Source organism: Tachyglossus aculeatus, chromosome 10 (genome assembly GCF_015852505.1).
Source record: "Tachyglossus aculeatus isolate mTacAcu1 chromosome 10, mTacAcu1.pri, whole genome shotgun sequence".
In the NCBI taxonomy this organism is placed as follows: domain Eukaryota; kingdom Metazoa; phylum Chordata; class Mammalia; order Monotremata; family Tachyglossidae; genus Tachyglossus; species Tachyglossus aculeatus.
The window spans coordinates 7,699,183-8,275,898 of NC_052075.1; the positions used below are offsets into that span (position 1 = coordinate 7,699,183).

At 41.0% G+C, this 576,716-nt stretch overlaps 3 protein-coding genes across 11 annotated transcripts in view; 2 read left to right on the forward strand and 1 right to left on the reverse strand.

The window, feature by feature from the left end:
- Nucleotides 1-62,416: 62,416 nt before the first annotated feature.
- SLIT2 (slit guidance ligand 2) lies at nucleotides 62,417-383,121 on the forward strand. The gene is made up of 40 exons (XM_038751941.1): nucleotides 62,417-62,604; nucleotides 74,389-74,547; nucleotides 77,678-77,749; nucleotides 79,012-79,083; nucleotides 89,437-89,508; nucleotides 238,841-238,912; nucleotides 257,405-257,476; nucleotides 264,027-264,098; nucleotides 266,556-266,719; nucleotides 267,213-267,224; nucleotides 268,224-268,362; nucleotides 295,055-295,126; nucleotides 295,626-295,697; nucleotides 297,648-297,719; nucleotides 299,743-299,886; nucleotides 300,015-300,178; nucleotides 301,144-301,167; nucleotides 304,737-304,887; nucleotides 305,577-305,651; nucleotides 312,798-312,941; nucleotides 316,127-316,270; nucleotides 320,359-320,525; nucleotides 321,547-321,679; nucleotides 324,370-324,438; nucleotides 325,752-325,823; nucleotides 326,056-326,127; nucleotides 326,767-326,838; nucleotides 328,196-328,359; nucleotides 337,001-337,125; nucleotides 337,288-337,385; nucleotides 338,679-338,818; nucleotides 344,474-344,500; nucleotides 358,864-358,957; nucleotides 361,790-361,927; nucleotides 362,029-362,269; nucleotides 364,364-364,494; nucleotides 374,457-374,611; nucleotides 376,455-376,743; nucleotides 378,184-378,395; nucleotides 381,313-383,121. The coding sequence occupies exons 1-40, from the start codon at nucleotides 62,417-62,419 to the stop codon at nucleotides 381,552-381,554; spliced, it is 4,797 nt and encodes a 1,598-aa protein (XP_038607869.1). The 3' UTR covers nucleotides 381,555-383,121.
- A 37,705-nt stretch (nucleotides 383,122-420,826) lies between these two features.
- On the forward strand, nucleotides 420,827-444,074 carry PACRGL (parkin coregulated like). Of its 2 annotated transcripts, XM_038752180.1 has the most exons (11): nucleotides 420,827-420,861; nucleotides 427,074-427,144; nucleotides 428,707-428,855; nucleotides 430,856-430,923; nucleotides 432,728-432,818; nucleotides 433,955-434,089; nucleotides 434,597-434,704; nucleotides 435,600-435,680; nucleotides 437,943-438,923; nucleotides 441,460-441,527; nucleotides 443,548-444,074. In XM_038752180.1, exons 2-9 carry the CDS (start codon nucleotides 427,093-427,095, stop codon nucleotides 437,997-437,999), a joined length of 741 nt encoding a protein of 246 aa, XP_038608108.1. In that variant the 5' UTR covers nucleotides 420,827-420,861; nucleotides 427,074-427,092; the 3' UTR covers nucleotides 438,000-438,923; nucleotides 441,460-441,527; nucleotides 443,548-444,074. The 2 variants fall into 2 exon arrangements, with proteins under 2 accessions (XP_038608108.1, XP_038608109.1); XM_038752181.1 differs by lacking the exon at nucleotides 437,943-438,923.
- Nucleotides 438,621-576,716, reverse strand: part of KCNIP4 (potassium voltage-gated channel interacting protein 4) — a 696,461-nt gene continuing 558,365 nt past the window's right edge. For 5 of the 8 annotated variants that reach the window (XM_038752174.1, XM_038752179.1, XM_038752173.1 and 2 more), the window contains exons 2-8: nucleotides 479,020-479,144; nucleotides 450,851-450,920; nucleotides 445,052-445,122; nucleotides 441,958-442,065; nucleotides 441,477-441,581; nucleotides 440,977-441,039; nucleotides 438,621-439,792 (exon numbers count right to left, since the gene is read on the reverse strand). In XM_038752174.1, coding sequence (XP_038608102.1) covers nucleotides 439,745-439,792; nucleotides 440,977-441,039; nucleotides 441,477-441,581; nucleotides 441,958-442,065; nucleotides 445,052-445,122; nucleotides 450,851-450,920; nucleotides 479,020-479,144 — 590 coding nt within the window. In that variant the 3' untranslated portion in view covers nucleotides 438,621-439,744. Of the gene's footprint in view, nucleotides 439,793-440,976; nucleotides 441,040-441,476; nucleotides 441,582-441,957; nucleotides 442,066-445,051; nucleotides 445,123-450,850; nucleotides 450,921-479,019; nucleotides 479,145-490,906; nucleotides 491,009-547,724; nucleotides 548,011-576,716 lie in introns of those variants that run through there. The other 3 variants (XM_038752171.1, XM_038752172.1, XM_038752175.1) reach the window with 3 other exon arrangements.

Consider the following 576,716-nt stretch of genomic DNA (forward strand, 5'->3'; position numbering starts at 1 on the left):
AATTTGCATGGTTCTGTCGGTTGCATAATTTAAAGGTGTCCTTGGGCCACCTTAAATTATACATGTATTTCTGATCAGCTATCATATTTTTTACCAGGAGAAAAGTAGGCTAGTTCGCTACTGCATCTTTTTCGATATAACCTTTCTGAAAAAGAATGTTCCTTTTGCACTGTGATAGATTTTGGATAGTAACTATGTTTCAGCATGCTTAGCCTTTTAATTTGGTATTTAATATTAGAGTCAACTAGTAAAGCATTAATGCATTTACTACTCAATATTCTACCTCAAAATAGTCTCAAGATCAATGCAAATGTTCCTTAATTGCCCACAGTTCTCTCCTGTGGAAGCCACTCCCACATTCAGGAGGTAAGTGGCAGGAAAGGGTGAAAGGAAAATGACTGAAGAAACCCACAAAAGTTGTTTGGGTTCTTTTTTTAAGGGCCTGACTTTTTGGAAAATAGTATGGTAGGTTAAGAATTCTCGAACCTCACTGAAGGATTCCTAGGGACAGGCAGGTCATTGAAACAATCTTATCAGTTTCAAATTCAACACCACATTCTCACGAGAGTTTAATTTGATGATCTATTAGAAGCTCCAAGCCTCATATTTCACCTCCAATCTCCCAACACTCACAATTCATTACAATTTTCACAGTGAACTGTTAAGTATCTAAGACCATGAGAAATGGCAGGCATTCAGGTAAGTGACACTTCCAAGTATTGCTTCTCTTATATGCTGGTTCATAACTTGGTTTCTTCAATAAGCATGAACATAAATTATTCCAATCACTTCTCAAATTAATATGCAAGGTCTTCATCTAAACCCATATTTTCACTTCAAATTTATGTTTGTGCCATTGACGGATTTGGTGAGTTTCTTCAGATGCGGCCAATAGGAAATGATCAGATCCAGTTGGGATGTGGTTTCCTTGATGCTTTTTTTCCTTCTTCTTGTGAGTTACCATCTGGGGATGATACGCAAACGGGCTCATTGCCACTACGAAGTCCCTCGCACACACTATCTGCATAATAATAATGTCAGCCAGGTTCTACTAACTTAAGTTCTATTTGGTTAATTAAATTTGTTTCCTTAATTACACTGGCAGGTACCAATACCATGGCTGTTTCAAGCAGGGATAGCCTAGCCCACCAGGGTAGAGAGATGTTCCTGGTTAATCAGTAATCAGGTTGGCTGCGCTCTGTACGGTCTGGTTCCAATTAGCTCCTTACTTAGAGAAGCAGCATGGCTCAGTGGAAAGAGCACTGGCTTTGGAGTCAGAGGTCATGGGTTCAAATCCTAACTCCGCCAATTGTCAGCTGTGTGACTTTGGGCAAGTCACTTAACTTCTCTGGGCCTCAGTTACCTCATCTGTAAAATGGAGATTAAGACTGTGAGCCCCCTGTGGGACAACCTGATCACCTTGTAACCGCCCCAGTGCTTACAACAGTGCTTTGCACATAGTAAGTGCTTAATAAATGTCATCATTATAATTATTAGAGAGGAAAAGCATGGTGTAGTGGATCGAGCATGGGCTGGGAGTCAGAAGTTCATGGGGTCATCCTGCAGCAAGCATTCATAAGTTCCTGAAACAGCTCCGCATCTACACTTGCCAGCTGTGTGACTTTGGGTAAGTCGGTTCACTTCTCTGTGCCACAGTTATCTCTTTTGTAAAACGGGGTTAAGAATTTGAGCCCTGTGTGGGAGAGGAACTGTAACCGACCCGATTGTCTCCTAAGCGCTTAACAAATACCACAGTCTATTTCATCAGTCTGTACAGAGCCCTGCCTTAAGAACTTGGAGAGGGAAGCGTCCAGGTAACCGTACCTAAAAGGAGCAGATACCGTGTGCACCCCAGCCTAGAAATTTCTCTAGAAAGACCAGGCTTCAGCCAAAACAGGGAAGCAAAGGATCTCCAAAGACAATGGAAGATGGACAAGAGAGATACTACCTGTTTACCCAGGCAAACAACAGAAACAACAGAACTGAAATCCCCTCCTTCTTCTCTCCCTCTCCCCCTTCCCATCCCCCTCCTTACCTCCCCCCTCCCCACAGCACCTGTATATATGTATATATGTTTGTACATATGTATTACTCTATTTATTTTACTTGTACATATTTATTCTATTTATTTTATTTTGTTAATATGTTTTGTTTTGTTGTCTGTCTCCCCCTTCTAGACTGTGAGCCCGCTGTTGGGTAGGGACCGTCTCTATACGTTGCCAACTTGGACTTCCCAAGCACTTAGTACAGTGCTCTGCATGCAGTAAGAGCTCAATAAATATGATTGAATGAATGAATGCCACTTGGGTGAGTCACTTCCCTTCTCTGTTTCCTCAGTGACCTCATCTGTAAAATGGGGGTTGAGACTGTGAGCCCCATGTGGGACAGGGACTGTGTCCAACCTGATTTGCTTGTATCCACCCCAGGCTTAGTACAGTGCCTGGCACATAGGAAGTGCTTAACAAATGCCGCAATTATTGTCATTATTATATTAGAGAAAGGAAAGGTCAGTCCGGAGATATCTTGGAGGTCAGCGGAGCGGCAGGTTTCCCTTCCCTCCCCATAGTCTCCGGCATTAATGTTGGGAGATTTCCCATTTTAGTTTTCAGAGGTAATGCCGTCATGACCAGAAAATATATCATTTTCATTGTGATCGATCGAGTAAGCAAAGAATTACTTTGGAATCCATCGAATCAATCAGAGGTATTTTTTTTGAACTCTTACTGTGCACAGAGTGCTATACTAAGTGCATTGAAGTGAATGAATCATCATTATCTCTTATTCAGGCATACTGTGTAAATTGAGGGAGGTTCCCCAAACAGGGGGCTCTACCCTTACTATGGTTTTCACCTCTTGCTTGCTGTGTGACCTTGGTTAAGTGATCCTGTGCCTAGGTTTCCTCAACTACAGTACCGGTTCTTCCTGGTACTTAGACTGTGAGCCCCATGTGGAGAGGGACTGAATTTTATTATGGTATTTATAACATGCTTACTATGTGTCAGGCACTGTACTAAGCACTGGGGTAGATGCAAGCTAATCAGGTTGAACATAGCCCCTGTCTAACATGGGGCTCACAGTCTTAATCCCCATTTTACAGGTGAGGTAACTGAGTCTCAGACAAGTGAAGTGACTTCCCCAAGATCATACAACAGACAAGTAGCAGAGCTGGCATTGGAACAGTGCTTGGCTCATAGTAAGCGCTTAACAAACACCATCATTATTTTCCTTCTTATTCTAGGCCATGCTGCTGCTCTATCTGTATCAGGCCTAATTAACTTGTATCTACCCCAGCATATAGAACAATGCTTAACACTTAATAAGTGCTTAATACCATAAATATATATATAATTTATATTTATTATTTATATATATAAATATATATATGTATATATATAATTATATATATAATTCATATTCATCACATGTGCACACACTTGCGTTTTGAAGCCTCCCTCTAGAGTAAAAAGAAAGGCTACAAACTAAATGAGTAAAAGCCTCATGTCTCAAATAAATTTCTATCATTGTTTCCTCCTGATAATGAATGATCTTGGGGTTCACTAGGTTTCATTGTACTATAATACCATTCTGTAAAGCATGGACTCCTTGTTTATTTTCCGCAATCAGTTCCTAAGTAAAACAGTGAAATATTTTTTGATTACCTATATGAAGAGTCTTAGATGTTTTTCTGTGTGGAATTGTTTCGGTCAGTTTCTGCTTGGTGGGAAGTGGGTGAACTAGTTGAATAGAAATATTCATTCAACCATTCATTCATCCAATCATATTTATTGGGTGCTTACTGTGTGCAGAGCACTGGACTAAGCGCTTGAAAAGTGCAGTTCAGCAACATATAGGGACAGTCCCTACCCAACGAAGGGCTCACAGTCTAGAAGGGGGTGACAGACAGCAAAACAAAACAAGTAGACAGGTGTGAATACCATCAAAATAAATAGAATTATAAAAATATGCACATCATTAATAAAATAGAGTAATTAATATGTATAAATATACACAAGTGCTGTGGGGAGGGGAAAGGAGTAGAGCAGAGGGAGGGAGTTGGGGCGATGGGGAGGGGAGGAGGAGCAGAGGATAAGGGGTGGCTCAGTCTGGGAACTTGTACTTCCCAAGCACTTAGTACAGTGCTCTGCACACAGTAAGCACTCAATAAATACGATTAAATGAATGAATGAATGAGGAGGTAAGCTCTCAGCAGGGCTTTGAAGAGAGTAACTAGCATGGCTTAGTGGATAGAGCACAGACCTGAAAGTTAGAAGGACCTGAGTTCTAATCCCTACCCTTCTGCATACCTGCTGTGTGACCTTGGGCAAGTCACTTCACTTCTCTGTGCCTCAGTTACCTCATCTGAAAAATGGGGATAAGAGTAGGAACCTCATGTGGGACCTTGACTATGTTCAACCTGATTAACTTGTATCTACCCCAGCACTTAGAACAGTGCTTGGCACATAGTAAGCACTTAACAAGTACCATCATTATTATTATTAAGGGTTCTCTGTAGGTCTTGGCATGAAGGAGAATATTTGAGACTAGTCTTCACAGGCATAAATTAAACAAGGTATTTTTATGCATCCTTAAAGTCTCTATTTGTGCTCATATATGCCTTACCCTCATTGAACTTCTGAAAGATATTGAGGGCTTGGAAGAAGTCTTAAGTGTTGACTATGTGCCATCACTCTAGGCATGAAGTAGATTCAAGATAATTAAATAGGACACAGTCCTTGTCCCACATGGGGCTCACAATCTAAATCCCAGATGGGCAAACAGAGGCCCAGAGAAGTGAAGTGACTTGTCCAAGGTCACAAAGCAGACAAGTGGCAGAGCCAGGATTAGAACCCAGGTCCTCTGACTCCTGGGCCCGTGCTCCTTCCACAAGGCCACCCTGCTTCTCTTTGTACCGCATACATATCTGTCAGCTAACTCGGATTGCAATTACATTCACTATTGTCAAAGTATGACCTGAATACGATCCCAAAGAGAGGTGAGATGGAAATTCTGAAAAAACAAAAAAAAACCCAAAATTAAAATCTCCTGATAAAATTCCTCTCACATCTTCATTCACCATCAAAACCATTCCTCAATGCAACCTTTTGCATGATGAACATCAGGGATAGAAAGCAAAGCATGCAACACATTTCATGTTCGTGGGGCACATGCTTATGCTTTTAAATTTTAGGAAACCATGATAAATGTTCAGTGACAAATAGCATTTCCTTGGGGCTAAATTTAAGGAAAAGAATCTTGATCTGGTTTCCTCTCCAGGAAGTTGTTTTCTTTTTCTCTCTCTCTTTTTAAAGTCATCGGCCTGTTATGGCATGCGTAGCTTTGAAACAATTTCCACGATGGAGAAGAAGGTTAGTGTATGTACTGTTCTTTGTCAGTGCTCAGCAACATTTTTGGAAGATGTGTAGCTAGAAATTCTAATGGTTTTTAATGTCATGTGAGCTATCTGCATCTCAATTGCTCTCATCCAAATGAAGTGAAATGTTAACTGGATTTGGGGGAAAAAAATAAAGCTCTGTCAATCTCTTTACTGAGCTCCATATAAGCGTTGATTGGGTTGTGGGGGTGGGGGGTTTAAGTAAATTTTTTCTTTCCCCTGAAATTTGGAAAATGAGCAAAATTGGGACTGGAAATTCATAGGAAAATGTTGCACCTGTTTTCAACTAATTTGGTTTTTCATGTTACATTACATATTTCATGTATTTAAATATTGGTCCTTCAGCTGGAGCCAAAAAGAGCCCCTCTGGAAATGACATAGTACATCTCCACGGGATAGATTTCCTGCATTGAAAAACATACAATAAAAAGTAACTCCATGATGTCTGTGTTATATCAGTGATAGTCTATTTTATAATTACAGCACATGCACAATCTTGGGTTTTTGCTTTTTTTCATTTCTGTCCCTGAATACATCCTCCATTAGCTCTCTTTTTAGGTGGATTTATCTTTTATTTTCATTTCATTTATACTTGTCAATTTCTGGGGGACGGTTGTTTACCTATCAAAACACAGGAAATAAAGATATGCCTATTAACTGCTAAGCATTTCCTTTACCAGAAATTTGGTCAAGGCAGAAGTAAAAACTAGATGATTCTTTTCTTAAATTTTCAAACATCTTTAGTGTGCCTGGCATAGGCAAGAGAAAGAAAAAAAACAAAAACAAAGATGAATCATTGGTAATAATAAGTTAACTAAGCAAGCATGTTAAATTATTAAATTTGGAGAATACATTGTGCTTATTATGTTACTTACCCTTGCAGTGAAGTAGAAAATGAATGTGGTCATTCCAGACTGGTTAAATTGGAAATATACTTTATACAGATGTGTCTAATGTAGTTTCCTGGCAGAGGAGTAATGCACACAACTTATATTTATAAGTTTACAAATCTGGTTTTATATTACAGTGCACCATTGTACAATCAGATCTCCCTCAGCTTCTTAGTTTTCACTTTCAGTACATTTATTTTCTTCCTTTTGTCCATTTAAAATATCTTTAATAATACATTACTTTTTTTCCCAAACCCTCTAGGGTTTTTTTGGAGTAAACAAAGTGCAGTTCATTCAAAACTACGACTCATCCTTTTTAATTAGCACTAAGATGATTATTACAAATTATCTCATTTTTGCTTGCATCTTATTTGAATTGGTTCCTTCACCCCGCCCCCCAAAAAGTGTTAACTAATTGAGCTTCCATCTGTTATGATATTTGGGCAGTATTAAGTTTCCACTCCTGTTCCTATGGCAATTTAAATTGGATCATCTCATCACGCCGGACAATGGACCACCTAATGTGACTATAAACAACATTTATGCCTCAGACTTCATAGTGCACAATAGGAGCATATCATATGCGCAATAGGTGTCTGCCTATCATTTGCACTTTTTTCCTGAATTGTTATAATGGGTTTATGATGGAAAAAATACAGTTGTGGCATTTGTTTTTGTTGATAGAAACATTAGCATCATTTCAGGGTACAAATGATTTCTGGGAATGTAGATGTACAATTTATAATATCTGTGACGGCTATTCGATCATAAAAGTGAAAACAAAAAAGGAGTAAAGTCATTCTAACAAATAGCATGCAAAAGGAACATTGTACTGATAAAGAAACTAACTAGGAGATAGAATCGTTTTCCCTTTCCAAAATATCTGTATAAATTAATTAACTGTGTGCTAAAACCAGGGCTCAGACTAGATGGTTGCCAGATTTCTACTGGCAGTTGCTTTTTTTATCTTGGAAAACAGGAAGAAGACAGAGTAAATCCATTTTCCTTTATGCCCCACCTTGGCTAACTTCCTGAATTGACACCTTTCCGGCAATGATGAAAGTAATTTCAAAATAGTTACCTTCGATTTAATTCTGGCAGTGAGGAAAGTTATAGAATCTAAAATTAGGAGCTGAGCAACTAGCCTGGGTAATCATGTAGTGTCTTCAAGAAACCACTGTCTCCATTTCCTGTGCCAATCATTTCATACATACACTCAATCATTTCATACCCACACAAGTGCGCCAAAAGAGAAAAGGTTAGATCTCAAGGGAAGGCCCCAAACCCAATTTAATGACTTGTTCCATGAACTATTATTTGTTCAAATAATCAGTTACTCATTCTGGTCAGTACTGTATTTTACAGGCTATACTGGGCCACAAATATTATCTGGATCTCCGGCTTAAAGAGCTAAATCTCCCAATCAAAAGTTTCCCATGGAACGATTTCAAATAGCAACTTTGGGTACAATGGGCAACTCAGTGATTTGACATCAGATTTCCTGTAAATTTGAAAGTACTAAAAAGCATCTGACTTCAAAGAGCTTAACACAAGCTCCCTTGGAACAACCCAAAATGAAACTGGGACCTGACCAGTGGAATCATAAACCTAACCTGAGAACAGCAATGAGCACAGATGATCTCTCCAGCCTCCTCCTGAGTGTGTGAAGCCAAGATTCAAACAATGCCCAATGATCAGCCTTCCAGAACAATGCAGCAAGACCATCTGAGCTCTGTTAATTATGGCATTCATTAAGTATTCACTGTGTGCCAAGCATTATGTGCTAAGTACAAGATAATCAGAATTGGACACAGTCCTTGGCACGCAGTGGCTAAAAGGTTGGGCGATCGGATATCCTATCCCCATTTTACAGTTGAGGAAACAGCCGCAGAAAGGTTAACTGGCCCAAGTTCACATGGCAATCAAGTGGTAGAGCCAGACTTAAAACTCTCTCCTTCTAGACCTTAAGCTTGTTGTGGGCAAGGAATGTGTCTGTTACATTGTTATGTTATTCTCTCCACAGCGCTTAGTACTGTGCTCTGCACACAGGAAGCGTTCAGTAAATATGATTGACTGAATGACTCCCCCCTCATTCCCTGCTTTTTCCGCTAGCTCACGTCACCTCCAAGAGCACTGGGAAACAAGGGAAGAGAGATTATAACAATTTCTAGCAAGGAGCCGAGAGGCCTTATCTATGAGGAGTTTGTCCTTGGTGAACTCAAAGGAGGCTTGCAACTGAATAGGAATTGAAATATATCTGTGCTTTGGCCCTCTAAAATAGATCAGCGAATCAGCCGTGATTAAGTTTAAAAGGTTTGTTATAATAGCAGACTCTACAGCACTTTCTGCCTCCTTTCTGGGTGGCGTTTGAGCATAAGCAACAATATCACTGAGATCAATCAGTAGGTTTTATTAACAAGTACACATGAGTGCTAAGTTGGAAAAGTGTTGGCGGATGTCTCTTAAGGAGGGTTTGGATGATTGGGAGGGCCTTGGTTTGATGAATTTGGAGTGAGTTTGTGGTTCCATGCAGGGTCAAAATCATTGCAATGGTGAGCGAGGCACAGATACAACATTAGCCTGGGATGAGTGAAGCTAACGGCTAGCGGGAGATCAGCATGGATGAATTAGAGCTGAACTCATCTTCTTTCCCAGTTCCTTGCCTCCACCTAACTTTCCCAACACAGTTGACAACTCCACCACCCTCCCTGCCATAACCTTGGCATTATCCATGACTCTTCCTTTTTCAACCCTTCTTCTGTCTATCATCAAATCCTAGTGCTTCTTCCTCTACAACATTTCCATGATCAGCTCCTTCCTCTAACCAAACAGCCACCATGCAGGACTTAACAAAACAGGATTGGAGGCAGGGTGAACAGCGAAGAAGCTGATGCAATATTCACATCAGAATATGATACTTACGTCACCCTGCTGCTCAGATCATTCTTCTGAAACATTGTTCTGCCCAGTCTCCCCACTCTTCGAAAACCTAGAATGGTTGCCCATTACTCTCCACATCAAGCGGAGATTTCTAACCAATTGGTTTGTCTTAGTTTTCTCTTTCCTTCTTAGTCATTCTCTTCTCCCACTACAACCCAGCTTTCATTCTTCTCAAGGCAACCTACTCATTGTACCTCATTCTCATCTCTCCTACTGCTTAGAACTCATGCTTCGTTGTGATATCTGAAGGTAAGTTTACTGGCAATGAGATCCATGTCTGCAGGGGTGGTTGAAAGAATCCAGGCACCATAATCTATTCTACATTGAGAGTACTTAAAAATACTTATTTACTGTGCTGATGTGGCTGGCCCATGGAATATTTATTTATATTAATGTCTGTCTCTCCCTCTAGACTGTTAACTCGTTGTAGGCGGGGAATGTATCTGTTATATTTTATATTGTACTCTCCCAAGCACTTAATACAATGCTCTGTACACAAGAAGCGCTCAGTAAATATGATTGACTGATTGACGATTGGAATACTGGTTTCCCAATCTTTTGGAAGTGTCTACTTGCATGTCAGACTAGTCTGTGAACTGCTACCGGCTACAGTGTCCAGGGAAACTTTCTAATAATATTTATGAAACTAATCCCATCTAAACACATTTGAAAGACATTTCTACAAACTATACATTCTCAAGAAATACTCATCTGCAGTCAGACTTCCAAGAGTCCATCTCCACGCACATTGTGGAAGCAGCATGGCGTAGTCTGCTGTGTGACCTTGGGCAAGTCATTTTACTTCTTCTGGGCCTCAGTTCCCTCATCTGTAAAATGGGGACCCAGACTGTGAGCCCCATATGGGATAGCAACTGTGTCCAACCCAATTTGCTTGTATCCACCCCAGCGATTAGTACAGTGCCTGGCACATAGTAAGCTCTTAACACATATCATCATCATTATTATTATTATTATTATCCTTTCCACTATGTCCACACAAGCACTCGCATGTGAAAATTTATGTTGTGTATGAGGCAATGCAGCAGGGATATGTCGGTGAGGTTCCTGGCTATTTTGCCTTTTGTATTATTTGATGCTAAAATTGCACTTTTCAAGAGGCTGAGGTACTATGGCAACAGGTTTCTATAACACCTAAACAGCTAGCTATTTCCTGAGCTCTTGTGTAAACACCTAGATTTTTTTTAAGACACATACTTGCTACTGCATACGCTGGAAGGTTGTGCAATGTAGCACCATTTTGTATCACAGACATTCCTCCTGTTCACTGTTTTCTATTTGTTTTTAAATGCTTATGGCTTCCCTAATCAGTGATTTTGGAATTTCACTTCAAGCATTTTAAGGTCATTTCTGGAGGGTCCTCACTGATCTGGCCAGCAGAGATTAATTTAGAGAGAGAGGTGAGGAGAATTGTACTGCTGGCGCCCAGGGAGGCTGCCCACTCAACTCTCTGGGAATGTTGGCCTAAATCCCATCTGTTTGGCATCCAGAGTGTGGCATAAATTGGGAGGAGCCCTGCGTGCTATTTTCCATACCTTACTGGTCCGATCAGGAGGGTACTCAGATGAGAACATAGGATGCTGACGTGTACCATCACCTGTGCTTCCTCTCCTAGTGTGTGGGAAGGGGCATGTCACAAGTCTTTTGAACTTTCTGATGATGCATGACAGACTTGTTTTACCTGTTGCCCCCCTCTGTCACCTATGTAAGCTTTTTAGTTGATTTAATTTCATCTTCTTGCTTGCCCTCCAACCATCCTATTTTCTCCCCATCCCTGATCACCTCACAACTGTGACTTGCTTAACATTGCATCTCTGCAACTCCCAAGCCTACCTTTCTGCTCCCTGCCCCAACCCTGTTGCTATCTTTCTAGTTGAGCCCCCATCCTTCATCCTTGCTGCTTATTTTTAACAACACTGGAGAGTTGGAAGAGTCAATCAGTCAAGTTCCTCCTGTGTGTGCAGTTTTGTTCTAAGCACTTGGGAGAGTACAATGAAATTAGAAGACATGGCCCCTGCCCTCAAGGAGTCTACAGTGTAATGGGGATGACAGGCAGTCATAAAGAACAAAATTATACCAGGTAGGCGCAATGGTATTGGATAGAAAGAAAATGAATAAATATGTAGTGTGCATAGAATAATATACCACTGATCTACATCCTAGTAGATGCATAAGTGCTGAGATGAATGCAAATACAAAGTTAAGTCTAGCTGTTAGATTGACTCCATTTGGGGAAGTGAGAGTTAATCTAAGAAGGCTTCATGGTGGAGGTGGGATTTGGGGAGGTCTCTGTAGGTTGGGAGACCTGTGGTCTGGCAGATTTGCATGAAGATTGGGAGTCCGAAGCTGCAAGGTGTACTTGAACAAGGAGATAAAGGCAAGAGTGAGGTACAGTTGGGTGATCATGAGCAGAGCAAAGATGTGAAGCAAAGTTGAGAAGGAGCATAGCTCAGTGAAAAGAGCCCGGGCTTTGGAGTCTGAGGTCATGGGTTCAAATCCCACCTCTGCCAATTGTCAGCTGTGTGACTCTGGGCAAGTCACTTAACTTCTCTGTGCCTCAGTTCCCTCATCTGTAAAATGGGGATTAAGACTGTGAGCCCCACGTGGGATAAACTGATCACCTTGTATACCCCTAATGCTTAGAACAGTGCTTTGCACATAGTAAGCGCTTAATAAATACCATTGTTATTATTATTATTATGTGAATTGGGGTGTAGTGGGTGAAGAAAACCATGCCTGATTTTGAGAAGTCTAGACTGGCAGTAATATCCACTGTGCCAGGGAAACACTTAGCTATAGCAGTCACTGTTGATAGCATCAAAGATGTTGGTCTCAGTAAGAAGATGGGAATGTGCACAAGCCTCTGTGTGTGTGTGTGTGTGTGTGTGTGTACATGTGTGTGTATTTGTGTGTGTGTGTCTGTCTGTCTGAAGGAGTCTGTGACTGACCCGGTGAGTGAGTATATCTGCTCTTTAGCACTTACTATGTGCGTCATACTGAAGTAAGCACTGGAAGAGACACTATAATCAGGTTGGACACAGTCAATGTCCTATATGGGGAGCATAGTCTTAATCCATATTTTAGAGATGAGGTAACTGAGGCACAGAGAAGTGAAGTGACATGCCCTAGGTCATACGGCAGGAAAATGGCAGAGCTGGGGTTAGACTTCCAGGACCATGTTCTTTCCATTAGGCCATGTTTTCTTCAATATATTTGCCTCTGATTCTCTCATGATGACGCAAATCATGACTCTTTTTATTTGGAAATGAATCTGCTTTAAATAACTATAGTTTCCATCCTGTAAAAGAGAGACATGAAGATTGTCAGGTGCTCACATTAACTAGCACTGTGGGCAAGAGACCAGCAAATTGCACAGGAGGAGGATGTGATCTGAAACTTCTCCAAGGGAACGACCATTTCAAGTCATCTTTCTTAATCTTCTCTCACCATGAGAATTTTCAAGAAAGTCTCAAGATTTTTTTCAGTGAGGGAAAGAGCCCTTGATCAAGCAAAAGAAGTATGCTAAATGGAGCCAAGAATGAAATATGTTTCCTTGAGCATTGGGATATTGTTTCCGTGCTCAAGACTCCTATTGACTTTACCTGAGTACACACAGAAGGATGGCCAACTAGGCCTACTAAATTCCAACCCTCTAAGACACAGGAAATGACAAAATATTTTTCGGTTATGGAACAAAAAAACAAACATTTCAACTCGTGGTCACTCACTACGGGCTCTGGTTTCTTGGAACAAAGCTGCTCAACCAGAAGAGGGCCTGCTGATTTCTCAGAGTGCACCATTTAAGGACAAGGAATTCCCCCTGGGGAACATAGAGCTTTGAAAAATAATCTAACTACGGGGGTTCCTTTACACCAAAGCTTCCACAGAGAGCAGAAGTAGCAGCTGAACTTCATATTCCAGGACCATTCACCCTACCCCATAAAAAGTGAGGGCTTAATACCCCTCAGTTGAGACCACGAAAATAATCTTTACTTAATTACATTAGGAGCAGATGTGAAAAGAATTATGAAATAAGCTAGCAAACACTCAAATGTTTTCAGAAGCTCAAAAGGTCACCCTGTGTGCTCTTTTTCCTTCTCCACCTAAGTACATCAAAAGAAATGACTCTATTACTTCTAGATTTCACTGCTTTTCAGCAGCGGCAGAAGTTGAATCGGTTCCTCCTCTTGCTGTCTTTTCTTCAGGATGACTGTTGAGGAATTTTAAAAGAACAACTTCCGAAATGGGGAAAAAACAAAACACATTTATTTTCACCGACACTTGTTCTCAGTCCTGCAGGAAATTAAAGTACATCCAGGTTTCAGAGATTCTTTATCCAACTAAAAATGTTCCCTTTCCTGACTAGGGCAGAGGCAAAATCCAGGAAATGGCCTATTGCTTTATTTCCACATTTAATGCCTCCAATTTTCTCCTGTGCTTACAAAATGAAATTATAGTCATTTCTTATTTCCTTTGCAACTGTAAAAGTAGAAACCAGAAAACAAATCTGAATTACCGTGTTCCTCCATTTACTGACAAGGTGAAATTTAGACAGAGTAGTAACATTTGAAGGCTTAAAACATGGTACCTGTGATTTTAGATATTATAAATTAAGACACCCCCACCACCCCGACCCCTCTTCTTCACAACCCACATCAGAGAGGGGATACTTTAGGCCATTTCTTTCTTTTTTCTTTTTCTGTCAAATGCAGGCTATTAAGGCCATCTTTTTTTGAGGCAAACAATCACTGCATGCCCTTATCAATCACAGCTTGAAGACCCTTGACTTTTCTTTCCTGTAGTCAACATAAGCCTTAAGCTTTCAGAATTTCTTTTCAACAGAAATGACTGCATCTATTACCAACTTAAAGGATGAGGGGACTAATCGACAATTTCTATAATATAGCAATGACTCCTAAAAGTTTTTAGAGGTTTATGATTCATGGTTATTATGGGGCATGGAAAAGGATCCTTTGATAAATCTCAACTTTCAGGAAGTGTGTGTTTATTTAAATGGCCTAGCTCTGGATCCAAAATTGAAGGTAGTTAAAATTAATCAGTGTAACCGTTTACATTTTTTTAAGGAAAATTTTAGGTAAATTAAATCTTTTTTGTGACCAGTAGTAGGGTGTCCCTTGCAAAAATTTCCTTCCTCGTTTTTTCATTTTTGTATTTGCTCACTATAAAGCTATTCCATGTGTTCCCTATATTGATTTCTAATCATTCATTTTTTCCCCCTTAGAAATGATATTTCAAACGTGTATGTCGCAAATTTGAGGGAAAAATGAGAAATGCCATACTATGTTAGCACTTAGAACAGTGCTAGGCACATTAAGTGCTTAACAAATACCATCATTATGATTATTAGCCAAATGGTATTCTAACCAATGTCTTCTGACTCCAATGATAGGATCAGAAGGTGGGCAGGGAATATTACTGTCTATTGGCGTGTTGTACTTTCCCAAGGACCTAGTACAGTGCTCTGCGTATGGTAAGCATTCAATAAATATGACTGAATGAATGAATGATTAGATGCATAATGGGTTGATTGCTTCTCATAACTATCTTTATGATTTTAGATTTTCTCTCAAGTACCTCCAACATCTCTCATGCCCATCTGGACTAAGGATTGGAGAATTTCTTGCGCTTCCGAACTTTACCCTCGGACATGGTTCATTTTCCTCTAAAATACCATCATAGATCTATGTCCCTCATAGAGCTATGTCTATCTACTTAAAGCCTTCAGGAGCATGCTCACCTTTGTAACTTTTTTCTCAAATGCCTCAAATCATCAATCGTTTTTATTGAACGCTTACTATGTGCAGAGCACTGTACTAAGCGCTTGGGAAGTACAAATTGGCAACATATAGAGACAGTCCCTACCCAACAGTGGGCTCACAGTCTAAAATAGTTCCTTCTAGTTAGTCACCCTTTATGAACCGCTCATCTAGGAAGGTATCCAAAGCCTGTGATATATTCTACCTTCACAGCTCCCTTTGTTAAATTCCCTATTTGTACTATGTTTGTACTGTATTTGTACTGCTTCCTGGGTAACTTTTCCTTATCTTTGTCTTGAATTTGCCACCTCCAAATATAGTTTTTCACCTCGTAGTCGCAGTGGGATTGGATTAGAGAAGCAGCATGGCTTAGCGAAAAGAGCACGGGTTTGGGAGCAGAGGTCATGGGTTCTAATCCCGGCTCTGCCAATTGTCAGCTGTGTGACTTCGGTCAAGTCATTTAACTTCTCTGTGCCTCAGTTCCCTCATCTGTAAAATGGGGATTAAGATTGTGAGCCCCACATGGGACAACCTCATTACCTTGTATCAACCCCAGTGCTTAGAACAGTGTTTGGCACATAGTAAGCACTTAACAAATACCATCATTATTATTATTATCATTTGGGGGGCAAAATTTGTGTGTCCACCATTTCTTCACTCTTCATGACTTTTTAAATTTCTGTCTTGCCCACTCTAACTCTTTGTCTTTCCAAACTGAAGAATCTTAATCCTTGCCATCTATGCTAGGAAGGAAACTTCAGTACAGCATATTGCTAAAGGATTAAGTTAGAAAAATTAGGCTCAAGAAGAGGTTTGATATATTCATAGGCAATCATATCTTTTAGAATTGATGTCTAATCTCAGGTAGAAAGGAAACACATCCAGAAAATGACTATGCAGTAGAATTCCTTTTTCTGATTAGTTTTTCAAACCAGAAATTTGTCCTGAGAATTATGAGACGTTGACATAGTTTAAAAGTCTGCTACATGAAAAGCATCCAAAAATACTACTGTTCCCTCTTGGCGTGTGCTTGGTACTCTCGAAACATCTCATTTTATTCTCACTAAAGACTTACTATCTGCATTTTCCAGGTCAGATTGTTAAGAATTTGTAGAGGATCTCCAGCAATAGTTTGGAGAATATAGAAAGTGATAGAGGAAATGTGTAGTTGTAATTTGCTGAAGAGATTTTATTTATCCTTCCCTGAATAACTTCTATGTTCCAACAGAGAGAAACATTATTCTAGGAGAAATGAGCTGACATTCAAGTCTCTGTCTCTGAACTTCCTAACCAAAAAGTTTTTGATTAATGCATATTATGTGACCTATGGGCCCAGTGGAAATAGGCTCTCATGTTCAGTTTGCTGCATTTATGGTTTTAAACCAAGTATTTCTGAAAAATGGATCTTACATTTATTGAACACAGCCAAGAAATGTATTTTTAATAACTATACTACAGATGGGCTACCATCTGTCAGCATATGGCATGGGTTCCAAAAGTAGTGTTTACATCTGGGGGATATGACTTGTATTTGAGAGAAGAGGAATTATTGGATTAAAAGAGTGAAGATGAGTGATTTTTAGATTCATAAATTGTATGCATTTTCTAAGGATGGCATCAACATGCTTATATTTACCCAGGTTGCAATACATTTTTATCAACATGCTTATATTTACCCAGGTTGCAGTACATTTTTCCCAAGCCTGGATTTGTGGAGATAAAAGAAAAAAGTGTGTATGACAAATGCTTTGAGAGAGTAGGAAACAATCACAATCAAAATGTTTTTATTCTTATTATGTAAAAATATTTGTCAGAATAGCAGATCACCAAGTTAAGGTTTCTTATCATTTTTTTACCTAAGAACAGCTGCTGTTCTTAGCAATGATATTTCAGTTTGCTGAGGTAGTGAATTTATGTTTCATCTTAACCAAAAAAGAACAAATACAAGATGCATATCCTTTTAGTACCTTGAGCTACAGTATTTTTCAAATCGTTTTCATTGACTATAATCTCATCTGTAAAACCAAGCATCATTTCTTCTGTTCTAATCCATATACACTTTTTGAAACATGTATCCTAACTTCTGATTACCCTACTTAGAGTTCAAAAAGGGTGCTTTTTATTGGAGGCTGTAAGGTTTTTGAATTTGGTTTTTAACCTTTCTTGGCCTATTTTAATGAGAATAAAAAAAAATAAACTCTGAAAATCTGCATTCAGTTCAAATATCTGCACCATGATTTCAGTGGGTTCTTTATTTGGTAGAAACCATTTCTTCAAGTTGGATTTCAAATTAATCTTATTTGGAATTCATATAAAATGTTGACTTCTAGGAAAAATTTAAGAATTTTTAGGGAATAAATTACGAGAAAAGAGAGGAAAACAAGAAATAGCCGACTAGTTTCCCATCATATGCAGCTGTGAGAAAGCTATGGTTTCTTCAGAAAACCATAGCTACTGATTCTCATTTTGCTTTATGCAATTGTGTATATCTCTCTATGTAAACCCATCCTTTGTTTTCAAAGGTAGTAACAGTAACAAGATCTATCCATGTTTGTGAGTGTAGCTGAAAGGATAGTAATAATGATAGTAATGGCAGTAGTTAGCAAGTGATTAATATGTGCTAAGCACTATGGTGGGGTCAATACAAGATAATCAGAGCAGACATACTCCCTGTCCTACGTGGGACTCACAGTCCTGGGGGGAGGGAGATCACTGATCTTATGTCCACTTTACAGATGAGGAAACTGAGGCACAGGGTAAGTGACTTGCCCAAGGTTACCCAGCAAGAAAATGGCAGAGCCGGATTTTCTTTTTCCCTGGTCGGTCTGTGATTTTTCCACTAATTGATGAGAATCAGTGAATGAATCAATTGTATTTATTGAGCATTTACTGTGTGCAGAACATTGTACTAAGCCCTTGGAAGAGAACAAATGTAACAGATGGTTGACACATTCCCTGCCCAAAGTGAGCTCACTATCTAGAGGAGGATACAGGTATTAATATAATTATAATATATTTGTTAAGTGCTTACTATGTGCCAAGCACTGTTCTAAGCACTGGGGTAGATACAGGGTAATCAGGCGGTCCCTGTGGGGCACAGTTTTAATCCCCATTTTAGAGATGAAGTAACTGAGACACAGAGAAGTTAAGTGATTTACCCAAAGTCACACAGCTGGTAAGTGGAAGAGCCGAGATTAGAACTCATGACCTCTGACTCCCAAGCCCGTGCTTTTCCCACTAAGCCACGCTGCTTCTCTAATAATAATAATTATGGCATTTGATAAGCTCTTCCTATGTGCCAAGCACTATCCTAAGCACTGGGGTAGATACGAGGTAATCAGGTTGTCTCAGGTGGGGCTCACAATTTTAAGCGCCATTTGACAGCTGAGGTGACAGGCACAGAGAAGTTAAGGGGCTTGCTCAAGGTCACACAGCAGATAAGTGGCAGAGCTGGGATTAGAACCCATGTCCTCTGACTCCCAAACCCGTGCTCTTTCCACTAACCCACGCTGATTCTCATTAAGCCGTGCCGCTTCTCGGCGGAGAGAGTAATTGTCCATCAGATATGAAGAGGGAGGGCTTTCCAGGCCAGAGGCAGGAAGTGAGCAACAGGTCAGAGGTGAGATAGATAAGATTAAGGAAAAGTGTGGAGGTCAGCATTAAAGGAGTGAATCAATCAATCAATCGTATTTATTGAGCGCTTACTGTGTGCAGAGCACCGTACTAAGCACTTGGGAAATACAAGTTGGCAACATATAGAGACGGTCCCTACCCAACAGTGGGCTCATAGTCTAGAAGGGGGAGACAGAGAACAAAACATATTAACAAAATAAAATAAATAGAATAGATATGTACAAGTAAAATAAATAAGTAGAGTAATAAATACGTACAAACATATATACATATATACAGGTGCTGTGGGGAAGGGAAGGAGGTAAGGCGATGGGGTGGAGAGGGGGAGGAGGGGGAAAGGAAGGAGGGGGCTCAGTCTGGGAAGGCCTCTTGGAGGAGGTGAGCTCTCAGTAGGGCCTTGAAGTACAGCTGAGTTGCAATAGGAGAGCAGCAGGGTGAGGTAAGAGGGAGCAAGGTGACTGAGTTCTTCAGAGCCAGTGGTAAGGAGTTTGTATGATGTGGAGGCAGATGGCAAACACTGGAGGGTCTTGAGGTGTGGGGAAACATGATCTGAACTTTTCTGTAGAAAAATGATCCAGGCAGCAGAGTAAAGTGTGGATTGGAATGGGGAAAGGCAGAAGACAGGGAGGTCAGTAAGGAGGCTGATAAATTAATCAAGGTGGGATGGGATAAATGCTTGGATTAACGTGGTAGCAGTTTGGGTAGAGAGAAAAGGGCAGATTTTAGCAATATCGCGAAGGGTGAACAGATGGGATTTAGCGATAGATTGAATGTGTGCGTCGAATGAGAGAAATGAGTCAAGGATAACGCTGTTATGGGCTTGTGAGACAGGAAGAATGGTGGTGCTGTCTTCAGTGATGGGAAAATCACAGGGAAGACAGGGTTAGGTTGGGAAGATAAGGAGCTCTGTTTTAGACATGTTAAGTTAGAGAAGATGACAGGACATCCAAGTAGGGATGTCTTGAAGGCAGGAAGAAATGAGAGACTGCAGACAGGGAGAGAGATCAGGGCTGGAGATGTAGATTTGAGAATCATAGGCATAGAAGTGGTAATTGAAGCAATGGGAACAAATGAGTTTTCCAAGGGAGTGGGTGTGTTTGGAGATGAGAAGGGGATCCAGAATGAGCTTTGAGGAACTCCCATAATTAGAGAATGGGAGGCAGAGGAAGAGTCTGTGAAAGAGACCAAGAATGAGCAACCAGAGAGATAGGACATCCAGGTGAAGGCAGTGTCAGTGAAGCCAAAGTTGGATGATGTTCCCAGGAGAAGGGGGTGGTTCCCAGTGTCGAAGATAGTTGAGGGGTGGAGGAAGATGAGGATGGGAATCTCTCTCCCCTCCCTGAAACTCTGGTCCCAGTCTCCAACTCAGAAAACCCTGGCTCTACTTTAAGAAATCAGGAAGGGGAGAGAGCCCCTCAGACCTATAGGGAGAGAAACTGGGGTAGGATCGCTTTCTCATCTGTCTTGGACTCCCCTTCCCCTCCCCCAAAACCTTGGTTGAAGGAAGATGATGGGACTGAGCCACAATGTAGCCCAAGAAAACACCTGCCCAGGGCCAAAATATTAATGACATTATTAGCAGTAACAAAACCCCATCAATTAGCAAGTGGTAATTGAAGAGGGATTAGAGATTTTTAGTGGGACCAACATCCTGCTCATTACCAGAGAGTAACCAGGGGTCAGGGCCAGCTAGCATGGCCTAGAGGAGAATCCACTGGTTTGGGAGTTAGAAGGTCATGGGTTCTAATCCCAGCTCTGCCACTTGACTGCTGTGTGACCTGAGGCAAATCACTTCACTTCTCTGGGCCTCAGTTATCTCATCTGTAAAATGGAGATTGAGGCTGTGAGCCCCACATGGGATAGGGACTGTGTCTAACCCAACAGAACATGTTGCCAACTGGTACTTCCCAAGCGCTTAGTACAGTGCTCTGCACACGATAAGTGCTCAATAAATATGACTGAATCAATGATTAAAGAATCTGATTTGTTGTATCCTCCCCAGTGCTTAGTACAGTGCTTGGAACATGGTAAGCACTTAACAAATGCCGCTATTATTATTATTATTATTAGGGCTCAAATTAGTTAAGCAGGGGAGACCACTCCAATAATATCATATGCAGCATGATGTAATCTGTAATTTTATTTATATTAATGTCTGTCTTACCCTCTAGCCTGTAAGATGGTTATGGGCAGGGAGAGTGTCTGTTATATTGTTGTATTGTACTCTCCCAAGCTCATAGTACACTGCTCTTTGCACAGTAAGCGCTCAATAAATATGATTGACAGGCTGACTGATTAATAATCATAATAATAAGACTGAGTCCCCTTCTTCCTCTCCCCCTCCTCCCCCATCCCCCCGCCTTACCTCCTTCCCCTCCCACAGCACCTGTATATATGTATATAAGTTTGTACATATTTATTACTCTACAGATACATCCCCTGCCCACAAATAAATAAATATTTATTTATTTATTTCACTTGAACATATTTGTTCTATTTATTTTATTTTGTTAATATGTTTTGTTTTGTTGTCTGTCTCCCCCTTCTAGACTGTGAACCCCCTGTTGGGTAGGGACTGTCTCTATATGTTGCCAACTTGTATTGCCCAAGCACTTAGTACAGTGCTCTGCACACAGTAAGCGCTCAATAAATACGATTGAATGAATGATTGAATGAATGTTAAGCGCTCACTATGTGCCAAGCACTGTTCTAAGAGCTGGGTAGATACAAGGTAATCAAGTTGTCCCACATGGTGCTCACCCTCTTAATCCTCATTTTACAGATGAGGTAACTCAGACATAGAGAAGTTAAGTGACTTACCTGAAGTCACACAGCTGATAAGTGGTGGAGCTGGGATTAGAATCAATGTCCACTGACTCCCGAGTGAGTGCTCCTTCCACTTTGCCAGGCTGCTTCTCATGTGGAAGTCCTCTCTGCAAAACCCATTAGCCCCGGGCTAGGCAAATAGTGGTGTTAACATGGCCCTGTGTGAGGTTTCTGGTAGTAGAGTAGACACGGGAAACCTGCACACTACCAGACTCTACATATTTCTGCAGTACCCACAGCAAAATTTCTTGTAGAGTTGGACAATTAGCATTAGGATGCAAGTAAGAGTCAGATGGGGGTTATTTACTATTCTATTTATTTTATTCTGTTAATATGTTTTGTTTTGTTGTCTGTCTCCCCTGTCTAGACTGTGAGCCTGCTGTTGGGTAGGGACCGTCTCTATCTGTTGCCAACTTATACTTCCCAAGCGCTTAGTACAGTGCTCTGCACACAGTAAGCGCTCAATAAATACGATTGAATGAATGAATGAATATAGGTAAATTTCATCTTGCTGAATAAGCGAATAAGTAGCCACCACCACCACTACCTTTCATTCATTCATTCAGTTGCATTTATTGAGCACTACAATAATGAATGGACACATTCCCTGCCCACAAGAAGCTTACAGTTTAGCTGGAGAGACAGACACTATATCTAAATAAATAAATAAATAAATTACAGCTATGAACACAGGTGCTGTGGGGCTGGGAGAAGGGATGACACTGGTCCCTAAGCATCTGCCAAGATGGTTAGGGCAAACCACGACCAGGTTTGCACTGCCATTCCTTTGGAGGCCACCCAGCCCTTCCCCCTTGTGACCTTGGGTATGTCACTTAACTTCTGGATTAGTAGAAAGAGCATAGGCTTGGGAGTCTGTATATATGTATATATGGTTGTACATATTTATTACTCTATTTATATATTTATTTATTTATTTTACTTGTACATTTCTATCCTATTTATTTTATTTTGTTGGTATGTTTGGTTCTGTTCTCTGTCTCCCCCTTTTAGACTGTGAGCCCACTGTTGGGTAGGGACTGTCTCCATGTGTTGCCAATTTGTACTTCCCAAGCGCTTAGTACAGTGCTCTGCACATAGTAAGTGCTCAATAAATACGATTGATTGATTGATTGATTGAGTCAGAGGCCGTGGGTTCGAATCAGCTGTGTGACTTTGGGCAAGACACTTAACTTCTCTGTGCCTCAGTTAGCCTCATCTGTAAAATGGGGATTAAGACTGTGAGCCCCATGTGGGACAACTTGATTACTTTGTATCTACCCCAGCGCTTAGAACAGTGCTTGGCACATAGTAAGCGCTTAATAGCACCATTGTTATTATTATTGTTATTCTCTGTGCCTCAGTTACCTCCTCTGTAAAATGGGGATTATGACCGTGAGCCCCAAGTGGAACAGGGACTGTGTCCAATCTAATGAGCTTCTACCTACCCCAGTGTTTACACCAGTGCTTAACACATAGTAAGCACTTACCAAATACCATCATTATTATTCCCTTCCTCTCGTGGTTCCCCTCTTTCAGTCTCTGCCTTGTCCCATACCACTCTGCCCCCAGGGACAGGGAGAGAACATAAGTAGCTACCTGTCTTAAATGCAAACCAATAGTAGTATTTTTTCAATTGAGTGTGGCCTGAGTGTGAACGTGGATAAGGAAAGAAGAAATCATTGGGCAGATTATGATTTCGTTACTCAAATCCAACACGTTTCACACAGCTTTAATTATGGAATTGTGAGAATGCTTTGAGGCTTTGTCCAAGGTTGCAGGAAAATTACCCAATTCAAAATTCTCTTGACTCTTAACAGATTTATAACGGTTTCAACATGCTGGTTGAAAATGTATACATTTTCACCTTTTCTTCTTTTAGGGTCCAGCTTTATGTGTTTTTAATTTGTCTCCAGAATGGCATCTTGGCTTTGATTCCTTTGCATCTGAGCGACACCTTCAACAGGTTATCTCTGAAAAGAGCATTCTACTTAAAATTTTAATAGGAAATATTTGATCTAAAAAACAACAAATCAACCCAACAGCTGCACTGCCACTAGTCATCATAACTACCATATGAGGTAGCCACTGGAGAAAAAAGTCCTAAAGTGTCTCTTTGAATTATTCAAAGTTTCTATTGTGACTAATTAATTTAGAGCGCATTACAAAAACGAGGCAGTGAAAATAAAGTACTGAAAAAGAATAGAAATACAGATGCTTAAAGTCTTCCCATTCTCCTTGACTCCAGGCTTTATTATTTGTACGAAAATAAACAGAAGCTTAATGAGCTAAATGCATTCACTTTTAATAGCTGCTTTATAGCAGAATTGTATTCAGAGTGAAGAACAGATATAAATTCAGCTGCAGTTTTCTAGCGTATGTAACTCTGAATTTGGAAGCGCTTAATTCCACTAAGCGGGAAAGGGCATTGAAATAAGCAGGGTGCATTCAGTTGATAACCCTGTCTTACTTGGTTTTCCCTGGGTTGGCAGTGATTAATCTGACCATCCAATTCTGGGATTCTTGGTTAGATCTCTGATTTTCCAAAGTATCACCAAGAGGAGAAATGATTAAGCATAGCAGTGAATAGAGCATGGGGCTAGGAGTCAGAAGATCATGAGTTCTAATCCCAGCTCTGCCACTTGTCTGCTCTGTGACCTTGGGCAGGTTACTTAACTTCTCTGTGCCTCAGTTACCTCATCTGGAAAATGGGGATTGAGACTGTGAGCCCCACGTGGGACAGGGACTGCGTCCAACCTGATTTGCTTGTATCCACCCCAGCGTTTAGCACAATGCCTGGCACATGATAAGCCCTTAACAAATACCATTATTATTATAATAAAAGCATAACATAATAGAAAACATGGGCATACCAAATCAGACTTGCTAAAATGTCAAATCGCAGTAATAATAATAATAATTGTGGTATTTGTTAAGCATTTACTATGTGCCAGGCATTGTACTAAGCGCTGGGGTGAATGAAAGCAAATCAGGTTGATATAGTGCCTGTCCCACATGGGGTTAGAAATCTTAATCCTCATTTTACAGATGAGGGAATTGAGGCCCAGAATAGTAAAGTGACTTGCCCAAGGTCACACAGCAGACAAGTGGCAGCGTGGGATTAGAACCCATGACCTTCTGACTCCCGAGCCCTTACTCTATCCTCTACAACGTGCTGCTTCTCAACGCTGGCTGGATTCCTTTACCTCCCTCTCTTTTCTATGCCTCTTCCACACTTGAAGCAGAGTTCTCCTCAGTTCAATGCAGCAGAAAAAGAGGCTTTCAAAGGTGGCAAACTGAAACCTCAGCATTGCTGCTTAATTCACCGTGTGACTTTGGGAAACTGTTCTGAGTCTCAGCAACTTTGTCTATTAAATGAGATTTACAATTCAATACTAACCTTCCTCCCAACTTTACTGAAAGAGAGAACATCAGTTGCAAGGCATTTTGGAAGAAAGATGCTGAGGCTTCTTGGCTAAATTGATACAAATGGTAAAACTGAGCAACACAGTGCTGGCTCAAGGAAGGAATTCCTCTGTGGGTTGGAATTTTTTCATAGGATGCCAAAAAACAATCTTCACCACATCTTCGCAAAAAGGACCTGGTTACCTGAGTATGTAGAATAAAGCTCAGGACTGAGTTTTGGGCCTAGCTGTGGTTGCAAGGATGTTTAGACATTTTCAGGAACTGGCCAGGAAACCTTTCAAGTCTATTAGTTTTCAGAATAGTGCAGAACAGATCGTTGTCCATTCTCACCTTAAGGATCTTGAAAAATGACACCACAAGCTCGCTTGATAATCCATCTAAATGTTTTGATAACCCTAATCAAGAAGGTCTTCTTTATAGCCAACCACAATATCTTCCGCTTTGATTTAAGATCACAGCAGGCAGCAAGGAACTGGATGGGGGAGAAGCACATTGCCAAGTGTATGTGCCACCTTTGTCCATGTTGTCTAGTTCCAGACAGAACCAAGTCTAAAACCCAGTGTTCAGTCAGTCAGTTGTATTTATCAATCAATCAATAGTATTTATTGAGCACTTACTGTGTGCAGAGCACTGTACTAAGCGCTTGGGAAGTACAAGTTGGCAACATATAGAGACGGTCCCTACCCAACACTGGGCTCACAGTCTAGAAGAACGCTTATCGAACGCTTCTTGTGTGCAGAGCACAGTACTAAGCGCAGGGGAGAGTACAATCCAACAATAAATAGACTCATTCCCTGCGCACAATGAGTTTACAGTCTAGAGGGTTCTCGTAATTCCCAGAGCTTTGTGTTCTTTCCTATGGACCACCAGCAAGGCCGGGGAGATGCAGAAAATACCACCCAGTGACAAAAACAAAAAACTTGGGAGTTGAAGCCAAGATGTAGGTAAGAGAGGATTTTTCTGAATATTCTGGTAAATACCATTCTGTATGTAATGCTAATGCAGTAGTTATGTTATTACCTCAGATTCCATTATTGTGGTGGTCATATGTTTATTATAATAAACTGTCATCACGGTTTTCATCAGTTGTGGCCGAAAACTTTTTAAAAATGCAGCCCCCTTCCAAGTTCTTATATTCTAGAAGAGATTGAGATTTCCAGCCAAAACTCATGTAAGTTGATTTAAGAGCAGTTAATAAGTTGACTGATCTGTTAATAAACCTATTAAATTCATTCTGTCATCCTCTCTCTTTATATATTAAAGTTAAAAGTGAGATATATATATATATATACATACACATACCTCAGATTAAAAATTGGTGGGCTGAATTTGATAAGGTGGGATTTTATTCTACTGAATTTCTAATATAGCTTATGGCTTAGTGGACAGGGGACAGGCCTGAGAGCCAGAAGGACCTGGGTTCTAATCCTGGCTCTGCCACATGTTTGCTGTGTGACCTCGGACAAATCACTTAACTTCTGTGGGCCTCATTTACCTCATCTGTAAAATGGGGATTAAGACTGGAGACCCCATGTGGGACAAGAACTGTGTCCAACCTGATTAACTTGTATCTACCCCAGTGCTTAGAACAGTGCTTGACACATAGTAAGCACTTCACAAGTGCCATTATCATTATTATTGATAAACAGAATTTGCATGCCAAAAATTGAGGTGATGATCATTTTAATGAACATTTTTGCAGCCACCTAATAGAGCAATGGAAACACTAATCGTCTAAATGGCTTTTCCAGTCTAATATTTTGGAAGGCAGAAACTAAATTTAAGTTACCTTGATTTTAGCAAGACTTTTATTTCTCTCATTGGACTTCTAATCAAAAAGTTAGGTAAACAAGGTTATAATGGGTCAGAAGGTTTTATCCATTCAGGATGAACCAATGGGTATAGAGAATAGTGTGGAGAAACCGGTGGTATTTGGAGAAGCAAGTAATCAACCTGGCTGGGGCTAATAGATATTTTCATCCATTAGTTGCTTAAACAGCATGTTCTATGAATGGCTAATCGATAAAGGATCAGGAAGAAAATCTTAATAAGACAGTGTGTCCTAATGGCAAGAACATGGTGCTGTGAGCCACGAGGCCCAGGTTCTGGGTCCAGTTCTGCCATTCACCTGCTTGTATAATAATAATGAAAGCATTTATTAAGTGCTTACAATGTGCAAAGCACTGTTCTAAGTTCTGGGGAGGTTACAAGGTGATCAAGTTGTCCCACAGGGGGCACGCAGTCTTAATCCCCATTTTACAGATGAGGTAACTGAGGCACAGAGAAGTTAAGTGACTTAGCTGGAAATTGGCAGAGCCAGGATTTGAACCCATGACCTCTGACTCCAAAGCCCGTGCTTTTTCCACTGAGCCATGCTGCCTCTTGGGAAAGTCATTTAACCTCTCTGGGACTCATTTTCCTCCTCTGTTAAATGAAGATGAAATACCGGTTCCTCATAGATAGCGAGCTGCATGTAGGTCAGGGACTATATCTGATCTGATTGCCTTGTGTCTACTTCTGTGCTTAGCACAGGGATTGGCACATAGGAGGTGCAGAATAAATGGCTTTATCATGATTATTTAAGGCAAGACGAGGGAGGATGGATGTTCAAGTTGAGCTAATTCTCAATTTACTGACTTGAGGGACATGGAGAGAATGAATAACATCTATCCAGTCCTCAAAAATCCTTTCCTCATCAAGCAGAAACTCCAGATCATTGGCTTTAAGGCACCCAGTCAGCCTTTTCCCACTACTTATCCTAATTCCTCTCCTACTACTACCTGGCTCATACTCCTTTGCTTTTTCAGGCCAACTTACTCATGGTGCTTTATTTTTGTCTTTCTCTCCATCAGCCTTTTCCTCATGCTCTCCCTCCTGGCTAGTACTCTTTGACCCTTCATATCAATCAGTCATATTTCCTGAGCACTTACTGTGTGCAGAACACTGTACTTCACATCTCACAGATCAATCAATGGTATTTATTGAGCGCTTAGTATGTGCAGAGCACTGTACTAAGCTTTCAGCGCTGTACTAAGATCACTGCTTGCCCCGTCTTCAAAGCTGCCCAACTTCAGTTCCCCTCATTCGGAATTCGCTCATAAGACTTGATGCTGGCTCTTCATAGAGACAAGGAGCTGGATTAGATAACCTCTCACAGCAAATATTCTACATAGAAAATACTTCAAGTATATGTATTCCAAAAGCTTTAATTAAGAAAACATAACACATTTTGGAAGCCTATAAAAAAAACCCTACAATTTATTTCCTGAAAGAAATCTGCTTTCCATGAAATGCCAGATGAACAATTTGAACCATTTTTAAAAAGCGGAGTGCTTCCAAATTTGGACTTGGACACAGATGTACAGCACCTCTGTTGCGTGATCTTAAAAACTTAATATTAACTTGGTTTGGGTAAAGCAGCTCAGTTTTAAACCTTAGAAAATGACTCAAAACCAGACCTACCTTGTTGATTCCCATTATTTGAGAAGGTGTAGTTTTGATTGCCTTGAGATGAAAGAATCAAGAGAGCAAAATGAAGATCTAACATATATGAAAAGCTGCCCTTGAGAAACTTTACAATCCAATCTGACTAGCAGCTCTTGTTGACTGTAACAAAGTCGGTACTTGGTATTAGATGAAGATCTTGACACCAGGTCTTTATGAGTTTCCAAAATAAGATATGACTTCCTGGGCCTGTCATCCATTTGACACTGACAAAATGGTGCGTGGCTTTTTGAAGAAATAAGCAGAAATAAAATTGCACATGCTTTCAAAGAAGCTCCAAAGGCCTCTTGGACATTAGACGATGCTTGTGAAACACTTGGATGAGTTGAATGTAAGAGAATCAGAAACATACGGATTAAATTTCCCTTGAAATCCACTTGAGTTATAAAATGAAGGGAACCGTGATTGGCAAAAAACATTTGGAGATTTTGAAAGATGTTTTGCTGAACTTAAGACATGCCAGATTCTTCCATGAGAAAGAGGAAGGTGAGGGGAGTGGAAAGGGAAAGGAGGGAGATAGGGAAAGGAGGAAGATGGGAGGAAAGAGGGTGATAGAAAACGGTGAGTCAGGGAGGAAACAGAACAGAAGTCTGGGGTTTTTCCTATAATGGGTTATTTTTGCTTGAAAATGATTTTCACCACATGACTGGTCTCCACTTTGTATGCAATTCCTATAACTAATAAAGGGAATGATGATAATCATGAAATCATGCATTTTATAATATTTTCCACCAATTGGTCAATTTAATACATGAAATGAAAGAACACTGCATGAAGAAAACATATAAAACTTCAAAGTTTCCACCGCTAATGGTGTCTGTGCATGAAACCTAGCAGCTAAACAATCCTAAAAATAGGAGATCGATGGTAGATTCAGAACTTTACTGCAGATCTAAATACTTCTGTCCAAATAGCATCATTACAAGTTGGCTTGGCTTAGCCAATTTGAGGCAGTAAGACCAATCGTATGGTTTACATAAATGATCTTTTTGAAAAAAAAAAATCACAATTTCACAGATGGGCCTGCCATTTTTGCATCCAAGTTTTAAGAAATATCACCGACTTAAAAAATGGAACCGAAAAGTGCTAGGTTGAGATTGTATTGTAAACCTGAAACCATACTGTTATGCCATGGGTTGAGCTGTCACCAGGAACACTTTCTTTAGCACTTCCAAGTTCTACATCATCTTATCACAGTTTAGAAGTAAGAGTAGAGCTATGGTGTTAGTTCAAATCTCCTATATGTCACACCATTATGTGGGCTATGAACCATGCATTTTAAATAGAAGTCTGTTGTTTTGTATGATGTGGTAACACAGTGTCAGGCCGTACTGTACATAACCATATGGGTGTCTCTTTGCAGGACATATGTTGTATGTCCTTAGGCATTAAAGCAATTAACAGGCGATTGTAGTGTAAATGTGAACTTCTATGAAAAGATCCAGGATGAGAGTTTTGAGTTCTAAAATAATTTCGTTAATTTATACTGTAAAAGAGTTTGACAATATGTCATGTAATAGGATGGGAAATGAGAGCCATGTGAAATATAGCTGCTTTTCTATGGCTTCCTCCAGATTATCAGGGTATTACAGGGAGAAGGAAAAAGACATAGAATGCTGAAGTGCCAGACATTATGAGAATGACCATAGGAAATGGGGAAACAAAGAGAAAATTTGAGCCTATTTTGGTGGTAAAAATAATCAATGGCTTGTTTTGGGACATTACTATGGCTTTGTTTTCCCTTTCTCTGATTTCTTAGTGTTATCATTTTACAAAGTTAGAAAACTGGGCTTCTATCTGAGAAGCAGTGTGGCTCAGTGGAAAAGAGCCCGGGCTTTGGAGTCAGAGGTAATGGGTTCAAATCCCGACTCCACCAATTGTCAGCTGTGTGACTTTGGGCAAGTCACTTCACTTCTCTGTGCCTCAGTTACCTCACCTGTAAAATGGGGATTAAGACTGTGAGCTCATAGTCTTAATCTCCCCGTGGGACAACCTGATCACCTTGTAACCTCCCCAACACTTAGGACAGTGCTCTGCACATAGTAAGCGCTTAATAAATGCCATTATTATTATTATTATTATTATCTTACAAGCTATGTGATCACAACACTACCATTGTCATGTCTTTTTTCTCACCCTTTACTAAAATAGTTGTTTCTTGGGAAGTTTAAATCTACGCATAAGTTTAAAGTAGCATGGCTTAGTGGAAAGAGCACGGGCTTGGGAGTCAGAGGTCGTGGGTTCTAATCCCGGCTCTGCCACTTGTCAACTGTGTGACTTTGGGCAAGTCACTTAACTTCTCTGAGCCTCGGTTACCTCATCTCTAAAATGGGGATTCAGACTGTGAGTCCCATGTGGGACAACCTGATCACCTTATATCCCTCCCAGTGCTTAGAACAGTGCTTTGCACATAGTAAGTGCTTAACAAATTCATTCATTCATTCAATCGTATTTACTGAGTGCTTACTGTGTGCAGAGCACTGTACTAAGCGCTTGGGAAGAACAAGTTGGCAACACATAGGGATAGTCCCTACCCAACAACATCATCATCAAAAGGGAACTAATAATCCTCAGCTCTCTCATTCTATCACTCTATCTCTTTTGAGATATTTTATATATATGTACATATATATATACACGTGAAAACACACCCACCCTGTGTGTATATATAGGTGAGTATGTATATGCATGTAAAACATATGTGTGCATAAAACATATGTGTACATGTGTGCATATGCATATGTGTGTGTATATCTTTATGTATATATGTGTGTATACATATATCTATCTTGTCCAAAATGCTACTATAAACAGACTTTATCCAGGGTTATACAGGTGAGGCAAATAGCCCTTTCGAATCTATCTATACTTTTGCATTTGGTCTATTCAGTGTCTGATGCTATTTTTTGAATCTTTCTTTCAGTATCCAGATCTTTCTGAAGCTTCTGCTTTTAAAAGGGTGACCTCACTTCTGATTCCAGATGGATTAATCAGTGGTATTTATTGAACACCTGCTATGTGCAGATGTCTGTACCTTGGGATAGCATGATACAATAGAATTAAGAGACATGTTCCCTGCCTAAAACAAATTTACAGGCTCGAGTCATCTAGGTAGATGATACTACATTTTCTTTTCCAAGCAATCCTCTGTTTTGCCACATCATTTCAGATTATACTGTTTTGTATCTGTCCAGTAGAGTCAGTCAATTATATGCACTCAATTCTTCCATAATGTGTGTTTTCAGTTGTTATTGTGCGTGAGAATTATGTTAGGGAGTTTGGGAATATTTTTCCTTTAGATTTAAACTGAGCTGCAGTGTCCGAGAAAACGGTTGTGCCCATGCTGTTGGCCAAGATATGCACATCCATAAAGTGTCTCTTTCTTAATACAAGATTGGTCAAGAATATAACTGCCACAATTTGGTTGAACTGCATGTTTTCATTTGCGAGATCTAAAGAATAAATTGTCTGTCTTTACCTCTTCCATTCATTCACTGTCAGTTGTATTTATTGAGTGCTTACTGTGTGCAAAGCACTGTATTAAGCACGTGGGAGAGTACAATATCACAATGAACAGACACATCCCCTGCCCACAACGAGCTTATGGAGAGAGAGAGAGAGTATGGATAACAACAGCGACTCTGGACCTCTCTTCTTCCCCCCCAACAATCTTTTCTCAGGGATAGCATTTGGACATTCTCAGTCCCCAAAACATCACTTGTCATGTACCAGGAGAGATCGGGGGGCTGACAATCAGCAAGTGGCACCCTTTCTGTTGCCAAGTAAGTCTTCACTTGGTTGAAACACTTTAAGAGCCAGGTGGGAGAAGAGGAGGGTTTGAAGAACAGAAATTCCACTGCTTCTATTCTCCATGTTTCTTCCTTTAGTGTCTGATGGCTTCTCACACCTATCCATAGGTGGAATCCCCACTCTCCCATATCATACTGCGTCTCTGCCCAAAGAAGCCTCTGGGACTCTTTACAAAGGTGTTAGGGCTTCAGAATATGTCCTTTACCTCTGGCCACTGGTCCGCAAAGCCCCATCCAAGATGCTTGACCGTGGAACCTCTGCCCCCAAACCCAAAGCCTAGCCCTGTGCCACATTACAATATCCTGACACAATAAAGCAAAACAAACAAAAAGAAACCTTTCTTCAGCAGCAGGTGGTAAACATATGGAATTCGTTACCCCAGGAAGTTATGTAGCTTGAAAACATTCACAGGGCCAAGAGGAGTTTGGATAAGTTCATGGAGTAGAGGTCCGAAATGGGTTGCTAGAGGGAAAGTTGAACATTAAGAAAGTTACCTAAAAAATGGGGCTATTAAAAGGTCCATCCTAAACTTGTACGATGGATGTCATAGAGTCCACCATCACAGAATCCTTCCAAACATCTTGCTCGTTCATTCATCTAATTGTATTTTTTAACTGCTTACTGTGTGCAAACCACTGTATTAGCACTTGGGAGAGTACATGGTTGAAGGCTGAAGACTGGACTGAGCAGATGATTGTTCTGATCCAGTAATAGCCTTTCTTATGTTCTTATAGTAGCACATTCTACATTCAGGCATCGATCCAAAAACTGGAAATGCTAAGGAGAGATTAAACATCACATATGAGTTGGCTAATGCTGAGTCTTGTCCAGATTTTCTTCAGATCCATTTCTTCTGCTAAATATCTGAGTCATGCCCAGCATTCTCTGGCACCAACATGTATTTGATATTCCTCAGAGGGGCAAATATTTTATGGAAATTCAAACCATCTTTGAAATCTCCAGATAAAAAGAACTTCGAGAAGTATAGCTGCCATTTTTGCCAAGAGATAGGTCCCGATTTTCCAGACTGAAAATGTTATTTTTAAAATGTTTCCATTGTTTTCAGGCATTTACTACTCAGGTCAAATATTTATTCTTACACATCGGTAATTCTTATATGCAGTTGACCATTATAAACTTCATGTCTTTGTACTGAGCTTTCTATGATGGTCTGGATCTCTGAGTCTAACCGCGGAGTTAATAATTATTATGAAATTTGTTAAGTACTACCATGTGAGTACTACAGAAGCAGCGTGGCTCAGTGGAACAAGCCCGGGCTTTGGAGTCAGAGGTCATGGGTTCAAATTCCGCTCTGTCAATTGCCAGCTGTGTGACTTTGGGCAAGTCACTTCACTTCTCTGGGCCTCAGTTCCCTCATCTGTGAAATGGGGATTAAGACTGTGAGCCCCCCGTGGGACAACCTGATCACCTTCCCCAGCGCTTAGAACAGTGCTTTGCACATAGTAAGTGCATAATAAATGCTATTAAAAAAAAGGGGGCAGAATTGAAGTTAGAACCCAGTCCTCTGACTCCTACACCTGGACTCTTTCCACTAGGCCATGCCACTTCTCAAATCTGGAACAAGGATATCGAGATTCCACCAGGAAAATAAATAGCAAGGATTTTCAAAGTGAGTGCTATCGTCCAGAGTGGCAGCAAAGTGAAAATGGGAAAAACGGAAAAGGAGGCATGTCTTCAAAGGTTAGACAGGCAAGTTTTCTCAGTGTGTGTGGCTGTGAGCAGGTAGGAAAGGAATGATTTAACCTCACGAAGAACAAGCCCTGGGCTCTCTCCATTTCAGAACTGTGATGACAGTTGAGCAGGATAGGGTTGTGGAGGCTCTCCGGATAACTTGGGACTAGAAAGCCTGCCAAGACTCATTCAAATAGAGCTTCTGTCACCGGGTTGGAGAACAAAACGGCCTCCCAGGATAGTGGAAGGGAGTTCATGGGAGGAGCCCTTAGAGAAATCTTGTCTGGGCAAGGTTCAGGCAAGTGATAACTTTCAGCTGTTGACCACGTTCAAACCAAATTCTCACCCTCTTGGTTTTCTCATGACTTTAAAATATATTTTCAACAGACTACCATAAAACTGGGGAAAAGCGGTTACAATCTGGGTTAAAGAAGTCTAATTTTGATTGTTATGGTCCCTTGTCAATTATACTCAAAAACTAGGGCACAGTTATTTTATATTGCCAACAACCTTTCACACTTGCATGATTCTCTTGGCAGAATAATGAATGTAACTATTCATAGATTGCCCATCCTGCTCAGTAACTGTGGCGGACTCCATAAGCACATATCAAAAGACATTTGAACATTGCCTCATGTTTTCATGCATCAGTAAGGCCTTGTTTTAAACAGTCCCCAATCCTTAAACTAGTAGTTTCCTTTTAAAGGCATTTTGTTGCTAACTTTTGTATGCGAATGTAACACCAAAATCACTTTGATCAGCACTATATTTGTTTTTAATTACACAATAAAATTGTTTAACTTCCTCCATATTTTGGCAGCATTCAACTATTTCAAGCAGCCATCATTCTGTGGAAAAAAAATGCCACTATTTTCTCCAAAGTAAAAACAGGTTTCCATGTGGGTGTTCCAGTATCTTTGTGGGTTTTCAGCTCGAGAATCCATTGGCTTTAGGTTCTGCTATTTGACCTTTATGAGAATTTGAAATAGTTAATATGTTTCAGAATTGTTTCTCAACATCTATGAGTATTGCTTCCTCAAAGGAATTTCTTTAAGTGCATTAGAAACTTTATGTAGTTTCTCAAAGTTTATTTTGAAAACCATCTTTTGGGTATGAAATATTCACCCCTAGCACCTCTGAATATGTGGGGCTCTTTTACTGTTTTCTTGTACTCTATGTAGAAGAATAATTGAGATCTAGGAACTGGGGGTAAAATCTTTCCATTTTCAAAGGTCTTTTCAGTTGAAAGGCATATTTGGAAACTAGAGCTCTTGAAATGGATAAGGGGTGAGCAAAGCATACCTTTGAAAAACTGACCAAGTCACATCGTCTACAATTCTACGATTTTCTTTCCCCAATTTATTCACCTGTGTCCTAATTAAGTCACTAACCTCTACAAATCTGAGATAGTTGTATTAGAATTTACCCTTCACAGCATCACACCTTATCCGGGAGGATACAGTATTGGATGATATTGATATGAACAGGAGAAACCAAAACGAGCCCCAGTTCGTAGATTTGATTTTAGTAGGCATGTAATAGAATAGTTGGAACAGCTGTTTCAGAACATGAAAATGTAGGCACCTGGAAAGACTCTGACCTAATTGAGAGAAGATTTAGCCATTTGGGATTGCTGTTTATAGTCCATAGAGTTAGCACAGTATTTCCACACCTCAAGAAGATCTTTCAAGGGAGTTGCAGTTGGTAAACTGCATTACAATCCATGGAGAGAGAAAGGATGATTGTTCTCAAGTTAAAAAGAGATGTTGGGGGCCTCTCACTAATCACTAAAAGCAAGGCTAGAACTAAAAATAGCAGCCCAAACAATTGTACTCAAAGTAATTGCACTTTAGAGTCATGGCAGCTGAGGTCAATTTGTACCCTCCTACCGGTAGACTTCTTTCTCACTCTCCCCTTTCCTAGCTAGCATGGTGAGGACAGAAAGTGCTGGAAGAAGAGGAAGAGCAAGGTTGGGGGTCTATTTTTGATTGGATCTCTGTCCCAAATTTTATCTTGTCCAATGTCTTTGCCTCTTTGTTTCATCTTCTATTTGCTTTTTTTGATGTAGGTTTATAGCTCCTCTCCTTAATTTTTCCCATGATAAGTCTCTACCTGCCTTCCTCTCTGGAATCTCCCCAGTTCAGGTCTGTGGGGGCTATGGAGTGTGACAGCTGACTGTGGGACCAGTGGGTAAATGAACAGCTGTGTTTGCCAATCAATGGTATATATTGCACACTTACTGTGTACCCAGCACTGTATTAAGTACTTGGGAGAGGACAGTATAACAGATTTGAGGATCACATTCCCTGCAAGTGCATAGTACAATCAATCAATCGTATTTATTGAGCGCTTACTATGTGCAGAGCACTGTACTAAGCGCTTGGGAAGTACAAATTGGCATCACATAGAGACAGTCCCTACCCAACAGTGGGCTCACAGTCTAAAAGAATATGTGGGGCTCTTTTACTGTTTCTTGTACTCTATGTAGAAGAATAATTGAGATCTAGGAACTGGGGGTAAAATATTTCCATTTTTCCATCTTTCCATCTTTCCGAGCACATAGTACAGTGCTCGGCACACAGTAAGTGCTCAATAAATATGATTGAATGAATGTATGCCCACAGTGAGTTTATGTATGTGTGTGAAACTCTGTGAATTACTAGGAATCCTCATTGATGGTGGCAATGGAAGATGTAGGGATTGGGTGAGGTGTGGAAATTTGGTGGATAAAGAGAAGGGGAGAGAGGGTGTTTCTTTTTATAGAAGTCAGAATAAAACAGCTTAGAGAGTCCTCCTCCTGATCCCCACTGCCCTGAGAGAGTAATAGTATTGTTCATTCTCTGATTTGGACAGTCAATCATATTTGAGTGTTTACTGTGGTGTGCAGAGCACTGCATTCAGCATAGGGGAGAATACAATATAACAGTGAACAAACAGTGTGTTCTAGTGAGTAGAGCACGGGTCTGCTAGTCAGAAGGACCTGGGTTCTAATCCCAGCTCCACCACTTGTCTGCTGTGTGACCTTGGGCAAATCACTTGACTTCCTCTGTGTGTCTGTTACTTCATCCATAAAATGGGGATTAAGATGGTGAGCCCCACATGGGAAAGGGACTGTGTCTAACCCGATTTATTTGTATTCACTCCAGCACTTAGTACAGTGCCTGCACATAGTAAGTGCTAACAAATTCCACAATTATTATTATTATCCCCTACCCAAAATGAGGTAGTGGGCATCACCTCTTGGGGTGGGGGGAGGGTGTCTTCTTCTGTCTTCAGTACTCTTTTTGTCCCCAGCACTTTTTTTCTAACAACAGTGCTGGAAGCACCAGGGAAAGAGGGTGCAAGGTTGTAGTACAAGTAGTAGTAATAATAATTATGGTATTTAAGTGTTTGTTATGTGCTGCACATATATATATATATACTTCACACTGCTGCCTAGATCATCTTTATGCACAAACACTCTGGGCATGTTACTCCCCTCCTCAAAAATCTCCAGTGGCTGCCTGTCAACCTACGAATCAAGCAGAAACTCCTCACTCTCAGCTTCAAGGCTGTCCATCACCTCTCCCCCTCCTACCTCACCTCCCTTCTCTCCTTCTTCAGCCCAGCCCGCACCCTCCGCTCCTCTGCCGCTAACCTCCTCATTGTGCCTCGTTCTCACCTGTCCCACCGTCGACTCCCGGCCCACATCTTCCCCCGGCCTGGAATGCCCTCCCTCCCCACATCCGCCAAGCTAGCTCTCTTCCTCCCTTCAAAGCCCTACTGAGAGCTCACCTCCTCCAGGAGGCCTTCCCACACTGAGCCCCCTCCTTCCTCTCTCCCTCCTCCCCCTCCCCCTCCCCCCGCCTTACCTCCTTCCCCTTCCCACAGCACCTATATATATGTATATATGTTTGTACATATTTATTACTCTATTTTACTTGTACATATGTATTCTATTTTTTTTGTTAATATGTTTTGTTGTCTGTCTCCCCCTTCTAGACTGAGCCCACTGTTGGGTAGGGACTGTCTCTATATGTTGCCGACTTGTACTTCCCAAGCGCTTAGTACAGTGCTCTGCATGCAGTAAGTGCTCAATAAATGCGGTTGAATTGAATGCTGCCAAGCACTGCACTAACAGCTGGGCTAGATACAAGATAATCAGGTCAGACCCAGCCTTTCTCCCATATAGGGCTCTAGTCTTAAGAAGGAGGGAGCAGGATTTAATCCCCACTCTGCAATTGAGGAAATAATAATAATTGTGGTATTTGTTAAGCACTTACTATGTAAATGCTGTGCTGAATACAAGCCAGTCAGGTTGGACACAGTCCCTGTCTCACTTGGGGGCTCACAATCTCAATCCCCATTTTATAGATGAGGTAACTGAGGTACAGAGAAGTGAAGTGACTTGCCCAAGGTCACACAGCAGACACGTGGCAGAGCAGGGATAAGAACCCATGACCTATGGACTCTCAGTCCTGTGCCCTATCTACTATGCCATGCTTCTTCTCAGTGGAGCTGAGAATAGTAACAGAAACAGTATTTATATATTGATCACCCACTGGGTACAATGCACTGTACTAAGCATTTAAGTGGAAAAGAAGAGAAATTCATTCATTCAATTGTATTTATTGAGTGCTTACTGTGTGCAGAGCACTGTACAAAGCATTTGGGAAGTACAAGTCGGCAACATATAGAGATGGTCCCTGCCCACAAGGAACAAACACTCTATTGGAAGAGGCAGACATAAAAATATTGCCAAAAAGACTAATGAAAATAAATATTTAAATGTGTTCCAGAAGATGTGTGGATCAATGACACAGATGTGTGGAAGTTCAGAGTTGTTCCACACCCTCCACACAAGCTGCTCCCTCTAGTCTTCTCAGCAGAAGAAATTCGGCCCACCAGTAAATTGGTTCACCATTTCTAATCTAGATGATTTGAACTAAATGGGACAAATGTTTAGAAGGTAATCCATCGTTTTTCTTTTTGTCCATTTCCAAGTCTGAATTTGTTGTCGTGGTAATGTGTAGATTTTTTTTTTATGATGGATTATACTCTTTACTCCCATAGTTTTGTGCTGCAAAAGTTATGTGACTTAGTTCAGCCTTGCTTAAGATGGAATCTGTTTTGTGATTTGGAAACAGTATGCACTGATCATGTTAATTAATACACGTTACTGAAAGTGAATGTGTAGGAAGAAAGAAATGGATTGGTCAGGGCACCAGAACTTATAGTTTCTTATTTGGAAAAAGAACAGATGCTTAATTCTCCAAAGCCAAACTTCTAAACCTGAATTATAACAAACTTCTTCCTCACAACCCTTTGTCATACGGAGTTCAGTGATCTACCTCTCTTTCATACTGATCCCCAGCACTTTCTTGGGAAGGATTTGTGATTTTAATTACCACCCAGGCCTGAACCTAAAGTACAAAGTTAAACTTGCTTTCAGAAGTGTGGACACTTGCACAGAGCTTTTCGCTGGCTATGTGGAAGAGTTGTGTTTTCAGAAAGGCTCTTTTAAGTCAACAGTCTTCTAAAGCAATATAACCCCACTGAAAGACTTCAATAACATAAGCAAACAGCATGTTTAAATAAAAAGAAAAAAAAAAACACAGCCACGACACCGTATGAGCTGCTCAGGGCCAACACTTAGGACAGGGCTGAAAGCTGATCCTGAAGATTTATTTATAAATATACTATTTGTTTTCTAAAGGAAGAACGGTAGTAGCACAGATGAAACCACCTAGTGACAGCAAGAAAGGCTTTCGCTAGGGCCTAAACTGCCGGACTGTGGATTTTCAGTAGCCCAGTCAGGTCAGGACAACACGGGAATGGTTTTTACAACACACATGCTTCACACTCCCAGATGTAAAAAGCCAAGTCTTGTGTCAATAGAAGTTTTGTCTAGTGGGTTTTGAAAGAGGGGGTGCTTGGATGGCGGGTGCTGGGTCTCATAGAAACTCCAGAAAACAAGAGAGAATAAGACCAGATTGTATGGATCCCTTTTTAAACATTTCCATTTTTTTTTTAAAGTAGTCTCAAAGACCCTCTTCCCAGCCGCTCCTAGGGAAAACCTGTGAGGGCAAATAATCCTCTTAGTTCACAGTTGGGTTACGCCTCTGAATGCACAATATTGCCACTGCCCAACAGCCCATTTTTTTCATTGTGTTGATGTCCTCAATGGGAAAAAGGAAAAAAAAAATACTCATTGGCAACCTGGAATGTCAGCCTCAGGCCGGGCTACCCCTGGCCCAACCCTTCTGACTCAAGAGCTTGCTAAGGATGGAGAGGTTTGATACTGATTTTCGCCCTGATTCTGGGCCCCCATATGGGCCTCCCAACTGGCCTGGAAGTTCTCCAATTTCAGCTTCCGCCTATGAGGCTGACTTGTGCTCCGTCATCATCATTGATGATATTTATTGAGCTCCTACTTTGTGGGAAATCTCAAATGGTTTACAACCTAGTGGGGGAGACAAGGACCAAACACACATACATCCTTAACTTTCCTCCCCTTCCTGAGGTTCCCAGCATTCCCATTTCCCCACCCGGCATCAGCTTCACCCTTCTTTCCTGACCGCCTCAGAGATTTAATCTGAACTGGCATAGGCCCTGGGCATAGACAAAGTACATTTCTCAAGTCTCAGTTTCCAAGGTGGAAACGGGACACAGATGTGACCTCGGATGATATTTTGCTCTGCACTCAGAGTAAATCGTTGATTTTTGGGATTCATGTAGGGGAGCTATGCCAAAGAACACTTAAATTGGATTTCTTTAAGTATGGAAGGGGCCTAGTTTGTTCTATAACCACCCCCAAATCTCCCCACCAGATACTTAGTCTGTCATGCAAATTGAGGAAGTTAGCATGCAATAATAATGTTAACGACATTTTTTAAGCACTTACTATGTGCGAAGCACTGTTCTAAGTTCTGGGGAGGATACAAGGAGATCAGGTTGTCCCACATGGGGCTCACAGTCTTAATCCCCATTTTACCAATGAGGGAACTGAGGCACAGAGAAGTTAAGTGACTTGCCCAAAGTCACACAGCTGACAAGTGGCAAAGCCGGGATTTGAACCCATGACCCCAAACTCCCAAGCCCGTGCTCTTTCCAGTGAGCCACGTGGCATGTGTGGTCACTTAATGAGTGACTTTTCCCAGTTTGTAAGTTTTCTGTTGGTACCCTCGACCTCTTGGGAAGTTGCCTTAACTCTTTGAGGCCACTAGTGTAGCGTTTAGTAAGTTGTTCCTTCAGTATATATTAAAGATTCTGTCTTGACAATGAGGTTTTCCCTTGTCTGTTGGACCACCAGGGGCATAAATTAATTTCAGGCAAAAGCCACAATTGCTTAGAACTATTTTGTGTCTGTAGAGCCAAGAGAGTTCTGTGAACCTGGGTGGCTTAAGTAATTGAAAAATTCCAAAAAGACAGTTCTAATTGCTGCTCCATTCCTGGGATCAGGGATGGTCACTTAGCCTCTTTACTAGTCTGATTCTTTATCCATAAATGAAGCCCAATTGCAAATATAATGTCCCTTGAAAATCTAATACCGTCTGGAGAGAGAGAAAATCCAGCTTCCAAGGCTACCTAATTTACTACCAGAGAGTAGCTTACAGCCTGCGAGAATTCGGTTAAACGGTTCATATTTTAAAGTCAGGAATTTTCTGTGACAGTATTTTGACAATGAGCAAAATTACTGCTGTATGTGTTTCACAGTTGGGCAACTGATGGTGAGTCACCAGGGGCCTTGGCTTCCCAGGGCTATGGATAGTGTCTTAGAGTCCCTGGTGGTGGCAGTTTTCACCTTCTCAGAGGGAGAATTGAGATCAAGGAACTGGAGGAGAAGTAGGATGCTTGTTCTTGCAGAACTAGCTATCTTGGAATTAGACTTCTAAGAAGCCAAAGACCTACTTTCTCCAGAAACATTAGGGAATAAGGAGATCATTAGCGAGGTGGGCGGAGGCTTCAGGCAAGGGAATAAAACCTGTCGTAAGTGTGCAAATTTCTTTCCTCTCCCTGTTTTTCTCTCTCATCCTTTCCTCTCCTCCCCCTCCCTAAAGCTCTCCTGGAAACCCACCTCTCTGTGGCCCTGCCCCAATTAATTCCCCACTTCACAAGTCATGTAAACCCACCCTATGTACCTATAACTTCTTATACCCATTCTCAGCTCTTCAAGTCTTTATGTTTTTTCAGTTGGACATTCAAATGTTCTCTTTAATCTATGAAGACTTTTTGGTTTGTATCCTCTATTAGAAGGTAAGCTCCTTGTGGGCAGGGAATGTGTCTCTTGCTTGTTTTGGACTTTCCAAGAATTTAGTACAATACATTGCACCCAGGGGACACTCCAGGGGACATTCAGTAAGTACTACTACCACGTTTCCAATGAGGTGTTTTTATTTTGAAAGGAACAAGTGTAACGATATGTGTCAACTAACATCAACACACAGTAAGCACTCAATTAACACAATTGAATGAATAAATCAACAGAGATTGCTCTGTGCTGGGAAGGTGAATGGTTTTGGAGCCATACACCACTGTTCAGTCCATTAGTAGTATTTATTGAGCACCTGCTGTGTACAGAGCACTATAGTAGGCACTTGGGGGAATATAATAAAGTTAGTAGACTTTCATAGTAGTAGTGGTTAGTCAGTAGTGGTTCCCTGTCCGCCTTCTAACCCATTCAAGAATCTTGACTTTATCGTATCTTCCTGATTCATAGATTTAAGGCTAGTCTTGCTACCAACTCTGTTGTGTTGTACTCTCCCAAGCACTTAGTACAGTGCTCTGTACACAGTAAGTACTCAATAAATACCATTGATTGATTGATTCCCACAGTGTTGCTTCTCTCAGAATAGTGCCTGGAGTCCAGGCAAGTCAGCAACAATGGGAGAGGAGGCATTGAAAAGTCACCAGAACATCCAGGCAACAACTGTAGAAGCAGAAAGAGCATAGGTTTGGGAGTCAGAGGTCATGGGTTCTAATCCCAGCTCCACCACTTCTCAGCTGTGTGACTTCGGGCAAGTCACTTCACTTCTCGGTGCTTCAGTTACCTCATCTTTAAAACGGGGATTAAGACCGTGAGCCCCACGTGGTACAGCCTGATAACCTTGTATCTACCCCAGAGCCTGGAACAGTGCTTGGCACATAGTAAGCACTTAACAAATGGCATTATTATTATTATATAGAGCCTGTGAGTCAGAAGAATCTGTGTTCCAGTCCAGGGCATAAAATTGGGGAACATACAATAGAAGTAAAAAATGCAATCCTTGTCTTCAATGAACTTGTGATGTAATAAAAGAGCTTACAATCTAATTGTGTTTTCTGCTTAACTGAATTTAGATTTTGAAGATCTCTGGAGAGGAAAGTCTATAAGAATCTTGGTATTTCTATGTAGGCTTTAAAAAATTATGAAGCATGAATCTTTTAATATTGAAAACAGGCCCTTATCTAAATCAGAATAAGTGAAGAATTTGTTAAATGACCCATCTTCTTGACTGTAATGTGAACTTACAGTGTAAGACGGCTGTCTTCATTTTAAATAGAAACAAGATGCTTAAGCAGTGTATTAAATGACACTGATGGATTGAGAGAGATCAGTACTCTTTCCTAATCTAGTATTTTGGGTGTGTGAGCTAGGTAGAAATCTCAGTCATCCTGATTCACCCCTGTGGGTAGAGTAGGTGGTTGGAAAACCTGCAGAGTAGCTGTTGGACAGTCCTTTCTTGTCCATCCCCCAGGCAAGTCATGCCTGGCCAAAGGAGGAATGGCTAAGGCAGGCTGGAGCTGACAGCCACATGCCAGTAATTCAGTCCCTCATGCAGAGATAAAGTCTGTTCAGTCAGTCAATCATATTTATTGAGTGCTTACCATTGTGCAAACCACTGTACTAAGCGCTTGGGAGAGTACAATAATACACTGCTTTGCACACCATAAGTGCTTCATAAATACGATTGAATGAATGCATATAACAGATCCAATCCCTGCCCACAACGAGCTTACAGTCTGTAAGGGGAAACAGAAATTTATATAAATTACAGATATGTACCTAAGTCCTGTGAGGCCGAGGTGGGGACTGAATAAAGGGAGCGAGTCGTGGCAATGCAGAGGGAATGGAAAAGAAAAAAGGAGAGCTTAATCAGGGCTTAGTCTGTTCTGGATTCTCTCCGGATAGTTGAGTTTCTGCTCCAGAGGACGATGTACAAAGGAAAAGGGCACTGATTTCCCGAGAGCACTATTTTCCCAGCATGAAAGGTAAACTTGGGCCCAATTTATTTCTGGCTTACATGCTGGGCTTTTGTTATAAAGTGGCCATTTATTTCAGGGGCTAAAATCCTAGAGCATGCTTGAATCTTGAGAGGCCCCACTCCAGGCAAGCCCTAAATTCTTCATCACATAACCTTGAAGAAAATTTAATTTGAAAGGACGAAAATGTTTGGAGTCGCATAGTTTTTCCTCTGGAGTATGGAACGAGGAATCCGGAGACCAAAGTTCTAATTAGCTCTGTCACTCATCTGCTGTGGGACCTTGGGCAGGTCGCTGTGCCTCAGGTTCTTCGTCTGTAAAATAGGATAAGATTGTTGCCTCTTCCTACTTTAAAGAATTCACACCCCATGTGGGATAGGAACTGTGTCTGATCTGATCACTTTGCATCTGTCCCACTGCTTAGCACCGTGTTTGGCACACATTAATTGCTTAACAAATGTAATTATTTCAGGAGTTGGTTTTGAAAATGTTCTTTTGTTAATTTCCAATTTTACAGCAATTCAAGACGCATACAGTGTAATACTTACATTTTAGGGAATGGGAACCACCAAAATGGAATTATGACGCATTTCTGAAAGAGTAAAGTATTTCCCCACTTCAGTGTTAAAAGGTAAGGCAAGATCACAAACATTAGATTGGAATGAAGTCAATCTTTTAGCACTGAAGATATGCTCACCTTAACACAAGTTGTGCTGGGTAAGGCATGTGAGGGCAATGGACTACAGTATGGTAGCCATACAGGTGTGTGGTGTAAGTTGCAATCGCAAAACTGACAGCAAAAAGGACCAAAAGACATTTTAAAGATGCAGTGAACAAACCCTCCGACGATGCTTTATCCCAGCTAAAAAATGGGACTCAGTGGCCACAGATAAGCCAACCTGGCACACTGCAGTCAAGAAAGGAGCGACTCTTCAAGCAGAAACTGTATAAGAAGCCTGAGAGAGAAAACAGTGCCAGTCGTTGCAAATACCAACCATGACAATGTTGCAAGTGATGGTCTTTTTTTGTGAACAGTGTAGTTGGGACTGAGGATCCCGCATTGGCCTTCTCAGCCATCCATGCATCCCTGAGTGATTTCTGAGTGTGAACCAGAGACTCACTTTTACACTTTGGCCCCATTTAAGACTGCAGCAGGTGTTGGATTCTCCTCAAACATCCTGCCGTTCTTTACTAATATCAAGCACTTTGGCAATTCACTGAACTTTTTTTTGAAAGTATTGCTTTTTGGAAGCAATTCACACTGTATTCAGATAAGATACATATTGTCAAGTAACATTCACTGCTGCAGTATACAAGTCTCTCATCCTGACAAAATAATCAACTGTTAATTTGCTTTACTTAATGGATTTAAAGGTTGAAGTATAATAAAATGATTTCCTTAAAAGGAATGTCACTTAAAAAGTTCAGACAGTCTAATTAGTGGACTAGATTCCACATTTGGATTGAATTTAGACTACCAGCTTCCCAAAGAATGCAAAGGCAGGGATCATGTATTTTGTACATCCTGTTTGACTCAGCAATGTCTGGCACATTATGTGTGTTCGGAAAGAGGTAATTGATGATGATGATGATGATGACATTTGAGTAATTACAGTACGGAAGAGCCCAGAATACTGCCACATATAATTGTGCTCCAAACTGGCTGTACCCACACTGTATTGAGACCACCAATATTATAAAAAGGGGTAATTAAAGTATTTCAACTGTAGATAGAAAATACAGAAATCATTATCTACTTTATTTCAAGTGCAATCGATCCGTGACATTGAGCGCTTACTGTGTGCAGAGCACTTGGGAGAGTACAATACACCAGAGTTGATAGACCTGTTCCCTGCCCACAAGGAACTTAGTCTAGCTGGGGAGGCAGAAATCAATTACGGATATGTATATAAGTGCTGTGAGGATGAGGGTGAGGTGAATAACAAGTGCATAAACGGTACTATCCAAGCGCATAGGCGATGCAGAAAGGAGGAAAGGGCGATGCAGAAAGCCCTACTGAGAGCTCACCTCCTCCAAGAGGCCTTCCTGGACTGAGCTCCCTTTTTCCTCTCCTCCTCCCCATCCCCTCAACCTACCTCCTTCCCCTCCCCACAGCAACTGCATATGTTTGTACAGATTTATTACTCTATTTTACTTGTACATATTTACTATTCTATTAATTTTGTTAATGATGTGCATTTAGCTCTAATTCTCTTTGTTTTAACGACTTGACACCTGTCCACATGTTTTGTTTTGTTGTCTGTCTCCCCCTTCTAGACTGTGAGCCCGTTGTTGGGTAGGGACCGTCTCTATCTGTTGCCAACTCGTACTTCCCAAGTGCTTAGTACAGTGCTGTGCAAACAAACGCTCAATAAACACGATTGAATGAATGAATGAGGAGTACAGGAAAGGAAAGCTTAGTTGGGAAAGGCCTCTTTGACAAGGTGTGATTTTTATTAAGGCTTTGAAGATGTGATGAGTTGTGGTCTGTCACATAGGAGGGGGAGGGAGTTCCAAGCCAGAGGAAGGATGTATGCCAGGGGTAGGCGACAAGGTAGACTGAGTCTGTGCTAGGTAATTACTGCAGAAATTTGAGCAGCCTATCTTTGAGCTTTAGAGATATGTTTCAGAAACAATCGGCAATTCCTTAATGATGTCTGGCATAATCTAAGTGTTATCGTTCAGTGGTATTTGAGCATTCATCCTGCGCAGAACACTCTACCAAGTGCTTGGGAAAGTACAATGCTTGGCACATAATAAGCCTTTAACAAATACCATCATCATTATTATTATTATTATTATTATTACAATACTTAGGCTGTGAGACCCACAGAGACCAGTGCCTGTGTCCAATCTGATTTGCTTGTCCTTCCCAGTGCTTAATACAGTGCCTGGCACATAGTAAGCACCTAACAAGTACCATAATCATTATTATTATTGTAATTATAATGTACACATCCTTATCCTCCAGAATTGTCCCTATCTGAAATTCATTTTAATGTCCCTCTGCCCCTGTAGAGAACGTAAACTCCTTGTGGAAGGGATCGTGCCTATTTCAGTACCCCTATTGTTCTTTCCCAATAACTTAGTGCTCTACACATAGTAAGTGTAACAAAAATACTACTGATTGGTTGATTAGAGGGCCTGCCTTGGGGTCTCCAATTCTCACAGTGGCTCTGCCTTCTCCAACGTCCCCTTGTCTAAAACTCTTTGTCTCTGTCTCAGTTTCCCCTTCTTACTTTTTTCCTCTCTCTTTCATTCCTCCCTCCCCTGCCTATGCAGGATGCTCAGACTATTGGCCCCTCTCTCTTTTCCCACCTTGGCCTCACTCATAGCTGGGCCCAAGTACTAACAGGTGGTGGAAATAGGGTTGGCTATCTCTGGAGCTTCCCATTTTGTCAGACTTCCAGCATGGAAGACCACTGTGAGTGTGGATACTGCAGACACACTCACTGCCCATACTAGAAACAGACGTATGAAATTGAAGAATACAAGTCTATTACAGAAAGATGAGAAACACACCTTTTTGTCTTGAAATGGTCTACAAGTGGTTCTCAAGCAGAAAGGAAGAAATTGATTTAATTACCAATCAATCTGGAAACAAGTAGAAAAAGATGGGTTATCTGGAAATCTGAGCCTTTAACTGATAGCATACTCAGAAATGTGCAGTCAGACTTAAGTGGCTTTCATTGAATAAGATGAAAAGGGTTAAAATTCCTGGAAGAAGGTTGGTTAGCTGGAAAAAAAAAATGCATCAGCTAGGATTCCAGTTTCATTCATAAACCATAGAGGGACAAGAAATATTATTCATTTTTCTTAAAATAGAAATTACAGCCCTGGAAAGAGTTATAGTTTCCAAAAACATGGACATGGGAAGAAAAATGTAAGTATAGTAAAATGATCCCAATGTTGATCCACCAATCTAGTTCTGGGGGTTATCAAAATCTAAATCAGTACTTTGGTGATAGATTTTAGAGGAACATATGTTTAGAAATGGTACCAAAAGTCTTTGGTTTATTTGTTTTTGCTCCGACTTGGTAGGACTGCTACAAGGCTTTGTGATGTAAAGTTGATCCAGGATGATTTGGCACTTATTGCCGTGCACTGAGCAGGCCCCTTTGAGGATCAGTTCTCATTCTAAAGTTTCCTTGTTCCGATTTAAAGCCTGATTCTCTGTCAGGGGTAGGAATGCTGGAACTCTGACTAGTTCACTGTAAAGTCCAGTAACTTCAGTTCTTACTCAGTGTTTTTTTCTGTTTATCAGTAATCAGTGGTATTGATTGAGGATTTAACTATGTGCAGAGAACTGTACTAAGCCCCTGGAAGAGTACAATACAATAGAAGCATATATGACACATAAGAGAAAGTTTTAACTCAAACGAGGCCTCGAGGTCCTTAGAATTTGGAACTCTCTCAGGTCCCCTCTGAAAACAATTCCCTGACACAGCCTCAGCAACTTAGTATTCATTCAGTGATTCATTCAATCGTATTTATTGAGCACTTACTGTGTGCAGAGCACTGTACTAAGCACTTGGAAAGTACAATACAGCAATAAAGAGAGACAATCCCTGGTCACAACGGGCTCAAAGTGTAGAGTCTTAGTAGTTTATTGACCTTCTCCCCCAGCCCTCTATACTTCTTTCTTCTTCTTCACTCTAAAATTACTAATCTTTTTGGCTTACCCTCAAATGGAAATTCTTCTATCCCCAAGATCAGATCAAGCGGTTGACATTTTAGGATCTCTAGTTCCCTTATGTCCTCCCTGATAGTACCCATCCTGTTGTTGACTTTTTCGACTACCTCCACACCTAAATATAATAATCACGGTATTTGTTTAGCACTTACTACGTTCCAGGTGCTGGGGAAGAGACACTATAAGCCCTGCCCCACCAACGGGACTCCCAGCCAAAGAGGGAGAACATGTACTTAAAATCCCCATCATATGAGATGAGGAAACTGAGGCACAGAGAAGTCAAGTGACTTGCCCCAAGTCACACAGCAGACAAGTGGCCTACCTGGGATTAAAACCTAGGTCCTTTGACTCCAAGATCCGTTATTCTTTCCACCAGGCCACATTGCTTCTAGGGAATAGTCTGTGAAATTTAGTGTTTTTCCAGGATCGTGTCTGATAGCATAGAGCCCATCATCATGAGTTATAGTATGCATTTATGCATTCTTTCTCCTTGGCTCAATCAATCAGTAGTATTTATTGAGCGCTCACTATGTGCGGAACACTGTACTAAGCGCTTAGGCGAGTACAACAGAGTTAGCCGACACATTCCCTTCTCTTAAAGATCACTTTGCACTTTTTTGCCCACTCAACCATTTGGGTGAGAGATCTTCCCACAGTTATTCCCAACAGCTGAAATCCACCCTCCCATGACTAGTCATGACCGAACCCCAGGAGAGGGATCCCCAGGGGGAATGTCTTTGGGACGCCATTCAATCCACTTCCATTTTCCTCAGCCTGTGAAACACGGGACTCCCCACTCCCTGTATGTCCCCAGAATGAGTAAGTGTTACCCTGATAATCAGGTAAAACCAACAGTCAACACAATTCTCAGGTTAATTTCTAAATATTAGACAATTAATCGGGGTCACTCTGTAAAAGCGCCCTATTCATTCATTCATTCAATCACATTTATTGAGTGCTTACTGTGTGCAGAGCACTGTACTAAGCACTTGGGAAGTACAAGTTGGCAACATAGAGAGACAGTCCCTACCCAACAACGGGCTCACAGCCCTAAGCACCATCTTGTTCTTCAGTAAATGCCTCTACATCTTAAAGCCATTTAATACCGATGGAATTTATTATGAGCCTGTCCTCACAGGGATCAAAGTCTAGAAAGGGAAGGGGAATAGGTATTTCACCCCCATTTTGCCACTGCAGAAACTTAGGAAACAGAGAAGTTAAGTGACTTACCTAAAGTCACACAGCAGGCAAGTGGAAAAGCCAGGACTAGAACCTGAGTCTTCTGATCCTCCTAGGACTTATCACAAAGCAGACAGCAGGTCACTCCAATCTGTAAATTTAGAAATGTTTCTGTATCTGTGCACCTGAATCCCTTTATAGAAGCTTACCTGAACTAGCTTATGGATTGTTCCAAAGTGCAGTCGCTTTCTTGTTTTCTAAATGTGAATGCAATCGGAGTCCTGTCTAGCTAGATCGACACTCCTCTGTGGAATTCTCACAATGCTTCCACGCTAAAGCCACAGAGCATGTCCTTGATACTATTGACAGGTGGAGATCCCCTTCAGTAGCTATGAATTCCCCATTCAATTAAAGGGGGTGTACTTATTGCTATTTGGTGAATTTGTATGCTCAACAGCTCTGGTCAGATCTATATTAATTTATAGATTTCCTTGTAAAGTGTCAAACTTGAGTCTTTAAGTAATGAATGCTTCTGGGTTTTGATGGAAATATTTTAAGGCTGAGAACAGCCTCGAGAGCAACAGCTCGCACAGTTTAGCCAGTCAGTAGCTGAATTATCATGCAATGAAAATACCTTTCAGGGCATAGGGCCTCAAGTGCATCTGTAAATACTTGGCTAGGTTAAAAAAAAAAGTGAAATGGGTTTTGTCTTTGAGCAGATTATATTGAAGATCTTGAATCTTATCACCAAAAGGGACCTCGAAGGGTCATTTGGATCAGTTCCCTGCCTCCAAGAATCGAAATGTTAAAACTAATTTCAGTTTCATAGTCCAGAAGTTTTTCTTTATGAAGAACACAAACCACCCTTACTGCAACTTAGTAGTAGTAATAACAAGGGTGTTGCAGCAATGCATTGTACTAAAGTGCCTGAGAAAGTGCATCACAACCACGAGACACATTCTCTGCCACAAACAGCTTATGCTTTTAAATCAGTTTTCTCTTTTTAGGGCTTTGAGAAACATGGCAATACCTGATCAGTATCCTCTCCTACCCGAAAGCAATTAATCACCCACCAGATTTGCCTACAAACATTTGGGGATTCACATGGCTTATTCTTTTTCTTCACGGTAGTGATGTTCTACCTAATCATTTTTGTTTTTCTTCCCTAGACTCTCCATCATTCATTCATGCTTTTATTTCTTTTTCTACAGCAACCCAAAATGAGACCCTCTGTCCTAACAGGAGTTTGACCTCAGCAGACTGTGATAAAAGGAGAACTTATAGCTTCTGCATGCTGTGTCCTTATTAAAGCATCCCACTATCACACATGGCTTTGTAGTAATAATGGGACATTGCTGAGTCATTCCTTTTGTGGTTGTCTTTTTCTACTGTACTGGGATCCAAGCAGCTTTCCCCATCCTATGTTTGTTTTTTGTCTCTAAGTGTCTTACCTTATGTTTGGATTGAATTTCATGCTGGGTCTGCAGGATTGCTTTTCTAATTTGTCCTAGTCACTTTAAGTTCTATTTCTCCTTCTACAGTATTAGTCGCTTTGCCTCATTTAGTGCCCTTTGTTCACATTTGCTAATCAGAAGTGGGACCAAAATATTAAGTATCACTAACAGTCTTTAGTTATCAGTTTTCTTCAGCATAATGCGCAAGTGATTAGGAACTTAGGAATTTCCTTCCTTCCTGGAAAAGCAAAAAAGGCAATGATCAATTCACTCTGGTTTTCTGTCTCTAATAATAGCTAATGGCAGATGGCAAAAATATGATCTATCCTCCCCGCCCCCAAATTAATGTATCAAGTTGGGCTACAACACACTCAAGAGGGGGAAAAGTATTCTTGAGGCTACTTGGTAAATGAGCTTTTCTACACACTGACCCATGAAAATTGAGATCACTTGTAATTTTTCACTAATTAGGAAGCAAGAGCATGGAGAACTTTAACAGAATCCCCGTTTTCAACAAAACCTCAATTTCTTTGATGATTTGAAATGACTAGCATGGAATGGCCGTCAAGTCAGACAGAAACCAGATTTGCCTACAAATATTTGGGGGTTCACATGGCTTTGAAGTTCTTTCATTTGCCACAGTAGAGAACAAGAGTCACCCTTGACATTTATTAGATATGAATGCATCCGTTTGACAAGTAAAACTAGAAAACGTGTTACCCTTTCAAAGTCTTTGTCCTTAACAAGCTGCTTGCCAGCTGGAAATGAATTTAGGGTGTCTAGCATTTCCAATTCCGGTCTATTTGTGACGTGAAGTATACTGAATGGCTATTGTATCTTTCCTCATGCAGTCAGTCAATCACGGGCCCGTTGATCTCAGAGGCGTAGTATTAAAAGAGAGATTTAGGGTGTGTATTAAGGAATATGCAGTCCCTGCCCTCCAGGGACTTCCATTACAATAACGGTGGACCAACCCGAAAACATACATGTAACTTATTTAAGTGTTTTAACTAGATGTATAAGAATGAATGTGAGAGAAATAATGGATCACAGATTGTCCCAGCAGTTAGGATATTGGGAAGAGAGTATTCACTGGATATCAGACCTGGTCAGCCCCCACCCTGTAGAGTATTTGTCATTTATGTCTAAATAATTCCTAATCAGGAAGGAAAGTAAACCCTACTGCTGATGAGTAATAACAAATTCATTCATATTTGACTTTGAAATTTTAGCTGCTAGTTGTTCATTGTCGATGTCAAGAGGCAACTTTTTCAATGCACCACTCACATAACTCATCCAAAGATGAGATTCTCTGACTGCATATGTCCCAGGTCAGTTAACCCTGTGAATGTCGTGATGCCCAATGACCAGGAAGATCTCCCAGGACATTCAAGTCCAAAAGCAAACTCATTTAATACTTACTTGAGCCCGCTAGGGAATATTAGGTTCTTGAGAAACATGTTAAAGAACTGATATGGTCCTTGCTTTCAAAAAAACCTTCCAATCCAACAGGGGATGTAAGACCAGGACACAACAAAAAGGTCTCTCTTGTGCTACCTAATACCTAATACTCTTTGTGTGAGGGTGTGTGTATGTGTGTGTGTTTGTGAGAGAGAGAGAGACAGAGAGAAAGAGGAAGAAGAAGAAGAAGAAACAAGTAGGTCTCAGTCTGATGACCTCAGGAATGGATTGTACAAAGTTGTAACGGTCAGAGTTGGTGCAGCGTAACTCACACCTTTTCTCTCCTACCTGTCGGGTTCCCAGGGGACCTAGGGCAAAGAGTAATAATAATAATTGTGATATTTTAGTGCTTACTATGTTTCAAGTTCTGTGCTGAGGTAGATAGAAATCAAATACTGCCCCTGCACCACCTGGAACTCACAGTGTAAGTAGGAGTGTAAGAAGAAAGTAACAGGGCTATGGAAGTTTGCAGCCTTATCTGAGACTGGAAATGGAGCAAGTTGTCAGACATCCTACATAGGTTTGAGAAGACTTACAATTTTTGTCAATTTTATTTATTATTTATTACATATTTATTACTCTATTTATTTTACTTTTGCATATCTATTCTATTTATTTTATTAGTATGTTTGGTTTTGTTTATTATTTATTATTATTATTTATTACTATTATTATTATTATTTATTGTATTATTATATTATTATTTTGTAATTATTTATTATTTATTACATATTTATTACTCTATTTCTTTATTTTACTTGTACATATCTATTCTATTTATTTTATTTTGTTAGTATGTTTGGTTTTGTTCTCTGTCCTCCCCTTTTAGACTGTGAACCCACTGTTGGGTAGGAACTGTCTCTATATGTTGCCAACTTGTACTTCCCAAGCACTTAGTACAGTGCTCTGCACACAGTAAGCACTCAATAAATACGATTGATTGATTGAGGGAGGTGTATATATAGGTGTATATATAGATATATAGGTGTACATAGCCACAGGGGGCTCACAGTCTTCATCCCCCTTTTACAGATGAGGGAATTGAGGCTTAGGGAAGTTAAGTGACTTGCCCAGAGTCACACAGCTGACAAGTGGCAGAGCTGGGATTTGAACCCATGACCTCTGACTCCAAAACCTGGGCTCTTTCCACTGAGCCACGCTGCTGTGAGCCCCCCGTGGGACAACCTGATCACCTTGTAACCTCCCCAGCGTTTAGAACAGTGCTTTGTACATAGTAAGCGCTTAATAAATGCCATTATTATTACTATTATTATTATTCCCATTTTACAGATGAGGAAACTGAGGTACAGAGAAGTTAAGTGACTTGCCCAAGGTCACATAGTAGGAAGTGGTAGAGTCGGGATTAGAACCCAGGCCTCCTGACTCCCAGCAGGCTGGGGTTCAGCATTCTGCAGAATGTTTGCGATGTTTTGTTAGTATTATTCATTTTTTTTACATGCAGGGCCCAATCATGCCTGAAGTCACTACAATACAATGCGGCTGCTACCTAGATGTAGCACCACTGATCCAGCAGGTGGTCGCCTTAGTAACCATTAAGACTTCTATTATCCATTTTATTAAGTACACCTTAGGACTCTTTCTGGGCCTGTCCACCTGACGGAATGGTCTTGGGAGACTCTAAATCGTAAGCTCATCATGTGCAGGAAATGCACACAGTAAGCGCTCAATAAATACGATTGAATGAATGAATAGTTATTTGATCAGAAACCCTCAACACTGCTGAAATAGCCCCAGCATGCAGTAATGAGGTTAGAACCATACTCTTTCCACTGTGGGTCATGGGTCGTTGGAGAATGGATGTTATTTTGTTAGGGATTTTGGACTAGAAGCGAGGTCAAAACACAGGGATAAAAGAAGAGTTATGAATAAATGGCATATTAATGTATTTGATAGAGGATGCAGAAGATGGCCTGCAGTTGTGGAACAGTGATGCCTTTTTTTCGGAATATAGAAGATAAGTGCTTGTTGGAAAGCAACAGACAGAGGCTGAAGTGAGAGATTAATGAAGGGGGCTATCAATCAAGTGAAAGATCTGTGGTGCAAAAGAGTTGACGGTGAACAAGAGGAGCTGAATTATTGGAGGTGCTTGCTTTGAGTACCTTAGAGGGCGTAGAATTTGAATGGCAGGGGTGAAACTGCCAGTTGTTCTACGAGAACCACTTGCACGATCGATCATCAGTGGAATCAAGCAGCGGATCTCAGTCCTGAAATGTCAGGATTCATGTTCACCCATCATTTTTGATAGGGGATTCCATCACGTATTCAGGAGGACTGAGAACACGGATGTAACCAGAAAAAGAAAAGGGTATGAAGCAAAACGATAAAGGGTCTAGTCTGAAAAGGCTTTGGGGAAAGAACCATGTTTAAACTAGTGTAAGATTTGGCACAGAGGAAGGGGAAGGGCATTAGTAGTAATAGTATTTATTAAGTATTTACTATGTGCCACACACTGGGCTAATTACTAGGTAAACAGATTAGACCTGCCCCCGTTCCACTCTGGGCTCACAATCTAAATGAGGATAAACAGACACAGAGAATAGTAATCATGGAAAACAAAGCAACAGTAAATTAGGAAATCAGCAGTGAAAGCCTAAGGATGTAAAACATTCATTAAACACAGTGAGAGGCATCGTGGCTCAGTGGAAAGAGCCCGGGCTTTGGAGTCAGAAGTCATGGGTTCAAATCCTGGCCCCACCAATTGTCAGTTTTGTGACTTTGGGCAAGTCACTTAACTTCTCTGGGCCTCAGTTACCTCATCTTTAAAATGGGGATTAAGACTGTGAGCCCCCTGTGGGACAACCTGATCACCTTGTAACCTCCCCAGGGCTCAGAACAGTGCTTCGCACATAGAGTAAGCACTTAAAAAATGTCATTATTATTATTATTATTATTGAACACAGTGCTTGGAGGGAAGAGTCTGCACTGCTCCAGGTTCAGTCCTTGATTACCAAGAAGGACCTGGGTTCTAATTCTAACTCTCTCACTTGTCTGCAGTTTGACCTAAGTCAGCATCATCATCATCATCAATCGTATTTATTGAGCGCTTATTATGTGCAGAGCACTGTACTAAGCGCTTGGGAAGTACAAATTGGCAACATATAGAGACAGTCCCTACCTTCTCTGTGCCCCAGTTACCTCATCTGTAAAATGGGGATTAAGACTGTGACATGGACTGTGTCCACCCCGATTAGCTTAAAACAGTGCTCGGCACATAGTAAGTTCTTAACAAATACCAGCATTATTATTATTATTATTAAACCAGCGCTTAGTACAGTGCCTGGCACATAATAAGTGCTTAACAAATATCATTTAAAAAGCCTGAAAACCAGAAGCTGTGCCAGCATAACAACAGGTGTAGAAGTTCCTGCAGGACAAGGTGGGCTATTGCAACCTGGTTATCTGGCAGGGACCCTGGAGCTCCTGGTCTGAGAAGGGCCCTGGTGAAACTTCCCTTCAGTATGGTGTAGTGGCTACAGCCCTGGCCTGGAGTCAGAAGGTCATTAGGGTCTAATCCTGGCTCTGCCACTTGTCTGCCCTGTGGCCTTGGGCGGGTCACTTCACTTCTCTGTGCCTCAGTTAACTTATCTGTAAAATGGGGATTGAGACTTTGAGCCCCACATGGGACAGGGACTGTATCCACCCCAGTGCTCAGTACAGTGCATGGCGCCTAGGATGCGCTTAATAAATACCAAAACTTTTATTATTATTGACCTGTTCCTGACCCAGTTACTAATCTGCCTCAGCATCACTGAATCCTTTTTTTTTTTTTGTATTTTTCTGGAAACACCACCAGTACGATTGCAGATGGAGGTGGGGCATTCTGGAAGAGAGGTGTCCGTGGCGTCACTATGGGTCAGAGACGACTCAACAGCATAAAACAAGATAATCCTTCTGGACAGTCTAGAGGACAGCATGATGTGGTGGCTAGGAAGGGGAGAGATGAGTGGGTAGCAAACAGGCTTCTCTATATGTTGCCAATTTGTACTTCCCAAGCGCTTAGTACAGTGCTCTGCACATAGTGAGTGCTCAATAAATATGATTGACTGATTGATTGATTCACCATTTCAATCAGCCAATAGTATTTACTGAGCATCTCCTGTGAGCTGAAAATATACTAAACGTTTGATGGAGTACAGTAGGATTAGACACAGAATCTGCCCTCAAGGATCTTATACATTAGTGGAGGAGACAGACAATAAAATACAATGCAGACAGGAGGAAGCAGGGGAATATGTACGTGAATTCCTGTTTAGGAAAAGGGGCATGAAAGATGTGTGTAGGCGTTTAAAGGAAGAGGTTGAAAGTAAGTGCCTAGGTATTGAAGAAATGCTGAAGTGGGAGCTGGGGAGATTAGAAATTAATCAGGAATATCCTTCTGGAATAAGATTTCAGAAAGACACTGAAGGTGGGGAAGAACTGTGGATTGTTGGAGATAAAAGGGCAGGAACTTCTAGACGGGGAGGAGGTTTTAAGTAAGCAGTCAGCAGCAGGAGAGATGAGAATTGAGGTACAGTGTGTAGTTAAGCTTGAGAGGAGTGAAGTGACCTGGAATGTAGTGGGAGAATAGATAAATGGAAGAGAAAAAGGAGGTTGAGTTCCTAAAACCCAACGATCAGGAGTTTCTGCTTGATGTACCGAGGAATGGACAACTATTGGAGGTCTTTGAAGAGCAGGGAAGACATGTGCAGAACAACATTTTAGAAGAATAATCCGGCAGTTGAGTGAAGAAGATACTGGAGGCAAGGCAAAAGCAAAGAAGCAGTAGACAAGTTGACAAGTGAATAGATCGGCATGGTGGCTGTTTGAGTAGAGAGAAAGGGGTGAATTCTGGAAATGTGGGGGAGAAAATCTGCAGGATTTGGAGACAGACTGAGGGAGAGGCGTCAAGCAAGTTTACGGGCAAGGTTTGGGGCTTCAGAGATGGGGAGGATGATGGTGATGTCAACTGTGATGGGAAGTTAGCTGGGAGAGAATCTGGGAAAGAAACAGGAGTTCAGTTTCCGATGGGACCCCATCCTGATTGAGAGAGATAGTGACTGACTGAAAAGCAGGAAGAATTTTTTTTTAATCTGAAATGCCGACTCGAGTTGCCATTAGATCTTGATGGATGGATCTGATGGTTTGAGTTCAGACCCAGGAGAAAGGCCTTCTAGTTTTTGTTCTCCTTCAAATAGATTAAAATTTAAACCTTGAAGGTTTTCAAGATAGTTGTATTCATTACTAGAGATACAATGACAGCTGAAATCTTCCCCCAGGATACTTGACAATTCTGTTAAATTGTCTGGTTGCTATATCAAAACAGCTGGGTTTTAATTCTGATAATATAGGTGGGTGGTTGTGCCCTACTGGTTTTTATTGTAAATTTAGCAGGCCCTAAGTTATGAATTCATTTCTTTTATGATTAAGATGAAATTTTTTAAATATAAATTTGTCCCCATTCCAATGCTTTTGCAGAGTATGGGTCAATAGGCTCCCCTCTACAGCGTGAGAATGATAGAAATCACATCATTTATGTGTAAGTGAATAAAGTCAAGCAGCGCGGCTCAGTGGAAAGAGCATGAGTTTGGGAGTCAAAAGTCATGGGTTCTAATCTCAGCTCCCCCACCTGTCTGCTGTGTGACCTTGGGCAAGTCACTTAACTTCTCTGAGTCTCAGTTCCCTCATCTGTAAAATGGGGATTAAGACCGTGAGCCCCACGTGGGACAACCTGATCACCTTGTATCCCCCCCAGTGCTTAGAACAGTACTTTGCACATAGTAAGCGCTTAACAAATGCCATCATTATTATTACTATTATTATTATGTGTAATCAAGGCTCATATCTTTGCAGATTTGCTGGAAATCTTGGAAGCCAAGCTTACATTTGTATTAATACAGTGCTATTCATCAGCCTTAGTGAGAAAATCCTAAGAATTCATTCATTCAATCGTATTTATTGAGTGCTTACTGTGTGCAGAGCACTGTACTAAGCACTTGGGAAGTACAAGTTGGCAACATATAAGAAAAGGGTGAGAACGTCCCTTAATGTCAATTTAGTAAATGAAGAAAATCACAGGAGCCCAGATTTCTGAATGTTATTTTTAAAATGAATTTTTTGTGGTACTTAAGCACTCACTATGCTTCAAACACTGTTTTAAGCGCTGGGGTAGGTACAAGTTAATTAGGTCGGACACAGTCCCTATCCCACATAGGGCTCCCAGTCTAAGAGGGGGAATAGGTATTAAATCTCCATTTTACAGTTGAGGGAACTGAGGCACAGGGAAATTAAGTGACTTACCCAATGTCACCCCGCAAGCAATTTGGCAGAGCCTTGATGAAAAGCCAGGTCCTCTGACTCCCAGGCATATATGCTCTTTCCACTTGGCCAGGCTGCTTCTCCTACAATTCACAGTGAAGCAAGAACCAAATTTAAAGTAGCCTGAAGAGGAAGAAAAATCTACTGGACTGATTCCCCCCAACCCCAAGCCCATATTGTTAAGAACATCCAGTCCCTTAGATTGTGAGCACCAAGTAGGACCGACACTACTGCTGAGAAGCAGTGTGGCTCAGTGGAAAGAGCCCGGGCTTGGGTCAGAGGTCATGGGTTCTAATCCCAGCTCCACCACTTGTCAGCTGTGTGACTTTGGGCAAGTCACTTCACTTCTCTGGGCCTCAGTTACCTCATCTGTAAAATGAGGATTAAGACTGTGAACCCCATGTGGGACAACCTGATCACCTTATATCCCCCCTAACAGTGCTTTGCACATAGTAAGCGCTTAACAAATACCATCATTATTATTATTACATCCAACCTGATCAATCAATCAATCAATTGTATTTATTGAGTGCTTACTGTGTGCAGAGCACTGCACTAAGCGCTTGGGAAGTACAAGTTGGCAATATATAGAGATAGTCCCTACCCAACAGTGGGCTCACAGTCTAAAAGGGGGAGATAGAGAACAAAACCAAACAGACTAACAAAATAAAATAAATAGAATAGATATGTACAAGTAAAATAAATAAATAGAGTAATAAATATGTACAAACATATATACATGATAAACTTATATCTACCCCAGTGCTTAGAACAGGATATGACACTCAGTGGTTAACAAATACCATTATCATTATTATTATAATCATTGTTATCCTTATCTAACCTAAGCCACTTCTGGCTGTGAGAGAGCCTCATTGTTACTAGATGTAAAAGGAAAAGAATCAATATTTACCTGTAGAATGGACTGATTTCTTAGCTCTATTCTCCCTTGCTAATGCAGGAGAGCATTAGATGTGATTCTTTCTAGGATTAGTGAAAAGACAAGTCATACATTGTATTCCTCTCCCCAAACTTCTTGACCCTTAGAATTCTCCCCTCCAAGCGTGGTTGGCTGCTAGAGCTGTCACAAAAATCCCCGCTTCTGCTCCTGCTAAGCAAGCTACCGCAGCAATGGGATGAATATCTGGCTTGCCTTTTACAGGGTTTTCTCTCTCCTGGACTCCTTCTGAGTATGAAAGCCAGATAGGAGTTTTCTAGACAGTGAGCCTGCTGTTGGGTTGGGACCGTCTCTATATGTTGCCAACTTGTACTTCCCAAGCGCTTAGTACAGTGCTCTGCACACAGTAAGCGCTCAATAAATACGATTGAATGAATAATTGATATCAGTCAATCACATTGAGCACTTACTGTGTGCAGAGTACTGTACTAAGCTCTTGAGAGGATACAGTATAACGGAGTTGGTAGGCCCATTCCCTCTCCACAAGGCGTTTACAGTCTAGAAGGGGAGACAGGCATGAACATCAGTAAATAAATAGATTCCGACTATGTACGGAAGTGCTTTGGGGTTAAGGTGAATAAGGGTACAAATCCAAGTACAAGGGTGATGTAGAAGGGAGTGGGAGAAAAGAAAATGAAGTCTTAGTTGTGAAAGTCCTCTTGGGGGAGACGTGATTTTTTGTGCCCTATTGGAAAGAACCTGGCTCTTCAAGTCAGAGGATCTGAATTCTAGCCCCGACTTCACCACTTGTCTGCTGTGTGACCTTGGGCAAGTCGCTTAACTTCTCTGTGCCTGTTACCCTATCTGTAAAATGGGGATTAAGATGGGGAGCCCCATAAGGGACATGGACAACCTGATTAGCTTGTATCTACCCCAGCGCTTAGTACAGTGCCTGGCACTCAGTAAGTGCATAGTGAGTACCATTAAAAAAAAATAAGGCTTTGAAGGAGGAGAGAATGATTGTCTGTTGCATATGAAGGGGGAGGGAGTTCCAGGCCAGAGTCAGGACATGGGAAAGGGGTCAGTGTTGGGATAAATGAGATCTTCTAGACTGTGAGCATGCTGTTGGGTAGGGACCGTCTCTATATGTTGCTAACTTCTACTTCCCAAGCGCTTAGTACAGTGCTCTGCACACAGTAAGTGCTCAATAAATACGATTGAATGAATGAATCAAGCTACAGTGAGGAGGTTGGTGTTAGAGGAGCTGATTGTGCTGGCTGGGAAATCAGAGAGGTGAGGTAGGAGGGGGTGTGGTGATGGAATACTTTAAGGTCAATGGTAATCAATCAATCATATTTATTGAGCGCTTACTGTGTGCAGAGCACTGTACTAAGCGCTTGGGCAGTACAAGTTGGCAACATAGGTAAGGCTATGAAAGTACTTTGAAATCTTTAGAAGTGGTGTAAGTCAAAGACAGCGTTTCCAGTTGAAAATGATCATGAAGTAGATACGCACTTGAGAGTGATTTACCTTCTGCTATTCATTTTATGCACCTTCTCTCCGTTTCTTCCTTTCCAAATCTGCTTTAAAAAATCAAAAAAAAAAAAAAAGAAGAAAAGCTTTGAGGTAGGGATGTGCGTATGCCTGCATGTTACGGTATGTGTGGAGTGTACGTAGTCACTGGATCTGTTCCCAGGAAAATATTGGAGATTTATGTAGACTGTGGCCCGTTCCGTGTGGGCTAATCCAGGTCAGGATTTATGGAGACCTCATGTGGTGACAATAGGCACCACAGACTGTGTGGCCTTGCTGGGTGTTAAAAATCAAACAGAAACTCTGAAATTTCATTTTGCGGTGCCGCCCTGCGGACTGAATTATGCGTAAGAAGAGACTATAGCCATAGAGGTCACTACCTCCTATGGGCTCCAATACCATGAAATTTAATACTAAATATAACAGAACTTTAAAAGCTCCAAATAACTGGATTAGACTCTGCAGTGACACAAAGTAACTCTATGCCATTCATTCGATCGTATTTATTGAGCGCTTACTGTGTGCAGGGCACTGTACTAAGCGCTTGGGAAGTACAAGTCGGCAACATATAGAGACAGTCCCTACCCAACAGCAGGCTGACAATCTAGAAGGGGGAGACAGACAACAAAACAAAACATTTTAACAAAATAAAATAAATAGAATAAATATGTACAAATAAAATAGAGTAATAAATACGTACAAACATATATACATATATACAGGTGCTGTGGGGAGGGGAAGGAGGTAAGGCGGGGGGATGCGCTTTCATCATTTATGGGTTTGGTCCATTTTGCTAATGAAGCCCAACTTTACAAAAGAAGAGCAGAAGGCTAAAGTTAATGTCACAGGAGCATTCGCTGCATTTTTAATTTGTTTAGATAAGAACGCCAGCATTGGGAAGCCGGATTTTTACTGCAGATTGGAAACCAGCCCCAGCCAGAAAAAGTGAATCTCAACTAGTGGCTGTGGCCTTTCTCTGACCATAATGTAAATGGATAAATGGAATGGTAATACAGAAGTTCGCATGTAGCCAAACGTGGATATTTGGCTTGTAGCTCACTGTGGGTAGAGAACATGCCTGCCAACTCTGTCTATAATAATAATAATAATAAGAAGAATGATGGTATTTGTTAAGCACTTACTATCTGCCAAGCACTGTTCTAAGCGCTGGGGTAGATACAAGGTCATCAGGTTGTCCTACGTGGGACTCACAGTCTTAATCCCCATTTTACAGATGAGGTAACTGAGGCACAGAGAAGTGAAGCGACTTGCCTAAAGTCACCCAGCTGACAAGTGGCAGAGCAGGAATTAGAACCCACAACCTCTGACTCCCAAGCCCGTGTTCTCTCTACTAAGCCACGCTGCTTCTCTGCTCTATCAAGTGCTTAGTACATTGCTCTGTACCTGGTAAGCTCTCAATAAATACCACTGATTGCTAGAATTAAATGTAAACTCCTTCTGGTTAGGGGTCCTACCAACTATATTATTTTGGACTTCCCTAAGCCCTGAATTTAGTGTGCTGCACACAGAGTACTCAAAAGATTTATCGATAGAATAGTAGCCTTTTTTGTTGTCATCAACCATCACAGTTGTGAAAACAATTTCATTAAAACAATATTTGAAAACGGAATTTGGAATGTTCAGAATGGAGAGTGATTTTCACTAAAGGCCAAGGCTAAAGAAAATGAAAAAAAAATTCACACAGGCATCTACGACTCGTTTCTTTTGTCATCAGTGGGTTGTATTGAAAGGCAGGGATTTCAGGGACTTAAGGGAAGTCTGAGTTTAGTTGGACCTGGTGAGTGAAATAATATTTTGTTGGTGTGGGCAATCTTGGCAACTCCGTCAGAGACATCACTGGGAGAAAATAATCAGTCGGGAACTCAGGTGGGGGCCTGGTGTCTTGGAGGGAGATGGCAGTAAAGCAGGGAGGGGAGAGGAAAGGGAAACCCTAATGGGTAGGGTTTGGTTTTGAAGTCAGAGAGGAATAAATTCAATTGGTGTCACAATAAATCCGTGGTACCTTGGGCCACTTGCAGAGCACTGGGAGGATTTGGCTCTAAGACTGCACAGCTTTAGGGAAGGGAGCACACAGGAAAACTAGTTTTCCATGTGTCAAAAAAAATCCATAATGACCACTGCCTTCATGGGAGCTATATGACTGGTGTATAGATAGGGAATGATTGAACCCCTCACCCCCCCAAACACACACTTTTCCTCCCCTCAAACTGCAAAAAGTCGCACACATGTATGAGCTTTTTTATGGAGCATTCGCCACAAAGGTGAGAACCAAGAGAGGGTGAACGGAAAATCGGGGACCAGGCTGAGGGGGAGATGGCACTGCGTCATTTTAAAACTTTTTAAATCCCAAAGTTTTAGCTTTCTGTAGTATATGTGTGTGTGTGTGTGTGTGTGTGAGAGAGAGAGAGAGAGAGAGACAGAGAGAGACATCAGGGTCCTGTGGCTTTCCTCAGTGTCAATGGTATTTATTGAGCACCTACTATGTGCAAAGCACTGTAATAATAATAATAATGATGACATTTTTTAAGCACTTACTATGTGCAAAGCATTGTTCTGAGCACTGGGGAGGTTACATCGTGATCAGGTTGTCCCACGTGGGGCTCACAGTCTTAATCCCCATTTTCCAGATGAGGTAACTGAGGCCCAGAGAAGTTAAGTGACTAGCCCAAAGTCACACAGCTGACAAGTGGCGGAGCTGGGATTTGAGCCGATGACCTCTGACTCCAAAGCCCGGGCTCATTCCACTGAGCCATGCTGCTATTCAATAAATACGATTGAATATAGCTTTAATTCTGTTTGTTCTGAGGATTTTGACACCTGTCTACATGTGTTGTTTTGTTGTCTGTCTTCCCCTTCTAGACTGTGAGCCCGTTGTTGGGTGGGGACCGTCTCTGTATGTTGCCGACCTGTACTTCCCAAGCGCTTAGTACAGTGTTCTGCAAACAGTAAGCGTTCAATAAATACGATTGAATGAATGAATGAACATAGAGAGATGGCCCTTACCCATCAACGGGCTCACAGTCTAGAAGGGGGAGGCAGACAAAAAAAACAACACATGTAGACAGGTGTCAAAATCGTCAGAACAAATAGAATTAAAGCTATATAATAATAATAATAGTATTTGTTAAGCGCTTACTATGTGCAAAGCACTGTTCTAAGCACTGGGGGGATACAAGGTGATCAGGTTGTCCCATGTGGGGCTCACAGTCTTAATCCCCATTTTACAGATGAGGTAACAGGCACAGAGAAGTCAAGTGACTTGACAATTGACAATTGACCATTGGCGGTGCTGGGATTTGAACCCATGACCTCTGACTCCAAAACCCGGGCTCTTTCCACTGAGCCACGCTGCTTCTCTATATGCACATCATTAACAAAATGAAAGAATAGTAAATATGAACAAGTAAAATAATAATAATAATAATAATAATAATGGCATTTATTAAGCGCTTACTACGTGCAAAGCACTGTTCTAAGCACGGGGGGGATACAAGGTGATCAGGTTGTCCCACGTGGGGCTCACAGTCTTAATCCCCATTTTACAGATGAGGTAACTGAGGCTTAGAGAAGTTAAGTGACTTGCCTCAGGTCACACAGCAGACGTGGCGGAGCTGGGATTTGAACCCATGACCTCTGACTCCAAAGCCTGGGCTCTTTCCACTGAGCCACGCTGCTTCTCTAAGCATAATAAATAATAAAGCTGTACAAATACAGATACAAGTGCTGTGGGGAGGTGAAGGAGGAGAGGAAAAAGGGGGGGGAAAAAGGAGGGGGGCTTGTTACCGACTTGTACTTTCCAAGCGCTTCCAGCGCTTAGAACAGTGCTTTGCACATAGTAAGCGCTTAACAAATACCATTATTATTATTACAGTGCTCTGCACACAGTAAGCGCTCAATAAATACGAATGAATGAATAAATGAATAAATAATAAGCGATTAACAAAGACCTTTGTTGTTATACTCTATTACTCTATTTTACTTGTACGTATTTACTATTCTATTTATTTTGTTAATGATGTGTATCTAACTTTATTCTTTTTTATTCTGGTGATGAGAAGCAGCGTGGCTCAGTGGAAAAAGCCCAGGTTTTGGAGTCAGAAGTCACGGGTTCAGATCCCGGCTCCCGCCACTTGTCAGCTGCGTGACTCTGGGCAAGTCGCTTAACTTCTCTGGGCTTCAGTTCCTTCATCTGTAAAATGGGGGTTAAGACTGTGAGCCCCTCCGTGGGACAACCTGATCACCTTGTAGTCTCTCCAGCGCTTAGAACAGTGCTGTGCACATAGTAAGTGCTTAATAAAATGCCATTGCTATTATTATTATATTGACACCTGTCCACATGTTTTGTTTTGTTGTCTGTCTCCCTCTTCTAGACTGTGAGCCAACGGGGTAGGGACCGTCTCTATATGTTGCCAACTTGTACTTCCCAAGCGCTTAGTCCAGTGCTCTGCACACAGTAGGCTCTCAATCGACCCCCGGCCCACGTCTTTCCCCTGGCCCACAACGCCCTCCCTCCACACATCTGCCAAGCTAGCTCTCTTCCTCCCTTCAAAGCCCTCCTGAGAACTCACCTCCTCCAGGAGGCCTTCCCAGACTGAGCCCCCTTTTTCCTCTCCTCCTCCCCATCCCCCCCCGCCCTACCTCCTTCCCCTCCCCACAGCACCTGTATATATGTCTGTACAGCTTTATTACTCCATTCACTTGTACATATTTACTATTCTATTTATTTTATTTTGTTAATATGTGTTGTTTTGTTCTCTGTCTCCCCCTTCTAGACTGTGAGCCCGCTGTTGGGTAGGGACCGTCTCTATATGTTGCCAACTTATATTTCCCAAGCGCTTAGTCCAGTGCTCTGCACACAGTAAGCGTGGCTTAGTGGAAAGAGCCTGGGCTTTGGAGTCCATATAGAGACGGTCCCCACCCAACAGCGGGCTCACAGTCTAGAAGGGGGAGACAGACAACAAAACAAAACATATTAACAAAATAAAATAAATAGAATAAATATGTACAAGTAAAATAAATAGAGTAATAAATATGTACAAACATATGTACCTGTATACAGGTGCTGTGGGGAGGGGAAGGCAGGGGGGATGAGGAGGGGGAGAGGAAGGAGGGGGCTCAGTCTGGGAAGGCCTAGCACTGTTCTAAGCACTGGGGTTCATACCAGGTAATCAGGTTGTCCCTCGTGGGGTTCACCATCTTCATTCCCATTTTTCAGATGAGGTCACTGAGGCACAGAGAATAATCTTGGTATTTGTTAAGCGCTCACTATGTTCCAAGCACTGTTCTAAGCTCTGGAGTGGGCGGCCGCTACAAGGTAATCAGGTTGTCCTAGGTTGGGCTCCCAGTCTTCATCCCCATTTTCCAGATGAGGTCACTGAGGCCCAGAGGAGTGAAGCGGCTTGCCCAAGGTCACACAGCAGACAACTGGCAGAGTCGGAATTAGAACCCATGACCTCTGACTCGCAAGCCCCGGCTCTTTCCATGCCGTTTTTGCATGGAAACACTTTCCACTTAAGCAGCGTGAGAAGCAGCGTGGCTCAGTGGCAACAACCCGGGCTTGGGAGTCAGAGGTCATGAGTTCTAATCCTGACTCCTCTGCTTGTAGGCTGGGTGACTTTGGGCAAGTCACTTAACTTCTCTGGGCCTCAGTTCCCTCATCTGGAAAATGGGAATGAAGACTGTGAGCCCCACGTAGGACAACCTGATTACCTTGTATCCACCCCAGCGCTTAGAACAGTGCTTGGCACATCGCACTTAACAAATACCATCCATATTATTATTATTATTGAATCACACTGCTTCTCTATTATTATTATTAATCTCTATGAATACTATTATTATCACTCTCTATGAATAATAATATTATTAACCTCTATTGACAATATGATTAATCTCTATTAATATTATTGCTCTCTATTAATATTATTATCAATCTCTACTACAAATAGTATTATTAATCTCTATTAATATTATTGTCAATGTCTACTAAGAATATTTATATCAATATATACTAATAATATGGTTATTGATGTATATTAATAATATTGTTGTCAATCTCTACTAAATATTATTAATCTCTGTTATTAACATTACTAATCTCTATGAATATTGCTATTAATCTCTACTAATAATATTGTCATCATTATCTATTAATAACATTGTTACTAATGCATTAGTAATATTTTTATCAATTTCTACTAATAATGTTATGATTCATCTCTATTACTAATATTAGTACTCATCTCTATGAATATCATTATTAATCTCTCCTAAGAAGAGTATTATCAATATCAATAATATTGTTATTAATGTCTCTAAATAATATTATCAATCTCTACTAATAATGTTATTATTCATCTCTATTACTACTATTAGTACTAATATCTATTAATATTATTAATCTATGTTCAGAATAGCATTATCAATATCTATTAATAATATTGTTATTAATATCTTTTAACAATATTATTATCAAGCTCTACTAATGTTATTATTCATCTCTTACTACTATTAGTACTAATCTCTATTAATATTATCATTAATCTATACTCAGAATAGCATTATCAATATATATTGATACTATTATTGATGTCTATTAACAATGTTATTATCAATCTCTACTAATGTTATTATTCATCTCTTGCTACTATTAATACTAATCTCTATTAATATTATTATTAATCTCTACTAAGACTATCATTATCAATATATACCAAAAATATTGTTATTGATGTCTATTAACAAAGTTATCAATCTCTACTAATAATGTTATTATTAATCTGTATTAAGAATACTACTTTTAATCTCTATTAACATTATTCAACTCTACTAGAGAAGCAGCGTGGCTCAGTGGAAAGGGCAATGTTGCCAACTTGTACTTCCCAAGTGCTTAGTACAGTGCTCTGCACACAGTAAGCGCTCAATAAATACAATTGACTGATTGATTGATTGATTTGGAGTCAGAGGTCATGGGTTCAAATCCCAGCTCCTAGTTGTCAGCTGTGTGACTTTGGGCAAGTCACTTCACTTCTCTGGGCCTCAGTTCCCTCATCTGTAAAATGGGGATGAAGACTGTGAGCCCCTCGTGGGACAACCTGATTACCTTGTATCTACCCCAGCGCTTAGAACAGTGCTTTGCACATAGTAAGCGCTTAACAAATACCAACATTATTATTATTATTACTCTATTTTACTTGTACATATTTACTATTCTATTTATTTTATTTTGTTAATATGTTTTGTTTTGTTGTCCGTCTCCCCCTTCTAGACTGTGAGCCCGCTGTTGGGTAGGGGCCGTCTCTATATGTTGCCAACTTGGACTTCCCAAGCGCTTAGTACAGTGCTCCGCACACAGGAAGCGCTCAATAAATACGATTGAATGAATATTGTGTCACCAAATTCTCCCGGTTCGCAGCGTCGCTCAATGGAAAGAGCTCAGGCTTTGGAGTCAGAGGTCATGGGTTCGAATCCCTACTCCGCCTGTCTGCTGTGTGACCTTGGGCGAGTCACTTCACTTCCCTTCCTCACAGCACCTGTATATATGTATATATGTTTGTACATATTTATTACTCTATTTATTTATTTATTTATTTTACTTGTACATATCTATTCTATTTATTTTATTTTGTTAGTACGTTTGGTTTTGTTCTCTGTCTCCCCCTTTTAGACTGTGAGCCCACTGTTGGGTAGGGACTGTCTCTATATGTTGCCAACTTGCACTTCCCAAGCGCTTAGTACAGTGCTCTGCACATAGTAAGCGCTCAATAAATACGATTGATGATGATGATGGTGATTACCCTATTTATTTATTTATTTTACTTGTACATATCTATTCTATTGATTTTATTTTGTTAGTATGTTTGGTTTTGTTCTCTGTCTCCCCCTTTTAGACTGTGAGCCCACTGTTGGGTAGGGACCGTCTCTATATGTTGCCAATTTGGACTTCCCAAGTGCTTAGTACAGTGCTCTGCACACAATAAGCGCTCAATAAATATGATTGATTGATTGATTCTCTGATCCTCAGTGACCTCATCTGTAAAATGGGGATGAAGACTGTGAGCCCCCCCGTGGGACAACTTGATCACCTTGTGATCAAGAACAAAGATCAAGGAACAGTGCTTTGCACATAGTAAGCGCTTAATAAATGCCATCATTATTATTATTATTATCTCTATCAACTGTTACTGTTCATCTCTCTAAACATTAGTGCTGTCTATCAACGATATCGTTATCGATCTCTATTAATGATATTATGATTAATGTCTATGAATAACATTATTAATCTCTGTTAAGATTATTATTATCATTATTAGGGTTGTTTGGGGGAGGAGTTGGTGTCGGCCTGCCGTTGATAGGATGGGGCTAATAGCCCTTCCCCTCCCCCCCTCGTCGATATCCTTATCGATCTCTATTAATGATATTCATTCATTCATTCAATCGTATTTATTGAGCGCCTCCTGGGTGCAGAGCACTGTACTAAGCGCTTGGGAAGTCCAAGTCGGCTACAGATAGAGACGGTCCCTACCCAACAGCGGGCTCACCGGCTGGAAGGGGGAGACAGACGACAAAACAACACATATTAACAAAATAAAAGAAATAGAATAGTACATAGTCATTCATTCATTGAATCGTATTTATTGAACGCTTCCTGTGTGCGGAGCACTGGACTAAGCGCTTGGAAAGTTCAAGTTGGCAGCATCTAGAGACAGGCTAGAAGGGGGAGACAGGGAACAAAACACAGTAACAAAATAAAATAAATAGGATAACTATGGACAAGTAAAATAAATAAATAGAGTAATAAATACGTACAAACATGTGTAATGTCTGTGAATAACATTATTAATCTCCGTTAAGATCATTATTATCATTATTAGGATTGTTGTCCTTTTGGGGAGGGGTCGGTGTGGGCTGGCTGTGGGTGGAGTGGGCCTAATAGCCCCTCCCCCCCGCCGATACCGTTATCGATCTCTATTAATCATCAATCGTATTTATTGAGCTCTTACTATGTGCAGAGCACTGTACTAAGCGCTTATAATAACGGCATTTGTTAAGCACTAAGTGCAAAGCACTGTTCTAAGCGCTGGGGAGGTTACAAGGTGATCAGTTTGTCCCACGTGGGGCTCACAGTCTTCACCCCCAGTTTACAGATGAGGTAACTGGGGCACAGAGAAGTTGTGACTATATTAATGATTAATAATAATAATAATGGCATTTATTAAGCGCTTACTATGCGCAAGGCACTGTTCTAAGCGCTGGGGCGGTTACACGGTGATCAGGTTGTCCCACGTGGGGCTCTCAAGCTTCATCCCCATTTTACAGTTGAGGTAGCTGAGGCCCAGAGAAGTGAAGTGACTCGCCCAAAGTCACCCAGCTGACATATGAAATATATACAAACATATATATATATATATATAAAATGTCTATGAATAATATTATTAATCTCTAAGATAGCGCTTAGAACAGTGCTTAGCACATAGTAAGCGCCTAATAAATGCCATTATTATTATTATTATCATTATTAAGGTTGTTGTCCTTTTGGGGAGGGGTCGGTGTGGGCTGGTTGTGGGTGGAGTGGGCCTAATAGCCCCTCCCCTCCCCCCCGCCGATATCGTTATCGATCTCTATTAATCATCAATCGTATTTATTGAGCGCTTACTATGTGCAGAGCACTGTACTAAGCGCTTATAATAACGGCATTTGTTAAGCACTTACTAAGTGCAAAGCACTGTTCTAAGCGCTGGGGAGGTTACAGGGTGATCAGTTTGTCCCACGTGGGGCTCACAGTCTTCATCCCCAGTTTACAGATGAGGTAACTGGGGCACAGAGAAGTTAAGTGACTATATTAATGATATAATAATAATAATAATAATAATGACATTTATTAAGCGCTTACTATGCGCAAGGCACTGCTCTAAGCGCTGGGGCGGTTGCAAGGTGATCAGGTTGTCCCACGTGGGGCTCTCAAGCTTCATCCCCATTTTACAGATGAGGTAGCTGAGGCCCAGAGAAGGGAAGTGACTCGCCCAAAGTCACCCAGCTGACATATGAAATATGTACAAACATATATATAATGTATATGAATAATATTATTAATTTCTTTTAAATTTAGCGCTTAGAACAGTGCTTAGCACATAGTAAGCGCCTAATAAATGCCAGTATTATTATTATTATCATTATTAGGGTTGTTGTCCTTTTGGGGAGGGGTCGGTGTGGGCTGGCTGTGGGTGGGGTGGGCCTAATAGCCCTCTCCCCCCTCGCCGATATCGTTATCGATCTCTATTAATGATGATATTGTGATTGTCTAGGAATAACATTATTAATCTCTGTTAAAATCATTATTCTCATGATTAGGGTTGTTGTCCTTTTGGGGAGGGGTCGGTGTGGGCCGGCTGTGGGTGGGGTGGGCCTAATAGCCCTCTCCCCCCTCGCCGATATCGTTATCGATCTCTATTAATGATGATATTGCGATTGTGTATGAATAATATTATTGATCTCTGTTAAGATGATTATTCTCATGATTAGGGTTGCTGTGCTTTTGGAGAGGGGTCGGTGTGGGCCGGCTGTGGGTGAAGTGGGCCTAATAGCCCCTCTCCCCCCTCGCCAATATCGTTATCGATCTCTATTAATTATGATATTGCGATTGTGCTCTACAGTGCTCTGCACATAGTAAGCGCTCAATAAATACGATTGATTGATTGATTGATTGATTGTGTATGAATAATATTATTGATCTCTGTTAAGATGATTATTCTCATGATTAGGGTTGCTGTCCTTTTGGGGTGGGGTCGGTGTGGGCTGGGGCTAATAGCCCCTCTCCCCCCTCGCCGATATCGTTATCGATCTCTATTAATGATGATATTGCGATTGTGTATGAATGACATTATTAATGTCTGTTAAGATGATTATTCTCATGATTAGGGTTGCCGTCCTTTTGGGAAGGAGTCGGTGTGGGCCGGCTGTTGGTGGGGAGGGGCTACTAGCCCCTCTCGCCGATATCATTATCGATCTCTAGTAATGATGATATCGCGATTGTGTATGAATGACATTATTAATGTCTGTTAAGATGATTATTCTCATGATTAGGGTTGCCGTCCTTTTGGGAAGGGGTCGGTGTGGGCCGGCTGTTGGTGGGGAGGGGCTACTAGCCCCTCTTGCCGATATCATTATCGATCTCTATTAATGATGATATTGCGATGGTGTATGAATGACATTATTAATGTCTGTTAAGATGATTATTCTCATGATTAGGGTTGCCGTCCTTTTGGGAAGGGGTCGGTGTGGGCCGGCTGTTGGTGGGGAGGGGCTACTAGCCCCTCTCGCCGATATCATTATCGATCTCTATTAATGATGATATTGCGATGGTGCATGAATGACATTATTAATGTCTGTTAAGATGATTATTCTCATGATTAGGGTTGCCGTCCTTTTGGGAAGGGGTCGGTGTGGGCCGGCTGTTGGTGGGGCGGGGCTACTAGCCCCTCTCCCCTCTCGCCGATCAATCAATCAATCAATCGTATTTATTGAGCGCTTACTATGTGCAGAGCACTGTACTAAGCGCTTGGGAAGTACAAATTGGCTTGGGAAGTACAAATTGACGATATCATTATCGATCTCTATTAATGACGATATCGCGATTGTGTATGAATGACATTATTAATGTCTGTTAGGATGATTATTGTCATGATTAGGGTTGCCGTCCTTTTGGGAAGGGGTCGGTGTGGGCCGGCTGTTGGTGGGGAGGGGCTACTAGCCCCTCTCGCCGATATCATTATCGATCTCTAGTAATGATGATATCGCAATTGTGTATGAATGACATTATTAATGTCTGTTAGGATGATTATTCTCATGATTAGGGTTGCCGTCCTTTTGGGGAGGGGTCGGTGTGGGCCGGCTGTTGGCGGGGAGGGGCTACTAGCCCCTCTCCCCCCTCGCCGATATCGTTATCGATCTCTATTAATGATGTCGCGGTGGTGTATGAATGACATTATTAATGCCTGTTAGGGTGATTATTGTCATGATTAGGGTTGCCGTCCCTTTGGGGCGGGGTCGGCGTGGGGCGGCCGCTGGGGGGGTGGGGCTAGCAGCCCCTCCCCCGGGCCCCTGGTCCCCTCCCCGCGGCGTGTCCCCGCCCCCGGCCCCTCCCCCCGTATAAAGCACCGGGGCGGCCCGCTCCGCCCGCACACACACACAGGCACACACGGGCACACACTCACAGACACACACAGACACACACAGACACACACACACACAGACAGACGGACCCCCTGCTCCGGGGGGCGCACACAATCCCGCCCACGGGCATCCCTCCCCCCCCCCCCCCACCCGGGTACCACTCCCCCGGGGCCCTGCCCCATCCATCCATCCATCCATCCATCCATCCATCCATCCATCCTCCCCGTCCGTGCCCCCCCGCGGCCCTAAAGGCGGACCCCGCAGACCTTGGCGACGGGGAGGACGGACGCCCCCCCCCCCCCCCAAATTTCCTGCCTTCATTTTCACTTCTCCTCCTCCTCCCCCCCTTTTTCGGGGCCGGCGCCTCGCCCGGATTTTTGCTCTTGGGGGGAGTGGGGGGCGGCGATCCTAGCGGGCTCGCTGGAGGAGGCGAGAGAAGAGGACGAGGAGGAGGAGGAGGAGGAAGAGGAGGAAGATGTTTGGCGGTGGTGGTGGCGGTGGCTGTGGGGGCCCGGGGGTCCCGGGGGTCCCGGGGAGCCCGTCCCTGCGGCTGGGGCTGCTGGCGCTGGCGCTGCTGGGCGAGGTGGCCCCGCAGGCTTGCCCGGCGCAGTGCTCCTGCTCCGGCAGCACGGTGGACTGCCACGGGCTGGCCCTCAGGGGGGTCCCCAGGAACATCCCCCGAAACACCGAGAGGCTGTAAGTACCACCCACCCACTCACCCACCCACCCATCCTGCCCTGCCACCTGCGCATCCCTCCCTGCTGCTGCTGCTGCTGCTGCTGCTGCATCCTGGCCTGGGGGGCAACCCCCAGCCCTTTCCCCTCCTGGCTCTCTCCTGCCCTCCCCCTCCCCCCCCGGTGTCCCCCTTCCATCAGGCCTTGGGGGGCTCCGGGGGGATCCCCCCCTTCTCCCCCCCCCCTCGGAGCCCCGAGAGGGGGCCCCGGGCACAGGCTGCCCTCCTGGCGGGCATCACCCACCGGGGGGCGAGGAGGGCAGGAGACACGGAAGGACCCACTTTTGGCTCCGACGCTTGCTGTTTCCCCCTGGAGGGGAGGCAGGGGGCTGGAAGGGCCCGCTTACCCCAAGGAGGGGGCGATGGGGGGGTCCAGGGGGCTGGCAGGGCCCGCTAACCCCAAGGAGGGGGCGATGAGGGGGCACAGGGGGCTGGCAGGGCCCGCTTACCCCAAGGAGGGGGCGATGAGGGGGCACAGGGGGCTGGCAGGGCCCGCTTACCCCAAGGAGGGGGCGATGAGGGGGCACAGGGGGCTGGCAGGGCCCTCTTACCCCAAGGAGGGGGTGATGAGGGGGCCCAGGGGGCTGGCAGGGCCCTCTTACCCCAAGGAGGGGGCGATGAGGGGGCACAGGGGGCCCAGGGGGCTGGCAGGGCCCGCTTACCCCAAGGAGGGGGCGATGGGGTGCCAGGGGGCACAGGGGACGCAGGATCTGGGGGGCAACTCCTCCCCCCCCACAAACGTCCCCGCCCCCGCCTTCTCATCGAGGACGGGGTGGGCATCGGGGCCGGGCAACCCAGGGGGCGAGGGCCAGCGGGGGAGGAAGACTGGGAAGCCTCCTGGCCACATACTGAGATGGGGATGGCATTGGCCACGGCGAAAACCCAAGTGGGGGAGAATTGGGGGAGACGGGGGGAAGGAAAGCCCCCCAAGGCCCGCCCCCTCCCACCCCCCGAATGATCCGGATGGTTTGAAGACCCTTTGCTGAGTTTGCCAGGGTATATGCCCACCTCCTGCCCTGCCCTTCCGGGTCTTCCCTCTGCTGCAAACCGTCTCCTGGACCGCATCAGAAACTGCACTTTCCACCGCTTTTTCTGGGCGCAAAAAAAAATCCTTCCCTTGCCCATGAGCCGGGGGAAAGTTCCCAGGGCGCGCACCCAGATAAAAACCCAGACAGTCTTCGGTGGGTGTTTACTTAAGCACGTGGGAACACTTTTACAACCATTAAATTCTTCTCCTCCCCCCCACCGCCAAAACCCCCAACTACTTTTCTGCCCTTGAAATGTTTTCAGAGGCCGTGTTTCACTCATTCCTTCCTTGGGATCTCATGGTTTGACTCTCCCCTCCTTCTCAGATCCCTCTCCCTGCCTTCTCAGATCCCTCTCCCTTTCTCTCCCGCAACCTTAAATTCATCCTTTCTCCCCCAACCTGAAATTCATCCTTCCTCCCCCCCAACCTTAAATTCACCCTTTCTCTCCCCACCCCGCCACCTTAAATTCACCCTTTCTCACCCTCCACCCCAAACACATAACGTTACTTCTCCTCCGAACTGCGCTTTTCAGTAGTGGTGGCCCCTAACTGGGTTTTTCTGGTCCAAGTGGGGGGATCCGCTCCATTCTCGTGGGTGAAATTCACGTGAAGTGAACTTCATGTTATCCTTGAGACTGTCCCCCCCTCCATCCCCTGGGAAAGACGGGTAGATTTTGGAAAAAAATCAACTTTGTGATGCTGGGAGTGGGGAGAAAAGAGGAGAACAGATACAGGAGTCTTCTTTCTTTAATAATAATTATAATAATGTCATTTATTAAGCGCTTACTATGTGCAAAGCACTGTTCTCCCCCCCTCCCCCCACGTGCCATTTCATGCTGTTAGAACCGTTTAAAGGTTTAAGTAACAAACCCGTCTTACTCAACAAAGAGTGACGGCACGCAGGAAAAAAAGAGTCCCGAACGGCAGCAGGGATCGTGATTTTTTTTTTTTCTTTCCTTGTGTGGCTCTAGCCCGTAATTCGGGAGAAAAATTCACCTTCGGCTCTTAAAACCCTTGAAAGTTCGTAGGTTTCACATGGGGATGATGGCTCTAGCCCGTAATTCGGGAGAAAAATTCACCTTCGGCTCTTAAAACCCTTGAAAGTTCGTAGGTTTCACATGGGGATGATGGCCCTGATCTCGAATTCTAAGGAAATGTCAGCAAAATACCGTTTCTCACAGGGAGGATATTCAAAACCACAGCCAAGCCTGGTTTTACTTGCATTGATTGGAACCAGGGAAAGTTTAGATCTTGACCTGAGATGCCAGAGAAAGGGAGGAGGGGGTTAGTAAGTGCAGAAGGAATAGTGCTGAAATCCGAACAAAAATGTCAAGGCCCGAATACTCTTTCCATTATTGCTTCCGCAAGGAGTTTGCGTTTTACAGTCACAGTGGGGTTTCCTGGGCGGCAAATAAAGACTTGAGGTGTTCATACAAACATATGATTGTTGGAAGGTGAATGCTCGTAAATGCGAAATCTTTGAAGTTCAGTTCTTTTGATGGGACGGTCGAACTTCGTGTTTGTTGTGTGGCCAGTCCAGACCTGGTTTCAATGGATTTATCTTGAGGAAACTTGCAAAAATTGTCACTTAAATTGCTCAATCGCGGTGCCTTAATTTCTTGATTTATCAGAAATGCAATCTAGTGTGCGTACGCCTGTTTGTGTTAGTAAGGAAACAAGAAGTGAACTACTGTTTCGGTATCAGGGAGTTATAATTCTACCCAATGCTGACATTTTTACAAGAACATTAAGATCCCTCGGAAAATAAGCACTGCTTCAAAGATATCAATTCTTTTCTACTTCAAGTGGACCATTTCATGCCAAACTGAATTGATTTTACGAGGGTGCTCATTAAAAAAGTTAAGAACTATGCTGTGGAAAATATATCCCTCCCGCCCCGATTAAACCCCCTTTTGTTATCAGTTTCCTCTTGAACTCACCAGGTTGAGTACTAAGGATCGATCTGTAGGAGGGTGGAGAGTTCTTGCTGAGGATTTGTAGAAAAGATAAACCAAAGTGAAGTAAAATTGGCCTTTCACCTGACTGTTCATTATGTTCCCTTTTAGGGATTTGAATGGAAATAATATCACGAGAGTTACCAAGACTGATTTTGCTGGCCTCAGACACCTAAGAGTTCTGTAAGTGTGTGTTTCTCTGCCTTTCTTGAGATTTATTTGTAGGTTGTCTGTGGTGGTGTGTCGGCGTATATTTAAAAGGCCGGAGTGGTTTCTGTTGGTGTCTTAGAGTTCCTCGATGTCATCTGAACCTCAGAAAATGCATGCAGATTGTGATATCATTACATTAAGATAATATTTTAAAAGAAACAACCGGATGACTGCCACAGAAACACTGTCATTAAATATACTCATTTTCCCTTCTTTGTACCCCTAGTCCATAAATTGTAAATGTAACGGAAGGCATTATGGGAAAAGGGTTGTTTTTTTTCCACCTTATAAAGGGGCGTCACCATTCAAAATATTGCCTGTTAGCAAGTTTAAAGGAAATGATTTGAATAGAGCTGGAGTTTAATGCTACTTAGATAAACCGTAAATCAAAGTGCAGTGATTTACTTGAAAAGAATTTAGAATCGCAGATATAATTTTTGTTGTTCACCTAGCAAACCTCTTGAATTAAAATTCTATAGGGAGGTATAAAATAGATTAGTCTCTTTTTACTTGGCCTATCAAGTACGTTAAAATGATGAAGGTAGTTTTTCGTTTTTAACTTCATTGTGGCTACTTTTTAAAACATGATGGAGTGTGATTTAGGAAAGGTATAAGCGTTGAATATTCCAGGGAAGTCCAGTAACTTCAATGGACAGACAGCAAACACGTAATAATAAACTCTTCTAACCACAGAAGAGTCGTCCCTACGTTAGTCGATGCTGTCCCTTTGATCAACTGTAACTATTCGATGTGTTCATTTTGTAACACATACATTTTAACTATTGCTGAATGTAGTTTTGAAAGTACAGCTAGTAGTAAAGTTTGTGGTATGTGTACAATAAATTACTGTATTTTTCTCTAAGGAACAAAGGTAAATTGGTTTTGCCATGTTAAAAAAAAATCCATGAAACTCACAATTTAATTCATTGCTCTTAAGAGTTCACCAGTTTTTGCCCTGGAAAACTCTTGAGCAACTCTGAGAAGTGACTTTTCTCTTTTCCGTGATGTTGACATGTGGTATGGGGCTGGTTTTACATCTTGTTTACAACTATTCCCAAATAATCTTATGAGGGAAGTTTGCAAAATCGTGAAACTTCTCTTTTCAGAATGGATTAGCAACAGTGAATTTGGTAAAGGTGAAATGAATGTAAGATACCAAGTTCTGCAGTTGGCAGGTATTGCTGGTTGAATAATTACCGGTTGCACTAAGACAAGTGTTATATTTTACATTTTAGTCAGCTCATGGAGAACAAGATTAGCACTATTGAAAGAGGAGCATTCCAAGATTTAAAAGAACTGGAGAGACTGTAAGTATTTTAAATTCTCCATTAAATGACGGCAAGCTTAATTTCTGTTTCTCCCCCCTCATCCCCTTGAATTTCCAGCCACTGGGTCTCTGATTCTGTGTTTGGACTCTCGAAATGGACACTTTCCAGGATGGAAATACTAGATACTGCTAATACTAAATAGTAATCCTGATTCAAAGGGCAGATTGTTGCTTTCTTAATAACTAATCTGGTTGAACAACCAGGTTCCACACTGAATTTTAAGAAACCAACTTGCGTATTTCTTTTGGGGTAACAGTGAACTCCCAAGTTTATTTTTACATTTCTTTTTTTTTTTAAACTATCTGCCTCGAATTCAAAGTGCAATTTTTTAATGTTGTAATTACTTTAAAGTATGTTTTAAGAAAGAAAAAAACCAAACTTATATGTGTTCTTAGGCCGTCAGGCTGTGCCCTGTGCAGTCTCTTATAGTCAATAGGGAGAAATGTTTTGTCTGTGCTTTCTGTTGAAAATTAACATTTGGTGAAAAAAATGTTTTCAGCTACTCACATTTTAGTTTATCAGATTGTATAAGGATCCTATTCAAGAACTGGAAAGTGAAGCGAGGGTTTTCATGGCTGTCAAAATACAGTAGCTTCACATTTTGGAGGGCAGATAGGACAAAAAACCAGGATGCCAACTATTTTATCCAACTGGTCCCAGGGAATTTATGAAACAAATATTTATATTGTATCTATCATGGGACTGAATCAATATACATTTGAATCCTGCACCCTAAATTAAAATTAAACCTGTTCTTTTTTCTGTTGATAGAAATCAATTTCAGCTTGGTTTTGAAATAATTTAAACTTTTTAATTGAAATTCTACCTTCCAATCACTTTTGAATTGGAGCGTTATATTTTTATGTCAGTTTCAAATAAAATCAGCAATCAAATCTCACTTTTCTATTAGTAAATTTGCAATCTTCTTCATAAGGCGATTGTCATAAGAACAGAAGTATGTGTCAACCGAGCACATTAAAATGTACCATTTAGACTAACTGCAGGAAATATCTGGGTTCATTGGACCTCAAGGCAAAACCTTATTTCCTGTACTTCTTAGAATGTGGGGAAAATGACTTAAATTTTGTATTTCCTCAACTAATTGGTTATAACAGTTGAGTAAAAACTTTAAACTTGTTTAGACCAAACTTTTCATTGGCCTACAGTTAAGCATTAAAGTACAGAGTGCCTAAAACTTGACTTGAATGTCTTCGGTGAACTTTTGTATAATAAGGGTATTAACATATAACCATATATTTAAAATGATTTAAATCTGGCTTTCACAAAATGTAAAATAACACAGCTGGTGACTCTATTTCCCAAGTAAAGGTCGGTGAATATTGAAAAGATCACAGAATGGGTTTTTGTGCATTAGCCGCCTATGTATGGTTTGTCAGTTACCTGATGTCTGTTGAATTTGTACTTTCAGCCAGTCATTTTAAACCTCTACACTCAGGAAAGATAAAAGAGAATTCAATTTTCCTGAAATAACTTTTTCTTACGTTTGGGCATTTGGGTACAAATGCCATATATATATATAGAGAGATTTAACTATAATGATGCAGCATTTATAACTATATATAAAAATATATATTTGTATATATATATATATATATATAGTTATCTATATATAGTTATAAATGCTGCATCATTATAGTCAAATCTCTCATCCATAATAAACACTGATGTAGGGAAATAAACTTTAAACATTCATTTAGAATAGCTGTTTAATACTTCTGGAATACAAGTGCAAGTAGTTTTTTTTTTCTTTTTTTTCCTTTAATATAATTTGAAAGTATTAGGGTAACCCAATTTTTTTTTTACAAATTATGCATGGCTATATTCTTAAAAATATTATATTCTTGAAAGCAAGTAAATAATTGACCTGAAACTTAAACTTCCAATTTAGGTACTGCTTTTTTAAATTTTCCTGGGAATTTCACATCATCCCAGAACAATTTTCCATTATACTAAGCCTCAGTCAGATGTTTCAGAGTGGAAGGAGGATTTGTAATTTTGAATGAAAACTAATATATATGCAGGACCTCTTTAAATCACCCCAGCTGTTGGCTAAGAGCAAATATTTCATATTTGTGAGGAAAAGCTGAGAAAATTCCTTTTGTTTACAACTGCCAAGTCCATCTGATGGAGGCACATTGTTATCTGACAGCCAATTCATCTCCTTGGGACTCTGGAATTCAAAACCATTTCTTAGGAAACTTGTGGATACACTTTTCAAATATTTCTCTTTTTAAGTACGAAAGAGAGAGGCATTTGGACTAGAGATGCATGCATTTCTCAGACCTATTCAAACTACTGTGAAGCAGTTCACGACAGTGTGGCAGTTTTATCAGTTCTCAGAAAAGATTCTCGGATGCAAAGAGTGTGCTGTAGTTAGAGGAGACCTCTTTTCATATTGATTCTTTAAAGGGCATTTTACTACTGAACATGCAGATGTCATGGCAAGGAACAAAATTGAATTAGCCATAACAAAAACACGTAATCTGTGTCTTTGGTACTGAGGAGAAAACTCATTTCTAATGACTTTCAAGTGATGATATTTTATGACTCTGCTTCATTTTTACCTTGTGTCATACCTTTTGAATGGTAGTATTTTCTTTATTTTTTAATTGTATTTATTTTATTTTTGATTGGAATAATTGAGACTAGTAATTTTATAGATGAGAACCCAAGTAATTCAAAATAGTTTTAAATACATTTCAAGTTGATAGATTTGATTTTTTTTTCCATGTTGCTTAGCAGAGCAAGCAAAGTACCCACACAAATTTCCAGCTTTTGTGGTATTCCTTGTTGCAACTGCAAGTAGAAAACTTCCAGTTTTAAGCTGAGTGCTGCATTTAGTGTGAAGTTGCAGTTGGCAAAATATGTGAATTGTTTACAACCCAAATAGTGCTGAGAACAGTGCTCAGCGCCTAGAACAGTGTTTGACACATAGTAAGCGCTTAACAAATACCATCATTATTACTAGTGAAATGAAAGTGATATCTTCAAGATAAAAGTGTATAAGTGATTAGCATCCTGATAAGATTGATACCAGTGAGAACATACCAGCCAAAATTTGAGGGAATGCCATGTCAAAAAATATCTTGTAAAATAGATGGGGAATATTATTTACCATAAAGTACACCATCTTGGATTACGTGGGTTCATCGTCAGTGAATGCGCAGAGGCATCCAACAAAGAGGTCAATTTTAATCTCTCGGAGACCCACGAGCAGTAACAGATTTTTCAGGATATATGGCATGTGGCTAGTGGTACCTGCTTATCTAAGATCAGAATGAAGCCATAAAAATGTGGTACATGTGGACTGTATTAGCACTTCTAAAGTTGTGCAGGCAGAATGTTCAAATAAAGCCTTAACTCTAATGAATTGAAATAAAAAAATCAGTTCAACCAATAGAAATGTTATGAAAAGGATTATCTAAAATACAATAAAACCACATGCACTCTTAAAAAAATAGTTTCCTAATATCGGAATTAAGAGCATGACAAGCGAAAATGGTAATTTCTGATCCCTGGTGGAATATTATACCTTTAAAAAAACAATTTTCATATGATGCTTAGACAGAAAATAACTTGTTTATTGACCTCTCTCACTTTCCAAAAACTGCTCACAAGTGGGAAGAAGAATTATTTGGGGTCATAGAAAGCATTGTTGTTCATTTACAGCTCTATGGGGTGAAATTATAGTTTGTGAGCCCCATTATATGACCTTTTAAGGGGATTGTGTCCCTTAGGGGTTTCTCAGTAGAAAAAGTCTATCTTCCTTTTTACTCTTTAGCTAAACTGAAAATGTGTGGGTCACATTGAAGGGTATGGGAATGCTTTCAGAAATGTTTCAGGGGTGGCATTTTGTTGGCAACGTCTGGCTATTATATTGTTTATCTGGGTAACTGCAATATGAAATATTTGCATTACTATCAGGTTTTCTTCATGGAAACGATATAGCGCTATAAAAAATTGTAAATATTAGACTTTGGTTTATATTAAAATAGTGGACTACAGTAAAAATAAGGTAGCTTGTTCAAGAGAGATCAAGGCAGAAGCTTGTACCATGGACCTCTTATTGCTTCGAAGCACGTAAACATATTTTGTGAATAAATGACCACTGATTCTAATTCTTTGTCATCTTCTACCATGCTTTTATGGAACTGGGCTTGTCATGATGTATTTCTTACACTTTTCCCTTTCCACGGAAATCCCTTTTTCATTTCTTTCCTTTATATTCCTTCATGCAGTTTTCTACAACTTCCTTCTGTCTGTCTCCAAGGCCTTGCCCATCTCATCGGTTTTCCCATATTTCCCAAACTTTTCTCTCTTTTCCTATTCTGCCAACATATCCCAGCCATGTTATCCATCAGTTGTCTCGGTGGATGGATGTTCAGTCTCTTCTCTGTTGCCTTCATTTTCGTATATGTATATCCTATAGATCGATGAATAGTAGCTAGCATACTGAGTGTTTGGGAAAAGTAGACTGGAAATGGAAGACCCAATACTTGCCCTCAAGGAGTTTACAGTCTAGTGAGATTGACAGTTTTCTTCATTGTCCTTCTGAGGTACCTCATTTCTTATGTCCCTGACTAGCATTGCTCAATTTTCCCTTACTCATAGGACAGTTGACACTAATATATAATTAATTTCATTCCAAATTATTTGAAATTCACACTTCTTCCTACCTAGCTTTAAGTATATTATCCTTTTTGTTAAAGAAAGTGACCTAGATGGTGGTAAGGTGATCAATCTGAAGCTTCATATCCTGGACAAGTATGAAAGGTTACTTTGGGGAAATGTAGGTTAACTATTTACCGAGCGCTTGCTCTGTGAAAACATTGTACTAAGCTCTTGGGTGAGTACACGAGCCCCACCTTTGCACATGGGAAAGATCTCAATGTCAGTAGCATCTTTTTTGAATAGGAAAGCCAAAGATCATCTGCATATTCTACATTAATATGTTCATGTGTTTGCAAATATATGCATGCATCTTGCTTTTCACGTCAAACACACTGTACCCCATTTTACAATAGACAGTCAGGGCATGGTGTTCAGATGATTCTTTTGAATTTTGAAATCCTTATGAGATTCAACCTGATGGTAACATCCAGTCTACTTACATTGTAGAGTTGGGTGAGAAAATAATTTCATTAAACGCTGCCTTCATTACATGTCAGTCTTACTATCTCATAGCGTATTGGAGGCCTTCTGCCTCTTTCAAGTTGGCACTCAATGCATACCCCACATCCGTCTGAGTGTTTATTCGGGTGATGATTATTTTCCGGGATTTCTATCTGTAGCTCACAGCGTATGAGCTCAGGGGTAGAGTATGCAGTGGAACAGGCCTGAAGGAAACCAGTTATTCCTTGTTAATTAAGGATATGGAGAATCCCTCTTCTCTAGCTAATCCCTCATAGTTTAAAGGCAACTCATAACACATTCCTTTTCTTGGACTTGGGAGAAGCCTGTGGTGTTAATCTCCTTGCAAAAGAATGCAAGCTACATCTCGCAAACCTTGTGTTTCAGCACCTGTACACCTGGGTTTAAAACCAACTCTCAGTTGCTTTCCTGCTTAGGGGTTCTTCGGCAAATCATTGTTCATCCATTCTAAGAGTAGGAAGGTAGACAGTCTAAGAACTGCAACGTTTAAAGGTTTACTTCACAACTGAATCTTTTGAGTGTATGATCTTTTTAAGGGTAGTTATCTTTCACGGCCCGAGACTTAAAAGGCCAGCGACCACATCTCGAGAGCTGAAGAAAACTCTGTCCTTGAGAAACCGCGGAAATCCTTCCTCCGTATCTTTTCGGCATTTCTAGCAGTATATTTTGTTCATCTTAGAGACCGGTTTCTCATGGGACACTCTTTATGGGCCTCGAAGTTAAATTGTGGTGAGAAGTCCTGTTTGCTCTTTGCAGACCTTTTTATAAATTCCAAAGCAGCAAGGCTGTTTATTTTTCCCACATCTGTTTTGTGCTCCTCCTTTGTGACAGTGTTTGCTGGATGCTCCCCTTTCTACTGTGAAATGAGTAGTTGAGTTTGCACTGTTACAATATATTTGTGGAGGCAGAAATTGTTAAACATCTTGCATTTAATTTTGTGTTTCATTAATTTTGGATATCTTTCATCTTCAAATATTGTTGGGTGGAATTATGCCTCCTAGACTTAATTTCACAACTTTAAAACTTAATGGGACTCTTTGCTGCCGAGTATTGCTTGGTCTCGATTTTATTATAGTTTCAACAAGCAAGTCTTCATCTGCCATTTTGGCATTTAAAAATTAACGTTGCTAGTAGTAAGGGACTCTTACCCCAGGGGCTTCCTAGGAAACAGGAAAACAGGCTCATTTTCACATTAAAATGAAATTTTCCTGTTGTAATAAAATACACATAGGCCTGACCAAATCAATGCAATGTAGTAGCCTTTACGAAAAATTGAAGTTGTTTGTTCACCCAGTTAATTGTACATTTCTGAAAGAGTTAACAGTTACATGTAACATCATCATCCATGTAAATACATATTTATTCGAGATGATTTTGGTGCTTTTTGGGGAGTGGGCAAATGGCCGTATTACTTTGTGAATTTTTGAACTTCTTCAGGGAAGCTTTTTTTTTTTAAAAAAAAAATTCTCCCTTATTTTTGGGGAGGCAGCTCATAAAAGTTTGAGTATTTTAATATTTCGTGGTGGTTGGTCTGTGAATTGCATTACTCTTCTTGGTGCCAATTCATGGAACACTTTAATACATATATGTTTTGGATATGTATTTTATAGTTTGTGGAAGCAAAAGTGCATTAAATGCGTATGATAATAAGCTTGGTCCTTAGGTGGCTAGACACCTTTTTTTTTTTAGGATACTGTCCATTTCTGAAAAACAGGGGTAACAACTTTCAAGGGTGTGACTGGGTTTTATTTTCTATTTAATCTGATCTGCAGAAATACAAATCGGAGAGTGACACTTGCATGGAGAAACTTATGTTCCGTGAAAAGCCAAATGGATAATATCCCCTCCATCCATTTATCCGTCCAGCTGGGAAAAAGATAAAACTTTTGTCTGAAATTGGTTATTTCTAGGGGAAGCTTTTAAAATTGAGTTGATTGATAAATCCCAGTATTATGATGATCGCATCAAGTAAAGGTAAAAGGTCTGCAGGGTTTTAAATTATTAAAGATGAATGAGTAGACATTCCCGTTCCCATAAACATCACCACAGGGATCTTGTCTCATTTCCTTCAAGAGTCTGAAAAGTGAATGGGAACATTGCTCTTTTGCCTGTACTGGGGAGGGGGGTGGGGGAAGGGGAAGATCTAGAAAAACACATGGTTTATCCCCTCCCAGAAGCCATGAATAACCATCACAAGGGTTATGCATCAATCATCAAGTGGTATGATGGTGTGGCTGGACAGTTAAGATGGCATAACCACATTGCCTCTGTGCATGATGACATAATTTCATGACAGTCGTTGGTGGGGAATGTCAGAATGTCATCTTACATCTTTGTCTAATTCCAATTCTGCATAATTGAATATCAGTGCTCTGAACAATGGATAATTGACCCACCTAGTCTGTTTAAATGGGAGGCCTCTGGCTAATTTATGTGTGTCTACATAAATCCTCCGTCGTCGAAGACCATGGTTCGAGTTTGTTCCAGGACAGCTGGCTAGATTTTTAACTTCCGTGATTCACTTAAAGGTACTCAAGTTCTTAGGGTTACAGTTATCAGGGCTTTGTATTGGCATATTTACTGCTAGAGATAATGTTGCAATTAAGAGGATAATGCCACCAGCTTAATAATAGCCATGTCCTTTCTGTGGAAATAAATCTACCAAGATAAAAAAGAATGGAATCGGACTTTTTACCTGCTGTCCGTTAGCATACGTATTTTATTCCATGGAACCTTCCGTCTTTAGTGATTATTTTGGCTTATTTTATTGTTCCATAGCCAAGGTGGTGGTAGGTAGTGACTCTAAAAGAATATCTGCTATTAAGATTTCATTAAACATTACCTGGAGCTTAGAGTTTTCAGTTACTTTTTTTCTTTTAAATGGTGTTTTTTAAGCACTTACTATGTGCCAGGCACTCTTCAATTGTATTTATTGAGTGCTTACTGTGTGCAGGGCACTGTACTGAGCTTTTGGGAGAGTACGGCAGAGCGTGGGTTAGATACAAGTTAGAGGCAACAGTGCTGGGGTAGCTACAGGCTAATCAGGTTGGACACAGTCCAGGTCCCACACGGTGTTCACAGTTTTAATCCTCACTTTACAGATGAGGTAATTGAGACATCATAAAGTCAAGTGACTTGCCCAGGGTCACACAGAAGGCAAGTAACAGAGTCGGATTTAGAACCTAGGTCTTTCTGAATCCTAGGGCTGTGCTCTATCTAATAGGCCACGCTGTTTCCCAATGCTGGAATTTTGTGCAGTGGTCTAATTATACCTCATAGAAATTGTGAAAATTTTTGAGCTATTTACATTTTCATGTCACAATTTCAGGAATTAGGTTTATGTTGAAATGAAATGTTGGGTCTCAGCCATAGAAGTAAAATTACTGTACTTTAAACATCACAAAATGCCGGAGACTTACCAGCAAACTATCACAATTGTTTAAAAGCTTGTTTTCCTGTAAATATTTTGGGTTTCTTATCCTTCTCTCTGGTATTAATGAACTAGTGTTCCCCTATTTTGAGAAAAGGAATTGCACACTTTTTGGTTGAGTGAAAGGAGAGTCACTTTCTTGCAGTATTGAACTGTAGATTTCTTAAATATGAACTATTTTTTGTCACCCTGAATTTGACCTTATAATTTAGTTTTCTGCTGTTTTGCATATTATATAAAAAAATCAATAGACTCTAAGCTCGTAGTGGGCAAGGAACATGTCTGTTTATTGTATTGTACTCTCCCAGGTACTTAATACAGTGCTCTGCACACAGTAAGTGCCCAACAAATATGATTGATTGAATAGGTAGACTGTGACTGTGAGCCCGTTGTTGGGTAGGGACCGTCTCTATATGTTGCCAAGTTGTACTTCCCAAGCACTTAGTACAGTGCTCTGCACAGAGTAAGTGCTCAATAAATATGATTGAATGAATGAATGAATATGTAGCCATGCTGTTTATTACTTTGCTTGATGGTAGTGAAATTTGATGTTGGCAAAATCATTCAAAGTACTTATTACTATATCTAAGTGGGAGAACTGGGGACATGATGACAGTGAAATCTAGAAAACCCAACCATTTTCCACCCAAGGGGATGGTGATGACAAGTTGCCGGGACGAGGGGCAGGGAGCGATAATAGTGATAGGGCATTTTCTCTCGGGGTTGGTAGCTGATACCTGGGAGGTTGGGAGCGCTGAGGTCGTGGTTGTGGGGAAACTCAAGAAAATGTTCTCAAGGAAGTGCACAGGAAGGGTGAGGTTCTGCTTTTTTCGTTTCTGCCATTGGTACCTGTTTTTCAGAACTATAGGCCCATAGAGTGTTTACCCAGTGGTAATCAGTGGGTAAATCAATCAGTGGTAGTTATGGAGTGCTTACTATGTGCAGAGCACGCTACTGAGTACTTGGGAGAGTTTGAAACAACAGAATAGCGATGTGCAAAGTTCATTTTCTCTGTGGAAAAGAGAGGATGTGGATAATTTCATCAAGTCGTATAACAGTGGCTTGCTTTTAATTTTTCCTCTCAAGTGGGAAACTAATAATAGAGAGTCGAGGAAGAAGAATCCACTTCGGAGCCCAAAGTCACCCTTGTGAGAGGCTCAGGAGTATGATAGAAGCAGGAAGTCTTCCAGGGCATCATTGGTACCCTGCAGAGTAATAAAGCTGACTTTTATATTGAAATTTCAGGAATTCAGACTTATTGATGGTTAATTATGAGAGCCCGGGCTTTGGAGTCAGAGGTCATGGGTTCAAACCCCTGCTCCACCAATTGTCAGCTGTGTGACTATGGGCAAGTCACTTAACTTCTCTGGGCCTCAGTTACCTCATCTGTCAAATGGGGATGAAGACTGTGAGCCCCCCCGTGGGACAACCTGATCACCTTGTAAGCTCCCCAGCATTTAGAACAGTGCTTTGCACATAGTAAGTGCTTAATAAATGCCATTGTTATTATTATTATGTATAAGCATGGGTTTACATAATGGAAAATAGTTGAAACAAGTCTGAAACAAAGGTGTTACCAACTTCTAACTGATAATGCTTGAGTTCTCTTGGGTAACCTGGATACTTCTTTGTCCCCCAAATGTACAGGGTGAGTCAAGTCAGTGCCTTGTTACTGTTTCATTGTTGATGTCTTTGTAACGTAGACTTTTGTTTTTGTTTTTTCTCAAAAGCCGTTTAAACAGAAATAACCTTCAGCTGTTTCCTGAGTTGCTGTTCCTTGGGACTTCAAAACTCTACAGACTGTAAGTAGATACAAATAGTTATTGTTGCTTTGAGTAATACCTCATTTTCTATTAAATGTATTTTGAATCTGTTGCTTTGTGCTTTCCTGGAATCTATCCACCAATAGATTTCTGGATTGAGTGTTTTTTGATTTCCTTTTTTTACTTTAGAAACTATTCGAGAGCTTTTATGGGTTTCAGTTTTTCATTTTTCTCTGGGTAGACTCTGCTAATGGTAACTTAGATACACTCATTTAATTCTGTGATAACCCAAGGACTTTTTTTGGTTCACTCATCAGCTGCTTGAAAGGTATAAACTGAGTTCTAATTGGAAGAATGGGTATTTCCTCTTGAGTGTTTTTTCTTTCTTGGAAGCTTAGTAGCTTAGGAGGAAGTTGGCCTGGTTATCCTGCACGGTTGGGGGTTCATAATTAGGTTCTGAGATATTGTTCTGCGCTTGAATAGTGGAATTTGTTGGTTTGAAAATGTTATTACATGCACAGAAATGGTTTGAATTTAATCTAGCGGGTTGTTTTTCTTTTTTTTTTTCCTCTTGGTCTTGAAACAAGCCAGCTAAGCCTGTGTGCACAAATTAATGTAGGCTCACTTTTCACGAAAAGCATTTATTACTTACTTTAAAAGAACATACCCAGTTCTTTTAAAAAGCCATAATTTTATGTTGGGTAGATTTCTCCCCACCTACAAATATATTGTCGTGAAAGAGAGCACGGTAAACTTTTTTTTTGCCCCCTTCCATTTTCAGGACATAGTGTATGTTACATCTGTATTAAATATGGAGGTGATGTTAAGAGGACTGAGGCATGTTAAGTTGATTTTAAAGATACTTATTGGATTCACAGAGGGCATAAATTAGACACATAAAATTATCCACCACCCTCTGCGCATTTTGGCGGGCACCTGAGACAAGTATAGCTGCAATGTGGTCCTAGAAGTTGAAAGGTGGGATTGTTTTTTTTTCTCCAAGAGCTAAAAATTGCTGTTTCTCGGGGTCTCTGTGCCAAGCACTATACCAAGCATTTGCGAAAACACAGCAGTAGTAAAGGGTACAGACCTTGTCTTTAAAGAGTTTACAATCTACTGGGGGAGAGGGACACAAGCAGCAGTACTCGTCTAAATATCAATACATATGTAAAATCTGAGGATGGAATTAGATATGTTATAGGTAAAAGTGGTTAAAGTATACCTAAGTGCTGAGAGGGAGATGAACATGATGAATGTCCTCCTCTAGACTGTAAGCTCATTGTGGGCAGGGAACATGGATTGTACTCTCTCACGTGCTTACTACAGTACACAGTAAGCACTCAGTAAATATTGTTGATGATGATGCTCAACTGTCAGCCTGCCATTTCCTCTTTGGTGGTCTGCAAGTCTCAGATGGTTATACTTAAGTATCAGGATGGACCACAGTTCCCAAAGAAGGAATTCACTCTGCTCTAGCCATGGAGGAATCTTGGCAGACCATTCCCAAAGTCATTAAGCCTAGATGAGCTCTTCTACGATTCTATATCTCCATCAACTTGAGGGATTGATTTTTTTTCTGGGAATTCTAGCTCCTTTAATTTTCTTCACCCTTCCCTAGTTATTCCAGAGTCTTGCTTCTAATAAATGACAATGTGAATTCTTAGAGCCCACTGTCCATTACCTGGCCCTAGGAGCCAAGTTGATTCTATCCTGATTAATTGGGTTAGGCCAGAGTCAGAATATTTTCTGGCCCCTGGAAAGGGTAACTGACTGACAGTCATTTGACAGGTGGCTGCTTCTGGATCCTCCTTGGGTAAAGAACTAGGAAGGAGATGTCTACCAAGGGGCTGTAGGGAATGAGCAGTTGGTTTGCTACTGTGCGAGAGGACGGGTTGTTCTTAATCTACGTGAAATTTTGTGGAAAACTAGTTTAAACCATAATTGTAATAGACAAAGCAGAGAAAACATTTTTCATTTATTATTAGTCATTAAATATTGATCATTAGCTCTGAAATGAAGAAAGTGAATGACGTTTAATCCAACAGTTGTACACGGACTTTCGTGGTTCAGCAGGTGGGAAAAACCATTGCTGGAATCCTTACAGAAGTGTTAAATCATTTATAAATTACCTCCTCTCTGACATTTACTGCTCTACAGAGTGTACCAAATAGTTATGAGAGACTTTATTTGTGTTGTTTTTGTTGGCTGGGGTAACTGGGGTGGAGCTTCTCTGTGAAAATATGTCATATGAAAATGCATAGGAAAAGTGGCATTTGAGAAAATTTAAGAAAATAATTGAAAAAGCATTGGTTTTCCTAACAGATAAAGACATGGGATCATTTGCTTCTCAATAAAATAAAGAACATCCGAGAGGGGAGACCTAGAAACTGGTTTTATAAGCACCAATGGCTCCCCAATACAGTTCGATGCCTATTCTCCGTTTCTTTCTCAGATTCATGTTTGGGTTCCCTCGTGGTCATTTCTTCCTTTGTATTTCCCACCTAAAATGGACAGTTTGAAAAGAACTGTGGGCAGTTCTAACCCGAAATTATAGAGCTGACTTCAAGGGTGTTTTTTCTGAACTTTTATAACACAGAATTAGACTAAATCATTTTTTTGAAATCGAAGAGCTGTCAGTGCTACTTGGATGAAAGTGAACTTCCAGCTCTACTCAGTAGGAGAACTTTGCATCCTAAATGTAAGCCCGAGTTAGAACAGGGTTGGGAGAGTGGAGGAGGATCTCCATAAAACTTAATCACCAGAAAGAAGGAAGAGAGTCTGAAGATGAGTGTAAAACAGATTTATTTGTCCTGAAATAATCAGACAATAGTTTTTATGTCTCTGTGTGTGTGTTGTTTGTTTATGGTATTCGTTGAGTGTTTACTATGTGCTAGGCACTGTACTAAGTGATGAGTAGATGCAAATTAATCAGGTTGGACACAGTCCCTTCCCCACAAGGGGCTCAATTTCCATTCTGCAGATGAGGTAACTGAAGCACAGAGAAGTTAAGTGATCTACCCAAGGTCACATAGCAGACGAATGGCAGAGCTGGGATTAGAACCCAGGCCCTTCTGATTCCCAGGCCTTTGCTTGGCTTGACACCTGTCCACATGTTTTGTTTTGTTGTCTGTCTCCCCCTTCTAGGCCCATTGTTGGGTAGGGACCGTCCCCACATGTTGCCAACTTGTACTTCCCAAGCGCTTAGTACAGTGCTCTGCACACAGTAAGCACTCAATAAATACGATTGAATGAATGTGCTCTATCCACTAGACCGTGCTTCTCTCCCCCGGCCCGTGAGTGGCCCCTGCCTATCACTCATTACATCACTTGCAGTTGTGTCCCCTTTGTAATTTTCCATCCCTATTATCTCGGTGATATACTAGTGTAGACCTGGCCTATTTGTTAAGCACTATCATTATTATTTTTAATGCATATGCAATAGCCAGTCCCACACATGGTCTGATCAACAATAACCCTGGGGCAGAATAAATTTAATTCCGTTGAGACAAGCTTCTGCTTTCCTCCAGACATACTCTATGATTTAACGTGTCATCTACCATTCTGATGGAAGAGTGATTAAATTTTAAACAAAAATCTGAGGACACGGTAGACACATCTGCGTGTGATTATTGAGTGCACTTTTTTCGTAGGTTATAATTTTGGTTTCAGACAAATTTGCACTTTTGCCTGAAATATCTGAATAATTGAGGTCAGAGTGCATTTTTATGGCTTCAATTTTCCACATTATTTTCTCGCTGAGTCCCTGTGTAGTATAAGGCAGTCAGAGATCAAAAAGTAAAAGTGCAAGACAGTAATTTGTTTTGAGCTAAGGTTTACTCTAGGCAGTAGGCGTTCCTTTTGGGTAGCTAGAAAAAAAAATGTCTATTGTAGCAATGGTATTTTCAACTGGCGTGACCGGTGAAAAAGCTACTCAATAAATATTGGGTTCTTGGGTGTTTTGAGTGTAGATTTTTTTTTTTTGGGGGGGGGGGGGCAGGAGGGAACCACTAACCAATCTTATGGGCATGTCCTGTATTTTTTCTTATCACTTTTGAGAATAATCCGTTTGATGCTCGGCTGTGTATGAGATGCCAGGTGAAGAAGCTCACATGCTTGTTGTGTAGCCTAAATGCAGTATAAAGGAAAGTGGGTGCACTGCATATGAATTATGATTAGATACGGTTGATTGCTGCCAGCGACCAACTATGCTTTCCCTTTGCTGTCTGCTCCAATTTCTCTCTGGACGGGTTGAGAGAGCACTACATGTTCAGGTCAAGATATTTGCTCAGAAATAGTAGTACAGTGGCAGCTGTGTTTGTTGGAGCAGGAGACTAGTTTAAATAGCATTACCATTTATCCAGTCCATTAACAGAACTCGGTAAAATAATACCAACTCTGCATAAACTACAGGACAGTGTAATAAAATTACAAGCACTTGTTGACAGATGGAAAATGTAAGTAAAGGAAAGTGATAGGGTGGGGAGTTTAAAAGCGACAGTGCATAATTTTCTCAGCTGAGATATGTACTCTTTCTCCATCCAAGAAGGCTAGCTTTTCCATTTTTATTACAGGCCAGAGAGTGAGGAAATGAATGTTCAAAAAGTCGTGGAGCTAGTTAATTGTAATGAAGACTCATTGTGCAGCATGGGTTAATACTAGTTGGTTTGAATTGTACTGTTGTAGAAGGTGGAAATCAGCTGTACAGGGAGGATTTGCAGAAACTTAAGTTGGTTAACTAATAGGAAATTCACCCTTAAATAGCTGAGACTTTAAATTCAGATTCCAGCTCTTTATAGAGAGGCATTTCATTGAGTGGTTTTGTGGGAAGGAATTGGGCTCTCAATATCTGTTTTATGGTTTGGTTCAGGTTTCTTAGAATTTTTCTTACCAGATTATCAAAATTGAAACTTGTGTATCAGAATATACAATCATCACATGAGTATTGCTCACATATTTCTTTAGCATCTCCTCATTTTTTTAAGTATCGTTCCCAGGGATTTATGTATCTACTAACCCTAACTTGTCAAACATCAGCAATAGTACCTTTAAGGTAGAAAACTGCTCTGGTCCATTGACTGCTTATGTGAGACAAACAGATTGTGACTGCTTAATTTAGCTGGTTAGATCACACTTCATTGATTGCCATTTGCTGCAGGATATCAAGTGTTTCTTGATATAAATTTTTGTAGTTAAACGGTATATGTCAAGAGTGCTGAATTTTAGATGTGCAAAAATATACCTCATTTAAAAAACCCAAAAAAAACCACTAAGCAGGAAAACAAATGACATAGCTCAGCAGCCTTTATTTCTTAACTGTTCCACTTTCAAGGTATGAAGCTTGAATGATAAACTCACAGATCTAGAAATGCAATGTGAATTGAGGTGAATAACATTTAAGCAAAATAGGTGTCCAGATTTAATCTTTTTCTTGGATTTCTTGCCAGAGCTGTGCTTTTAATAGACAAGTATTCATTTCCCGTATAAATGTCTTAATGTAACTTAATTGCAGAAAAACAGGGAAACCTCCATATAGTTCCGTGAAGTCCGTGTAATCAAGAATAAAAGCAGAACACTACATGGGGAGCCCTTGCTAGAATTCCTCTTGAATTAATTTCTGCCAGCTATGATTAAAGTGCGTGGTACTAGATGTGTCAGATACCATAGTTCCCTGCTTCATTTTACTCTTGGCCTGTTTGGCCCCTGCCACAATAAATCCAGCAATGGTTACGCAGGAATTGCAGGTTACAGTTGCCAAGGTTACCGTTGTCCAGTCAGATCGACATCATTACTCATCCAGTGAGCTGCCATGATAGCTACCGCTGATTTCCATTGCTGGGAACACTGAAGATCTTTCACGCACTGAGGATGAAAGTTCTTCGGATAGCTGTCATATCTTTTTAAAATTGCCAGAAGATAACTTGCTATTTACAGTATTAATATTCCTTTTCAAAAGAGCCGTCACTTGTTAGTTTTGTTCATTGTCTAAAATAAAGAACCAGGGGGGTGAGACCCAGAAAGGTGTTTCATGTAAGTGACTGAAGCACCTATTTTATTTTTTTTTATATATCAGTCTGAGGGTTTTTCTTTTTCATTACCAACATAACACTGTGGTGCCTATTTCTTTTTTTTTTAATTCAAATTAACAGTATTCATAATGATTTTGAGGTTTCATCAGAAAAATGCTAATGCTAAATAGCCAGAGGGTTATATTGAAGTATGTAGATAAAAGGCTTTGATATTTGCCTATTTGATCATCACTTCACAAAAGCGATCAGGAACTGCTTTGCCACAAGAGAGAGACCTTATTAAATTATCCCAAGCTTCTGAGCACTTGCATTCAAATCAGAAGTTCAAACAGGTGGTTTTGAGGTTAGAAATCCCATGAAGAGTGAGACTGTATTCCAGATTGTGCCAGGCATGGATGGTGAATGTTTTTTCTTTCATAGTTTGTTAGTAGAAGACTGCTGCTAAGTAAAATGCAGTAATTGGCTGGTTTCAGCTGTTGCAAATCCTGAAGTGCCTCTTTTTAGGAGTAGCAACCCTTTTGAGAGACTACATTTGTTTTAGATGATTATACATCTTTCCAACAAATTGTAAATTACTCCGATGTTTCTTAAAGCAGAACTCCTTTCACAGTGGTTTCCTTGCTCTTCCTGATGTCACCAATTTGGTCATCATTTTAAGTGGGATCAAATTAAGTGGAACCGGAAATATATTGTAGTATAAAGTAAGCATTAACAACAAAGTAGCTAAAGGCCCCTTTGGTTTGTTAAAAATAGCAAAAGAACAAAAAACTAGGATTTTTGTGTTTAAATGGGGCATAGGTACCACAATTATTTATCAGAATGAAAGGTTAATGTGAGATGCATTTCGACTGTGAAAAATAAACTAGAAATCACTCGTCATCACTTATTTAATTAGTCAAATACAGAGGAAACTAATTTCTGTGAGTGGAGGTAAGGCTTTATTTGCATTTTCAGTGCCTTCATACCTTCTTTTTTCCTTAAGTGAGAGGTTTTTACGTATTCTCACAGCTCCATTCTGGGAAACCCACTGTTCCTTTTAGGCAAACTGTGCACCTTTTCTTACAGAGATTTGTGCTCATTCAGACTGCTTAAATTTGAAGCTGCAAAAAAATTCTGTATACCCAGTTCTATCACACATTTTCAGTACTGAATTTATATATAACATGATAGAAAACTTAGGGAATCCTTGTCCCCCAACACGAGCCTGTTGTGGATATAACCCGCTCAACAAGTTGGAAGAAATAGATCTGGGGTATGAAGAAATGATTTTGTGTATGTGTGTGGTATTTGCCAAGGAATGGTGCTGCCATGCTTCCTAGCCTCTGCCACGTAGCTGCAGTAATTTATTCTATATACTTTTGCAACCTTATAATATTTAATACAGTAAAATAGGAATGAGTGAGTAAAGCATTCGGTAAATAGTGGACAAAAAAATAATTTAGCAATTTGTCATGCCGGTATCGTTGAATCATTGAACCCCAGCCTGTTGATTTCCAGTGAATCAATGGTTACTCTAATACAATTTTCTCGTAACATGAAATAGTTCAAAACTCAACCCTCACAGTATAGGAGAATTCCCTGGACTTCAAAAATGGCAACCACAAATGAGTCGGAGTGAGGACCCGCCAACTATAACTCAAGGTTTATTCTGTGTTCAGCTTACAGCTGTAAAAAGGTGTGACTGCAAATATAATCATTTGTTGACATTGAAACAAATGGGCTTTCAGGTTAGAATGATGTTGAGTAAGGGTCTCCATTGAGCACACAAAATACAATAGCTGTCATGTCCATATATGAAGACACATAGATTTTGAAGGATTTTCTTTTTCAATTTTGTCTGGGGGGGCGGGGGACCCCTTAACTGTGCCTTAATTCTCAAAAATGGTCGGGTTTTTTTACATTTGGATGGAAAAATGATTTGTTCGTAAAAGGGGTAAGTATCCACTTTCTTATCTCTGTTTGGATGGAAAGCATCCTGTTTCAAGAAGGGATTACCCCTTTTGGGGCATTTTTTTTTTTGTCATCTCCTTCATTTTTCTTCTAGAATATCTTGCAAATTGCCAGGCTGTAAGTGATAAGTTTAATTGTGACTGTTCAGTAATGAACAATACAGTATCATCAATAGAAAATATTAAACACAGGCAGGTATCACTGACCTATTTGGTTGGGTGAATTGAAATGCCAGGATATTTTACTCATAGTGCTTTTATCTGCACAGGTTTAATTGCTAACATATTTACTATGATCCATTAATTTGGACTATTTTTCTTTAATTTTATTTGTTTTAATCAACACGTGCAGCCACCACAAACCAATTTTTCAAAAAGTCTTTTAGATAAAATATGAATGGGAAACTTTATTGTGACATAAAAAATGAACCTTATTTATAATTAGGGGAATAATTTTTCCAGGGAATCTATATTAGAGTGGAGTAGTATAAAATTCAAGGAGCCACACTAGCATGAGTTTGTAAATGATTGAGAAAAATTCTACTGACTCTAGCTGCTTATTAGTTTATTACATTTTGAAATTGGATACTTGGTGAAATTATTTTCCTTATATTAAGGGCAAACCAAACTATTATTGAACTACTTCTATCCTGGGTTAAATATGCATTAATTAATGGCATTTTCCAACAGTTTGCACTGAGAACAGGAAGCTCACCCATTTTTGTGAACCTGAAACGTAATACCTTGGAGTTGGGGCTAAATGGAATCAGCTGTGGTTGTAAATTGCATATGTCAGAGTGCCTAATCACATCAAGTAGTATTTTGTCTTGTAACTAACCATTTGACGATGCTAAAATTGGTGAGGGAAGAATGTCTGTTTTGGGGATTGTGCTTTTTCATAGTAAAAATACTACCTCATAAAATTCCTCAGCTATGAAGCTAGAACAATGTGCTTCCACTTCCTCTTGGTCTCTTCTAATTGGATGTTAATTGTCAAGGTGATTCAGTTACTGGGTTTTTCCTAGACGTTTAATCTGGAAAGCATAAATAAACTGGAATAGAGGAAACCATAAGTCAGCATAAAGAGGAAACTAAATCCAAGAAAAGGAAGTAATGAAAAGTTAAAAATAGTATTACCACTAGCCAAGGCTCAAAAAGATGGTGTGAAATGTTGAGAACATCTGTGCTTCTCACAACTCTCACCAAATGGATGTTGTCTTGATCTAAGAGTAAGAAATAAAGAAAAGCAGTATAAACAAGTCCGGAAAGGGGATGAAAAAAGACAGCCTTGCCCCATCACGATAGGTTTCTTCTACTAGTGGAAGATTAAAGCTCCAAGTAACTGAATAGCCAAGAAAAGCCCAGAGAAAGGTTGATTGCTTCCCCTCCAACAGTTCCAATTGATTGAAAAAAGCCTAATTTAAAGTTCTGTTTGTTCTATGTCTTAAACCATCAGAATTCTCTTTTAGAACTGGAGGAATTGCTCTAGAGGAAAAGAATCCAAGGATAAAAAGTCATTGCGGGCCAACAATTGTTCTTAATCCTCACAAAATGCTGGAGAAATTAAATTTATTCTTTATTGCGCAAAGTGTTACCTAGGTCACTGGGCGATGGGAAAATTGAACTGGAAGTCGAGTAGGCACAATCTTTGTTTTGTGTCTAGATGCTTAACCTTAGACACGACAAGGCATCTTAGAGTGTTGTGGGAATTTGGTTCAGAGAATTAACACCAGGACTTTTATTACCCTGGATTTATAATGGGCTATGCTGTCAGTAGATGAAAATGTTGGTGTTTGCATTTTAGTGTTAAATGATCATTTAATTAACACCTAAAGAAAAAAAAAACTTGTGAAATTCTTAGCTGCTTTTATTGTTTCCTGGGAGGCTCCACTATCTAAATTGCTTTGTATTTTCTGTTTTATAGGACAGGTTCAAAAGACATTTATAAACTTAGAGAAACAGTTTAGCCCCCCTTGACCCTTTATCTAAAATGTTAATTTATATTGCATTTCAAATTTGGTGTTTTGATTTGATCGTCTTTCTGGACAAAAATGGCTGAGGCTTTTTAACTGAAGAAACCACTCCTATGGAAAGTCCTTTGCAGGGATTTAATTACTGTTTAAACTTTAATGTGCACAAAGAGCACATACCTTAAAATATTCAAAATTATATACTAAGTAAGCTCGGTAATTGGAATTTATGATATTTTAGTGCTGTTGGAAGTAAAGCTTGTCACAAAAAAACTATATTTAAACTCTAGTTTAAAATAGGTGATCAACTATGGAAAATATTTTTTGATATGTACGCTAATTCCTGCCTTGATGGTGGTAGTTAAGACATGTTTCGAGAGGTGATAGCGACACATTTGTGCGGAGGCAGTGGTATTAAAGAAATGTATCCCAATTTAATCCAAGAAATGGGAGTCATTAAAAGCAGATAATGAGAGAAAGTCTAGACTGTCAAAATCTCTCTTTGCAAGAAAGTACATAGGAACTAGGCAGATTCCAAATAGTATTTAGATCTATTGTTAAAACTTTACTAATGCCCTCTATGTTACTAAGAAGAGAGTACATCCCTGGTTCTGCTTTCTGCATTTAAGAATGTTTAACGGACATGATCTCTTTCTGTCTTTCTCTCTCTTTGCCCCTCTCTCTCCCAAAAGAAGCTGCAGAAGCAGTGATAGCCTGGGAGTCAAGTCTTGGATTCTGATCCTGGCTCCACCACTTTCTGCTGTGTGACCTTGGGCAAGTCACTTAACTTCTCTGTGTCTCAATTCCCACATCTGTAAAATGGGGATTAAGACTGTGAGCCCCATATGGGCTCCCAGTGTCCAACTGTGACCAACCTGATAATTTTGTATCTACCCTGGGGCATAGCACAGTGCCTGGCACATAATAAGCAATTTAACAAATACTATTTATAAAAAAAGTAAATCAAATTCTATTAAAATATTTCTAATGAAACCTTGAAAATCATATCAGAAATATTAAACTTTCCAAAATTTTTACCAAGCCAGTTGAGGTTTGGTTAAAATCTCTTGATTTTTCTCAGAGTGGTTCAAATATCTGCATTGGAGTTTTTATACTTGGGATGGCCCTTTGTACTCTAAATTATGAGGGAAGTGACTTTTTATGTTTCAGAAAGTTAATTGCATATATCTCACTCTCCTTCATGTAGAAGATAACTTTTGGCAATTTATGGCATTGGGGAAAGTGGGAGTTCAGAGAACACAAAATTGAAGTCCATGGACAATCCAAAACTTCATTTGGGTTAATATTAATGCATGCCACAAACCTTCAGAAAGACCTTTTACGGTAGAAAAATGACCAGTGTTTTTTTTTTTTTCTATTGTCCTTATGTAATGACACAGCACTAAATCAGTCCATGGAGGAGACATAAAGGATGAGCTAAGAAGCAGGTAATTGGCCTCTAAATAATAAAATAGTTTGAATGCTCAGATTATCCAGACAGTTGTGTGTAAACTCTCGGTGATCAGAGGAGACAGTGAAAGATTCCATTTCCTGGAGGCAAGTGCTGTGACAATATATTGGAAAAGACAATTTAAAGTTCAAATGCACACCGATGATGAATTCCAGCTGGATCTTTTCAAGAAAAGAATCTAGAAACTATTTTGGCCATTTATTGAAGGAGCCTGCTCAAAGAAAAGCACCTGTCAGAAGGGAAGAGGCTGTCTGACTTTTATAAACTTGTACATCTGCTGTTTGCAGTCATGGGATTGCACACATTTAGGTCTCTCCCTTCCAGAAGGATTCATGTGGAAAGGAAAAGAAGAAAAGAACGTGAGCTCATTAATGTATAGGCAGTATTAAAGATGGAGATTTCTGGTTCCGAGGGAGGAGGAGCCTGAAATAGTTACCTCAGTTATTTGGAACTGAGATGTGCTACTTAGTCCTATAGATCTGTGTTACCAATCTCTGTGACAATAACAGAGGAACTTCTAATCAACTCTTTCCCCCTGTGATGTTTTTCTTGTTTTGGATTCAGAGTGGTCATAAGAAATTAGATCTAATCCGTTTTGGCTGTTATCCTCCGATACAGGGTTCAGCACAGGAACTAGGAAGACCATCCCCTGAGTGATATTCTGTCTTTTAGGAGTTGTTGTGGAAAGTGGTTCCACCGTACATGTGAATAATAATAATTATGGTATTAAGCGCTTACTATGTGCCGAGCACTGTTCTAAGCACTGGGGTAAATACATGGTAATTGGGTTGTCCTTTGTGGGGCTCACAGCCTTAATCCCCATATTACAGATGAGGTAACTGAGGCACAGAAAAGTTAAGTGACTTGCCCAGAGTCACACAGTTGACAAGTGGTGGAGCTGGGATTAGAAACCATAATCTGTGATTCCCAAGCCTGTGCTCTTTTCATTAAACCACACTGCTTCTATAGTTTAAGTCCTTTGGTTGCCTTGCAGTCATCCATCATCCTATAAGGGCCCTGCATCCACTGAAAGCTTTTGGGACAAGTGTGATGGTCTTATTAAGGCACCTAGGGAAGAGGGATTACCAGGATCCTGAAACTAGGAGTCCTTTTGGTTTGCTCCCCTTCCTTTGCAGATGAATTCATTTGGGGCTGTGTCTCTAGAAAAACCTCTAGTTTCTTTTAGGATGCATTATATTACTACCCCTGAATTTGGAATTTTGAAGGATTGTGTAATTAGAGGAAAATGATTGGGGATCTGGTGTCATGGGTGGTGGTGTGTTCTGGGGAAGTCCACTGCACAAAATGAAAATACAAGTTCAGGATTGTCAACCAAGAGTAATTTCTAGCATGCCTAGAGCTACAAAATAATGACACAGTGTTGAACAATTAAAGTTGGTAAGTGTATACCTACATTGTTCTCCTCTACTGTAGGGATTAAATTCCTGATGAACTTGCATTAAAGGAAAACTTGTGGTCTAGCATATATACCCACCGTAACCGGTGGCATGTTCCTGGTGTCACCACTTTCTCCTGGCATTAGACACATTTTATCTACATAGGTGCATGTTGGAAGAAAAATCTCTAATTTTCTAATTATATTGTCTCCAAAATGCCTAGGAAAAAAATGACATGTAAAAACTGGTTGAACTCTTCTAGGCTGTGAGCCCATTGTTGGGTAGGGATTGTGTCTATTTGTTGCCAAACTGTATGTTCCAAGCTCTTAGTACAGTGCTCTGCACACAGAAGCACTCAAATATGGTTGAATGAATGAATGAATGACCTCTCTTTGTCTCTAGTCATTCAGTCATATTTATTGAGCTCTTACTGTGTGCTGAGCACTGTACTAAGCTCTGGTTGTTATTCTGTACCACCTCTTTTATATTGTAATCTCCATGAGGACAGACCCTAATCATTAGAAGCAGTGCTTGGGAGTCAGAAGGACCTGGGTCTAATTCCAGCTCAACCATTTGTCTGCTGTGTAACCTTGGGAAAAATCACTTAACTACTGTGCCTCAGTTTCCTCATCTATAAAATAGGGGGATTAAGACTGTGAACCTTATTGTGGGTTAGGGACTGTGTCCAACCCAGTTATCTTGTATCTGCCCCAGCATGTAGAACAGTGCCTGGCACATAGTGCTTAACAAATACCATTATTATTATTATTATCTTCCCCTTTAAAATGTCCAAGCAACAACTCTGTACACAGAAATGCTCAATAAAGTGTTGAGTACCAGTGAATCATTAAAGTGAAGAGAATGAAGAATGTCCTGTGTAGAGCCTGAGGGAAAGTAAAATCGAGAACAGATTTGGAAAAGGGATTTTCCTCAGATAATGGTTTTTTTTTTCTTTTAGTGGATAGAAAAGAATGCAGGGAGGAGAAGCAAATTCCACCATAATGAATAGTGCCAGGAAAAGTTGTTAATCAGGTGCTTCTAGTGACCATCCTTCATTCTTCTTTGATGAAACAAGATATGATGGAATTGGAAGGTTACAGTGTTGTGATAAAAGGAAATCCCTTTTTACCCCTCTCCCCACCCACCTTGTCATCTTGTAGCATTCAATTGATGGAGGAAATTATCGAAGACAGTAGTTAATGGAAGATTCAAAAATGAAATTCTATGAACAAAAATAACATTCGTAGTTACATTAGTGGAGTTTAAAAATTACAAGGTGTTTCAGTCATCACACTTCAGAGATATGCTTTTTACCTTTGAGGGCCTGGAGGGAACTTTCTTCTCTCTAATCTTAAAGTATAATATTGTGCAATTGGCTGGTTTTGTGGTGGTTATTATTTTCATTATTGCTTTGCCTTTGTATGAATCACCAGGTATCAGTCACTGCCAAAGATTGGATACTTGATTAAAAAGTAAGATAAACAAGCTTTTCCAATAAATTGCTAGAATTTTTAGCAAAGTGTCTATTTGGAGGCTTCTCTGAATTAAATTGAACCAGACTCACATCTATATTCACTGTTAGTTAATGTCATTAAGGGCAAATGACAGGTCAGGTGGCAAAAAGCTTAAAAGGAGTTCAGACCCATAATAGAACTTCTTTTGGGAGAGGAAATTTTAACCGGATGGTCAGACTTCCCTTTGTTGTGGAATTCTGCTTGAGATCAATTTGTAGTGTGGTTACTGAATCCTGGACAGTGAGCCCGTGGTTGGGTAGGGATTGTCTCTATCTGTTGCCGAATTGTACTTTCCAAGTGCTTAGTACAGTTTCTGCACACAGTAAGTGCTCAATAAATGCGATTGAATGAATGATGTTCAAGAAACAGCTATCAGTAATGTCGATTTGTAAGCGATTCTTGAATATGTTTGCCAATGAAGAAAGTATGACTTTCCTCCTCCCAATCATTTGGGGTCCGTTAGTTTTTGTTTGCCAGCCTCCCCCTTCACTGCTGTACCAGGATCTGTCCCCAGGATTGGGGAGGAAAATGGACATAGAGCAAAATCTCACCAGTCCAAGAGGCAGTCATTTCTCTGTAGTTTAAATTAGGGAGAAGATTTTGAAATCCTATAAAGCCTCTCTGTTAACAGTTCTCCCATAGTCATGTCTGTATTGAAGTAAAGGTTTGCTAGGAAAATAATTTTATCTATCAGAATAATGTCAATGTTTGTTGTTAACATGATCTCTGCCCTCAAGGAGCTTACAGCCTTGTGGAAAAATTTACCTGGTACTAGTCTTTAGTGCAGTAATAATAATGATGGTATTTGTTAAGCGCTTACTATGTGCAAAGCACTGTTCTAAGCACTGGGGGGGATACAAGTTGATCAGGTTGTCTCACGTGGGGCTCACAGTCTTTATCCCCTTTTTACAGATGAGGGAACTGAGACCCAGAGAAGTTAATTGCCTTGCCAAAAGTCATACAGCTGACAATTGGCAGATCTGGGATTTGAACCCATGACCTCTGACTCCAAAGCCTGTGCTCTTTCCACTGAGCCACACTGCTTCTCTGCACACAGTTAATGCTTAATAAGTACGATTACTACTCCTCATAATCTGTAATGTATTTATTATATCTGTTTATATTAATGTCTATCTTCCCCACCCAACATAGACTGTAAACTCATTGTGGGTAGGGAATGTGTCTGTTTATTGTATTGAACTCTCCAAGTACTTAGTATAGTGCTCTGCACACAGTAAGCACTCAGTAAATCCGATTGAATGAATGACTGTATTCATATACATCCCTCATGATTAATTACTACAACACAAATGGCTAAAGAGTGATAATGAATGGTTTTTCCCTTATTTCGAAAGGCACTTAAGTTCAGGTACTGAGGGTTTTGGTGGACATAAGTTTTGTAACCAAGAACAAAATCACTTGATTTTTGCCTGTGATTTCAGTGCTTTTGCCCCACAAAGAGCTGATTTCAATGCCCCTTTTGAAACATGGGAAGGTCAAAGGTATTTTTGGTGTCTTCCAGGGTACTGGTCTAGTAAAACTTTCATAGCAACTTATGGTCTGGGCAATATATTCAGCTTTCTTAGCAATGCCTAATAATCTGTGGGCAATAGGGGGCTGTTAAGTGTTGACCATTTCTTGGCTATATAAATCAAGCATTCCACCCATTTGGAGGTTTGGTAGCTCTCATGCCTTTATAAGGATTTAGTACACTGAGTAGAAGATACATACTTCCTTAGTGGAAACAGTAACAGATATTAGTCTGGTCCAAATCAGATTAGAAATGAATGAGAGCCCCTAAAACAGCAAGATAAAACTTAACAGGAAATGAGTCTTCTTCTGTCTCAATTATGTTTAAACTAAATCTTGTTTTACCTCTTTGTTCCCGGCTGCACTGAGCACTGATAGGGGGAGAAGGCTTGTGGATGTGAAACTTTATTTTTCCTCAAAACATAAAATGTGGACTGAGTGACAAACTTTAACTAAGTCTATCTCCAACTCATTTAAAAATGAGGTTTCTGAATGTGGATAGTCAAATTTTTTTCAAAACAATCAGTCAAGCAGTTTAATTTTGAATAATTGATGTTGGACCTGCAACACAGATAACATGATTTATAAATTATTTTGAGAAGCAAGTGAATATTTTTAAAATATTAAATGGGTAGACAATGCATGATTCATGATCTGTATGGGCCTCAATATCACTCCACAGCATAGCATCAGCACTATGCCACAGTCACTTTGGTTGTTAGTAGGTTTTGTTAAAAAAAAAAGGAATAATGGTATTTAAATACTTTGTGCCAGACACTGTAGTAAAGCAATGGGGTAGATACTGAAAATTAGGTTGGACACACTCCCTGTCCTACAAGGGGCTCACAGTCTTAATTCCCATTTTACAAGTGAGGTAACTGAGGCACAGTAAAGTGAAGTGACTTGCCCAAGGTCATATAGCAGACATGTGTTGAGGTTGTCATTAGTTCCCAGGTCCTTTTGATTCTCAGGCCAGTGCTTTATGTACTGGGTAATATCTCTCTTTTATGGTGTTTATGAAGTGTTTACTATGTGTCAAACATTGTTCTAAGCTATGGGGTAGATAAGAGTTAATGAGACCAGATACAGTCCGTGTACCACAGGGGGCTCACAGTCCAAGTAGGAGGGAGAACAGGCATTGAATCCCCATTTTGCAGTTGAGGAAACTGAGGCACAGAGAAGTTACATGACTTCCCCAAGGTCACACAGCAGGCATATAGGCCTGTGATTTATCCAGTAGGCCATGGTGCTTCCTTTGCACTCTGTCCTAGAGGGAAGCCAACTGGCAGGAATGAGAGTTTGTGAGGGGCCCTGGGCAAACCACTACACTCTAGCCCAGTGGAAAGGGCATGAGACCAGAAATCAGGAGGCTTGACTTCTAGGCTCTGGCTCTACCACTTTGTCTGCTGAGTAACCTGAGATTAGTCACTTAAGTTCACTGGGTCTCAGTTTCCTGTAAAATGGGATAAAATACCAATTCTTCAATCCTGTTGGACTATGTGAAAGCCCTGGGTGGGATAGGGTCTGTGGCCTATATGAAGGTAATGCAACTGTTTTGGCACTTAACGTCATCCTGGGCACAGGCTAAGCACTACGTAAATGTTATTACCATTGTGATTATTATTATTGTTTTTATTATTTTTATTGTTAATGATAACCCATTCCTTTGCCCCAGTTTTCAGTGCCAAGGTCTTTGTGACTGGGACTTACTTGTCGTTTATACCAGGATACTCCTTTACTTTATCCTTTCCCGTTTCTGGGGGATGAAGTGATTCGGGAAAAGACATTATGTATTTCTCAAATTTGAAAATGAAAGAGTAAATTCATCATCAAAAAGCGTGTGGCAATGTGCGGTGCTGTTCTAGGTCCTGTACTGATCTCTCTGGGACTACGCTCCTCTAAGACTGATTTTTGGAAATCTCTCCACTTCAGCTGCAATAGTAGGACTAAATTCCATGCCTTGCAGATCAAGCAGTTCCAGCCTAGCATACTGTGTCCGGGAAATAGCATACTAGTGGGTGCCTACTGCCTCTGCAAATTCCTCCATGGGGAAGTGAGGGCTTCACTGCCATATCGGCTCAGAGAGGGATGCCTTTCAACCTTTTTCACTAGATAGTTTAGGAATCTCACTGGACTGTGAGAGATTGGAAATGTCAGGTTTGCAGCTGATGAAATCTACGTCCCTGCCTCTTACCTTCTTGGCTGTCTCAACTAGCAACAGGAAAAACGAGGAACCAAAAAATTAAAAAAAAAAACAAACCTCTTGGGCTATTGGGAAAAGGGCTGGAGTTCAAAAGTGGAATAGCATTTTAGTATTATCGACTCTTGGGTAATTTGCTTTAGGGCACAGCATTCTGGACTCCAGAGAGATGGATGAGTTGAGGGTTATTGCTAGCCCAGGCCCATTCTGCACCCAGAGATGTTGGGTACTCTAAGGATGCCTCATTTCTTCCTAATTGAAGCGTGGTTGTACAGAAAAGTGTCCGGACCTCATGCCAGAATAAGGAAAAATATTAAGAAAATTCTGGGGTATCACCACTTCCTAGCTGAAGCTTTCCTGTTGAAGGAGTGAAAACACAACTCCCATCACCTCCTTGCACTCTGTGCAGCCCACCTGACTTGCAAAACAGGAGAGTTCCTCTTGTCTCTTCTGTACAGTTGGTTATTTTAGTATGTATTTCTGAATGTATCTCCTCATTGACATACTTCTGTCACCACTAGGTAATAGTAATAATAGCAGTAGTAATGGCATTAAGTGCTTACCAAGTGCCAAGCAATGTATTAAGCAGCATTCATTCATTCCAGTCATCTGAACATCTGATTGTGGGTAAAATCAGCAATATCTCATCTAAGCTCCATTGGCTCAGAATTGGGATTTTGGATGGAGGCTTGGGGCTGGTCAACCTTAATTCTTCCTGCCTCCCTCAGGAAGGCAGAGAGGATTGGAAGGAGGATTATCTATTACTGGTTTTCCTCTATTCCAGAACGTCATATAGACTATCATACTGTGAGTTGCAGAATGGTGGCTGAGGCCCCCAGGGAGAGGCAACGGAGGGAAGGGACTGACCCTGGGCTGTGAGCCACAGAAAAGCCACTCAAGAGTTGTTCACAGGGCTTAGATCTTCAGTTTGGCCGCCCTAGCTCTGGGATTCTTTAATTTAAGAAAAGAAAATGGTGATTGCCATCCTCTGGCTGAAAGGACACTTAGGAAAAGGAAGTCAAGTGAGAAAACAGTTTAGAATTGTTTAAAATGGCAATGATGTGCATGTCATTGGCTCTTCATAGAAAGAGGAGTCATTTTGCTCAGACTGATCTTTTTCAAAGTCTGCAGAAAACTACATAATGCATTATTCAGGTTGCCTGCATTCTTCAGAGTTCCTGAAGTTTCCTTTGGGGAGGGGAATTTACTGAAGCTGTGACAAGTTTAGGGTGGTCAACTACTAGAAGTTTCCTCTTAAGTAGAATCCATAGTTCCTCTTTCTTTACGCTTATGAATGAAAGCAGTGTATTGGATAGATCTGGGAGTCAGAAGGAGCTGGGTTCTAAGCCCGGCTCTGCCACTTGTCTGCTCTGTGACCTCAGATAAATCCCTTAACTTCTTTGGCCTCAGTTACCTCACTTGTAAAATGGGATAGAGACTGTGAACCACATATACAGGGACAATGTCCAACCCAATTTCCTTGTGTCCACCCCAGCACTTTGTACCGTGCATAGTCCCTAGTAAGCACTTAACAAATAGCACAGTTATTATTATTATTAGGTATGGCCATAGTCTACTGAAGAGGGTTGACAACCTATGTTCTATAGTGAAGGGTGCAGGTACTCATCTTTTCTCTGGTTTGAAACAAAAGACCTGGACTAATTGAAAGTTACATTCCCAAATGGTAATCTGAACTGGAAGTGTATTCTGAACGGGTCATTTTCCAGTTGCACAAAAGTTGCCATGACATTACTTTTCCTTTTGTGCAGGTTGGTGGCTTTAATTTAATAGTTTTGGATAATGTGCCGATCACTGTGTTTGAAAATTCTAATTACCGCAATTGGTGAAGCCCTTAGCAAGTACAGGGGGTGTTTGTAGAGAGCTGTGGAGACTGACAAGTGATTGACAGGGTAAACAGCCCCACTGTGTGCTGATATTCCATGCTGTGATGCAATGCTAGAAGATACTACATAAGTCTCAGGAAGTAGCCACAATCCAATTTTTATTAACTGCTCAGTGCCAATGAATGTCGACTTTACTGTTAATGAGCTGTTAAGATGGGTTCCTGCCTCCACACCACTCCCAAACCCTAAAGTGAAAGCTCTGGGGAAAGAAAAATAAAGTACAGGAGCTTATCAGTGTCATTTAGAATCTGCATGAGATTGTCCTTTCAGGCTGCAGTTTCTTCTTCATAATGTAGTTCTCATGAATTACCTTTCTATTCCTGTCAAATCAGAGTCAGGGAGCCCAGGGTGTGTACACACTGCAGGAAGTTTAGTGGAATAAATAGCTGTTCTATATTGATTTTCACCCCGGGAGTTGGCAACTTTTCTTAAAGGAAGAAAAAGTTGGCCTGGTCCCCTCTCTGCAAATCTGCTTTTCTGATGGTGTGTGACTTTACTTGAAAATGAGAAGATAAAATTCTACCTCACGATTAATATGGCTTATTTCTTTCTGATTTTCTGCTCAATTTCAGAAATAGTCTGTAAAGTCATTTGACAAAATAATTATCATTATAGGGTGTTAAATTCCCATTACGGTGTGCAAAAATTAGTATAGAGCCCATTTTTCTGGTATAAAATTGGATTTTTTTGAGGGGGGGATCTTATTTTATCCATAAACTATTTGGGAAACCTAATCTGGATAACAATGTAGTGAACCTATTTTCTTCTTTACTCTTTGTTCTGTTGCATCCTGGAGCGGCATGAGCATTTTGGCCCCTGGAGTCGCTAAAATTCTGCTTTTTTAATGTTTATGATTTAAAACACTTTCTTGGGAACAAAGCATTTGGGTGAGTTAATATGCTGCCAGCTGTTTGGTTTTGGACTCGTGAAGCCAAGTTCATACGCTCTTTCCTCTAGACTTTGAGCTCCTTCTGCACAGGGAACATTTCTACCAACTCTGCTGTAATACACTCTCCCAAGTGCTTAGTACAGTGCTCTGAACACAGTAAGTGCTCAATAAATGCCACTGATTGATTGGTGGAAAAGAATGTTCCTATCGGAAATACAGTAATTTCCAGAAATATTGGAAAAGCATGAGACCTTAGAAAAATTCTTGGCACATAATAAGCGCTTAACAAATACCATTATTATTATTATTATGCTTATATATGCAGCATATCATTTGCCTTCAGTGGCACCTAGCTGTATTTCACCATTTGCTTTCTATTTATATGGTGGACTGAGGTGATGTTTTAAATTTCTTAGAGTCTCAAATGAATGCTATTGTTTAATATGGATTGCTAGACTTTTCTTATTAAGGAGAAATCCAGTAATAAATTTTACTTTTTGGAACCCAAACTCTTAGCTCTAAAATTGACATGGTACTACCTGACACCTCACAGCTGTGAGGATTCATTCAATCGTATTTATTGAGCGCTTACTGTGTGCAGAGCACCGTACTAAGTGCTTAGGATGTTCATGAAGGAGTGTTTGCAAAGGATTGGGAGTTCTTGCATTGCACCTCCTGCTACACAAATGAAATCTTTTAATATTCTCCATGTTTTGTTTAAAAATAGTTCTAAAATTTAAATTAAAAGCGATTCCAAACTCATTTATTCTTATTTGATTTTTTTAAAAAGATACTGCAAAAAGGCTTTTAGTCTCTTCTTCGTGCAGATTATATGTTGTACTTTAAAATCAAAATTATTCATAAACTAAAATTAAAATTGTGATGCAATAAGAATTCAAATAGGCTTATATTAACATCTAAGAAAAAATGTGGGTTTTTTTGAATAAATGAATGGGGAGAAATGTTACTATTTGTCTAAGTCTTTTATCAACTGTATCCATGGTGTAGTGTGGATAGAGCATGGGCCTAGGAGTCAGAAGGTCATGGGTTCTAATCCTGCCACTCGTCTGGCTTTAGGCAAATCACTTCACTTCTCTGGGCCTCAGTTACCTCATCTGGAAAATGGGGATTAGGACTGTGAGCCCCACATTGGTCAGGGACTCTATCCAACCCGATTTGCTTGTATTCACCCCAGCACTTAGTACAATGCCTGGAACATTGTAAGTACTTAACAAATACCAGTATTAGTATTATTGCTATTATGATTATCATCAATCAGTCAATCAATCAATCGTATTTATTGAGCACTTACTGTGTGCAGAGCACTGTACTAAGCGCTTGGGAAGTACAAGTTGGCAACATATAGAGACAGTCCCTACCCAACAGTGGGCTCAAAGTCTAAAAGGGGGAGACAGAGAACAAAACCAAACATACGAACAAAATAAAATAAGTAGAATAGATATGTACAAGTAAAATAAATAAATAAATAAATAGAGTAATAAATATGTACAAACATATACATATATACAGGTGCTGTGGGGAAGGGAAGGAGATAAGATGGGGGGATGGAGAGGGGGACGAGGGGGAGAGGAAGGAAGGGGCTCAGTCTGGGAAGGCCTCCTGGAGGAGGTGAGCTCTCAGTAGGACCTTGAAGGGAGGAAGAGAGCTAGCTTGGCGGATGTTGGGAGGGAGGGCATTCCAGGCCAGGGGGAGGACATGGGCCAGGGGTCGACGGCGGGACAGGCGAGAACGAGGCACGGTGAGGAGATTAGCGGCAGAGGAGAGGCGGGTGCGGGCTGGGCTGGAGAAGGAGAGAAGGGAGGTGAGGTAGGAGGGGGCTGAGTTACTTTTCTTAAATACTCAAATTTTCTGCCTAGGAAGATTTAAGAGTATGTTCTCAAATTATCCACTTGATAATAATTTTTAAGTGCTTTCTATTTGCTAAGTACTCTCCTAACTGTTAGGTTAGATTCAAGATGATAATATTGGGGACAGTCCCTGTCCCACATGGAGATCACAATCTAAGAGGGAAGGAGAACAGGTGTTTTATCCCCATTTTACAGATGAGGGCACCAAAGCACTGAGAAGTGAAGTGTCTTGCCCAAGGTCACACACATCAAATCAGAGGCAGAGCTGGGACTAGAGCCCAGGTCTCCTGAGTCCCAGACCCATGCTGTTCCCACTGGGCCATGCTGTCATGCTTCACCTAAACATGAGTCAGTATATAGGGGAGCCAGTATATCTAGGAGCCTAAGAGATTACAGAAAGGAGGCCCATCTCTCCTCCCCCCCATCACCCCTTCCTCCCTTTCCCCTTTACACATCATGCAAATCAGTCATTTGTATTCGAGCACTTACTCTGTGCAGAGCACTGTACTAAGCAGTTGGTAGAGTACAATATAGCATGTAACAGACACATTCCCTGCCCATAGCAAGCTTGCAGTCTAGAGCGGGCGAATGATAAGCAATGTAGGCCAAATGAGTTTGGGTTAAAGATAGCAAAATGAATATGAAGGGCATGCCTGTCCTATTTGCACGGGGTAAGCAACTTTAAAGCATTTTGTATAAAATGAGAGAATTAATTAAATATAGTTGCTCATAGCAAGTGTAAGATGAGCACGTTAGCACATCTAAACATTAGTCCTGCAATAGACATTTAAATCTAATCCAACTAAGAACAGAATAATAATTGTGTTTTTCTAAATCATGGTGGCCTTAGTGCCAACTCTTTAGGATAAATTAAGCTGAGTAGGCATATTCCAAGCATTTTTTACCTGAGTGAAGAGAATTCTTTAGGTTTACTTGACTACGAAGTCTGTAGTCACCATTTTTTTGGACTGCTTTCAGTTTAATGCTCTTCTCCTAGCTGTATGTGTTACTGTCTGTGCTTTAAGTAAAATTAGTCTGCTGTGATGCTAAGTCCTGGATTTCTTGTGGAAACCCTACTCGATTGCTTGAATGAAGAGAAGCCTTGGACATAAATATGGATATTTTTTCACCAACAGGGGGCGCCAGGCCCACAGAATTCTGTTTTTCTGCTGAGTCTTCCAGAATTCCCCAGCTTCCCATTTTTCCAGGTCAAACCTAAACCTTGTCCACAGCTGTATCCCAGCACACGGCCGTACTTAGTTTCCCATCGAACAGCGGACAGAATCATTCTGTTTTGCAAAAGGTGTTTTCCTTGAGTCTTATTGGAATGATCATTTACTGCCTGGGAGTCACACAAGAATCTGAAACAGAGTGGGGTTAGTTTGTTATCGCTTTCCAATGTATGCTAGTGCACTTGAGTTGGACTTTACCTAATGAATTTAGGAAGTTTGCAAAATAAGGTAGAAAGAATATTTCAAACTTGTTAAAGCTTGAGCTTAAGACAGTTTCCCATCTTCCCCACCCCATCACAAAAAGGCAGCTGCACATTGTACTGAAGTCAAAAAAATCTTAATATTCCCAAATTAATAGTTTTAGTTTTACTTAAAAAAAATTGAAAATGGGCATAGGACAACATTCAAATTTTATCCCTTGCTCGCATCATCATTATCTTTTCCTGCTAGTTTTTATGTTAAAAGCTTTCTTTTTAAATTGTTTGTCACTGCTGAGTATGCGTGGGGCAAAACTAATGGTCACTTGGAAAAACAAGAAAAAAATAACTTCCAAGTTTCTTAATAGCCAAACATCAAGAGTTATATCTTTGATCTAGTGAGTGGGGAATTGGTGAAGTTATTTTTGTTCAAAAGCTTTTTTGTTTATTTGTTTTAATGGTATTTAAATGATATTTAAGGGACTGCTAGCCAGCTTGTGCACTTCTGCTTATCCTATTGCCAGATTGTCTGCTCTGGGGACAAACAAGGGAGGGGAGCATTGGGTGAGGGGCTGGACTATCTGTTCAAAGTGCGAATGTCCACATCCTTAAGATGTGCTGTAGCTGCAGGCTGACACTCCTCAAACATCACTCGCACTTTCAGGTTCGTTGGTTCATTCGGTCTTGTTTATTGAATGCTTAATGGGTGCAGAGAACTGTATTAAGTGCTTGGGAGCATCTAGTATAACACTAAGCAGACACATTCCCTGCCCACAACGACTTTACAGTCTAGAGAGGGAGACAGACATTAATATAAATAAATTACAGATATGGACATAAGTGCTGTGGGGCTGGGAGGTGGGATGAATAAAGGGAGCAAGTCAGGGCGCTGCAGAAGGGATGGGAGAAGAGGAAAGGCGGGTTCTTAATCAGGGAAGGCCTCTTGGAGAAGATGAGCCTTCAGTAAGGTTTGTAAGTGGGGGAGAGTAATTGTTGGGGCATTCTCCCTCAACCATTGCCTTGGTTCTAGACTTTGAGATTTGCGCTTCATCCTAAATGGATATGTCTAATGAAAAATGATCTTAAATACGTCTGTCCCTCTGCAGACTTGTCCACCATGGACAAGAACTTTGGCTTCCCATATCTTTCTAGTTTTGCGGCCTTGGGCTCTTTGTTAAATGAGGGAAAACGTTCTTCCATCCAGTACCCAATTACCCAATTTTCTGTAGCGTTCTATAACTCATATAACTCATTAAGCCAGTTGTGAGGAGCTGAAGAATAATTGTGTCACACTAAGAAGTATATAAGTTAAGCAGAACACCTAAGCCATTGTGCTTTTCTTTTCACAGGACATGAAATTACACAGAGCCAGATTAATTGTGTCTTTTCTGAAATGTATAATTCAGTCTATGGAATTGTTTGGCTAAATCTGAGAGGCATTTTCATTTTGTTTTTAAAAATGATTTTATGAGGGGCTCACAATCCCTATTGCTTCCCATTTTGCTGAACTCCATTCTGACTTGATATTCAAATAGAATTAAATTGCTTCCAAAGATGGAGGTAAATTATTGCATTGGTATTAAAAATGGAAATCTCTTTATTCCCCAAAATGCAAAATGTAAATATATGACTATATCTGGCATGATCTTTACCCCTAGTCTTACTCCAAAATATGTAATTACTTCAAATGAACTCTAAATCTAAAACGTACCTCACAAAATCTGAATTTAAACCCAAACTTTTAGGTACTGAGAACAAGGTTTTGCAAATGTAATAAGTATATGGCTATTTAGGAGGGGTTTTTTGAGCCACCATAACATTTCAGAAAAACCTATGAATTTAAGACTATTTCACTCCTCTTACTAAGAATGCTGTATGAAGAATGTTTTATTATTTTCACCTTTCATTTTTGACCTATTGAGATCAGTTATCTTGACTTAGGTCAAGGTACACTTAAGGAATTTGCATCTGATGGTACCATGAAAGCAAAGCTGAGACTTCCCATGAAAGTGAACTAGAGTTTTACTCGTAGATAGCACTACTTTTTTCATGTTAAGTCTAGTTCAGCATTTTATTTTTTAACAGTTAGCTGTTCTTCTATCATGGGGTTATATATACTTATTAAATTTCTGCCAAAAAAGCATGTTTTTCATTATCACACAGAAACTCCTTACTGTCAGCTTTAGACCACTCAATCAGCCTTCCTCCTCCTTCTTGACCTGACTGATTTCCTACTGCTGCCACACACTTCACCCCTCTATTGCCAGCTTTCTCACTGTACCCTGATCTTATCTATCAACCTGCTGCCCCCTTTCCTCAATCCTCCTCCCTCTGGCCTGAAACTCGTTCCCTCTCCCTATATTCCAGATCACGACTCTCCCCATCTTTAAAACCTTATTAAAATTACATCTCCTCCAAGAGGCCTTCCCTGATTAAGTCCTCATTTCTCCGAGACCCTCCCACTTCTGGGTCATCTATGCACCCTTTAGGCACCTGATATTCACCCCACCCTTAGCCCCACAGAACCTATGTCTATATCTGTAACCTATTCATTGATATTAAAGTAAGCTTGTTTTGGGTAGGGATTGTGTTTGTTGCTAGACTGTGAGCCCGTTGTTGAGTAGGGACCGTCTCTATATGTTGCCAACTTGTACTTCCCAAGCCCTTAGTACAGTGCTCTGCACACAGTAAGCGCTCAATAAATATGATCGAATGACTGAATGAATAATGAGAAGCAACATGGCTTAGTGGAAAGAACACGGGCTCGGGAGTCAGAGGTTGTGGGTTCTAATCCCGGCTCTGCCGTTTGTCAGCTGTGTGACTTTGGGAAAGTCACTTCACTTCTCTATGCCTCAGTTACCTCATCTGTAAAATGGGGATTAAGACTGTGAGCCCCATGTAGGACAGCCTGATAACGTTGTATCTGTCCCAGCTCTTAGAACAGTGCTCGGGAAATAGTAAGCGCTTAACAAATGCAATAATTATTATTATTAACTCTGCTGTATTGTACTCTCCTAAGTGCTCAGTATAGTGCTCTGAATATAGTAGATGCTTAATAAATATCATTGATTGACTAGACTGTGCTGGACGCAACATGGTCTAATGGATAGAACACGTGCCTGAGAATCAGAAGGACCTGGGTTCTAATCCCAGATCTACCACTTGTCTGTTCTGTGACCTTAGGCAAGTCACCTGATAATAGTCATTGGGTTTGTGGCTGTTTTGCCACTTTTTGCAGAAGGTAGTGTTTTCAAAATTATTTCTTAAGATTCATATTCTGCCATCACTCCATTTCTGATGTTCCAAAAGTTAAACTTGCCAAAAGAATGGTGGGGAGGAATTCAGAGTTGCTAGAAAAAGATTTTCATTTAGTCTATTTGGAGCCCATTGAACATAGCTCAATAAAAGCTTATTTGATTCTGAACAGAAGAACTCTTTGGATGGTCCCTTGGTTTTAGTGAACAATTCTTCCCACTCAAATACTGTCCTGTCTGTGTCTTTCCTGTCACTGTAGGTAGGACCACCTCCCTGCCTCCCAAACCCATAATCTTAGCATTATTCTCAAATCGTTTCTCTCATCTATCTTTTACCAAGTCCTGTCATTTCTACCTATACGATATCGCTAAAATCTTCCCTTTCCTCTCCATCCAAACTGCTACTATGCTGATCCAAGCACTTATCCTATCTCACCTAGACTACTGCATCAGCTTCCTTGCTGACTTCCCTGCCTCCTGTCTCTCCCCACTCCAGTCTATAGTTCACTCTGCTGTGCAGATAATTTTTCTAAAAAAAATTCAGTCCATCTCTCTACTCCCCAAGAACCTCCAGTAGTTGCTCATCCCACCTCTGCATCAAACAGAAAGTACTTACCATTGGCCTTAAAGCTCTGTCGCCTTTCCCTCTATCTTATCTTGCTGATTTCCAACTACAGCTGAACCTGCTCACTTCACTCCACTGTACCCACTGTATCTCAATCTCATCTATCTCACAGCCAGTCCCTTGCCTATGTCCTCCTATTGACCTGGAACTCCCTCCCACTCCATTTTTGACAGACCACCATTCTCCCCACCTTCAAAACCGATTAAAATCATATCACATCACCTCCAAGAGGTCTTTCCCAACTAAGCCCTCCACAACTCTCTCTCCCTTCTGCGTCATCCTTGCGTTTTTATCTGTACACTTTATTCACATCACCTTCAATCAATCAATCAATCAATCGTATTTATTGAGCGCTTACTATGTGCAGAGCACCTTCAACCCCACAGCACTTAGGTACATATCTATAATTTATTTTAGCGACTGTCTTCCCCTCTAGACTGTAATTTCCTTGTGGGCAGGGAACATGTTTGGGAACTTTGTTGTATTGTACCCTCCGAAGCTTACTGTGCTGTGCACAAAGTGCTCAATAAATTTGAGTGATTAATTGGAACACTAACCCAGTTCTGAAGCCTGAAACTTTAATGATAATATAGTTCTCACAGCAATTATTACATTTTTCATGGGATTTTTGAAATATGGATTTTTTGTGTACCTGGAACCTCTTCTCCTCCATTATATCTTTTTATACTCCTCTTTCTCCATGATTTCCTCCATCACCATCTCTGTGATCCCTCCCCGACTTAAATCAGTGATATGTTTACGATTAGGGCAACTGGTTTGTAGAGGTTTTAGAAAGAGGTAACCATTTTGTGTTGTGGAAGAAATTATGACTATCATTTGGATGAATATTTCAATTCCCAGAGATATTGCCCATCTTTTAGTTCTCTTCAGTACAGTACTCTGTGCAATATAAGTGCTCAGCAGATACCATTGATTGAGTCTCTTTAGAATTGGGCTTCCCTAAACTTACACTGGTGGTAAGAATTTTAGTTCATTTCCTGTTTTATTTCTGTTCTCACATATTTTATTAGACCATTTTTGAAGAGAATTATGGGGGGTGTCTGTGTTAAACAATTTGGGAAGATTTCCAAATATAGCAAGGTTTTAATAAAGTGTTCATTATAATACACAGCATCCATTTCCATATGTTGTAATAAATGTTTGTTTTGGGAAAAATAAGTTTTCTCTCAGCATTGAATTGAATTACAGTTTCTCATTCTTACGAGTTAAGCAAGAGCCACAAAGTAATGGTAAACGGTGATTCTGTGACTCAGAAGTAAAAAAAGTTTTGAAAGGAAACAGAATTGACAATTTAAGCATTACGTTTTAGAGTCTTCATTCCAGTTCATTCCCAGTGGCATCAGATTAGTACGGACAGCTTTCTCTGTCTTGCAGAGAGTAATGGTTGTTGTGGGGGTGTGGGGGGAGAATTCAGCAGTCAGATACCACCGCTTTGGGTACAGCTTGTTCAAAAAGCAACAGTAGTCATCTGGGAATTTCATTGTGCTCCTCTACAAGAGTGAGTTTGCATCATCCTATTTTTCCTACTTGTAGTAATATTTTTGTTGCTTACTGAATCTCCCAACTGTTTATTTTATAATTTCCTCAAAAGTACTCTACCAGTTGTCTTTTCATTGTATACCTTTCCTCGATTTCTTCATTAAATCATAAAAATTAGCCTTAAGGAAGAAAAATAAAGGCCTAAGGAGGATGTCTTCATCATCATGACTGACTTTTGCACAGTCAGAAGTCTCCCTTATTTATTGCACAAATCTCCCTTATTTGAAAACAAAATAATTTTTTTTAGAAATAACACTAGTAGCATTCTAGTTGGGTTGAAGATTTGTGGATCCCCTGAATTACTGAATTATGTTATTGTTTAATACTGAATATGTGAGATTTAGTGGCTGGGTACCATCCATCATATATTCTGTGATAGATTTACGTGCTAGGCAGCATGCTGTTCAGATAATCTGATCTGTTGAAATATCATGACTGCATGTGAAGTTCAGTTTGAGAAATATTTTGTCATTAATGTAAATATCATTCCCTTTGAAAAGTGTAGCAGAATTATTTTCCTGATGATTTTCTAAGTTAGAGTAAGTCTTACTGGAGTGGAACAATTTAGTCCTGTGACATAGTGGGCTTGCATTTAATAACAGTTCACTGTTTGTTATAATAAAAGGGTAGAGCTTGATGGAGGGTTTTCAACTGCCAGATTGATTAAGAGCACCCTTTCCCTGTGACTGCAGTTGGAAGTCAGCCATTTTACTTCTTACAAGGATGTATTTACTACCATGAGTTGGGTCAAGGAATAGGGGCCATTATATTATGTGGCAACTCAGATGACATTTATCATAAAGAAAGTGTGGTTGTGCTTGGTGGGGGCCAGTGGTGGGGGGGGTGTTCAGTGTCGGAGCTACTTTCTTCAATCATTTAGCTTACTGGCCTTTATTCTGAAGAGCTGCCAACGACTCTGCAATACTGTATGCAATGCCAGTGAAACCCTGCAATTGTAGGTAGCTGCAAACATATGAGAGTGAGTGGAATGGAGAATTTTCATGACAACAGGCTTAATGCATGATCCTTATGAAAGAGAATTATCTGAAGATCTTTAATGTCCTTATCAATAGAGTTCTTACATCTTGTGAAACAGCATGGCCCAGAGGATAGAGCCCGGGCTTGGGAGTCAGAATGACCTGGGTTCTAATCCCAGATCTGCCACTTCTCTGCTGTGTGACCTTGGACAAGTCAATTAACTTCTCTGTACCTTAGTTCTCTCATCCATAAAATGAGGATTACTGCTGTGAGCCCCTTGTGGGGCATGGACTGTGTCCAGTCTGATTAGTGTGTGTCTATCCCAGTGCTTAGTACAGTACCTGGTACATATAAAGAGCTTAAGAAATACCATAAATAAAATTCTGTTATTTATTCATCCCCCTCCAGACTGTAAGCCCATTATGTGCAGGGAACATGTCAGCTAATTCTGTTCCGTACCTTCCCAAGTACTCTGGCCATAGTAAGCACTCAATAAATACCATTGATTGATCTCAAACTGAAAGGAATTTTGGACCAATTGCACGATTCTCAAAGATACGATCGGCATGTTCCAACAGAGGGCACACAAGGTTCAATATTAAGGATTCGTGAAATTGCAGCCAAAGTCACACACGTAGAAATGTCACCATCAGTGATGTCATCTTCGACTATGAAGAGCAGCGTGCGTACACACAATCTCCTTCTGCCTTCTTGTTATCCCCTGCTCCAGGAGAAGGGCCTACAGACAGTGGACCCAGCCTTCATAGCCAGAGCTGTAAGCAAGAGTCATCCCCGTCTCCTCTTTTCCAACCTAAAACAATGCCCCCGTACAACTCCACTGATCTCATTTCTGCGCAAGAGCTTTATGGATTGAGTCTTTATCTTTGTCTCTTTTTCTCTTTATTTCCCCACCCTTCCCAATTTACTAGAAATATACATGCAAAACACAATGAGTAAGTTCTTCCCTTGGGAGCTCCACAACAATGCGTCCTCTGGGTCTCCGAAGGAAGACGAGCTTCCCTCCGCTGTTCTCTCCTAGACACGCCAGCTGCAGCCAAACTCCCGGTCAGCCCCAGAGTGGGAACGCTTGGGTGGCTGCCCGAATCTGCACTCCCCACTTCATGGCTCCAGGCACAGCTGTCAACCCTTCTATCTACAGGGAGAGCTTCATTCCACAGAACAGAGAAGCAATGAGCCTGCCACTGGGAAGTTCTCCCACTGATTGCTGCCCCCCGCCACCCACCCCCAAGTTGTGCTTCTGAGCCAAGCTCTCTGCAGAAATGTAGAGTGTGTTCATTCAATTCATTCGTATTTATCGAGCGCTGACTGTGTGCGGGGCACTCTACTAAACTCTTGGGAGAGTACAATATGAAAATAAGCAGACGTGTTCCCCGCCCACCAACAGTTTATAGTCTAGAGGGGGAGGCAGAGATTAATATGAATAAATAAATGGCAGATATGTACAAAAGTGCTGTGGGGCTGGGAGCGGGTGATGAATAAAGGGAGTAAGTCAGGGCAAGGCAAAAGGGAGGGGGGAAAAGAGGAAAGGAGGGCTTACTCAGGGAAGGCCACTTGGAGGAGATATTGAGGAAACATTTTCAAGTTAGCAAATACACTAGAATCTTAAGTAGTAGCCCGATAAAGTGATACAAAGTTTAATGAGAGCTGTTGAGGGTGAAATTAAGTTTTTCCGGGTATTCCATCAGGTCTCTGTGTGGCCTCAGATATCCTTCAGGCGCAAGAGTTTCCCACAACAGTAGCCCCAGATTCTTTGATTTCCAAATTTTCAGAGACCAAGGGACTCCAATTCCTAGAGGTGCTCACAGGCATCGTCCACCTCTTCTCCACTTTGAACTCTCACCTGCTGAACTAGGGATGCACAGGCAGGCAAAGTGTCAGGGCTGGGCTGCAGGGATTGTTGAGTTTTATTCTGTTTTTATGTTCACCTTATTTGTGTATACACAGATTTGGGCGACCCTGGCTTTATCACCAAAATGCAGTGAAGTCTTGGTGAATTCCCAAAGGTCTGCACTTAATTCCCAGCAGGGCAGATCATGCATTCTACTTGTGTGGTTACATTTCTTTATCCACCTGCAAAAATGGCCCCAGCCCTTAAATTTAACAAATATCATAAAGATGGTGAAACCAAATCCTATGGGCACCAGTAAGTTGTAAAATCAGGTACTCGAATATCAGGGTTGAGTTGTGTGTTCTTTTTAGTTTTATTAGCATTTTTATTTGTTTTTGATTAGATTTGGGGGCATCTTGGGCTTCTCTTTATGTTAAGAAATTACATTTACAATGCAGTTGCCTATCTTGGGCTGCCAACATCTACGGCCTAATGTACCTTTTTAGTTTGCTAATCATTACGAAATATTCTATAAAGCCATTACTTAATCTTACCTTCATCCTACCATTTGGGATCAACTATATTGAATTTTTCATGGCAATCCTGCAAGGACTTTAGATTTGCTTGTATAAGAAATATAATTTGAACTGTTCACTCTTGGAAATCTCAGTTATTTTCAGGTTTATTAGAATAATAGCATTTGACTTAATGGTATATTTATTTTAAAATGCATACTATATTTTAGGAATAACATTACCGAAGAGCATAATTACATTTTATGACCATGAAAGTTTGGGTGTGCAACTTGAGAAGTTATTATTTTCAGTCACAGTTTCTCAGAATGTTATTTTAAAGAAAGTGAAACTCTTTCTTACATTATCAGAGATCATGTTTCCCCTAAATGTAGAAAATGCATAGTTTCAAGTTACTGAGTAGAACTTATTTGTCATTTTAGTGTAAACTGAAGTAAATCTAATGTTGAAATTATTCCCAAATTGCCCTAAAAATTCATTGGCATGTTTGCAAATTCATCAGGTAAGATTCTGACAGTTACTTCATGTGCAATGTTGTTTAAGCCCATAATATTCCTTTAACGCAAGTCAGAATATTGTATTGGATTGGAGCACACACCATTTTCAGATTGCCACAACACATCACACATCTCTAGGAACTCAGTAAAGACTAAACAGCAGTTGACAAACCCTGGTTGAACAAAACCGAAAGAGATCGACTCTTGATTAGGGTGCCAGGTAACCCGATCTTTGAACAGTCCCAAATTAGGGGGACTGCCACCTTCAATTTTGGATTCCTCCACCCACGTCCCCCAAAACGAAAGAAAAATCAATCATCTGGGACACTTACACAGCTCGACTGATGGGAGGGGAGTGAAATGGAGAGGAAGATGTATGGCAAAAGCCAAAATGCTATTGCCTGTTTGGAGAGACAGAGAGGCGACTGGGGTCTCCCATCAAGCTCTGGACTTTTTTTTTTTCCAAGGCCCTGGGAGAGTCCTAGCTTAAAATGCTCCAGTTGGCCTGGAGCCCAGAAGTGTCACTATCACAGATGAGCAATAGCCACGGTTCTGGCCCTAGGTGAATAGGGGCCTCCCTGAGACATGGCCTAGCTCCCTGGGCAGAAATTCTGCCGAGGATGCAAAGGCAAGGATGCAAGAGAATCCTGTCCTCCTTCCCCTCCTTCCTCATCCTGCCCTTCTTCACCCCCCATTTTATTACTCTCCCTCCCTTTCTTCCCTTTACCTCTCTGCCACTTCCCTCACCTCTCCCCCTTCGGGCCATTTGCATCCATCTCCCTTCCTTCCTCTCCCCCTCGTCCCCCTCTCCATCCCCCCCATCTTACCCCCTTCCCTTCCCCACAGCACCTGTATATATGTATATATGTTTGTACATATTTATTACTCTATTTATTTATATATTTTACTTGTACATATCTATTCTATTTATTTTATTTTGTTGGTAAGTTTGGTTTTGTTCTGTGTCTCCCCCTTTTAGACTGTGAGCCCACTGTTGGGTAAGGACTGTCTCTATATGTCGCCAATTTGTACTTCCCAAGTGCTTAGTACAGTGCTCTGCACATAGTAAGCGCTCAATAAATACGATTGATGATGATGATAATCTCCCACCTCGTCCTACCCTTCCTCCCATCTCTTTGCCCGTATATTCCCTATCTTTCTTTTCTCCTCTTCCCTGAATATGTGCTGTCCCTCATACCTTGTTTCTTTCTTTTTTTTTCCTTTCTCTCCTTTCCTCTGCTCACCTCTGTTTACCCTTCTTCCTTCCCTCTCCATTGGCCCCTTCCACATCTGTCTTGAGGAATGAAAATAAAACATTAGTGGGCCAATTGAGTCTAGATTTGGTGGACACTGGTAGGTTCATGGGCAACTGTCATTACTTGGAAACAGCAAGACAGATTTTCTTTAAATCAGAAATGCGTTCTTTGATAAAAAGTATTTATACAACTTCAAATAGAAAAAAACATTAGAAAATATCCTCAGAAACATCTATAAACAGCTCAAATGGGATCGATTGTCATTTTAATGCTGTACTGAATCAATGCTGTCACGTAAGCATGACAATGGAAATCCCTAAAATAAAACTTTTAGATGAATTTAAGGAATCGGTTGTACTGGAAGAGGGATGGGTGATTCAGTTAGTTAAAACCGTATTATGAGAACTTCATTTGTATTTATATCTCACTCACTGCATTTGCCTGTGGCTCATATGTGGACTTCATGAAGCACATCTGTTGAAGCATTCCCTACCGAGTTCATGCCGAATGCCTATTTTTATCCATGTAGGTGGAAATTTCTACAAGTTTTATAGTGAGAATGTTTTCTAGCCTTTCACTTTGAAATACTATTTTAGCAAGTACTCATAAAAGCGATTACTATGACAAGTCTGTTTACTGAAGCCACATAAAATAGAAAGCGGCCGTGTAATTAAAACTACCATATAATTAGAATAAATCTATGATTAATATTCCCATACCTCTCAACAATTGAAACTAATGGGACTTCTTTTTTTCATATTTGAGGAATTTTTCAGGGTTCGCTTGTTAAAATATTTCTCTTAAGGTTTTATTCTGAGAGTACAGACTCTGTTCTGTCATTGCTTCAATATTAGTAGTTATCAGTGCTGTAACTTGGAGGCCTTTGAAATGATTATTCTGATTGTAAAGAATTTATTTGGTCACGGTTATTTGATCACTGTAAAACTAAGTTTTTTTTGGCTCCAGAGAAATATTCGTTAACATAGAAGGTTTATTGAAAAGAACAGAAGAACTGGATTGTAGCTCTGAATAGGAGCATAATACCAAAGGTTTTGAATTGCCACAGGAAAATTGTGGCTGTTGATAGGAGGGCTTTTCATTTAGCAGTGTCATACAAGTGATTCTATTATAGTTTTTGTATCATGGAAATGATGATGTGTGTCAGTCTCTTATTGTGAAACAAAGCTGATATTAACTATTGGTATTCTCTACAGTGCTTCATTATAGCTGTGTGTGCATTTCCTTTATAAATCTCTTATTCATTCATTCATTCAATCGTATTTATTGAGCACTTACTGTGTGCAGAGCATTGTAGTAAGCACTTGGAAAGTACAATTTGGCAACAAATAGAGATGGTCCCTACCCAACAATGGGCTCACAGTCTAGAAGGGGGAGGCAGACAACAAAACCAAACAAGTAGACAGGTGTCAATACCATCAGAATTAACAGAGTTATTAGCGTTATCTATGAGATTTGTGATTTTTGATTGGGATGAAACTTTTAAATTTTGGATGCGGAGTTGAAAATATAATCACTATTTGACATTGTTTTGGGGGTAAGCCCCTTTTCTCTTTCTCAAAAATACTGGTGAATCCACCTCAGGTAATAGGGAGTAAGGAGCTTTACACTCACAAAAGTTGAGGTAGGAAAAACTACATGTTTTTGATTATACACAATAAGGTAAAACATAGGTGTGAAGGGATTCTTTAAAAATAATTATGAATTTTAGTGCTTATGTTATGAAAATTTCAATAGCAAATACCACACAAGATTATGATAAATGCCACTGTACTAAGCCACAACATTTGGGTCTGTAATGGAGTTTGATGAAACCACCTATCTGGATTCTGTTCTGGGCAGTTTCTAATCCCCTCCCTTCCCACCTCATAGCTTTCAAGTAAACTGGGAGCTGAGGCAGGCTCATTAACTCTTTCCAGACCCTTTTTAGAGGCTTGGCAGAATGCCCACCTTATTTACCAAGTAGTGACTTAGGCATCAGTGAGAGGCCCTCATTACTCCCCTAGTTGATTTTTCCAGCTCAAACGACAATTGTGCTGGCACCCACAGTCTCTTAAATAATCGTTTCAATTTTATATTCATTCATTCATTCAATCATATTTATTGAGCGCTTACTGTGTGCAGAGCACTATACTAAGCACTTGGGAAGTTCAAGTCGGCAGCATAATATTAAATCTGATGTCTAAAGATTAAAACTTTATCCAAGGTGTTTTCAAATCATCATCATCATCATCAATCGTATTTATTGAGCGCTTACTATGTGCAGAGCACTGTACTAAGCGCTTGGGAAGTACAAATTGGTAACACATAGAGACAGTCCCTACCCAACAGTGGGCTCACAGTCTAAAAGGGGGAGGCAGGTATTATGGCAGGTATTATGCGTTTGTATGTTTCTTGTTCTAATAGGTCACCAAATTACTGACTTTAAAGCAACAGTAGAGGTGAGGCTGAAATACAAGGAGATAAAGCGTGGAGTAGTGGAAAAAGTATAGAACTGGGAGATAGGAGACCCAGGTTCTGCCACTGGCCCACTGTGTGATCTTGGAAAAGTCACTTAACCTCTCTGTACCTCAGTTTCTTTATAAAATAGGCATGAGATTGACTGTGAGCCACATGTGGGGCAGAGACAGTGTCCAATCTCATATATTTGTGTATACCCCAGGATCTAGCAATTAGTATTTAATAATTGCCATAATTATTATCATTACTGTTATAGGTAATACTCCCTATTATTATAGTATTATTATCTTCACCTCCAAAGCCTTCTGTAATGCAAGTTTTCCTCTTTCAAAGACTATTTCTACCCTTGCCAGTGTTATTGTTCTATTAGGCAGTCTGTCATAGTCCTCTACATCCTCTGGCAGCAGCTCAAGGAATTCGGTGGTCTTGAGGCCTCGGAGTAGCCAGAACTAAGGGGCCCCACTGACTAGTTGTATTTTGGCTAGGTAAAAATCAGATTTGGTGGTTAGTGTTATAAGTTGCCAGAATAAGGTTCAAATACTCAAATCTTGTGGTTCAGATCACTTCCTTAATTCGCAGACAATATTTCTTGCGCCCATCTGATTTTAGCTTTAGGGTGAGGAAGATAGGAAAGAAGTAGAGGAAGAATATATAAAAAGGTGATAAGATTAGAGGAAGATCTCACGAGGATTTGGAAAGTCATAAATTAGAATGTCCTATGTACAAATATAAGGACTGGGGAGACAATGATCAATGTTTTCTTAAAAGATGATTGACTTGAGTGGTAGCCTTTTTGGAAGCAATGGAACAAAGGAAACATAAAAGGAGGACAGAAAGAAGGAAATGAAAACAGTAATAAGACATGGAGATCATAAACTGAGTTTTAACAAGCATGATGCCAATACCGCCTCAGCAGCCATAATTGCAATTTTAGCTCCAGGTCTGTATGTGTGGAATGAGTGTGTTTAATAACCATGGAAGCCCTAACGGTGGCAAAATTACCTGTAATTAAGCTCTCAATATCAAATCTCAACCTTACCAAGAGTTTATTCAGGTAAAATAAAACTCTAGAATTCTTTTGTTCTAGATCTGTTTCATTGAATTCCACAATTGTTTTCCTCATCTAGGATATAATAAATACTTCATATTGGCAGCTTTAACTTTATATGATCTAAGTTAAACCTGTTTGCTTAATAATTTAGCATATAGATTGACTCAGTCTGAGTCCTGGGGTTTTTAAGAAGTGGTGAAAATTGCAGTTCATGATGTAGTCTAGTTTATGCTGCTTTAAAATATTTTCCATTTCTAATACCGATAAGAGCATAGCAAGAGGTAATATTTAATCAAAATATTCCCCATTAGTACGGATCAAAGCAAACCTCTAGTAGATAATCAAAATACGATATGCATTTTTCATTTAAATTAAATAATCCTTAGGTAACTAGATGTTTCAATTCACACTTGGATAGCAAATTGACATTATGAAAGAAAGGTTAATTGAAAAATCTGTCCAAATCCATTTCTAATATACTACTTCCCTATTGCAGGATTGTATCCTTTGAGGGCATTATTTCATTTACATTAAAAGCCAAGAGTATCTTGTTTATAGTTAAAATAAGGTAGTAGGAAGATAGCCCTCAAAACAGTGAAACAAAGCACCACAGCATGGTAGCAAAAGAGAAAGAAAAATCTCCTTAGTGGTTTTTCGATTACCCGTGGCTTGCTGAATTTTTTTTGGTCTTTTCTCTAACTTGCTGATCTTGTCAGAAGTTCTTGATGAGCGCTTTGGGGCGACTGTTTGTCCATTTCCGTGCAATGCAGCATAGCTCTGCGAATGAGAGTCTGCATGAAAAGCGTGTAGTGTTTGCCTTGTTCTTACATCAGAAGAATTTTTCCTTTTGTCCATTTTCTGCTTGTTTCCAAAGGCTTAAAATGAAAGCTTTGTTTCTGCAATAATGGCTTAGTGTAGGCTTACATTGTTGATCCCCTCAGAAGATGCAATGTAATCCACTTTGGTAATGTGAATTTTTAAACAATCACCAGCCTTTGCTTTTAACCCTTCTGTACTAATGGTAATACTCTACAAAAACTACAAAGGAATGTATTACCCAAGCTTAGACTTACAGCACACTTACCCAAATTTGCATTCCTTATTTTAGTAGAAGTGAATTGCCCAGCATATGTTGAACTTGGTCAATACCAAAAGTAGAATGGCTGATTACGAAACTAATGCTCAAGTACTTTTATTCAAACACAAGCATGGAAATCTGGGAGATAATAATGATGAAGCCAGTCAAAAGTTCACTCTAAATCAAAATTCCCCTTGAAGTTTTTACTACCGCATCCCCCTTTCCCTCACCTCCCTCCCACCATTTAATATTTCACCTTGACCTGGGGTGTGCCTTAGTTCATGATGTACAAATGTCTCATCCTAAAGCTGATCATGAGTCATTTTTTGCCTCAATTCAGGGACCAGCTTGTATCTAACATGAGCTGAGGAGTTTACAGGATTGCAAACTTTATAAAACTAAGTCAGTTGATTATATTTGCATTTTGCTAGAGCATTGTAACTTCATCAACTGGATTGAGATAAGCTTCTATGCTGCTGATCCATAATCGATATATGGTGAGCTGCTAAGTTATGTGTTCTTTGGTTATAAGTAGAGAGTCGAAGTTTACCTTAGACCGGGAAAGATGGAAACTCTTTTTTGCAGTCAGAGTACTGTATACCTTCAAGTTAACAAAAGATCTGTCACTGTGTTTGACTCTTAGTAGAAGGTAGTGATAATTGTATGTTTTAAAAGGGATAGAGTCTTGTTGTTTAGCATTTGTTGGGTGCCAACATTATGCTACGTGCCGTATCTAACAAGGAATTAGGCTCGGTCCTTGCTCAGTAGGCTAAGTATATAAATTAAAAGCAATCTAAATATTTTCTTGATGTTGTTGCTGTGTTTTCAAATTCATTGCACAATGCACGGTGCAGATTGTATATAGATGTGAGGTAGAAAGCCACACGTTTCTTTTTCAAAGACGTTATTAAGGTGTTAGGCTAGAAGTAGTATATTCTAGATCTGGTTGGGTAATCGTTCTTTTCAATAATCCTATGTGCACATAGCTATGAGGAAAAGCATCTTGGCATTTTAAGGTCAGTAATGTGTAGAGACGTGTATAAAACCACCTGGTGGCTAGCAATTAGAAAGGGGATAACTTTCTTGGAATAGAAGCATTAGGAGGATCATGACACCAAAAAGGAGAAAATGAAATAGTGTTCGACCCTGCGGGCAACATGCAAAGGTGCTTCAAAGGGAAGTTTTTACACGGATGCTAGATTCAATAGAGTGTTGTTGAGTCATTGATTTCATTAGTAATATCTGTGCACACTGATTAACATTCTCACAGCCATTCTTCTTTGAATCTGTGTGCATCTATACCTATTCTCCGTTGAGTTGAATAAGCTGCTGTATGCAACACTTGTTTGCTCACAGAGGGCCTCGGGCACAGCACCAGAAGAGGTCATTGTACCCATGCCTCTAGTTAGAGCAACATTGGCTGCCCCAGGAGAGCTGGTGGGACTAAACTCTTCTGGCCAGAGAGAGGAAATAATACATCAATCAATGTTGCTACTTGGAAGCAGCTCTGAAAACCGTTTGGTGAACGACACATTTACAAATAGAGACCAGAATGCATTCTCAGTCCACCAGTTAGCTACGCTCTCCCTATTCTGTGTGGCCATTGATAAGGAGAATTAGCCAGAGCTAAGCGTGTGTGAAAAGGAAAGGGGAAGAGAAAAAGAACTGACAACTAAAGGTAAAGCAGAACAGAGCCTGTCTGGGACACTTGCCCTTCCCTTGAGAGTCTCCCAGTGATTTATTTTGTGGTTGAACTACACTCCTCCAGCTCCCGACTAGATGGTCTCTGCCAGTTCAGGGGTTGAATGGAAGGCATAATCCATCGTCTCCTTTCAGGCTGCCTCCCTTGTGACCCAAGGCCAGATGAGCTACCCATAGGTGGCTTCCTGCTCTGAATCTTCCTACCCTACAATCCTGGATTTCAGTCCTAAAATTTTGCCTGTTTTCATTGAGTGGGTCAATGGGCTAATATTTACTAGGCTATTTATTTTATTTTGTTAATATGTTTTGTTTTGTTGTCTGTCTCCCCCTTCTAGACTGTGGGCCCACTGTTAGGTAGGGACCGTCTTTATATGTTGCCAACTTGTACTTCCCAAGCGCTTAGTACAGTGCTCTGCACACAGTAAGCGCTCAATAAATATGATTGAATGAATGAATAAGGTGGGATGGTCTGGGAAAGGGCTCTGAGAAAGGGAATATAATAATAATAATAATAATAATAATAATAATAATAATAATAATAGCATTTGTTAAGCGCTTCCTGTGTGCCAAGCACTTTTCTAAGCACTGGGGGGATACAAGGTAATCAGGTTGTCCCACACATGGCTCACAGTCTTAATCCTCATTTTACAGATGAGGCTCAGAGAAGTTAAGTGACTTGCCCAAAGTCACACAGCTGACAAGTGGCAGAGCTGGGATTAGAACCCGTGACCTCTGACTCCCAAGCCTATGCTCTTTCCACTGAGCCATGCTGCTTCTCTATGTCCCCTTTCCTCCAGAGAACTTTCACTCACTCAGCCACTTTGCAGCCAGGATTCAACTTGTTGAGGGCAGGGAATATCTACCATTTCTGCTATGATCGTTCAGTCCTATATATGGAGAGTTTCCTGTGTGCAGAGCACTGTAGTAAGCACTTGGGAGAGTACAATATAACAATAAACAGACACATTCCTTGCCCCTAATGAACTTACAGTACTTGCCCAAGCATTCAGTACAGTACTTTGCATACAGTAAGTCATAAATTCCACTGATTGACTGACTTATTACTCCATTTATTTATTTTACTTGTACATATTTATTCTATTTATTTTATTTCGTTAATATGTTGTGTTTTGTTGTCTGCCTCCCCGTTCTAGACTGTGAGCCCGCTGCTGGGTAGGGACTGTCTCTATATGTTGCCAACTAGTACTTCCCAAGCGCTTAGTACAGTGCTCTGAACACAGTAAGCGCTCAATAAATACGATTGAATGAATGAATGAATAATTATTCCTCTCTGCTATCTGACATCACTGGTCATGCTAAGTGGTTTAGCAAGCTCTAGCATTCCTCAACCCTAATGAATCAAATGGCAGGAAAACTATCTAGTGATACTAAAAATGTCTAATAATTCCATTGAACTGTCCCATGTTTACAGTGTTCTGCACACAGGTGCTTAAATGCTATTGATTTATTGATCGAATAAATCAAGAGAAGCAGCATTGATCAGTGGAAAGAACATGGGCTTTGGAGTCAGAGGTCATGGGTTCAAATCCCGGCTCCGCCACTTTAATGCTGTGTGACTTTGGGCAAGTCACTTAACTTCTCTGGGCCTCAGTTCCCTCATCTGTAAAATGGGGATGAAGATTGTGAACCCGCCATGGGACAACCTGATCACCTTGTATCCTCCCCAGCACTTAGAACTGTGCCTTGCACATAGTAAGCGCTTAATAAATACCATAATTATTACTATTATCGAATGCAACATCATATTAATAAGTGGGCTATTTATTGGGACTCCCCCCTGCATTCCTTTAGTTTGAAAAAATATTGAAATTTGAAGGCAAAATAATTTTTGCACATTCAGCCACCCAGGTTTCTGGTAGCGCTTTTACATTTTGTAAAACCAGGATTGTGGAAAGAAGTGTGGAAGTTAGCATTCCAACAATGGAACTTGCTGAACTAGCTCATTCTAACAGATGAAATGAGCCTTGACTGTATTGCCCCATTCTGCTTATTGCAGAAATTCCTAACAGTCAACTTGAGACAAGGAAATGGAAAGGACTTATGGGTTGAACATGCTAATAGGAATAAAGTAAAAAGAAATCCGCCATCATCAACTTGTAATTGAGTTGGACAATCCCATGTAGGAAACCAGAGACTAAATCCGATATTAATATTTTGCCTCGTTCTCCTGGGGTTATTAAGGTTGAGAAACCATAGTGTCAGAGATTGAAAGCATCTGTATTAAGTACTAGGCAGATTCACAAAATCAGATCAATAATATTTATCGAGCACATATTGTGTGCAGAGCACTGTATTATGCACTTGGAAGATTGCATTAATTAGAAGACATGGTCTCTGCCCTCATGGAGTTTATGGGAGATGCATGAAATGTGATTTCTGCCCTCAAGATACTTAGAAATACATAAATGTATTGCTCAGTAAATTAGACATTTTTAAACATTTACACTTATTTTTTTCTCTCCAGTGCCCATTTCAGTTTCATTTTTGCCTGCTGGTATAGCTATGTCTCCATAGTGGTCTTTTCCATAGATTGTAAACTCCTCATGGGTAGCTATTGTTTAATATTTTCTTTGTAATTTTCCAGGAAGTCTGTTGGAGGTCTCTGCACCTCTTAACTACTGACTGACCAACTGATTAGTTTTTTATACTCTGATGGATGAGAATTTTGTCCTTAAGCCATGGATATCTATCCATCAAGCTTTCTGCTAATGAATGGCTATATATGACTTGAAGTATATCGCCAAGAGAATTGGTAATTGTACCAGTGAAGAAATATTAAAATAGATGGAAGAGGGTGGAGGAAAGGGATAATGAATTGAAGGAAAATACCTTGACTAATGGTAGGTATTTCAAATCCGCGGGACATATGCTTTTACTCTGTATAGAACTTTTTTTTTTTCCCCAGTTCAGCTGACCACTGTTAGCAGGGTTGTTTATGACCCTTGACTCTCCCACAGTCGAAATCAGAAGCTTGGCTCCTGCTCTCAAGGAGTTCATAGTAGACTGTGAGCTCCTTCTGGTCAGGGAATCTGTCTATGTACTTTATTGTAGCATACTCTCCCAAGTGCTTAGTAGAGTGTCCTGTGCATGGTAAAACTCAATATCATTGATTAATAGTATTAAATGATTATTGGGTCCTGAGCACTATACTTAGCACTGGGAAAGAATACACAGGTAGGAATTAGACATGGTCCCTATCTCCCAGGAGGATCACAATCTAAAAATACCCACCTCTACTTGCTAGGTAAATGGAATTTCAGACTTGCCTTTTCTCCAATCCAGCCTTTCCCCTCACATGCTCTGGGAAGAATTAAGCCTGAAATACTCTTATTTTGACTGTGTCCTCCTGAGTACCAGTGCAGTGCTCTATAACCAGTATGCATTCGGTAGATGCTTTTGATGAAGATAAATGTCTCCTGGACTTACTAAGAAATGGACACAGAATGTGTCCATTCCCTAACATTTTTCTGAGACTCTCAGGGCTGCCAGTTCTTTCATAGAAAATATCCTGTTTCAAATCCTTTTGAAATCCCAGTTTCCTTGATGGCCCATAGAAATCAGACCCACTGATTCTCCAAGCACCAATCCTGAAAACTGTGGAGTCTCATTTGATTCCCCCTGCCCCCGAATCTTTTCTTGCCACATTGAAACAATCGCCCTCTTCTTTTGAAGTGGAATGTTTAGTTTTCCCAACTTCGCTAAGTATTTCTTTATAATTTTTACATAATTTTCTTACTCTGTTATCATTAGCCTAAAATTGCCAGATGTCCCATTATGAACAAGATTGGTCCTTTGTATGTTTCTGGAAGGGGGTCTGTCGGGAGATGTCCTGTGTAAGGGTGGCACTAGTCCTGTATTTCCACAGGAGCACAGAGAGTTAAACCAACTTGAAGCAGGTGTCCCATATTTTCATAGCTAAATTCTCAACTCCAAATTTGGCCAAAATGTGATATCTAATCCTCCTTCATTCATCATTTTTTGTTTTCAATTGTATCTGTCCTTTTCTGTTTTTTTTTTTTTCTATTTAGGTTTGTCCATTCAAAAAAACCTCACTCCTTTTTGCCGTCCTTCAATTGTTCTCATCTAGTGTCCTCTCATTCCCAGCTTTCACAACGCAGGCCCATAAATTTAGCTGAGTGATTGGCTTATTTTGTGATACTGCTCTCTTCATCAGCTAGAGTATAGATTTTTCTTTTCAAGTTGAATAGAGTAAATCAATACTCCAGGAGACAGAGCACAACTCAAACAGTTGTAGTATATGGCTCTATCAAACTACACCACTACATTGAAATTGAGGTGGGTTAGGCCTGACTAGGTCACTGGTAATGTAAATATAACTGTCTCTAATATAACTGAAGATGAAAATTAAATCTCTGCACGATTATGATGTAGGTGGAGGATGAGTCCCAAATTTTGTTTGCACTTGAAGTGCATCTTGTTCCGATTTTGAACAGATTGCCTCCCCTCTCCCTCCCCCCGCCCCCCACTTGGGTAAACACATACACACACACACACACACACACACACACACACACACACGTGCACACAACAGGCTTGCAACAAATGCCATTGATTGGCTAATCAATTGATTTGAAAGATTGCCCTAATAAATGATTTTAAAATATTGTGAAAATAAGTTTTCCTTTGACAGTACTTGTGGAATATATGCAAATGACATTCCTTAATGCAGATTGGTAAACCAAAATCTCACTGTGGTTTGCCCTTTACCTAGAGTACTTTCTGTCGCAATTTAGCACAGAAAGGTTGAAAAACGAAGGTTATGCCTAAGTAGATGCAGTGTTTCCGGAGACTGTATTCTTGTGAGTGATTGACTATTGAATTTGTTAACCGCTTGCTATGTGTGGAGCACCTGTGTAGATACTTATAAACAATTAGACTCAATCCCTGTCCCTCAGGAGGCTCACATTCTAAGAGGTCAGGGTGAGATGGTCAGGGAGCGGTGCCAAGAATGGGTAATAATAATAATTGTGGTATTTAAGTGCTTACTATGCTTATTCATTCAATCATATTTATTGAACGCTTACTCTGTGCAAGGCATTGTACTACATGCTTGGGAGAGTACAATATAACAATAAACTGACACATTCCCTGCCCACAGTGAGTTTACTGTTCTAAGTGCTGAGGTAGACACAAGCAAAGCAGGTTGGACACAGTCCCTGCCCCTCATAGGGCTCACAGTCTTAATCCCCATTTTTACAGTTGAGGGAACGGAGACAGAGACGTTAAATGTCTTGCCCAAGGCCACACAGCAGACAAGTGACTGAGCTGGGATTAGAACCCAGGTCCTTCTACCTCCCGGGCCTGTGCTCTATCCATTAGGCCAGGCTGCTGGGGAGTCTCACCGCCGTAAGCCACGGTTCTTGATTCCCAAATGGCTCCACCTTCCCAACTCCGTAGCAGTTGGAAGGGCAGGCTTCTGAAGCACGTGAGCGTTGGAGTGCCAGGGGTGCGTTTGGGAGGACTGAATGCTCCAGACATCTTGGCAGCCCTTGACGGGTGCTGGAGCTCTCTGTGATGTAGATGTCTGCTTAGAGGGTGGCTGCACTCAGGGTCGGGGAGCGGGACTTGTCTCACAGTGGCATTTGGGGATAGGGAGGAAAGGGCTGCTCCAGACCTCTCGATTGGATTAGAAATTCCCCTGATTGATAGGTGTTTGGGGGCTGATGACTGCTCCTCCTTCCCATTGCCCCATCACTAGCCTGGCTCGGGTTGTCTATCCTGAAGCATCCAAGACTGGCAGCAAGTGTGGAGATGGCCTGATGCATCTCAGTCTGAAACTTCCCCGTCAATCAGGTAGACATATGATTAACACCAGGCTCCAGCAGCTGGCTGGGAAGCAGAAGCATTTATCCTTGTCTGCTCAGCACATTGCCTTCTCTTATAAGAATGGTGCTGGATGTATATTTGCCCAGGATCAGTCAGGAGAAGCAAGTTTTTCTACCCAAAAAATTGTACTGAAAAAAACCCACAATTGTCCATTGATTTCAGAGCAAATGCTTACCAGAAGTACAAGTACAATGTGGGTCTTATTGCTTTTTCATTTAGGTCCACGGAGTGATGTATTTTATTAGGACATGCTAAAGGACTCTAATTATAGGTTTTTCTCTACATATTGGACAAAATTACTGTAAACATAGAATGTGGCATACTTGTGTTTTCTCAGTGGGAGTTTGCTGAATGCCATTGCCATCTATGTATGTATTCCTTCTTCTGGACTTTGTATGGGCTAAATGCAATTCTTTGGGTAGTGGAGATTTAATATGTACCACTGCTTTGAATTGTGGGAGTGAATGCAGCTGGGCTGTGGGAAATAGCTAATTTTTAATCTTTGAATAGCCAGTGACCACCTTTGTAAAGGCCACTGAAATGATCCATCACCGTGAACAAGTTGAACTAGGGGCCTGCTGTTGAGCAGGTGGAGCACTGTGCCAGTGAAAAAGTTTTCCAAAACGTCCTGGTCTCATGATACACGAACTCTGTGTATGGCTGCTGAAAAAGAATAGAAAGGTCAGAATAGTGGTGGTCCCATGGACTGTAATTTTCCCTTTAAATATCACGGACATTAACAATGGTCAATTTGGTGTTTAATTTTAGAAATATTTAACTTGATTTGCAATTCCTTAAAGCATTAATATAGTTAACCTTTTCAACTCTCTTTTGAATATATATCCTTTGGATCAGAAGATTTGAAATCCTTAAACAGAGGATGTTGACAGAGCATCTTTTTAATTTCTCATTTTGATTTCAGTGTTCACTAAGGCTGCAGAGAAGAAAAAAAGAACCTTGAATATCATTAAACTTAATTTGAATGCTGTCAAACTAGAATTCTGAAAGCAAATTCTTTATGTATTTAAAATGAGAGAATGTAATGCTGAGAACTTGGGTCATGAGGTCTGAATCCTACAAATATGCACGAAGAAAAGTTGCACAGAGAGAAGTATGTGAAGATGTCATTTTCTTTCAAAAGCACTAACTCTGTTCAGGGACCAAAGAAATCAATGACTAAGCACACAGCATGACCTCTTTTGGGAAAGATGTGTAATGAGACAAGACCCTTTCAGTTTTTTTCATATTTTCACAAGACGATGCTGAAACCTTAAAACTTTGCGGGGGGGAAAAGGAAATCTTGGAAGCATTAATTAGATGATATATTGTAGCATTATAATGCATAATACATAATGAATTATAAAGAAAAACATAATTTGAAGAATCCCAAATGGACTTATTATGACGTATGCCTCTGGAATGAAGGAGTAACACTTTAAATTTCCATGCAATTATGATCTGTATGCCCATGTAAGGATTATATTTCTGTATTTATTTAGGGATAATGTATCCATAATGTTAATCTATTGCCTAGGAAGCTATTTCATCATACAGACTTCAATTTTGATCTAGCTGAACTATTTTAATTTAAAAAATGGGAGCTAAGCTTACTAATTTTGAGAAGATTAGGAAAAAAAGAGTTCTGCCACTTCCAGGCAATATGAATTTGGTTTCTAATTTTCTTGTAAACTTGATGCAGAGTATGTAAATTATTCAAAGGGACAGTGATGCCTTGTTGGAGAGGTTTCCCTTGTCTGAATTTTGTCACTGTCATTTTCATACCCATTGGTTTTTTGCAGTAATGAAATTTACCATGATTATGAGGAGGATCCATTTATCTTTCAGGATAAGTTTGTTTTGGAAGAGTCTTCATTTCATTATATTACATTGGATTTTATCCATAATTTTTCCTGCAGAAGAAAGTTTGGAAGTGGAAAAAAGTGAACTATAACATTCAAGATGAAATTACATCCAAATCCCAGGAAATTTTCCACATTTGAAGGAGCAGAGCTGTAAGGAACTGTGGAATTTTTCTTAGTTTGATTATACACTTTGGAAAGCAATTTTCAATTTGCACAGTTCATTTTTTAAATTTGTGGAGTCTTGATAATCTTTTGGGGTATGTAATATGTGGACTTAAGGTACACCCCTTTTAAATGGATTTACAAAGGATGCTGCCTGTAACTATTTCAATTTTTTAAAATACCTAATTTAGGATGTTGAAAATTGACCAGAAAACCTGTTTTGAGTTGTGTTCTCTAAACTGAACTCTTCACACGTTTCTCGGTGTCAGCAAACTATTTATGGTTGACCGTAAGGGTTTCCTTAGCTGGAATAAACTTGAGGATGGAATGCAGTATCTCACTCACTAAACCAGCATGTGCCTCTAAATCAATTAAGCTGTTAAACACCCCTTCTTCTAAATCATCCTGTGATAGCTTGCAGCGATGTTGTCTACATGCTTTACACCTTTTTTCCTCCTCTGAGAACAGATTGAATTTTGGAACAGTCCCAACTTGCACCATTGCATTCCATCAGCTGAGAACAGTTCTTGATCTCTTTTGTCCAATCTACATCTGACCCACTTGGAGTTATTTTACAAACTAAATCAGAAGCTTGGCCAGTGATCCTGTTTGAGAAATGAGTGAATTGATGGACACTTCCTTACTAGCACTCTCCTGTGTGAGGAAGGGACAGGTACCAAAAAGTGCCCTGATAGGAGCAGGGAGAGCAATTTCAACAACTTGTAAAGAATGTGTGGCAGGACATTTCAATTACCAAGTATTTTGGAAAATCATTGCTGGTACAATCAGGGGAATCCAGGCTTGATTTCATATTTTGCAACTATGTGTGTATGTATGTGTGCGTGTGCGAGAGAGAGAGAGAGAGAGACTAGTTGCTGATAGTGTATAAAGTAGTGAGAGACATTTTGAAGAAGGGAAACAAAATTCTTATCCGAAGATTTTACAGTGAGGTCCTGGAAATGCTACCAATCTATAATGACAGGGTAGTTATCTGCTGCAGTGTGTTGGTCACGGTCGACTTAACGGTTAGTGTCTCTTAATTGGCGTTTTGCTATTTCTTATGGTAGTTCAGAGTGATTGGGTTGATAAAGGGAGATGATAGTAAGCTATTTGCAGATTGTAGGTTCTTCATGTTTCATCTTTTCACCAAACTAGAGAAAAGGAAAGTGTCAAACTTTCAACTTGCTCTTATTCTGAAGATTTCTTACTGAGAGATCCCTAGAGAAGCTATTTACCATAGATATCTGAGAGGAGTTTTGTATGTGTAGGAATTCATTCTCTGATGAGCAACTCAATCATGGCTGGCACTTTTAAAGGGCTGCATCAACATGGGGGTATCTGGTTCCTTTGAAAAGTTTAAAAGTGCTTGGAAGCATTTTTAGAACTGGATTCGTATAGAGGAGCAACATGGCATAGTGGCTAAAGCACGGGTTTGGGAGTCAGTAGGTCATGGGTTCTAATTCTGGATCTGCTACTTGTCTGCTGTGTGACCTTGGGCAAGTCACTTCTCTGAGCCTCAGTTACCTCATCTATAAAATGGGGATGGAGACTGTGAGCCCCATGTGGGACAGGGACTATGTCCACCCATCTTATTTGTGTCTATCCCAGTGCTTAGTATAGTGCCTGGCACAAAGTAAGCACTTAACAAATACCACAATTATTATTATTATTAGTAGTAGTATTAGTATTATTATAATGCTGATGGCATTTAAGTGCTTACTACGTGCAAAGCACTCTTCTAAGCTCTGGGACTGTGAGCCCATTGTTTGGTAGGGACTGTATCTATATGTTGCCAACTGGTACTTCTCAAGCACTTAGTACAGTGCTCTGCACACAGTAAGCACTCAATAAATACAATTGAATGAATGAATGAATGGGGGGATACAAGGTGATCAGGTTGTCCCACGTGGAGCTCACAGTCTTAATCCCTATTTTACAGATGAGGTAACTGAGGCTCAGAGAAGTTAAGTGACTTGCCCAAGGTCACACAGCAGACATGTGGTGGAGCCAGAATTCGAACCCATGACCTTTGGCTCCAAAGCCCGTGTTCTTTCCACTGAGCCACACTGCTTCGTGCAACTCTTATCTTGGGTGCAACTCTGTACATTGTCAAGCATTGGCACTGGGGCACACCCAGTGCTTTCAGGAATTTTACTTATCTTCTCTTTTACTGTCACACATGAAACCTTCCCAACTAATAGTTACCTCTGTAATGCCCTGTCCTACAGTGTTTGTCTTTGAGCTCTGCCCTTTGGCTTGCTCTTTGATTTTACGTTACCCATACAGCACTAGTACTGTGGCTAGTTCCAGCTGCCACCAATCCCAGCCAAAAATGGAAGGACCGTCGCATGAATTATGCTAGACGGGAAGCAAAGGGTGATGATGCCGCTTATGCCATTTTGTGGAAGTAGGCTACTTCATGCATTCTTCAAGCACTTCTCCAAAAACGAACCCTGGGACCTCCGACTTCTCACCTTTTCCAGAGCCTTTGTGTTTACTGTCCAGGTTGTATGAGGTCTGCCACTATCTCTGCATCTTGATGGAAGGAGGCTTGTCGATAGACAAAAAGGACAAATGCACCCGATACCATATTAGTAATGGTCAGGGGACAGACCAGCCAAAACAGAACTGTCTGTTGAAAAACCAGACAACAGGCCATCCAACCTACCTGAGCTATCAGCCAGTCGGAAAGTCACTAGAGGCAATAGTTCAAATCCAACCCAAAACACTTTTTAGACTGGTTGATTAGCCACTAATTTATCATTTGGGCTGGGAACCTCACTTTGCTGCCACAGACTAACCTAATTCTAAGCATTCTGATGGTTTGTTTGGAGGTAATCAAGCTTAGTTAAATTACCACTCATTCCTTAGTGCTCTGATCTTCCTTTCTCAAAGTAACAGTTTGTCATCTTGTAGAGATGGGGTCTATGTAGATGCCTCATCAGTGCTTAGTACAGTGCCTGGCACATAATTAAGTGCTTAACAAATACTATTATTATTATTATTATTATTATTATTATTATTATTATTATTATTGAAAAATTGTTAGTGCCTGGCCTGGTCTGATGTCTGGAAAATATTTATTAAAGACATGCTTTCTGATGAACAATTTAATAAGGTCATTTATTGTTAAAACTTCCAGTAAATTTCATACATTTCATTTCAGGTGCAGTAGCTATTTCCATACATAGGGATAGCATATTTCTAGCTCTACCCAGAAAAGATATATTTCATGTAGATGTTTATCTGCAGGCAACCTTATTAATAGCTATATAAATATAGCTACATAGATTTATTTATACTAGCATTAACTGAAAATAAAATAATTCTTCTAAAAAGTCCTGGCAGACCAGGAGATGGCTAAGACTACCAGAGAGATCTATAATTCTGATATTACTATCTGATGGTGTCAGAAAATTCAATTATCTTTGGATTGATATAGGGGCTTTAACCTAATTTACTTTTAAAAACTCAAATCAAAGCATTTATACTTTCTCCTTCATACCCTTTTCTGTTTTCAATAACCACATAGTACAGGCTCGCGTATCATTAGAAAGCCATTGTTGAGGAGATGGAGGGTGGTTCCACTAACTATTGAAGATGAATTGCTTGCAAACATCGTCTTCCTTTTTAGAAGCCTGTTTCTGAAAGAATTGCTACTTGCGGCACTTTGGAATGTGTTTTATGTAGGCTATGATATTTTCATAGGAATGGCCTTTACCCCATTTTTGATTGGCCACGGTTGTAAAATTCTTTTATGATTTGTAAAACATATTAAAGCTTTAAATTTAAGTAGTGTGCATTGGTATAGCAAGAACAAGATGTAGTCTATGTCTCGATGCGTGTGTTTCACAAAATTTGAATTTTTTAAATTGAAAACATGTTTGGTGGTTTCACCTTTCGTTAAGGCCGTATTTGAAGATTGCTTCAGTACGATACTCCTTTTTAAAGATTTTTCTTTTCAAACTGTTACTTTGCAAAGTCATTGTTGGAGAAATGTTTTTGAAGAGATTGAGTTTCAGCTCTCTGGAAGTAGCTTTCTTCAAGAGAGCTATTTTACCACATTCTTGCCATGGGGCACATTGGTCACAACTTCTGTTATTTCTGGTTTGTTTCATTATTCTCATTTGTACGTGTCAAAGAACAGTTAGGGTCTTAAACCTTTTAGGACCACTGATCAGATCAGATCTTGATCTAGTGTCAACAAATAGGGTACACTTACTGGGAAATTCTTTATATTGTAACCTTAGATAGCAATAGGTACAGATTTCTGCCTGATTTTCGTCTTCCTCTAAACCTTTCTCCCACCTCTACCACTTCCTTTTTTGCGAGTGTCCAGTTTCTTATCATGAAGTTTTGGGTTTTTTGATGAAATACGTAGGATCTCCTCATCTTCTCTGAATAGGAACAGTTTGAAAGTTCAACTCACCCCCTGAAAAGGTTGAATACAAATGAACTAAATTGCATATACAATGTTGGGAAGTGGCTTGCTACTTTAAAAAATATAATTATAGACTAAAAAATGCTCTATTTAAGATGACAAATTACAGCTATATGTCACTAGAATTATAACATTTGAGTGCAGTTTAATGGATGTTTTTCATCACTCCTAACTTCCATGTGTAGTTTTCGTTTCATATTTCATTTCTTATTCATTTCGAGTTTTTAAAGTATGCTTGCTAAGGCTTAGAAGTAGATACCAAGTTTTCATTTGATCACTATCTCAATTCTGACCCTGACCGTTGCAGAGATGTAACATTACACTTCCACTGCTTTTAAAAGTGTATGTTGAGTTCTGTGGAACGGAGTCATTTAAAGGTGTTGTAAATTCATGCAAAACACTTGGCCTCCAGATCCCCCTCTTAAAATTTGCATATCCGTGAAAAATTTGAGATCAGACTTTCAAATTCATAAAAAAAATGAATGCTTTCAGTCTTTTAACCCTGGCTTTTGAAGTTCCTAAGAATTTACTCCCCCGTAAGCAAGTGGTAGTTACGCATCCCAATTCTGCTTAAATTGTGGAGCATTTGTTTTTTAAAATTAACATCAGTTTTCAGGTGCGACACATGCTAATATTTATTACATTGGTAAAGGTTTGTGCAAAGGGCTGTACTTTGGCTGGGGCACAAGGAAATAGTATTTCATATCTGTTTCCTGGCCACGGGGGGCTCACAATTTTAAAAAGTTGGGAAGAGGAACTGACAAGAGACGCAGTAAAAAATAACATGCTAAAGTCTGGACACTATATGGGGAACAACAGTAACAAGAAACGCTGGAATACGTTGAAAGAAACTGTGGTAGAACTTCTCCAGTCTTCCCACTGTAGGAGGGAATACTTATAGAGCTGGACTTAACCCTGATGGGGGCTGGATGAGCCTCAGGACTCTGATGGAGGAGGAGCTCTGTGCTGCAGAGCTTCAGGTCCAGCTTCAAATGAGATTGGCCACAAGAAACTTAGAAACCGTGTAGCCACAAGTCGGTACTCCTATACTGCAAGTTGGATGGAGCTCTACAGACAGATCTGGGGACATTCATCGAACAACAGTTACTTATTTAGACAAATCTAGTTGCAAGCTTGTTTTTTTTATTTCAATCAGTAGTACTTATTAAAGTACTACTGTTGTTCCGAGCACTGTACTAAGTACTTGAGAGGGTACAGTACAATAGAGTTGGTAGATGTGATCTGTTGTCAAGGAACACTCTTACAGTCTGCAGTGTATTGTTTGGCTCTCCTACTAAAGTGTAAACTCTTCGTAGATAGGGAACGTGACACGTCCCTATCCTGTACTTCCCAAGCATCTAAGTACACTATACTGCACCAGGTGGGTGTTAAATATACGCTACTACTGCTGTTACTACAGTTTGGTATTATAAAAAGCATTTGTGCACGTACACACAATGCCAAGCAAGGTGTAAGGACTACACTGCAAATTTTCCTCAACCTGGGGTATGTCAACGTCATGATACCTGCATGTCGAAAAACTGACTATTTTACTCAAGTACAAAATATAATATTAAAGCCAGGGTGATGTCAGAGTTAAGGAATGCCTGCATATGATTTGACTCTGTCTATGAGAAGTGCTCAGTATCAAACGAAGTCGTTAAGTAGTAAGTCTTTGTTGCAACTTTTAGCCTCCCCAGCAACAGCATAGATGTGTGCATTGCTCTATCACATTAAAGTTTAGCTGATTAGATATCACAGGTGTCTCAAGTTAGTAAATCATCCTCTTCCACTGTACCTAATGTTCACCTTTCCCTTAGAACCATTCATTTGTAACTTGGGTATTATGAACAAAAAACGAATTGCTGAGATTCCTACTGAACTGTCAATCTAGTGAGAGTCTTGGAAAATTTACCTAGTCAAATGGAGTGTGTGTATTGAATTTTGCAAGGTTCGGTTGATGTGCGTTTACCAGATCCTATGGTGATCTTTTCACCTCCCAGCCTGATTAGTTGGCCTAACAAGAGTCCAGTCAACTACTTTCTATTGCCTATTCAAAATTTTTGACATCTAATTCCATCCCTTCATGAGTTTGAGTGGGGTTAGATGTGCTCAGAGGAGTGGCAGGGTGAGGTGAAATTTTTGCTGTTATAGAGAACAATTTTCCGAGGCCGTACCAGCCTTTCCCCCACTCAGCAGCATGCTGGAGAATTTCATCCAGACCAAGTTATCTGGGATTCCCTGGGGCTTTCTATAACTCCCCTTAAGGGTAAGAGTACAATCTCACCACCTAAGAATCCTCGAGTGGGAAGATCTAGACCTAGGGTTGATTTCCTGAGACAAATGCAGGATTAAGCTGACCTTGTGGCTCCCCAGACACTACCTGCCCCGGGATTCCCAAATCTACAGTTCAATCCAGAATCCATCTGGGGCTAAAGGTCAGGAAACCCCGTGGCTACAGGACTCCTTTTGACCTAGGCACACCATCTTGACAAACCTGGTCAACTATTTAAATTGCACCTGACCCATGTCTCCCTCCTTGACACTAACTATAGCAAATTCATTCATTCATTCAATCTTATTTATTGAGCACTTCCTGTGTGCAGAACACTGTTCTAAGCACTTGGAAAGTACAATTCAGTAGTACAGTCCCTGACCACACCTGATGTATGAGGGTAGCGTAACTACCATTGAATCCAGGCTGTTTGATCTCCACTTACTGCTAATTAATAATGGTAGACGTTTCTTAACATGTAACGAAACCATTTTTAGCAGAACTTTCCATCCTTTCAGCCTAGAAGGATCTAAAAATCTGATTGGGGTCATTAGAAGCTTTCAAAGAACAGGGCACCATTACATTTTCAAATAACTCAGTATTAAATGAAACTCAAAACGAGTAGAGCCCATTTGGAACTCTGCTTAACAAATAAATTGCAAAATTAGGGAAGGGAAGGCTAGCCTGCCAGTTCTCCCTTGTTTGGAGAGAAATTATCATTCTGCATAAATTATTAGGTCATTTTTAAGCATATTGCTCACAGTGAAGGATGTTTAAATGATTCATTTTAAATCTGATAAAGTTGTAAGTTGTGCTCATTCAAATTGTCACAGTTTGACATGCTACTTAGGGAGTTGTTTTCTTTCTTAAAAAGCAAGCTTTGGAATTACAGGGAATAAAAGTATTTCAAAATGTATGTCTCCTAGCAGGGGTGGTTGCTACTCTGGGTACAGTTGTGATGTTTTATTCCATTAAAACTGTACTATCCAAGATGCTACTGGCTTCCTTTTGATGAAGAACATTTCAGAAAACACAAAGGAAATAGACTCCTTTTGGAATCTTTAATGTCAATTTTGGAGCATGATACTTTCAGCCTCAAGTATCTGGAAAAATCAGGATCGTTTGGGTTCATGCTTTTTTGTCCATCCAATTCAGAATCCTCTCCTCTCTCTGCTCTTTCTCTCTCTCCTTTTCTCTCTCTCTTTATCCTCATCTCTCTCCCTCCCCTCCTCTCTTCTCCTCATCCTCAACCGTTTGAGAAATGACACGGTGAATAGCAGAAATTGCAAAAGGAGCTATTATGTCAACTTATAAAAGAAATAGCCGTTTGGGTTAGTGAGCAACTATGTTTAGGGACATTGAACATATGACTCAGCTTGTTTTGATTTTTGGAACTTTCCTTGCAGGAGAATGGACACCAGGTCCATATGGTTAAGAAGCTAGTAGGTTAGCCTTTTTCAGAATGGTTGCTGTTTCTTATGAGACCACTGTCCCCTCAGTCAAGAGTTAACGGAATGATTGTTTGGCCTAACCTAGCCACAGTAAGAAAGCTGAATTCAGGTACTTTTTGCTGGTTCTTGAGCTGATTTATCCAGACTGACCCTTTGAAAACGCTGCAGACAATTCAGTGACCCAAACTGGCACTAATTGCATACATTTATGATCATTCAATCTTAATTGCACTGAGCAGGGGGACCCGACACAGGGGGAGGATCTAACCTGTTCCTTCCCCTCCTCCAGCCCCCAAATCTAGTTGTGAGCAGAACTAGTTCTGTTGTGAGCTATCGTATGTCCTCTATTCAAGAGATAGAGGAGAATGAGTCTGTCAGTGGATCTTTTGCTAAGGATGGAAGGAGGAAGGACTGATTGTTCTTAATAAGGAGACAAGCTAGGTGGTGCAGCATTGGAAAGGAACAGAAAGGATAAAAAGCCTCTTGGAGGAGATATGATTTTAGTAGGCTTTTGAAGATGGGGAGAGTGACGGACTGTTGGGTAGGAAGAGGGAGGGAGATCCAGGCCTAAAGGAAGACAAGGACAAGGGGTCGATGGTGACAGATGAGATTGAGATGTGGTTTGCTTTTGCGGAGTGAAGTGTGTGGGCTGGGTTGTCGTAGGGTATTGGCAAGGTAAGGTAGGAGGGGGGGATCTGATTGAGTGCCATAAAGCCACTGGTAAGTAGTTTTTGTTCAATGTGGAGCTGGATGGGCCACCATTAGAGGTTTTTACAAAATGTGGAGACATGCACAGAGCATTTTTTTAAGTTAAATGATTCAGGCAGCAGAGTGAAGTATGGATAGGAGAAGGGCAGAGACAGGATCCAGGGAGAAGGCTGATACAGAAGTCCAGGTAGGATGTGATAAGTGCTCGAATTCATTGATTGATGTTGGAAGCATATCAGCACCTAATCACTTAGCAGATTTTCTCTGTGGTTTTACCCTATTCTGATTTGCAAGCTTCAGATGAGAGTAAGTCATTGGAGGGAGTGTCTCCTCCCCTTTCCCTCTGGTGGCTCTGTAGAGCCCTCTGAGGTAATCCCCTGCAGCCTTCATATACAGCCAGCACAGTCCTTGTGGTAACTGTCAGAGAACACCATCTTGTCTCTTACCAATCATGTCTGCCAACTCTGTTATATTGTCCTCTTCTAAGCACTTAGTACAGTTTTCTACACACAGCAAACGCTCAATAAATACATTTGAAATAGTGAACAATTTCCACGGCGGAGATCATGCCAGGAGTCAGTTCCTGTTATTTCCTGGGCGATAATGATGATAATAATAATAACAACGACAATAGTAATAATAATTATGGCATTTGTTAAAGTGCTTACTATGTGCCAGGTACTGTACTAAGCACTGGGGTAGGCGCAAGGCAATGGGGTTGGACACAGTCCTTGTCCCACAATGGGCTCATAGTCTTAATCCCCATTTTACAGAGGAGGTAACTGAGGCGCAGAGAAGTGAAGTGACTTACCCAAGGTCACACGGCAGACAAGTGATGAAGCTGGGATTAGAACCTAAGTCCTTCTGGCTCTTGGGTCCATGGTCTATCCACTAGGCCAGGTCTAACGTGAACTGGTGGCCATCCTGACTGGACTCTGGCACCTTTGTCCTTCCTAGGTTACACCTTACTTGCTGACCAATTAGTATCCCAAGAAATTTGAAAATTCACAGCATCATAAACTGCTGATTTTTGGCTTGCACTTGACGCATGACGTTTCCAAAGCAAGCTGATGAAAGTTTCACTTCTGATTGTTGTTTTTTTCTTAAAATTCAAACTTTTCGATAACAACACCCCCTTCTCTTTCCCAGTGACAGTTGCTGAAGAAGAATGTGCTCACATTTCCGGTCTTTTTGTTAGCTTGTATTATAACCTTTAATGTTACATAGACATATTTTCATAAGCTAATTTTTAATGGACTTGTTTTCAAACCCTTTTACAGAAAAAAGTCTTTTTGGTATTTGACGTTCATTATTTTGACATAAATCAGCAGCAGTGGAGTTGAGAGTGGATAAAATGAACCTTTTTCATTCAGCCTGGAAGTTTAATCTAGCGGAATGCCACTGATTGCATTCATTTGACAGGAGTAGTAATTATATTTAGGAGAGGCATATTGTTTCTTTCTACCACTTTGCAACAGTCGTCAACAAACCGTATTTTATGGTGGAGATTCTGCACTTTGTAAGTTGTTTGGGTCTAAAAATACGACAGATTCCATTAGGAATTTAATACTAACTTGGTTGGGAACCATAACATTTTAAGCAACTGACAACCCCTAGATCACTCCATTTGTGCATCAGATAAGATATTCTAAGTTGGGTTTTTTTTCCATCTCAGTCAGATTTCTTCCGTTGTTTGGTGTCTTTTGCTTTCGAATCTCTGTTTAATGATTCATGGGAACCTATTTCAGACTTCATTGTGGAAAGTATTTACCGTCTGGACTGTTTAATTTTAGTACACAATAATGTATCGGTTGGCCAACCTACTTTATTTTTTGGCATCTGCCTTTATTTCCTGAAATCAAAACCCAAGAAGAATTCATCACCCATGAAAGTACTCCAGAAAGAGTTGTCACCATCAACAAGCATGTCTCACTTGATGCCATTGGTAATAGAGAAGCATTGCTGGGCTGTTTTTTCAAAGTCACCGAGTGGTTAAATTATGAGTCTCATTTACATAGAATTATAGGGTTTTTTTCCCCTGAAAGATTCTACTCATCTGGAATTGTGTATCTGCCCCCCTTCTTATCCCCTCAACAAATTGTTCTTGTTGATCATCTGTGCACAGATGTGTAAATTCTTGAGAGCACTCTTTTCTGATAACTTAAAAGAGAGGAATTTTTTAGAAATTGGATAAGCATGCTGGATCTCTCAGGCAGGAGAGCAAATGAATAATTACTAGCAATACAACAATACTGAGCCAAAGGGAAGCCAGAAACTGAGGCATTTATCTGATTAACTTAGGACAAAATCCTACTACTCAGTGATCCGGAAAAGAATCCTAGGATCTTAAAAATTTTCTTTTAAGCAGCATGGTTTAGAGGAAAGAACATGCACCTGGGAATCAGGAGACTCACCTGCTCTGTGACCTTAGGCAAGTCAAATAAACACTTTGCCTTAGTTTCTTTATCAGTAAAATGGGGATGAAATATCTATTTGTTCATACTTCCTAGATTACAAAAGTATGTTCTGTCCTCATCTGTAAAATGAGGATTAAGACTGTGAACCCCACGTGGGACAACCTGATTACCTTATAGACTGTACCTTTTTAGACTGTGAGCCCACTGTTGGGTAGGGACTGTCTCTATACGTTGCCAACTTGTACTTCCCAAGCGCTTAGTACAGTGCTCTGCACACAGTAAGCGCTCAATGAATACGATTGATTGAATGATTGATTATATCCCCCGAGAGCTTAGAACAGTGCTTGGCATACGTAAGCACTTAACAAATGTCATTATTATTATTAGTAGTAGTATTAGCTTCTGTCTACTGCAGGGTCTAGAAGCCTATTTGGCACTTAGTAAATGCTTAATGAATACCATCACAAAATTATACCTTAATTCTCCTTTCGCCTTGTATCAGAAAAGTATTTTGCAAGCACTGTAATAATTGTAGTTAGCAGTCCTGTATCATAGGTAATGATTATCTATTTACACTTGAGTACATTCTGGCATCAAGTAGTTATACAGCTGCCTGTAAACAAAGAAGGTTTTTTTGGTCTGAGCCCAGGCACTCACAGTTTATCACGTAATTAGCCATCATGTCACAGAGGCTGCTGGGCAAGAAGGACCAGTAGCTCTCCTTGTTTGAAAAGCTCTTTCTGGCTGCTTCCAATTTCCTAGAGAATATTGGGAGATGGAGTCCTTGCACATCTTGGGGAAAAACAGGAGTGGTATTTATTGAGCTGATTACCCTGCACTAATTAATAATAATAATAATAATAATAATGACATTTATTAAGTGCTTACTATGTGCAAAGCACTGTTCTAACTGCTGGGGAGGTTACAAGGTGATCAGGTTGTCCCACATGGGGCTCACAGTCTCAATCCCCATTTTGCAGATGAGATAACTGAGGCACAGAGAAGTTAAGTGACTTGCCCAAAGTCACACAGCTGTCAGGTAGTGGGTCTGGGATTAGAATCCATGACCTCTGGCTCCCAAGCCCGTGGGCTTTCCACTGAGGCACACTGCTTCTAAGTGTATAACAGAAGCATGGAGCATGTTGCCTGCCCACAAAGAATTTAAATTCTGTTTTTAGGGAGGAGGGTTGCAGGATTCAGCTGCCCTCTCCTCTTCCCAGCCCCCTTCCCAATTTTATTTACTGTTCCATATCCAGCGGGGGCCTGAGTGCTTCTTGAACAGACTTAAGCCAGCATTGGGAGCTTCACTTTAGGTTTCAAAACTACCGAGTTTCTCTGGGTGATGAGTTTGGTTAGGAATTACATGGTTTTTTTTTTTTGCTAGGCAAGGGGGCAGAGAGGGTTCAATCTACATAACTTTTCCCAAACGTGTTTTTCTGTGAACTGTGCCCTGAATTTTCAGGGTTCTTAGGATGTTAGATTCATAGGATAGCTTTGTGTAATGGGCAAGTAAGATTAGGCTATGGACAAAAGAACTGTCACTTTAAGCTATTCCAGATGTGGATTTTTTGTGTGTGTGTGTCGCATCCATAGAGTTACAGTAGTCAATAGTTTGACTCTCTAAGAACTGCGCACTGTGGGTATATGAAATTATGCCAGCACAATTTATCAGGACAATGTCTGAGAGACTGTAAAACTCATTTTTTATTACTGGGGCAATTTCCCTTTATGATTAATTGATGCTCTTCTATTTAGTGTTTAAAACTCAAAATGGTAACCCCCAAGGTCACTCCAAGTGTGTGAAAGCTGCCCATTTGTGAAAGCGTATTACTGTCCACTTTTGAAGCTGTAACTTTCCTATGCATGCTCAGAGCAATCCATGTAGGAACCTATTCTCCAGCTAGTGGCTGAACAGAACGCTGTGTTTCAGTTCAAAGAAAGGAACCCATTCAGCATCTTGACTCAAACCTTCAAGCATAGGTGCCAACTTTGCATTTTTAGAACAAGGATGAGAAGTGGGCAGGCTTTTTTTTTTTGAGGGACAGTAGGTGGAAATTCAAGAAATATCAAACAAATAAATTTTGAAGATTTTTGTGACGGCAAGGTGTAGAAGGGAAATGGCAGAATGAAAGGGTACTTGATGCTTATTATTATTATTATTAATAATAATAATAATAATTGTGGTATTTGTTAAGCGCTTACTCCGTGCCAGGCACTGTACTAAGTGCTGGGGTGGATACAAGCAAATCGGGTTGACACAGTCCCTGTTCCACATGGGGATCACAGTGTCAATCCCCATTTTATAGATGAGGTAACTGAGGCTTAAAAGTTGAAAGATTGCATGATCTGAAAGATTGCAAGATTGAAAGATTCTACATACCCCATAGATATCAGCAAACCAGAGTCCAACTAGATTATCACCTATAGCTCAAGTCTAATACCTTCTGTCCTGGACCCAAACTGGTCAATCAATGATATTTATTGAGCACTTTATGCAGAGTACTACACTGAGTGCTTGGGAGAATGCGATACAATAGAGTTGGTAGACATGATACCTGTCCTCAAGGAGCTTACAGCCTAGTTGAGTTCATTCATCTTGACCACTCTGCTCCCAAGATCATCACAGCTGATGCTCTGGTTGCCACTGGTTACCAGAAGGAAACCGGGGAGAGAGAGAGTTGGAGGGTGTCGATTGCTCTTACAGTTGCTAATACCAACCCATGAACAGCACTGCCATCACTGTTGCTTCTTGACTGGTTGTTCCCAGCATGCCCAGGTGATGGGCCAGAAGTCTACACTATTTTTCCAGTAGGGATCATCATCATCATCAATCGTATTTATTGAGCGCTTACTATGTACAGAGCACTGTACTATGCGCTTGGGAAGTACAAATTGGCAACATATAGAGACAGTCCCTACCCAACAGTGGGCTCACAGTCTAAAAGGGGGAGACAGAGAACAAAACCAAACATACTAACAAAATAAAATAAATTTTGGTTGCTGCCATCATCACGGAAGCTTATGCCGCTCCTTGTGGGTTTCTCTGGATTTTAGTTCTACAGGAGGCTTTTCCTCCTTTCAGTACACTTTGGGGTGATGAAGAGTCACTAATAACATTGAAGTTTCAGGAGGAGGAATTTCAAAACAGCACTTGACATCAAGATTACGGGACTGGTAAGCACTACGGGTCTTGGAGGCTCCTGGTTTAAGGACAGGTTAACCCTAATCTCCGACCAGAGTAATAATAATGATAATAATACTAAGCCCTGGGGTGGATACAAGTAAATCAGGTTGGACACGGTCCCTGTCCCATATGGCTCACAGTGTCAATCCCCATTTTACAGATGAGGTAACTGAGGCACAGTGAAGTGAAGTGACTTACCCAAGAGCTGAGTACACATTAGGGGAGGTGGCCAGAGGCTCCCAAGAGGCTCAGTAGGACAAGTTGGGACCGAAAGGCAAAACTGTGTAGGGGGATCTATTTTGGAGGTATTTGGATCCATCCACACCTCACTTGGAGCCATTCAAAGGCTGGAAGTTGTGCAAGTGAAAATAGTTTCATTCCTGCTGCCAAATTCCCATGAGGAATATTGCTCCCACTCTCTGCATGGATTTGGGTCTTCAGTCAAAGAAGTGATGGAGTTATTCTTCTAGACTAAGCTTGTTGTGGACAGGAAATTTTTTTACCAACTGTTATATTTTTATACTGTACTTTCCCAAGAGCTTACTAAAGTGTTCTGCATGCAGCAGTGTTCAATAAATTCGATTGGAGTTTACAAAGAACAGAGTTTTCCCTTCCTTTTTATGTAAATGAACTGCTGAACTTCGCATAAGATGAGAATTTGAGCTGAGGAATCAAGATGTAGTGGTAGTAGTAATGGCATTTATTGACATCCTACTAAATGCAGTGCACTGTACTAAGCACTTGGGAAGTTGAATGGAAATATGAGGTGTTCCCTGTCTACCAGCATTTAACTCTAATGGGGAAGGTCTCTTAGGGAGGAGATGGAGTCACCACTTTTCATCATTTTTTCCTGAGCTAAACAATCCTTGGTGACCCCAAATTCTTTCTTGTTTTTCTTGGTATTTATTAAATATTTACTGCATTCATATGGTAGTAAGAGCTCGAGTCAAGAAAATCAGGATGGACACAGTTTCACCCAACATTTTTCTACATTTTCCTATTTAAACAGATTTTTTGCTTTTGAGAAGTTGAAGTAGTTTACCACTCCCTGCAAAGCAAAATTCTTAGTTTTAAAGGCAGAATTTGATTTGTCAAGAAAGAAGTCAGAGTATGTATATAATCCTGGATTTGTAATAGTGTCAAAATTAATTGCATTATATTTTGAGATGATTCTTATTTTTCTGACACAAATTTTACATTGGAGATTCAAATTATCTTCAAAATGATGTTACCATATATTTTAAGAGAACAAGAGCAGAAAACAAATACAATTCAGTCTCCCGTAAAACATATGTTTATTTCACGTTTTTGATAGAACACTCTTGGGAAATTAGGGAACATTTTTCTGACAGTATGCACCTCTCTGGACTAGAATGGGATGTGATATTGTAAGAAATGGTTTAGGCATGTCTGCCTTCAAGGCTTATAAAATACAGCTCAAATTTTCCTTAAAATGTCACTGCAGAGAAAGTAACCTTCACTTTTCTGGAGAACTGATTTTTTTTTGCTTCATAGTGGATTTTCTCTCATAGAATAAGTATCAGCCTCACTTATTCTTAAATATATTTAATATCAATTTACTGGTCTCAGATATTTTAACTGCTCAGAAAATAAAATCACCTGTCTGCAAAAAGTGGGGATTTAATTCTATTTCATAACCTTACCAACTGGAATATAAAATCTCTGAATCAATTATCAGTATTACCAATATCTCTGAAAAATTACCTACAATTGGATGGGTGAGTCTCCTTGAAGTCAGAACACAAAGGATTTTAAGTCTTTCAAATTGTTTTCAAATCAAGTGAACAGAGAACTCTGTTTGAATATATTAATTTTTTTTCAGAAGTATACATCCAACTTTACTGACATTGTTTTTAGCTCTCACAATCCAGTCATTTGTTTGGGCAAGTTTGGGATTTTGGGAGATAGTTGAAAATTTCTGAAACTTCTTTTGGTTTCTTAGTCAATGAATTTTAACATTCATTCATTAATTCAATCATATTTATTGAACACTTACTGTGTGCAGATCACTGGACTAACGGCTTGGAAAGTACAATACAGCAATAGTCCACAGTGGGCTTACAAAACGTGCTTTAATAATGGATATTGTTCAGACATACAGACTCTCCCTATAGATGTTAAGTTCCAGGTGGTCAGGGAACATGTCTACAAACTCCATTATATTGTACTCCCCTTAGTGCTTAGTAATAATAATAATAATAATAATGGCATTTATTAAGCGCTTACTATGTGCAAAGCACTGTTCTAAGTGCTGGGGAGGTTACAAGGTGATCAGGTTGTCCCACAGGGTGCTCACAGTTTTAATCCCCATTTTCCAGATGAGGTAACTGAGGCCCAGAGAAATTAAGTGACTTGCCCAAAATCACACAGCTGACTAGTGGTGGAGCGGGATTTGAACCCATGACCTCTGACTCCAAAGCCCGGGCTCTTTCCACTAAGCCACACTGCTTCCCCTTGCGTACTTGAGGAGCGCGTGGGTTAGTGGAAAGAGCCCAGGCTTGGGAGTCTGAAGATGTGAATTCTAATCCCACACCTCCACTTGTCTGCTGTGTGACCTTGAGCAGGCCGCTTAACTTCTCTGTGCCTCAGTTACCTCATCCATAAAGTAGGGATTAAGACTGTGAGCCCCACGTGGGCAACCTGATTACCTTGTATCTGCCCCAGCGCTTAGAACAGTGCTTGGCACATAGTAAGTGCTTAACAAATACCGTAATTATTCATTATTATTACAGTGCCTTGTGCACAGTAAGCATTCAGTCAGTACCACTGATTGATATACCATTACATTGTATAAACAGTAATGCTTTAATATGGTATTTTACTTTACCGAGTTTACATGGTTAGCATCATATGTCAGCAGTGACAGTGTTTTTTTATTATTCTTATCAGGATATTAGCCTAGACTTTTTTAGTAGTTATCTCCACCTTGTTAAAAAGTGTCATGTACCAGTTTCATTCCTTGACTGTGTTTTTGTTTTTTAATCACACAGATCTTTACAGGCCGGAAAGGACGCGAGCTTCTTGTTGAATAGTCTTTCTGTTAATGCTGGCAAAATGTCAATGCTCTATGCCGATACATGTATATATTTTTTTCTTTTCTGCAGTCATTTTTCTTGCATCTATCCAATGATTGATTGAACCACTGTGTTAAAGTGATACTTACCGTGTCATTTACTGAACTTCAAATCATCACTGCAGCTCATTTTATAGCACTGTTCATCATCCAGCTAACCCGTCAGATTACTGCTCATTGTGTTGAATGAAAGCCACTCTTCTCTTGTCTTTTCTTAGAATAACAGGCCCACTTAATACCTTTTTAATTCATGTTTATAGCTGGCATTTTGCTATCTTTTCTGTGTGTTTAGTCAGGACTTAACTTTTCACTCAGATAATGGAAGACAAAAAGGGTTAGTGCTTTTCTTTAATGCAGGAAGAATATTAATAACTGAGTCTGGAGATTGTGGATAATAAATGTGTCAAATTGGGTAAACAGTACTTATAAAATATTCTTGCTGTACTAGAAATATGAATTTAACCCATTCATATCTATTACTGTAGGAGATATATGTTGATCTTAGATCAACTTCTATTAGCATCAACCTATTTCGGGAATTTTGTTATTTAGGGACAAAATCTAAGAAAGCAGGTGGAAAATACTTGTTTATTGAGTCAGCTGGTTTTGCGTCGCTCTGGTACAGGTGCTAAAGTTGATCAGTTTTCGCACTGGATTAATCAGTCACCCAGTAAATCGTATTTATTAAGCACTTAGTGTCCAGAGCACTGTACTTAGCATCTGGGAGAGCACAGTATAACAAATACATTCCCTGCCCACCCCAATCTTGTATTCCAGAGAACTACCTTTTTCCTTTCTTGTCCAAAGCCAATAGCAATAAGATCTTTATATATATATATATTTTTAATTTGTGATATTTAGCAGAGTCTGGAGGGAAGCCAAGAAAGATGGTAAAGGCAGGTCAAGGTAATACACTTGCTTTCTCAATCTCTTGATAAGTAATTTCTCAGTGATTCAAATGATTAATAAATACAATTTGAAAAAGTAGTGACAAGAAAATCTGGGGTGACTGCTCCTATAATTTCAGACATAGTTATCCAAATTGCAGCACAATGCAGTCTCATATTTTGTGATAATAATAATAATGATGACATTTGTTAAGCGCTTACTATGTGCAAAACACTGTTCGGGGTTGACTACTCCTATAATTTCAGACATAGTTATCCAAATTGCAGCACAGTGCAGTCTCATATTTTGTGATAATAATGATGACATTTGTTAAGCGCTTACTATGTGCAAAGCACTGTTCGGGGTTGACCACTATAATTTCAGACATAGTTATCCAAATTGCGGCACAATGCAGTCTCATATTTTGTGATAATAATAATAATGGTGGCATTTGTTAAGTGCTTACTATGTGCAAAGCACTGTTCTAAGTGCTGGGGGGGATACAAGGTGATCAGGTTGTCCCATGTGGGGCTCACAGTCTTAACCCCCATTTCACAGATGAGGTAACTGAGGCTCAGAGAAGCTAAGTGACTTGCCCAAGGTCACACAGCAGACATGTGGCGGAGCCGGGATTAGAACCCATGACCGCTGACTCCCAAGCCTGTGCTCTTTCCACTGAGCTATGCTGTTTCTCTGAGCTACGCTGCTTCTCTGATGGAAAATAATAATAATAGTACTAATAATTGTGACATTTGCTAAGCGCTTACTCTGTGCGAAGCATTGTACTGACCACTGAGTTGCATACAAACAAATCAAGTTGGACCCAGTTCCTGTCCCATTTGGGCTCACAGTCTCCAATTCCAATTTTACACATGAGGTAACTGGCCCAGACAAGTGAAGTGACTTCCTCAAGGTCACACAACAGACAAGTTAGTAACTGAGTCTGGAGATTGTGAATAATAAATGTGTCAAACTGGGTAAACAATACCATTAACATATTCTCTCTGTACTAGAAATATGAATTTAATCCATTAATATCTATTCTATAGGAGATATGATAAAATTGATTGAAGATTGGGATAGGAACCCCTGACTTCCAGTCTCCCAAGCCCATGCTCTATCTATGCCATGCTGTTTCTCAAAAGTATAGGTGCTCTTTCTGAGCCATGACAGAAGGAGGATTGGTTTTGAAAGCAAAAATACCATATGTACAGGTTTCCAGTGCTAAGTCTGCATCGAACAGGGAACAGGCCAGCTGACATCTGGACTGTCCAGTATGAAAACAGATGACTGGCTACTCTGCTGACTTTCCCAAGGGAAACATTCTGATGGGCTATTAAAAATAAACCTTTTTTAAAGAGTTACAACTTATCGATAAAGAATAAGCAAAAAGATTTCGTGGACACAGTGTTTGGCTTTCATTTCCGAAGATTTTTGAAACAACAAAAGTAATGCACCTGCAGCACAGTTTTAATTAAATTAAAATCAAAATGACCTTTTTCTTGTTCTGTAGAAAAGCAATTGAACCAAAACTTTGTTGTTGCTTTTTCAAAACTTCCAATTCAGTGTTCCCAAGAACAATGTTTTCCTGTATGCTGAGAAGTTCATTTTAAATGCTTTTAGGTTTGAAAATGAATGCTCCTGATTGCAGATTATTATCATGATGGATTATAGAGTGCCGGCAGTGATTTCCATATTTAGATACTATAGTCTATCTTTATTGTAGAATAAATCATCCCAATGTTTGGCTCTTCCCTGTCTTTTATATGCAAATTGATCAAATTCCAAGCTAAGTGGAGTAAATATTCAGCTAAAACAGCAACAATAACAGCATAGAGGGACCTACAATAAAACCTCTTGAAGAGCCCAGACTAGATCTCACTGAGTTGCATAGTGCATAAAGTGCAGGCCCGAGAGCCAGAGGTCATGGGTTCTAATCCCGGCTCAGCCATTTGTGTGCTGTGTGACCTTGTGCGAGTCACTTTTCTTCTCTGTGCCTCAAGTCCCTCATCTATAAAATGGGAATTGAAACTGTGAGCCCCATATGGCACAGAAACTGTGTCCAGCCCTATTTGATTGTATCCATCCTAGCACTCAGTACAGTGCCTGACAACATAGTAAGTGCTTAACAAATATCACAATTATTACAGTAGCAAGTTGGACAGAGGACAGACAAAGTCCCCTGGAAGCAAAGTAGAGACAGTGACGGCCACTACAGTATCCAGGATGGGGTGTCCATTCTGAGCCCCAGTCTAATAAAAGAAAAAACAGAACAGACACATGTCAACCTTGTAACTCATATTTTTCTCTGTTTCAGTCACTGACTCTTGTGTTAGGGTTTGTTACTGCCTCTCTCTCTCCCTTGATTGTATTTTTTGTCTTTGATTCTCACCCTCAATTCTTTGTGTCCCTTTTTAATCACTATTTTTCTCATTCATTCTTCACCTCTATTCCCAGAAATCTATAGCATCTACTGAGCCTTTAAGAATGTTCACGCTCTGCGATGACTTTTACACCTTGCAACATGTATAAACTTGGAGGATAAGTCATAGTGCAAAGAATCAGACATCAACAATGCCCAAGTTTTGCTTAAAATAAATACATCTCATTCACGTCCTCCATAATGATTATGCTAGTAATAATAATTATGGCATTTGTTCAGTGCTTACTACAGAGTACCATAATTATTATTATTGCTGTTCTTAGAATTGGAATAGATAAAGATTATCGGGTTGGACCCAATTCCTGTCCTGCAAGGGCTCACAATCTAAGTATGAGGGAGAACAGATCTTGAATCCCCATTTTTCAGATGAGACACCTGAGGCACAGAGAAGTTAAGTGACACGTGCAAGGTCACAGAGTAGGCAAGTTGTGGAGTCAGAATTAGAACCCAGGTCTTTTGATTACCAGGCCCATCCTCTTTCCGTTAAACTACTTCCTGCTATTGCTACTTCCTAATAGATTCAGTCAGTGGTATTTAGTGAGCATGTACTGTGTGCAGAGCACTGTACTAAGCACTTGGGAGAGTACAGTACAACAAACAGTATTGCCCCTAAGGAGATTACAGTCTAGCATGCTTAAAATAAGTAGACGTTCCCTTATATTTGGATACTCAAGTAAGACCTCCTCAAACTCCTCAAATAGAGAAACAGCATGGCTTAGTGGAAAGAGCCCGGGCTTTAGAGCCAGAGGTCATGGGTTCAAATCCTGGCTCTGCCAATAGTCAGCCGTGTGACTTTGGGCTAGTCACTTCACTTCTCTGGGCCTCAGATACCTCATCTATAAAATGGGGATTAAGACTGTGAGTTCCCTGTGGGACAACCTGATCACCTTGTAACCTCCCCAGTGCTTAGAACAGTGCTTTGCACATAGTAAGTTCTTAGTAAATGCCAACATTATTGTTATTATACTGAAAGACCTAAATGCAGCTGCAAATACAGTCACTTAAAGGATGTGATACAGCTGCTTTCCTTGTATTTTCCCTGCCAGGCAAGGAAGTGGCGTTCCTCAGAGAAGAGGATTAGTACTTAACCTCCTAAAAGAGGAAAACTAGAACCAGATTTCTTTTGGTACTGAAGGCCTCATTGCTGTGTTATAGAGGAAAACTATTAGATTGAAGCTTGGATAAAATCAAAATCTTGGTGTAAGGGCTGTGGTCAAATGGCATCAGTGGTGTTTAAGAAGGACATAAAAATGGACAAAAATAACCACATTCGCCATGACTTCATCTTAATGAATCAAACTAATTATACCTAAAAACTCTGACTTTCATATGTGCATATCTGTATGTTAATGTATGTATATGTAGGAACAACGCAATCAACTAAGGCCCGATTTTCCAAGAAGTATAGAAAAATAGTTTTGTATATATTAATAAAGTTTTATTTTTTCCCCCCAACTCCTGACCCACTGACCATGAAGCACACATGGTAGATACTCTGTGGCCATTTTTATATTTTCGGTGACAGCATTTAACTTCAACAGGAAAAGTAGTTTTACCTTCTGTTTCTGGAAAAAAAATCAAATCAACGTTTATCAACTGCTTCCCATGGGACTCGTTCTCTCTAGAAAGTAATTTGTGGTCTATTACTCTCTCTAGAAAGTAATGAGGAGCAGCATGGCTCAGTGGAAAGAGCACGGGCTTTGGAGTCAGAGGTCATGGGTTCAAATCCCGGCTCTGCCATTTGTTAGCTCAAGTCACTTAACTTCTCTGGGCCTCAGTAACCTCATCTGGAAAATGGGGATTAAGACTGTGAGCTTCTCCCCCCACCCCCCACCCAGTGGGACAACCTGATCATCACGTAACCTCCCCAGTGCTTAGAACAGTGCTTTGTGCATAGTAAACACATAATAAATGCCATTATTATTATAATTATCATTATTATTATTATTATTATGATCAGTGGAACCCAGCAGGGAAGTCCCTTGTCCTGCAGATGGTTGTGGCATTTGAGTAAAGCTTGGAGGATTAAAGGCAGGCTTGTGAGCCCTCAAAACCCCCAATTTTGACAGTCCTAATCTGGGTTTGGGAGCCACTGGCTATCGCTACTGACGTGCAAAGGCCCACCTAACTATCCAGTAGCTAGGTAGAGTTGTTTTTAATACCCTCCAAATGTTTCAATCGTAGGAGTTCGATGGTCACAATATGGAAAACCTTTCTCTTCGTGTTCTACATGCAGACATTCCTAATTATGAATCATGGCAGTGTTCTTTTTTAAGCTAACCAGGGTTTTGCCTGAATAAGCACAGCAGGATGCAAATGTCTTCACTCTTTTTTTTTTAAATAGGGTTTGCAAACAATCTAAATGGTTAAATGATGGCAAAGCTATAGAAATTGATCTTAGTGAGCTAAGCCTAGCAAATCTAATTATACATTATCACCATCTGCTGAAATATGATAACAGTAAATACAAGCAATTTTAGCTCTGGAAAGGAAAAAAACCTCATGATTTTGTATCATTTGTAGGAATGGAAGAATAAATATTTATAGGCACAGTTCTCTCAATTGTTTTTCTTAAATAGCATTTCTAAAAGTCTGAAATATTTTCAATGTTCCTTTGTGATTGGATTAGTTAAAAAGTAGTTTTGTTCAACATGGTTTGTTTTGGCTTGGAGTTTCAAGTTTATCTATGGCACCTTTTAAAATTGCTATGGCAACAGGTGAGGTATCAGCATTATGCATGTCTTCAGTCTAATGCACTTCTGGCTGAATAAAATTTTAATTATACTACTTAACATCTCTTCTGCTGGTAAATAGAAAATTCTTCAGTCTTGGCCTGTAAATTGATCTGACTTCTTTAGATTGCTTTTATGGCAGATCAACTGACTAGGTGATGTGTGTCTTTCATGTGTTTTCTTAGTTTATCTGGGCATGACAGAAAATCTAATTTTATTTTATATAGAGAAAAAAATTGATGTGTTTAATTACATCCCATTTTTTGTTTGGTTTTGGAGCTCATTTGAGGAGCACGTATGTACGTTACCGCTTATGGATTCTGGTGTTATAGCAGGTGTATTTTTGTGGCAAATGACACCTGAAAAGTTGCCTGAAGAAGATGCAGTATCCTAAATATTTTTTCTAATAACTTCCATAGTATTTTAAACATGGGATAATATGCTGTGAGTTATTTGAACACACACACAGACACGTATCTGTAATAATCTCTTCAGTGATTTAAAAAATGGTGTTCCCATTACATATTTGTTCCATTAATTATTTTTCAAATTTTGCCAATTAATAGGTCTTTCTATTCTGGGCAACCGTGGGGTCAGTTTTTGTTTTCAAGCATCAAGGTGTAACTGAAATGTTTTTGATTTATCTGAACACCAAATTGTAGTCTTTACAATTAGTGAATTAACCTTAGCAATTCAAAGCCAAAGTGGAAGACATGGGAGCCAAAAAAGGTGGTTATAGTTTACTTGATTGAAGGACCAACTCCAGCAGTTTTTCTAATGAGAACTGAAGTTTATTAGTGATGTCTCAAAGCAAAGAAATCCACTGCTTAGAATATAAAAAAAAAAATCTTAACTTGAAAATAGAAACCACTTACAAAAGAAACATGCTGCGGTGACTAGACAAACTGTGTGGTTTCTTTGGGGACAATTCTGTTTATATACTGGGAATTTCACAGTAATGCAGATTTAAACTGTTGAATGCCAGAGTCAGAAAACCATCCCATGAAACTGTAATGAAAACTTTGTGCAGTAGTCATCCAGTAGTTTTGAGTGATTGAAGACACAAGTTTGATTCAAGTGCCTGATTAAGGCTAGGCAGTGTCTGACCTCCACTAAGTGTCACATAAAAGCCATCCCCTTTAATTTTAATACTGGCATCATTTTCAGATAGGTAGGCCAGGAGCACTTGACCCAAGAGTGTCAGGGATGCAGAGTCCTCCCCTTTGGCTAAATGTCTGAGCTTTGTCAAGTGAAGTCCAACGCATTTTCTCGTTAATAAAGATTTGCAAGGAAAAGGACAAAGCTTTATTCATCTGTAGCTCCCTCCTTCCTAGAAACAATTGTGCATTTCAGCAAAGCAGATTAAAAAAAAAAAAAACGGAATGGGAATGTGCTCCCTTCCTTGGATTTTGTATTTTTTTTGTATTTTTTTCCCTCCTCCACCACTTGTTCAGCCTAGCCTGCGTGTAAGCTTCTGGTAGTAAAAGCGATGTGAGACTGCAGGATTTCTTTTAATGGGTCACTGCCAGTGTCTGCCATTGTTCTAGTTGCTCGTGGCTGCTCAACTGTGTAAGGTTGCCTAGAGACCCTCTTTCTGCAGAGTAAACATCTCCAGTCACTTTCTGCACCTCCTATCCAATAGTGCTTTAAAGATCCAGGAAATCGCAGCCAGCACAGTTGCATTTGGGGCTTTTCTTTGGATCTTGTAAATGCAGCTAGACATGTTGTTGGGTGTGCTAATTACACACACAAACACACACACAATAAAAATTCTGAAGGAATTTTTCATTGGATTCCAGCTTGAAACGATCAAGGAATTACACTCCGTTCGCCTGCAACCTGGGGATTACATACTTGATGAACTCCGAGTTAAGGAAGATTTGCTCCTTAGCGCATACACTTTGACTAATGCTGTGGTCTCATTCTTCTCTTCCAACATTGCTACACAATCCATCCCGACAGGCTAGCATTGTGGTAAAAACATTCCCCAATTCCCAAGCAGCATTATGAGAGAACTGTGTACATTCTGTATTTCAAGAGCCTGACTTCTACTTTTTTATGGTATTTGTTAAGTGCTTACTATGTGTCAAATACTGTTCTAAGCACTGAGGTAGGTACTAGTTAAATGGTACAAGTTAAATTGAACGTAGTCCCCGTCCTGCATGGGGCTCACAGTCTAAGTAGGAGGGAGAGCAGGTATTTGGTCCCCATTTTACAGTTGAGGAAACTGAGGCATAAAGAATGATAATGATAACTGTGGTATTTGTTAAGCACTTAGTATGTGCCAAACACTGTTCTAAATGCTGGGTAGGTAAATCGGGTTGGACGCAGTCCCCTGTCCCACATGAGGCTCACAGTCTTAATCCCCATTTTACAGATGAGGTAACTGAGGCCCAGAGAAGTGAAGTGACTTGCCCAGGGTCACACAGCAGACAAGTGATAGAGCCAGGATTAGAACTCACACCTCTGCCTCCCAAGCTCGTGCTCTTGAAGTGAAGTGATTTACTCAAGGTCACACTGAAAGCAATTGGTGGAGCCAGGATTAGAACCCAGATCCTCTGACTTCCAGGCTGCTGCTCTTTTCACTATGCCAAGCTGCATGGCTCAGTGGAAAGAGCATGGGATTTGGAGGCCGTGGTCATGTGTTCATATCCTGGCTCTGCCGATTGCCAGCTGTGAGGCTTTGGGCAAGTCACTTAACTTCTCTGTGCCTCAGTTACCTCATCTGTAAAATGGGGATTAAGACTGTGAGCCCCATGTGGGACAACCTGATCATCTTGTAACCTCCCCAGCGCTTAGAACAGTGTTTTGCACATAGTAACTGCTTAATAAATCCCATCGTTACTGTTACCTAAATTGTCTGGAGGACTGTCCTTGTAGGAAATAGGAAGCTTTGCATTTTGGAGTATTCATTAGCATTTATTAAACATTTACTTTGTGTTAAGTATGGGGTAGACAGAAGGTGGCAGATCTGACACATCCTTGCTTCATATGGGACTCACAGTCTATCTCATCCCCATTTTACAGCTGAGGAAACTGAGGCCCAGAGAGACCAAGTGACTTGCTAAAGGTCACATAGCCGGGCAGTGGAGGAGCTGGAACTAGACCCCAACCTCCTAGGAGCACGTGCTGCTTGGGAAGGAATACTTTCCTCTAACTCCTGCAGTTCTCCATGGTTCCATAAAGGGAATTGGGGGTTGTGGGGGAATCTCAACAGCAGCTGCTGGCAAAGACAGGGAGAGAGACAGCTGGGAGGGGCATATATGGGAAGGTTAGAGTAGGAGAGTTAAAGGGGCCAAGAAGAGCCAGGGGAATTAGGCTGAGCTCGAACTATTCTTGGGTCCCCAGCAAGCCGGGCAAAAAGTACGAGCTGAGGTCTAATGGGAAATAGGAATGAATAAACTGTAAAGAGCATGGGCCTAGGAAGCAGAGGACCTGGATTTTTATCCCGGCTCCATCACTTGCTTGTCGTGTGACCTGGGGCAACTTGCTTACCCTTTCTGTGTCTCAGTGTAAAATAAAGATTTGAGAAAAAAAATAAGGATTTGAGACCCATTTTCCCATCTTAGACTGTGAGCCCCGTGTGGAACAAGAGATGAGAAGCAGTGTGGCTCAGTGAAAAGAGCACGGGCTTTGGAGTCAGAGGTCATGGGTTCAAATCCCAGCTCTGCCAGTTGTCAGCTGTGTGACTTTGGGCAAGTCGCCTAACTTCTCTGTGCCTCAGTTAACTCATCTGTAAAATGGGGATTAAGACTGTGAGCCCCACGCGTGGGACAACCTGATCACCTTGTAACCTCCCCAGTGCTTAGAATAGCGCTTTGCACATAGTAAGTGCTTAATAAGTGCCTTCATTATCATTATTATTATTATTATTATTATTAATTAACTTTTGCACCTACCCCAGCGTCTGATACAGCACTCGGCACATTATAAGTCCTTAACAAATGCCATCACCGCTATTATATGAGCTCATCCACTAGACTGTGAACTCACTGCGGGAAGGAAATATCTACCAATTCTGTTATAGTATACTCTACCAAGTGTTTAGTACAGTGCCCTGCTCACAGTAAGCGCTCAATTAATAGATTCAGTGATTATTCAAGTGCTGATTAAACACCTTAAATGCACTGTAAATGCCTCTCTAGATTGCAGCTTCCTTGTGGGTGGGGATCGCTTCTACCATCTGAATTATATTGCACTCTCTCCATTGTTTGATTGAAATGCCTGGAATTTCTGCTTGATGTGGATAATCAATTGTAGCCCTTAGGGATTTTGAAGGAGTGGGAAGACTTATTTACAATGCTTAATTTTATCCCCAAATATTAGTTGTTGTCCAGGCACAATGTGGTTGAAAACCAGGATAACTTTAGGGCACTGAAATATTTTTGTTTATGAAAAAGAAAACTTAAAGAAACTTCTGCCTGTCTCGTAATGATTTGTGGAAATTGTCCCCTTAACGATTACTCTGTGAGCACAGTGTTTTAAAAAGCATCATTTGTGGCTTTATCACCCTCACAAGATTTTATTTCTAGTTTGAATTATTTTATTATATGCATTTAAAAATATTTAAAATGTTAGAACTGCATAATTTTATACAAAGATGTATTTTAGACTTTATATTACGGAAAACTCTTTAAGATAGATGAAGAATATTTGATGAGAGATCATTAAATTACCATATGGACAAAGACAAACATTAGTTTAAGTTGTGACAACACACAGTGCATTTATTTCATTTATTTTATTTTGTTTATTTTTTCCTATCCTTCCTGAGGGTATTATATGCCACTGGTATGCGGAGAAAGAAAATGCCAGTGAACTAGCCTTATCTTCTGTAAGAAATACTTTTTAAGTGGTAGTGTGATTAGCATAAACCCCCTCCTCTCCATTCTCCAACTGGCCTCTTGAGATGATATTTTCCTTTAGATAGGGAGAGAGCACACAGAACTAGCTCTCTAAGTGAGATAATGAGAACAGAACAAAGTGTATATTGACCTGCCCTTCATTTGGTCATACACATCCACTATTAAGAGGGTGCTGGATGTATTTTATCTATTATTATTTAATTCTAATCAGAAATCTTAATTGACATGTTTTTCTGGGTCCTTGCTTGGCTATTTCAGATCTTATAGATCATGCTAAATCCTCTTGTTTTTCAAGTGTGCTAGGGTATGTGTCAACTGCGTTAAAATAGAAGATTATAACCTAGGTTCTTCTAGACAGCTTGATGTAAAAAACAAATCCAACCCTACCTAATAGACCATTTGCTATAAAGGTGTTCTTTTGAAAATATCATGTTTGCCAAGTACTGATTCCGTAATTTTACAGGAGAAATGCATTTTAACATTCATTCAGAGGCTTCCTGCATGAAGAAACCAGAAGTTTCCAGTCTGTTCTGTATTGTGGCAAAACGGCCTGTTCAAAATAGGCAGTGTTTTAAAAAATGTTTTGGTTCTTTTATGAGAAATAAAAATCCTTCAGACAATTTAACTCTGAAGATTGGTGAAATTCACCCTCATTCCTGAAGCATACGGCAAGCAGGAATGACAGCTGTAGGTCGTCATCATCATCATCATCATCATCATCAATCATATTTATTGAGCGCTTACTGTGTGCAGAGCACTGTACTAAGCACTTGGGAAGTCCAAGTTGGCAACATATAGAGACAGTCCCTACCCAACAGTGGGCTCACAGTCTAAAAGGGGGAGACAGAGAACAAAACGAAACATACTAACAAAATAAAATAAATAGAATAGATATGTACAAGTAAAATAAATAAATAGAGTAACAAATATGTACAAACATATATACATATATACAGGAGCAGTGGGGAAGGGAAGGAGGTAAGATGGGGGGGGATGGACTGGGGGAGGTTAACAAAAAGCATGAAGTATTGTCCCTGTGTGTTGCCGACTTGTACTTCCCAAGTGCTTAGTACAGTGCTCTGCACACAGTAAGCACTCAGTAAATATGATTGAATGAATAAATGGAATTAAAAAGTTCCATTTCTCAAATTAGGAGAAAGTTGTTTTCCCATTTTGAGATGAAATAATGAAAGCTGAGAACCCCCAGCCTGATGCTTTTCTTTCCTTCCTTCCTTCATTCATGCAATCAATCAATCGCATTTATTGAGCGCTTGCTGAGTGCAGAGCATTGTACTAAGCGCTTGGGAAGTACAAGTCGGCAACATATAGAGACGGTTCCTACCCAACAACGGGCTCACAGTCTAGAAGGGGGAGACAGACAACAAAACAAAACATGTTGGCAGGTGCCAAAATCGCCAGAACAAATAGAAGTAAAGCTAGGTGCATATCATTAGCAAAATAAAAAGAATAGTAAACATGTACTAAACGTTTTCCAATGGCTGTTAACACTGTCCAAATATTTGCTAACATAGTGTTGTGATGACCCAGCCAAGAGGAAAAATTCTCAATTGTATTTTCAACACAGTCTTATAGATGTCTCTTAAATATCTGATGCAGAAAGAAATATTTGATACCACCAGCATCTGAATCGTCCTTGTCCCATAGCAGAGCATTGGAGAATTTCATTGTTTGGAGTCTTTCCTTGAAGATAGTCCAGAAACAGAGAAGAGAGAGAATATGGAAACAGGGATATTTTAAGCTTCCCAGAGAATTCTAGAGCAGGCAAAATATATCAGTGGCTTTAAGATGCTCCGAACTTACATTGACAACTACTTAGAGCCTTGCATGAAAACTCTCAAGCTGACAAGAAAATCACATTGAAACCAATTAAATTTGGGGGGGAGGGGTTTGGGGGGTCTGGGGGATAATCAATCAATCAATCAATCAATCGTATTTATTGAGCGCTTACTATGTGCAGAGCACTGTACTAAGCGCTTGGGAAGTACAAATTGGCATCACATAGAGACAGTCCCTACCCGATAGTGGGCTCACAGTCTAAAAGGGGGAGACAGAGAACAGAACCAAACATACCAACAAAATAAAATAAGTAGGATAGAAATGTACAAGTAAAATAAATAAATAAATAAATAAACAGAGTAATAAATATGTACAACCATATATACATATATACAGGTGCTGTGGGGAGGGGAAGGCGGTAAGGCGGGGGGATGGAGAGGGGGACGAGGGGGAGAGGAAAGAAGGGGCTCAATCTGGGAAGGCCTCCTGGAGGAGGTGAGCTCTCAGCAGGGCCTTGAAGGGAGGAAGAGAGCTAGCTTGGCGGATGGGCAGAGGGAGGGCATTCCAGGCCCGGGGGATGACGTGGGCCGGGGGTCGATGGCGGGACAGGCGAGAGCGAGGTACAGTGAGGAGATTAGTGGTGGAGGAGCGGAGGGTGCGGGCTGGGCAGTAGAAGGAGAGAAGGGAGGTGAGGTAGGAGGGGGCGAGGTGATGGAGAGCCTTGAAGCCCAGGGTGAGGAGTCTCTGCCTGATGCGCAGATTGATCGGTAGCCATTGGAGGTTTTTGAGGAGGGGAGTGATATGTCCAGAGCGTTTCTGGACAAAGATAATCCGGGCAGCAGCATGAAGTATGGATTGAAGTGGAGAGAGACACGAGGATGGGAGATCAGAGAGAAGGCTAGTGCAGTAGTCCAGACGGGATAGGATGAGAGCTTGAATGAGCAGGGTAGCGGTTTGGATGGAGAGGAAAGGGCGGATCTTGGCAATGTTGCGGAGCTGAGACCGGCAGGTTTTGGTGACGGCTTGGATGTGAGGGGTGAATGAGAGAGCGGAGTCGAGGATGACACCAAGGTTGCGGGCTTGTGAGACGGGAAGGATGGTAGTGCCGTCAACAGAGATGGGAAAGTCAGGGAGAGGACAAGGTTTGGGAGGGAAGACAAGGAGCTCAGTCTTCGACATGTTGAGCTTTAGGTGGCGGGCGGACATCCAGATGGAGATGTCCTGAAGGCAGGAGGAGATGCGAGCCTGGAGGGAGGGGGAGAGAGCAGGGGCAGAGATGTAGATCTGGGTGTCATCAGCGTAGAGGTGATAGTTGAAGCCGTGGGAGCGAATGAGGTCACCAAGGGAGTGAGTGTAGATTGAGAACAGAAGGGGACCAAGCACTGAACCTTGGGGAACTCCCACAGTAAGAGGATGGGAGGGGGAGGAGGAGCCTGCAAAAGAGACTGATAAGAATAAGAAGATAAGAAGCTCTCTTACCTGTACCTTGGTACACATTTGGTTTATTTCAGAATCGGTGATGCCAGATTCTGGAAGATCATCCTTTCTGTTTGCTTCTGTTAATGTCTTGAAAATCCCGTTGTAATAACAATAATAATAATGATGGTATTTGTTAAGAACTTACTATGTGCCAAGTCGCTGTTCTAAGCGCTGGGGGAGATACAAGGTAATTAGGTTGTCCTACGTGGGGCTTACAGTCTTGATCCCCATTTTGCAGATGAGGTAACTGAGGCACAGAGAAGTTAAGTGACTTGCCCAAGGTACACAGCTGACAAGTGGCGGAGCAGGGATTAGAACCCATGACCTCTGACTCCCAAGCGCGGGCTCTTTCCACTGAGCCATGCTGCTTTTGTGCTGTACACAAAAGGTTAAGAGATTTCCCCTCTTGGGTTTATGCATGACAGTTTTACTGTTTCCTTTGTCTGAACCAGCTTATTAAAGAATTCTAATTGGTTTACAGCTCTAGCCTCATATCTAGACCATCAGTGTTTGGGCTGGCAAGAGAAAGAATTTTGTAGTGGTGATTGACTCTTTGTTACAGCCTCACCTAGTCATTATCACTCCAGAAAGCAGGTCAATTCTGTCAGTGAAAACCTTACAGAGACTAGATACATTCATCTCATTCTTTTACACTTCTTAAAGTGGTAATAGGCCCAGGAGCCTATTTCATAGGAGCCTGCATTAGAAGAGTTTTCAGCTCCTTTTTCTTTGAAGACTGATTGGTTTGGGAAGGAAGATAACACTTTGTGTAGGAACTCGATATTCTTGCACATTGAGAGGCCTTAAAAAAAAAAAAGTGTTTCTTGGCTCATACTGTCTGTACCTCTAAACCTGAGGTGAAGGCTCAGGAACTTTATAATAATGAAATCCTCAGCTAAACTGATATAGTACAAAAATAACTCTTTCAGGTTACTTTATTGTCTTTTTGAAGTGGTGAGATGAAGGAAAAGGAGTCGGGTATTAGAAAACTCCTGCAACTGACTACAGAACTAAGATGAAGGTTTTTCTGTTTAGCACCTTGGAGAGGCATCCAGTTGTAAGGGGAGAAAGTGTATCTTTTTCGAGAATTAAAAAAAAAACAAAAACAAGCAAATGCTTTTTTTAGATGCAGAAAATTTTGCTTGGTGACCTTCTGGCTGACTCCTATCCTCTCCTATTTGGAACCAGTGCTGTAGCTGGATCCTTGACAGGCAGGCCTGATGTTTCTGGGCAGATAAGCATTCAGCCCCGATCTTGCTGTGGAGACTTTATGAACAAGAGCCAGACAATCCCAAGCGGGGATGTGGATGCGAGTTAGGGATCTTTGGGAGGAAGACAGAGAAGAAGCATGCTTAGTGCAAAGAGCACGGTCCTGGGACACAAAGTAACTGGGTTCTAATCCCAGCTCATTCACTTGGACAATTCACTTAATTTCTCCATATCTCAGTTAATAATAATAACAATGATGATGGCATTTATTAAGCACTTACTATGTGCAAAGCACTGTTCTAAGCACTGGGGAGGTTACAAGGTGATCAGGTTGTCCCCCTCACAGTCTTAATCCCCATTTTACAGATGAGGTAACAGGCACAGAGAAGTTAAGTGACTTGCCCAGTCACACAGCTGACAATTGGTGGAGCCGGGATTTGAACCCATGACCTCTGACTCCCAAGCCCATGCTCTTTCCACTGAGCCACGCTGCTTCTCAGCTGTTTACAGTTAACTCATCTGTAAAATGGGAATTAAGATTGTAAACTCAGTATGGGACAGGGACTGCGTCCAACCCCGTTATCTTGTATCTATCCCAGCACTTAGTACAGTACCTGGCACACAGTAAGCCCTTAACAAATACCATAAAAAAAAGAAAAAGAGATAAGGACCAAGATCAAGGTTGGCAAGAGAAAACAAATATTAGGAAGAGGTGACAGTGATAGAAAAGGGAAGTTTGTTGTGGGGGGCGGGACTCTGGGGTGGACTTCAAGCAGCTGATGACCATTCATTCATTCATTCAACCGTATTTATTGAGCGCTTACTGTGTGCAGAGCACTGTACTAAGCACTTGGGAAGTACAAACTGGCAACATATAGAGACGGTCCCTACCCAGCAGCGGGCTCACAGACCAGAAAACCTAGGTTCCAAATCTGGGAAAGTCATGTGGGAGAGCGAGCCAAAAAAAAATTTTCTAACTGCTCCTGCTCCTCATAATTAAATAAAATAATTTACTTTTATAGGCCTCCTACCATGTCACGATACAGAACCATTTTACCTTTCTTTATCATATAGTATTCCAAAGGGTAGAGAAACAAAATTGTTATTTTCTTGTCCTCCTCTCCACTTTCTCAAGTAGCACTGATGTTGCCCTGCTTCTACACCTGTTTTGGGGGGTCATTTTATACAGACAGTCTGATTTTCAGTTTGTCCATCCCCCAATCCAGGAAGAATACATTGTTGGATCTTATTTTAAACTCCCAGCCTTCATTTTCCTCAGCTCCTGCCACCAAATCCTGTGACTTGGAGAGTCTCTTATATGTTTTGGCATCTGAGAGAGAAACACAGTTGCTATAATGCAAGGAAGGTGGTCGGGGTTTGTCCCAGCAACTCGGTCTATGGTTTGGCAGATTTCCACAAGGAACCTTTTTTGGTGTCTTTATGATGCCATTGCATTGTGCTTTGGAACCACAATATACATCTTCAGCTTCCATTTTGGCAAAGAAGTGACTGGTATTCTCCATTGGCACCTCCCCTTCTTCCAGCCACTTGCCCTGTCGGTTGTCCTGCTTCCCTGACTTTGCAGCCAGACTTTCCTCATGATCCATATCTGCTGCTCTTCTCTTTCCCAGTTGGCTGATAGCTCCAGGTTGTTAGGCTTTATCCCTTCTCATCTGCACCCTGACACTCTCTTTTTCAGTCAATTAGTGGTATTTAGTGAATGTTTACTGTGTGGAGAGCACTGTACTGAACGCTTGGGAGGGCACAAATTCACAGAGTTGGTAGACATGAACCCTTACTCACAGGGACCTTCCAGTCTAGAAGGGAAGAAAGACAGTAAAATAAAATCACAGGTAGGAGAATAAGTATCTTCATACTTAGAAGTGTAACAGCCTTATTATTGAGAAGCAGCGTAACTCAGTGGAAAGAGCGTGGGCTTAGGAGTCAGAGGTCATGGGTTCAAATCCTGGCTTCGTCCCTTAGCTGTGTGACTTTGGGCAAGTCACTTCACTTCTCTGGGCCTAAGTTACCTCATCTGTAAAATGGGGATTAAGACTGTGAGCCCCATGTGGGGCAACGCTGATTACCTTGTAACCTCCCCAGTGCTTAGAACAGTGCTTGGCACATAGTAAGCGCTTAACAAATACCAACATTATTATTATTATTATTATTATTCTCCAGGTCCGTCACTTCTGTCAATCAGTGCATCCCTCTCTATAATCAAGTGCATCTATTGAGTGCTTAATTTGTGCAGAGCACTGCACTAAGCACGTGGGAGAGTACAATATAGTGGAGTTAGGAGAAACATTCCCTGCCCATCTCTGATCCCTTCTTTCCCTACAGCTATGTGCTGTTCGGCATTTTATGTTGAGATCGGGTTTAGCAGATTTCTGAGAGGGGGAAGGAGGTGTTGATGTTAAAAATGAGGAAGCTCTTCAAACTTGTCTCTATTCAGTTTGAGCACCCAAAGCAGACCTGTGAAAATGTCGCATTATCAGCTCTGTCACTGACTTATCCCCTGTGTTCTTCAGGTTCTCTGCCTGACAAAAGTGAATAGTGTTTGGTGATGTTTTTCCTACCACAAGGATGTTGGAGCAATTAATGCAACGAGCACTTCTGAGCTCTCTGGGAGAAAAGTTTAAAGTTGTGTCAGGCTATATTATTGTTCTCTTAATTTGAATGTTTGCTTCTGTCGATTTGTAGTGAAACAAATTGGTCTAGAAAATTATAATAGAGATATTTTCCATGTGATGCCATTCAAAAGGAATTAATGTGACATTTGGGACTTGTTGAACATAGACTGTAAGCTCATTCTGGGCAGGGAATGTGTCTGTTTATTGTTCTATTTTACTCTCCCAAGCACTTAGTGCAGTGTTTTGCACACAGTAAGCACTCAATAAATACAATTGAGTGAATTAATGAATGAACATAATTTCATCACCACCTGCCTTTCTCCACCTTCTTTGCACTAAGGGACTTACTATACTTTTTCATCCTGTTCTCCGTTCTCCAAACCTGCCTTTGAAGTATGTGTGGTGGGGGGGGAGGGCGGTGGCGGGCGGGGAGTCTGGCCTCCTTGTGTCCCAATGGCAGGGCTGTGGGCCAGTGGAGTCACTATCAGTCTCCACTAAACTCTAGAGAAGTTCAGCAGCAAGTTTACCATCTCCTGCACTTGGGAGTCCCATGGGTATCTTAGAGAAGCCTCAGTGCTCTGGTAAAACCACTACTGGGTTCTGGTATGACTGTCCCCCTGTTTTAGCTAATTGCACAGGTCCTCATCCCCCAACACCCACCCCACCTTTATCCTTTCCCTAAACCCCCTCAAAAAGAACAACTCAGAAGCACTCCTCTGGCCTTGACCTGCCCAAGAACATCTAGATGATGCCGCAATCTAGATATAATAATCATTCAATATATTTATTGAGAACTTACAGAACACTGTACTCAAAACTTGGGAGAATACAATAGATTAGGTAGACCTGAATCCAACCCCTAAGGAGCTTACGGTATGATGAGGGTCATAGGGTGTTGTACTGACCTCTGCTTTGCTCTGGAGACTCGTGACCCTGTGCCAGGCTATTTAAATCCTGCCCCCCCACTGATGCTCCAAGGTTGAGCTTGTGTAGACAGAGAATCACTTTATGTTCTCCCTCCCAAATGGGATCTGAACCAATGGGACAGGTTAAATGCCCACCGTGTTAGAACAGCTGACTTTTCTTAGACCTGACATTTGGAATTTTGACAACAAGACTTTCATTTTAAAGAGAGTCATTTCCTTTGAAGGGCAAGTAGCCATCGGGAACCTCTATGAGCAGAAGACACCACATATGTGTATGTTCATGGTTAGGTTGGGAAGGATTGGAGAATCTCTCCCTTTCCCAAACTCCTCTCACCCTTCTTCCCACCCTCCAGAGCACTGCCCGCTTAACACTGCTTAAATTGCTAGAGGGAAGCCTCTGAGCATGTAAGCGCCTCTCTTCTCTTCCCTCTGCTGGGGGAGAATAAGTGTCATTGTGAGTCACTTCCTGGCATGCTGTTAGTGTCATTAAATGTTACATCATAATTTGGCACAACAATTTTTGCCAATACTATTTTAAAGGACTTCATTCACTCCTTCTGACTTATGTATGTGAGGAAGGTCCAGTGGTTAGCTGCAAGCAACAACCTGTTGTGGCACTCATCAGACAGTTATGGTGAGAGAAGACACACTAGTGGGGAATTTTCTAACTCTTACAATTGGCAATTTTTTCATTTCAATGGAATGGCTTGCTATTAGGAAATTCAAAGCCATTTCCACTTCTTTAATTTGAAAGAAAGCCAGTTTTAGAGTTTGGACTTGGTGGGGGTTTCTTGTTTGTTTGTTTGGTTGGTTTTTTTTTGCTTTTTGTTTAATGTTTCCGGGTCCTAGACTCCAGGAACTGTGCTTCTGAACTCCTCCGGCAACATGGATATGTTAGTCGCATCACCAACCTGATTTCTAAAGGATCAGTTTGTGTTATCTTTATCTTTTTGTAGTGATTTCCTAAGAAGGATTATGACATGGTTCAGTAATCACAGTAGGTTTTTTCTTTGTGCAATTTGTTATAGCAGTAGATAGGAGAAGGTTACTGTCTTGGCTCCATCTGGGTCCTTTAAAGAATAACAGAATTGTGGTTGTGCACTGATGTGCAGTGATATGGAACATGAGTTGGGTTTGGAATGGTAGCATTGCCATCTCTGAACAGAGTGTACACACACATCAGATATAGCATGCCATTACTGCCCTTATGACACTAATTTTCATTCATGATCATATAATGATTAATTAACAAATAACCTTGATAAGGTCAGAAATAATTTTGTTCATTGTTCTGAAACTTTAGGCTGCTTGAATTATACTGTATTCCCTTTCTTGAATTTTTTGAGTAGTTGATGACTAAGTTGTTTTTTAGTCACATCATGTGTTCAAAATTAAACTGTCTCAATAAAAGAATGAGTAAAATTTAATTTTGTGAAACTTAGAGAGAGCATTATATTACATCGATGGAATTTTGGGAGGCTGCTGGGCAAAGAATGCTCATAGTGTTCATTATACAATTCTTATAACTGACCATTTCATAAATGTATAATATATGACAAGAATGAAAACTACAACCCAATACATCATACTAATAATAATCCATCGGTAATTCTGTGAACTTTAATCAACATTGTCTTGGCAGAGAATTATAATTTGATCCCAATTGTGTACAAAAGGAATCCCCCTGCTGATTTATTCACTTGCTGCATTCTGTGGCAGGAATGAGAAAATGCCATTGCTGCTACACCATTCCAACATTCAATGAATTATGTACCTATCTCAAATCCATTTATATTGTCTGTTTCCTCCTCTAGACTGTCAGCTCATTGTGGGCAGGTAATGTGTCTACCTACTCTGTTATGTTGTACCCTCCCAAGCTCTTAGTGCAGTGCTCTACCCAAAAGTAAGAGCTCAAATATGAGTGATTGATATGTGTATTCAATATGATATATTCAACTATGAGTGAACTCAAATATGAGTTCAATCTCTCATCTTATCCCAACTGGATTACTGCATCAGCCTCCTCTCTGATCTCCCATCCTTCTGTCTCTCCCCACTTCAGTCTATATTTCACGCTGCTGCCCAGATCATCTTTATGCAGAAATGCTCTGGGCATGTTACTCCCCTCATCAAAAATCTCCTGTGGCTACCAGTCAACCTACGCATCAGGCAAAAACTCCTCACTCTCGGGTTCAAGGCTGTCCATCACCTCGTCCCCTCCTACTTCACCTCCCTTCTCTCCTAATAATGCCCAGACCACACCCTCGGCTCCTCTGCAGCTGACCTCCTCACTGTGCCTCATTCTCGCCTGTCCCGCCATGAACCCCCGGCCCACGTCCTCCCCCTGGCCTGGAATGCCCTCCCTCTACACATCTGCCAAGCTAGCTCTCTTCCTCCCTTCAAAGCCCTACTGAGAGCTCACCTCCTCCAGGAGGCCTTCCCAGACTGAGCCCCCTTTTCCCTCTCCTCCTCCCCATCCCCCTGCCCTACCTCCTTCCCCTCCCCACAGCACCTGTATATATGTTTGTACAGATTTATTACTCTGTTTTTACCTGTACATATTTACTATTCTATTTATTTTGTTAATGATGTGCATTTAGCTTTAGTTCTGTTTGTTCTGATGACTTGACACCTGTCCACATGTTTTGTTTTGTTGTCTGTCTCCCCCGCTTCTAGACTGTGAACCCACTGTTGACTAGGGACCGTCTCTATATGTTGCCAACTTGTACTTCCCAAGCACTTAGTACAGTGCTCTGCACACAGTAAGCGCTCAATAAGTACGATTGAATGAATGAATGAATGAATGATTGAAGCCCCTCCTAGCCAGTGACAGATGGTGGGGGAGGTGGTTTGAGGGATACTTTAACCTTGGCCCCACCCAATGAATGTGTCCCCACCTCTGCTGCATATAGCCCTTGATAATACAGGATATACTTTAGGGGAATATGAGCTCTCACGAGCCACTAGCAGACTGCTTAGTGCATTGCCACAGTGCCTGCCCAGTATATGCAGCAAATATTAGTCACTTTCCTAAAGGTACGAGTCAGCGATCCTCCCAAAATGCTGAAGGCACTGCCAGGAAGTAAAAGGCAGTGGTAGAATTGGACTCTCTAAATTTTAAACCTTCAGAGTAATCAAACACGAGTCCCTTCTACAAATCTGTCCTTCTGATGGACAAAGGGAGCAAAGATAGAATATTACAAACTCGTCTTAAAGAACACTTTTGGCAAAGACCGTTAGCCTAATCTTGCTCTTCTTGCTAAAGAGAGGATAATGAAAGATAAAGTAAAATGCTACCACCTTGCTACTGACCTAGAAAATCACACTAATCGATCTACTCATTCGAAATCTCTGAGTACTTTCAAATGAAATTTCAGGCCGACTGGGAGGTTACAATGGGCCGTTCCTAACTTTACCAGATCCCACCTGTATCGGTACAGAACGCGCCATTGCTACCCCGAGAGGCGGAGACTTAAGCATTACTTGTTAAGTAACCTTCTCTAGGCTAGATGCCCTAGAGAAGAGGCTATTACTAGCATTTTCACATCTTCACTAAAACTCAAGAATATGTAGGTTAGCATCCAGTAGAACTGCTCTGGCAGTCAAAATTTGCAAAGTAGGATCCTGTTGCACTTAACAGCACCAATTATTACACACACAGGCTGAAATGCCATGCATATCCAATAACAGGATATCAATCTGTTTAGAAACTATGCTTTTCACTAGTGCCACTGAAGTAGGTATGCATTTTCAGGAAGCTTTACTTCAATTTAGTCAGTTGTCAGAATTTGAATCTAATCCTCCCAAATACCACAACACCACATGGGATAGTTTGGCTAAACTGAAACATACATTCCACCACATAATTCCAAAAATTTGGACTCCAATATCAAAACTCCCTCCATTTAATACCAGAGGAACTTAACTTGTTGACATTGGCATACCTTAGGTTTTTGTTTTGTTTTTTTGTTTTGTTTTATGTGAGTGTGTGAGTATGGGTGTGTCTGTGTTTGACTTAAGGAGATGTTTCTCCTGAACCTCAAGAATATGTTCTTAAACTGACAGCACTGAGGCGGATTTACCTCAAGCCAAGAATGTCGAAACACAGTTCATGCTGATTGTTAATATATAATGGTGTATTGCTGCATTAAGGTATGATGATTGTTCTTCTCCCATCCACATTGTGTCCTCCAGAAACCCATCCATTCTCAGGGGAACCCTGGTAAAAGTAGATTTCCAAATCTTTGAATTCAGAATTTTTCAGGGTACATTATTCTACTCAGATATTCCTTATAATATATTTATGGCAGAAATATATTTTCTAGTAGAATTCTACTAGATTAGACTGTATGATGCGATAACTAAAGGTTATACCAAATTTTAAAAGTTTAATATGTAATTCTGTACTCTTGCCAGAATAACAGCAATAATGCAGAAACACAGCCATTCACCATGAAGAAATGAATAGGATATTGTTTTCTCTGGGTTTATTTTAAGGAAAATAACTTTGTGACTTCTAAGGTTTATAGTGGTGCCGTTTCTGAGACTTGGTCGGGAAATGACTACCTTGACCTGAAAAGAATTTCTGATCGGGGGCAGATTCTTAAAATATAGCTGTGTCGGTTGAAAACAATCTGCAGTTAGCCTGGCTTCAACCAAGTTACATAGCACAAGCTGAAACCCCCCAAGAAATTGTCAGGGAGCATCAATATCTCGACCTGCTTTCAAACCAACCCTGAAACCCTTGGTTTCTTTGTTTGAGAGAGAGAGAGAGAGAGAGAGAGAGAGAGAGAGAGAGAGAGAGAGAGTGTTTCCATCCAGCCTTTTCCCCCATTCACTGTCCACTTCTCCAACTCCTTGGTGATCTCTCCCCTCTGGCTTTCCCATTCCCTCTTCTTGTCTTCCTCCTTTGCTTCTTTTCCTCAGACCAGAGGCTTCAGATGAGAACCACTCAGTTAAGGGTCTTTCTTCTCAGCCTTCCTCCCCACTCCTTTAAGCACCCTTGGTAGACTCAGTTGTGTCTCACTGTTTTCTGTCCCTTTCCTTCTCTCTGTGACAAGTGTGGTGGCAGGAGGAGTCCTTATCACTTAGATTCAGAGCACATACTTGTGGCAATGGCAAAATGCCTTTTATCGGCGTAAGTGTCCTTCCTAAACCTGGTGTTTTAAAATAAACAATTAGGTAAGGCCATCTAAACTAACTGGGTCTTTAAGGTGAATATAAGCCACTGGTCTCTAAAAACTGAAATAGCATATTTAGATAAAAAAAAACAGAGTGAGGATCCTGTGGAATATTAAGGTGCAAGCTGCATTTCCTTTGATATCCACTGATGGAGGGGGTTCCTCGACATGGATTGAGTTCCTGAAACCACCTGTTATATTGAGTTGAAAAGCCTTTTGAAAACTACATCACAAAGTTACTATGGCACTGCAGGGCTGCTTCTGCAGTGAAGAAAAGAACTGGTTTAGAGTTCTCTTTGGCAGTTCCTCACTCTCAAGAACTTCTGTGTTGTAAGGACATTTTTAACGCCTGGAAGGTGTGGCTTAAAGTTAAAAAAATTTCATCGGTTCAAAAATATTGGCATTTTCAAACTCTTGATAATAAGTAGTTATGCAGGAAAAGGCCTCTGTGGAAAGGTAACTCGTGAGTAAAATGGAGGAAGAGAGTTCAAAAGCATAACAAAACTAAACTACATCTAAACCATTTTTAAATGTTCTGAATCATATTTTAGCATTTGTTTATGTGACAAGTTAAAAATATTTTTCCTTCTCCATGTGAGCGGAGTACCTGATATGATTATGCCATTGATTTGAGGATTAAGAAAGGCCTTAGTTAAATTTCTAAGTAACGGGGTGGGGAGGAGAGGAGGAATATGGATTTTCACATTCATAATCTTATCAATTTTGCCTATTTGATTGCCTTTTTATTTCTTTCCTAAAGTTCCTGATAGTTAAATTTAGAATGGAATATATATATATATATATATATATATGTATGTATGTATAGGTATATATATATATGTATAGGTATATACACATAATTATGAATGTATGTGCATATATTCCATCCTAAATACATATTGATTATTCATTTTTAGTTGTATATTAATATATAATCTCAGTATGGACATTAGACAGGCAGGTTTCTGGAATGAAATAATTCCATTTTGTTCTTTAGCCTAAAAACCTTTTTGGAAAAATACTAGCTTTGGAATGAGTCATTGGTGCAGTACAAAACAGGCTCCAGAGTGCTGATGATTAGAGTTCATTTGAAAAAGTGTATTCCATGCGCTTCTTATTGACAATGCCTTGGTGGTTGTTTAAAGTGCATCTGTCACAATACGCCAACTCATCCAAGAACCATCACAATCTCCCTGATGCATGAAATGACTGCTTTGAACAATAGAGAGAGTCTGTGAGATGGAGATGTAACCAACAGAAAAGCAGACAAGAGCTGAGATCACCCACAGAAGTGCCAAGGGGCATGATTACTTCCAGCATCTTTTCAAACAGGAGAAAAATGATCCAATTTGGCATCCGGTATGTTTTCTTTGCTGAAGCAGATTGCATTGATACATAGATAAGCTAGCCTTTGTGGTTTGTATGTGTGTGGTTGAAGGTGGGGCCTCTCCAAAAGAGGCATTCATGGAATATTTAGCCTTTTGAGTTAGAGAATCAGCATAAGAACACAACTATAGACTTTTTTGGTCCCATTTTTCAGTAGTTGGTTCGGTCTCGTTTAGCAACCATAGTTATTGTATGGCATAACTGGACAATCGTTTTTTGAATGCTGAATGAGAAGTGGGGTAGTTAAGCAGTCTTATTAGTTGTACCAGGAAGCATGAGTGGGTTGTAGGGGCTGCAGTGTGTTCCTTTCTGGACCCTCAGACGTGATACAGCGAAGCCTCAGTAGTTCATTCCCATTATGGGGACCGGAACCAATCCAGAGCTACCTGGGGTTGCCTCAATAACCAGGTGGAGCCAGAAGATCAGGGTTTTTCCAAAGAGACGGGTTGAGTTTGGGAGTGTCTGGAATTCTCAAAATGTGTAAAGGGCTTTTAAGTTAAGGTTTCTGAAAACCCAAGTGAGGGGAGTTAACTTTATCCCTGATCTGTTTGAATGTCTGCCTTCCCTGTAGACTGCAAGCTCCTTGTCGACAGTGATCGGGTCTGCCAATTCTATTGCACTGTAGTTGTCCAAGCATTTAATAAATACAGGGCACTGCACACAGGTAACAATGAATATCATTGATTGTTTGAGTGGATGTAGCATTTGATGAGGGGATGGATTTGGGGAAGGGGGCAGAGAGGAAAGGAGAGCCAGGATTTGGAGATGTTGAGAGGGCGGTAAATTGGGAAAGGAACATGTGTAATAACAATAAAAATAATAACAATTATGGTATTTGTTGAGTACTTACTATGTGCCAAGCACTGTTCTAAGTACTGGGGTAGATACGAGATTATCAGGTTGTCCCACGTGGGTCTTAATCCCCATTTTACAGATGAGGGACCTGAGGCCCAGAGAAGTGAAGTGATTTGCCCTAAGTAATACAGCTGATAAGTGGAGGAGCCGGGATTAGAACCCATGACTTCTGACCCCCAAGCCCGTGCTCTTTCCACTGAGCTACATTTCGCATAGCGGGGGAATGGGGAAAAGACAAAGTAGAAGGGACAGTACACTCCTCTGCCTCAGCTGCCATCATCCGGGAAGCAGCAATGTTATCCTTAGCGGTCAGTCCAGAACAGTCCTTTTGAACTGGAGCAGATTCTGGGGCTTATTCCACTTCCTCCTGAATGGTATCATTGGGCAGTTAATTGATGTGTTTTCAGCGCTTCCTGTAGGCTAAGCACTGTACTAAGCATGGAGTAGATACAAGATAATCAGGTGGAACCCTGTCAGTGTCCCCACATGGGGCTCCCACTTTAAGTAATAATAATAATAATGGCATTTATTAAGCACTTACTATGTGCAAAGCACTGTTCTAAGCGCTGGGGAGGTTACAAGGTGATCAGGTTGTCCCACGGGGGACTCATAGTCCTAATCCCCATCTTACAGATGAGGTAACTGAGGCACCGAGAAGTTAAGTGGCTTGCCCAAAGTCACACAGCTGACAATTGGCAGAGCTGGGATTTGAACCCCTGACCTCTGACTCCAAAGCCCTTGCTCTTTCCACTGAGCCACACTGCTTCCCCAGTAGGATGGAGAACAAGGTATTGAACACCCTTTTTACAAATGAGGAAACTGAGGTCCAGAGAAACAAAGTGACTTTCCCAAAGTCACTCAGCAGGCAGGTGATGGAGTCAGTATTAGAACCTAAGTCCTCTGACACCCAGGCCCCAGTCCTTTCTCCTAGGCCACATGGCTTCTCTGACGGCCCTGTTTCAACTGGCCCACTGCCAATCAATGAATGGGAGTTTCCAGCTCAACCAGGTACACAGAATCTCAGTCCAGATGGGACACACTTCATGTATTACCTCAGAGTGGCCCTAGTAAAGCCACAGTGACATAGCAGTCATGGCTGCTGCTGCGATTGAGGAGAGCGAGGAGGAAAAAGAGGTTGTGCAGCCTCTGCCACACCCTTCCTCCTCCTCCTGTTTTCCCATTTTGCTTCCATCACCGTCACTCCTGAGGGGGTCCTTTTACCATTCTGGCCAGAGGCAGGACCTAACATGCCTCCTCTTAGACCATTCTGGTGGTGGAACAGTGTGCCAAAATTGGTGACCCTCTCACCTATCACAGGATGTATTGAGCACATTAGTTTGTGAAGTCTACATTGCTCCTCTCTTTCACTTTCCTCTACAAAACTCCTGGTCAGACAGGAATCTTGGAGTTGGAAGGAGGGTGGTAGAGAAGAGGAAAGGGAAGGTGTGAAAAACTGCTTTGTGTACTTGGGAATCCTTTAAACTAGGGACTACTTTGAAGCTGCTATTTAGAAAGCTCTGACCTGGGACAGGTCCTCCTATGGCTGGGCCAACTCCTTTCCCCAAATCCTGCAATGTTTCAAAAATACCAGGAGGCCCTTTGTGATGTAGGCAAACAGATTGGGCGTCTTGGAAATCCTGATTCTAATTTGTCCCCAGCTGTGGAGTAGCAAGTAGCCACTGAATTTCCCAATAGTTTGATTTACTGGGAGCCCCACCTAGGACAGGGACTGTGTCCAAAATGATTTTCTTGTACCTGTTCCAGCGCTTAGTACAGTGCATGGCCTATAAGGCGGCACTTTAACAAATACCCCAATTATTAGTATTGCTTGGAAAAGTTGTGTTACTTAAAGTGGCTTCCTGAGGAAACCAAACTGTCAGCTCCCAGGGAAAATGATTTGCTTATTGAATGTCTGTAAGTTGTGATTCCTAGCATAACTGTGATAGTTGTTTCTTAAAAATTAACCTAAACTGAGAATTTTTAACTTTTGAAACAAGATTCTTCTTGTTTCTTTTTCTGACTTATAAGGTGCCACTCTCTGGCAAATACCAACTGAGATAACATGTGGAATTTATAGAGAAACATGTTGGCATTGCCACAGTCTGCCCTTAGCAAGTCTACACTGTGAGACCATAGGCCCAAGGTTATGCAGTGTTCTGCGTAAACAGGGCAATCGCTTTGTCTTATAGATGAAAGTAGGATGAGAGGTCAGCCCTCTCAGTTTATGCTTTCCTGCCTGAACTCTGCCCTCTCCTCTGCCAGACAAAACTATTTCTCCTCCCTTACTGACACCCATGCCCATCATCCCCGTCAGCTCTTCCGTACATTTAACTCCCTTCTCAGGCCCCCTGCTCCTCCCCCTCCTCCTTCCCTCACCCCCAACGATCTGGCCTCCTACTTCATTAATAAAATTAAATCCATCAGGTCTGAGCTCCCCAAAGTCACTCTTCCCCCTTCTCCAACCCCCCAGCTCTCAATCCTCTCCGCTACTCTCCCATCCTTCACAGCAGTACCCTCAGAGGAGCTCTCCTGCCTCCTCTCAAGTGCTACTCTGGCCACCTGTGCTTCTGACCCCATTCCCTCTCATCTTATGAAATCTCTCCTCCGTCCCTCCTCCCCTCCTTAACTTCCATCTTCACCCACTCACTCTCCACTGGTTCCTTCCCCTCTGCCTTCAAACATGCCCGTGTCTCCCCCATCCTAAAAATACCCTCTCTTGACCCCACCTCCCCTTCTAGTTATCATCCTATCTCCCTCCTACCATTCCTTTCCAAACTCCTTAAACGTGTCGTCTACACACGCTACCTCGAATTCCTCAATGCCTACTCTCTCCTCAACCCCCTCCAATCTGGTTTCTGTCCCCCCATTCTATGGAAACTGCCCTCTCAAAGGTCACCAGTGACCTCCTGCTTGCCAAATCCAACGGCTACTACTCTATCCTAATCCTCCTCGAACTCTCATCTGCCTTCGACACTGTGGACCACCCCCTTCTCCTCAACACACTATCCAACCTTGGCTTCACAGACTCTGTCCTCTCCTGGTTCTCGTCATCTCTCCGGCCGTTCATTCTCAGTCTCTTTTGCAGGCTCCTCCTCCCACTCCCATCTCCTTACTGTAGGGGTTCCTCAAGGGTCAGTTCTTGGTCCCCTTCTGTTCTCAATCTACACTCACTCCCTTGTTGAACTCATTCAATCCCACGGCTTCAACTATCATCTCTACGCTGATGACACCCAAATCTACATCTCTGCCCCTGCTCTCTCTTCCTCCCTTCAGGTTCGTGTCTCCTCCTGCCTTCAAGACATCTCCATCTAGATGTCTGCCCGCCATCTGTAACTCAATATGTCCAAGATTGAACTCCTTATCTTCCCTCCCAAACCTTGCCCTCTCCCTGACTTTCCCATCACTGTTGACAGCACTACCATCCTTCCCGTCTCACAAGCCCGCAAACTTGGTGTCGTCCTCGACTCTGCTCTCTCATTCACCCTTCACATCCAATCTGTCACCAAAACCTGCCATTCTCACCTCTGCAACATCACCAAGATCTGCCCTTTCCACTGCATCCAAACTGCTACCCTGCTGGTTCAATCTCTCAACCTATCCCGACTGGATTACTGCATCAGCCTCCTCTCTGATCTCCCATCCTTCTGTCTCTCCCCACTTCAGTCTATGCTTCACACTAATGCCCATATCATCTTTATGCAGAAATGCTCTGGGCATGTTACTCCCCTCCTCAAAAATCTCCAGTGGCTACCAGTCAACCTACGCATCAGGCAAAAACTCCTCACTCTCGGGTTCAAGGCTCTCCATCACCTCGCCCCCTCCTACCTCACCACCCTTCTCTCCTTCTAATGCCCAGACTGCACCCTCGGCTCCTCTGCCGCTAACATTCTCACTGTGCCTCGTTCTCGCCTGTCCCAACGTCGACCCCCGGCCCACGTCCTCCCCCTGGCCTGGAATGCCCTCTTTCTACACATCTGCCAAACTAGCTCTCTTCCTCCCTTCAAAGCCCTACTGAGAGCTCACCTCCTCCAGGAGGCCTTCCCAGACTGAGCCCCTTCCTTCCTCTCCCCCTCCCCACCTCCCCATCCCCCCGCCCTACCTCCTTACCCTCCCCACAGCACCTGTATATATGTTTGTACAGATTTATTACTCCATTTATTTATTTTACTTGTACATATTTATTCTATTTATTTTATTTTGTTAATAAGTTGTGTTTCGTTTGTCTCCCCCTTCTAGACTGTGAGCCCGCTGTTGGGTAGGGACCATCTCAATATGTTGCCAACTTGTACTTCCCAAGCGCTTAGTACAGTGCTCTGCACACAGTAAGCGCTCAATAAATACGATTGAATGAATGAATGAATGAATGAATCAACAATGCCCCAGACATTTCCAGCCAGGCACTTGTAAATGTTTTCTTGGTAATACATTTGGTGTTTCCTCAAGTTTCTCCTAAGCTTACTGTTCTCAACACTAAAAAGGGGAGGCTAGAATGAGACCATTTTATTTGTTCTATTGTCCTGGAATACATGAGAGAGAATCTCCCACATATAGAAAGCTGAGAGATTCCTTCAATTTAGGATTTCCTCCCTGTAACAAAGAGACCCCAGGTCCCTGGGAACAAGGTCTGTAGACAGTGAGTAAATATTGACCCTGTGTGGCAGTTGAGTTATCTTCTGGTATGAATTATCTGTATCACCTGCTGTTAGCAAGATGTTTTCCACAGGTTGCTATAGCACTGACTTTACTTTTGTTCTGGGACCTGGAAAAACTTTTAGGAACTTGGTTATTTGGCTTTCGTATTATGTTAACATGCTCTCAGTTGATTCACAAAAGGCACTCCTGGCTTGTATTTGAATCCCACCTGACTTTGCTGCTTACAGCTGACAACATGTGCATGGTCCCTAGGAATATAAAATAAATCGTTAAACCATGTAAGCCGTGAGCTAACCCTGCATCCGAGTTTGGGTTTTAATTCTCTTCATCCCACTACTTGTTCTTTCATATCTTCCTTTCTTGCAAGAACCCACTCTGAGGGGCATGAAGACAAAACTTATCATTTGAAAGTTCAGAGTTGTGTGAGATAATTCATGGCTTGCAATGCAAAAGCAGGATTTTTTTTTCTTCTCCATTAGGAAGAGCAGTGAGCTCATAGATTTCCAACAGCACCTTTGAATTGGATCAGCCAGAAGTGCAAAATCAGTTACATCTGTATGATAGTGCTCCTGTTGTGCTTGGTTCTATATGCAAATTGTGTTTGCACAGCATGATTTAATAAAAGATGTTGTTGTTTTATTATAATTATGATGCCGATTCCTTGGTGGGATTAACATCAGCCAGGATCTTGCAGTAAAAATAGTCCTGTGAATGCCAGTGGGGAGTATTAGATGAGGGACCTTTAACCTGTTTTCAGATGACATGGTCAGTCAGTCTATGGATTGGGATCTAGCAGGGGCTTGCTTGACACTTTTTTGGCCACAGAGCATCGTGGCAAGGATGTGGTTTCCAAAAACTGAAGATTTGGAACTATTTACGATGTAGACCGCTTAATACAATCAAGCCCCTTGTTGGATTGCACCAGTATTTTAAATAGAAATCTTTCAATTGTTGCTTACAAGTGGCTTGAAAATTTTACTGAAGGTTTTCCCCTTGAGAGGAAAAAATAAAAACGGTGTACCTCATTGCCGAGAATCGTCTGGGACTCATTTTCAGACTGACAGAGTTTTATCTACAGTACGTGGACAAGATGTTCTATGACATTACTTCTGTCCAAAGAACCCCAGCAATCTTCAGGCTCCTCAAATGGGGAAATACAAAAATAAGACACCGGAGAGGACTGCGATCTCTTGTAAACAGAAAGACTACCGTGTACACAACCCGTTGGCCTTCACTCTGTGGGACCACATGGAGAGAAAGCCAAATCTCCATAAAATACTCAACCTTCAGCCTTTTTTTTTTCATATGCTGCTCAGGCCCGAATCCATTAAAAGCCAAACAAAGCACATCTGTGTTATTGTCCCTACTGACTGTCAGCATACAGTACATTCAAATATTGCAGCCAGAAGGCATTTTATAAAAACAGCTTTCAAGATCTACTCTTGAAAATGCATTTGTGTGCTCATTATGCAGTGCTATCTTTTGTCAGTAGGGAGCTCTGTAAATAAAACACAAGTCTAATATTGTAGTAGCTGATGGCAGGAAAGTAAACTGGGATGGAATAATCCGCTTTTCTTTATGCATCTTGATAGTGCACAGCTGTGACCAGTCTATGGAGAAAGCTCAACAAAACATAAGTTTTTTCGTGTGTGTGTTGTTTGTTTTTAATGGTTACAAAGCTGTGAGAGCTCAGAGGTTTTCAGTGTTGGCTTTTCTTTCTCTTTCTCAATCCTGACCCGCTTCTATTCCACTTATCTACCCATTCCACATGGGCACCTTGTAACCCAATATGAATCTTTCATACTAAATGCAGAGACTGAAAATCTATTTGGATGCCATTTCAGCCAAGTCCTAAACCACTGATCTTAGCCACCATGAACTCAGCATATAATGTGAATATTTGCTGGGTGATACTTTTACTGTAATGTTACCTCTGTATATGCTACATGCAGTCAGGCATGTCTGTGCTACTGATGGGCATTGCAGATTCAACAGTCTGGATAATTCGCATTCCACCGTGTGAATAATTTTAAACACTAATGAAAGTTTATAGTGTATAAAGCTCGGCACTCAGTTCCACTTCTAACAGTAGTAAGGTGCCATTCTTTAGGTCTCCAGGACGATAAGGTGCAGTTTAAATCTCAGTTGCATCTATCGTCTTTTTCTTCTTTTGTAAATGGAATATTATTGCTTAGGGATCACAAGGTAGTATTTAGCACACATACTGAATGAGAGAACACGTTGCTATTTAGTTTTCTGATTCCATGTGGTCCAATAATTGCCGTCCTCAGGACGAAAGGAGAGAAAGCTCCCAGTGGAAACTCTCATAGAATCTGTGTCTCATTGCCAGTAAGACCAAGTCAGCAAAGTCTCCTAGGTTGGATTCTGAGGAACATCACTAGCCATAGCTCCCAGAATTGCAATGTGGTTGACCCCACAATTGGCTGCAATGGACATGTTGTTTGCTGCAAACCAGAAATGAGAGAAGTGCAGAGAACAATTTTAAGACCTCTACACTCTCTCGACCTTAGGGAAAAAACATTTGACACTATCCACAAACCTAAACACTGGCAACTACTTTGACATGTTCTGGGAGCCCTCAGGATTTTACCTAGATCCTGAGATTAGTCCATAGTGTAAGCTCATTGTAGATAGAGAATGTGTCTATTATTATATTGTACTCTCCCAAGCGCCCAGTACAGCGCTCTGCACACAGTAAGCCCTCAATGTGATTGAATTGAATAAATATGACGGGCCACATCAGGATTAAACAGATCCTATCTGATCTTTTCCCCATTAATTAAGACAGAGCTAAGTAGTAATTCCATATACTGCAGGCTAATCATTGCTCAAATAATTTCCCAAAGGTTCAGCATCGTATGCTACTAATTCAACACATTAAGGCCCTTGTTGAAAATCCTTGAATCAGCCGGAAGGACTTATACACTCACTGTACTCTAGAAGATATGAAGATGATTATGAAGCATTATTTAGAATCAGCAAAGTTCTGTGGATTTACAGTTGGAGTAAAGAAGACTTACCTGGTTGAAGACAATCCCTGAATTTTATTCCCCAGGTAGCACATTTCCAGTGATGTCCACAGAGATAAAGAAGTAGGAAATCAAATCAAGAAAGCCCTTAGGAGATTGACCATGAGATTTGAACATGGCATGATAGTTCAGGCCAGAGTGAAGATACAGAGAGTGTTTGGAGTGTCCAACCTTCTTTTTGGCTGGTCTTTGCAGAAATGTTGCAATCATCTAAATTCCAGGTGGCAAGAAAGTGTCACAGATATTTTACGGGACAAAGTTTACTGTCATCGATGAAGTGGGCATCTTAGAACATGTTCACATGGGGCAGGAGAGAAATAAAATACACTTTTCTAGAATAATTGATGGTGATGGAAGCTCATGCCATTAAGGACAGACTAGTCATGCCCCCACTGTAGAGACTTTAGGATTGAGAACCTGCATGAAGGAATTGATTATAGTGATAGTGGTTTGCTCATCAACATTTGCACTCTCTCCTCCCACCAGCCAGGTCCCCGCTGTGGTAGAGGATGCTCAAAGGACTAGGTGGGCAGGGGTGCAACACATTGGGAAGTCATGCAAGTGTTCTACAAATAGAACCCATTTATAGACTAAGTGCCCAGACAAAAGTGCCAAAGCCATGCCAATGACCTACCATGTGGTTGACTTGGTAGCTGCTGTGCTCCTTGATGCCCTCGGTAGCCAGCAATTTTCTTGCTGAACCTAGCCACTGCATTCAGTGCCCTGGGTGATCACTGGTCAGAAACTATGATTACTAATGGATAGCCTCAGCAGGCATTATCTCACTTCTGCCTCTTTTCACTCCTGTCTCTATACTGCCATGCTAAAGAAAATGTATTTCTCCAAGGTGAATAAAGTAGCTGGCATTCATCACCAGATACACAATCCTGTACTGTCATCCATCCATGAATAATTGTTTTGTTTGTTTTATGGTACTTGTTAAGTGCTTACTATGTGTCAAACACTGTTTCAAGCACTGGAGTAGGTACAAGTCAATTAGGTCGGACACAGTCCCTGTCCCGAATAGGGCTTGCAGTCTAAGTAGGAAGGACAACAGAGATCCCCATTTTTCAGTTGAGGAAACTGAGACCTGTAGAAGTTAAGTGACTTGCCCAAGATCACACAGCAGGAAGTTGGCAGAGCCAGGATTAGAACCCAGATCTTCCGACTCCCAGGCCCAAGCTGTTTCCACTAGGTCATACTGCTTCTTATGTAACTCACTCTCATTATAGAACTTGCACCAAATGCTCGCTAATTTTTTAAAATAGTCTTACCTGTCAAGATTTTGTGAGGGGCAGAGTGGTGGTCTAAGTGCTTAGTAGAGTGCTCTGCACACAGTAAATGCTCAATAAATATGATTGAATGAATGGTAAGCATCACTGCTTCCCTTATACCATTTTCTGCCGCATCTTTGGGAGGGATATGTGTAAGTTGGGCTACTGGTGGCCAGAATCGTGATGGTACTTTTTAGGTGCCACTGTGTGCCAAGGCCTGGAATGGCTCCAAAATAACCAAACTGAACACAGCCCCTGGGCCATATGAGGTTCACGGCTGACCGGTGAGAGAAAACAGTTATTTTAGTCTTCTCGTACGGATGAGGGAACTGATGCTCCGAGACGCCAAGTGATCATCATCATCATCATCATCATCAATCGTATTTATTGAGCACTTACTATGTGCAGAGCACTGTATTAAGTGCTTGGGAAGTACAAATTGGCAACATATAGAGACAGTCCCTACCCAACAGTGGGCTCACAGTCTAAAAGGGGGAGACAGAGAACAAAACCAAACATACTAACAAAATAAAATAAATAGAATAGATATGTACAAACAAAATAAATAAATAAATAAATAGAGTAATAAATATGTACAAACATATATACATATATACAGGTGCTGTGGGGAAGGGAAGGAGGTAAGATGGGGGGATGGAGAGGGGGACGAGGGGGAGAGGAAGGAAGGGGATGTGATGTGCCAAAGGTTAGGCACAGCAACCAGGTGGCAGAGCCGTGACTAAAACCCATGTCTTCCTGACTTCCAGACTTGTGCTCTTTCCACTAGGACGGGAGGCAACTGATTCAAACCATCTGTGAGCCTTTGAGAAGAGACTTAGAGAGGAGACTGGCAAAGGGTCGTTTTCTTCTCCGCATCTCTGAAGACCATGATGTAGGGCAGTGTTAATCTGCTAAACTGGTATTCACCCTAACACTTAGGACAATGTTTGTCACAGAGAAAGCACTTTAATAATACTGTTATTATTATGTTGCAGTTCCTGTATCTAGTGCAGAAGAAAGATATTCCAACATTTGCAGTAGTTTTCACGCTATCCTATCCAGGAGTATCTTTTGAGTTCAGTGCAATGAAACCGGGAACCAGGCATACTTTAAACTCTGCCCGACAAAATGAGTTGAGACTCAGGAAATTGAAAAAAATGAGGCTCAAAAAGTTCTAATTTTTACAGGGAAGAAAGCTTGCAATTGGATTAGAGACATTAAGCAAAGAGTGAAATAGACCAAATCAATGTTTGTAGTTGCACAAGTACACCTCTCTCATTTGAATTTTAGAGAGCCTTTTGCCCCTCAGATACCGTGCAGTATACCCCTCGCCTGACTTCTCACCAACTTCCGACTGCTTCCACTGGAGACAGTGAATGAGCCATTGAACTTCACTTTTTGAACTTTTGTTGTTAGGGCACTCGGTTCTGGATTGCTATTCTTTTAGCATGATGAACTAATTGACCTAGCAGGACTCCCTATAGAATAGCAGTTTCTGCTTAGATCGTCAGGAGTACAATTTGTTGTTTCATTTCCTCTTCTAGACCCATTGGGGAAATTGAATTGTGAAAGGGCTACCTACTGGGAGCATTCAGCCCTCATGACTGAATAAGTAACTTTACTTTTTTGGTACTGTCTTAATTAACTAAAAAATAGAGACTTTACTATGAAGGCATCTGCTGTGATACTGATATAGATGAATAACTGCTGTTACAGAAGCCGTTGATCCACAGAAAATGGAAAATTTCTGCTGAACTGGGGGCAGGCGGGGAGGTTCTTCTTGACCAATGATTTGTGTCGGTTGACTGTCTAAGAATTTGAGAAAGATTAACTCTAGCTTCTACGGAGATTGTGGCGATAGCAACAAATTCTTAATCAGTAGAGGGAAGCAGCATCTCCAGCAGAAAGGAAGCAGGCCTGGGAATCAGAGGACCTGGGTTCTAATCCCGGCTCTGCCATGTGCCAGCTATCTGACCTTGGGTGGGTCATTTACCTTCTCTGTGCCTCAGTTTCCTCAACTGTAAAATGGGGATGCAAAATCTGCCATCCTCCAACTTAGACCATGTGGGACAGGGACTATCTGACCCGATTTTATCTACCCCAGCACTTAGCACAGTGCTTGATACTTAGTAAGTGTTTAACAAATATCAATATTATTATTATTATCATTACACTCCCACAGGATTCTGGTAATACTTAGTAGAAGCTAAGGGCTGAGTATTCAAAGAAATTCCTGAATAGTAGCCTGATGGGTCTATGGTTCCTTGTTCTGATGTAGGTCACTATTAGTCACCTAGCAAATCTTCACAGTATCATTTACTTTAATCCAGGGGGTAGGTTGTGTGCATTGTTCCACTAATCCTGGACTTGAAAACTAAACATGATGTTAGATAAAGCTGATAATTTTTATTTCGCAAACTTTAGAATTTCAGTTAACCACTACCTTCAAATTAATCTATGCAAAACAAAGGGAAAATGGCCATTAACAGATATTTTGCTAAGGAGTGTAATTTGTGAATGCCCACCAAAGGGAAGATTTCAATTGCTTGGAAAAAGAAACACACACACACACACACACACACACACACACACACACACACACACACACACACACACACACTGTCTCTGTCTCTGTCTCTCTCTCTCTTTTTCTCCATTCAGTTGAATGAATGATATACTAATCTCTCAACCAGCCAAATCCTAAAATGAGGTAAACAAGAAAAGTTATGATTCAGGAAGCATAAAAGAAAGATGAATAGGTTTAGCAAAAATTATTGTTGTCCCTTTTTATAGCTTAGTAACCCTGATGTATATAGGAGGTAAGCAATGGAAGATCTGGGTGTGACAGGAAAGCTATAGCTAAAGTGAAGGCCATTTGAAGGGTTATGAATCTTTGTGTGGAACACTCTTACCCCTGAAATCGCTATTTTAATGTGCCCTTCTTTTTAAATTCTACATGTTTTTGGCAGTTTATATATGCCCAAATGTCATGACTTTGAAATAAATCATCCAGAGGAAACAGATATCGCAGAAATGACTTTTAACACCCTTCTAAGAAGGAAGTGATATGTATCCATTCTGTGGTCAAAAAACTACATGCACACATACAGAGTTGTCTTTTGGTTTGACCATGGGAGAGGTAGAAAGACTTAAGTGAGACATGCTGGCTAATCCACAATGTGTTCATCATAACTGTCCTTAAAACAGAGTATGTGCCCAAAAGCCAAAATTAAATATTCCTTCCATCTATCAAAACAATTTTCCGCAAATGGTTGCTAGTGACCTCTTTCTTCAACAGGATTCTGTCATAGGAAAAAAGATCCTATCATGGGTTGGAACTTGGAAAATCAGGGTTTCAGGGGAGCAAATTGTTTTCCCCTGTGCCTGCTCTATTTTCAAATGCTGCTTCTATACAAAAGATGTGGTCCAAACCATTTGAGATATAATATGGTCATTAGTAATACGTGATTTTCCAAGAACAGTGATCATCTTTTTTTTCCTGTTTATCCAAAATTCAGACATGAATATTTTTAAAGTACTACAAAGAATTTTCCAGATGGTCTTAGTGTGGTGGAGACGTATCGTAAGCCAAACACAGTATCATATAGTTTCCTACCCTGGGATTTTTAGTAAAGTAATTTTCGAAATTATGAGAAAGTGAACTGGGCAGACAGAGAACGTTTCCAATTTTTCCATCTTTTGTTGTTTGTTTGGTTCTGGCCAAATGATGTCTCCTCCCCACTTCCTCTGCCACCTTGCCGACTACCCTAATGTAGCATTCCTTTTAGGGAGAGTTAACTTCTGGAACTCACCAGTTTAATACTGAGCAGGTCAGCGGGGAATAGTAAGAGTTCTCAGCTGGATGGAGAACCTTCATTTGGTTTCCAGTTATACCAACATTTCCAGCACATTCTTCTTTTGTGCCACCATTTTGTTTCTGAGTGAATGAAGTAAAATGGTCACTATTGTGTGATGTTTGCTCAAATTTCAGCTACTGATATAAATCGAGTTAAAATGAGAAGGAGCGTGGCCTAGTGGATAAAGCACAGGCCTGGGATTCAGAATGACCTGGGTTCTAATTCCCGCTCTGCCATGTTTATCCTGTGTGAACTTGAGAAAACCTCTCTATGCTTCAGTCCCTTATCTTTAAAATGGGGATTAAGACTGCGAAAGCTATGAAAGACAGGGACTGTGTCCAACCCAATTAACTTACATCTAGCCCAGCATGCAGAACAGTGTTTGAAACACAGTAAGCGCTTAACAAATACCATTAAAAATGCATTTATAAGAGAGACCCTTATGATTACTCCACTTATTTTTGTTTCTCCTAAATCTTTTCCAGTCCCTAGCCCCTTATTTGCATGTATAGTTCAACTTCCTTGAGATAAACTTTGGTTTAGGTTTGTGTGTGTATTAAATTACTCCTCAAATTAAAAAGTGAAATCCCTAATGATCAGCATCGTCAACAATATGTATTGAGATGGAATGTGGCCAACAAGAAAGATCGTGAGCCTTGGATTTAGAGGAAGTGTTCTAATCCCGACTCTGCCACTTTCCTGCTGCGTGACCAGGCAAATCACTTCTCTGTGCTTCAGTTTCCTCATCTGAAAAATGGGGATTGAATGCCTGTTCTCCCTCACTCAGACTGTGAACCCCTTGGGGAGCAGGGACTATATTCAGCCTGGTTATCTTCTGTCTATCGCAGTGTTTATGACATAGTGGCTAGAGTCTGAAGGTCATGGGTTCCAATCCCGGATCCCTCACTTGTCTGCTGTGTGACCTTGGGCAAGTCACTTCACTTCTCTGTGCCTCAGTGACATCATCTATAAAATGGGGATTGAGACTGTGAGCCCCATGTGGGACAGGGACTGTGTCCAACCTGATTTGCTCGTGTTCATCCCAGCATTTAGACTAGTGTCTGGAACAAAATGCTTAACAGATACCATATTATTATTATTATAGTGCTTGGTTTATAGTAAACACTTAACATATACAACAATTCTTATTAGCTACTGATTGCAGAGCACTACTTTCAGATCTTGGGAATATCCAGAGAAAGGAAAATAGCGTGTTCCATGCTCTCAAGGAGTTTACAGTTTAAAACAGCATAAGTGCTATTGGCCATAAAATGTACTGAATTCCTCCTGTGCTGAATTTCCTCATTGTACTGAGGGCTGAGGGGAAAAACAAAAAAACAACAACAAAAAACAGCCAGTAGGAATTCGACCTTGTTCCAGACTTCCAGAGGCTCACAATCTAGGAATAAGGTGGGAAGGAGTTTAGCAATTACACTAAAGGAAATGTGAGGTAATGTAAATACAATAACAACATGGTATGTTTGAGTCCACAAGTCCGGTTGGTAAAAAGGTCCAGAAGAGACTTCATACTGCAGCTGCCCAGGTCATCATGAATCCAGTCACAAGCTAAGCCTTCCCAATGTTGTAAAATTTGAATTGGCAGCTTAAGTCCCCTGTGGTCCTGTGTTCTCAGAGCGTGCTGGGCATTGGGGTCCAGTACAGTCTGGTGGCAAGGCAGCAGGGGATCCTGGAGTTTTTGCTTTATCCTGCATGTAACCATCCCCAAACCTCCGAAAGCCCAATATCTCAAAGTCCCACACATTTGTGGGCAAACTTGGCTTGATCTCTTATAGACAAGTAATTTACAATGCATGAATCCTCTCCCTTGAGCATACAGTCCCCAGGGGGGCATGGGCAAACCCTTTGCTAATCTAATTAGCAAATGGCTTTGATGAGGGAGCTTCAGCTACACAAGCTGTCTCTTAATCCAATCAGTAAACTATCTGGGGGTGGTGAGGGGGAAGACAGGGTGCTTTCTAGGGACTTTACCCAGACCTGTGTGATAATATAGTGCCTTCTACGGGGCAGCCCCCTGGCATATTGAATAAGGAGGGCACACCCACTTCTCCCTGATAATGCCCAATAACAAAGCTGGCATTAGAACCCCTCTGACTCTTTTCACTAGACCGTGCTCCTTCTCATGGTTACTGCTGATCTTTCCATTGAAAATCAGGTAATCAACTTTTCATTTTTAAGAATAATTGAAAAATTGCACCAGTTTGGGTTATTAAATTAAATAGAGGCAATTTCAATAACCCCCTCCCCTACTTTTTTTTAGTTACCACAGGTACTTGAAGTTTTGATAAAATCAGGGATTACCACATTGTACACCAGTCTACCTCAGAAGCATCATGTCAAAGTTTCCAAAAAGGTTTATAAAGTGCTTTTGAATTGCTGACAAGTTAGGCAAATTGAGTGTTTATATGACACATTTTGCCTGAAGATTTCAAGGGGTTTTTTTTGACTCATCCCTCCTGTGGTTAGGAAAATAAGCAATATGTTTATTTGAAGAAAAAAAGTTGATGTCAAAATTATAGAATTGGCAAGATTTCTTTCAGGGGGTTCTTTAACTTTCTAGTATTTCTTTTTTTCCTTTTGACAAATTCTGTAGATATTTCAGTGGCAAACCCCTTACCGTTATTTTTTTTTTTCCCTTTGGATTATGCCCTCATTTCATCTCTAGACTGTGAGCCTGTGTTCAGTAGGGATTGTCTCTGTTGCTGAATTGTACTTTCCAAGTGCTTAGTACAGTGCTCTGCACACAGTAAGTGCTCAATAAATTTGATTGAATGAATGAATGAATCATAACACAGCATTTTGCTTCAATGATTTCTCAAAATACTTTTACACTGAGTGTCATAGTACCTGTGAATTAGTACTGCACCACTTTTGGAAATGAATGGGATGGGACACACCGTTTCCCTATTTTGTAGTTGGAGGTGTCAGGGGTGGGTGTGCTAGAGAGTCTTTCATTTCTTCTCAGTTATGTAATTTCTAAAAGTGATGTTAGCTTTTGAACATGAATTTTTCATTAGTCTTAATTTCTCTCTCCCACCATTCTCCGAACCACGCACCATGATGTGAATAGGAAGAAGTACTTGAGAAATGCATGAGGGTTGAGAGGAAGGTGTATTTTTTTTCCCTTCCCCTATGTGAGATCAGTAGTCCAGTTGTCAAACTGGGCAATCAGTACAATGCTGTGCACAGTAAGCACTCAATAAATACGATGGAATGAATGAATAAAAGTTGGGATGTCCCTTTAACATCCCTAAAGTTTCCATGTAATAATCCCATCTGAAAATATCATCCAAGGATGGTCAGTCCTTTGTTAAACCTATTTCTATTTTAAGCTTTAAGCTTCCACAAATTCCTGGCTAGGCTTAACCGCCCCTATGAAAGGGAATGTTTTGGTTTGTTTTGAATTTACCATCTTCATTTTTCTGAATGACTCCCTAGTGCAGGTGTTATGAAATGAGGTGGATAATAATTTGCATTCACCCTGTCATCTTAACTGATTCTGTGGTAGTGAGAGTAGTACAGTACTTGGGAAGCAGTGTGGATCAGTGGAAAGAGCCCGGGCTTGGGAGTCAGAAGGCATGGATTCAAATCCCGCCAATTGTCAGCTGTGTGACTTTGGGCAAGTCACTTAGCTTCTCTGGGCCTCAGTTACCTCATCTGTCAAATGGGGATTAAGACTGTGAGCCCCCAGTGGGACAACCTGATCACCTTGTAACTTCCCCAGTGCTTAGAACAGTGCTTTGCACATAGTAGGCACTTAATAAATGCCATCATTATTGTTATTATTATTATTTAATGGATTTTTTGTTTATGTTATACTACTACTCTATTACCATTTCTCGTAAAAAGTAATAGTATATTCCCAGTAGATGATGCTGTTGTGACTAAAACAGTTGCTTGACCTTGATCAATACCACATATTGGGATCCTTTAGCCCTAGTGCCTTTTAAAAACCATGTAATGAAGGGAATGTTATAGGCATTACCTATTTATGCCCTTGCTTCAGTCAGGCTAAAAGCAAATATTGCTGCCGACTTTACTTCCTATGAGACAGTCTCCATTATTCATTCATTCATTCAATCATATTTATTGAGCGCTTACTGTGTGCACAGCACTGTACTAAGTGCTTGGGAAGTACAAGTTGGCAACATACAGAGACGGTCCCTACCCAGCAACGGGTCCACAGTCTAGAGGGGGGAGACAGACAACAAAACAAAACGTGGACAGGTGTCAAGTCATCAGAATAAATAGAAGTAAAGCTAGATGCACATCATTAACAAAATAGAATAGTAAATATGTACATGTAAAATAGAGTAATAATAATTAATAATAATCATTAATAATAATGATGACATTTGTTAAGTGCTTACTGGGTGCAAAGCACTGTTCTAAGCACTGGGGAGGATACAAGGTGATCAGGTTGTCCCACGTGGGGCTCGCAGTCTTAATCCCCATTTTACAGATGAGGTAACTGAGGCACAAAGAAGTTAAGTGACTTGCCCAAAGTCACACAGCTGATAATTGGCGGGATTTGAACCCATGACTTCTGACTCCCAAGCCCGGGCTCTTTCCACTGAGCCACACTCCATTACCAGCTAGGCAGCACCCTGGAAGAGGCTGCAGACAAGGAATGTGGGACCTGCATTTCATCCTAATGCCAAGCTAACGTGTAAGACATGGCAGAGGTAAAATGTTTTCATGCTCATGGTGCTGTGCTAGCACTTTGGATAGCCTGGTTCTGAAACTGCTTTTGTATATAATAATATTAGTAATGATAATAAGTATGGGGTTTGTTAAACACTTACTGTGCACCAAGCACTGTTCTGAGCGCTGGGATAATTGAATTGGACACAGTTCCTGTCCCACAGAGGGCTCACAGTCTTAATCCCCATTTACAGATGAGGTAACTGAGGCACTGAGAAGTTAAGTGACTTGCCCAAGGTCACAGGGCAGGTATGGGCCAGGGCCAGGGCCAGGATTAGAACCCAGGACCTCTGACTCTCAGGCTCTTTGCACTAGGCCATGCTGCCTAGGGGCAGATTGGAAGGCCATTGGAAGTTGGGTTCGGTAAACCCCAGGGCCAGGATGAAAGGAAGAACTAAAAGCTCATCTATGAAAGCCCAAAGTTAGTGCTCAGACTGCTGATGGGGGAAGCATAATATGGTGCCCTGCTGTTCTTCCACAGGGAGTAAAACGTTTCCTGCTGATCTCTGTTGGCTTCCTTCATTCCGCACAGGCCTGGGAGACAGAAGGACCTGGGTTCTAATCCTGACTTTGCCAAATGTCTGCTGTGTGACCCTGGGCAAGTTACTTAACTTCTCTGAGCCTTAGTTCCCTTGTGTAAAATGGGGTTTAAGAGTGTGAGCCCATCTGAGACAGGGACTGTGTCCAACCTAATTAACTTGTATCTACCCCAGTGCTTTGAACAGTGCTTGGGACATCATAGAAAATACTATTTGATGGCATTTTATTAAGCGCTTACTATGTGCAAAGCACTGTTCTAAGCGCTGGGGAGGTTACAAGGTGATCGGGTTGTCCCACCGGGGGCTCACAGTCTTCGTCCCCATTTTACAGATGAGGGAACTGAGGCCCAGAGAAGTGAAGTGACTTGCCCAAAGTCACACAGCTGACAAGTGGGGGAGCTGGGATTTGAACCCATAACCTCTGACTCCAAAGCCCGTGCCCTTTCCACTGAGCCATGCTGCTTCTATGGTATATTATACTATGGTATAAGTACCATTATTTTTTTTTCATTTTTTTACGAGGCCTCCTTCCTTGCCTAGTTCCATACTACAAGGAATCTTTTTGTCAGGCAAGACACATGCCGGTGCAGGCAGGACAGAGTTTAAAAAAAATGCAGTGGTACGGTTTCACCAGTACAAAGTGTGGCATCGGGTCAGTGGGGACTGATGATAATAATAACCATAATGGAATTTGTTATGTGCTTACTATGTGCCAAGCACTATTCTAACTGTGAGCCTACTGTTGGGTACGGACTGTCCCTATATGTTGCCAACTTGTACTTCCCAAGTGCTTAGTACAGTGCTCTGCACACAGTAAGTGCTCAATAAATACGATTGATTGATTGATTGATTCTAAGTGCTGGGCCGGGGCGGGGGGGCGGGGGGGGGGGGGAATACAAGGTAATCAGGTTGTCCCACATGGGGCTCCCAGCCTTAATCCCCATTTTACAGATGAGGTAATTGAGGTCCAGAGAAGTGAAGTGCCTTGCCCAAAGTCACACAGCTGACAAGTGGCGGAGCCGGGATTAGAACTCATGACCTCTGACTCCCAAGCCCGGGCTCTTTCCACTGAGCCATGCTGCTTCATCTGATGGGCATATGGGTATGTGGAAACAAGGAGCAGTGTGGTCTAGTGGATAGAGCATGGGCCTGGAAATCAGAAGGTCATGGGTTATAATCCTGGCTCCACCACTTCTCTACTGTGTGACCTTGGGCAAGTCACCTAACTTCTCTGTGCCTCAGTTCCCTCATCTGTAAAATGGGGATAAAGAGTATGAGCGCTCTGTGAGACAGGGACTCTGTCCAACCTGATTATCTTGTATCTACCACAGCGTTTAGATTATCTTGTATTTACCACAGTGTTTAGAACAGTGCCTGGCACAATGTAAGCACTTAACAAATGCCATAAAACGAAACTAAAAGACCAACAAGTCGTGGCTCATTGATACTTCATTCCTTGGAGCAGTGTTCCTTTTCTCCACTTCCAAAGTAAAATCCTGATTCACTTAGTTCCATTGGCAGGAAAGGAGGGAAAATCTGGCAGAGTTTGATAAGCGTCTTGAACCTCAGCAGTGCACAGCATTCCAAATTCATCTCAGGTAGAGAGAGGCATTACGTGATCTGTGACTCCCTTTGGAATGTTTTCCCTCCCCCTTCCCTTTCCGACAGGATTTACCCTCCCCTTGGTAGAGATACTTGATGTGTCCTTGCTTTGGTTTCAAAGGTCATGATTTGCTTGACTTCCCTGGTATGGGTCAGACTCCTCTTATCAGCAGTCTGCAGGAATTGTTTCAGGGCTTTACTGATGGTGTCCTACAGATGGAATTCAAGCTGAATATTGTGCTGTCACTGGTTTGTATGATGCCATACAAGATAAATCAGATTTAAACCTTCATTCTTTGACCTGTGTGCATTTTCTTTCCCTTACTCCCCCACCCTTCCCTCCTTCCCCATTCCTCCCCTTTCCCTAGTAAATGTTGATTTTTTTCAGAGTTTGCCTTGATGGTCTTGTTAAGCCCCTGCCTGATCTTCTGAAGAACACCTTGACTTAAATCCTTCCTTAATCTCTCCAAGTAGTCACAAACACACCCTTCACTTCCTGAGTGAGATGTATGTTAGCTGTTCAGAAAGAGGGCAAAGGATTTTAGTAATATCTCCATCTTTGCTCCAGAGTTAGTGATCTTGGTGTTTCACTTGGGGATGTGCAGGAGATAAGATGTGCACATATAGAAAAGGGCTCCCCAATTTGAGAAGACCGACTTTAGATCGCACTGAGGAAATGGTTCAAACCATGGCACAGCATTTCAATAGTTATATTTTGTTTCGGGGTTGCAAGCATGAATGCAATTAGTTTGACACTGTATAGAGAAAGGATAATTATTGTTTGCCATAATGAGGAAATAACTGTTGGAATTTTGAAAGAATTTCAATTTGCTTGAATGAGTGTTTTGTTGATTCCTAACCTGAAATAAAAGCACATTGAAAGATTCAAACACAGAGGTTACAGAAGCATCAGAAAGTTAGAATATATGAGTCCAAACCGCTCATCATGTTCCTGTGAGTTTTCTTCCTAAACTTAACCCTAATGGGATCGGGGAAAGCAAAGCTGTATTTTTAAATTTTGTTGATAGCATCTAATGTAATACTATTAATGATCCTGAAAGAATGCTTTTTGGCTAGACAATGTTTCTGGGTCCAAAATTTACAGTTTCTACATGTTCAATTATGGGACTCGATGTGAGTCTATTGACATTGAAGAAACTAAGGTAGCTGTAGGATGTCCCTCACTGCAGGGGATGGTGCTGATTCCCTCAGGTTTTCTGTTGCACTCTGGCCGAGTGATTGTGCCTGATTGAATCTGAGTTTAAGAAATAAAATGCGGTGAAAGCCTTTATGTGAAATGTTCTTTTGAAAGTTGGCAACTTTTCAAAACTGATTTCAATTCTTTAATCCGGCTCACCTTCAAGCATAAAAAGCATAGTTTTAATGTTCCAAGTTTTTTTCTTTATTAATGGTATTTGTTGAACACTTACTATGTACCAGGCACTGTACTAAGTGCTGAGGTAGATATAAGCTAATCAGGTTGGACACAGTCCTTGTTCCACATGGGGCTCACAGTCTTAATCCCCATTTTACAGGTGAGGTAACTGAGGCATGGTGAAGTCAAATTACTTGCTCAAGGTCACACAACAGACATGTGGCAGAGTCAGGATTAGAACCCAGGTCCTCTGACTCTCAGGCCTGAGCTATATTCACTAGGCAGCACTGCTTCTCTATGCTCACTAAGCTACTCAAACAAAACAGAACTAAAGGAATACATTTTATGGAACATGATTCTTTGGAAGTTCTAGCAAGATAGAGAAGCTGGTAGTGACTTAAAACGAGACATTCACTGCTGGTCAAAAGAAATCTGTCATGCAGGTATTTTTTCTGAATGAGTTCATTTTAAAGAAATATTTTTCAGAGTATCAAGGTATTAAAGTGTGGGCTTAAAGTTCATAGGAAGAACAATGATTATATCAGGCAGAGACAGGAGATTTCAACATGTATTTGAGGGTTACGACTTTGACATTCAGGGATGAGTTTTCAATTCGAATCACACTTAAATTTGTACCTGATGCATTTAGAAGACCTACAAGCTTAACATATTCACTGAGAGGTTAACATTTTCCCCAGGAATTGCAGGCTGGAGAGGGTCACTTTGGATTTTGGGAGGGAAGGAAAGCAAGTGGTTAAGTAGGGATGCAAAACCCCTTGTAAGGGAAGTTAGATTCATCCAGTGTTGCTGGGAAACTGGATGCAAGGATTTTGGAAGAAAATTAAACAGCTCTATATTCACTCTTCATCTTTTGACTGACGTTGCCAGAGGGTTATGTATCTTATTGGGAGGGTACTCTGGGGATCGAGCCGTCAAAGTGCGATAGGAAGAATGAAGTGTAAGACACATAGAAGTGATAATCAGTGGTATTTTTGAGCACTTACTTTTGCAGAGCATTGTACTGAGCACTTGGAGAATACAGTAGATTTGGTAGGCAAGATCCCTGACCACAAGGAGTTTAAGAATCTAGTGGTAATGAATCAGGTGGAACACAGGACCCATCCAGCATATGAACCTGAGGGAAGTAGGAGAGATCCAAGAATAGAATCCTGGGGGTTTGTGCTTTCAAATGCTGAAAAATAAGTTGTAAAGGGACCTCTAAAAGAGACACTTATTTGGAATACAGATTTAATAGCTACGAGTTTTGACTCAGAACAACATTAGAAATCTGGGGAACTCGCTAGATTCTCAAGAAGGGTGGAAATAAGAAATTGTAATTAACCTTTATAACATTTGGGGTTCTACATCACTTAGACTGAATCTCAACAAATTTTAACTGTTTCGTGTCTAAACTTGTATCTCTACCAAAGTCTGGGGCCGTTTTTATAGCTGTACACATTATATGCCTTACAGAAAGGCTCTGCTGCTTAAAATGGACCACTAGAAAATGGAGATAAGTGTTATTCAGTATTCCTATCATATTTTGATGACAGTTAGAAGTGATAGTGAAAAATGAAGACATTCAGATAAAATGGTCTAAATGTCTATAGTAATGAAAGGTAATTTCAAAAGTGTTACATTGAAGACAAAGTTGGAAGCATGTGGTAGCAATCTCTTAACCTATATGGTGCACTTGAGCACAGGTTTATCATCTGAAGCTAGTTAATAACAGCTGTGGCCTGAACTTCTTTTAAGAGCTAGTTCTGAGTTCCAAAAGTGTCTGAGATCTGGATAAAACAAATGTAGGAAAAAGGGAAACTAGCAGGTAATCTATTTGTTGGGGACTCTATTTGAAAATTATGGCCAAAAGTGAGAATGCTCATACTGTACTATAGCAGCACCCCTATATGTTTTGTTGGGTTTTTTGGGGGAGGGAAGTGGATTGGCTAGCACAGTCCTGCAGTTCTGACTTAATAATAATGATGGCATTAAGCACTTACTATGTGCCAAACACTGTTTTAAGCACTGACTTCAAACTGAACTGTTGTAGAAACCATTTCTCTGAAAAGCTTCCTTAATGCAACTGTTTGAGTAGGCATCAAATGTTCCACAGGCAGGTTTTAAAGCTATATTCCTTAAAATTTGAAGTTGTGTGAAAGTGAAATTATGTATTTTGTTTCACCGATGTTGATTTTGGGATTTCTTTTAATAAACCTGGTAATTATTCTTTCACTTTCCGCATTTTGTAAGGAAATATATCTCCAAGCATATTCCCTCAAACATTTTTCTCCTGCCTTTAGTCAACTCTGTGGGAACTTTCCTCCAAAATTCTAAAAATCAATCTCGGATCAAATTGCTTTTGTGTTTACTTGTGGTATACAAACCTAGTTTGCAGTTCAGCTGGGGTATTTTTAGGAGTGTTTTAAATGGATTCTCAAAGAAACAAAGCTAACTTTTCAGTGTGGTTTTTTGGTGCTAATTTAGGTGGTCAAATGAGATTGGCTTCAGAATGATGCTAAGTGAACTCTGATGCCAAAAAGTGACTCCAGCTAAAAGAAGACCATTTTCATTGTTATTTTAAGGAGAGAGGCTGCGTGATTGAATCGAAGGAGTCTTTGGTGTCAGCTCACGAGAGTGGTCTTCAAAATATGGAAATAGAAAACATTTCTAAGCCTTTGAGTGCCCCTGGGTGGCCAGAACAAAAAATACATTTCACAATCCTTCCCTCCTTCCCTCTGACGGTCAACGTTTCTCATATTTTGTAGCATTATTCCTGTTTCCGGGCTGCAGAGCCCATTTTCAAGAGAGGTTTCTAATAACCAAGTACTTTTATTGCTTTGATAAGTCTCCGCTTTAGGGAAAAGCATTTGAGTGGTATTAATTTTAATCTGGAAATTGCTGACATACTGAAGTGGCAGTCTATCATTACTCCCACTTATGACTCCAATTTAGCCCTTGTCATTGCAGTTGTCAGCATCAATTGGGGATTAGATTGGGTTATGGCATGCAGAGCTGATGGTCAGCAAATAAGCACCACATTTCATTCTGTCTTAACGATGTCTTGGAGCCTGGGCAGCAAGTCCATTTGCTGTGGTTTTGTTCCTCCCTGTCAGTTTCTTAAAGGCACAGATGAAATGTTGGATGATTACTTGCCGTTGAAGCTGTTTAAGGGCCATGCTGTTGCTGAACAGATGTAGATTGTTTTCACATTTTGCATCAGTAGCGAGGTGTTTAATGGAGTAAAAGTAAATTGATACCACTTGCGTTAGGTGCACTTTCTAAGACTGACCAGTGGGAACTTGTGTACCTGTAGTCGCTTGGTAAGCTTAGGTGGAATTTTCTCACGGGCACAGACACTGGATCTTTCTCACACCTAGACCTCATTTCATGTTCTAGATGATTTCTAAATTTGAATCTGATTTAGTGTTGAAAAGTAATTCCTTTTAGCCCGACCATGGTATCTCAGGGGGCAGGTGGAATATTTGCCTTTACAAGATGAGGGAGATTTTTTTTTCCGATAAATTTTCCATTTTAAACTGTTGAAAGAAAACCAAGTCATTGTGGGTATTAATGTGGGCTCTGATTGTGTAGATGTGGGCATCTTTAATTGGTTTGGAACACTTCATTTATGGGGAGATGTTATGCTTGGAATTTGGGGAAGGGAGAAAGAGTGAAGCAGAGTGGGTGAAGGAGTGTTGTGTTTCTCAAAAAAAAAGCTAATGCAATTTCTCCAGAATTCCTAAAAATTGGCTCCTGGGGAATACAATTAACTGTACTTTATTAGTCATCTAAAGCAGTATTCATAGGGGAAAAAAATGCCCAAACTGTAGGTCCATGTGATAGTTAAACTTCTTTCTCAAGACCAGACATGTTCTTTGTAAGTGGAAACAACCAAATGTGCAACCGAGGCAAAAAAAAAAAAAGGAAGAAAAAGGAAGACCCAGGGGGAAAGGATGCTTCTAGTGAGCATCATCCAGCCACACAAAAAGCAAATATTTGTTTTCGGAGAAGAGAATAGCTGTCCCCGGAGCAGCCGGCTTAGCAAAAGCAGGAATGGAAGGGCAGAGCTCATCTTTTATGGAAGTCAGATAAATTTCATGCTCTTTAACATCTTCTGTGACTGCAAGCTTTTCACTGGAGCCTGCCTCCCTTCCCCAGTGTGAACAAAATAGCCGAAGCGATTAAAGTTCACTCAGTATTGGGCAGCGGGAGGCAACAGCCTTCGTATCTGCAGCTGAGTGAGAGAGTCCTTTAATGAGACTTGTGAGGATTCTTTGAAGAAAAGAAATAAGACTCACAGGACCTATAGGGGCCTAGACTAACATTTGTTCATTTCCTGCACTTCATATGGCTTCTTTGACACATTGTAATATTGTCACCCTCTTCATTAAAATGTTCATTATAAAAGGGGAGTGAGAGAAGTTGAGCTGTTAACTGGGGTCAAGGATCAGCAAGATCTGCCGTAAGAGAGTCTGAACTTGAATCGGAAAAACAACTGAAACATGTAAAAGACAACTAAAACTATCACTGCGGAGCTAAAAATGGTCTCCCCTTTTAATTTGGCTTGTGAACATCTTTTCTACATGCCGGATGGCTCGGACTCATGAATTGACTAGAGGTTACAACGGGTTCATGCCACTTGGATTTTTCCCTTTTATTTTCCCCCTTTCCTAGGGGGAAAAAATTGCAGAATCAGTATTCAGACATTCTTATAAGTAATAGGATTAGGGGCGTTACAAAGGGATTTGAACAAGATAATTAGTTTACTGCTTAGCCCACAATATAGCAGGCAAAATCCTTCTGAGAAAAGGCAGACAAAAATAGGTTAGAAAATGTGTGGGAAATGAGGGCTTCAATCAACTCTAATATTATGAAAAGGTCCTGGAGCATTAATTCATTACTTCAGGCTGACTTTTTTTTTTTTTTACTTTACCACCAGAGGTGTGAAGGGAAACAACTTAGTAGCTAGTTTAACAGTTAAGTGATTTAAACAGTTGAGATTGCACCTGGAGTCTGAGTAGCCTGTTTTAAAAACATAACTGCTGCCTTTCAAGTTTTTGCAAACGTGTGAGGTGCTTTTCCAAATTTGAAGCAAATTAAGACGGGGAAGGGGGAGAATCATTCCATTGGAAGAGTTCTTTAAAAAGTTTGTGGGCTCATATATCTCCATTTCGAGAGAGAAATAGATCATTTTGCACCCAGTGCGAATAAATGCATTACAGTACTAGCTGAAAAATGACAAACCAAACTGTGCCATATGTGGCAAATTTGTTTTGTATTTGATTGACTAGAATTGGGATCATTTAAACTTCCATAGTATATGTCTTAGAAATTAAATATACATTAGCTTTTTTAAAAGAGCAAAGTCTTTCGCCTAGATTTTTCTCAATCCCTCCCTATTTTCCCTCTTCACCCTTCTCTCCAAATACCTTCAGGCCTCTTGATAAAGCTACCTTCTGTGCCAGTGATTGTATAAGAGGTTTAGTTTCTGAAGGAACTGCAGTAAAAATAGTTCTGTATTTCTGTCCTCACTTTTGATGTTTGTTTCCAATCTTGTTTGAGCTACCTGCTTGAGCAAAGTTATCAGAAGTCTTGATCGTAATCACCCGGCCTTGACTTTAGTCTTCAGTTCTATCCCTTTCTGTGGAAGAATCAGTAGGAGTGGATGTCTAATGAACTGTATGACAGCCTCAGTGTGTAACTAAAGGTGAGAAAAAGTCAATTCATAAAGGGACTTGTTAGAAAAAGCAAATTACTCCCCCAAATTACTTTTTCTTTTTCTTTCCCTCCAGCTGTCCCCCTTCAAAAAAGGACAATTTTTCTTAAAAATTGTGTTTTACTTACACCACTGAAACGGTTCATTAGTAGCAATGTCAATTGGTATAGTCCTTTACTTAAAATTATTGTCCCAAGAGTCAATTGTTGAATCTGTTAAAGGCATTTTGTGCAATTTATTCACTCTCAACGGTGTGACAGCACATTATTTTGCACACCTGAGACAAAATATCTGAAAACACCTGAAACTTCCCAGCAGTTTAGAAGTGCTAAATATAATTTTAAATGACTTCTACGTTTGGTCTTTCAAACTGTAGATTGTTTTTTAAAACAACTTTCAGTAGATCACTGTTAATCCTGAAAGAAACATTTCAAACTGAACTATTGTTGCTTCATTTCTACACCTGTTGCAGAGCAGTACATAGGTGGCCAAATGACAGAAGTCCACTAAAGAAAACTGGAAGCTGGGATTCTTGGGTTCTAGTCTAGTTCTTCCACTGGCTTGCTGCATGAAGCTGGGAAAATCATTTAACGGGCCCGAGTCTCGGCCTCCTCAACTGTAAAATGGAAACAAAATAGATTTGACCCCTGTGTGGAACAGAGATTTTCATATCTAATTATCTTGTATCTCTCCCAGCATATAGCACATGGCAAGTGCTTAATGAAATCTGTAATTATTTTTGAAAGATACGGAATTTCAAAATTTAGATCCCTCCGAGGAGTAGAAGGTCGAGTGATAAAGTATGTGTTGGTGTGCCGGAGAGGGGAGATTTTGATATTACATCCTTACTTAATTGAGGGTGAAAGGATGAGAGAAAATATAGTAGATTTTTCATCTTGGGAATCGTTTGTCAAAACAAGAGTAGGTTATGTCTGAAGCATATCATGTTGCTCATGTAATCCTTTGAAGGCAGCCGGTATGATTGACTTAAAGCTCTTCTCTGACTCTCACCATCTTACCTATTGCTTACTCCCAAACTGTTTTCTAAACTTTCTGCTCTTGACTGCTATGCCTTCATACTTTCGCTCACCCTGGTCCTCCAACTTGGAAACTCCTCTCCTTCCAAATCCACGAGATTCAAAGCCTCCTAAAGCCCCACCTCCTTGCACAACCCTTCCTTGATTAATTCTCAACACATACAAGGGAAACAGCATGGCTGAGAAGAAAGATAACAGACCTGGGTTCTAATTCCGGCTCTGCCGCTTGACTGCTGTTCGACCTTAGGCAAGTCGCTTAACTTCACTGTGCTTCAGTTTCCTCATCTGTAAAATGGAGAGTCAATACTTGCTCTTCATCCTATGTAGCAAGCAGAGTGGCCTAGTGAAAACAGCATGGGCGTCAGATTTAGCGTTCTATTACCAGCTCTGCCATGTACCTGTTTGGTGACCATGGGCAAGTCACTTAACTTCTCTGTGCCTCAGTTCCCTCATCTGCAAAATGGGGATTCAGTACCTGTTTTCTCTCCTGTCCTGTGGGACCTGCTTTTGTCATACCTATCCCAAGTCTTAGTACAGTCCTTGACACATATTTAGCACTTAACAAATACCAAAATTATTATATTATTATTATTATTATTATTAATAATAATAATAATAATAGACTGTGAGCCCCATTTGAGATGGGGATTGTGCCTACCCTGATTATCTTGTATTTACCCCACCTCTTATTACAGGGCTTGGCACAAAATAAGCACTTAAAAAAATATCACCATTATTATTACCATTACATCAGCTCAAGAGCCATCCATCCTCATCATGTGTACATCTATTTTATTCAATTATGCATTCAAATATTTTTTCCGATTCCACTATTCGCAAATATTTTTATGTCTATCTTGCTTAAAAGAGGGTCAACTGCTTTTGGGCCGGGGACATGTCCTGTGCCTCTCTTGTATTTACCAAAATACTTAGTCTAGTTCATAGCACCTAAGAAGTGCTCAGTAGCTACCACTACTGCAATTTCCCCCCCAAGACCCCAAAGATCATTCTCCAGGAAACTGCATGCTGCACCCTGTCAGTCTGAGAGGGGACCCATCTGTGAGGATGGTAGACCGTGGCTGTCCATGGTTAATTTCTAAATGCAACTTTAATTCTGTATGATATTCCCCATGGAGTCAGGTCTTTGTCTGGGTTATCCCAGCTTGGTACCTCTTCCAAAGGGAAATTCTTGAAAATTTAAATTGGAATATGTTTAGAAACAAACCTTGGAAAATCACAGTTCCTTTCCTTCCATCATCTCTCCAATTCTATGAGGATGAGTGCCGCTCTCTGCTCTCCTCCCAAAGATTTCCAGGAAATCTCTTTTTATCTGACATATATAAACACCACTCTCCCATCTTCAAAGCTCCACTAAAATTTTATCTCCTCCAAGAAGCCTTCCCTGATTAACCCCCTCATTTCCCCACTGTATTCACCCTTGCTTTTGCATCACCTATGTACTTAGGTTCTGTATCCTATAAGCACTTTGATACTTTCATCACTCCCAGCCCCACAGCACATATGAAGAGGCCTTATACTGGGCCTCTTCCTCTATCTGTAATTTTAATGTCTGTCCCACCCACTAATTTGTAAGCTTCTTAAGGGGTGAGATCACGCCTGCCAAATCTATTGCATTGTACATTTCCCAGTGCTTAGTACAGTTCTCTGCACATAGCATTGAATAAATGCCACTGAATAAGTGTCAGATTTTTGAAAACTGCTGGTTATAATAATGTGTGAAGTAATTTGGAATAACTGGGCATATCTTCTAATATATATATATATATATATTACATATATATACATATATGTGCATATATGTAGATATAGGCAGATAGCTATATCTCTCTTGCTCGCTCTCTCTCTCTATATATATATCTAAGCCAATGCTTATTCACATGAATTATCCAGACAATTCCACAAAAGTACACTGTGCACTAAATTATTCAGCTACTTCAGGCAAAAAGACATTTTGGTTAGAACTATGCTCATGTTAGGCAAAAGTGTAGTTTTAGGCTTCAGTCTGGACTGTCTCTATCTGTTGCTGAATTGTACTTTCCAAGTGCTTAGTACAGTGCTCTGCACACAGTAAGTGCTCAATAAATACTATTGAATGAATAACATATAGATGTGATGTTAAAATTGACAAACCTTTGTTCCCTAGTAAGAATAGCATGTGATTTCAGATAACTCTGAAAGTACACTTTTGAAAAAGTGACTGCAAACAAAAAATATTGGATTGGGCTATTTGAGTCAATGTAATTTAATCAGATGTTTTCTGCTGTAAAATGGAAGCATACAAAATAGTGGAAAGAGCACAGGCTTGGGAATTAGAGGTCAAGAGTTTTCATCCTGACTCTGTCACTTGTCAGCTATGTGATTTTGGGCAAGTCACTTAACTTCTCTGTGCCTGTTACCTCATCTGTCAAATTGGGATTAAGACTGTGAGCCACATGTGGGACACCCTGATTACCTAGTGTCTACACTAGTTCTTAGAACAGTGCTTAGCACATAGTAAGCGCTTAACATTCTTGCACTGTGTTTTCATGGAGGCAGCTTGTGAGAAGCCCCAGGTGAATTACTGCCTTCTGATGATGCATATTCTTGTACATATTTACTATTCTATTTATTTTATTTTGTTAATATGTTTTGTTTTGTTGTCTGTCTCCCCCTTCTAGATTGTGAGCCCACTTTTGGATAGGGGCTGTCTCTATATTTTGCCAACTTGTACTTCCCAAGCGCTTAGTACAGTGCTCTGCACACAGTAAGTGCTCAATAAATATGATTGAATGAATGAATGAACAAGTACCGTCAGCAGCATGGCGTAGTGAATAGAGCATAGGCCTGAGAGTCAGAAGGTCGTGGGTTCTAATACTGACTTTTCCGCTTGTCTGCTGTGTGACTTTGGGCAAGTCACTTCACTTCTCTGAGCCTCAGGTTCCTCATCTGTAAAATAAGGATTAAGACTGTGAGCCCCATGTGGGACAGGGAAGGTGTCCAACTCTTAGTACAGTGACTGGAACAAAGTAAGCACTTAAAAAATACCACAATTATCATTATTATTATAATGAAAAGCCTAAGTACTTTCTAGTCTAGATGATGAATTCCCTGGAGGCCAGGGATGGTGTTTTATTTATCCTTTCCTGTATTCTTCCCCTGCAGTTTTTACGGTACTTGGCACTTGGTAGGAACAAAGAAGCCTTATTGGATAGAGCTCGAGCCTAGAAGCCAGAAGGACCTGGGTTCTAATCCCAATTCCACCGCATGTCTGCCCTGTGACCTTGGGCAAGTCACTTCACTTCTCTGGGCCTCAGTTTCTTCATCTGATAACTGGGGATTATGACTGTGAGCTCCATGTGGAACAGGGGCTGTGTCCTTCTATCTACCCCAGCACTTAAAACAGTGCCTCACACATAACACTTAACAAATACCATTTTTTAAAAAAACAACCTTCTGATTGAATTGGTAAATCAGAACAAGACACTGAATTTACTGACTGTACCCTTTAAAAGACAATCTGAAACCAATAGCCTTGCCAAATACTTTATGAGATACACCTTGTTCTCCCATATTGTGGGGATTATGTGATTGATTGCAGAACACCCAGTTAAGGAAATTGCTCACAACAGTACCTGCCCTATGTCCCTATTTTGTGTGACCATTTCTTCTGACACCCTACCACACTGTATCTTATTCCAGCACTTGGAAGAGTGCTTCACACATAGTAAGTGCTTAACAAATACCATCATTATTATTATTCTGGCAGAAGTGGGTGTACTCACCTATAAGCTAATTGTTCATTCAAAATCTAGCACTACAGGCTAGCGCAGTATTTAGTGGATAGACTTCTGAATAGCCACATAAGCATGCTCAGAGATGGGAGTGAGGGCTGAGAGTTATATCCAGTGTCTGTCGATCAATCATTAAAAGGTGTTTATTGAGCGCTTTCTGTGTGCAGAGCACTGTACTAAGTGCTTGGGAGTCCGTTCAACCCAGAGAGACAGCCAATTGTCACCTATAGTATAGTAATGTTGATGTTTAAGTGTGACAGGCACTGTACTAAGTGTTGGGGTGGATACAAGCAAATCGAGTTGGACACAGTCCCTGTCCTACGTGGGCTCACAGTTTCAATCCCCGTTTTACAGATGAGGTAACTGAGGCACAGAGAACTGAAGTGACTTGCCCAAGGTCACACAGCAGACAGGTGGCAGAGCCAGGATTAGAACCCATGACCTTCTGACTTTCAGGCTTGAGCTCTATCCATTACATCATGCTGCTTCAGAAAGACATCAAGAGCTTAGTATAGTGGCTGGCACATAGTAAACTCTTAACAAATATCGTTTAAAAAATAAAAAGATGTAACCAGAGTTTCACAAACCCGCAGCCTGGTGAGATGGTCACCTGAGTATATTTTCAAATGTCATGTATATTTCTTGGGTTTCTGCTCGGATCCTAATTTTTAAATGCTGTGGTCACAACTATATTTTTTCAAATGAACCATTGGTGTGACATTCTCTAAGTGAAGTGTGTGGGCTCGTAAATTCAATTATAGACTGAGAATCTGGAGTTCTGGGTGCCAGTCCCACTTCTGACACTGTGTTAGTGAATCACTTGTGTTTATTGAACACTGTGTGCAGAGCAATATACTAGTGCCTGAACCGTGTAATTTCTGTGTGTAGCTTTCCTATTTGAAAAATAATTATCATTATCTTCTCTACCTCTAAAGACGCCATGAGGATGAATTACATAATTTGTTTATTAATGATTAGAGTTTCTTGGAAGCAAGAGCTTTGTAAATACAAGATATTGCTATTACTTTGAAGCCCATTTTAAAAACTGCATTCCAAATTTGTCAGATTGTTTTATGAGATGCCAAATCTAAGTCACATGATTGGCATAGATGTAAAGGATCTTGCTTGACTTGATCTATCATGATCAGCTATGATTAAGTGGAAAAAAAATATAGCTGCTTAATTTTATTAGGCAGAATGAAAAATTAAAACAATGTGTGCAAAAATAAGATATCAGGTATGTCATAATTAATGCATTTCCTTTGCCTTTATAGATTCACATCCTCTTATAAGAAAAATTTTAAAAAGGAATGGACTCCAAGTAACAAACTGTATATCTTAAATGATACTAGACCATTTTACTTCCCTGCAAATTCAGCCATTATAATGGAAGTAGTTTAATGCATTTTCCTAAACCTTTTGACAGATAAAGCTTATTTATGTGATTTAGAAGCATTGAGAAAGCAGCATACCTGTCATTTTTAATTGCAGAAAGCTTTCCAAATATTAAGTTGATTTTGCCAAAGCTACCTAATGAAAAAGTTTGAGTATCCAATTCAATTTTCAGTAGGTTTGCCAGAAGTGCAATTAACTTCTAAAACTTTCAGCTATTTAAAGTTTTGCTTTGGAAGCAGCATGCCATACCTTTATATATCATTAAATTTCTTCCTGTGCTGGTCAAACTGGTAGGACGTCATAATATTCTTGAAGAAATGTAAGCTGTTTGTGGGTAGGGAGCTTGTCTACCAACTCTGTCATGTTGCTCTTTCCCGAAAGACTTGGTACAGTGCTCCGCACACAGTAAGCACTCAGTAAACACCATTGATTGCTGGATTGAAATGCAGCATGGAAACTAAAAATATTCTCTGGGATCTACTGAGAGGTTTCCGGATGAGTGACTTATTTCTATCTATCATTAGGTCACAGTGTTCCCTATACTGTGAGATCTATGGGGGCATGTGGACTGTGTGCAACCTGATTATATTGTGTCTACCCCAATGCTTAGTACAGTATTTGGCACATAGTAAGAGCTTAACAAATAGCACTGTCATCATCATCATCCAGAGTGGTATTATCACCAGTCTTGTCCCAGTTTTCCAACAGAAATATATAGCTTGGTGTAGCAGCAGGATTAGATGTATGAGAAGCTGCATGGCCTAGTGGAAAGAGCATGGGCTTGTCAGAGGATATGGGTTCTAACCCCAGCTCCACCACATGTCTGCTGTTTGACCTTGGGCAAGTCACTTCAGGTCTCTGTGCCTCAGTGACATCATCTGTAAAATGGGGATTGACTGTGCCCCACGTGGGACAAACTGTTTACCTCATATCTACCCCAGTACTTAGGACAGTGCTTGGCATATAGTAAGCAATTAACAAATACACTTATTATTATTATTACTATATGTTGTGTTGCAAGACTTTAAATCAGTTCATGAAGCCTTTTTGTGCAAATGCTTTCTGTTGTGGTCTGTAAAACAGCATTCTCTGTTGTGAACCTCTGCCTCATTCTTCCCAAGACAGCATCAACACATGCAGTTGCCGCAGTGTGAAGGAAGCTGTGCATCTCCCCATCTGCAGAAATATACCTGTGTTTTCTTTAAAGATAATTTCCTGGGAGTTCTTATGGCGTGCTAAGTCCTCCATAAGTTCTAAATTCTATTAGCGGCTCTGAAGTTTCTATTACAGCCATTACTATCAAATAAAGTTTCAATTTCCCAGGCAAGGTATATTGCATTTAGAACTAAAAATAGTGTGCTTATTTTAAAATCCTAGTTTTGCACAGTTAAATGCAGATAATTGTATTTTCCTTTTTTTAAAGCTATTCTAAGGAGAATTTGAACTAAGTTTATGCCATATCGACATTTGAAGAGGCTGCTCTTTCTGCCTAAGAATTATCTTGGGAGTTTAGGAAAGACAGAAAGAGGTTTTGCCTAGGCTTCCAACTGCTTCAATGGACTTTAAAACTTCTATTTAATCTCAAAAGTTACATCAATGCTTAATGTTTTTGTAGGTAACGATCAGGAGACTTCACAGTGAGGCATTTTTTAAAAGAGGGAAGCTTGCCAAAGGAACAAAATGTAAGCACAAGAATAGAACTGTGATCGTTAAGGCATAAAGACTTGACTTCTTCCCTTTTTATCCTTGCTTTAATAACTTAGAAGTAAGAATAAACCTTGGTCAAGAATAATCAATGAACCAATGGTATTTACTGTGTGCAGAACACTGCACTAAGCATTCATTCATTCATTCAATCGTATTTATTGAGCGCTTACTGTGTGCAGAGCACTGTACTAAGCGCTTGGGAAGTACAAGTCGGCAACGTATAGAGACGATCCCGACCCAACAGTGGGCTCACAGTCTAGAAGGGGGAGACAGACAACAAAACAAAACATGTAGACAGGTGTCAAAATAATCAGAACAAATAGAATTATAGCTATATGCACATCATTAACAAAATAAATAGAATAGTGAATATGTACAAGTAAAATAGAGTAGTAAATCTGTACAAATACAAGTGCTGTGGGGAGGGGAAGGAAGTAGGGCGGGGGGGGATAAAGGGAGGAGAGGAAAAAGGGGGCTCAGTCTGGGAAGACCTCCTGGAGGAGGTGAACTCTCAGTAGGGCTTTGAAGGGAAGCATTTGAAAGCAGTGTGGCCTAGTGGAAAGAGCACAGACCTGGGAGTCCAAGGAAGTGGGTTCTAATCTCAGCTCCACCACTTGTCTGTTGTATGACCTTGGGCAAGCCACTTCACTTCTCGGTGCCTCAGTTACCTTGTCTGACAAATGGGGATTAAGACCGTGAGCCCCATGTGGGACAGGGACTGAATCCAATCTGATTAGCTTGTATCTACTCCAGTGCTTAGGGCAGTGTATGGCCCACAGTAAGCACTTAACAAATATCGCAACTATCATCATCATCATTTGGAATTGTAGATGACAGCAGAGTTGGTAGATCTATTCTTTACCCACAAGGAGCTTACAAGAATCTTTTATGCCTGAAAATTATCTTACTAGGAGTGATGGTACGTTTTTTTTGTACCTACTAAGCTCAGTATGTTGAACTAAGCACTTGGGAAGAGCAACAGAAACACACTGGGTTCTTTATAGTGATCATATGAAAGTATTGTTATAAAATGACACACTGGGCACACATTTTCCACATTTATTAATAATAATGATTTTGGTATTTAAGAGCTTACTTTGCATCAGACACTGGATTAAAGGGCTGGGGTAGATAATGATGGTATTTGTTAAGCGCTTACTATGTACGCAGCACTGTTCTAAGCGCTGTGGGGGATACAAGGTGATCAAGTTGTCCCATGTGGGGCTCACAATCTTAATCCCCATTTTGCAGATGAGATAACTGAGGCACAGAGAACAAAAGTGACTTGCCCCAGGTCACACAGCAAACAGCTGGTAGGGTTAGGATTAGAACCCATGACCTTCTGATTCACACGCCCATGCTCTAGTCACTAGGCAACCCTCCTTCTGTTCTATTTCGGCACCAAATGCACAGAAGAGCCTCCCCTATTGGGAGTCGAGAATTGGTAAGACCCAAAGTCCTCAAGGGGAAGAGGAAAGTCTCCGTAGTGTGTGCCAGGGGAATGAATAGGAGTCCTTTGGATCAGTCAAATCCCCTGGTCATTCTGAAACTGTTCCTTTATTCTTCTTGGAGGAACTTTTCCACGTCCGTTTGCTAGGGAAGCAAAGAATCCTTGTTGGTTGCCACATGGGTATCTGGGAAGGATAAAACTGACCAAGGAATTATCCCGAATTCTCCTCATCTGAGGACCGAAACAAAAGACAAGGTTATAGAAAAGCAGCGTGGTCTAGTTCACAGGCCTGGGAGTCAGAAGGACCAGGGTTCTAATTCCGGCTCTGCCACTTATCTGCTGTGCGATCTTGGGCAAGTCACTTAACTTTGCCGTGCCTCGGGAACCTTATCTGTCAAATGGGGATTTAAAAATGGAGATTAAGACTGTGAGCCCTATTTGGGGCAGGGACTGTGTTAAACCTGCTTTATTTGTATTCATTCATTCAATTGTATTTATTGAGCGCTTACTGTGTGCAAAGCACTGTACTAAGTGCTTGGGAAGTACAAGTTGGCAACATATAGAGACGGTCCCTACCCAACAATGGGTTCACAGTCTAGAAGGGGGAGACAGACAACAAAACGAAACATGTGGACAGGTGTCAAGTCGTCAGAACAAATAGAATTAAAGCTAGACAAATAGAATTGAAGCTAGTATCTACCCTAGCACTTAGTACAGTGCCTGGCACCTAGTAAGTGCCTACCAATTACCATAAAAATAGGCATTATTGCCATGCGTCTTTTCCAAGGGGGCCCTGAGGAGTTTTTCCACCAAGCATCCTTAGGGCCATGATCTAAAATCAGAGGACCATCAGTATTGTATTTTGTAGATTTTCCATTTTTTATGCCATGTTACCCTTTCCTGAGAGAGCCACAGAAATACTGTGTAAAGAGTTCTGGTATGGAATTCACCAGCACTGAGTTTAATGGGTTCTGGTTTATATAGGTCTGAAGGAGTCAGTGCACTACCCAGACTACATAATTTGTTACCAGAGAATGACAGAAGAGCACGTTGGATTATTTTGATTTACCAGAGTTTTGCTTAAAGAGAGGATTTGGAAAGGGTGGAACAACCCAATTTTTAGAAATGAAATTTCTGAAAAAAAACCTTGCTGGATTTCAGCTTTGCCCTCTTTTGCATTTTCTGGGCTTCCAATGCTAGCAGCATAATGCTCTGCGCAGAAGTGCTCAATCAGTCAACGGTATTTATTGAGCACTTACTGTATGCAGAGCACTGCACTAAATATTGGGAAGAGTATTATACAAAAGAGTCGTCCACACATTTCCTGCTAATAAGGAGCTTATAGTCTGGAGGAGGAGACAGGCATCGATATGAATAAATGAATTACTAAATAAATCAATACATGCTGCCATATCGTTAAGAATGAATAATTCATAAAGGCACTAGCACCGCTCCCTCTTAGCTTTTCTCACCAACTATTAAGAAAGGAATTAGGCACTTGGAAATCATAGCATGCATTTTTTCAGCAGTTGATGATGCTCAATGACTCCACTGAGAAAATTCCTGATATAATTTGCAGGCATCCAACTAACTTCTGAGAGCAGAATAGGGGAAAGAGGAAGAAAGAGGAGAGAGTTTCTGGAGCCATTGTCAAATTGCCTACTAAATAGGGGAGAGTAGGAGGAAGTCTGGGCTGGAATTTGTGATCAGTTCTGGGAGGGGCTTTGTGGAAACATAGTTTGTGACTGACCTTGACATCAAGAAACCTGCTTTCCTACTCCCCCTCCCTAAATGTCCCTAGTTTTCCAAAGATGTGGGTTTCTGGGGGTCACATACATGAGGGATTCTGCCATATAGTGTGTCAATTAGTGACTACTGCAGCGACTCTTTCCGAAGTATGCTCTGAAGAATATTTTCCATCAAGGGGGAAATGTTTGAGGCTCTCTCCGATCAACAGATCAGTGGTATTTATTGAGCGATGAGTACAAAGCATCATTCATCAGTAGTGCTTTAGGAAGTTACCAGGTAACATTTCAGGAGAAACTTTCACTGCAGTGGCAGGGGGAAAAAACGTTCCATTAACATATGCGAAGGTAGGCAGTTTCCATTTCAAGGCAGGTGAAAGATCAATAAATATTAACGACGTGTTGCTTCTTGTTAAAAAAGGCTGCTGTGGTAAGGAATCACTGACGTTTTAAATAGGCCATAAAAATGAACATGGCCGGGGTTGGGGTTGGAGTAGAGTGAGAATCCAGCAGAGGGCTGGATGGAAAATTTTTCTTTCCTCAGCTTCTCCTTTCCAATCCCTTTATGATTGACTTTCAAGTCAGGTAGTGGTTACAGTGCACCCATTTGGTTCAGAGTCTTATGCCTGACATTCTTGCACTGTGTTTTCATAGGGGTAGCTTGTGAGAAGCCCCAGGTGAATTACTGCCTTCTGATGAGGCATATTCTTGTACATATTTACTATTCTATTTATTTTATTTTGTTAATATGCTTTGTTTTGTTGTCCATCTCCCCCTTCTAGACTGTGAGCCCACTGTTGGGTAGGGACCATCTCTATATCAATCAATCAATCAATCAATCAATCGTATTTATTGAGCGCTTACTATGTGCAGAGCACTGTACTAAGCGCTTGGGAAGTACAAATTGGCATCACATAGAGACAGTCCCTACCCAACAGTGGGCTCACAGTCTAAAAGGGGGAGACAGAGAACAGAACCAAACATACCAACAAAATAAAATAAGTAGGATAGAAATGTACAAGTAAAATAAATAAATAAATAAATAAATAGAGTAATAAATATGTACAACCATATATACATATATACAGGTATATACAGGTATATACAGGTATATATATACCTCTATATGTTCCCAACTTGTATTTCCCAAGCGCTTAGTACAGTGTTCTGCACACAGTAAGTGCTAAGTAAATACGATTGAATGAATGAATGAATGATGAGGGCAAGACAAGGACGAAGAGCAGGAAGAAGTTGCACTTACATCTACAGGGGTTGCCAACACAGGTGGAATTTTTGCAAGTCAGATGAGTTTTGGAAAGATTGTCAGACTACTTTAAATGTCTTGTGGAGCCATTCAAGCCATGAAGGTTGAAAATAATACTAATAATTATGGTATTAAAGAGCTTACTATGTTCCAAGCATTGTACTAAGTGCTGAGGTGGATATAAGCAAAACAGATGTTTAAGTGCTTACCATGTGACAGGCACTGTACTAAGCCCTGGGGTGGATACAAGCAAATCGAGTTGGACACAGTCCCTGTCCGGTGTGGGGCTCACAGTCTCAACCCCCATTTTCCAGATGAGGTAACTGAGGCACAGAGAGGTGAAGCGATTGGCCAAAGGCCACACAGCAGACAAGTGGCAGAGCCAGGATTAGAACCCATGACCTTCTGACTCCCATTCCGTGCTCTATCCACTACACCATGCTACTTGTCCACCCAATGGTCAGGTATCCGGAGAGTCCTTTGGCACGCCTAGTGCTCTATTTTCCACAAGGGAGGTTCTACTGATAGGTTTCACCAGTGATGGGCAATACCATGGAGTTGGCCAGTTGATGATCCCTTTAAAGCCTCCTTGCTCCTGGCTTCCACTGGGCCACAGCCCCCAATTCTGTTGCTCCTCCCTCTGTTTTTGCTACTATATTAGCTCCTTGAAGTTTCCCCCTACCTCTTGTAGCTCCTGCTGCTCATCTGGACTCCATTTATTCCTTTCCCCAGCCTCCTTTCAGGCTCCCTAACCTGCCAACTCCCTCTGTCTTGCACGGTGACAAAAAATATTGAACGGAACATGTGCAGCTCTCATTTTAATGTCCAGTTTGCAAAAGGTACGATCTGAAGAAGTAACAAAAGCCAGCTGGTTTAAATAATCATTAAAACAGTCTGAACAGGAGAAGCAGTGTGTTCTAGTGAATAGAGACCATGGGCCTGGGTGTCAGAAGAACTTGGATCTGATGCTGACTCCATCATTTGTCTGCTGTGTGACCTCGGGGAAGTCAGTTAAAATGAATCATTCATTCATTTTTTTAAATTCAGTCTTATTTACTGAGCACTTACTTTGTGCAGAGCACTGTGCTAAGAACTTGGGAGAATACTCTATAACAATAAACAGACAATATTGTGCGTAGGGACCATCTCTATATGTTGCTGACTTGTACTTCCCAAACCACGAGAAGCAGCGTGGCTCAGTGGAAAGAGTCCGGGCTTTGGAGTCAGAGGTTGTGGGTTCAAATCCCGGCTCTGCCACTTGTCAGCTGTGTGACTTAGGGCAAGTCACTTAACTTCTCTGGGCCTCAGTTACATCATCTGTAAAATGGGGATTAAGTCTGTGAGCCCCCCGTGGGACAACCTGATCACCTTGTAATCTCCCCAGCACTTAGAACAGTGCTTTGCACATAGAAAGTGCTTAATAAATGCCATTATTATTATTTAGTACAGTGCTCTGCACACAGGAACTTGTACTTCCCAAGCATTTAGTAAAGTGCTCTGCACACAGTATACTCTCCGGATACCTGCCTAAGCTCCCTCATCTGTAATATGGGGTTTAGATTGTGAGTACAATCTGGGACATGGACTCCGTCCAACCTGATGAGCTTGTGTCTATCCCAACTCTTCCATCTCAGGATGGCACCTGGTGAGTTTCCAAAGCTCTACATGTCTCTTCTACTGGAAGAAGAGTCAAGCAGAGGCATACCCATTCCATTCCTAGCTGGGTAGTGGCTATCAAGTGGAAGGCAGTCTGTTACAAGTCAAAACTCACCTGTGCTGGTCAGCGGCGGCATGGGAGAGAGTTGAGGCTGGGGACTGAAGTTTACTGCGTGGAAGAAGGCAGTGGAAAACCACTTCCGTATTTTTACCAAGAAAACTCTATGGATGCACTACTAGAATGATTGCAGATGGAGGTGGGGCATTCTGGGAGAGATGTGTCCATGGAGTCGCTATAGATCACAGGCAATTTGACAGCATTAGACAAGACACCGATTCTTAGTTCAGTGTCTGGCACATAGTAAGCACATAACAAAAAGTCATTTGAAAAAAATCTGTGCTCTAACTCCTCCCCCTCCCCATTCTCCCTCCCCCTCCCCATCCCCCCGCCTTACCTCCTTCCCCTCCCCACAGCACCTGTATATATGTATATATGTTTGTACATATTTATTACTCCATTTGTTGAACTTGTACATATTTATTCTATTTATTTTATTTTGTTAATATGTTTTGTTGTCTGCCTCCCCTTTCTAGACTGTGAGCCCACTGTTGGGTAGGGACCGTCTCTATATGTTGCCAACTTGTACTTCCCAAGCACTTAGTACAGTGCTCTGCACACAGTAAGCGCCCAATAAATACAATTGAATGAATGAATGAATCGATTCATGGGCTTTGATTGAGGGATGAGCCACATATATAAGTGGGTTATGAAAGCTCTTTGAATTCTTTCTTTCTCCATCTTCCCGGGTCAACCATCTGTTGAGAAACTGTTATGCTGTCTGTAAAAACTAGGATTTTAACATATCAGTACTGAAAATACCAAACCAATATTTAATTAAAGACCACTGAAACCTAAGAGCTAGGAGAACCTAAGGAAACATTCAAGGCCGCAAAAAAGAAACAGTATTAAGGTTTTTAAAATTTGTGTTTCACTTTTAATTGTGGCTAAAATAGGCAGAGTACTATGTAAAGCTACAAATCCTGTCTTCTGGTGGAAACTAACAGTCATTAATTTTAATCATTCCTCCAAGAGCACCTTTTAAAATCTATAGCTTGCTAACGGTGTGACCAGCAGACCTTATAACTGCCTTTCCTTTCCTCCTCCCAGCCGCCACCCAAGTTGAATTATTCCAAGTCTCTAGATTGGAGGAAAAGATACCATCTGAATTCATTTGAAATGAAGTCATGAATAGCCTCATCTCTGCTAAATAACTTTCTTAGTTGCCCTGTTGTTCCCTCTCCAAAGACCCTTCCTTCTGGCCTAGAACATCCCTTTCCTTTCTTAACCATTCCTTTCCTTTCTTAACCATTGGCCAATCATTCATTCATTCATTTTTTTTTTCATTCAGTCTTATTTACTGAGCATTTACTTTGTGCAGAGCACTGTGCTAAGAACTTGGGAGAATACACTATAACAATAAGCAGACAATATTGTGGGTAGGGACCGTCTCTATATGTTGCTGACTTGTACTTCCCAAGTGCTTAGTACAGTGGTTTGCACACTGTAAGCGCTCAATAAATACGATTGAATGAATGAATGAATTCCCTGCCCACATTGAGCTTGCAGTCTAGACTGAGAGACAAACGTTAATAGAAATCAATAAATTACAGGTGTGCACATACATGCTGTGGGGCTGGGAGTGGGGATGAATAAAGGGAGCAAATCAGGGTGATGCAGAAGGGAGGGAAGAAGGGAAGAAGAGGACAGGAGGGTGTCTCGACAGTGCTCACCAGAATGGTAAGAGGCATCGATCAAGCATGCAAGTGATACTTTCTCAGTGATACTCATACTCATGGATGCTATTTTAGCGTCAGCAGCACCCTCATCAAAGGAACAACAATTCTACTACTGCATATAACATCAGCATGCCAAAAATGGAAACTTAACATTAGCTACAAAATCCATTGCCATATCATAGACCTATTCACAAGTATTGTCCTTTCCTTTGAAGATGGTGTTCCTGAGGATCTTTTCTCTGTTTGTACCTGTGTGTGAGACTGAAAAAACCTCTTTGTAGCCTACAGCCCCTTCCCCACTATATGCACCTAAAGATCATCCTTTGTTCTGCCGATGTATTTGATAGTTGTAGGTTACTTGCTTCTTCATGATGTGATGGATCTTTTCTAAATAGTTGGTAGTTTTCTGTTAGGTTTTTGCAACCTAAGGTTGAAGCCTATCAATCGCAGTCCTTTGGAGAGCCTAATTTAAGTGAGTCAGATTTTTGTTTTCCTTTATTGCATGGTTTCTAGTCTCTTTCCCATTTGGAAGAGTAGTGCATTCTTTAATAGTACTGCTCAGGCCCGCTGGACTTGAGGATGTGCCATACTCAGTAACCAAGAAACTAATATCTTGGGCTGTCTGTTTGCATAGTACTTTGGTTTAGGGGAGAGTTCCGGGTATTGGGTGTGTCCTGGTGATGTAAGTAGCCGTTAGTCATTTTAAAATATTTCTCCAAATTAAAAAAGAATACTACATTAACACCATGCATTATTAATTGCTATTTTTAGCTGAGTAGGTTATTGATCTACCCCAATCAAGTGATTATAATTATTATGGTTCTCTGTGGAGAATTTAAAAATATTTCAGGCTTTTAGTGTTTCTTAAAACATTTTATAAATTATAAATGCACTCGTGTGGTCCAACACTAAAAATTACTCTATAAAAATGACTTAGTCTTGGGTTTTTAGTGCTGGAGGGGAGTTGTGAAAAGTCAGATGCTTCATCTCTTGGATACCAGGTAGAATTCTCCTTAATACTATCACATTGATAAAAATTTGTTCTATCGCTCAGTACCTTTGGAGGACTCATAATAGTTGTAGCTTTAGGAGATATTTTTAATTTGGCAAATTTAAGTGTTGAATTGATGTACTTACAATAGATGATAAAAATGGATCCTTCTCCCAGTAGAAAGTCCTTCACTTAGTACTCTTTCACAGTAGAAATATTTTCAGGCCAGTATTACTTATAGTGCTCTCCCACTTTGAAATAATCTCACTTTGAGATATCTTTGAGATATCTTCAAGATATCTCCCATTTTGAGATAATGCTGCAAGGTTTACCTTGGCTTCCGCCAGACTTGATAATGTTTAAAGTCCACTTCAGTTCAGAAATAAATACTGATGTCTATTTAGCAAAGCCCAAGTTGCTTTTTTGTTCAGTGGAATATGGAGAGCACTAAAAATTAAATACTCTATCACATATGTAAACAAATCTAATTCAGGGTCTTTTTACTGGTAAATATTTACATTGATAGCTGATCATGTAGATATATTTGTTGTATTTGTATTACCATTGTCTTTTATGTGTTTTATATTGTTTTGATGAATTTTTGAATCTCCATTGTATTAATGCAGTTTACATTTTTCCCAAAGAAAAACTGTACTTTGCTTAGCATGTTATTTTCATGGAATCAATCAAGACTTAAAATGGGCTCTAGCAGTATTGGAATTGAATCCTCCATTTTAATTTAGCCACTTTAGTAGCATATTACAATGCAACTGTGTGTGTGTGTGTGTGTGTGTGTGTGCGCGTGTGTGTGTGTGATAGAGAGAGATTAGGTTTTTTTTTTTTACATTAGGCAAATGAGAAACTCAACTCAAAATTATGTATATTTTTATCCACTGCTTTGGAGAAAAATACATTCTTGATATTTTATATCTGCAATTAGAGGACCTGGGCAGTTTTCATGAACATTTACGATGAACCAGGTCATTTGAATAAGAATATAAAATTGACCATTCTAGCTCTACCTCCATAATATACTTGTAAACTACCCGGTGTTACGAAAGTGTGAAAGTTGAAATGCAGCATCCACACCAAGGTAATTATCCTCCAAAATGGAAGCCAGTGAACTTTAAAATAAACAGGTTTGAATACATCATTTTCTTTGAAGACTTAATGAAAGGTTTCTCTTCCTTCGCTAAAAGTCATCTCCTCGAAGGCAAGCCACGACTAGGGTTATAGGTCAGCCATGTCTTCACACCTCACAGCTGTGCTGCTGTCTTGCCAATCATCAGGGGGACTGCACTTACATTACAAATGTGTAGCAATCAGCGGTCAATAGCTGTCACTCAACCCCCTCCGTTGGTCTGGCCAATGTGAATTTCTCTGCGGGAGGTACTAATAACAAATCTTTTTCTTTAATCATAGAGAGTTTCAGGTACCATTTAAGGCAGAGCTCTCCTGTTAATGCTTATGTATAAAGCAGTTAGTCATTGATTCCTTGGCAATCGGTGGGCCTCCTTTTGTTTTTCGTCAACAAAGCCTAAGGAATCGAAAGCATTTCACTTCGTAGTACTGGAGTCAAGTTAGCAGGAGCCTAGTAAAATGAAAATCTGTTGTCTTGGATTTTTTCTCCTTCCCAAGTACACTTGGGGTTCTGCTGTTTTAATTTTCCAATTATGATCTGTTTTACTGGGAGAGTCTCGTACCCTCAAACATGAGCATCGAATTGTTCAGTTAACTAACTGCATACTGTAACTAAGTATACTTTGTGTGTAATTTTATGCAAAGCCTTTGTAGCAAATTGATTTAAGTGCACTTTTGGAACCATCTTAGAACAGAATTGATTCTGTGGTCAATAGACTGATTTTCACAGCAAGACGGAGGTTTGAGGTTTGGTTTATTCTGACATCTAAATACAGTTTTAAACAAATGGATATGGGTTGGTGCTTCTGCAGTGCAGCTTTTACTCTGCAGAAACTATAAAACACAGTGACTTTCAGTATTGGAATGGAATCCAGTATTTTTCTGTTAACGGAAAAAGCATTATAGGAATCTAGCAGAAGAGACCAATTACTTGAATTATCGTTAGAACATTTCAGCAAATTTTATAATTTCATTCGATTTTATCTTTTTTCGAAAGTGGTTAGGATGAAATTAATGATGACAGTCCACTTTTCAATGTGCAGAGTTATAGTTTAAGGAGGAAACCATTTTGTCCAGTATTTAAATCAACTCATGAAGATTTATTCCATTTTGACAGGAACATATGTATATATATATATATATGTATATATATATATATATGTAAACAGTTTGGATTATTTATAGTGACAGGTGCATAGCATTTTGAGGTACCTGTCAAATAACCTTTTCTCCCACACTGACAGTCTCTACTGCTATGTTTTGTGGAGATGGTCATCGTGATTCACAAATCCATTCATCTATTTGTCCGTGAAGAGTGAAACACCTAGGTTGATTCCCAATTCCCACTTTTTTCAAAAACTGCTCCGCCTTCAACCATCCCTGACCATCCCCTTGGTTTCCAGGAATTTGGTATTTGTTTCTTCACATGCCTAGGCACCAATGACGGGTCTGAAAAAAAAATTCTACCTTATAATCATTTAGCTGAAATCCTTTTGCTCTCAGAAATAAGCAAATGCATTTCAACTTGGAATGAAGGAAGAACTCCCTACTGGATTCTCAGCTCAAGCTTCCAGCTCTCCCTTTCCTCTCCCATCTTCCTCCTCCTATTGCCTTCAGTCCCGGTCACACCTGTTGCAGGACCACCTGCCACAAAAGGGTGACTTTGTTAGGCGTAACAAATTCTTCTAGTTTTGTGTAGCTCGACTGAAACGTTCCAAATCATTGGCGGAGACAGAGAGGAGGAGCAGGAGACCCCTCCACATGTGGGACCTCCCTGGTGCCACTTCTCCCAGTCAGTAGATTTTTGTAAATCTATCTAAGTACCTTATGCCCTTTGCCCATTTTTGTTCAATGCCCACCTCTCTGGGCTCTGACTCAGAGGACCCCCACCTCTCTTCCCATCCATTCACAGTTCAGTTCTAGCTGAGGAGCAGGGTGTATTCCCTAACACCAAATTTCAAGAGGCCAAGATTTGTTTTCCAGATTGTACTAAGATTGTTGGCCCTAGCCTGAGAGCAAGACTGGGGAAACTAAAGACGTTAACCCTGTAGGGGTCCAGCTTTCTTCTGACTTGGGTGCTTGGGGCCCATGAGACCTATGGGCTTTCCCCAAATCAAGGCAGAGTTTCCTCTTCAGGGCCCATTAGTGAGTATAAAGTAAGCTCACCTTCCCTCCTCCCTCCATCCTTGAGTGCTGCAGGTCCCTTATCGTTGTTGCCCAAACAACTTCTGCAGAGTTGGATACACAGTGAGCATTCAGTCGGTACTGCTAATATTGATATTGTACTCTACCCTAGTAGAGGGGACAGCTGGAACTTTCAGAGAATGGGAGAAAAAAATGGAGGGAGGAAGGGAAGAGGGAATCCATCAGTGATATACTGTAGAAGTCCACATTTCAGTTTTATGCAGTATTTTGAAGTGGCCGGAGTCAGCTGAATCTAGATAAATAACCATTACTATTTTGCATTTCAAGAGATCCTTTCTATAATCTAGAACTCCTTAATGAGTGTAAAGGCTTTGTTTGAATATGTGCCTTATGCTATCTTTCTGCATCATGAACCCTCTTACAATTTCTCTAGTTTGAAAGATTATCCTTGTTGCTCTGCCACATCTTCCTACATAACCAAGGAAAACTTCATTTTCTAAGCAACAACGAAACTATACAGTTCAGTGTTTCCTGGGAAATCTCAATAAATAGATGTGGATAATAGGAACAGAGAACGTGTTTAGAAAAGAAGCTGTTTAAATGGGTTTCTTATGTGCCAAGGCAGTTTTGTAGATGAAAACAGTAGTTTTGACCTTTTTTTTACAGGTGTCACCGTAGAGCATTTATGGAGTTTACTGCAATGGAAAGCCCTATGTATGCACTAGAGTGCATAAAAATCTGTTTAAGAAGTAAGGAGCTGTTCGGGAGCTAATATTTACTGTTCATTCTAAAGGCCACGTGGCACCTGACACTATTGACCATTTGCAAGCAAGGATTCATGTCCTGAATGATAATAGTGATAAAGACCTAAGTTGAAACTAGGGGCATGTCTGTTGTAGCCTTGATCATAACATGATTGAAAATGGATTCATTATTCACTAGTTTTACTGTCTTAAACACCACAAGTTGATGCCAAGTGCATCTCTCTAATATCTTTTTCACTATTTTTCCTCCTTTTAGACTGTGAGCCCACTGTTGGGTAGGGACTGTCTCTATATGTTGCCAATTTGTACTTCCCAAGCACTTAGTACAGTGCTCTGCACATAGTAAGCGCTCAATAAGTATGATTGATGATGATGATGAAACATAAAATAATCTGAACATTAGAATCTCCTTTTCATCCTGGTTCGAGGCTTCAAGGTAGAGCTGCAGCATGCTGCCACTGTAACGTTTAAGGCAAATGAGGTTTCATCAGTTCAATAAAACTTTATATTAACTAGTCTCCCCTTTGTCCTTCCTATTCAAACTGCATTCTGTAGCTAGTTTACCTTCAGTGAGTGTGTTTCATCTTTTATTTCATTTTTTTAAAATCATACATTTTAAGCAGTTTGTAGGTACTGTAGTATGTGCTGGAGTAATTACAAGATAATTAGGTTGGACATAGTCCCTATCCCACCATGGGGCTCACAGTCTAAATTGGAGGGAGGATTTAATCCCCATTTTATAGATGAGGTAACTGAGGCACAGAGAACTTAAGTGACTTGCCCAGGGTCACACAATAAACAAATGGAGGAGCCGGGGTAACCCAGATCCTCTGACTCCCAACCCATGCTATTTCCACTAGGTCATCCTTCTTATCTAGCTGAAATGCCCACTCCCTGGTTAAAAAAAAAATCAAATATGGGTAAATAATTGGAATGGGACACATCCATTTTAGGAAACTCTTCTCACATTTTGTAGTTCACCAAGCAATTTGGCTTTTAAAATATCCTAGTATTCCTCTCTATGTGAATCTACTATAACTCCTGACGATTGTGCTTCTTTTCCCAAATTGACCAAAGGTCTGAACTTAGGTAATATAGTTATTCCCTCATGCATATTGGATAATTTTTTTTATCTTTCCCTAATATAAATTCTTTCAACTATATCATAGTTTTGAGTTTACGTGTTTCATTTAGAAAAACAGGCTAAAGTTCGATATCTTATCTCGCTTTTCACCCCCAGCTTTTCCTATAAAAACCAGGACACATTACTTATACTCCATTACTCACAAGTTTCTGAAGAAGTCAGTGGCAATACAGATTTATGATATTGCTGGTCAGACTCTAGGGGAGGTTAAACCATGGAGGAAAATAAAATTACCAGTAATTAAATTTACAAGCAGGTTTGCCATCTACAACAAATTTATGGCTTCAAAGTGAAAGATAGTGTAGCCACACACACACGCGCACACACACACCCACTCTTACAGACACAGAAATCCAATCCATCCTTCAATGATCCAGATATTATACTTTGCTATTTCGATTTATATAATTAAAATGATATCATTGCTTTATAAGGTTAATGGGATACTCAACTGGAAACCATACGTAGTAGGTAATAAAATAACCGCATTGCAGTATTGGCTTCTTTTGTTAAGAGCTGTTGCAGTACCTCAGAATCATTAGAATTAGGTTCTTCATTTTTCTTTATTTTTACAAGCACTATGAAACAAAAGAACACACACACTAGATGTCTAATTGGTTACAAAGAATATTCATCGATATTTTTATAAATTGGATATAAATTGAAAGTGTAAAAAGAGAAGGAATCTGAGATATGACTTTTTTTTACTCTTGATCTGCTTCACGAAAGGGTCTCCAGTGATGGTATATCTTAAATTGGACTTTGAAATCTACATGGAAATTGATATTTACCACCAAAATGTTATAGTCCCACAGTAAAGCTGGAACCATTTCTGGTATTATTTTCAGATTGAAGCATTACAAGGAGTAGGTTATTTCCATTTATTTGGATGGTACTAGGCAGTGTGGCTCAGTGGAAAGAGCATGGGCTTTGGAGTCAGAAGTCATGGGTTCTAATCCCTGCTCCACCAATTGCCAGCTGTGTGACTTTGGGCAAGTCACTTAACTTCTCCGTGCCTCGGTTACCTCATCTGTAAAATGGGGATTAAGACTGTGAGCCCCCCATGGGACAACCTGATCACCTTGTAACCTTCCCAGCACTTAGAACAGTGCTTTGCACATAGTAAGTGTTTAATAAATGTCATTATTATTATTATTATTGATTGACCTATTGAGATCCAGTCCTATAGTCCATCCATCAGTGTTTGTGGAAAATTCCAGAGCAGATCTGTAGAAGGTAAAATTTATGGGAGGAGCTTTGTAATCCAGTGTGTAATAGAGTTGACCCTAATAGGCCCAGTAATGGTTGAGCATAATGGGGTCAAAGTTTCTCTAAAGTCCCTTCCTTATGGCTATGGTCTAATAATTTGGCTCCTGCCTAATTAGGAATTACCAACCACTGAACAAATGAGTTGTAAAGGGTCCATAGAGTACACTGAGTCAACTAGTCACCAACTAAAGTTGTTATTGATTTGAATTTTGCAGCCTATGAGAAAAACATTCTCAGGTTTAGAATATTTAATTCTTAAAATTTCTGGGCAGTTTTATTAATCTGATTTCAATTTATTAACACTTTTTTGCCATTTACTGTTGTTTGTTTAGTGCTTCTCTGATTTTCCAGAATTCTCTACAGTGATTTTTACAGTTTGAAGACCTTGTCTTTTGTTTTGTTTCACAAGCATGGGTCCTGATGGCTAGCTATGCTTTTTCTCTTTGCCTAATTTTTAAGCAATAATAGTAGTAATAGTATTAATTAAGCACTTACTGAGGTCAGAGCTTTGAACCAAGATCAGAGAAAAAATATGCAAGTAAGTCAAACACAGTGCCCCTCCAGGGAATCACAATTTAAAGGAAGGGAAGAGTTTAATGAGAGAAACAGTAGGAGGGATGACGGGAATTCTGCATTGAAGAAGCACAGATTTTTATTTTTAGAGATCTGCAAGTTTGTGTGTGAAAGCCTTCTAACATGAAATTCATATCACAATGATTTTTAAAAGATGATTGAAGTTTTTAAAATACAAAGCTGATTATTTACTTTATGTAATGTGGTATGTTTACCACTAAAGATATCTCCTGGTAAGAAGAGATGAAAAAAAAAAAGCTAATGAAAGATTAAGAAGTTGGAGGATATAAATATTATGCACGGTCAGTATTTTCTATTATCGCTCGAATACTGATGTGATACAACTCCTCTGCAGAAACTTGAGGTCAGATATGCACGTTATTCCATGAATGCCCAAACGGAAATTTTAAAAATCTAGCAGTAAAAATTTTACAACCAAATATCCATTTTATTATAGTATTCATTCCTTCTGCTTGCTTTTTTGGGCTGGAGAAGCCCCATTATCCCAGTTGGATAGTAGTGGTAATAGATTTTATGGAGCACCCACTGAGTGAAATACTCCTTTCTCAGGGTTTGTGAAATTCCAAAGAAACAAACGACATATTTCCTGCCCTCTAGGAAATTACACTCTGAGGGAGACACATGTTGAAGTAATCTCCCATTGTGCTCTGCAAGTTCACCGTAGCTTTCTGATGCTTTCCACACTGCTTTCTGATGCTTTCCACACTATCTTGGCTGTCTTATTTTCTTGCATGACATTAGAAATGACATAAGCTCAAATTCTGCTCATTTAAAATAGCTTGGTGCAAATACAATTGTAGGTAGGTCAGTGAGATAGGACGGGGTGGGATTTGTTACATGGGAGTAAGGGAAAGTAGATATTTCATAGCTGCTACCCATACGTTTCAGGGGTGATGAATATTAAGGTAGGAACAATCAGGAAGAGTAGTAGGGAATATAAATAAGGCATATGACATTGTCCTCACTGTAGGATACACTTTTAAATCCACCACACACCATTAAACTCATGTATACTCTTGTGGACTTGAGGTTTTTTTATTTTTTAAGGTCATTCAAGTAATCAAAATGAGTATATAAGGAAAATCTTCAGGGATACCCATTGCCATCTCTTTAAGTTTACTCTAAGCTTAGGCAAGGCTGAAATTGATATAGTGTAATGGACACTCTTGTGGAAAGATTATTACCAGCTATTATTGGTAGGTAATGGGAAAGGGGTTTGTAATAGTCAAGTTTGGTTAAATTACCAGCTCACATTCTGAGAGTAGTCTCACTGATTAGATTTTATATTAGAAAAGAAAATGTTGGAAAAGACAGAGAAGAAACGTGGTTTAGTGAGTAGAGCATGGGCGTGGGAGGAAGAAGGACCTGGGTTCTAACCCTGGCTCTGCTACTTAATAATAATGGCATTTATTAAGCACTTACTATGTGCAAAGCACTGTTCTAAGCACTGGGGAGGTTACAAGGTGATCAGGTTGCCCCATGGGGGGCTCACAGTCTTCATCCCCATTTTACAGATGAGGTAACTGAGGCACAGAGAAGTTAAGTGACTTGCCCAGAGTCACCCAGCTGACAATTGGTGGAGCCGGGACTTGAACCCGTGACCTCTGACTCCAAAGCCCGTGCTCTTTTCACTGAGCCACGCTGCTTCTCATCTACTTGTCATCTGTGTGACCTTGGACAAGTCACTTCACTTCTATGTGCCTCAGTTCTCTCATCTTGAAAATGGGGATTAAGCATGTGAGCCCCATGTGGGATAGGAACTGTGTCCAACCTGATTACCTTGTAGTTATCCCAGCACTTAAAACGGTGCTTGGCACAAAGTAAGTGCTTAACCAATACTATAATTATTTTTATTATTATTATTAACCAATACTGTAAAAAATGCATGAATACACATTTGCAAACTTCTTTTCCTCCCTAGAGAATTGTAGATTTTCCTTGTGCATTGATTGAAATTGAGCAGAGGTGCCCTTTTCCAACTGGCCAAGTGTTGCCCCCCTCCCAACTGGGATCTGTGGGTCCAGCTACTGAATTCCTCTGTTTGGTGGTACCCATTGTTCTGTGGCTGTGCTATGGGGGACCCCTGCCCTTTGGAGGCTGTCCTTTCAGAATCAGTGCTGAAAGCTTTCTTCCTGGGAAGTTCCCTTGAGCAAACACCAGGCAGGAGCTACTAATGGGTCTCCATAAATCACAGGGACCTAGGCCTACCTGCCATGTCAGCCGACCTGTAGGTTCTCTCACACCCTTGTTCTCAGTAAAAATGCTTGAAAACCTCCCAGTGGCCCATACACATTGAAATCTATTTGTGAAGAGGGATCTTGGTCATCTACCAAAACTTTTATAGTCTCCCAAGCCCATAGTACAGTGCTCTGCACAGAGTAAGCACTCAATAAATACCATTGACTTTTTTTCCCCCCGATTCAGGTGACCCTCTTGTAGTATTGCTCATCCCAGTGGTTGCACACCATTTGGTTATGGATATTTTGAGAACATCTTTCATTCATTCAGTCATGTTTATTAAGCACTTACTGTGTGCAGAGCACTGTACTAAGCACTTGGAAAGTACAGTTTGACAACAAATAGAGACAATCCCTACACAGCGGGTTTGCAGTCTAAAAGGGGGGAGACAGACAACAAAACAGAACAAGTGGACAGGCATCAATAGCATAATTTGAAGTAATCTTTGGTCTCTTCCCACTTCTAATATGACCAGCATGGACTGAGGTGGCTTAGCCTATTTTCAGCTGGTATGGGTCTGTTTGGGAAGGGGTAGAGATGGGACTGGGGTCAGTGCTGCCATCCGGATCATCTTTGTGCAGAAACGCTCCGGGCATGTTACTCCCCTCCTGAAAAGTCTCCAGTGGCTACCAGTCAACCTACGCATCAGGCAAAAACTCCTCACTCTCGGCTTCAAGGCTGTCCATCACCTCGCCCCCTCCTACCTCACCTCCCTTCTTTCCTTCTACAGCCCAGCCCGCACCCTCGGCTCCTGTGCCGCTAACCTCCTCACTGTGCCTCATTCTCACCTGTCCCGCCGTCGACCCCCGGCCCACGTCCTTCCCCTGGCCTGGAATGCCCTCCCTCTGCACATCCACCAAGCTCGCTCTCTTCCTCCCTTCAAAGTCCTACTGAGAGCTCACCTCCTCCAGGAAGCCTTCCCAGACTGAGCCCCCTCCTTCCTCTCACCCTCCCCATTCTCCTGCCCTACCTCTTTCCCCTCCCCACAGCACCTGTATATATGTTTGTACAGATTTATTACTCTATTTTGCTTGTACATATTTACTATTCTATTTATTTTATTTTGTTAATATTATGCATCTAGCTTTACTTCTATTTATTCTGATGACTTGACACCTGTTCACATGTTTTGTTGTCTGTCTCCCCCTTCTAGACTGTGAGCCCGTTGTTGGGTAGGGACTGTCTTTACATGTTGCCAACTTGTACTTCCCAAGTGCTTAGTACAGTGCTCTGCACACAGTAAGTGCCTAATAAATGATTGAATGAGTGAATGAATGAATGGGGAAATTCAGTGTGAAATTGGAACAGTCATGAGGTTTGATATTTATCTACATTCCCCCTTCTGTTTGCTGAAAATTGGAAAAAAAATCATTGAGTATAATGAAATGTTTGGAAATCACTCAATATTTCAGGGTCAAATAGTTTTTCTTCAATTAAAATTTTATTAAAATATGGTTTATGTTTTGAGGGGGCTGAGATGCCGTAATTCAGGATATTTTAGCATTTTGGGGATGTAACACAACAAAGCAGCAAAGTATTTGATAAATAAATACAACTTTTATTTTTAGTTCATGCCAGATATGAAATCTGAGTGGAGTGATTTTTTTTAAGCCATATGCATAACTCTTTTTATTCTTCTTTCCCTATGGGTATGAGCATATTTTGCCAGTTGAACCATCTCCTAAATGAATACTTTATTTTTAAAATTACCCAATGAATATTTATAGGTGTGTGATTTATTTCAGGAGTTCCCAGATACCTTCAAGTGGACTGATTAGCTTATAATAACTTAGTTTATATTTTATGGTTTTGATATCTAACTTTTCATACTGAACTTGATTTTTGCTCATTCCCACATCACTTAACTATGTATTTAAAACAGCATATCAATTGAAAAATGGCATCTAATATATGTAAATATACACTCACCCTAAGAATCATCTGATTTGAATTTCAGTACTAAAAATAATAAGCACTTCATAGGATGAATGATTTTTATGAATTTTTTCCTCATTCTTAGTCTGAAAGATTTATAATTCTGTACTTAAATAGAATGTATTTTCAAATTCAAAGTGTAAATATAGATATTTTGTGGTTATGGCTTTACACCCTCCTTGGGAAGATTTTAAATCAAGTTTTTATTAATGTTTCCTTCTTAAGTGAATTTTATGGTCAGACCTGCTCTGTCATGATCCATTTTCAGTATTACTTAAAGGGCTGTGAAAATGAAATCACAACAAACTGATAATGCTAGTTTTCACCCACCATCTCTTAAGTGGAACTCTTTTTATATATGTTCTTGTAGGAATGATGAAAATTAAAACTACAGAAGAATTTAGAGGGGACTGATATGATTTTAGGACACTTGCTTAAAAACGTATCCACTTTTGTAAAGCTTCACAGTGAACTCTCTTCTCTCGTATTTTGGTCAATTGTACATAGTTTCTACAGCATAGTGAGGATTGTAAACACAAATGTATTACCACCACATCTAGGTGACATCACCTTCTTACCCCACAGAAGAGCTTCTGTCTGAATTTCCTAATATTGGAGACTCAAAACTCTCTGATAATGATGGCATTTATTAAGCATTTACTATGTCCTAAGGTCTGGGGTTTATTCCGGATCATTAAATCTGGCACAGTCCCTGCTCCACAGGAGGCACATAATGTATTGTAGCCTCACTTTTCAAGTGCAGCACAGGAAAATGAAGTGACTTTCTCAAGGTAACAAAGCAGGCCAATGGCAGAGCTGAGCTGAGAATCTGGCTCCCACATTCTCAATCAATCAATCAATCAATCAATCGTATTTATTGAGCGCTTACTGTGTGCAGAGCACTGTACTAAGCGCTTGGGAAGTGCAAGTTGGCAACATATAGAGACAGTCCCTACCCAACAGTGGGCTCACAGTCTAGAAGGGGGAGACAGAGAAGAAAACCAAACATACTAACAAAATAAAATAAATAGAATAGATAGGTACAAGTAAAATAAATAAATAGAGTAATAAATATGTACAAACATATATACAGGTGCTGTGGGGAAAGGGAGGAGGTAAGATGCCGGGGGTGGAGAGGGGGACGAAGGGGAGAGGAAGGAAGGGCTCAGTCTGGGCTTCTCTTCACAAAGCCACCCTCATCTTTAATGATCTTACAGTTAGAAGCTTGGAAGTTTCAGAAAGTCATTTAGTACAATCCCTTACCTCTGATTATTCTTTAGGGCAGTGTTTTGAAAATATCTACACTCTAGGCTGTAAACTTGTTTTGGGCAGGGAATGTGTCTGTTTATTGTTATATTGCACTCTCCCAATTGCTTTCGTACAGTGCTCTGCACACAGTAAGCACTCAATTAGTATGATCAAATGAATATGATTGAATATAGAATATCAATCAATGGTGTAAAATGAGCACTTACTGTATGCAGAGCACTGTACTAAGTGCTTGGGAGAGTACAAAGCAGCAGAGTTGGTAGATAGGTTCTCTGCCTAAAAGGCGCTCACACTCTAGAAATATATAATGAACATAATGTATTATGTATCATATGAAGTCTTCATGTTCTTTATTAGGAGTTTAACTTCTACCTGTGGTTTTTATTTTAGTGATCTGAGTGAAAATCAGATTCAAGCAATTCCAAGAAAGGCTTTTCGTGGAGCTGTTGACATTAAAAATTTGTAAGTACTTCCCTACTGACTTTTAATATCTCTCTCTCTCTTTGTGTGTATATATATATTTGTTTGTATATGCATATGTGTGTATATATATTTAACCCTGCATTGCATGAAATAGGAGGTTCTATATCCCATATTCCCAAAGAACACCAGATATTTTCATTTTCATGAGCTTTCTGAACTCGTCATAACATTTTTCTTTTATATGAGTGTGTATGGTGTAAAATGTTTAAATGGCTGTGTGTAGAGATTTCTCTAAAATAAATTGTTTACAACTGTCACTACTGAACAGAAACATTCTCCATAATCCCAGAATACTCTCATCCAACTCACAGGGCTCTGGCATTGTAAGCATTAGAGATGACAAAGCAGATGCAGTATTTTCTTTCATTTTGGGTAACGTTAGTTTAATAGCTACTCTCTTGGTGTAGATGGTAATTTTAAAGAGGGCATATCAACTGTCCTTTCTGGGCAGAATGGATAGCTATGTCTTCTTCAAGATTTATTCAGCTCGGGGCTTCAGATGATGGTTTTCACTGGATTGCATGTCTAAATGAGCAAGAGAGCTCAATTTAGAAGTGACTCCCCTAAGGCACATTTATTCTTTGAGTGAATGTTTTCTTTACACTTTCTTTCTATCCCTCTCTCATGGGAAAATCATTTTATAGAATCCCTTACTACAATACTTTTTTTTTATTTTGTGCCTTGATAAATCTTTAATTCCATTGTACAAATATGAATTTTATTTAAATGTTCCTATCCTCCAAAGTGTGTACCTTTTCTAATTTAAAGTTCTGCAGCTAAAAATCCAGTATTTCTAAGCTGAAATCTTTTTATTTTCAAAGCTTTATTAACCTTTAGCTGATGCTCTGCCTCTTGGATTTAGGAAATGATAAATATTGTAGTTTTTATTTTCTTTATGCAGTGCGGTGTTAGAAAGAAAGTTAAATAGTAGCCAGCACTCCACTTTTTCCCCCAAGCTTGCATCCTAAATTCAGAATCATCATCATAAATGGTATTTATTGAGCACTTACTGTGTACGTGCTGTATTTAACACTTGGGAGAATACAGTATAACAGAGTGGGCAGATATCTTCCATGCCAACAACAAGTTTACAGTCTAGAGGATGCTGCCTTTTCATCCAAGATCATCAAGAGCCCATTGGCTTTCAGAAGCTGTTTGTGTGCAACTTCCATCAGGGAGTCTTTCCTAGCTAAGTGATAGAGGTGGTGGTTCCTTCCCACATACAACTCCAAAAGCTGGCCCTTCCTCAGTGCTGGAAGGTGACGTCAGATGGCTTACCCTTCTCGAGGTTTCCATTCTTGGCCAAAGAATGGTGCAGTACAGTATTTGGCACATAGAAAGTGCTTAATAATAATAGTAATAATAATAATGATACTTATTTAGTGCTTCCTACATGCCAAGCACTGTTCTAAGCACTGGGGTAGATACAAGGTAATCAGGTTGGATACAGTTCCTGTCTCTCGTGGGACTCAGAGTCTAAGGAGGGAGTAGGATTTAGTCCATGTTTAAGAGTTGAGTTAAGTGAGGAACAGAGAAGCTAAATGACATGCCCAAAGTCACGCTGCAGACACTTGGCAGAGCTGGGATAAGAACCCGAGTCCTCTGATTTCCGAACCTGTGCTCTTTCCACTAGGCCACGTGGCTTCACTTAACTCCAATGCACTTATCAGTTAACATACCATCTTTCTTCCCTCACTAAAGATTTTGACTGAAGCAACTACGCTGTCATTTGAACTCCTTCAATTCAACATTTATCTTCTCACACTGTACTACTGAAACTATTCTCGCCAAAATGAACACCGATCATCTGGAAAACATGAAGTTTTTCCTATCTCCATCCTTCTGGACCTCTCTTCTGTCTCTGTCAGCCACTGAACTACTTTCTAATAGTGACTTTAGGGATGTTTCCATTGATCTGACTGTTTTTATTCTTTCTCTTTTTTGATCATAACTGCTTCCCAGGACTCCTTCTCCCCGCTTGTATTTATCTACTCATTGGCTTTCAAGCCACCTCAGGCCCCGACTTTTCACTTTCTCTCAAACTCAGATTTCCTCAGATGTCCAGGCTATCTCCATTGTCCTTCTTTCTCCTGAAACTCAAATAACTGTCTTCCCCCAAAAAGCCTTTCTATCACCATTCTCAGTATCTTTATCCAGTCTGTTTCCTATCCTCAAGCCTCTCTCTTCTCTAATCTATGTGCTACACACTGCTGCATGAATTCCTGAAGCATTGCGTAGCCCACATCTCCACTCTCCTCAAAATGATCCACTGGCTCCCTGTGTCTGTTCACTTCCAACAAACTCCTCCCAACTGGCTGTAAGGTTCCCCGCCATTAGAGAAGCAGCATGGCCTTGTGGAGAAAGCCTGGGCTTGGGAGTCAAAGGTAATGGGTTCTAATCCCATCTCTGCCACTTGTCAGCTGCGTGACTTTGGGCAACTCACTTAACTTTTCTGTGCCTCAGTTACCTCATCTGTAAAATGGGGATTAAGACGTTGAGCCCCATGTAGGACAACCTGATAACCTTGTATCTATCCCGGTGCTTAGAACAGTGCTTGGCTCAAAGTATGAGCTTAACAAATGTCATCATTATTATTATTATTATTGTTATTATTTGGCCTCACCTTTACCTATCTGCTCTCTTCACCCAGTATTCCCCAGTCCACTGCTTTTCCTTCTCTCAAGACAACATTCTAGTTGTGCCTCATCATTGACTCTTGCACCACCAACCCCCCCACTCATGCTTTTCTCCCAACCTTGGAATTCCTTCCCTCCAATATCAGACAGATCCCAACTTTCCCTATATTCAAATCCCTTCTAAAATCCCACTTCCTCCGGCAAACTTTCTCCAATTCATTTTGCAACACTCTGATCCATATCATCCCTTCAGCCCTCTCTAGTACTTATAAACTTATTTACAGCCCTCTTAGCAGTCTGGTATATATATTCACTCAGTTGATTTATTCTGACAGTTTTGTAAATTTTTTTGTGTTTATCTTTCCCTTTCGAGTGTAAGCTCCTTGTGGGCAAGGAACCTATCACTTTGTTATTCATTACTTCCCAATCACCTAGTAGAATTGCACCAGGTGGATTCTCAATAAATTCTCCGACTACTACCACTGTAACTATTACCTCTCTTGGAGTCAACTTTGACTTTCCCTACTGTCACTCCTCTTTATCTGTTGCCAAATCATACCATTATTTCTTTCCTGTAAAAATATCTCACTGATCTGTCCCTTCCTCTTGATTCCCAAGTCTGTTGAAACTTGGCTTTATTGGACAGAACATGTGTAGATAGCAATAGATTGCCCACACATCTGTTGTAAGATGAGCTAAATTTTGGTGGTCCAAAGCAGGCCAGGTAGAATGACCCTAACAGCGCAATAAATTGTTACCTCAGGTAACATGCTGTAGCTGTCAATTGATGGACAGATGGGGCTGGAATGCAGCAGTGAGGAAGTGATTGGTCATTTTAAGTGAAGGAGTTGAATAAACTAAGCAACACATAGGCACAGTCCTATAAATGTTGGCTGCAACCATAAACCAAAAGAAGTCAGTATTGTTTGGGAGTGTGCTAAATGTGTATTTAAGCACCCATAGACAGAAGGATCCAGGATTCTGCAGAAAGGCCACACAACACTATTGAAAAGTAGAGATGGCACCACCCTAATCCCAGACTAAAATCAATGTTCAATAGAGGATGATTATTCCTTCAAAGACCTTTCACCTTCGAAGGTGATTCTTTACAAAGAAGATCTAACCAGCCACCATGGAGCCACCCTCCCAGTGAGAAGAGTCCATCCATATTTCCTTCTCGGAGGCAACAGCACCAGATTATATCATTTTTGGTGTTTATCCCTTCAAGGTTTGAGAATTGGAGCAGAGATTTCAGGAAGATTGGCAAGAGGCAAGGATGGAAAACAATGCAAGACACTGCATGCAGCAAATGCATCAGCACAGTAAAGAACTAGCTCAGTTTCAGTCCAGTGGAAGGAAGTTCCTGTCGGACTTCTGAGTTTTTAGCCACCCACATCCCCGGATAAATCTTCACCCAATGTAGCATCATATTTGACTACTATGAAATGCCTAAAACAGTCCTAACTACTGAACAGAGTTATTAGGGCAAAGAGGAAAACAAAGGAACAAAAAAAAGTACAAAGCACTATCTGACAATAGCGATAGGTGATTTTTCTATTGCTGCCTCACGTTTATTGACAGCTCTACCAAAGGTCAGTCTACTGACCTACAATAGAGTGTGATATTCAGGATAGTTAAATGAGACATTTATACCGGTTAGATTCTGTCTGTAAAACTGAGTATCACAGTATTTTCATGGCATTGTAGAAAGGGATTGAATTGGCCAGGGTGTGTAAAAGTGCTGGTAGTAACAACATACTTTGGAAGGAGATTTTTAAATCGCTGCAGAGGAAATTGTGGGTAGGATTACAAGTTTCCCAACATATCCTGTTCCTCCCTCAAGGTAAGCTTCACCTAAACGATTCAAGACAGATAGATATCTAGCCTGTTCTTAAGGATCTCAGGGGAAGAAGGTTGTGTAACATGCCTTGTTATTTTATTTAGGGCTTAAAAACCCCTCTTCTATAAGAATACCCCCGCCCCTGTATGTTAACTAAGCCCGTCAGTGTAATTTAAATCCATTTCCTCTTGTTCAGACTTCAGTGTGACAGAAAACAAATGAAGGCACAATTGGCCCTGGTAAATAAGATACTTAGAATCGCATATTTTTTTGAGGGATTTTTGAGACACATTTTTAACTTTGCTTTTATCGCATTAACAGACATCTGCAAACATTGATGAAACATGACAACATTATTTCTGTTGTCTTCCACATAATTTCAACTATGATAAAAACCTACTCTGAATTTGAATTTTTTTTCCTCCTGAAGAGTTTTTAATAAGTATTCATATTATTTTTAAGTTATATGATGGTCAAGGTGAAAGGATTAGGGAGGGAGTTCTTGAGGAACACCACTTCAAGGTAAACTCTAGCTAAAATAGGCATGCTTTGACCAATACAAAACAATTTCTTCTGACATCCCATCGTATCTTACCAAGACACAACCATCTTGCCAGAAGAGTATTCCCTAAGTTTCCAAATGGTAGTCTCTCCAAAATGGCTCAATGGAAAGAGCACGGGCTTGGAAGTCAGAGGTCATGGGTTCAAATCCTGACTCCACCACTTGTCAGCTGTGTGACTTTGGGCAAGTCACTTAACTTCTCTGTGCCTTAGTTACCTCATCTGTAAAATGGGAATTAAGATTGTGAGCCCCACATGGAACAACCTGATCACCCTGTGTTCTCCCCAGTGCTTAGAACAGTGCTTTGCACACAGTAAGCGCTTACAAATACCTATATATATATATATATATATGTATATACCAATATATATATATATATATATATATATATATACTCTCTGTTTCTCTTGGGGTTTCACTTTATATCACTGATGGTTGACTATACAAGTACTCCCTTGGAACCTAAAAATATCACCCCTAGAAATAGAAAGAAATGGATTAGATAAAAAAGAAACAGATAACTAAAGTTTGTAATTAATTTTTAATAGATCTCCCTTTATTAGCATATAGGAAATCAATTTCTATGATTGGATAGGAGAACCACAATATATTAAGACCTAATGACAATGTATACAAGTAACTCTGGCATCGTTTTTCGGTGTAATCCAATTTGCAGCTGCATTTTATCTTACAAATCAAATCTAAACAAAAGTATTGAACTACATCATTACCAATTTAGCTTTCAAAAAAACAGTGACTGAAGCGTAGGGGTCTGAGGTATATAAACTCACCCTATTGATTTCTTCGTTCACACTGAGTTCTTGCAGGTTTGCATTGTACCCCTCAAAGTCTTAGACACATATTTATTGCATTAGAGTACTATTTTCTGTTCAAGGAAATTCAGAATTGATCTGTGATCATAAAATCCATGATTAAGGTAGTTCTCTGCGATATTTTATTGATAAAGATAAAATAATTTACATTTTTATCTGCTGGTAAGACCTGATTACTCATTCATTTAGCCCTGGGCGGTATTAGCTATGGTCAGAAAACTTCCTTCTCAATTTATAGCTTTCAATTGTTCTTTCCTCTTATCTTCAAATATTTTCATAATGCTAACTTCATGATACATGTTGCTTATAAATCTTCCCCTTTTAAAATGATGAAAGAATCGTGATCATCTTACCAATTTTATTTAAGGTTGGGCTTAACTATTTCAGAAAACAGATTCTTCTAAGTCATTAAACATTAACTTCTCAATGTCATGAAACAGTTATTACAGAAGCAGCATGGCTCAGTGGAAAGAGCCCAGGCTTGAGAGTCAGAGGTCATGGGTTCTAATCCCGCCTCCACCACTTGTCAGCTGTGTGACTTTGGGCAAGTCACTTGACTTCTTTGTACCTCAGTTATCTCATCTGTAAAATGGGGATTAAGACTGTGAGCCCCGCTTGGGACAACCTGATAACCTTGTATCTACCCCAGCGCTTAGAACAGTGCTTGGCACATAGTAAGCACTTAACAAATACCATCATAATTATTATTATTATTATAAGAAAATGTTTATTTTAAATTTCTGATCAACTTTTCATTTCCCTAGTTTGCACCGGGTTCTTAATAGCAAACTATTTTGTCAGTTAGGATATGGAAGATCAGTATTTGGACTTCATATTTTCAATTTTTTGTTTTGGGGTGTGAGGTATTTCCTGTTTTCTGCAGAGCACTGTACTGTGGAATGGGAAATTAAAATGCTGTGATAGAAAATAATTCTCAGATGATGATGATGGCATTTGTTAAGCCCTTACTATGTGCAAAGCACTGTTCTAAGCCCTGGGGAGGATACAAGGTGATCAGGTTGTCCCACGTGGGGCTCACAATCTTCATCCCCATTTTACAGATGAGGTAACTGAGGCACAGAGAAGTTAAGTGACTTGCCCGAAGTCACATAGCTGACAATTGGCAGAGCCGGGATTTGAACCCATGACCTCTGAGTCCCAAACACTTGCTCTTTCCACTGAGCCACGCTGCTTCTCAAATAATGCCCTCCTTCAGCTATACATACTTGAAAAGCATAAATCCCAGATTCTCATTTGAAATTTCTGAGTCATCAGTATCTAGTTATGACAGCATATAAACGGTATATATTTGACCTACCTCTTCTGTAGTTGTCATTTCTCTTCCGTCACCATTGCCCCTGGCCCTTTTTCCTCAGAAAATTTCATGATGATTAAAACTCATTTCCTGATGAACAGTTGGTTCCTTGGAGAGTTCTCTGTTACGGCAGTTCTAAAGCAAACTTTTTGCCTATTACTATGAATATAGGAAAAAATGTGCTGATGAGTTTAAAATATTGTCTTCCCAATCATCATTTTTCATTTTTAATGTGCTGTGGCGTCAAGTTCCACACTAAACCGAAGATAGGTAGGAAACAGCAGTAGTATCCAATCTTCCATAGCAGTGCCCCGAATATTCCTCTGCCCCAAACTGCCTCCCACCCTACATCCACACACACACAGACGTTGCGTCTCCTAGGGCAGTGTAATCGGCACTACTCTGAGCTAAACTCAACATGAAATGGTAAGAAAGGATCCCAAATAAAACCCTCAAGCTTATCCAGTCTCCAAGTATTGAAGTGTTGCTTGTTGCAACACAACACACTTGATAGGACATGTACAGAAAATGGATGGGAGCAGGATAGCCAAACAGCTTGTGCACAGTGATTTTTACCTGGAGCAATCAAAAGAAGAGCAAGTGGAACAAAGCATACAAACTTAAAGAATGACAGTCTCCAGATGCCTGGTCATGCTGCCCAATCAATCACTTCAGCTTTCAGACATATTTGTTTATTACTATTTTAATTCCTTAATTTTTTTTTTCATTTGTATCTGTTTTCTTACTCTTTTGCCTGTTATGGGATTTATATGCACTCATCTCATTAGAGTGTAACCTTCTCACGAGCCGCAACTGTGTCTTACATTTTTATGTTCCTAAGATAGTGCTCTGCACACAGGAGATGCTCAGTAGATACTGTTGATATTAATAACTTGAAATAAAATAGTATCAATGCATGCTGCTGAGAGAATCCTTTATAATGGTATGTACAATTAAGTGTTGTGTCCTAGTGGAAAAAAAACAGGCCTGGTAATCAGATAACCTGGGTTCTATTACTGGCTCTGCCACTTTCTTGCTGTGTGACCTTGGACAAGTCATGAAACATCTCTGTACCTCAGTTTCCCTATCTGTAAATTGGGGGTTCAATACCTGTTCTCCCACCAATTTAGATTGAGAGCCTCATGTGGGACAGGACTGAGTTTTACCTGATTTTAATTTTTATTATTGTTGTTGTTATAATTATTATTTTACTTGTTAACTGCTTACTCAGTGCCAAGCACTGTACTAAGCAATGGGGTAGATTCAAGTTATCAGATTATTTTGTTCTAACCCCAGTGCTTAATACAGTGTTTGGCTCTTAGTAAGTACAGTAAGCACTCAATAAATATGATTGAATGAATGAATGCTTGATAAATGCCACAGTTATCATTACCATTATTATGATTACTATTATAATCATCATTGATCTAATGTCTGTCTTGTCCATTATGGTATTGTAGTTACTAAGGGGAGTTAAAAGACAGATACACAAATTTCCCATCCTCAAGTAGTTTACAAAATATGAGATTGGACTGCAACTCGAAATAGTAGTAGTACTGCTAATAGAATTTATTGAGCACATACTGAGTGTACCACCCTGTAAACACTTGGGAAGTACCAAGGAAGCAAATGACACATTCTCTGCACCCAAGGAGCATTCTTTCTAATGGGGAATTGATAATACAATCATGAACCAAGCTACTTATGTCACTTGTGGAGCAAGTAATAGTTGATGAGATAAGGACAGCATGCAATTTGTCAGGAAATGCTTTTTAAAGGAGATGGATAAGAAACAGGGGGACCTAGTGGAAAGATAATGAGCCCAGAAGTCAGAGGACCTGGGTTCTAATCCTAGCTCTGCCACTTGCCTGCTGTGTGACCTTGGGCAAGTCTCTGTGCCTCAGGTTCCTCATCTGTAAAAGAGACTCGGTACCTGTTCTTTTTCTTCTGTTTAGACTTTAGCTTCCTTGTGGACCAAGGATTTTGTCCAATCTGCATACACTGTTACCCGCCCACCCACCCCCGCCAGTGCTTAATAGGGTACTTGGCACATATCACAATTATTATTAATTATGTTTATTAATTTGGCAAAACAGAATTGGGAGAAGAGTCCTAGAGGGAGATAAGGAGCTTACAGTCTAGTGGTCACTCTTGGTCACTGGACTGTAGTCATTTGGTCAATGCCCTTTTTGTTCACACTTGCGCACACAGATAGCGATTCCCTGCCACTCGGGTGATCTTCAGGCACGAAGAACAATTTTGTAGCAGGTTTCAGCCATTGAATTAGGTCTTCCTATGTGTATTATAAGAAATGGTTAATTAGAATTTAACCTTCCCAAGATATCATCTTACCAATGCATCCTAAATTATAATGACTTCTAGAGTTATACTTGATGTGATAAAAAATCTGTGCTTACAAAGGATGTTTCTTCAGGAAACCAAGATTTCTTTGAATACCCATTTAGCCCCTTGTTATATGACTGTGATATACAGTGATACCCTGGTGACTCCTCTTAATTGATTCTGAGAAAATAGAGGCTAAAGGAAAATAATGTAAATAATAAAATCAGTCAATCATATTTATTGAGTGCTTACTGCATGCAGAGTAGTTGTACTAAGTGCTTGCAGAGTACCATATAACAGAGTTGGTAGATCATTTCCCTGCCCACAACAAGCTTAGAGTTTAGAGGGAGAGACAGTTATTAATATAAATGCATTATGGGTATATACATAAGTGCTGTGGGGCTGAGGGAGGAGTGAATAGAGGGTGCAGATTCAAGCGCAAGGGTGAAAGAAGGTAAAGGGAAGGTAATGAGGGCTTATTTGGGGAAAGTCTCTTGAAGGAAATGTGTGTTGCTTAGTGGAAAGAGCACAGGCTTGGGAGTCAGAGGTCATGGGTTCTAATCCCTGCTCTGCCACTTGTCAGCTGTGTAACTTTGGGCAAGTCACTTAATTTCCCTGTGCCTCAGTTACCTCGTCTGTAAAATGGGGATTAAGACTGTGAGCCCCATGTGGGACAACCTGATTACCTTGTATCTACCCCAACACTTAGAACAGTGCTTGGCACCTAGTAAGCACTTAACAAATACCATCATTATAATAAGGACTTAAAGGTGGAGAGAGTGATTGTCTACAGATATGAAGACAATCTGGGCCAGAGGTAGGATGTGGGGGAGAGGTTGGGTGCGAGTTAGATGAGATCAAGGTATGGTGAGGAGGTTATTATTAGAGGAGCAAAGTTTGTGGGCTGGGTTATAATAGGAAATCAAAGAGGTAGGTAGGAAGGAACAAGGTGATTGAATGCTTTAAAACTTATGGTAAGGAGTATCTGTTCAATGAATGGTCAAACCCAAATGGGGAAACATGGACTGAACAATTTATAGTAAAATGATTTGAGTAGCAGAGTGAAGTTGGACTGGACTAGGGAGAGACAGGAGGCAGGGAGGTCAGCGAGGAGGCTGATGCAGTAATCAAGGTGAGATAGAATAAGTTCTTTAATTAATGTGGTAGCAGTTTGGATGGAGGGGAAAGGGTGGATTTTAGCGATGTTGTGAAAGTTGAACCAAAAAGATGTGATGACAGATTGAATATAGGGGTTGAATGAAAGAGATGAGTCAAGGATGATGCCAGGATTAAAGGCTTGTGAGACAGGGAGGATGGTGGTGCCATCTACAGTGATGGGAAGGTCAGGGGGAGGACAGGGTTTGAATGGAAAGATAAGGAGTTCTGTTTTGGAAGGAGAGAAATAATAATAGTGATGGTATTTGTTAAGTGCTTACTATGTGCCAAGCACTGTTCTAAGCACTGAGGTAGATACCAGATAATCAGGTTGTCCCATGTGGGGCTCACAGTCTTAATTCCCATTTTAAGATGAGGGAACTGAGGCACAGAGAAGTTAAGTGACTTGCTCAAGGTCACACAGAGCCAGGATTAGAGTTGTAGATTTGGGAATCATCTGCCTAGAGATGGGAATTGATGGCATAGGAGCAAATGACTTTTCCAAGGGAGTGTGTTTAGATGGAGAATAGAAGGGGATCCAGAACTGAGCCCTGAGGGACTCCCACAGTAAGGGAGTGGGAAGTAGAGGAGAAGCCAGTGAAAGAGACTGAAAATGAGTGGCCTGAGAGATGAGGAGAAACAGGAGAGGACAGTGCCAGTGAACCCAAGGTTGGATGATGTTTCCAGGAGAAAGGCGTGGTTGAAAGTGGAAGGGGCAACTGAGAGGTCGAGAAGGATTAGGATGGACTTGAAGTTGTTGTATTTGGCAAGGAGATGATCATTGGTGACCTTTAAGAGGGTAATTTATGTGGAAGTCAATAAAATTCAAAATTTCATTCCTGCAATCCCAGAAATTCACAAAAACAATATACATGTATTTTTAAAAGTTAAAAGCCACAGTAGTCAGGTGATAAAATAGTGATATCCCATTAGGTTGTATGTAAACTCCCTGGAAGCAGGGATCATGTTTTTTATTTCTATTGTACTCTCCAAAGTGCTTAATGCAGTGTTATACCCAGGGTCAGCTTTCAGTACATTCAGTTGATTTGACTAATTTACCAAGTATAAAATATTTTGCAATTTTTATGTATACGTATGTGTAATACTTAATTTTCAAAATGTTATCTTTGCCATCGTATCCAAATGGCACCTTGTCCTAACAAGCCAGTGATCTGCCGTTATAAACCTAAACAGGTCTGTCATTGCTTGACATTAAATTGAAATGGCTCTTTAAATCAGTCAAAATTCTGTGAAGCTTGAGGAGGAGTGTGAGAGAGTTGTATTATCTGAAATTATCTCAAAGTGAGAGAGTGCTGTAAGAATTACTGGACTTAAAATTCAATACTGCAATTACAATGGAAGGCTGAGGAAGAGTGTTTTTATTGGGGATGGATGGGGTGATGGAAATAATTTTACAAATCAATTGGAAATGGCTTACAAATGCTCAGAGTGCCTTCTGTAGTGAGGGCAAAAAGCACTTGTGAGAATTGAGGCTTATACAGAAGGTGAACATATTTCATCAAGTGCTTAGTACAGAGCTCTGCCCACAGTAAGCACTCAATAAATACCATTGATTGATTGATCCAAGAAAGCCTTTTGTAATAAAAGAAAATGAAGACACCCAAATTTTCCTCCTCCCCATACTGAGGAAGGTCGTATTTGCTGATCCCCTCTCTTGTATTCACTAGTACCAAACTGGAAAACTCTAAGAGGTCCCAACTAAATTAATCCTTGTTCTCATTATTTGTTTGATTGTTTCCTCTGAAGGCAGTGTGTTTTGAGGAAACTCTGTCATAACAGCAGAGACAAAACTAATTGAAAATCTTCCTTCCAGGCATCAGGCCAGCTTCCTTAGGAATTCTTCTGACTCCTCCGAATGGGTTCTACCCGAAACTTGATTCCATTTTAGGCCACTGAGTTCTGAAGATGGTTGAAACCTCCTGAGGGATTTTATTTCTGGGTGAGACTTTGAACCTGTATCTACAGTATGTTATCTAGGAAAGCTTAAATTGCCGATCAATTTTACTTTACTGTGATCTATACTGACACAGTCCCTGGCTTCTTCCTAATAAGATTTCCAAGTTATTGAAATTGCCTTCATTACAGACATGAAAGAAAGTGGAGGTTGCTTTTGATTGGCTTCCGACATCCTTTTGAAATCTTTTAGTTTGAGATAGGTAAGATGCGGCCCAGAGGATTTCCAAAGCATTAAAGCCCTCAGAACATATTTTGTCTGGAGGTTAACAGCTTTTCTCCCCAACTGTCAGGATTGACACTGAGTGACCTTCACACTGTGGAGGAGAAGGTTATCAAAACAACTCTTTGGAAAGGTCAGCTAGAAGAATGTATTGAAAACAACATCTAGTTTTCAGGTGGTATCTGAAATTGTCACATTTTGTGCTGTAATTTAAAACCTGGGTACTTTATTTTTGTCCTGATCTATATTACTACTATAAGATCTAGCTAGATTTGCATCTAAGAGCTGAATTTCACACACCTGAGATATTGATAATACAGATGTTACCAGATTATCTTCGTGTTGGATGAGCCTTTTTTGCCCAGTACAGATCTGTCCTTAGAAATGCATATAGCCAAGTCTTTTCAGCACTCCGTAAATTGAGCTAAACTTCTAATTCTTTAGATATTGACCTTTCCTTAAAACAGATGCTGGAAAGATTGTATGTAGGTACATCTACATAGTAGCACAACAAAAATATTGTTTGAGTATCAGAAATCTATGTGGTATCTAGTGAATAAGCTTTCAGCACCAGAAGGGCAGGAGAAAATAGTCTGGGGAAGCTTAGAATGTATTTGATCATAAATTCTGCAGTGACCATGTTTTCTACTTCTATTGTATGGTTTTAAGTCTCATACAGTAGACGTAGTAATAATAATGACAGTAGTGGTACTTGTTAAGTGCTTACTGTGTTCCGGGCACTGTACTAAACACTGGAGTGGATACAAGCAAAGCAGGTTGGACACAGTCCCCGTCCCATGTGGGGATCACAATCTCAATCCCCATTTCACAGATGAGAATAGTAATTTGTGTCAGCTTGAGAGAGAGAGAGAGAGAGAGAGAGAGAGAGAGAGAGAGAGAGAGAGAGAGTGTGTCTGGTGGGGGAGAGGGAGAGGAAATGTGGATGAGAAATCAATACAATTTCTGATCTTCCAGGGCCTTGCAAACTAAGAATAAAATGTAATCTCCTTATGGACAGGGAATGTGTCTACTGACTCTATTGTACTCTCCCAAGTGCTTAGGAGAGTGCTTTGCATGCAGTATGTGATTAATACATATCATTGATTGGGAAGGAAAAATGAAACAACAGAAACATAAAACCAACACGAAAGCCAAAGTTCGGAGTCCAACTAGCCCAATAGTAAAAGGGACGACACATCCGAGGCCTCAGGGTGCTGCCACCCAGGTCATCCAGAGTTCAGTCATAATCCGAGCCATCCCAATACTCTAAAATTTGTAGGACCAACACACTGCTGCGCCTTAATCCCCCTACAGGCATGGGTCATATTGGGAGCAGGGACCCTGGTTGATGCAATGGGAACACACCAGAGAAGCAGCATGATGGAGTAGATAGAGCAGCGGCCTAAGAGTCAAAAGGTTATAGGTTCTAATCCCAGCTCTGCCAATTTGTCTGCTGTGTGACCTTGGGCAAGTCACTTAAATTCTCTGTGCCTCAGTTACCTGTGAAACGGAGAGAAGACTGTCAGCCACACATGGGATAGGGACTGTGTCTAACCCAGTTTGCTTGTATCCACCCCGGCGCTTAGTACAGTGGCTGGCATTTCATTCATTCACTTATTCAGTCATATTGATTAAGGGCTTACTGTGTGCATAGTGTGTGCAGGGAAAGTACATTACAACAATAAACACGTAGTAATTGCTTAATACCGCTCCCCATCCCCCCCCAGCCCTACCTCCTTCCCCTCCCCACAGCACCTGTATATATGTTTGTTCAGATATACTACTCTATTTATTTTACTTGTACATAGTTACTATTCTATTTATTTTGTTAATGATGTGCATCTAGCTTTATTTCTGTTTATTCTGATGACTTGACACCTGTCCACATGTTTTGTTTTGTTGTCTGTTTCCCCCTTCTAGACTGTGAGCCCACTGTTGGGTAGGGACCGTCTCTATATGTTGCCAACTTGTACTTCCCAAGCGTTGAGTACAGTGCTCTGCACACAGTAAGTGCTCAATAAATATGATTGAATGAATGAATAAATACGATTGAATGAATGAATGAATAGTATTAACAATATGGCAGGGGATCCAGTGTTTTGCCTGGCAGGCAGGTGGCAAGACTTCTCTCTGCTCTGCATCTAACAGGGGCTCAGTAAATGTTGATTTTGATGATGATGATGATGATGGAGAGAGAGAGAGGCACGGAGGCTGTGTCTCCTCCCTGACTAACTGCTCATCCTTTCTCTAGTGTCCTTTGGACAGCTCTCTTTACTTTCCTATCCTCACTTCCTGCATCCAGTCTGCGCTCCCCTTCCCAAACTGCCGATTCCCTGAGGTGTAGCTCTTTTCTCATTATATGGATATGTGTATTCACATATGCGCACAAACACATACAGACACAGTTTGCAAGATACAAGAAACCTGAGGTGTAGGGACAACAAAGGTAGGGACTGACACACCAAGATATCAAGTCTTGTGTGGTTCTGTATATCACCCCACCACAGAAATAGGGCAGAATGGAAAGGGATGCATGGAAGGTACCCAGGCAGGATGTACTTTAATGGGCAAAAAAGAACTCAAAATGTTTACCCTATTTTTTCTAAGTCTATGTGTGCGTGTGCACTGCACACAACAGGTTTACACTGCTCCTTCTTGAGCCTTTACTCAAGTTCACCAGACATTTTCAAGGTGGTTTCTCTCGTCATGAAGGAGGGAGAGTCATCCCGAAAGTGCGTAACTCCCACTGTATAGGTTACTCTGGCGAACAGTAGAGGTGGAGTCTTCCCATTTGCAGTCTGTGTCGGCTGTATCCCGTTGGTATTTCTTCCCCATTTTACCAGACTTCTTCAAGACTGGCCATTCCAAAGTTGTCCAGGGAAACCAGAAAGCACTGTCAACTGGCAAATCTGCAAGGAGCAAAACACATTTGCGAATGGGGAACTATGCTTTCTTGCTCCCTTTTTACCCCATCTTTCTTTCCACCTCTTCTTTTTTTTCATTTTCTGAGCTCCTCTCTGCCCTCCCCATTGTCATTTTAGTAGGTCAGCATTTTAAATACAGTGTTTCTCAAGAAATTAATTTTATCAAAGGAAGATACACACTGGAATTAATTCATTGGGAAAACCTGGGTGCGTGGTGCTGGAGTCTGTCGTCGAGATTGACGAAGGAGTCCGTGCCCTGAATCGTCAGAGCACAAATCATATGTACCCTGTGGCCATGGGGGTGTTCTGCTCGTTCCATTGATGAAGGGAAAAATCCTAAACTTTTCAGGACTGACTCAACTGCTGCTAGTTTAATGGAAGCGACCTGCCTTTCAGTTCTTGTAGGACAAGATTTGCTTGAGTGCTTTCTCGGCTGCTAAAGCTCTCCCTTTGTGTATAGTATGGATGATTTAGAAGAAGCTGTGTCAGCACTGATTTATACATTGACAGCTAAGGATAATAAGATATGGGCAAACATACAGCTCACCCTTTTACAGATTAACCTGCAGACTGCATTAGGCAAATTTGATGGCATTAAAAGATTTTGCCAATTTGTCTGGAAACAATTTCTCTTTTGTGTTGTGTCAAGGGTAACATTTCATGCCATTGTAGTAATTTAAATGGCTTTGACAAATTGTTCAAGAGGTTGGAGAATTGTACTGTAGATATATTTCAGCACTTTAAAATAAAAGGGCTATTAACTTAATTGTTAAATGAAATTAATCTGGAATCAAAAGAGCTGAAGAATGTGAAGTTTAGTATGGCTGTTACAGTATAGTACTTTGAAAGCCTTTTTTACAAAAAAATTAAAATGGTGTTCCTCTAATAGAAAGCACACATATTGCATGATAAAGTTCATGAACAGTCTTGTCCCAGAGGGCATTTTCAGTATAAGAAACACTAAAATTGTGTCTTCTCAGGATTGTTGTATAGTTCATATTTGAGCATCCTGGATTGTGTTTTCGTGTGGCACCAGGTCTACTCCTATAGCACTGTAGTACTACTGGTCTCTAGAGGCCCTCTAAAAATAAGATGCATATTTCATGAGGCTAGCCCTATGTACACAATTTTAAATTAAGAAATTTAAGAGACATTTTGAAAGTCACTCGATTAAATTATTGCATTTTTATTCGGCAGCCTAATGGGACAGATGGTTAACCTATATTCATGGGAATGTCTAGTGGTGCTTTAAGCATAACACTTCAAGTATGTGCCTTCGAAAGCTAGTATTGTAGTGATGTAGGGAAAGGATCGTTGGTGTCGTGGTCAGTTTCTCGGTTCTGTACATCTGTATTTACTCATTTGGGCATCGGGAGCTGACAACTAGTTTAGGGAACATCATGTTACTATTTCAAGTGGCGCGTTAGAGTACTCACTTTGCTGGAATAATAATATCCTTAAGCATCTAATCACAACATTAAAGTAGCAACTCCTAGGGCTATATTGTAGGAAGTACCTGTTTGCACTTTATGGACTTATGCAGCCTATATTTGACTGATGACTTATTTGGGTGAAATGGGAATATCTACAAATGTACAGGAAAACCCCACTAATTTTGATAAAACTGATTAGGGAGTAAGCGCAAGCAGGATTTTGAATTAGCCGGTGGGGATTATCTTGATAGCTTTATAGCAGAACAATAGGATATCCAGTCAGTTGTAGAATCACTTTGGCTTTGGTTTTTGCTCTTTTTTGAATTACCTTGCAGTGTCTTAGGTTTCATTTATTTCCATATGTGCGCACCTATTCATGAATAAAACTGTGTATTTCTATGCACACATCTGTCTTTACCAGACTTGGGCAATATGTTCTGAGGACATATTTTCAGTTGGAGGAGGTAACGGTGCCCTTCAGAGGGATAAGATACATTTTTCATAACTTAATACTTAAAGATTAATATGATATTGGATGACATTGATGAGTTTAAGTTCCTGAATACAAAAATGTCATTGCTGTAATAAAAACTATCTGCATATACTTGAGGAATAAAATTATGCAAGAAATGATAGTAAAGGTTTTGCAGAATTAGTGCTGGTTTCAGAGAGAATATCACTGGAAAAACTATGTGTGAAGAGGATATTGCTGATTCTCAATTTGATCTGATTCTAGAAACTGTCCTTACAGAAAAAGAAGTTAAAGTAGTCTCTTACTCTTTCTTGCCAAGGATAGTGAAATTAACATGCAGCTGAGCTTCTCTGATAAATGGATTCTGTTAGGTCACTGAGGGGATGCATGTGACATTAAGTGATTTACAGTCCTTTACCTTAATGAAATTGTTTCAGCAAGATGACGCTGAGAGCTTTTAATGGATAGCTTTTCTTGATGTAATGAAATTGCATTCCTTTGGCATTTAATATAAGGTGCAGTTATTATTTACTGGAGCTCTCCCAGAGCGGCTGTTTGCGCAGACAGTTGAGAACAAAAAGAGATTTCAGAGGCAGCATCGAGGCCAGAATGGCGTGTGACATCCTTAAGAAGATGGGTGTATATCTGAGAGCAGTTCAGTCAGTGTGGCCTAGCTAGAAGACTCTTAAGGAAGCTTCCCTCACGCCGAGCACTGCTAGTGTTCATCTCTTTTACGTGTATCCTCCTAATCTGTTTAACAGGCAACTGGATTACAACCAGATCAGCTGTATTGAAGATGGGGCATTTAGGGCTCTCCGCGACCTGGAAGTGCTGTAAGTACTGCTCGTATCTCTTACTCTGAACCGGGGCTTTGTATCTAGGGACTTCAAATGTACAAGGCTTATCTTCTAGCAGCAGCCCCGGTGCCAAAAGGCGGTAATGAAAAGATGCCTCAAAAAACTCCGAGGGAGACCGTAAAATAATGCTCACACATCTGTCTACAGAGATGTGAAAATGTGTGTTTTAATGATTAAAAATTGGAACATATACACACACCACTATCCTGCCATTTTCACTGTTCTTTCATATAGCGAGATACACTGGCAGAATGATTTGGTATTTCTAGGAAATGTAGATCATCAAATAGAAGCAGTCTCCTAAAAGGATATTTTTTCCCACCCATGCCTTTATTTTTTAGCAAGATGTTTCATTGTTTTCCTGGTGTGTTGGCTCGTTTTTATAGTTGGTATGTTATGCAATTATGAATAATGATGACCTTTCCTTAGAAGACAGCGTTGCTTTCAGACCCATTTCAAATTAATACTCGATGAGCTGATTTTCTGACCAGAACTAGCGCTTGTTTTCTGGAGCCACTGAACCTGCCCACATTAAGATGCTTCACTCCTGACTTAGGAGTGGCATAACTGTGAGCCCACTGTTGGGTAGGGACTGTCTCTATATGTTGCCAATTTGTACTTCCCAAGCGCTTAGTACAGTGCTCTGCACATAGTAAGTGCTCAATAAATACGATCGATGATAACTTGTGTCTGCATTGCATTGATTAAGGATTGAGGGGGTTTTTTTTATTTTCAACTTGACTTTTTCCTCACTGTCTTGAAATAACTGTCAAAAAATGGTGAAAAGTATAACAAAATGATTTCCTCTGAACCTAGACCTCAGAATAGAAACTGAAATGTATATGCAGAAGGAAAGAGCACTGAAGAATCAAAGACATACTTTTAATTCCTGGGATATTTTTCATTTCAAAACTCACACTATTGGTGATTTTATTCATATAAGGGTGGCAAAAGATTTTATTCCTCATCTGAAGAGTGAAATCTGTTGTTTGAAATCACCGTTGGTTAAATAATACCCCCAGAAATCCAAAATTGAATTAAAAAGGGGTAGCAGGGTTGAATTTTCTGCCTTTTTGTTGGAAGTTTTCCAAAAATCACGAAGCCCTCCTGAGAACAGACGCCATCAGTTTATAAAACGAGTTCAGTGGACAGAATGTGTCCTGTCAAAGAGAAGGACGGTATTTGTGTTAAACCAGTAGATCCATGTTGTGTGTGAGTGACTTTCTCTGAGAAAATTCAGTGTTTATTATTATTTTATTCTTGATGTTTGGTTTTCTCTTGATTGAGTCTAATAAGTTAACTGAATAGGATTTGAATTTTCTAAACCTCAGTGCTAAAAGCAGTGGTGAATTTAAGCTAAGCAAATTGGAAGCTGAACCAAGTGTTCCTTGCTTTATATTTTCATATTTGGCCTTTGAAGGTTGTTTTCCAAATCCTATCAATATAATTGTAACTTTACCTCTAGGGAATTGAGTAAAAGCAGTTTTAATGTGAATTTTCTCTATAAAGTCTTCTTCCTAAGTACTTTCTGTGAATGGTCATTGAGCTAATATGTCTTTAACTGCTTTCTTAAATAAATCAGAGTTGCTGATAATATTTCAAAGACATTATTTTTAGTGCCCAGCTGGGGTCATACAGAAGTGGTGTAATTTCAAAATACAAAGGAATTTTGTGTTCAAGGTGTGCAGACAAATTTGTCACAAGAGAGCCATTCTATTAACTATCAGGAAAAAACTAAATATGCTAATTAGAAGTTAATTTCATCTGTCTAACATGTAGAAGATTTTGAACAACTCTAAACTGCTTTTTTATGGTAAAGATACTGATTAGTTTTATAGGTGAAATGTTCTAAGCTTCCATATTTTGAGGAGGAAAAAAAGAAAAGAGAGTCTCCAAAGGATTCTGTGTGAAGTGTAAAATATTAATACAACCGAGAAACGCTTTCCTCCTTAATATTAGAGAATCCATTCAATCAGTCATCATGTCTGAACAGGTGGATTTCATGGAGCACAGAAAGATAATTGATATTAAAGTCCCTGACTTCAAAAACACAGGCATTCTTTTGAGTGATCTGAAAATGTGGCAGAAAGCATTTTGATGATTCTAGGAAGTCATCTAAAATATAACTAAGTGGTATAAATGTGTTCGATAATGATAACTCTTCCTTAGAATAAGATTAGATTATTGAAATTAAAGATTGAAAAGTTTGGGTTTTTTGTGTGCTTCATACAATGTATATATGTCAAGAGCTTATTTCTCTTGTTACTAGAATTTTTGTAGTATGCTTTTTGGTAACTGCTTTCTTGATCAGCTCCTGAAACTGTACTTTTGTAAACTTCAGAGACTATTAAAACTTACACTATGCATCTGAAATGCTGAGAAGTGCTTTGCACACATTAGGTGCATATTGTGTTCTAGGCAAAACAATATGTCATGCTCCATATGTCATGTCCGGGAGCCAGGCTTTGACATTGTTGGCCTGGGTACCTGAAAATGCGCACCTAAAATAGAGCTACTTAACTTTATTGAGGCCAGGTCCTTTTTCCCCTTACCTAACTTTATCAGTGTTAGATTAGCAGTATTATGGCCTGAGAGGAAAAAAATAAACTATCTCTGATTTTAATCAAAGTTTAAGTCTTACAATTATCTATGTCATCATTCATTGAAGCTCTATCAGGGACCCACCATTTAAAAACGAATACTACTAACTGGTGTTATTTAAATAGAAGTCACTTATGATTTAAAGATGAGCCAGGTGAATCAAATGAATATTAAAAGAAATCCTACTCCCAAATTCCTCTGTTGTGAACATTATGTCCTTATAGCTATATTTTTCTTATAAACAACTCCTGCGTTTTAGAAAATAGGGTATGAAAGCCTTATGCCGGAAATGTAAAATGAGTCCATTCTCATTGTTTGGACATAGGGGCAACAATCTACATAATGTAAAATTTAATGGACACTTGGAAGGCATCTGACAAAAGCATACGGGCAGCAACATAAAATTTGACACCCCCAAATCTGCCACATTTATCCACAGTGTTTGAGTTCTCATTTGGCCCTCCTGATTGTCCCCCTTTCACATTACTTTGAACTATAGGGAGATGGCCTTGGGAAGCATCATTAAATAAATCAAAGTGCATTTTAGATTTGGCTTAATTATACCTTTCACATTGGCCTTTTAATTATCAAAATAAAGCCTACTTTTAAGTTGACTTTTATTGTTGATAGCCTTCGCAACCCTCAAGCATGATGGGAGTTGTTTGTGTTTGGAGAGGCCACATGGATCAATCAATCAATCAATCGTATTTATTGAGCACTTACTGTGTGCAGAGCACTGTACTAAGCGCTTGGGAAGTACAAGTTGGCAACATATAGAGACAGTCCCTCCCCAACAGGGGCTCACAGTCTAAAAGGGGGAGACAGAGAACAAAGCCAAACATACTAACAAAATAAAATAAATAGAATAGATATGTACAAATAAAATAAATAAATAAATAAATAGAGTAATAAATATGTACAAACATATATACATATATACAGGTGCTGTGGGGGTAGAAATGGCTGTGGCTGAAAACTACCCAAGAGGAAGGTCCTCCTTTATATTTTATATTGAAAATAAATGCAGTTCTGTACTAGTAAGTCGTACTTTAAATGAATCATTATTAAAATTGATAGGCTCAGAGCAGTGCTTAAGGAATTTGGACCTCCATTATGCAAATCTTTTTCACCCCCTCCAACCTCTCTTCCATCTCATTTACAGGGACTAATGCTAAAGGGTTTGTAGGTTTCCACACCTGTATGCTTCCTGGATTACAGAGCCTCTTCCTTCCTCTTACGCTTCTCTGATATTACACTTACCCCACGGGACAGCCACCATCACATTTTGGGGATGGTGGGAAGAACTACCTACCTCAGCTCCTTATCTAAGAGTGCTTCCTCCCTAACCGGTATCAAGCAAGACTCCATCTTAACCCATGGCACAGAAATTGGGGCGGGTGCCTTTTTATGTCCTCGAGGGTACGTCCTCTATTGCGAGAATTGGCTGCCTGTTTCCTTAAGGTTACTCTGAATAGGAAGTCAATCAATCAATCAATCAATCAATCGTATTAATTGAGTGCTTACTGTGTGCAGAGCACTGTATTATGCACTTGGGAAGTACAAGTTGGCAACATATAGAGATGGTCCCTACCCAACAGTGGGCTCTCAGTCTGGAAGGGGGAGATAGAGAACAAAACATATAACAAAATAAAATAGACTAAATATGTACAAGTAAAATAAATAGAGAAATAAATACATGCAAACAAATATACATATATACAAATATATACATATACATATATACAAATATAAGTCCTTATATTTCAATGATATTATGGAGATGGCATGCATCATACTGAATACCTTAATAGACAGAATTCTCACACCAAGGCACTAAAGCTGGGGCAAGCAATTATTTTGGCTGGTAAGCCACTTTCCACATTTTCCACACCCAACACAAACTTATTGTGCAGTCAAAATAAAGGCTGTAGGGAATTGGAATGAGGAAGTGACTCTAGTTTCCCCCACAGTGGGACTGATTTGGCCCAGAACCTATGGCAATTGCAATTAGCCGTCATCACGCTGCGGTGTCTGCTTCCTCCCCACTTCCCTCCACTCCCTTTCCCCCACACAGTGTCTGACAGCTCTGGGGGTCAAGGCCTATGTGGGTGCTGTCTGTCTCTGGAGAGGATGCGTGACTCGGAACTAGTTAAGAGCCACAGCATGCTAATCTACCACTGCTATCGTGGTGAGTCAATGTGAATTACTTGCCCGGTCAGTATATAAATTGAAAGATGCTTGGAGCAGAAGAATGATTGTCCTCCAGCAAGGGGTTTGGAGAGTATCTTCTCCATCCCAAATCTTTCCCTATAATAACCAAACCATAGGTTTATGAATAATTTACCTAATCCCTTTGTCAGTATATTTATTTTTCATGTTGAACACCTGCAACATACTGTTTGAACTTTCCACCTTCAGACTTAATGGATGGCCCTTCATTCATTCATTCATTCAATCGTATTTATTGAGCACTTGCTGTGTGCAAAGCACTGTACTAAGCACTTGGAAAGTACAATTTGGCAACAGATAGAGACGGTCCCTACCCAATAACGACCTCACAGTCTACAAACGGGCTCACCGTCTAGATTGGGGATGACAAAGACCCTTGGACCTCATGTGGTGGGATTTGAAGAACAATTCTTTGTTCACTTTTCTCCACTGCCCCCAACTCTCTTCTTCATTTTATAACTTCACCCATGGCCCTTCGCTTTTGTCATTCCAGACTGAAGAGCCCTAATTTTTTTCTTTTCCACTCTGGCTGCAAACGTAAGCTACTTCCTCTTGACAATCACCTTGGTGGCTCTGCTGAGTCAGTCAAGTGCTGAGCTTGGGCGCTTACTGTGTGCAGAACACTGCTAAACAATTGGGAGGGTAATTGTAGACTTTATTATGTCATTCCTATAATGTGGCAACTGGAACTGACTTGATTTTTAAAAATGTCAGAATTGTGCCTTTACTTTCGCTTCCAATACCTATTTTGATAATTCTAGTATTTTTGTTGGCCTTTTGGACCTATGTCGTACCTTAAACAATTGTGGAGCTTTCCAAGGCCTTTTTCTTGGACTGCGACTGATAACTTACATCCCTTTCCTATGTACTCATAATCTGGGTTATTTTCTCTAGGTGTATTTGCTCCCATTTTCATCTATCATTTTTATGGTCATTCACTTGACCATATTGGGTCTTTTGAAAATGTCCCCTTGTCTCCATGGTATTTCATGGCCCAGAAGATCTTCATTTTATCTGCAAATTTGGAGAGTTCACTGTATTTGTGAGTGTTTTGATGTTTCCTGCTCTAAAAATGGTGTGATATGCACTAAATTCAACAATCTACCTTATGCAAATATAATAATAATAATGGCATTTATTAAGCACTTACTATGTGCAAAGCATTGTTCTAAGCGCTGGAGCACTGTCCTGAGCGCTGGGCACTGTTCTAATGAAAGGACGGTCACCAATTTTTGCTCCAAAGTTATTTGCTAAAAGCAAATATGGTATATTCTATAAATGGAAATACTTCCCAGTTTGACACTTACATGACAGCTTGTCTACTGTATTTAAGAAGCATAGAGTTCTATGTTAAATGTTTTCATTTAGGTGTGTGAGATCTTTGAAAAATGGGAGGGGAAACATGCTATAATTGTTTAGAGTGCTTCTTGTTTACTTTAAATGCGCACTTGGACTACAGTAACTTTGTAAGTTCTTCATTGCAGAGGAGTTTATTAGGCCTTAGTAAATGCTAGGAAATAATGAACTGTTCTGAAATAGCGTGCTTCTGCAAAGTAATATGTTAGCAAGTTGCTAGTGGTAATTGATAAGCAAACATACCTCTGAAATAATTCTTAATGATTTCTATGAATGCTATATATTGAATAAAATCAGCTTCAAATCTGTGGTGTTCTAACTTTTTTTCCTTTTTTTACAGCACTCTCAACAATAACAACATCACTCGGCTCTCAGTGGCAAGTTTTAACCATATGCCAAAACTTAGAACCTTGTAAGTAGTCATTGTGTAGCTCCATTGTCTGTTCTGAACCCAGCAAATTCTCTCATTAGCTGTTATTGGCTCTGTTCTATCAGTCGTTTAGAAGAATGATCTTCATGGTTGGTGAGGAGTGAATGGGATAATTATTTCTTCAAAAATTTACAAACGATAACATACTATTCAAAATAGTGGAAGTTTTATTTGGGGGAAGGTGAAAATTTGGTTTACTTAGAGCTGCCTGTAGGTCGTATTTCATTAGGAAATAGAAGACTTTTTGATTGGCTGTCATAAGTGATAAATGGAAAATCTTCATGATTTTATTACTGCTGCAAGCAGACGGTAATAAAACTAAACGGGCTCTCAAACATTCTTTGTAACATAAAATTACAGCATCTCTTCCAGGGTTTTCATAATCAGGTTGTGTTGGCATTTATGTTAAAAAGTGTGTATTTTAGGGGGTGTAGGTCAGATATTAAAATAGTCCCATAGCCAATAAAAATGCATTTTCCAAAGAAGTGGTTTGCCTTTTTTCCTGAAAAAAAGAAAGAAATTCAACTCAGGTTGGCCCTTTTAATTTGTTTTGGTAGAAAGGTAAATGTTAGCTGACTAGGTAATTTAAATGTGCCTTGACTTTAGAAACAAGTCAAGCAATTGACTTGAAAGAGTACTGTTCTGGAAGCTCTGTGTTGGAAAATGTACTTGCAAGACAGTAGAACTCTTCAGTGGCAATTATTATTACTGAAGTGAATATAGGTTTGGAAGGATAAAGCACATTTAGAGCTTCACACCTTCTTAGTTCATAAAAATGGGTCATTTTAAAATTGATTGATTAAAATGCATTTCATGATGAATAGTTTTTGATCCCATAATCCCATATACCCATATAATATACCATAGCTCTTAAATACATAATTTAGAGATGAGAATTTGGAAGCGTGAGTTGAAAAGTATCAGGTGTATATGAGAAAATTATCTCTAATTCAGGCTGAAAAATCATTCTGAGACATGAATGATGCAGTCAGGACACTTAAATTGATCAAATTAACTACCTGTTTGCCAAATTTCCCTCGCTTTGTGCTGTATAATTCCCTCTCACTATGTTCTGAATGAGCATTTATTCATTCCCCGTTCAAAAGTGTATCTTTGAGCAATTGTCATTTGCTCCCTTCCAAACAAGAAGTAAGGAAAGGTTACCCCACAAATGAAAATGAGGATTTATGGTTGCAAAAACTGGGGACAGGGACACCCAGAATTCAGTGCAGGAAGATTCAGCACCAGTTGCTGTGGGATTTCAGCCTTATCACATTTAGGGCTCAAGTACCTTGGGCTCAGTCAGGACAGATTGATTGTCAGATTGTCAACTTCAATTTAGATGTATGTGCTTTATTTTTTGCTTTATTTTTCTGTAGCCTTTATGTTATTTAAATTTTTTTATTCTTTATGGCCTAATTAACTTTCTGGACTAGGTTTTGAGTTTTAATATCCATTACTGTTAGAATTGAGCACATCAGCTAAAAAGGGCTGAAATGACATTACATTGTTATGGGAGATTCTGGGAATAAGGCTTTGATTTATAGCTCTGGATAACCTTTTCTTTAGTTTGTGGAAACATAAAAGCCAGTTTGAAGTAATTTACCTAATTTGGTGAATGCATCAGTTTGATATTTTATTAATGGCAAAGTGCTTTTTCCCCTCTTGGAAGGGAGCCATGATCTTGTGCAGGTTCCTGCCAACAGAGAGGCAACTTGGTTAATTCCTTCATTCGCTGCCATTTGTGTCTTTTAATTTCAGGCACTGCTTTTGAGTATGGGTCCCCAAGAGCCAAAAGCAGCTAATCCCCTCTTCTGTGATTAAACAAAAAGGAAGGAAATCAGAAAAGGGATGTGAATGAAGTGTTTTATATTGAATTATTATTCTGTCTTGTTCAGCAGAAAATGAATGTGACCTGCTAAAAGGATTTTGCAAGCAGTTTCTATAGAGACTAATAATGGCAAGACTTACTGATATTTCTAATTGGGAGCCAAATCTTTTATTCACGTTTTCTTCCCCTTGCTGTCAGTAAGTTACCACCATAGAGCAATTTACTTTAGATTTTTTTTGTCCCCTCACCCTTTTGTTAGGTCCCAAACTAAAGAATCCTGTGACTGTTTTCAAGCTCTTGTATATTTGCTTAACTCACAATGAAGGAAAGGAGAAGAAACTTTAGAGACTTAATTTCGTGGTAGCAAACCTTTTTTTTCCCCCCATATTAAACTAATTAGACTGAAACTAAAACAGCGTTTCCCCCTCCCCACATTGCGTGCTTATAAATAAAACCACTCAGGCAAGAGCTCTCAACTTCAAAAGGAAAATAGACAAGGTGGAACTCTCATTAAAGACGTATTATTAGCAAATCTTCCAGGAAGGTGAAACAGTGGCCTTCGGGTTTCTCGTTAATTAAAGCATGTTGACTTGTTTCTTCTCATTCAGTCGACTCCATTCCAACAACCTCTACTGTGACTGCCATCTGGCCTGGCTCTCCGACTGGCTGCGTCAAAGACCTCGGGTTGGCCTCTACACTCAATGTATGGGTCCTTCCCACCTGAAAGGCCATAATGTAGCTGAGGTTCAGAAACGAGAATTTGTCTGCAGTGGTAAGGGGGACCGATTCTCACACTCCTCTGTGATGCTGGGATAGCCCTCTCCTAATGCACGCCTAAGTTCCTGCTAAAAAAGGCCACTAACGTGTGCACTCTTCACTAATATCTCTCTTTTGCTGGTGATAATAACAATAATGATGGCATTTGTTAAGCACTTACTATGTGCAAAGCACTGTTCTAAGCGCTGGAAAAATCCAGGGAGTTAGCTTTAAGATTAACTGTGAGATGTGCTACAGCTATATTGCAGTGGTGATGGTGAGGAACTTTCTTTTTGAGGGAGTTTGTAGTCTTTTTTTGATGTTTTGGGTTGCATGTTTTTTATACTATGTTTCTCCGAAGTGTGTCTCCCCATATTAAATTCTCCCTTGGTACCCTTGGTATGCTTTAACTTCACCTGGTTGATTTTGTGTTTAAACAGTGAAATGACTAACCGTTCATTACTAACCACTTTTTCTCTTTATTCATTTTTTTCCTTCCAATTTTCTAGATGAGGAAGAAGGCAAGTTCAATTTCTTTTTTATTTTAAAGACTGAGAATCAAAGTTACCTAAAAAATTGGGAATTCCCTTAAAGTATTTGGAAAGGATTAATGTCCAACACCTTCTCTGTGGTGCTTGACCACAACAATGAGTCTTTCTAAGGGTGTGGTTACAACATATATATCCACTTCGTAGCAGCATCCATATTTAAAGGATTTTATTGCAAGAAATAACTTAAATAGGCAGATTTGATTCACTTTTTGTATGATCAGTTCATTCTTCCTTCATGAAATAAGTTGCTTTACTAGCTCTGGATGCATTTCCTTCTCAATTACAAAGCAGTGTTGAAATTTCTCATTGCATTGGATTCAACTCTGTTTAATCCTGTATTGTGTTTTAGTGCAAGTTTTCTTTTTTGTATCAGTCAGCACCAGGTTATTCTGAGGCTTTTGTTTATCTGCATCTAATTAAATGTCACATGGTTTCCAACTACGGAATGGGCTGAAAGAATGCAATGTCACAAGTTTTAACAAGGTGATAGTTGAAAATGCAACCATGTTTGCTGCACAATGTCATCTTATGAGCAACAATTGTACCTTTTGTGGCAACCATGCTAGACCAAGAGAGGTGCCACACTGTCAGACCAAATGCTGCACTCGGTACAGCCCAGTAGCCTTTCTCTGACAGTGGCACAAAGGATGCTTAGAATTAATGTGATGATTTTTAATCCAAGTTTCCATGAAGCCTCTTTACTTTTCCTTTTCTTTTTAACAGTGTCATAAGTGCATGGATTAGAAATTGAGATCATGTATGTAAAGAAAGCTGTTCTTCATTTTCAGGGGCCAGGCTACTCCCAAACACAGAAAGATTCAAATGAAATTTATTCTATGCTAGCATCACTGTTGCTTTGGGAAACCAGCAGAGTTTGTAGTGGCATTTCATTAGTACCTGAATTTTCTTTTTTTGGTTTTGGACTAAACTGTTAATGGTGATTTGCATCTTGTTTTGGGATTTTTCCAGGACACCAGTCTTTCATGGCTCCCTCCTGCAGTGTTTTGCACTGCCCTGCAGCATGTACTTGTAGTAACAATATCGTCGACTGCCGAGGGAAAAGTCTAACTGAGATCCCCACCAACCTGCCGGAGACCATTACTGAAATGTAGGTAATCTTGCATTTTTCCACCTTTGGGCATGCAAAGTGCGTTGCATTTTTAGTACTTCAGTCCACAAAATAATAAATTCTAGTGTAATCCCCTTGAACAAAATCAGACAACGTGCGGTTCAAAAGTGTATACTACTGCATTCCATCAGGTGAACATTCAAAACAATCTGTTATGTGCATTGACACTGTCATTTAAATAAATCAGCCACCTTCTAATAGAACAGTGTTGATTGTATCCTTCTTCCTTAGAGGCTAATTTAAAATTTACCAATTATCTCAGTGAAGGTGGTTGGGTGTTTCAGTGATTGGCCCCAAAATAGGAACCATGTAGGATCTGCTAAAATGTCTTTAAATACTGATATAATACCCCTGTTAGGGGAAAATAAATCAGTACTGTATTTTTTTTAATTTTCTTTCTATTGAAGACAGATATTTTTTCTCTCTTGTGGTTCATGGGTTTTTCACAATGAAAGAACATTAAGTGGTGCAAAAAAAACTGCCCTAAAATGTTTAAATCTATGAAAGGGGCAAGGTAGCTGAGCTGAATTCAGTAATGGGGTTAACTCACCTCATTCCTAGCAAGTGAAGGAGCTATTATTCTTCAGGGGTCATTTCCACCTGGTTCGTGAGAGCAAATTTTGGGAAGCTCTTATTGCAGTCAAATAACACTTGGAGAATAGCTTTCCCTTGCATTCATCTATGAATACTGTGTGCAGAGCACTGTACTAAGCACTTGGAAAATACAATTCAGCAATAGAGAGAGACAATCCCTGCCCATAACAGGTTTACAGTCTAGAAGGGTGAAGACAGACATCAAAACAAGTGAACAGGCATCAATAGTATCAATATAAATAGATAGAATTATAGATATATACACATCAAAAGAAGTAAGCAGGTATTAATGTAAATAAATAGAATTATAGATATATGACTATATACACAAGTGCTGTGGGGTGGAGGGAGAGAGCAAAGAGAGGGAGTTGGGGTGATTGGGGAGGGTAGAGGGAGCTGAGGACAAGGGGGGCTTAGTCTGGGAAGGCCTCTTGGAGGAGGTGAGCCTTCAGTAGGGATTTGAAGGGGAGAAGTGTGATTGTTCGGTGGATTTGCAAAGGGAGGGCATTCCACGCAAGAGTTAGGATGTGGGCCAGGGGTCGACAGCAGCACAGTGAGAAGGTAAGCACAAGAGGAGCGGAGTGTGGGGGCTGGGATGGAGAAAGAGAGAAGGGAGGTGAGGTACGAGGGGGCAAGGTGATGGAGAGCTTTGAAGCCAATAGTGAGGAGTTTCTGCTTGATATAGAGGTGGATAGGCAACCGCTGGAGAGTTTTGAGGATCGGGGTGACATGCCCAGAACGTTTCTGTAGAAAGATAATCAGGGCAGCAGAGTGAAGTATAAAGTAGGGAAAGACAAGAGGTTGGGAGATCAGAAAGGATGCTGATGCAGTAATGCAATCGGGACAGAATGAATGATTTTACTAATGTGGTAGCAGTTTGGATAGAGAAGAAAGGGTGGTTCTTGGCGGTGTTGTGAAGGTGAGACCGGCAGGTTTTCATGACAGATTGAATATGTGGGGTTAATAAGAGAACGGAGTCAAGGATAACCCCGAGGTTTCAGGCTTGTGAGTCAGGAATGCAAAACCCAAAGCATCCAAACCCAAGAAGGCCATGGACCCCAAGAAGAAATAAGAATTTCCTCTGTGACTTTTCTTTATACCCCAGTGGCTTTTTTCAGAGCCACCCATATAAATCAAAGAAAGAGCTAAATGCATTTGCTTATTCCGTGTAGCAAAGGGATCTTCAGGGCAATGTACTTGATAGGAATAGGAAGATCTTCTGATGTTCTTGTCTGAAAATGTGCCTTCCTCAAGGCAGAGAAAATACATGAAACAGTATGTGGTAAGGAAAATTTCCAGGAGAAAATAGGAGAAGGAATGATGGGAATCTGTTTAGATGAGGATTTGCTGTTTTCAAAGATGAAATGCTTTGGCTGGGATGAAGTTTGGGAGGGATTAAATATAGGGGTGAACAGTAAATGTAGAAGTACTTTAGAGGATAGGAAGATAAATAGGCTGGAGAGAAATCAGAAATGGAGAAACGTTGGAATGGAGGGCGATTAGAAGAGAGGTGGAGAAGGGTCAGATGCTAGAAAAAGGCTATACTTGCATGTCATAACGCTGCAGGTGGCAGAAATGTGAAACATAGTTCAAGCAAGGAATTATTGCAATCTCCTTTACTAAACCACATTGTGTGTGTTTGTGGATGGGGGGGTGTACATGCATTTATACACGTGCACATCTGCATTCATTCATTTATCTGAGAATGGAATTTGAGAATTATCTGAGAATTTATCTTAGAGAAGCAGCTTGACTCAGTGGAAAGAGCACGGGCTTGGGAGTCAGAAGTCATGGGTTCTAATCCTATCTCCCCCACATGTCTGCTGTGTGACCTTGGGCAAGTCACTTACCTTCTCGAGCCTCAGTTACATCATCTGTAAAATGGAGATTAAAACTGTGAGTCCTGGGACAATGTGATCACCTTGTATTCTCCCCAGCGCTTAGAGCAGTGCTTCAGACATAGTAACCGCTTAGCAAATACCATCATCATCATCATCTGGCTGTCTGCAGTATTTTAATGCCTTTCTTCAACCCTGTCAGGAGGTTGTCTCAAATTTAACTTAGAGACTTTTCCTGACAAAGACCATTCATTTTTATCTTTTCTCTGTGCTTGGTAAGAAGAGAGCTAGTCCCCATATCAGGTCAAGTTAGTATATTTGTAGCCTACTCTTTCTCCTTCATTTAACACTACTATATGTATCTACATATGGTACATATATAATAAATGCATACTATAAATATATAAAGGATATCTATGTGTATATATATATAAATATATCCTTTACATGCTTACTGCTGATGCTATTTTGATTTAATGATGGCATTTGTTAAATGCTTACTATGTGCAAAGCACTGTTCTAAGCACTGGGGGGGATACAAGGTGATCAGGTTGTCCCACGTGGGGCTCACAGTCTTAATCCCCATTTTACAGATGAGGTAATTGAGGCTCAGAGAAGTTAAGTGACTTGCCCAAGGTCACACAGCAGAAATGTGGCAGAGCCGGGATTAGAACCCATGACCTCTGACTCCCAAGCCCGTGGCTCTTTCCATCGAGCCACACTGCTTTTACAGTGAGTCCGCAGCTTTGTTCTTTCCATGCTTTGTATTCTTCTCAAGATTTATTGACTCCCTGTCTTTTTTTGGGGGTAGAAATATGGAAAGGGTCAAAAATAGATCCTCTTCAATGAGGATATTTGTTGATATGTGCATGTTTATGATACCTGGGGCTTATAATGCAATTTGAGACCAGAAATAGTATTTGAGTCAAGCAGGGTAAAGGAAATACATGGTCTGCTTCCTGCTTGATGGATTTTCCTTTGGGTCTGGGTAAGTAACCTCCCCTCCTTATGAAATGCGACTGATGCAAGTGATGCTTTCAACAGTGAGCCATTTTCCCCATCTTGGTTCTATCTTCCCTCTCTGCACTGCCCATTTGAAGTCCAAACCTGGAGCCAAACAGGATTCTTTTCTCCCAAATGTCTCAAGCCTTCTCTCCACTGGTGTTAACATTTGCAAGAGTACAATCTTATGTGGATACTCTGGAATTCAGCGTATTCGAGCTCCATAGTATTGCGATGCAAGCTATTGTCTTTTTGGCATCTCTCTGAGCTTCTGTCTTGAATTTCCCCCTTCTTTAAATCCCCAAAGGATTTAAAATTGTCTAGGAGCTAACAATTTGATCCACCAACTTAGTAAAAATTTCTGACGACTCAGAGTTTACTCATCACTTAATCAGAACTGTTTCCTAAGTGCCTACTGTATGCAGAACTCTGTACTAAGTGCTTGGGGGAGTGTAATAGAATTAACAGGCATGATCCTTGTCATCAGGGAATTTACAGTCTAGTGGGAGAGACAGTGATTTAAATAAATTTCAGGTAGGAGAAGTGGCAGAATATAGGGATATTTACATAAGTGCTGCAGAGATAGGATTGTGTAACAGACTATAACTGTATGGACATGAACCAGGTAGTTAGCAGTCATGGAAGTGATAAAGTGGAAGTGGGTGGCAGGGGATATAGGGTAAGATTTCAGGTAGGAGAAGTGGCAGAATATAGGAATATTTACATAAGTGCTGCAGAGATAGGATTGTGTAACAGACTATAACTGTATGGACATGACCCAGGTAGTTAGCAGTCATGGAAGTGATAATGTGGAAGTGGGTGGCAGGGGATATAGGGTAAGAAGATTTGAAATTAATCAGGGAAAACCTCCCAGAGGAGATATGATTTTAGGAGGGCTTTGAAAATGGGGAAAGAAATGCTCTGTAGATAATAATAATAATGGTATTTGTTAAGCACTTACTATGTGCAAAGCACAGTTCTAAGCGCTGGGGAGGTTACAAGGTGATCAGGTTGTCCCACAGGGGACTCACAGTTTTAATCCCCATTTTACAGATGAGGGAACTGAGGCCCAGAGAAGTTTAAACTGTGGGGAGGTATCAGCAAGAGGGCAGTGGCAGAGAAATAATCACTGGGCACAGTGAATAAGTTAGCTTGAGAGGAACAATGAGTGAAAGTTGGGCACGGAGGGATAGGGGCAAGAATAAGCCGGGGGAGAGAGTAGATATTTGAAATGAGGGTTTCATATATGACAGGCCACAGATCTCCTCAATGCTAAGTCTTCTGCTCATCCCACCTCTTCATACATGCTTTCCTGGATGAATTTAATAATAATAATAATGATGATGGTATTTGTTAAGCACTTACTATATGCCAGGCACCATACTTTCCCGGTTCCCTGAGGTATAGCCATCTCTTCAGCCAACTCTACCACTGTGTACTTATTTACATCCTCCGTACCACTCAACTATATGTAATATTTATGGTATTCAAGCCCTTTACAATGTACAGTGCTCTGCACACAGTAAGCCCTCAATAAATACGATTGAATTGAATGAATGTACCAACCACTGGACTAAATGCTGTGGTAAATACAAGATAAGAAGGTTGGACACAGTTCCTGTCCCATGTGGAGCTCACAGTCTAAGGGTGTGATATGTGCACTCAATCATTTCTTATGACCACTCTAGTTATAAATATTGTTATGCTTGTCTGCTCAGAGTATAAGATTCTTGTGGGCAGGGAATGTGTCATTTCTTTATTCTGTATTTCCAAAGCACCTAATATAGTTCATCCCACTAAATGAACACTTAAATGCTTCTACTATTACTACTCCTGCTGTTCTCAGGTTTTGGAGGTTGATCTGGGCCCAGGGATGACCTTATCCATCCCCTCAGTCTTTCGACAGAAAGTCGTGGAAATGGATCCTATTTTGTGCCTTTACCTTCCTGCCACATGTGTGAAAGCCTGCATAGCAAGGTCTTGGGGACTCTCGGTCATTTGCACACCTTATCAAAATGGTCCTGAAAGGAACATCTTTGGGGCAGGCAATGCCTGGCCCCAGACAATCCCATCTCTTCTCTGGTCAAGACTCATTTAAAGAGAAGACCAGAGAGGATGCTTTCACTCCCTTATAGGGTAAAGAGTTTGTTGGTTCACTTCCCCTTCCCTCTGACAGAGCCTAGACCAGAGAATCTGGTCAAATAGAAATAAAAAATAAGGAGCCCAGCTCTCTAGCTGCAAATTTTCATGACAGACCCTTTCTGGTCTGACTTGTACAATATGTTGCTGAAATGGCAAACTCACTGGAGGCTGGGTAAATTCTCACAGATATCATTTTTCTCAGTTGCTCTAAACTCCTCAAATACAGCCTCTCTTTTTACCCTTATAATTCTCCTTTGAGGTAAGTAGAGAGCATGTTATCCTCCTTTGCCAATCAGGGGGGAACTTTCAGGTCAGTAGTATCCTAAATCTCTCTCATCCACTTTAAGAAGGCTATCAAAGGAAGAACTATCAGGATGAGGAGGATCTGAGGGCTTCTTGGATGGGCTCTGTAGCCTCGGGCTTAAATTTCCGAAGAGTTCAGATCCCTCCAGAGTTCCCCTAGGGCACTGCACATCATTGATAATTGAAATGCTTTGTACTCACAAATCCATCACTTCAAAGATTCTTACAGCTTTTCAGGCATTAAACCACCCCTTCTCATATTGCTCTTGTAGGTCAGTGAAGACCATCTTGTTCTCCTTTGGGTAATGGGAAACCTAAAGTGGAAGTGTGTGGTGTCAATAAAAAGTTAATGTAATTCATTGACTATGAACTTGGGTTTGAGATGTTTAGCCCACAGATCTGACCCAGCAGGTCATGTTTTGAGGCCCCAAGTTTTTCAAAGTACTAATGCACTCTGGAGATTATCAGATAACAATGATAGTGTTCATTAAGCACTAACTCTGAGCCGAACACTGTGCTTAGTGCTGGGGTAGATACAAGTTAATCAGATCTGAGAAGCAGCATTGCTCAGTGGAAAGAGCATGGGCTTTGGAGCTAGAGGTCATGGGTTCAGATCCCGGCTCCGCCAATTGTTAGCTGTGTGACTTTGGGCAAGTCACTTAACTTCTCTGGGCCTCAGTTACTTCATATGGAAAATGGGGATTAAGACTGAGCCCCCCGTGGGACAATCTGATCACCTTGTAACCTCCCCAGCCCTTAGAAAGTGCTTTGCACATAGTAAGTGCTTAATAAATGCCATCATCATCTGACAGTCCCTGTCCCACACATATAGTCTTTGTTTATCAGCCATTGGATAATTAACAGTAGCTAAACAAAACTTTGGATGAGCTTGTAATACAAAAACTAGGGGTCCAACTTTATAATGAGTCACCACAAACGATGAAGTGAGATGAGTTATAAAGATGTCTACCTTTCAAAACCCACCTGTGTCTCAACCCACAGTTTCTAAACCAAAGATGACTAATTTAATTCTCTCCCTTGTTGGAAGGTGTCAGAGAGTCTTATTTTGGACAGCTACCCTTGTTACCATTGCTTTAGCTGCAGAAAAGCTTTTCAGATTCACAAAAATAAAACCCCAAATTCTGAGCTGATGGTAAAGAAAGTTGTGGAGTCAGCATTGTATTTATCTCATTCTCTCTCCCCATTTCTCTCCATGTACTGAAAGCTGAGTGAATTCTTAATTTAGTACATCTCAATTACCCAGGGAATGATTTTCCATACTCCTTCTCTTCCATTATGTTGTTCCCTGCTCTGTGGGCATTTTAGTCCTCATTAACATTTTGGTTAGCGGGGGAAATTCAGAACAGTCAATTTGGGGACATTTTAGCCTACCCGATGAAAAGCATCTGGTGGAGAAGAAAGTAGAAGCTAATATCTAGAACAGTTTTGTATAATAGCCAAATTATTTTAATCAGTTAATTCAGGGTATTTATTGAGTGCTTACTGTGTGCAGAGAACTGTACTAAGGTGGTAGACACATTCCCTTCCCACCATGAGGTGACAGTCTAGAGGGGAAGGCAGATATTAAAAGAAATGATGGCTATGTACATATGGGCTGTGGGGCAGAGGGTGAAATAGCAGTTACTGAGCACTTACTGTGTGCAGAGATCCCAGTACTAATCCCTTGGAAAAGTACAATACAACAAAGATGGTAAACACAATCCCTGCCCACAAGAAATTTACATACTACAAGGGAATTTACACTCCACACTTTACTATCATAATAAGTGTTTCGTTTTGAAAAACATTTGAAAATGTTTTTGTCGCTCTGAGTTCCCAAAATTAAGGCCGAGCCCTACTTAGGGAAAATTTTCAGAGGAACAAATGCAATGCTAGAGACCGATGAGGTTGGCTCACTTTATCGATGGATTTTGGTTGGAAGAGTTCCAGAGAAAATGATAGCCTGAGTAGGCACAATCAGGGAGGACTATTAAGTTAGGGATGAAGACACTAAAATCTGTGATGGGTAGGAGGAAGCAATAGAGTATAAAGATAAGTCCTAAGGAAGTGGAGTGAGTACCCGAGTGTTTATGTAGGTGATGTGAAAGTCGTGCAGTGGTAGTTTTTGAGGGGCCGTAGGATGGGGGATGAGATTGATTAATAATAATATTAATTGTATTTTTTGTTACAGTGCAAAGCACTGTACAATATCATCAGGTGCCATTTGGGGCTCACAATCTGAGTAGGAGGGAGAACGGTCATTGAATCTCCATTTTGCAGATGAGGAAACCAAGGCACAAAGAAGTGAAATGACTTGTCCAAGGTCACACAGCAAGCAAGTGGCAGAGCTGCAAGTAGAATCCAGGCCCTCTGACTTCTAAGCCTGAGCTTTTTCCACTAGACCATGCTTCTTCTAGTCAGGGAAGGCTTCCAGGAGATGTGATTTCAGAAGGACTTTGGAGATGGAGAGAACAGAGGTCTGCTGGATGTGAAGGGAGAGGAAGTTTCATGCAGAAAGGAGGGAATGCACAGTTACCATTATTAATTAGGAAATTGCTCATTTTGGGATTTCCAAACTAAGCTCATCACAGTCATTGAATCGTGATTGAAAAGCTTTTCAACATGAGTGTCTCTAGTTTTGCCTATGCCTTGTTACCTTGTCATCCACTTCTTTCCTGTGATTTCTGCCAACCTCCTTTAACTCTAATCCTCAAATTTTAACCTTCCTCCAACTTCTGACAAGATCCTACCTACCCTTCACTCAACCTGTAAACTTTCCTCCTAGATTAACTAGTTCCAAAATACCAGTTTCAGGAAATCACATAATAGGCAAGGGATGTGATATCTCAAAATTGACGATCTTTATTCCAAACTAACACATCTCAATAGAGAACCAGTAGCCCCCATTGGGTAGAGTCACGAAATCTGGGTTCTAATCCCGGCTCCAGCACTTAAACTATGTGACCTTGGGCATATCACCTCCCTACTCTCAACTATGAAATGAGGAATAAATTCCTGCTCTCTCTCCTCCTTAGGCTGTGATCCCCATATGGGAAAGGGATTGTGTTTGACTTCATTACCTTGTATCTACCCCAAGCTGGAGAAACAGTGTGGCTCAGTGGAAAGAGCCCAGGCTTTGGAGTCAGAGGTCAAGGGTTCAAATCCCGGCTCCACCAGTTGTCAGCTGTGTGACTTTGGGCAAGTCATTTAACTTCTCTATGCCTCAGTTACCTCATCTGTAAAATGGGGGTTAAGACTGTTTGCCCCCCGTGGGACAACCTGATCACCTTGTAACCTCCCCAGTGTTTAGAACAGTGCCTTGAACATAGTAAGTGCTTAATAAATGCTATTATTATTATTATTATTATTACAGACTAAACAAATACCACAGTTTTTATATAGACCATTCTATGGACTATGTCCTTTAATTCTACTGCGTGTTCCTCTAAATGTGTAGTTACAAATTCTGGACAAAAAAAAGCATTTTTAGACTGTGAGCCCACTGTTGGGTAGGGACTGTCTCTATATGTTGCCAACTTGTACTTCCCAAGCGCTTAGTACAGTGCTCTGCACACAGTAAGTGCTCAATAAATACGATTGATTGATTCAGTAAAAATTATGTTGATTAGGAAGACAACAATCACAGCAGAAAACTGAAAAGCCAGGGGCAAAAGGAGTGAAAGCAGGGTGATCTGTGATCCATACAGGAAGGTGTGAGATTCTAATGTATTCTTTCCCTTCACTCTCTCTTCCCTTCTACCTCAACCTCCCTACTCCAGATTGAAATGTTGAAAGTAAGTATAAACTATAAAACCTCAACACTAATTGCTCATGAATTCCAAATTAGTGTGGATCTGAATTCATGAGGCTTTATTGGAATTTTAATTTCTATTTTTTTAATGGTATCAAGCTGTTTTTATGTGTCCAGCACTGTTCTAAGAACTAAGGTAGATACCAGTAGGAGAACGGGTATTGAATCTCCGTTTTACAGTTGAGGAAACTAAGGCACAAATGGGTTAAATGACTTGCCCAAGGTCACATAGCGAGCAAGTGGTGATTCTGGGATTAGAACCCAGATCCTCTGACTCCTAGACTGTGCTTTTTCCACTAGGCCACGCTGCTTCCCAATTAAAGCATCCCATACCTATCAACCCCAAATGCAAGGCAACATTTTAGAAACTGATTCATTTTACCCAATAGAGATATTGATATTCTCTTTATTTATGCTAAAATTGAAATGTGCTCTAAATATGATATAAATATAGATGCTGTATATCTAGGATATGGATCATTTAGTGAGGGGGGAAGGGAAGGCTTCTGCTTTTTTGAAAAAACAAAAACAAAAAAATACAGACTCCATGTTAGGTATCCAAATAAGGCTTTATAGAAAATATCTTAAATTCATTAAATAGTACAATTAAAAATAAATTAACTTGCTGTGAAAGAGATTTTCTGTGAGTAACCCTTATTCTCAATTTTCCTTTGGCATTTGAACAAGTATGTTGATAACTTCTGAGCCTGGTCTGAGAAAACATTTCCAAGTATTAAAAAAAAAAAAGAATGCATTCAATTCTCCAGAGCATGGAATCTAATAGAAATGTAGTCATGCTTAAAAAGACTATTTAAAAATAAAATGTGCCATAATTCACCAGAAGTTAATAACTTCTTTTGTTTAATTCCTGTTTCTGGTATTTTTTTCACTACTTCAAAGGAAAGCTTAGATTGCAACACTGTTCTGTAAATTTTTAACTTTCACTTGTATTTATTCATTAATATGAAATTGTAGAAACAGCCTATACAATTGTTCTTTTGCTGCCTGAAACTGTAGGATACATTCACAAATCTATCCCTTTCATACTTTTTACACAAGTCAGTTTTTCTGTTCCGTAAACTTGTTTGACTGGAAATTGAACAATGTGTGCTCCTGATTAGTTTTTTTTTTTTGTTACTCGAGCTGTTTTAATTGCCTCATATTCTTACATGCAAAAAATGATTTGAAGAAGTAGAAAATTACTGGAAAAGAGATGGGCAAGACCAGGCATTTGAAATACAAAGCATTTCATTTTTTAGCATACATTCCTTATTTTGGTCAAAATTTAATTCCAAATGTGAAGCTTCCTCTGTGGCAATCAGAAGCACATGAAGAGAATTAGAGTCCCATTCCTAAACTTGGTCATGAGATCATGCTGAAGAACAAGGGGTTTTACAGTATTATTTAATCATGGACTAGGAGGGTATTGGAAGTTTTTTTTTCCTTTAAACAATAGTCATCCTTTGATCCAGGAATTTGAATGAATAAACTGGTATAGTTCATTCACCAGTGAAAGACTGCCTTAATCAATCGATTGAGCTCTTACTATGCAGAGCACTGTACTAAGTGCTTGAGAAGACATTTGATTAGAGATGTGGTTTACAAGGTGTTCACTTGTGGGATCTATTCTATAAATCCATTTCAGAAAGAAAATAACTCAAAGAACCAGCAAAAGATGTTAGCCTATTGCCATATTAAAGTAAACCAGTGTAAGTAGACACAGACTTAGCCATCCATATTCATAATTTTATGGTACTTTTTAAGTGCTTGCTTTTGTACCAATCACTGTACTAAGCACTGGGGTAGATAGAAGATAATCAGGTTGGACACAGTCCCTGCCCCATATTATAAATTGTATTAACTAGGTCTAAGAATTTTTATTGGCCCCTCCCATGTGCCCAGTACAATACTTTGTGCACAGTGAATCAGTAAATGCTACCGAAGATGATGATGATACTGGAAAAGAGAAGAGGAGGAGGAGCACCAGAAGGTTATCTCTTTCTCTCGAATTAATCAGTGGTATTTAATGAGCACTTACTTGATGCACAGCAATATACAGAGTGCTTGGGAGAGGAAAAGTTGATAGATCCCTGTCCTCAAGGAGATAACAACCTAACAGGGAGTGTCAAATTTGGAAGAGACTTTTCTGAGTACTGGCCATAATTCAGCAGTTAGAGATTTTGTTACTTAAAACTTCGTGGTGCAGAGGAAAAATAAATGGAAAGTGTTAATGCTAAAAAGTATGGTGAAGGTGGAAGAGTTTAGAAGCTTATGACAAACAACAGAATAGGAACTGGGAAGGTCTTTGCTTTTATAATATTGCTAATATAGTCAAAATTGAACATGCCAACTCTTAATATTAAATTTCTAGGTCATAAGATGAAAAAGTCCTAAGTTTAAAACTGCTTTTTGGGTGACTTAATTTTCCATCCTTCATTTATTTTTTCATTATTGTTATTATTATTATTACTATCATGTATTATTAGGTATTAATGTTATTACTATTATTATTACTATTATTATTTTTTTCTATTCCCCACAAGACCATGGATGGGTAAGCTGACTCATTTCCCCTTTTAGGCCAACAGAGTAGCATTTGGAAAATCATCCGTCACTGCATTTCCAAGCTGTTTCCTAATTCTGTCCCTTGCTCTTTCCATTAGGCCACCCTGCCTCCCAAGACACATATGTGTCATGAGAGACATATCACACAGTACATGCATTAGGCTGGCATTCTTATCCCGAATGGAATATGCTCTTTCTGCCATGTATTTGTAACTCTGTCTGCTCTACTTTAATCATTAACTGCCACACATAGCCATTTTCTCATGTTGAAAAATCAGTATCTGCAACCATCATATCAGATGCAGTCTGAGCTAAGGGAAAAAGTGTGAATTTTGGAGCAAAGATCTTTATCCTTGTGTCCATTTTGATTCTGGCCAGCTGTGAACCTCTGGAAAACCATTCAACTCTTTGTACCTCAATTTCCCCATCTGTTCAATGGAGGTTCCTGCCTTTCATTACGTTGTTCAGAAGAAAAAAAATGTGATAAATGATATGAAAGTATTGTGGAGAAATAAAAGCACTCTATAGAAATCAAGGTATTATTAATATAATAGTAATAACAATGGTAATAATGTACTTGTTAAGGGCTATGTCCCAAGTACTGTCCTAAGCACTGGGGCAGAGACAAGTTTGGACATAGTCTGTGTCCACATGGGGCTCACACTCCTATTCCCATTTTTTTACAGATGAGGTAACTGAGGCACAGAGAAGTTAAGTGATTTGACCAAAGTCACATTGCAGACAAGTGGCAGAACCAGAATTAGAACTCAGGTCCTGCTGTCTCCCAGGCCCACTATATACCAAGCACTATGTTAAGAGCTAGAGTAGATACAGTATGTGGAGTTTGGACATAGTCCCTGTCCCATATGGAGCTCACAATCTAAGCGGGAGGAAGAATGGAAATTGAATCCCCATTTTATAGATCTATAAACTGAGCCACAGAAAAGTTAATTATTATGGTACCTGTTAAATGCTTACTATGTTCCAAGCACTGTTCTTGGAACAGTTAGTTAGGTTGGACACAGTCCCTGTCCCACATAGGGCTCACACTCTTAAACCCCATTTTACAGTTGAGGTAACTGAGGTCCAGATATCATGTATATATGAGGACACGTAATCAGTAGGACACTAATAGAGAAGACTGTAATGCTAGGAAAAGTCCAGGGAAAATGTGGAAAAGGCAGATCAGGATCTAGATGGTTAGAGACCATAACAATGAAAGAGAAGAACCATTAGAAATGTTGCAGATTACAGCAGAGGACAGGATGTTCTGGAGAAACTATATCCATAGAATCGCTATGAATCAGAAATGACTCGACGGCACTTAATAACCAAGGCCCAGTGAAGTGACTTGCCCAAGGTCACACAGCAGACCCGTGGCAGAGCTAGGATTAGAACCCATGACCTTCTGATTCCCAGGCCCATGTTCTATCCACTGTCACACTACTTCTCCAAGTGACTCTCCATCACCTCTCCCCCTCCTACCTCACCTCCCTTCTTTCCTTCTACAGCCCAGCCCTCACCCTCCACTCCTCTGCCGCTAGCCTCCTCAATGTGCTTCGTTCTCGTCTATCCCACCGTCGACCCCCGGCCCACGTCCTCCCCCTGGCCTGGAATGCCCTCCCTCCGCACATCCTCCAAGCTAGCTCTCTTCCTCCCTTCAAAGCCCTACTGAGAGCTCACCTCCTCCAGGAGGCCTTCCCACACTGAGCCCCCTCCTTCCTCTCCCCCTCCCCATCCCCCCCCGCCCTACCTCCTTCCCCTCCCCACAGCACCTGTATATATGTTTGTACAGATTTATTACTCTATTTTACTTGTACACATTTACTATTCTATTTATTTTATTTTGTTAATATGTTTTGTCTGTCTCCCCCATCTAGACTGAGAACCCGCTGTTGGGTAGGGACCACCTCTATATGTTCCCAACTTGTACTTCCCAAGTGCTTAGTACGGTGCTCTGCACACAGTAAGCGCTCAATAAATACGATTGACTGACTGAATGAATGAAGTGACTTCCCTAAAGTGAAACAGCAGGCAAATGGCTGAGCCAGGTTTACAATGTATTCTCCTGATCCTCAATCCTGTGCTCTTTCCACTAGGCCCTGCTGCGTCTCCATTAGTTTTGCTCTCTATATTTGAGGTGAGGGGTACTTCATAACAGACTCCCGCACACTTTAAAATACATCAAGTTCTAAAGGCTTTAGACTTCATTTATAATCATTGCTCTTTTTTATTTCCTAACAACTGACAGTAATGTTTTCATTAGGGAACAGTCATAAAACCTGCTTTGCTGCATGAATGCTGCCCAAATCTACTGAACTGAATTTTCCCAATGCGAGTCCAGTGGCTATAATAAATGAATAACAGAGGTGGAGAAGGAAGAGCAGTCTCCTTCTCTCCCTCCTGTAGTGCCCTTCCCATTTTATTAAAGTAGCGCAGCTTCTGGAGGGTATAAGGAGGAAGAAGAGAATCTCTAATGATACGGTAAGGGCTTCTCATCTGGATCCATCAACCAACTCAGTCAATCCACTGTGGCCTAATAGAAAGAGGGTGGGCTTGGGAGTCATCTGAGAGGCAGAGAATCTGGGTTCTTATCCCAGTCTGGCCACTCGTCCACTTTGTTAGCTTGAACAAGTCACTTTACTTCTCTGTACCTCAGTTACCTCATCTGTAAAATGGAGATACATTTTCATCTCTACTCCTTAGATTTTGTGTCCCATGTGGTGCAGGGATTGTGCCCAAACTGATTATCTTGTATCTACCCCAGTGCTTAATACAATGCTGGTCACTTGATAAGTGCTTAACAAATACCAGAATTATTATTATTGAATGAGTGCTCATTCTGTGCAGAGCACTGTCCTAAACACTTGGGTGAACACACAATAGATATGATCTCTATCCTGAAGGAACTTAGAGTGCACAATTTACATATCTCTGTGTGTACACTTCCAGAAGCAAAAAACAGATTGGGAAGAAGGTTTGGAACTTCTTACCAGTAAATACTGGGAAAAACCGTCTTCCATCCCAGACTTTCCTCTCTGAGTGCTGCTGTAATATTTCTGATTCCATCTGGTCTCTGAAGTCTTTACTTTCTTCTTTTTCTTCCTTGCCCTCCTTATACCCCTCTCATGGAGAAGCAGCGTGGCTTAGTGGAGTCAGAGGTCATGGGTTCAAATCCTAGCTCTGCCCCTTGTCAGCTGTGTGACTTTGGGCAAGTCACTTCACTTCTCTGGGCCCCAGTTACCTCATCTGTAAAATGGGGATTGAGACTGTGAGCCCCATGTGGGACAACTGATGACCTTGTATCTCCCCCAGTGCTTAGAACAGTGCTCGGCACATAGTAAGTGCTTAACAAATACCATCATTATTATGCCAAGGCTACAAGTAACTCTCTTCCCTGGGCACAGTCCCAGTGATAGGATTTGCCAAGTAATATTGGTCAATCCATCTCAAAAAAGAACCTGGAGAAAGAAACCGTGGAGAAGAGCTATGGAAAATTGTGAGAAGAATGGATAATTATGTTTTATCAATTTGTAAGTGGTATTTATTAAGCACTTAGTGTGTGTTTGGCACTCAGCACTTGGTAGGGTACAATAAATACAATAGAGCTGGTAGACACATTCCCTGCCCACAAAGAGCTCACAGTCTAGAGGAAAGGTTAAGGTAATTCAGATTTTTTTTTTTTTTTAGCCTGAAAATGGCTAAAGAGTCACTTACCAAGTGTCTTCAAATCTCAGAAAGGCTTATATAATAAGGTTGTTGGCTAATTGTCCTCCATTCTACTAGAAGACCAAGCAAAAGTGAGTGGCTTCAATTGAAGCAGGGCAAGACTTGGTTAGAAATAATAATAATGGCATTTATTAAGCGATTACTATGTGCAAAGCACTGGTCTAAGCGCTGGGGAGGTTACAAGGTGATCAGATTGTCCCACAGGGGTTTCACAGTCTTCACTCCCATTTTACAGATGAGGTAACCGAGGCACAGAGAAGTTAAGTGACTTGCCCAAAGTCACACAGCTGACAAGTGGTGGAGCTGGTTTGAACCCATGACCTCTGACTCCAAAGCCCATGCTCTTTCCAAGGAAGAACCATTTGAATTTCATGGTAAACTAGGCTTTCAAAGGGTGTAGTAGAAACTATCCTGCTTAACCTTTTTTAAATAAAATCTCACAGTATTTTCATGGTATTTAAGTACTTATTATGTGCCAGGCATGGTATTAAGCATTGAGATAGATACACTGTAATAACAATAATAATGATAATAATAATGTTGGCATTTGTTAAGTGCTCACTATGTGCAAAGCACTGTTCTAAGCGCTGGGGAGGATACAAGGTGATCAGGTTGTCCCACGGTGGGCTCACAGTCTTCATCCCCATTTTACAGATGAGGTAACTGAGGCACAGAGAAGTTAAGTGACTTGCCCAAAGTCACACAGCTGGCAAGTGACGGAGCCGGGATTAGAACCCATGACCTCTGACTCCCAAGCCCGGGCTCTTTCCACTGGGCCACGCTGTAATCACATTGGACCCGGTTTATGTCCACATGGGGCTCACAGTCTTAACCCCCATTTTACAGATGAGGTAACTGAGGCACAGAAAAGTTGCCTTGCTCAAGGTCATGCAGCAGAGTGGCAGAGCTGGGATTGGTACCTAGGTCCTTCTGACTCCCGGACATGCTGCTTCTCAGCTATCCATAAAATCTGGATGCCCAGGGGCAGGAGACTAGATCAGATTATCTCATGAGATTCCTGACACCCTAAGACTCTGATCGCATTGTTATGTTAATAATTCAAGAAAACCTCTGAGTAAAAGTCCTCCATATCTAGCACAAGGACCAAAGGGTGACACGCCATCACATTTCTGCTGATAATTTGGACGCTGACAGCCTCCTCAATATCCTTGGCAACACTTCACTGTTGGCAGGACCGCTTCTGTTTCAGAACACACACTCATAGATCATCATCATCAATCGTATTTATTGAGCGCTTACTATGTGCAGAGCACTGTACTAAGCACTTGGGAAGTACAAATTGGCAACATAATCACTCTGCTGTCGTGCATTTCCCTTTCTTCCACCTTTCCCAGCCCCATTCCCCATACACCCCCTGCTTCTGTGTGACAAGAACTCCATGAGAGTTAGGTAACATTCTGATTCATTCATTCATTCATTCATTCATTCATTCATTCAATCGTATTTATTGAGCACTTACAGTATGCAGAGCACTGTACTAAGCGCTTGGGAAGTACAAGTTGGCAACATATAGAGACGGTCCCTACCCAACAACGGGCTCACAGTCTAGAAGGGGGAGACTGACAACCAGTCACCAGAATAAATAAAAATAAAGCCAGATGCACATCATTAACAAAATAAATAGAATAGTTAATATGTACAAGTAAAATAAATAGAGAAATAAATCTGTACAAACATATATACAGGTGCTGTGGGGAGGGGAAGGAGGTAGGGCGGGGGGGATGGGGAGGAGAGGAAAAAGGAGTCTTAGTCTGGGAAGGCCTCCTGGAGGAGGTGATGTGGACCAGTGTGGAGGATGGGGCAAGAGCTGACTCCATCTCAAAGTCTACCATGTAATAATCATAATGATTATGGTACTTGTGAAGGGTTTACTATGTGCCAAGCACGTTTCTAAGCTCTGGGGCAGATACAAGTTAATCAGGTTGGACACAGTGCCTGTCCCTCATGGGGTTCACACTCATAATCCCCATTTTACAGATGAGGTAACTGAGGTCCAAAGAAGTTTAGTGACTTGCCCAAGGTCACCCAGCAGACATGAGGCAGAGGCAGAATTAGAACCCAGATCCTTCTGACTCTGAGGCCTGTGCTCTGTCCACTGAACCACACTGCTTCTTGTCTTCCTCCCACTTTCTAACTTTTCCCAAGCCCACAACCACTTTTCCCCCGGCATACAGTATATTGATGCCTATTTACTTGTTTTGATATCTGTTTCCCGCCACCCCCTAGACTGTGAGCCCATTGTGGACAGGTATTGTCTCCCTTTTGTACTTTCCAAGCACTTAGTTCAATGCTCTGGACAAAGTAAGTGCTCAATAAATATGATTGAATGAATGATCGAATGGTATAGTAATTCTCTCTCAGCAAATATTTAGCAATTCATTCATTCAATCGTATTTATTGATTGCTTACTGTGTGCAGAGCACTGTACTAAGCAGTCCACTATAGAGTTTATGAAAATTGCTACAGACCAGAGAATACAATTATGACAGGGAAAAAAAGTCATATTGAAGGCCCTAATACTTTCCTATGTAGTAAGCTTATGCCCTATCACATATCAATGAAGTTAGAAATAGCATTCCCTGAGCATGAGCACTTTGAAGGTACTTCATAAAATTGCCCGGAGATTCCCAGTAGCAAGATAAGTACATTGCTGCTTCCTCTTTTTCAAAGGACTGGCAGATGGAACACGCGATGAGAGATATGTTGGCTATGTCTGACAATCCTTTAGATTCAGAAGCTGACTGAAACCCCCTACTGAAATCTATTTTCTGTTCACTGACAGCTGTTTTTTCCATTTACTTTACAAGCAGATGGGGAGAATGCAAAAAAAAAATGCCGTCAGTTATAATACCATGTATAATCAACATCTGTGCAGTGGGTTTCAGACCCAGACAGCTCCCACTTCCGTGTGAGAGTGTGTATGCTTGTGTATTTGTTGTGAAGTTTCTAGAGAGGGTCTAAGGCACTTTCTTGATTTACCTTCTAAAACTAGGAGGTTCTAAAAGTATATATCATTCATACTAAACAGGGTTAGATGTATGTGTTCAATGAATCCATTGACAGATAGATATGCTTAATTCATGTTACTGAATTTCCAATTAAATTCCATTGAGAATTTGTCTCAAAATAGTAGGGTAGGAATATAGAATGTTTGGTTTATTACCAAGTTACATTGCTTCTCTTACATTGCTTTGCTCCTTTGTAATTTTTAATTGGAATATTTGCCTGTGAGGGTGTATGATATTGAGTGTAGGTGTGAATGCATGAATGCCTGTTGTACAGTTAGTTGTGGTATGTGATCTAAGGAAGTCACTTAACTGCTATGTGCCTCAGTTTCCTCATCTGTAAAATGAGTATTAAATAGCTCCCTTAGACTGTGAACCCTACATGGAACAAGGACTTTGCCATTCAATCAATCTGTGGTATTTATTGAGTGTTTAACTGTGAGCAGAGCCCTATAGTTAACTTTGCACTAATTAGCTTGTATCTACTCTAGTGCTTAGCTCAGTGCTTGGCACACAGTAAGCACTTTATCATTATTATCATTATCATTGTTATTGTTACAAAGCGCTGAATGCATTTCAAACACTGTGTTAAGCAGTAGGCTGAAGGTGAAGATAACCCAGTGCCTGCCACACACAAGGAGCTCACAATCTTAGAGAGTTGTAAGGTGTCAAAGTTTAAATTAATTCTTTAGCAAGAATTACTAGTCCTGGCATGTGAAAGCCACCATAGCCCATCGGCATAATGCTATTAAAAATAATAGTAAAATTCTAGAAAATTGAAAGCTTGAGTCCAATATATTGAAAATGAATACATTTTGTCTGTTTTGGAAGGTAAAGTAGTTGTCAGACCCTTTATATTTAAACAGTTATGCTCCATGCAGAACACTTACAAGATATAAGAATTTATTGGGAAGTAGCACAGAATATTTTGTGGTTTAGGGATCCAGCCCTTTGGGGGATTCCAGCCAAAAGGGACACTTTTGACTTGATGGAGTTGAAAGGTGTAGTATAGTGCAGTATACTTCACTCTTCCTATACTTCATTCTGCTGCCCAGATTATCTTTGTACAGAAACGCTCTGGACATGTCACTCCCCTCCTCAAAAATCTCCAGGGTTGCCTATCAACCTCGAATCAAGCAAAAGCTCCTCAACCTCTCGGCTTCAAGGCTGTCCATCACCTGGGCCTCCCTCCTACCTCACCTCCCTTCTTTCTTTCTCCAGCCCAGCCCTCACACTCCGCTCCTCTGCCGCTAACCTCCTCACCGGGCCTCGTTCTCGCCTGTCCCGCCATCGACCCCGGCCCACGTCCTACCTCTGGCCTGGAATGCCCTCCCTCCACACATCTGCCAAACTAGTTCTCTTCTTCCCATCAAAACCCTACTGAGAGCACACCTCCTCCAGGAGGCCTTCCCAGACTGAGCCCCACCATTTTTCTCGCCTCCTCCTCCCCTCTGCCCTACCCCCTTCCCCTCCGCACAGCGCTTGTATATATTTGTACAAATTAATTACCTTATTTTATTCGTACATATTTATTACTCCATTTATTTTGTCAATGATTTATATATAGCAATAATTCTATTTATTCTGTTGGTATTGACATCTATCTACTTGTTTTGTTCTGCTGTGTGTCTCCCCCTTCTAGACTTTGAGCCCGTTGTTGGGTAGGGACCGTCTCTATATGTTGCCGATATGTACTTCTGAAGCGCTTAGTACAGTGCTTTGCACACTATAAGTGCTCAACAAATATGATTGAATGAATGAATGAATCATTTAGCGATGATTTCTCTGATTTAACAGGGGGCTGTAGGGGGAAGGAAGCTATAAGATTCTTGGAAGAAAGGAGGAAACGAAGGCTTGGAAAAAAGTGCTTTCTCTGAGGCAGTGACATAATGAAGCCATATAACTCATTGTAGGGACTCTCTTAAAAGGGACAAGAGACATCTGAGCCATAAAGCTTTCATTAAAACGAGGTGGTCGGGGAGGGAAAGTGTGCTGGGGAGAAGAGAGGTTTCTTGGTGAGCAATCCTTTTGAGGGAGTGCATTCTTTGATTAAGCATTTACTGAACTGTCAGTCTCCATTATCTTATCTCATAGAACATGTTACTAAAATTGGCTCTGGCTTTTAAGGAAGAGAGTATAACCATGGCTTTGCTCTCTAGGTACCTGGCAATTTTTTCATCTGTGCCTAATGGAATGATATGTCTCTGGAATGTTCCCCTTAAAATGAAATTTTCGTTTGTTAGTGAAACATATTGTTTTAATTGGAAATATATCCAAAATGAAAGGATAGTATGCTATTTTCAGGAAGTCATGCTGTTTTTCAAAGGTAAATTGGGTTTTTGCAAGCTAGTTAGTTAATTTTCTGATTTTGAAACTCAAGGTATTGATTCTTGCATGAAGGTCTAGTTAAAATTTAGAAGGGCTTTAAATGCAGAGGATTTTACCAGAAATATGCAAATTTGTTTTAGATGTCATTCTGTGTTTTGTGACCCAGGAATGCATTAAATTGGATTCTTCATGGAAGAATGGATATACATTGCACTTTATAAAAACTCAGTTGATTATAGGGAAATAAAACAAGAAATTAGAGAATAACAGAGCTTGGAAACATGAATTTGATTTGTTTCATTGTGAACAAAGTGGGATAGTCAGAAATTTTGAGATTTAACATTTTTTCTTCTTTTGTGAAATGTGATGTTTAATTTGTATTCATTTTAATCAGACATATTCAGGTGATGCTACTATATCAAATTGTTTAACCAAGAGGACTTCAAAGTTTATTCCAGAACTTCTCTTCAAGTCTATATAATGCCTCCTCAAAGGAAGAAATGAGTAGATCTTTTGTGCATGATTTGTTTTATTTTACCTCAATATGTGTTCCCTTGAAAAATAAAAAAAAGCTGCTTAAATGTTGTAGCTTTAGATACTTTTTAAGGACTTAAATTTTTCAGGAAGCATTATTGTCATAGCTGACTGAATAATTCTTCAGAAGAATAAGCTCTTAAATTTAATGGTAGGAAAGAAAATTCAGTGGTAAATTGAATAGTCTGTTGTACCACTTATGTCAAGCTATCACAACTTTGTTTTGCAGCGCTTTGGGGAATTGCCATGTTAAGTGATTGAGGGGGTGGTTGTGTGAAGTTAAAGAAAATATCCGAATGAAACCTATTTGAGTTGTTGAATTTGCTTTCAAACTTTTATTCCTGCTTTCCTTTCTGTTTTGTAAAATATCACCAGGTTTGATTTTTTTCATCTCTCCCCAACACCCTCTCATCTGTCATGCCATCTGCTTATCTTCTTCTTTTCCCCTCCACGTCCTTGAGTCACAACCATAGTACAACAGTGCTTGGCATGTAATAAGTGCTTAACAAATGCCATTTAAAAAAAAAAAAACCTTTGGGCAAGACACTTTATTTCTCTGTGCCTTTGTTTCCTCATCTGTAAATTGGGGATAAGTCATACTCCCTTATACTTAAACTGTGAGCCCCTTGTGAGACAGAGACTGTGTCTAACCTGATGATCTTTTATCTACCCCAGTGATTAGTACAGTGCTTGGTGCATAGAAAGAACTTAATAAATACCATAATTATAATTGTCATTATTTAAAATATCTTCAGTTTTGTTTAATTCTGTTGTAGGATTCAGTTATTGATTGGGAGCGAAATGATTTCAATTTGTTTCTGACAGTAACTCCATGTACTCCCAGTTTTCAGTGTTTAATAGGAAGGGAGGGCTCCCAATATTTGAATTCAAATATTCTAACCTTTGTGATCTTGGCCACAGTTTGCATATGTGGTTGAAAATATAGCCAACATATTGGGAGACCTTCCTCAAAATCTTTTCCTGTCCCCTCTGGGTATGAGAACTTCCAGGAAGAACTAGGAAACTAATGTGCCATTGCCATGGTGCCGAGAAGCAGAAGACTTCCCACAACTGCAGCAGCCTCAGTTAAACATGAGGAAAAAATGTTCTTCTTGAGCTCTGCTAGTCACCACAATGATAAGCAGTGTGTTATGGGGGAAAGAGCATGGAACTCAGAATTTGGAGATCAGGGTTCTAGTCTTAGCTCTGCCACTGACCTATTGTGTAAATTTGGGCCACTGTCTTAATCTTTCTCGGTCTCATATTCCTCATCTGTACGATAGGAATTAGATATATTGCTTGTGAGCCCCATCTGGGACAGGGAACATGACCAATCTGGTAAACTTGTGTCTATCCAAGCACTGAATAATAATAATGATAATGACGGCATTTAGAGATAGAGAAGCAGCGTGGCTCAGTGGAAAGAGCACGAGCTTTGGAGTCAGAAGTCATGGGTTTGAATCCCGGCTCCTCCACATGTCTACTGTGTGACCTTGGGCAAGTCACTTAACTTCTCAGAGCCTCAGTTACCTCATCTGTAAAATGGGGATGATGACTGTGAGCCCCACGGTGGGCAACCTGATCACCTTGTATTCTCCCAGTGCTTAGAACAGTGCTTTGCAAATAGTAAGTGCTTAACAAATACCATTATTATTATTATTATTATTATTATTATTATTATTATTATTATTATTTATTAAGTGCCTGCTATGTGCAAAGCACTGTTCTAAGTGCTGGGGGGATACAAGGCAATCAGATCGTCCCACATGGGGCTCACAGTCTTCATCCCCATTTTACAGATGAGGGAACTGAGGCCCAGAGAAGTGAAGTGACTTGCCCAAAGTCACACAGCTGACAAGTGGTGGAGCCGGGATTTGAACCCATGACCTTTGACTCCAAAGCCCTGGCTCTTGCCACTGAGCCACGCTGCTTCTCTATACATAGTGAACACTTAAAAGTCGTAAATTATAATGGACCTACCAGAGATTATGGAATCCTCCACTCTAGAACTCAATAAAAATCAGGTAAAACCTCACTCGTGGGAATTAGTCTGATGACAAAAGAATGAACTAGAAGGCATCTCGTAATCTTTCCCCTTCTGTTCACATGCATTTTTTAGCTGGTATGTAGAAATAATCACTCCTAAATCAAATGCTAAATAATTGAAGGAAAATTTTGATTCATCTAATTAGAAATGTGTCAGCAATATTGAGTGACTGGGCAAGAAAAATTGGTATTGAAAATCATCAACTGGCCAATGGCTCTCAGATCTGGTCTTAAAAGAAACTAAAAATTACTATTTCTAGAGGTTTGGTTGCTCTATGAGAGTTTGCAGAGTTGACCTCCCAGTCCATTGAAGCATCAGAAGCAGTTTAATGGAAAGAAAAATGTTTCAAAAAGATCTCGTATTGAGAAAAGAATCATTTTCTAAAGTGTCTTTGTACTGAAAATGCATGCTGATATATTTCTTTAGTTAGATGCAGAACCACTCACCCCTCTGTTGCCCAGAAAAATAATTCCTCTGCAGATATTGTCATATCAAGGCCTGGTCAATAATAATAACAATGATGATAATTGTGGTCTTTGTTTAGCACCCTATTATGTGCCAAGCACTGTACTAAGCCCTGGGGTAGATACAGAATAATTGGGCCAGACACAGTTCCTAGCCCACACAGAGCACACAGTCTTGGAGGGAGAGAGAACAGAAATATAATCTCCATTTTACAGATGAGGAAATGGAGGCACAGAGAGGTCAAGTGATGTACCTGCAGTCACACAGCAGGAAAGGCATGGATCTGGAATTAGAACCCACATTCCCTGACTTTCATGCCCATGTAGATAATGGTTAGGTGTCTATTTGCTTCTTCTGTAGATGATGAACATTTGTAAGCCTATGGTAAAGTGGAAATCTTGGTAACTAAAGCATCTCCAAGCCTGTGCATTGAGATCTTTTTAACTTTGAACATTCAGCATAATTAAAATATGTAGGTTCTCTTTAAAATTAATTTCAATGTAAGATTAATTGGACAGGAAATTTCTCTATGGAATGTGTAGATTAGAAGAATTTCAAAAGAAAGCCCAGTGCTAGGTTCCTGGAGATATTATAATTGGATTCCAATAGAGATGTGTGATCATGGAAGTAGAGAAATCCTCACATTCTCCTTGACTGACCACACCCCTGCAGATACAGTGGAATTTAGCTGCTGCTCAAATTGTGTTACTGAAAACATAATGGGTATTGATGGCACTAGAAACTGAATGGCTAGGGCCCAGCTGAATTGACAAATTGCCACTGAAAAGTTCAAGTTCCAATTCTGCTATTGACTATCTAGCTGTGTGACCCTTAAGCATCTTTTCAGTGGTTTCAACTTATAAAAAAAATAAAGGTGATGCTTGGCTCAAAAGCAATTTCAACATTACTCTGTAGGAAACCAAGCACTACTCTGAAAGTCTTTGTCCCTTTTCTGATACAATAATATATGTATATATGTATATATGTTTGTACATATTTATTACTCTATTTATTTTACTTGTACATATCTATTCTATTTATTTTATTTTGTTAGTATGTTTGGTTTTGTTCTCTGTCTCCCCCTTTTAGTCTGTGAGCCCACTGTTGGGTAGGGACTGTCTCTCTATGTTGCCAATTTGTACTTCCCAAGCGCTTAGTACAGCGCTCTGCACATAGTAAGCACTCAATAAATACGATTGATGATGATACAATAATATATTCTAAAAATAAATCCTTGTAAAAATATGACTTTTAAATTTTGTCACTGAACTTGACAATATACACAACTTTATATTTGGTGCCATAAATGTTAGGAGAGATGGATCTATATTTTTCCTTCCCATGAATAAAGGTAAATTTCCTTAAATTTCGGGACTTCTGGGCTGGGTTCACTGGTAAGAGACATTACCAGTGTGGGTTCCATGGCCTAGTGGATAGATCACAGGCCTGGGATTCAGAAGGTCATAGGTTCTAATCCCAGTTCTGCCACTTGTCTGTTGTGTGACCTTGGGCAAGTCACTTAACTTCTCTATATCTCAGTTACCTCATATATAAAATGGGGATTAAGACCGTGAGCCCCATGTGGGACAGGAACTGTGTCCAACCTGATTAGTTTGAATCTACCCCAGCTCTAAGAACAGTGCTTCACACATAGTAAGCACCCAACAAATGCCATTATCACTATTATTCCTCTTAGATGTTTTTTTCTTTAGTGAAGTTTTCCTCCCACGTGTCCCTTTCTTGCCTGCTAACAAAACCTTTCCCTTTCTAAGGCCTTCGTTACCGCAAGTAACAACTTCGGTCCATATCCATGACACATTGTGAGATTTTGCAGTCACTACAAAATAGAATGTATGCGTATGACAGACCATTTGATCAGCAGGGTTCAATCTCTTGACTGAACCTCTGGGGATTTTTTTTTTTACTCCAGGTTGCAACTTTAGCAAATCTGTAGGTAATTTTTCAAAAGCCAGGAAAGTGCCAATCCCAAAATTGCCCCACCAAGGAACAAATGTTGTGTGTACCTAAAAAAAATTGTTAATTTTGTAGTAAAATCCAGCTAACCAAGTCTTTAAATCAGATGATCTAGGAAAATAGTTTTTACTTTTGTGCCTAGGTAATAAAAATGGTCCACTCTAGTTGAGAGTTCACAAAGATCTGAGTAGATCCCATATTCTCCAGTTCTTTTTCTGCAACATCAAATGTTGAACATGAATTAGTCTCTTCTCATGAATCTTGTAAAATTTCTCCCTGGAGCTTTTGAAAAGTTGTATTGCTTTTCTTTCAGACGTTTAGAGCAAAACTCAATCAAGGTCATCCCTCCTGGAGCTTTCTCACCCTATAAAAAACTTCGGAGGATGTGAGTTAAAATTCATTTTGGAATTACATTATGATTTGCTGGGGGGGCTGGTTGCGTAAATACCCCAAGACCAGTCATAGGTATTGTTCCAGAATGTATGACAGCTGAAGAATTAATATGCTTGACTATTATTTTGGTATAATTCCTTTGCCATTTTAATGACAGAAATGTGTAATTGGACATATTGCTATCTACCAGAGTGGGTGTGTCTGTCCAACCTTTCTTATGTCAATGCATTTCTAGTTATTTATCACCCAACTGTCACATGATTGTCGAAACATATATTTTTTTAATACAGACAGGAGGTCTTTCTTTCCTTCAGTACATAATTTTAGCACTTTTGTGAGCCAAGTTCTAACTCATCGTGTAGATCCAGAACAAATGTCTAAAGGCAGCCTACAAATTTCTCCCATGATAAATTGCAATGACATTCTGCTTCAGAGGTTACTTTTCAGATAATTTCTTGAAGTGATTTAATGTAACCCATTTCTAATTTTAGTGACCTGAGTAATAATCAGATCTCAGAAGCAGCCCCAGATGCCTTCCAGGGCCTACGTTCCCTCAACTCTCTGTAAGTGTCCACCTATCTCTAAATAAATGCAAAATTTTCATTTCCGAGGTTTGATGTTTTTTACCTAAGTACAAAATACCACTTACTCTGTGTCTCCCTTACTGCACTGAAAACTGTGAGACTTGCAGATGTCCCATTTTATAATTTAATTGCTTGAAATAAGTATTCTGTAGTCTTAAGTTTAGGAGTATATAGTAAGTGTCTAATGCATTTGGGGAGAAATGAAATAAGAATGCATTTTTATAAGAGTTCCATGCTCCAATGGGAAAAGTTCCTTTGTGCATTTGGAACACAATTAAAAAAAAAAAAAACAATTAGAAAGAGAATGGAAGCCTTGGATCTGAGCATAACTCTATGTACAAATTTAGCAGAGGTCCTCGAAATGTGGTTTGTTTCTGGCAGGGTCTCTCCCTTCTCAAAATCCAATCGCTGCAGCCTCAGCGTAAGCATTTAGAAAGCATCTCTTGAAAATATAGTTTGGTTAACTAACGATAGTAATATTAAGCACGTAGATATGACAAACTTTGTGCCAACCACTGGGGTCGATTCAAGATAATCACATTGGATGCTGACCATATGCCATATGGGATTCACGGTCTAAGAGGAAGGGAAAATATGTATTTTTTTCCCCATTTTACAGAAGAAGAAGCCAAGACACAGATAGGTTAAGTGGTTTGCCAAGGTCACAGAGCTGGCAAGTAGGAGAGAGTTCTGTCTCCCAATCAGCATAGTGTACTGGATAGAGCATGGGCCTGGGAATCAGAAGGTCATGGGTTCTAATCCTGACTCCGCCACTTGTCGGCTGTGTGACCTTGGGAAAGTCACTTTACTTCTCTGAGCTTCAGTTACCTCATCTGTAAAATGGGGATGAAGACTGTGAGCCCCATGTGGGACAGGGACTGTCCAACCTGATTTGCTGGTGTCCACCCTGGCGGTTGGTACAGTGCCTGGCACATAATAAGCACTTTACAAATAATGTAATTATTATTATTTTTATTAAGCATTTACAGGAGTGGGTATAAATGGTATTTATCAATATCATGGGTATTGATTTATTCATTCAATCATATTTATTGAGTGCTTACTGTGTGCAGAGCACTGTACTAAGCACTTGGGAAGTACAAGTCAGCAACATATAGAGACGGCCCCTACCCAACAATGGGCTCACAGTCTAGAAGATTGATCGAGTGCTTACTATTGTGCTCTTTCTAATAGGCCATGCTTCCTCTCAATTACCCATGCTAAAAGGTGCACAGATGACCCCAAAGGAGGAGGTGGCATGGGCTTCATCAGAAATAGTGGAGAAAGTGGCCCTATATAACCGCAGTCTGGGCAGAAGAGAGTGACTCTTACAGGATACAGGTGTCCAGGAAGGTGAAGTTTCAGAGCAGGGTCACTCACAAGTGGTGAGAACTTAGAAATCAAATCCAACAAAGAAAATATGCACCTTCCCATATGCTTTGTCCTTTAAAAGAGTTCAGACTTCAGATACATCAAGAGTTAGATGTGAGACCTAATGGAAGCCGGACAGTGAAACTTTGAAAAATCAAGTGGTAATGTTAATGAAATATAGCATTCTTCCCTCTCCATGTTTTTAGTCCCCTTTTGTAGACTTTCACGGAGTCCTGATTTTGGGAGGAATTCCGCGTTCACTTGCTGCACACCAATGCTTAAGTTAATTTCTATTTACAGGAAGCTGGGGAATAATGAAGGGCTGGTAAAGTGTGGAAGAGGTGTTAGAAATGTGTATGGGAGGACATTCTGTATGCAGAATAGGATTTTGCCTTAATTCATTTTTGTTATGCTTGCAAGGCCATCCATGTATATCATATGCTTATATATGCCTACATATGTGTTAAGATACATTAGAATGTCAACTACACAACTTTACTGTGCTGCTGCCTTCTATTGGATGCTTTCTGATTTTTCTAACTTCTAAAATTTTGACAGTGTCCTCTATGGAAATAAAATTACTGAACTTCCAAAGAGCTTGTTTGAAGGACTCTTCTCCTTACAGCTGCTGTGAGTATTTGATAATTCTAGATTTTGAATCCTATGGACAAAAAAATTCATATGAGCCCATGGTACACAGGAATTCATTTTTACAACAAAATAAACAAAAAATTGAAGTGAATGTTGGAAAACTATTCTCGAGCAACTATTCATTAAAGATCCACACTTTGTGGATTTGCCTGTTATTTTTCATTAGTGGTACTTGCTGAGTGCTTACTGTGTGCAGAACATTGTACTGAGTGTTGGAGGGTACAATACAGTAGAGTTGGTAGATATAATCCATGTCTACAAGGAGCTTTCAGAGGACACAATGGTCCTGGGAACCACTTCTGCTTTGATTTAACTTGGCTAGAAAAGGGAGCAGTATGCTACTCTTTTCATCAGGTTTAATCAAAATAATCTGCAGCACCCAAAATTTGGGTGGAACATTGATGAAAATAGATGATGTGCAACAGGCCATAAAAGTAGAATTGCAGCCCTGGGTGGGTGGGGGGCGGATTATCGGGGAATCACTGACTTGAAACTTTGAAGATTGACGAGCCTAGGAAATATTATCTGCCCCTTGATTTGAAAGATTTTATTACCCAGGCTGTAGATTTGGTTTTTGGCACTAGGTCTTATATGGGAAGACAACAGGGTTACTAGGATTTGAACGATGGTCAAGTCACAGGCTTTCATGGAGGTTGATATTCAAAATCCTTTGTTGAAATCCCTTTGAGCTCTTGATTGGCCTATCAGTGACACATTTTACAGTGAGTTATAAAGAAAATCAACACATCCTGCATCATTTATAGAGGTTTTAAGCAGCCTGATGCCCATTTATTTTCAGGTCTTCCCTTATGACCCTTGGAATATAAGTCTACCTTAACTTGTTTTGCCGTGTCTCGTTCACCTACTCCCAGTGATCTCTTCCTAATCAGTCAGTGGAGACTTGTAGGACTACATCCTGTTTTAGTCTGCCCCAGTATTACTACCCCTCTGAAAATCTGCGGGCAGATGTTTCATATATCTCACACCACATTCCATTATACCTAAAATGCCCCTTTTCCAACCATCCTCATCCCTCTTCTCACCATTCCCTTCAGGCGACCCTTCCTGCTAACCCATCCCTATATCCTTTCCATGTGATTTCCCCACGTTCCCTTCGTCAAATCCAGGTCAGCACCCTTTTCTCTCCATTGAAGATTCTTGGGCCCTGGAGATCATGACAGAAGTATATCCTGGTCACTGAACTCTCTCATCTCCTTTAGGATCATCTTCTTTGTTAGCCTAATCCAGCACCAAGTCTCTTGCATGGCTTAAATGGCCCAATTGCTACTTCAGCAGCCAAGGATCTTAGGCTTTTCCCTAGGACTCTAAAATTACTCTGGAATGTGTATTCTTCCAAGAACTTAGTACAGTGCTCCATAAAGACCATGAATGATGAGTGAAGGCAGGAAGGAAATGAGTCTGAAGGCCGGTTATTGACCCCAAAATCAGTGTTTGGGGCAGGTCAGGGTTGGGGGGCGGTGGTGGCAGGGGTCATAAAGTGAAGCAGAAATCACAGGGGAGAGTCATTTCCTCATCCATGCACCAAATTGTTTTTGACCCTCGTCCCAATATTGGATTAGAATATTACCATCTCTAATTCAAATATTTAAATAATCTCTGGGAATAGGAAGAAGCCTTCATTTAAGGTTTTGATCTGTTTGCACACAATTCACGCATCTTCAGTAAACAAGTAAATCACTAATGGTTGTCTTCCCTTGAGAGTGTAAGCTCCTTGTTGAGAGTGAATGTATCTCATGCTTCTCTTGGACTTTCCCAAGCAAAGTACATTGCACCAAATGGCTATTCAGTAAATTGTGATCATTCCTACTACCACTAAATCTGCAATTTTACCGCTGAAGATGAATACACTCCCCTTCTTTTAAGCTGGCACCGGATACCTATAATCACCCAGCTGCCGAACGTCCCAACTCCAAATGTGAGTGTGAGCATTACCCAAGAGCAATAGCTCAATGGAATTAATGGCCTCCATTTAATTCAACAGATTACTGAATGCCAACAAGATCAACTGCTTACGAGTCGATGCTTTCCAAGATCTACACAACTTGAACCTTCTGTCCTTGTATGACAACAAGCTTCAGACCATTGCCAAAGGCACCTTTTCACCCCTGCGCGCTATACAGACTCTGTAGGTGCCGTTTGTATCGGGCTCGGCGGTCCTTATCGTTGAAAACGTGCATCCTCGTAGCCTTTCCTCGGTCGAAACAGTTGAGCCGGTTGCTAATAATATGTAAAACCACTTTGTGTTCCTGAAAGGCATTTGGCTCAGAACCCGTTTATTTGCGACTGCCATCTGAAGTGGCTGGCGGATTATCTCCACACAAACCCTATCGAGACCAGCGGTGCTCGCTGCGCCAGTCCCCGCCGGCTGGCAAACAAAAGAATTGGCCAGATTAAAAGCAAGAAATTCCGCTGTTCAGGTAATTTGCTGGGTTCATCTGTCATTTTCCTTACGTTGCCCCAAAGACAGCGGTTCCAGAAGTCACAAACAGCTGGCTCCCTGCTGAATTATTAAACATTGCGGAACCTTTGCTTTCTCTTCTACCGCTGAACTCGGAGGAAATGAGATTGGTTGAGGCTTAGTCATTGCCACTGTTGATATTGTTCGAATGATGTCGAGCAGAAGAAATAAAATATTTGGCACATTGAAAGGCAGCTAAGTAATTATTTGCTCCTTGCACTTACCTAGGCTTTTATGCAGCCATGTCAAAACACTCTTTCAAAATGTAGATCATCCCATCACTCACCACTGAGAAAATGAAGTACAGCCCCAACCTCCTTTGTTTGAAAACGAAACTCAGGCACAATTAGTGATTGGCCCAGTTTCCTGCAGCAGATCAGTTGAAGGGATGGCTTTTAATGCTCTCATCTAACGGGCACATCCTCGTTCTTCTTGCGGTCTGATTTCAACTAGAAGCACCAAGTTAAATTATTTTCTCAAAGAATCTATCTTCGGAAATTTATGGAGTATGCTTTCAAAGCATTTGGCTGAATATAACGAAATAACCTGTGCTTTGAACGGTGAGCAGGGGTTGCCTCAAACTGACATTGAATTTTGGTTTTACTGATCTTAATCCATTTTTACTAAACCCCACCCCAATCATGTGATATCCAACATATTCCCGGAAACCAGTTCACATTCTGGCTTATTCTTACTGGAGGACAAATGCCAAAAAAATCACTTTTTATCGTCCATATTCCAAGGTACTTTTGCGACTTTAGTGGCTATAGATGTAAAATTCCTGCTCCTGTTTGACTACATAATTTTTTTCCCTTAATTACCTTAATTAACTTTAGTCTATACTTAATCTAATACAACTCTTATCTTTGCTTGCTGACATTCAGGTGCATCTTCTATTTTTTTTTTCTCTTTTGTTTTATTTAGCTAAAGAACAGTATTTCATTCCAGGTAGGTTTGGCTTTGTAGTAGGACTAATTGCAGACATTTTTTCTCTCACCCTGAAAGACCAACTTTTGCCACAGTTTCCTAGAAACCTGCTGCATGCTTTTTTTTTAATGTAGTGAGCACCTTCTATGTAGATTTAGTTCTCTGCATAGTTGACTAGTTCGTGGTTTATGAAACGTGGGCTTTGCATGCAGTTTCTAATCCACACACACCACACACATGGTTTTTCTTTCACACACTTTGCCACTCTACTTCTCTCTAAATAGAAGGCTGTACCTGCTCCTTTCTATTTAAATTAGTATCTTTGCTTAAGGTACCTTCTCTCCTTGCTGTTTTTAAAATGCAGCTTCCTGGGCTGGTTTTGAAGACAGAGAATCTTACCTCCGTGAAAGAGCTAAGACTACCGGCAGTCAGTCTCAAACAATTAAATTAGTGGGCTTTCTTTTGGGGCTGGGAGCAGGGAGGGGGAGAGAAGTAGATTTTTGTATTGTTCAGATCTTGAGCAAATGGTTTTTCTCTGCTTTGCCTTTTTATATGCTCAAAGAGCAGTTTTGCAGTTTCCTGCTGGCTGTCGCAACTGTTGCTGGTTCACCTTTGACTTCCCAATCCCCAGATTTCTGGAGTCCCAATAGAGTGCCATGGGAAAAATGCCGATGTCCTTCAGAAAGGCATTCAGAGGTCACTGGCACTCCATATGCCATGGATATTTTAACCAGATGGATAAAATATTTTTTAGACTATCTTTTTTGCAACTTAAATTTCATCCATCCGTGTAAACTCTGCTGTTTGTCCTAGCTCTTTGACACAAGTTTCTTTACCTGTCTTTTCTTTGCCTGCCACGTTTGTGAAATGTTTTCTTAGGATATTGCGTATACATGATATTTGTTAAACTAACAAGTACTAGATGCTGGATTGAAAATGTACCCCTGTCCAAACATTAATGCCAAGAAATGATCTTCATTTATTTGCTCTGAAAAAGATTCTGGTATAACTATGATGGGTACACTCTTGTCCTTGTAGTAAGTATTTGTGGACAGATTGATTAGAGCTACTGACCTATAATCTGATATGTTTTGGCAGATTTTCTTTTATTGACCTTGCTTTATTTACTCTGAGCTGGAATGATCACTTGAAGTTTAGTTGAGCATAAGGATAGCCACGGAAGAGGGCATTTTACAGAATCATCCTTTACAAGCAGGTGTGCAGGAAGAGAATCTGAATACCATAGTTTTCTAATTTTTTTTACTCTAGGATTAATACCAAATGGTTGTTTTCTTGCTACAGGAAGGCAGCAGAATTTTCTTCTAAAAGTGTAGCATGTCATCAGTATTTCCACAGCATATTCAAAACCTTTGGATTTTTTAATGCTCCTCTTTAAGATGAAAAGAAATGAGGAAGCATCTTTATATTTTTCACTTGTGAAGGAAACGATAGCTCTAATGTAGAGGACAGTGTCCCTTTCCAACCATAATATTCCTTTATTTCTGCCAGCTGCCACAGTGTCCCGCATAAAAACCTATCTTATCTATGTTAAGCTCAGATCTGAGCTTAAATTTGCAGTTTCCATTTATTAAATTTGAGCCTCCGAGGGTGCTACTTTATAGGAGATAGAAGCTTATTTTAGCAAGCCATTCAACAAGCAGTGAACTGAAGCAACATCAAATGTCAGCAGTATGAGCAGGGGGAGTGTAGAATTGTCATAGAGACTGGCTCTAACTAACGCCACTGATGCCTCAACCTTATCAACAGTGTTTCCACATCATCTTGTTTGGAAACTGAAGAACAACAGTAATAATATGAGGAATTTGTATAGCACTTCTGTTTTTAAACACTTTCCAAAACACTTTCTCTGCGCTTAGCTCACTTGGCCACTTCAAATGTGGCTAGGTAGGAAAAAGCTTCCCTGTTCTGGTAGTTCTAGCATATTCAGAATTTAATATCGTGCCCGTATTCCATGTGTCTAAATGACATTACTTGCATTGATCTAGAAACCAAAATGCCGTGCCATCTTAAGCGCTTAGTACAGTGCTTTGCACACAGCAAGCACTCAATAAATACGATTGAATGAATGAATCTTAAACCATAGCATTTGAATTTGAACGAAGGTAGTGGTGAAAGTTTTCAGTGTCTTTAATTAATTTTAAATGTCAAAAACTTTACTCAGATTTGGCATATCATTATGCAACATGCTTGATTTTGCAATGACTTCATTTAACGTAGGTTTTTTATTTCGGGTGGGGGGAAATGTTATATAAAATTGATTTTTAATGCATACCCATTGGACCCTCACCTTTCAATCCAAACTCCTTTAACTTGAACCCCTTGTACAATATGAGAGAAATGGCTTATGTTAGTGAGAGAGCTCAGCTTCATGTTTTAATCTCAATTGGGAATGCTCTGTCTCTCTTTCCTTCTTGGCTGTCTTTACTTTTGCAGGAGTTCACCATTTTGGCTGTAAGTAAAGTTCAGTGATTGAACTAAAACACAGTTTTCTTCCCAATACTGATGCACCTTCTGCTAAGTCTCAGTCCTTTGCACCTTTGTTCCAAGGGGAACCCATAGGTCTTTTCAGCTTCTCTGTTTTTCCCTTCTGAGCCTACGTCACTTTCTTCCAAAATGTTTCCTCCCTGTATGAAAGACCTTGTTTCCTTTCTGTAGATCACAAGGAATGGTGGCGGGACCCCTCAACCTAGTCGTTTTTGGAACTTGAGTAAAACTTTGTCTTCACTACATGCTTACAATGGCTGTGAACATTCTGAAGAAGAATGCATGTCTTGTAAACAGTATTACACTTCCAGGTGTCTGTTGCTGTCTTCCTCTTCTTCCTACTCCCCTTTGCTTCCTTCAAATTTCCTCTTGGTCTTTTCCTTGCCCTAGTGGACGCAGTATTGACGGTTTAGCGAGATTTTCTGTTGTGCTTGATCTAACCATGTGGTTGCAAGGTATGAGTAAAACATGGTTCTGTCAAGCACCATGGAAAGTCACGCAGCTTTCTACAGCATGGCAAGCTGCTGAGGCTTAGTCAGGATTATTCAAAGCTAACTGGGGAAAAAAAAATGGGGGGTGGGAGCTCTTGTGTATTTGTGAGGCGATGTGGAAGGTAGTCAGCTGCAGTAGAATTCAGAGGGCTGGTAGCCTAATCGACACCAAAAAAAAAAAAAAAGAAGGAAAAAAGAAAACCCTAAACCAAGCCCTAATAAAGTTGCCATACAAGTCTCTGCTTGCAAGGGAGGGCAGTTGGAGAAACTTGACTCAAAGAAAAATAAGAATTTGATGCCATTGTGTGGTGATCTGTGAACAGGCTAGATTGGCTCATGGCAGGATCAGCAGAAAGTACAGCTGTGAAAAGCTCATCTTCTAATGTAAACCCGTCGTATGACTTAAAGCAAGTTCCAACCCTCTCCTGACACCCTTACATCTGTTCACTGTTCAGTGTGACCCATTTGGACCAGATGTTTCCTCAGTTACCTACCCAGTGTCTGATTTATAGTTCTGCCATTTGTATTCTTTAAAGAAAGAAATAACCCTGCCCTTCAGACTCAGGCTCTTTATTTTGACTTGAATCCTCCCAGGCACAGAAGATTATCGGTCAAAATTGAGTGGCGACTGCTTTGCCGACCTAGCTTGCCCAGAAAAGTGTCGTTGTGAGGGAACCACAGTGGACTGCTCCAACCAAAAGCTCTCCAAGATCCCCGATCACATCCCACAATATACCGCAGAACTGTAAGTCAGCCCCTTCCTCCTCCTTCTCTCCAATTATGACTCCAAAGAGGAAAACCAACCAATCTCTTGCCCAGGAATGTTGTGATCAAGCTTGTGTCCCCAAGTAATAAGCCTTCTTTGAACTCATGCTCAGAGTTAAAACGTTTGATTTCGATCATTAGTACTTTAAGGATTCCTGGCCCTCAGCAGAGCCGCTGAAATCTATTTTCCTATCAGTAGTGTACCCGAGACTGTATAGCAAGAACAAAGCCAGTCTTTTGAAATTGCCTTCAATTAAATAACCAGCATGAAAATTTAATTTCCTATGGCTTTGAGTTAAGGGGATAAAAGACCCTGTGTAAATGCCAAGTGTTCAACTTTGAGGAAGCCACACAGATAACCAAGGTGTTACCCACCTGAATGCCTTTTATAGGTCCCTTATTTCCATGACTGAATGAAACAATTTGAAATGTCATCCGGCTGCATTAAAACTCTTGAACTAGTTGGAATTAACTGTCACGGAGCTAGTGCCTAGTTTATGCTTCAGCAACAATTTTTGCCAATTCAAAAAAAGTGAATCCAACAAAATGTTATATTTGCACTCCTAGAACAAACAGTGAAGTTTTTTTGTTTTTTAATTTAAGAACGGTGTTGTGAGAGGCTTTGGAAGTGCTCTGGGCTTGTTTTGGTTATTTTGTTTCTTTTTCCAGGCGACTCAACAACAACGAATTCACCGTGTTAGAGGCTACTGGGATCTTTAAGAAACTCCCTCAACTGCGTAAAATGTAAGTTTATTCCCCTTTGTCTCTCTGAACATGCAGAGGGTCTTTTAGCTTCCACTTAGCATTCCCTTGCAGTTTTTCACAAAAAACTGCAAGATGCATGGCATTCCAAAAAAAGTCAAAGTCCGTGAGCTAGCGGTTTTACATGGGCTTAGTCTAATCATTGAAGTAGATCAGAGCTGGCAGGTCTTTTCAATACTTCTAGGCACCGTCAGGAACAACACCTCATGTGGCATTGCTTTGGCATCTCTTAGTTTAAACTCAGACAGCTGTTCCATTATACAGTCACAGCAGGGATCTTGCATTCTAAGCAAATCAAAAATGGGTCCAATAATCTTTCGTAACTTCCTTTACTATTCCCTAAACCATGCTGTTACGCTTCTTTCAGCACATTCAAGGCCAGCGTTTGACTTTTTGCTTCATTAAACTTTCATTAGAAAATAATCAAAGCTAAATGATTGGCAAACTGGCTTGATAGCTCATCTGTGTCTGTTCATGTCCACGATTCATATTCCAAGAGAAATTTCATAAACTCAGCAATTTTCTACATTACTGGAGAAATGCACGATGACTTTAACCTTAGTGAAGAGCAGAAATATCCATGATGGGAGAAATGGACTTGCGTTTTGTTCTTTGTTCTTTTTTTTTTTTTTAATATTGGCTCCTCTGGAAATTCCCCATCCACAAAAGAGGGAATCGAAAGGTTTAACCAGTTTCACAAGAAAGATGAGATGAAGTTGTCCATTTTGGCCTCTCAGTGTTAATCCTGATTCTCTTGCCGTGGATTCAAGGGGTCCTGCAAGAGACCGAACAAGTCACAGAGTAGAGTTCATCATTCATTCATTCATTTGATCATATTTATTGAGCACTTACTGTGTGCAGAGTACTGTACTAAGCGCTTGGGAAGCATAATTCAGCAATAAAGAGAGACAATCCCTGCCCACAACGGGCTTACAGTCTAGAAGGGGGAAGACAGACATCAAAGCAAGTGAACAGGCAACAGTAGCATCATTATAAATAAATAGAATTATAGATATATACACATCATTGATAAAAATAAATAGAATTATACTTATAAATATGCACATGTATACACAAGTGCTGTGGGGCGGGGAGGAGGTTAGAGCAAAGAGAGTGAGTCAGGGTGATGAGGGAAAGGACGGGGAGCAGAGGAAAAGCAGCGCTTAGCCATCACCACCACCCCAGTTCTGTTAAGGAAGCAGGCATGCATCTAGCCTACATTTGCTGTAGCAGCAGAATTTGGGGGGCTAAGTAAGCTCCAAACTCTCCCACCTCCAGTCACCAGAGCCCCCCGAACCTAGCATTCATTCATTCAATCGTATTTATTGAGCGCTTACTGTGTGCAGAGCACTGTACTAAGTGCTTGGGAAGTACAAGTTCGCAACATATAGAGACGGTCCCTACCCAACAACGGGCTTACAGTCTAGAAGGGGGAGACAGACAACAAAACAAAACATGTAGACAAAATAAAATAAAATAGTAAATATGTACAAGTAAAATAAATAGAGCAATAAATCTGTACAAACATATATGCAGATGCTGTGGGGAGGGGAAGGAGGTAGGGCAAGAGGGACAGGGAGGAGGAGAGGAAGGAGGGGGCTCAGTCTGGGAAGGCCTCCTGGAGGAGGTGAGCTCTCAGTAGGGCTTTGAAAGGAGGAAGAGAGCTAGCTTGGCAGATGTGTGGAGGGAGGGCATTCCAGGCCAGGGGGAGGACGGGGGCCGGGGGTCGACGGCGGGACAGGCGAGAACGAGGCACAGTGAGGAGGTGAGCGGCAGAGGAGCCGAGGGTGCGGGCTGGACTGGAGAAGGAAAGAAGAGAGGTGAGGTAGGAGGGGACGAGGTGATGGACAGCCTTGAAGCCGAGAGTGAGGAGTTTTTGCCTGATGCGTAGGTTGAGTGGTAGTTACTGGAGATTTTTGAGGAGGGGAGTAACATGCCCAGAGCATTTCTGCACAAAGATGATCGAGGCAGTGGTGTGAAGTATCGACTGAATTGGGGAGAGACAGGAGGATGGGAGATCAGAGAGGACGCTGATGCAGTAATCCAGTCGGGATAGGATGAGAGATTGAACCAGCAGGGTAGTGGTTTGGATGGAGAGGAAAGGGTGGATCTTGGTGATGTTGTGGAGGTGAGATTGGCAGGTTTTGGTGACAGATTGGATCACCCTGGCTTCTGCCTGTGGTGCTGCTCATGGTGGGTTTGAGCCTGCCTGCTCCCGTAGGCTGGGAGAACGCCAGAGAACTGGATCAGCACCTCCCTTCTCTTTCTTTCACCAGCCTAATTGATAGGACTGTGGTATTTGTGAAGTGTTTACGAAATGCCTCACTGTACCGATGCCGCATGAGGTGGTATTCCTGACAGTGCCTAGAACTATTGAACAGAGCTGCCAGCTCTAATGTACTGAAGTGATGAGACTAAGCCCGTCTTTCTGCTAGCTTCCGGACTTGGACTTTTCTTTTGGAATACCATGCAGCTGGGGTAGATACAGAATAATCACTTTGGACACAGTCGTTGTCCTATATGGGGTTTACTGTCTAGAGAAGATAAGCTACATGTCCTAGTGGCAAGATCACGGACTTGGGAGTCAGAAGACATGGGTTCTAATCCTAGCTCTGCCACTTGTCTGCTGTGTGACCTTGAGCAAGTCAGTTAACTTCTCTGTGCCTCGGTTACCTCATCTGTAAAATGGGGATTAAGACTGTGAATCCCATGTGCGACAGGGACTGTGTCAACCTGATTACCTTGTATCTACCCCAGTGCTTAGAAGAGTGCTTGGCATATAATAAACACTCAACAAATACCATTATTATTAATACAGGTATTGAGTCTGCATTTTACAGATGAAGGAACCAAGGCACTGGGACTCCATCAATGGTATTGATTTGTGATGGACTAAAGGTCACACGGGAAGCAAGTGGCAGAGCTGGAATTAAAACTCAGGCCCCACCCCTCCCAGACCTGTGCTTTTACCACTTGGTCACGTTGCTTCAAGCCTGGAAGGGTCCGACTCCAGGATCTCTGTCCATCCCCAGTTGAGGACCCCAGGAAGATGATTCATTCATTCAATCGTATTTATTGAGCGCTTACTGTGTGCAGAGCACTGTACTAAGCACTTGGGGAGTACAGGTTGGCAACACATGGAGACGGTTCCTACCCAACAATAGGCTTGCAGTCTAGAAGGGTGAGACAGGCAACAAAACATTTGGACAGGTGTCAAGTCATCAGAATAAATAGAAGTAAAGCTAGATGCACATCACTAACAAAATAAATAGAATAGTAAATATGTACAAGTAAAATAAATAGAGAAATAAATCTGTACCAACATATATACAGGTGCTGTCGGGAGGGGAAGGAGGTAGGGCAGGGGGAATGGAGAGGAGGAGAGGAAAAAAGGGGCTTAGTCTGGGAAGCCCTCTTGGAGGAGGTGAGCTCTCAAGCATTTAGAGCTCTCAGGCATGTAGAGTGATTAGGCTGGGGCTGTTGGAGAGGCAGAGTGGCCACCCCTCTTCTTCTGTTCTGCCCACAGTGGAACTGAATGTGAGTGGTGGGACATTGTGCTCTTTGGAGAAGAGTTTTTGTCTTATTTTGTTTTGTTTTCTGTCTCCCCCTTCTAGACTGTGAGCCCGTTGTTGGGCAGGGACCATCTCTATGTATTGCCAACTTGTACTTTCCAAAAACTTAGTACAGTGCTCTGCACGCAGAATACGCTCAATAAATACAATTGAGTGAATGAATGAATGAGTAGTATGGCTTACCTTAGTTAGTGAATACAGCACAGGCACAGAAGTCAGAAGGACCTGGGTTCTAAACCCGGCTCTGCCACATGTGTGCTATGTGACCTTGGGCAAGTCACGTCCCTGGGCCTCAGTTACCTCATCTGTAACATGGGGATTAAGAGAATGAGCCCCATGTGGGACAGGGACTGTGTCCAACCTGATTAACTTGTATCTACCCCAGTGCTTAGAACAGTACTTGGCACATAGTACGAATTTAACAAGTACCACAATTATTATTATTATCATTACTATTACCATTATTAATAGCAGCCTAAGCATAGCCATGCTTGGTCACATGGGAGAATGTGATCCTTCCAAACGTAGTGATTGTGACATTTGTTCAACACTTCCTGTGTGCCAAGCACTGTGCTGCATTTTAGGATACAAACAATGAAGTCAGATCAGACACTGTCCCTGTTCAACATGAGGCTCATAGGGCAAAGGGGAGAGAGAAAAGGTATTTAGTCCCAATTTTACAGATGAGAAAACTGAGACACAGAGAACTAGAGTGGTCCATTATCACACAGCAGTCAGTCAAGTGGCAGAGACAGAATTAGAACCCAGGTCTCCTAACTCCCAGCCCTGTGCCGCTCCTTTTTGGCCACACTGCTTCTTATCCCCTGGAAATCATTGCAACCAACAGAGGCTAGAGTTTGTATTTTAAGTGGCCCTGTTCCTCTACTTAATCAAGGGCAGAATAAAGCTCATCAAGAAAGGAAGTACATTTAAATGAACTCAAACTATAAAAGTTCAAAGCAAAGCTAAAACAGGACCTCTTTTAAGTGCCATGCAAGATGAATTTAGAAACAGCAACCAGTCTGATTTTTCTGCAATCACAGAAACATTCTTTGGCATTCACCACATGCCAGATTGTAAATCCAATCCTGAGTTGAAAAGGAAAAGCACCCTTTTATTTTAATAAAGATTAACAGATATATCAATCCATACATGCAGGTACAGGGAGCTCATTTTATATTTTTGTGAGTTTATCAATCTAAAATCTTGAATATTGAAACTGGTCGGGCTTATTTTAGGAACATACATAGGTTTGTTTTCAAAACAAAATGCTTACTATGACAGTAGAGGTTCAAACTCATTGATGACTTTCAACAGGTAACAACTTTATCTTTTCGGGTGCACTGGTTTGTGTAGTATCTCATTTTGGTAAGGGAATTGCAACTGGACTTGTTTAGTAAGTGTCATTAGCTGGAAAAAAACTGCAAGAAGGAATAAATGTAATTTGGACTGAATGTCACTTTTTTATGGCATTTTTAAGCACTTACTATGGGCCAGGCACTTTTCTAAGTGCTGAGGTAGATATACACTAATCAGGTTGGACACAATAACTTCTCTAGGCCTCGGTTACCTCATCTATAAAAAGGGGACAGGCACTTTGTCCAACTGGATTAACTTGTATCTGCCCCAGTGCTTAGAACAGTGCTTGGCACATAGTAAGCACTTAACAAGTACAATTTCTAAGCACATGGGAGAGTACAGTATAACAGATTTGATATGTTCCCTGCCCACAAGGAACTTACAGTCTAGACCGGGGAGATCAGGGGAGACAAATACTCACAGATGTGGGACATATTAGAGCATCTACGTTACGTAATTAAGTTTCAGAGGGGTTTGTGGAACTTAAATCCTGAAGAGATAGTGCCATATAAGGTGGGAAGGTGTCGGGTGGGGAGAAATCCACTTATTATGGGGCAATGCAGGAATGTCTTCTAGGAATATTTTGAATCAAGTCTTAAATAATTGAATAGAGTCATCAATAAAAAGAAATATATGGGCTACAAACCAATAACACAAAAATCACCAAAAATTTGTGAGTGTTTTTTCTGCTTTATATTTTGAACTGAAAAGGTATATTTTATAAAAGAGATTTTTGCATTATTCCTGATGAGTAAGCAACACCAATTTCAAACGATAATCAAGGTGGTTGCCTTTTTTATGTAAAGATTGATTAGAAATTAAAATCTAGCCCATGTTTCCAATTGAGCAAGAGTAGATACAAAGAGTGTCCCAAGGTTTTATTTTAAAGGTAATTTGATTCATAGGTCTCTTTTCATTTAGAATTTGTCCCCTACATCTCAATTTGCAGTACCTAGAAGCAGTGTGTGGCTTAGTGTAAAGACGACTGTCTTGGGAGTCAGAGGACATGGGTGCTAATCCCAGCTCCACCACTTGTCTGTTGTGTGACCTTGGGCAAGCCACTTCACTTCTCTGTGCCTCAGTTACCTCATCTGTAAAATGGGGATTAAGATTCTGAGCCCCACGTGGGACAACCTTATTACCTTGCGTTTACCCCATTGCTTAGAACAGTGTGTGGCACATAGTATGCACCTAACGAATACCATAATTATTATAATATCTAACATCATTGGGTCAGACCAATGGCCATTTCAGCCCAATGTTCTGTTTGTTGCAGAAGCCTGAGGGCATTGGGAGGGACCAGGATTTGGTTATCCTCCTTGAGGCCAATCCTAATGGCTAGAAACAATGCTTAATTAGTGCCGGGCTCCTCAGAACTTGGCTCCCTAGTGAGTTGTATTCTGCTGAGAATCAGGAGCTCTGGAGCTCTGTGGGAGCAGAGAAAGTAATAGCTCTTCTGCTCCCCCAAACTCCTTCTATCCATCCCTTTCCCTCCTCTCTCGAGGGTCCCTGGAGTCATTATTAGAAGTGTTACTTTGCCAGTTTGCCTCCTTATACCTAGGCCACTTAACATCCCTAACTCTTTCATCTGCATCCATAAATTTCCCTTGGAGAACCCATTGCAGTCCACAAATTAATAGTCCATTAATTTATCCAAATCCATCTCGAATCAACTGATAACTTTAAGGTCAGAGTGACTTCCTATGGTAACAAAGCCTATTAGGTGAAGAAGGGTTTTTGTGTTCTAAAGCAATCATCTCAGACTTTAGTGGGTGTCCTCCTATCATGGATTTATGAGATTTAGTGACCAATAGTCTAGTATTTAGCCTGTCCTTACCCTTCACTGCTTTGGGAACCTTGGTGGTGTGTCTTCTCAGACTTCACTTTTCCACACTGAAGAATTCTGATCTTTCAATCTATCTTCATGAAGAAACTTCACCTCTGTGGTCATTATTTTTTAAGGTATTTGTTAAGCGCTTACTTTATCCAGGCAGCGTACTAAGTGCTGGGGTAGATACAAGGTAATCGGGGTGGACACAGGCTGAGTAGGTTGTCCTCATTATGGTTGCCCTTTCCTGTGTCTTCAGCACAGAAACGACTGAGTATTTTCAATGATTATCTACAGCTTCCTTAATGATTACAACCGGCCAACATCTTTTTTTGTTGGTTTGTTTTGTGAATAACATTGTTCTTTTAGAAACCTCAGCAACAACAAGATCACCGATATTGAAGAAGGAGCATTTGAAGGGGCCTCTGGTGTAAATGAAATACTGCTCACCAGTAACCGTTTGGAAAACATCCGGCACAAGATGTTCAAGGGATTGGAAAGCCTCAAAACCTTGTAAGTGTCCTTATTTGTGGGTCTTTTAAGCTAGATGATTTGCTGCCTCTTTTGTAACTTTCCCACACCTCCAGCAAAGACAGAATCCATTCTGGGTATCTAAATTTCCATCTGAGCAGTTCAAACTGAGGTTGGCCCAGTTGGAGAATAAACCATTCAACTAGAGGGTTTTCGTGGTCAGCATCACCATTAGCATCTGTCGAATGCCTATCATGGGCATAATAATACATGAATAATAATGGTACTTGTTAAACACTCACTCTGTGCCAAACACTGTTCTAAGTGCTAAGGTAGATACAAGTTAATCCCTGTCCCTGTCCCACACAGGGCTTACACTCTTAATCCCCATTTTACAGGTGAGGTAACTGAGGCCCAGAGAAGTGACTTGTCCAAAGTCACACAGCAGACATGTGACAGAGCCAGGATTAGAACCCAGGTCCTTCTGACCCCCAGGCTCATCCTCTATCCACTAAGCCACACTGTAGGAACTGCCACCACATGGGATGAAGTATAAGCAGAAGGACTTCTGACTCTTGCTTTGCCTAAGTTATTTTTCCCATTAAGTCAACCCCAGCTAGAGGTGCTTTATTTTTCTTAAAAGAGTATGTCACTGATGGGATTGTGTTTCCTTGTCAACCTTTCCCTCCAACAGTAAGACAACAAATTACACAAAGAGGAACGTTGTGCTGACGGCAATGACTTCTGCTCAGGCATCTGAAGAGGGGGATGCCTGCCGGTCTATATTCCCATGTCCTTGCCTGAATTTCCCTTCCTGAGACTGTCTGGGAAAAACAATAATAATAATTATTATTTTGGTATTTATTAAGCACTTACTATGTGCCAAGCACTGTTCAAGGTGCTGGGGTAGATACAGGGTAATCAGGTTCAACAGAGTCCCTGTCCCACATGGGACTCGGTCTTAATCCCCATTTTACAGATGAGTTAACTGAGGCCCAGAGAAGTGAAGTGACTTGCCCAAGGTCACACAGCAGACAAGTGGCAGAGCCGGGATTAGAATCCACATCCTGTGACTGTCAAGCCCATGCTCTTGCCATTAGGCCATGCTGAAGATGAGCTAGAGGTTGGAAGTGAGGAGGTAGTGTAGGGAGTGAAAGTGTTGATATAGTTTATTGACCTCTCACTCTGAGTTCTTTACCTTTTGATCTTTTTAATGAAATTGTATTGCCAGAGATTCTGTTCATGGACACATGGCTTTGCGTACCAAAGTCAGAAGAACACATTAGTGATTACTCTTAACTTTCCTACCCACTTTGAGGCTGTGCTGGAAGTGGTTGGGAGGCAGAAACCCAATATGTTGAATTTTTTTGATTATTTTTGTTTTTGTTTTTTATGGTATTTGTGAAGCACTTAATGTACCTGTACTAAATGCTGGGGTAGATACAAGCTTAATCAGGTGGACACGGTCCATGTTCCACATGGGGCTCACAGTATTAATCCCCATTTTACAGATGAGGTAGCTGAGGCACAGAGAAGTTAAGCAGTTTGCCAGAGGTCACACAGCAGATGAGGTGGGGCCAGGATTAGAACCCAGTTCCTTTTGACTCAGAGGCTTATGCTCTATTCACTAGGCTACGCTGCTCGAGTGCATGCTAATTTGGGTGCAGGTGGCAACAAGCATACCATTTTTTTAGACTTTTTTTTTAAAGCACTGTATTTGACAATGTCCAACTTGGCTTTTTGGGCAAATAGAAACTAATTCTCTGGAGTGAGATGAGGGAGCTTGACTAGTAAAGTGTCTGAAACATAGTAAGCGCCTAACAAATACCGTCATCATTACAGTGTTTCCAGCAAGAGTTTGTAGTGTGGCTTAGTGGAAAGAACACAGGCTTGGGAGTCTGAAGGACCTGGGTTCTAATCCTGGCTCCACCTCTTGTCCTCTGTGTGACTTTGGGCAAGTCACTTCACGTCGCTAGGCCTCAGTGACCTCCTATAAAATGGGGATTAAGATTGTGAGCCCCACGTGGGACAACCTGATTATCTTGTATCAGCCCCAGTGCTTAGAACAGTGCTTGGCACATGGTAAGCGCTTACCAAATACCATAATTATTATTAGTAGTAGTAAATTGCCGTCCCCAAACCAGTGTGCTCCCTCATTCTCACTGGCCCACTATCGTGATGAGTCTTCTGGCTCCTCATTCTACCATTCAGGGATCTGGACCTCTGCAGCTCTGAACATACCTCAGAGGCATCTCAATCCCTCCCCATTAACCAGGTTATGAAGATGCTAGGATAAACTAATGCAGGAGTCTTTGCAAGAACCAAAATTGTGCTCATTAAGAAAGGCTTTCTCGGAGTTCTCTCCTACCATACAGGCCTCTGGAATTTTCAAACTCCAGCTAGAAACATCAGGAGCAGCCTGGCAGAATGGTGGCAGGCAGTTCTTTGATCTCCGAGTCTGAATTCTTGGCATGACATTTAATGCCCTCGATCCGTAAATGGCGGCCCCTCCCTGCCGGCCCCTCTGTTCCGCTTCCAGATTGGAAGGCTGCGGATAAATCAGAATGGGTTTTTGAGGGGGACAACAAAGATATTTATACTATGAAAGTACACACATTCCACCTTTCACTGAGTTTTAGATCCAGGGCAGAAAAGCTGGGCTGCAGCATGGTTACATAAGACGAAGGAATTTGTGGAAACAGTAGAAGAATGCTTTCTTCCAGGCAGTTTGCAATTCATCGACAGATGCAATCAATCCCTCGTTTTAACATTTTAATGTGTTTGTAGCATACGTGCACTGAGTAACGAATAAACTATGAGAAATGGACTTTTTAAATGTCACCAGAATAGCTCAGAGTCTGACAAAAATGGTTGAAAATTTTTGTCTCCAAATGAAGCCCTCAGATGGAGAAAAAAAAAAGCAAACCAGGCCCTCGGTGAATGAAATCACTCTAACAGCAAAGTCATAATTGGAAAAGTCATTCATTTATTGCAATGAACCTTTAAATCCTAACTAGTGAAAGTTACAATCCACTGTTAGAAGCTTTTTATCAATGTGATTTTTTAATAAGTTTTTTGGAAGCATTTTATCACTTAATGGGTTTATAAACAAGTGACTGAGTAGATAGTAATGGCTGCTTTAACTGAAGGGTGATTTCATACTTAAGGGAAGAAAAATGGTGCACGATATATTCTTCCTAAAACAAATAATGCTGGCTCTCTTTTAGGATGTTAAGAAGCAATCGTATCAGCTGCGTAGGGAACGACAGTTTCACAGGACTCAGTTCTGTGCGTTTACTTTCTCTGTATGATAACCAGATTACTACAATTGCCCCTGGAGCATTCGACACTCTCCATTCTTTATCCACACTGTAAGTATCAGTTGCATTTTTCCTTTCCTTCTTAGCCAAAACCATTGCTCAGTTTTAGGAGCACATGGATTAGTAATTTATCAGCAGCAGTTTAATGCCATCTCACAGAGTGCAACCCATTGATTAAAAAAAAAAATCACTAAAAAAAAAAGCAATTTCCCAAGACAAGATTGCATTCTTTATTAGTATTTGAGTCTACACATTTTCCTAAAAACCTGACAGGGACAAATGGAGCCATTTTGGTTATTTTTTTATCTGAAACTTCATTATTATCATTAATATAAATATGTCAATCAACTAATAGAAATTATTAAATGTCTCCTAAGAGCTGACCACTGTATTAGGTGTTGGAAGAGTTTAACAGGGCAAAATACCTGTTCCCTACTCTCAAGGAATTTACAATATAGCAGAGGAGGCAGACAGAAATTATTTACGAATAGTGAAAGGAGGAGTGAGAACAAAGGTAAAATAGATGATACTGACAGTCCTAAGATTTTACCACACAGTTGGTTGCGGAAAACTACCGTCTACGTTGACTACAAGGCATAATTTATTTTCTTATGGGAATGTTGTTATAAACCAAACCAAGGCCAGAGACCTTATTTTTACCCAAACTATCCAAAAATATGTACTCAATTAAAACATTAGTTAAAAAGTGCATTGACTATTCGTATTGAGTCGTAAAGGGTCTATGGTTAGGGCTACTGAGTCTTTTATTTCATTTGAAGTAAAGTGGATACTCCTGGGGATTCTGTCTGGTGATCAGTTAATCCCCACTCTCTCTTACTTGGCCTCTGCAAACCCCCTTCAATTGTCCCTCCTTTTGCCCCTTCTCTCCCATCCCCATAATAACTTTAAAAATGAGTTCTCTACTTCCCTGCTATTCCCATATGCCCCACCTCCAACCACTCATGCCCCAAACCAAAATGCCATAAATTAATTATGGTAATTATTTTAAGCTCTCACTAGGAGCAAAAATGTTGTGCTAACTCTGCAACAGATACAGAAAAATCCGGTCTGACACGTGGCCTGCCCCACTTGGGTCTCACAATCACAGAGTCTGGTGTTGAAAGGTCAAACCTGATGTGTTGTGAAGCTGAAACAGTCGAAATTTTTAAATGTTGCAAATGCATATATATAGACTTATTTTCACTATAGATTGTGTGTGTGTGTGTGTGTGTGTGTACATAGACACACACATGTACACTACTTATAGTGCAGATAGATCATCATCATCATCATCAATCGTATTTATTGAGCGCTTACTATGTGCAGAGCACTGTACTAAGCGCTTGGGAAGTACAAATTGGCAACATATAGAGACAGTTCCTACCCAACAGTGGGCTCACAGTCTAAGAGGGGGCTCACAGTCTAAAAGGGGGGTATAGGATTTGTGATTAAGTTTCCTGCTCACAACAAGCTCCCAGTGTAGAGGGGGAGAATTCTCATGGAGCCTAGGATTGAAGTGCTAATGGTGGTAGTAGAGTTGATGTGAAATGGGGTTTGGGGAAGTCATTAGTTGCCTTTTTATCAGAAAGTATCCCACCTGTGCTGGGCAGCAGTAGCATGGAAGAAAGTTAAGGATGGATACTCAAGTTTACTGCATGGAAGGAGGCAATGGAAAACCTTTTCCATATTTTTACCAAGGAAACTCAATGGATACACTTCCAGAAAGATTGCAGATGGAGTTGGGTCGTTTTGGGACGGACCATGGCATCCCTATGGGTCAGAGACAAATTGACAGCAAAAGACAAGACATAGTATTTTGCAGCAGTCTAATTAATACTAATCTTTTGTAAAAAACAGATTGCTGAATTGAGATATTTATGTGTAACCAATTCTTGGAAAGAGGTGATAGATATTTCCATGAAAGAATAAAAAGAACAGCTACTTTTAAAACTGTTGACTGAGTCAGTGAGGATGGTATCATATAATTGTACTCACAAGGGAGTCTCAGTGTAGGTTTTGGGAAGAGCAGAGAGAGCCTTGAGAAAAGCCCATTCACTTGGAGTTGAGATTCCTAACCGATAAGGCTGTGGCACCTATGCAGGGTGCTTCTCAGGGCCTGCCATCTCAGGTTTCAGTGCAGAAGTATAGCTGTGTTCACGAGATGAGAGTTCATCTGCCCATGTTCAGTCAAATTAAATATGGCAATGTGCTGAGGCAAGATATGCAAAGAGTACAACACTGATGTACATATCTGTAATTTATTTCAATACCAGACTCCCTCTCTAGACTAGAAGCTCATTGTGGGAGGTGAATGTATCTGTTTATTGTTATATTGTACTCTCCCAAGCACGTAGTATAGTGCTTTGCCCACAGTAAGCGCTCAATAAATGCAATTGAATGAATGAATGAATCAATCAATCAATCAATCACTGCCCACACTTTGTCCCAAGGGACTTCCATCAAAGGAGCCCAGATAATGAGAGAGGATTGCCCACAGATCAGTAACTCTTCAGTCAGTCAGTTGGTCAGTTGTATTTACTGAACTTGGGAGAGTACAATGTAACAGACACGTTCTCTGCCTACAGCGAGCTTACAGTCTGGAGGATGAGCTTGCTTTCAGTCTACAGGGCGAGTTTACAGTCTAGATAACATGTTTACAATCTAGAGGACAAGCCTACAGTCTAGAGGCTCCAACTACAAAAGAATAGGAAGCACTGCAGTAGAAGATTTGGTCATACTATTAGGAAATAAAATAGAGAAGGAAGAACTCACCCCTTAGGCTGTAATATTTTATGGGGGAAAGGACAGGTGGAAGGAGAAAAAGGGTGGTAGATTCACAGGTGGCCATCAGAGATTTGACATGTATTTTAAATGGGGCTTTATTTCATGCTCTGGGGCAAAGGTATGTTGGACTTAAATCATAGCTTCTCTTGAAATAAACATCCCTGTTAAAAATGATGAATCATTAGCTGGCTGAATTCAGAGTGTTTATTAGAATCAGATGGGAGGGATATACAAAAGGATGTGGCTGAAAAGGAGGGAAAGGAATAGATACCTATTTCACACAGCCGAAGGAGAAGCTCCTATGGGAAGCATTATCTCCAAAGCACTTAATCCTCTTTCCACATAAAATGTGGCATTTTACACCTACTGACTAATTTGTGCATATTAAAGATGGCATGTTTGTAAATAATGGAATTGTCAATAGGCCCGTGCTCAAATGGTGTGATGCTGAAAGTATTGGGACTTGTAGAAGTAAATTCATTTTTATAACTGGCATGTAATCAACTTGGCTGTCAGTTTAGATGGGAAACCTATTCTCTGGAGCAAATAAGAGATGGAAATCTTGAGATGACAAATTAATGAAATAGCTGGTGTCAGGTTAAACTCAATAATATAAAGTAATCAGCCTTCATCTCTGTATTAAATTACTGCATTATCAGTTCTGGGTAGTTTGACAGCAAGTCAGATCTCTGACAAGTCTAAATTACCTCTAAATGAGATATATCAAGATGTACTACATAAATTCTAAACTGCTACCTTTAACTTTATTTTGAATATGGAATCATTCAAGGGAATTTTCTCTCATGTTTTGTTTTTCAGTACATAATTTGAATGCTTTAGCTGGAAAAAATACATCCTGAGGGTGTGCAGAGGGTGGTGTGGGTATATGTGGGTGGAATCATTCAATCAGTCAGTGGTATTTATTGAACATTTCCCATATGCAGAGAACTGTACTAAGCATTTGGGAAAATACAACGGAGTTGGTAGACACATTCCCTGCCCACAGTGAGCTTACCGTCTAGAAAAGAGAGAGCTAGATGATTTAAACACCATTACAGTATTATCTATTGAACGTTTTCTAGTAGTTTGTGGATTTATTACTCTATTTATTTTACTTGTACATATTTATTCTATTTTATTTTGTTAATATGTTTTGTTTTGTTCTCTGTCTCCCCCTTGTAGACTGTGAGCCCACTGTTGGGTAGGGACTATATATGTTGCCAACTTGTACTTCCCAAGCGCTTAGTACAGTGTTCTGCACACAGTAAGCGCTCAATAAATACGATTGACTGAATGAATGAATGAAATAGAATCTCAGAATTCAAGATAATGGTCACATTGTACATTACTCATAGAAATCTCTTGGCCAATCCCTTCAACTGTAACTGTCACCTGGCTTGGTTGGGAGATTGGCTTAGGAAGAAACGCATCGTAACGGGAAACCCTCGTTGTCAAAAACCATACTTCCTGAAGGAGATTCCCATCCAGGACGTTGCCATTCAGGATTTCACTTGTGATGATGGTAAGTTCTAGATTCTGACTTGCCATATATTTTGGTGTTGAGTTTTTCAGTTGACAAGTTCTGTTACTTTAATGTGGCAGAAATCAAATGACCTGAAAACCCTTTTCCAATTCATGGACTGCATTTTCTCCTTTGATTCCTTTTCACCTGTTTTGATATTGTTTTTCTTAGAATCATGCAAAATTGATTGTTTGATTTACTTTATTTTTCAATTACTGGTTCAAAATTTTTAAAGGTAATACTCTGTAAAATAATCTAAATCGAAGCCACTATTTTCAGCTAAAATGGCAAAGAGCTCTCTAAAGACTAGTCGTGATTTCACATGTACGATTTTGACGAAAACTATCAATAAAAATGGGCTGTTTTACTTTTCAGATTTTCTTAGTCCAGGCAATATGTATCTTGTCTTAAACTTAAATGTATGGCTCTTAAAATAATGAAACAGATGTTTACATTCTGTAATTTTTTGTAAGTAGGAACGTAGGACATATTTTAGAATCAACTTCAGAATTTAGAGTCTACAAATGGAATCCTGGATTTAGAAGTAGTATATTGGTATTTAGTTGTAATGAATGGTGTTTGAGATGTGACATCATGTTTTGTTATATACATAACCATTAAGTCGGATTACTCATTTCAAACTCACCATTCATTCGAATACAGGCCGCATTATATTTCAGACCCACCATTTATTGAAATACACAGTATGAATTTATCAATATGTAGCCTTTCAAACTCACTATGTCATGGATTAAATCACCCATTCTTTGCCACTGAAACCATAATTCCAGTACGAAGAGCATAATTTCTCGAGTAAGTTCTAATGCAGTAGGGTAGGTTCCTATATAATAAATATATAAGCTTGAGCTTGATTTTCCATAACTTGATGCTTCATAGATAGATCTGAAAGTTCTGTAGTATAGACTTCTTGTTCATTAGGGAATTAACAGATTTCACGTTACTGGCTATTCAGGACTCTTTAGAACCATAACCATGCATTTGTCTGTCTTGGATAAAACAGGAAATGATGATAACAGTTGTTCCCCATTATCCCGTTGTCCGGCTGAATGCACCTGCCTTGATACTGTAGTCCGCTGCAGCAACAAGGGCCTGAAGGCTTTACCAAAAGCCATTCCCAAAGATGTCACTGAACTGTAAGTAGCACAAGTGTTTTCCTTTCCCTCGTTACTACAACTGAATTTACCTCCAGGGTCCAGAGTTGGTTTCACCGAGAAGAAATGAGCACAATTCAGGACTGATGATGTAAGATTTTTTTTCCTTTAAATCTTTCAAATTTCATCTTTAAAAATAGGGAAACAGAGAACAAAAAAGGGAGTAAAAAGGGGCTTGCAACAGCATTTACAATACTACATTTAAGTTGCTCTAGAAACTCTGAGAAAAAACTATGGGCTCCGCAGGCAAAATTTCTGTTTCAAGGTGTGTATTTGTTGGCCTATTGCTTTTTAAAAGCCATCAAAAAGCGACACTGGAAGGTATTAATACTGATCAAGGTTGTAGTTTTTGCCCACAAGTCTTTTTTTGTTTAATCATCTAGATATTTATACCCACATGCTGGGGATTTCCTAGAAAAATTCCTCTTTAAGTGTATGGGGTTTTATTGCCCTCTAGTGGTTCTAGCCCAAGGTGGATTGGGTATGGGAGGGAGGAGGGAAGTGGAAATGAAGACAGTAAGACCAAAGAAGTGATTGGAGAAGGCAAAACTTAGAAAGATGGTGAGACAAAGGCATCTTAGCACTCTCTTTCAATTCGTTATATTTTTGAACTAATGATGTTCAGCCTCAGTAACGCGTTCCGTTCTTGTGTGATGGAATCAAGTCCAACCAAAGTCCTTGTTCTACGGATAGCTCACACTAGGGGTTTGGGGATAGGCAGAAGTGTACACAGACACATGAAGCCCTAGGGTCTAAGAAGTATTTCATACGCTGAGAATGATCAGGTTGCAGGGGTCAGAACTGAACTTTCGACTTCAGCTTTGCTTGGCAAACACGTTCTTTGCCAGAGTTAAGACTTGCATTTAATTCTCTTTGCAAGTTAAACAGTTTTGCCCTTTCTCGGTCTACTGTCCTAGTGGTAGAACACCCTCTAAGCTCTTAGTCATTCTTTCACACTAAATTAAGGATTTGGATGGGTGCAGTAGGTCTAGACTATTGAATGCACTGCAGCAGAAATTCACTTGTATCCTGCCACAGTAGACTAATCTGAGCCTACGTAAAACAGACCCGGTACTTGTATCCAAAAGAATCCCAAAGCCATATGTTTCCCGAAGGTGCAGTCATCTCCAGCTACATTTTCAGCCCAAACGGATTGGCGAACAGATTTTGTTGTACTATTTCAGGATTGGATGGAACCCACTGGGGCTTCCGTATAGCCCAGATTTTTATGTGTACATCCCATTTTCTCGTGAGTTCCAAAGAGACAGCAACTCCTTGGAGTGGCTGATTTTAAGCTGCTCCCCTCACCCTCTTGCCCATCGATCTGCCTGGAGGCCTGGGACTCTCCTGAGATTCCCTAAGGAAACACAGAGTTTGGAGTCCAAAATCAGGATGAGAAATATCCAAAATACATAACCCAAGAAACGTTAGTATTGCATCGGGTTAGGTTGGTGCCAAAAATTGGATTTGCTCAGGGAAATGGGTCACCTTTCTTGACAAGCTACTAAAGAAAATAGTTATACTTAATAATAATTGTTAAGTGCTTTCTATGTGCTAAGCATTGGGATAAACTCCCTGGATCACATGGATTTACAGTCTAAAGGGGAGGGAGGTATTGAATCCCCATTCTTCAGATGAGGAAATTGAGGCACAGAGAAGTTGTGACATCCCCAAAGCCCCACTGCAGACAAATGGCAGAGCTGGGTTTAAAGCTGCCTAGGCCTCTGTAAGAAGCAGCGTGGCCTAGTGGGAAGAGATTTCCCACTAAATCCCGTGGGCTGGATTGAGCATTTAACTTCTCTCTGTCTCAATTTTGTCATCTAAAAAGTGTGGATTCAGTACCTGTTCTCTCTCCTACTTAGACTGTGAGCCCAGTGTAGGCAGGGACTGTGTCCAACCTGCTTGTCTAGTATCTATCCCCAATTTAGTACAGTTTTACACTTGACAAATTCCGTCAGAAAGAAAGAAAGACTGTCTCCCAGTCCTGGCCTCGTCCCACTAGGCCACATTCATGCCTTCATAATACATAATCTGTTTTTAATATTACTATCAGTCATAACATATGTTTTCTTTATGCATCTGTCAAATATTAATTGCTTTCAGTGGAGTGGCAGGTGATTTGCCACCATCTATTTAGTGGTTGTTGTTTAATAGCTTTCCACTGTACTAAGAGCACGGGAAATTTAACAGGAGGAACCAAGAAGTTGTGGCTCCTGCCTTCAAGGATCGAAGTCACTACCTTGTAATTTTGTTAAGAGTAGGAAAACTAAAATATCAATCTGGAAACAAGTCTACAGGTCAAAGTGGAAAAAATGTACATCTTTTCCTTAAATCATTATTCTCTGAAAGTATTATCGATGTCTCTAAATTTCCTGGCCACAATTAACATAAGCACCGTACGAAAAAGATGGAATATTTTTACTGTTCAGTTGTCAATTTTCTATTTGTAGTTTGTGCAAGACCTATTGAACCATGACAAATTCGACTGTATGAACCAAATAATCTTCTCTTCATGCCTGTATATCAACTCTTAATTGATCCTGACTAGACAGCATGGCACCTCAATTATAAACACTGAAACTAATATTTCACTCTTTATTGAGATAAAATGCTGCATTTGGATATTGCTATTATTTTAATTAAAATGATGGAGTCTTTTTTGTTGTTCTTAGGTATTTGGATGGAAACCAATTTACCCTTGTTCCCAAAGAACTTTCTAATTATAAACATTTAACATTAATGTAAGTAATATTACAGTATCTTTGGGGGTTTAATTTTCTGGGTTTGATGAAGTTGTCAATCGTATTGAGCACTTACTATGTGTAGAGCACTGTACTAAGCACTTGGAAGAGTGCAATACAACAGAATTAGCAGACTCGTTCCCTGCCCATAACAAGCTTGTCAAAGGGAAAAGCATAGAAACATAATAGAGTCTCCCTCATTCTTAAGCATTTGTTTAGTTAATCATAGAGTCCTAGGGAAGTTATGTAAAGCATAGCTCCCCTGAAGTGGGTTTTGGGCCTTCTTTATGTTACTGTCCTTGTGCAAGGAGCACATCTTTAGGAACATATCTGTTCCCTTTTCTTAGATGAAAAATGGTGAAAAATAATTATCTAATAGGAAATCAAGTTCCCGATTTAAATGACCATTCAGCTTATGGGAAAGGTTAATGAAGTCATTAAGTGGGTACAACTTTGCCACACTTAATAATGACGGCATTTATTACATATTTACTATGTGCTAAGGGCTGAGGTAGATACAAGGTTATCAGACTGGACTCCATATATCGCCATTGTACAAATGAAGAAACTGAGGCCCAGAGAGGTAAAAGTGACTTCCCCAAGGTCACACATCAGGTCAGTGGCAAAGATGAGACTTGACCCTGTGTCTCCTGATGCCCTGCCCTTTCCACGAGACCACATGGGATAGAAGTCATGGCCAGAAATTCCTGGCTATCTTGAACTTCCAACAGCTTTTATTGAGCCCACCTAGGGGCCTGCATATATTTTTAAGCACTCAGACAGAAAGGTCACCTTTCTGTGGGACTGCAGCAGTTCTTATAAGTTTCACTGTTTTTTCCTCTAGGCTATAAACTCCTCCCTCTAGACTGTGAGCTCCTTGTGGATAGGGAATGTATCTACCAACTCTATTGTACTGTTCCCTCCCAAGCACTTAGTACAATGCTCTGCCATTTACCGTACCATTTACTGATTGATGAATTTACCTCCCATTATTTTACTGGTGTCATTGCCATCCTCTTCACTGAAATGTTAAAAGGGGAGATGGAAGTAAATAGCAAGGTTTCTGCTAACAGTTTTGCACAGCAGTATTGGAATGTGGAAATTTGATCAAGTTAGTGTGATTTTTCATTGATTAAACGTTTTCTGGATTTGCTGAAATCATGTGGTAAAATATTTTGCTTTTTTGAATAACATAGAAGATAACAACAAGGGTAGAATTATTGAAAGTAAAGCAAGGTGCTATTTCAAGAATTAATATTGTTTTAGGACTTGTGCATTCATTAGTACTAAATCACTGTGTTTATTTTTTGTAGAGATTTAAGTAACAACAGAATCAGCACCCTTTCCAATCAGAGCTTCAGCAACATGACCCAGCTGCTTACCTTGTAAGTTTCAACCTATAGCATTGAGTATAAGAAAAATAAAGGGTGAATCATTTCCAAGAAAAGTTAACCTATCGATTGTAATACATGCATTTTAAATCTTGCTTGATTTTGGAACTGTAAAATATCCATTTTTCTAAATGGCTTTTGGTGCAAAAGTCTGTGTTCCTTTATTTTCCACTTCTTATGTTTTCTTGTCACTTTAAGAAATAAAAGGTTTCATCTGTGCTTACAGAATTCTCAGTTACAACCGCCTCAGATGCATACCCACTCGAACCTTCGATGGATTAAAATCACTTCGGTTGCTGTGAGTGTTCTTTGTTATATAAAATTTGTCCATGAACTTTTTGGCATGTCAATTTGAACATGTAACTTTTCTTCAGTAATAATAATTGTAGTATTTAAGTGCTTACCATGTACCAAATACTGTGCTAAGCAATAGGGTACATACAGGATAACCAAATTGGACATAGTCCCTGCTTCACATGGGGCTCAAAACCTATGTGGAGGGAGGACAGGGATTTAATTCCCATCTTACAGATGATGAAACTGAGGCACCAAGAAGTTAAATGACTTGCCTGTAGTCACACCGCAGGCAAGTAGCGGAACCAGGATTAGTATTTAGGTCTCCCGTCTGCCGCTGCTCCGCTCTTTCCGCTAGGCCATACTGTTTCCAAAGCTGGACTACCTTCTGTTCCTGGGTGTCTTTAACTAGAAATACTTACTGTTACAGCTTCACAGTAACTTCCAATGTGCACTCAACTATTTTGGTAGCTCTCTGCCTTGGATTTCCAACTGCTATTTTGGAGAATTAAGACTGCATTTTGTTCAGTTTTAGAGTACATATATGATATATTGGCTGGTTTGCAAGTCTTTATCCTGTTATTTTTGAAAATGATTATAGACAGTTTAACTACTACTTTGAAATAATTATTTTTTCCTTTAGATCTTTGCATGGAAATGACATTTCTGTTGTGCCCGAGGGAGTGTTTAATGATCTTTCTGCGTTATCACATCTGTGAGTATTTAGTCTATAAAAGTGTGCTTGCATGCTAGTTGACCTCACGGACTGCCCTCAGAAAAACTACTGGGTTTTGTTTCCTGTGAAAATTAAGCAAATATGATCGGGATAATCTCTGTGTCCATGAAGTATTATAGAACATGTTGAAAAGTAATGAATTTAGTTCAAAAGAAAAGTGAAGCCTGCTCTAGCTGGGTTACAACAACAATAGTTAAAACCAGAGGTATTTGCACACTAGCATCACCTTTATTATTTAAAAAAGGAAGAGGATTAGTCTTAGAGTTTTGGGTTTTTTGGCTTTTTTTTTTTTGAAAGAGGAAGTTTTATCCTAGGGAAGTTTGAGAGGCTGCTTAAAATAGCTCTGTTAATGGGTTAATTCTGGTAACATAGAGGCCATGGTATTGAGAACGTGCTGGAAATTGTGAGCCTTTAGAACAACTCTAAGTACCCTAAAACAACAAGCTAAGCACAAGCTTAGCTGTCTGAAGAGTTTCAAATCACCATGTAAGAAAGGTCTAAACTTGTAAAATGAAGTGTAGAGTTGACAAGAAAGAATGTTTTTACTCTCAGGGATATTAATTGTTGAATAGAGGACCAAGGAAGTCTTTAGAACTTCCATTTCTTGAAAACTTTAAGGAAAGAATAGACAACCATGCATCCTGACTGGCGTAGTCACCTGTCTTCCATGGTAAGGAGCAGGAACCAGTTGATTGCACAAGATTGCTTTAGTTCTATTAGTGATATGATATCTGTGACATATAAAGTTAATTTTATCCATCATACAGTCTGACCAGGTAATTATAGTCAAACAGAATCTATCTTGGGGTCTGAATTATGCAGATGGACCGTTTTTATCAATCAAAGTACCTGGATAATGGTCACTTTTCCACTTTTTGCCATTGGGTGTATCTGATCTTGGGTAAATTTAATAAGACCTAGCCCTCCCAATGTTTTCCAAGAGATCCCAGAATTCTGATTGGCATCTTCTAACATCTGTGTTAGTACTGTGTTGGTAACTACACACAGAGACAGGAATTTATGTCTGTCTCAGACACTCTAACTCTTCTCTTCAAATTGATATCTGCTGTGATACCTGGGTTGCTACAGCCTAGAGAGATTGTTTTGTAATACCTATGGTTAAGCATCAGTCGGCTCTTAAAATACAAAGCAAAGATCATTCAGTATAGTAAAGGCTTAGTATCTGACCTTTCTTCAAAGCTGTGACTTCAGGACATTTCCATTGAGAATGACACTAAAGTATTTTTCGGCAGTGAAATGTCACCACATTTTAGGTCCTATAAAATACATCTTATTAAATTATCCCATTGTCAGCCAACCTCTATTTTTCTTCCAGGGCAATTGGAGCAAATCCTCTTTACTGTGACTGCAACATGCAGTGGTTATCAGATTGGGTAAAATCGGAGTACAAAGAACCTGGAATTGCCCGGTGTGCTGGTCCTGGGGAGATGGCAGACAAGCTACTACTCACCACTCCATCCAAAAAATTTACCTGCCAAGGTAGAGTTGTTTCAGTGACTATTTTGTTGGAAACTATGAAGTTTAATTGCACAGTCGCTTTACAGTCCACCCAATAAGCGTCATGTTGGATAACTATCCTTCACAATAGAATATGATACTATTAAAGGGTAATTTATCAGTGTGTTGAGTCTTGATTAAAAAGATTAATATATGACCCCAAAGTCCCTTCTAACAATATTGAGTTGTATTTACGTACTTACTATGTGCCAAGCACTGCCCTAAGAGCTGGGATATATACAAGATAATCAAGTCAGACACAATCCTTACCCCACATGGGACGCAAAGCATGGGCTTTGGAGTCAGAGGTCATGGGTTCAAATACCGGCTCTGCCAATTGTCAGCTGTGTGACTCTGGGCAAGTCACTTAAATTCTCTGTGCCTCAGTTACCTCATCTGTAAAATGGGGATTAAGACTGTGAGCCCCCTGTGGAACAACCTGATCACCTTGTATTGTAACCTCCCCAGTGCTTTGAACAGTGCTTTGCACATAGTAAGCACTTGATTAATGCCATTATTATTATTATTATTATTATTAATAGGAAGGAAAACAGGTATTTAATCCCCATTCTACAGTTGAGGAAACTGAGGCCCAGAGAAACTAAGTGTCCCAGGCCCATGCTCTTTCCACTAGATCACGCTGCTTCACTCCTGAAATGTGCACATGTATCGATTGTCTTCTGCGGGGCTGTTGTGTTTGCTCCTTGCTCTTCTTGGTGCATGTTTCCTGATTTCCATGTTGAGAGTCTGCTGCAGTAAAGTGTCCGCATGCCCCAAATTGATCTTAGAGGTCAAAGATAGAGCTGGAGTTCAGTGACTGTTGGGTAGTCTGCCCCTTTAATTAATGATTGTTTCAGTTGCTTCTCAAGACTTAATAAAAAAATTTAGGCACTTAATACAAAATGTCCTTTGGCTACACAATTCCTACAAATGATTCTTTGAAAACTATTAGATAACTTTAAAAGCAATAAGAAACATATACACCCACAAACATTTCTGGCTGCTTTGTACCTTAAACTGGTGTTTCCTGTAGTTTTTTTTTTATTTTTATTTTTATTTTTGGTAAGTGCTACCTCTAACAAGCATTTAATCTCTTACTTTGCCCTCTCACACCCTTTGCCCTGCTTCTAGAGGCTCCAGGGCCTTGTGGTTTTCTGAGTCCAGGTAAGGTTGCAAATGAATCCCTCACGTCCATTTTCTGACTAAACCTTCCGACTCTCCTCATGTGTGCCTTGCACCAACCCCTTGTGGTAATTGCATCTATGCTTTGATTCCCACCCACACTCTCCCTTTAGGTTTTTTTTATCTTTAGGGAAAATTAGTATTCCTAGGATATTTAAAAAGTTGTTGATCAGTGCTATTGAAGGTATCATTTTTTGAGTAGTCATGAAAGATGTGGGAAGACTAGAAAAAGAAATATTTTAGACTTTGGCATGGAGAAATGATGTCTTTGGAAATTGTGACTTAGGTTAATTTCATACCTGAAACATTATAGAACATATCACCAAATTGTCAGGTTGCAGTTGCAAGGAAAGATGACCATTTCCTTGAGTAGCAACCAGTATGATTCTGAGAAAAGAGACTCCTGCCACATCAATTTTGATTCCTTCTGTGATAGACAACAGGGTATTTGGACTGAGAGGGAGCAGCAGATTGCTTGACTCTAGACATCATTAGCGCTTTCAGTAGTGACACCCACATCTTCCTCCTTGATATTCATATCACCAAGACACCTTGATATTCATATCACCAAGGCAGGAAGATCATATTAGCTTGCACTGCTAGCACATGGATCTAGAACTGGCTCACTGAGTCACATCCAAAATGTGGTCATCGATAGTTTAGCCCCAACTTTGGTCAGTGACTAACAGAATTAAGAGTATGCCCATTAAACTAGCAGATGACAGTAGAATTTATAGGGAATGTGACCCTTAGCAAAATGATTCACTGAAATGAAAATGGTGTTTGAAAGGATGAAAACAATATGTATATCTTCTTCCTAAAATGTCACTCGGCACACAACTCTCCACTACTCAAAAACTTTGGTTTTTCACGGCATCAATCAGAAACTCTTCACCATCAGCTCCATGCCTCTCTACCAGCCTTCTCCATCTTATGTAAATGCCCTTTTCATTGCTACTTCCCAGTTTTTCACTCCTCCCAAGCTGACACTCTAAATGTACTTCAGTTTTGACTTTCTCCTGCCAACCTACTTCAAATCCACCAACCCACAACTCTCCCCATCTTCAAAGCTCTCCTCAAATCCCCTCTCCTTCAAGTAGCCATCCCCGATAAACTCCAAGTATCATCAATTCAACGACCTCCTTTAGCACCTACATGAATTTACATCCATCTTTAGGACTTGTGTATGTGTGGATGTGTGTCTATGAAATTAATCTCCCATTTATCAATTCAGCTATTGCTTTCAGGCATAATCATGCTATCATTTTTATCCTCGTTCTTCTCCTGCACTCTATTTGTAAATAATTTATATTTCTATGTCTTTCCCTTCAGATTTTAAGCTCCCTGAGGCCAGGAACCATTGCTTTTGCTGCTCATGTACTGTCCTAAGCACTTAGTAAAGGGGGGTTTCATGGCCCCGTTAACTAGGGAAAAGAATGCAAGTCTGAGCACCTGAAATTCTTTAGTACCAATAAGACTCAGCTCCTTGAAGGTGGGGATTGCGTCTATCAGTACTATTGCATTGTGCTCTCCTAAGATCTTAGTACAGTGCTCACCGTGTAAGAATGGAAAACATGAAAGACACAGAGTCATCCAGAAGTCAGAGGATGTTCAGTCAGTCGCATTTATTGAGCACTTAGTATGTGATCTAAGCGCTTGGAAGAGCAGTGTGGCTTAATGGACAGAGCATGGGCTTGGGAGCCAGAGGTCGTGGGTTCTAATCCCATCTATGCCATTTGCCGGCTGTGTGACTTGGGGCAAGTCACTTAACTTCTCTGTGCCTCAGTTACCTCATCTGTAAAATGGGGATTAAAGTGTGAGCCCCATGTAGGACAACCTGATTACCCTGTATCTACCCCAGTGCTTTGAGCAGTGCTTGGCACATAGTAAGCACTTAACAAATATCATTATCATTATTATTATTATCATATAGCAATAGTCACATTCCCTGACAAGGATTGTCTCTATTGCTGTATTTTATTTTCCAAACACTTAGTAAATAATAACAGTAATGATGATATTTAAGTACTTACTATGTGCGAAGCACTCTGCAAATGGTAGGCACTCAATAAATATGATTAAATGAATGAGTTCCCTACGCACAGTGAGTTTATGGACTAGAGGGAGGGAGTTGTGGGCAGGGAATGGATCTATCAACTCTGTTGCATTGTACTCTCCCAAGAGCTTAGTAAAGTGCTCTGCACTCAGTAAGTGCTCAATGAATGCAATTGATCAATTGATTACTTAATAATAGACTACATGATATATGCATGACAATTTCCTTATTAGTATGAGGAAGTATAGGTATTTTTCAGCATTGTTAGTTAAAATTGTTCAGCATTGTCCCCCATTCTAGAATGTGAGCTCATTGTGGGCAGGGAATGTCACTGTTTATTGTTGTATTGTACTTTCCCAAGAGTAGAGTGCTCTGTACACAACAAGTGCTCAAAAAAATGCGATTGATTGAATGAATGAATGAATGAATTATAGGCGATACAATAAAAATTATTTCATCACATTTTTAAAAATGGTTACCCTAGGGAGATGAGGGACGTCAGAATTATCCAGAACCTACAGCTAATGAAATTGGAGTTGATGAACAGGCTCAATCTTAAAGGTTGTACTTTTACTAACTAGATTTGAGTTCAGAGTTTTTCCCCACTGGAGCAGGTGAAAATTGTTTTACAGAGTTATTTGGCATTTACTTGCTATTTGCCAAGTGTCGCCTTCTTTATTTGGAGGGGGAGTTTTTATTGTATCTTTGTTAAACATTGAATTATTTTTCAGGATTTAACATTGAGTTTTCAAAGGCTTGGAAATGTGTTCATGAAAGTCATCAAAAGCAGGGTTCCTAACTGAAAGTTACTATTTTTTACGGCAGTAGGAAAACAAATACTTCTGCTGAGATGAATTTCTATGAATAATTAGAGAATGTAATAATGTATTTTCATTTTTGAAGGCCTATTTACACAGCTGAATTCGAGGATAATTGAAAATTCTATCCAGATTAGGAAGTCTGCAAGTGGCTGGTACATTGCCTTGCTTTGATCAATTAATCATTTTCATGCATTTTTACATTTATCCTTTGCAAGGAGTTTGGTTTTACGATGGAAGTTTTCAATTTTGGTATGCAGGAATGGGTGAATTAGTTTGTAAAGAAATAAAAAATAAATCTGATCCCTCAGCTCACTAATCTCAGATCTGGAAAAATTTGATTTCCTCACTCCTCATTTATTGTGCCTGTGTCATCCTGGTTTATAAACTGAAAATTAAAATACCATGGTAATAGTTGAATTTTATGTACCAAACCAAAGTAATAAAAACCTGATTAAAAAGTATAGTATTATTGTTCCAAAACTTTCAGATACTTGGCAATATGGATAATAATAATAATAGTAGTATTGGTAAGCATCTACTGTGTGCTGAGTTGATAAATACGGTAATCAGATGGTACACAATCTCTGTTACCAAGTGGGCCTCTCAGTCGAAGAGTTTAATTTGACATTTAGGTAGAGATTTGAAAATGCTTGGTCAAGCTAGTTAATTTTCTTTCCTTAAGGAAAAATATATAGCTTTAGTAACTCCATTTTTAGGAAAGGTAATGACAGATTTTTGCCACTGTAAGTATTATATTTTTCAAGTACTGGTATTCAAATATCTTATTTATATAGTTGACTGTCCAGCATTCTTCTGCAGTTATGGTCTTATATGCTGCATAAGATGCTGCATTAAAAAGCCTACAAAAAAAAAAGGAAATTTTTCAAATGCAGCCTTTTGGGTTGAACTTGCTTTTTCCTTTTAATGATTTTTGTAATTTGACTTTATTGTATCATGATTGAAACTCCATTGGGACCACTTAAAAATACCTTATTGTATTAATTTCTTCAAAATTCTTGTTTAAACACGACGGAATAAAGAAAATATAGCAATCATTGCAATGAAATGTCATGTTTCCAAAAGAAACCTCATTTCAGCTAATTGTCCGTTATCATAAAATGATTCTGACATACATCTTGAGTTGTCTGAAGCTTTTTGACTTCTATGCAAGGACAGCAATAAAGTATTTCATTATCTGAGTCACTTCTGGGAGATGCTTGAATGAGGACACACTCGGTTATGGTTAGAAAATTTTGGCCGAAGCTTTCGGTAATAAATCAAAATGAGGTGCTATTCTCTATGGATGGTAGTGTTGGTATCAGGTGCATAGCCAGTCATTTGTGTCCAATCAGCTTGCCTATATATAAGATTTAATGGTTTTTGAGGCTTGACAGTAGTTCCATTAAAGATTAAGAAAACCGACACAGACAGATTGCCCTAACAAAAACTTTTTGTCCTTTCTCACTTTGAGTTATTAGTCATTCCTGGAGGCCAAGCTCCCTGTCTGTCCATGTGTGATTATAATACTTATTTTTCAGGGGTTTCATGAAGCTGATTCAGATATTAAATAGGGTCAGTCAGTGCAGTCTGGTTTGCTTTATTTCCATTATAAATAGGAGCTGCCTTTCTCTGGCCACTGGATTTACTCTCGCTCTGATTCCCTCTCCACTGGTTCAATACCCTATGACGATTTTCTGAATTTTATTAATCTGAAAGTTTCAAGGACCTGGGTTCTAATTCCAGCTGTTGTGTGACCTTGAGCAAGTCACTTCACTTCTTTGTGCCTCACTTTCCTCATCTGCAAAATGTGGATTAAGACTGTGAGCCTTCTAGACTGTGAGCCCGCTGTTGGGTAGGGACCGTCTCTATATGTTCCCAACTTGTACTTCCCAAGCGCTTAGAACAGTGCTCTGCACACAGTAAGCGCTCAATAGATATGATTGAATGAATGAATGAATGAGCCCTATGCGGGCAGGGACTGTGTTCAACCTGATTAGCTTGTATCTTCCCCAGTGTTTAGAAGAGTGCATGGCATATAGTAAGTGCTCAACGAGTGCCATAAAAAAATTCAGAATTTTGAGATGGGAGAAGAAAGGGTGATTGAAGACAGACATCTGAGTAATGGGAGAGTGGAACAAGGGAGGGCTGGGGAGGAGTATTTTTGAGGGGGATAAGGTCCGGCATCTGGATAATGATAGCATTTATTAAGCACTTACTATGTGCAAAGCACTGTTCTAAGCGCTGGGGAGGTTACAAGGTGATCAGGTTGTCCCACAGGGGGCTGACAGTCTTAATCCCCATTTTACAGATGAGGGAACTGAGGCCCAGAGAAGTTAAGTGACTTGCCCAAAGTCACACAGCTGACAAGTGGCGGAGCCGGGATTCGAACCCATGACCTCTGACTCCAAAGCCCGGGCTCTTTGCACTGAGCCACACTGCTTCCCATGGACGGAGGGTGTCAGGGAGGCAGGAGAACCAGGAAAGAGAAAGACTGGATTCAGGTATTTGAGAAGGTTCCAGGTGCCAGCAATAGAGGAGAAAGAGATGCAAGTAGGAGGTAAAAATTCAGAATTGGTAATAGGGACAAGAAGCACATTGATCTGGAAAAGGGTAGTCGACAGGGTTGATTCCCCACCTTCAACCCCCTATTTAAAACCTCTCTCCTTCAAACAGCCTTTCCCAACTAGGCCTCATCTTCCCTACTCTCTCTCCTTTCTCTGTCGTCTATGCTCTCATGTACACCCTTTAAGCACTTGATAGTCATCCACCTACAGCACTTACGCACATATCTTTAATTTATTTTAATGTCTGCCTCCTATACTCTATGCTCCTTGTGGGCAGGGAAAGTGTTCACTGGCTCTTCCAAGTGCCTAGTACAGTTCTCTCTCTGCACCACAGTAAGCACTCAATAAATGTGATTGATTCCCTCCTGACAGGAACTCCCTCCCCTTCATATCCAACTGACCACCTTTCTCCCCATCTTCAATCAATCAATCATATTTATTGAGTGCTTACTGTGTGCAGAGCACTGTACTAGGTGCTTGGGAAGTACAAGTTGGCAACATATAGAGATGACCCCTACCCAACAGTGGGCTCACAGTCCTTCCTATAAGGTTATCTCTTCCACCAAGGCTTTCCTGACTAACTTCTCATCTCCCCACCCTGCTTCCCCTCTCTCTGTCACCTATGCACTCTGCACTTTGTTACTCACCTCATCTCCACAACACTTATCTACATATCCTTCTACTCTGTTACTTTCCATCTATGACTTATTTTAATGTCAGTCTCTCCCACTATGTTGTAAGCTTCTTGAACGGGGGGATCATGTCTGCCAACTCTTTAGCACTGCACTCTCCCAAGTATTATATATATATAAATATAATATATATTAATATCTGTCTACCCCTCTACACTGTAAGCTTGCTGTGGGCAGGGAATGTGTCGTTTATTGTTATTTCGCTCTCTCAAGCCCTTATTACAGTGTTCTGCACACAGTAAGCACTCAATAAATATGACTGAATCAACGAATGATTAGTACAATATTCCACACACAGAAAGTGCCCAATACAGGCCTTTACTGACAGAATAATAGGTTGTCATGTAGACATTTGATTTGCCATTCTTAGTGGCCCAGAACTGGGAGAAACCAAATGTTTGACGATCATAATTTATCATTCTTTGTGTGGCTTAGTTTTCTAAAGTTCTCACCTACCAAAACTCACAAGAATGCAACAGAAGTCTCCTCACTGTAGCGTATTCTGAAGCGGGAAAATACAGCACATCACACATTGTGTGGCATGGGTTTCTAATGACTCTCCTCTGGTGTTCTAAAACATTTCTGCAGAGCAACGCAACCCCCAGAATTTAAGCCTGTAGAGATACTGACACTTCTGGAGAGGTAGTGGGAAGAAAGAAAAAGAGAGACGGACTAAGTAGCTGGGAAGCTCACCGTGGGGGTTGCTACCCAGACACCAGAACTGAGCCAGGAAAAACACCAGGCTTCCTATGCCCCTGCCTCTTGCTCTGCAAACAACAAGGAGGCTGATGAAAAGAACTGTTCCTGAATGTTTTCCCCTATTTACTTCCTCCACCTCTTGACTGTTTTTCCCCTTCTCCCCCCATATCCCTTTTCTGCCTCCCCCCATCTCCCTTTTTCTCCTCCATTATCCCACTCCTCACCAAGAAAGGAAGCTAACCCTCCTTCCCTCGAAAACAGAAAGAGAGGACCGGAACATGTCTACCACATTATGCGTTTCTGTATTTGTAGCTTTTATATCTATTATAAAAACAGTCTTCTGGAAGGCTGGAGTCATGTCTTTCTATGTATTATTCATTGTAGCCAACACACAGTGGTGTTCTATGAATATAAAATGATGTCGGGTCTGAGGATCCTGGATTTAATGTAAAAGTTGCTTTCACAGTTTTATCTTTTAGCAGACTTAGGCAATCTCACTTCTAAATAAAGCCTCACTCCCATTTTAATTGCTTGCTTTAAAAAAAAGATAGCAATGTGGACGTTATTAATGTGGACAATCATGTCTAATGGGCCCATTGTGTTTTTCAGGTCCTGTAGATGTTAATATACTTGCTAAATGTAGTCCCTGCTTGTCGAATCCCTGTAAAAATGATGGAACCTGTAACAATGACCCTGTGGACTTCTACCGCTGTACCTGCCCCTATGGTTTCAAGGTATGTAACAGGGAGGAGAGAAGGAAAAGGGTGTAAAGCATGATGATCCATCATAATGTCTTCATTGTTCCGGCTTTCTTCCTATGCATTATTTAGCCTCTCAATTTGCAGTCTACCTTGCTTCCTGAAATGTCTGTCTGAATTTTGTGCATGTGTCTTTAGGGTCAGGATTGCGATGTTCCAATTCATGCTTGTATCGGGAACCCATGCAAAAATGGAGCCACTTGTCACTTGAAAGAAGGAGAAAAGGATGGATTCTGGTAAGGATTTTACATCAGTAACCAATTTAAGAAATCAAGCCTTCTGCATCTAAAACATTTGTTGAGGAGGAAAAGAATTTTGTCAATTTTGAATTCTGGAGATAACTGGGGAGAGAAGCTAGGGGATCTGTTGAGATATATGAAGTTGCATTGTCCTCCTCCAACTTGTCCTGGAGCAATAAAAGCTCTAGTCTCCTCAGAACTCACACTGTGGTTTAAAAACAAGAAATTTTTTTTTAAAAAAGCTAAACACATTATGATTAGTCAAGGCAGATCAGAGCAAGACAAAGTATTGGCTCCATTATGCTAATTAATAGCTGGCTAGCCCCCTGCTGAAAGTCTCACATTCAGCTGTTGTTCTGTGGATTACTTTAACAGACAGCATGTAAATGATAAAATGTAAATCCCACTGAAACAGAAAATTAATGATTCATTTCCAAACCACTATTGCAGTAGATAAACATGCTGTGAGCATTTTTAATCTGGAGTTATTTAATCACACAGCACAATTACTCCAGATGTACTTCATGAATTATGAAATAGAGTTCTTTATTAAATGACTAATAATTTCACATAAGAATGCTAATATACTGCTCAAGCTTGTTAGAAATGCCACCTTTTAAAGAAACAACTTTTATCCTCGCAATTCATTAAGAAATTATCCTTACTTTTCTATCTAGATTCAGCCAAAGATTATTTTCCATTTTATTCAGGATCAACTTAATATAATCTTTGCCAAGTGAAAGTGTCTTAATCACAGTAAGTAGTGTACAAAAGACAAACCTAATATGGTTTTGTCAAATTGAAAAAAAAAATCATGGTGGCAGTATATTTTCTTTGTGTAATCTTAGCCAACCATTCACTAATTATGGAGGTGCCTATTTTACACTATGAATGAGTTCATAGTTTCATGGAAGCAAAAGCAGGTATCAGAAAATATCTGGGTTTGTTGAAAAAGCAGCTTATATCTCTAACTTGAAAATTTTCAGAAATATTCAGAGGATGAGAGAATGTAGACATTTTCGTAAACATCTTTGAGCACTTTTTCATATTTGAAAATGGACCTTTTGTTCAAGGCATTTTTCTAAAAATGGGTATTTGAGACATTACTGGAAAGTACTTTGTGCATTTCTTTGCTCATTTATGGTTTGCAAGATGAACATTTAATTTCATGTTAATTTAACATTTAATTGGTGTATTAAATGCTCATAAGTTTCACTTTTCTCACAGTGTTTGTTGTACATTTGAGTTTTCTCACTGGAAGATTGTGACAACTTCTTTTAAAATTTTCAGGTGTACATGTGCAGATGGGTTTGAAGGTGAAAATTGTGAAGTCAATGTGGATGACTGTGAGGACAACGACTGTGAAAATAATTCCACTTGTGTAGATGGTATCAATAACTACACTTGTCTTTGCCCACCTGAATACACAGGTAAGTCTGTTAAAAACCAAAAAAAACCCAAAAAACACTTTAGGCATATATGTGTGTTCAAGGCATCAATGAAATTGTGTATATTTAGTGCATCGATCAATATGTAGTATTTAATTGAGCATCTACTGTGTGCAGAGCACTGTACTAAGCACCCAGAATAGTACATAGATTTAGACATGATCCAGCCCCTCAATGAGGTACAATCTACTGGGTGTTTTTTTAATGTGCAGTATTTTGAAAAATTAGAAACATTCAACTCAGTTCTGCTCTGATTTTGGAGGGCTGGTAAATTCATGTAAGATGGGTTTGGAGTGTGTTGAAGCTATTGTTTGTGTTTCCAGAACAGTCCTGCAGAACTCATTTTCATAATATGGGACAAACACAGTGTAAATAAAAAAAATACAATTTACCAAACTCAATGGTCTAATTATTTTTAAAGAAGCAATCAGTCAGGCTAAATGAGAAAGTTTATGCTGACCAGTTCATCTATTATGTGGAAACTTTGCCCCTCGCAAAGGAATTGATTTATCATACAGAATGACTTCCCCAGACCAATCCCACAAACACAATTTCTTCCTTAAAAGATAATAAGATGTATTTTCTGTATCAAGATGAAGTTTTAACAGAAGAGCTCACCCATTCACTCCAAGGGAGGGTCCTACAGTCCTAATGTCTTCTACAGACAAGACCACGTCTTGATGTGGAGAACTAAACCACTAAAAATCTTGAGAAAGATAGAAAGAAATTGTTTAATGCTGATCAACAGTTCAAAGCTTTCACTCCTGAGTTTCTATTTGAAGTTTGTCTACTTTTTCATGGATAGGGCAACCTGCCATAAAGTTAAGTCAAGCTGATGACCTGTCTCTATCTCATCAGTTCCCTCTGCTTCATTGAGTTTGAAGTTTGGAGGCTGTGCAGATTTTTTTTAAAGAATTTCAGCTGCATATTTAAATGTGATGCTCTTAAAATGAAATTTCAATTTGTGTGTGCTGACAGTCAATCTTATATTGCTCAAGAACTGACTCATCAATCAAGGGTATTTATTGAGTGCTTACTGTGTGCAGCGCACTGTATTAAACATGTTGGGGAGTACAGAACAACAGAGTTGGTAGACATGTTCCCTGTCTACAATGAGCTTACAGTCTTCCACATATAACAAAAGATTACAGCTCATTTTAGTGAAAAGAAATTGGAAAATAATACTGAATGGGAAGATCACCATTGTTTTGCATTTCACAAGGGTAACATTTTCTTCAGTTCAAGGTAAATTGATCAGGGCGCTTCCGTATTTCAGACAGTGAAACTGCACTATTTTGGGAGATGGAATAAGTTATCTTCAAAAAAATGCAAAGTCAATTCTATGCAACACCTTAACTTTCTGTGCCTCAGTTACCTCATCTGTAAAATGGGGATTAAGACTGTGAGCCCCCTGTGGGACAACCTAATCACCTTGTAACCTCCCCAGCACTTAGAACAGTGCTTTGTATGTAGTAAGTGCTTAATAAATGCCATTATTATTATTAGTGCGAAAATAACTGGTGCAACTTTGGGCGATACCAAAAACACTCAATCAGCATTCTCCTCTTCATAAATCTAGCTCAAGTGATGAGAAGATTTGGGGAGTTTATTTTGGCAGTCTGTTTTTCATTTCTACCTGACTTTTAAAAATTCTGTTATGACAGTGCATCGCCGAATAAAAGGCTGGCAGTAAAACAACCACAGATCCATTTCAGATTGGGGAATTGCCAAGAAATCCTTTTATCATGTCACACCATGGGGTGATCAGACTCTGAGCTTCCATATACGGATCCATAGGAGATGTGCTTTTGGTGGATAGAGCATAGAATTTGCTGCCTTGCTAATGTCCCTTGTGGGTCGCAGAGCATCTCAAGGTTCAGCCATTCTGGACTCCCCCAGTGATGTCTCTGAGCCCGTGGACGGCAAGGCAGACCGATAGAAACTGGTGTGGATCACTCAGAGTAGAAATGTCCTGGCTGGGCTTACTGCGGAGCTGGGAAAAGGGGTCTAGAGGACCCCAGAATGGGGCAGCTGACTTTCCAGGCCCTCCTAGAGGTTCGTCCCAAATTATTTCAGTTGATCAACAGTGCAAAGCTTTCACTCATGGGTTTCTATTTGAAGCTTCTCTACTTTTTCATGGATAAGGCAACCTGCCATAACATTGTCAAGCTGCTGACCTGTCTCTATCTTATCAGTACCCCCTGCTTCATTGAGTTTGAAGTTTGGAGCCTGTACACATTTTTTAAAAGACTATCTGCTCTATATTTAAATGTGACGCTCTTAAAATAAAATTTCAACCCAATCCCTAGGTTCGTCCCCAAAGAATTTCAGCTCTTTGGGGATGAACCTAGGGAAGCTTTTCAAAGGAGATAGCAAGGCTGGAGCCCATTAAACCAATCACCCCTTGGATTCCTTCCAACTCTGATCAGTTGAGGACTCATGGAGCCATCCTAAGTTAAACCCACAGCCTGGAGGAATCAGAACTGTCCTCACCCTGATGAGGAATTGATCAGGACCATCCCAAGCCCTGGCAGATGGCCAAGAGTGTGCTTGCCAACTAACCAGACAAGTTCACTTGAACCCAAAGTCCCTGGGATTTTTTCTTGTTTCATGTAAAACCTCGATTCAGTCATTCAAGTCCGAGTCTCTTTATGCCTTTGAATGTCTTCTTCATTCTGCATTTCAGATCTGGTCTCTTCAAGCAGTAGGAATACACTGCAGATAAATGTCAAAGTATTTTGCAAAGCCTCTGGTGAAATAATGGCATTAAATGCCTTTTACCATATTTTTAAAACATTCTGACTTTTTAAAAAGAGTGAATCCTCAAGTTTTCTAAATTGTCCTACACTGACATCAGCGGTGGCTTGAGAGTATTTGCTTTTGCAATATCCCCTCATCTTTGATCAACAGCATGATCATGATGTGTACATGTCTTCAAAAATTGTTGACTATTCTCCTATAAAAAAGAATAGTGAGAATTATGATAAAGGTTTTCATTAAGTCCTTACTATATGCTAAGAATTGTGCTAAACCCTGAGGTAAACACAGGAGGATCCCATCAGACACAATGCCTGTCCCATTCCACATGGGGCTTACAGTGAAAGTGGGAGAGAGGATGGATGTTTTATTCCCACTTTGCAGAAGAAGAAACTGAGGAACAGAAAAATTAAGTGACTTGCTCCAAATCAAACAGCAGGACAGTGACAGATCTGGGATTATAGCCAGGCTCTCGTGACTTCCACTCCCGTTCTCCCGTTTGAATTTTGAAATTACCCTCCTAATTTGGAGTTCTCCTCTTTGCTTCCATTCTCTAGTGGTTCTATCCTTTCATCTGTCTCCCTCCTTGACACTTTCCCCCAATGCCACAGACTTTACTGTTAGACTAAACTTGCCAAAGCTTTAGTGCTCCAAAGCCACAGATTAACAAAACCATTTCAAGGACTGGATTTTGATGAAAGAATTGGTTGTGTTAAATTGGCACGGGGCTACATAACCAGCCTGGTCCTCCTTTCCCTTTCACCTTCATTCCGCTCTCCCCCAAACATAGATCCCACATATAGGTGTGTGTTTATTTTTGCCTTCATACTAAAATCTGCGAGGGCTCTATGTCCCTACATAAAATTAGCTCATTTTATGAGATAGCAGGCTACCATCTGTTAAATCTGAAACCAATTGCACATAGATGAGCATTTAATTATAGGTAAGTATAAATTATGCCCAGGGGTTTCATATCCTGCCTCATCCAAGCCTGCAGTTTAGGAGGAATTTCTTTTTTTTTTTTTTTAATGAGGTTGTATTGTTTTAAACTTACCTTTGGAATGCTGATTAATGAGCAGGGGACCTGGGAACAGAATCTCTGTTCAGCTTGGGGAATTAAATAATGTTGCCATTGTTTAAAAATCACTCAAGTCACAAATTGCTTTTTCTTTGAACATTTTTACTCTGAATTCCAAAGCATGATGGAGAGACAATGAGTGAAGCAAGGAAAATGACATGAAGACCTTTTTAAATTCATAATGTAAAAGCCTTTCTCTTTTGTAGAAGTCTTAGTGGAAATGTAATCAATTAGATCTGGAATTCTAGAGTCAAGGAAATGGCAAAACACAGTCTTCTAGACTGTGAGCCCACTGTTGGGTAGGGACCATCTCTATATGTTGCCAACTTGTACTTCCCAAACGCTTAGTACAGTGCTCTGCACACAGTAAGTGCTCGATAAATACGATTGAATGAATGAATGAAAACCAAGTGACAGTGAAGTCAGTAAACATGGAAAGGAAGACATAGGTTGTCCAATTCAAATAGAATTTTAAGAACAAAAATGAGCCACTACTGTGAAATGGGTTTTTAATTATCATTTGTTTAAATCCCAAGTGGCCAAAGCATCACACAGAATACTATTTCAGAGTGAAAGAAAACTATTTGTTGTCCTTTCTCTCCCCAGGAATTGACAGAAAATATTTCACTAGGGTCATACTTTCTTCATGTAGTTTCTCATCCAAAAGTGTTCTGTGAGGCCGAAGATGTTAGCAATACGTAGTTGCATGCCACAAGAGACTTAAATGTTGGTTTCTATGATATCAGATTGGTCTTTGAAGTGACTGGTTCATTCAATTCTGAGTTCATGTTTGTATTTCTAACTCAATTATATTTATTGAGCACTTACTATATGCAGAGCACGGTACTAAGAGTTTGGGTACACTATAACAGAGTTGATGGACTTATTCCCTGCCCTTGTCAGAATGTGGGAAGGGGAACACGCTTTTGCAGCGTGAAATGCAAAATCATTTTTGGTATTTCAATTTTAGCTTGGTACGTGTTTTGCAATCAGGTTTCAGATCTGTTTGGAAAGACCAAGTCATCTCTTGGAAGAGATTTTTCAAAACATTTCTTAGGCTGCATTAGCTCAAAACCTGCTAAGCAAAAATGAAATTTGTATGTGTAGCTTCCCTGCAATGATTTGAGAATCGACACCTTTGTCGAACTGCTACTGTTGACTTAGGTGTTGAATTGAAAAATGTGCTTCCTCATATTTTCAAGCAGGCAGAATGCTATGTTCCGTCAAGATCATGTTTCTTAATTAACACTAGTTCTACAGTGCCTCGGTTAAATATGGTGCAGAAATTATACGATCTTTCACTGTAATAGGGCTCAACCAGAAAAGCTTAGGTAAAAGTGCTCAGACTTGAACTTTGTGATGGCCTACCCAGAGGTGAAATACCTTCTGATAGAGCTACGTGATGTCCAGCATCCTTTTAACTTTTACCTTTTCCGTACTTCACGTAGCCATCTCGTCATTCTTTTTCAAATTCACAGTACTTATACATGGCCACATCTTCATTAAGTGTTCATTCTAGAGGAGTGAAGGAACTCATTTAACCCATTATCATCAGTTGCTAGAGTCCTCCTTCCCTGTCTAGAAATGGATCTCCTCCTGCAGGTGATGACACCTGCTTCTTACATGACTTTATGTGTGTGTTTGTGTTTTTGCCCTGCTGTAGGTAAAAATTTGAAGCTTGCTTCACTTTGCTATGTCGATCTGGCATCTCTGCTGCTATAGTTGTGCATTGGCTTATTGTGCTATGCTGTTGTATTACAATGTAAAAAGTCTCTTGTCTCTTCTGTCTTTGTCGCTGCAAGCTGCTAATCTGAATGAGGTGGAAAAAGGTTAGTTGTCTTTTAAACCCTATTTTCCTTTTGGTTTTTCTCCTTCCTTTCCTTCAAAGGTCCATAAATTTCCATTGGTGTGTGTGATAAACTAAACAAGGTGATTAAAATTGATAAAGCTTGCATCTGAATTTCAAATCAGGCAATTAGATACTTGAAGTTTTGGATGTCAGACACTTCATAGCAAAATTAACAGGCTTCAATAGTGTCTGTACTATAGTTTAAGAGAAAAACACTTCTCATCTGGTAAATTACTGGAATCAATAATTGTCACAGGTTGTGCACAAGGTTTTAAATATCTAGCCTTGGTGGATGTTTGGTTTTTACTAATTTCACAATGGAGGCTGTAAAGCTAAATAAAACCGCAAATGATAAAGGTCTTTGGAGAGTCAAAAGGCAGTTTAGTGACATATCAGTCTGGGTGTTTTCATGTTTTCACCTCCTTCCTGCTATATTCTTAAACCAGGAATAAGGCAAAGTGAAACATGAATCGATTCCACCTAAAAACCTTGTAGTAACGCTCAGTTTAATCACAGGAGTGCCTGCTTAGTAGATTCTTTACACCAATCGGAAATATTTGCAAAAGCCTAACAGGATGCTAGCAACAATGTTTAGCAGCCTTTCACCCAGTGCTGTTTCAGTTGTAGTGTTCTGGTTGTTTTCTCACACATTAATGTCACTGAATTGCTTTGTGTGTTTGTGGTACAAAGTAGTGGTAACTACTTCAAGGAGTAAAGTGACTGCAGAGCCATTTAAGGGTTGACACAATGGGCAGTTGCAACTTCTTTGGACAGGTTGCCAGCTTAAATGTTAGCACCTCTTAAACCTACTGGCTGGTCTTAATTCCAAGAACATACCAGTGACCAATCAATTATATAAATATATGCTTTGTGAGATCTGCATTCTCGGTTACGTTAATGTTTACAGAGTTATAGTAATAATAATGATAGCATTTGTTAAGCGCTTACTATGTGCAAAGCACTGTTCTAAGCGCTGGGGAGGATACAAGGTGATCAGGTTGTCCCACATGGGGCTCCCAGTCTTCATCCCCATTTTACAGATGAGGGAACTGAGGCCCAGAGAAGTGAAGTGACTTGCCCAAAGTCACACAGCTGACAATTGGTGGAGCCAGGATTTGAACTCATGACCTCTGACTCCCAAGCCCGGGCTCTTTTCACTGAGCCATGCTGCTTCTCTAGTAGTTTAGGTAATGAAATTTCAAAATTTCTGGGATAAATTTTCATATCCATTCACATCCCTAAATATCAAGGGGATTCCATTGATTTTAATGATGCTGTTTTTCCCCTTTTCTGTTTCTTCTGCTTCCCTGAGCTTTAATCTTCCTTGGAGAAAAGGCAATGCCTCCTTTGAAGAAAAAGAAGGGTAAACAACTTCCTTCCTCCCATGTCCTTATTTTCCATTAAAACTATTTTCAAATTTATTCCAGTGGAGAATGACTTTCCTCTGGGCAGCTGCCTGCAAGTTGTCCAGTGAAGCTCAATGGTGTCAGTGAGTGAGGAAAGCAGCTTTGGCCATTTGGCAGCAACAACGACAGGAGAGTGATCCCATTGCCCCATACCCAACCAAAGAAGCATAGTTCTGTGGACTATCTCTACCCTAGTCAAGGACAGTCGAAGCTTGGCATTCTTACATTGTGCTGGTGAGAATAGTCTTTGCCTATCCTACTGTACCAATAGCAGGGACAATCAGGTTTGATGTTTAAAATTGATTTTTGTGGTTTTATTTTAGTGCTTACTATGTACTAAGCACTTTACTAAGTGCTGAGGTAGATAGAAGATAATCAGATTCGAGACAGTCCCTGTCCCATCCTGAGCCCATAGTCTGAGGTAGGGAGAGTGTGTAAAGAATGTTTGAATGTTTGTGGTGGCAGATGAAGAGTCTTTGCACTTTGCCTGATCTTGATGACATAGCCGATTCATCTGCTCGGCAGATAGAGATGAATATGGAGGTCCAGGGAAGGTTGAAAAGAAATTCAGCCCACGGCATTTAGCTCTTAAACCTTTATAAAAATCTTCATTCTCAGAAGAATTTTGGAGGAGATCAGACCTTAGTAATTAGAGTAGATCTTTACAGACACTGACACCCAACCGAACACAGTCAGATTTAGCCTGTTGCCCGGACTCCCTTCAGCCTTAAACCGACCTTAAAAAGTAATAATTCAATCTAGAGTTGAGTTTGTTGGACTTCAAAATGAAGGCGCCCAGTACATTCTGGGACTGCCCCAGGTAGCAGGATGAGTTTTGAAGCTCTCAGTCATGGGGAGAGGGCAGTGTGTTTTGGAGCACGTAGTTCTTTACAAGTACAGGGACCCCAATAATAACAATAATAATGGCATTTATTAAGTGCTTACTGTGTGCCAAGCACTGTTCTAAGCACTAGAAGTTCAATAATGACCTGTGCAGTCACAGCCATTGTACAGCCAAATGAGTTAATGACCCCTTTAGAAATTCAGCCCGATTGCCCTAGGCCATTGGTAAAAATTGGAGATTTGGGGTAGCCGGGTCCTAAATTTTACAAAGGCATTTTGTTTTGTTAGGTTTGGGCTCTGATCAAGTAGTGTTAGGCCTCAAAAATCTAACAGATGTGGAGAAAGAGAAGGTCCTCTAAGTGGGTTGACCATATTTTCTGGTTTAGCCTGGGTACCTTGGACATCTAGGCTGAAGCACGCTCAGTAAGAGCTCAGTCTAGTTCCTAAGACATTTTGGGACTTGTGCAGCATTCTGAAGTCCTGATTTTCATCAAACAAGTAATATAGTCAGCCTAGCAAGAGACTTAAAGGAAAAGTGAACTATGTCAGTCAGTGAAGTTTCACGACCTTGGAAAATCACTTGGTTGGACCATGAGTCTGTCATTAGGCATTTGGAATGTTGAATGTTTCGTGTGAGTTTTCTTCAACCTGCACTTTCTCAAGGGAGGATGTGGTGAAGATCTATTTGGATTATATGATGCCCACAATTTGAAATCAGTCTTAAAAGAGACAGGCTAAATCCTCATATCCACCTAGCAACAGCACTGATCTTTCAGCAAAATAGAAAGCTGGATTTTTGCTCCTTAAAGGAAACTGTGTTTTTTTCCTTTAAATATTTTTTCCATTTTACTATTTTTTATGGTACAGGTGCTTACCGTGTGAGAGGCATTGTACTAAGTACTGGAGTAGATACAAGCTATTCAGTTTGGACACCGTCCATTATCCCACTTGGGCTCATAGTCTTAATTCCCATTTTACGGATGAGGTTCCTGAGACCCAAAGAAGTTAAGTGACTTGTCCAAGGTCACACAGCAGACCAGTGGCAGAGTCAGGACTAGAACCCAGGTCCTTCTGACTCCTAGGCCTGTGTTCTTTCCATTGGGTCATGCTGCTTCTCACTTCCATTCCTCTACCATTATCTCCCTTCATACCAGCATCACTAGACAACCCAGGGCAATGAATCAAGCTTCCCTACTTTCATTCATTCATTCAGTCATATTTATTGAGCGCTTACTGCCTGCAGAGCACTGTACTAAGTGCTTGGTAGAATGTAATATCATAATAATAAACAGACACATTCCCTGCTCACAACGAGCTTATGGGGAGTGACCTGGGGCGACCTTCCTAAATCTGAACAATGTTAGTTGGAGAACATGTTGTCAACTCTTTTATTGGTCCTCATAGTCAAGTAGACTCTAACCCTGCCATGCGGTGCTGTGATCACTGCTGTGCTTAATAAAAATCTCTTTCTTAAAACTAGCTATTATGTAAACAAGTATTACAATAAAAATGTGCAATAAGTATACCTCTTGGTTCCTTAAAAGAAACCAGAGCAATCTTAAGCATTTCTAATTATACTACACCGTATTTTATTCTTCATAAATTTAAAATAACAGAATTGTAAAGATCAAAAGGAAAAAGATGCTGCATCCTTGGTCTAGTGTTTGAAATGGGAATGCTGAGACAGTAGGTCTACTGTCGCTGCTGAACCCAGCCCTGATTTTGGCTGGAAAGTTTCATTCAAGGCTAGAATGTCTGCCTTTTGCTGAAAGGACTGCACAGGTTTATGTATAGAAGAAAAAGAAAATGAAAAATAATATTTCAGTAATGATGATAATGGCATATATTTGGCACTTACTGTGTAGTAAGCCCTGGGTTAGATACGAGATTATGAGTTTGGTAAAACTCTCTATCCCACAGTCTTACTTATCCCCCATTTCACAGATGAGGAAACTGAGGCCCAGAGCAATAAAGTGACTTGTCCAAGGTCACATCGGCTGTAGTGGGACTCCAACCCAGGTCTCTGGACATCCATTTCCATGCTGTTTTCATTAGGCTGTGCCTGTCTTCTACCAGCTTTAAACCAAACAATCAGCATGTCCCCTCCTACTTTGCTGATTTCCCACTACAACACGTGGCTTAGTGGAAAGAGCATGGGCTTGGGAGTCAGAGGACATTGGTTCTAATCAATCAATCAATCAATCATATTTATTGAGCACTTACTGTGTGCAGAGCACTGTACTAAGCGCTTGGGAAGTACAAGTTGGCAACATATAGAGACGGTCCCTACCCAACAGTGGGCTCACAGTCTAGAGCCCACTCTAGAGCCCATTCCCAGCTCCACCACTTGTCTGCTGTGTGACCTTGGGCAAGTAAGTCCCTTTGCTTCTCTGTGCCTTAGTTTCCTCATCTGTAAAATGGGGATTAAGACTGTGAGCCCCACATGGGGCAACCTCATTACCTTGTAACTACCCCAGCCCTTAAAACAGTGCTTGGCACACAGCACTTAACAAATATCATAATTATCATTATTATTACTATTATTAACCCACTCCACACACTTTGTTCCTCTAACACCAACCTCTACTCACTGTACCTCTGTGAGCAGTGGGGGGGCTAAGACTGTGAGCCCCCCGTGGGACAACCTGTTCACCTTGTAACCTCCCAGCACTTAGAACAGTGCTTTGCACATAGCAAGCGCTTAATAAATGCCATTATTATTATTACCTCAGTCTCATCTGTCTTACTGCCGCTCCCTAGCCTATGTCCTCCCTCTGGTCTGGAACTCTCTCCCATTTCATGTACGATAGACCAGTACTCTCCCCACCTTCGAATCCTTTTTAAATTCCCATCTCCTCCCAGAGGCCTTCCCTGAATAAACCCTCATTTCCCCCAGTATCCAAACTGCTTTCATCTACGCTCTTGGATCTGTGTCCTTGAAGCACTTGATATTAACCCAACTCTCAGTCGCATGGCACTTATGTGCATATCAGTAATATAGTTATTTTAATGCCTGTCTTCCTCTCTAGACTGTGAACTCCTTGCAGGCAGGGAATTTGTCTACCAACTCTGTCATATTATACTCTACCAAATGCTTAGTTCAGTGCTTTGCACACAGCACTGTACCATTGACTGATTGAAATATTTAATAAGAATTCCCAGACATGCTTAATTGTATTTATTGAGTGCTTACTGCGTGCAGATGTGGAATTGTGTGTTCTTTCAATTTGTAACACTTGCAGTAAAGGAAAATAAACAGATTAGTAAAACTTAAAACCTGGATCCAAAATTAACCACATTTAAAATTGTAATGTAAGCATTTAACAGCTCTCTAAACTAACAAGAAAATACCTTTAGCTGAATATTACCAATATATTAGCAATACAATTTTTCTCCTGCAAAAAGAAGAGAGTTGCAACAAAAGGAAAACAGTTAAAGTGAAATTAGGAATAGAGTTATTTCCAATTTTTGAACAGATTTTTTTCTTGCAAATAAGGTGCTAAAGTTTAAATTAATATAACGTGCAAGGGATTATGGTTACTGAGAGTTTCAATTACCCTGCATTTAATTAACTTGCTTTATTTTCTAGTTCTGCTAAGGGAAAATTCCTATCTTTGTACTGTAACTAATGTACATTCCATAATGACTGCAAATGGGTTGTGACTATTAGAGCATTTGGGGAATTTCACTAACCAGTTTTCATTTCTCCTAACCTCTAAATCACAGACTAAGTGCACTGAACCATTCAAAAGGCCAAATTGTAGATAACTGAGGGTGGGTGGTTGCCACAGAATAATGGAAGTCATTCCGATTGTTTTAGATGTGCCAGTTATCTTCACAATCTCTAACCATGAGGCTTTAACTTGTCGAATATCTTTAGTTCAAAGATACGCCTCGTGATAGATTTTGAGAAGTACTCATCAGTCTCCTTTTTAGAACCTTCTCTCGTGAATTTTAGTTCATTGTCTGAGACCATATTGAGAGCTAGGCCTTTAATAGACAAACATTGTGGTGCTAACATTTTTGCTCCATATCATGGTTGGAGTTGAGTGTGAGAACGCATTTATGCTATTTCTAAAGTGGTGAGAAAGGGGGGAAAGAAGTAACTTTATAGATGGGTCAGGAAAATACAGGAGCCTTGCTTACAGCACTATCCTGATAGAGCTATTGAAAAAAATAGTAACGAGGATGACGATGACATAGACAAACTAAAGAATATATATATACATATATATATATGTATATATATATATATATATATATGTATATATATATATATATGATTGTTTATGTTACCACAGTTGAATGCTAAGCTTTGGAGATCACATTTATCTGCTAGATATGTATTCCTTCCTGAGGCTAGATTGTAAATGCAACTGTATGATGTTGTGTGTTTTTAGGACAAGTCATGAAGTGCTGAAGTACATGCGGTGTTGTTTCCCTTTTAAAAAAATGTAAAATGAAAGAGATTTCACACTAATTCTGTTTTAATTGTGGTTCAGGTTGATTTCCCTGGAAAACTTTCCATACTAGGTAGTTTCCTCAGGGAATTTTTAAAAAGATATGATCTATCTGAGCATGAACAATAGAAGGTCCACTTGTCACACATGTTATTAGACAAATCTGCATACAGAAAATGGAAGTACTTGTCATGCTCAGCATCCGTATCAACTTTGCCTCTTTGAGTAAGGATCACTTGTCCATTATCTTCTGTATTTCAGTAATCATTGCTTCATAATGAATGGGCCAGCCTGATGCACTCACTGAATATCTTTCTTCCAAATATAGCCCAAAATAGTGTTTATTCCCTCTTATTCCTGCTTTCTGAACCTCTAGGAGAGCAGGCTATAATCTGATAATAAACTGCTTATGTTCACCAGAACACAAATCAAAGAGCTATTATCTAGAGCCATTTAGTACATGGTTTCTGGTGCCTGGAAAGAGAGCAGGTTGTTCCCAGGAATGAGTTTACTTCCTTGGGAAAGAAGGATCGATAAGAAACAATCCTGAAAACAATACATTTTTGAAGGAAAATAGGTTGGACACTAGATTCTTTCCATTTATAATTTTCTTGGGACTGATGATGTGAACTTGGAATTGAATTGGCAGTTAATACTGGGTGAGGAATAGCTCAGTCCAATAGTGATGAGAAAATAAGAGTAAGGAGGTTCATTCTGGAATGAGTCAAACACTCATTTGGAGAACTGTCCACTTGTTTCCCAGTAACATTTTTGCAATCCTTCCTTCATCCCCAAACTCCTACCAACCTTTACTTACAGAATTCAGCAGAACATGCCTTCCACTCTGGTAATTTTTTTAATGGTATTTTTTAAGCACTTGCTATGTGCCAGGAACTTTACTAAGCACAGGGGTGGATGCAAGTTCATTCATTCATTCAATCGTATTTATTCATTCAATCATATTTATTGAGTGCTTACTGTGTACAGAGCACTGTACTAGGCACTGTGCACTTACTGTGTGCAGAGCACTGTACTAAGCACTTGGGAAGTACAAGTCGGCAACATATAGAGATGGTCCCTACCCAACAACGGGCTCACAGTCTAGAAGGGGGAGACAATCAGGGAGTTAATCAGGTTGGACACAGTCCCTTTCCCACAAGGAACTCCCAGTCTTAATCCCCATTTTCCAGATGAGGTAAATGAGGCACAGAGTAGTAAAGTGACTTGCCTAAGGTCACACAGCAGACAAGTAACAGAACTGGGATTAGAACCCAGATCCTTCTGATTCCCAGGCCTGTGTTCTATCAAATAGATCATGCTGCTTCTCCACATTTGAAAGAGACTTTTGTTTATTCACCCACTTGTAAGTGTTTCAACAACTGGCAAATCTGGTTCTCTCTCTAGGATTTCCAGATATCCAGGTGCTTTTTGTTTTGCTTTTATCTTTCTGTTTCCCATCCTTCCATCTTCAGCTGTTTCCCTGGGAACTAAGTCTATGAACTCCATCCTCATTGGACACCAGTGACTTCCTTCTGGGCAAATGCAGTGATCTCTTTTTAGGAACCACTTGGAAACGCTTCCTGTCTTGGCTTTGGGAATATTTTCTGGCTTCTCAGATCTCTCTCTTGGTTCCTTCTCTCTGCTTTGCTGATTCTTCCTCCTCATTGTAACCAATATGTGAGTGTCATCCAAGTCTCAGTACTCAGCCCTCTTTCCTCCTCCTTCCATCTAGAGGATCTCAGGGGAGCAGTTGGCTTCAATTAACACCTTTGTGGATGACTCTCAGAGCTAAGCTATTATTAATTCTGCACTGACTCCTCACTTCTCTCCTGTCCTGAATTTCTTCCTGTGCCCTGGACATATCCATCTGGAGATTATGTTGCTGCCTAAAGTTGTAATGTATACAGTACTAAACTCCTGCAATTGCCTCACCACTTGTTACATCCACTTTTCTAATTGATCCTACCCAGATTACTAGGAAACAAAATAATAATTGTGGTATTTATTAAACATTTACTACCAATAATAATAATGGTATTTGTTAAGAGCTTACTACGTGCCAGGCACTGTACTAAGCGCTGGGTGGATACAAACCAATCAAGTTGGACACAGTCCCTGTCCCACGTGGGGATCACTGTCTCAATCACCATTTTACAGATGAGGTAAATGAGGCACAGAGAAGTGCTGTACTTCCCAAGCGCTTAGTTGTACTTCCCAAGTGCTTAGTACAGTGCTCTGCACACAGTAAGCGCTCAATAAATATGAATGAATGAATGAATGAAGACTTGCTCAAGGTCACACAGCCTACAAGTGGTGAAGCCAGGATTAGAACCCATAAGCTTCTGACTCCCATGCCGATGCTTCTGCTGCTTCTCTTTAATAATAATAATAATAATAATAATAATAATAATAATAATGACATTTATTAAGCACTTACTATGTGCAAAGCACTTTACTCTTTGTCAAGCACTGGAGTAAATCCTGGGGTAGATAGAGGGTAATTTAGGTCACACACAGTCCCTGCCCCACATAAGGCTCACAGTCTAAGTAGCGGGGAGAACAGGCATTGAATCCCCATTTCACAGATGAAAAAACAGGCATAGAGAAGTTAAGTGATTTGCCCAAGGCCACACAATAGGCAGAGCGAGGATTAGAATCCAGGTCCTATGACTCCCAGTCCTGTGCTCTTTCCATTAGGCCACACTGTGAATTTGAAGGAAAAGACTCCAAGCTGTTTTAGTGATTTTTGTTTTAACCAGGGAAGAAATATTTTTAGATTTGCTTTGAGTGGAATGAATGGGGGATTTGCAGCAGTGATTTTTTTGTGCAGGTCAATGGATCAATTAAACTGAAAGCCAGCCCAATTTGTTTTGTTCTTAGATTGTGCCACCAGCAATAAATCCCAGTTAGCCCCAGAAATCAGCCTAATTTACACTGTGGCCGGGGGGGGGGGGGGGGGGGGGGGGGGGGGCGGCGGTGTCTCAGAACACAAAGATGATTTTTCAAAATGAAGAGGTTAGGTTTCTTTTTTGTTGAGGATCTGTGAAAACTCCCCTTTAGAGAGAATTGTCAAGTAGTGATGGGAACCAATACTGGGGGAAATGGTACCAAAATAGAAGCATGGCTAAATCTCACCTAAAGTCTTGAAATAAACCTTATATCAAGAGTTAGAGCTGACATGACAGTTATGGCAATGAAAGGCAATCTTCATGCTTAAACCCTACATAGGAGAAGGGGAAACCTTACAATAATTGTGGTATTTGTTAAGCACTTACTAAATGCTAAGCATTGTACTAAGTACTAGGGTAGATGCAAGATAACTAAACCCCACGTGGGGTTCACTTTCTAAGTAGGAAGGAGAACAGGTATTGAATCTTCATTTTGCAGGTGAGGGAACTGAGACACAGAGAAAGCAGGGATTAGAACCCAGGTCCTGTGACTCCCAAGCCATTAGATGACCCTGCTTGAGAAGCAGCGTGGCTCAGCAGCAAGAGCATGGGTTTGGGAGTCAGAGGTCATGGGTTCTAATCCTGGCTCCGCCACCTCTGCTGTTTGACCTTGGGCAAGTCACTTAACTTCTCTGAGCCTGTTACCTCGTCTGTAAAATGGGGATGAAGACTGTGAGCCCCACGTGGGACAACCTGATTACCTTGTATTCCCCCCGGCACATAGAACTGTGTTTCGCACATAGTAAGCGCTTAATAAATGCCATCATTATATTATTATTATTATTATTATTCCTGCTCAAATAACAGATAAGGGTTGTATAATAGACAGTATAGGGAAAGTTCTGTGTGGAAGCTAGTTGGAATGATTTAATTTTAACCTTCCTTTTGACTTGGTTTGGAAATGAATAATCTATGGCTTGAACATTTTCTCTGCTGAAAGCTCAGCTCTCTAGAGTGAATTTGCTAATTTTGATGATGTAAATAGTTTGCTCTGGAAACACAAATTCACTCTTTAGGGGAAAAAAGAAGGGAAATGGTTTAGATGCACATTTTCTTTCATTCATGGTGCTTTTAGTTGATCATCCATCCACCCTTTTCAAGCCTCTTTAGCTAACAAGGCCCAGAATTGATGCTTGAAAACATTTCAAGTGCTTATGCTCTTAAAATGATTTCCTCTTTGATGTTAGTTCTAAACTTCTCCCTAATGTTACTTTAGTTTAGCCTGCAACTGAACCACTTCAGGCTGAAAAATTGTCAGCTTGTAGAAGCGAAGGAGCCAGCACTTGAGCCAACAGGAAAGAAGACTTAGTAGGTTATAGGAAGTGGTGATTCAGAGGGGAAACAGTCAATATCTTTGAGTTTCTAATAGAAAGCCTTAGAGAAAAATATAGGAAGAAGTTTGAACTTAACAAAAACCCTTAAACATGAATACATTTTTTTTCATGAGGAGTAGTAATTCTAACTCACGTTAAATTAACCAATTCATATTTCAGAAACCTTAAAAGGAGTAGAAACCTTGAAAAAAGAAAAAGCATGTCAAGCATGGGGTGAAATTTAAGAGGGGACAAATTCAATATTTAGGGCTTATACCTGACCTGTATTTAGAAGAACAACACAAACACATCTAAAATCCATAGTGGACCATAGGCAAGCAATTTAGTGCTGTTGATTTGTTTGAAAAAACAAAAAAAATACAAACCACCGAACATTATGCCATAGTATATTTCAAGCAAGGGGCAGAGATTACTCCAGTCCTTACATCCATTTGGCAGTGTTCAATCCCTAATCAGGGTTTCTTAACCTGTTGCATCCCCACCTATTTAGGTGATGTTATAACTGGAGGGAACCCAGGGAAAACTATAAAAAGCAGTCATAAAAGTTCTTCCTAATCTTGCTGGCAAGGAAAGGGACTGGGTTAATTTAAGAAAATAGAAGACTAGAGCATGCCTAATAGTTGTATTCAAGTCCATTTAGAGGCTTTTCACAGGTTGTGGAGCCAGTAGGGGAGGCAGACAGAAAGATATTTACAAATAGAGTAATCAGGATTAATAATTGGTTATATATACATACAAGTGCTGAAGAAAGGCATAAATACATCAGTACTTAACATGTAATACATATGTAAATAGTTCCTCTAGACTGAAAGCCCCTTGTGGGCGGGGAGCATGTCTACCAACTCTATTAAATTGCACTCTCCCAAGTGCTTAGTATAATGTTCTGCCCAGAATAAGATCTCAATAAGTATGATTGATTGATGTACATGCTAATGGTGGTTGACGGATTGATGCAACTTGGTATGTGGAGAGCTAATCTGGAAATCTTGTTGGAAGAGGTGGGATTTTAAGCAATCTTTTAGAATGATTGGGAGAGTCATGGTCTGTCACATTAAAGGTTGAGATGGGGGAGTTCGAGGTTGAAGTAATTGTATGAATGAGAAGATGGAGAAGGAAGAATCGAGAACAGCAGGTCCAGTCAATCAGTAGTATTTATTGAACACTTACTATGTGTAACAGCACCATCCTAAACATTTGGGAGAGTTGGTAAAAATGTAATCCCTGCTTATAAGGATCTTACACGCTATCATGGGAGACAAGCACTTAATACAGTGCTCTGCACACAGTAAGCACTCAATAAATACGACTGAATGAATGAATGACAAGTATTAAAATAGATTAAGGATAGGGAAAGTAGTAGAGGATAAGAATATTTACATAAACATTGTGGGTGTGGGAATGTGCAACAGTTTTCTTAAGGGGTGCACATCCAAATTCATAGTTGATACAAATGGGAGAGCAGACAGGAAAAATGAAGGACATGGTCTGGGAAGGCTTCTTGGAGGAGGTGTGATTTTTAGAAGAGTTTTGAAGGTGAGGAGAATGGTGGACTGTTGGATATGAAGGGGGAGGGAGTGTCAGGCCCAAGGGAGAATATGGACAAGAAGAAGGTTGGGGAGAATAGATGAGATCAAGATATGGAGAGTAGTTGGCATCAGAGGAATGCAGTGTACGGGTTGGGTAAAAGATTTGGTAAAAGATGCAAGGTTAGGAAGGAGAAAGCTGATTGAGCCGAGTGCCTTTAAATCCAATGGTAAGGCATTTCTATTTGATTGGGAAATAGATGGACCACCATTGGAGGTTTCTGAGGAGTGGGGAAATATGAACTGAATGGTTTTTCAGAAAAATTGTCTGGGTAACAGAGTGAAGTATGGACTGGAAATGTGAGAGAAAGGTTGCAGGGAGGTCAGGGAGGAGGCTGATGCAGTAGTCAAGGTGGGGAATGATGAGTACTTGGATCAGCCAGGGAGCAGTTTGGGTGGGGTTATAGCTACAAGGTCATTTTGAGTTAGAGTGAACTCAGAGTAGCTGGTAAAGTGAGGTGATTTGTAGTTGAAAGCGAGTTCTAATTTATTTACATTATAATGTATAATATATTTTGAGATACACGGTGTGAGCTGGAGAAGAGCTGGTAAAGAGAGTAGAGTTATAAAATGGGAGTATTTGGTAGAAAGTCATAAAGCCAATGAGGAGTTTTTACTTGAAGCAGAAGGAAATGGGAAGCCATTGGAGGACTCTAGGGAGCCTTTTGTACAGGTAACCACCCCAAAATAAGCTCCACCATATTAAAATGAGACATGTTGGCCCTCCTAAAAAGGTGCTAATGTTACTTCAGGTGAAATGTTTTAAAAAGGTCAATGGGACGTAGAGTTTGTTGTCCTAACAACTTAATCTCTTCATATGAGTTGGCTTGCATTCACGAAACACAGGTGTTCAAAATGAAATTACTGAAAGTGGTGGGTAAAATTAACGTGATTTTTTCCCTAAGAGCTCCTTCCAGTAAAACCCAATAAGTTGGGTAATGTTTGGATTGATAACCACTGGAAATTAACCAGAATGAAAAGAGATGTCAGTGAACAGAGCAGGAAAAGGCCTATTTTCTTTTGCTAATGAATAACAAATTTCATCCAACTATTTTGGGAAGGGAAGACTGCCTGTAATGAGCTTACAGTCTAGAGAGGAAGAAAGATATTAATATAAATAAATGAAGGAACAGCTACTTTGGGAATCTTTGTGATGGATGCAAAACCCGGTATTAATGGAGGCAGCGTGGCTGTCTGTGAACATTAAAATCTACTTAAGTAATCAGATTCAGTTCTAAGCCTCCTTTCCCCTTCAACTCTCCTTCTCTCCTCACAGCTCTTCACCGTCAGTCTGGCCTGGGGGTTTCCCCATTTCTGGACCAGATCAAGGTTTAGAGCTGATCCATGGGGGTGGTGTGTATCTACCCCCAGACTAACACCTGCTGCAGTCTGGGAGCTCTCATTCCAAGCTGCAGGCAGCATGCATAATTACACTTTTAGAAAAATTCACTGCAAAACACCTTTGGTGGTGGCTTTAAAGAAATGAATATCCCTAAGTGCTATGAAGAATGAGGTTGTTCTTATCAACTCCAAAAGAGAATTGAACAACCGTGAGCAACTTTCTTCCCTGAAAAAAAGCCATCGAGGGTAGGGTGAAAGGTCCATTTTCCTTTCCTAATGAATAACAAATTTCATCCAAGTATTGTGAGAAGAACTCATTTCATCTAATTTTAAATCCCAGTAGTTATTTTATTGCTAGAGGGAAGCTGTTTGCTTTCACTGCTTAGAGATTTTCTCCTCTAACTAACAATATTTTGCTGTTGTTGCAGGTGAGTTGTGTGAGGAGAAACTGGATTTTTGTGCCCAGGATTTGAACCCCTGCCAGCATGATTCCAAATGCATCCTGACTCCCAAGGGATACAAGTAAGTGTGAATCCTGTTCATAGTTCACTGAGATGGTCTTACAAACCTTTAGAGTCTCAGTGTCTTCTGTGGGCTGGTTTCTACTCATTAGCTAAAAATAAATGGAATTTCCTAACTATTATCTCTAGCATTCTTATCTAATTATTGTGTCATGGAGGGCACCGGATTGAGGTAATATACTCTCTCATTTTGATGGGAAAACAATAAATGGAAAGTTTCATGACCATATTTATGGCATCCTCTCTCCCTACTGAGGCTGCAGAGGGCATTCATGTTGGAATAATTATGTTAAAATGGGATTATTGCCATGCCCTGTGCATTGTAATTACAAGATGGGTTATTAGTAAGACTCATTGGAAATCATTAGAAAATAAGAAGTTCATCTCCAGAAAGAGTAATCCGTAATTAAATGATTCCCTTATTACCATTAATTAGCAGGCACATTAAAAAGCGGTCTTTAGTAGGCTGTAGATTAGCAGATTTGGGAGACTTTCTGTTTTCACCAGTAACGCATGCGCACCTGTGTTATTACAGTAGTTCATTTTGCCGGAAGCAGACTCAGCCAAAGTTCTTGTTGTTACTTGAATAGTTTCAATGGTATTTCTACAACACCCTATTTAGATAGTACAAAGTCACACATGCATTTATAATCAAGATCAAGAGCTTCTCTGTCCCAAGGGCTTTGCCAGGTTGTATGACTTGAAATTCATTTTCTTATTAAGAAATCAGTAAGACTAATTTTTTACTCTTGCATTATTGCCGTTTATATAAATCTTCTATATTGCAGTTTGAAATTTGAAACTTGAATACAGGTATTTCAAACCCAGATCAAACATTGTCAGCCCTTTAGTTTCTTTAATAGTGAACTTTATATTCTTTGTCCCTTTCAGTTACCCACCTTTTCTGAAAAGGGAGTTTAAAAAATAGGACAAGTTTTATTGATGTTCTAGGAGTATGCTATTTAAATTTTTATTCAGGGTTTCTGGAACAGATTTAGTTGGAAAAAGATTGGTAGAAATTTCTGTCCTCCCAGTGTAATGCAAGTCATAATGGTCTTAGAAAATTATTTGTCTAAAAAAGAATGCAAAAATCAGCATGCAGACAGCCATTAGTGGCAATATGAATTTCAAATCTTTTCCTTTGATTTCTTTTCAGATAAACAATTAGGAGTATTTCCTTAACTTAATCCGTGGAGCTTCAGCTGCAGTTTCCATTAACGTTAACTGAAGCTCTGTAGCTTACACCTTGCCCATCAAGTAGAGTGTATAGAATACCTCTTTGTGTTTATTCAACTTCAGACTCACTGCTTGCTTTTGTTGTCTTTTGGTGGGGAAAACAAACAAAAAAACCCTTGCCTAGCACAATCACTCTTGGCCAGATACCTTAATTGTTCGTACCTGGTTAGACCCTGCTCTCTAAAACTTAAAACCAATTGTATTACCCTCCATAAGTTTAAGAGTTCATTTTTGTGCATTTTGGTTTTGTCTATTGACAATCCAAAGGCGTCTGTGACTCCTGATTTTAGATCTCGTATCATTCATCCTGATCAAAAAATCAGAGCCCAGGGAGGGGTGTTTTATACGCCAGCAACCCCCACTCCTTCAAGATTCTGCCTGGGAGTCAGAAGAACCTGGGTTCCAATCCAGAATGCCACTTGTCTGCTGTGTGACCTTGGACAAGCTACTTAACTTCTCTGTGCCTCAGTTACCTCATCTGTAAAATGGGGATGAAGACTGTGGACTGTGTCTAACCTGATAATCTTGTATCCTCTCCAGCACTTAGTACAGTGCCTGACATTAAGTAAGCATTTCTAGACTGTGAGCCTGTTGTTGGGTAGGGACCATCTCTATATGTTGCCGACTTGTACTTCCCAAGCACTTAGTACAGTGCTCTGCAGACAGTAAGCGCTCAATAAATACAATTCAATGAATGAATGAATTTCACAAATACCATAAAAATGACACATAAACCAAAAAAAAAAAAAAAACAAACACCTTCTGGAAATTTGTGGTAGAAGTCAGCCGGGCTTGTCATGTCGCTAAGGAATCTCAGCTGCTCTCATGAACAGTAGTGAGGCTGTCGGATTGCTCCTGCTAGTTCTAATCCCACTCTGCTTTCACCCTGCCCCCAAATTCTCTGCTCCTTCCCTAGCCAGAGACTTTGGGGATTGGGGGCAAGACTGGAATTCCCCTAAGGATTCTGTAAGACTCATGAGTGTTGTAAGCTCTTCCATGGCTGGAGCCAGATCTTCCACTTTGGTTGGATGTTCTGGAGCCTAGTAAAGTGCTCCGTACAGAGCGCAAAAAGCCCAGGCAGGGATGACAGCTATGGATGGATAGATGGATGGCATAGGACCCCCGATGCCATCGAGTCAAAACAGCCCCAAACTCTTCAAACTCTAAATCTTAGATCAGCTGTGCCAATTAGTCCAGGGTGCTTGTGCTAACATGAATCTACCCTCCACAAACTTTCCCCATCCCAGGATGGCTGCAGTGGAAACCTAGGCTAGATGATTGTCCCTCACCATCCTCTCTGCAGTGGTTAGTTGGGAGAGACTGGGCCTTCTCAAACTTTCTGTGGCTAGAATTATTTTTATTCCCTTTCAACCAATCAGTGGTATTTATTGAGTGCCTTCTATGTGCAGAGCACCATCCTAAGCACTGGGGGAGTACAATTCAACAGAGTTAGCAGATGTGGTTGACCAGCCAGGTGACTGCAAATCAGTGATTTGAAGTTGCTAAACCTTCAATTTTTAAATGTGATGAGGCCGGTAAGATTGTCTGCTTTAGTTAGGCTAGCGTCAAATAATTGACTCGATGGTTGTTTGGCCAGATGCGATTGCACTCCTGGATATGTAGGGGAACACTGCGATATTGACTACGATGACTGTCAAGACAACAAGTGTAAAAATCGAGCTCATTGCACCGATGCAGTGAATGGCTACACATGCATCTGCCCCGAAGGCTACAGGTGAGCGGAGAATTGAAAACACATTTATATTGGAGTCGCCTTTTCTCGTTGATTCCAGATGGGGCTCTCACCAAGATGTTTTCTCCTCTGTTTCTGTCTAGTGGGTTATTTTGTGAGTTTTCACCCCCCATGGTTCTTCCTCGCACTAGCCCTTGCGATAACTATGATTGTCAGAATGGAGCTCAGTGCATCACCAAAGTCAACGAGCCAATCTGTCAGTGTCTGCCTGGCTACCAGGGAGACAAGTGCGAGAAGTTGGTCAGCGTCAACTTCGTGAACAAAGAATCCTACCTCCAGATTCTTTCCACGAAACTCCGACCTCAAACGAACATCACTCTACAGGTAAGCAGTAAGTTCAAGTGAAAGGGAAATTATTTTCCTTAAGCCAGTAGCTCATAGAGAGCTTTGTGGATCACTTTAGTTCGTGTTTTTATTGTTAGTAGTAGTAATAAAAATAATGACTGATTGCCTACTGTGTGCCAAGCACTGTGCTGATCACTGGGGCAGTATAGGATAATCAGATAACAGTCCTTGTTTCACATGGGTTTTACAGTTTAAGTTGTGTCAAGTACTAGGATGGAGACAGGGTCATCAGAGCAAACCCAGCCTTGTCCTACATGGGGTTCACAAATCTAAGAAAAGTCAAATTGCAGTTCAAGAGTCTCTGATTAGCTGCAACTGAAAAGCGGTAACTAGCAGCAGGTACACCAAAACTTCAGCACACGAAGCTGCAGCCCACATCCTTTCCAAAGGCTGATGTTTTTGAAACTAAGTGGAGAGTACGGTTTCTGGAGTTTGTGACCCCACTGATCAGATGGCAAAAGAAAACTGAAATTGGATTCGCCTCTGTGGGCGAATTCAGGAAACATTGTTTTATCATCCATTAAACCTCTAGTTAATATGTAGAATTTGCTGGAAATATGAAAAGGGATTTTTAAGAAAGCTCAAGGTATTCTAGTCGTAGACTAACCTTGGAATACTGATGCTTGGCTTTCCTCTTTGCTGCCCACCACCCAAGGGGAGTAACCTCTAAGATTAATTAATAATAATTAATTAATAATAAAGGCATTTGTTAGGGCTAGTGCAAAGCACTGTTGAGAGGAGTAGGATGTTGAAAGGATATATAAAGCTGCCTTTTGTGCCTTAATAATAATGATGGTATTTGTTAAGCACTTACTATGTGCCAAGCACTGGGGTAGATGCAATGTGATCGGGTTGTCCCACGTGGGGCTCACAGTCTTAATCCCCATTTTACAAATGAGGTAACTGAGGTCCAGAGAAATGATTTGCCCAAGGTCACATAGCAGACAAGTGGTGGAGCCGGAATTAGAACCCACATCCTCTGACTCCCAAGCCTGTGCTCTTTCCAAAAAGAAAGGATGTCCCCAACTATTTGGGTCTCCATCTCTTCCAAATCATCGTCCATGATCTCCATTTATTCATTCACTTGTATTTTTTGAGCGCTTACTGTGTGCAAAGCAGGGCTTCCCTTCAAATCCCTACTGAGAGCTCACCTCCACCAGGAGGCCTTCCCAGACTGAGCCCCCTCCTTCCTCTCCCCCTCCTCTCCCTCTCCATCCCCCCTGCCTTACCTCCTTCCCCTCCCCACAGCACCTGTATATATGTATATATGTTTGTATGTATTTATTACTCTATTTTACTTGTACATATTTATTCTATTTATTTTGCTTTGTTTTGTTGTCTGTTTCCCCCTTCTAGACTGTGAGCCCACTGTTGGGTAGGGACCATCTCTATATGTTGCCAACTTGTACTTCCCAAGCGCTTAGTACAGTGCTCTGCACACAGTAAGTGCTCAATAAATACGATTGAATGAATGAATGAATGAATGCTTGGGAAAATACAGTATAATAATAGACACATTCCCTGCCTATAATGAGATTACACCTGTGGAAAGCTTTCTGTCTGTGTAGATCAGCAGAGGAAACTGCCAGGGAGGTGACAGGAGCAATGCAGACCTAAGACCCTCTGAGAGCTTTCCTGGCCATCCACAAGGGTCCTTTCCCTTACCAAGTGTCCTTTTCCCCTCTACCCACAGAGAGAAAAGAGCTCAATAAAACCTATAATGTTTCAAAGTTCACTGTGCCAAGCTAAATAAAATGCTTAATGAAACAAGAAAATTACTCTGACTGCAGATGTACCCATTTAGGAGAGAAAAGATAAATGAAAGTATTTTGCCCTGAAATTTATGAACACTTTGACTTTTTATGCTTAGTTGGCTTTTTCAACCATTTTTCAGCTATAAACTAGTTGGTCCTCTCATGGATTAATTGTGGCATGTTTTATTCTTTTTCATTGCCCAGAGGAGAATTGATGGTATGAGCGGGAAAAAAAAACTGAACTTTCCCATATATTGGAATGAACTCTTGTGTTGTTTTGTCACTTTTCCATATAATTTAGTGCTTACTTTTTCATTAGATCGCCACAGACGAGGACAGTGGAATTCTGCTGTATAAAGGTGACAAAGATCATATAGCAATGGAGCTGTATCGTGGGCGAGTGCGGGTCAGCTATGACACAGGATCTTACCCGGCTTCTGCCATTTACAGGTGACCGTCCATCAGTGACTAGTAGAGACAAAGCTGTTAAATGAAAGATGTAATGTCTGCAGCCCCCACCCCTCCCTCTGGAAAGGGGAGAGCTATTGAATAAACAGTTGCCTCTGTTATTTTGGAATGAGGGCTGCTATCAAAACTATTTAAATTTTTTTCTTATGATAAAAGCTGCAAACGTGGTGGGATTAGTAGAATTGAAGAGGAATGAAGTGGGGTTTATCGTAGCCTAAGAAGAGGGTTCAGATAAATGAACTCTGATCATAATTTGAGTGCTTTAAAGAGCTTGGTTGTCTTTGCCAAGCTGCTTTATTTCTGAGCCTGTTCCCAGTTAGGAAAATAGAATTACTTTCTACCATGACAGACAAAACGTGGGAGTAATATTTCCATTCCTATCAGTGGCCCGAAAAGAGGAGAACTACTCTTTTGTAGTTGAATCAACTTAATGCTTCCAATCCACAGCAATACCGTTCTCATTCCCCCAAGGGTGACTATTAAATGGTGTCCTACCAGCCTCAAAGAGTCCATACCCTTTCAGAAGCCGAGACATCAGTTTTTTAGCCTTTTGGGGATAGGCCAAATAGAAATTCAGATGATATGGCCTTATAAATCAAAGTGCATATTCAGTTGAGAGGATGAGAAGTGTAGCTTCTCATCTAAAAAGAAGCAGATGTTTTAGGAGAGTTAATGAGAGCTAGTGATTGTCATTTAATAGTATCTATTGTGTGTCTACTATGTGTAGAGCTTGTTGCCATATGTGGTACATTTTGGTAAAATTTTAGAATAGAGACTATTTGTACTTGAATTATTTTGTATTACTCTGTGCAGAACCCTGAGTTAGGCACTTGAGAGAGTACCGTTTAAGCAGAAGAAACAGTTCCTGCCTTCAAGGAATTTACAGATGAAACTGCAGAGACAAGAACACATAATTATTCAGTCAGTAAGTGGTATTTATTGAGCACTTAGTGTAGGCAGAGCATTTAACTAAGCACTTGGGAGATTTCAATAGACTAGGCAAACATAATCCCTGCTTTCAGAAAATTTGCAATCTTGCTGACACACATTGTATTCCTACAATGGGAGCAGGAGGAAAAACATGAATGCAAAAACAAACAGAAAAGAAGAAATAAGCCAATGTACTTATAAGTCCTAAGGATGGCGAATAGGATGACAGGAATAGAGATGGTTGGGATTAGTAGGATTTGGGGAAAAAAAATTTGAAGCCAAGTTAATTCCCCTTTAATTTAGGTTTTCTTTTTTGTGTTAGATAAAAATGATCAAGTATTGCTTTGTGTCTCCCAATAGAATGATTGATTTACACGTCAGAGTCTTCCTTTGAGAGCCAGGCCATCCTGGATGGAAGCTTCTGTTTTTGAGTTCATGGCAAGCCAAGTGATAGAAAAATAAAACAAATACAGCCATCTCTGCTATAACACAGTAATTGTGTTTGTGGAGAACCCCACTCTATATAGTTATTGATTCTGATGGAATTAATGGGTTACAGGGTAGGTGGTTTGAAAATACCACCTTGACAGATCTTTTTCAATTCAAATTCCATTGTTATTATAACCGACACTAGCAGATTGCCTTACACCTCACTGCTCATTGCTTTTTGCAAAAACACAAAGTTCTATGCAGTTGGTGCAGAGGCTGTGAAGCACAGAGGCATCCTACCACAACTGACACGATGCTCACACTACCCACAACAATTTCTGCCCACCAAATGTACTGCATCAACTTGCAGATCATGCTCTACCCAGGACAGACTTGAGAATGGTCCCTAATTCTCCCCTTTTGTCATATTTAAATCTTGCAACGTATGTTAAGAGAAGCAGCAAGGCAGAGTGATCAGACCCAGGCTTGGGAGTCAGAAGAACCTGGGCTTTAATTCTGGCTCTGCCACTTGCCTGCTGTGTGACCTTGGGCAAGTTATTTCACATCCCTGTTCCTGTCACCTCATATGTAAAACGAGGATTAAGACTGTGAGCCCTGTGTGGGACAGCGACTGTGTCCAACCTGATTATCTAGTATGTAGCCCAGCACTTAGCCCAGTGCCTGGCTCATAGTAAGTGCTTAACAAATACCACAATTATTATTATTATTATTATAAATAACAAATTTAAAATGCATCCAATGTTCTTCTGTTTTAAGACTGATAAATGTAAAGCATAGTAAAGTAAAATAAGAATCTTAACTGAAATAAATCCCTTTCAAGTAAAGGCTTCCTACGAAGGTGCCAGGAATTGGCTTTCCTGAGATTTTCCAAATAGTCATCTCGATTTTCATTTCTGTTAGCATCTCACCCGTTTTTCATCGTATGATGACTTTCTCCTTAAAGATACTTGGAGCCCTTTGTGGAATAGAGACATTTTGCTAAGGGGAATGAAATTTGGGACTGAGGTTAATATTTGTTTGCTACATTTGATAACATACATTTCTAGAGAAGCCGTGTGGCTCAGTGGAAAGAGCCCGGGCATTGGAGTCAGAGGTCATGGGTTCAAATTCCAGCTCCGCCAACTGTCAGCTGTGTAACTTTGGGCAAGTCACTTAACTTCTCTGTGCCTCAGTTGCCTCATCTCTAAAATGGGAATTAAAACTGTGAGCCCCTCCCGGGACAACCTGATCACCTTGTAACCTAACCTCCCCAGCACTTAGAACAGTGCTTTGCCCATAGTAAGTGCTTAACAAATATTATTATTATTATTATTATTATTATTATTATTATTATTATTACTGCCAGAATTAGATGGATACATTAGACAATCAACCCTATACACACAGTGGGACTTCAATTTATTATCAGTATTGGTTCCTTATCCACAATATGAACTATTATGAAAGCTAAGGAGAAAATTGGAAGGGTCAGAGAAACACGGCATCCCCAGTAGATTTTTTTCTTTTCAAACTGCATTGATAATCTTTACATTCTCTCAGTGCCTGAGCTTTCCTGGACATAAACTGGACTCCTTCAAAGCTGCAGTCATTCTTTCAAGTCATTGAGATGTTCACCATTCATTCATTCTGTCGTACTTATTGAGCACTTACTGTGTGCAGAGCACTGTACTAAGCACTTGGAAAGTACATTTCGGCAACAGATAGAGACAATCGCTACCCAACAGTGGGCTCACAGTTCCATTTTTGTATGACATCCAGTCTCCTATACCAACCTCTAAGTGATTTCCTCAGAGCTCGTGCTCAACTTAGCACCAACAGATCAGATATAACCCTTATTTAGGGAAAGCCTGACTCACCCATTCCTTGTACAGGACATTTCTTCCAATACCACAGTTCTTGGTAACCAAACAGGCTTGCTTTGGTCAGACCAATTTTCCCTAGTTCCAAAACAGCTTTCTAACCAGTACGCATAGTGAAAACATGTGTTGTGGCATACCTAAGCTGTCTTAGTGACCATAAATAATAATTGCCCCTCCTAGAAGGGATTAATCAACCAGAGAGTAGCCAAGGCATTGGGAGAATATGTTCTATGTTGTGCCTAAAGTCATTTTGATACATAATTTAAAGCACCGGAGTCTCATGTGAGCTGGTTAATAATAATGAATATTTAGTTTTGATAAATAGAGGTTTAATAAATATTCAGCTTCACGTATATAAAGCTGAAAATTAACTGGAGACCACCGGTGAAGGACTTCATGGATAGTAAAAATGGAATTTAAGTAGAGATGACTGCCCGGTGGGATTGCCCCTATTGGAGCTGATGATTGCTCCAGATAGCCAGTTGTGTGTCTTTCAAAGGCAACATGACAGCCCATCTCCATGGTCCTTGGGTGTGCTGGAGAATTGACATTCCAAAGGCTAGTTGCACTCTGCCAGCCAAAATCTAGGTAGCAAGTGGTTCATACCCTTTTGTTAAACTCACTCCTTGTGTCTCAGTGAGCCAGGATTTTCTCTTCAGGACCTAAGCCTTTGGAAAATACCCATGGAAGCTCTTCTAGCTCCATCTTCCCGCCCCTTCCATACCTTCTCAGTCCTCACGGGAAAAAGAAATGGGTGCTGAAGAACCTTCCTCTCATGTGAAGATGCCCTGATGCCGTGTCCCTTCTCTGGATATCAGTCAGTAGTATTTGAGTTCTTACTGTGTGCGGAGCACTGCACTAAGCACATGGAAGAGTGCAATACAACTGAGTTGGAAGATACGTTCCCGGCCATACATAATGATAAAAACAATAGGCCTTTCATCTTGATTGTTATAAGCTTTATAGCACATTCACATAAATAACCACCTAATTTGTCCTTGAACCATTCTGGTGAAACTGACAGGGAGAAGGACAGAAGTGCGTGTCATCTCCTTTTACAGGTCGGGGACAAAGACATCTAGATATTTTGTGACTTGCCCTTCTTTTCTACTACAATAGGCTGTCCAGTATCTTTAAATTCACATAGAACCAAGCTTATTGAAATGTTTGTTTCCTTGAGCTGTGATTAGACTTTGGGGTTATGGTTAAAACTTGAATATAAAATGGCATCATCGTTAATATGTCCTGGCATCAGAGTTCTGGGGGAAGAAGGCCAGAGACATTTAAAACCATTAGGCACTTTTTAAACTCGATTTTTAAAAACTTTTCCTCTCATAACCAACCCACAAGGCAAAGCTTAGTAGTTACTTTGCTTTCATGCATCCATTAAGTGGCTAAAAATGCCAGAAAATGAAATCTCAAGCAATAGACGGGTGCAGTAAACCCAGATTACATAATAATGGGTATAAATGCAATTTATGTCCAGGATCTAAAGACTCAACTTTAAGAGGTTTATTTTGAGGTTCTTGTGAGTCATCGAACATATGATTCCTAGGAGACTTGTAAAAGGAAGTTTGTCAATTCCTGTCGTGACCTGAAAGGACTGCAATGACTTGCACTTGGCATGTTTGAACAAAAGAGAGGGTCTACTGGCTGATCCCCCCAAGAGCAAGCTTTATTTAGAACTAGCACAAATGCTATTAGAATACACACCTTGTAGATAATGCACAGACACCTGCCTGACTTTGCACCCTGCTTCTCAAGATTTAATTTCCAGACTATTAATTTCCAGACTTCCACAAAGCTGTGGGTGGTTCACATGTACTGTCACACTATCTACAGCCTTGGGAAAAGTGAAAAACTTGCTGGGTGATGGTCCAAATTTTTCAGAAACTCCCATGTTCTTTCTCAGATTTTCAGATTTTGGTTTTCGTGAAAGTCCAGTTTTCCAAAAGCGGGGACCAGATAAATAACATTTATCTCCAAGCTCTGGAACAGTCATGATGGGGCTTAAATACACTATTCCCTTCGTTTCTTAGAGGGATAGGTCTTCAGAGGTTTTGAAGAGTGACTTTAACAACTCTGTAGACATTCTTGGACTTGTTTGGGGGCAGAAAAGAGAATTGACAAACCCAAATACTCAGTGAGCTAGCTTCTCTCTAAGGGCCAAATCACTATCAGGCCAACTCCGGCTGGGCAGAGGAAGGGGTGACTTTGCTGAGCTCTTTTCTTGATTCAGTGCCGGAAGCACAGAATTAGGGTACTCCTAGTCCTTATTCCTGTTTATAAGGAAAGGCCTTGAACAGCAACACCCATTGGCTCAAATTAATAATAATAATGATGATAATAATGGTATTTGTTAAGCATTTACTATGTGCCAATCACTGTTCTAAGCACTGCAGTGGGTACAAGCAAATTGGGTCGGACACATTCCCTGTCCCACCTGGGGCTCACAGTCTCTATCCCCATTTTACAGGTAACTGAGGTCCAGAGAAATGAAGTGACTTGTCCAAGGTCACCCAGCAGACAAGTGGCAGAGCCAGGATTAGGCCCACGCTCTATCCACTACGCATGCTGCTTCTCAATTGATAATGATAATGCAGCTCAGATGGTTTTGCTCTAGAGGAAAAAAATCATACCCAGATATTTATATTAAGGTGGCACAGAGGACAAGAGGTGGAGCGAGCATTAGAACCCAAGTCGCGTGACTTCCAAGCGCATGCCCTTTCCTCTAGACCATGCATCTTCCCACTGCAATGTCACATCTCGATTCTAGTAGTGAACTGTTGATGACACGGTGAAGTGTCCGGTCCTAAAATACATGAAACTACATCTCATTGGTTTTCCATAACAGTGGCCACAGTGAGTCAGCCAGTCAATCCTATTTTTAGATTGAGCTCTTATTGTGCAGAGCACTGTACTAAGACCTTGAGAGAGTACAATCTAACCGACACATTCCCTGCACACAATGAGCTGACACTCAGCTTTCTTGCCTTTTTTTCCCCTTCAAGAGGGTAATGATGGTATTTGAACTTTATTGCATTGCTTCTACACCCTGTGTTGAGAAAAGGCCTTCAGATACCTAGGCAGTCCCTCCTTTCCTTGGTGGTAAATCTTGGCAGTTTGGTGTTGAAAAATGGGGCTTTATCATTCTGCTCAGCTATGGGGAGAAGAAACATCTAGAAAGATTCAGTGGGACCCAACTGGAAATAGGGCAGCAAAGCAATGGATTCTAGGAGAAAACAGCAGCAGACTTTATCCAGCTGACATGCAGCAGGAAAAAACCGAGTTACTTATTTTGAGTCAGGGCTTCAGTCAATCAATTGTATTTATTGAGCACTTACTGTGTGCAGAGCACTGTACTAAGCGCTTGGGAAGTACAAGTTGGCAACATATAGAGACGGTCCCTACCCAACGGTGGGCTCACAGTCTAGAAGACTTCAAGCACCTTATAAACTGATAGAACTGTAAAACTGGCAGATCTTCAAAGGAAAACTACCTAGGGAAATATCTGTAAGTCCTACATTTTTGTTTCCTTTTTAACCAAGACTGTACAGATATTTAACACCATGTATAATGCTATTTTCAGAATACGAAGAATAAACACACACACATACACTCATACGTACATGTTTACCTTGTGTTTGGTACCCACCGAAACAGTTCTACTAGCTCTAGGAATAAATTACATATTAAAACTAATTAGTGTTACTCTATTTTAGAAATCAGTATTTTAGGCTAAAAATGGCCAACATTTAGGTTCTTCAGATGCTGTTATATTACTCCAGTTTCTTTTTAAGAATTTCAACCGATGCAATGATTTGATTGATAGATTGTCACAAAAAGCCAACAATTTCCAGCTATTTCTAATGAGCCCAATTTTTTATACTAAAGTTTCTCCCTCCCTAATTTATTTCCTGGAATTAGGGTACTTTAAGAGGGATATTAATTATTTCTAGTCATTAGGGGCTCAGTTAATGCATTTGAATAGATATGTTCAACATGGGCAGCAGAGCAATAAATAGTCCCCTCGTGGCCAGAGAGTATTAACACTCCTCCCAAAGTGCTCAGTTTATTACAGGAGAGTAACTTTAGACCCAACGAGAATTGGACTCAATAATTGATGCATTGGTGTCCCCAAAAGTTTCAGAAGTAATAATAAAAATAATTGTGGTATTTGTTTGTGCCAGGCACTGTTCTAAGCACTGAGGTAGATACAAGATAATCTGGTTGGACAAAGTCCTTTCCCACGTGGGGCTCCCAGTCTTAAGCAAGTACAATTAACAACAATTAACAATTGTTAATTAATACCTTAATACCTGTTTCACAGAAGATGGAACAGAGGCACAGAGAAGGACACAGCAGATAAGTGACAGGTCCTTCTGACTCCCAAGCACATGCTGTATCCACTGGGCAGTGCCGCTTCTCATCGAAGACACTAAATCTTTTCCATCTGTCCTGAATACAATCCTCCCTTCAAAAAAAGAACATAGCCACCACCACAATTCTGCTCGTATCATTTAGTATAGATTACTCTGTGTGTAGATATATTCTTTTAGATTGATAATTATAAAGTTAATTATAGGCTAATGATTTTTTATTCTAATTTTTAAAAAGCTATTAATAAAATTCAAAGCTAATGCCCAGTGAAGCCCTTGAGTTGATGGTCTTTCTCAAAATGCAGCATGAAAGAACTCATGGTGATGTTATTCGATAATATCTCCATTATCGGGAAGTGTCTTAGACACAGGGGGATCTTGGTTAACCCAAGTCTGGCTGGTTCTTGGAGCTTTATTTAATTGCAACTAATCCACGCTGTTTCGAGATCACACACTGTGCCCTAGAAGGAAACTGTCAAATATGATTTACCCCAAAGAAGAGCTGAGAGGTGAAGACCAACCTGAAATATAAACATCATTTCTCTTTCATACGTCAAATTTCCAGAGTTTGTAGCTGTTTTTTTTTTTTTTTTAGCTGTGGCTAGTACAATGGATGGTGCTTTAAAGAGTTTATGTAAGGACAGGTTTGAGGGAATATGGTAGGGATAGGCATTTAATATGGGTCCTCAGTTTCCCTTTTCAAGATCAGTGGTTACATGTTGCATTGTTATGCTTCTTTTTCTGAGACTTTTTCAAGTACTATTCCATGGGATAAGGTATTTACTAATCCCAAAGTATTTGCAAATGGTTTCTTTACCCCAAAAGTCTATGATCTTGGGGCCAAGTATGTGGAGCACAAAATAGCACTAAGTTGAAAAGAAATAGTGGACTATGTTTCCAGGCTTTAATTATATTTTACTCCTTAGCTCAATCTGTCCAAAACTCACCATCTCCTCTTCCCTCCCAAATTCACTCTTCTGCTTAACTTTCTCGTCACCACAGATAACACCACTGTTCTTTCTGTATCTGAAATCCATAATTTTTGTATTATCTTCAACTCTGTGCTCTTTTAACGTTTAGATTCAGTCTATCACCAAGTCCGGTGTACCATTCTTCCACATTTCCCAGGTCCCCTACAGCAAGAGCACAGCTTGCAAGTCAAAGGACATGGGTTCTAATGCTGGCTCGGCTATTTGTCTTCCATATGACCTTGGGCAAGCCACTTAACTTTTCTGTGCCTCAGTTACCTCATCTATAAAATGGGGATTAAGACTGTGAGCAACCTGATTACCTTTTATCCACTTCAGTGCTTTAGAGCAGTGCTTGGCAAATAATACGCACCTAACAAATACCATTATTATTATTATTATTATCATTGTCTGCTGTGTGACCTTGGGCAAGTCACTTAACTTTTCTGTGCCTATGACCACTTTCAGAAACTATCATTAGAAAAATTGTAGAAAAGCCTGAATGCCTATTTAAAAAAAAATAAAGGAATTCCAGGCATGTGTTCCAAAATCTTGACAAGGAGGTAGCCATATAAATTCAAATACATGTTAAAAGTGGATTTTTCAGAATGTATATGTTTTTTTTTTCATCTTGGTTCATTTCCATGTGTCGAGTCATGCCGGAATCCTACTAAATTGCGAACAAAAGTGAAGGAACAACTTTCCCTTTAAAGGATGTGGAAATTAGAAGCTTCTATAAAGTTAATAAACCCAGTCTTCCAATTTGCCAGAAACCTCCTAAAGACAGGGGTGAGGTTTGTATTGGCAAAGGCGTGGTGAAGGTGCACAAAACTTTGCCTGGGACCACACTTTTGACTACGAAATCCACTAGTGCTGAAGTCACCAAAATGTGAAAAAAAAGTCCATTCAATCAGAGTTGGGGCTTAAAAAAAGTTTGACCATATAAAAATGACCTCACGTTTTGATCATCCCTTTCCATTCATTAATCCCTGGGGAATTGTCAACTCTTTTAAATGTTTACTATGTCGTAGTTCCTAATTTCTTCCTGACTGGGAAAAATCTAGCTTAATCAGTAATAAATCGTCCCTATTTCCAGTGTTCTGCAACAGTAAAACTAATTGACTGATTAGGACAAAGCTTCTGTGTGATTGCTTAGGTCTCTGCAGAATGTATGTTGTACTAACAACCGCTCTTTAATTTCAATAAGATATAAGATATGCTATTAACTGGACGATCTTTTTATAGGTATGGAGGGCCTTTAGATATTTGCGGCAATTTTTTTTTTCCTGTAAGAAGATTACCAGAGGAATTTCAATTGTCTTTCCAATTCTAAAGTGAATGTCTTTTCTGTGTTGTAGCGTGGAGACAATAAATGATGGAAATTTTCACCTAGTGGAACTGCTTGCTGCCGATCAGATCCTCTCACTCTCTGTTGATGGTGGAAACCCCAAAACCATTTCCAACTTGTCAAAGCAATCCACCTTGAATTTCGACTCCCCATTTTATGTAGGAGGTAAGAAATCAAGCAAGTGTTTTCTGGTACCCATTCCACTCAGTGGTCCTTAATACAATAATTAGCAGATTCATCCTAAAATTCAACATACCCAAGGAATTGGATAATTCCTGATAAATATTAACAAAGGGCAATTCAGATAGGTTTTTCCTAATTTTAAATAAGCCTGACCGGAGGGAGAATTTTTCCCTGTGATCTATGGAAAATTTAACTTTGTTCCAAGAGCAGAAGAATCATGAGGAGGGAGTAGTTACCTGTTTCCCAGAATAGCCGTTTTCCTGAATAAGAATATAGTGCATATCATTTATCTTATAATATTCCTTTCAATTTCATTCTGTAAACTACCTTGCATAATTGGCTTTTATGGGACTATAGATGTCTTATCTTATCCTGGATTTACATCCATGTTTTCCAAACTGTAAAGCACTTAAGCCCATTATATTTCTCAGAACTTTCAAATGAATGCAAAGCAGCCCCATTTCTAGGGCTCCCTGTCAACATGTCGACTAGCCTGACATAAAACAGTAATACATTGGGAAGTTTTGGGCAAGCTATGGCTTAGGTCATTTGTGACTCTTTTTACATCAAAAAGCAGCCCCCAAAGAGTACCACTTTGCTCTCTCTGACAGTCAGTGGACGTCTCCTAGTAGTAGTGGTAGTAGTATGTAATAATTATGGTATTTTGTAAGTGCCAGGCACTGAACTAAGCACTGGGGTGGAGACAGGAAAATCAGGTTGGACACAGCCCCTGTCCCATATGGGGCTCACAGCCTTGATTCCCATTTTACATATGAGGTAAGGTAACTGAGGCATAGAGAAGTGAAGTGACTTGCCTAAAGTTACACAACAGACTAGTGGCAGAGTCAGGATTAGAACCCATGAACTCCTGATTCCCCTGCCCATGCTCTGTCCACTATGCCACGCTGCCTGAGTGTCCACTTGGTGCAAGGCACTATGCTGGGTTCTTAGGAAGCACAGCATAAAGACGAGACATTCCCTGCCCGCAGGAAATTTACACTCTAATGGGGCTCCTACCATAGATATCTCCAGACCTAGTTTGTTGCCTGTCACCTGGAGTGAGCTGTCACACACTTTGATGAAAGGCTTATGATGAGATGTTAGCAAGAAAAACACCATCAGCTCTGGCAGTGGTGGCTGACTGCGATGGGGAAGTATAAATTCCATTCCCATGACCACCCGGTTGTCTTCCTGCCAAGTTTATGCTCTTGACTCTAATAATAATTACAGTATTTGTTAAGCCCTTACTACGTACCAGTCACTGTACTAAGCACTGGGTACAAGCAGTTAGGTTGGACACAGTCCTACATGGGGCTCACAGTCTCCCCATTTTGCAGATGAGGTAACCAAGGCCCAGAGAAGTGAAGTAACTTGCCCAAGTTCTCACAGCAGACAAGCGGCAGAGCTGGGATTAGAACTCATGACCTGACTCTCAGGCCTGTGCTCTAACCACTATGCCATGCTGCTTCCCCTAAGCAGGGGGAGATCTGAAGCCAGTTGAAACAGATGTGGGTAAGTTGTTGCTGTTACTAGCAACACAACTACTGATATCAAAATCGCCCTCAATTAGTAACTGAAAAGGCATGGAACGAAGCACCAGCTTGGTTAGTTTCAGTCATCAGAGCTAGGGCAGCAGCAGCTGTTTGGAGTGGGCCTTCCCGCCTGGCAGAGGAACTCTCACTGCCGCACCCCAGTCCCCAGACAAGCCCTGCCGAAGCTCTCTCATCTGTCAAGCTTCATTCAGCTCGGTTCCCCTTTGAGCAAAGCTCCAAAGTGTGCAGCCTCTCAAGGGCACGTGCGCCCCGTTGTTGTGCTCACTTCCTAGGGATGCCCGTGAAAAACACAGCCGCCGCCCTGCGCCAGTCCCCCAGCCACAATGGGACCAGCTTCCACGGGTGTATCCGTAACCTGTACATCAACAGCGAACTGCAGGACTTCCAGAAAGTCGCCATGCAGACCGGCATTCTCCCCGGCTGCGAGCCGTGCCACAAGAAGGTTTGTGTGCACGGAACCTGCCACGCCACCAGCCAGTCGGGCTTTACCTGTGACTGTGAAGAAGGGTGGATGGGGTCCCTTTGCGACCAGCAGACCAACGACCCCTGTCTTGGAAATAAGTATGTCATGTCTCTGACGGACTTTTTTTAAATGCCATGCTAATTCATTTGCTGTTCTTCTTCTTTTGTTCTAATTCTCAGACTAGGGTAGCATCTATCGATTGCTATCTTCTTCCCGGAAACCTTTCATGTATTTGGAGATCCTTGGCCATATCTCTTCCAGCCTAGGTGATTCTCTCTCTCTCTCTCTCTCTCTCTCTCTCTCTCTCACACACACACACACACACACACACACACACACACACACTCTCTCACACACACTCTCTCTCCTTCTCCCTTTCTCTCTCTCTTTCTCTCTCTCTGTTTCTCTCTCCCTCCTACACTTTCAAAGGTGATGCTTACAGAGGGAAAGATCCTCTCTCCATGTGGCAAGGACTGGCCACGATTGATCTCGGTTTGAGTTTGGGGAGCAATGTTTAGATCCCCTTTTCTATTCTCTCTTCCACTCAGGGTGAGCAGAAGCCCTCTAAATAGGCTTCTCAAAGATTCAGGGTACCTTTGAGAATTGTTGCTGCCACCACATCAGCAATTGAATGACCACACTCCTGAGCTTCCTAGTTACATTAGGCATGGGGTTGGGGGGTTAGGTCTCATTTTAGTTATTTTTGTTGCTCTTCGAGCTTTTGCTACAACCGTATCAATTTTTAAATAGTGCCTCATCCATTTCCTCTGGCCAGCCCAGGAGCAGGCCTGGTCTTGCTTTGCCACCCAAATCTCCATGGGCTAGTGAGCATGGAAATCTTCCTTGAAGAGTGAAACTAGTCCAGAATGAAAGTTCCCATAAGAAATTTCCGGTGGTTTTACATGGGGCAATTGTCCTTTTCTCCTTTTGGCTTTAAAAATCTACAGCAAAGAATGATGAAAGTCATGATATCTCACCATGGAACCTCCGTCAGATATTTTTTTTCCTTTATCCCCAAATCCTAGTAGGCAATGGGTTTTTTTGTTTGTTTGCTTTTGTCTTTGCTTTATTTGTCCTGGCAAGAACATGACTTTGGGGACATCATCAGGCATTAGGGATTGATGAGTCCCAGTTTCTTTTTCTTGTGCTTTGCTTCATGGTGTCTCCATAGTTTGCTTTTCCTGTTGACTGCCATTTTGTTCACTCATGTCAACTATGAGCCTATTGTTGTAATCTATTTACTGATTGGGAACTTTGTCAGCCTTCCACAATGTTTCTTCAGCAGCTGTTTTCTAGTGATAACAGATAATTATTTTCAGGCTGAACTGTGTCCTTTCAGGACAAGACTGGCTGCTGGCAAACACAGTAAAGATCCACTCTCTGTATTTTAAAATCTTGGACAAGTTACCTCTTTGGCATCTCAGGGAAAAAAATTATTTTAAACAGTGTTGCAGCAATTATGATGGCTTTCTGTGATGTGGTTGACCTTGCTCACTTTAATGCATTTTCTTCTATGTTTTCTTTCTGTCCCCTTTAAGATGTATGCATGGGACCTGCTCACCAATCAATGCATTTTCCTACAGCTGTAAGTGCCTAGAGGGGCATGGGGGTGTCCTCTGTGATGAAGAAGGAGAGCTGTTTAACCCCTGCCAGTCCATTAAGTGTAAACATGGAAAATGTAGACTCTCGGGGCTTGGAAAGCCATATTGTGAGTGCAGTAGTGGATACACTGGGGACAGCTGTGACCGAGGTAAGTAGCAAAAGCAGATTGATGTTGTCAGTTGCTGGGATGAGACTTATTGCTCCTGCACTTTTGCATTTTGAAAAAAAATCAAAATTCACAAAAATTCCTTTTTTCAAGCACTTTGTAAAGCCCCTGTCTGGGGGAAAAAAATCAAAAGATTCTTTCCAAGATTAACTATTAGCAAGATTTATTATCGGATTATTTGCTATAAATTTAACTTTTTTTCAAAAGCAAATTTTGGCCAACATAACTCTTACTTTTTTGCCTGCTGTGCCTCTGATGAATTATCTGCTTTTTGCCTTCTGAAACTGAGAAGCCATATTCAATTATTCTGAACCCTTGTTTATCCCGAGATTTATTTTTGACTTTCTAGATTAAAATGATTTATCCTGTAAGACTATGCAGGTGAGATGGTTGAAGAAAAGCTGTCTTTTTTAGACATACCTTTATTTTTTCTAGCCCATCAGAGCTCTCCCCTTTATCCTCCCCCAGATGGTATTTATTTAGAGAGAGAGAGTGTGTGTGTATGTGTGTGTGTGTGTGAGAGAGAGAGAGAGTGTGTGTGCGTGTATGTATCGGTATGACTAAACTTGAGGAATGAGCCATTGGAAGCTTGTAACAGATGTCTTATTTTTAGATAGTTTAGACTTCAGTAATTCATGAAGTTAGAGGAATGTAGCTTGTATTAGGTAAAAGATTGAATAATATTAAACTCCAGTTCTAATAAATTAAACTGCATGGTCTCTGAAACTGTTTCCTTTGGTAAGCAAAACCAGCTGCGAGCTGTATAAAAACTAAAGATGTGTATTTCGTAACAAGAAAAAAGATTGAAACATCCAATTTTCTTGTCACTACAATAATATCATATTTATGATTGTGTACCCAACATTAGCATTGCAAATAGTATGGGAAAAAATATTTGTAAGACAACGTGGGGCTAAACCACTAGCTCTCAATATGTAATGCAAGTGTCTCTTTCAAATGCAGCGTTTATTGTACTGTCCGGCTATAGCATTACTCTGAGTAGGTTGACCATATATTCATTCATTCAATCGTATTTATTGAGCACTTATTGTTTGCAGAGCACTGTACTAAGCACTTGGAAAGTACAATTCAGCAACAGAGACAATCCCTACCCAACAACGGGCTCACAGTCTAGAACCATATATCCCTCTTAAGCCAAGACAGTCCCAGAATTTTGTAATCCTTCTTTGCCAACTTTAGAAAAATATACAGGTGCCTCAAATTGAAACTGCCCTGGCTAAATTAAATTTTCTACCATGCACTGATTCCCAGGACTCAGGTCCATTTCAAATGCTTGGACTTTCAAGATCAGAGTGAGCATGCCCAGTTCAAGTCCCCACAACATTCTGGAACATATAATGTGGGGAATTCTAACCACACATTTCTCCCACCTCCTCTGCTCTCATGTTTTCTGAGAAGGAGAGGGAAGGTGTGCTAATCGACATCCTAGCTTTCAACAACAATAACATAATGAGCCTATACTTCAGGGATAGAGACATTCATGTTGCTCCAGACTAAATGTTGTTGAAATTGGAGGCAAGTGTCCCCATGAGGATGTCGGCTTCAAAGGTAACAGCGCTGAAAGCCATTTCCTTCCAAACTTCCATCACTTGCATTTGGAGGGAGGTTGGGTCACTGGGGAACCAAGAAGAAGAAAGCCAGACTACTGAGGAGATTCTGGGAAATTCCTCAAGCATATTAGATTGGTGTCATCATAATTTCGAGGTGCGGCCATTTGGTCCTTTCCACCAGGCTCACCACCTCCCGCTCTCCATGATATCATTGCTACTAACACTTCCCTCCCTTACCGAGGCTAGAGTGAACTCGGAAACTGTGGCAAGTAACGGGCATGAAATGGGGGTAGGTAGGCATGGTATCTTTTCTCCCTGGTGAGTTCATGTGAAGGATGGATCTGCTTAAAATATGTTTGGGTATATAGGACAAGCTCACTAGATATGGTGAGGTAGTATGATTGTCCTAATAAATGGCATTACTCCCCTACATCTTCTCTCTCTCTCTCTCTTTCTTTCTCTCTCTGTCTCTCTCCCCCCTTCCCTCTTGGCAAAATAGCCACTCCCACTTTCACTGTACATGATGGCAGTCAGTCCATCGTATTTATTGAGCACTTAGTGTGTGCAGAGCACTTGGGAGAATATAATTATACAGCAGACGCCCCGGCCTACAACTGAGCTTACAGCCTGGGTGGCTAGGCAGACGTTAATATAAATAAATAAATTATGGATATGTACATAAGTGGTATGGGACTGGGAGAGGGAATGAATAAAGGGAGCAAGTCAGGGTGATGTAGAAGGGAGTTGAAGAGAAGGAAAAGAGGGCTTAGGGAAGGCCTCTTGCAGGGGATATGCTTTCAATAAGGCTTTGAAGGCAGGAAGAATCATTGTCAGATATGAGGAGGGAGGATGTTCAAGGTCCACGGCAGGACATGGGTGAGAGGTTGGCGGCGAGAGATGAGACGGAGGTGCAGTGAGAAGGTTAGCATTAGAGGAGCGGAGCATGCAGGCTGGGTTGTAGCTGAAGTCTAGAAATGAACCCATTATCTTCCCAATTAAGCACAACATCCCTATGAAGAGCAAGCCGGTTGAGGGGAGGCAGATTTACTACCAGTGGCAAAGGCTGATTATCATTGCACCCACTTCTTTCCCAGCAAATGCTGTTTGACAGGACTGCCACTTGAAAATAGGAAGCTGAAACAGGCTAAAATAGCCTGCATCCAGAGATTCAGCTGGGCGTGGCAGACACTAGATCTCCCGTGAGGGAGAGAAGTCCCAACCAGGTTCCACCTCCATGTGAGGAAATCAGACCCTTCCCACTTGAATTTAGTATCGTCAGCCAAGGTGGCCTGCTGCTTGTAAAGTCGTGCGGTTCTGCTCTCTTCTAGAAATCTCTTGTCGAGGGGAACGAGTCCGAGATTACTATCAAAAGCAGCAAGGCTACGCCGCTTGCCAGACCACGAAGAAGGTGTCACGGCTAGAATGTAAAGGAGGCTGTTTAGGCGGGCAGTGCTGTGGACCACTGAGGAGCAAGCGGCGGAAATACCCTTTTGAGTGCACGGACGGGTCTTCATTTGTGGACGAGGTGGAGAAAGTGGTGAAGTGTGGCTGTACAAAGTGCCCCTCCTAAATGTGCCCCCGTCACACTTGTCTTTTGGAAAATGTTGTATACTTATTGACCATGTCGGACTAATTAATGCTTCATAGTGGAAATATTTGAAATATATTGTAAAATACAGAACAGACTTATTTTTATTATGAGAATAAAGACTTTTTCTGCATTGCAAAAGATTGGAGTGCTTGAAATAAGACTTCTCCTAGGCCAGAAGAGCTGGAAGAAAGAAAACCAACAAACCCAGAGATGTTACGGCAGTGATGGGAGACAGCCGCTGTTAACAAGGATTCTTCTTTAGAACATGTTGGAGACACACGTACGTGGGACCTTTCAACCTACAGCTCATCGATTGGAAAAACTGACCGGAGCATAACGCCTGAGCGGATGCTGCGTTCTTTCAGATCATTATCCTGTAACGCCTACCAGACACATCCATATGGATGAGGAAGAGCTGTGGGTGAATGGGAATTCAGAGTTTGCAGGGATAACAGATGTATGTGGCGTGAACGGTGGCCTGTTGTGAAAGACTCCTGAGAAGGTGGGTTCCCTAAAATGATGGAAGATTTTGTTTAAAACATGAGGGCAGATGAGGCCCCTAAAGAATCTTCTGTGGTTGTCTGCTTTGTCAACGTGTTAGCAAAAGAAGCACATAAGTGTTTATCCTTTTCCAGTATTAATTTTTGTAATATAAATGTTAAAGGGGGTGATAAAGAACAGATAGATTATTGATGGATAAATTAGAAATAATATGGATTTCTGTTTCTATGAGTTCTAAACAGCTCTATACAGTATTCAGTTTCATTGAGAAATATTTATTGTATCAAAGTACATTGTACTTAACATTTTTAGGCATCCCTTTTACTGTTTTTTCAATGCTTTAATATATATTAATTTATATTTGTCCTGATATTTTTGTATTTTGTTTTTTAAAAAAAACTTAAAAATCAGGATGTTTTGCAATAGAACTAACCTAGCATGTTGTCTTGGGGTAAATATTTTTGGTCTGGGTGTTTTCTTTAGCATAAGACCGCTGGTGTCCGTGAAAAACAACTGACGTTGAAGATAATGCAGTCTTCAAATTCAGCCGGAATTCAGGACACCTCCCGAGAACTTGTAACATATGAGAGAAAAATATCTTTGCATTAGATGACAATTGTCTAGAGTAAATTTTCCCTATACATCTTATACTTACTGAAGATAAAATGGTGTGTAGAAAAATGACACTAGAAAGTAGACAAATTAATATTCCCTTGAAGTTCTTTACCTTCTAAAACAAAAGGCTGTACTATCGAGAATTGTGATTATTTTTTCCCCAAGAAATAATAAAACTACTTTCTTACCCTAATGTTCCCCCATGTTAACATGTTGCTGCTAAATTACAATGTAGAATCGGTAAAGACTTGTAGTGGTTTGTGCTCTTCTTTCATTAAAAACCCAGGGTGCCCTGTAAAAATGCAGATGTTTCTTTCAGAATTTTTTACAGAGATATTAGATGTACATGTATAATGCAGTGTGCTTTGTCATATCTGGACTGATATCAGTAAGCTACTGATGTTTGTAAATTAAACAGATATTTACTTCATTAGCAGCTTTGTGTTCTTCTTAGAGACAGTAGAGTCTTTGGAAACCTCCCAGTCAAACCAAGCTCATTCTATTGCTGGAATCTTAGTGGGATTGGCTTGGCATCAATCCTTAGGTAGCCACACAACTTTGTGACAAATATGACTAATAAAATACTTTTCATTCACAGTTCCTAGATAACCTCTTCCCAAAGTGAACATTACAGGGTAAGTGCTTCCAATTTCTCTAGAAGTGAATGAGAGACTGAAAAAAAAACCCTATTTTGGTCTTCCTCTGGACCTCCCAGGGGGCCACGAGCAAGTTGTCTTAGAAATTAGCCTCACTGGGTCAGTCAGCAAGGGGAGGAAGAAGCAACTCTGGCCCTGCATCTTCCTTTATTTCCTTTTCTGTTCGATCTAGATACTGAGGTGATAGTGTCTTTCCTGAATCTTTCCAACAGAAGTTTGCTTCTCAAAAGCTTTCTATGAAAAGTAGCTTCTTGAGGGCCAGGCATTGGGTGATTTTTTTTTTTTCCTCCATTGGTGGTGTTATTGAACAAAGAAATGTTTTGAAGGTGAGCCAGTATTCATTTCAGATGTGTGTTTGTGCTGTGGGGAGTTTATTTTCCTTGAATTTATTTCATTGAACCGCATTTATGTAAACAGTAGGGAAAGCCAAAGAATTTGGCCTCTGAGTTGTTCTGTAAAGTAAAGCCTTTTGTATTGATCTTCACAGAGATGAGGAATGTGTTAAAGGATGTTTTCACAGAATCAGTCATCTAGTGTGCAGAGAGGTACTTTGTTTTATGGATTTTTTTCTTTTAAAGTCAAACTTTTAACACAAAGTGGAGTCTGAAAAGTTTCTCGATTACATTATGTTTTCTCCTGTTGGTACAGAGCCCCAAAACAGTAGCTCTGCAATTTAAACGATGTCATTTGCTCTGTGCATTTACACAAAGTAGTCTTTTACCATACATGCTCTCAGGTAAAATACATCACTTTCAGGAAACATTTTGGTTTTCATCAAGTGAAAAGTAGTACATTGAGGACTTCGGCTAAAACGTGTACTGTATTCAAATTATTTTATTCAGGGGGCTGGGTAACGACTTCATCCCATCTCCCCACATCTGTAGCAAAGTTTCCAGGAGTTTGTTTTGAGAGGTTTTTTTTTTAATTTGAGTATTCCCTAAATATTTAGTGAAAGGTTACCATCAATCAATCAATCTTATTTACTGAGTGCTTATTGTGTACACAACACAAAGTGCTTGGGCAGCAGCAGAAAGTGAAGATAGAAGGGAGAAGGAAGAGGACTTGTAAGAAGTCCAAGAACTGACAAACCAGTATAGTCATCCCATTCTCGTAAGTGCTTGGAAGTGTTGGCAGCACTTGTGTTGAGGTTCTATAACATGGACTCAGCCGTTCCACAGGTGGCTTGCTAGTTTTCCCAGGCAGCCTTTCAGGAAAATCTGTAAGGATGATGACATAGAGATATTCCTTCAAATAAATCGGGGTCCCTAACATCAGCAGTACACACTGATCTCCTTTAACTGGAAGTTGTGTCCTTGAAAAAAAAATCCCACCTTAGGGATTTTCAAATCTCCCCTTTGTACCCACAATATCCAATGCCTCCTGCATGTGCAGTTTTTTTCCAACATCATAGCATGATGTATCCAGACAGACTGAGTAATCTGATGAACATTTTCTAAGAGAGTTCTAGCAAAATCACTCAGTGAAAACACCCATTATGGTGGAACAGAGTGTAATAATTAAAGATCTCAGTGTACAGGTTTGATTATGTCATTAACTTTGGAGTATGGTCAAAATTCCTGTTTCAGTGTACTCTGTTCCCCAAAACTGGATTTAAACTTTAAGAGAATACGAAATCTTTTCTTCACAGCAGAAACCATTCTTTCTAGTACATCCTGAAGTCATTTTCCAAAGTGCAGTGGAATGAGATTGTCTTGCCCCTTACTGACTTCTCACAGGTATTTCAAGGCCTGATTTGTAATTCAAAAAGTCCCATGAGGGTGAAACATTAAATTTAAAGGGGTCATTTTTTAAATAACCCAAGTTTGGGAAAACACAGGCCCTAAGGCTTGTCAAGCCAACAGCATTGGTGGAGTTGATATTTCTTCATCTTGTAGTGGAACGTGGGTCCCACCACGGTGGATGTCTTTAACACCCGTTTTCCGTATATGTTTTGGGAGAAATGCTTTTGCAGGATTAAGGTTTGTTCTTCACTCACTAAGCGCCTTTCTGGATTCAGCATGATGCAGTATCGGAAGAAATGGCTTTGAACGTGCAGACGGGGTCAGTCATGGTGTGATCGCTGTCATGTGAGTTTCCCCTTCACCCAGAGTACTTTAGGAGCCCTACACCTATGTTAGAGGGGTTCTGCCTGAATGTCCCTTTAGAACCCGATCCCTCTGTAAAGTTTTTCTTGCAGACATTCTATATCATTAGTAGTATTAAGGCTGTCCTGCACAGAGCAAAACCAGTGTTGGATTAACACAAATCCATAGATTCTGTCTGGTCTTTAATTATCTGATGACTTAGCTGTGACCCCATATGGAAATGATGAAAAGCAAAGAGTGGTGCTTAGGTAGGGGGGTATGTTTTTCATCTGTGTAATTGTCTCTTTGAGCCTGGTTATCTACCCAGTTGATAGGTGCTATCGGGGAGTGTGGGCTCCTCTGACCACTCCGTCTGCCCCAGCACTGGGAGAATTGGGCTCAGCATTATTCTTCCAACTGAATTTTGCCACTGTGGGATTGGAGAGCAGGAGTAGTAGTAAAAATATCAACGTAGACTGTAAACTCACTATGGTCCGGAAACCTGCTTACCAAACTCTATTTCATCGTACTTGAGAAGCAGCATGGCTCAGTGGAAAGAGCCCGGGCTTTAGAGCCAGAGATCATGGGTTCAAACCCCAGCTCCACCAATTGTCAGCTGTGTGACTTTGGGCAAGTCACTTAACTTCTTTGTGCCTCAGTTACCTCATCTGTAAAATGGGGATTAAGACTGTGAGCCTCATGTGGGACAACCTGATGACCTTCTATCCCTCCAATGCTTAGAACCGTGCTTGGCACATAGTAAGCGCTTAACAAATGTCATCATTATTAAAAACAAGATTCTCCCCAGTGGGAATCAGGGAGGGGGCAGAGGAAGCTTGTCCCTTCTGTGCCAGCCTACAGGTCCAACATTGGCTCTTCTGGAATCTCCTCCTGGGAATTTACCATAGCAGTATTACTGGAAGAATTATTTCCAAAAAAATGAAGAAGTTCCATGCATAAATGGAACTGTATAAAAATGAAAAAGGAACAGGCCTTTTTTTTTTAACCTTTCTTCATTCATTGGCTCCTTGACAAAAATAGCTCTGCGTGAAATGCAGTGCCATGCTAACTCCATAAATGATAAATCACATAGAAAGAGGACGGTAAATCTCAGGAAGACAATGAACTTTCTCTAAACCCTCTGACATCCTCAGTGGATAATTTAAGAACCCAAGCTTGGAATGAACAGGCTCACACCAAATAGACACCCTGACATCATTTCAACTCAGGTTTTGGATACCAGGTAACCTTGGTACCTCAAGTAGGAGTTAAAATTTGGTCCATTAAAAGAGATAGTGATGCTTCCTTAAGGAGCAAAATGTAAGTACTTCAAATTTGGTTTCCGAGAAGCAAATTTTCTCACCTAACAGTTGATAGCTTAATAATCTTCCTCTAGGGTGTTTAATGTGTTCCAGTGAATTATTCAGACTTCCATATCAGTCACCTTGAAGTGACTAGAGTTTGGGTCTCCACTGGCCACTGCCAAAAAAATTCCTCTGTCCAAAATGGCCCTACCTGGCCCTCCCTGTTCCCGCAAGTTCCTGGCCCAAATCCTGCACCCCAGGGTCACTCACTCATCTTCCCAGTCCCTCAACAGATCCTTCTATTTTAAATATATTTTTGTGATTTTAATTTTCAGCTCCAACGCTTGTGACTGCTGTCGTTTCTGACACCCCGGCATACCGTCTAGTGGAGATCCCACCCTCGAGGCTGCAGAGTCAGGGAGCTCAGGGTAGGATTGTGGGGAGGAGGATGGCTCTGAGGTGATGGTCTGAGGCTCATCCCTTACCCCCATTCCTCAATTCCTCTTCTTCTCTTCCTAATCTCCCAACTGCTTAGTACAGTGCTCTGCACCCAGTCAGCATTCAATAAATACGATTGACTGCCTTGATCCTCCATTACCTGCTCTCCCCAAACCTGACCGTAGCCTTTGCAGCCATCCGGGGATTTAAGGGAGGGTCAGGGTCAGGGTCCGGTGTGGTCTTGTGGAGGGTAATTTGGAAGTGGAGAGTGGGGTGAGGGGCACTTGGGGAAGGGGATGATGGGCTTGGAATCATCATCATCATCAATTGTATTGAGCGCTTACTATGTGCAGAACACTGTACTAAGCGCTTGGGAATTACAAACTGGCAACATATAGAGACAGTCCCTACTCAACAGTGGGCTCACATGTGAGAAGAGAGGCCAGGAAAGTCTGTAGGAGCAGAATACCATCAGGGTGGGGAATATATGGGGTTGAGACAGGCCAAGTTTTATGAAGTATAAATGGGAAAGGGGTCAAGCCTCCTGGAAGAGGGAAATATGCTTCTCTGATTGGTCATTTTAGTGACTAAATGTTGCGAGATGGAGGCAGCAGCAAGGGCTGCTTTTCTGCTAAATTATACAAAGGTAAACAAATGCAAAATCAACCTTGACAAGGGATCAGATCATTCCAATGTACCCTTTGGTCATAGGGTTTGACTGTCCCTTATAGCTCCTATCTGAATTGGATTGGGTCCAGTTTCTACTCTACCAGAGGGTGTTCCAGTTGGCAACCAGTTCAGCAGAGAAGCCAGGAAGGAAGGAAGCCATGGAAAGGAAATCTGATCTTTCAGGAATCCTTCCTCCCCTTCCTCCTCCCCACTACTTTCCTAGCACAGAATTGAAGCTGTGGTGGGGCCTGGGAAAAAAGCGTGTGTGTTCTTCCTCCTCTCCAGGCAACTCGGATGTGAGGCTGGAAGGAAATGGTGCTGACAGGTCAAGAAGGCTTGGATTGTATGAGGGAAGAGGAACACCCCGTGTGACCACCATCTTGGAGGGGCACCAGCCAACACCAAGAACGCACTTAGTAAAAATGAGAAAACATCTTTGCTTTTTAAGAATATGAGGACTATGGGCAAGTCCTAGAAGGGGGAGGTGATGCAGTGATTCTGCGAGGCAGGAGATTAAGGAGGCTTCTCCAAGGAGAAACAAGTGAGAAGCAGCCTGGCTCAGTGGAAAGAACACGGGCTTGGGAGTCAGAGGTCATGGGTTCTAATCCTGGCTCTGCCACTTATCAGCTGTGTGACCTTGGGCAAGTCACTTAATTTCTCTGTGCCTCAGTGGGGATGAAGACTGTGAGCCCCACATGGGGCAGCCTGATTACTTTGTATCAACCCCAGCACTTAAAACAGTGTTTGGCACAAAGTAAGCACTTAACAAATACCAACATTATTATTATTATTCTCCAATAACCCTAGGGCCCTTTGGACCAGGATCACAGACCTAAAAGTTTCAGCTCCTTGAGGGGAGGGTTGGCATAGAGGCTTGAGGTGGGAAAGATCCCCTGCTCTTCAGGCAAGTCCAAGGTCCAATGGGTGGTCTACTCAACAAGTACCAGGGTGTGACTTTTTCTCTCAGGGAGCCTCTGCTCTGAGCAGGGAAAGTTGGCAGTGTGGGGATCCCGGCCAACCTGAGAGAATGACAGAATATACCGTCATCATACCAGCGCAACAATCCCACCCGGAGTGGGGAGGAAGAGCAGACTGTGCTGAGGGCTTAATTGTCATCCTTGTTGCACTGGATACCACAGTTTTCCCACTACATCAATCTGGAGGAGCTGGGGGCGTGGAGAACAGTTGAGCAATACTGTTCTGGAACAAGGGTTGGGGCGGGAGGGGAGGGGGTGCATACGCGCATCTATCTGTCCGTCCCTTTGCTCCATGTGTACCCGATATCTCCTGAGAAGAGCATCCTGCTCCGGGAATGATGTGTGACCATGTGGGATTGAGTGATAAATTCAGCATTTTTGCCCTCCCTTCTTCCTCCCCACTCTTACTTCCTTTGCTTAACGATCGGTTGGAGCCAGAACAACAACAAGAAGACCAGTGTGCAGGCCAAAGAATCAGGACTGGCAACTTTTGGAACTCAAAAGAGATACAGAGAAGGGAAAAAGTCTGGGGAAGGAATCCTCTAAGATTTCATTAGAAGGTGATTGGAAGCTTGGGTCAGAAGTCAGTTGTTGGGATTTGGGCTTTGTGGTTTTACTTTCAGGGTCATTTACATCAGCTCTTTTTTGGCAAGAATTGAAAATCCTCTTCCTTAGGTGGGTTTTCTCTATCTGAAAGAAGAACAGCTGAATTTCTTTAAAGGAAATCGCAGTCTGCCAAGCTCCAACCCCTATCCCTTTAACTTCCTTCTCAGCCAGCTGCCTGGTGGGAAAATTCCTAAACTTCATCTTTATCCGACACTCATGAGGGAAAGAGGCTGTTGGGTTGAAGTGTGGCTCCCAAAATAGATCCTGTTAGTGGTGCAATCCCAACTCCCACATGGGCATGCTGTTCAAGGCTACATTCCTGTGTCTTTACAGGAGGTTAGTTTTGGCTGGGTCATCATGGCCAATTGGAGAGATCGAAGGGAGGCAGTAGTATCTGAGTCTACCTATCTTTCCTGTTGTCTGAGAATCAGCATGATTTAGTGGAAAGAGCAAGGGGCTGGGAGTCAGAGGATTTGGATTCTAATCTCGGCTCCACCACGTGATTGTCGTGAGGTCTTGGGGAAGTCACTTTCCCATATGGACCTGCCTGATTATCTTGTATCTACCCCAGTGCCTAGAACAGTCCTTGACACTCAGGAAGTGTTTAACAAATTCCATTATTTCTTCTTCTTCTTCTTCTTCTTCTTCTTCTTCTTCTTCTTCTTCTTATTATTATTATTATTATTATTATTATTATTATTATTATAGCAGCTCAGTGGAAAGAGCACAGGCTTGGGAGTCAGAGGTCATGGGTTCTAATCCCGGTTTTACCACTTGTCAGCTGTGTGACTTGGGGCAAGTCATTTAACTTCTCTGTACCTCAGTTACTTCATCTGTAAAATGGAGATTAAGGCTGTGAGCCCCATGTGGGACAACCTGATCACCTTGTTTCCCCCCCCAGCACGTAAAACAGTGCTTTGCACATAGTAAGCACTTAACAAATACCATCATTATTATCATTATTACTGTTATCATTCTTGGGCTAGTCTTTTCACTTCCCGGTGTCTCAGTTTCTACATGGTATAAAATGGGGATTAAATATCTATCTATTCTCCCTCCCCACTTAGCTGTGAGCCCCATGAGGGAAAGGGGGCTGTGTCTGATCTGATTGTATAGTAACTATACCAGCACTTACCTGTCACATAGTATAAGCACTTAATATCACAATTACTCTTAGTGGTAGTAGTTGCAGGAGTATTCCCTTTTCTGTTGTTATACTTCAAGGGAAAGGCTCAATGTAGATCACACTGCTGGTACCAGCCAAGCTTCCCAAGGTCACCCAGAGTTCAACGGATCTGGTCTCCCTGAAGCTCTGGCTCCCATCGACCACATGGGTAAGACCACCGTCCTGCCGTATTGAACAGTGGGTACTCACCACTCCGCTCTAATCAGACTCTTCCAGGCTCCCTTCCTGTTGGCATAGGATTTGGGCTTAAATTTCGAAGATAGTAAACAAAACAAAAATGAAGTCGAGGAAATATAAGGATTTTCCATTCTGTTTTCAGAGGCCAGAGACCGATGGGCTTTTTAAGATAAGAGATTTATTTTCTAATGAAACAGTGTATCGTGCATGTCGTTCACAGATGTTTCTTCTCATTTAACAGTTCCTAAAGCAGAGTTGACAAGCATCAGTAGAGAACTGCAGTAGCCAACCGAGGAATAATAGGCAGAAAAAAATCAATATGGAGTTGTAATTGAAGGTAAGAATTGGTGGTGGAGGATATTGAATAGCAATATTGTGAGCAGTTTCATGCATCTGCAAGGTTGGTTAGATGCAAAGATTTACATCCCATTTCCTTATTTCTCTGGGACCTTAACACCATTGCTTGAGATTACAGATCAGTGAATTTACCAAATGTGTAACATTCACAGAGAGGCTCCTTTTCTAAGCTATGCTGTGTTCACGTTTCTCCAAAGCATGCCTTGTGACTGGTAATGAGCCCAAGACACGTGAGAAAAACCATGAGCGGGATGTTATTTCTCATTGTATGTGGCACTATTCCAGTTCAGAGTGCATGGTCAAGGGAAAAGGGAATTGATGTTAGGAATAATTTTCTGTAGGAATGATAATAATTGCTGTGGTTTTTAAGTGATTATTATGTCCCAGACTGAGCCTCTTCCTTCCTCTCCCCCTCGTTCCCCTCTCCATCCCCCCCATCTTGCCTCCTTCCCTTCCCCACAGCACCTGTATATATGTATATATGTTTGTACATATTTATTACTCTATTTATTTATTTATTTATTTATTTTGCTTGTACATATCTATTCTATTTATTTTATTTTGTTAGTATGTTTGGTTTTGTTCTCTGTCTCCCCCTTTTAGACTGTGAGCCCACTGTTGGGTAGGGACTGTCTCTATATGTTGCCAATTTGTACTTCCCAAGCGCTTAGTACAGTGCTCTGCACATAGTAAGCGCTCAATAAATACGATTGATGATGATGATGATGTGCCAAGCACTGTACTGAATGTTGGGATAGATACAGATGATGACATCAGATACAGTTCCTGTCCCTCTTGGGGCTCACCATCTTAGGGAAAGGGAAAGCAGGTATTTAAACCCCGTTTTACAGATGAGGAAAGTGAGGCCGAGAGAAATTATGTGATTTGCCTAAGGTCACTCAGCAGGCAAGTGGTAGAACCAGGTTTAGGACACAGGTCTCCAGATGCCTAGGCACATGCTCTTTCCAGTAGGCCATTCTGCTTTTTTAGAAAAACCTCTCTATCTTAAGGAGTATGTGATCCCTCAAGTCCAAAGTGTTGCTCCTGCAGCTTAATGGATACAGCAGTCTTTTAGACTGTGAGCCCACTGTTGGGTAGGGACTGTCTCTATGTGTTGCCAATTTGTACTTCCCAAGCGCTTAGTACAGTGCTCTGCACATAGTAAGTGCTCAATAAATACGATTGATGATGATGATGATACAGCACGGGCCTGGGCGTCAGAAGGACCTGGGTTCTAATCCCGGCTCCACCACATGTCTGCAGTATGACCTTGGGCAAGTCACTTCACTACTCTGGCTCTTTACGTTGCCAACTTGTACTTCCTAAGTGCTTAGTCCAGTGCTCTGCACACAGTAAGCGCTCAATAAATATGATTGAATGAATGAATGAATGCATGAGATAATTCAATAGTGTTAGTAGACTCCCCATCCCCCCCGCCTTATCTCCTTCCCCTCCCCACAGCATCTGTATCTATGCATATATGTTTGTATGTATTTATTACTCTACTTTATTTGTACCTATTTATTCTATTTATTTTATTTTAATATGTTTTGTTTTGTTGTCTGTCTCCCCCTTCTAGACTGTGAGCCCACTGTTGGGTAGGGACCGTCTCTATATGTAGCCGACTTGTACTTCCCAAGCGCTTAGTACAGTGCTCTGCACACAGTAAGCGCTCAATAAATACGATTGAATGAATGAATGAATGAATTCAACTCATCCACAAAATGGGGATTGACTGTGAGCCCCATGTGGGACAGAGACTGTCCCCAATCGTCTTAACTTGTATCTGCCCCAGTGCTTGGCACACAATAAACACCTAAAAATACCATTGTTATTATTATTATGCTACCAGGATTTCTTGTCTATTTTTGTTATTTTAGAAATAATTAAAATAATTGTGGTTTGTGATGAGCATACACTGTGTGCCAAACACTGTGCTATGCACTGGCATTAATTCATGATGATCAGATCAGACACAGTCCCCATCCCACCTTGGGCTCACAGTCTGAAAGAGGGAGAACAGATCCTTATTTTACAGATAAGGAAATCAAATCCTAGAAAGGTTCAGTGATTTGACCAAGGTCACACAGCAGGCAAGTGGTGGACCCAGGATTAGAACACAGGTTTCTTGACTTCTAGCCCTGCTCCAGGAATTATTATTATTGCCTTTGTTGAGCACTCTGTGCCAAGTCCTGGACTAAACACTGGGATAGATGTAAGACCAACAATTTAGACATGATCCCCAGTGCACTAATAGTTCACTGTCTCAGTGGGAGAGGACGGACACAAAAAAGTAGAAATAAATTACAGTGGCAATTAAAAATTCATCAATCAAGACAACAGCATTAAAAGATGCACTCTGCCAACAGTACTTGGAGGGGGCAGTCTTCAGGCTCTTCCCTGTTCCAGGCCACAGTTCTTGGTTCCAAACAGCTGCAACCTTCCCAGAATTCATTATAATCTGTCACCTCAATGCCAGAGGCAGGAGATATGAAGGAATTGCCAAAGGCAAGACCCCTTGGGCTTTATTTTCTTCATGAGCGAACTTGGAAGAATCATTATCCACTTCTAATGCTGCCTTGGAGTTTAGTGGTGGCAAAGGGCCCTCAGCTGACTCACTTTTTCTAGTTCTCCCTAGCTTTTACATGATGATACATTATGGGTTTATCATTATTTTGAACTAGCTTTTAAAGTATTACATTCAACCAGCTGGTAATTATCACCCTAGAGCTAAATCGAAACAGAACATAGGTAAAAGTGCAGCACATTAAATCCACCCTTTCCTCTCTTTCAAAACTGCTACTATGGCTAATCCAAGCACCTGTATCCTGTCTTGACTACTGTCAGCTTCTTCACTGACCTTCTTTCCACCTCTCCCCACTCTGGTTCATACTTCATTTGCTGCCTGGTTCATTTACTAAAAGCTGTCTCCCCACTCCTCAAGAACTTCCAGTGGTTGCCCAGCCACCTCCATATCAAATACAAATCTTTTAAGCACATGATACTCACCCTACCCTCAGGCCCACAGAACTTATGTACACATCCATAATTTATTTTTATTACTGCATGTCTCCCCCTCTAGACTTTAGGCTCCCTTTGGGCAGGGAACATATCTATTAACGCTGTTATTTTGTACTCTCCCAGATGCTCAGTACTGTTCGCTGTACAGAGAAAGTGCTCAACAAATATCATTGATTGACATTTCATACTATATCATTAACAAGTTCCTTTGAGACAAGGATAACATATATTCCACTGTAGTCTCCCAGGTGCTTAATTCAGTCCACCGCACAGAGTAACACTCAATAAACACTTATTGATTGATTTCCCATCTACTGCCTGCATCACTAGACTTCTATAAATGTTCACTCCTCTCGACTGCCTAAAGGCTGCTACTGCAAAGTGTATTAGAAAGAGGGTGATGCGTTTCCCTGCTCTCAGGGTGGCACCTGACGAGTTTCCAGTCCTCTTCCAGTTTTGGCTATGGGAGGGAGAGTCAAGCAGAGGCCTAACCATTCCATTCCAACCTTGGCCAGTGGCTAGCGAGTGGAAGGCAACTTGCTACAAGTCGAAACTCACCCGTGCCGGGCAGCAGCAGCATGGGAGAGAGTTGAGGGCGGAGACTTGATTTTACTCCGTGGAAGGCGGCAATGGTAAACCACTTCCAGATTTTTTTACCAAGAAACCTCTATGGACGCTATGGTCAAAAAGGTCATGGGGTCTAATCTCAGCTCCACCACTTGTCTGCTGTGCGACCTTGGACAAGTCACTTCACTTTGCTGTACCTCATTTATTCGTTGTATATCAGTTATCTGTAAAATGGGGATTGAGACTGTGAGCTCTTTGGGAGGCAGGAACTGTGGCCCACCTGATTTGTTTGTATCCACCCCAGCACTTAGTACAGTGCCTGGCACATAGTAAGCGCTTAACAAATACTACTATTATTATTATAATAATAATTCACCCCTCACATCCAAGCCGTCACCAAAACCTGCCGGTCTCAGCTCCGCAACATTGCCAAGATCCGCCCTTTCCTCTCCATCCAAACCGCTACCCTGCTAATTCAAGCTCTCATCCTATCCCGTCTGGACTACTGCACTAGCCTTCTCTCTGATCTCCCATCCTCGTGTCTCTCTCCACTTCAATCCATACTTCATGCTGCTGCCCGGATTATCTTTGTCCAGAAGCGCTCTGGACATATCACTCCCCTCCTCAAAAACCTCCAATGGCTACCGATCAATCTGCGCATCAGGCAGAAACTCCTCACCCTGGGCTTCAAGGCTCTCCATCACCTCGCCCCCTCCTACCTCACCTCCCTTCTCTCCTTCTACTGCCCAGCCCGCACCCTCCGCTCCTCCACCACTAATCTCCTCACTGTACCTCGCTCTCGCCTGTCCCGCCATCGACCCCCGGCCCACGTCATCCCCCGGGCCTGGAATGCCCTCCCTCTGCCCATCCGCCAAGCTAGCTCTCTTCCTCCCTTCAAGGCCCTGCTGAGAGCTCACCTCCTCCAGGAGGCCTTCCCAGATTGAGCCCCTTCTTTCCTCTCCCCCTCGTCCCCCTCTCCATCCCCCCGCCTTACCGCCTTCCCCTCCCCACAGCACCTGTATATATGTATATATGGTTGTACATATTTATTACTCTGTTTATTTATTTATTTATTTATTTTACTTGTACATTTCTATCCTACTTATTTTATTTTGTTGGTATGTTTGGTTCTGTTCTCTGTCTCCCCCTTTTAGACTGTGAGCCCACTATCGGGTAGGGACTGTCTCTATGTGATGCCAATTTGTACTTCCCAAGCGCTTAGTACAGTGCTCTGCACATAGTAAGCGCTCAATAAATACGATTGATTGATTGATTGATTGATTATTATTACTTATGTAGTTTTGCTCAGCGGTCATGACTTTTAAATGGTTTCCCCAATTTCCCTCTCTTTCCCACCTCCCAACTCCTGGGTGCTACTCCCCACCCTCTGCAACCCCAAGTCGACTGGCTTTTAAAGTAGACGCTTTTTCAAACCAAAGGGAGACTCAAGTGAAACTATTTGGTAGTTCTTTGGCCTGGTCCCCAGGAGGCAAGTTTGAACCGCAAAGATTTTCCTGGTGTTAAAGGTGAGGCAGGATGGGAACCTGACCCACCTCAGCCGGCTTTTGTTCAAAATCCTCCCCTCGGGGTAGCAGAACCAAATGTTTTCAAACAAGGGTGGGAATCCTGTTAAGACCCTACTGCCCACCGCTGCCTGCCCCAATTCATTCCCTGCCAAAATATTCCTCTGCTAGGATGTAAGCACAGACTCCAGTATAGTAAACAGCTGGAGGAAGCGTCAGGTAACAGGGCAGTTCTCAGTTCAACCTTCTCAGCCTTTCAACAGCTTCCTCTCCGGAGACTCCAGACATTAATCATCATTAGGAACTGGAGTCTGGGTCATACTTACCTTTCCATTAACGCTAATGACGGCAATAAACACTGAATTTTAGCATGACCGTATGCATCTGTAGAGGGAGGCAACAACAGAGATTTGTTCATTAAAAACAGTTCTGCTTTCTAGTCCTACAGTTCAGAACTTGCTTTACTCCTTAGATGTTTGCAGTAAATGAAGCAGGGTGATTTTGTTCAAAAATGAACCAAAACAACTTTTTGTAAAACGTTTGCTCCAGGGTAGCCCCAGGGCTAGTGTATTTTGATCAAGAAAATGGCCTCAGGATGTATGTGGGTATGGAGGACAGAGATTATTAGTTCTGTGAGGAAATGGTTGACACATTTGTCACAGCAAGTCCCTGACAGGAAATGAGAGGATCAGCACTGATGATGATGGGAAGTGACATTTTCAAGCATCTTGATGGATTGGCTCACCGACGGGAAGGTCTGGGCTACATCTGACAGGCTGCAGCACCAGGCCTTGTCCTGTCAAAGAGGGAGGCAGCTAGCTCTCCTCGAAGATATTTTCTTCTTCAGAGCTGAGACTGAGGTGCTGATACATCCACTGGGCTCCTACCATCCTGATTTTGCCCTCCAGAGAAATAGGAGGCATATAAATCTTGTGCCTTACGATCGGCTCCAGTACTGACCAACAGAGGTTTCAATGAGCTACTGGTAAGCTCCAATTAGAGGGAAATTTGGCTTCAATGAGTCCGTTGTGAGTATGATTAGTTGTGTGAGCAGGCTTTGTGCCTGCAGGTTTCTGTGGTTGCAAAATTAAGTATGCACAAAGGAAGACCACCCTTTGAAATTTAGGCCTCACAGGATAACCGACTGTGTGCTAACTCGCGTTCATAAAGGGCAGCTTTCTCCTCACACAGCATGTACAATCCAGCTTTATAATAGGGTGTTTTATATTCTACTGTTTGGAAAAGCTTGGAAATAGAATGCCTGTCCCTTCTAATTCCCCAGGTTTTGGGTGGGGGGGGGTAGTGAAGAAATATTTTCTTCTGAGTTGTTTGAAGGTGGTGACTCGTTCATTCAGGGGCTGATTAGCCAGTTTCTGGATTATCTGTGTGTTGCTATTGTTTTTCCCCTATGCCAGTCCTGGGGCCACACACTCCATTAACTCCACCATCAGGTGGTAGGCACTACACAAATTTAATTTACTCTTTTGCTACCCAACAAAGTAAATATTTGGCTTATTTATGTATTTTATCAGTGTTTGATCTATATTTTGTCCATCCATTTAGCGCCTGCCCACAATGGTAATAATCATAGCATTTGTGAAGCTTTTACTATGTGCTAAGCACTGGGGTAGCTACATGACAATCAGGCAGAAACAGTCCCACATGAGATTCCCAGTCTAATAAGGAGGGAGAACAATAATAAAAATCATAATAATGGTACTTGTTAAGCACTTACTATGAGCCAAGCTCTGTTCTAAGCCCTGGAGTAGATACAAGGTAGTCAGGTTGGACATAGTCCCTGTCCCACATAGGGTTCACATTTTTAATCCCCATTTTACAGATGAGGTAACTGAGGCCCAGAGAAGTGAAGTGAGTTGCTCAAGGTCACACAGCAGACACGTGGCAGAGCCGGGATTAGAACCCATGACCTTCTGACTCCCAGGCTGTGCTCTATCCACTAAGCCATGCTGTTTCCATGTTGCAAAATACATGCCAACTTTTAGACAAAGAATGGAAAATGCTTTCATTACTATTCTGGGTTCACAGATATCATCATCATCATCAATCGTATTTATTGAGCGCTTAGTGTGTGCAGAGCACTGTACTAAGCACTTGGGAAGTCCAAGTTGGCAACATATAGAGACAGTCCCTACCCAACAGTGGGCTCACAGTCTAAAAGGGGGAGACAGAGAACAAAACCAAACATATTAACAAAATAAAATAAATAGAATAGATATGTACAAGTAAAATAAATAAATAAATAGAGTAATAAACATGTACAAACATATACAGATATGCCTGTTTGGAAATTCTGAAGGCTTATATCATCAATATTAACCACTGAGTTCTTACCACTAAACCTTTGCCTGATGGCTAGTGTATCCTGAAGAAACCATTACGTTGTACTTCCCAAGCGCTTAGTACAGTGCTCTGCACACAGTAAGCGCTCAATAAATATGACTGAATGAATGAATGAATGGTGAGGAGTTGTTTACTTGAAGGCAGGGATCGATTTTGTCTATTGGACTCTCCCAGTCAATCGATTGTTGGTATTTATTGAACACTTTGTACAGAGCACTGTACTGCATGCTTAGGAGAGTACAATAGAGTAGGTTGATATGATTTTGCCCACAAGGACCTTGAAGACTAAAAGAAGGATTTTCTGGACTAGGGGGAGTTTACACACACTTGATAGCATGCTCAGCAGAGTAAGTGCTCGATAAAAACTCTGATTGAATTTTAACATTCACTCCAGTGACTGCCACTCTGTTTCTAAATCCAAATCAAGACCTCTTTTGGTTGCCACAACTCCTTGTCAGCTGAGTCTTCCCACATCCCACACATCCTTCCGCACTCTGTCTACTTCGGTTTTCCAGTCACAGCCTCCGCCATGCACTTTCTTTGACTCTCACCGGTTGACGTTGTTCTTTGGCTTCTGTTGTGTGCCCATCTGGACTACTCCTCCTCTTTCTCTCCCCAAACCACTGAGTTGTTTATTCCTCCTTTCCAAATCTCACCTCAAAACTTTCCATTTTACTCTCCTCTATAATTATGGCTAAACTCTGCCTACCTTCCACTGGTCTCTGAACCCTTCTCATCTTCCTGACTCTCTAAGAGATTCTCAGCATTGAAAGTAAAGCTCTTTTTCTTGCTGCTTTTTTTGCTTTGTTTGGTATTACCCCGACCCAGCTGGGGCAAGGATTTGTCTAATATTGTAATAATAATGATGATGATGATGGTATCTGTTAAGCACTTACTATGTCCCAGGCACTGTTCTAAGCACTGGGTAGATACAAGATATAGCTGGCGTAGATGCAAGATATTCTCTGCTTCCATTGTATGGAAAGATAAAATCCTTGAGATGGAAGGTGCTTTTTGGAAAGTAATATAACTGAATTTCAAGATTATTGATGCTGGAGTAAGGGTTTCAAATATATATTTCTATACATTTTTGTGTGTACAATGATATATTTGAATAAATACAATTGACTGATTGATTGAAGTGTATATTTGAATAACTTATTCCATTCATTCAATTGCATTTACTAACTGCTTACTGTGTGCAGAGCACTGTACTAATCACTTGGGAAAATACGATACAACAATAAAGAGTGACAATTCCTGCCCACAATGAGCTCGTAGTTTACCACACACATGTGCAATTTACTGGGTTTTCATCTCCAGATTAATTGGTGGTAATTAACAATTACATAGCCTCTCCTTAAACTGGTATCTTCGCTAGTTGATAAGATTGGAATAGTTTTTCAGGCTATGCCGTTATCTCTCACATTCAAATGCCAGATTCTATATCAGTGCAGGAAAGCATTCTTATGTTCTCACGTGAAATGTGCTTCTGTCTTTAGGAACTCTAGGACCCTGGACTGATGGGAACAGTGAAATAACAACAGGTGATTGCTGGAACTAGGGATCATTGTTTTCTTCTCCACCAAACTGTTAATTGTGCTAATGACCCAACGTGCACTAGCTGTAGAATTTTCAGACCAGCTATCAAATTCCACCTGGAATATTTCCTATTTTTATCTGCCACGTTCATCATTAACTTTTTAAAGGGGGGCTTTGTTCGGTCTGGTTTAGTCCTGTACTTCTGCTCTAGATTGGGCCCACACAATCACACCCCATCTGTGTAGGTGTCCTACTGAAATACTCATGAAGCTTTTCATCCCGATGTAGATCAAAATGCCCTTCTCCTCTGTCCTTGGGTTGAAAATATTTCTTCAGAGTTCTGAAAACTGCCTCCTAATTACCCCACTTGGACGCTGACAGCCGACTACCTTTGATCTGTCACGTAGCCGTGTGTCAGCAGACCAAAATGGTTTTATACCAGCTGAATGAGAGGTGCTGAGTAGCCTAATGGTTAATTGATTAAAAAGTTCCAAAGGTGTTCGATCAAAGAGCAACTTGCCAGTTTTATGTCCCTCTGGACGACTGTCAGCCCACTGCTTTGACAAGGCTGACCTTGGGTTGGGAAGGAATGGGCTTTTTTCTTTTTTTTTTGCTTTACACTGAGAAACTCTTTTTATTTATCTGTACTCCACCACCAACCACACACTGGAGGGACAGTATGACCCTTGTGCACCCGAGACTTGTGACAGGTTGTACTTTGTTTCCCACAGAGTTAGTGTTATATCCATTTGGGATCCTTCACACTTGGGGCAGAACCCAGCTCAGGGTTTGACGCTGTCAAGCTCTCTGCCAAAACCCAGTGAAACACACTCCATAATGTTACTGGAAGACAACACCACATTTGTTTTTAACAACAAGGTCAAGGAAAAGGCAGCGAAATACAGAGTGAGGTGCTGGGGGACCTGAGAGTTAAGAAAGTCAGCTGAACCAAGAGGGAGAGCCGGCTAAAGAGTCAGTGCTCTGGAGAGTTTGGCGAAAAGCTTAAATTTCAACCCTTAAGTGAAAAACAGCTCCTGAGGACTTGGGAAACCAGAGTGAACATGGAGGAGGAAGACAATTTCCTGAAATAGGACAGTGCCTTTCACCTATTTCGGGCAAATTGGAACTAAAATACAACTCAAAGATGTGAGGTGTTGGAGGAGAAGATGAATTCTAAGGTGTGGGGTGGGTGGGGGGGGGCTACATGAAGCCCTCATTTTGAGTCTCTCAGGAATCTGTCCTGGTCCTCATTTCTTAAAAGGAGAGAAACTGGCCTGCAGGGGTGATGGCCCTGGAGGCTACTGGGAATTGAGGTAACACACCATTTGTGCATTCAATTTTGAGAATGAGGGTCAAAGGGGCCAGGGACTTTAAGGGGGATGAGGCTAGGAGAGGATGGGCTTCAAATAACTTACAGGCCAGGGAGCCACCATTTCAGATCTTTTCAGCTACGAGTAGAAACTCTTAGGTCTTTTTAGAGAGTTAGGTTTGAGGCGTTGAGCTCAAATAATAATAATAATGGTATTTATTAAGCGCTTATTATGTGCAAAGCATTGTCCTAAGCACTGGGGAGGTTACAAGGTGAACAGGTTGTCCCACGAGTTATTATTAATAATAATAATAATAACTATGGCATTTATTAAGCCCTTCCTATGTTCCGTGCACTCTTGTAAGCACAGGGGTGGATACAAGCAAATTGGGTAGGGCAAACTCCCTGTCCCACGTGAGGCTCAGAGTTTCAATCCCCATTTTCCAGATTGAGGCAACTGAGGCACAGAGAAGTGAAGTGATTCACCCAAGGTCACACTACAGACAAGTGGCAGAGCCAGGATTAGAACCCATGACCTTCCGACTCTCAGGCCCGTGCTCTATTCACTCTGCCATACTGGTTCCCGTGGGGTAGAGCTGAAACCCAAATTTTAAACAAGTGGTGAGGATTCTGTTGCTGATTGTTGCCGATTTGTACTTCCCAAGCACTTAGTACAGTGCTCTGCACACAGTAAGTGCTCAATAAATGCGATTGAATGAATGAATGAATGAATGAACGATGGGCTCACAGTCTTAATCCCCATTTTCCAGATAAGGGAACTGAGGCCCAGAGAAGTTAAGGTGACTTGCCCGAAGTCACACAGCTGACAATTTGAACCCATGACCTCTGACTCCAAAGCCCGTGCTCTTTCCACTGATCCACGCTGCTTCTCTCAAAGAAGAGAGACAGCGTGGCCTAGTGGAAAGGGCACAAGCCTGAAAGTCAGGTGATTTGGGAACTAATCCTGGCTCTGCCACTTACCTACTGTGTGACCTTGGGCAAGTCATTTAACTTCTCTGGACCATCTGTAAGGTGGGAATTCTATAGCTGTTCTCCCCTCTACTCACACTGTGAGCTCATGCGGGACAGGGGCTGTGTCTGACGTGAATATCTCCTATCTATCCCAAATGCAGTACTTGACACAAAGTAAATGCTTAACAAATACCATAATTATTATTAGTTATTATTAGTAGATGGCCCACTTCAGCCAGGAAAGTGGCAGGGAAGGTTAAGAGATGGCTGAAAAAGCAGAAGGAATGGAGTCATTGCAGCAGCGGATGGTAGTGGAGGATTTTAACAATGGCAGAATACGCCAACAGATGATCCCCTCTTCCTTTTTCCTTCCCCCTTTCTACTCTACATATCCACTCTTACTTTCCCCTTAATAATTGAGGATTTTTTTCATTCATTCATTCATTCAATCGTATTTATTGAGCGCTTACTGTGTGCAGAGCACTGTACTAAGCAGTTGGGAAGTAGAAGTCGGCAACATATAGAGACGGTCCCTACGCAACAGCGGGCTCATAGTCTAGAAGGGGGAGACAGACAACAAAACAAAACATGGAGACAGGTGTCAAAATCGTCAGAACAAATAGAATTAAAGCTATAGGCACATCATTAACAAAATAAATAGAATAGTAAATAAGTACAGGTACAATAAATGGAGTAATAAATCTGTACAAATATATATACAAGTGCTGTGGGGAGGGGAAGGAGGTAGGGCAGGGGGGCTGGGGAGGAGGAGAGGACAAAGGGGGCTCAGTACAATGTGCCAAGCACTGTACTAAGTGCTGGGGGTAATTACAGTCAGATCAGACAGAGTCCCTATCCCATATGGGGCTTCTCTTCCCTCCCCTTGCCTTCACTCCTCTCCTTCTTCCTGGATTTTGGAAATACCTTGAGCAGATTTGATATGAGCCTTGCCAGCTGACTCCAGCTCATATTTAATTTAAAGATCAGGGTCTAGAGTGTTGTGGTGTAATGCTAATGGGTTGAAGGAATTTAACACTTTTATCTACTACCAATGGTAGTTTTTCTACATCTCTAGGGGGAAAAAATCAAACTTTGAGATATTCCGCTCTTTGATTTTTCATTAATATTTTAGGAAGGGTCATCCAGTCTCTAACAAAGGAAGCCCATTGAATGTCCAGCTAGATTGGTGGGGAAGTGTCTTAGAGGAGACAGAGTCGAGCTCTTTCTCATGTGCTTAATTTGTGCCAGGGCTTGTACTTGGTACCTCTGAATTGGCTCTTTATAGCTCAGGTGCTACTGGGAACATTGTGCTACTACTCAGTTTCCTTCTTTTTTGAGGACAGTTATAGGACCATGTGGAAAGAGCACAAGACTGTAGCCTGGTTTCTAATCCTGACTCTGCTACTTACATGCTGTGAAATATTTGTCAAGTCACTTAACTTCTCCATTTCTCATTTTCCCTCATTTTCCTCATCTGTAAAATAGGAGTTAAATACCTGTTCTCTCTCTCCTTAGATTGTAAGCCACATGTTTGACAGGAACTGGGTCTGATCCAATTATCTTGGTCTCATCCCTGAGCTTGGCACAGAGTAAGCACTTAATAAACTCCACTTTCATTCATTCAGTCATATTTATTGAGCTCTTACTGTGTGCAGAACACTTTACTAAGCGCTTGGAATGTACAATTATTATTACAATTATTATTACAGAAGAAGCAGCATGGCTCACTGGAAGGAGCATGGGCTTTGGAGTCAAAGGTCATGGATTCAAATCCCAGCTCTGCCAATTGTCAGCTGTGTGACTTTGGGCAAGTCACTTAACTTCTCTGTGCCTCAGTTACCTCATCTGTAAAATGGCGATTAAGACTGTGAGCCCCCTGTGGGACAACCTGATCTCCTTGTAACCTCCCCAGCGCTTAGAACAGTGCTTTGCACATAGTAAGTGCTTAATAAATGCCATTATTACAAGTACAAGTATTATTATTATTATTACAATTCACTTATTACTATTGTTATTACTGTTTACTGAGTGCTGACTTCCTAAGCACTTTGATTTAATGTGTGCTGTGAACTCTAAAAATAGCCTGTCTTGGCTGGGCTTTGGCTGGAAACCACAAGTATCAATGTTTGATTTGTTTTCTCTCTCTCCTGTCCTCTCTGCCCTTAGATAGTGAGGCTCAGTGGGACAAGACTGTGTCTCATCTTATTGTATTGTTTGATGATGATGATGACGGTATTAAGCGCTTACTATGTGCCAAGCCCTGTTCTACCTCGAAGCTTAGCTAAGCCCTTAACAAATGCCACAGTGAATTTTTATTATCATTATTGTCGTGGCTGCTTGAGTCCTAAAATTGCTTTTGTTATGAATTAAGCACTAGCCAGCTAGTTGGAGTCTCAGGCTGGCTCCACACCAACGAGGAGACATAGACAGTTGTGGAAATAACCATGTCCCAAACCTCCTCTTAGAGGAAAAACAGAATTGTCCAGGGTAGCCATTTATGTTGATGAGAATCAAAGGATTCCCCGCTGTACATCCCTGAAATAGAATTTTTGCTCGTGTGCTTTGGAATTGGCTTGGAATCTGTTGAGCCAGACTTTTCTTGTCAATAAGGACCAGAGAGGTAGCCCTCTCTTATCATAGATCAGCTGCTGAGCTCCTTGGGGCGACTTGCATGTTTCCAATTCATTCATCATTTTAGCGAGTATCGTCAGAGGGTCCCCTGGTGATTTACATGCTCGAGATAAAATATGATGCTTCTCATGACGTTATCATTTTGGCTCACCCATTAGGATGCTTTTCAGGGACTGGATTTTTTTTTTATTGAAATGATGGACAACTCCCAGACAGATTATAGTGTAGTTGTCATGGAAAAAAGATATAGGTGTGTTTTCTTAAGTATCCTAGCTATGCAGCTTAGCAACAGGAAAATCTTTTCCTCTAGAATTAACCGCTTCATCTATTCCTCTGAGATTAGAACAGGATCCCCATCATATTTACCATTTAACTCTCTGGATATAGTGGTAGTGATGGTACTTATTGGATGCTTACTTTGTGCTGAGCACTGTTTTAAGCACTGGAATGAATAAAAAATAAAACCTACCCCCACAAGAGGCTCACAGTCTAGAGTGGGGAGTCACACACTTAGAAAAGGGAAAGAAATGAAAGCACTTAAAATGCAAGGTTGAATAGCAAGAGATGTAGAAAGGCATTGGACAAATTAACAGTCCTCAGAGGAGGCCTATCTGATGTCCTCCAGGTCTATGTGAGTCTATCAGGTTTATTTCTGCTATTTAGTAAAGGTAATCCCCAAAAGGTGACAGGTCACAATCTCAGAAAACAGAAATAGAGGTGGGAAAAAGAATTAGACTCTTCTTTCCCTCTAGCAGCTGCTGAAGTACAGTCTTCCAGTCTGAACCCCAATGTGTGAATTATCCCTGTGCTGTCCTAACCTTTCATCATCTTAGTCAGGGAATTGAATCCAGCCAATAAAATTTGATTTGCTCCTTTTTTTGTACAGAGTTTGTGCAGTAAAAGTGGGGAATTTGAATACAGGAGAGAGAGAGAGAGAGGGAAAGAGAGAAAAGAAAAAAGAAGAAAAGAAGTAGGTAGGTTTTACGTTGATAGTTGAGAAATATTTCTTGCACTGACAAGTCCACAGGTATGTTAGGGGTTTTCAGTTCTTCATACTCCCATTTTTGATGGGACTTCAAACTCATTTGTCCGGCTCTGAAGTTCAGCTGTGCGAAAAAAGTTTCAGTCTAATTAGTCAGAAAAGCATATGTCAACATAAAGAGTACAGTGAAGCCATACTACACGTACCTTTTAATTTGCATGGTTTTTTTTATTCACCTTATTTCCCGTTAGCAATTCTAGGTATGCAAATAAAACTATTTTTTCATAACTTTGTAACTCATTTGCAAAAATGACTTTATTCCTGTTTAGCATAACTTCTCAATGTCAGTCTTAACTTCCCAAACTCCTGATGAAAAACTAGAAACAGAAAATACAAAAGTAACTCGGGGAGAGAAAGTGATGCAAAAAGGACAGTTACTCGGCGCCATCAAGTGGATAAAACACAAAATTGGACCTGAGCGCTGAACTCTCTAACAACTTCTGGGAGAAAAAAAAAAAATTGGTTGGAAAATCTCCTATATTTGAATCCCGTTGCTAAATCCCATTTTATCCTTTTAATTGCTAAAAAAAAATTGGGTGTTCACTGTTTTTCCTCTAAGCTATCTCTCAAAACACTTAGGCATTAAGAGACATTTGTGACATCCTCAGCCTCACTTTGTTTTTACAATTGCAACCCAAGCATACCACTTTCTGGAGAACCACCACCACAACAGAAAACTTCACTCGAATTAGCCTTAGTGAAACCCAGATATATTTTTGTAGTTGGAAAAAATGGACTTAAATCAGCATAGAATCACATTCAGGCAAGCATATTGAAAGGCTTCTTAAAATAATAAAAGAAAGTGGTACTTGATGTTTGAGAAAGCAAGCATATAAGATTATATTAGCCTCTAGTTTATCTGAAAATAAAATTATTTTTATTTTGACCTCAGTAATTTGTGCTGCATTAATTTTAAACCTGTTTAACCATCCATTATCTTTTAATTTCAATTAATTATTATTAATGACAAAAATGGAATCAGGTGCTTCCTATGTGTTAAGCAGTGGGCTAGATTCAAAGTTCTGAGAGCAGACATAATACCTATCTCGCAAGAAATTCATTATCCATCTTATCCCCACTTTACAGATGAAGAGATTTGAGGCCCAAGAGATTGAGTGATTTGCTCAAGGTCACACAGCGGGCCAACCATGGAGGTGAGACTCAGACTCAGCCTTCTGACTCCATCCTATACTCTTTCCAGTCCACACTGCCTTCCCACTAGGTCACTGTTATTCCCCTGAGGGCAGGGATCACTGTGTCTTTTGTTTCTGGTGTAATCACCCAAGGGCTTAGAATAATGCTCTGTATATAGTAAGTGCTCAGAAAATGTTACTGGTAGATTTAGTGAAGCGATTTCAACTCTCCCCTTTGAGGCGAGAGTAAAGTGGCAGAAGTTGATCTAACATTTGCAGTGCTATGCTATTTTCTAAAGCTGGCTAAGCATGGAATATTTAACATTTCCAATTTGCCTATTGGTAACTCCTTCAAGTTATATCTAATCGTAAAAATAACTGCAATGATTTCTAGTTAACTGTAGCATTTAATAGAATTTAGTGACTATGCCCTAAACATGACATTGAAAAGCACATCATTATTTCATTCACCCGGTAAGAAATAATGGTCACAGTCAGGCATAGACCTTAAGTTAGTGATCATTAATTGTTCCCTTAATAACTCTTAAAATTGATAGACTATTACCATATCATATTCAATCGTATTTATTGAGCGCTTACTGTGTGCAGAGCACTGTACTAAGCACTTGGGAAGTTCAAGTCGGCAACATATAGAGACTGTCCCTACCCAACAGTGGGCTCACAGTCTAGAAGGGGGAGTCAGACAACAAAACAAAACATGTAGACAGGTGTCAAAACCGTCAGAATAAATAGAATTATAGTTATGTGCATATCAATAATAAAATAGAGTAGTAAAAATGTACAAGTAAAATAGAGTAATAAATATGTACAATTATATGCAAGTGCAGTGGGGAGGGGAAGGAGGTAGGGCGAGGGGGGTGGCGATGGGGAGGAGGAGAAGAAAAAGGGGGCTCAGTCTGGGAAGGCCTGAAAGTCAATCTTATTTATTGAGTGCTTACTATGTGCACAGCACTCTACTAAGCTCTGGGAAGAATACAATATAACAGGCGTATTCCCTGCCCACAGTGAGCTTGCAATCTAGAGGGGGAGACAGACATCAATCTAAATAAATAAAATTACAGATATGCACATAAGTGCATTGGGGCTGGGAGAGGCGTGGATAAAATCATGAGTGCATACCATTGTAGCTGTAAATCAAAAGTAACTGTGATGGCCAATGCATTCTGGTGAGATGGTATTTTCACTCACATATTTACTTCAATAAACTTCTTCCGCAGAGGTTAGAGATAATGCAAGTTTTTTTTTTTTCATTTTCCAGCACAGGTCAGCAATGGCTCTGAGATGGTTAACCCTCCTGAACCCCTCACTGAGATTCTGATTGATCTTTCTGTCTTACAAAACTTATACATGCATTTCTTTTTGCAAGGCAAAGGAAGCAGCAGGTAATTCCAAGGATCCAGAAATCACCCCAGTCATTGCAATTTCCCCAAATTATACCGTGAAGACTCAGAAGCAGCATTATGGAACATCAAAAATCTCTTCTGGGGTAAGATGATTGAAAATGATTTAAAATCCAACTCTAGCTTGGGTCCTCGCATTCTTTTGATCATTTCAGGAGAAATGAAGCTGGTAGTCTTTGCCTGGAACTAGAAAAGGAGGGGATATTCAAGCAGAGACATGTGGCGAGACAACTCGGAGTTGATTCCTTTCAGCTTCATCCTTCTTTGATTATTTAGAAAAAGCTAAATCCCTTAGGATATTCAAGAACAACTTCCAAGAAGTGATGCATTAGAATAAATTGGTTGTTAAGAAACAACTCCAAACCTATAATTGTAATGGAACCTTGGGTGAAGAGGTTGTGTCTACTTATTCTATTGTACTCTTTTAAGTGATTAGGACAGTCCTCTGTGCACAGTAAACCATGAAGAAATACCATTCACTTGATTGCAAAGAGATGAACTATCTGGGTTTTTTTTTAACAAATATCCTTCATTTTGCACCCACTCTAGATTGAACTCAAAGGTGACCTAATTTCTACCTAAAAATATCCATTTCATGTGCCACTCTGCATCAATGGAGCCTTGTGTATAACCAATGATTAATATCTACAATTCAGAGCCATAAGCTTTCTCTGAATGCTTTTACCTGAGCAGTATCCTGACCAAAGACACGCTGATTTCCAAAGAAGAGGATGACCGAATCCAGTGGACCAACAAACCCTTCAATGAGGATGGAACATAGAAGGTATGGGTAAGTGCCAAAGAGACTTGTACCTCCAAATTTTTTAGCAGTCCACAGAGTAGAAATGATGTCCAACGTGCTAATTGCAAACGTGATTTCTGGTTTCTTTAGCAGCCTTGTTAAGGTTCTTGTAGTTATGGGAAGGATTTCTAACATTATCCTGGAACTCCGCCATTTTAGCTTCAACTCACAAGTCTCCCTGGGCAGAACAAAGACAGCATTGTATTCCTAAAATGCTCACTCTGTCTCATTTGCTTTACAGTTCCCCATAAAGCCCAAGCGCTTAGTACAGTGCTCTGCACACAGTAAGCGCTCAATAAATACGATTGATGATGATGATAAAGCGGCTCTCCGAACATCCTGCTAAAGTTCATTCTCCTTACATATTCCACCCAACTCAGTTGTGTTGCAGTGGACATAGAAGAGATGGGCCTGGGGGGTCAGAGGACCTGGGTTCTAGTCCTAGCACTGCTACCTATCTGCTGTGTGACCTTGGGCAAGTCATTTTTCTGGGCCTCAGTTCCTTTATCTGCAGAATGGGCGTTCAATACCTGTTCTCCCTCCTATTTAGACTCTGAGCCCCATATGAAGCCTGTTGAGAAGCCGCCTGGCTCAATGGAAAGAGCCTGGGCTTGGGAGTCAGACGTCATGGGTTCAAGTTCTGGCTCCACCAATTGTCAGCTGTGTGACTTTGGGCAAGTCACTTAACTTCTCTGTGCTTCAGTCACCTCATCTGTAAAATGGGGATGAAGACTGTGAGCCCCATGTGGGACAATCTGATCCCAGCACTTAAAACAGTACTTTGCACGTAGTAAGTGCTTAATAAATGCCATTATTATTATTATTATTATAGCTATCCCAGCACTTAGAAAACTGCTTGACACATAGTAAGCACTTAACAGGTACCACAGATAATTAGTATGATTTATTCAATCATACTTACTGAGTGCTTAGTGTGGGCAAAGCACTGTACTAAGTGCTTAATGATGATGACTATTATTATTGTCCTCCTCATCATCATTAGTGCTGTGAAACTGCTTTTATTTTAAGATTGCATAGTTTGTTGATCCTGTCTTCATATTAGTAGACACACTCTCTGCCCTAAAGAAGCTTACAGCCTAGCGACGGTATTCAGTCAACAATATTTTTCAGGAGGTAATTGAGGAATTTGCTGGCTAGGACCTTGCTGGCAATGAAGAGCACTGAGATGCCTCCCTTTGCAACTTCAATAGATCTGTTTCATTTTATTGTTTGATGTAGTCGTTCTTCATATCCACCCTGAACGGGAAACTTCCAACAGTTCGTCCAGATACTAGAAAAGGATGAAGAGGATTAGAGAGCGAGTAATTTGGTTTATTATTTTTAGATCCAAAATGATCACTTACTGGATCTTAATGCTTGAGTTTTTATCACTTAAAGGCTTGCACATTTATATTCTTTGGGCCAGGCTAGATCGCTGGGCTCCTGGGAGAATCCAGGTTGGTGGGTACGTGCTTGGACTGTTCTAAGATATATGAAGTTCTAAATGGCTCCTTGTATATTTGGTTAGGAAAAAGAGCTGCTTGGAGTCAGTCAGTAGAGCAATGGATGGTACCTGGGAGCCTGCTCACCTCAAACCTCCAACCCTTCAAGCATTCACACTGTGACTTACTAATAATAGGTTTCTGCACCAGTATAGACCCATAGACTTTTTGTTTGCAATCAATCAGTAACATTTATTGAGCACTTACTGTGTGCAGAGCACTGCACTAAGCTTGGGAGAGTGGAGAACAACAGAGTTGGCAGAAGATATCCTGTCTACAAGGAGCTTATGGTCTAAACCAACACACAATCTGTACATTCATTCATTCAATGATATTTATTGAGCGCTTACTGTCTGCAGAGCACTGTACTAAGCACCTGGGAAGCACAAGTTGGCAACATATAGAGACGGTCCCTACCCAACAACGCGCTCACTGTCTAGAATCAATCACTCGTATTTATTGAGCACTTATTGTGTGCAGAGCACTGTACTAAGCGCTTGGGAAGTACAAGTTGGCAACATATAGAGATGGTCCCTACCCAACAGCGGGCTCACAGTCTAGAAGGGGGGAGACAGACAATAAAACAAAACATGTGGATAAAACAAAACATTTGCAATACCTCCTCTCTCCCCCGAGACACAAACACACACACACACACACGACCCTCTAGACTGTAAGTTCTTTGTGGACAGGGAATGAGTCTATCAACTCTATTATATTGTTACATTGTACTCCCGAAGTTCTTAGTACGGTGCTCTGCACACACACAGGTAAACGCTCAATAAATACATTCATTGATTGAGCCTAAAAATGGTCAAGGTACTTTTTTATGTGCCCTTAGGAAACGCGTACTGCGGAATTGTCATGTGTGGTTACGCACACTTAATTGAGTCTCTTTAGTGAAGACAAAAACGGACTGCAGATTAACTCTAATTCATAGGAAATTGTTGTGAGAAACAAAAATCCCTGTGGTGTTCTGTCGGAAATTGAGAAATGCAACGTTCATATGGCTCAAGTGCTAATTTCTGCCATTAATGTTTCATGAAAGCACAGCAAAGTGGTGTGAAATGTGGATGCCATTATCCTACTATAAGGATGCCTGTATTTCGTCAGTAAGCCTCTACTTTGTAAGCCTGTGTACTGTCTTTGACCCTCGCTTGAACAGAGTGCGTAAAATTACCAAGCGTATGTTTGGATTGCCGGCATTTGACTTTTTGAAATGTGAACACTATTGCCTCCTGATTTATTTTTTTGGTAATAATATCTTTACAGGAATTTTCTAACCTTCAGTTCCTGCCATTCTCATTGTAGCTTGCAAGATGAATGCCATTCGTAACCCAAAATGTTATACGGCATATCAAATGGACTTAGATTATATGGTATAACTTTTGCTTCCTTTCCGCTAACTGGTTTTGCCTAACCTTATAATTAAATGGAAAAGGTTCCCAGTGGTTTGGAGTGTTCCATAGTTAGGCTGAACAATTATAAACCTCCTATGAGACAGTCCACTTTTACCAGAAGAGATAAGTAATCCTGACAGGAAGTATCCTGTTTGCAAAGGTTTAGGGGGGTAAACATTCAAATTGCAAGTTTTTCTTGTGAATTTGATGCAGAAATTCCTTCTTCAGATCACATATGGCTAAACTGTTTTCGATGACCCAGCATCATCGGCTATTATTTACTGAATTTGATTTGCTCCTTCAGAGAGAGAAAGGTAGTCTTCCCTCCCTGCCCTCAACCAACCCTTGGTATTATCCATAAATTGTGCATTACAGAGGTAAAGGCTATCGTTAGCTGATCTGTGCATGAGCACAACCATTAGGAGAGCCCAGCACACGGGGGGATGTAAGAATAACCCCTGTTGTATAAATAGAATTACATTTCTCCACAGATTTACCATGGGCCTTTTTCTTTCCCTCCAGAGGGAAGCAAATCTATTTTTTTAGCGGTATCTGTTAAGTGCTTACTATGTGCAAGGACAATTCCAAATGCTGGGGTAGATTGAGGGTAAGTAGGTTGGATGCAGTCCCTGTCCCATGTCGTGGCTCAGTGGAAAGAGCCCGGGCTTTAGAGTCAGAGGTCATGGGTTCGAATCCCAACTCTGCCACATGTCTGCTGTGTGACCTTGGGCAAGTCACTTAACTTCTCTGAGCCTCAGTTACCTCATCTGTAAAATGGGGATTAAGATTGTGAGCCCCATGTGGGGCAACTTGATCACCTTGTATCCCCCCCCCCAGTGCTTAGAACAGTGCTCTGCACATACTAAGCGCTTAACAAATGCCATCATTATTATTATTATTATTAATCCCCATTTTACAGATGAGGTAACTGAGGCCCAGAGACATTAAGTGACTTGCCCAAGGTCACACAGCAGACAAGCGGCAGAGCTGGGACTAGAACCCAGGTCCTTCTAACTCCCAGGCCATGCTCTATCCATTAGGCCACACTGCTTCTCTACCAATAATACATGGGACACAGTAACAGCCGCAGGTAGCAGCATCAGTAAGAGTCTCATTGTTCCCTCTTTGGCACAACATCCTTTCAGCCCCTTGCCAATTAGTCATAGCTCCTTGCTTGACGCCTGCCCCAGCGAATGGAAAATTGGATGTAAATGCAAACCCCACCATTGCTTGTGCATAATAGGAATCATTTGTTTTATTCCAGCTATGTAATTGTCCGGTGTTTACACAGCTGTTTGTGTGCCATGAGTCCTCCAGTTTGTTTTTCCACATCAGTGCAGCCGGGGGAGAGTTATGGAAGATCCCAGTGGGAAGAGACCATGTCTGTTAAACTCGCTCTGCCCAGCACCACGTGCGGAATAAATGCTTTGGATGACAATGATGATGAATTATCCCATGTCGGCCCCCGAGGGTCAGTTGTCGGGCTGTGGTGGGCCGGGGCAGACAGAGAAAGCCTTAAAAAACACTCTGCTTCCTGATCTCCCAGTGGTGGGACTTGAGGACAGTGTACGACCGTATTTTAAGATCGGGCCTCAGGAAAGAGGGGAGGCTTACGGCAGTTCGGCTCAAGTCACGGACCGTGTGATGGTGGTTCGATGGTGGTCACTTTGGCGATTTGTTTATTCTCCCCAAATTGGAGTTCTAAAAAAGAAACAGTTATCCAGGATGAAAGAAAAGGATTTGATGAGTGAAATGGGAGTGGGAGGGTACTTGGGCAGGAGTTTGTCTCTCTTCTCAGCTTTGTAACGCAGGATGCCTGTGGCCTCCTGATTGCCTCCTGATTTATTTTTTTGGTAATAATATCTTTACAGGAATTTTCTAACCTTCGGTTCCTGCCATTCTCATTGTAGCTTGCAAGATGAATGCCATTCGTAACCCAAAATGTTATACGGCAAAATGTTATACTAAATACTTGGGAGAGTCCAGTAGAGTTTGAAGGCCTGACCCTTGCCCTTAAGGAGCTTAGAGTTTAGTGAGGAAGACAGACCCAAAATAATTGACAGAGGAAAGGAAAGGAAAAATAGATCAGTGTAGGTGGCCAGGAGGGGCCACGACTCAAGTCCCAAACCGGGGAAAGGTGTGGCTAGAACTTCCCAAAGTTGTTTGGGACCAAATCCCACAAGAGAGGTTGGCTCTTCCTCTTCCTTTCCTTTATTGGTTTTCCTTTACCCAGCACGTGGAGCCCTTACTAAGCTGCCACGAGGGAAACATCAAGGATTGAGTAAAGGGATAATAATAATAATAATCATGATGGTATTTGTTAAGTGCTTACTATGTGCCAGGAACTGTTCTGAGCACTGGGATAGATACAAGATAATAATAATAATGATTTTGGCATTTGGTAAGCACTCACTATGTGCAAAGCACCGTTCTAAGAGCTGGGAAGGATACAAGGTGATCAGGTTGTCCCATGTGGGGCTCACAATCTTAATCCCCATTTTACAGATGAGGTAACTGAGGCACAGAGAAGTTAAGTGACTTGCCCAAAGTCACACAGCTGACAAGCGGTGGAGCCGGGCTTTGAACCCATGACCCACCGGATTGGACATAGTCCCTGTCCCACATAGGGCTCACATTGATCCCCATTTTACAGATGAGGGAACGAAGGCACAGAGACGTTAAGTGACTTGACCAAGGTCACACAGGAGAAAAATGGCAGAGCCAGGATTAAAACTGTGACCTTCCGACTCTCCGGCCTGGGCTCTTGTCCACTAGGCTCTATCCCTAGGCCTCATGTTGAGGGGGGATGTATGATGGGAGTGGGGTGTGTGTTGGGGGAAGGTGGGTGGGGAGATAAGTGTTGAAGAGTTGGTTTTTGGTGTAAAGAAATTCTTTCTTTGGCCTTTTTCAATAGGTTTTTTGATTGGGCGATGTCCAACTGGAGCTGGGTGGAAGCTTTGGGGCTATTTTGGTTTCTGCCTCCAAACAAAAGAAGGAGTTTCTTGTCTGTTGGAAAGCTTGTAGAAATCCAATATCCTATAAGCCTCTCCTGGCAGACCTTGGGCGCTGCTTATCTACGAATAACATGAACTGACTAGCCGAAGGAAAGCAGCAAGAGGAGACATCAGGAAAGGAGCAGAAGATAGGTTGATGATATTTCGATCTCGGATGTTCCCGTCCTTTTTTCCCCTAATTAGGATTTGGAAGATTGTGTTGGTGATTTCCAGCTGATGTTTGGTATTGTGATGGAACTGGAGAAGACTACTGCCGTCTGATCCCTGCTGTCCACTGATTTTTTGATAGTACAGCATGAGGAGGAGGTAGGGAAGAAGGGGGAGGAAAAGGAGGAGAGTCTGAAGCCAGGCATCAATTCCAGTTGTGGCAGTATGAAAACATAATCTCCAGTAAACGCAGATGTTTTGATTTATTGAATTTTTGTAGAGAAAATATCTGCTTGTCTATTCATGTCGAGCCAAACCTCACAAGCATTTTCTGAGCATGAACTTCTGAGTTTTGGAAAATTCTCTATTGCTAGAGGCATAAACACTAGGAAGTGGCATTCATCTGAATTCCTCTCCAAGCAGTGTCTACCATTACGAGTCAGTGGGGTTTAAATGGGGCTTTGTCAAATTGAAATGATAGCAATAATAATGATGGTATTTCTTAAGCGCTTACTATGTGCCAAGCGCTGTTCTAGGTGCCGAGAGATGAGAAGATTTAGCAACGGGTCGTTTGCAGTCATTTGGAAATGCTTGGATTGGCGAGGAAGAGCAGTATACAAAGGCAGAAGGTTGCCAAGTGTCTGAGGGGCGAGTGCTCTGAAGATGAGGGGGAAAGTGGTGGTTTGCCTATTAAAATGAAAGCTCTTTATAGACAAGGAACCCCCTCACATGCTCCTGTTGTGCTTTGCCAGTGGGGTTGTACCTAAGCGTGCCCTCAAAAATACTTTTACTACTACTAGAGTAGCAGGGAGCTAACACAAACACCACAGAGGAGAGGATTCAAATATTGTAAACTTCTTAACAAGGGATCAATTGGGCAAGGCTGCCTTTGTTTAGGGCTCACCCAAGGGTTGGATACTAGAGTTTTCTATTTTGTCAGGTGCTGAAAGGCACCCTGTTTCCCAATCTATCCCTCATATAGATTTTCCAAATCCCAGGCTTTGGAAGATCAGTGATTAGCTTTAGATGCAGTTGTTCGTAAAGATTATGGCATTTAGGTGAGGGAACTGAGGACAGGAGGTTAAGGAAGTTGCTCAAGTGACACAGCAGGCCAGTGAGAGAACTGGAATGGATTTCCTAGGTCCCAGACCTGTTTTCGGCTGCCATCAACAAATTAATCAATCAGTGGTGTTTACTGAGCATTTACCATGTGCAGAGCACTGTACTAAGTGCTTGGGAGAGTACAGTACAAGAGAGGAAGCAGCCTGGCTCAGTGGAAAGAGAATGGGCTTTGAGTCAGAGGTCATGGGTTCCAATCCCGGCTCCGCCACTTGTCAGCTGTGTGACTTTGGGCAAGTCACTTAACTTCTCTGTGCCTCAGTTACCTCATCTGCAAAATAGGGATTAAGACTGTGAGCCCCCCGTGGGACAACCTGTTCACTTTGTAACCTCCCCAGCACTTAGAACAGTGCTTGGCACATAGTAAGCGCTTAATAAATGCCATCATTATCATTATTATCATTAAACGGCAGACTCGTTCCTTGCCCACAATGGGAGTCTTTGTCTTTGTGGAAGCACTGCATTTTCTTAAATCAGTAAGGCTGCATGACAGGCATGAATGCCTTATGCCAAGTCTGGAGCTTCCTTATGCTATTACTGAGCCTAATTTACATTTTAATAATACCCTAGACCTGTGACATTTATTAAGCACTTATTCTGTACGAAACCATGGGGTAGATGCAAGATCGTCAGCTCCGATACAGTCCCTTTCCTATCCAGAGTTCAGAATCTCTCTCTTAATCCCATTTGATGCTTAATCCCAATCCCAATCCCAATCCCATCTATTGCTTTAGAGAAGCAGCGTGGCTCAGTGGAAAAGAGCCCGGGCTTTGGAGTCAGAGGTCATGGGTTCAAATCCCGGCTCTGTCAATTGTCAGCTGTGTGAATTTGGGCAAGTCACTTCACTTCTCTGGGCCTCAGTTCCCTCATCTGTAAAATGGGGATGAAGACTGTGAGCCCCCCCGTGGAACAACCTGATCACCTTGTAACATCCCCAGCGCTTAGAACGGTGCTTTGCACATAGTAAGCGCTTAATAAATGCCATTATTATTATTATTATTTGACAGATGCGGAAATTGAGGCCCAGAGGGGTTAAGTGACTTACCCAAGTTCACACAGCCAGCTAGTGGCAGAACTGGAGCTAGAACTCAGGTTCCCTGTCCCTGTATCACACTATTCCTCTAGAATCTGTAACAGTATCAAATTATTTCATGCCTAGGCACAGATGTGTTAATCATCTTTTCCTTCCCTTGCCTTAGTATACATGATAGAAGAAGCAGCCTGGCCTACAGGATAGAGTATGGAACTGGGTGTCAGAAGGCCCTGGGTTCTAATCCCAGCTCCGTCCTTGCCAGCTGTGTGACCTTGGACAAGTCACTTAACTTCTCTTTGCCTCAGTTACCTCATCTGTAAAATGGGGAGCCCTATGTGGGACAGGGACTGTGTCCAACCCAGTTAGCTTGCATCTACCCAGCACTTAGTAATACTACTACTACTACTACTACTAATAATAATAATAATGGCATTTATTAAGCGCCGACTGTGTGCAGAGCACTGTTCTAAGCGCTGGGGAGGTTACAAGGCAATCAGGTTGTCCCACAGGAGGCTCACAGTCTTAATCCCCATTTTATAGATTAGGTAATTGAGGCCCAGAGAAGTTAAGTGACTTGCCCAGTAACACAGCTGACAATTGGCAGACCCAGGATTTGAATAATAATAATGATAATAATGGCATTTCTTAAGCGCTTACTATGTGCAAAGCACTGTTCTAAACGCTGGGGAGGATACAAAGTGATCAGGTTGTCCCACATGGGGCTCACAGCCTTAATCCCCATTTTACAGATGAGGTAACTGAGGCACAGAGAAGTGAAGTGATTGAGTGCTTTAAAGCCAGTGGTGAGGAGCCAGTGGTGTTTGATATGAAGGTGGATGGGCAACTACTGGAGGTTCTCGAGGAGTGGGAAAATATGGCCTGAACGTTTCTGTAGAAAAATAATCTGGGAAGCAGAGTGAAGTATGGACTGGAGTGGGGAGAGGGAGGAGGTAGGGAGGTCAGCAAGGAAAAGAAAATAAATGTCTCAGATACCACATCAGTAAAAATAGCGATTAAGACTGTGAGCCCCATGTATGACAGGGACTGGGTGGTTAACTGGCATCTTTTAGACTGTGAGCCCACTGTTGGGTAGGGACTGTCTCTATCATCATCATCAATCGTATTTATTGAGCGCTTACTATGTGCAGAGCACTGTACTAAGCGCTTGGGAAGTACAAATTGGCAACATATAGAGACAGTCCCTACCCAACAGTGGGCTCACAGTCTAAAAGGGGGAGACAGAGAACAAAACCAAACATACTAACAAAATAAAATGAATAGAATAGATATGTACAAATAAAATAAATAAATAAATAGAGTAATAAATATGTACAAACATATATACATATATACAGGTGCTGTGGGGAAGGGAAGGAGGTAAGATGGGGGGATGGAGAGGGGGACGAGGGGGAGAGGAAGGAAGGGGCTCAGTCTGGGAAGGCCTCCTGGAGGAGGTGAGCTCTCAGCAGGGCCTTGAAGGGAGGAAGAGAGCTAGCTTGGCGGATTGGCAGAGGGAGAGCATTCCAGGCCCCGGGGATGACGTGGGCTGGGGGTCGATGGCGGGACAGGCGAGAACGAGGTACGGTGAGGAGATCAGCGGTGGAGGAGCGGAGGGTGCGGGCTGGGCAGTAGAAGGAGAGAAGGGAGGTGAGGTAGGAGGGGGCGAGGTGATGGACAGCCTTGAAGCCCAGGGTGAGGAGTTTCTGCCCAACAGTGGGCTGTGTTGCCAACTTGTACTTCCCGAGCGCTTAGTACAGTGCTCTGCACACCGTAAACGCTCAATAAATACGATTGATGATGATGATGATGAAGTGACTTGCCCAAAGTCACCCAGCTGACAAGTGGCGGAGTTGGATTTGAACCCACGACCTCTGACTCCAAAGCCCGGGCTCTTTCCACCGAGCTACGCTGCTTCTCAATATCAATAAATATGATTGAATGAATGAACGACCGTCTTCTAGACGTTGCCAACTTGGACTTCCCAAGTGCTTAGTGTGTTTGCGCGCAGTAAGCGCTCAGTCAGTACGATTGAATGAATGAATGAATGACCGTGGTCTTCTAGATGTTGCCGACTTGTGGTTCCCCAGCGCTCAGTACGGTGCTCTGCGCCCAGAAAGCGCTCAATAGATACGATTGAATGAATGAATGAATGAATAATGAATGAAGGCCTCCAGGAGGCCTTCCCAGACTGAGCCCCTTCCTTCCTCACCCCCTCGTCCCCCTCTCCATCCCCCCCATCTTACCTCCTTCCCTTCCCCACAGCACCTGTATAGATGTATATATGTTTGTACATATTTATTACTCTATTTATTTATTTATTTTACTTGTACATATCTATTCTATTTATTTGATTTTGTTAGTACGTTTGGTTTTGTTCTCTGTCTCCCCCTTTTAGACTGTGAGCCCCCTGTTGGGTAGGGCCTGTCTCTAGATGTTGCCAATTTGTACTTCCCAAGCGCTTAGTACGGTGCTCTGCACATAGTAAGCGCTCAATAAATACGATTGATGATGATGATTCAATACCAGGGGCCCTCCATATTTGAAGGCCCTACTGAGAGCTCACCTCCTCCAGGAGGCCTTCCCAGACTGAGCCCCTTCCTTCCTCACCCCCTCGTCCCCCTCTCCATCCCCCCCATCTTACCTCCTTCCCTTCCCCACAGCACCTGTATAGATGTATATATGTTTGTACATATTTATTACTCTATTGATTTATTTATTTTATTGGTACATATCTATTCTATTTATTTGATTTTGTTAGGACGTTTGGTTTTGTTCTCTGTCTCCCCCTTTTAGGGTGTGAGCCCCCTGTTGGGTAGGGCCTGTCTCTAGATGTTGCCAATTTGTACTTCCCAAGCGCTTAGTACAGTGCTCTGCACATAGTAATAGCTCAATAAATACGATTGATGATGATGATGATGATGATGATGATGATGATGATGATGATGATGATGATGATGATGATGATGATGATGATGATGATGATGATGATGATTGATGATGATGATGAATGAAAAGGGAGGAGGAGCGCCCCCTCGCGGGCCGCCGGGCCCCCGCCGAGCTCCCTCCCTATTGGCTGGCGGGGCGGCGCGGGGCAGGGCGGGAACGGACTACAACTCCCACAATGCCCCGCGGCGGCCGCGGTGGCGCCATCTTGGGCGCTCGTCGTTGGACGTCGAGGTGAGGAGAGCGGCCGGGCCCTCCGTCCGTCCCCACCCCCCCACCTCGGGAGGGAGGAAATAATAATAATAATATTGATAATAATAATATTAATAATGATAATGGCATTTGTCAAACTTCTACTATGTGCAAAGCACTGTTCTAAGCGCTGCGGAGGTTACAAGGTGAGGCCCCGTCCACACTATGTTCACTCAGTCGTATTTATTGAGCGCCTATTGCGTGCAGAGCACTGTACTAAGCGCTCGGTAAGTGCAATTCGGCAGCAGAGACAATAATAATAATAATAATGGCATTTATTAAGCGCTTACTATGTGCAAAGCACTGTTCTAAGCGCTGCGGAGGTTACAAGGTGAGGCCCCGTCCACACTATGTTCACTCAGTCGTATTTGTTGAGCGCTTATTGCGTGCAGAGCAGTGTACTAAGCGCTTGGAGAGTACAATTCGGCAACAGAGGCAATAATAATGGCATTCATTAAGCGCTTACTATGTGCAAGGCACTGTTCTAAGCGCTGCGGAGGTTATAAGGTGAGGCCCCGTCCACACTATGTTCACTCAGTCGTATTTGTTGAGCGCTTTTTGTGTGCAGAGCTCTGTACTAAGCGCTTGGTAAGTGCAATTCGGCTACAGAGACAATAATAATAATGATGGCATTTAGTAAACGCTTACTATGCGCAAAGCACTGTGCTGAGCGCTGCGGAGGTTACAAGGTGAGGCCCCGTCCACACTATGTTCACTCAGTCGTATTTATTGAGCGCTTATTGCATGCAGAGCACTGTACTAAGCGCAATTCGGCAACAGAGACCATAATAATAATAATGGCATTTGTTAAGCGCTTACTATGTGCAAGGCACTGTTCTAAGCCCTGGTGAGGTTATAAGGTGAGGCCCCGTCCACACTATGATCACTCAGTCGTATTTATTGAGCGCTTATTGCGTGCAGAGCACTGTACTAAGCGCTTGGAAAGTACAGTTCGGCAGCAGGTAGAGACGATAATAATAATGATAATGATGGCATTTATTAAGCGCTTACTATGTGCAAGGCACTGTTCTAAGCGCTGCGGAGGTTACAAGGTGAGGCCCCGTCCGCACTATGTTCACTCACTCAGTCGTATTTATTGAGCGCTTATTGTGTGCAGAGCACTGTACCAAGCGCTCGGAAAGTACAATTCGGCAGCAGAGACAATAATAATGATGGCATTTGTTAAGCGCTTACTATGTGCAAGGCACTGTTCTAAGCACTGCGGAGGTTACAAGGTGAGGCCCCGTCCTCACTATGTTCACTCAGTCGTATTTGTTGAGCGCTTTTTGTGTGCAGAGCTCTGTACTAAGCGCTTGGTAAGTGCAATTCGGCAACAGAGACAATAATAATAATGATGGCATTTAGTAATCGCTTACTATGCGCAAAGCACTGTGCTGAGCGCTGCGGAGGTTACAAGGTGAGGCCCCGTCCACACTATGTTCACTCAGTCGTATTTATTGAGCGCTTATTGTGTGCAGAGCACTGTACCAAGCGCTCGGAAAGTACAATTCGGCAGCAGAGACAATAATGATGGCATTTGTTAAGCGCTTACTATGTGCAAGGCACTGTTCTAAGCACTGCGGAGGTTACAAGGTGAGGCCCCGTCCTCACTATGTTCACTCAGTCATATTTATTGAGCGCTTATTGTGTGCAGAGCACTGTACTAAGTGCTTGGAAAGTACAATTCGGCAACAGAGACAATAATAATAATGATGGCATTTATTAAGCGCTTACTATGTGCAAAGCACTGTTCTAAGCGCTGCGGAAGTTACAAGGTGAGGCCCCGTCCACACTATGTTCACTCAGTCGTATTTGTTGAGCGCTTTTTGTGTGCAGAGCTCTGTACTAAGCGCTTGGTAAGTGCAATTCGGCAACAGAGACAATAATAATAATGATGGCATTTAGTAAACGCTTACTATGCGCAAAGCACTGTGCTGAGCGCTGCGGAGGTTACAAGGTGAGGCCCCGTCCACACTATGTTTACTCAGTCGTATTTATTGAGCGCTTATTGCGTGCAGAGCACTGTACTAAGCGCCTGGAAAGTACAATTCGGCAACAGACAATAATAATAATAATAATGATGGCATTTAGTAAGCGCTTACTATGTGCAAAGCACTGTTCTAAGCGCTGTGGAGGTTACAAGGTGAGGCCCCGTCCACACTATGTTCACTCAGTCGTATTTATTGAGCGCTTATTGTGTGCAGAGCACTGTACTAAGCGCAATTCGGCAACAGAGACCATAATAATAATAATGGCATTTGTTAAGCGCTTACTATGTGCAAGGCACTGTTCTAAGCGCTGGTGAGGTTATAAGGTGAGGCCCCGTCCACACTATGATCACTCAGTCGTATTTATTGAGCGCTTATTGCGTGCAGAGCACTGTACTAAGCGCTTGGAAAGTACAGTTCGGCAGCAGGTAGAGACGATAATAATAATGATAATGATGGCATTTATTAAGCGCTTACTATGTGCAAGGCACTGTTCTAAGCGCTGCGGAGGTTACAAGGTGAGGCCCCGTCCGCCCTATGTTCACTCACTCAGTCGTATTTATTGAGCGCTTATTGTGTGCAGAGCACTGTACCAAGCGCTCGGAAAGTACAATTCGGCAGCAGAGACAATAATAATGATGGCATTTGTTAAGCGCTTACTATGTGCAAGGCACTGTTCTAAGCGCTGCGGAGGTTACAAGGTGAGGCCCCGTCCTCACTATGTTCACTCAGTCGTATTTGTTGAGCGCTTTTTGTGTGCAGAGCTCTGTACTAAGCGCTTGGTAAGTGCAATTCGGCAACAGAGACAATAATAATAATGATGGCATTTAGTAATCGCTTACTATGCGCAAAGCACTGTGCTGAGCGCTGCGGAGGTTACAAGGTGAGGCCCCGTCCACACTATGTTCACTCAGTCGTATTTATTGAGCGCTTATTGCGTGCAGAGCACTGTACTAAGCGCTCGGAAAGTGCAATTCGGCAGCAGAGACAATAATAATGATGATGACGTTTATTAAGCACTTTGTGTAAAGCACTGTTCTAAGCGCTGCGGAGGTTACAGGGTGAGGCCCCGTCCACACTATGTTCACTCAGTCGTATTTATTGAGCGCTTATTGTGTGCAGAGCACTGTACTAAGCGCTTGGAAAGTGCAATTCGGCAACAGAGACAATAATAATAATAATAATGGCATTTATTAAGCGGTTACTATGTGCAAGGCACTGTTCTAAGCGCTGTGGAGGTTACAAGGTGAGGCCCCGTCCACACTGTGTTCACTCAGTCGTATTTATTGAGCGCTTATTGTGTGCAGAGCACTGTACTAAGCGCAATTCGGCAACAGAGACCATAATAATAATAATGGCATTTGTTAAGCGCTTACTATGTGCAAGGCACTGTTCTAAGCGCTGGTGAGGTTATAAGGTGAGGCCCCGTCCACACTATGTTCACTCAGTCGTATTTATTGAGCGCTTATTGCGTGCAGAGCACTGTGCTAAGCGCAATTCGGCAACAGAGACAATAATAATAATGAAGATGGCATTTATTAAGCGCTTACTATGCGCAAAGCACTGTGCTGAGCGCCGCGGGGGTTACAAGGTGAGGCCCCGTCCACACTATGTTCACTCAGTTGTATTTATTGAGTGCTTGTGTGCAGAGCACTGTACTAAGCGCTCGGAAAGTACAATTCGGCAGCAGGTAGAGACAATGATAATAATAATGATGATGGCATTTATTAAGTGCTTACTATGTGCAAGGCACTGTTCTAAGCGCTGCGGAGGTTACAAGGTGAGGCCCCGTCCACACTATGTTCACTCAGTCGTATTTATTGAGCGCTTATTGTGTGCAGAGCACTGTACTAAGTGCTTGGAAAGTACAATTCGGCAACAGAGACAATAATAATAATGATGGCATTTATTAAGCGCTTACTATGTGCAAGGCACTGTTCTAAGCGCTGCGGAGGTTACAAGGTGATCTGGTTGCCCCACAGGGGGCTCACAGTATTAATCCCCATTTTACAGTTGAGGTAACTGAGGCCCAGAGAAGTGAAGTGACTTGCCCAGAGTCACACAGCTGACAATTGGCGGAGCCGGGATTCGAACCCATGACCCCTGACTCCAAAGCCCGGGCTCTTTCCACCGAGCCACGCTGCTTCTCAACAACGGGCTCACACGCTGGTACCTCCTCCCTTCTTCAGAGAAGCAGCGTGGCTCAGTGGAAAGAGCCCAGGCTTTGGAGTCAGGGGTCCTGGGTTCAAATCCCAGCTCTGCCAACCATCAGTCTGTGGTACAGAAGAACAGGTGGAAACTGAAGAAGGAGGGGTTTGAGTTAGACTTGGAAAAAACATAAATAATTTCGTGGCTCTTGTTGCAGGGAGCAGATTTACCAACAGTGTTGTACATATTTATTACTCTATTTTACTTGTACATATCTATTCTATTTATTTTATTTTGTTAGTATGTTTGGTTTTGTTCTCTGCCTCCCCTTTTTAGACTGTGAGCCCACTGTTGGGTAGGGACTGTCTCTAGATGTTGCTAACTTGTACTTCCCAAGCGCCTAGTACAGTGCTCTGCACACAGTAAGCGCTCAATAAATACGATTGATTGATTGATTGATGATTGAACTCTCCCAAGCTATGTATGCAGTAAATACCAGGTGAGGCAGGTGATTTTTAGGAATAGGACGTAACTTTGCATATCGGTCTAGGGACAATCTTCCTAGAAGTGTGAAGATGAGCTCGAATGACTTTTAATAATTGATTTCTGAACTGTAAACCATCAGGTTGAACTCCATGGGAGAAGTGGCCCCCACAGCTTTTTGAACTAGACTATTTTAGTCATCTCCGGTCTCTGACAAGGCCCGAGTATCTTCAGTCTCAGATGAAAAGACCTCAAATTGTGGCTTAGACTTTAAATTTGGGAATCTCCATCCCTGTCAAAATCCCAGACCCGTTTTTTCCCCACCCTCAAAATGAGCAGTTGGCACCCGTGCAACGGCCCCTGGGAGCACTCGGTAAATACCTGTTCGCAACTTTCTAGGTGTGGATTTTTATTTGGGCATGTATAGTCCTGAATTAGAAACTTTATTCGTTTCTTCCACTTTAAAGGTAAATGATTATTCATTTTTCTGCCCCCACCTCAGGACTGTTACTAGGAAGCTGTTGCTTTCCTTTTCAGCCCCACCCAAGTCCTTGATTTGCTTGCACTGTAAATTCCAAGGAGTTGTCTTACACTTGCCTTTCAACCTTACCAGGTGCTAAATTGTGTCAGTAAGGGGGTCTCTGACGTGTGCAGCTAATTTTTCAGAAACCTTTGTGGTAAACAAGCCTATTTGTTTTGAGTGGCATCAGTCACACTTATGGATCTGTTCCACCTAAGATCATCTTCAGAAATGATTCCCAGATCTAGCAAGCAAGCAACTGATGTGGCAGCGGGGTGGATGTTTGTTAAGGCTGCTTCCTCCCTTGAATATGTCCCTTCTGGTGGTTACTGCTGAAACTCATGGCTTCTCTTGTTAATACACCACTGTGGATTTTATAATAATGGGTAGTTAGAGCTATTTTCAGAGTGTTGAGGAGGGCGGTGTATGGAGGGCCCCTGGTATTGAATCATCATCATCAATCGTATTTATTGAGCACTTACTCTGTGCAGAGCACTGTACTAAGCGCTTGGGAAGTACAAATTGGCAACATATACAGACAGTCCCTACCTAACAGTGGGCTCACAGTCTTAAAGACTGTCTATTGAATGTGAGTGGAAGGCATTCCTTGGCCCGTGGAAAGCAGCAGAATTGCAGAATGTGATTTCGAAGCAGCGCTTTGAGTAAAAATGTGAATTTTCAGGTTAGGCCTGAATAGTTTGAAGCTCCTTATGGGCAGGGAATGCGTCTACCATTTATGTTTCGTTCTCCCAAACACTTAATACAGTGCCTTGCAAACGCTGAACACTCAGTAAATAACACTGATTTCTTTTAGGAGCGTGTTTTTGTAGCGCTTATGCTTGCTGTTTAATTTTTCAGCTCTTTTTTTATGTTGCTTTTGTATTTTTGTGGTATCAGTTTCATTCTCCATATGGTGGCTCACTAGTTCCTCCCATCATAACCGTGCTGATCTGTCCTTTTGCCCACTAAACCTCTTCTTGTTTGCTTTCTTGGCCTGCTTGTTTTGTGCATTAGTTCAGAAAAAGCACCCCACAAACAGTTTCATTTGGTTACAGGTGTACCCGGACGGGAGCAATGCAGGAGTCAGAGAGCCATGGAAGTACACTACCGAGGAACAGAGTGGCAGGTATGAGCGCTTTGCTTTACTGGGGGAATTAATGTATGAAGATTGTTTAATTGTTATTTTATTTGTTTTATTAATTGTACATATTTATTACTCTATTTATTTTACTTGTACATTTCTATCCTGTTTATTTTATTTTGTTGGTATGTTTGGTTCTGTTCTCTGTCTCCCCCTTTTAGACTGTGAGCCCACTGTTGGGTAGGGACTGTCTCTATGTGTTGCCAATTTGTACTTCCCAAGCGCTTAGTACAGTGCTCTGCACATAGTAAGCGCTCAATAAATACGATTGATTGATTGATTGATTGATTAATGTGTGCTTCATGCAGCGGAAAGTGCAATTGCCTTGGCGTTCCACGTAGTGCATCTTAAGAAGGAGATGAGATGAGAAAGCAGCTGGCTTATGAAGATAAACAAGAAAGATTAGGGCTTTTCAGGCTGGGAAGATGATCAGTAGTGTTAATTGAGCACCGGTGGTGTACTAAATACTTGGGAGAGTCCAGTAGAGTTTGAAGGCCTGACCCTTGCCCTTAAGGAGCTTAGAGTTTAGTGAGGAAGACAGACCCAAAATAATTGACAGAGGAAAGGAAAGGAAAAATAGATCAGTGTAGGTGGCCAGGAGGGGCCACGACTCGAGTCCCAAACCGGGGAAAGGTGTGGCTAGAACTTCCCAAAGTTGTTTGAGACCAAATCCCACAATAACAGGACTAGGGAACGCCGACGTTGATGTTTGAAAGTAATGAATTCACGACAGGGGTAGCGAGAGGCTTGGGAATTTCTCCCAGGAAATTTATTGTGCGGGCAGAGAATATACACAGGTTTAAGGTTTGGATAAAATTAGGCATGAAAGGTGCAGAATGGATTATTAGAGGAAAATGTTAGGAATGCTAGAAAGTGTAGCTGGTAACTGGACAGTAGGATTTGGAGAACAACCCAGTGCATTGTTGCTCAGTGCTAATTTTGGTAGAGAAGCAGTATGGCGTAATAATAATGATGGTATTTGTTAAGCACTTACTATGTGCGAAGCACTGTTCTAAGCCCCGGGGGCGATACGAGGTGATCAGGTTGTCCCACGTGGGACTCACAGTCTTAATCCCCATTTTACAGATGAGGGAACTGAGGCACAGAGAAGTGAAGTGACTTGCCCAAGGTCACACAGCTGACAAGTGGCAGAGTGAGAATTCGAACCCACGACTTCTGACTCCCAAGCCTGTGCTCTAGTGAGTAGAGCGTGGCCCTGGGAGTCAGAAGGTCATGGGTTCTAATCCCAGCTCCGCCACTTGTCTGCTGTGTGACCTTGGGCAAATCACTTCACTTCTCTGTGCCTGTTATCCGTGAAACGGGGATTAAAACTGCTAGCCCCACGTGGGACTGGGACTGTGTCCAACTCGATTTGCTTATATCTTCCCCAGTACGTAGTACAGTACCTGGCACGTAGTAAGTGCTTAACAAATACCATCACTATTACCTCTGTTACCTATTATTTATTGATCTCTTACCTGGTTTGAGGAGGCTTCTGTACTTAAGGTCAACACTGCCATCTTTCCCATCTTTGTTTCTTGTTCTAGGAAATTGTGATCAAAGGGCATCGTCCAACCGGCTGGTAAGACACAAAACCGTGCCGCTTCAAAGCAAGTCATCACCCGCAACCAGCTCTTCAGGCCCTGGAAAGAAATCGCGGCCAAGTGATAAACTCAACCCCAAAACCATCAATCCAGTAGGTTGAAAGAGAACTAATACGCATCACCTTGTCTACGAAACAGGCTGCTCAGGACTGATCTTACTGTCTAGCGGACATATTTTCTGTTCCAAATGCCGCTGGGGATTAATGTTACGTGGAAATGGGCAAGTCTGCAACAAGGCAAAGGAGTGTTTTGAGTCCGTCAATCGTTTATTCAGCGCTTGCTGTGTTCAAGGCACTGTACTAAGCGCTTGGGAGAGTATTCAAGTGGTAAATAACTCTTTTAAATGGCATTTTCGTGGGACAAACCTGTTTTACCAAGTTGGCCTGCCCAGTAGAGATCGTTGGGTAATGGTTTTGGAACCATGAGCCATTTTGAGACCCTGCCCTTGCCTCTACCCCTACCTGCCCTGGAAATTCTGATTTATTCATTCATTAAATTGTATTTATTGAGCGCATACTGTGTGCAGAGCACTGTACTAAGCATTTACCAGGTGGCACTTTAAGAGAAGCAGCATGGCATAGTGGGTAGAGCCAGGGCTTGGGAGTCAGTTTAGGGGTTCTACTCCTGGCTCCACCACTTGTCTGCTGTGAGACCTTGGGGAAGTTACTTTACTTCTCTGGGCCTCAGTTCCCTCATGTGTAAAATGACAGGGACTGTGTCCAATGGGTTTTGCTTGTATCAACCCCAGCGCTTAGTACAGTGCCTGATACATAGTAAGCGCTTAACAAATGCCAGAATCATTATTATTAGGAGCAGCAGAGGGCCTCCTGGGCCCCGGGGGAAGAAGGGAGGAGGTAACAGAGCATGGACAAGGCCTGAAGCTCTGTTTCCCTTCTCCACTGCTGGCTTGGGTCTCTCAGCACAATTCCATTAATATAGAGAATGAAATTCTCATAGGGGTGCCTTCAACTCTGAAATTTTCCTCCTTTAGAGTATTGGGGTATATCTTAATTGTATTATATTATATATGTAATATATCTTTATAACTTAATAGGCATCCATGTGCTCTGTAAACTTTACCCGATAATGATGTTGGAATCTTCAGGGTTAACTTGGTACAATAATGAAGCTCCTTGGGGGATTTTGGCATAAATGCCTGAATGGCTTTTTTTGCTATCACACAAGTTTTTATGCTTATTTCAGAGGGCATTAGAATTTGTTCATTTCTTTACAGACTCATAACTCATATCTAATTTTGCCACTTCAGTGTATCTTGTTGCCATCATTTGCTGTGCTTTCTAATAGGGTTTTGAATTTCATTCTGTCATACCTGTCATGGCATAGTGTCTCTTAGTACCTAAAATAAATACAGTTATGTTAGGGAAAGCATGACTTTTATGGAAAAGCTGTGATCAGCATAGCATTATTCAGCATTAGAGAGCTGTTATGCATTTTGGGTTTGCATGTTCAGAAAGAAAATGTGTCCCTTATCAACCTCAGGGCACCCTTTAACTCTAGCATGTCCACTGCAATTGCACATTCAATTATAATGTGTCTTATTTTTAAGGTAGGGCACTTACTAGTCTATATATTTTATTAAAGGTGTAGTTTGTAATTATAAAGTTAAAGAAGCATATTCCCAAAACAGTGTATGGTGCCACAGTTTGATGATTACAAGCTCTCAGGTTTCCTTTATTTTTTGTGACAGCTATGTTCATGCTTGCCTGCCTCATCTCAGCCCCAGTCTTCTACACAGGAATTCCACCTAGTCTTAATAGCATCAGCATGTGAGAGTAGGAGAGAAGGCTAAAAATACAAAATGAGTTCTTCTAGAGCAAATGCACCGGGAAAGCACAAAGTTATGAATGTATTATGCAAATGGACTGCTTTTTCCCTTTCCCCCTCGCTTTGCTGCTTACTTTCAGGATTGGCATCATCATTGAGCCTAGCACATTTAGATGATTAAGCTATGCTGTTGTTCTTGATACATCTGTCTTTAATCTACAGATTATAATTAATGATGCTAAAATTGCTTTTTCTTGTTTTTTTTTCCTTTCCCTGGTAATGTTGCACGGTTTTATGTTTGCTTCAGTTTGGAGTACAATCACGAGTTCCTTCTGCTTTTGCTGCTGTGTACTCTAGAGGAGGGGTTCCTTGCAGGTAAGAGGCAATCATAACTGAAACTAAATCTCCCAATTGCATAGTACAGATTGATGTTAAAGGAGTGTGCGGAGCTAATTCCGTGAGGTAAGATAGTAAGTAGTTCAGTGAGGTAAGATAGGAGGGAGAGAGCTCATTAAACACCTTGAAGACGATGGTAAGAGGTTTTAGTTTGAGGTGGGTGGACCACCACTGAAGATTTTTGAAGAGTGGGGAGATACAGACCAAAGAGATGTTCAGAAAAATGATCCGGACAGCAATGTGAAGTATGTACTAGAGTTGGGAGAGACGGGATGCCAGTGAGGAGACTGATGTAGTTGTCATAAAGTGCTTGGGTCAGCGTGGTAGCAGTTTGGATACAGAGGAAAAACTGGATGCCAGATATGTTGTAAAGGTAGAAACAACAGGATTTCATGACACTCAACGTTTGGGTTGAACGAGAGAGATGAGTAGAGGGTAAGCCGTGTTCTTGCGGACAAATTGACTGCCCTCTAGACCGTTTGAGTTTCTCATTTTATTCATGGATGTAACTCCAAGTAGACACTTTTTGAAATCCTTTGGAATCGCCACATTCATTCATTGTCGTATTTATTGAGCACTTACTGTGTGCAGAGCTCTGTACTAAGCGCTTGGGAAGTACAAGTTGGCAACATCCAACCCATAGTTTGTCCTGGAGTCATGGGACCACTGGGATTTACCCACAGACACTCATAAGGTGTCATGGGGAGGCAGAGTGGATTTTCTGGTGTCCCAGGGACCTCCCTTCCCCCCCAATCTTCGAGGAGATGCACCTAGTTACCTAAGTGACGGCAAATATAATAACTGCATCATCATATTGATGCCAGAATTGGCATCATGTTGGTCTACCTACCTACCTTGTTGCCTTCCACCCGTATCGTTGCCCTGCTCCACAGAACCCTTGCCCCAAAAGACTAAATGTGTTTCCAAAGCAATTAGAAATGAACAGATCTTTTAGCGTAGTAGTGATGGCATTTGTTAAGCGCTTGCTATGTGCCAAGCACTGTTCTAAGCACTGAGGGGATACAAGGTAACAGGTACCTCTCTCTGGTAACAGGCACAGAGAAGTGAAGTGACTTGCCCAAAGTCACCCAGCTGAAAAGTGGCGGAGCCAGGATTAGAACCCATGACCCATGACCCATTAGAACCTCTGACTCGCAAGCCCGGGCCCTTTCCACTGAGCCATGCTGCTTCTCAGTATTGGGGGATATAACCAAGGCCTTGTTGGGTGCTGTTATATTATATTATAATTAATATGCAATATATTATAATATGTGCTATTATATTATAATATATGCTATTATAATATCCTATTATAAAATTATGGTAGAGGAATGATCAATCAGTCATATTTATTGTGCTCTTGCTATGTGCGGAACACTCTATTAAAGGCTTGGAAGATACAGTGTAACAGAATTAGCCGACACATTCCCTGCCTGTAGTGAGAATTTTGGCTCTTTAATTTCAGAGTTTATTATTACATTGTGGTCATAGTATTTATGAGAAAAGGGCCAGCTGATTAGCCTACTACACAACATGCATCTAAACCGACAAGTGGTGAGATTAATATTTTTTGATGCTTCAGGATATTTATTTGAGAGTTTTTTCCCCTAAAATGTACTCGGCTTGGCAACCCAGAGGCTGGAGAAAACATCGAAAAACGTATTTTTTAAAGGCTTGCTTTTGGGGTTACTTTATAAAGAAACTTATAAATGTCTTTATAAGAAGTGCTGCTTTAAATTGTAAACTGTACTTTTCTTAATATTCACTGGCTTTTATGTATTAGGTTGGTTCATGGTTCGATAAATCACAAATTACAGTGGGATTGTCTTCCTGAAACACTTCCATTTGATCCTCTTCTTATTACTTTAGCTGAGGTAAACACTTTTCATAATTGTTGTGACAGCATCTTAGACCGTTGTTAAATGTAGCCTAATACAATGTAATGATTCCTTTATTGGGCCCCTGAAGAGCAAAATCAAAGCGGCTTGGAAAACGCCCAGAGCTGACCCAATGCCAGACTGTTGATTTGTCTTTCTTCTCTGGGACCAGCTGCTAATTATTTTCCCCAAGAAATCATAAGTTAATTTTGCACGGACAGAAAAATCTGTAATTTTTTTAAAAAAGGTTAAGCTTAAATAAGATTTCTTGATTGGCGGGGCCTTGAGAGAGGTGCTTAAACTCCCCTGACCATGTCTTAAAGGGTGGAAGGAGAGTATGAGGACAATTACAAAGTGCCTACCATGCAGTTATCGGACAGATTTAGAGCTATTGTGATGGGATGTGCATTTAAGCCTTTCAGAAGTGCCACAGCGTGGAAGGGGAAAGGTTGCCACCTTAACCTATACTTGGTTTCTTAAAGCTCCCTTTTTTCTAGAAAGCTCACAGTATTCTTGATCCATTTGGTCAAGTTGGATGTATATTCTGATTCCTAAGCTTTTGAGAATTTTTCCCTATACACCCACCATCGTATTTTTGACCAGTCCAGAGTATTGTGGATCGAAATGGAGAGGGGACGAGCCCGTTGTGCCCAGGACCAAGGTGGTAGAGTGGCAGTAGTGGCTGGGGGTGGTTCCCCATACACATGCAAGATGAGGGTAGCTGTACTTCTCTGGCCTGGGATGAACCGTCAAACCATGCTGGAAAGGCATGGCCTGGGATAGATTTCTTTTGTTTGATAGATTTCTTTTGTTTGTTTCTTTTTTTAAATGGTTTTTGTTCAGCACTTAACTGTGTGCCAGGCACTGTTCTAACCCCTTGGGTGGATTCAAGCTAATCAGGTTGGGCGCAGGCCATGTCCCCTGTCTTAATCTGCATTTTACAGCTGAGGAAATCGAGGTACAGAGAAGTCACCCAAGGTCACACAGCAGAAAAATGGTAGACCTAGAACCCAGATCCACTGACTCTCAGGCCCGAGCTCTTTCCACTAGGCCATGCTGCTTCTCATGAATATCTACTATGAAAGATGCATTGTGATGTGTTTTCATAATCTAACCACGTTTTTACTCGACAGGGTCTGAGGGAAACCAAACATCCATATACATTTGTGTCAAAGGAGGCTTTTAAAGAATTGCTCTTGGTCGAAGGTGCTACTGAAAAGACTCTGCCCTTGCTACCCAAGCTGATTCCTGTGCTGAAGGCAGCTCTGGTAAGTCTTTGGATCTTTTACGTATGCTTATCAAAGGCAAATTACAGAAGGGAAACCCTGGGAGGCACATAACTAGAATATTTTAAGAATATTTTCGCACCATTCGCTTTCTCCAAATGACACCGTGTTTAGTGAGCCACTGCAGGGCATCCTGCCCGGTCGCCTATGGAACTTGGGGCTGGGTTTCAGGAATAGATGAAGCACCTGATGGAGAACATTCTAATATAATGTAGGGAATACATTGACGGGTATTTGGGATCTGCTGTTACAAATAAATTAATGCATATGTACCCAGTACTCTTATTTCATGGGGGTTGCATTTTTGAGAAACATGTGGTATGGTAGAATTGAGCATAGCATGCAACCTGCCTGCTTCATTCTGTATTTTCACTGAAAGTCTGCCGTAAATTTTTGTGTGTTTGATATGAATCCTGATTTATAAGGCTTGAGTACTTAGTGATTACCATAGAATGATAAATGGTCTCCCACTCTACACTCTCTTCCTAGGTCCATTCAAATGGTGAGGTGTTTGAAAGAGGGTTGAATGCTTTGGTGCAGTTGAGTAGTGTTGTGGGTCCCTCGCTAAATGATCATCTGAAACATCTACTTACAAGTGTAAGTATTGAGGACAAATGGGAACTAGCAATTATGAGATTCCCAAAGAATACAAAAGAGCTAGACTGGTGTACATTTCTCCCCTAAGTAATGAAATGTGCATTTTAAAGTCTCCTCCTTCCTGCTTGGAAATGATTTGTCATTTCCCTGATTCTGTCATCATCAGCAGAAGTATTCATTGAGCACCTCTGTGGATCTGTAACGGTTGGTTAGGGAATAAGGAGGTGCATTATCTGCTTTCAGAGAGCTTTCAGGGTAAATAGGGGAGACAAGCAGACACAGATTGATGCTGATTTAATAGGTATAAACTTGGCCTTTACTGCTGGGGTCTGGAGGACGTTGCCATTGCCAAAAGGGCCTCATTCCTGTGTGGCGGCAGCAAATGTTGGTAGGTGATTGTCACTCCCAGGCACCCCTCCTCGCCCTAGAAGTAGCTTCCTGAGGCAGACAAGCCATAATAATATTTATTAAGCACTTACTATGTGCCCACAAGGGTACCAGATAACCAGATTGGGCACAGTTCCTGTCCCACATGGGGCTCTCGGGTGGGAGAATGGGTAATTTTATCCCCACTTTACCCATGAAGAAGCAGACTCAGAGAAGTAAATGACTTGTCCGAGGTCACACAAGAGGCACAAAGGGGAACTGGGACTGGAATCCTGGTTTCCTAGGCCCGTGCTCCTTCCGTTTAGGCCACACTGCTTATAAATGCATCTTAAAATAAATTTAAAAAAAGTCCCAAACCACAGTGCAATCTTAGTCATAACTTTCTGGGCTTTGAATTGATGGTAACCCTAAAAAAAAAAAAAACACTCCTAAAATATGGGAAAGCTTTTCACAGATCTGTTTTGTCTCCCCAAATCATTTGACTGCTTGTTCACTTTTAATTTTGTAGCTTTCCAAACGACTAATGGAGAAGAAGTTCAAAGAACCAATCACCAGTGCTTTACAAAAGTTAGAGCAATATGGGGGAAGGGTGAGTAGAACCCATTTGTAACCGTGAGTGGTATGATCACAATAACAGTTTTTCTGATTTTCCCTTCTTGAAAGCTTAGCCTCACTTTGACAGATGCATTTCTGAAATATTTATTCTTCCCCCTTCCCACCACCAGTGATTCCACAGAATGCAATAGCTGGAATTCTTTGTTTGGTGCTATGGAACTGCAAAATTTATCAAAAAGGCAGAAAGCCGTAGAGACAGAAGGAAGAAGATTAGCTAGAATTCAGATTTGTCTCAAACAAATAAATTAACAATGACATTGAAGAGAGGCGTGGTCTCAGGAAGGGGAAACAGACCAGAAGACCATAAACCTGGTAAAGGTTTTTGAAAGTTAGAGGATTATGCCGCATTACTTACTGGGCTATGCGTTTTAATGCAGCATGAAACTATCACTTTCATTTCTGATCTCTAATGTGCTTTTCCACCATTCCCTCTTGCCAGTTTAGTTGGACTTCAGTGTGGGCACGCTCCCGTGCACCAAGTTCAGTTGTAGCTAGAAAATTCCCTTTGTGTGGGGAATGGACATACAGGTAATGGGTTTGGGGCCTGTTCTGCATTTGAATGTTAAACACTCTGCCCCAGGGAGCTTGAGACATCACAGGTATTAATGTAGCCAACCTTCTTCCTCTTTCTCACCTAAACACATCCCTGCCTCATGATCATTTAGAAGTATTTAAGTGATTGTTTTCCAACATAGCTTTGGGTTAAAGAAATTAGGAGTTTTAATCCCCAGATATAAAACAGCACCAATGTAGATCACCCTTTGCACTCTAGGGAGGGGGTGTAAGCATTAGCAGATGTTGTTAGAAAGTGATTTAATGTTGTCCCGATAAATAAGCAGCAGAACTAAGTCAAGCTCTATTAGCCCCTCATACTCTGTGGCCATAAACACCACAGCTGGGGAAGCCCCAATCTGGGACTTTATATCTAGGAATAACGATGTTTCCCCAAATCCCAGGCAGATGGTTGGCTGGCTGGCTGTACCGGGGCACACAGATCGCCCAAGAAGGCCATTCCACAACTTCCAAAATAGAAGTTGGACATTTCCTCTTTTTCTCTGCAAAGGGAAAATCAAGAGTAGTTAGTCACAATCTCTCATCTATCAGAAGATCGTTATGAAATCATCCCCGGTCTTCTCCAAGATAAATAGTCTCGAAGCATTATGCTTGGATAGTTTTCCAAGCATTTTCTACCTGCTAGGTTTCTGGCCCCTCCTTTCCTAGCCAGCTGTTGTGGCTGTAGCTTTGGTGGGACCTGTTTGGGACAAGGGATTCTGTCATCAATAGATCTTTCGTGGGAGAGTACTTATTTATTCATATTAATGTCTGTCTCCCCCTCTAGACTAAGCTTACTTTGGGCAGAACATGTCTGCTGATTCTGTTGCGTTGTACTCCCCCAAGTGCATAGTACAGTGCTCTGTACATAGTAAATGCCGTCAGTTAACTGAGATTGAGATTTTTGATATTTGTCTTTCAAGATGGGACATGTTAGAGTGTTTTATAAAATCTTGACTAGCATCTGATGCAAGTCACAGTAAGATTTAACACACATCCTCTTGTGTTAATTTTCCTGAATTCAATCCTTGCTGCCCTAGGAAAATTTAGTAGCTTGTATTCCTTATAGGTTAGTATCACATTACCAAAGATCAATAAAAAAGAAGGCAGCTACCATAGAATCCATTGACCGTGTTGGGAGCAGACACTGAGCTGGAGAGTGATTTTTTTTTTTTTTTTTGGGTCACACGTTGGATGAATTCTCCCATTATAAAAATGATGGCATTTGTTAAGCGCTATGTGCGAAGTACTGTTTTAAGCACTGGGGGGGACAAGGTGATCAGGTTGCCCCACGTGGGGTGCTCAGTCTTAATCCCCATTTTACCGATGAGGTAACTGAGGCTGAGAGAAGTTAAGTGACTCGCCCAAGGTCACACAGCAGATGTGTTGCGGAGCTGGGATTAGAACCCATGACCTCTGACTCCCAAGCCTGTGCTCTTTCCACTGAGCCACACTGCTTCTCTATTATCCAGTTAGCCCAATTGTGACCTTTATGTCTATATTTTTTTCTCTGGTGTTCTGTTAGCACCAGAGAGGACTTAGCCCTTGGTATTAATTTACAGATATTTGGAGAAATGAATCCCTCTTTGCATTATCCATTTTTTGTTCATTCATTTGTAAAAGACTTGCCTGACTCCTGGTGTCCAACCATACTGTGACAGTGTTCAATCTTTTCTCTCCACAGGGGAGCCTGGTGGTCATCAAATCTAAAATTCCAACCTATTGTTCCATCTGTTTCTGAATAGAGAAACCATCCTTTTAACTGAGTTGGGAGAAAATGTCAGATGCTGACACTTAGGGAGTGTTTTAATTTACAAAATTAAGCCAATGGAGTAAATGCTTATAGGAAAAACCTTCTAAACAAGCGTGCAATTCTGTGAGTTGCATCTGTTTCGAATGGAGCAGATTTAAAAGCGATAGCCAACATGAGCATCTTTGTCATAATTGACACTGGATTTTTGCCTATCAGGTTTACAAATCAAATATAATAGTTGTTTAAAGTATATGTTATTTCAACTACTAAATTATTATGCATTTTTATAATAATGAAAGGTTGAGAACGTCTTTTTCCCCCCTCCCAGCAGGGAGTTCATTTGTGTTGTTGGCATAGTTATTATTTTTATATTTCAAGTCTAGACATAATTTTAGGAAATTAAACTATTGAATTGATGAAACTACTGGCAAAATATGTTGCACTTTATGGGGTAGTGGGGTCATATTTACAGTTACCGTCAACAGAAATGCTCTCATGTAGTTTTAGATATTGAAAGGTTGAGCCTCAGTGCTACGAAAATCCAAAGCATGGGGAAGACACTGCGGCTGTTGGAATGTTTTAGAAAGAAAGACCTAAAGCATAGACCAGTAGGGTTATAAACATTCTACTTACTTTTATTTCTTCCTCTTTTTTTTAAAATACAAAATGTACACATTGAGTTTTCACAGACACGCTACGGCAAATTTCAGGTGTACATGTATTGTACTACTCTTATTCCTACACTGGTGATAGCAGAGCACTCTTCAACACCAAATCTCTACACCAGAATAGATACCTGATTTGTTTTTGCAAAGCTGCAAAATTCCTTCTCCAATAGCCATGGTGACATTTCTGCAGAACAGAGACGAAACTAAGTTGGGATCATTGTGACAACCGAGAATCTTGGGAATGGTAAATATTGTTTTCTTTCTACGGTAAGCTCCCCTTCAAAATGAAATTATGCTTCAGTATTGTATAGCTAAGGTTGTTGGTTTTTTTTTTTTTTTTTACAACTTGTCAAAATATACAATCCGAAAAAAAAGCCATAGGATGACTAGCATTAGTACAATCAAATTAAAAATGCTTCAAACCTACTTTCTCATTAATTGAATATCCACAGAATGTTTGGCTCCAGTATGATTTTCTTCCTCCTCCTATAGAGAACAGCAGCCTGAAACCTATTTGGACTTTTGACTACAAAGCAAATGATTACAGTTAGAGTAAAAGTCATATAAATTAAATGGACCTCAGTGTAAGGAGGAAAATTCACAAAAACTAGGATGGAGTAGCAAATATTTGTTTACTTGAAGTATATAAATTGGATTGTAACATATAGGAATGAATTCTGCCTTTTGTAAATTAAACATAGATGCTTATTTAGAAAAACAAATTCTGGGCTGAGTCCAGTACAAATGAGTAGCAAAAACATAGCCATTTAAAAAAAATTCCTCACTGGTCTAAGGTTGGAGTATCAGTTAAGCTGGATGTTAGTACTATTTCTCTGAATATTCACACATATGAAACAACTTTTAGGACATCCCACTAACTGAGTGGCATTACGAAACAGATGCAGATTTTTACCTTAAGCTGAAAATGTAAATCTTTTTGGGGACTGCTTTATAATTAACAGCTTATATTGCATATTGTGCCTCAGTATAAAGCTGAGCAGTCTGTCTATGCTAAAAGGGGTAACTCCATCTTGCAAACCGCAGGGTGTCCATTGGGCAAACATGTTAAATCACATTTTCAAAGAGCTGCATGGAGCGCATTATGTTTTCATCCTGTAAGGGGGGGAAAAAAGCAGGGGATGAATTAGATCCACGGATCTTAACACTCTAAATGACAAAGCATTCGTGCTTTTCTTGTAAACGGGAGAGGGCATAAAGAATCTACAAAGTTTACGTGACAACAGTGGCGATTGTTCACAAACTAAAAAGAGGAATATACAGAAGACTCTCCAAGGTCACCAAATCTAAGGTGTTGAGTCCTCTTCTCCCACTGTCTTGCTACCACCTCTAAGAGGCTATCAACGTCATCTTCAAACTGAACTTTTCACCGTGTTCTGTTCTGAAATGCCTCCTTTTTCTCTTGTTGGTAAATTTTTCTGTGTGGAGGAGGAGCATGACCCAGGGGAAAGAACACAGACCTGGGTTCTAATCCCACTCTGTCAGTTGCCTGCTGTGTAACCTTGGGCAAGTCGCTGAACTTCTTTGTGTGTCAGTTTCTTCATCTGTAAAGTGGGGATTCAGTTAGCTTGTTCTCCCTCTTGGCCTGTGTTTGACCTGATTAACGTGTATGCATCCTGGTGCTTAACAAACACCATAGTAATTCATTCGTTCAGTCGTATTTATTGAGTGCTTACTGTTTGCAGAGCACTGTACTAAGCTCTTGGGAAGTACAAGTTGGCAACATATAGAGACGGTCCCTACTCAACAACGGGCTCACAGTCTAGAAGTATTTGTTATGTGCTTACTATATGCAAAGCACTGTTCTAAGCGCTGGGGGGATAGAAGGTGATCAGGTTGTCCCACGTGGGGCTCACAGTCTCAATCCCCATTTTACAGATGAGGGAACTGAGGCACGGAGAAGTTAAGTAACTTGCCCAAAGTCACACAGCTGACAATTGGCGGAGCCAGGATTTGAACCCATGGCTCTGACTCCAAAGCCCGTGCTCTTTCCACTAAGCCAAGCTTCTTCTGTAATAATAGAGTGTAATAATAGACTCACTCCCTTATACTTAAAATCCTAAGGGCTGGGATTTTATACAGTATTATTATTGATTGATAGCATCCCTTTGGTCAAGTCTATTGAAGCTGAATGTCTATGAGTCATTGACAGACAGTTAAAAAAAATCCACCTTTTGCTATTCTCTATATTTTAAAGCCTGCATGTGGGCTGGCTTTGTTGGCAGCACAACATAATAGCTAGCAAAGGGGAAATATTTGATTTCACTCACTGTACTTACTTTCTGGCAGCTTTCAATGAATTCATCTATGGTGACTACTCCATCCTTATTTTTGTCCATTTTCTGTTTAGAAAAAAGGGATCAAAAAGTTCTGTGTAAGTTCCTCCCCACCTTTGCACTGATAACCTCCCTAGCGCTTAGAACAGTGCTTTGCACATAGTAAGCGCTTAATAAATGCCATTATTATTATTATTATTATAAGCAGCACTCCCCTTACCCAAGACATTCCTCTGCTTTAATCCCCAGAGGTTCCACTACTTTTTTCCTGTTGTCTCAGGATGTCATTCTGGATTATCGTACCCCTCTTTGTGGCTCTCTGATGTTCTTTTTTCTAACTGATACTTTTGAAGAGTCACTCAGCTTCAGGACTCCTCACTAACATGCCTAATTCCCAGTACTCATCTTTAGCACTTGGTTAGATCTATGCTTATTAAGTTACTCTAACTGCAAATATTTTTATATCTGTCTTCCTCTTCTGGGTAGGCGACCTGAACATTTACCTGGAAAAATGTTTCCACGTGTTGTCGGGGTGCGTCCTCTTTGAGAACAGGGTAAGTACATTTTCCCATCATATCATATATAGCTTTCATAATGTCAAGCATCTCCTGAAAATTAAAAAGGAGCTCAGGTGAGGCAGTTGATAATTTTGGAACTGGTCAAGTACTACATAAATTCACTGCTTTTAGGCTTCGGAATGACCGGGTACATTTTCCTCCAAGAAACTCAAAATGATCTGCCTATATCAACGTCTTGACTGAACTTGACACATTCCTAGTCAGTCAGGGGTTATCTTTTTCTTTTTTTGTTGTTTTCACTTGACATCAGGTCAAAAAGGATGTGGATGTGCAAGGAGTTAGGTCTTGGTGCTATTAATATTCAGAAAAGAAAAGCGTTACATTGAATTTATCCTTGTACAGCCTAAGAATTAGATAAGGATTTTAAAGCTGCACAGTTTTCATTTTTAGTTTAAAAGTGCCTTACCTCTTTAGTTATATAGCCATCTTTATTTATGTCATACAAATTAAAGGCCCAGTTGAGTTTTTCCTGGACAGTCCCCCGAAGCAAAATGGAGAGCCCCATAACAAAATCCTAAAGGGAATTGAAAAAGCACTCTAATGATGAGTCATGTTCTAAAGAAAGTATTTCACAAACTATAATAAATGCTCAGCTAGTCAGTGGTTGGATTTCCTAGCAGATAACTTGCATTTCGTTAAGAGATTCTTTCCTGGGTATATGTGACCCTCTATTTAACCTGCTTCAGGGGAGCTGGGGATTAATGAGCTGCAAAGCACTGGAAAAGAAGCAAAATGAGAGAAACAACATAACCTAGTGATGGCATTTGTGTGATCCACACTCATTTTCCTAGTGTAGGCTTTTAGAAGCTTACAGTCAAATGGGGAGGACAAAAAATCTCCCAGATTTACCTCTTAGCCGGTGAATGAGCACTGATATTTCTCAGTGGCTCCTGAAAGATGCAGTAACCGAAAAATACATTTCTGACTTACTTTAGGTTGAATTATAGCCTGCATTATCAGTTTTGTAATTGAAATCTGTCTAGCAGGAAAGCTGAAAGTACTCGCAGAAAACAAAGGTGACAGTTTGCTTTTAAGAGTACTTGGATCCACACTTTAGTCTTGTCCCTAAAGGGAGAGAAGTCCATCTGCTGCTCAGTGCATGAAAGTGCTAGAAAGGAATTTGCATCAACTTCACAGCCTTGTAGTTCAATTCTATTATTCTCAGCACATATTGCTGAGTAGAAACAAAGAGTTCACAGAGTTGGGTTGGAAATACCTGGTTCCCTTCCAAGCAGCCATATAATGTGCAGTAAATCAGGCAGCAATGAGTTCACTAGAAGTTTTAAGTGCTCAAAGTCCCAGCAGAAGTAGAGTCAGGATGTTTATACTTCTGTTACCTAACTTAGAACTGCTGAAATTTCCAGTGCCTGCTGTATTATCAAACTCTGGCTCTCCTACATGAACCCAACTTCTACCATTTTAAAATAAGCTAACATTGGTCTCCTATCATCACCATATTATAAAGATAATAGTTCTAAGAGGAAAGTCTCAAAAAACGGCAGAAAGCATACTCATTTTCTACTTCCATTTTTAAGCTCTCCGATGCTAGTGCCTACACATTTTCTCTCCTGTGTTTGAGAGGGGGCAATGCAAATATCCAACCCCAAATAGAAGTTAATACAGGAAGGAAAAATCAGGAAGTGGTATTTGCCCAATATACATATTGTGGTCTTGTGCAAGTCATAGCAAAGAAGAAATAAATTTAGGGAAATTAAGGCCATAATTATTTTCACATTTATTCACTTGAATCAGGCACTTACGTATTACTCAGGGATTTGAGGCCAAAATAATCCTTTTTTTGCCTTGAATTGCTGGGATAATTTGCAGTGTCAGCTGGGTTTAGAGTTTAATGAACTGTGATGGTAAGGAGCTGGCTCGGTAGCCACAGCTCTTTGAGGTTCCATGTGGTACCATCAAATCCACTAGTGGCATGGGGAAACAGAGTCCAGAGGGAGGTGAAGCTAATTGACCGCAAGGACCTCTGGTTTATTTCCAGGTTGGCAGCACCTCAGGAATCCCAAGATATTCCCTACCTTCCCCAGCTCCATGGGTGTCAGGAGTGAGGAAGAAAAGTGCCATCCGACCTCGGCTGCTGCTTCGTTTCCCTGGCAAAAGAAGTTCGGGTTGGATAATGCGCCTGCTCTTCATGTATTCAGTCGCTCAGCCAGATGGCCCCTTACACCGCAGATGCCGAGGTCCTTGAGATACAGTCTCAGTAACTCAGTTTGAAATGCCTTTGGAAAATTTCAGTCTTATGGGGGCATTTAAGCGTTATTTCCAGTCGATTGTGTGGTCTTAGCGGAAGGAGTTGAAAGCTTCCACTACTGCCTGCACCAAATTGCTTTTCAAGTTTGAAATTGTGTGTCATTGAAAATGTGATAGGCACAGGTTATTTCTTGCAGTTATTAATTCACTGTAATTATTACCGGTCAATGTTACAATTACTTCACTAACAATGTATTTCGATCAAAAATTAGACTGTATTCCTAATTAAAATGGTAAATAAATGAATCCTTTTAAGAGTTATGGCTTCTGGTTCTCTGTTTTAAGGGTTACTAGATTTGTAAGGGAGGTGTGGGGCTCTCCTAATAGATCGTAGGGGTGAACTGTCATTCCACTGTTGTTGTTACTCAAGAACCAAGCATGTTTGGTTTAGTTTCACAAGGGAAACATACATTTTCCTCTGGGAGAAGGTTATTAACAATTTAATGTTGAGAGCCATTAGGCTTCATGGGATAAAGGTCACTATGGGCTGTCTGTGAGAGCTTCGATCCCTATCTAATAGTGCTCATATACTGGTGCCTGACAGGATTATAGGCCAAATAAAATTAGCCAGGCTGAATGCTTGCTTCCCCTCCCTTTGTCCCAGCCCTGGTCTGTAGAGTCACAATGGTTTGGAAGACCAGCTTTGCTGCTAGGATTACTCCTGCCGTTCACTGAAATATTGCCAGACTAAGGAGCTTCTGCTGTAGCCTAAGGGCAGTTAATGATAACTGTTCCTCATCTGTTTGTGGCAGCTTTCCGCGGTATTAATAACTGCTTGCGCGTACCTTTTTTTGTAGCGCTAAATAGAATTTGTGCATAATTTTGATTTAAGAAGGTTGCCTTTAAGAAAGCTTAGTTCGTCAATTACAAAGCGCTTGAATGGAATTCTAAATTATTAACTTCAAGGTGTGGATAGCACTTATACCAGTCTGCACTCGCAAAGGGAAGTGGAGACCTGAGACAATTATCCAAAGAACATAAGCCCAAAATGCAACTTGGCCCCAAATATTTGGATGTTTGAAGCAAAACTCTAAGGAGATTTTTGTTGTTGTTGTTAAAATATCCAAATAATGAAATTATCCCAACTTCCTCCGTGTTTCTTGTATTGTCCCGGCCTTCAAGTTCAGTGTCAACTGGGACCTACTTAAGGGTGAGTTTCCTAGGCCCGAAAAAGGTAAATTGGGGTCAAGTGACAGTAGCTATGGTCCATAAAAACTCGTTAATTCCATTCTTACCTCAAAACTCACAGACCCATTGTGATCTGTATCGAAGGCATTAAACAGGAAATGTGCATAAGTTGTGGAATCTGAAAGAAAAGTAGAACAAGGTCAATCAATCCTATTGAACATTTACTGTGTGCGGAGCACCATACCAAAGCACTTGGGGAGAGTACAATGCAATAGCGCTGGTAGACAACCCCTGCCCTCCAGTTAGTTTACAACCTATTACGGGAGACAGACGTTGAAATAAATTTTAGAAATGGGGAAGCAGTAGATTATAAGGCTATGTATATAAATGCTATGGGATGGGGAAATCAGAGCTTAGAGGCTTCTTGGAGAAGGAAGGATTTTGAAGATAGGTTATCTGTCAGATATGGATAATCTGGATTCAGGAGTCACAAGTAATTTCCCTTCATTTTAGACCAATGGACTTCTAAACAACCTTTCACAATATCCATTACTTCTTATTTGAGATATCTGGGGAGGGGGGAAATTCAGACTAAGGTTTTTTTCTTCGTCACAGCATCCTCTCCTGATCAAATAATCTGCTAGCATAGCATAATTTTTACATTATGAATTAGTGTGATATTCATTTTTTTAAAAATCAAATTGGCTAATTGTGGGCAGGGAACATGTCTACCAAATTTTGTATTATACTCTCACAAGCCCTTAGTACAGTGCTCTGCATACAGTAAGCTCTGAGTAAATACCAGTGAACGATTGATTGAATCAACAATTAGTAGTTGGTGTATGTATCTGCTTGTTGAAATGTCCAGCTTGAAACAGAACTTGTTTCAGGTGGGTTTGTTTTTTTTTCTTTAAAACAGTTCAATGCCCCAAGAGAGATCTGAGCTGATTAGCTGGTTGGATCAGCCGTTTTCTTTTAAAAGGTGACTTTGCCGCTATGAAACAGGCTTCGTTATGCAGTCTGATTATTACCTTGAACTGTACATACCCCAAGGTAATGACCTGGTTTAGTGAGCAGCTTTCCCGGTTTGTCGGTATTTTTCCAGGATTTGTATTTTCAAGGTAGTTTTCATAAGACAAGAGGATGTCACGCTGTGTCGAACCTAACCGAGGGATGGGGTACCTTCTGCCTTACAGTCAAACAAATGGAAAAGCATTTCTAACTCATAATGGTCTATCCATCACAGAAAAAGAGGGACTCCATCCCAGACGGTTAGATCGCTATGATGAAGTCCTGAACATACTTTCCACCAATAGGAATCCTTTGTAGCTCCAAAACCAGCCAAAATGTGCAAAACCCAACCCTTCTCTTGAGGAAGTAGGTACTTTGTCTAGTCAAAGCTGAAAAACCAAAACATGCCTGCAAAATCAACAAGTGGAGAGGGCCTACTCCTCAGCAAGGGGTTTTCCTCAACATTTCTAATGAGGAGGAGATGCCATAAAGGCTTCAAAAATGTCATCCTGATCATTTTCAAGAAGGAAAAGGAGAGAATTGGGCAGGGACTCCCCCTGCTTTCTACTGCGGACTGCATTTTAACTGGGAACGTTCAGTAGCGTGCTACCCCAATCACAACGTGGCCGCAGACTGAATCGTGTCCCATCAGACATTGGTTCACTGCCCTTGCAAACAGACGCCAGTACTATGTTAATGCTGCCAGAAAATTCACCAAGAGACCTTGCAAACAGACGCCAGTACTATGTTAATGCTGCCAGAAAATTCACCAAGAGACCTTGCAAACAGACGCCAGTACTATGTTAATGCTGCCAGAAAATTCACCAAGAAACTCAGTCCTGCATATGGAAGCTGGTTGTGGCCAGGGACCCTTTCTGCTAATTGTCTAATCTTTTCCCCACCACCAGTGGACCATCTGGTAAACCCAATCCTGTGCCCTGTAGCTATCTACTAAATGGTCATAAAGGGGTAGTTCAGAATAAGAGGGTGAGATAAGTCAGTGCTAGTGGTCTAAAAGAGCAGAGGGTAGGGGCCTTAAACCAGTTTGCTGAGGGTGAAAATTGACTGGGGTCTTTATCTTTCCTAGCTTTAGCTAAGGATATTTATTTATCTTTAGTTTATTATCTTTTTTCATATTTCATAAGTCTTTTCATATTTATCTTCAGTTGCCTGCAGATTTTAGCCTACCTGCAATGCAGGGGAGTAGAAAGGTCCCATTTTTTCCTACCCTTCCCACCACACAAGCCCGATGCTCACAGCTCAGCCCCCTACACAAATTACAGGTTGTCGCAGCATTTGCCAACCTACCAAAAGAGAGGCATTGCTGTACTCAAAAACATTTTTTTCATCATTTAATCACACTCACTAAAGTATGATTTGAACCCGCAATCTTACTTTATAACAAAGTACAAGCTATGATTCTTGCAAATGCTTTGTACTCTGGGTAATCTGGCACTTGGATATTTATCTGTTTTAACTCTCTTGAAGTGAATTAGAGAAGTAGAGAACTGCTTTTTTTTCCCCTCTCTGAACTGGAATTCTAGTTCCATGTATGTTTATGAATCATAGTGGGAGATCCCTGAAAGGGAGGCTAGGATGGATAGAGTTGTTGCTGAGTCTAAAATAATTTTTCTAGTTGCAGGTGGAAAGCAAAATACCACTTCAAAATGGTCATTAGCATTCCAAACATGTCACTGAAACAATTGAAAATACGGTTTCTGCTCTAAAATATGAGGATATTAGATTACTACATTTGTGAGGTGGTCTAGTAGCTTGATAGGTAAGACTTTGCTTTCCCCACTAAGAATTTTGCAACTTTGCATTCCATTGCCTATCAACTCAGATTAGAAACTCAGAGTACAAGACAGTGTATTATGAAAATGTTTTCCCCCCAAAGGGAAGTGGAGGAATGAAGTCATCCAGTGCTTCTTGGCATGCACTTGGCATCAGAAAGCAGCATGGCTCAGTGGAAAGAGCCTGGGCTTTGGAGTCAGAGGTCATGGGTTCAAATCCTGGCTCTGCCAGTTGTCAGCTGTGTGACTTTGGGAGAGTCACTTAACTTCTCTGTACCTCCATTACCTCATCTGTAAAAATGGGGACTAATGAAGACTGTGAGCCCCCCGGGGGACAACCTGATCACCTTGTAATCTCCCCAGCGCTTAAACAGTGCTTTGCACATAGTAAGCGCTTAATAAATGCCATTATTATTATTATTATTATTATTATTATTATTATTATTATTATGCTAGGGGAACCCAAAGTGCCCATTTGTCAAAAATTAGAGTTAACCAAGATCTAGGTGGCTCTGGAGAACTGCTCCCAAGAGGTGGCTTGGCCTCTGTCAGTTGGCTCAATCAATCACATTTATTGAGTACGTACTGTATGCAGAGCACTGTACTAAGCGCTTGGGAGAGTACTAAGAGAAGCAGCATGGCTCAGTGGACAGAGCACGGGCTTTGGAGTCAAAGGTCGTGGGTTTGAATCCCTGCTCCGTCACATGTCTGCTGTGAGACCTTGGGCAAGTCGCATAATAATAATAATAATAATAATAATAATAATAATAATAATAATAATAACAATAGCATTAATTAAGCACTTACTATGTGCAAAGCACTGTTCTAAGCGCTGGGGAGGTTACAAGGTGATCAGGTTGTCCCACGGGGGGCTCACAGTCTTAATCCCCATTTTACAGATGAGGTAACTGAGGCGCAGAGAAGTTAAGTGACTTGCCCAAAGTCACACAGCTGACAAGTGGCGGAGCCGGGATGCGAACCCATGACCTCTGACTCCAAAGCCTGGGCTCTTTCCACTGAGCCACGCTCCTTCTCAGAGCCTCAGTTACCTCATCTGTAAAATGGGGATGATGACTGTGAGCCCCACGCGGGACAACCTGATCACCTTGTATCTCCCCGGCACTTAGAACAGTGCTTTGCACATAGTAAGTGCTTAACAAATGCCATTATTATTATTATTACTATATAACAAAGGTGGGAGACACCTTCCCTGTCCACAGCAAGCTTACAGTCCGAGGGGGAGATGGACATGGATTGAAATAAATTATAGGTATGTACATAAGTGCTGTGGGGCTGAGGGATGGGTGACACGGAAGGGAGTGGGAGAAGAGGAAATAAGGGCTTAGTCAAGGAAGGCCTCTTGGAGGAGATGTACCTTGATAAGGCTTTGAAGGAGGGGGAGAGTTCCAGGTTAGAGGCAGGATCTGGGTGCGAGATCGACGAGATAGCGGTACAGTGATAACCTGACATTGGAGGAGCGAAATGTGGGGTCTAGGTAAGCTATGTAGGTTCCGGGCAGGGACTATTTTTGCTAATAAGATTAGTGATTGCTGGCCTGCTCCGCACAAGCCTGGAGCTGGGGGAGCTTTATAATAATAATGGCATTTATTAAGTGCTTACTATGTGCAAAGCACTGTTCTAAACGCTGGGGAGGTTACAAGGAGATCAGATTGTCCCACGGTGGGGGGTGGCTCACAGTCTTAATCCCCATTTTACAGATGAGGGAACTGAGGCCCAGAGAAGTGTGATGTAATCTATGTAATCTGTGATGTAATCTATGCTGTAATCTGTAATCTTTGGAGTCAGAGGTCGTGGGTTCAAATCCCAGCTCCGACACTTGTCAGCTGTGTGACTTTGGGCAAGTCACTTAACTTCTCTGGGCCTCTGTTACCTCAGCTGTAAAGTGGGAATGAAGACTGTGAGCCCCGCAGTGGGACAACCTCATTACCTGGTAACCTCCCCAGCGCTTAGAACAGTGCTTTGCACATAGTAAGTGCTTAATAAATGCCATTATTATTAATACTCCTTGCTGGGGACGTATTGGAATAAGTAAATGTTTCTGCTACAGCCAGATGTACGAGCTTTCACCAGAAACTCCTATTCATTCATTACCTCAAAAAGGGTTGTTCTGGAGGTAAAGTAGTTTATTGTTGTTCCGTCTGGGTTCACTTTTCCTCTTCTCCCACTCCCTTCTGCCTCGTCCTGATGTGCCCCCTTTATTCATCAATCCCTCCCAGCCCCACAGCACTTCTGTGCATATCTGTCATTTATTTATATTAATGTCTGCCTCCTCCTCTAAACTGTAAACTCGTTGTGTGCAGGGAATGTGTCTGTTTATATGTACTCTCCCAAGCTCTTAGTACAGTGCTCTGCACATAGTAAGTGCTCAATAAATCCGATTGACTGACTGACCAGGACAGGTAAGCTTTGTCCCTGTCTCATTTCTTACCCCCTTAGCCAAGATTGCTATCGTACTGGGAAATACAAGAAACGCTGGGTTTTAAAGTTTTCTGGTTGACAAAATGCTGGATAAAAAAAACTTCTGACTGTAATTATTTGTAAATTGAGCAAAATGATGCTGCCTCCTGAAAAACCCAGATACCTGAGGATTTTTTGATTGTTTCTTGAATTATCTGAGTAGTTTCCTAGAATTCTTTCCCTTTCCTGGTTTAGACATGGCCCCTGTTAGAATTAGAACTAGAAGAGCCTAAGGAAAAAAAAAATCCCAATATTTGGAAAATATCTTTCTGTTGGACTAATTTCATTGTCTTCATCCTTTCTCTAAGCCTCCAAGTCAAGAATGGATTAGTTTTATTTTGGGAATTCTTGTAGAGTAGTCATAATAAAGAATAGAAAAATTCCAGTATATGTAAAACAAAGAAAGCAAAATTTAAAGCTTCACATCATTCATAGTTAGAGTTTAGCAACTGGATATCTGACAATCTAGCAGAACAAGACCAAAAGCTTTATGCATTTTCATGGTGAATTCTGTTCAACACCTAATGCATCCCTTTCAATAAACCATAGCGCTAAAGATTTAAACCGACCTGCAAATCGCAACCGTAATTCAGAGTTTCTTAACATTTCTAAGTTGGTACTTACCTCCCTGGGGAAAGAACTGGGAGTAAATCTCTTTGAAGGTTTCCTCATTAACAATTCCACTGGGACATTCCTAAAGAAAGTTGCAGAGAGGCAATATGAGCAAATAGTTTCCCCACCTGAATTTTCATAGCATTTTTTGTTCAGAATCGTAAGCCTTAACTGCAATTTAAAAGAAAATGATGCAATGTTGATCAATTCATCAATCAGTGGTATTGAATGCTTACTCAAGATGCTAAGCGCTTGGGGAAGTACATTAGATGTAGCAGAAACTCGTTCCCTGCCCGTAACGAGCTCACAGACTCATGTTGATGCCTCTATATTCCTGTCAAAATAACTTGGTAGTTGGATTGGAGAGAAGAAAAATATATCCTTTTTTTTGTGGCCCTGTATAAAGCAAATCCAATAGGGAGATCAGAGGTAGGGCTTAAAGAGCAGATGTTCTATCCTTTCCCCTACCAGTATTGAGCAATAGCCAAGTCTAACTGGGTTCAATTCCAAGCCTAAGAACACATGGAAACTAATCTGATCGGATGTAAGTGTTTTGTTGCATTTTTATCACCTAATAAGAAAAATCAATATCCTCCTCCACATCCTTGATCAAAATATTGCAATCACAAATGTCTTTTCACCTAATAAGAAAAATCAATATCCTCCTCCACATCCTTGATCAAAATATTGCAATCACAAATGTCTTTTGGAGAGTAGGAAGAAGTCTGCAATGGAAGAAAAATCTATGCCGACAATAAGCAAGGAGAATTTTAGTTGTTAAATAATAATGATGGCATTTGTTAAGCACTTACTATGTGCAAAGCACTGTTCTCAGCACTGGGGAGGATACAACGTCATCAGGTTGTCCCATGTGGGGCTCACACTCTTAATCCCCATTTTACAGATGAGGTAACTGAGGCCCAGAGAATAATAATAATAATAATGATGGCATTTATTAAGCGCTTACTATGTGCAAAGCACTGTTCTAAGCGCTGGGGAGGTTACAAGGTGATCAGGTTGTCCCTCGTGGGGCTCACAGATTTAATCCCCATTTTCCAGATGAGGTAACTGAAGCACAGAGAAGTTAAGTGACTTGCCCAAAGTCACACAGCTGACAATTGGCAGAGCTGGGATTTGAACCCATGACCTCTGACTCCCAAGCCGTGCTCTTTGTAGTGAGCCATGCTGCTTCTCGTGATTAAAGCTCCTCGCTGTTTCTTCTTGATTAAATGAAATCATTTCTTGGCAGCATTAGGATAAGAGGGTTAGAATTATGGGAGCCTCTGAAAACTGTTAGAAGAGCATAGTAATAAACCTGTTCAGCCACAGACCAATGAAAACCCCCAAATGCAGCCCATAACGCCACCTCCCCTGACCTCCTACAGATATTCTCTCCCACACTTGGAGTGTTTGAAGGCAGTTGGAGAGCCCTCAGGGGGATGATCAATAGCCACATATTCTTAGCAGTTAATCTACAGCTTCATAGACGCTAAATGCTTGATAGGGGAGATAATTTTGGGCTCGAGCATATACCTGTCTCTCATCAGCTCTTAATGGTATTTTAATATATTCAAATAATTGTCAGGAATTGACTTTGCTCAAGCACATTGGAAAACAGAAGCGCTTCATAAATGCATGCATTCATTACCGTATTATATTTTTATCCAACAGTCACTGCTAACACTAGGCCCTGATTTGTCAGAATTGAAAAGGGAAAAGGCAAGTCCATCAAAGTTAAAGGCCCAGGGAAGGACTCCAGGAAGACTATCTCTGTTGAAACCGTTAGGGCGGAGGGGGGAGGTCCAGAATGATGAGCTCAAGGTACCACTCCAAACTCACAATAGCTTTGCAAACCCTTCAATAAGAGAGGTCCCTGAAAATAAATTTCCCAAGGGCCCTTCAATCAATCAGTTGCATTTATTGAGCACTTTCTGGGTGCAGAATGCTGTATTAAAAGCTTGGGAGAGTACAATACAACAGAGTTGGCAGACACATTCTGTTTCCACATGAGTTTACATTCTCGAGGACAAACCATCCTCCTGACTAAACCCACTTTCTCCATCTCAGGAGTACACATCTTAAAATTGCTTTCTCTCCTCTCTTATTTACATTCTTCTATCATTCTCCTGGCTCCTTCCCCCAGGCCCACATTTCTCCCATGCTAAAAAGTTACCTCGCAAATCCCTGCATCTATTGTCCCATTTCCCTTAGGCCAATTATGTCTGAACTTGAATAGATTGTCTACACCTATCTCCTACTCTTTCTGTGATATCATGTAATAATTGGACTTCATCTTCTTCATTCATCTGAGGCCACACAATTAAGGCCTCTAATGACCTCCTTGCATAATCTAATGGTGTTTTTCCTTTCCTAATTTCCTTGACCTCTCAGCTGTCTTTACACTGTTGACCATCCCTCTCCTCCTATATCACTCCAGCCTTGGTTTTATCAATCCAGTTCCTCGCAGATCTCATTTTATCTCTCTGACCACTCTTTTTTTCTCCTTTTATATTATCTCTGCGAGCTCATCCAATAAGGATTGTTTTAACTGCCACCTCTATGCTAATACCTCTTATAATTGACATGTCCATCTGTGTCCTCTCATGGGTTTTACAATCTTGTTTCACTTCCTATCATCCAGCATCTCTATCTGAATTACCTGCTGGGACTTTAAAGAGTCAAGGTGTCCCAATGGAACTCCTAATCTTCCCTTCTAAATTATCTCTTCCTACCTTTCTCATCTCTGTCACCCATTCCCCCAAGCTTACAGCATTTGTCACCTTTTACTTCTCTGTCATTTACTTCCTACATTCAATTTGTGTCTAAAATCCCACCAGTGCTTCCTCTATAGTATCTCTCTGGTCTGTCCTTTCCCTCTCCCCTACCATTTCCCCCTTCCAGACTGTGAGCCCGCTGTTGGGTAGGGACCATCTCTACATGTTGCCAACTTGTACTTCCCAAACGTTTAGTACAGTGCTCTGCACACAGTAAGTGCTCAATAAATACGATTGAATGAATTACTTTTTGGCCATACTGCTGAAACAGTCTCCTTGCTGGTAATCTATTTGCTTCCAGATTCCGCCCGCCTCCCCAGTTCAGGCTGTCTCTGTTGCTGTCCTCGGTATTGGAAGGGATAAAAGAAAGACCTTGCCTACAAAATAACTTCCAGGTACCGGTGCTGACATGCCTCCACCCCACTACCATTCCAATTTTGCATCAGTTTTAACTAATGAGGAAGGATAATCTTTCGAACCCAAACGTGTCCATTATTTAATGAATTTTACAAAGTGACATTTCTGAAATTGTATTCCAGGTGAAAGCTCTATGATGGAAATGTTCACCTATCAGCTGTACGTAAAGGATTTGAAAATGTCTTCAACTTCCTGCGATACACTGGGTTGCCATTATACAGTCCTTAAAAATGGGGAGTCTTTCTGAGGTATTTTAGAATCCAAAATTCCAATGAATTCTGGTGTTGAGCGTGGATTTTACTTTATGAATTTAGGGTTTCGTTTTAGTTTTGAGGCACAAGAGGGCAGCAATGCTCTCCATGACTGATTTTACGGTTCTAGTTTTCATTCTTTATGAATGGTTTTTATCAGTAAAAGCTACAGTGTCTTCAAAAGATTTTCCTTTTTTATAGAAATCCTCATAAATCTCTCCTAGAGTTAGTTCCCAGTGCCCTAGTCACTTTTTAGAATAAAATTGGTGGTTCACTGACGTCACCTCTAGTTCAGAGCTACTCACAAGATCCTGAAAATGGAATTTCATTCTTTCAATTTTATTCATTGAGCACTTACTGTGTGCAAAGCACTGTACTAAGTGCTTTGGAGAGTACAATATAACAATAAGTAGACCCATTCTCTCCTCGCAAGGAGCTTAGTAATATCAAGCAGTCATCTGGTGCAACCCCCTGAATTCAGAAAGGTAAATGAATATACATACCATATATGAATATGCTTTTCTTTTATTTTTCTAGATCTACCAAATGGAAATCCACCATCACATCCTTTAGTGCCTCCTTCCAGAGTTTGCAGAGTTTTACAACCCTTGGAGTCAGGATATTATTTAAATGCTACCCAAATATCTCCGGGTTTAATTCCAGTCCATTTTCTCCCCCTAGCCTGGAACTCCCTCCCACTTCATATCCCAGCCCTGTCACTTGTCTGCAGCGTGACCTCGGGCAAGTCAACTTCTCTGGGCCTCAGCTACCTCATCTGTAAAATGGGGATTGAGACTGGGAGCCCCACGTGGGACAGGGAATATGTCCAACCGATTTGCTTGTATCCACCCCAGCGATTTGCACAGTGCTTGGCACAAGGTAAGCACTTAACAAATACCACAGTTATTGTTATTATTATTATTATAACATCTGACAGTCCCCCGCTTCAAAACCCTCCTAAAAATCACATCTCTTCTAAAAGACCTTGACTAAGCCCTCATTTCCAATACCTGTCCTCCCTTTGCATCACCTATGCACAGAGTTTTGTAACACTTAAGAACTTACTCACCACGCCCATAGCACTTATGTGCACAGCCTTATCCCCTATTTGTACTTTATTTTCATGTCTGTCTCACCTTAGAGATTGTAAACTCCTTGTGGGCAGGAATCTTCTCTACCGACTCCATTGTGGGGTACTTTCCCAAGCACTTAATACTGTGCTGTGCACACAGTAAGATCTCAATAAATACCATTGATTTACTGATCAATATTCTTCCTTCATGTACCTGAAGGCTTCCACTGGCACTCTTGAACTTCCCCTCTCCAGGCTAAATAATCCTAATGCGACAGTAAAATTTCCTGCTGCTGCTCACCAATCAGCCCTGAATCATTCTTCTGCTGAATCTTTGCTTGACCAATCTGTCACCATTTAATTCTGTGGTAACTTTTTCCCTTGTGAACTTTGGTGCCTGGAAGGAGTAAACACACCTTACATTTATTCTCACTGCTGCAAAAAAATCCTTTTGGGATATTGTCAGAGGGAAGAGTCCATCAGTAGGAAAAGATCTGCCTCTCTTTTCCCTCCTCACGCCCTACCAGAATTTTTCTAATTGGGCTGTGGAGCCCTTGAGCCCTTCCTTCTCTTTCATGGTCATCATTTCACAGTAGAGTTATTGTTTCTCGCACAACCCAAGGGCTTGGGCAGAATCCCCATAATCTGATCCCTCCCTAGAGTTGTTGCATCCCACTGAAGAGCTGTGCTTTTCAAAGAAGAAAGCCAGACCAGTTAGGAAAGGCAAAAATTCAGGTTTTCCTGCCTAGAAGACTCTCAGCAACTCCCGTCTGATAACAGTGTTCTTCTTACTATAACCGATAGAGATTGAAAAGTCATGTGGCCTAATGGATAGAGCATGAGCCTGGCAGTCAAAAGGACCTGGGTTCCAATCCCAGTCTGCTATGTGACCTTGGGAAAATCTCTTAACCTCTCTGTGCCTCAGTTGCCTCATTTGTAAAATAGGGATTAATACCGTGAGCCCCTTGTGAGACATGGACTGTGTCCAACCTTTCACCTACCTTGTATTTAGAACAGTTCCTGGCATATAGTAAGCGCTTAGCAATTCACATTAAAAAAAAAAGTTAAAAAAAGTGCTACTGAACTGAACCCATTGCAAAACTGCCTGAGTTCAGTTGTCTTCCACAGAATCCCTCTAAGACTCTATCCAAAAGAGAACATAGTGAAAGGAGAGATGACAAAATAGAAGTCTAAATACTTAGTTTAGTTTTGATGCCCTCTGGACTGTTTTCCCCTAACTCAGCTAGAGCAAAGGGACCTCACACTGGGGCAAAGTGGCAAAGACAGAAACCAGATCAATTCCTGAGAGGCTGGAGGAAGGAAGCAATGGGCGCACCACCAGATCCATGGTTTCTAGAAGACTCTGTCTACACAGCTTTTCAAAGTTTGCCCAGAACACACATACCCCCAGGAAGAACCTGGCTTTTCCATGATGAGTCCCAATTAATATAGAATATGACCCCTCCTCATATCAGACAATTGATGATGATGATGGTGACATTTGTTAAGCGCTCACTATGTGTCAAGCACTGTTCTAAGTGCCAGGATAGAAAAAAGGTGATCAGGTTGTCCCACGTGGGCCTCACAGTTTTCATCCCCCTTTTAAAGATGAGGGAACTGAGGCACAGAGCAGTGAAGTGACTTGCCCAAAGTCACACAGCTGACAAGTAGTGGAGTCGGGATTTTTTAACCCTTGACCTCTGACTTCCAAGCCCCAGCTCTTTCCACTAAGCCACGCTGATTCTCTCCCCCACTTCAAAACCTTATTGAAGACACCTCCACCATTCGTTCATTCATTCAATCGTATTTATTGAGCACTTACTATGTGCAGAGCACTGTACTAAGCACTTCCCTAAGCTCTCCTCACGTCTCCTGCTCCCTTCTGCACCACTCTTACTATCTCCTTCATTCGTCCTCCCTCCCATCCCCACAGCACATACGTATATATCTGTATATAGCTGTAATTTATTTATCAATTTATTTATTTATGTGAATGTCTGTCTCCCCCTCTAGACTGTGAGCTCACTGTGGGCAGGAATATGCCTGTCTGTTGTTATATTGTACGCTCCCAAGCACTTAGTAAAGTGCTTTGCTCACAGTAAGTGCTCAATAAATACATTTGAATAAGTGAATGAGTGACCCCAAGGATGCATATCACTCCAGAAAGGCTAAAGAGGTTAAACTGATGAGAAACTTAGGGTGAGAAGAACACAGAAAACAAAAAGGCCATATTCATCATGAGGACACAGGAATAGAGAAGACAGGTCACAGACCAGTACATCTGCAAAAATAGATGGCAACTCTGTGGGTAGCCTAAATCTCAAATACAATGGGTACCGATAATTCCTCAGGATTACAAAGTTATATGTTCTTAAATTCTGCAATAGGCAACACTTAGTAAGTACTACAAACCTCCATGGGCACTAGGGAAATAAAAGGATGACACCCCACGCTGCTCTCAAAAATGCCTAGTTTAGTTAGACACACACACCCAGGTACAGTCAATATAAGTATCTGCAGATCCAGGTAATCTGTGTAAGAGAATGCTGAGGGCAAAAAATTGTTTGGGGACAAATATGACATTAATGCTTCATACTCATTAATCTGGAATTCAAGCATTTAAGTAAGTGAATTGAATTTTTACTGAATGCAACATGGTCTCTTGGAAAAAGCACAGGACTGGGACTCAGGAGACCTGGGTATTTGCCCAGCTCTGCCACTGGGCTGCTGGGTGACCTTGGGTAAATCATTTAAACTTTCTGGGCCTCAGTTCTCTCATCTGTAAAATGGGGATAAAACAGATTGAGAGTCCAGTGTGGGACAGGAACTGTGTCTGCTCTCCTCACCGTGTATCTACCCCAGCATTTAGCAGATAGTAAGCCTTTAATAAATGCCACAGTTATTGTTCTTGAACAAGGAGTGGACAGGAAAAAGGGATGGTGAAGAGATTGTAGGGAACAGGAGAAGCAGCAAGGCCTTGTGGAAAGAGCACAAGCCTGGGAGTCAAAGGATTTATTCTGACTCCACCATTTACGTTCTGTGTGACCTTGGGCAAGCAACTTAACTTCTTTGTGCCTCAGTTGACTCACCTGTAAAATGGGGAAGAAGACTGTGAGACCCACGTGGGACAACCTGATTACCTTATATCTACCCCAATGCATAGAACAGTGCTTGGCACATAGTAAACACTTAACAAATTCTATTATTATTATTATTATTATTATTATTATTATTATTGTTGTTGTTCTCTGTGTCTCAATTCCCTCATCTGCAAAATGGGGATTCAAAACTTGTTCTCTCTCTCCTACTAAGACTGTGAGCCTCATGTGTGTCCTGATTATCCTGTATCTTATTCAATGTTTAGCATAGTGCTTGACACATGGTAAATGCTTAAAAACATTACTGTTATTGTTATTGATAATAATAATAATAATATGAAGGAGCTTGATAACTTTTTCCTTGAGGAATCTTTCCCATCCTTTCCCCAGGCCATGAGATAGGAAAAAAACTTTTTCAAATCTATTAGGTACTTTTCAAGTGCCCCCCATCAGTGTTTGATTCCCATCTCCCAATTTTTCATGTCTGACTTATTTCCGGCTTCTAAAATTGTTTCGTTGAACACCATGGACTTGATGGCTTTCGGGATTGAATTCCCAAGTGTCATTTTATTTCCATCTTAGAAGACCTGCAGTGGTGATTTTAATCTTGATTTCAGTTTGTTCCAATGAGCCCTTTGTGAACTGATCTACAGCTTGGTTTGGGGAGAGAAACCACAGACAAAACACTCAGCTCACTGCACCGGAGTGCAAGAATGTTATGCTTCATTTACTGCCCAAATGCTAATACCGTCTGAGTCAGACTCCATTTTTCTTTCCATGGCCCCGATCACTTTGTTTAGGTTGAGCTTTGGGTATTAGCTCATGACTAGCTTGATGTTTGCTCTCAATCTTAGCTTGTAATGGGCAGCGAACATTTCTGTTACTTCTGTTGTATTGTAACTCGTGCAAGTGCTTAGTATAGGGCTCTGTGCATAGTAAGCACTCAGTAGATACCACTGATTGATTGCTAGCTTCTTGGAAACGTGCTGCGGCGTACGGAAGTCTTCGGGTATGAATGTGTCTACTCTTTATATTCATTTAGGAAGCTTGCCAGGGTGGGGGCCCTTGGAAAGTCAGAGCCAGCTGGGCAGGCTGGAAGGTGGCAAGAGCTTTAAAATGAGAGGCTGATCACCACCCCCATCCACATAGTGGCTGGCATCCCAGCACAGAGGCACTAAGTGGCTTCATTTATTCATTCAATCATGCTTATTGAGCATTTACTATGTGCAGAGCACTGTACAAATGCTTGGGGAGTAAAATATAATAATAGACACATTCCCTGCCCACAACAAGCTCAGTCTTCAGGCCTCCTGAAGCAGTCCTGGACCTTAGGGTAAACTTCACAGCAGAGAAACCACAGCCAAATTGAGTACCCTGAGCAGTTAAGTGGGAGGCTGTTAGCAGGCACACCTGCAGAATCGCCCACTATATAGCCAAGGAGTTGGGGAATGCCTGCAGAAACTCCATGTGTGCCGTGCAGAGAGGAACAGGGGAAGGGACATAGACGGAGATCGTTCCATCCAGTCTCAGGTCTGGGTGGGACTAGGGTATTTAGCGAATAAGTGCCCTTTTTAAGAAAAGAATTCAAGCTTCTGGCCCTGGCTTTGTTCCTTATTCCTTCAGACTCAGAGAGATGGGTGCACATTGCAGTAGTGGCCTCCATTTCTGGGGGCAGTGGGGCAGGTTGGGTGAGGCTAATGGGATGATTTCTACAAGGAGACACTGCAAACCTGGGCAGAAATGGACAAGGCTTTCATTTCCCATTCATTTCTGTGTTCTTTGCATAGAACAACTTTTTTTTCCAATGGTATTTGTTAAGCATTTACTGTTAGCCAGACACTGCTCTAAGAACTGGGGTAAATAAAAGCTTAATCTGGTTGCACACAGTATTCCTTTGGATCTTCTTAAACTCCTGCCCCCTCCTCTCCTTCTTGCTAGGACCCCTCCAAGCAGAAATGAAGGGCGAAGAGAAAGGTAAAAAAACAAACATTATCGGAAAGGCAGGAAAAGTAGAATCAAAAATCATCGTGGCCGAACAGAGAAAGAGGGCTCAGGAGAGGCATGAAGAGATGATGGGAAAGAGGGGATGCAGGGAGAAGAGAAGGAGTCTGTGGGAAGCTGGAAAACATGGATGAAGGGAAAGGAGGGGGGAAGAAAAGGAGGCTGTGGGAAGCTGGAAAACATGGATGAAAGGGAAAGGAGGGTGTAGAACCCAAGGGAAAGGAAAAGTAGAGGAAGACAAGAAGAGATATCAGAAGAGCAACAAGCAGGAGATAACATGAAAATCATGTACAGCACTTTTCTACATATCCGTTATTTCTTTATTTATATTAATATCTATCTCCCCCTGTAAGCTGTAAGGTCAGTTTGGGCATGGAATGTATCTGTTATATTGTTTCATTGTACTCTCCCAAGCACTTAGTACAGTGCTCTGCACAAAGTGCTCAATGAATACTATTGATTAACAAATACCATTAAAAAAAAAAAAGCATGTTGCCTCATCTCTTTCAGTTTCCAGGTTAAAGTCTGTAGGGTGAGGAGTGAACAGAAACTTTAGAATCTCAAGTAAAATGAGAGTGCCATTCCATTTCAGAGTGATTATGAACACAAATGCAATGGCATAAACATGCACAGTGCATGTTCTAATAAATGGAAATGATCATTCATCCTAATTTTAATTTTACTGGAGGGACGATTATGCTGTTGAAGTTTATTGAATACTAAGTTTTCTCAGTGAATCACAATTATAAAAACATCTGTACCTAAAGAGCTTGGTGCCAACATACTGTGAAAATACAAAATGTTTTTACCCTGCCATTCGTTTCCAATCTTTTCTCTCAGCTCAGGAAGCCGCAGGATAGCTTGCTGGAATCTCACGTAGCATATGAACAGGCATAAACTTGGACTGAGCTCTCTGAACCAAGTCTGACAGCACCTACCTTTGCATGTGATTTTTAAAAAAAATTTAAAAATCCAATTTCCATGGTATAGGCTACAGAGGACTTTCATTTCACTTCTGTTTTCTACTGGGATCTGCCTTTATTTCGGCATTGGCATTCAATACATTTAATCAAGGAATGAAACGGACTTTCTATCTTCTGTCAGAACTGTTATTGAAGCGCCCCATTACGAGGTCAGAAAATATGAAGAGCCACAAATGAAAACAGAAATGAAATATTAGACTTGAACCCAGGGGGTCTTCTGTAGCATAATAGCAGAACATAAAGGAGAAACAGAGGAAATTGTGGTTTGGAAGGCTGTGAAATACACTCGCAGAGACATTTAAAGAATGAGCAAGAAGAGGTGAACATTGCATTGTAGATATACTTGTAAATGCAAAAAATTTATAATGGATAGAGGATGAAAAAACATCTGTATGTATTATGCAAATATATAACTGTATATTTGGAAAGATGGTGCATTTCTTGGCTGTCACCAAATACAGATTTGGTCCCTTTAAGGGAGGTTATAAATAGTGGAGGGTTAGTTCATTGGCATCCTTTCTGGACATCTGTCCATGATTCTTCCATTACCTACGAGACCGGTAATGAGGGCAAAGGAATGAACTCTGGCTAACTGCATTTCGAGTCTCTGTCCAACAGTTCAATCAATCAATCAATCAATCAATCATATTTATTGAGCGCTTACTGTGTGCAGAGCACTGTACTAAGCGCTTGGGAAGTACAAGTTGGCAACATATAGAGACAGTCCCTACCCAACAGTGGGCTCACAGTTCAGAAAGGAGCAACCTGTCCCAACCCCTCAGCTCGGTACAGTAGAAATAATTCCATATTTCTACGAGAGGCGAGAGAACTACGTAAGTTCCTTCTAGATTGTAAGCTCACTGTACTCTCCCGAGCACCTAGCACAGTGTTCTGTACACAGCAAGGGCTCAGTAAATACCACTGATCGACTGTTTGATCGATAATGACAGGGACTGTTAAGAATAGAAAATAAAGGAGTCAAGGAGGGTTAAGAGAAGCAGCGTGGCTCAGTGGAAAGAACACGGACTTCGGAGTCAGAGGTCATGGGTTCTAATCCCGGCTCCGCCACATGATTGCTGTGTGACCTTGGACAAGTCACTTAACTTCTCTGGGCCTCAGTTACCTCATCTGTAAAATGGGGATTAACACTGTGAGCCCCACGGAGGACAACCTGATCACCTTGTAAATTCCCCAGTGCTTAGAACAGTGCTCTGCACATAGTAAGCGCTTAATAAATGCCATTATTATTATTATTATTATTCTCTGAGCCTCAGTTACCTCATCCGTAAAATGGGGATTAAGCCTGTGAGCCCCACGAGGGACAACCTGATCACCTTGTATCCCCCCCAGTGCTTAGAACAGTGCTTTGCACATAGTAAGCGCTTAACAAATGCCATTTTTTTTTCATACCAGCAAGCCATTTTCAAGAGAAATATGGCCAGTTTCATCAGAACAAAACCTGGCTGTTTAGAACTGTACAAATGGTTTTCATCCAGACTCATGCAGCTGTTCTCAAACTAGTCATTTTCTTGGGGTAAAAGGGAGCCAACAGAGTGCTACAGCCCAACTTTGAAATAGACTTCTAGGCTACAGGAGCCTTTTGTGTATTTTCTTCTATCTCAGATCTCCAATTTTTTGCAATAGTTTCTCAGTGTACATCAATATTTAGTTGACATTTTTAGCTCTCCTCAAATATAACGCATTTTGGAATTAGAAAAGTGTGTGGATGGTGGGGTATCTATCAAGCAGGCAATCAGCTCTCCCCCACCAACCTTACTTCGCTTTTCTACTACAACCCAGCAACACACTTGCCTCCAGTACTGCTAACCTACTCCCCATCTTAATTTCATTTGTCTCACTGCCAACCCCTTGCCCACATCCTCCCTCTGGCCTGGAACTCCCTCCCCCTTTATATCCAACAGCCCACCACTTTCCCCATCTTCAAAGCCCTGCTAAAACCATATCTGTTGTTCTCTCCCAAGCACTTAGTACAGTGCACTGGACATAGTAAGCACTCTAATACTACTGATTGAGGACTTCACTGACTAAGCCATCATTTCTCCTACCTGGCCTTCCCCTCTGCATCGTCTATTCATTTGGATAATAATAATAATAATAATGATGGCATTTATTAAGCACTTACAATGTGCAAAGCACTGTTCCAAGCGCTGGGGAGGTTACAAGGTGATCAGGTTGTCCCACGGGGGCTCACAATCTTCATCCCCATTTTACAGATGAGGGAACTGAGGCACAGGGAAGTTAAGTGACTTACCCAAAGTCACATAGCTGACAAGTGGTAGAGCCGGGGTTTGAACCCATGACCTCTGACTCCAAAGCCTGTGCTCTACGCTTCTTCTCCACCTTTGCCCATTAAGCCCAACAGTGCTTGGCACATAGTAAGTGCTTATCAAATATCATCATTATTATTATTACTATTATTAATATTCATCCCACTGTCAGCTTTATGGCATCTATGTACATATACTTCTGCATTTCCTCTAGCTATACTTTATTTTAATGCCTGTCTCCCACCCTAGACTATAAACTCTTTATGGGCAGGGATCACTTCTACCAAAGTATTATACTTTCCCAAAGTGCTTAATACAGTGTTCCAAACACAGTAAGCACCTACTAAATATCACTGATTAACAGAGAATTGACTGGACGACAGGCCCTCAGCAAGGCTGGAAGAGGAGGAAGAAGAAAGGATTTCCATTTGCTCTGGACTAAGGGAACCAGTTATCCCAGTTTGGGCACGAGCGAATTGTTGGGGTCTATCTGGTCCCGGCATGTGGATCTGGGGGTGACAGCTTGGTCACATGGATATGGATACAATATGCCTGATGAGCACTAGGTTTGTTTGTTTGGGCCCAGATTATAGTATTGATAGAAGTAGTAATAGTAGTAGTAATAGATGCAGTGAGCTCCTTGTGGGCAGGAAGTGTGTCTGTTGTTGTATCATACTCTCCCAAGCACTTAGTACAGTGCTTTGCACACAGTAAGTGCTCAATAAATGCAACTGAAAGAATGAATAGTAGTAATAGTAGCAGCAGCAGTAATTACAGCTTTTTTAGAGCCCCCATTGGGTATGGCGCACTGTACCAAGCACACGATTAAGAAGTGACCTGTTTCCTGCCCACGAGAAGCTTACACTGCAATCTGGAAGATTTTTTTTACGGCATTTTCTTGAGTGCTTACTCTGTGTCAGGCACTGTGCTAAGCAAGATAATCAGGTTGGACACAGTCCCTGTCCCTCACAGGGCTCACAGTCTTAATCCCCACTTTAGGGATGAGGTAACTGAGACCAAGAGAAGTGAAGTGACTTGCCCGGGATTAGAAGCCAGGTCCTCTGAGATCTTGCCAGGTGGCTATAGCAGCAGGGGTCAACTCAGAAACCTGGCAGACACATAGTCACGGATGGGTCAGTTCACCTGAACCAGTGGCACAGACTGGACAGAAGCAATGGTGTTTGGTGAGGGGATCCTGGGCTATTTTTCTGACAGGTGCAAGAGTGGCAGGGTTGGAAATAGCAAAGTAGGAAGTGGCTGAGGTTGCAAGAGAACGCTTCTCCTTACTCGACTGTCCCTCGTCCCTTTCCTCCATCCTGCCTTTGCCTTCTTCCTCTTGCTCGCTTCCTCTTCATGTCTCCTTTCCCCACCACTATTCCCTTTCTTAGCTCAGCCCCCTTCCATGCCCCAACCCAAGGTGAGCGTATTTCTTGCCATTTTTGTCTGGCGGTGTCTCCCCTGTTGTTCAAAGCCCTGTACAGAAAGCTGAGTGGACAGTCATCCTTCTGGGAGAAAAACCCCTTCCCCTTCCCTCAACCACTCTGTTTTGCTTTTACTAGAGTATTTCAGAACTTTTCCTTGCTTTTACCAAGGTTGTCTACTTGCTGCCATCCATCCGTTGACCATGAGACAGGTCTTCAAACAGTCACCCTAATTGTTTTTGACATTTGGAAATGAAAAGCAGTAAAATAGAACTGTTGCTTAAACTGAAAAAATCATTTTCTGAGAAAAATAGGTCTTCTAGTTCCTCGGACACCCATTACTTCCTTTGTTCTCTTGCCACCATTCCAAAATCAACACAAAGAAGTGATTCTATTTTAATTTGAGGTCTGGGGGTGGGGGTTGGAGGGATGAAGGGATGGGAATGGGAAGGAAGAAGCATCAATTATCTAGCCAAAACAGTTGGCCTAGGACATTAAAGTTCATAGTTTAAAAATGATGCTATCTGCAGAGGGTAAATAGCAGGACGTACACCTGGCGAAAGTGTTTGGGGATCGAATTTCATAAAATTTTTCAAATCAAAATTCAGTTAGAGACTTGGCAAACTATCATTTACACCTTGGTTTTGGTTCTATCTGGGCAGCCATTGTGTGTTCCCTGAGGTGTACTTCCTTTGGGATTTTGCGAGGAGTACATTCGTTGCTCAGGGGAATATGTATGAAATGGGGAAAGAAGTTGCATGCTCCCAGTTTGAAATATAAATGTTAAAGAGGAAGAGTTGGGCTAAACAATGTCTCCTGAGGCCATTTCACAGGATGCCACCCTGAGGAAGCCACACATTATAATTATTTCATTTCCAGAGGGAAAATAAGTGTACGATCTCAATCCCAGTTCCCAGCAGCTCTGGATCTGAGGCTGCACTGGTTTTCCACCTGGAGTCATGTTTGGTCCTATTTCAATTGGCAGGGGGCTGAGAAAGGAGGAAGGAGCCATGGTTTCTGTGCATTTTGTAAATTAAAAGTTGACTTTCTGGGATGTTTCCCAGAGCAGTTTCTGTTGGGTGGGGGATAAAGATTCCTGCAGTTCAGTATGGGGATATCAGAAGTACGCTTACAAAGAAGCAGTGTTGATTCTTTTGAATTAGGAAAGGTGGGGAATCGCATGTTCACAGGGTTGTTTGGTCAAAGATCACACGGTGAACATGCTTGACTTGAGTTTACAACACATTTGCTTCAGGCATTCCTGCCTGGCCAAAGCATACATTTTTTCAAAAATATGGGTGAATCAATTAATGGGCTAGATCCTAACTAGAGAATAAGTCCTTCTACTGCACGATTAAGGAACTATTAATTAACATGAAAAGTAACCTTAAAATCAAAATAATGTCTGCTGCATTTTTTAAAGCTCTGATAAATGACTTGACCCCTCACAGCATTTGTTGTTGATAAAAAAAAAATTGAAATGAAAAAAGAACAAAGAAATCCGACTCACAGACAAGCTGTATGACTTCGGGAACAAAATCAGTAAACAAACTAGCTGCATTAGCCATTGCTCTCTTGGCAACAACATTTCAAACGGTGTCTCCACTTGTTTCCCTCCTCCCCACCCCATCCCATTCCGCTGTCAGAACTCCATTCGGAAGGTCGGCTGGGGCAGGGAGATACTGAGTCTTCTGCCCAATATGGGCCAAGAGCCCTACCCCTGGCTGAACTCGGGTGGGAGAGCCCCAGGAGATGACTGCATCTTATCTCCTTGATTTCCTACTTACAACCCAGCCTTGACACTTCCCTCCTCTAATGCCAATCTACACACCGTAACCCCACCTCATCTACCTCGCCGCCGAGACCTTCATCATCATCAATCGTATTTATTGAGCCCTTACTATGTGCAGAGCACTGTACTAAGCGCTTGGGAAGTACAAATTGGCAACATACAGAGACAGTCCCTACCCAACATTGGGCTCACAGTCTAAAAGGGGGAGACAGAGAACAAAACCAAACATACTAACAAAATAAAATAAATAGAATAGATATGTACAAGTAAAATAAATAGAGTAATAAATATGTACAAACATATATACATATATACAGGAGACCTTGTCCTGGCCTGCCACTCCCTTCCTGTCCATATATGACAGGCCCTTCATTCATTTATTCAGTCATATTTATTGAGCCCTTACTGTGTGCAGAGCACTGTACTAAGAGCTTGGAAGAGTACAGTATAGCAAAAGACACATTCCTGCCACAATGAGCTCACAGTCTAGAACTACTCTCCCTATCTTCACAGACTTATTAAATTGTCTTCTCTAAAAGGCCATCCGTGATTAAGTCCTAATCTCCCCTACTCTGTCTCATTCATTCATTCATTCATTCATTCAGTCGTATTTATTGAGCGCTTACTATGTGCACAGCACTGTACTAAGTGCTTGGGAAGTACAAGTTGGCAACATATAGAGACGGTCCCTACCCAACAATGGGCTCTCAGTCTAGGGGGAGACAGACAAAAAAACAAAACAAGTGGACAGGTGTCAAGAGAAGCAGCATGGCTCAGTGGGAAAGAGCACAGGCTTTGGAGTCAGAGGTCATGGGTTCAAATCCTGGCTCCGCCAATTAGCTGTGTGACTTTGGGCAAGTCACAACTTCTCTGTGCCTCAGTTACCTCATCTGTAAAATGGGGATGAAGACTGTGAGCCCCCCCGTGGGACAACCTGATCATCTTGTAACCTCTCCAGCACTTAGAACAGTGCTTTGCACATAGTAAGCTCTTAATAAATGCCATTAAAAAAAAAGATGTCTCCCTTCTCTGTCACCTACGCACTTGGATCTATATGATTTAAGCACTTATCAGTCTCCCGGGCCCCAGCACCGCAGCACTTTTGTACAAATCTATAATTTATTTTAATGCCTGTCTCCCCCGCAGACTAGAGAGACGACTTGTTGGCAGGGGAATGTGTCTACCAACCCTGTTGTACTGCACTCTTACAAGCTCTTAGTCTGCTAATTCTGTTGTACCATGTACTCCCAAGCACTTAGTATAGTGCTCTGCACATAATGAGTGTTCAATAAATACCACGGATCGATCTACTGATTGCTCTGCACACCGTAAGCACTCGATATTCTTGATTGATTGATGAGGAAGTATGATAGAGAACACCAAAAACGAGAAGAGAAAAGGATCACCTAAACCAGGAAGAATCAGACTTTCCAGAGGGGCCTGACGGCAACTGGATTAGTTCAGCTGTCATAACTGTGTCAACCCTCAGGGGTTTTCCTTGAAGGTTGAAATTGTGCAGTCTTCAGAAACTCTCTAATGAGATCAGAGCTTTCCTAAATGACAGAGCGTACACTTCTCAAGGTCTCTGAAGGCCGGAAACAGTGGCGTCTCAAAACCTGATCAGGGAACTTGGAATCCAATGCTCCTTCAACCCTAGGAGAAGCAGGCTGTGCCTTAAACGATGCTTCCTACCATGGGACACTTGGAGCGGGGGACCAAGCTCCTCGGGTCTGTCTCTGTCTAAGACATCAAGATGGAAAGAGTTGGTCCATTCCTCTGGAGGTAGTCACTGATTCTCCCCTCTCGCAAGTGCACAATATAAGCAGAAGCAGCACGGCATAGTGGAAGGACCCAGAGTCTGAGAGTCAGAAGGACCTGCGTTCTAATCTCTCCTCCTCCACTTAATAATAATAATAATGATCAGAGCAGCATGGCTTAGTGGAAAGAGCCCAGGCTTGGGATTCAGGTGTCGTGGGTTCTAATCCTGACTTTGCCACTTGCCTGCTGTGTGACCTTGGACAAGTCACCTAACTTCTCTGTGCCTGTTACCTCATCCCTAAAATGGGGATGAAGACTGGGAGCCGCACGTGGGACAATCTGATTATCTGGTATCTACCCCTGCGCTTAGAACAGTGTATGGCACATAGTAAGCACTTAACAAACACCACCATTACTATTATTATTTTTTTCATGACATAGGTCTTGCTAATGTAAGCAAGGAACTCAATCAATCAACAATGGCATTTACTGAGTGCTTACTATGTGCAGAGCACTGTGCAAAGCACTTGGGAGAGTACACTACAAAAGAATTAGCAAACACGTTCCCTGCTCATCTCCTCATATTTAGACCAGAGGGATCAACGTCTGAGCATTAAGCCGTCGTAACTACCTGCAGATAGTTGGAGAGTTGGACAGACTCCACTGTTTCTACGTGGGGGAGAGCAGAAGGAAATGTGCTCCTTGTAAAGCAGGAGGGATTCAGGGCAGAGAAAAAGAAGAACCTTTGAGGACAAAGTGGGTGCCACCTTGGAATGAGTTATGGGGGACTGCTGTGGAATGTCTTTACCTGGAAAACTTTATAAGGAGAGACCAATCTAGGTTGATTAAGGCATAATATTGCCCAGTATTATGGTAGAGCTGACTAAGATGGGCTCTGGAGCTCTCTTCCAGCTCTGTAGTTCAAGGGTTCAAGGACTTTGGTTTACTTTTTTTTTATGGCACTGATTATCCTAGATTCAAACTAGTCAGGTTGGACACAGTCCCTGTCCCACATGCGCTTAACAAATACTATCATTATTATAAGACAACAACAGTGCTATATGCAGATTACTTTACTGCATACTTGGGGATTATGAAGAAGTGAAAGACTTAATTCTAGTCCTCAAGGATACACAGCCTAGTGGAACTCTGAATTCTGAGTTCTAATTCTGGCTCTGTGACACTCAGTGTTTTTAATAACAGTAATAATAATGATAATGATGATGGTATGGGCGCTTACTACATGCCAAGCACTGTTCTAAGAACTGGGGTAGGTACAAGGTAATCAGGTTGTCTCACGTGGTGTTCACAGTCTTAATCCCCATCTTACAGATGAGGTAACTGAGGCACAGAGAAGTAAGTGGCTTGCCCAAACTCACACAGCAGACAAGTGGCAGAGCCGGGATTAGAACCCACATCCTCTGACTCCCAAAACCGTGGCTCTTTCCACTAAGCCATGCTACTTTGTTTTGTCTCATTTTTATCAGTAAACAAGGTACCTATAGCATGATCTACTAATCAATGGAATTTACTGAGCCCCTACTGTGTGTGGAGCCCTGAACTAAGCTCTTGGGAAAGTACAATACAATACAATATCCTGCCCACAAATAATTTACTGTCCACAGGGGGAGATAGACATTAAAGATAAGGCGAATAATAGTGATAGATTTATAATACTTAAAGTTAGCAAAATCTAGTATTATTAGAGATTGAAGCAAGTGAATTCTGATTTTAAAGTTGCCATCGAAGAACAATGCAATGAAAGATGGGTATAGGCACGGCTTGGATTTTTTTTTCTTTTAAAGATAAAATACAAGAGAATCTGTTTTTGTCTAGATTTGGCATCTTTGAATAGTTATATCTTTTAAAATGGAATCTATTCAGCCAAGCTCAGGTAATTTTCATGGAAGTCTCATTAAGGGAACTGATATAATCTTCTGGAAGGGTTAGTCGAAGAATAAACCATTTCTTAAGAGCCCCCAGTTGATTAACTTTAAAGAGAAGTTTAGGATTGGGTTAGCTTTCAAGAAAACTTTGCCAATCACTTCAAGGTAATCAACTAATATGACACACTTTACTGAATGGTCATTTTAATTTTCATCACCCAAATATCCCCCAAAATGTATCTTACCCATACCTCCCACCTAAAATTATGCAATTTTTTTTTAAAAAATCTAATTTTCTTAGGGGAATACTGTAGCAATTTGCTGCATCACTTTTTGGACATTTCTTACACTTTCAATTGTTCATAATGGCCCAGTAATTTGTTGGGCATTTCCCCCTGTCTTTTTTGGGGGAGAGGCTAGCTTGGAGTCAGCAAGGTCATGGGTTCTAGTCCCGGCTCCACCACTTGTTCTGCAGTGTGACCTTGGGCAAGCCACTTCATTTCTCTTGGCCTCAGCTACCTCACCTGTAAAATGGGGATTGAGATTGGGAGTCCCACATAGGACAGGGACTGTGTCCAACCCGATTTGCTTGTGTCCAGCCAGCGCTTAGTTGAGTGTCTGACATATAGTAAGTGCTTAACAAATGCCATAAAAATGATAATAATAGAAGTTTTATTTTGGTGACAGGCACACAGGTCAGATTGGGCTCAAAGTACTGTGATCAGGACCTTAAACCTTTGTGCTTATAAATGTGTATGCGGACCTCTGAATTTCTAGCTTCTCATAACTCTTGTTGCTCTTTCCCCGATTCCAATAACCAGCAACATTTCCACTGTCTCACTGTGTCCACAGATTTTTAAAAAAGGCCTGCATAAGGGAGTGTGTAGTTCCAACCCAGCTGGTGTGTTATAAAAGAATGGAACATAAGCAAATCATAAAAAAGATAAATAAGGTGGCCCTGGCAGTTTGCACAGGAGATGCGAATGCCCCCCTCAAGAGTGGTATGAGAAGTAGATAAGTCACAGCGGAGTCTACTGCATAGAAATAGTCCATTCTGAGGCCAGAGATGTTTGTACCCCAAACCCCCATCTGACACCTTGCAATGCCTGCGGCTAGATTGTGAGCCTGTTGTGGGCAGGGATTGTTTCTATTTGTTGCTGAATTGTACTTCCCAAGTGCTTGGTACAGTGCTCTGCACACAGTAAGTGCTCGATAAGTACGACCGAATGGAGGAATGAATGAGTGATCAGGACACCATATCAGAGAGTGTGGATGGCTGTATGAAAACCATCACCACTATCATCAAAAAACAAAAACAAAAAAACCTCTGGGACACTTCCTAATGATTGTGGGATACCTCCTTCTCGAATCCCTAAACAAACCCCCAGTGTAAGTAGATGACTCAGGCTTTTGGCCTTAAGATTGCTGATAATAATAATGGCATTTATTAAGTGCTTACTATGAGCACTGTTCTAAGCGCTGGGGAGGTTACAAGGTGATCAGGTTGTCCCACGGGGGGCTCACAGTCTTAATGCCCATCTTACTGATGAGGTAACTGAGGCACAGAGAAGTTAAGTGACTTGTCCAAAGTCACACAGCTGACAACTGGTGGAGCCGGGATTTGAACCCATGACCTCTGACTCCAAAGCCCATGCTCTTTCCACTGAGCCACGCTGTTTCTCTGACGGGACTGGATTGTTCCTCACTTGACAACAAACTGTTTAGGGAGGCATTATTTTGTATCTACCCCAGTTTATCATAATTCCTGGCACATACTAAGTGCTTAATAGCATTCTTATTATTATTATTATTGTTATTATTACTGCATACCCCAGGTAGTGGAGGAGATGGGAAAGGTGTGCTGAATATTCATTGCCTGCCTCACCTATCTCAACATCAGCTTCTCAGGGAACCATGCCTGGTGAATTTTAACCTTGTGGTGCAATAGTAAAGAGTAAACCAATGTAGAGCAGCCATATTTACCTGCCTTTCCAAGACCTCCCCCATCATCAGCGTCATCTTGGAACACAAAGGACAGCTAGATATTATATGAAGCTTTCAATAAAGAAATGGACCTGGCAAACCAGACAGGTGAAAATGTGTTGCTACGAGCAATTACGGGGGAAAGCAAGAGGTACCACAATCTGTTAAACAACATTCCTGCCTCCTGTACAACACACTGATTTAGCAATCTTCATAATTAGGCAAGCGGACTGTCCTGCTTTGCTTCTGATATAGTTTGTCCAATAAATCAGGAACACTACTACTGATGATAGACAGCCTTTTCATGATAAGATTTTCCTCTCACTATTAAATGATCAGGAAGCCCAGTACAAATTTCAAAAGTAACTATGAGGACATCATTATGCTCCACCACACTGGGCTTAAATTAAGTCTGTGGCAAAGAAAATATTTACCCTTCCTTACAGGTCTGTGCACTTGGATCTGTGGTCTTTAGGCACTGATATTCGCCCCACAACAATTATTTATGTACATATCCTTATATTATATCTGATGTATTATTTATTTACATTAATGTCTGTCTCCCCCCTAGACTGTAAACTCACTGGGAACATGTCTGCCAACTCTGTTTTATTGTACTCTCCCAAGTGCTTAAGACACTGCTCTGCACACAGTAATCGCCCACCAAATATCATTGATTGATTGAAGTAGATTTTGGCAGATGAAAGAACTTGTTTTGAACACGAAGGTTTTAGTCATCAAATAATTTCCCTCTAAAGAATGAAGGAAATGCAAGTGATGAAGTGACGGCCATTCAGTAATAATAATTGTGGCATTTATTAAGCACTTACTTTGTGTCAGGCACTGCACTGAGCACTGGGATGGATAGAAGCAAACTGGGTGGGACACAGCCCCTGTCCCATGTGGGGCTTACACTTTTAATCTCCATTTTACAGATGAGGCACCTGAGGCTCAGAGAAGTGAAGTGAATATTCTGTCTCTGATGGAGTGGCTTCTTGATAGCTGTAGGAATTTTACAACCCCAGTTCTTCTCAAGCATAGCTCATCCTCAGGAGCTACATCATGAGTAGTTCAGAAGCTACTTTGACAGGATCTGTTTAGACCTCCCAGATTTCTAAATCTAACCCACACTGCACACTTTGCAATCTAATTACTGCACCTCGATCTCATCTATGTTACCGCTGACCCCTTGCCCATATCCTGCCATATTGCACAGACAACCACTCTCCCCACCTTCAAAGCCTTATTTAAAGCACATCTTCTCCAAGATGCCTTTCCTTTTCTCCCAGTCCCTTCTGTGTCACCCTTGATAACTAGGATTTGCACCCTTTATCCACCCCTCCCCTCAGCTCCACAACTTTTATGTGCACATCCATAATTTATTTATTTGCATTAATATCTGTCTCCCCCTTTAGACTGTAAGCTCATTGTGGGCAGGAAAAGTGTCTATCAACTCTGTTATACTCTACTATCCCAAGTTCTCTACTATCACCTGCACATATGTATATAAGTTTGTACATATTTATTACTCTATTTTACTTGTACATATTTATTCTATTTATTTTATTTTGTTAATGTTTTGTTGTCTGTCTCCCCCTTCTAGACTGTGAGCCCACTGATGGGTAGGGACCGTCTCTATATGTTGCCAACTTGTACTTCCCAAGTGCTTAGTACAGTGCTCTGCACACAGTAAGTGCTCAATAAATACGATTGAATGAATGAATGAATGAAAGAGCTTAGGACAATGCTCTGCACACAGGAATTGCTCAGGAAATGTGATTAATTGATTGACTGCTCTGCCCAGGCAATAATTCCATGAATGGTCTCCTAGTGCTCTTAGCTAAAGAGTAATTTGGATGCTGAGTGAATCCAGCCTTCGATTTTTGAATGCCTATTGAATGGGGAACTGTGCTAAGCACTGCTTAAAACAATCTCTGAGTTAATTTTTTCATATTTATAAAACAGGGATGATGATGATAATCATGTACAGAAAAGGAAGTTGTCGAACTACCTAATTAAATCATTAAGTGCTTTGAAAATATTGCATTTAGATGATACTAGTGTGTGCGTAAAGATCTTCAAAATGGGGAAAAGAATGGTTCTGAAATCAGTGTTGTTCATTTAAAGGCAGCCAGTCTTTAGAGCAGCAGCATGGCTTAGTGGAAAGAGCCTGGGCTTGGGAGTCAGAGGTCATGGGTTCTAATTCCAGCTCCATCACTTGTCAGCTGTATGACCTTGGGCAAGTCACTTAACTTCTCTGGGCCTCAGTTACCTCATCTGTCAAATGGGGATTAAGACTGTGAGCCCCACGTGTGATAACCTGAATAATAATAATAATAATAATAATGGCATTTGTTAAGCACTTATTATGTGCAAAGCACTGTTCTAAGCACTGGGGAGGTTACAAGGTGATCAGATCATCCCGGGGGTGCGGGGGCTCACAGTTTTAATCCCCATTTACAGATGAGGTAACTGAGGCACAGAGAAGTTAAGTGACTTGCTCAGAGTCACAAAGCTGACGGTTGGAGGAGCTGGGATTTGAACCCATGACCTCTGACTCCAAAGCCCGGGCTCTTTCCACTGAGCCTTGTATCTCCCCCAGCACTTAGCACAGTGCTTGGCACATAGTAAGTGCTTAACAAATACCAACATTATTATTATTATTATTATTATTATTATTATTATTATTTAAGACTACTTTTTTTCTCTTTAAGGGACAGATCAAGACTGTTTCCTTCACTTCGTGGAAGGAGGTGAGGGAGAACAAAGGTAGAAGCGAAATATGAGTCAATAATTCATTCTGGGCCCCTAACATTTTTTGTTCGTCCCTGTTGCTTGCAGTGCAAAAGAGAGTTTCTTATGAGCACTCACAAGCTGCTCCTCAGTACTTACGAGAAACACTCAAAAAACCCACGCACGCTGGGTGTTGAGTCATTGTAGGGTTTTTTTTTTTTACCGGAAAGGAAGGCTTTCAATTCTATTTGGATTAGAACAAGTGTTATTTCTCTAGACTAGACTTGACCTTTGAAGGTGCAGTCTCTTCTCTGCTAGGACCCTGCAGCCAGGACTGGGGAAATTTAAAGCACCGGCATTGTGTCTGGGGAAATAACTCTTTACATTTCAGTTAGCTGCAAGAGCACAGTGAGTTCATTCTGAAGTTCATAAATAAGACTTGCCTTTAAGGAGCATCTTTTACCCAACACGCTCAATAGCTGTATCAAGCCAACTATTATCCACTTTATTCCTGGAAAGGAAAACTTTACTCCCCAATTTACAGGTGGGAGAAATGGAAGGATCCAATGATTTGAAGATCATACAGTGAGTCAGTGGAAGGACTAAGAAGAGATCTTTGGGTGCGTGACAAAACGAGCCGTTGATGATACACCATTAGGTACAATTCCCCTGCTCTAAGCACTTCAACCCACTTCTCTCTGTGACTCAACTCCCCATTCTTTTTCCAATAACAGCTCTGCCCCATACATTTTAGCTATCTTTAGCTTTGTAAAATGGACTTCACTGATTTCAGATAATCCTTCTTTTCTCCATTATGAGGACCCTTACCCACACTCATCATATTACAGTGATATTTTCAAAGCACTGAATGATTTAATTAGGGGCTTTCCGCAACTTTCTTTGCCATATGTTACCGTCATCCATATTTTTTAAAAGCTAAAAATAGCTGAAATGTATGGTGCAGAGTTCTCATAGAGACCCTAAAGAATAGGGTTTCCGGCCTAGTGAGGAACTGATTGGAATCTGGGGTATTGCAGAGGGATGTTTCTTTAGAAGCATAACCGAATGCCGGGAAAATTAGATCACTCGAAAAAAGTTGCTTTAAGTGCTCTCCAGAAGCAAACAAATTTCATAATTTGATCTGGCTACCTATTGCTGGCCACCCCAAACTCACTCTCCCCACTTGCCACCTTCCTTTTCCAATAACAACAATAATAATAGTGATGATAATAATAATAGTATTGTTATGCGCTTACTACACAGTACTATGTGCTGGGATAAACAGGTTGGACCCAGTCCCTGTCTGACGTGGGGCTCACAAGTATTTAGTCTCCATTTTACAGATGAGGAAACTGAGGTACAGAGAAGTGATTTTGTCCGAGATCACCCACAGGAGGCAAATGGTGGATCGGGAAATAAAACCCAGGCCTCTGACTCACAGACCCAACTTCTTTCCACTAGGCCATGCTGCTTCCTTTCTTTTTTCAGTCAATCAATCAACATTTATTGAGTGCTTTCAGTGTATAGACCACTATTCTACATTTGGGAGAGTACGTTACAACAGAGTTGGTACATATTCTCTGCCCACAAGGTAGCAGCATGGCCTAGTGGAAAGAACGTGGGCTTGAGTTCTAATCCTGACTCTGCCAAAGCTTGCTGTGACACCGTAGGCAAATCACCTAACTTCTCTGTGCCTCAGTTCTCCTGTTCTCCCTCCTACTTAGACTGTGAGCCCTATATTCCATCATATTTATAATAATGATGATGATGGCTTTTGTTAAGCGCTTACTATATGCCAAGCATTGTTCTAAGTGTTGGGGGCGGGGATATAAGTTATTCAGGTTGTCCCATATGGGGCTCACAGTCTAAATCTCCGTTTTACAAATGAGGGAATTGAGGCACAGAGAAGTTAAGTGACTTGCCAAAAGTCACACAGCTGACAAGTGGCAGAGCAGGGATTAGAACCCATGACCTCTGACTCCCAAGGCCATGCTCTTTCCACTGAGCCACGCTGCTTCTCCACTGAGAGCTTACTGTGTGCAGAGCAGACAGGAACTGTGCACAACCTAATTCACTTCTATCTCACCACTTACAACAGTTCCTGACACATAGTAAGCTCTTAAATACCACAAAAAGGAGCTTACATTCTCCTTCTCTCCCAATGCCAGCCCACTCACTCTCTTTCCCCATTCCTCTGTTCCCTGCCCTCTCAGGTCTATGGGTATACATTTTATTCATGGGTACATTCAATTAATAATATTGATTTCTGTGTAAAAACTTTTATTTCTGATTCCATTAGAGTGGAAGCTTTTGGTGGGCAAGGAACCTAGGACTTATTTTGTGCTTTATTCAGTGCATGGCATCCAGTGGGTGTTCAGGAAATGCTATTATTATTACTAAAGGAATACATTTTGAACAGAGGGTACTAAACCTAATTAAAAGGTCATTCTGATTTCAATTTCTCACAGTTGACGCTTCTGACTATTCATCATGACTCCTTAAGCACTTCTCCAAAAACTCAGGAAAGGGAAAATGTTTTAGAAACTTTTTCATAATGAGGAGAAATGCACTCCTGGATCCAAGAGTCAGAAAGTCATCCTGAGGAATGCATGTTTCAGTGCCTGGGTTATGGTTCTGCCAGGCGCTACATACTGCTTTAAGAGCTTAATGATTGTAGTAATCATCATTTCTGTTGCCCCAAATATGAGGGCAGGAAGCTAGATGCCAGATGGAGAGGGACCGCTGCGATGGCAATGGGGATAAAATGGAGAAGGAATGGTGGCAAAGGAGGATGTTTGGATGTTGGAGTAGATTTACTTCTTTTTAAGACCCCCCTGAGTTTGCAATTATACTATAGCATAAAATAAGGTAATTTTCCTGAAGAACATAAAATCAGTTAAAGCAAATAAAATTGCCAATTATTATAGGAAAAAAAGTGCTTTCATCCTTGATTATCTTTCAGTTATTGCTTAATATTGGCTTCTACAGTCTTTGAGTCTCTTACCTTTCCCCACACTGCTGCTTGGTGTTTTCCCATATCCCACACTTTTACAGAAGCCCACCTGGGACCTGCAGCTTTTCCGCAAAGAGGCATAGCTGCCTCTTCTCTTCGCAACACAGGTTCCAAAGTATTGCTCTCTTTCTGCATCGCTTCCTCTCTTTCTCTCCCTAGTCTTCTCTTCTTCCCTCCCACCTCTTCCTCTCTCCCTCCATCTCTCTTTCTTCCCTTCTCCATCTCTCCCTCCCTCTTCCTTTCAGTCCCTCTGCCATCATCATTTTCCAAAGCCAGAAACCATTTTCCCTGGAGAAATCCATGCCTGCCCCACTCAAGAACAATGCCCACACAGTTTAGACAACAGAACATCCACCCCTTGGAAAATTCTCAGCCAACCGGGGGTGGACAAGATTAAGATACTTTGATAAATTTGATACAGAAACATTCAATTGAATAGTACTTGGTGAACTGTGAATTGTTGAATACTGCAATGTGTAGTGATTCACCATACAGAAATTCCAAACAGGTTAATTTGCTAACCACTGGTTTGACTAAACTCATGCCCGGGTAATGCATGCTATATCTGTTAACTGTAAAGTCATTTTGTGATCACCAACTCAACTGGACTCATAATCTTGTGATATTGTTCTATTTCTTCCCTCTCACCTCACACCTCTGAAAGACATGACTGAATCTAGTACCAACATTGGTCAGGAAGCAAGTGCTTACGTTCTTGAATCCCCTGTACAGGATCTGAAGCTCCTTCTTTGTGAATTTGCTCTGGGCTTCCAGCAGTTCGAGAGTCTCCGGCCGATGCCGCACGGTGGCCATTTCCATCTCATCTTCAACGCTGTCTGAAGGGAAAATGAAAAAAAAAATCAAAAAAATTTGCCAGGAACAAAACATTCATTTCCACTTCAAAAGCAAAACATTTTAATAAAATATGCACTTGATGGTTTAAAACTCGGCATTGATGAGAACATCCTTAAACCTGGCAGGATCTAACTCTTTGTCCTTCATTGAATTTTGAGGCCCTCAAACAGACCAATCTTTTTTCAGAATTACCTTAACCATTCAGTAACAAGTTTATTAGTTCAAGGGCCACATCTTTATTCTTATGTTAAAAAAGTAAACACATAAAGTGCTCTCTAGAGTGTTCCTTTGTAGTGCCAGATTAGAAAAAGAAGAGGGTTTCAATTTATCTTTTAAGAATCACAGTGACAATAATATTTACAATTACGCATTGCTTGTAAGTGCTCTGTATTCATTAAATTCATTGGAAATGTTGATCCCTTTCTTCTACGAGCCCAAGTATTTTAGTATCTGGCTATTGATGATAATTGAGTGGGATGCCATTCTAAATGCATGTGCCACTTATGAGTCAACTGATCAAAAGCATTTATTGGGTGTTTCCTATGTGCAGAGCACTGTACTAAGCGTTCGGAGAGTAAAACACAGCAAAGTTGGTAGACACGATCTCTGATGTATAGAGAAGCAGCTTGGCTCAGTGGAAAGACCCCAGGCTTGGGAGTCAGAGGTCATGGGTTCAAAGCCCGGCTCTACAGCTTGTCAGCTGTGTGACTTTGGGCAAGTCACTTAATTTCTCTCTGCCTCAATTACCTCATCTGTAAAATGGGGGTTAAGATAGTGAGCCCCACATGGGACAACCTGATTGCCTTGTATCCTCCCCAGCGCTTAGAACAGTGCTCTGCACATAGTAAGTGCTTAACAAATATCAAAATTATTATTTTTATTAATTATTACTATTATGGTTAAGAAAAAGAAAAAAAGAAGAGTCCATTTTGCTATTTTGTTTGGTTTTGTGCTCACATGTACCTTGAGGTGGGCAGGATAAACAGAGGGGATTAGGAATGAAGGGCGGAAAAAGGGAACAAAATGAGGAGATGAGAGAGTGTCAAGGGAAAGAGTCTGAAGAACTACAGGAGGAAATGAAGAATGATAGCCGAACTGCAGGCAAGGAAGCTGGGATGATGGAGTCTCCAACTTGGAAGAATGGATGAGCCTTGGCCCTGAGACTTTTGGACTGAGAACTTGGGCAGAGGAGCTGATTGCAGAGGTGGTAGCTTGCACAGCACCACTTGTACTCCATCGCCCTGGCCTGTCACATTTTCACTGGGACATGGAGTAAGTAGGAGGGCAGCGATGCAAAACATGGGCAGCCTTTGCCCACACTGGCCAGCTACAGGCAGAACCAGCCCTACAACACGGGTAATCTTCCCACCAGACCAATTGCAAAATTAAAGAAGAAAGGAAAGGTAGGAGGGAAGGTGCGATGGGAAGAGGATCAGGGATACCTGGAGGAGCTCCAGGGAGGGGCTGGCCAAGAAAGTGGACCACTCCTAAATGGCATCCTTTCCCTTGTTTGCACAATATGCTACCCCAAAACTCCCAGTTTAGCATCTCCCAGTTCCACTTGGGAATGTATCTGTTTATTTTAATATTGTACTCTCCCAAATGCTTAGTACAGTGCTTTGCAAACAGTAAGTACTCAATAAATATGATTGAATGAATGAGCCCCGGGCTAGAGGGCATGCTGGCAAAGGGGCCGCCATTGACACCACTCCTGGATGGACCTCTGGGCCATCAACTGAGGACGGAACAGTTTGAGGTGTTTCAATCTATTTCAACGTTAAAAAAAACCCTTAAACTATTGAACAACTTTCCATAGACCTACCTAATCTTCCCCAAGAAGAGAAAAAAAATAAAGCAACAACAAATCAACTTACTTATTTTAACACAGTGGGTAACTCAAGCCAAATGCCAGTGAATATATTTTCTTAGCCAAGTAAAATTAGACATTACATACAGTGTGTTTGTAAGGCCAAAGGTCTAAGGCCCAGACAGACTTGACAGGAACCATGCTGAATTAAATCTCCAATGATAGAGCAATTACCATACACAATCATTACATTGGATCGTCCTTGAAGCTACTGATCTAGTGCTGCTTTTGTACGTGCTATAATAAAATGGCTTCCACCTGCCAGCTTCTTCTTCCAGAGATTAATAATATTTGAAGGGTATTGCTGAAGACTCTAGGCTAGAAAGAAACCTCCCGCTCTGTCTCCTTAATGCCAAAGTTGCTGGAAAACTACTATAAATCAAGCCAAACCTATTAGCATTATAATAGACACATCATTGAACAGATGTTGTTTGAGAACATCACTGAAGAACTAATATTTCAAAGATTGGTTTAAGGGAAAAGGAAAATTATGTTTAAATAATTTCAAATTGATTCAATGGACGGAGGAAGATTTAGGGTCTCCTTTCAGACAGAGATCAATTAATTGCTAAAACTTTTATTTCTCTCCTCCCATCTGTGTTTCCTTGAGAGGCAGTCAGATCTGAGAGTCAAAGTCTGGCATCTAACCACTTCTACTGTGCGACCCTACGTTACTCAACCTCTCTGAGCCTCTGTTCCTTTGTCAATAAAGACATTTATGGTCATCTCTGGTGGAGTTTGAGGCATGGGGAAAGCACCTGGTTAATGTGGGACCATCATTTGGGGAGAATGATAGGGTGCATTCAGTGGAATTATTTCCTGTCGTTGCCACACAGTAGAAAAGTCCGTTAATGGAGACAATAGTTCCAGAAGCTGATAAAGTCTGAAAGCTCATTATGGGCAGGGAACCTATCTGCTGATTCTGTTGTATTGTACTTCCCCAAGTGTTTAGTACAATGCTCTGTGCATAGTAGGTGCTCAGTGATTGATTAGGTCTCTTCCTGAGTCCCTCTGCTGCTCCTTGGGAGTTCATTTATTCTGTTGTGTGGAGAGAGCTCTATACAGGATGACTTCCAAGTGGCAGCAAAACTGAATTGGGCACCTACTGTGTGGTAAAGCACTTCGACAGACTCTTGGATGCCCACAATAAAAACAGAAGTCAAAGCATTGCCCTTGAAGAGTTTACCACCTAAATTCCCGATGAGCTCTACCTTACCAAGGGCTCTGAAGATAGTCTCTGTCATTTTCTGGGAAGTTAGGAGCTCCACATGAGATAATGGACATGGAAGGATCTTGAAAAATTTTGAGAGGCTATAATTTTAAGAGGCTGTTCTTGATAACTGTGGTATTTTTTAAGCGCTTACTATGTGCCCGGCACTGTACTAAGAGCTGGGGCAGATACAAGGTAACTGGGTTGGACACAGCCCTTGTATCAAGTGGGGTTCACAGTCTTAATTCCCATTGTACAAATGAGGAAACTGAGGCCCAGAAAAGTTAAATAACTTGCCCATGTTTACACAGCAGACAAGTGGCAGAGGCAGAATTAGAACCCAGATCCTTCGGACTCCCAGGCCTCCCACAGTACTAGGAACTTCCAAGAAGCAATTTGCACTCTTGGATTGCCAAGCTGGAACTGTGAGAATGATCTTGATGAAATAAGCTTCTAATTTTACCCACAGAAGTTCAGAATGTGCAATAGCCACCCCTGGGTAAAACCATCTATTGGGCTCAACATTGCCCACATTAATTTTGCATTGTGAAGGGGCTACTTAAATGACAAATCTGTTCAATTCTTCATGAGTTTCCAATAATTCGGCATGCTTAACAGCTGGGACTATTTATATTTATGCCTCTGGTTCACAGTTGGCAGTATATAGCAAATGTCTGAGAGTGTTTCAGCTCTAAGTACTCCAATATCTCTTTCCTAGATAGTTCTCTCGTTTTTCCTCATCATGTATATATAATGTTCATCTACCCACAATTTCCATTTCTTTTTTAGGATGTTTTCCTCATTAAGAACATCTCAATAATTTATTCTTTGGATATTTAAAGTTCTAGTTGCCTTCCAGGATGTCCCATGTTCCCAAGACAATTTAGCCAAGTGATCCGGGCCTCTAATTATCAGGTTTTCCCTCTCAGCCAGCTACAGTAGCGTTCAAGTGGATATCACCATGTTGGTTTGATCCCTCCTCTTTCTATTGGCTGTTGGGTTTCTGGTGTGGACTAGGGGAATCCAATTAATTAAAACAATGCATCACAAAGGCCCATGGCAAATGTTGACGTAATGTGATTCAATAATAATAATAATAATGGCATTTATTAAGCACTTATTATGTGCAAAGCACTGTTCTAACTGTTGGCACTGTTCCAAGGGCTGAAGAAAGTAATCAGGTTGTCCCACATTGGGCTCACAGTCTTCATCCCCATTTTACAGATGAGGTCACCGAGGCCCAGAGAAGTGAAGTGACTTGCCCAAAGTCACACAGCTGACGAGAGGCAGAGCTGGGATTAGAACCCATTTCCTCTGACTCCCAAGCCCGGGCTCTTTCCACTGAGCCATGCTGCTTCTGCCCAGTGCTTTGAATTTCAAGTGAAGAAATTCAATGAAATGCCGGTAAGTGACTCTCTTAAGGAACCCAATGCCTCGTCACATAATTAGTGACGTGCATGAGTGGATGAACCAGATTCCCACTGTCCCTGCCTTCTATCTAGAGGAACCACAGCCAAGGCTTGGTGGTATTAGTGGCCCATCTCTGCCACTGACCTGCTGTGTGACATCAGTGAGCCACCTAACCTCCTGGGTGACGTACTTTCCTCATTTCCACAACCCTATCTCACAGGGAAGCTGTGAGGCTAAAATGAGATGAAATGCTTAGGAAAAATAAAAGCGCTCTATGAATTCAAGGTGTTGGTATTACTGTTACCTAGGTGTTTCCTTCTACAGCCCACACCGCACCCTCCGCTCCTCCGCCGCTAATCTCCCCACCGTACCTCGTTCTCGCCTGTCCCGCCATCGACCCCCGGCCCACGTCATCCCCCGGGCCTGGAATGCCCTCCCTCTGCCCATCCACCAAGCTAGCTCTCTTCCTCCCTTCAAGGCCCTGTTGAGAGCTCACCTCCTCCAGGAGGCCTTCCCAGACTGAGCCCCTTCCTTCCTCTCCCCCTCGTCCCCCTCTCCATCCCCCCCATCTTACCTCCTTCCCTTCCCCACAACACCTGTATATATGTATATATGTTTGTACATATTTATTACTCTATGTATTTATTTATTTATTTTACTTGTACATATCTATTCTATTTATTTTGTTGGTATGTTTGGTTTTGTTCTCTGTCTCCCCCTTTTAGACTGTGAGCCCACTGTTGGGTAGGGACCGTCTCTATATGTTGCCAATTTGTACTTCCCAAGCGCTTAGTACAGTGCTCTGCACATAGTAAGCGCTCAATAAATACGATTGATGATGATGATGATGACGACGATGTTTGCCTTGGCAACATACACCCTTAAGCCGCTGGGGCCAGGGGAGTACAAACATGCCAGTTGCAGGTTTGCCAGCCTGCAGGAGTCCTAGCCCCAGTGGGTTTCAGAGTTCTAACCGACACAGGAGACAGATGGACTCTTGGTTTTTCCTTTACCACAATGGAGAGCAACTCCAAGGTAGATGTTACGAATGACCCGGGATTTGGGGGGCTCCATTGTCCTAAATGAGACTGACAGTGCCCACCCCCACTGAGAGACAGCATCAGACCAAGCCAGGCCTGCAGTGGACCTGTTCCAAAACGGACCTGTTCCTTTCCCCTCAGGAAGGGTGGCAGGCAGTCCATTCCATTTTCACTTTGTGAAACAGAGCAGGGTCAAAAGAGGTAACAGCTTATGAAATGACTCCCAGGGAATTCCGTCATCTCCTGAACAGGTCTAGGTCAGTGAGAACCTGCTACTGACTTCAGTGAGCTCACTCTGGGCAGAGAATGTCACTGTTTATTGTTGTATTGTACTTTCCCAAGTGCTTAGTTCAGTGCTCTGCACTCAATAAGCAGGGAAGCAGCTTGACTCCATGGAACGAGCCCAGGCTTGGGAGTCAGAGGTCATGAGTTCTAATCCAGGCTCCGCCACTTGTCAGCTGTGTGACTTTGGGCAAGTCACTTAACTTTTCTGTGTCTCAGTTACCTCATCTATAAAATGGGGATTAAGACTGTGAGCCCCATGTGGGACAACCTGATTACCTTGTATCCTCCCAGAGCTTTGAACAGTGTTTGGCTCATAGTAAGCGCTTAACAAATGTCATTATTAGTAGTAGTAGTAGTAGTAGTAGTAGTAAGCTCTTAATAAATACAACTGAATGACTGACTGAATGAATCCAGATTCTTGGCAGCTCTAATATGGTCCTGGTTCTAAATGCTCATATTTGAATCTTGTTTGATCGATAGTTATAAAGCCTTTGGATGTTGAAAACCAATTTGAAAACCAATCAGTCATATTTAGTGAGCACTTACAATATAACCGAGTTGGTAGACACGTTCCCACAACAAGCTTACAGTGAAAACAACAAACTATTTTTGTTCATGCTAAAATTGATGTCTTTTATAGCCTCAAACACTCAATGTTCAACTCTGTTGTCCCTAAAAATGCAGCTACAGTGGAAGGGTTGAAAGAGTCATTGTGCACAACACTGATGAACAAGCTTACAGTCACTTAAGAAGCCTCTGGTATTTACTGAGCGCTTCCTCTGTGAAGAGCACTGAACTAAGCATTTGGAAGAGTAACAGAATTAGTAGATATGACCCATACATTCAAGTAGTTTCCAATCATGGAGACAAGGACACTAAAATATATTACAGATAGAGGAAGTAATAATGTGTATTATGTGGCACAAAAGTGCTGAGGGGAAAGCGTGGCTTAGTGGATAAAGCATAGGCCCGGGAGTCAGAAGGTCATGAGTTCTAATCCTGGCTCTGCCACTTCATTCATTCATTCATTCATATTTATTGAGCGCTTACTGTGTGCAGAGCACTGGACTAAGCGCTTGGGTAGTACAAGTTGGCAACATATAGAGACGGTCCCTACCCAACAGTGGGCTCACTGCTGTGTGACTTTGGGTAAGTCACTTCACTTCCCTGGGCCTTAGTTCCCTCATCTGCAAAATGGGAACTGAGATTGTGAACCACTTAGCGGCTGTATGACTTTGGGCAAGTCACTTAACTTCTCTGTGGCTCAGTTACCTCATCTGTAAAATGGGGATTAATACAGTGAGCCCCACGTGGGACAAACTGATTACCCTGCATCTACCCCAGGGCTTAGAACAGTGCTTGGCACATAGCAAGTGTTTAACAAATACCATTATTATAAACCCAAAGTAGAGCCCTGGCTCGGCCAGCGAAAACTTTTGTTGGCCAGGGCCTTAGCCTCCACGAGGTTTCATGCATTACACCCACTTGACACTCAAGAAACTCTACTGCTACCACTAACAGCACCACCATCATCTGGCTTTACCGTACTGAAGCCCAGCAGTGAAGATTTAAAGGAGAAAGGAAAGCATACGTCTCTTTGCAAGCGGAAACCACCTAGCAAAATTTCAGTTTTGGAAACAGCACAGGCCTGGGAGCCAGAAAACCTGGTTTCTGAGTCACTTACGACTCAGTCACTTCTCAGTCACGAGAAGAGGCGTGGCAGAAGTCATTGGTTCAAATCCCGGCTCTGCCACTTGTCAGCTGTGTGACTTTGGGCAAGTCACTTAACTTCTCTGTGCCTCAGTTACCTCATCCGTAAAATGGGGATGAAGACTGTGATCCCTCCCCCCCGCCCCGCCCCAGGACAACCTGATCACCTTGTAACCTCCCCAGCGCTTAGAACAGTGCTTTGTACATAGTAAGCACTTAATAAATGCCATTATTATTATTATTATTCCCTGGGCCTCAGTTACCTCATTTGGAAAATGGGGATTAAGACTGTGAGCCCCATGTGGGACAACGTGATTACCTTATATGCCTCCTAGCACTTAGACCACTGCTTGGCACATACTAAGCGCTTAACAAATGCCATTGTTTTGTTTTCTGTCTCCCCCTTCTAGACTGTGAGCCCATTGTTGGGTAGGGACCGTCTCTATATGTTGCTGACTTGAACTTCCCAAGCACTTAGTACAGTGCTCTGCACACAGTGTTCAATAAATACGATTGAAAGAATGAATGAATCATGATTATTAGTACTTACCTGTTAGACCTTGGTCAAATTACTTAAATTCTCTATGCCCCGGTTTCCTCATCTGTAAAATGGGAATTAAATACCTTCCCCTTACAGCGTGAGCCCCATTTGGGCAGGGAATTTGTCTGGTCTGACTCCACCCCAGCACTGAGCACATACTTGGGACATAGTAAGTGCTTAGCAAATATCAAAATTATTCTTATTATTATCATCATCATTCTCATAAGAAAACATTTAAGATTTGGGTCAGTGTCATTATGCATGCAGTTCATTTGTTAATTTGTCAGGGCTTAATATGAGTTTTAACTACTCTTCCTCTCCCTATATCCAAGATTACATGAAGGGGAAACTTATGTCTTATAACTTATAAGGGAGTTGTGGTGTGCAATTATGGTAGCCAAGACATCAAGAATTGTTTACTGAAGAGTCGAGGAAACCCCAGTTTTGACGGTAAAATAGGTTGCTTCTTTATAGAAGTCTCTTTCCTTCTGCTCATTTCTAGAATGGTTGAAACATCTCCCCTAATGCATCAATGCTTCTTCCTGTAAATATTAAAGTGAATACACTATTTGGTTTGTCTTTGAGAACTGTAAAATAAATAAAATGTTTGGGTTTTTTTTGACTATCTCTCCAATTCATCTTTTGCATTTGAGTTGCCGAGGAACCAGAGAAAGATTAATTACTAGTTGAAAGGTTAAATGTTGGCTGCCACCCTACATTAAGTCAATCAAAACTATGGTGCCAACATTAAGTTTAAACCCAGGTTCAAATGTGCTTTGCTCTCTGCTACACTTAAATCAATCAATCACATTTATCATCATCATCATCATCATCAATCGTATTTATTGAGCGCTTACCATGTGCAGAGCACTGTACTAAGCGCTTGGGAAGTACAAGTCGGCAACACATAGAGACAGTCCCTACCCAACAGCGGGCTTACAGTCTAGAAGGGGGAGACAGAACAAAACCAAACATAGTAACAAAATAAAATAAATAGAATAGATATGTACAAGTAAGATAGAGTAATAAATATGTACAAATAAAATGATTATTTCCAGTACACTGTGTGACCTCCCTGGTGACCCTAACTCACCAGTTGCTTCTTTTGGACTGATTGGTGTCGATGCAATAATAATAATGATGATGGTATTTGTTAAGCGCTATGTGTCACGCACTGTTCTAAGCCCTGGGAAAAATTATGTAAACTTACGAAGGATTGTGACCCACGGAGTGGGTCTCATGACCCTGATTTATAAGGTAGTAGACTAGACTGCAATCCCCTCTAGACTGTAAGCTCACTGTGGGCAGGGAATCTGTCTCTCATATTGTTATGTTGTATTCTCCCAAGCGCTCTGCACACAGTAAGCACTCAATAAATATGGGATCGACTGACTGGGTGACCTAGGAGCCAATATGTTAAAGGAATTAAATTTCTTGTGTGTCCCAGTGGCCGTGCTTGTGTTTGAACCAATAGCATTTTTAAGGCTTTGTTTGGGGTAGAATGTCTTGAATCGCCAGAGCAGATAAATGCTAACTGTTCCTCTTCCAAGCGAGACATTTATAACCTTTCACAGAAGATAAACATACCCAACATGATTAGTAGACAAACAGGAAACACCGAGACGTTGCGTTATCTTTGATAATAAAAACGTGAACTGTCTGTAGGAAATTAGGTTTTCCAATTATGTTAGACAATATATTGATGACAGGCCATCAGCCTAATGAGCACTCTGATCCTATAATCACCTTGTTGCATTTTGTGCAGCTAAGCTGGCTATAATCAACAAACAAGGCCATAGTGAAGGTTTAATGTGAACAGTCAATTATTCTGATTGAATTAGGGCACCAGGAATTTCTCTACAGGTGCTTTGACAAGTTTAATATTAATACTCTCCAAATTTATACTGTCTCTGTCACACAAACTGTTTCATTCATCGCTCCAGTAGCTCTAAGGAATAGAGGTAGGCGTAATCTTCTTTTTTGCAGATGAAAGAGCTAAGGGTGCTCCGTAAATGTTTAGTAATGAAGATGATGAAAAATGCCAATTAAGTATGTAGAGCCTCTCAGACTTTCAGCTCTTGTCACTGTGAATATTTTTGTTTTCTTGTGGTTTCCTAAAAAGTCTAATATATTTTCACCCTTTCTTTGCAAACTGATGACATTTTAGAGGGTTGCTAAGGTGAAAATTAGTCACTGCGTCTTAGAGTTATTTGGTTCATCCTTTATATGAGCTGCCTTTGTTCTGATATAGCAGTTAGGGGTTCGATTCTTTCCTCGGGTAGAGTTGCCTATGGAAAGAGCATTGAGAGAAAAAGTGGACCATCTCGTTTTCTTGTCATGATTTCAACTTGCTTGTTGTGGAATTGTTTGTGTTGGGCCACTTTCCTCTCTGGACTATGATGACCATAACTGTGCATGTGCATATAGCTTTAATTCTATAATTCTATTTATTCTGATGGTTTTGACACCTGTCTCCATGTTTCATTTTGTTTTCTGTCTCCCCTTTCTAGACTATGAGCCCGTCGTTGGGTAGGGACCGTCTCTATATGTTGCCAAGTTGTACTTCCCAAGTGCTTAGTACAGTGCTGTGCACACAGTAAGCATTCAATAAATACGATTGAATGAATGAATAAGCCTAGCTTAATAATAATGATATTTATTAAGCATTTACTATGTGCAAAGCACTGTTCTAAGCGCTGGGGAGGTTACAAGGTGATCAGATTGTCCTACGGGGGGGCTCACAGTCCCCATTTTACAGATGAGGTAACTGAGGCACAGAGAAGTTAAGTGACTTGCCCAAAGTCATACAGCCGACAATTGGCAGAGCTGGGATTTAGGTGGATCAGGCCCAAAACTTAGGCTTTGTCCATCCTCTTGGTTTGAACTCTTTGGGTTCCTATTCAGTTCCTGAAGCAACTTCTATTTATATAAAAAAACTGGTTTAGATGAGGACACATCTCATTTGGGGAGAATGGTTATGGAGGGATGGGCAGGGAGGGGCATGCTTGCCACGACCAAACTAAGAAAGTGACGGGCAGGAGGAGAAGTGGGAGGGTTCCTCTACCCCTGCGACCCTTCAAAATCTGCAGGAACTGATCCATCTTGGATTGTCAGGAGGAACCAGTGAGGGACAAAGCAGAGGGGCTTGTGTCACCCCTTGCCTCTGACTCTCTCCCTCTCCCCTTTCTCCAATTTTCCTATCCTTCATTTTACATCTACCTCTTGTCCAGTCCTCTGCCCCCTCACCCTTTTACTGGTCTGTCCCCATTTGACTTCACCCCCCTGTAGCCAACAGTGACCAGGTTTCTATTTACCTTGTTGTATGTAGAAGTGTAATCTGGCCTGGCATATGGACCCCACAAACCTCTAGACCTAGTTTCGCTGGGGCAAATTTTATTAGTGCATCCGTAACCTGTTTAGGATTATCAGAATCCAAAACAACCACAGTAAATGGGAAAAGAACACCTGACATTGAGGGAAGCCAACAACATTAATATGGTGATTCATTGTCCAGGGGAAAAACGAAGTGTAGATTCTCAAAACAGTTCTCCGAGGTTAACCGTTCTTTAAACATCAGCAGAACAAGTGTCTCGAATGAAGCAAACAAATACATTGATTATTCACAAGACCAGAATTGCAATGCATGCAAAGCTCAACAAAAAGGGGGGAAAAAAACTTGCTTTGGATATCAGGAGACGCTGTTTTGGCAGCTGAGCAGGGCAAGAGTTTCATAAGCCGCTCTTTAATGCTGCGCTTGGTATTGTTCTGAGCGTAGAGGAAACCTAGAAGATATATTATCACTTTCATTAAATGGTCTCAGGAGTACATCTGGTACCTGTCGCAGGGTTTATTATGGTGTTAGAGGAAACAGGACAGACAGTATTCAGACAACTCTAAATCGATGAGCTGGGACCAAAAGAAATCTGTTTTTCACACTTTTGCTTTTTAAGCTTTTCCAAGTTGAGTCTTCTTTCAAGTGCCCGATATGAGAAGCCAACTTACATTATTAGATATCATTTTGGAAAATGGGAAACAAACTGAGTATTGCTCTCTTAAAAGCCCTAAGTGACAGAGAATTAACACTCCACTGAAGCAGCTTAGATGAACTGATATTTAAGTATGAAAAACAGTTTCAACATCCCAAGGAAATATGTCCCCTGTAACATCCAGGAAGCAATAACCAGCCAGTACTTTTGCCTTCACTGAAAGTGAGAAGAGGAGACCTTTAATGCACAACTTTTTTAGCATCACAATGTGTGATGCAGCCTCCACAGCATTTTGCATTTTTCTAATTCAAGAGAGTCATAGTATGATTTTTATAGCATTTGTTAAGCGCTTACTATGTATCAAGTATTAGACTAAGCACTGGAGTAGATATAAGGTCATAAGGTTGGACCCAATCCATGCCCCACATGGGGCTTGCAGTCTTAATCCCCATTTTACAGACGAGGGCCCTGAGGCCAAGATAAATTAAGTGACTTGCCCAAGGTCACACAACAGATAAGTGGAGAAGCTGGGATTAGAACCCAGGTCCTCTGACTCCCAGTCTCATGCTCCACCTACTAGAACCCACATCTTCTCAGGCTCAGAAACTCCCACAGCAGAACAGTTTATTCAGAAAGATTTAAAGAAAGAGCAGTGAACTGAGTACCTTCACCTCAGGTAATTGGCTTTGCTGAAGAACTAAGATCTCTGACAAATATTGAAGCAATAGTGGATTCTGCTCAAGACCCACAGGTATGCGACTTTCAAGTTGTTCATTTCAGGGGAGACTAATTTTTGTGGCTGCCACCCACAGTGTCTCCTGATTTTGCTGCAGGCTGATTGTGTTGTCCTTTGCGGACCTGAGAGCAAGCTTAGGGTTTCCAAGTGCCTTTGGTCCCCTGGTTCCTCCATCTCCAGGAGGCTGAGCTAATTGTTCAGGAAGGCCTCGGATTATGTCAATTATCCTGAACACTATTTCCTGAGGTTTGCTCAGCATAATGACACACACACACGGGGAGCCAGGAGGGACAGATGAGAGTGACTGGAAAATAGAGGTGAGGAGGAAAAGTGGCACTGTGTACAAATGCGTGGCTTCAGCTCAAGGAGAATATGGTTTATCACAGGAAAACCAGTGTTTCAGAAAAGAAACACTGGGGGTGGGGGTAGGGGAGCACCGCCTTTCCTTCAGACCACTGGAGCCCCTACCTGCATCCTCTCTGCCACTGTCAGGAGGCTGACCCATTTAAACAGTTTCACATACGTCTCCAAGGGTCCATTTACTTAGTCGCTAAGGATAAGCAGAAAGGGACAAGAGGTCCACTCTTTATCCAGGGACTATTGCAACAGGAAAGAGAACCAAGCCCCAGGAGAGCAGCTTGGGGTGGAGTCTGCCAGATGACAGGCAGAAACTAAGCCTATCATGGTGTTTGTAATAAAAAATGTTGCCTTAGCAGACAACGGACTGCCAAATGATGAGACAACCACTCTTCCGACAGACACCAACTAGAACTTCACCAACCCGACACTAGCAGATAACGACCATGAATTCAACCGGAGATCTCAGTGACTGAGACCCAAAGGAAACCAAATACGCAGGGCAAATGGCAAATGCTACTTCTCTTTCTTCTGCTTGTTTTTCTGAGAACAATTGTTCAGGAAGGCCCCGGATTATGTCAATTATCCTGAACACTATTTCCTGAGGTTTCCTCAGCATAACGACACACACACAGGGAGCCAGGAGGGACAGATGACAGTGACTGGAAAATAGAGGTGAGGAGGAAAAGTGGCACTGTGTACAAATGTATGGCTTCAGCTCAAGGAGAATACGGTTTATCACAGGAAAACCAGTGTTTCAGAAAAGAAATCCCCCAATCACCTAGTCTTGGCTGCCTCACTTTTCAACCCTCTGGCCCCAACAATGGAACAAGGAAGAGGTCATTTTTTACCCGCTGTTTGCTCTCCTGTATAGAAGAAATGCTATTATGTTCTCAATGTCAGGTATCAGTGATGAGTGATGATCCATGAATTGTGGATTCAACCAGTATTGATGATTATAATCTTCCCCACCATGAAATATACTGATATGAATAAATGGTCATTATAGGTCTTAGCCTCTTCTCTCTGACATAGTTGGGAATCACCTATCAGTGCAGAAAGCCATTATTCTCATTGTTTGCTGGAGAAAAGTCTCCTCCTGCATAATTTACAGCCCCACTCAGCTTTTACCCAAAGCATGTGAATTATGGACACTTTTTCTTCCTAGAACATAAGTCTGCAGATGACTAGTGAATGAAGGTGGTTAATTATAATTTTGCAGACATGATGTCTCCTCCAGAACAATAAATATGACAAAAATCACCAGAAGCTTGGAAGTTTCTGTGATTCTCTTGCGGCCCTCTTTATGATGACAGAATTATTCATTAATAACAAGTTTGGATTCTACAATTGAGTCGCTACATAATTTTGATTTGCCAAAAGCAGGAACCTGTAAGGTAGTTGAATATCCTATGTGTACAATGCTTATTTTAGAGTTTTGTTTTTAAAAGACCTAGGTAATATTTCCAAATCCAGTTGTGAATAAGGTGGTAGTGTCAGACTAGCCAAGGCACAATTTGAGCATTTGCCTGGTTGTCTTTAGGCTACTCTTTAGAGTTTCTTAGAGAAAAGCAGCCAAATCTCTACATCATCTTGATATACACAGGACACATAATCCCACCAACCCTGTCCTGAAAGCTCCTTGGAAATTTCCCAGTGACCCTACTGGGAAGTCCCTCATATTGGCCATTTTTGGTTTTGCAACAACATGAAGTTTACAAAACAGCAGAGTCAAAACTCATGCTCAGTAACTGGGACATCAAAACTGATTTTTGTGGATCTTCCAAGCGATTCTTAGAGAGGCCCATTTCTCCTGATAAGAAGCCTGCCTTTGAAAAGTTTCCAAAAGAAATCTTTCTGAACAGGAATTTTGTGGGAAAATCCAAATATTAAAGCAGTTCCCTTCCCTGTGGTTTGAATTTACAGGTTGAGATAGTAATTCTGCTCTGAGGTCCATTTATTTTTGATCTCTTTGCTGGGATACCAACCCCCTAGACAGCAGATTTTAATTGACTGAAGAGTCAATGGGCAGGAATGAAAAACATTTGATTCCTACAATGTGCCCAACGCTGTGTAACCCAAGGATGTTTCAAATGTAAAAATAACCAAATTTATTGAGAAAACCAGAAGCAGCCAACTGGGCTATGCCTTTTAATACAGAAGTAGCTGATTATGTAATGCTGTGGAGAAGTGAGAAAGGAAAGCAAATATCAGTACCTGCAGCCATCCCTAAGAACCATTAACCATCAGTAAAATAGTTCCTTTTTTTTGGCCTTGGCTAACCCTCGGATTATGCTAATAGGGTTGGCTATTGTCCACTAGAAAAATTATGAGCCCTTCAGAGTTTATACACTATCTTGAGTTGCATTTGTTGTTTACTAAAGTATTGAGCATATTTTGCAAGTATAATGAACATTTAAACTCAGCCTTTCTAATCTCCTCAACTGAAGGAATCCAGGCATCTAATCTTTCTATTATCCAATTTTGTACCTTCAAATTTCCCTTTGAGGTTTTATTTTATAACATTTGCAAACACTCAGGATTGATCTTTTGGAAGTACAAGTCTGAGAAAATTATTTATACAACTCTTTTGTTTTTCGATATAGGGATAGGGATCTCAAAAGTTTTGCTTCCTTGTCAAAAGAGTGCACCCTTTCAGTTATAAATTGATTAATATTTTCCATTCGTTTCTATACTGCCCATGATACAGTGGTTACATTTTAGGGAATCTAAGTCACTTTTCTTTCTTCAAACACTCAGCAAGATTTTGGGAAGAGATATTCAGTAAATCAGTGATTGGGATTTGCAACTCATGAAACTGCAAATATACACATTGATAACTACCAACTTCCATTAACACATTAGTGTATTTGATGGTACTACAGATCCATGAAAGCAGTATTGTAGCTTCCAAGAGTACCCCTCTTACAAACGAAGGATAGGTTAGACTGTAGGAAGAGCTAGATCATTAGGTAACTGATGCATTATGCTTGCAAACCACTTTTCTTACAAAACCACTGAGTTCTGTCAAAGACTATGAGCTCTGTGGGCAGGGAACACTATCTATTTTACTGTGTTGTTCTGTCTCAAGCACTTAGTACAGTACTTGGCAACAGTAATCACTTAATGAATACCACTGATTAATTGAAAGTCATCATGCTCAAAGAGCTTACAGAGTTGACCTGAAATATCTGGTCTGTCCATAAATGTGCTAAAAAACCACTAGATCAGTGACTTGTTCTCTCCTATTGCTTCTCAAGAAGCTCCAGGGGAGAACATTTTACCGTATGTTAGAAAGGGTGATCTTATGATGGCCTTCTGATGAAGAAAATCACTTCAATTTAGGATTCTGTGAGCCAGTTACTATATCATTCATTGCCTACACAGCAATCTGAGAAGACAGGCCTAGCAGTTGGAAGCCCCGAGTTATTTTCCTTAATCTAATTCCGGGTCTCTGGCAACATCAATCGTTTCCTCAATAATGATAATGATGATGATGCCAAAAGGGAAACCTCTACCCAGGTTTTAACCTTGCCAGCTGAAAAATATGAGTATCAATGTCTTGTCACCTTGTCACCTCAAGGAGATGGTGAAAATAATAAAATAATTGCCTCTCCCAAGTTCTTCAACAGTTCCAGAAGAAATTACCAGCTACATAGACACACACAGACACAATAAAAGTAGCACTTCTCTCCTCCCATCCCCTTTCCTCCACCCTTCCAACATATATCCATATTCAATTTGCTCTTTTGAGTAGCATGTTCAATCATTCATTCAATCATATTTATTGAGCGCTTACTGTGTGCAGAGCACTGTACTAAGTGCTTGGGAAGCACAAGTTGGCAACATATAGAGACGGTCCCTACCCAACAGCGGGCTCTACACAGCTGTGAATTAGATTCCTATTAACATAGGCATTAGAACAGATCTGTTGGTACGATCCTCCACATAGCAGAAACCTGCAGTCATAGCTTGACCAAACAGAAATGTAAAAATGTAGCCCTACATTGTATAATAAAATACTTTCATTTCATTATCAGATGAGTCCATTGTGCTACTTCCTTGGGACCAAGCAGCCCAATAGAGTGTGTAACGCTCATGGCCATACTATGCTGACTCAAGTATACCTGTCCAGTGCTTCCCCTTACAAGTCCTGCCTTAGAAATACAGCGCGAGTCAGGCTGGGCTCAAATAACTTTAGGCACCTATAGAAATTGTCTGGAGACCCAGAGCAGGGAGAAATCTAGAGCTCTATACAGCTTTGGGGCTGCTACGGAGACTCTCAGGGTGGAGAGGAGGGGAGGAGATGGAGTGGGAGGAACAAGAAAGTGGAGAGACAGACCAGAGGATGGGGAAGAGACATCTTTTAGACTGTGAGCCCACTGTTGGGTAGGGACTGTCTCTATATGTTGCCAACTTGTACTTCCCAAGCGCTTAGTACAGTGCTCTGCACACAGTAAGTGCTCAATAAATATGATTGATTGACTGATCTTACAGGGACTGTGCCCAAACTAAGGCCTGACTTGGTGAGAAGGATTAAAGAGCATCCCAGGTTGCCCTGCAGTTGACTGTCTGCACACAGTAAGCACTCAAGTACCCCTTTTTGATTCTCTGCTGCAGACTGTAGACTGTAAACTTGTCCCTCTAGACTGTAAGCTTGCTGTGGGCATGGAATATGTCTGTTTATTGTTATATTTTACTCTTCCAAGCGCTTAGTACAGTGCTCTGCACACAGTAAGCACTCAATAAACATGATTGAATGAGTGAATGAATGAATGAAGGAGCCCAGCAGTGATTACACGGAGGGAGAAATTGGAATGCTGGGACCCAAGACGGGAAAGAGGATGCATGGAGAGCAACAAAGATGATGGTTGTTGCTTCTAGTATCCCATTTTTAGTCCTTAATAAAGGGCGCTACAAATAATCCAATAAAACCTATTTTTGCACCTTGGACTTCATACTTTTAAAAAATGGTCTTTGTTAAGCACTTCCTATGTGCTAGGCTCTGTACAAAGCAGTGGGGTTGATACAAGCTAATCAGGTTGGTCACTGTCCACATCCCACATGGGGCTCATAGTCCTAATCCCCATTATACAGATGAGGTTAGCTGAGACACAGTCAGTCAGTCATATTTATTGAGCACTTACTGTGTGCAGAGCACTGTACTAGGTGCTTGGGAGAGTACTATACAACAATAATAGCCACATTCCCTGACCACAGTGAACTTTCAGTCGAGAAGTACAGAGAAGTTAAGTGACTTGCCCAAGGTCACACAGCAGACAAGTGGCAGAGCCATGATTAGAACCAAGATCCTTAGGACATGCAGGCCTTTGGCCTATCCACTAGGCCATGTTATGGGGCTCCAATAAATCAACCACCCAAGGTACGGATTGGAGAATGGGTATTGAATCCTCATTTTACAGTTGAGGAAACTGAGGCACAGATAATCAAGTGACTTGGCCAAAGACATACAGCAGCCAAGCGATAGAGTTAGGACTAGAACCCAGGCATGTCCTCTTTCCTCTAGGCCATGTTGCTTCCCCTGGTCAAAAGACAAGGACTCTAGCAACTGTTGAATTGTTTGCTCCAGCATCATTTGACAACTCCAAGCATTTATCAAGATTTTAAGACGACCTCAGCATACAGTTGGCAGGATCAAAACTGGAAGGGTCTTTTCAGACATTTCTCCTGTCACTAGCAGACTAAATTAGGTCTGAGTACCGGGTCTGATCTTGCTCAACTTGTCCTGAGGAGTTACACTAGAGGACACACCAAAAATCTTCCAGCTGGTGTCGGAAACTGATTGCAATCATCCACAGTCCTCGAGTCATTCATAAAGAAGTTCTCGTATGCTAAGAGCTGTGCTCTGGAAGCACACACAACCCAGAAGACATGCAGACAATTCTGAACCACTTCTCAGAATCAAGGAAGCACTAGGATTGGCAATTAGTCTAAAGAAGATAGAGGGGTGATCTTTCACCCAACCAAGGAGCTCCATCAGCACCCCAGAGTTGAATGATATCACTGAATACCTTGGTAGCTCATTTTCCAGTATTGCAAGGATAGGATGAGATATAGACAATGGACTCAGAAAGGCAAGTGGGTCTTTAGTGAGATCCCAAGGCAGAGTAGAATGCTTGGGATGGCATCTAGATTCACTCCAACTAAATGTCTTCAGAGCCGATACTATAAAAATACGATATTTATTAGCATAAAGGATGATGCTTATCATCAACGGTATTGAACGCTATAAAGTAGTATGTTAGTCATTTGGGCAGAAAATAAAAGTAGGTATTGCACTGCCCCAGAACATTCAATAAGATCTTTATGTAAATCCATTCATCTCCAAGCTTCAAGTCGTAAGAGCCCAGGACTCTTACAATCTCTTTAAGGGCAAGGACCCTAAACTACCCTTAGGCTTTGTAAACTTTCCCACAACTTATTCTAGGATCACATACCCAGTGATGTCTGATAAATATTTGTTTGTTAATGAGGAGGTGGCAGAGAGAAAATTCCATTTAACAACTGAGAGAATTCTCAAAGCTTCAGCAAGTCCAAACTATCAAGTAAATACAAAGGTAAATCAAATCAGTAAAAAAAAAAAACAAAAACAAACATGAAAACTTTACTTTTTGTTACCAATTACTGCACAATGAGCAATATTACTAAATTGTACATTTTCCATAGTAAACGAGGGCCCAAAATGCTGCCCAAACAGAATTACCACAAACTGGGCTCAGGGCCCAGAAACCAGACTCTGCCAACCTACTAGAAGAAAATCCTCTGGAGCAACACAACTCCAAGGTCTCTTTCAGGACAACATAGCAAGCCACCAAAACTGAAGCAAACAGATCAATGGTCAAAACAGAACACCGGGAGGGCTCCTGTGGCTAATATTATTTTTGATAACTGAGCCTTCAGCTATGACATTCTGTGAAACATTGCTTCTGACTAAAGGCGGCCCTGACCACTCCAGCTTTTTTCTCCTCTGTAAATCGAGCCAGGAAAATGAGGCTTGACAATTCATTATGCCAGTCAGTTGTCTAGGTATTGCAAAGGAAAATCTATTTTGTGAAAAGCTGTTAGACGCTGCAGCTGGATGCGTATTTGCAATTTCACTTAACCATTTCCACAGCTTCGTGGTGAGTTCTATTGAGTTTTGGGCTTGAATATGATCATCTTCCACTTTCAATTTTTATTGAGCCCGATACTACTCATCTAGGTCAGCTGAGCAACAAAGACTAAGAAACCTATTCATAATATAATTTTTACAAAGCTGTTGCCAGGTTTAAAGGTTGCTTTCTCTATGGAGTCATCCTTGTAGAGTCAGGGGATTACTTTGGATAAAGTTTCCTGTGTTACTTGGGCCCAATTTCGCTTCACAACCAGCCCTGCAGAGATATAGGAACAGTATGCTTTATAAGTTTCCTGCTCAGTCCTGGGCTGGTCGCCTGTAGGAATTCCACATTAGGTGATGTTAATCTGCTGAGAGAACAGCATTCATCTTTAAAATGGGGATTATTATTATGAAAGGTTCAAGAGGGGTGAATCTCACTTCCATTCTCTTTCAATTTTCTTGATTTAAAACCTAGTTTAGCAACATTAAAAATGATGCGGAAAGAACTTTACTACTAGAAAGCACTAGAATAAGTTCTGCTATAGAAGGACAGTGTATAATAATAATAATAATAATAATAATAATAATGGCATTTATTAAGCACTTACTATGTGCAAAGCACTGTTCTAAGCACTGGGGAGGTTACAAGGTGATCAGGTTGTCCCACGGGGGGCTCACAATCTTCATCCCCATTTGACAGATGAGGGAACTGAGGCACAGAGAAGTGAAGTGACTAGTCCCAAGTCACACAGCTGACAATTGGCAGAGGAGGGATTTGAACCCATGACCTCTGACTCCAAAGCCCATGCTTTTTTCCACTGAGCCATGCTGGATGATTTTCTATCCCATGCCAGCCTTTCACTTATGTATTTAGCCATAATTATTTATTTATATTAACATCTGTCCTCCCCAGTAGACTAAGCTTGCTGTGGGCAGGAAGATTTCTCCCAACTCCGTTGTGTTGTACTCTCCCAAGTGCTTAGTACAGTACTCTGTGTGTTACAACAGAGAAGCAGCGTGGCTCAATGGAAAGAGCACAGGCTTAGGAGTCAGAGGTCATGGGTTCTAATCCCACTCTGCCACTTGTCAGCTGTGTGACTTTGGGCAAATAGCCTAACTTCTCTGTGCCTCAGTTCCCTCATCTGTAAAATGGGGATTAAGACTGTGAGCCCCACGTGAGACAACCTGATCACCTTGTAAACCCCCAGCACTTAGAACAGTGCTTCACGCAGAGTAAACACTTAACAAATACTAACATTGTTATTAATAAGTGCTCAGTAAATAAGATTGATAGATCGATTGATTGAACTCCAGGAGCTTCTCAGGGATTGCAAATAACAAATCAAGATCAACTAGCTAACTGTCTTAACTGGAGTTCACCCTTAAGTGCTATGCTAGTGTTCGTTTAGCAGAAATATTTCCTCATTTTTTCCAATGGTATTTAAGCACTTACTGTATGGGAAACACTGTTGTAAACACTGGGGTAGATCCAAGTTAATCAGGCCAGATGCAGTCACTGTTCCACATGGGGCACACAGTCAAAGTTTGAGGGAGAACTGGAAATGAATCCCTGTTTTTTGTAGTTGAAGAAACTGAGGCAAAAGAGAAGTTGTGACATGCCCAAGCAAGCGGGGTTTGAACCAGGATTAGAACCCAGCTCCTCTGGCTTCCAGGTCTTTGCTTTATCCACTAGGCCATGCTATTTCTCAGTTTCTATCTAGTGATAATTATAGTAGCTGGAAACAATTTGAAAGAAACAGTCTTCCTATAGAGGGAGCAAAGAAAATATAATAGTATTAAATCTGGAATCTTCTATGGATTAGGGGTTTGACAAATGAGGAAAAAACCCCTCATATTCCTATATGTAGATAACTTGAATAATAATATAAGATAAAAGAATGGGTTCACTGAACAAGAGCATAATTGAAATCAGGACAGTTTTAAGATGAATTCTTAGTGGACTGCTAAGGTAATCCAGAGAAATTGCAACAAGGTTCTCACATAGACACAGGCAAGCTCTGGATTTCCTCTGCTGATAGGTCCTATTTTCACTAGCTCCTAGAACCATTACCCTCTCAACCCAACCAGCCAATCCCTCATCAACCTGCTGATTTTTAAGAGCCTGAGGCAAAATCATATTTCATGATTCTTTTGGGGGTGACAATCATTACTCTCTCTCTACATGAGGCCAGATTAGAAGTCAATAAGGAGAGGAGGTGAGGAAGACAAAGGGTTGGAATTTCCAACCACGAAACAGCTGGAAAAACCCTCTCACCTGCTTCCTTTGCAGTTCACTAAAATATGCTGTCTTGGGAATCAAGAAAGTGATTTCAGAGCCCAAAGGAAAATATGGTGGGAGTCCCCTCTACATACAATTGTTGTAGACAGAGCCAGACAGATGCTTAAAAGAAAATGGCACAGGTGAAAATTGGCCCCCAAGAACACAACTCATTTTCCTCTTTGGCTTTTAACTTCTTTGTAAATTCTCAGATCACTGATTTGTGGATTACCTGGTTGGATCACTTACCACAAAATTTCTTAGAAGAAATCCCTGGATTGGTTTTAAAAAGGAGATACAATTAAGTCTGAATTTCTTAATTCTTGGAGTGAGCATGGCCTTATGGAAAGAGCACTGTGTGACCTTGGGCAAGTCACAAAGTCTAGGGGACTCTTTCCTTCTCTGTAAGGTGAGAATAAGAGAGATTGTATGCGCCATGTGAGAAGGGGCTGGTTCTGATATCAGCATACACTTATTAAGTGCCACCATAGTTTAAATGGTGTTGAACGTTACAAAGCCTAGCAATCGATCAATCACATTTATTGAGTGCTTACTTTGTGCAGAGTACTTGGGAGAGTACGATACAACAATGTTGGCAGAACATTCCCTGTCCACAGTGAGCTTACAGTCTAGAGGGGGAGACAGACATTAATATAAATAAATTAATTACAGATGTGTACATAAGTCTTGTGGATAAATAAAGGGGGGGGCAAATAACGAGGGCAAATCCAAGTTCAGGAGCAAGCGCAGAAGGGAGTGGGAGCAAAGGAAATAAGAGTGTAATCAAGGAAGGACTCTTGGAGGAAACCTTGAAGGTGGGAAAGGGAATTGTCTAACAGGTATGAAGAGGGAGGATGTTTTAGGCCAGAGAAAGGATCTGGGTGAGAGGTCCATGGTGAGTTAGATGAGATCAAGGTACAGTGAGTAGGTTAGCATTGGAGGAGTGAAGTGTGGGGGCTGGGTTGTTGTAGGAGAGTGGTGAGGTGAGGTTGGAGGGGCTGAGGTGATTGAGTGCTTTAAAGCCAGCTGTAAGGAGTTTCTGTTTGATGTGGAGGTGGACAGGCAACTACTGGAGGTTCTTGAGGAGTGGGGAAGCACGGGCTGAACAATTCTGTAGAAAAATGATCTGGGCAGCAGAGTGAAGTATGGACTGGAGTGGGAAGAGACAGGAGGCAGGTACAGATTGACCTAAGTAGGCAAAGCCCTGAAATTCATAGGAATACAAGCTGGCCTAAGTTAAAAGAACATTAATCATACCAGTTTCAAAAGGTATGAATAAACCTGATTCTATTTAAACAGAAGTGAACATGGCTCAACAAACACATATTCTACTCATTCATGCCAGGAAAACTTGGAAAAGCTTTACTCTATAAGTGAGGATTTGGGAGGCAAAGAGAAAACATCAAACACATGGGACTAATGGTGGCAGAAAGCAGGAAGAATCTGAACTCAATTTATTTTACTGGTGCTCCATTCCATAATTTTTATCTGGACAACTTTCCTCAAGTAACTCCCTGTAGTCCTGTAGCTAGTACTCCTAGATAGTATTCTTAACAACTTTCTGCTCTGAAAAACGGGCTTCTTTATTTTGAAAAGTGGAAAGGATGGTCGTGGAAAATATTGCTGGTTATAATCCTGTTCCAAGTGTGGCTAATGCTGTCATGGTTGACATGATATCCAATCCGACCACCCGCTTCATGGGCATCTGGAATTCACCAATGAGTTGGAGAAGTTGCTAGGTACTACTAATCATGAGGACAAAATAAACAGAACTGCTCAAGCCAACTTGTCCTTGGGTATGACTCAAGCATGAATAGCTGCAACCGCCAATAATAACCCCACTAATACAGCTCTGGCCTTCTGAGTCTCATGATACACAGTCTATTTGAAAGCCCATTAATAGCATCCCCGATGGATTTCTTGTTTCCGTTGTATCTCGGTGGTAGGTACAATATAATGCATGGGAGTGTTCTTTTAGGAATTGAAACTTCTGCTTCTATTAATTGGAAGTGCTGTAGGACCCATCTGACTTCCATTTACAAGAAAATTGCAGTCTGCATGCCCATTTTGATCTAATGAGGCTTCTTCCTCATTAAGGCACTACAATTTTTTTTTTCCTGGGGTCATCAAAACAATTAAATGCTACGAGTAAAGTGGTGAGATGCAGTGTTATCCTGGTTGTGGCAGGTTAACGCTGCCAAATGTCACTCTCCCAAGCCAACTTTGACTGAAGACACCAACAGCCTTGGGGGTGTAAGTGTCAATTTGGCTCGTTGTTTTCTTGGCTTGAGCTGCCCTCCAATGAGGGCAGCTGGACCCTTCAGGGAAAAACAAAACAAAAAACTAGCAAGAAAATAGCACAAGAAAACAATGATTGTAGAAGGCTCTAGGGCAGTTAATATGAATATGTTGGCACTGTGACACTGACTGAGATAAGATATCAGTGTAGGTGGAAGGCTAGATGGGACCGTCAAGCAATACTTCATAGGAAGCTTGAGGAAATGACTTACAGGATCGGGAAAAATGATCGCTTTTGCTGCCCTGAGTGAGTAAACAAACTGCTAAATTTCATGCCAGCTCAGTTTTGCAACAACCAACCCAGCAGAATGTGGCTTGTAGCCCCACAGCTTGCTGCAGAGATGGATAATCAGTCTGGGTATGGCCAACAGGTTAGGTTATTTATCCTGAAAATGGATTTAGTTCTCTATTAGAGAAGGCAGAGGGTTTTGTAGATCAAAGGCACGACACAGGCTTTTTTGGATTTAGCACCATTCCCTATGAATAAACATCAAATAAGGAGGAAGAAATCTAAGCAGGATCAAAATAACCACCTTTCAATTTATATGCTTCACAGGTATGTTCATTGCAAACACCAATCATAGCCCAGTAATCTGGCCAGAACATGTTGTACAATCCACTGAGTGCCCATTAATATCCCAGAGGATTCCCCATTTCTGTTGAGTCTCCTAGTAGTCACAATATAATGCATGAAAATGTGATTACAGAAATTAAAATTTCTATTGGTAACTGGGAAAATAAACTAGCAGATATTCAGTATTTCATTATTCAGGTTCTGTGTGCTATGGGATTTTCCTGTAGGGCCCGATTTTCATAATTTCGTTTGTCTCTTTCTACTCATAAGCAACTTCTGAGCTATATCTGCTCATCGGAAAAGTTGCTTTCCAAACCGACAATGCTATTCATATTTCAGGGCCAGGGTCTCTAGCAACAGAAATTCTTTGTCCGTTCTTGCCGACTCTTCTATTTTCCAGTGGCCTGAGATTTTCCTGGCCCCTCACTTGGCCCTAAACATTAACTTCACAATCTAGCAGGTAGCAGCGCATTACCCTGTTTCTCTGATACTGTGCAGGGAGAGAGGATGAATCATATTCGCAGCACTACAAGTTTTCACTTGAGCTGGATGAGAACAGTTGGATTTAATGAAATAGTAGGCTTTTGAACTGTCAAAGGCATGAGATGAACGGCTTTAAAGTAAAAGAGAATTGAATCAGAACAAAGCAAAATGAAATTCGTTTCTGAGGGCAAGGTCTCAACCTATCTTTGACTTCTAGCCCTCAATTTGGGTGTCATAGGAACATAACAGCCAGATGAAAATTATAAATTAGCTAAAGTAATGTGAGGCTGTTTTTCCAGCATGGCTTTAAGGTACATAATTCAAATATATATCTTGTCCTTTTGCAATTTCAAACTGTAAAACTTTCCACAAGTGATGGCGGAAATTAAGAAGCTCTGAATCACTGACTGCAATCATCGATGAGTGATTGTTGCCCAATCTAGATCACTAGGTTCCTGCCATTCACCTCTCCCAACACTTGGGTATGACCACCTGAGGATTCAGTTCTAAAAATATTTCTTTATAATTGAACAAAGACAGGTATCACCTACACAGTCAAACCATCTTTCAGAAAATCCTGAAGCAATTCTACAAGAGATTGGGCAGAAGAGAGGAAATCTCAGGAGGAAATGAGACAGCAAGGGACCTTCCCGGCCGTAGAGCAGTCAGTCCTGCTTTCCAACAGGGACAGTGAACAACGTTGGAGCGAGATTAAGAGATAGTGGCAATAGGGCAGATGTAGATAATCTTGTCTTGGCTTATGACGTCCAGTCGTCTCCGACCCATTGCGACGTCATGGACGCATTTCTTCCAGAACACCTCACCTCCATCAGCAATCGCTCTGGTAGTGGATCCATAGAGTTTTCTTGGTAAAAATCTGGAAGTGGTTTACCATTGCCTCCTTCCGCACAGTAAGCTTGAATGTCTACCCTCGGCTCTCTCCCGTGCTGCTGCTGCCCAGCACAGGTGAGTTTTGACTTGTAGCGCATCATCATATCCCAAACCCCTCACCATTTATGCACACATATTTAAACTCTGATGCTTCTGCCTTCCTGTAATTTATTGAACTGTCGGTCTCCCTTGCTAGACTGTAAATCCCTGTGGGCAGGGATCGTGTCTACTAATTCCACTTTACTCTCCCAAGCGCTTAATACAGTGTTCTACAATCAATCAATGAGATTTACTGAGCACTTACTGTGTGCAGAATGCTAGACTAAGTACTTGGGAAAGTAAAATGCAATGAAGTTGCACAGAGGAGGTGCTTAATAAATAGTACTGAATGTTTGCTGCGCTGGTGCAGGAAGCATTGAGAAGCAGCGTGGCTCAGTGGAAGGAGCCTGGGCTTTGGGGTCAGAAGTCATGGGTTCAAATCCCAGCTCCGCCAATTGTCAGCTGTGTGATTTTGGGCAAGGCACTTAACTTCTCTGGGCCTCAGTTCCCTCATCTGTAAAATGGGGATGAAGACTGTGAGCACCCCGTGGGACAACCTGATCACCTTGTAACCTCCCCAGCACTTAGAACTGTGCTTTGCACATAGTAAGTGCTTAATAAATGCCATTATTATTATTATTGTTATCATTATTATCCTGGTGCCGCCTCAGCTTCAGCTGCTTGCTCTAAATGGCTGCCTTTCTTCCTCCACATCAAGTAAAAGCTCCTCTCCATTGTACTTTGCGGTCTCTAAGAGCTCTCTCCAAGAAGTAACAGTGGACTAATGGAAAGGGCACAGACATGGGAGTAAGAGGTCTGGGGTTCTAATCTTGGGATCCACCACTTGCTTGCCGTGTGACTTTGGTCAATTCACTCAACTTCTCTGTGCTTCAGTTTCCCCACTGTAAAATGGGTATTTAATATCTGTTCTCCCTTCACCTTGGACTGCAGAGGAGCAGCTTGGCTTCATTCATACATTCATTCAATCATATTTATTGAGAGCTTACTGTGTGCTAGAACACTGTACTAAGCACTTGGGAAGTACAAGTCGGCAACATGAAGAGACGGTCCCTACCCAACAACGGGCTCACAGTCTAGAAGGGGGAGACAGACAACAAAACAAAACATGTAGGCAGGTGTCAAAATGGTCAGAGCGAAATGGCTTACTTGAAAGTGTATAGGTTTGGGAATCAGAGGACGTAGGTTCTATTCCCAGCTCTGCCAGTTGTCTGCTGTGTGACCTTGGGCAAGCCACTCAACTTCTCTGTGCCCCAGTGATCTCATCTGTAAAATGGGGATTAAGGCTGTGAGCCCCACATGGGACAACCTGATTACGCTGCTAGAGAAGCAGCGTGGCTCAGTGGAAAGAGCCCGGGCTTTGGAGTCAGAGGTCATGGGTTCAAATACCTGCTCCGCCAGTTGTCAGCTGGGTGACTTTGGGCAAGTCACTTCACTTCTCTGTGCCTCAGTTCCCTCATCTGTAAAATGGGGATTACGACTGTGAGCCCCATGTGGGACAACCTGATCACCTTGTGACTTCCCCAGTGCTTAGACCAGTGCTTTGCACATAGTAAGCGCTTAACAAATGCCATTATCATTATTATTATTACCCCAGCACTTAGAACAGTGCTTGGCATATAGTAAGAGCTTCACAAATAACATAATTATTATTATTAGATTACGAGCCATATGTAGGACATATTATTATTAGATTATGAGCCATATGTAGGACAGGGACTGTGTCTGACCTGAATTCACTGTGTCCAGCCCAATGTTCAGCAAAATACCTGACTCATAGTAACTGCTTAACAAATATTTATTGCTTATCGGCTCTCTTCACCTCCAGGTCATCTCTTTGCTCTTTCTGATGTCACCAACTGAGTGTGCCTGCTCTTGCCTGCCTCTGAGCCCATTCTCATATTGTCCCCAGCATCTTTAACCCCTCCCCACACCTCAGATCTCTCAGATCTCAGCCTTCCCCATCTTCAAAGCCACCCCCAAATTCCACCTCCTTCAACATGTCTTTCCCATCTAATTATCAGCATTCTGATTCTCACCCAATCTTAGGCCGCATCTTGCATTTGCGTATTTTGTTACTTATGTTCCTTCTCAGCAGTTGGAATACAGGTCTATTTGATATCTACATCTGCCTTCCCAGGTAGTGTGCATGCTTCTTGTGGGTAAAGAGCTTGCCTTGAGCTTCTGTTGTATCCTCCAAGAACTTGGTGCCTTGCTCTTAGTGGATGCTCAATTGCTACTTAGTACAGTGCTTTGCACATAGTAAGTGCTTAACAAAAACCATCATTATTATTATTATTATTACTTACTATTACTGCAGCCTAGTTCTACATGCTGCTGTGCCCGTCAGCTCCCCTAGCCCTAGAATATAACACTGCTCTTTTTGGCACATTTTTTTATATAACCGGGATCTATCTGCTAAGGATTTTTTTAATTAATGGAAAAGCATTAGCTCGTGCTTAATCCTCAACCAAAACATTTATTGCTCTAGGAGCCTTGACAGCCCTTACCAAGAGGTTTCTTTTGGCAAGTGCTGTTTCTAAATCCTGAAAGTGCTGTGCCGTGCATCTTTAGTCTTTGGAAAAGGAAAAAAAAGGAACCAGCTCTCTCCCACTGGAGTTTCATTTCTATACCTGAGTGAGGGTATAATCGCACCACAGTTGAAGTTATCAGCATTAGCCACTTGAGAGTTTAGAGAGCTCTGGTCTCACAGGGGAAGGGACTTTTTCCACACTGGCTTAGAATAGCAGAGCCAGTTTTATTCCGTCTTGAAGGAGATACTTGCCCCAGCTGGGTTTGGAGTGTTTTGACTTCTGAGAAGGGGAAGACGTTGCCCTAAAGTGTCAGATCAATCAATCAATCATATTTATTGAGTGCTTACTGTGTGCAGAGCACTGCACTAAGCGCTTGGGAAGTACAAGTTGGTAACATATAGAGATGGTCCCAACCCAACAGTGGGCTCATGTACGCAATGAATACTAATCCATTGCAGCCTCTGCACTTAGATACACACACACAACCACCACCCTACCCCCCCCCCCCCCCCCCACCAACGAAAACAAATGGAGCATGCATTTAAATTACAATGGGTAATTATTCTACTGAGCTAGGAAGTGAGTCCAGATTTCCTTTATTAATAGAACTCCATCCAGACTAATTTGCCCTGGGCCCCCCATCTTCCTAGCGATGCCTCTGAACAGTCCTGAAGGAGGCAAATATTCTCCCATTCCGGGTTCACCCTTATTGGCTGGGCCACAACACATGTCCACAACTCTACACTCCTCTCAGAGGTGCGGAAAATTACTCAGTGAATGCTACTTTCCAGGGGTGTACACTGGATTGCATCACACATCAAATCCTTTTATAATGCAAGAGTTGCATTCTAGCAAAACCTCCATTCAGAAAAATCTGGCCTGGTGTACTCACCCACACTGCTCTGCACACAGTAAGCGCTCAATAAATATGATTGATTGATTGTTCCATCCAACACAGTGATGAACTGAAACCAAAGAGAATGATGACTTCTGATGTACCTTCCCTAATTCCCGAACAAGATTCTGGCCAAAGTGCAAAGCGAAAACAAGTGCTATGATGCATCTGAGAGTATTTACGTATTTATTAATGCCACATTCTCTTCTCCTCGATCCCCTATAAAAAATTCCATCTCCTTTGTCTCCCAGTCCCACTAGGCTAAGGGAACATGAACACCTATATCTTCCTGAATTCAACACATTAGTGATCCTTTCTTACCTGTCCTAAGAAAACAAAAGTGTAACAGGCAGGAGGCAGAAAATAGAACAGTAGTTTAGACTTTATGACGGCTTCTTATTTTTAGAGCACGTGAAATTTACACGTTCTTTAGGATTTCGAAATGACTTGAACAGGCATCCTCTTCAGTGAAGTGGTTTGTGCAGCCCAGCGCTTAGAACAGTGCTTGGCATAGAGTAAGCGCTGAACAAATACCGTCATTATCACTATTATTATTGTTCTCGGAACTTGAAAAACACATATTTTCATATGTTAAAATAAATATTAACAATGATGAAAATAATTGAGAAGCAGTGCAGCCTAATGGAAAGAGCATGAGCCTGACAGTCAGAGGACCTGGATACTAATTCTATCTCCTCCACTCCCTGCTGTGGGACATTAGGCAAGCCAATTAACTGCTCTGGGCTTCAGTTCCTCATCTGCAAAATGGGGATTCATTACCTGTTCTCCCTCCTACTTAGACCATGAGCCCCATGTGGGACATGATTTTCTTGTATTTATTCATTCAATCATATTTATTGAGCGCTTACTGTGTGCAGAGCACTGTACTAAGTGCTTGGGAAGGACAAGTTTGCAACATATAGAGACGGTCCCTACCCAACAATGGGCTCACTTATCCCAGTGCTTGGCACATAGTAAGCACTTAACAAATACCACAATTACTAAAATAAGAAAAAGTGGATGACCCAATTCTACTAGTAAAATGTACCTTTCAAGAGGATTTCTTGTAGTCATAAAACAGTAATGAATACAATTTTGAAAATATTTAAAATGAGTGTAAGTGTTTATAACAAATGCAGACGGGCCACACTATTCAAATTTCATTCCTATGAAATGAGTGATAGACTTTTCTATCTTATGAAAAACAATCACTAACTTTGATTTTTATTTTTCATGTTGTTCTTCGCATTGAACAGAAAAAAAAAATCAATTTCCTCCAGAAGGATTTTATCATCCAACACATTTTTCTCTCTCTGCAGGGTCCTCACAGGTATTATTCATGATCACTTAGGCTGATAAGATGCTTTTCCTGGGTTACTATGCACAGTTGTAATAGCCTTGAACTTGAATTTCTAATGACTAATCAAATCACAAAAATTATAATGATGCAAAACTCATATTTTTCTATTGCCTCTGGCTCACTCTGACACATAAAATTTCCTTTTCTAGCTTCTAAAGTAGCTAGTAACTCCAGCACTGATACCCATTATTGTGCCATGCTCCACCTAAAAACTATTAAAAGTGGAATACTTTTTTTATCATCCTGGCAAGTAGTTGTGACAAACTTTAAAAAAATATTTACAATACAATCAGATATTTGATTATATTGTAAATTCTAAAAAATGTGTAGTGGATTACTGAAGTCAGTTCATATGAACTGTCTGAAATGTTTCAAGAAGATAGCAATTCCGTAGCAATCGTCAACATTACATTAGGTGATGCTTTCCAAAGGAATAAAACAATACTCATTCATTCAATCTTATTTATTGAGCGCTTCCTGTGTGCAGAGCACTGTACTAAGTGCTTGGAAAGTACAATTCAGCAACATCTAGAGACAGTCCCTACCCCACAATGGGCTCACAGTTCTAGAATATTAGAACAATGGCATGTTTTCCCTCATTATTTGCATCATTTTTTGGATTTGCTTCCTTGTTTTCACAAGGAACTGGAATAAACCCAGTAAATCTAAACTGAACCTTGTGGAGCGTCTTTCTCAGCGATGGCTTATGGAATGGGCAGAGGCACAGTGATGTCTGTTGCTCGAAGGTATTTGAGACACTCTATTGCCTATTCTCTGACCTCATCCTGCATCCAATTGTCCCCGCCATACATCTTGCAAATGAGGACATCTGACACTCAATCAATCGATCAATTGTATTTATTGAGCACTTACTGTGTGCAGAGCACTGTACTAAGCGCTTGGGAAGCACCAGTTGGCAACATATAGAGACAGTCCCTACCCAACAGTGGGCTCACAGTCTAGAAGGGAAGAGAAGCGAAGAGACTTGCCCAAAGCCACCCAGCTGACAATTGGCGGAGCTGGGATTTGAACCCATGACCTCGGGAACTGGGCTAGGGAATGGAGACAGACCAGCACAAATCACCACTACTGCCAAAACTACTCAGGCGCCTCTCCTGCTTCTGGTAGGGCATACTTTCCTCTCTTAACCACTGATGGCTAAGCAATGCCTCCATCCTTCTCCTCCCTGAAAGTCGCAAGGCCAGTAAAAGTGCTCGACTGAAATTTTACAGCCATAGCATTTAAGATTCCCTCTCAGCGACGCTCACACTATGATGCCATTTCCAGCAGTGTGACACTCCCACCGTGATGTCGTTTTCATTCATTTTCATTCGTATTTATTGAGCACTAACTGTGTGCAGAGCACTAAGTGCTTGGGAGAGTACGATACAACAATAAACAGACCCATTAACAGCCCACAACAAGCTTACAGTTTAGAGGATGAGCAGTGTTATCTGGGATCATCATCAATCGTATTTATTGAGCGCTTACTATGTGCAGAGCACTGTACTAAGCGCCAACTAGTAGAATGACAGTAATGGCAGCAAAATACTAATAACTGTGGTTTCAACTCTTTTTCTCTCTCTCTCAGACTCTTTCTGCTGCAGCAGTTCACCCTTGCCTGCTCTACTTTAACCCAAATGGCTGCTTCAGCCTCATTGTTCCAGAGGTGCAGAGAAGCAGGGCCTTGACTGCCATGCTGACAACAGAATCATAGCCAACAATAATAATGATTCATTCATCCATTCATCCAATCGCATTTATTGAGCATTTACTGGGTGCAGAGCACTGTACTAAGCGCTTGGGAAGTACAAGTTGGCAACATATAGAGGCGGTCCCTACCCAACAGCAGGCTCACAGTCTAGAAGATAATAATGATAATAATGATGGTATTTGTTAAGCGCTTACTTTGTACCAAGCACTGTTATAAGGTAATCAGGTTGTCCCACGTTGGGCTCACAGTCTTATTCCCCATTTGACAGATGAGGTACCTGAGGCACAGAGACGTGAAGTGACTTTCTCAAAGTCACACAGCTCTTAAGTGGCAGAGCCGGGATTAGAACCCACGTCTTCTGACTCCCAAGCGAATGATTTTTCCATTAAACCACACTGCTTCTCCATATGTTTGGTCACCTTGATCAATGATGTCTGCTGCGTGCTTACTCCTTTATGGTATTTGTTAAGTGTTACTGTGTGTCAACACTGTTTGAAGCTCTGGTGCAGATACAAGTTAATTAGGTTGGACTTAGTCCCTGTCCTGCATGGGGCTCACAGTTCAAGTGAAAGGGAGAACAGGAAAACTGAGGCACCGAGAAGTGAAGTGACCAGCCCAAGGTCACACAGCAAACATTTGGTAGAGCTGAGATTCCCAAGCGCTTAGTACAGTGCTCTGCACATAGTAAGCGCTCAATAAATACGATTGATGATGATGATTAGAACCCAGGTCCTCTGACTCCCAGGAACAAGGGCCATGCACCCTACTAACCACTTGAGAGAGTACAATGCAACAGAGTTAGAACCTGCGTTCAAATCCTGGCTGTGCCACTTATCTGCTGTGTAACCTTGGACAAGTCACTTCACTTCTCTGTGCCTCAGTTACCCCATCTGTAAAATGAGGATTAACAATAATAATAATAATGATGGTATTTGTTAAGCGCTTACTACGTGCAAAGCACTTTTCTAAGCACTGGAGGGGATACAAGGTGATCAGGTTGTCCCACATGGGGCTCACAGTCTTAATCCCCATTTTACAGATGAGGGAACTGAGGCCCAGAGAAGTTAAGTGACTTGCCCAAAGTCACACAGCTGACAATTGGTGGAGCCAGGATTTGAACCCACGATCTCTGACTCCAAAGCCCGTACTCTTTCCACTGAGCCACGTGAGCCCCATGTGGGACAGGCACTGTGTCCAGTCTGGTTAGTTTGCATCTACCCCAGTGCTTAGAACATTGCCTGGGACACAGTAAATGCTTAACAAATCCTATAAAAAAAAACAGAGTTGGTAGACACGTTCCCTAAGACAACCCCACAACAAGTTTACAGTCTAGAGGGGGACCCTGCTCTCAGTTCAGTGTGTTGTGTCCTAGGCCTCTACTACCCGCCTTACCTGCTTCCCCTCCCCACAGCACCTGTATATATGTATATATGTTTGTACATATTTATTACTCTATTAATTTTAATTGTATATATTTATTCTATTTATTTTATTTGGTTTATATGTTTAGTTTTGTTGTCTGTCTCCCCCTTCCAGACTGTGAGCCTGCTGTTGGGTAGGGACCATCTCTATATGTGGCCAACTTGCACTTCCCAAGCGCTTAGTACAGTGCTCTGCACACAGTAAGCGCTCAATAAATACAATGAATGAATGAATATATACTAAGCATCCACCACTTGAGTGTAGGTGGGTGCTGAATTCCTCACTGGCCCTTCATGTAAATCTGGGGACGTGAGTCTCCATGGATTTACCCAACAATTCAAAGATGAGTTGGTGTAAGTGGGGGTAAGCTCTTATTGTCCCCAGGGAATGATGCTATTCTAATTCTTGGTAGCATCCCGTGAATTATCAATCCATCAGTGGTATTCACTGAGCACTTAGTATTTACTTAGCACTTACTGTGCCCAGAGCATTGTACTAAATGCCTGGGAGAGTACAACAGAGTTAGTAGCCATATTCCCTGCTCCCAACAAGCTTATAGTCTAGAGTTGTTGAAATTTGCCCTTCAATTTTCACTGACCCACTCCAAAAGAATTTAAGGTTTGTTCCAGGAGAATACTGATATATTTTACTCTCTTCATACTTCCTAGGGGTGCTGGTTGTTTGGCGGGGGGGGGGGGGGGGGGGGGAAGAAGAAGGGTAAATTTAGGAACTGCAGTAAATTATTTAATGTCTGTGTGTAGATTTTTCTCACTGTGGAAAATATGCTTTTCTTCCCCTGACACCCACCGCACCAGTGAACTGTTGACTGCTGTCGCTCAAATCCTAGGCCTATTGTACCTATTGCCACACAATGCTGGGTCAGTCTCTTTGGCTTTCTCCATGGCAAAATAAGATGGCGACCTGATGGAAAGACTGTGTTGGTCGGTAAATCAAGGATCGGGCCTGGACAGAGAGGAGTGTGAATCCATCTCTCCCTCCAAGAACTGCATTAACCTACCTTACCTTGTTTTGTGGGATTGTTCATTTTGGAAACTCATGCTTTGGTTTTTTCACTCATGCTGTTCTCTACGAGAAACCCTACTGAGAGCTCACCTCCTCCAGGAGGCCTTCCCAGACTGAGCCCCCTCCTTCCTCTCCCCCTCCTCCCCGCCTTACCTCCTTCCCCTCCCCACAGCACCTGTATATATGTATATATGTTTGTACAGATTTATTACTCTGTTTATTTCATTTGTACATATTTATTCTATTTATTTTATTTGGTTTATATGTTTTGTTTTGTTCTCTGTCTCCCCCTTCTAGACTGTGAGCCCGCTGTTGGGTAGGGACCGTCTCTATATGTTGAAAACTTGTACTTCCCAAGCGCTTAGTGCAGTGCTCTGCGCACAGTAAGCGCTCAATAAATACGATTGAATGAATGAATGAATGAAGAAGCAGCATGGCTCAGTGGAAAGAGCACGGGCTTGGGAGTAAGAGGTCAGGGGTTCAAATCCCGGCTCCGCCAATTGTCATCTGTGTGACTTTGGGCAAGTCACAACTTCTCTGTGCCTCAGTTCCCTCATCTGTAAAAGGGCGATTAAGACTGTGAGCCCCCGGTGGGACAACATGATCTCTTTGTAACCTCCCCAGCGCTTAGAATAGTGTTTGCACATAGTAAGGGCTTAATAAATGCCATTATTATTATTATTACTTTACCTTGTTATGTGGGATGGTTAATTTTGTAATCTAATGCTTTGTTTTTTCCACTCGTGTTGTTCTCTACTACCCGTTTATCCCCATTTAGATTGTGAGCCCATATAGCTAGTATATATTCACCTTTGAATCAACCCAGCACTTGGTCAGATGATTCATGCGGGGTAAGTGCTTAATAAATACTGTTTCTACTACTCCACCGTTCATGGATTCTCCGCCTGGCTCATTAGGACACTCAGCTGAAGCTCCTTACCAACAGACACACCACCCTCAGCATCACTGTCATTTTCCAGGGCCAGAGAGTAAAGGAGGAATGTGACTGATGGAGTGCATGAATTATCCACTTCTCCCCTCTGTCAATGTGTCTAAGTGAGCCTGTAGTGAAATCTACGAAGCCAGTTGAAATGTTTGGGTGACTCACTTAAAAGCTGAGTGCAGTGAAGCAGCACAAATTGGCATTGACCAAGCGGCCCTTTCCTTGCTGAGCTTCTCTGTCTCTGCATTTAAAAGGAAATGAAAACCCATCCCAAACAGGGTTCCAGTTTGCAGATTTGCTCTGGTAGTTTGCTACTTTTGAGTGGGGGTTCGCAGCTCTACCCAGCTGTTGAATAGTCTTACATTAATCCTGGGATCAAGGAGTGTGTTAGCCAACTCCCTTCTAAGCAAATTATGTGTGCACGATAAGAGGAGAGCCATCCTTTTACCTGCAGAGTTTTTAGACTGTGAAAAGCAAGGAATGACTCTGAGAGGTGAAAGTTCACTTGAGAAGCTAAGAAGGAACTATTCAAAATCAGAATGCTCCAATGGGATACTGATCCTCCTTTAACAAAAGCAGGAGGCTCTGTTCTTTCACGTTAAGGGATGATTATTCATGCAAACAAAGAACATTTCCTCTCTCCCTTAGTTGGGGAAATAAAACAAGTTTATCTTTGCAAAAACAACTTATCGACCAGAAATTTTCAATCGCACAAATCCTTCTTGAAATCTAGAGCTCCTGGTGACTGATTCATTCAGTTAGGGATGTTCCCCTCTTGTACTGATTTTTTTTTAACAAAATAAATAAATAAAACAGAGCCTTTTCAATTAAACCCAGGACAGCATCTTGCCAAACACCACTCCTCACAGCTGATCTAAGAGCAAAGTACTTTGAAGCTCACAGTTGTCTCACGGGAATGCAAAGCTAGGTAGATGAGATACACCGTTCTGTTCTTTTGGGGGAACAATATGTTTTCCACCTCCAAAACTGACCCCATGAATATTAACCTTTTGATCCATATATATAAATAATACCAATAATAATAATGGCATCGATCCCTGGCCCACGTCTTCTCCATGGCTTGGAATGCCCTCCCTCCACACATCCGCCAAACTAGCTCTCTTCCTCCCTTCAAAGCCCTACTGAGAGCTCACCTCTTCCAGGAGGCCTTCCCAGATTGCACCCCCTTTTCCTCTGCTCCTCCTCCCCTCCCCATCGCCCTCACTCCTTCCCTCTGCCTTACCCCCTTCCCCTCTCCACAGCACTTGTGTATATTTGTACGTATTTATTACTCTATTTTATCAATGATGTGTATATAGCTATAATTCCATTTATCTATTCTGATGGTTTTGATGTCTACTTATTTTGTGTTGTTGACTTATTTTGTAGACTGTGAGCCTGTTGTTGGGTAAGGACTGACTCTATACGTTGCCAATTTGACTTTCCAGGCACTTAGTACAGTGCTCTGCACACAGTAAGCACTCAATAACTATGATTGAATGAATGAGTGAACAAGTCTGCCAAATTTATTACATTGTACTTTAACCAAATGTTTAGTGCAGTTCCTCGGCACCCAGTAATAATCATAATAATAATAATGATGACATTTATTAAGTGCTTACTATGTGCCAAGCACTGTTCTAAGTGCTGGGGAGATTACAAGGTGATCAGGTTGTCCCACGGGGGCTCACAGTCTTAATCCCCATTTTACAGAAGAGGTAACTGAGGCACAGAGAAGTTAAGTGACTTGCCCAAAGTCACACAGCTGACAATTGGTGGAGCTGGGATTTGAACCCATGACCTCTGACTCCAAAGCCCGTGTTCTTTCCACTGAGCCATGCTGCTTCTCTGTAAGTGCTCAGTAAGTGCTTGATAAATATCACCGATTGATTGAGCCCGCTGTTGGGTAGGGACCATCTTTATATGTTGCTGACTTGTACTTCCCAAGCGCTTAGTACAGTGCTCTGCACACAGTAAGTGCTCAATAAATATGACTGAATGAATGAATGAATTGATTGAGATAATCATTTAACTTTCAGTTAAATCTTGTTAGGAGTCCTCAAACAAGAAAAATCCCAAACTGACCTCCTGGTACATTCTCAAAATATTCTACAAGATCACTGCTCAGGTGTGAAGTGAGTGTGAACCAAAGAGAGTATGATTTAGAAAATCAGTCACAATTTGAGTGAGAGTTTGCTAATTTTGCTCTTACAAGAATCAGTCTTCAAAGCCAGGGCAGAAAGTTAAGGTACTGTCTATGCTAATAGAAAACACTTTCTCAGGGGAAAGGCTGGGAAGAATTATTTTTGGGAACATCACATCTCTTGGGAGTGATTCTTTCCCTAGGGTGATGGATGTTAATGGAAGAAAGTACTGCTGACCTAACCTCTCAAAGTTTGTCGGGAGAGCAGACAAATGAGTTGAGCATCTTGAAAAAGGGAAAAGAGACAATAAAGATATGAGGTCTGGAGAATGAGGCTGATCAGAGAAGCAGCATGGGTCAGTGGAAAAAGCCCGGGCTTTGGAGTCAGAGGTCATGGGTTCATATCCCAGCTCCGCCGATTGTCAGCTGTGTGACTTTGGACAAGTCACTTTACTTCTCTGTGCCTCAGTTCGCTCATCTGTAAAATGGGAATTAAGACTGTGAGCCCTACGTGGGGCAACCTGATCACCTTGTATCCCTCCAGCGCTTAGAACAGTGCTTTGCACATAGTAAGCGCTTAACAAATACCATCATCATCATCTTCCACAGTTTCCTTTACCATCAGTCTAAAATTCCAAGAGATGGGGGATAATAATTAATCATATTTATTAACTGCGCTTAGTACAGTGCTCTGCACATAGTAAGTGCTCAATCAATACGATTGATGATGATGATGTGTACAGAACATTGTACTAAGCACTTGGGAGAGAGAGTTGATACATACGTTCCCTCCCCTCAAGGAGCTGAATACTGGCTCAATCAATTAATGTTTGCTGAAATTGCCTTCCCCTACAGAAGCTCTATCCGCACATACACGTAGTCCCAGATAATGGAAGCCCTAAAGAACACTAGGTCCTCAACTCTATGGACGGGAATGGCAGGGTTGAAATTCACAGGTAACTGAAATCCAGGGATATTTTCAGGACCCAATTATGTGACTAATTTGTTCGGTGGTTGACAAGTCACACTTCAGTAAAAATGAATACTTTTTTTTTCCAGTGAGCAATTTATTTGTCTATTGTCACATAACTGTTTTTCTTGCTTTGTAACAAACAGGAATCGTATCAATCGGGAATCTAGAACTACATTCAATAAGCCGATGCACCTCTGGTAGAAACCTCTGAGGTGTATCATCATTTTTTTGTTTTTTGTTTTTTTTCATCAAAAATACATGGGGGAGAAAGAACTGGAGTGTTAACAAGAATGCTGTCAAGACAAACCTAATTAGATTCAAAATTTGTACGTCAGCCACAAGGGATTGTTGGGCCCTTTGAATTGAAATTAAAAGTTAAAATTTATCTCTATTCTACGTTACAATGGACAAAGAGTATTAGAAACTCATCTCAATTGAAATGACTAGTGAGGATTGTCAAGATACTATGGAAAAAAAGCAGAAACATCAGAGTAATGTAAATAGCAAATAATGTTTAGTAAAATTGTATCTCACATAATTTTTTCCAAGAAAGTAGAATCTTAATTGCCTCAGTTGAGGACATCTCTTCTGGGTAATATTAACTAAGCAGATCAGTAACTATCCAGTTCACTAAACCTCATAATTTGCAAATAGATGTTTTGATAATATTTACTACTGAATGTACAATTTTGCCTCATTTCTTCTACTTTTATCATCTTGGGTCACACAAAATAATTTATTTTTTGCCCTTTTGGAATCATTACAGTTTCTATTTATAGACTGTTTTCACAGCACAGGCTGGTGAATATTTACTATTTATTTTTAATTGAATCCATCCTCGTTTAATTTCCATCACTATGTACTAGATTCATTCCAGTTTTATAAAACAAATTTTCCCTTTCCCATTTTAATGCGTTTTTCTGCTAGCACAATTGTCACTAAACATATTTAGGCTGATTTTCAGAGATTGGATAAAGTAAAGCTATCAAAATGTGAAAGGCAAAAGGAATGCACTAGACACAATTTTAGCCTAGAGTTTGTAGCCTGGATTACAACTAGATATTATGAGAGGTATGCCCAATCCTGCAATCACTCTAGCACAGAAATATTTCCATTTTAAATCATTAGTTTTTTATAGAAGCCAAAAAAAATTATGTCATTACCTCGCTCTGGGGCTGCTGGTTTCATAATCATTTACTACGAAAATAGCATGCCATGTCTGGAACTGTCATTTTCCACATTCAAAAAATCTCAAATAAATCAAGGATATTTATTTAGTGCTTATGTGGGTAGATCACGGTATTAATTGCTTGGAAGAGTACAATACCTCCTCTCAGGGTCACACCTGGAGAGTTTCCAGTACTGTTCCAGTCACGACTACAGGAGGAAGAGTCAAGCAGAGGCATACCCATTTCACTCCTTGGTTGGCCAGTGGCTAGTGAGTGGAATCAATCAATCAATCGTATTTATCGTGGAAGGCAATCTGCTACAAGTTAAAACTCACCTGTACTAGGCAGCAGCAGCATGGGAGGGAATCAAGGGCAAAGACTCAAATTTACTGTGTGGAAGGAGGCAATGGTAAACCACTCCCATATTTTTACCAAGAAAACTCTATGGATCCATTACCAGAACGATTGCAGATGGGCGTGGGGCGTTCCGGGAGAGATACGTCTATGGTGTCACTATGGGTCGGACATGACTCAACAGCAGAAGACAACAATTAGAGTAAATACAGTAGAGTGGACACCATCCCTGCCTTTAAGGAGCTTACAGCCTGATTGGAGAGGCAAAAATGCACTACTGACAAGCTACACATATTTTAAGCCTTCTTCCCAAATATCCCCAGAGTAAGCTATATCTTGTAACTCTTAGATCATCGACATTTAACTCTCGTAACATAAGTAAAACTGAGCTGGTGTGATGGGTCAAGAGGTGTAAATGATAGACAATAGCATCCTCCAAACTTCTCAGTTTTAAACTATGAGTCAACATCAACATCCTTGTTAACACTTAAATTCTTTCCCCCCCATGCATTTCTGATGAAGTAAACCAAAAAATGGCAGTGTGCCACTGAAATTTCTGTCATCTTGGATTTCTGCTCTCTTACCAGGTAAATCCAAGTTTGTTTTTTTTTAATAGCCTAAACAGACACTGCAAGGGGGCTGCCTTCTCATCACTGTCTATCTCCCTGATGCAATATATTAGGTGTGAGGAGGAAAGTAAAAACAGTTATGAAGGAGATGAGGGAGTGAAGTGGCTGTACCTTACTCCGACTATAATTTGGTCTGCACACTTCACTCCTCCAATGCTGATCTACCCTCTGTACCTCAGTCTCATCCAGCCCATCACCGAGCCCTGCCCACATCCTCCCTCTGACCTCATATACGACAGACCCACCCCTCTCCCCACCTTCCAAGAATTCTTAAAATCACATTTCCTCTATGAGGTTTCTCCCAATTAAGTCCTCTTTTCCCCTCCTCTCTCCCTTCTGCATTGCCTTTGTACTTGGATCTGTGCCCTTTAAGCACTTGATATTCACCCCACCCTCAACCCCACAGCATTTATGTACATATCATTATGCCTTGCCATTTTCCATATCTGTGATTTCGTTCAATATCTGTGATTTAGTTCAGTATCTGTCTCCCCCACTAGACTGTAAACTCCTTATGGGCAAGGATGATATCAACGAACTCTATTGTACTTTCCAAAGCATTTAGTATAGTGCTCTGCATGCAGTAAGCATTCAATAAATACCACTGGAGGTAGCCCGGACTTTCGAATTTTGCTTACAATATGATTTTTGGAAAGAGGGTAGAGATGTGTGCCTTGTTGCCGTTTATCAACCTTCTGAATATAAAAATGTTTCTATATTCAGTGTGGCAGTCCACATCCAAGAATGTAGCAAGTTTTCCTACCTGTAATACATTTTGTTTTTCAACCTACAGGCATTTGGCAGTCAGTGAAGTTGCTAACCTTTCCATTGAATTCTGAGCAATGTAAAGACTCCCTCATCCAAGTGACTGGAAAGCAAAGGTATAATAATAATAATAATACTTATGGTAATTGTTAGGCATTTACTATGTGCCAAGCTCTGCTCTAAGCACTGGGGTAGATACAAGGTAAGCAGGTTGTCCCACGTAGGGGGGTCACAGTCCTAATCCCCATTTTACAGATGAGGTAACTGAGGCTCAGAGAAGCAAAGTGACTTGCCCAAGGTCACACAGCTGACAAGTGGTGGAGCCGGGATTAGAACCCACGACCTCTGACTCCCAAGCCCGTGCTTTTTCCACTAAGCCACGCTGCTTCTCAGATTATTTTGAAGCCCATTACATGTTTTGTGAGGAGAATCTTTATCTGTGGACATATCAGGAACTGGCCAAATGAATAATAAATATGTTTTGACGAAGTGTTAATTGTGTTTAGCAAATTACCAGTGTATGATGCTATCTACTCATTTATATGTAGCCTTGGGCAATACATAAAACAAGTAATAAAGTTTGTGAAACTGTAAAATTAACTGTGAAATGGCAATAATACTTTGGTGTTGGAGCAAGCAAGATGTTTACTGCATTGAGATTCCAGGCTCATTCATCCACTCCCAAGCTGTTTTTAAGAAATCTTATAGATTTGAAACTGGTACCAGAGCCCAGGATTCAAGTTCACCCACACCTCCAACCTAACTGTTCTTTAATACCTTGATATTCAGCAAGCGTGGCTCAGTGGAAAGAGCACAGGCTTTGGAGTCAGAGTTCATGGGTTCAAATCCAGCCTCTGCCAGTTGTCAGCTTTGTGACTTTGGGCAAGTCACTTAACTTCCCTGTGCCTCAGTTACCTCATCTGTAAAAGGGGGATTAAGACTGTGAGCCCCACGTGGGACAACCTGATTACCTTGTAACCTCCCCAGCGCTTAGAACAGTGCTTTGCATATAGTAAGCACTTAATAAATGCCATTATTATTATTATTATCATTAAAAGTAAAAATCTCTTGCCCACATCTGTTCCATCCAACCTCAATGATAAATTGATCTCCTAATTCACATTGACCTTTTAACATTCAAAGTGACTTGCCCCTTGTGATAGAGACTGGATAGCTTGGTAGCAAATAAATTCATCTATATATTTTGTATTGCTATTCCACTGCAACCCAGTTCACTCTCTTTGCTTCTCAAACACTATTAAACGAACATCAATCTGGCCCCCTTCATATATGACAGACCATCATTCTCAACACCTTGAAACCCTTCTTAAAAATCCCATTTCTTCTAAGAGGCCTTCTCCTTACTAAACCCTCATTCTCCTTATCCCCTCTTCTTTCTGCATCACCTACGCATTCAGATCCGTACCGCTTCCAACACTTAATATTCACTGTACCTTCTGTCCCACAGCACTTAGGCACATATTGGTAATTTATTTTGTTTGTCTCCCCTTTTAGACCGTAAAATCCTTGTGGGCAGGAATCCTGTATACCTACTCCGCTATAAAGTACTCTTCCAAGCACTTAGTCCAATGCTTTGCTCACAGCAAGTACTCAATAAATACCACTGATTGATTCGATTTTCTAACTTCTTTTTGGGCAGGGATTATGCCTACAAAATATACTGTAGTCTCCCCAATGTTTAGAACAGTGCTCTGCACACAGTGTGTGCTCAATAAATACCACTGATTGAAGGTGATGGTTTTAATGAGAGTTTCTGGCAGCATCATTAATATGCCATGGTCTAGTGACAAGAGCGTGGGCTTGGGAGGACATAGGTTCTATTCCTGGCTCTGCTACTTTCTGCTGTGTGACCTTGGGCAAGTCATTTAACCTTTCTGTGCCTCAGTTACTTCATCTGTAAAACGGGGATTAAGACTGTGAGCCCCACGTGGGACAACCTGATTACCTTGTATCTACCCCAGTGCTTAGAACAGTGCTCAGCACATAGCAAGCACATAACAAATACCATAATAATTATTATTGCTGATAATAAAAATAATAATGATAGTACTTATTTAGCATATGGCCTAGTGGAAAGAGGGTGAACCTAAGAATTAGAGGATGTGGGTTTTAATCCTGACTGTTCCACTTGCTTGCTGGGAGACTTTGTGGAAGTCACTTAACTTCTCTAAACTTCCTTTTTATCATCCATAAAACGGGATTCAAAACTTGTCTCCTTTCCCCTTCCCCCTGCCCACTTAAACTGTGAGTCCTATGTTGAATAAGTACTCCATTCCACATTATCTGATTATCTTGTGTCAACCCGTGCGTTTATTACAGTGCTTGGCACACAGTAAGCACGTACTAAATACCACAATTATCAATCAATGGCATGAATTGAGTACTTACTATTTGCAAGCACTGTAAGAAATACTTAGGACATTCCTTGAAGGCCTTCTCAGTTCTTTGGGAATAACTATAGTTACCTCTTAAACCTCAGAATTCCCAGCGCAGTATTTGCTAAATCTAAACACGTCAGTTGTAAATTAGCAACAAAAAGTATGGGAGAAAAAATTGAATGGGCAAAAGAAAGGCATCGTTACTGCAAAGCATGAATACAATGGTTGGACACTAGAACCCACCATCTCTGGAATGGATACAGTCATTAGCTGGATTGCAGGGAGTTCTGGTAAGAGAGTCCTTGCTTAAAATTAATTCAGAATTTAGGGAACTTTCACAGGAGGGAAGACACTGGTTGGTGCCAGCCGATTTGACATCCACTTGATTTCACTGTTACAAGCATTGATCGAAATTCTCATTTTCCATCAGAAAAGTTTTCAGTCAGTCAATCGTATTTACTGAGCGCTTACTGTGTTCAGAGCACTGTACTAAGCGCTTTGAATAGTATTCATCAACCACTTACGGGATGCAGAACTCCCTATTAAGCACTGACCCCTGCCCGCAAGGAGTTTAAAATCTAATGGGGAGGGGTGGGGGAGTTAAAAGTAGAATGCTTAAAAGCAGAACACTGAAGAAGATTTAAAAATACAACATTGAGAGGCAGTGTGTCCTGATGAATAGAACACTAGGCTCAGTAGTTCCTGAGTACTAATTCCGGCTCTGCCACTTGTCAGCTGGGTGACCTTGGGCAAGTTACTTAACTTCTCTGTGCCTCAGTGACATCACCTGTAAAATGAGCCAAATAACATTTGACAAAATAACATAAAAAACAAGCAAAAAAAAAATTCCCAAGGAGAGAAAATGGCTCATTATTCTAGTTCCTCAATGTTGTGATTCGGTCTTGGGGGAAAATCAATTTTAGTCTTGATGTAATCGAGTCTTCCCGAGTGTCTTTTCATCAGTACTTTATTACATACCAGGGGTGGGTTTTTTCTTGTTTTTTTGTTTGTTTGTTTGTTTAACTCTCTAAGTAGATTGAAAAGGTTAAAGCTCTTTGGTGCAGAGAGATGAAGCCTGAGAGGGGAAATAAAGGAGGTTTTTACAATCCTGAAGTTGGCTCAGAGTAAATGTAATACTGTTTGACAAATCCCAAAGCACTAGCATGAGAAAACCCCCACTGGAACTCAAAAATCGTAAATTCAAAAAAATCTGGTGGTGAGAATCTTAAATTTACTTCTATTCTGCTCTGCCAAAGTACCTAGTCCAGTGCTCTATAAACAGTAGGTGCTCTATGAATACCGTTCGTAACATTCATTCATTCATTCGTATTTATTGAGCACTTACTGTGTGCAGAGCACTGTACTAAGCGCTTGGGAACAAGTTGGCAACATATAGAGACGGTCCCTACCCAACAGTGGGCTCACAGTCTAGAAGGGGGAGACAGACAACAAAACAAAACATATTAACAAAATAAAATAAATAGAATATGTACAAATAAAATAGAGTAATAAATCCGTACAAACATATACACATATATACAGGTGCTGTGGGGAGGGGAAGGAGGTAAGGCGGGGGGATGAGAGGGGGCAGAGGGGAGAGGAAGGAGGGGGCTCAGTCTGGGAAGGCCTCCTGGAGGAGGTGAGCTCTCAGTAGGTCTTTGAAGGGAGGGTAGGGCATTGAGATATGCTAGGAATTGTTAGAGCACAGGCTTGGGAGTCAGAGGTCCTGAGTTCTGATCCTGGTTCCGCCATTTGTCTGCTGTTTGACCTTGGGCAAGTCATTTACCTTATCTGTGTCTCAGTTACCTCATCTGTAAAATAGGGATTAATAATAATAATAATAATAGTGGTATCTGTTAAGTGCTTATTATGTGCCAAGCACTGTTCTAAGCACTGGGGTAGAAACAAGGTAATCGGGTTGTCCCATGTGGGGCTCACAGTCTTAATCCTCATTTTACAGATGAGGTAACTGAGGCTCAGAGAAGTAAAGTGACTTGCCCAAGGTCACACAGCAGGCAAGTGGTGGAGCTGGGATTAGAACCCACATCCTCTGACTCTCAAGCCCGGGCTCTTTCTACTAAGCCTCGCTGCTTCTCCAGCATGTGTGTGTGTGAGCCCCATGAGGCTGGTATCAACCCCAGTGTTTACAACAGTGCTTGGCACATCATAAGCACTTAACAAATACCATAATTATTATTAGAATAGGAGACATCTGGAAGGGGAATTTTCTCTCCTCACTATTCATGTTTCCTTTGGAGCTGCAAGAGAAGAGTGGAGTCTAACATATGCACTTCTTGAAATAAAGAAGAATCATCATTTATTCTAATTGTTCTTTCCTGTGCTTGGAACACTTATTCATATGCTTGAGCCCAGAGGTTAAATTCAAAGATATTTAGAAAACACAAATATACTTTAAAAGGGGATGATAGGGTAGAAAGAGAAGCAGCGTGGCTCAGTGGAAAGAGCGCGGACTTGGGAGCCAGAGGTCATGGGTTCTAATCCCAGCTCTGCCACTTGTCCACTGTGTGACATTGGGCAAGTTACTTAGCTTCTCTCAGTTCCCTCATCTGCAAAATGGGGATTAAGACTGTGAGCCCCACGTGGGACAACCTGATCCCCTTGTATCCCCCCAGCACTTAGAACAGTGCTTTGCACGTAGTAAGCGCTTAACAAATGCCATCATCATTATTATTATTATCATTATTAGAAAGGCAAAAATCTCTTATTTTTGCCCTTTGAGATGATGGAATATGTGATGATTTGTCAAGCATCTATTTAGTGCCTTACAATGAAGTTTGCTAAGTGGATCATTTCACCATAATTTGGATAGTTATTTTCAATTTGAAAGTGAAATTAATGTAATACATAAAAGACAGTAGCTCTTCAGCAGACTTTCAAAGACACAATACTACTTGAGATGAATGCTAACCCATTAGACTATTCCTAAAGTGCCATTTTATACTTTTCCCACACTAGTCATGGCCATAAGCCTTTATGGACTGCCTGCACAAGCATTTAGAGGTTGTGAGCAGTGTAAAGAGCAGCATTCAATCATATTTATTGAGCACTTACTGTGTGCGGAGCACTTTACTAAACACTGGGAAAGTAGAATTCAACAACAGAAACAATCCCTACCCAACAACGGGCTCACAGACTAGAAGATCACTCTATGGTTTTTATTCTGCTGCTCTAGCCCCAGTAACCTCAAGATCTCTCTGTTTTTCTTAAATTGTCTTGATGTTTTGCTTCACCTCTCCTTAGGTGTAGGTCACCAGTTCCCCCCTAACCCTTCTCCCCCCCTTCTTTTTTTTTTCATTAGCAGCCTCCTGAAGGCCAGAGATCGGGTCTAATTCCCACCTGTATATTATTTTCTAGCACATGGTACACTGCTCACAAAGTACTATTACTACTAGCAATCAATGCAATTTATTAAACACTTACTATGTGCATTGCACTGTACTAAGCAGTTGGAAAAGTGCATAACAGTTAGCAGAGGCAATCCCTGCCCTGAAAGAATTTACAGTCCACAACACCAGCACTACCAGTACTACAGAGAAGCAGTGTGGATCAGTGGAAAGAGCCCGGGCTTCGGAGTCAGAGGTCATGGGTTCAAATCTCAGCTCTGCCAATTGTCAGCTGTGTGACTTTGGGCAAGTCACTTAACTTCTTTGTGCCTCAGTTCCCTCATCTGTAAAATGGGGATTAAGACTGTGAGCCCACCGTGGGACAACCTGATCACGTTGTAACCTCCCCAGTTCTTAGAACAGTGCTTTGCACATAGTATGTGCTTAATATATGCCATTATTATTATTATTATTATTATTATTACTACTACTATTACCCCGATGAAAGCATTTGCCACCATCATTAGGTCTGGACTTTGGAACTGCTTAGTTTTTTGGACCGCTTTGAAAAGTTCCTTCATTCATTCATTCATTCATTCAATTGGATATATTGACAATTTATTGTTTGCAAAGCACTGTCTTAAGCACTTGGGAGAGTACAATATAATGCTAAACAGACTCATTCTCTGCCTACAAGTTAAACCCCTTCACGATGGCGTGACTCACAGAGTCACGGCAGGTGTGTACCCAATCCAATGCACTCTCCATCATCGATGGGGGGAAGCTCAGATATGTAATAAACCCATCCCATTCAAATTATTCCACGCAGCTGTAAATGGAAGATGCATTGACACCTGGATAGGGGTTCTAGCATATGCTTCATCTCCTTTGGGAAACTTCCAACAAACTTGGGGCATCCTCCAAAGTCTTAATCAATCATTACTTAACACTCTACTAGAGATGGTCAACCAGGAACTATTGTATGCAGTTGACTGCGCCACAGAAGCACATTCCCAAGAAGGCATATAAACGATTGTATGATTGTAAACCGAGCTAAGGGCTGATGATTAAGTGTAAAGAAAACTGGGGTAATGAATAAGCCCCATCAAGAAAGCCATACACCCAACAAAAATACATCTGCATTAACAATACGGAGCTAAAAACTGTTCCAAATTCTGCTGTTTTCTAGGCAGCACCCTGGCAAAGATAAAAAAATGAAGTAAAAAATCCAATTAAACAACTCCTTCAGAAGACTGTAAAACCAGGTGTGTGGCTTACTGGAAAGATTATGGACCTTAGGACTCCGAGGATTTGGGTTCTAACTTTGGGTCTGCTGCTGGTTTGTTGGGTGACCTTGAACAAGTCACTTAACTTCTCTGTGCTTCTGTTTTCTCATGTGAAAAATTGTAATTTTTAAATACCTGTTCTCCCGTCTGCTCATATTGTGAGCTACTTGTAGTACAGGGGACTGTATCTACCTGAATAACCGGTTTCTATCCCAGAGTTAACAGTGCTTGGCACATAGTAAGCATTTAACAAATGATATTATCATTATGTAATAGAGAGAGAGTCAGATTAGACAAGGTTCAGAGGAACATATCTTATCCTTTCACTAGTAGGTGCAGGAAATCACCTGTGGACTCAGCTCCTTGTGTTAATTTGAGAAACACTTAGGGAATATCCTCAGGATGATTAGATGTTTCTGGAAGAAGAGTATTTTGGAATGGCATGGTGATGAAAGATTCTGAGGAAAGACTTTCAAAGATCCTCTTTCATTTGGTAAATGTCTTCCATTTGCCCTTCTGAATCACTTAAATGGGAGGTACATAATGAAATCAAACAAAATCTGTGTTTCAGGAAATTATTTTAAACAATTCTTGTGTTTGAGCTGAGAGTGCCAGCCAACAGCTGCTGCCAACTTGAGGTAGCATTTCGCAGTCTAACTTGTTTGCTTAAAATTGCATGCTGTTACATCCCCGCCAAAAAGGATTTGCAAGTCAACATGATGAAATCGCCAACCACATGTATTCCTGAATATGCTCATTCTCACTAAAAATCGGAAATATACTAGTCTGGGACAGTTTGCCATATGAGCTTGGCAGTTCTGTTAACCAAATCTAGGTTCAGGATCTGGTCCGTCTAAAAGAGTTTTCTGGTTTCCCTGCTGATCTCCACCACACTGACTCCTCTTTAAGGAGAGGACTGGATGCAAAACATAATAACAGTAATAATTGTGGTATTAGTTAAGTGCCTGCTATGGACCAAACACCATAATAAGCACTGAGGTGGATACAAGATAATCAGGTCTGATGCAGTCCTTGTCTCACATGAGGCTTAAAGATGAGGAAACTGAGGCCCTGTGAAATTGTGACTTGTCCAAGATCACACAGTAGACAAGTGGTGGAACCGGGATTAGAACCCATGACCTTCTGACTCTTAGGCCTATGCTCTATCCACAATGCCTTGCAGCTTACATCTCAAAGTGAAGTCTGCATACATTTTAGAAGATCAAACAATCGTGTACTTTCCAAGTGCTTAGTACAGTGCTCTGCCCACAATAAGTGCTCAATAAATACGATTGAAAGAATGAATGGATAAATCATGGATCTTTTTAGGGGTGGATGTAATAAGCAGAGCAGGATTTTTAAGATCTTGACTCATGTGTTTGTTATTTAAGCTTGGTGAATTTTCCAAGGCTAAGGAAAATCTAAGTTTAAGATGATGAGCAACAAAATGGTATCACTAATTAGGCACAATATAAAATGTCAAACTGAAAGGTTAACTAGTTTGGAGAACTTTACAAGTCCTTGAATTTAAAATGCCATTGTTATTAATTCTCAAATGCAGCTCATCATGAAAGTCAGATTTAAATTGGAATATCCATGGTGGAGAAAAGGAACAAGAACATTTTATTATTTTAAAAACCTAAATACTCCGGCTTACTTTTGATTCTACCATCAGATTCAGCACCCCAAAGTACTAGACAGCTTACTGGACAGCATGATTCAATTCAGTGTTTGAAACCTGAAAGGTTCAAGCAAAGAAAATTCAATAAGCATTGACCTAGCCTTTTCTTTAGAGTTTGCTTTGACAGTGACCTTTATTTTTCAATTAATTAAGCCAGACTGGCCCTAGAGGTAAATAATTAGTCAAAGATTTGGGAGGTTTTAACTATCATCTCTGTCCTCCCCCCCTTTATATAGCATTAGGTAGGAACCTTTTTGGGGCCAGAAAAGCGTCAAGAAGCCTGAGTTCCCATCTCAGATAGCTCCTTCCTTATTTCCCAGATTTGGACAGTCATTTTTCTACTGAATCATGTGCCAGAAGAGCGCTTAGTACAATGCTCTACACACAGTAAGCACTCAATAAATACAGTTGAATGAATGAATGAACCTCTGTCAGACCCCTTGATTCTGCTGAGGAGATGCTGCTATCTCCTGCATTGGGTTATTTCCCTTTCCATGTGCATGCCACACCTCCTCCTTGGGTGCTTTTTTGGGTGGCTAGTGGGGAAAGAGGAGCCAACTTCCTTCCCAACCAAAGGCCTTACAGAGTCCTTAGACTCCCTGATGGCAGCCCTTTCACCTTGCAAACAAAGGGAAAATAAACTAACATTTAAATTTCCCAGTTTTACTCTTAAAGCTGTAATAGGCTGTGGGGATGTGATTGGGCTTTTGATTATCTTGTGAAATACCCTTGGAGTTTGCTTATTGGGGGGGGTGTGTGTGTGTGTGTGTGTGTGTGTGTGTGTGTGTGTGTGTGTGTGTGTGTGTGTGTGTGTGTGTGTGTGTGTGTGTGTGTGTGTGTGTGTGTGTGTGTGTGTGTGTGTGTGTGTGTGTGTGTGTGTGTTGAGGACTTTGAGGCCACCGAGGGGAATCCTGAAATATTGAATCTTCAGTCTGCAAGGGAGGCACTTGAACTTTCTATGCAGCATCTTGATTGCCCTGAACAGAAAAGTTACCTGCTGGAATGGGTTTAATGAATATTCCCAACATCCACATCAAATAACCTATGAGTCTGTTTGCATCACTACCCACAGTTAAGTAACATTCTTAGACATTTACTTGGATGATTTCCTTATTCGCTCAACTAGGAATTCATTTGAGATTAATAGAAACTTTGATCGGCACGCTTTTTGAAAAACACATCAGCCAATTTAGTGTCCTCAAGGAGTTTCAACTGAAGAACTCGCCGGTCTGCTCATTACTCTCATCTGAGCCTTACGAAATCTACCTATCACTGACTGGTAGTTTATTGAGCACTGTGGGCAGAACACTGTACTAAGCGCTTGGGAGAGCACAATAAAACAGAGTTGGTAGACGGGTTTCCTTCCAACAAAGAGCTTGCAGCATAGAGTCTACAAAATATCTATAAACATGAATTGGAGATATGCCTATTGTTTCTGTGGATTTTAATCTCTATCTGCTAACTGGAGTGTGAAGAAAAGTATGAACCAGTGAATACCTCACTTGGTTGTCGGTTACTTAGTATGTTTCGTTCTGTTTGAGGTTTCAGTTGAGAAGAGAGTTTGGAATTCTGTAACTAATCCTGGTGCCAATTTCTCCCACTAGATTGTAAACTCATTAAAGACAGGAATGCCATCTAACTCTCTTGTATTCTCCCAAGCTCTTAGTGCAGTACTCCTCCAGTGTAAGTGTTCAATAAATAATATTGATAGGTTGATTTATCTCAGTGGATTTTTTTTTTCTTCAGACTTGAGGGAAAACAGTTTCATGTAAAACAACTAGGCTCTTTTCCAATAGTAAAATGACCCCTTCAAATGGACTATCCGTGTGATATGGTCATTGTGAAAGCCAGTCTTCTGTTTGTAAGACAATAATCAGTTTAAAGGGATAGAGAGAAACGTGTCGCATTTTCTGCAAAATGCTTCAGGCAGTCCATCCCAAAGTGAAGCTGATTCACAAGAGAAGTGGAAAGAGAATGGAAAATGGTTCCACTGATTTTCATTGAATCAAGAATTCTGAAAACCAGGATGGGATTTTATTTATTATTAATTTTAAGGATTCTCAACCTACTGAAAACCTTCAATTTCAAGACAGTAATGTTTAGATATATGAATTCAACTGCGGTGGCAGAAAGTGAAATTGATTTTTTCCCTGAGAAATGTAAAAATAGTCACATCAAGTAGTAGAAGCTTAACACATAAGAATATGTAATCTTCTAGGTATATGCTAGATAAATCTCTGGTTTTGATAGAACAAGAATGAGAGATTGGTGGAAACAGGAACACTCTGTGATCTTCAGCCCAGGCCTTTGACCTTAGCGGTTGTGGTTGTACAGTGCAGAGAGTACCTCATGGCAGAATGACAACTTTGAGGAGAATACTAATTTTAATGGTGGTAATTTGTAGGTGTTTGCTATGTGCCAAACACTGTACTACTAAGTGCTTGGGATAAACAAGTTAACCAGTCACTGTCTCACATGGGGTTAGCTCACAGTCAAAACCAGAAAACAATGGCATCTCTCCCCAAAGTAAGTGGCCTGTTGGCCGAAAACATGTCTACCAACTCTGTTGTGTATTACTCTCCCAAGTGCTTAGTACAGTGCTCTACACAGAGTAAGTGTTCAGTAAAAACCATCTATTGATTGATTGACAGACAGAAGCATGGTGATCAAATAATGCTTAGGCATCTTCCTTTGCGTGAGGAGAATAGATGGTAGTGAGAAACTGGTTAAATTTCATTTCCATCTTTACTCATTTTAAAGTACAGTTTCCCTCACTATGTTCAGAGGGAAAAAAGACATCAGATATTCTCAAGAGACTACTAACAAAATGTGAATCTCCTCCAGCTGAGAAAATGAGTAGCCAATCCTTGAGCCAGATAGGGACAAAAAACTTGCACATTTTTGTTAACCCCATTACAAATAGCTGCTACCTATGTTTCTGTTTCCTTAGTAACCTATCTCAATAAGCATTTATGGGAAATGTTTCAAAGAGAAAGGATCTTAGGAATGACCTCTGTAAAAATCAGAGGCAATGATACTTGGTTTTAAGTTCAGAAGTTCTTGCAGTAAAGAATTCTGTTTAGTGAGTAAAATTCTTCCTCAAGATGCACAATGCAGTGTGACATCTTTGAAAAATCTAGCAGCGTCTTCTTTCCTTCAACGGGAAAATTGAAGACTTTATGTTTATAGAAAGGAAAGGAGGAGTTATTTTAAAGACAAAGAACAACAGCAACAGAGATGCAATTTTTTGCAATTTCACACTTTTTAGCAAGCCAAGAAAGCTACAGACTCCTTTGGGGAAGAGAATACCTCCAGAAAATTCTTGTTGAAACTGATGAAGACTATGGGGAGTAGTTTTCCTTTATGAGTTGTTCACTACAGTTTTCATTATTCATAAAGGAAAAGAGAAAATGACTCTACATAGTGGGTTAACAGAAATAATTTTAAGCAAAATGTTTTCCCTAAATATGGGAATTTTAAAAACAAATGACTTCATCTATTTCTAGGGGTTCTTCTGAGAGTAGTTTACCCAGTGTAAAATGTGAAGCTACTGCTAAATAAATCTCTAAGATACTTCCAAGCTAATATTAGCAAATATTAGCACCTGAAGAGAACCCATCTGTGCTTCTTCTCAGAACACTCACGGGCTCCCGCTATTTGCCTTTGACAGCAAACAGAGCCCAACGGATGTGTGCTGATTTGGCCAGCCTGGATACAACAATTACACACACACTCAAAAGCTGAGGGATTAAACTGACGGACATTGACATGCTATGAAGAAATTGATGTTGCCGGGTGGGTATGCAGGGTTCTGATCTCTGTCATCAGTGGGATGCCGACCAAAATGGAAATTCTATTGCCATGGAACATGCAGAAGTCAGTAGGGGAAACTAAATCCCCTAAACGATTACTTTGGCTCTGCAGAGAACACTCAGCTTGTTGCCCTCTCTAGTGAAGCCAGGTGATACTCCTGAAGAGAGAAAGAATACAACCAGACTTTAAGCTGGGTGAAACTGTAATTGTATACGCAATGACAAAGGATGTTTCCAAGGCTCCCTTGGCCTGAAACTCCTTCCCCGCTCAGGGCGGGGAAGCAACTTTTTCCCTTGTCCAGTTTGAGCAGCAGAACTATAAGCGTTGCTTGACTACATTTCATTTTCAGCCTTCAGCCGTGGCTCAGTGGAAAGACCCCAAGGTTGGGAGTTGGAGATCATGGGTTCTTAAACCGGCTCCGCCACTTGTCAGCTGTGCAACTTTGGTCAAGTCACTTCTCTGGGCCTCAGTTACCTCATCTGGAAAATGGGGATTGAGACTGTGAGCCCCACGTGGGACAACCTGATCACCATGTATCCCCCCAGCACTTAGAACAGTGCTTCGCACATAGTAAGCACTTAACAAATGCCATCTTCATCATCTGGCAGGCCACTAATCTCCCCATCTTCCAAGCCCTTCTGAAATCACTCTGCTTCTCCGAAATCACAGAGAAGCAGGGTGGCTTAGTGGAAACAGCACAGGCTTGGGAGTCAGAGGACGTGGGTTCTAATGCAGGCTCTGTCACTTGTCTGCTGTGTGACCTTGGGCAAGCTGCTTAACTTCTCTGTGCCTCAGTTACCTCAACTGTAAAATGGGGATTAAGACTGTGAGCCCCATGTGGGACATCCTGATTACTGTGTATCTAATCCAGTGCTTAGAACACTGCTTGGCACATGGTAAGCACTTAAATACCATCATCATTATTATTACACCTTCTCCAGGTGTTCTCCAATTAATCTTTCATCCCCCACTGCCATTTCAGCACTTCTGTGTCATCTAAGTGCTCTGGTACCCATGTCGCCCTCCCCTTATTGCACTTCTGTATAAACCTTTAAACTCTGTTGCTTTCCTGCAGTTCTACCAGCAATTTATTTTAGTGTTTGTCTCCTCCAGCTCTGCCCTGACTAGATTATAAACTCCACTAAGGTAGGGATTATATCTACTAACTCTATTGCACTCACCCGAAGTCTTAATATAGCTCTGTGTACAAAGTAAAAACTCAATGAATTCTACTGATTGATGGTTATTTTTCATGGGATTATTTTTGCCATCACCCATAAATCATGCATTCAATATTTGGAATTATTGTCCCTAGTATGCAACTTAAGTATGATCTTGTTCCTTCTTTTTGATTTCCATTAAAGGAACTCATTTGTAGTATCCTTAGTGTTTAGTACAGTGCTCTGCACAGAGTAAAATGCCCAATAAATACTATTGATTATAGCATGGTCCTTTGATATTTACACAGGGAATAATAGCACCACATATCCAGGAAAATGGTGCTAGTTTTGGTGCTAGAGACTTCATATGGCATGATTCCATCTCTCTTAGTTGGGGATTGGATTCTTTAAAAAAAGAATGAAGAAGACAGAAGAAATGCACTCATGATTCATACATGCTACAGTGCAATATGGGCATCCCACACACCAAACTTGGGTAAGTCACTGCAGTTCATTTTGTAGATATTCAAAAAATGAGAAATGGGTTCAGGCCACTCTGGATATTTGCCAGAAATCTCCCTTGACTTCCCAAAGAGTTGACTTTATTCAATAACCTTGTATGTTTGTGAAAAAAAAAGCGAGTTAAATTTGCTGAGCTGCCTTCACTTTCAAAGTTATTTTTAATTTGCAGGTAAGAAAGTGTGCCCTAAAGCCTTTATGTGTAATTGTTTTGGGTGGTATGTGGGCTATGAAGGAGGGGCTATATTACTTTCTTCAGAAATGATTTAAGAAAACTTGGGAGAGCTTGGAAAGTAATTTAAAGAATGTGTTCATCCTCATCTCTTGGGAATTCCATTCACCTGGCCTAGTCACCTATTTAGGGGCTTTAACATATGATGAGCTGAAAATGCTCAGTCTCAGAACTTCCAGCCAAATCCTACCCTGGCTGCCCTGATGCCTGGTTCAATGGTGGAAAAAAACCCTTTGCTTTTCAGGGGACCTTATCTATTCCTGACCAATAGCTCTCTCATATATATGTGTCCCTTTAATGCCCATGACCTCTATAAACATGTACATACACAAGTGTAGTTACTTGCTTTTTTATCACTATCTCATTGTATTTTTAGGAGGCTCTGAGGGCAATACTAGCGTCATTCTCCACTTTATAAAATGTATAATGTCTCCCAGAGGTTAGCAGACAGTTGGGTCCTGAATCAATATTTGCCAATAGTAGTAATGTCAATAAAACAGGGCTGAGAGCAAATGTGAAAAGCATCTTGGGTAATTGAAAATGAATCCTGAACATAACATCTGTCACCTTCACAGATGAAGTAACTGAGGCACAGAGAAGTGGACTGTCTTGCCCAAGGTCACACAGCAGATAAGTGGCAGAGCCAGGATTAGAACCCATGATCCTTTGATTCCCAGGCCCATGCTTCATCCACTATACTGATGCTGCATGAAGGCTCTACTTCTCCCTAGTTCTCTCTTGCCCAGTAAACCTACTTGAAATCAGTGAGTTCTCTCTGAGCTCCTACCCATGATTTTGTCCTTGACATCAAATATCTGCCTAAAGGGAAACCAGGTGAAACCTCAACACAATCCACTCTTGCCAAAGTTGTTGGGGGTTTCAGAATTCAACTCATGAATTGCCCTCAAACCTTTATTTCTATCCCTTTGCTTTTATGCTGGTTTCCTTTTATGTTGCACTTAAGTATAAATCCTTATAATCTGTTGCTTCCACTATTTTTTAACTTATTTTAATGTCTGTGTCCCCCACTAGATTCTGAGATCCTTGAGGGAAGGGTTAATGTCTACCAACTCTATTATATTGGAATCTCCCAAGACAGTAGAGTGCTCTGCACACAGAAAGTGCTCAATAACTACCACTGATTGATTGACTGAGTGGGTCATTACAATGATTCCTAACAAAATAGGAACATGTTGAGAAACATGGTGATGGGTGAAACTCATATTTGTTAATTGCTGTGCTTGGTCATGTCTCTGTTAAAAGGTTTCAAGAGGGGGAAAAAAATCAATCTAATGGCAAATTTTTGGCCTTTTCATTATTATTTATGAATTTCACATGTCTGAGCCCCAGTAAAAATAGAGATTTGACTATCTATTTTAAAAAGTAGGAAACATTGACTTTGGAAAAAAAAATATGGAAAACTATTTTTAGTGCAGTTCAAGTTCCCTGTGGGCAGGGATCAAATCTGCCTACACTATTATAATGTACTCTCCAAAGTACTTAGTTCAATGTTCTGCACACAGTAAGTGCTCAATAAATACCATTGATAAATTGATTGAAGGGTAATAATTGTAAGAGCTCCTTATGTGTCAAGCACTGTACTAAGTACTGGGGTAGACCCAAAATAATCATTTCACATACTGTCCATCCCACATGGAGTTCACAGTTTGAAGCGGGAGGGAGAAAAGGTATTTATGTTCATTTCCAAATGAAGGAATGGAGAAAATCATTGACTTGACCAGGGTCTCACAGCAGGCAGGTGGCAGAGGGGGGATTGGAATTCAGGTCTCCTGGGACTGTGTGCTCTTTCCACTAGGCCATGCAGCTTCTTGTGGTTTTCAAATCATTGCCCAAATAAGTGCTAAAAAATTCAGAGCAAATGTCCTGTAATTAACAAGCTTTGTCCCTTTCCAAACAATAACTAAGGCAGTATGCTCATTCAGTCAATTCATTCAATCGCATTTATTGAGTGCTTACTGTGTGCAGAGCACTGTTCTAAGCCTTTAGCTGTGGGCCCACTGTTAGGTAGGGACTGTCTCTATATGTTGCCAACTTGTACTTCCCAAGCGCTTAGTACAGTGCTCTGCACACAGTAAGCGCTCAATAAATACGATTGATTGATTCATTGATTGATTTAGCAACAAACACAGACATGCCTACTCAAAACCCATTGACTGCTATGTCTATATTCAATCGTATTTACTGAGTGCTTACTGTGTGCAGAGCACTGTACTAAACGCTTAATGAAGGAGCAGTATGTCCTAATGGATAGAACACAGACTTGGGAATCGTAAGGACTTTGGTTCTGATCCTAGGCTGTGCCACTTCTCTGCTGTGTGACCTTGAGCAAGTCATTAAACTTCTCTGGGACTCAGTAACCTCATCTGTAAAAGGGGGATTAATACTGTTAGCTCTATGGGGACAGGAACTGTGACAACCTGATTAGCTTGTATCTGCCCCGACACTTACTTCTCTGGCACGTAGTAAGAGCTTAACAAATACCGTAAAATAAAAGTTTTAGCATGCAGCATTTGACTTAACTCTGAAGCCTCCAACCATTTTAGTGATTGTGTATCAAGATGCTGCCGTGAAAAATATGATATGAAGTTTACTGAGTATATTTGCTGTTGTCTTAATTTTATTTCTCTGCAGACAAGCATATTGCTGTTGTTGAATATGCTGACCATGCTTAGTTCCTTCCTCTGGAATTAAATTTATTTGATTTATTCAAAAAATAATGATTTCCCTATGGTCTCTGGAGACTTACATGAAAGACAAATATAGCTATAATAAAGGTTTCAGGGGATTGTAAATCCCACCTGCATTAGTGGGCAATTGTTAAGAATCACATAAAGGGACAACTTCTCCCCTGTTCTTCCTTGCCCAAATTAAACTACTTTAAAATCAGTAAAGAAAGCTTTCAAGAGAACTATCTTGAAAGGAAAATTCAAAAATAATGCCATATGTGCCACAATTGCATTGCCATTTCTTTTGTTTCTTTTCCTTTCAAGATCATTTTGCAAGTTTGGCCTAGGGGAAAGGGCACAGGGCTGGGAATCGGGAGATCCCGGGTCAAATTCCATGTCTATCACCAGCAGATCAATTTATACCTCTGGCATTTTCATCGGTAAATTGAGAATGAGATAGCTGGTGAATCCAGTGCGGGTGAAGGACGTTATCTACCCCCAACACTTAGTGGTGTTAATAAATGCCATAGTCTATTATAATTATTACCACCCAAAAGAGCACTTCTATGGGCAAGAGGCAGTAGGGAGAGAAGCACCTTGGATATCCATCAGTGGGAGTCCAGACAATTACTCTCTCCCCACTTCAAAGCCTTGTTGAAGACACATCTCCTCCAAGAAGCCTTCCCTGACTGAACTCTGCTTTTCACTCCTCCCACTCCCTTTTGCATAACCTGACTTTCTCCTTTTATTCATGCCCCCTCCCAGCCCCCCAACACTTATATACATATCTTTATTTTAGTTATATCCAAGTCTGTCTCCGCCTCTAGACTGTAAACTCACTGCGGGCAGAGAATTGTCTACTGTTGTATTGGACTCTCCCAAGTGCTTAGTACAGTGTTCTGCACACAGTAAGCACCCAATAAATATGATTGATTGACTGGTAGCTGATGATTCTATCTCATGGTCATACCTATCACAGATCACTCTTTGAACTCCCCATAACTAAGGTTAGGGCCATTACCAAGGGGATGTAATGATGCAAGAGAAGTGTATAAGAGACTAGTCTCTCTACCCTTAGCTTGTCAGAGGTAGTATTGATTGCTCAATCGATGGACTATGTATATTAGAAACACTCAGGGCAATGAGGAGAGTCTCCTTTAGAAAGACTTTGCATCTTCATTGGTGACATGGAGTTTCTCTAATGGGTCCATGAGGGGAAACTCCCAGAATTACCCAGGGTCCTTTCACAAGGGACTCACATCAAAGGAACTACTCAGTTGGCCACCCTGGAGTGGGTAAATTCTCCCTATCCACTCTAGTTAATTCCCATTTGAGAAGGATTTTAGATTCACTCATTCAATCATACTTATAGAGAACTTACTGCATGCAAAGCACTACACTAAGCATTTTGGAGAGAACAATATAACAATAACAATAACAATAGACTGTAAGCCCACTGTTGGGTAGGGACCATCTCTATATGTTGCCAATTTGTACTTCTCAAGCGCTTAGTACAGTGTTCTGCACACAGTAAGCGCTCAATAAATACGATTGAATGAATGAATGAACGGACACATTCCCTCCCCCCAACAAGTTTACAGTCTAGCGGGATGAGATGAGATGAGGAAACCCAAAGCACCAACTATTTCTCCAATGCCTCAAGCACTTTAAGTGCTTGTAAAGTACAGAACGATGTACTTTAAAGTATTTACAGCTAGAAGTATTTACAGCTAGAAATAATATGCTCTTTATAAATCTGTTTTTGCAATGACTTAAAACTAGCCCTGTATGTGCATGTCTGGGACCATGAAGGAAATTTATATACTATGGAGGTAGCTCCACTGAAGTGTTTCACAACTGTTCTCATATTCTTCAACTACTGTCTATTCGTCAATTTGCGTTCTGGACTTCTGTATGTCTCCCAGTAGCCTAGAAAAATATGGTGTTCACAGCAGACACTCGATCAATATTTTCCTACTGAAATTAATAGTAACATTCCCACTTCTTCCGGGAGGAATTTCACTAAACCAGAGTAAAGTGATGTGGCATGATTTGAGTACCAACACCAGTAGTACATTGAGATGCACTGGAAGAGTGTAATACAGCTTTGCACTATATAACATCCCCTCCAGACTATAAGCATATTATGTGGGCAGGGAATGTGTCTGTCTTAAGCAAGAGCTTAGTACAGTGATCTGTACACAGCAAGCTCTCAATAAATACGATTGAATGAACGAATCTAAACCAAGACCCCAGAATTTGCTAAGGGATTTCAGTTCAGGAAGAGAGATCTTCCCCAGAAGTTAGCAGATACTGGTCCCAGTAAGATAGGAGGTAGACCAAATTTCAGAGACAGACATAGTCATGGAAAATACCCCGTCTCTCCTTAGCAATAGCATTTTCCCTGATTTTAAGTACATTTGAAGATATATTATCTATGTGGGGCTCCTTTGAGTTTTATGAGTATTCCCATAGTAAGAGCATATTTATTTGCTTGCTTCGCAGCTTTTCCTGAACACACTGAATAATTCCAAGATATATAGGTTTGGTTTAAGCACAGTATGAGTCCTGGTTTAAGACAATATTTCTAAAATTTGTACCGTATATTGAGTCATTATTTTTGCCTGAATATTTGGCAGATCTTGATATAAATTCCTACTGAGGCCTATTTTCCCAAGGAACATTGAGTTTCAGCTATTAGGAGGAGGCATTTGAATAACTCCGTTTGCCTGCTGGTACTTATTGCCGGGAGAAGGAATAAACTTTCCCTCCCATTAAGGTTATGCTGAAGAGCACCTCTGATTTCAACTTTGCTACTTTGGGAATGCTCGCAGATTGGTGAACGCCAGAGAAAGGCAGGTGCAAGTCTAAAGGTCCTCTAGTTGCTCTGTTCTAAGCAGTTCTCATTATCAGTTTGTAATTTGTTCCCAACCGGAGGAACAGTTTAGGCAACGTCTCTGCATTAGGTACCTTCAATCTGGACTTATTGATCCATCTGTTAAACTAGTTTAAGGTCCCAGGACATGTCTACAGTAGCAGTCTTAGGAAGGAACAGGGGGCTACGGAAGGAGCCTAGCAGGAGCAGAGAGAACTGAGAAGGTGGCTGGAGAAGTGGAAATAACATGGGCTTGGGAGCCAGAGGGCCTGGGTTCTAATCCCGGTTCTACCACTTGCCTGCTCTGTGACCTAGGGCAAACTGGTTTCCTTATCGGTAAAATGAGGATTAACTATATGTTCGGGAGTGCAATAAAACAATATAACAGACACATTCCCTACCCACAATGGGTTTACGGTCCAGAGGGAATCTTGTTGTGAGTAGGGAATGTTGTGCTCTCCCAAGTGCTTAGTACAGTGCTCTGCACACAGTAAGCACTCAATAAATATGACTGATTGTTCACTTTCCTACTTAGACTCTGAGCCCCAGTGGTAGGGCTTATTTACTCAGTAAATAAACTGGTAGGGATGAGAGACTGTCAGCAGCATAGTGCAAACCCTTGTCACTAAAATCTATTCCTGCAGGCAGATTAGTCGCCCTGAAGTCTCAAGACCTTGCAAGCCTCACTCATTGTTCTCACCAGAAGACTCCATGATCATCTCAATTATATTCACACACCAAGGTCACTCGTGGTACAATCATTTTAAAACCTGGCACTAATTTGGCTTTTTCCACCCTCGCAGTTTGGCCTAACTCTGGATAAAAGGCAATATGAAGCAGCGTGGCATAGTGGATAGAGCCAGAAGGTCATGGGTTCTAATGCTGGCTCTGACATTTGTCTGCTGTGTGGCCCTGCGCAAGTCACTTCACTTCCCCATGTCTCACTTACCTCATCTGTAAAATGGGCATTAAGACTGTGAGCCTCATGTGGACATGGACTCTGTCCAACCTGATTTGCTTGTATCCACCCAAATGCTTAGTACAGTGCCTGGCACATAGTAAGCACTTAACAAATGCCATAGTAATAATAATGACTGGCTCAAGGTATCTTGATTTTTTTTACCACTCTGGGTCCTACCATTTGGGATTACTTCCACCTGCTTTTTTTTTTTTTAATTTATTATGGCATTTGTGAAACACTATGTGCCAGGCACTATATCAAGTACTGGAGTTAGTCAAGGTTGGCACTGCCACCTTTCGAGATCAGTTTTGCCTCTTTTTAAAATAGGCCTTCCCTGCACCTGGAATTGGGTATGAATAGTCACGCCCATTACTTCAGCAAAATAGCTTAATCAAATTAAGAACAACAGATGAAGAAATAAAACTCCATCCTTGCCATTTTGGGATAGTTTCACTTACCAACCTGGTTTTGCGGATTCTTCCTGTCCATCAGTATGATTATACCAACACAAAATTGTTACCACATAATATGTAAGGTTGATTCCCACCCTGAACAGCAGGAGAAAACAGAAAGGGTAAGACGAACTTTTCGACGCTGAAGGGGAGTTTTTAATATGGACACAAGGTAATGATTTCAACAGCATTTTGTTAGGAGCAAATGGTAACAGCACTGTCAATGGGTGTGTTAATGAGTTTGTTCTATACAGAGTCAGTCTGTCTCTCAGCACTCTTAATATCCCAATTTTGGCTGAATTGGAATGAAAATGAGATGTGGTGACAGAAACTCTGAATTAAAAGTCTGGCCTTAGCATTGACTCACCGTACACCTGTCTATGGACAAGCTCGTTAGTCTCTACTTGGTAAATAATTGGATCTTCATTAAAAACAAACCTTTCAAACAACCCAGAGGATATTCAATTAAGGCACAAGTGGGCAGATGTATGTGACTTGTTGATTTGGCAGGTATTTTCAGAGACACGGAAAGCAGCAGGAAGAAATGTGAGTTTTAACCACTGGAGGGATACTGATTGGGAGTCTAGAGTCTCCTTGTGATCTTATTTTTAACTGAATGCACATTGAGCAGGGAGTGCCTCTCATTAAAAGGAGCCAAGAGATTTTCTTATTAACCATAGTAAATGCGAGAGAAAAAGAAGTAAAACGAGAAAGGAAAAACTTCGTCTAAGTATTGAAAATATGGTTAGAAAATATTAGTGGAAAATGTATTCATTCATTCATTCAATCGTATTTATTGAGCGCTTACTGTGTACAGAGCACTGTAATAAGCGCTTGGGAAGTACAAGTCAGCAACATATAGAGGTCCCTACCCAACAACGGGCTCACAGTCTACTCATGGCCTGTTGAAGATGTGGAAGCCCTATATCTCCTTTCTCAGTGTTTCCTCTGATTACTATCCTTTCACAACCCATAAAATTCCACCACCCTTTCACACTCATTCTTACCATGGTTGAGCACTAACCTCCTTATTATGTAAGAGAACAAGGCTCTTTAAATAATACGCATCTTTCCTTTCTGGGGAGAGAGAAATTTTGCCCCTCTATGCCCTAAGTGCCCCAAAATCGCCCACACTATCCTTTGAGGGTGGAGGTGGGGCAGAAACCATGCCCTGCCAGCAACCGGACAGCAGTGACTAAGCCCACCTCTGACCTCCTCAACAACACAGCCTTATGGAAAGCAACCAACCCCTAGTTACTCCAACCTTCCTATTACCTCGATCAAAGACAGAATACTGGGCTGCATAGACATGGGTCTGGCCTGGAAATAATACTGTAGGTGATCATAATCCCAGGAGTTCCAGGGGTTGGATCAAGCTTGGGTCCACCCATATCTCAGTGGAAGAGTGGGAGTGGGAAGTCAACAAGAAAGATTCTGGTGAACTGTTCTGGATCTCTGCCTTGGATATATGGGACTGCTGAGACCATTCTTACGAATTATGAGCCCCTTGTCCTGTGGGGGGTCTCAAAGTGGAGGTCCCCCCCGAAGCCACTATCACACTATTTAACTCAGAAATTAAAGCTCCAAAGCTCAGGAATCCTCAGAAAGAAGAAATCGCTTACTTGAGGGGCAGCTTTCACAACAGATATGCAGTGACTGACACTGGAAATCTTCTCACTCTAAAAATAAAGGTGGAAAGCCTATATTTAGTCCAAGCTATCTTAATCAGGAGGTTTTCTATCCAGGCCTCACAGCAGCCCAAAGGTTAGGTTTCCAAAGTCAAGCCGGCAGAGACACCTAAACTGAGGTTTCGCAGCTTTGATCCAGCATTCATTCATCCATTCAATCGTATTTACTGAGCGCTTACTGTGTGAAGAGCACTGTACTAAGTGCTTGGGAAGTACAAGTTGGCAACATATAGAGACGGTCCCTACCCAACAGCGGGCTCACAGTCTAGAAGGGGGAGACAGACAACAAAACATATTAACAAAATAGAATAGTACATATGTACAAGTAAAATAGAGTGATAAATATGTACAAACATATATACAGGTGCTGTGGGGAGGGGAAGAAGGTAGGGTGGGGGGGAGGATGGGGAGAGGAAGGAGGGGACTCAGTCTGGGAAGGTCTCCTGGAGGAGATGAGCTCTCAGTAGGGCTTTGAAGGGAGGAAGAGAGCTAGCTTGGCGGATGTGCGGAGGGAAGGAGGGCATTCCAGGCCAGGGGGAGGATGTGGGCCGGGGGTTGACGGCGGGACAGGCGAGAACGAGGCACAGTGAGGAGTTTAGTGGCAGAGGAGTGGAGGGTGCGGGCTGGGCTGTAGAAGGAGAGAATGGACGTAAGGTAGGAGGGGGTGAGGTGATGGACAGCCTTGAAGCCGAGAGTGAGATCAAACCACTGGAGCTCTGAAGCAGAGATACAAGACCCCTGTGGGATGATGACCTCCACTCTGGAGAGGAAAATGCCTTATCAAAACATAGACCCTCAGAGATGTAGGAGAACGCGTCTTGGGCTCATGCCCTGTTTAGCAGAAGGTTAGGATGGAACACTGTAGCCCAATATACCAGGAGAACCATTACTCTTTCCATGCTGTCAGGAACTCAATTTTGTAGCTCTTCTCTGAAACCTCCCATACAGTAAATTGCATGAGACACTGTTTACCTCAGAGAGGATGAAAAGCTGAGTCATACCCACTGGGATTCAACCTGAGGAAAAGTGTGGTGGCGCCTCAGAATTTAAATCATACAGCAATGTCCACACTAGCACAACACTTGATCAAGGAATTCTCTTTACCAAATACTTCACAGGCTGTCCATTTGCTTCATTTCCCACCCTCCAAAGTATAGACATCTCCAGGAAGCAACACACACTGGGCTACATATCCTTAATAATGTAGCTCATAGGGAGCAAAAAGAATCCACTCCCAAAATTATATTCGATTTTTAGCTAATAGATTATAATTATCCCACCAAAGATGTGGACTCAAGACAAATTAATTTACAAGGCCAACAGATCATGGAGGATGAGAGCCTTGTCTATGGATACTTCCAGAAGGTTCATCATATATATGTATATATGTATACATATATATAGATTTTTTTTCTCTTTGAAGTCTACTTAAATTATGATAGTATTGGAAAAGTAAGAAATTCATTTTTATGGACTTTCTTCTCTTTGGAATTTTATTTTTGTGTGAGATTAAGCGTTTAGAGTATTCCAGAGGATGAAATAAGAATCTGAACATCTAAGAATGATTTTCTCTCTTTCCTGAGGACTTTAAATTTGTATTCCTAACCCAGTGATTTGTGCTGTGATAAGGAAAGGACTAATTACCTCTGAAAGTAATCCTTTTTGATTTTTTTTAATTGTTAAAATTTTTACAGGATGTGTTTGGGAATGATTTCACCTTATCAGTTCTTGGCACCTTTGATTTTGAGGATTTTTTTTTTTTTACTCAGACTCCAATAATAGACAAAGTGGTAGACTAGAGATTTCTTATTTCATGGTTAACTATGAACAACTGTGTGAAGTGCATATTTTTAAGCTCCATAAAGTATTTGATCCCAGAAGGAAAAAGATGTTATAAGATGTTAGTGCCTCAGAAATCATATGCCTTTTGCTAATAAAGGGGAGATTTCCTTAATACCAACATGACACTACATTCTTGATATTGAATTCTATTTTAAAGGATCTTTTTTCAGTGAAAGGGGCTTAGAGTTCTCTTTTTTAATAAAGCCACTGACTAAAGTGAAATAAGCAGGCGACTGTGATACTTTTTAAAAAGAAAATGATTTCAAATAACAAAAACCATATTTTTAACTTGCGGTACTTGCTGTAGTCATACAGACATAAGTACGGAGGAAAGAAAAAGTCTAAAGAGTCACAAATGAGCTAATGCCTCCATAAGGCTCTAAATTAATCTCTGATGGAAATTAAGTGAAATGTATCTCGATCGACTTTCATAAACTGAATGCTGAAACAAAGGCTAAACTATTTTACAATAGATAATAATGAAAAGCTTGTCTCTGTCCACAGTAATAATGGAATAGGCTCTTGACTATTTACTTCAGAAATCAGAGTTCCTCTCCCTACAAAATCACTAATTAACTTGAGGCATGATTGTGAGAATCAAGCTGTCACTGTACATTGCTTCTTCAAAAGACATTTCAACCTATAGATACGCTGTCAGCGGCATTAGTTTGAATGTATTAACTCTGAAATACAATTCATATTCCTTTTTATCATTAAATACTAGGTAAATTTGAAACAAATAGCATATTGAGAAAAAAAAAACTTTTACACAGACTACTAACCTACTTTGCTTTATGCAAACGTAGCAGCCCCGAAACAGTCTCTATAAACGGTACAAACTGTGAGCAACCACTTTACCTTCCGAAAAATCAATCAGTCCCAGCAAATGGAGCAGCTTCAGAGATGCACATATAATCACAACAATTCCCACTGTCTGCAGCCCCTCCGATTCCCACTCTAAAGTCAGCATTCTTCAAACGGGCAAAGCATTCCAGTCTTCCCACCGGTTTGACACGGACAGAGTTAATTAGAGGGCTGTGCCTGCCTTGGGTTTGGGAGTAGAATTGTAACGGTGAAAAGTAAGCAGTGTCGAACTGCACCGTGGATAAAGAATGACCACCCTGGCTGAACCCTAGGAGCAGTGAAAGCCCTAAAGCTCATGCTTCTAGTAGCAGCACATCCTGGGGGACACCACTAGCCTCAGTACATGGCAAATGAATCCGGCAAGTGATGTTACTTCAGAGCCGCTGGAAGAGCATCCGTTTCAGAACTGGAGACTCAAAAGAGATGAAGCACTCCCAGGAAACTAGGGAGTCTACTGTTGCCAGCACTATGCCTTCTCAAGCTCAGGTTTTCAATTCCACTCAAAGCTTTTTAACACAGGACACATTCCCCCAGTCCCATAGGCTCTGCTTTTCCTTATATCAAGCATTTCCATGAGAAAAGCCACCTCCTTCCCCGTGGAAAATGATGTTTTTACAGATGCATTTATCTTTACCCAGAACCTCATGGAATCCTATTTGCAACATTCGCTGGTAAGAAAATGATGAGAATAAAATACCCCAGCATGATCTAGTATGTTTTTCAAGCAATACTTCACGCTGTAGAGTGCTACCTAATCAAGCAGACACTTCTGTCATCACACCTGACTTAACTGGAGGATTTTGAAAGATTAATTCAGTGCTTGTACTTACAAACACAGAAAGAAAAACAATCACACTTTAAGAATGTTTATGAGGACACAATCACAAGGGGGAAAAGCCATCCAGCACCCTTTTGTTCAGGATCCTCTCAGCTCTGACACCCGCAGTAGACAACCCAGTTAGGTTTTATCCACTGAAGCCAAACAGAAATGAAAACTTTGTGCTGCAGAGCATCAGAAAGAGATGCACCCCCACTTTCTGAGGTGTAAATCTTATCTTCCAGGAAGCCTTCCTGATTCACCTCTCTTCTCCCCACTCATTCACCTGCCCTTTTGCATCACCTAAGCACTGGTTCTGTAAAGTGTCCCTTATGATTTCTAGGATCACAGAAGCTTAACCATTTCTTTTTTTTTGCAATGTCAAGGTACAGAATAACAACCCGCACCTGGGTTAACTTCTGGTTTCACACCCCCTGGTTTACTTTATCCAGGAAATATACCGACATTCCTCTTCAGCTAGAGGTCACATACCATGAGAATTAGAGAAACTCTGGACCAGATTTTGGAACCCCATAAATACACTTACATGACAAGTAGTTGTGATTCTCTTTCTCTCCTTTGCAAGTTGGAAGCCTAGACTGCCAAAATGGACAATTTCAGAGTTTGTAATGACTTCTGATTATTTCCCTAATTAGAGAAGCAGTGTGGATCAGTGGAAAGAGCACAGGCTTTGGAGTCGGTGGGCATGGGTTCAAATCCCGGCTCCACCAGTTGTCAGCTGTGTGACTTTGGGCAAGTCACTTAACTTCTCTGTGCCTCAGTTACCTCATCTGTAAAATGGGGATTGACTGTGAGCTCCCCGTGGGACACCCTGATCACCTTGTAGCCTCCCAAGCATGCTTAGAACAGTGCTTTGCACATAGTAAGCGCTTAACAAATGCCATTATTATTATTATTCCCTCACCAGCTTTATTTTCAACCTGAGCAGCTGGAAATACGTTACATATATGTAGCTTTCCTTTAAGCTACATTCACACATGTTTTTTGTATAATTTAAAATTTGATTTTCATCTATTAATCTACTGGTAGTACTTATTGAATACCTATGCTAGGCGGAGCGATATACTACGAGCTTGGATTTTATTTTACAAGAAGCAGAAGAAAATCCATGGTCTCATGGAGCATACAATTAATTTTACATTTATGGTATTAGAATTGCTGGAATCTGGGAGTGGGAGAAAAGGAGATGAATAACAGAATTTGGAGGGTATTCCTTAAGGGGGCTTTATTTTCTAGGGCAGATGATATCTCTTGGGAAAAATTGTTTTGTTGCATATTGAAAAGAACAATTCTGTAGTCATGCTGATTGGGGATGAGTCCTAATCCTAATTCTGTCAGCTGCTGTATGACCTTGGGTCATTCACTTCACTTTTTTCTGCCTCAGCTTCCTTATCTATAAAATGGGGGTTAAATACCTATTCTCCATCCCAACAAGTCTATGGGTCCCACCTGTGACAGGAATTGTGTCCAATTTACTTATTCTGTTTCTATCCCAGTGCTTATTGAGAACAACACATTCTTGTTATTTATTATTATTATTATTATTATTATTATTATTATTATCATCTGCCAGCTCCAAATTGAGGTCTTGGTGGACTCAAAGCAGTAGATTACTGCCCTCCATTTCCTACATCCTACTCTATTCCAAAATTTACCCTTTTAACTCCACAATCTGAGGTATAAACCCATATCCTCTGAGAAACCTTTGCTGCTCTCACTTCCCCACCCTATTCATCCTCCTTTCTGCATGGCTTAGTCACTTGGGTCTGAACTCTTTAAGCATTTTGACACACCCCACTGTGCCTATGATAATAATTATTATTATTATTATTGTGTTAATTATTAAGTATTTTCCAAGTACTGTTCTAAGCCCTGGGACAGATACAACTTAATCAGGTTGAACAAATTTCCTGTCCCACATGGGGCTCACAGTCTTAATTCCCATTTTACAGGTGAGGTGACTGAGGTCCAGTGAAGTGACTTGACCAAGGTCACATAGTAAACAAGGGGCAGAGCTGGGATTACAACCCATGCATGACCTTCTGATTCCCAGGCCCATGCTCTATCTACTAGGCCATGCTGCTTCTATAATGTACATTCATTCATTCAATCATATTTATTGAGTGCTTATTGTTATGCAGGAGCACTGTACTAAGCGCTTGGGAAGTACAAGTCAGAAACATATTGAGACAGTCCCTACCCAACAACGGGCTCACAATCTAGAAGGGGGAGACAGACAACAAAACAAAACATATCTTTACACCCAGCCACTTCCCTAATCTGTAATTTATTTTAATGTCTGCCTTTCCCCCTAGACTCTAAGCTCCTTGTGGGCAGGGATGTCCACCAACTCTATTCTATTGTACTCTCCCAAGCATTAGTAGAGTGCTCTGCACAAAGTAAACATTTGATAAATATATCTAATTTACTGATATATCTGTAATTTATTTCTGCATCGGCACCCAGTAAGCGTAAGTTATTTATCTGTCATTTATTTATTCATATTAATGTCTATCTCCCTCTCAAGACCACCTTTCCACCATTGTACCCTAAGTATTGTTTCCTTCACTTCCTTAAGCCATCTGCTTTCTCAAAGCCTGAAAGTAACCTTGCATTCACTTGTTAAGTAGAGCCATTCACCTGCTTTCTTAGAAAACATTTGGGCAATCACTCTGGACTTATCCACAGGAAACTGGAAGGCATTTTAAGCTATTTCACTTAGCTGTAGGAGTCTGAAGGTTGGTTAATGCTCTTCGAATGGATTTCTTTAAAATATGTATATGGATGTCGATTAAACAATGCATTATGGCTTTCAGATTTGAGTGCCCTTTTGAATCTATGGGATGATTGGATTCTTAAAAAGGGTTTTCAAGAGCCCCCCTAGCATGTAGACTACCTGTTAATGTTGCCCTGGAGTGTCTTTCAAACTAGCCTTCACATACACAAAAGAGTCAGTGTTTGCATTTTTTTAGTTTATTTTATATTACACGAGCATGAAATTTTGGAAATTTCAATGGAAAACATTCCATTTCCTCTAAATGTTTCTGAGTTTTGCATCCTGTACAGTTTCTCCTCTAATCTATAAGAAGCATTTCTTGGCCTTTATGAATTCCAGATATATTTGATTATAGATTATTACTCCACCATTAAGCCACCTACATTTCTAACGTAAACATTTATTGTGTGCATATTTTGTGTATAGCACTCAATGCACGGGGCTCATTTCTTTTCAACACATTCCTGTTTCCAGCCATCCATATTTGACCCAAATTAACCTGGTGGCTGTCATGGACTACGCTCTCTAGAAGATGGTGGCTACTGTGGGCAGGGAATGTGTTTTGTTTATTGCTATAGCATACTCTCCCAAGCACTTAGTACAGTGCTTTGCACACAGCTAGTGCTCAATAAATATGAATAATGACTAAATTAATGAATTATGTTGGGCGTTGATGGTTGAGGGCACCAGATAAGGAATCCCCGCTAATGGCTGTGACTGATTGCCTGGAACTGAGCTGATAGGAGTTAAACCTGAGTGCAGAAAGACAGTCTTTTTAGCCCAGGGCCAGTGAAGATTTAACCAAAATGTCCAGTCGCTATGGGAGAAGACATCTCCCAAATACGGTGGATACCTACAACATAATTGAGATTATAAACCCACTCTCCTTGTTCTCTGCATCTTTTAGGCAAGCTGAGCATCTGAGTGTGTAAGTACTTGAGCTCCCAGGGACTAATTTAGTTACTTTTGGAGATGCATCAACTCCTTTAAGCCATCAGGATAGTGTTTAGGGCACCAGAGCAGCAGTTTATTAAAGTGGAATCCAACTGGTCTGAAAGACATATTGCACTTCCAAAAGTGACTAACTCACTCCCAGTGAGTAATTTACCCACTGGAAACTGAATAAATATTGAATACTAATGTTTATCATGGGGACTACTCTAATATGTTTTTTCATGAAATAATAATAATAATAATTTTGGTATTTGTTAAGCGCTTACTATGTGCCAAGCACCGTTCTAAGCACTGGGTAGATACAAGGTAATCATGTTGTGCCACATGGGGCTCACAGTCTTAATCCCCATTTTCCAGATGAGGGAACTGAGGCACAGAGAAGTTAAGTGACTTGCCCAAAGTCACACAGCTGTTAAGAGGCGGAGCCGGGATTAGAACCCATGACCTCTGGCTCCCAAGCCCCTGCTCTTTCCACTAAGCCACGCTGCTTCTCATATAAATTTTAATCAACAATCATCAGGACTTTCTCTAAGAGCCCTCTATGCCACTAATACTTATGCAAACACACACACACATGCATACAAACATACACCCTCTGTATTACTTTTCCATTAAAGACATACATCATCTGCTTCAAGTCATGCGGTGATTTAGCATCAGTGATTGTCCTCAGCTAAATCCATAAGCCTACCTTGTTCATTTCTTAATTTTTTATGACCACGGCATTACTGCCCCAAAATGGATTTCAGTTAGCATCAGAAATGGGAAAGAGGAAGTGAGATAATAGTAACTGTAGTTTTGGTTAAGCACTTACTATGTTCCAAGCAGTGTACTAATCACTAAGGTAGTTACAATATAATCAGATCCCACATGGGGCTCACAGTCTAAGTAGGAGGGAGAACAAGAATCGAATCCCCATTTTGCAGATGAGGAAACTGAGGCACAGGGAAGTTAACTGGCTTGTCCAAGGTCACACTGCACACAAGTGGAGTTGTCAACTTGTACTTCCGAAGTGCTTAGTACAGTGCTGTGCACACAGTAAGCGCTCAATAAATATGATAGATTGATTGATTGATTGAAGTGGTAGAGCCAGATAAGAACTCAAGTTTTCTGAGTCCCAGGCCCGTGTTCTAGGCTGTGGTGTATCTCACGATTTGAGATGATTTGACCATTATTTCAACTGGAGAAAAAAAGAACGAACATGAGGTGGTTTATCCTAGGCAGCTGTCAAAGTCCTGAGATTGTTTTCTATCTTTTAACAGAAAATACTGTAGTAGGGATTCAGGGTTTCTCCATAAGAATCAAGATGGTACTTTCTACCCTCTTACCCCATGTCAGATGTCAGTTTCTGAAGGAAATAGTGCTTAGTATAGTGCTCTGCACACAGTAAGCGCTCAGTAATACCACTGATTGAAATCATAGAACTGAACTATTTCTCTGTGGGATGAAAAATGGCTCACAGTGCCCCTGTGGAAAATAATAGTTCTTTAAGAACGTCATTTGATTTTTTTTTTTGGTAGATTGTTCTGAAAAGGTAAATCACTGATGAGGAGGCAAGGAAAATTCAGATCATTTTAATTAGCAGTCCTATCTCTGGATTCTGCATTCCCAAGGGGAAAACAACATGTAGGAAGAAGCCTGTTTCAAACTATTAAATGATAGAAGAGGCATAACACAATTGAGCCAATGAACAAATCAACTGTCTTTATGGTACTGGGTCCAAAATGACCAGACATTCTGGGGTCAGCTAAAGAATTCAATCTGTTGACCAGTTATTAGTGGTACTAATTTAAAACTTAGAATACACAGCCTTCTTCACACTGAAAGGTCGCAGTACTGATACTTTAGTGCAATAACTCAGTTAAACAGGGGGCCTGAGGAAAGCAGGAGATCTGGTTGGTTAATGCTTTTGCAACATTTTCTGGAGGGATGTTCCTCAGGTAAATTTCTATTTAAATGAGTTTGCAGCCCGTAGGTTTTCAGGTCGGATCTATTTAAAATCACAGAGCAAGTTGGGTCAATTTATCCAGCCTTGTAAATAATATGACATCATCATCAGTATCTATTGAATATCTACTTATTTTAATGCTATTTTTAAAATAGCATTTGTGAAGCATCTACTCTGTGCCAGACACTGAACGAAGCCCTGGAGTAGGTACAAGCTAATCGGGTTTAACACAGCCCATGTCCCACATGCAGCTCACAGTCTTAATCCCCATTTGACAGTTGAGGGAACTGAGGCCCAGAGGAGTTAAGTGCCTTGCCCAAGGCCACACAGCAGACAAGTGGTGGAGCCGGGATTAAAACCCGGGTTCTTCTGACTCCCAAGCCTATGCTCTGTTCTCTAAAGTCACACTGTTTCTCTTTGTTAAGTGCTTACTGTATGCCAGGCACCGTCCTAACTGAGAAGTCCCATGTGGGGCTCACGGTCACAATCCCCATTTTACAGATGAGATAAGTGAGGCACAGAGAAGTTAAAGTGACATGCCCAAGATCTCATAGCAGACTAATGGCAGAGCTTGGACTGGAACCCAGGTTACTCTGCACACAGTAAGCACTCAGTAGATATAAATGAATGAATGAATGAATGAATGAATGAATGAATGAATGAATGTGCAAAGCACAGAATACAATAAAGCACTTGACCTCATCCATAACCTCAAGGGGTCTACAATCGAAAAACCTTCCTAAAATGCCACATCTACATTTACTTCTCCCAATGCAAACATTTAAACAATATAAATGTTCCCAAGGTTAATATGTGCCAAAAGCAGCATTAGATAAAAGACTCTGTTCTGCATCTGTGCACCTGGTTAATAATAATAATCATAATAATAATAATGGCATTTATTAAGCACTTACTATGTCCAAAGCACTGTTCTAAGCACTGGGGAGGTTACAAGGTGATCAGGTTGTCCCACGTGGGGCTCACAGTTTTAATCCCCATTTTAGAGATGAGGGAACTGAGGCCCAGAGAAGTGAAGTGACTTGCCCAAAGTCACACAGCTGACAAGTGGCAGAGCCAGGATTTGAAACCCTGCCCTCTGACTCCAAAGCCCGGGCTCTTTCCACTGAGCTATGCTGCTTGGTTGCAAGCAGAATTCAGGCAAGACAATAGTGAATAAGCCTCTCTCATTTCTTCTACTCCCTCTCTTCTGTATCTCCTATGCACTTGGATCTATGTCCTTTAAGCATTTGATTTTCACTTCCCCTTCCACCCCGAGCCCCACAGCACTTAGTAATAATAATGATTGTATTTGTTAAGCGCTTACTATGTGCAAAGCACTGTTCTATGTGCCGGGGAGGTTACAAGGTGATCAGGTTGTACCACGGGGGGCTCACAGCTTTAATCCCTATTTTACAGATGAGGTAACTGAGGCACAGAGAAGTTAAGGGACTTGCCCAAAGTCACACAGCTGACAGTTGGCAGAGTCGGGATTTGAGCCCATGAACTCTGACTCCAAAGCCCGTGATCTTTCCACTGAGCCGTGCTGCTTCTCTTATTTATTATTCACATAGCGGTAATGTATTTTAACGTTGTCTGTCTGCCCCTCTAGACTGTAAGCTCTTTGTCAGCAGGAAACATGTCTACTCAGCACTTAGTACAGGACTCTGCAAACAGTAAGCCCTCAGTGAATACCATTAATTGATGACTGATTGATTGATTGATTGAACGACCATGTATCAGCACTGCTGTCTCACTAACCTGAGCAGTCTTGGTTCAGTGATTCACTGTTGCATTAATGCAACTGTGCTTTCATGGTCTACAGGTTGGGTTGAGGGGGCTGATATGGGGAGGAGCCTAATCAGCCTCAGCCACTTCGATGCTGTGAGTTGGAGACTTTGCCCCCCAATAGGGATGTTTTGGTCAGTCACATATTTATTTTATTAAGTGTTTGTTCTGTGCAGGTCACTCTACTAAACCCTCAAGAGACTATAACTCATTAAGCAGACACAATCTCTGCCTTCAAGGGGCTGTCAATCTGTTGGAGCTCTTGGGAGAAGTGTGGGGAGGGAAGGGGAGGAGAAGAACAGAAAAGGAGAAATTGGAGGAGACAATAGAGGTATATCACCAGAGTGAGCAGACATAGATAGAAAGAGGGAAATGACCAGAGTTACCACCCTTTTGGGATGAATTGCCGCTAACATATTTCACCCTTTATGCTCTCCTTGAAGGCAACTAAATTTATGACTTCCTTCCCATTAGATCATAACTTCCACTTTGCCTTCTATTGGAACTCTCCACAATGCTCAGCACACAAAAGGGGCCCAACGTACACCACTCTTAATTATCATTCTGAGCTACAGGTGACTATTTTAAAAGACAGTGCTATTCACCACTTTCCAACTTGTTTGCTTTTTTCCTCCTCTGAATGTAGTTTATTCTCCTTCTGCTCTTTAATGACCAAAGCATCACAATTTTCTTTAGCAAAAAGGGAAAAACGAGTCCTGGAATCAAATGTTCATTGCAGCCACTCAACGTGCATTTTGTAAATGCCGAGTGATTGCCAATGATTTCTCAAGAGAAGCCAGATGGAAAGAGCCTGGGATCCAGTGGACCTGAGCTCTAATCCTAACTCTGCCATTTGTCTGCTGTGTGGACATGGGCAAGTCACTTCACTTCTCTGGGCCTCAGTTACCTTATCTGTAAAATGAAGATTAAGACTGTGAGCCCCATGTGGGACACGGACTGTACCAACTTGATACTTTTATCTACCCTAGCATTTAGTATAGTGTCTGTCACATAGTAAGTGGTTAACAAATGCCATGAAAAAAAATTCTCAAAGGTTGGGATTTTAGGAGACGAGCCTAGTTCTCGCCTAGTGAGCCAGAGAGTGTCAAGAGCATCTTAAAGGGTCTTTTTGAGGAAGATGAAGAGAGTTTCCATCTCTCAGATATAGGGAGAGCCTCTTCACATATCTTAACAAGGCTGGGGGTGAGGGCAGAGCAGATTTGATACAGCTACCAGAGGCCACACACAGCAGCTAGGCTGCCCCGTCCTTCATGAAGGGTAGAACATACATTCCTTTGGGTTACTTTAGGTGAACAGAGGGTTGGTCCTGTCTTAAAAGTTTCTATGGAACTGGCATTCTCCCATTTAGCTTAGTCCTGGCAGGAGAGAAGAATGTCAAGGAGACACACAGGGTAGCTGATTTTTCCCTTGACATTCAAGAGAATGATAGCTAGTGCCCTCCTGCCTCTCAAGGGAAGAATAGAGCACAACGTGGCTGACTTCAGTGACCTAATTACTTAGATTACACTTTATAACTTTATTGATTTGATACTAAGCCACGTTTTGTAAAAATAATCACTCAACTATTATGCACGTAGTTTCACTTTACAAGTGTCCTAATAGGTTTGGATATATTACTAAGTGCTCTTCAGCCTGGGAGCGGTCCCATACAACTGTGTTGAAATCCAAGTTGGCTGTGTCCAGAATTTCCCAAGGTTTCCCTGTCACTCTGGGAAATTATGGCAGGGTGCTTAGGAAGTAGTCGAAGATTGACAGCATCATTACACAGGAGTTGGGGGATAGAGGGGAAAGAAAGCTGTTCTTAATGGACTTATTTTTTATTTTAATGGTATTGGTTCAGTGCTTAAAACGTGAAGGGCACTGTTTTAAACACAGGAGGAGATACATAGTGATCAGACTGGACTCAGTCCATGTCCCACAGGGGCATCAGATCTTAATTTTACACCTGAGGGAACTGAGGCACAGAAAAGTAAAGTGACTTTCCCAAGGTAAGTGGTCAGGATTAGAACCCAGGTCTTTCCGAATCCCAGGCCCGAGGTCTATCCATTAGACCATACTACTTCTCTCTTCTTCCCTATGTCAAAGCTCTGCTGAGACATCAAGGAAGACCCTAGAAGGACAACTAGCTCATGTCCTGTCACTAAAGAAAGGCTTCCTTAAACTCTCTCAATATCCCTGAGTCCCTTCTTTAAAGCTGACAGACGATTGTCTGTTATGTTCTTGCTTCTGTGCTTTGCACAGACTCCAAGGAAATGAGGGACTCAGAGGAGTAGCTCTGTTTTCTGATTGGGCCAAAAATTCCCTAAGAAATAGTAAGCATTCCCTGAAGTTGAATAATGACCACAGTAATCCATACAGATAGAAGGGAGTCAACTTGTCTAGTCCAGGGAACTTTTACTCTATTATGCAGTGTGGAGACACAACCACTGAATGTGTCTGTTATAGTTTCATATTGTACTCTCCCATGTGCTTGGTACAGTGCTCCTCACACAGGAAGTGCTCAATAAATACAATTGACTGATATATGCTCTCTGATTGTTACCCAGGATGCTGCCTTGAATGTCCCCTTCAATAGCATTTATTGAGCACTTACTACGTGCAGAACACTGTACTAAGTGCTTGGAGAGTGCAATAAAATAGAATTAGCAGATATATTCCTTGCCCATAAAAAGTTTACAGTCTAGAGGCTGATTGGCATATATGTAGACAATAAAGTGACTATTACAATTTATCAAAAATTCATTTTTAACCAAAGGAAATTTTTAACAGGCTTGGGGGGAAACAAATCCTACAATTTTACCACTGATCTGAGTTTTCTAAGTTGGGAAAACATTTTATAAATTTATCCCTGGGCATACTTTAGAAAAATTGTGTTTTTAAATTGCAATTAGACATTTAGGAAATATATATATATTTATATATATATGTATATATGTTTGTACATATTTATTACTCTATTTATTTATTTATTTTACTTGTACATATCTATTCTATTTATTTTATTTTGTTAGTATGTTTGGTTTTGTTCTCTGTCTCCCCCTTTTAGACTGTGAGCCCACTGTTGGGTAGGGACTGTCTCTATATGTTGCCAACTTGTACTTCCCAAGCGCTTAGTACAGTGCTCTGCACATAGTAAGTGCTCAATAAATACGATTGATGATGATTTAGGAAAATATGTTGTAAGCACATTGTATCAACTTGAATCTATAGTACTGGTCTACATAACCTCTGGGTCTCTATAATCAATGTCTAGCAAGTTTGATGAGAATTTTGCAGTTCTCTTGTAAAATATTTTAATTCAAAAAGGAAGAAAGCAGGAAGTGTTCTGGGTGGGAAAGCTGCTAAAGGTAGTAAAAAATTGTAGTTCCAGGTACAGCAACTTTTTTTTCAGTTCAGGAGATTAAACAGTTTGCACTGGCAATTGGTTTTTCTGATATCTGCAACACACCTCTCGATAACTATGTGTGCGAAATGACACACAGACTAGGAGGAAGATGCTTCGCAGGGTGATATTTGGGAGGAGATAACAGAGAGACTGGAAAACTTCTCATGCATAATGTAGTATCTGAAAAGGTCTTCTTCTTGGCTTAGAAATTCTTCACAAAGAACTCTTAGTTTTGCTTTTAATAGAGGTGTCATTGAAAATAGTGCAGGAGAATGTCTTGTGGGCCAATTGCTCTTTCTACTGCTTTTTGTGGAAAAATTAGGCTAGAGACTGATATAAATGAAGGCCACACAAGGAGTCAAAGAGTCACTGGAGCCCATCTTCCCGTCATGCTCAACATAACCTATAGCTGAGGAGGATGCCCCGGGGAGGTGACCTAGGAAAGAATGATTCTCGACCCAGCTGAATCTGGCCAGGTACAGTGAAGCTGTTAGAGAGTTAAGATTCATAGAGATAAGATTGCATAAGTAGTTTGAAAGTCACCTTCCCAAGAACATGAAAACCATACGGAGACCGCCAAACTGCAACCTCTAGTCTGATAGGAGGATGTCAAATTCAGGAAATGGCAGATCCGCTCCTGAAATTACTTTAAACAGTTGGTTTCTACCAAAATATAGTGATTACCCTGAAATAGAGGTTAAAGCAAATTGTATATGTATACACACAATAACATACACACTCCTGTTCTTTGTTTTTGAAGAGCCCTCAGTTCCCCTCAACTCCTCAAAGACTTCCAAAGGTTGCTCCTTTCTCATTGCATCAAGGAGAAAGTCCTAACCACCACTGGCTTTAACTAAATCACCCCTCTTCTTCCTATCCATTCAATCGCATTTATTGAGTGCTTACTGTGTGCAGAGCACTGTACCAAGCAATTCATCCAATTTTTTCTCCCACCACAGTCCACTCTGTCCTCTGGGTTCCTCCTTTCAATTTAACCACTCACCGTGCCTCATTATCCTCTTTCCTACCCCCAATCTGTTTCTTGTTCACTTCCCATCCCCTCGTCTGGACATCCCTCACCCTTCAAATCTGACAGACCCCAAGTATTCCAATCTTCAAAGCCTTTCTGAAATAACACCCAGTAGGGATTTCCTGATTAGTTTCTAATCTCTCTAGTTTATATCCCTTCTGCCACTTCAGCTCTTGACTCCACACACACATAGGAACTTAAATATTCTCAAACCCTTGCAGCACGTACATAAATACCTTACCTGCCCCATTACTTAATCAGTCATATTTACTGAGAGCTTGTTGTCTGCAGAGCACTGTTCTATGTGCTTGGGAGAGTACAATATAATAGAGTTGGTAAGACCATTCTGTGCCCACAATAATTAAGCAGTAACTCATCCGCAAATCCCCCTTTTCCTTTTCTTTCCTATCTGTAATTTGCTTTAGTGACCGGCTCCCCTTCTAGGTTGTAAACACTATGATAGCAAACATCATGTCTATTAATTTTACTCTACTCTCCCAAGGATTTAGTACAGTGCCCTGCACTAGCAGTAGTAACAGCAGTATTTACTGAGCATCTATTTGTAGATATCATAGTAGATGCTCAACAAATACCCTTGATTAATTGATTTCACTACTGATGGTCAATGTGAGCGAGTGTGGCTGAAAAGATCTATTCATAACTAACTCTCCTCCACCTTGTTATTCATTGATTTTCTAGCTCCCCTCAAGATGAACGCTCACTAGGCGTGCTCCTCAGTTTTGAGTTTTGTGAGGCAGACCTATTTAGTCCACCTTCGCTATTCCTTTCTACATTCAGGGTGAGCGATATGATTCTAAATAGGGCAGCTCACAACCTGCTGTTTTATCTTCAGAAAACAAATCTATTGGACTATTTGCCAAAGACCTTGGTTTAGGGTGGAGAATGGAGCAACTAGACTTCTAGCATCTAATCGAGAGCATCTAGACTCCTCCTTCTAGACTGTGAGCCCATTGTTGGGTAGGAACTGTCTCTATATGGTGCCAAACTGTTCTTTCCAAGCACTTAGTACAGTGCTCTGCACACAGTAAGTGCTCAATAAATACGGCTGAATGAATGAATCCCGTGCCATTATTAAGCGCTTACTATGTGCAAAGCACTGTTCTAATCAATCAATCAATCAATCGTATTTATTGAGTGCTTACTGTGTGCAGAGCACTGTACTAAGTGCTTGGGAAGTACACAAACACTGAGGAGGTTACAAGGTGATCAGGTTGTCCCACAGGGGGCTCACAGTCTTAATCCCTATTTTACAGATGAGGTAACTGAGGCACAGAGAAGTTAAGTGACTTGCCCAAAGTCACACAGCTGACAATTGGCACAGCCGGGATTTGAACCCATGATCTCTGACTCCAAAACCCGTGCTCTTTCCACTGAGCCACGCATAAACATGAGCTGCTTATCTAATAGTGGTGATACTTTACACTGTCATGAGCACTTTTGTGGTTGGTGCCCCCCAAACCCTCTCCCCTGTGTCTGGTGTCCCCCTCAACCCTCTCCCCTGTGCAGCAGTAGGCAAGATTTAACTGTAGTGTTCTTTGGTACAAGAGAAGTTTGGATGAGTCTTGATCTTCAATTCTCTTTCAGGCAGGCAAGATTCCTGTATGGTAAACTATTGGGAATTTTGTCTTAGAAAGAAGAGCTTAATTGGATCTTTTTATTCTATTCCTAATGAGACTCCCTTTACAATCCTCAAAAATTTGAATGAAGCTGCCTCATTCTTGAGATAAGAAGAAAGCAGGGCAGTAAATGTCATAATGGCAGGATGACTTCTATCCTGGCATCATTATGGATGGTCTGGGATGCTTGTAATTAAGGCCTAAATGTGTGACAAGAGCAGAAAAGATCAACATCTGCTTTCTATTGTGAAGGGCGAGCATCTTGACAGATTGTTTACTTCAGGAAAATATACTATAGGCAATTTAAAATTTATAGTGGGTAATTAGAGCAATCAAGTCAATGCTTCTTGGTCCACATCAAGATTTTAATTTTGTGAATATGATTATGATCTTTAGAGAGTACCCAACACAAAAATGGACTGGCGTTATCGGTTATAATGAGGCAATCCATCCTGCTCTCCTAACAAAGCTTTTGCAAATTTCAAATAGATCAACATTGAAGGTGATTGTATTAGTTGCAAAATTAATGACACACACAAATATTGCTTTTGTGCTCGAAAAAGCACCAGAAATATCTAACTCCAGATTTCAGCCTGGCTGAGGCGAGTGAATAATATTCCTGAATAATATTTAGCATTGCACTCTCCCAAGCTCAAAACACAGTGTTCTGTACACAGTAAGAACTCAATAAATACCAACAACTAATTGATCACATAAACCGGAGTTGGTCAGGGTGGTTTTGTTGAGTGGTGGCAGGAGCTAGGAAAATCTTTACAGATCTTTATGCTGTTTCTCATCTTTCTTTTATCTTTCCTCTTCTGGGTTTTGGTTTCCTTGCTTTGTCCCTCCCTGCTGCTAGTTTACTGAACCCTCACTGTGGACTTATCTAGGGAAAAAGTCCATATTCAAACATCAGCATTTGCATTAGTTCACTTATCGTACATAAATGTGCGGAGTAACTAGTTATGAAGGGCCCACTGGGGCAGTGCAGGATATGAAACACTTGGAAAGCACAAAACAAAGAAGCACTATCCCTGCCCACAAGGAGTGTACACTCTAATGGAAGAGGAAGACGTAAAAAATATTTAAGCAAATAGCTGAATGAACAAGTGAAAAAATATATATGCCAAAGGGCTGAGGATAGATACAAATGAGTCCAAGGGCTATAAGGATGGTTGATGTATTTGTATTTCTTGGAGTGCTGGGATTCAGTCACGGAAGGCTTTCTGGAAGAAGTGGGGTTTTAGGAGAGCTTTGACCCCAGGGAGGGCTATGGCCCGTTGGATTTGGGAGAGAGGGGGGTTCCAAGTCAGAAAACTATGAGGAAGGGGCCAGATGAGGGAGAGTTGGGAACAGAGTAAAGATTTATCTTTTTAATGGTATTTGTGAAGCACTTACTATGTGCCAGACACTGGGGTAGACACAAGCTAATGAGATTTGACACAGTCCCTGTCCTATGTGGGGCTCATGGTCTCAATTCCCATTTTACTGGCAAGGAAACTGAGGCCCCGAGAAGTGAACTGACTTGCCCAAGGCCACACAGCAGACAAGTGGCAGAGTTGGGATAAGACTGGCATAGATATGAGGTCAGACATATGTAAGTCACCCTGCCTCACTCTTATTTGGGGTACGCAGTGAGGTGGGCAAGGACAGTAAGCGCTCAATAAATGACTGAATAAATGAATGAAGTTCCCTAAGCCAATAAAGTCATTCCTAGTAACACTGCTGAAGCCCCTGCAGGATTAGAGGCCAGAGCAGGAGCGCAGCTCACTCCCCTGCTCCTTAGGGAAAGGTTCAACACCAAACCACCAGCTTGGAGAAACAGTATGGCGTAGTAGACAGCATACAGGCAGGGAGTCAGAAGGTCAGGGGTTCTAATTCTGGCTTTGCCACTTCTTGTTGTGTGACCTTCGGTAAGTCACTTTCATTTCTCTGAGCCTCATTTACCTCATCTTTAAAATAGGGATTGAGACTGTGAGCCCTGTGTGGGACAGGGGAATGTGTCCGATCTGCTTTGCTTGCATGCGCCCCAGCACTTAGTACAGTGCCTGGCACATAATAAGCACTTAACAAATACCAAAATTATCATTATTATCACTGGAGAGAGGACCCAGCAGGGATATGAGTGCTTACGCTCACCCGGCTACCTGCTCTCCCTAAACTCTCTCCAGGGTTCCTCTCATAATAATAATGGCATTTATTAAGCGCTTACTATGTGCAAAGCACTGTTCTAAGCATTGGGGTGGTTACAAGGTGATCAGGTTGTCCCACAGGGGGCTCACAGTCTTCATCCCCATTTTCCAGGTGAGGTAACTGAGGCCCAGAGAAGTTGTGACTTGCCCAAGGTCACACTGCAGACATGTGGGGGAGCCGGGATTTGAACCCATGAATGAAGCCGCGTGGCTTTATGGATAGGCACTGTTCTAAGCGCTTAGGTAAACACAAGGTAATCTGCTTGGGCATAGTCCCTGTCTCACATGGCGCTCACAGGCTCTCATGAAGAATAAACCTTCAAATAAGTCCAGGTTTTCTGAGGATGCTAAACACTGAACCACTACAGGGGTGTTCCTTGAATAATAATGATAATGATGGCATTTGTTAAGCACTTATAATTTGCAAAGCACTGTTCTAAGGCTGAGAGGATACAAGGTGATCAGGTTGTCCCACATGGGGATCATAGTCTTAATCCCCATTTTACAGATGAGGTAACTGAGGCTCAGAGAAGTTAAGTAACTTGCCTGAAGTCACACAGCTGACAAGTGGTGGAGCCGGGATCAGAACCCATGATCTCTGACTCCCAAGCCTGTGCTCTTTCCTTTGAGCCACGCTGCTTCTTGAAGCATGTGACACTCACCCCAGCTTCAGGCCAACCGCACTTATGTACCTCTCCATAATTTATTTTAATGTCTGTCTCCCTCTTTACGCTGTAAGCTACTTATGATCAGGGAATGGGCCTCCCAGCTTTGCTTATATGGTACTCAAGTGCTTAGTATAGTGTTCTCCAAATGCAAGCACTAAGTCCCATTGATCAAATGATTGGTTTCCCATTTTTAAGTCAAATGTGCTCATGGGTTTGCAAACGTGAAACAACCGACTGTAATGTATCATCCTAAAACAGACTGTTCCATGATCACGCTGATAGATGAATCCTGAGGTTATGCTCAAGGGCTTACAACATTTGATTTTTATCCTCGAAACAATCACCTATGCATCCATCTTCTGCCTCCAGAATGCACAATGACTGCAGACATCACAACGTGACTCTTTAATGATATTTTTCCATGTTTTGCTTTCTGCCCACAACAAGAACCACCAGGGCACCGTTTGCTTTGAAACCCAAATCCTCCCCCTCTGAGTGACTTTCTTCACCCCAGCCCTCAAAAGAACAACTCAGCCGACTTCAGATTCCCATCAAGAGATTTAATTAACTTCAAGAAATCATACTGCAAAGGCTTAGCAATTTCAGTTATCACTAAATCTTGAATCGCTGTTCAGATCATTTTCCCCAGGCCACCTAGGAGTGAGATTTGCCTTTGAAGGACCTCAATCAGATAGTATTATCTTCTAGCTCATGTCCTCAGGAGCTGTAATTTGTACTGGAGTTTAGGCCCGGGGCAACTGTTTCAGAGCCTGACACCCTATAACCTGGGTGGGATGATAAACGGCTAGAGGAAAACCTAGTTCTGTGGAGATCTAGAAGCTGTCAGAGCCCTGGAGCTATGTGAGCAAGAAGGTGGCCAGAAGTAGTGGAGTTTCTGCAAAGCTCCCTGTCAGAGGACTGACCTGGCTCTGTGTGGGGAGGAGAGGAGAGGGGGTAGTTCACTTTACAGCATCTCAGCACCTCATAATAATAATAATAATTAATAATGATGGTATTTGTTAAGCGTTTACTATTTGCCAAGCACTGTTCTAAGCACTGAGGTAGATACAGGGTAATCAGTTTGTCCCACGTAGGGCTCATGCTTTTAATCTCCACTTTCCAGATGAGGTAACTGAGGCACAGAGAAGTTAAGTGGCATGCCCAAGGTCACACAGCAGACAAGTGGCAGAGCTGGGATTAGAACCCACGTTCTCTGACTCCCAAGCCCATGGTCTTTCCACTAAGCCACACTGCTTCTTAATGATGGTATTTGTTAAGCACTATGTGTGAAGCACTGTTCTGGGGGGGATACAAGGTGATCAGGTTGTCCCACATGGGGCTCACAGTCTTAATCTCCTTTTTACAGAGGAGGTAACTGAGGCCCAGAGAAGTTAAGTGACTTGCCTAAGGTCACACAGCAGACAAGTGGCAGAGCAGAGATTAGAACCCACGACCTCTGACTCCTAAACCCGGGCTCTTTCCACTGAGCCACGCTGCTTCTCAATGCCAGGCACTGTTCTAAGCGCTGTGGTGGACACAAGCAAATCGGGTTTGACTCAGTCTCTGTGCTACATGGGGCTCATAGTCTCAATCCCCACTTTACAGATGAGGTAACTGAGGCCCAGAAAAGTGAAGTGATTTGCCCAAAGTCACACAGCTGACAAGTGGTGGAGTAGGAATTAGAACCCATGACCGCTGACTCCCAAGCCCATGCTCTTTCCACTAAGCTTCTCTGAAAACCACAGAGCAAAGTAGAGACAGAAGGGAATTTTTCAGGCAAAAATGGATCTTGAAATATCCATCTATTCGAGAAAATGGGGGGAATGTTTTGGTTGAAAAATTCAGACAGACAAGGCTGGCGATCCTCACAAGAAGCAGCATGGCATTGCAGATAGGGCACGAACCTGGGAGTCTGAAGGTCACGGGTTCTACTCCCAGCTCTGTCACTTGTCTGTTGTGTGACCTTGAGCAGAGTCACTTCACTTCTCCATGCCTCAGTAACCTCATCTGTAAAATGGGGATTGAGACTATGATCCCCGTGTAGGACGGAGACCGAGTCAAACCCGATTTGCTTGTATCCACCCCAGCGCTTAGAACAGTGCCTGGCATTGAGAAGCAGCGTGGCTCAGTGGAAACAGCCCGGGCTTAGGAGTCAGACGTCGTGGGTTCTAATCTCTGCTCTGCCACTTGTCTGCTGTGTGACCTTAGGCAAGTCACTTAACTTCTCTGGGCCTCAGTTACCTCCTCTGTAAAAAGGAGATTAAGACTGTGGGCCCCATGTGGGACAACCTGATTACCTTGTGTCTACCCCAGCGCTTAGAACAGTGCTTGGCACATAGTAAGCGCTTAAATACCAACATTATTATATAGTAAGCACTTAATAAATACCACAATTATTAGTATTATCACAGTGTTCTTCATTCCACGTGCATCAGCTTGGCTTTAGAGTGCTAAAGATCCGCCCTTTCCTCTCCATCCAAACTGCTACCTTGGGGGTTCAGTCTCTCATCCTATCCCGACTGGATTACTGCATCAGCCTCCTCTCTGATCTCCCATCCTCCTGTCTCTTCCCGCTTCAGTCTATACTTCACGCTGCTGCCCAGATCATCTTTGTGCAGAAATGCTCTGGGCATGTTACTCCCCTCATCAAAAATCTGCAGTGGCTACCAGTCAACCTACGCATCAAGCAAAAACTCCTCACTCTTGGCTTCAAGGTTCTCCATCACCTTGCCCCCTCTTACCTCACCTCTCTTCTCTCCTTCTACAGCTCAGCCCACACCCTCCGCTCCTGTGCCGCTCACCTCCTCACTGCGCCTCGTTCTCGCCTGTCCCGCCGTCCGTCGACCCCCGGCCCACGTCCTCCCCCTGGCCTGGAATGCCCTCCCTCAACTCATCCACCAAGCTAGCTCTCTTCCTCCCTTCAAAGCCCTACTGAGAGCTCACCTCCTCCAGGAGGCCTTCCCACACTGAGCCCCCTCCTTCCTCTCCCCCTCCCCATCCCCCCCACCCTACCTCCTTCCCCTCCCCACAGCACCTGTATATATGTTTGTACAGATTTATTACTCTATTTATTTTACTTGTACATATTTACTATTCTATTTATTTTGTTAATGATGTGCATCTAGCTTTATTTCTATTTATTTTGATGACTTGACACCTGTCCACATGTTTTGTTTTGTTGTCTGTCTCCCCGTTCTAGACTGTGAGCCCGTTGTTGGGTAGGGGCCGTCTCTATATGTTGCCAACTTGTACTTCCCAAGCACTTAGTACAGTGTTCTGCACACAGTAAGCGCTCAATAAATACAACTGAATGAATGAATGAATAAAGGGTCTCATTAGAGGCGTAGGCAATGTTATGGGTATCAGGGCTGGACTTGACCTAGATTTAGCACTTAGAACAGTGCTCCAGCACTTAGGACAGTGCTTGGAACATAGTAAGAGGTTAACAAATTCCATCATTTACTATTTAGGCTGATTATTATTATTATGGAATTTGTTAAGTGCTCTGAATCTATCCATTTTAGGAGGCCCTTGAATAGGGAGGGAGGTTTGCGGGGGAGGTTGGGGTGCCGAGATCCACCCACTCATGGACACAACCACACCACATGTCCCATGGCTTCTGGTCCTCCAAATTCCCCTACAAGCTGCACTGACCTGGTCAAAACCTTCCTCTGTTAAAACCTCTTCTTTCCTCTACACTGTAAACTCGCTGTGTGCAGGGAATGTGTCTGTTCATTGTAGTATTGTACTCTCCCAAATGCTTAGTATAGTGCTCCAGACACAGTAAGTGCTCAATAAATACAACTGAATGAATGAACGACTTCTAGTCAGGTGTCGGGTCCATACTCTTGGGGTCAGGACTGGGTGGGATTCTCGGATTTTAGGCCAGTCTGGGAGGTCTAGCCCTCAATCACCCCACTCAGTTTCTCATTCTCTCCACCCACATCACTCCCATTGCATGATGGAGGGCAAACTACAAAAAGCAGAAATAAGTCACCTTGTGGGAGAAAGACAAGAGACCTTTTCATCTCTGTGTCTTAACCATGTGTAAACATTCAGTGCCTTTAGTTTTCCAGTGGAATTCACACAGAGTCAACATTATAACTCCCCTTCATTAACCTAGAAAAAACTATTTTTGCCATCCTCAGAGCATCATTTGGTTACATTGTAGGAGATCTATTTGCACTATGAATGAGTGGGATAGGATTTCATACATTTCTAATTCCTGAAATGTCTCCTGATCCCTGAGTCACACGATCGCCATTCACAAAGATCCCCATTGTCATTGCACTGGAAGTCTATGAAAGGTCTAAGCGAGAAGGAAATGTTCTCGTTTTGCATCAGTATTTTTCCAACTTCTTGGGAATTGCTTCCATTTGACTTTGGAACAAACAACACCTATCACTGCGGCCCCTCTTCGGTTCTAATGCCGCACCTGCTGCTGAACTATAAGCGATCAGTCTTTTTAATTTAGATTTAAAATACATGAAATGTACATAGTAACAAGCTTTTGGTAAACATCTTGCTACTAAACATCTGTGACACTTTTCCAAGTATGAAAATCCTTTCACTAGGAAAGCAAATTCATAGATTATTTAGAGTCTGTTGGAAATCCAAGTGGAACGCTACTGGCAGAGCAGAATATTTCCTTCAACCTTTGCCCTGAAGAAACCTAGCAAATCCAATAAAACAATTTCTAACTGGAGGGACAATCCTTTATTTTTGCAACATCTCGGCCTTGCCAGGGGACTTTTGATGCAGGTAGCATTTCCATTCATTCATTTCTGATTCCGAGTAAATTGCTTTCTATTTAGTTCAACATGAAAGAGTGTAAACAGATCTCAAATTGTCTAGATGCTTAGAGTCTTTCTCAAAGAGAAATATCAAACTGAAACAGAATGTATTCCAGAAAATGATTTGTAAAGCAAGCAATAGTGACATAACCTTTGAATAGACATTATTGGGACTCAGACTGCATCACTTCTGAAGCTAGGGATGCAACCATACTTCTGCTTTCCAAAACCACCAAATATTACATAATCAAATTCCATCTATTCCTTGGAGAAGGCTAAGCAAAATTCCCGTGACCCAAACAGAGGATGTGCTGCCCAGGTCTGAACACAGCTTGCCACTTGCCACAAACTGTGACCCTCTGTAATGCTGTTGTTCATCCCCTTCCCTGCTTGCTTCTTCCTTTTTTTTTTTTTATGGTACTTGTTAAGTGCTTACTTTGTGCCAGGCACTGAACTAAGCACTGGGTAGATACAAGATATGGCTCACAGTCTTAATCCCCATTTTACAGATGAGGTAACAGACACAGAGAAGTGACTTGACCAAGGTCACACAGCAAACAAGTGGCAGAGCTGGAATTAGAACCCTGGTCCTTCTGATTCCCAGGCTGGCACAGTATTCACTACAACATGCTGCTTCCCTTTGCTCTCTCCTCTCTTCCCCATTCCAGCTCAAACCCATCTTCCCTGAATTTATAGGGACTGATTCAGGAAAATGTCCCACTTCCCAGTGTCAGTAAAGTAGGATTTTTCCTATTTGGATTAGTCTAGCCTAACGCCCAGGCTGCAGCCATTTCAAAAGCCCATTTTCAGATAAGGATTATGACTTTTCTTCTCAGAAAAAGGAACTTCTGCTGTTAAATGTTTATAACATCATTTCTTACCCTAAAGGATGTTCAGAAGGTTATTCTGACATCTCTCTAGGAAGATGGAAAAGGTATGCTGTCAACTGTTTTTGATCGCTAACCTCCAGATCTCCGTCAACACACACGGAATAAGGTGCCCATCTGTACACATTCCAGATAGTTCAGAGTGAAACCCAACATCTTGATCAGGGAAATGATGCTTGTAAAGAATGGGTTTTGGAAAATCATGGGGCTTCACCTCAGCAGATGAACATTGTACAGGACTTCTCCTAAAAACCTTACTTTTTTTCTGAATCTTTCTGCTTCTAGGAATGAGGCTCAGAGACTATTTTACCGAATATCCAAGGGAGTGGACAGGTAATGCTTACTTGCTTCATAGTTCGTGTCTACAAATATTTACCTTCTGGGGCTTCCAGGAGATTCCGTGAGCCATGGGTCAGCAGGAATTGTGGCATACAGGGGCGTTACAGCGATGGGGAGAGATGCAATGTTGGCTACAATACCTTGTAATTCTAATACACTACACTTTAGGCACCTATTATTGTATCCTCCAAGAGGCTTTCCCAGATTAAGGTTTTTCCCCAGCTTCCTCTTCCTTCTGAGTCGTTTACACACTTGGATCTGTGACCTTTGGGCATTTGATATTTGCCCTATTCTCAACCCCACAGCACGTATACACATTTTTTAATTATATATTACAAATTATTTATGGATTTTACTGTCTGCATCCTCCTCTAGACTGTAAGCCTGTTGTGGGAAGGGAATGTGCCTTGCCAACTCTGTTGTAATGTACTCTTCCAAGCTATTAAGTACACCGCTCTTCCCATGTGGTTAGTAGACTGCTCTGTACCCAGTAAGCACTCAATAAATACCGTTGATTGACTAAATCATTGATGTCTGTCTGGAATAAATGAGCCAAGCCTATTCACTGGAAAATATTTTGACCAAATTTGACCAAGCGAAATAATCTTCACAGCCATAATGACTTGTGTGCCACAGGTTTTAAAGCAGTGTATCAGTGAAACCGTGCAGTCTAAGTTGCTAACCCATTCAATTTTAAGGTTATTATGCTCCTCTCTCACTCTCTTTCAGGTAATGAGGGCAGCAGGATCATCAGAAATCAGAATCCCTGGCTTCCCCAAGCTACCAGTACCAGTGGTGGGATGTGGTTGTGTCGAAGGTGAAGGGAAGCAAGAAACACGCTTATCAGGTTCCGCTACATAGAAATTTACCTTCCAGCTGCTGGTTCCAAATTATTCTGTGCCTAAAGAACTCTCACTTCTAATGCTGTGACTGTCATCTTTCAGAAACACTGGATTTTCTTTTGAAAAGAAAATTGTGCTACAATAACAGTATTTATAGAGCTTTTCGCATTTGAAGAGCTCAAAGCACATTCAGAAATTGGTTCAATTATTCCTTTCAACATAACTCTAGAGGAGAAACATGATATCGCTCATGCTGGAAAAAATGTTTTGTTGAAACCTGAAGGCATAAACAGGGAGTGGAGCCATGATTTCTAAACTGATCAACTGTAGTAACAAAATAATGTCTTCCAAATGAGTTTATTGTTTGTTTTTTTTTTTTGCTACGGAATTACTGTTCCAGCGCAGGCAGACAGATAACACTTCCAGGCTTGCAGTTATTTTGTGATGCCTCTCCGCCTTTCAGAGCTATCATCAGACCCTTCCACATGTATAATGCCACAATTAATCCATTGTAAATTACAGCATCCTTTTCTTCTTGCTCACTAAATAGTAACCCAAGAGTTGTGAAATATAATTACCAAGACCTAAAAGCTATCGCCCTAGCACTAATAAACCTTAATGAAGGCACATCTCCTCTTCTAATACCACATTTCTCTTCTCTGACTCTTCTGCATCATGCTTGCACCTGCATTTACTCCCTTTATTCACCCCTTCTTCAGTCCCACAGCACTTACAAATATATCTGTAATTTCTTTATATTATTGTCTGACTCCCTCTCTAGACTGTAAACTTGCTATATACATGTTTACTGATTTTGTTATACTTTACACTCCCAAGTGCTTAGAACAGGGCTCTGCACACAGTAAGCACTCAATAAAAATAATTGATTGAGAATTTCATGAACCTTAAGGGATTGAAATGACCCTGCATTTGCTCCCTTTATTCACCCCTTCTTCAGTCCCACAGCACTTACAAATATATCTGTAATTTTTTTATATTATTGTCTGACTCCCTCTCTAGACTGTAAGCTTGCTGTATACATGTTTACTGATTTTTGTTATACTTTACACTCCCAAGTGCTTAGAATAGGGCTCTGCACACAGTAAGCACTCAATAAATATAAATGAGAATTTCATGAACCGTAAGGGATTGAAACGACCCTTTCTAAAAACTTTATTTTACGTCCTGCTCATTTGCATGCTATTCTAATCCTCTTTGGCTGGCTACAACCTAGTTCTTTTCGGCTCAGTGATGCAAGTCTGGATGAAAAAACAAAAACATTTATCAAGAAGACCCATTGGACTGCAGCTCCACAGCCTGTATGTACATATCGGTAATTTAAAGATTATCTCCCCTTCTAGACTCTAATCTCTGGTGGACAGGGATCGTGTTTACCATGTCTATTGTACTGTACTCTCCCAAGAACTTAGTACAACTCTCTGCACAGAGCAAGCGCTCAATGCAGTCCATCAATGATTGATTGTCCTGGGGGAGACTCAAAGACATGTTCAGCATTATCATGGCTGCAGGATTTATGTTTAACCGAAAGTCAGTTGGTCAAAAATATTGAGGGCTTGTGGTGTGCAGAGCATTGTGCTAAGCTCTTAAGAGAGTACAATATAACAATATACAGACATATTCCCTGCCCATAATGAGCTTACAGTCTAGAGGAGGAGAGGATAATCTTCTTCAAGACTGAAAGACCTTGACCCACTATAGATGCCACATTTTAACTTCTGCAATAGTTTCATCAATGCCACTTTTGTGTAGCTCTTGTCACCAAGTGGCAAGGTAGGATCACAATGCAGTCCTGGAGTGCAGGCAGAACTTCAGCATCAAAGCAATGCTCATCACACTTCACCTTAGAAGGGCAGGATATGGGAGGAAAATCGTCCACAGTTATATACCTAGGCATTTCACTTTAGGGCGAACTGAAATGGGGAAACTCAGCAGGGCAAACAGAAGAAATGCTTAGTTGACACAGGGGCAGGGAACTTTGTCTAACAACTCTGTTATATTGTACTCTCCCAAGCGCTTAGTACAGTGCCCTTCTCACAGTAAGCACTCAACAAAAACGCTTGGCTGAAGTGACAGAGTAGGATTAGAACCCAGGTCTTTCTGACTCCCAAACGTGTGTTCCATCCACTAAGACACGCTGCTTCAAATACAAAGGACCCACACAATCATAGACGCAGATATAAATCCAACTACATATATGCGCACAAATTCAAACACACAGAAATCTAATTACTAATTTGACTCAAGTGATCCTGATTTATTGTTAAGATTAAGTTTCGGCACATAAAATCTTTCCATTTGCAAAGGTTTAACTATCCAAGCTAAGGTTCATTTCTGACTTCTCTACCACTTCTTAAGCAAGGATAATTGCGAATTAACAATATTTTTCACTAGCATATGTCAAACTATTATAAACAGATAATAGAGTTGTCCCTACATGAAATAATCCAATAGTAAATCTGCTATTGCTTTAGTTAACTGGATATAATTGGTATGAGCTGTACATTTTCCTCACAGTTGCTTGAAAGCTGGCATTTAGTGAATGTCAAGATACATAATACAGTTCTACACCTAGGTCCTTGATTCTGTCTATTCTTTCCAATAGGATTTTTATTATTATTGACTATTTCTTGGGGATGGAGGGGGAAAATCCAAATAAATCCTAGAAGATAAGTTTTAGGTTCAGATAAATACAATATTTAAAAAAAAATGCTACATAGATCTAATCGCTTAGGCTTTTTAGGGTTTTTTGTTGTTTTGGTTGTTTTTATGAGAAGGCAAGTGGTAGTAACTTTCTAAAAAGAATTCAATTTCATTTGCAGTGGCTTCAGTGTACTCTTCCCAACTAGAAACCATGAATATGAATTTTCCAAAGGATAAAAATTGAGAGGTGGAAGGGAGGGTAAATCAGGGAGCCAGACTCTGATTTAGAGCTGAACACTTTGGCCCTTTCCCAGGGGCCAATCAGTTTGCACATTCTCTGTATTAATGTCATACTTGCGTCAGTGTCTGGTCAAGTCGGAGATTCTTTCAAGAAGTAGCCATTATTTATTAGCTAGGGATCAGGAGTTGGATTTAAAAACTCACTAAATCATCTAAAGTTTACTCAGAATTTCTGCCTTTCTCTGGAAGACTGATCTTTTGCTACCCACATTTTGGGACTTCAGTTTCCCTCTGCTGGAATGAATACAATATTGATTCAATGTCTTGATTTTGCTACAGGAACCCTGTTGCCATACAGAAATATGAAAACCATGAAAACTGCTTTTTTAGTCTACCCATCTTGGAACTGGAGATATTAGGCAGGATTTCATTTTACGGGAAAGAATTTTGAGTAAGAGATTCCAGCTGGTGAAACATGGGGATAGAACCTGAAACATGTCCCTGTGACTGGACACTGCCAAGTGATTCTTCACTGACTGAAGCAGTCTCCATGAGGGTATTTGGAAGCAGAAATGTTAGGGGACCTTATTCAATAAACCAATAGGGTGAGATGTCCCAATATCCTGTCAGATGTGACTGTGATTGAGCATTTGAGACTATACTTAATAAATAATGATGCTATTTATTAAGTACCTTTTAGGTGCCAAGAACTGTGCTAAGGACCGAGGTAGACACAAAACAATCTGATCGGACACAATCTCTGCCCCACATGGGGCTAATTCTAAAATGGAAGAAGACACCAGTATTTTATCCTCATTTTAAGAATAAGGAACCTATCAGTCATATTTATTGAGTGTTTATTGCGTTCAGAGCACTGTACTAAACATTTGGGAGAGTACAACACAACAATGTAACATAGAAGCATAGAAGCAGCATGGCTCAGTGGAAAGAGCCCGGGCTTTGGAGTCAGAGGTCATGGGTTCAAATCCCAGCTCCGCCACTTGTCAGCTGTGTGACTTTGGGCAAGTCACTTCACTTCTCTGTGCCTCAGTTACCTCATCTGTAAAATCGGGATGAAGACGGTGAGCCCCATGTGGGACAACCTGATCACCTTGTAACCTCCCCAGTGCTTAGAGCAGTGCTTTGCACATAGTAAGTGCTTAATAAATGCCATTATTAAATTTTTAATGTAACAGACACATATAAGAATATAACACACAGACCTATATCACAAAGATATTAAATGACTTGCCCAAACTTACACAGCAGGCAAGAGGCAGAGATGAAAGTAAATCTGGGTCCTGTGCCCTTCCCACTAAGACACATATTGTTTTACGCATTTGTAAAACAATTAAGGTTATTTATAGAGTGCTTACTTAGAGCAGAGCCCTCTACTAAGTACTTGGAAGAGTACAAGAGAGCAAAGAGACACAATATCTGCCTTCATGGTGTTTACAGTCTAGCAGAGGCGCTTACAATGTAGGCTATGTTTTTTTCTCCTATTGTACCAGTCTCTATTTTCTCATCCTGGTTGGACTGAGGTCCAGGAAATTTATCCCAAGGAAATCAGTGAGAAGCAGCATAGCCAATTGGAAAGATGGTGGGCTTGAGAATCAGAGGACCTGGGATCTTAGCCCAACTCTGCCACTCGCCTGTTGTGTGACACCTTGGGGAAGTCACTTAACTTCTATGAGTTTCAGTTCCTCAGTTCCCTTATCTGTAAAATGGGGATCTGTAAAAGTCCGACTCCCTCCATGTGGAACAGGGACTGTGTCCAACCTGGTCATCCTGTATCTACCCCAGCATTTAGTACAGTGCTTGGCGCATAGCACTTTAATACCATAATTAGTATTATTACAGTATTGAAACTTGTACCCAAATTACTCGGTAGGCACATCGGAAACTGTGTCAGGTTTTTTGCTTTTATTCACACACAACCTTTTCATGGTGAGTGGACTTCTGTCAGGCATATTTAAATGCTATGACCTTT

Excerpts from the sequence above, each read along its gene's own strand:
- SLIT2 (XM_038751941.1), top strand. The coding sequence starts at position 62,417 with ATGCGCTTTCATCATTTATGGGTTTGGTCCATTTTGCTAATGAAGCCC. Across the intron at positions 316,271-320,358 it reads CTCCATTCTTTATCCACACT|AAATCTCTTGGCCAATCCCT; the intron begins GTAAGTATCAGT and ends CATTACTCATAG. Across the intron at positions 376,744-378,183 it reads GACCCCTGTCTTGGAAATAA|ATGTATGCATGGGACCTGCT; the intron begins GTATGTCATGTC and ends GTCCCCTTTAAG.
- PACRGL (XM_038752180.1), top strand. The coding sequence starts at position 427,093 with ATGCAGGAGTCAGAGAGCCATGGAAGTACACTACCGAGGAACAGAGTG. Across the intron at positions 434,090-434,596 it reads CTGTGCTGAAGGCAGCTCTG|GTCCATTCAAATGGTGAGGT; the intron begins GTAAGTCTTTGG and ends CTCTCTTCCTAG. Across the intron at positions 435,681-437,942 it reads TAGAGCAATATGGGGGAAGG|GGGAGCCTGGTGGTCATCAA; the intron begins GTGAGTAGAACC and ends TTCTCTCCACAG.